At 40.5% G+C, this 576,716-nt stretch overlaps 1 protein-coding gene and 1 non-coding gene across 4 annotated transcripts; one reads left to right on the forward strand and one right to left on the reverse strand.

The window, feature by feature from the left end:
• Positions 1-224: 224 nt before the first annotated feature.
• Positions 225-419,399, reverse strand: PAK5 (p21 (RAC1) activated kinase 5). 3 transcript variants are annotated; one of them, XM_061435602.1, is made up of 10 exons: positions 419,226-419,399; positions 216,708-216,856; positions 113,814-114,027; positions 45,093-45,878; positions 26,745-27,236; positions 25,422-25,555; positions 23,010-23,136; positions 6,910-7,035; positions 4,760-4,894; positions 225-2,523 (listed from the first exon to the last, which is right to left on the reverse strand). In XM_061435602.1, the coding sequence occupies exons 3-10, from the start codon at positions 114,015-114,017 to the stop codon at positions 2,368-2,370; spliced, it is 2,160 nt and encodes a 719-aa protein (XP_061291586.1). In that variant the 5' UTR covers positions 114,018-114,027; positions 216,708-216,856; positions 419,226-419,399; the 3' UTR covers positions 225-2,367. The 3 variants fall into 3 exon arrangements, with proteins under 3 accessions (XP_061291586.1, XP_061291587.1, XP_061291588.1); XM_061435603.1 differs by lacking the exon at positions 419,226-419,399 and adding an exon at positions 316,176-318,076; XM_061435604.1 differs by lacking the exon at positions 419,226-419,399 and adding an exon at positions 250,856-251,054.
• On the forward strand, positions 396,287-396,395 carry LOC133260002 (small nucleolar RNA SNORA1). The gene has a single exon (XR_009740659.1). It is a non-coding gene; the product is annotated as a small nucleolar RNA SNORA1 (small nucleolar RNA).
• Positions 419,400-576,716: the final 157,317 nt, after the last annotated feature.

Here is a 576,716-nt window from a genome sequence, read left to right on the forward strand (position 1 = left end):
TCCAGGATTAAATTTTTTTTCTTCATAGTAGTATCTGCATTCTTGTCTTACAATGTTTGTAACCTCTGGGGATAGGAATGTTTATCTGTGGTTCATGTCAATGTGATATTACATATAATTTTATAGCTACTCATTTGCATTCCCCAAGGTCATAAAGACATCATTTTTGTCACTCAAGATACAAATTCGGGAAATCACTAGAGTTTCCAATGACACAGTGGAAAAAAAGGCAAACATTTATTTTTATTTGCAAGAGCAGTTTCTGCCAATAGTTAATGCTCACAAAACCTTTTAAGCTACAGTAACTTTTGGTAAACTCAATGAAGACTTTAAAAAAGACCCAGTGATAAGAAAATTACAGAAAAATCTCCATTACACTGTCGAAAATGTTTGGAATCCAAAATCCACTATTTTCTGCAATGGTTTTTAATATTTGCTCTGGTTAAAAAAAGATTTTCTTTTTGCTTCCTTTCTACTTCTACATAGTCCTGGTTAAATGAATACAATCTCTCCCATATCTGCCATTTTCTGGATTTAGATTATTTTCATTCTTACAGCCTTATATTAATATTTTAATATTTTACATAAAACATTGAGTGTGTTGTGTTTTATGAAAAAAAATTATAGATCCTATTTATGATGAGGCATTTCCAGTTTAGCGAAAAACTGAAAATCTAAACAGTAGAAAGTCATTTTATGCCTTTTTTTCCTTTTTAGCTATAATAAATAATTAGCAACCTATTAATTACAAACATTCTTAGTTAGGCTTAGAGTAGCCAGAGCATTTTCAAAATTTTAAATTCATGTTTGTTACAGTATGTGAAGTCATTAAGAAAAGCCTCTGGTTTTCCAGTTTGGTAACAAATGGCTTTTGTTTGATGCAGAATTAATAGAAACTAATGATGACTATGTAGCTTTTCCAGAGTTTTAAAGGCAAATCTATATTGGCCTACAGTTAACATGCAAATTCTTCCAACAAGCAACACAAAATGTATTGTAGTAGTCATTCATGTTTATCAACATTCAAGAAGATCTAGTCAGCAGCACAACTCTCCTATGTCAGAAACACGTAACATGGTCACAACTGAATTCAGATCACACCTGGGAAAAATCCCCTTTTCCTAATGCATCCTCTAGAGTCCAGACTCCCAGTACAGTACAGAAACAACAGCAATGAATACTGCGGTACAAAGGGAAGCACAGACAAGAGTTTGGTGTGCCAGCATACAGAGCTTTAAAAACAGTGACAAACAAAACCAAACATCTTGCCCTATTCTCTTTTCCTTCTGTGAGACTAGAATTCTCACAGTCTTCTAGAAACATTCAATTCGGGGAATGAAGTCCAAATGACCCTAGCACTGGGGTGCTGAATCAAGATGGCAAAGGGGCAGAACATGGAGTTCAGCACCTCCCACAGATACATCAAACCATCCTAGCACTGAAATTGCTCCTTGGAGGGGAAATTTGGCCACAAGGGGACATCATACTCATTTAAGAGAAGGTACTGGGGGAACATACTGCCGTGCAAAAGATGGTTTACTACTACTAATAGGTTTGAAGGAAAATGTGGTTTTTCAAAATATTTCGTTTTCTCCCAAGGAATATTTTTGGTGGTATACCGTGGCTCAAATTTCACTGCATTATTTTTGGTTGGATAAATGAAATGTGCACCCACCCCCATCACCATCACTCTTAAGTCTTCTTCCATCACATAAGACACTTGTTAAGATAAGAAAGATATTCTACTAAAGCTGACGGTGATTGAGAGTCATTCAGTATTCAAAGTTCCTAAAGAATCGTTGGTTCTCTGAAAGGGATAAAAAAGTAGGAAAGACTTTTTTCAAACTCTTGCTAGTAAACAGGTATTACTTCAACTGATACAATGGCTACGTGACATCAAAGTACTATAAATTATCAAAACTATCGTACAGAAAAATTACAAATTCATTGCAAAATACATTACACCGCTACCATTAAGAAAAAAGTGCTTTTTGTTTTCCTTTCTTTTTTTTTTTTTTTTTGCCAGAAAAGTATTCTTTCAATATAGAAAATCCTATGCATTACCCTGCATGTGGCTAGGATATACCATAACGGAGTTTGTACTGAGTCCTTCTGATTTGCTGGATGAAAGGCTGAAAAATATAATAATGACTTATTAAAGCCATGTCCCAAATGAGCGTGCCAGCTGTCAATGGAGAGATGCCTGTTGAAGACACAAGAGGACGCCCCGGTCTGCCGAGCCTTGCCGGTCGTCATCAGTCAGCTGGTCTGGGCTCGCAGGCCTGCTGCATGTTCTGCGGTTCCCTGCATTCTCCCGACCTGTTCTCGCATCCTCATGTCGCTTCGTCACCTCTGTGACTCTTGCGCTCAGTGATGCCGGTATTGCCTCATGAGAGGAACGATGCAGGACGGCGGCCCCGCCAGTTTCAGGAACGGGTGCCTGAGGAGCTCCTGTGCTGTGGCCCTCCGAGCGGGCTCCCGCACCAGCATCAGGTCTAGGAACGCCCGCAGCACTGAGGAGACCTGCGGAGACAGAGGACGGCCTCCTGAGGACTAACGATGGGACCCAACCCAGGCCCCCCAAGTGGCCTCCCAGCAAACTCCCAGGAAAGCCTTCTGCCCACAAGGCCAAATTCCAGACAGTCAGCTTGAAGAGAAAGAGCTCATGGGAGCAAAAGCAGGCATTGCCTTTCTTAACACACGCTGTTTTCCTTATCGTTTTCAAACCTGAAATACTAGGAGTAAATGACAGTACAACAAAGATACGTACTAATTAAGAGACAACAGCAGCTCTTATGGTGAACCCACTATGTTCAGATGGTGGTCACACACATTTGATGAGCAGTGTTATAAACATGGAATGAGTTTTATTTGTTTATTTTTCTAACCACGTAGCCATCTAGGCTTTGTGCAATTCCCTTTTTTTTTTTTTTTTAAAGACTTTTTTTTAATGTGGACCAGTTTTCAAGTCTTTATTGAATTGGTTACAATATTGCTTCTGCCTTATGCTTTTTTATTTTTCTGGCCTCAAGGCTTATAGGATCTTAGCTCACAGGCCAGGGATCAAACCCACAACCCCTGCATTGGAAGGGAAGTCTTAACCACTGGACTGCCAGGGAAGTTCCTGGAATTCCTTTCTTGAAGAGAAACAAATTTCCCTAAGGAATGTGACAACAGATAGCATTTGTCCTTTAGTTTCTTGTAATTTACTTTTTTGCAGTATAGCTCATGTACATTCAAGTACATAAAAAGCATATGTTTTACAGTAATTCTTTAAAACACACACAAACACACGCATGCACACACACACACACATATACCCACACACCTATATATTCCATACTCCTACCCAGGTTCCCTGGGTTAAGAAGGTCCCCTGGAGGAGGGTATGGCAACCCACTCCAGTATTCTTGCCTGGGAAATCCCATGAACAGAGGAGCCTGGTGGGCTACAATCCAGGGGGTCACAAAGAGTCAGACACTATTGAGCACAGCACATTATTTAAACTGTCCAATGTTGTAAAATTTTCACGCTTTTGTTCAATTCAAGCAGCTTCCCCACTTTGTTGCAGGTCCACCCAGCCTACATGAGTGATTCTCCAGGGCCTCTTCCCTAAGGTGTAGGGATGAGGGGAGAGGGGATGCTGTCACAAACAATTCTCTCCCTCTTAGTATCTGGTGGGTAGTGGGATGGTCGGTATTTTTAGTGCTAACCTGTGGAAACAGCTCTCTCAGCAAGCCCAGCCCCACTGGTGGCTGCACAGTGGTGATTTGTTGACTTAGCATCATTTTTTTCTGAGCTTGGCTCTACTTGATGATGCCTGGAAACCAGGAAAGACCCTCGCTGGTTCCCTCACCATGTTGCTCACTGCCCTGTACTATCTAGCCCCTGTCCACCCTCTGACATGCCTCATCCTTCACCTTGCTCACTTTGCCCTGGCTGAGGGTCTTCAAACTGCTCCTCCCTACACCTGGGATGTTTTTATCCCAGATCTTTGCATGACTTGCTCCTTTTTGCCAATCAGGCTCCAGTCCCTTGACAGGACTCCTTTCAACACTCGGCCAAAACTATCTCCCAATTCCTTTCTGCCCGCCTCAATCACCTCACAGCGTTTTATTCATTTCCTGGCATGTACCACTCTCTAAAATTATTTTGATCATCCATTGTGTGTAGTTTGTTATCTGCTTCCCCAACTAGAATGCAACCCCTCTGAGAGTCAGGAAATGTGGGGCTTTGAGCTGGGATGTCCTGGTCATTAGAACACCCCCAGCATGCCTTAAATTCCCAGTGCAGAAGTGCTGAGAGGCAACCACCCATGGGAGAGGAGCTCATGTGCCCACTTTCACAGAGGAGCTTCAGAGAGGGAGGGGCAGACTCATTTGCCCAAGGGAGTGAACAAGAAGAGCAGAGATCTGAACTCAACAACTCTAATTCCATAACAGGCAGCTACGAGAAGCTACTGCAGCACAGAGAGCTCAGCCTGGAGCTCGGTGACGACCTGGCAGGGTGAGTGGGGGGTGGGAGGGAGGATCAAGAGGAAGAGGATACATGTACACTTACAGCTGATTTGTGATGCTGTACAGCAGAAGCTAATAGAGCACTTAGAAGTGACTAAAAAGTAAATTAAAAAAACAAAACAAGGTCCATGCCTAGAAACCAGGATCTACTCCCAGATGTGATATGCCAGTCTTTAACATTTCAGAGAGAAGGAAAAATCAAAGAACAACATGGAATTTCAGCAATGGATATTGCTTCTCACCTTGTGGAGGTCCTTCACTCTTGGAGGTAAACTGTCCCGGATCCGCCGCATGGCCTGGAGGGGGGGCTCGTTGAAGTAGGGGGGCTCACCATCAATCATCTCGATCACCATGATCCCAAGGGACCAGATGTCCACCTGTTAGGCACAGTGATTATCTCAGGCAAAGAGAACTTTCTGAAAGGTTGAGTATGGCCAGGGAACCCAGTAGATTCATACTCATTCATAAATTCATACGGTATTTGTAACTTCTCAAAATCTACAATTCAGATTTATCGGCTGAATGGTTGAGTGACCAAGTGTTTGCTACTGGTCTTCGCCTGCTTTTTAAAGGCAACTTCAGTGAAGATTCTGACAGTTAGGTACATGTGAATGTCTTACTACTCTGAAGTTCAGAACCTTTAAAAAAATCCTGTTTTTTATCAGGTCAGATGAGAAAGCCATTCAAAGTTTTATGTTACAAACAGAGAAGAAAATTACATTTAAACCAGAAAAAAATAAGAAAAGTTTTTTGGCATATTCAAAACAAACTCCAAAGAGCTACACTGCACAACACAATATATTCTGATTCTTTTATTAAGTTGATTTTTTAAGTTCTTTGCTGCCGTATTTAGGTTTTTCCCTTTGTGTTTTATCACTCTGAAGCAGTGTACACAAAACTGTATTCTGTAAAACCATTGTCAGGGACTGGAGGAAAGGAAAGAAAGAGATGACAAGCAATCCTTCCTGGTTAAAGAATGGGAAGTCAGGGCAATGAGGTGCCAGAGCTGCTATAAATTCCCGGGCCCTGGCGGCTCCCTCCTCCCTCATTACACCTCTTATCAGTGAGCTGCATTCCTGCTCTCGCCCAGAAGTGACCTCCACTGAGAGCTGATGCTCTCGGGACCACGGTGAGATAAGCAAGAGGCATACTTATCCAAGGGCAGCACACCAGGGAAGGAGAGTCCGCCGGCAGTCCGGCCGCTGTCCTCCGCTCACTGGTGCACAACCCTGCCTCTGCTCCCCACTCTAAGACTGTCTCCCGCACCATGGTGTGTGGAAACGCCGTGCCCAGGCGAACGTGCTCCTTGCCTCCCTTGTGTGTGCATGTCTCAGAGCTTTATTCACACCGTTCCCTCCCTCCCCCGAGAGCCCTCCTCCACTTCTGCCCCTCATTTTATGTATCCAAACCTTGTCCCTTAATACAGTAGGAGCAGGTATGCGAGCAACTCAAGTGTCCATCAGCAGATGAATGGATACAAAAAGACGGGGTATACATACAATGGAATATTAGTCATAAAAAGGAATGAAATGCTTCCATTTGCAATAACACAGATGGACGTGGAAGGTATTATGTTAAGTGAAGAAAGTCAGATAGAGAAAGACATATATGTGGGGAATCTAAAAAATGTATGACATCACTTATGTGTGGAATCTAAAAAATGCAACAAACCAGTGAATAAAACAAAAAAGAACCAGACTAATAGAGAACAAACTTATGGTTACAAGTGGGAAGAGGGAAGGAGGGAGGGGCAATAAGGGGACAGGAGAATTAAAAAAACCCAGAAGGTTACTATGGGATTGTATGGAATCATGTGTGTGAAATTTTTTGAAAGTTGTAAATTGTAGATTTAAAGAATAATTCAGTAAAAAAAGACAATTTTTTAAAATTTAAAAGTCAGTAACAACCAAAATAGATTATGAGAGGTTATTTCCTTTCCAGAACAAACAGAAATTGTGCCATATTTTAAAATATGTTTCAATATTCATATATAATTTTTTCCAATGGGAAAACATTATTTCTCACCCAAATATTCACCCCAATCTGTGGAGCTTTCTCTGGCCCTGTATCCTCTGAACACACCTGCTCATCTGTGAGTCTCCAGCCACTTTTCAGGTTGCACTGGCCCTGGGGGTTAGATGAGAGTGGAGTGCCTCTTCCCCACTGCCCATTTGGGACCTATGCATACTGTTCAATCAATGCTGTCGTGACACCCCAAGGGTGGACAGATTCTCTTCTGCCACAACTTGCTCTGTGAAAAGCCTAGTGAATGGCAATCGAATGTGGAGTTACAAGTCATCAAGCTGGTCTCCTGGGGTCATTAACGAGCTCAGAACCCTTGCATCTCAGCCAGGCCCTGCCCACTCCCCAGCAACAACCATCACCTCCTTACCTCTGTCCCATATGGCAGCCTAGAAATCACCTCGGGTGCCATCCAGTAGGGTGTACCAACCAAGGATTTCCTCTTTGGCACCTCTTTGGAAACTTGAGCACAGAAACCAAAGTCAGACAGCTTGATCTGAAAAGGAAAGGAATGCAACAAACTAACCATTGAAAAATACTGGCTTCAACAATTGGGGCAAGATGGAGGGACCTAGAGATTTTCATACTAATGAAGTAAGTCAGAAAGAGAGAGACAAATACCGTATAGTATCACTTATATGTGGAACCTAGAACAAACGATACAAATGAACTTATCTATGAAAAAGAAACAGACTCAGACATAGAGAAGGGAGTTGTGGTTTCCAGGGAGGGGAGGATGGGCAGATGGGGGGCTGGGATCAGCAGATGCAAAGGGCGTGTATAAGATGGACAAACAGCAAGGTCCTGCTGTGTAGCACAGGGACCTGTACTCAGTATCGTGACAAACCACAATGGAAGAGAATATGAAAAAGAATATATATACACACATATATATACACACATATATGTACACACATGTATATACACACACGTATATACACACATGTATATACACACATGTACAATTGAACCACTTTGTTGAATAACAGAAATTAAGGCAACATTGTAAATCAACTATACTTCAATAAAATAAATCATAAAAATATACTGGCTTCAAAATGTAGAAATATAACACAAGTTTCAGCTTCAAAGCAAAATCATCTTATCCTTCACAGGTCTTGGATATATCAGAGAAGGGGCTCTCAGACCCTTTCGTTGGAAAAGCACAACCCATTTTAATGAAAATAACTCTCATGGCCCCACCAGGACTGACTTTCAAATGTTTAGCTGCTGCTATCTTTTTATACAATCATGAAATAATATAATACACCCAAAACACGAAACTCATCAAAATTCAAGGCCACTACTTCCATTTAATGTAGGAGAGATAAGAAAGCCTTCCTCAGTGATCAATGCAAAGAAATAGAGGAAAACAACAGAATGGGAAAGACTAGACATCTCTTCAAGAACATTAGAGATACCAAGGGAACATTTCATGCAAAGATGGGCTCGATAAAGGACAGAAATGGAATGGACCTAACAGAAACAGAAGATATTAAGAAGAGGTGGCAAGAATACACAGAAGAACTATACAAAAAAGAGCTTCACAGCCAAGATAATCACAATGGTGTGATCACTGACCTAGAGCCAGACATCCAGGAATGTGAAGCCAAGTGGGCCTTAGAAAGTGTCACTACAAACAAAGCTAGTGCAGGTGATGGAATTCCAGTTGAGCTATTCCAAATCCTGAAAGATGATGCTGTGAAAGTGCTGCACTCAATATGCCAGCAAATTTGGAAAACTCAGCAGTGGCCGCAGGACTGGAAAAGGTCAGTTTTCATTCCAATCCCAAAGAAAGGCAATGCCAAAGAATGCTCAAACTACTGCACAATTGCATTCATCTCACATGCTAGTAAAGTAATGCTCAAAATTCTCCAAGCCAGGCTTCAGCAATATGTAAACCGTGAACTTCCTGATGTTCAAGCTGGTTTTAGAAAAGGCAGAGGAACCAGAGATCAAATTGCCAGCATCCGCTGGATCATTGAAAAAGCAAGAGAGTTCCAGAAAAACATCTACTTCTGCTTCATTGACTATGCCAAAGCCTTTGACTGTGTGGATCACAATCAACTGTGGAAAATTCTGAAAGAGATGGGAATACCAGACCACCTGACCTGCCTCTTGAGAAACCTATATGCAGGTCAGGAAGCAGCAGTTAGAACTGGACATGGAACAACAGACTGGTTCCAAATAGGAAAAGGAGTACGTCTAGGCTGTATATTGTCACCCTACTTATTTGACTTACATGCAGAGTGCATCATGAGAAACACTGGGCTGGATGAAGCACAAGCTGGAATCAAGATTGCCAGGAGAAATATCAATAACCTCAGATGACACCACCCTTATGGCAGAAAGTGAAGAGGAACTAAAAAGCCTCTTGATGAAAGTGAAAGTGGAGAGTGAAAAAGTTGGCTTAAAGTTCAACATTCAGAAGACGAAGATCATGGCATCTGGTCCCATCACTTCATGGGAAATAGATGGGGAAACAGTGGAAACAGTGTCAGACTTTATTTTTTGGTCTCCAAAATCACTGCAGATGGTGATTGCAGCCATGAAATTAAAAGACGCTTATTCCTTGGAAGGAAAGTTATGACCAACCTAGATAGCATATTGAAAAGCACAGACATTACTATGCCAACAAAGGTCCATCTAGTCAAGGCTATGGTTTTTCCGGTGGTCATGTATGGATGTGAGAGTTGGAGTGTGAAGAAAGCTGAGTGCCAAACAATTGATGCTTTTGAACTGTGGTGTTGGAGAAGACTCTTGAGAGTCCCTTGGACTGCAAGGAGATCCAACCAGTCCATTCTGAAGGAGATCAGTCCTGGGATTTCTTTGGAAGGATTGATGCTAAAGCTGAAACTCCAATACTTTGGCCACCTCATGTGAAGAGTTGACTCATTGGAAAAGACTCTGATGCTGGGATGGGTTGGGGGCAGGAGGAGAAGAGGACGACAGAAGATGAGATGGCTGGATGGCATCACCAACTCGATGGACATGAGTTTGGGTGAACTCCGGGAGTTGTTGATGGGCAGGGAGGCCTGGCATGCTGCAATTCATAGGGTCGCAAAGAATTGGACACGACTGAGAGACTGAACTGAACTGATGATGCTTTAGTGCAAATAAACTGCTAGTCACAAAGCAAGTTTTGTACAAACTGCTACAGTTTAGGTTTTTTCCCACTGAACACATTTGGATTTCTAAGTACCTTGAGATGATTCAAATAACCAACCTCATTTCTATGTTTGAATTATTACAAGACCCCATTTGGAAAGTATGCTGGAAAACCACTGTAGGCATAGGCTCCCCTTTTCTTTTGCTTTTCCTCCTCTCTCAGGATAACTCAAGTTGCCAATGGAAATATGGGCATAGAAACTGGGTGTTAACAATTAGTTATTAGGAGTTCAAAGTGTTCAATTTAATTACCCATTGTGCATGCACATATGTTGTTTATTTTAGAGGTCATCAAAAAAGAAAACCCTGAGATTTCTTGCCCAGAACTTTTAAGAATACTCTTAAGAACACACTGCACCATTAGGAAACCCGCCAGGTTATATATTCCAGGTGACCAGGATTCAGTTTATTTCTGGGAGGCCTGATTCCTGCTCATGATGATCTGATCTGATTGGAGAGGATTGCTACTTAGGATTACTGGTGATAACGGAATGCATTAAAAAAAAATGCTTCAGGCATTGTTTGGCAATGGTTCAGAGTGGTCATTTGAAGTGAAAATTGCCATAAATCAAAAGTATGGTCTCTAAGGTACACATTCTCCCTTGATTCTCTTTATACATCTCTGAACTGTTTTCGGTCTTTTTTTCTGGCTCTGTCTCTGCTGCCCACACCTTAATACTGGGGCTTCCTGGAGTTCAGGTCCCAGTGCTCACCTCTTCTCTTTTTATGTGCTTTTGCTAGATACTTTTTTTTTCCCTCCCAGGCTTAATGCAGATTTCTCTCCTTCATTCTAAAACTACACACCCATCCAGTGTATGCTTCTACATAGAGTTAATTCTTGTGAAGGGTGTAAGGTCCATGTCTAGATTTATTTTTTGAGCATGTGGATACCCAGTTGTTCCAGTACCATTTGTTGAAAAGACAGTCTTTGCTCCATTGTCTTCAGTCGTGTCCAACTCTTTGTGGCCCTATGGACTGTGACCCTGCTAGGCTCCTCTGTCCATAGGATTCTTCAGGAAAGAATACTGGAGTGGTTCGCCATGCCCTTCCCCAGGAGATCTTCCCGACTCAGAGGTCGCACCCACACCTCAGGCATCGCCTTTATCGCCAGGTGTGTTCTTTGGCACTAGAGCCACCTAGGACGTCCTGTGCTGCCTTTACGCCCTCGTCAAAGGTCAGTTGACTCTGTTTATGTGGGTCTATTCCTGGGCTGTCTAGTCTGTTTTATTGGTCTGATGACGGACAGGGAAGCCTGATGTACTACAGTCCATGGGGTTGCAAAGAGTTGGACATGACTGAGCAAATGAACTGAACTGATAAACTTTCGAATCAATATGTCAATACCTACAAAACAACTCACTGAGACTTTGACTGAAGATTATATTGAATTTATGGGTCAGGTTGGAAAGAACATCTTGATAGTACTGAGTCCTTCTTATCCTGCAGCCTTATTATCATCACTTGTTAGTTCTAGTTTTTGTTGTTGATTCTTTCAGATTTTCTACATAGGTGATCAGGTCATCTATGATCAAAGAGAGTTTTAATTTCTTCTTTCTCAATCTGTATACCTTTTATCCCTTTCCTTATTTTATTGCATCAGCTAGTGCTTCCAGTATGCTGTTGAAAAAGAATGGTGAACGGGGACATCTTTGCCTTTTTCCTAAACTTAGTGGGAAAGCATATTCAATACTTAAGCATACCTCAAGGCCCTGATCACTTCTCACTTTCTCTAGAATTTTTCTTAGGAGCCCTTATTGATCTGATCTCCAAATTTGTGAGAATTTAGCACCCCACTCCAGTACTCTTGCCTGGAAAATCACATGGACGGAGGAGCCTGGTAGGCTGCAGTCCATGGGGTCGCTAAGAGTCGGATACGACTGAAGTGACATAGCAGCAGCAGCAGCTGCTGCTGCTAAGTCACTTCAGTCGTGTCCGCTGCTGCTATGTCGCTTCAGTCGTGTCTGACTCTGTGCAACCCCATAGACGGCAGCCCACCAGGCTTCCCCGTCCCTGGGATTCTCCAGGCAAGAACACTGGAGTGGGTTGCCATTTCCTTCTCCAATGCATGAAAGTGAAAAGTGAACGTGAAGTCGCTCAGTCGTGTCCGACTCTTCGCAACCCCATGCACTGCAGCCCACCAGGCTCCTCCGTCCATGGGATTCTCCAGGCAGGAGCACTGGAGTGGGGTGCCATCGCCTTCTCCAATGCATGAAAGTGAAAAGTGAAAGTGAAGTCGCTCAGTCGTGTCCGACTCTTCGCGACCCCGTGGACTGCAGCCCTCCAGGCCCCTCCCTCCCTGGGATTCTCCAGGCAGGAGCACTGGAGCGGGCGCCGTCGCCTTCTCCAATGCATGAAAGTGAAAAGTGAACGTGAAATCGCTCAGTCGTGTCCGACTCTTCTCGACCCCGTGGACTGCAGCCCTCCAGGCTCCCCCTCCCTGGGGTTCTCCAGGCAGGAGCACTGGAGCGGGCGCCGTCGCCGTCTCCGTTAGCAGCAGCAGCAGCACTCATTTACCTTTGAACTGTTCCCGATGCTGATGTTGTCACTCCAGCTAGGAATGACATTGCTCAGGGGCAGTAGATGTGTCTTTTAATTGTGAAGCCATACTGCGTTTGTTAAGATCTGGGAAAGCAGTAGGTACTCAACAAAATGCATGCTATTAGATTGACTTTCTTTGATATTGACACATATATGAGTTTTTATATACAGAATATGGCTTCCCCAATGGCTGAGTGGGTAAAGAATCTGCCTGCAATGCAGGAGAGAGACACAGGAGACATGGATTTGATCCCTGGGTTGGGAAGATCCCCTGGAGGAGGAAATGGCAACCCACTTCAGTATTCTTATCTGGAAAGTCCCATGGACAGCAGAGCCTAGAGGGCTACAGTTCAAAGACTTGCAAAGAGTCAGACAGGATTGTGCATATACAATATACATACATACATGAGACAGGAGATTACACGACAAAGATACATTATTTTTCCTTGTAAAATCATCACTGACTTACCAAAGACAACTGCTTCTAGAATCAAAGCTGTAACACAGATGAAATGGAGGTAATGTTTTGGAAATTATTAATGTGTTTTTTTTTTTCTTTTTCCATTTCCTTATTTATGATCTTCTCACCAATCAGGCCAAGACTTGTGGAGTGTGGTTTGGGGTGGGACTCCCTCAAATTGGATTGCTCCAGAGGGAATGTTAGAGAAAGCTGGTGTAACAGAGAGATTATTTTTCTCAATTGCTTTGGCATACCAAGAGTCATACTCAGATGCTTCAGATCATATAATTTCCATGTGGTATAAAGAAGAGTGCCTTGGAAATTCACTCACAGTCCAGTGGTTAGGACTTGGCACTTTCATTGCTGGGGCCTGGGTTCAACCACTCCTCAGGGAACTAAGATCCTGCAAGCCACATGGTGTGGCAAAAACAAAGAGAGTGGCCTGTGGCCATGGTAGCTGGTCCATAATTCTTGTTGCCCTATTGTAAAAGGCATCTACAGTTTTGACAAGTGAAAACCCTTATAGCCCATCACTATTAGCCTAGGATTATTTGCAGAAGAGGACAAAGAACAGTGACTTATATCAGGCCCCAGTTCTTTGTTATACATCACTTCTAACCACTTCAAGCTTTAAAAATATCTGAGCAGCATACACCCCCACACAAACAAGGGAGAGAAGGCACATGCATCTATGTTCAGAGGTAACAGTAAACATATTCAATAACCAGATTCATCTAGACCATTCAGAATCTAGACATTAAGCTGAGCACATTTCTGGAGTTATCCTGAGGCCATTGCCATCTTTAATGAGGCAAAAGGAGTCCTGGTACAGGGTTGGGCTCAAGGGGATAATACTCCAGTGAATGGAAACAGTGGCTATTAACCAACAAGCATGAGAATATTGCAACATTTTAACAATAGCTATAGATAAGGGGCTTCCCTAGTATCTCAGCTGGTGAAGAATCCACCTGCAATGCAGGAGACTCTGGTTTGATTCCTGGGTCAGGAAGATCCCCTGGAGAAGGGATAGGTTACTCGCTCCAGTATTCTTGGGCTTCCCTTGTGGCTCAGATGGTAAAGAATTGCCAGCAATGTGGGAGACCTGGGTTAGTTGGGAAGATCCCCTGGAGGAGGGCATGGCAACCCAGTCCAATGTTCTCGCCTGGAGAATCCCCACGGATAGAGGAACCTGGTGGGCTACAGTCCATGGGGTTGCAAAGAGTTGGACACAACTGAGCAACTAAGCACAACATAGATAAGGTGGCTCAGGGGTAAAGAATCCTTTTGCCAATGCAGGAGATGTGAAAGTGGGTTCAATCCCTGGGTCGGGGCGCTCCCCTGGAGAAGGAAATGGCAACCCACTCCAGTATTCTTGCCAGGAAAATCCCATGGACGGAGGAGCCTGGTGGGCTACAGGCCATGGGATCACAAAGAGTCAGAAACAACTGAGTGCCTGAGCAAGTGTGCATAGATACAGTGGTGAAACCCCATTGCACACCAGCCTTGGGTGTGCCCAACATGGCCTCAGTGGAGAGATGGCACAGTAGAGCGGGTGGAAATGAACTTGAGGCAATGCTACTGGCTTCCATCATGGCCTCTGCGTGGTGTGCAGGGGTCTAGAAGCTTCTCTCCTCCAGATCTTAGTGAAGGAATGGGGAAGCACCCAGCACAAGCCTATGGTTGACAGGAGGGCCAGTCCCAAGGATAGCTTTCAAGACTTGAGGGAAGAGGGACTTCCCTGGTGACCCAGTGGCTAGGACTACATGCTCCCAGTGGAGGGGGCCCGGATTCCATCCCTGGTCAGGGAACTAGATCCCACACACTACACTGAAAAACATCCCATGTGCTACAACTTAAAAGGATACCTCAGGCTGCAGTGAAGATAGAAGATCCCGAGTGCTACAACTAAGACCCAGGCAAACAAATGCACATCAAATATTGTGTAAAATATTGCAGAGAAGCCTTCCTGGAAAGTCCAGCAGCTGATGGGACCAGTTAACGCTGGTCCCACTGGTCACTGGCCCAGATAGCAGAAGAGCATGTTACGATAAGGCAGGGACCATCAAGACACAAGAAGATGGATTGTGTCTCCTTCATCCCGAGGTCCCATAACCCCCATTTGTCTCCATTCTGAGGAGGATAGGGGTGGGAGGTGTAAAGAAGGAACAGGTGGTAGTCAAATCTGAAAGACAGGTTTTAAAGGTATCAGTTTAACCTTACTGTGGTTGAACTTGATAGACAATGTTTAAATTGTATAAGCAGACTAAATTTAATAAACTGAATTAAAATAGAATTTAAAAATAGCCACTGGGGCTTTATGAACAAGTCACGATTAATTGTAAGAAAGAGAGAAGCTATATAATTGTGTGTGTGTGTGTGTGTAGTTATTTCCAAAGCTCAAGCATGAGTAAATTTGCAACTCTATTACACAGATAGGAGAGCAGGGACAATTTTGCCAATATATTTTGTTTGCCTGTAAATTTAAGAAACCTGAATGATTAAGGAGGTGAATGTATCAACATTCTGGTATTGGCAGTTTTAATTTCAGTATCTCTAGTGTGGTTTTCTTTTTACAGACATTAAAAGAAGATACCAAACCCGAGAGACTAATAATTATCTCCCTGGAAAAATGTAAGATCAGAAATTGAAACTCAACATTCGGAAGCCAGTCCTGTTCTTCTGTTGTAGGAGTATAAGCGCTTTTGCATGATTTTTTTTTTTAACTCATCCAAAGTACATAAAAGAGACAATTTTCTGAAAGAACATAATTGCGCACAACATTCATCCAAATAAATCTGCAAGTAGATAATGAAAATTCAAGTAATGAGTATAATAAAGCACTGTAGGCAGTTCTTAAAAGCAAATCACAGAGACTTTAGGCTGAGCCTTAGTTTAGATAGGATTGTACAATGCAGGTACTTAGGAAACCACGTATATCTTACGAAAAGAACTGAAGTGAGCACGTTGCCCACCCCCAAACAGGAGATGTAGCTGGTTCCACACGGGCCAGACAAGGAACTGGAGCTTAGAACTCAGACAAAGCTGCCACTTAAATCTGAGCTCTTATCCATATCAGTGCATTCCGGCTAGGAGTCAGAAAGTGTTAGTCGCTCAGTCATGTCCAACTCTTTGGGACCCCATGGACTCTAACCTGCCAGGCTCTCTGTCCATGGGATTCTCCAGGCAAGAATACTGGAGTGGGTTGCCATGCCCTTCTCCAGGGGATCTTCCTGACCCAGGGATCAAACCTGGGTGTCCTATAATGCAGGCAGATTCTTTACTGTCTGAGACACCAATCAGGGCCCCACAAAAACTTGCAAGAGGGGGAGCAAAAGAGACTCTACCCATAAGATAAATTTAAAATAGAATGTAAAACCCTTGTTTTGTGAATTGTATGGGCTCTAAAGAACCGCTGCATCTGCTCCAGGTTTTGCTAAGGCAGAAAGATGGATGCTTTTGTCCTTTGTTCCTGGGTGCTTCCTACAAGGCAATGGTACTCATATCATCAGCTGGAGATTTCTCAGAGATGCACCCAGCCTGACTGAATCAGAATATTCAAGACAAGGGCCCAGGAATTTTTTGTGAAGGTCTCCAGGGGTTTTAATGGTCACTGAAGTCTGAGAACCTCTGTTTTAAAAAGAGCAATGACCCATGAACAAAGGAACTGAGAGAAGTAATAGAAGGAGCCAGACTGATGATGATGCCTCCAGCTGAAGGCCTGCTTTCTCAGCAGCCAAAGCCTAGAGGAGAGGGAAGGCATTGCAGCAGCTGAGCTGCAAAGGCCTGGAAGCCCCAGGCAGCCCCTCTGCCTTCCGATGGAGCTCAGAGCATGGTAGTAACTTGCCCTAGACTGTACAACAGTATTAGTGAAAACTCAACCCTGGGGTCTCCTGACTTTTCATGCTGTGCTCCCTGCATTAGAAAATGGGAGCATTTGCATCTGTCTCAGAGACTATTGGAAAGGAATGAATGTAAGCAAGCTATCTAACATGCCTGAGTCTCTATTTAAGAAGAGCTTTTGGGAGATCATATTCAGGTCTTCTTCTAAAGGTAAAATTCTAACAATTTGAGGATCCAGGAAAATAATACCAAAGAATTAAGTGAGCTGGTGGAGACACTGTAAAATGAGGAGCATACGCCCTTGCTGAAGAGACACTGATAACCAGCTGATTGTCAGGGGCCCCCGCAGGGGACTTGTGGAACATTCACAGGGTTCTGGTTGCCAGTCTAGCCCCCCTTACTTATCCTTTAACCCTCGCTTCAAATCCTATAGGGGAAAGGGAACAAACATATATGCTATTTCTGGCTCTATGTTAGCTTGGGCCCCTCCTCCCCCAGAAGAAAACACTGAGATAAGGATATAGTGTAAGTCATGTACTGGGGAGACACAGGAATCACTCGCAGTGAAATGGAGAAATAGAACAGGGAAGGGAAGGCAGTCATTCGAGGACTAATCAGCAAGAAGCTACCACCTTGGGAATGAGAGCTCAATGTTGAGGGCGTCTGGGAGACCGCATATGATGCGTCCCCAGGGCTGGTCCATCCAAGGACGAGACAACTCAGGTATCATACATCAATCCCCATCACTTTTCCAGGGCTGCCTCTGGGGACTGTGGAGGCTAATTCCTTTGGAATTTCTAGCTTGCTTTGTACTGGAAGAGCAGACTACAGTGTCCAGAGAAAGTCCCCAAGCAAAGAGACGCACGTGGTGGCATTTGAAGGTGGAGTTAGTGAGGGCTGACGTGGCATCACATGAGTGGGGCACCAGCAACATTTGCACCATGATGCTATTCACCCCCATCACACCACCCCCATGACTGCCAAGTGTGAAGTCAGGCACAGTGTTTTTAAGTGAGAGAGGAATCTGAAATTTTGTGTGACATTTCCTAATTCTTAAAGTGTGGCAGCCAATTTATATTAAAAAGACTACAAAGATCACTAGTAAATGTCTCTTTTTAATAGATGCATTCATTGGGCTTAGGAAGATATGGGTTTGATTTCTATTTCAGCCAATGAATTTGATAAAAGTTAGTCACTCACTGTCTAGTGACCCCTAAGTATCATCTCTTAAATGCAAACCCCAGGCCAAGGAAAAATCACGGATGAATTTATTCAACTTTTAACTGCAAGGGTTGGGCGGGGATTGCCTTCATTTTGGGCACCTACCTTGTACCTGGTTTACCTCGTATGGCTTTATACTAATTACTTCATGTAATTCTTAAGACCACTCTATGTTACTTATTTTCCTTTTCAAACCTCAAACATCACTCCTTAAACACCCCTGCTTAACACAAATTAGTGACTCACTAGATATTATTTATATCATGGACAAATAGTGAACAATTTATTTTTAGTTGATAACAAATAATTTCACTTGTAGTCTCTGAGGAGGCCAGAAAGGATTCATCCTCTTAAACGTGAACAATTCACTTTTTTTTTTTTTTTTACTTTTTTTATTGGCGGATAACTGCTTTATAATATTCTGCTGGATTCTGCCGTACCTTGATATGAATCAGCCACAGGGTACACACAACCTCTCCCTTCTGAACCTCCCACCCTTCTTCTTCCCCACCCCACCCCTCTGTGTTGTCACAGAGCACTGGGTTGGGCTCCCTGCGTCCCACAACAAATTCTCACTTGCTATCTATTTTACATATGGTCATGTATATGTTTCCATGCTCTTCTCTCAACTTTTCCCACATTTTGAAATGTATATAGGTTCATGGAGGTTGCAAAGAAAGGTGCATCCAGTTCTCCCTATATATTAGCATCTTATACACTATGCAGGGCTTCCCTGGCGGCTCAGAGGTTAAAGTATCTGCCTGCAATGCGGGAGACCCGGGTTCGATCCCTGTATCAGGAAGATCCCCTGGAGAAGGAAATGGCAACCCACTCCAGTATTCTTGCCTGGAGTATCCCATGGACGGAGGAGCCTGGCAGGCTACAGTCCACGGGGTCGCAAAGAGTCGGACACGGCTGAGCGACTTCACTCACTCACTTCACATACACTACGGCACAATATCAACACCAAGAAATTGATGGAAAGTCCATAGAGCTTGCTCAGATTTCACTAGTTATATATGAACTCACTTGTGTATGTTGTGTGGTGTGTGTGTGTGTCTGTGTGTGTACTCTGCAATTTTATCACATTGTAGTCTTATACAACTACTATCACAAATTGATAACCAACAGTAACATCACCATAAAATGATGATGCTACCTCTTTATAGCACACACTCCCAATCTGTAACCCGGGCAACCACTAATTTGCTGTACATCTCCATATTTACGTTACTTCACAAATGTTACATAAGTGGAATTATTCACTGTGTATCCTTTTGAGTTTGACTTTGTTTCACTCAGTGTAATTTCCTTGAGGTTCATCCAAATTCATGAATGTGTCACTCATTCATTCCTCTTTTTCCTTTGCGTAGTATTCCCTGGTATAAACACACCACAGGTTATTTAGCCATTATTCACCTTCAGAACGGAGAAGGCAATGGCACCCCACTCCAGTACTCTTGCCTGGAAAATCCCATGGACAGAGGAGCCTAGTGGGCTGTAGTCCATGGGGTCGCAGAAAGTCGGATACGACTAAGCGACTTCACTTTCACTTTTCACTTTCATGCATTGGAGAAGGAAATGGCAACCCACTCCAGTGTTCTTGCCTGGAGAATCCCAGGGATGGTGGAACCGGTGGGCTGCCGTCTCTGGGGTTGCACAGAGTTGAACACGACTGAAGTGACTTAGCATCAGCAGCACCTTCAGAAGGACATTTGCCTATTTTCTAGTTTGGGGCTATGATGACTAAAAGTGCCATAACATTTGTGTGCAAGCTTATATGTGGAAATAAGTTTCCATTTCTTTGGAATATATGCCTAAGAGTGAGACTGCTGTCACATAGTAGCAAGTCCATTTTTAGTTTTGAAAGTAACTGCTAGTCATTTGTCAAGAGTGGCTCTACATTTACATTTGCACCAGCAGTGTATGAACCAGTGGTGTTATCACTACTTTTCATTTTAGCTGCTCTTAGAGGTGTGTAATGATATCTCATAGTTTTAATTTGCAGTTCTGTCAGGACTGATGATGCTGAATATCTCACAACAGGAAGAGAATCCAGCATACCTGTGTGATAGACAATATTTCCAAAATTGCCAACAACAATACTGTCCCTGAGATCTTCTTATCATGTGATTCAATTCTCCTCCCACTCAGGAGGGTTTTATGTTTCTTCCCCCAGAATCTGGAAGGGCTATGATCATGGTGGAAGAGACACTATGAGACTCTGAGATCATAAAAATGCCATGCTCCCACCCTGTTTTCTTGGGACACTCACTCACGGACCCCAGCCCCCATGCTGTGAGGAAGGCTACGTGGAGAAGCCCGATGGTAGGGTGCTAGAGGACAGTCCCAGCTAAGCGTGCAGTCACCAGTCAGTGCACGTACCTGACGTGTGCCCGAAAAAAACGTACAGATGTTTTCATCTGACAAGTCCCTACACTGAGCCCAGCCAACTCTCAGAGCCAAGCAAGAATGCTAAAATGAGTTTTCACTTAAAATCACATGATTCATTATTATGACAATAAACAGATATGTCTTCTGCACTATTGCTGCGTCGCTTCAGTCGTGTCCAACTCTGTGCGACCCCATGGACTGCAGCCTACCAGGCTTCTCCGTCCATGGGATTCTCCAGGCAAGAACACTGGAGTGGGTTGCCATTTCTTTCTCCAATGCATGAAAGTGGAAAGTGAAAGTGAAGTCCCTCAGTCATGTCTGACTCTTATCGACCCCATGGACTGCAGCCTACCAGGCTCCTCCATCCATGGGAGTTTCCAGGCAGGAGTACTGGAGTGGGGTGCCAATAGAATGCTATAAAAACTCCAATATGTTAGTATACATTATACTCTCAGCCTTTTCCTGGAGTAGTCACACTCCCTCTCTGCTCTCTTTTTTAAGAAACAAAGTTTCCTTTCTCTGTAGTAAGTGGAGTCAATAGGGAGCCCTGTTCTGAAATTTTGATGAACTCACTCTGGCCAACACAGAGAGCCAGGCTCCGCCCCACATGCTGTGCTTCCTCTTCCGGGACTGCACTTAGTCCTGATGGCCACAGGCCCCGCTCCCTGAGGAGTCTCCGTTGTCACCATCCCCTGCAGAGGGGCCTTCTCTGACAGCCTCTGCAGACTCTCTACTGTCCACCCTCCTTACTGGCTTAAATCAACAATTCATAGAAAACTTAGAATGTATCACCTTGCCTGTCTGGTGGTGATTTTATTTGTATGTTTATCTATCTGTTTATGATCACACCCTGATATCAGGGCTTCCCTGATAGCTCAGTTAGAAAAGAATCTGCCTGCAATGCAAGAGACCCTGGTTTGATTCGTGGGTCAGGAAGATCCCCTGGAGAAGGGATAGGCTACCCACTTCAGTCTTCTTGGGCTTCCCTGGTGGCTCAGCTGGTAAAGAATCCGCCTGCAATGCAGGAGACCTGGGTTTGATCCCTGGGTTGGGAAGATCCCCTGGAGCAGGGAAAGGCTACCCACTCCAGTATTCTGGCCTGGAGAATTCCATAGACTGTATAGTCCATGGGGTCATAAAGAGTCGGACATGACTGAGCGACTTTCACTTTATGATCACACCCCTAGATGCTTAGAATAAACTGAATGAAATTAGTGATTTTGCTTTACTCATCCTTAGGACCTTGCACAGAGTTGGACATGACTGAAGCAATTTAACATGCATGCATGCATATATAAAACACACATATATACATGGAAATATGGAAAATGGGATTCTGGGTGATCTTTATTTTATCCTTTATACTTTTCTGTATTTGTTGGATTTTCTGCAATAAAATCAACAATTTTTTTTTTTTAAATGAAGAAAAGCTGCAGTGCTTGGGAAACTTCTTCTGGTTACCCTCTGATCATTCCTGGGCAATTCTGATGTGACATGGATGTTTTCCATGTGAGTGAGGATGCTGGGTGGTAAAAGACAGGTGCATTAAGGGGACACTGGCTCCATTCATCTAGGGGCTATTACATCTGGTGGGAGTTTAGGGAGATTGTTGTTTAGTCGCTACGTTGCATCCCATTCTTTTTGTGACTTCATGGAAAGGTCCTAAGTAGCAAAACTTCAAAACTCTTCTAACTAAGTCTTCCTGGGAACATCAACCCATTCCTTCCATGGCTGTTGTTCTATGGTGTTTTGTACCCTGGTGGGGCTGATAAGTTTCAAGTGAATTCTCTGGGTAGGTTGCAGTGATGGGAAATGCAGAAATCTGAGCCTAGAGATACACCAGTGTGGTGGATATCTTCCATTCATCCTTCTAGATCTAGGTCCTCCCTTCTTTGAGCCCTGGGAGGTCAACTTCCGTTGACCCATTGATGGCTTCCAACTGGACTCAGTCAATGCACGGCTCCGGTGGGAGCCTAGAAGAAAGGAGCAGAGTGAGGCTGGGTTATTTTTGGCCCAGCTCCCAAGCTGCAGGTTCTCTGTGGGTCTGGGTTCCAATGAGGCTCAGAGCTCTTGCCAGGCAGCCCTCTTCCTGCAACAATCTCTACTTCCAGATTCCAGTCCTGAGTTCTGCACCTTACCTCTTCAGGCATGGAGTAGCAAGATCAGTGTTCCATCCTAGAGAATTGCCCTGGTCCTCATGACACTTCCTCTTGACTGATCTACCAATACCTTTATTAAACTCTCCCAAAGGACTTCCCAGGTGGCACTAGTGGTAAAGAACCCACCTGCCAATGCAGGAGACATAAGAGGCACAGGTTCGAACCCTGGGTAAGGGAGATTCCCTGGAGGAGGGCAAGGCAACCCACTCCAGTTCTCTTGCCTGGAGAACCCCATGGATAGAGGAGCCTGGTGGGTTATAGTCCATGGGGTCGCAAAGAGTCAAACACGACTGAAGTGACTTAACACACACACACACACACACACAAAGTACTGGAATTTGTCATCTGCAGGTACTCTTAGTGATACTAGGGTGGACACATCCTAGAAAAGTCATTTTTTCCCCACCAACAAAAATAAGCATGTAGCAGGAAAATAAAAGACCTTTCCATATTTTTACTTCCCATGCTTATTGTTAAGTGGAAAATTATCCTTCAAATTCAGTTCACAGATAATTCTGATTAACAGGATGACACAGAGGATGGTGATTTCCTTTTTGTAAGCCTTCTGGGAAGTGTTGTAGGTGACTTATGGACAATCAGAATTATGAGAAAGCGCTCTTGGGAAGATAATACCCGTGACAGATGAAGTGACAGAGCAAACTGGGGAGGGACTAAACATGAAAACCTTACCCGGCCATCACTTGTCAGCAGGATGGAGTCACTCTTTATGTCCCTGTGGATCACTCCTTGGTTGTGAAGGTAGGAGAGAGCTCTCAGAACGGACAGACAGACAGTAGCTATCTGCTCTTCATTCATTCTAGAAAGGAAATCACATTGAAGGAGCTAGGTCAGGTTTAAGACCATCTTTGAAATGATCAAGAGAGGTAGCTCCCTTGAGTTCCAGTGAACCAGTCCATGCTCCCCAGTCCGTGTCTGGAAAACCTACAGGGAAGGAAAAGGACGTCTTTGGGACCTGATTCCCAGAACCTAAGGCTTAACCCTAACGATGACAGGCGCCAAGTATAAACTGAACGAAAGGGAGCCCCACTGGCTAGTCTTTGGGTCATTAGAGCAAATGTACTTCCTTGGACTCTTACAGGTAATTCCCCAGGTACTGACACACCGCCAGGGTCCGGTAGAGAGGATGCACTGAATGGAGCTATATTAGTTCCAGGAACTGTTCCTAGGTGATCTCGAGGAAGTCCTTTAATGTCCTTGGGTCTCTTTTTCCTCATCTTGGACATGGGCATGACCATGGTTCTCTTCTTGGGCTTCCCTTGTGGCTCAGCTGGTAAATAATCTGCCTGCAATGTGGGAGACCTGGGTTTGATCCCTGGGTTGGGAAGATCCCCAGGAGAAGGCAAAGGCTACCCACTCTAGTATTCTGGCCTGGAGAATTCCATGGGCTATATAGTCCATGCGGTTTCAAAGAGTTGGACACAACTGACTGACTTTCACTTTCACAGTTCTCTTCAGGCTTCCCTGGTGGCTCAGATGGTAAATAACCCACCTGCAATGTGGGTAAACCTGGGTTCGATCCCTGGGTTGGGAAGAGCCCTGGAGGAGGGCATGGCAAGCCACTCCTGTATTCTGGCCTGGAGAATTCCATGTACAGAGGAGCCTGGTGACTACAGTCCATAGGGCTGCAGAGTGACTGAGCATGCACGCATGCGCACACGCACGTGCGCACACACACTGTCTGTCTGTGTCTATATCCATGTAGGGTTGCTGTGGCCTCTGGCTATCCTAATAGGAATCTGCCAGCTGAAATGCTGGTGATAAATGCTCAGTGTCTTCCCTAGCGTCGTTTTGTTTTCAGGCGGTCTACCGCTGACTCAGAGCTGTAGGCGGTCGTGACTGAAACACTGCCTCATTACAGTGGAGAAAGAGCAGAAACTCTGCCCTCACATGGGTTCCCAATGCTTTCTTGCTATCTTGCTTCCCCTCTATTGTTGCTCATCTGGATTCACTTTTGATTTGGATGCCATTTCAGTGACATCTCATATAGCGCCTTCATGACGATCCTTTCAATTCTTTGGCATTTTATCTACCAGAAGAGCAAACTTAAAGTTTCCTAAATGTACATAATTTTTTTTTTTTTACATATGTGTTCCTTTGAACCTTGCTTTTCCAAGCATGATCCAGGAACTAACAGCATTAGCATTGCCTGGGGGCTCCTTAGAATGCAAAGTATCACTCTCTTCACTACTGAATCAGGATCTGCATTTTAATAAGATCCATGGGTAACTTGTATGCATATTAAAATTTGAGAAGCCCTGTTTTAGCACATACTCTTTCATTTGCTTTCATTGCCCTTTTCTTCCCACTTGCCTTCTTAGTAAACTCCTATGCATCTCTCAAAACCCATCTTGGACATTGCTGTATTTCAAAAATACTTCTTGACTCTAGTAAAGATATTCAGGTATCCTTCTATGCTACTCATGTACAGCTTTCTGATTCTGCACAGGTGTTATAGTTTATTTATTTTGTACCCCCAGCATTTAGGAAAGAGTCTGGCACATAAAAAGTGATTAATATATACTTGATGAAATGACCACAACTGGCATATCAGAGAAGCAAGTAGCTGAGGCAACAGGGGCAATTAACCATTGTTACTTGCAAGGCGATTTGAAACAGAATTGAAGACTCTGTCTCTCTCTCTCTTTTATGTAGTTTATTGTTAAAACTACATAAAACTTTGCTCTTTCACCTGCCCCTGCCTTTCCCAGATACCCTTGGTAGTATCAAGACATAGCAATGGCCTAGCAACTCAGAAGAATGAAACTCAGTTTTAGAAATCTTCATTGGGATGGGAAATTCTATTATTTGTCACTTAAGCTCAATTCTCAGCAGCTTGCTGATTTAAAATCAATGAGTATCAGTGAACTCCTAGAAGGCAGGGAGAATGTGAATTGAATGAATAAACTATACATACATGATATTGTAATAGGCACCTGGGAATACAGAAGTAAGAGCAGTCATTTCTCTGCCTTCAAAGTGCTTACAACTTATAAAGAGTTCATAGAAATAGTTACTAAGGTTTTACACTGGGGAAGAATAATAAGCATCTAGAATTATTTGTCTGGATAATAAGAAACTTACCTGGTATGAGTAACGATGTCTGTCAAGGCACCACCTTCTAGGAATTCCATGACCACCCAGAGCTCATCACTAACAAGGTAGCTGTTGTACATATCAACCACATTGTCATGGTGATAATCCCGCATTATCACAACCTGGGCAAAATGGAAAGACGTTATTTGACTTAAGAAGGTGAGATTAAGCTTTTTGTTTTCTTGTGACTACATCTGGGCTGTGAGTTTAATGATGGAGAAGTAATGATGGGGAGGGAGAGACAGATTCAGAAGCCTATTACAGATAAAGGGGCAGCGCTGAGAGTTGCTGGTAGGAATGGAGATCACGTTAGCAAAGTCAGAGAAAACAGCAGGTCAGTGAGGCTTGGGAAGAATCAAGAATAAAGACAGGCAGAACCATAGAAGGGTCTCCATTCGCAAGAGTGAGGTTAGTTGACTATTCTGGGGGATGTGATCAGATTTCTCATGGGTTGCTCTTAAAACCCACTGTGCATACTCTGTTAACTGGGCAAAAGAGTCACCAACGCAAAGTAACTGAGTCTCATAAATGAATGAAAATCACGGTCATTACGGTTTGGGCCACATGAGACCAATTTAACTTCTTGGGAGGTCTGTGTTGAGTCTGAAAGAGTTTGGGCTGAATACAAAGGACAAGTCTTGAAGGTAAAAACATTAGGATTTAAGCATAAAAAGGTCAGCTTGTGTCTGCTTGCTAGAGAGAGCATCCAGGAATTCCTGTCCTGGGGCTGCTTGTGGTGACACAAGTCAGAATCAGTATTGAATAATAAATTATACAGTTATTTATCTAAGTTCGTTTGTCCTGTCTCTTCTGGCACTGCAATTTGGAAATAAGTTCCAGAAATCAGGAGCTGTGGATCAGGAAGAAGCTGAGCCCCACTGACCTGGTGCTGTCTGTGAGATCTGGAGGGTGGGAAAGAAATGAACGCCTATGGGAGGTAGAAATGCACGGAGCTACTGGTGGCTTCGCATGAAGCCCCACAGCAGAAGGTTCAAAGTCACAGCTGAGGGCACAGTTACAGCTGTATGAACCTGCTATCTGACCAGGGCTAGTCACATAAACTGAGTCCAGGTTTCCTTGTTGCTAAAGTGGAGATAACATCTTTCTGTCACCTGACCAATGCTTAGCACAGAGGGTGACCCACAAGAGGAACTTCCTAAAGAGGCAGCCATATAGGCACAGAAAAAAGGATGCCGCTTTGTATTAACATTTTTAGCATTCTCTAATGTCATAAAATGTACAAGGGCTATTTCTAAAATTGGAAAGAAATGTTACAGAGGACAGAAGGATTGACCCAAACACACCATCTACCTCATTGAAAAGCAGCTCTCGCCTCTGCTGCTTCCGGAGGTCCATTTTCTTCACTGCGACTTGTTTCCCTGTGTGTTTCTCTGTGGCGATGCACACAATGCCGGTCGACCCCTCCCCAATTTTGATAAAGTTGTCCAAGTATTCCCTGGGGTCTCCTGGGCTGACCACCAGCTGCAAGGCAGCCCGGAACTGTTCGTGGGACACCCTGGAGGGCTGCTGGTCTGAGGAGGAGCCCCAGCTGGGTGGAGGGTAGGTGCTAGATGAGATGCTGAGAGAGCTCAGGTAAGAAGCTGTGGAGATGTACTGTGAGCTGGTCTGCAGGGAGGGGTGGTGGTACAGGGTGGCTTTGTGGTACCCAGATGGGTACTGGTGGCTGCTTGAGGAATAGCCTGCTTTGCTTTGACTCTGAGGTAGTTTGCTGGGACCCCTGGGGTAGGTGTCGGACCCTGACAGTGGAGGGCTGAGGACCATCTGTGCTCGATCATAATCCACCTGGAAAGACAGACATAGATGGAGAAATTCACATGCTCTACCTGAACATCACAGCCATCACACAGCTGGTCCAAATGATGAGCACCACTTTTCACAACCTGCTCGGGGGAAAGGCTTACCTTGTAAAGTCCTGGAATGTCTGCTCCCGCCCTTTATCTGCCCTCCAACTTCCCCATCCAGCCTCTTTCTTTCTCCTTCCCTATTAAAATCCCCAGAAGCAGACTCTGAGACCTGGATTAGAATGCAAGTAATAGGAGGTGATCCCTGGACTTATGAAGTGAGACAGGAATGGGGGAAAAGTCAATAAATTGTGAATCATAAAGTATGATGGTTAGTTTTAGGTGTTAACTTGGCTATACATGGAGCCCCATTGTTTGCTCAAACACCAGTCTAGATATCACTGTGGAGGCAATTTTCAGATGTGATTAACATTTAAATCAGTAGACTTTGAGTAGAACAGATTACGCTACAAAATGTGGGTGGGCCATATCAAATCAGTTGACAGTTTTAAGAGAAAAGATTGAGTTTAAAGAGGAAGATTTTTGCACCTACATGGCCCTTTGGCTCAAGTCTCTATCAATTCTTGCTGGAATTTCTAACCCCCACAATTGCATGAGTCAGTTTCTTAAAATCTCTTCCTCTTTTTGTATGCATGCATGCACACACATGCATATCCTGTTGGTTCTGTTTCTCTGGTGAACTCTAACATACACAGCAAGATACCACTGATGTAACTGGAACTTAATCCCACTAGGCAAGTCCAAACCCTGGAAGACTATGTAGGACACACACTTTAAAATTGTCCCATCTCAGAGCAGAGAGTTAAGGTATTCAGGTACCAAATCTGCTTACCATCAGCTCCTTGGGATATGAATTCTCTGGCACTTTTGGCCTTCCGTGTCCTGGACTGAGCAGGCTCTGACAGTCAGAGGAAGGTCTAAGATTGTGAAGAGCGGATTGATGGACTCAGTGGAGTGGATGGGGAGGACAGATAGGGCAGGGGTGGGGGAAGCCAGTGAGGGGTTTCTAAGACGGTAGAGGTAGGTTTCAGCAATCACACTCTGGAAAAGACCAAGAAGGAGCTCTGGCCACCCCTGGAATGACTGAGGTCAAGGATGGTGAATATGCACAGCACACTACTCTTGCCCAAAGCAGGAAGTGTTAGTAGATCAATGCACTCCTTTGTGCAAGATCCTGATAATAACAGAGTGTTGGGTAAACAGAAGGTGCTTGAAAAAGATTTGTTGATGGGACCTCAGCCTCCTTCTTAACACAGCATCCCAGGAAGTCTCTACTACTCTACTGGGATGTACACGGAATGACATCTTCATGCTCACCCTCATCTACCCCGAGGATCTAGATTTGCTCTAAATGATGGTTACTGGCTACATGTGTCTATCTAATTAAAATCAATAGAAACCAAAGTTAAAAATTCTATTCCTCATTCACATTAGTCATATGTTAGGTATTTAATGAGTCGACATATCAAACAGCACAGATAAGAGAACATTTCCACCATTGCAGAATACTTTAAGGGTTGCACTGTTCTATTCACTATTGAATTCACTGGTCCTGTGTGGTCCATTTATTCATTCATTTAGTGCTATGCTTAATCGCTTAGTCATGTCCAACTCTTTGTGACCCCAGTGACTGTAGCTTGTCAAGCTCCTCCATCCATGGGATACTCCAGGCAAGAATACTGGAGTGGGTGGCCATGCCCTCCTCCAGGGGATTTTCCCAATCCAGGGATCAAACCCGGGTCTCTCACATTGCAGGTGGATTCTTTACTGTCTGAGCCACCAGGGAAGCCCCATTCATTTAGCACGCACATTAATATTTGAGCAACTATTAGCTGTTGGGCACCATCTCAGGTGCCGTGGGAAGGCCCAGCAATAATTATAATGGATGGTATTTCTGTCTTCCTGGAGTTTACTAGAGAAGAAGATGGATGATAGACAAGAAAATCAATAACTATGCAGTATATGGTCTAGTAGCAATGGGTGATATGAAAAATAAGACAGAGGACGGGGGTTGAGAGAAACAAGATGCTGTCTTGGATGGGCTGGCCAAGGAAGGCTTTCTGAGAGGTGCCGCACGAGTAGAAGCCTGGCTGAACTGAGGGAGCGAGCCCGGGACTGTGGGGGAAGGGGGCAGTCCAGGCCGGGGCACAGCATGCACAGAGCTCTGAACACATAGAGGCTTGAGGAGCAGCACCGAGCTGAGGGCAGGTGCCAGGGGAAGACGGACGGAGAAGGAGCACGCAGGCAGCTTGTGCAGACCCATGGCAAGGACAACGGAGGTTGCTACACAGAGAGGCGTGGTGGGGTCCTGACTCTCGGTGCTGAAGGAGCAGCTCTGGTGGAAGGGATGCCAGTGAGCTTACTGCAGCTAGTGTGGGCAGAGATTAGGGTGGGTTCTCTACATGGCATGAGGAATGGTGGGATCCAGGGTCAAGTCTAAAGCTGGCAGGATTTTCTGATGGATGGGGTTAGAATATAAAGCAGAAGAATCAGAGGTAATTCCCAGGATTTTGGCTTGAGGAACAGGCCACTTTGTAATACGAAGCACGCAAGTGCAGAAGCAGGATAGTGAGTGGTGAATCAGCCTCCAAGATGGCTCCCAGGGATCCCAGCTTCTCGACAGGAATGTGCAGTCTTCTCCGTGGTATCAGGTGGATTTGTGTGGGGAAAAGAATATGGTGGAAGTGATAGCAAGTGCCTTCTGAGGTCAGTATGAACGTCGTGGCTTCCCTCCATTCTCTCCTATTGCTCTGGCTTTCTCTGGTTGCCATGTTGTGAGGACACTCAAAAATCTATGGAGAGGTCTTCCTGCCAAAAGCCAGCTAGAAACAGAAGCCTCCCACCAACAGCCAAGTGTGTCATCTTGGAGGTGATCCTCTGGCCCCAGTCAAGCCTTCAGATGGCAGTAGCCCGGGATTCTTTATTACACACTAGTAGGTAACTAACGCATGGGGGAAAACCCAGAGTTCCATCACGGCCATGTTAAGTGTGAGACAGCTATTAATCATCCACTCGGAGATGTCTCTTAGGTGACAGGCGTGCCTCCAGTCCAGGGAAGAGCTGAGGCTATGACATGAATCTGAGAGTTGTCAATATTTAGCTGGTATTAAAAGCCACAGCATTGAATGTGTAAGAGAAAGTTCAAGGACTCCAGCATGTGGAGTCTATAAAGAGAAGGAGGAAGCTGCAGGAACTGAGGAGGAGAAGCCAATTTGGCAGGAAAGGCATGAAGGGCCTAGGGTGTCCTGAGGCCCAGAAGGACAGTGTTTCAGGAAGGAAGGAGTGAGGGGCCGTCACATGCCACGGAGAAGTGAAGCAGGGTGCAGCAGGGTGCCCGCCGCACCTGGCCACATGGTGGTCATCGGACACAGGCAAGGTCAGAGGCACTGGCCCTCACACCACATGACCAGGGCCGCCTCCCCAAGTCAGGGAACAAGGTCTGCACACAGTGGGCCCCTGACAGGGGCCGCCACGGTCCTAGTCTCAGTTACGCACCACCCTCTGGCTCCAGGTCACACTGCGGGCCTCCTGCCCTGCTGCACTCGGGGGCCTCGCGCCAGCCAGGGCTGGGGTGTTGCGCAGTCTGAGCCCTGGCCTGGTGGCAGAGCAGAGAGAACATATTTAAGGATGTATTGAAAGCTGGATTTTGATTCTGGTGACTTGAGTCAAATCACTTAGTAAAATCTGGGTCATCATACCTCTCTCTCAGAGTTTTTATGAGGCTTAAGGTAAGCCTAAGGGCCCCCTAGAGCAGCCTACTGTTTAAGAAAAGACTCTGGACTCAAAGCCTTTATTTGCCATTTGCAAGTTGTGTGACATTGGGCAAGTTATTTAAATTCCTGTGCTTCAGTTTTCTCATCTTTAAAATGGGAGTAATAATAATAATACCTACAGATTAATAATGGTACCTGCCTAATAATAATAATAATAATACCTACTTCCTTTAGTCACTGCAAATGCTAAAGAATGAATACAAATTAAAGAATTTGAACAGAGACTATTCCATACAATCTATTAATTCATTCTAGGTATTGTTATTATATAAAGTGCTTAGCAATATAAAAGGAATGTAAAAGAAAATAATAAATAGTAACTACAATGGTAATAAAACTAGTGAGCATTTGTTGAATACTTACAATGTAAAAGTGAAAGTGAAATATATACTCCTATTACACACATCTTCTAAAACAAAGTGGCTCATTGTAATATAGCGAACATCATTGAAATGCTGTATTTGAGATCAAGTTGGTTTTTGTCTAAGGCCTGGATTTGTGCCATACACAAAACTGGTCTGTGTATGTGCTAGGGTTAGGGGATGACAAATGTTGGTGTAAATTAAATAATTAAGTTCTTCCTGCAAATTAAGCTCAGATTAGCAAAGCCCAGGCTAGTTACAAGGCCATCATGTGAGGGGCAGTGGGGTCTATGACTTTTACTCTCGAAAGTGTGTCCTGGGAGCCATCACATCCCATTATCTCCTGCTGTCTTTATGACAGTATTTCCTTCTATGCTTCGAAACAGAATTCATTCTCCGCAAGCAGGTATAACTGATCTCTGAAGAAATGTTAGAAGTAAAAGGTGTCTCTGGTAGGAATCACATCCTCCACTGCTCTTCTTTATCAGACTCTACTTGTCACGACTGTCATGTGACATCAAGAAAACACCACTTGAATCTGATCTTACATTTAGTTTTGTGTGTGGTGTTAGAGAATGTTCTAATTTCATTCTTTACCATGGAGCTGTCCAGTTTTCCCAGCACCACTTATGAAAGAGACTATCTTTTCTCCATTGTATATTCTTACCTCCTTTTGTCTTGCAAATCAACTATTCTCCAATATAGAATAAAAATTAAATTAAAAAAAATAATTAAATACCAAAAAAGAAAAGAAAAGGATGCTTGTCTTCACAAATGGGAGGATTTCCAGTTAGACAGACTGCAGAGTTCACTGTGAGCTAAAGGTCTTTGAAATTAGGTCTTAGAGATAAAACAGTGCCATTGTCTTTCATGGCTGCTAGGAGGAGGTGCAGACTCTTAAAAAAGCAATAGATGAGGCACAAACGCTACCACAAGAGACAGGTTTTGGTACCAGACTCGAGGGATATGGGTCAAAGGAAAATGGACATTTGGCTACTGGGAGAGAATGCATGTTCCTCTCTGCATGCTCCGTCCACTCAAAGAGATGATGGTGGACAAACGGCTGGCTATGTAAAGGAGACATTCATAAGCAACCTGTTCTATTGACTGTGTTGCTGAACCATGGTCCCCAGGTGATCTTCATGACCCAAGGGTTCCATGATGGTGACTGTCACTGGCTCAAACACTGTGGCTAGCCTCATGATTTATCACTGTAACAGACAAACAGAAGGTAGACAATCCCACTGTATGGTTGATAAAACTGAAGCTCTGGGAGGTGAAACTCTCCCCAAGCAATCCAAGGTCAAGTGCCCCAAACTGCAATCTACCATCTGATTCTTTGGTTCAGGTCAGGTCACCCCCAGTGGGACAGTGTCCATGTCCCAGCTGATGGGCATACCAGCACCACAGCTGGTTTACTGCCTGCCCTGGCAATTCTTATATTTGTTGTCACCTCTACAAATCAAGGCTTAACATTCGCTTTTTGATAAAAGTTGGAATGTTTTACTGGGAGCCAAAGTCGGGTTCCTTCCTTTAACCAACGGCTTTGTTAGAAGCCTGTCCTGCAGGAGTAATTCACACTGATGTTAATAATGATACCTGACATTTGCTGAGTGCTTTCTACATGCCAGGGACCATTTTAAGCATTTCATATACATGCCTGAATTTAAATCCCAAGTAACACAATGAGATAAAGTCCTGAAACTGTTCCATTTTACAGATAAGGAAACTGAGACACCATGGGTTTAAGCAGGTCATGGAAAAGTCTCATAGCTCCTAAGAAATTGAGCTGGGATTCAAATCTAGACAGTATCACCTTAGAATTTGTGATAGCTTCTCAAGGTATCCTTCAACAGTAAGAAGATAGCCAGGGTCAGGACTGAGGCGAACACAGTATAGAGTGACACCTACAGAGCTAAAGCCTGGTCGGGTGTTTCACTAGGGGCCCAGATGTCTAAGCAGCCTGGGGCAGGATGCAAGAACTCGGCCAGAAGATGATGGATGATAATGCCTGATGGAGGGGGATGGAAGAAAAATTAAATGTGTGTTTTAATAGTCTTGGCTTATATAAATCAGTTCAAAATATATTAAAAAGGGATAATCAATCATTACAGCAAAATGAGTTGATTGTTACAGGAAAATGAATGTATTGCTTTCATCTTTCTGTGGCCACAGCAGAATTTTGTGTTCATCCACAAGGCTCAAATTTTCTTCTAGGTGTTTGTCTAAGCTCTCTTCTATAACAAGGTCTCCTGGCCTTTTTACATGGCTTTTAAACTGTTATAACTATTTAATTTTCCTACCTTAAATAATCTTTCCCATGATACCTTATAATCATAAATGGGTGAAACAAAAATGATGAATGTGTCCATATATACTATTTTGTACATACATACACACTTGTGCCTATAAGAAAGACTTTTAAAGGAGTACAGCTTGAACTGGCAACCTTTTCTACAGCCTGACTTACAAATATATTCTAGGGAAAAAAGGAGTACATTTGGAGTCCATGTAGGCAGGCCTACAGTATCTTGAGATGAATGTAAGATTTTATCATTTAGTAAAACCACAATGGAGTGAAATTAGACTAGGGAAAGGTATGGACATTTAAAAAGAGAATCCAATGTGCCTCTCACCACCCATGTCTCAAACCAGTTCCAAACGGTCTATGCATCTGGTGTATGCTCTAAGACCTTATTGCAGAAAGACCTTATTTCAAGGGCACAGGGGCGGGAAGGCAGAAGGCAGGAGAGAAAGCAGTGAAGAGCCACCAAGAAAAAAGCCCTGCGATTTTGTGGAAAAGTAGCTTCATACAAATAAGACCGTGGTCTACATACATTAAAGGTGGGTTTCCATACGGCAAGGTGTAGCAATAATAGAGAAGACCAGATCGATTTGTAAATTATCACCTAGGCTGATGTCACCAGACTGCCAAATTGCTTAGCTGAGGTCACAGGATGACTAACTGTCACTAAAACTCAGATACATTCTGAAATGTATGTATGAAATTCTGAAATTTCTGAATTCTGAAATTTTGAAATTCTGAAAAGGAACTCTTTCTACAGGAATCTTTAAAAATACTGAAAACAAGTATAGAAAATGTCTCAGTTTCCTTCCTTTTTGAAATGGCTAATAACATATTTGTTTTTTAGTTTCCCAATGACATTCAGAATTCCATATAAATTAAATCTTGCTTTTTCATGGCTTTATTCAAATCCCATCAAGAATTAAGAAAGGCCCCCCACAAAAAAGCAGTATTATAAGGGAATAAATAATTCTCAGTTAACAACTCAGCCAGACTGCCCTTGCACAATAAGCATGACATCTTCAAGGATAGGGTCAGACACAGGCTTGTGATGTATCAAAATTATAAATAATTATAGCAATGAATTCATTTAATCAATCAATTTCACCAGTGGTGTGCTGGGGTGGACAGGACATAAAACTCCACACAGCTATCAATTGCTCTGATTACAGCTGGCTGTCAGCCAGAATTCCTGTGATCCATGTTAGTTAAATGCACATTAATCTGAATTTGGCAGTGTAATCAAGGACCTAACTGAACTGTGAAATTGAATTCTGCAGTGGAACATCATTTGACCATTTTATGCCAAGGCTGGGGAAAAAAGGCTCAGTGGGAGGAGGGAGAGAGAAAAAAAAGAAGGAAAAAACTCCTGTGGCAGCATCTATTTGTCATCGTGGCCTTCTATGCTGGTGACAGGCAGGCTGCGGCTGGATTGTGCTGGATGGGTGGGTGTGTGTGTGTGTGTGCACGCGTGTGTGCGTGGTATAAGTCTGCACCCACATAATGGGGACTGCGGAAGCTTCCATGAAGGATGGAGTCTCTCTGTCCACGCCCTGCAGTTACAGAGAATGCAGAGGCAGCTGTTTCCAGGGCCTGAATGTGATGCTTTAATACACCTTTTCAAAGCACAACAAAGCAAAGAGACTGCTCGTGCCCGGAATGAAAAAAGCCAGACTGCATGCTGCTTGTTCTCCATAAATCAAATGCAGGATAAGAGAGAACCATAGGGCTCTAAATAAGAAAAGGACATCTTACACTGTCCTTACTTGACTCAAAAGGAAATGTAACAGGGCCAAGGCTTGGCTTGGGAAAAGGAAAACATGTGCTCGTAAGGACCTGGGAGAGAATCTGGAGCTGGTTTTCTCTGCAGGGACATTTCAGAGATGGATAAGCAGGGGAAGGGGATTCACTAAATCCCGTGACCTGCATCCCTTGGTTATGCTCTGAAACCCCAGGCCTTCCTGCTGTGGGGCAGAGGTGCTGCTAACGGGGGCTGATGGGCTCCTGTTTCTCCGTCCTTGACTTTCCAGCCTCTGCTTCTCCCACCAAGGTGGCTGCTGACACCAGTGCTATTATTACAGGATGGTGGGGAGTTTTTCCACCTCCAATGTCATTTTAATAAACAGTAGCTACTGTTCCCACAGCTTGAGGCAAAACCTTGACACGTGCTGAGCCATGGTCAGTTTCCTCTGAATTACTTATGTTCATTTACAAAATGGAGTGGCCCTGTTTCAGAGTCTATGACACTGGCCGGATGACACAGAGATACAGCACACACTTTGAACTAGCATTCAGTTTTGGTGAAAGAGGCACACACACATCACAGCAGGGAGCAGGGGTCACGAGCTGGACCCCCTAGGACCTCAGAGATCAAGGTATCTCCTTAAGATCCCTGTTCAGGGAACTTGGGAAGTATGTGTTCTGGACTGTGAGACACTTGCTGGGTTTCCAAACTGCATGTAGCAGAAAGCTATTCACCATATTTAACTTTTTTGCAGGAAAATCTCCCATCTGTGATGCTGGATACCCATCTAGGTGTGTAGGAACTTACACATTATGACATGAAGTTTGAAGAGTCATGCATTTCCCTGCTTGCCTTTCCCATGCATCCACAAAACGGATGGTAAATACACACCGAGAGTCTGACAAGTGGCTCATGACCTGTACAAAGAGGCAAACCTTGAGTTACATGAAGAAGTGAAGCAATCTCTGATCAGCAGGCTGTCCCCCCACCTTGGAGTCAGTATATCCAATTAACCCCCCACAGTTGCTGCTCCAAACTCTGCAGATGCATCCTGTATTCAAGAGCAGATTACCCCGACCTGTGCTCTGTCGCCAGCTGCAGGCATGTTGTGGGCTGGGGGTGGGGGTGGACCTCTGGGGATTAGTTCACTGCTGAAGAACATGGTTCAACAATGTCAGGGCCTCTGAGAGCACTGGGGCAGACAAGGCCAGGTTAGATTCATTTCACTTTTAATTTGGTAATGGGAAAACCCACTTATAATGACCAAATACAATTTACTTTGAACCATAATAACATTCACGGGGAGATGAGTTCATTCATATGCAAAAGACGCCTCAAGTCTCCATCAGAAGGGACAGATGTCAGAGCTATTGCTCTGAGTCACCTCTTTGTGTGTTTTATGAGCCTTAATGAACAGCCTACAGGAGCCCATGTGTAAAGGAAAAGATCTACAGGCAGCACTCTCCGTTATTCTATTAGGCGATTAAGCACTTCTTTCTTTCTCTCTTTCCCTGCCTCTCAGCCCTTCCCTTTCTCAGAATGTTGGTGCAGCCTATCAGATTTCACCAGCCTAGTCATTTAATTACCCATAAGGCCCCTAAAGTGTCTCTGAAAAGTGTTCTGCTGGGACCCTTAGGAGATCAGGAGCCGCAGTTTTGTTCCTGGAGTCTTGGTTGAATCCGGGTATGCCAGTACCGCAAAGAATGGTGAGTCATTAAACTTGATTCAGTAAGGCTGAGCACACTGGTTCAACTGCTCTTTCCTTCCAGGGAAAGCAAAGTGATAGCTGAGCAATGAAAAGCCATTGCACTGGTGACTCCAGAAGGAGGGTCTGGGGAACCATGCCACTGTTTTCTTTGCGTCCTCTATCTTCACTCAGAACTCTTTACTTCACTGTCTATCTGGAATGGCGTGGGCCCAGCATGGCTCGCTTTGCTGCTCCGTGCAGTGGAGATGAAGTGGGTAACGTGGAAGGGTTGGTTGGCAAGAAGTCATCACGACTATCCATCTATAGTGATGGTGGTTCTTGCTTTCATGCTGCTAAATTTCCTGTTCTCTCTTAGCATCTGGCTTTCATAGGCAGTCTGAGAATTTCATTTCCATTCTGGAGATCAGAGAAAGAATTGGGGTGGCAGGATTGGGGTCCCTAGGCCAGCTCAGTCATGACCTAGAGCTTTGCATGACCTTGAGGAAGTCACACAACTACTCTGGCCTTCTGTGACCCAGATCTCTAAAGTGAGGACAGTTGTAATTATGAGACTGTACAGAGTGACTATGAGGGCAGAGTCAGATAGAAATTATTGCCATATTTTGAAAATGTGTGAAAGTTTATATCGATAGGATGCTCCTATGACTGGCACAAGAGATATGGTGACATGTTTTCCAACCAGAAACATTCCTGAGTATCAGGTCTGATACTGAGGATGTGCCAAGTGCTAACTCCTTTACATTTATCAACATTTTTCCAGCCACAGGACAAGCTGGAAGCAGGTACTGAGATGCCCTATTTGCAGATGAAGGAACTGAGGCACAGACAAGATCACACAGCTGGAGAGTGCTTGAATCTTGGGGATCTGACTCTAGAACGTGTGCTCTTCAATGTCTTCTGTAATGGGTGAGAAAATCTGAACTCTCTTCTACGAAATTAAATAAGACCATCACTCAAGGTTGAGGGAGTGCATACGAGAGACTCCAGCGATCCCTACTCTTAATGCTTTACCTATAGATCACAGTCTGGTGACTCTAAGGAGCCTGTCAGAGGATTCCAGCCTACCAAGAACAGACAGAAAAAAGTGTGCTCCTGTGCACCAAATCCATCTGTGAGTCAGCACTCATTCCTTGTCAGCAAGGTGAGGGCTGCCCGTGGTGTGAGTATCTGGGCCCCGAGGGCTTATATCCATTCCCCAGGGCCTTATGAACCTCGTTTTGTTTTTTTTTTCCCCTGTAAAAACAGGAACATCCTGGAATAGATAGACTTTGGAGTCCAATGGACCTAACTTTGGATCTTGGCTCAGCTGTTTGTCTCACATCCTTGGATGTCTAGAAATATTAAGTCTCTTTGAGTCTCGGTCCTTCACAGTAAAAAGGGAAATGGTCTTGAATTCTTCAGGAGTTGTCATGAGGACAAAATCAGGTCATGTTTGCAAAAGGCTTAGCATAGCACCTGCCACACAGTAAACCCCAGCATCACATCACAGCTGTCATCCATCTAGAAGCTATACACACAGACTGATGTATGCAGAGGACACATATTAATAATTAGGCTACTGTAAGTATTAACTTCGGAGAAGGCAATGGCACCCCACTCCAGTACTTTTGCCTAGAAAATCCCATGGACGGAGGAGCCTGGTAGGCTGTAGTCCATGGGGTTGCTAGAGTCGGACACGACTGAGGGACTTCACTTTCACTTTTCACTTTCATGCATTGGAGAAGGAAATGGCAACCCACTCCAGTGTTCTTGCCCGGAGAATCCCAGGGACGGGGAAGCCTGGTGGGCTACCGTCTATGGGGTCGCACAGAGTCGGACACGACTGAAGCGACTTAGCAGCAGCAGCAGCAAGAATTAACTTATTTAACCTCACTCTGCACCATAAGGCGTCTTTATGCCTGTTTCACAGATAAAGAAGTAAAGGCAGAGTTTAGCAGTTTGCTCAGTCGTAAGTGGTGACATCAAGACTCAAGCCAGGGAGTGTATCTTCCTGACCTACAGCCCTGACTGCCGGAGAGGACTTGAGAAACGACAGTGAGGGGAAAAGGGTTCCCAGCTGGAGCTGCTTCTGCTCCCATGTGACACTGTTTTTAAAGATATTTTAGTTGTTGTAAGTGAGAGAGGGGTGCCGGTACTGAGCAGACGACAAGGGTGCTGCTAAATATCTCACAGTGCATTGGGGCACCCCTGCAACAAACAATTACCAGGCCCCAAATGTCGACAGTGTCCAGGCTGAGAAACCCTGCTATAGAGTAGAACAGGATGACACAGCCCAACCCTCCACTGCTGCAGGTGTCTGAGGAGATTGTAAGAAGCCAAGTTAAGGCTTGGCACCCACAGAAGCTATTTCTGTGCCACTGGGGATGTAGCCAGTGTCTACTGAGGGGCTGAGCCTGGAAAGCTGGGTCCCAGCTCTCCTATGAGCAGGCTGACCAGGCTGTTTACTGAGCCTCTTAAAGCCCTGGCGGGCTCATCTGTTCAAAGGGGGCAAGAATTTACATGACATAATGCTCAACAAGGCAACACATGGATCTGACACCCAGGCAGTGCCTAGTCAACTGGCAGATCAGGGATGATACTAGGGGCTTCTCAGCAGCTGGAGCCAGAACAAGGGATGGATGTCCCAGGCCAGCACCAGACACCTGAGCCAGCAGCCGCGTGGTCCCTGGAGAGTGTCGGAATAAGCACAGTCAAATGTGTGGGCAGGAGCTCCAGCCAGCTTTCCTCCCTCCAACGCAGGCTTGTCTGCAGGGCAGGGTGGAAAACAGTCTCTTTCCACACTTTCATAGTTCTGTAAGTCCTGTATGGATTTGGTTTGACCTTATCTTCTTAAGGATTCATCTGCTTAGCCCCAGCAGAAAAACCACTTAGAAGTAGAGAGACGGATGCCAGTATCTACATATTCATAACAACCTTAATTCTTGTCACTCTAATGGGAAAATTAGGTAGGTAGATAACATTGCAGGATTTTTTTTTTACTATAGGTTAACACGCATAATTTTTTTTTTTTTCAATTTAAGCCAAAATGTAAAACTGGTCTCTCTCTCTCACACATACACACACACACATACACAGACACACACATCCTCCTCATTTTTGCTCTATTTGGAAACCAAGTTTCACGCTTTCTCTCATTATTGTGAACATTACCCACTGGTTTCTAGAATTTTCCATGAGGCAAAGTCAAATTATCTGAGTCGTGATCGCCATTTCTTCTCTCAGCAGAAAATCCAAATGTGTTTGGTAGATTTTCAAGAGTTTAGTTCTAAGGACACAAGCACCTACTTTTAGAAAGATGTTAAATTTTTAAGCAAGCATTTTAATTACTAACAGGCCCCCTACCTCCTACCCTCCCACAAGACCTGCTCATGAATTTCTCATGGGTCTCCTATGAAACATGGAACAACAGCTTGGAGTTCTGATTATAAGGGATGAAAATGACTTGGTAGGAGTGTTATGTGCTTTTTTCCTGAGCCATAATAGTTTCTACATAGTTTCTGGGTTTGAGAAAACCAGATGTTAGGGCAGCTCTGCTCTGCCTTATGTTTGGGAGTCTGCAAGAAGAGGGCATGGTAAGGATGGGGCAATTTATCCCCTCCCTATTGCCTCCTCCCTCCCTGCTTTGATCCTTCACTCCATCCTCTCTCTATTCCTCCAGTGAACCTAAAGTTCTGGTGGCCACCGGGACCTCTCGTGGGTTTTACTGGCAAATGCAGCTGAACCCCTAAAATTACGTATGCCAATATAATGGGAAGAATGTTGAATTGGGGGAAACTCTAGGCCTGGATTCTTGTTCTTGTTTTGTAATCAGCAAATGAAACCTTAAGTGTGCCATGTGACTTTCTGGACCTCAGTGTCCCCTTCTGTGAAATGAATAGGCAGGGGATGTTGGTGGTTATATTAAATCTCAAATGCCCCAAGGGGTTAGTTTAATGGGAAAAATGAGTGAAGTGTGCTAGGCAGAGCCTATCTTTTCTAACGGGGCAAGCTTTTACCTCCAGACAGTTCTGTTTCCAATGCTATGCGGAAACGTGGGCCCAGGGACAACAAATGGTTCCATTTTTCACAAGAGAAACCTGAGACTCAAAAGCTGAGAATTCTAAGTGAAATATCTTGATTTTCCAGGTGTTGAAAATGACTGCTGGATAACTAAACATGTTAATGGGCCAAATACAGCTCCATGACTCAAAGGTTAAAGCCTCGGAACACAATTTTCTCAATGACAATGACCTAAAACAGCTCTCCACACAAGCATTCAAATATACGGCACAGACAAATCATATTCAACCACGTATAGCCAGAACAATTCTGAGGAAAAAGAATACAACTGGAGGTATCATATCTCCTCATTGCAAACTATATTACAGTTATAGTAATCAAAACAGGATGGCTTTGGCATAAAACACACTTAGATCAGTGGAACAGAATACACAGCCCAGAAATAAACCCCACACATGCAGTCAATTATTGAAAAAGGAGCCAAGAATGTACAATGGGGAAAGGGTAGTCTCTTCAATAAATAGTGCTGGGAAAACTGGACAGCCGTGTGTAAAAGAATGAAATTGGACCCCTATCTTAAACCAATCATACACAAAATTCAACTCAAATGGATTAAAGTCTTGAAACCACAAAGTTTCTAGAGGAAAGCTCTTTGACGTTGTTCTTTGCAATGACTTTTTTAGACTTGACACTAAAAGCAAAGGCAACAAAGGCAAAAATAAACAAGTAGGACTAAATTAGACCAAAAAACTTCTGCTGAGCAAAGAAAGAGGCTTCCCTGATAGCTCAGTTGGTAAAGAATCTGCCTGCAATGCAGGAGACCCCAGTTCGATGCCTGGGTTGGGAAGACTCCCTGGAGAAGGGAAAGGCGACCCACTCCAGTATTCTGGCCTAGAGAATTCCATGGACAGCTGGAATTCTCTGTTCCATTGGTTTAAGAATGGAGCCCAGTTTCACTCTTTTACACATGGCTGTCCAGTTTTCCCAACACTATTTATTAAAGAGACTACCCTTTCCCCATTGTACGTTCTTGGCTCTTTCTTCAATAACTGACTACACATGTGTGGGGTTTATTTCTAGATTGTGTATTCTGTTCCACTAATCTAAGTGTGTTTTATGCCAAAACTATCCTGTTTTGATTACTATAACTTTGTAATGTAGTAACCTACAGAACAGGAGAAAACATTTTTAGATCACATATTTGATAAGGAGTTAATATCCAGTATTCTGGAAACTCATAGCAAGGAATTCAATAGCAAAAGTACCGTATTACCATATACCATAATTTTAAAATGGGCAAAGGACCTGAATACCAACAGGCATATAAAAAGGTGCTCAACTTCACTAATCATCAGGAAAATGCAAATTAAAAGCACAATGAGATACTACCTCAACCTGTTAGGATAGCTATTATTAAAGAGGTGTGTGTGCTAAGTTGTTTCAGTCGTGTCCAACTCTTTGCAACCCTATGGACTGTAGCCCACCAGGCTCCTCTGCCCAAGGGATTCTCCAGGCAAGAATACTGGAGTGGGTTGCCATTTCTTTCTCCAGGGGATCTTCCTGACCCAGGGATCGAACCTGCCTCTCTTTATGTCGCCTGCATTGGCAGGAGAGTTCTTTGCCACTAGCACCACCGATGAGGATGTGGAGGAAGGAGAACCCTTGTGTGCTGTTGGTGGGCACGTGCACTGGCATAGTCACAAGTGTACAAGAAATTGAAAGTAGAACTACTACACAGTATAGCAGTCCTGCTTCCAGGTATATATCCAGAGGAAACAAAATCATTATCTGGAAAAGATATCTGTACTCCCATGTCCACTGCCACATTATTAGCATAGACAAGATATGGAAACAATCTATGTGTCCATCAACAAATGAATGGATCAAGAAAATGTGATTCAAAGAAATGTATATATAAAGGAATATTCTTCAGCCTTACAAGAGAAGGAAATCTTGAACCTTGTCATCTGCAATAACATGGAAGAAACTGAAGGGCATTATGCTAAGTGAAATAAGCCATACAGAGAATGACAACTACTGCAACTGGTATCATTTATCTGTGGGATTTTAGAAAATAAAGGAAGAAGTCAAACTCATGGAAACAGAGAACAGAAAAGTAGTTGCCAGGGTCTAGGAGGTGGAGAAAAGGAAGTTGGTTAAAGGATACAGACTTTCAGCTCTAAGGTCTGAGGATGGATTGTATCACATGGTGATTGTAGTTGATAGTACTATATTGTAGAATTGAAATCTGCTAAAAGAGTAGAACCTAAATTTCTCATACATAAGCAAAAAGGTAAATATGTGAGGTGATGAATATCAACTCAGCGAGGGAAATCCCTTCACAGTGTATATGTAGATCAGATCATCTTGAACACTTCAAATATCTTAAAATTTTGTCAATTATAAACTTGGTAAAGCTGAAAGAAATCACATTATTTATTCCTGAAGTAAGCACTGATGTTCACAGACTAGAGAATGTAACTAGATTCAGCTACAGGATGTGTTAATTTGCTTAGTTCATTCTACAACTGTGATGCTCTACAACCTTGGGTTGGGTGATGTGCACAGGAAATTACATAAATGATCTCCTGCATCATGACACGTGCATATGGCTTCCTAGAGCTTTTGTCTGTCAGTTAGTTAGACAGACCTCTTTCCAACCATTGCCCTGGGGAGAACATAGGAAAAGGCAGTCATGATACCTTCATCATGGTAGTTCAAATAGATAATGCAGTGAGATGGAAAGCACTCTCAATATTTAAATTTTAATTGGTGGTATATATTTCAGGTCTTTATTTCCTTAGGATTTATTTTTATATATTGGGAACTAAAGTGATTGTTATTTTGCTTTTTCTAAAGTATGGCTTAAGTCACTCTCAATTTGTCCCTAAAAGACTTCAATATCTTGGATTATGTTTATGAAAAATAACAAACAAAGGAAAATATTGGGCATTGATAACCAGTCAGATGATGCAGGCAGCCCTGCCCTCCAAGATTCGCTGTGCGGCTCACCAAGCTGTTGAAGAGACAGTATTGGGTTGCAAACGTCCACAATCATGCTTCTAGAAGCCACGTCTCCCTCAACTGGTCTGAGACCTCTGTAATCTAGAACTCACAGCCAAATGGCCCATCTTCACTTAGCTGTAGCAGGGAGGTAGCAAAAACATTTCTAAGTTAACTGGGAAAACAAAGTGCTGGCACACTTTCCAAGGTATTTTGTAAAGCCAGTAACTCCTCCAACAGTGGTTCCCAAACTTTGGGGTATCATGACCCAGCCACATTTCAAAGCAAATTTACAACATTAAGAAAAAATATTAAAAGAGAAATTACAATAAGACAAAACAAAATAAAAAGCACACCAAGGAAGGCCTAGCAACCAGATTCCATCTATCATCCTAAAGTTGCACACACACACACACACACACACACACATGACATGTCAACGCTAACCTAGTAGAAAGAAATACTCTCAAAATACCGACAATCCCTTGAATTGAATACAATTAACTTTATTAAAACTTACCCATTATCCTGACTTTTTTCCCCTTTTTGGCAGTTCTAGGTACCCTTTACCAGAGTGGAGGAACTACTGTATTACTCCCTCTGGCAGTCTAGAACTCTACACTCTGTAACACAAGACACCCTGCTGTGCCAGCACAGACCATTTATCACTAATATAGCAGGATATCTTTTGGAAAAAAATGTTCTTTTGCCTTTTAACCCAGAAAGCCTGTAGGAACTCCCCAGAGGATTTGATTTTAATGAATACATGTACCTTGCCCTAAATTCTCTGCCCTGGGGGCTTGTGAATGGAAACCAGGCAGAATTTTGATACAGATTCTCACTTACAGACTAACCAGTGCTCTATAATCCAAATAAGAGGGTGGTGGGAGCACACCTTGTGGAGGTCCCGCATGCTGGAGGGAGGGAGGCAGTGAACGTTACCTTTGGAACGCACACTGTGGGCTCAGACAGGCGCGGGTACGTGTAGGAGCTGTAGGAGTGTCCTTGGGGGTGGGTTTTAAATGCACTTTCTCCGAAGGGCATCATGGGCTCCTGGAGCCCGGAGCCTGACCGGGACCTCTGCCGCATGGCAGGCTGAGGGCTCGTCTGACACAGGTACGATGACTTTGGCCTCCTGTCATAGTCATCCAGGCTGGGTCCCCATTCACTTTCGCTGTATGCCAAGCTCTCCTTTGAGCACCCTCTGGTCCCTGCAGTTCTAGAAGGTATGAACTGGAACGGATAATCCAGAGGGGAGCTGCCCGAGGCTCTCTGGAAGCCCCACTTGAGGTCACTGTACTCGCTGGGTTTGCTCAGTGAGTCCAAGTGTGCATGATAATCTGCAGGAAACCGGGCTCTGTCGGACTGCAAAGCCTGCATCTCAGGATAATAGGCCTCCCCGTGTTGCATCTTCAATACGTGCCCATTTTGCCTGGCAGAGTGGCCGCCTTTATAAAACGGGTCCAGATCATCTCCATAGAGACTCTTTTCTCTGTACTTTTCAGATGCATAGTCAGCAGTGGTGTCAGATTCGCTGGAATACTGCGAGAAGGTGAGAAAGCCGTTTTCTTCCCGATGGCCTGGACCACGGCTGGAGGCTCCCTGGTCTGGGGTGGGTGGGCTTTCCTTCCTCAGGGAGTTGGAGCGGGTCACAGAGATGTTGTCAAAATCCTCCAGCAGGCCGTTGATGGAGGTCTCCTTGCAGGGTTTGTTTCCTCTAACGATTGTCTGGGAATAATAAAGAGAACACTGTTTAAAGAAAACATTTCACACTTTCAAATTGATGGAAGAATCCTATCCTGATTCCGTCCAGTTTAAACCACAGAGGAAAATAGGCCCCAGGGGCATTTCATTAAAAAAGATAAAGAAAAAAGCCTGTTGATTCTTTGATTTCTTGACTGGTGAAATAAATCAAATATTAAACAGTAGTCTCAAACTGCAAATTCTTCCTTATCTGTCTCAATAGAGATATCAAATATCAAAAAGCCATTTAGAAGCTATTTATCGGGTATCACTGTTTTATGTACCAGTTCATTGCTTCTTCACTAAACCCTAGCGATCTAACAACAAGCTGATGATTATAATTTTAAGTTCATAACTCTTTGCTTATAAAACGTATACTTACTATCTTTTTACATTCATTATCCAGATTACTTCCAAAATTAAAACCATTGTTACTTAAACAGTAACATACTCAGAAAGAGGTGCACATTTTTTTTTAACCTTTTTATGAAAGACATAATAATTGAAGCTATCAGATTTCATAGAAGAGGAAACTTTCTAAGTTGTAAATAGGGAATGGCACGAAGATTACTTATATAATTTAATTTGTGATCAAACGTGATATAACTATAATGGTTTCTTGACTGTGTATCATCGGTATCATCATCGCTGAACTTTGGATGGCTTGGTAATGATGTGGTTGTACCTGAACCTTAGTGACAAACTGCCAAGCCCAAATGTTCCCTTTAATGAACCTAAATAACACCAGGATGAATAGCAGGAGCAGAAAGAAATCAGAAAGTACTTACAAAGCTAGTCAGCTGCACCTTGACAATGACAAAGTTTGCAGTAAAATATAACGAGGGCGGATAAAAGAACAAAGAACAAAATGTGACTTCAGACTTCCAGGAATGCAAGAGAAAAATACCTTGGAGGAAGTAGCAAGGAGTTCAAAGCCATCTCAGTTAGCACAAGCAATTTCAAACTGGAAGAAAAAGTCAAAGTCCTCCTAGACCTGTGTTTTATAGATCAGTGCTTCTCCAACTACCACAGTGAGAGACAAATTGTTTTTCTTCCCCCTCAGTCAGTTCTGGACTTAAGCCTTGGTCTTCACCCTTTCTTTTAAATAAATGTTTAAGTCTGGAATACTTTCAGATTAACAGAGAAGCTGAAAAAAGAGGTCTCATATATGTCTCACCTAGTCCCAATGTTTTTTATTAATCACATTTTTTAATTTAAACTTTCTATTTTATATTAGAGTATAGTTGATTAACAATATTGTGATGGTTTCAGGTGCATAGCAAAGTGACCCAGCCATACATACAGATGTATCCATTCTCCACTGAAACTCCAGGAAAGCTGCTAGTTGTTAACATCTTGCATTACTGTTAACATAAACTGTTTAGCACAGTCTATGTAGATTTCATTAGATTTTTTTCTTAGTGTTTCAGAGTCCTATCCAGTCTACCTCACTACCTTTATTTGTCATGTCTCCTTAGACATGAGATAATTCTCAGACTTTCCTTGATGACCTTGACAATTTTTTTTTAATTTGAAAGCTTTTTTTTAAAATTTCATTTTTTAACTTTACAATATTATATTGGTTTTGCCATATATCAATATGAATCCGCCACAGGTATACACGTGTTCCCCATCCTGAACCCTCCTCCCTCCCCGTACCATCCTTCTGGGTCGTCCCAGTGCACCAGCCCCAAGCATCCAGTATCGTGCACAATTTTAACGAGTACTTGTCAGTTACTGTGCAGAATGTCCCTCAACTGGGTGTATCTGGTATTTTTCTCATGTTTAAACTGAGGTTATTGGTTTACGGAAGGAAGATCACAGAGTAATATACCAATTTCATTACATCATATCCAGGATACACACCATCAGCATTACTATTGCTGATGATATTGACCTTGATCACCTGGCCATAGTAATAGTTGCCAAGTTTTCACATGGTAAAGTTTTGCTTCCCTCCTTCTCCCCTCTCATGCACTCTTTGGAAGCAAGTCACTAAATGTAGTCCATACTCAAGGGGTGTCCAGTCAAGATCTACCTTCCTGATGGGATGTATCTACATAAAGTACTTGGAATCCTTTTGCATAGGACACTTGCCCACTTTCCCTATTTATTTATTTTCATTTTTATATCACTTATTTGAATCAGTAGGGATAGAATCATGAATATTTACTTGTTTTATACTTTGATAGAAAGTGAAGAGGAACTAAAGAGTTTTTTGATGAGGGTGAAAGAGGAGAGTATAAAAGCTGGCTGCAAACTCAACATTCAAAAAACTAAGATATAGCACCTGGTTCCATCACTTCACGGAAAACACATGGGGAAAAAGTGGAAACAGTGACAGATTTTATTTTCTTGGGCTCCAGAATCACTGTGGATGGTGACTGCAGCCATGAAATTAAAAGATGCTTGTTCCTTGGAAGGAAAGCTATGACAAACCTAGACAGCATATTAAAAAGCAGAGACATCACTTTGCCAACAATGGTCTGTATATGGTCAGAGCTATAGTTTTTTCAGTAGTCATATACCAGATGTGAGAGTTGGACCATAAGAAAGGCTGAGTGCCAAAGAATTGATGCTTTTGAACTGTGGAGCTGCAGAAGACTCTTGAGAGTCTCTTGGACTGCAAGGAGATCCAAACAGTCCATCCTAAAGTAAATCAATCTTGAATACTCATTGGAAAGGCTGTTGTTGAAGATGAAGCTCCAATACTTTGGCCACCTGATGCAAAGAGCTAACTCATTGAATAATACCCTGATGCTGGGAAAGACTGAAGGCAAAAGGAGAAGGGGGCAGCAGAGGATGAGATGGTTAAATAGCATCACTGACTCAATGGACATGAATGTGAGCAAACTCTGAGACAGTGAAGGACAGAGAAGCCTGGCATGCTGCAGTCCATGGGATCTCAAAGAGTTGGACACAACTTAGCAACTGAATAATACTTTGGGTTATAATTCAATACAGGCATACTTCATTTTTATTGTGCTTCACTTCATTGTGCTTTGCAGATTTCTTTCTTTCTTTTCTTTTTTTTTTTTTTAACAAATTGAAGGTTTATGGCAACCCTGACTCAAGCAAGTCTACTGGCACCATTTTTCCAACAACATTTTCTCACTTCTTGCCTTTATGTTACATTCTGGTAATTCTCGAAATATTTCAAACTCTCCACCAGCAAAAAAGATTATAATTCACTGATAGCTCAGATGATCGTTAGCATTTTTCAGCAATAAAGTATTTTAAAATTAAAATACTTTCAGACATTATTGTTTTTAGATATAACGCTATTGTACAGTCAATAGACTACAGTATAGCATAAACATCATTTTTATAGGCACTGGGAAATCAACAAATATGTAGGTCTTGATTTACTGCAGTACTTGCTTTATCGTCATGGTCTGGAGTTGAACTTGTAATATCTCTGAAGTTTACCTGTACTTTGTTGTTTTGTTGCTCAAATTGTTTCAGCTTTGGTTATTAAGAGTTCTTTGAGACTGGCTTCTGTGTCCCTATGAAAAGGCCCAATTCTTTTATTTTTTGATCATTTGCATACTTTCTGGCACTATTGGAGTGACAGAAAGTACCTTAAATACTCTAAGCTTAGCTTGTATTTTTTCTGTCCCTGCCCTAAAATCAGCCTTTTCTCCAAGGTGCCGTGGCCCCTTTTAGTGGAGGATGCTATTAGAAACCAGTGCCTGGCTGCTGGGTGTGCACACTGCTACCAGGGTGTCACTGCCTCCAAGCCCCTTCAGTGACTAGAGCCATGCAACAGTCACGTGTAAAGTGACCCATGTACACACACATGTCTATAATTCTACCCATTCATCTCTATCTGTAGTAATCTTAACACGAATTCAGATGGATGTCTCTGAATCTAATCTAGTACCATGTGGTTCATTCTAGTTTTCCCCCTTACTATTTATTTCTCTGATGCCCCTGGAAATGTAGAGGCTGATGGAGGATGTGAGGGATTAAAAAGCAGTTTTAAAACACACTGATAGTCTCATTAAACAGACTGCCTTTGGGTGGACACAAATGTGCAAATAGAAAATGAATTTAGAATGTTTAAATACAACTCATCAGTGAAGGTAAGTTACAAGGTGAAGGTTATTATTTTCTCCCATTCTGAAGGCTGTCTTTTCACCTTGCTTATAGTTTCCTTCATTGTGCAAAAGCTTTTAAGTTTAATTAGGTCCCATTTGTTTATTTTCGCTTTTATTTCCATTACTCTGGGAGGTGGGTCATAGAGGATCCTGCTGTGATTTATGTCAGAGAGTGTTCTGCCTATGTTCTCCTCTAGGAGTTTTATAGTTTCTGGTCTTACGTTTAGATCTTTAATCCATTTTGAGTTTATTTTTGTGTATGGTATTAGAAAGTGTTCTAGTTTCATTCTTTTACAAGTGGTTGGCCAGTTTTCCCAGCACCACTTGTTAAAGAGATTGTCTTTTTTCCATTGCATATTCTTGCCTCCTTTGTCAAAGAGAAGGTGTCCATAGGTGCGTGGATTTATCTCTGGGCTTTCTATTTGTCCAGTCCAGGTTTGATGGATGAGACAGGGTGCTCGGGGCTGGTGCACTGGGATGACCCTGGGGTATGGGATGGGGAGGGAGGTGGGAGGGGGGTTCAGGATAGGGACACATGTACACCCATGGCTGATTCATATCAATGTATGGTGAAAACCACTACAATATTGCAAAGTAATTAGCCTCCAATTAAAATACAAAAATTAATTAAAAAAGATATATACCTAGAAAGGCAATAGTGGCAATAAAATGGACGATAGCCGCCAAAAAAAAAAAAAAGGGTGAAGGTTATAGAGTAAAGGAAAGATCAGAGAAAAACAAACTAAAAATCTAGGAAAGTTTTCAGGAAGAGGAGAATTTGTAAGCTAGGTCCAAGAGAGAACAACATGTGTAAACTTTCACTTACTGAGTGACTGAGGCACACAGATGATCAGGACGTGTTACAGTGCTGCATATATAAGGCCATCAGGACGCAGTGTGATCACAGAAGAAACGCTCCCTGCTCACACTTGCATCACAATCACTTGCCTTTGGAATTTATATCCAGAAAACCTGTTGGTTCATCTTCAGCAAATTAATAAATGACTGTATTGAGGGCTAGACTTGGAAATTCTCTACCAGGACACAGATATTTAGAAGAAGAAGAAGAAGCCTTCTCTGTATGATGTGACTTCTTTAAGATCAGAACATTATTGAACACTTCCTTTGAAATTGCTGGGTCCTCAAACCTCACTATTTCCCCACCAATACCCTTACAAGTTCATTAATGATTTGAGTGGGCAGGCTTGAAATTAACTCCAGTTCTGGAGAATACTGAAAGAAAAGAATATAGTTGACAAAAAGAGGCATCTATCTTATCCATCCATCCAGCCATCCATCCACCTATCCACCCATTCTTCCACCTATGTGGAGAGTGATATCTATAGATAGGTATAATAGTTATCTGTAATATCTATATCTATACTATCTGTAAGGATTTTTTTAAGTGACTACTGAGTGACTGAACTGAATTGAACTGAACTGAAAGCAATAACATAATTTGGGATAGATTTTTCTCTCATTAATTGTGCTATAAATATCTTACATTTGAAAAAGTAAAAACCAAACTATCATAAACAACTATTCCACTGTTTTTTTATTGCCCAGTATGTGTAGATTAGATTTCTGTGGGGATTAGAGGGTCACCGTTTCAGCATACAAATTAATCTATGACCTTAGAATTGGGAAGTTCACTGTTTCTTTGCATTTGTCATTGAATGGCCAAAGTATGTTCACTTCACATGCAAAATTATAGTGTAAATCCAATAAACAGAATTCTATGCATTTGTTAATATGGAAGAAGAAATATTGCTATGAGCTAAACACTACTTAAAAGAAAAAAAAAAAAAAAGACTATTCACTGAGTAGACCATTCAGGTATGACCTAAATCAAATCCCTTATGATTATACAGTGGAAGTGAGAAGTAGATTTAAGGGACTAGATCTGATAGCGTGCCTGATGAACTATGGACTCTGTTCATGACATTGCACAGGACACAGGGATCAAGAACATCCCTGAGAAAAAGAAATGCAAAAAAGCAAAATGGCTATCTGAGGAGGCCTTACAACAGCTGTGAAAAGAAGAGAAGCAAAAAGCAAAGGAGAAAAGGAAAGATATACCATTTGAATGCAGAGTTCCAAAGAATAGAAAGGAGAGATAAAAAAGCCTTCCTCAGGGATCAATGTAAAGTAGAAGAGGAAAACAATAGAATAGGAAAGACTAGAGATCTCTTCAAGAAAATTAGATATACCAAGGGAACATTTCATGCAAAGACAGGCTCAAAAAAGGACAGATATGGTATGGACCTAACAGAAGCAGAAGATATTAAGAAGAGGTGGCAAGAATACACAGAAGAACTATACAAAAGAGATCTTCATGACCCAGATAATCATGATGGTGTGATCACTCACCTAGAGCCAGACATCCTGGAATGTAAAGTCAAGTAGGTCTGAGGAAGTATCACTAGGAGCAAAGCTAGTGGAAGTGATGGAATGCCAGTTGAACTATTTCAAATCCTAAAAGATGATGCTGTGAAAGTGCTGCACTCAATATGCCAGTAAATTTGGAAAACTCAGCAGTGGCCACAGGGCTGGAAACGGTCAGTTTTCATTCCAATCCTAAAGAAAGGGAATGGCAAAGAATGCTCAAACTACCACACAATTGCGGTCATCTCACACGCTAGTAAAGTAATGCTCAAAATTCTCCAAGCCAGGCTTCAGCAATATGTGAACCGTGAACTTCCAGATGTTCAAGCTGGTGTTAGAAAAGGCAGAGGAACCAGAGATCAAATTGCCAACATTCACTGGAACATCAAAAAAACAAGAGAGTTCCAGAAAAACATCTATTTCAGCTTTATTGACTATGCCAAAACCTTTGACTGGGTGGATCACAATAAACTGTGGAAAATTCTGAAACAGACGGGAATATCAGATTACCTGACCTGCTTCTTGAGAAACCTGTATGCAGGTCAGGAAGCAACAGTTAGAACTGGACATGGAACAACAGATGGGTTTCAAATAGGGAAAGGAGTATGTCAAGGCTGTAGATTGTCACCTTGCTTATTTAACTTATATGCAGAGTACATCATTAGAAACACTGGTCTGGAAGAAGCACAAGCTGGAATCAAGATTGCCGGGAGAAATATCAATCACCTCAGATATGCAGATGACACCACCCTTATGGCAGAAAGTGAAGAACTAAAGAGCCTCTTGATGAAAGTGAAAGTGGAGAGTGAAAAAGTTGGCTTAAAGCTCAATATTCAGAAAACTAAGATCATGGCATCCAGTCCCATCACTTCATGGCAAATAGATGGGGAAACAGTGAAAACAGTGGCAGACTATTTTTCTGGGCTCCAAAATCACCGCAGATGGTGACTGCAGCCATGAAATTAAAAGACGCTTACTCCTTGGACGGAAAGTTATGACCAATCTAGACAGCATATTAAAAAGCAGAGACATTACTTTGTCAACAAAGGTCCATCTAGTCAAGGCTATGGTTTTTCCAGTAGTCATGTATGGATGTGAGAGTTGGACTATAAAGAAAGCTGAGTGCAGAAGAATTGATGCTTTTGAGCTGTGGTTTTGGAGAAGACTCTTGAGAGTCCCTTGGATGTCAAGGAATGTTTAACAGGAGGATTCCTATGTGCTGTTTCTCATAAATTCTCTGTTCCTTATCAGTTCCTATTCTGAGAACGAGTAGAGCTGCATGCAGCTCTCAGGACTGAGATCATGAGAAATGGTATCTGCTTGGATTCCTTTCAGTAACTCCCTTCAGTGACTCTTTTCCGCATCAGCCACCTTGTATGTATTAGACAATCCATATTGTGGCTATTGAAAAATTTCATGCTGTGTAATAGCTGAGTAATCATCTTACTAAAGATATATAAGCCTGCATTTCTGCTAATAAAATACCTTTGCTCCATCAGAGCTTGGGTCCCCGTGTCTTTCTTTCTTTCTCTCTCTCTCTCTCCCTCCCTCTGGCTCTCTTTCTTTCACTTTCTTATCATCTACTCTGGACCACCAGGTTCTGGTCCGTTAAAGGACCGTAACACTTGGACTGCAAGGAGTTCCAACCAGTCCATCCTAAAGGAGATCAGTCCTGAATATTCATTGGAAGGACTGATGCTGAAGCTGAAACTCCAATATTTTGGCCACCTGATGCGAAGAGCTGACTCATTTGAAAAGACCCTGAAGCTGGGAAAGATTGAAGGCAGGAGGAGAAGGGGACAACAGATGATGAGATGGTTAGATGGCACCACTGACTCAATGGACATGAGTTTGGGTAAACTCCGGGAGTTGGTGATGGACAGGGAGGCCTGGAGTGGTGTGGTTCATGGGGTCACAAAGAGTCGGACACAACTAAGCAACTGAACTGAAGAAATATTTTTTTGAAAACCAAGTAGCACATATTTATTATCCCTGTTTTGAATCTTAGGCTCACACCACTTATCAGCCTTGTGATATTGGGCAAGTTCAGTTCAGTTCAATTCAGTTCAGTCGCTCAGTTGTGTCTGACTCTTTGCGACCCTATGAATCACAGCACGCCAGGCCTCCCTGTCCATCACCATTTCCTGGAGTTCACTCAGACTCACGTCCATTAAGTCAGTGATGCCATCCAGCCGATCTCATCCTCTGTCGTCTCCTTCTCCTCCTGCCCCTCCCAGCATCAGAGTCTTTTCCAATGAGTCAGCTCTTCACATGAGGTGGCCAAAGTACCGGAGTTTCAGCTTTAGCATCAGTCCTTCCAAAGAAATCCCAGGGCTGATCTCCTTTAGAATGGACTGGTTGGATCTCCTTGCAGTCCAAGGGACTCACAAGAGTCTTCTCCAATACCACAGTTCAAAAGCATCAATTCTTCGATGCTCAGCTTTCTTCACAGTCCAACTCTCCCATCCATACATGACTACTGGAAAAACCATAGCCTTGACTAGACGGACCTTTGTTGGCAAAGTAATGTCTCTGCTTTTGAATATGCTATCTAGGTTGGTCATAACTTTTCTTCCAAGGAGTAAGCGTCTTTTAATTTCATGGCTGCAGTCACCATCTGCATCGACCAATTGTTATATATACACTAAATGGCTACTTCTGATTATATCTAAAAAATGGAATTCTTTCAAGTCAAGATTAACACTTGTATCTTTTTAAAAAATGTGTTGACTAGTTGCAAAAATTAATAAAACTGGACTTTCAATGTTTAATTGGGAGCTTAAGGGAGGTTTGTGTTTTAGACCAGTGCTTCTCAAACTTTAAGGTGCACTCAAATCACCAAAACCCCTGTTAAAGAAGGTTATGACTTACTAGGTCTGAGGAGGGGTCTGAGACTCTGGATCTCAAATGCTGCTGCTGCTGCTAGTCTGTTGTTCACACTGTGTACTGGTAATAGAGAAGAACGAATCCGACTCCTTGTTGGTCTTTTACTTTAAGCCTCTCTGCTCTGTTGCCTGTGCTTAGTCATGCTGGCTCTGCACCTTCTGTAAAAGAATGTTGCCTGAGCCAGAAATATACAGGATAACCCATTCTGGAGGCTCTGACCTTTAAAAGTATAACACTCTTCTATTTATATAGAGATAAAATACTGCAGAACAGAGAATAACATTTGTCTTATTGGAGGCTTATAGGAATATCATGACCTGACCTACCTGGACAGCTGCAAGAACAAAGGATTCTGATACCAAGAAGTTGCAACAGTCAACCACATGCCCTCCCCTTTCAATATACAAGAAGCCTGAATTCTAATTGGGTAAAATGTTGCTTTGGGACACTAGTTCATCATCTTCTCTGCTTGCTGGCATTCTGAATAAAATCATTATCCCTCTTTCAAACAACTGGTCTCCTGATTTATTGGCCTGTTGTGTGGTAAGCAGAACTGAGTTTGGACTTGGTGACATACTCATGGTGTTATGTATTTTCCAGATTCTCCTATAATCAGGGTTACTTTTATAAAAATAAAAGTTAGACTGAGATATGCTTTTCAGTATAATAGGATGCAGCAATATATATATATATATACTATTAAATATATAATGCATATTTTATTATATATTTTATTATTATATATAGCATAGTGTTAAATATATCATATATATTAATACATAAGTAATGTTAACTATGTACATATTGTGTACATTTTTTGATGTTGTGGTTGTTTTAGATCTCAACATTTTAGAACATATTCAACAGCATCATTATCTTACCATAAAGTTCCAAGCCTTGGAATTATTGATACATAAAAGCTGAGTACCACAGAAATGAAGGTGTGGTTGCAAACATTTGGAAATAAGAAAATTTCATCTATAGTGAAAACAAACAAAACTCCTAGAACTGAAAGCACAGTCTACCTGAGGCATTTTCTTGGATCTCCTTTATAGCATTTCAAAATGTTTACTGATGGTATACACGAATCCCTCTTAATTTTCTTTCCTTCAGTGAAAACTATTAAATCAGTGTTAACAAGAAGGGGCTAAGAAAATGTCAACATTAAAAATAAGTTGCTGACTCATCCTCCAATTTTTTTTTTTAAAAGAAGGATATAATAACCTTATTTAATCAGAAAAAACACATTTAACTGGAGGCAATTTGTGTTTCCATGACTTGGGTTTCACTTTAAAGGACTCCTAATTGGCAAAGGGATGATAATGAAATCCAAACATACAGAATTTTACAACACAGTTTAACCAGGCTTCGAATGATAAGAACTATTATTTATTACTTTCAGCATCTGATGTTTATGAAAGCAAGATTGTGCAGTTTTGCAGAGATCAATAATACAATAACTGCAAGAGTACCAGTAAATCTCATGCTGCAGACCAGTCAGGCATTAAAAATCAATGCAACCCAATCTACTTGAGTTTGACGCCATGGTTCTCATTGTCTCTCCTCTGTGCCTGGACCAGCTCGCCGTCAGCTCTGGCTCCCAGTGACAGCAGCCATATTTCATGGTCCTTCTTTCTGAGGCTGCTGGCCGGTGATAAGCTATAATGGATCTGTCCCTAAGAACAGCTGTCTCCCCTTGATCCCGGAAAGAGATGAAAAAGTGCCTCTGCTCTCACAAGCTGTATTAACCCTGACAATAATAAAGTGTGTAATTAACAGCTTTGCCCTAATAAGACCTCACATTTCTTTTTTGAAACAATGACTTCTATCCTCCTCAAAAATGTGTTTCATTTTGTCTTTCTGGTAAACACTTCTCAGGAGGTCAATAAGCTAGACAGTCCCCTGAGTCAAGAATAAGCCAGGGCCTCTTAGAAAATAACTGACTTTCAAACAAGCCATCTAAACTTGTAGCCTCTTTGCAGAGAAACAATTCCCCTTTTCTCACAAGGAATATGGCTAGAAACAGCTGGGTACATAATCCCAACAAACAAACAGCTCTGATATACTTTCATCCTTGTGGGAAGAAATGTTGGCTTTTATTTTTTTTAACATCAAAAGAACTCAGATCTTCTAACTTCTTTCAGTTTTCTACACATACTTTTTTTGATAACCGCAGAGAGTGAGGCTAATCAGGTGAGTCAGTCGAGAATCACATACTCCTGCAAAATATGAGAATTAGGGCAGGGTATCTCAGAGTGGAGGAGGTGATGAGGCTTTCTAACCATTAAAGCCATTTTAAATAAATTATGCAATAGTCTTAATCATGCAAAATCCAAATAAACAAATTCCTTTACTATAAATATTATGTTCAACAGAAAATATAAAAAAAATATTAACAGAATGCATCTAAGGAAGGTTCTGTGAATTTTGTAGAGATCAAGATTTTGTCATTACAGTAATTGGGTTTTCTCTGCCTTTGAAAGCACAATAAATCTAACACATTTAGTCATCAGTTCATACAAGGATAACACCCAAAGGTGACTTCCTATTTAGTGTTAACTTGGCAAAGCAAATGTATAGTTTATAGCCCTAGTTCTTGCTGCTTGCGACATTCAAGGCAGCCAGGCTGGAGTCAACTGAAGTCAGTTTGCCCAGAGTTAATAGTTAAAAGGGTGGTGTTGGAGAAGACTCTTGAGAGTGCCTTGGACTGCAAGGAGATCCAATCAGTCCATTCTGAAGGAGATCAGCCCTGGGATTTCTTTGGAGGGAATGATGCTGATGCTGAAACTCCAGTACTTTGGCCACCTCATGCGAAGACTTGAATCATTGGAAAAGACTCTGATGCTAGGAGGTATTGGGGGCAGGAGGAGAAGGAGACACAGGATGAGATGGGTGGATGGCATCACTGACTTGATGGACGTGAGTCTGAGTGAACTCTGGGAGTTGGTGATAGACAGGGAGGCTTGGCGTGCTGCGATTCATGGGGTTGCGAAGACTCGGACACAACTGAGTGACGGAACTGAACTGATGTTTGTATTTAAGTCAGTTTGAGACTATGAGTACCATAGTTGAGAACTTAACTGCTATTTGCTAGCCATTTCTTGGTTCTAGTGTCTAGGTAGCAGTTTAGTTTATGGAAGTATTTCTGCTCATTAATTTATGCATTGAATTAAACCAAAAATTATTTCTAGGTTCAGGGAGCACTTGGAGATGAATGAGACGATATTCCACAATCTATTTCTTGAGCAAGAGATGTGAGAATTTAGTATTATTTTCTTTAAACTCTCCACGTGCTATATTCTCGTCTTAGCCTGGTTTCCTGAAACACAGAGCTGAGACAGTGACCAGCATGTGAGCACTTTATTTTGGAAAGTGAGGTCAAGGAATAGCGTGGTGAGTAAACAGGGAAAGGGGTAAGACATGCTTTCAAGCTGGTTGTCTGTGGACTGTTAGGGTTCAATTCTCAGCAGTAAAAAACCACCAGGTTCGAAAGCAGAGGTAAGTGGTTCAACCAAGGTGGCGAAAGTATGCCTTAGCAATGGCCAGGGGAAGAAAGGTTGGCCTAAAAGCTGTGAGATGGGATACAACGGTGTTCAGTACCCTTTTTTTAAGAAAAATATTTCACAGTAAAAATTTAATGACTTCCCTGGTGGTCCAGTGGTTAAGATTCCATGTTGCCACTAAAGGGCATACAGGTTTGATCCCTGGTAGGGGAACTAAGATTCTGCATGCCGTGTGGCACAGCCAAAAAAGAAAATTAAAAAAATTTGAAAATAAAAGTTTGAAAATAAATTTCAAATGAAGGTGGAGTCCCCTTCTCACAAACCAATGAGCTTGGATATTGGTATTCTTGATTAATGTGGTATTAACAGACATGCTAGGTAACCACCAAAGATACGTGCTCCCTTTCCACAGGGTAACCTTACTGTTGCAAGGCTGTCCCCAGCCAGGGGCCACATTTCCCAGCACCCTTTGCACCTAAATGGACCATCAGACTAACCGTCACCCATGGAACATGAGCAGGTTTTGATGTGTGTCCGTCCAAACCATATTTACAAACAAATATATTTTCTTCTCTTTAGTTTCTTGTCTGTCAGGTGGACAGAGAAGATATAACAGGATACTCTCAGAAGTTTCCAGGAGATGCCAGAGCCACATGATGGAACCTACAATGCCCAGTGACCACGTGCATTGTCAGGCTCTGGACAGAAATTTGCACACTGTACCAGTTCAGTTCAGTTCAGTTGCTCAGTTGTGTCCGACTCTATGTGACCCCTGGACTGCAGAATGCCAGGCTTCCCTGTCCATCTCCAGCTCCTGGAGCCTACTTAAACTCGTGTCCATTTGGTTGGTGATGCCATCCAACCATCTCATCCTCTATTGTCCCCTTTTCCTACCACCTTCAATCTTTCCTAGCATTAGTGTCTTCTTTTCCAATGAGTCAGTTCTTCACATCAGGTGGCCAAAATGTTGGAGTTTCAGCTTCAGCATCAGTCCTTCCAATGAATGTTCAGAACTGATTTCCTTTAGGAAGGACTGGTTAGATTTCCTTACAGTCCAAGGGACTCTCAAGAGTCTTCTCCAACACCACAGCTCAAAAGCATCAATTCTTCGGTGCTCAGCTTTCTTTATAGTCCAACTCTCACATCCATACATGACTACTGGAAAAACCATAGCTTTGACTACACAGACTTTTGCTGGTAAAGTAATGTCTCTGCTTTTTAATATGTTGTCTAGGTTGGTCATAGCTTTTCTTCCAAAGAGCAAATATCTTTTCATTTCATTTCACCATCTGCAGTGATTTTGGAGCCCAAGAAAATACAGTCTGTCACTGTTTCCAGTGGTTTCCCATCTGTTTGCAATGAAGTGATGGGACCTGATGCCATGACATTAGTTTTCTGAATGTTGAGTTTTAAGTCAACTTTTTCACCCTCCTCTTTCACTTTCATCAAGAGCTTGTAAAACTGTTAGCTTGCAGACTCTAATTCAGCAGGTCTTATATAGGGCACAAAATCCTGACTTTTGAACAAGCTCTTCAGTAAGGCTGATGGTCTGAAAGACAATTTTAAGTTGCAAAGTCCTAAAGAACAGATCAAGTTCCTTAGATGACTGAGCTGAGCTCTGTATATTCTAAGAAAAATGAGATTACCACTATATCCTAGAGAGAGCGTGGAAGATGAGTTCAGCAACCTGGGTTCTAATCCAAATTCCGTCATGGGTAATTATGAAGCCTTTGTCAAGCTATTTTACTTTGCTGGGTCTACCACTCCCTTTGTGCTGAGATTTGCCTGGCTGCCTTCCAGCTCAAAAATTCTGTTGCTTTGAAGACTCTCTCCGCATTCCAGCTGCTCTCAAGAGTTACAGCTAATACAAAGCACCAAGTTTGCAAAGGAATTGTCTTGATTGAAAAATAATCTGACAGATGCTTAATGCCTAGGAGAGAAAATTATGTGTGCTAACAGTAGAGTGTGTATACTTTCCTACACTTTTAAATTCCTAGAATAGGCACTGATCCTGTTTTAAACAACTCCTAGGTTAGATATATGAGCCCCAAACCATTTGGTGTCCTGACATGTTCTGTATTCAACAATGTCAGATTGTTGAATGTCAGATTGTAGGTTGATGCACAAGGATGCTAATTCTCCTCTCCTGGCTGTGCCAGGTCCTTTTCAAGGTGACTCTGCAGTTCCTCCCATCAGAAGATGGCATCTGTTTCTCTGCCTGTTTGGCCACAGGACTTGCTCTGGCCAAAAGGGTGCAGACAAAGTGATGTTATGCCTATGCAAATCTACATGTCCAGAGGCTGTGCAGCTTTGGACCCTGTCCACTTGCCATGAGAACAAGCCTGAGATAGCCTGGGGAATGAGACTTATGGAGCAAAGATGGGTGATCCCAGCTGAGGACATCCTAGGCCAGCCAGCCTACAGCCCACTCAACTGCATGGGTAAACCCAGACGAGACCGGAAGACCTGCCAGCTGAGCACAGCTCAAACTGCCAACTTGCAGAATTGTGAGGAACAACAAATGCTTGCTGTTCTTAGCTCTTAAAAAAAAACTCATAAAATATAAAATTTACCATTTTAACCATGTTTAAGTATATAATTCAGTGTTATTAGCTACATTCACATTGTTATGCAACCATCACCACTATGCATTTCCAGAATTTTTTCATCATCCCAAACAGAAACTGTACCCATTAAAAAATAACTCCCTGCCTGCCTCCCCCTAGTCTCTGATAACTTCGAATCTACTTTCTGTCTCCACAAATTCACCTATTCTTTGCCTCTCATATAAGTGGAATCATATAATATTTGTCTGTTTGTGTCTGGCTTATTTCACTTAGCATAATGATTTCAAGGCTCATGTTGTAACATGTGTCAGAATTTCAGTTTTTTAATGTGGAATAATATCCTATTATACATGTATACCATTTTGCTTATCCATCCCCTTATTGATGGATCACCTTTTGGCTTTCAAATAATGCTATTATGAACATCAGTGTACAAATACCTGAGTTCCTACTTTGAATATCTTTGAGGGCATATAACAATAAGAATCTCTAGTCTTTCCCATTCTATTGTTTTCCTCTATTTCTTTAAATTGATTGCTGAGGAAGGGTTTCTTATCTCTCTTTGCTAGTCTTTGGAACTCTGCATTCAAATGGGTATATCTTTCCTTTTCTCCTTTGCTTTTAGCTTCTCTTCTTTTCTCAGCTATTTGTAAGGCCTCATCAGACAGCCATTTTGCCTTTTTGCAAAAGAAAATTTTCAAGAAAATTAGAGATACATTTCTAATTCTACAAGGGAACATTTCATGCAAAGATGAGCACAATAAAAGACAGAAATGGTATGGACCTGACAGAAGCAGAAGATATTAAGAAGAGGTGACAAGAATACACAGAAGAACTATACAAAAGAGATCTTCATGACCCAGATAACCATGATGGTGTGATCACTCACCTGAGCCAGACATCCTGGAATGCGAAATCAAGTGGGCCTTAGAAGCATCAATACGAACAAAGCTAGTGGAGGTGATGGAATTCTAGTTGAACTATTTCAAATCCTAAAAGATGATGCTGTGAAAGTGCTGTACTCAATATGCCAGCAAATCTGGAAAACTTAGCAGTTGCCACAGGACTGGAAAAGGTCAGTTTTCATTCCAATCCCAAAGAAACGCAACTCCAAAGAATGTTCAAAACACTACATAATTGCACTCATCTCACATGCTAGCAAAGTAATGCTCAAAATTCTCTAAGCCAGGCTTCAATAGTACGTGAACTATGAACTTCCAGATATTGAAGCTAGATTTAGAAAAGGCAGAGGAACCAGAGGTTAAATTTCCAACATCTGCTGGATCATCAAAAAAGCGAGAGTTCCAAAAAAAATCTACTTCTGCTTTATTGACTACACCAAAGCCTTTGACTGTGTGAACCACAACAAACTGTGCAAAATCCTTAAAGAAATGGGAATGCCAGACCTCCTGACCTGCCTCATGAGAAATCTGTATGCAGGTCAGGAAGCAACAGTTAGAACTGGACATGGAACAACAGCTGGCTCCAAATCGGGAAAGGAGTACGTCAAGGATGTATATTGTCACCTTGCTTGTTTAACTTATATGCAGAGTACATTATGCGAAATGCTGGGCTGGATGAAGCACAAGCTGGAATCAAGATTGCCAGGAGAAATATCAATAACCTCAGATATGCAGATGACACCACCCTTATGGCAGAAAGTGAAGAAATAAAAAGCCTCTTGATGAAAGTGAAAGAGGAGGGTGAAGAAGCTGGCTTAAAACTCAACATTCAGAAAACTAAGATCATGGCTTCTGGTCCCATCAATTCATGGCAAATAGATGGGGAAACAATGGAAACAGTGACAGACTTTAATTTTTGGTCTCCAGAATCACTGCAGTCATGAAATTAAAATACACTTGCTCCTTGGGAGAAAAGCTATGACCAACCTAGACAGCATATTAAAAAGCAGAGACATTACTTTGCCAACAAAGGTCTGTCTAGTCAAAGCTATGGTTTTTCCAGTAGTCATGTATGGATGTGAGAGTTGAACTATAAAGAAAGCTGAGCGCCGAAGAATTGATGCTTTTGAACTATGGTGTTGGAGAAGACTCTTGAGAATCCCTTGGACTGCAAGGAGATCCAACCAGTCCATTCTAAAGGAGATCAGCCCTGGGATTTCTTTGGAAGGACTGATGCTGAAGCTGAAACTCCAATACTTTGGCCATCTGATGTGAAGAACCGATTCATTGGAGAAGACCCTGATGCTGGGAAAGATTGAAGGCGGTAGAAGAAGGGGATGACAGAGGATAAGATGGTTGGATAGCATCACCGACTAGATGGACATGTGTTTGAGTAGGCTCTGGGAGTTGGTGATGGACAGGGAGGCCTGGCATGCTTCAGTCCATGGAGTCACAAGGAGTCAGACACGACTGAGTGACTGAAGTGAACTGAACACTGACAATTGCTGTTTCACAGTACTATAAAGCAATTATCCTTCATTTGAAAATAAATTAAAAAAAAAAAGAATTGCTGTTTCACATGGTAAGTCTAGTTTTAACTTTTGAGTAACCACCAAACTCTTTTCCAGAGCAACCAACTCATTTTACATTCTGACTAGCAATGTATGAGGGTTCCAATTTCTCCACATTCTAGCAAGTTTCTGTATTATTTATTTTTAAAATTTTATAATAGTCATTCTAAAGAATATGAAGTGGTTTCTGATTGTGATTTAAAAAAATTTTTTACATGGACAGATTTTGAAGTCTTTATTGAACAATATCGTTCTGGCTTTTTTTTTTTTTTTTTTTTAATGTTTTGGCCTTTTGCCTAGGAGGCATGTGGAAGCTTAATTCCCTGACCAGGGATTGAACTTACACCCCATACATTGGAAGGCAAAGTCTTAACCACCGAACTGCCAGGGAAGTCCCTCACTGTGGTTTTGATTTGCATTTTTCCCAGTGATGACTATTGATGTTGAACAGTTTTTCATGCACTCAGCTGTTTGTATATCTTCTTTGGAGAATGTCTATTCAAGTCCTTTTGCCCATTTTTTCCCATTCTTTTTTAAAAATTAATTTTATTGGAGTATAGTTGTTTTGCAGTATTGTGTTCATTTCTACTGTAAAATGAAGTGAATCAGCTATATGTATGTACACATATATGTGTATAGGTGTGTGTGTGTGTGTGTGTGTATATGTATATGTATGTGTGTGTATATATATACACACATCCTCTTTTGGGGATTTCCTGACTTTCCTGGTGGCTCAAATGGTAAAGTGTCTGTCTACAATGCGGGAGACCTGGGTTCGATCCCTGGGTCGGGAAGTTCCCTGGAGAAGGAAATGGCAACCCACTCCAGAACTCTTGCTTAGAAAATCCCATGGACGGAGGAGCCTGGTGTCCATGGGGTCACAAAGAGTCGGACACGACTGAGCGACTTCACTTTCTTTCTTTCCCATTTAGGTCACTACAGGGCACTAAGTAGAGTTTCCTGAAATATACGATAGATTCTCATTATTTATCTATTTTATACATAGTATCAATAGTGTATGTATGTCAATCCCAATATCCCAACTCATCCCAGTCTCCCTTTCTCTTGGTGTCCATAAGTTTGCTCTCTACATCTGTGTTTCTATTTCTGTTTTGCAAATAACATTTTCTAGATTCCACATATATATGTTAATATATGATATTTGCTTTTTTCTTTCTGACTTGTTTTACTCTGCATGACAGGATAAAGAAGATGTGGTACATATAAAAAAGAACAAAATGGAGTCATTTGTAGAGACATGGATGGATGTTTGCCTATTTTACACTGTTTTGTTGTTGATTTGGAGTTCTTTGTATATTCCAGATATACAAAGTGGACAAATGCTTTTCAAATATTTTATCACATTTCTGGCTTGTGTTTTCACTCTCTTGGTAATGTCTTTTGACATACAAGGTTTTTATAAATCCAGTTTTTTGTTTTGTTTTGTTTTAGGTACATGTGTTTTTTGTGTCATATCCAAGAAGTCACTGCCAAATACAAAGTCATAAAGCTTTTCTGTTATATTTTCTTCTAAGTGTTTTATAGTTTTAGCTCTTATGTTTATGTCCCCATTTTGAATTAATTTCTATATATGGTATAAGGTAAACCTCCGAATTCCTTCTTTTACATGTGGATATCCAGTTTTCTCAGTACTGTTTGCTAAAAAATTGTTCTTTCCCCATCCAAAGATCTTGATACCCTTATTAAAAATCACTTAGCCAAAAATGTGAGGGTTTGTTTCTGGGTTCTATATTCTGTTCCATTGGTTTAGATGTATATGCTGATGCCAGCTCTATACTTTAGCTTTCCTTATTGCAATTTTTATTGCTTTGTAAGTTTTGAAATAACTAAGTGTAAATTCCCCAACTTTGTTCAGTTATTTGGGGTGCCTTAAGATTCCATATGAGTTTCAGGATAGGTTTTTCTATTTCTGCAAAAAACACGAATGAGATTTAGATAGGGACTGTATTGATCTATAGATCACTTTGTGTAGTATTGTCACCTTAACAATACTGAGTCTTCCAATCCATAACACAGGACATCTTTCCATTTATGTATGTCTTCTTTTATTTCTTTCAGGAATATGTTGCAGTTTCAGCCTGTTTTAAGCTCTTTGGTTTTGGAGTGCTTTGTTACACAACCTTGTTTGTGATAATAGATGACTACTGAGAAAGCTCCCAGCAAGGGATTAATCTTCCTCATTTGTTAAACAAGTTGTCAGGGAAACTGCTTATCCCCTGTCCTCGTGTTTCCATGATGGGTCTTCCACTGGAACAATACTTTCCTTCTCTTGCTTTTGCTAAGCCCTTGTCTGCATATGACAGGGAGCATGGCTTATCTGATTGAGGGTAAAGGAGAAGGGTTAGGGAGCATGCAGGGCTCCAGGGTCCTTCTCTTTATTGTTCTGGACAATCTTCTGTCTGCCTGGCATGGATATTCTTCTGCTTCCATGTGGTAAGGACCTAGAATGTCTTGTCTACAGGTCAGCAGTCCCAATCTGATCAGTGTATGAAGCCTCGTTAGTAAATGGGGCGTCACAATCATAAAGCTGATATCTGGATCTCAATTGATCTTTCCCACAGTCAAAGAGAAAAAGTTAAAATTTTACATAATCTCCTTCTTCTGCTTCTGTAACTCAGCTTGCTCCTTGCAAAGTCTGGATCATGTAGGTCGTGTAGTCTCAGAAAGTGGCAACTTGCAATACTAGAAACTGGAGATTACCTTACTCACCCTTATCCTGCTCTTTGCAATTGCCCAGCCCCTGCAAACCTGCTTAATCACACCTGTCCATGTAAAGGTCAGACATCTCCCTCTCCATATTGACCACTGTTCATGCGCATGCGAAACCCCTTAGTTTAAACCAGCCTATTAGAAGCTAGTGTCGCCCACTACAGTCTGTCTATAAAAACTCTGTAACCCCTTTGTTCAGGGCTCAGAGCTTGGAGTGTTAATTCCTCTTGGCCTGCTGGCATAATAAACCTGAGTTCTCCAACTCTTAGTTTCTCGAGCACTGGTTTCTGCAACAGAAACATAAGGGAGAGTCTGCAAAGAAGCTCACATTTCCCTAGCCTCATGCGCAACTATAATATTTGAATCAGTTCTGGAAATGAGAAGAGGTCAGGCAGGAGAATTCAAGAATTGCAGAAGCGACATGCTGCTGTTGGGATGGTGGAGAAGAGAACAGGAGAGAAAAACAGTTTAAAGGGAAAGGGCAGATTCTGCTACAATCAAGGTCCCTTCATTAATCACTCACTATGTGCTATCCTCTACCTTCTGCTTTTATCTTCTCAGCAGCTCTAGGTAGCAAGCACTTGCCTTACAAATGATAGAAGAGAAATTATCAAGGTTTTCAGCATGTTAATGGTGGTAATAGATGAAATACTGTTTCAATTCTTCACCCCCCTCCTTGTAATGATTATAAAATCAACACTTTGTATATGACTTTTTAGTGTCTATTAGTACAGTATGTGGAAGACATATCCCCAATCCTATTGGGGCTCGCTTTGGCCATTGGAATGTTGCTGAATGCACTCAAGCAGAGGCTTTAACGTGTCTGCATGATTTGGCTTGGTTCCTGAGTTCTTGCCATCTTCCCTAAAAAGAACCTGACCTGGGCACTTGTTCATCCAAGGATACCAAGAGGCGTCCAAAGCAGACTTGAACACAACCTAAAGCCTAAAGCCAACTTTAGGTATCCTGAACTTGAAGCAGAGTAACCTTACCAACCTGCAGACACAGGAGAAAGAAAAATAAGTGTTTGCAGTTATAAGCCATTACATTTCGGGGGTTGTTAGGCAGCATTTTTGAAATCATAGTTGACTAATACAGTGGTCAAGTCAGGATTAAATTCCAGGAATGTCTGAATTCAAAAGCTTTGCTCCACAACTACTTAATATACGATCTAGGCAATCATGCTGCCCATGGCTAGCCCCATTGTATTCAGGTGGAGCAGAGCCCCTGGGTGTCTGGGATAAGCCTAGTACAGATGCTCACCTGCCATAGATTAATCATCTTCAGGTTGAGAATCTAAAGATTTCTTTTGCAGTTCATTCTAATCATTTTGCACTGGAGGACTTTTCCACGCTAGATTGGTAACTAGTAAAAAGCTTGGTTTACATCCAACATTCGACAGAGCTGAGATTTCAGAGCTGCTTCAAATCGGTCAAACATGACCACAACATCTGAGCAAAATACAGAAAAGATCCTCTTTATCAACCAAAGTTTGCTTTCCTCTTGGGGAATAATTTGACCTTAATCCAAGAAATTTCTCATCTTGCCTGAATTGATATGTAATAGAGCTTTTCCAGGCCAAAAAATGGGCAGGTTGGGGGTGGGGGGTGGGTTTTCCTGCTAGCTCAGCTAGTGAAGAATCCACCTGCAATGCAAGATATCCTGGTTCGATTCCTGGGTCAGGAAGATCCCCTGGAGAAGGGATAGGCTACCCAATCCAGTATTCTTAGGATTTCTTGGTGGCTCAGCTGGTAAAGAATCCACCTGCAATGCGGGAGACGTGGGTTAGATCTCTGAGTTGGGAAGAGCCCCTGGAGAAGGGAACGGCTACCCACTCCAGTATTCTGGCCTGGAGAATTCCATGGACTATATAGTCCAAGGGGTCACAAAGAGTCAGACACAACTGAACAACTTTACTTTCACTTTAACTTTACAGGCAAAAATAAGCATTTACTTAATCTAGTCTTTAACCATAAAACAAAACAACAAAACAAAACAAAGCAAGCAAGTGAATGATCAAAAGAAAAATAACATGTATGCACTTTATTTCCTATTCCTCTAAGTCACAGATGGTTGAGACAGAGGTGTCTTTGATGGGAAAGCCAAGTTGATTTATTTTACCCTATTTGGTCTTGACATAGAACCAAGGAAGCTGGATGGGACCACTTTCAATACAGAAGCATCACAAAACACAGAAGGCTGGCAGGTATAGTGACCTGGAGAGAAAAAAATCACAGTCACCTCTAGATATTAATACAAAAGTAGCCAAAAACCTGGACAGCTACCTGGCTAATGACATAATGGCTTTCTGGGTAGATGGAGCCCCTAGGGAGGGAGCCCCTTGTGGCTTCTCCTGGGAAGTGCCTGTAGGTGGGGAGGCGGGGACAGGTGAGCAGCAGCTGGCTTTACCTGGTGGGTAGGAAGTAGCCATCCATTTTCTTGGGCTCCATTCACTCCTTCTCCTCTGTTCTTCCTCCCGTTTCTGTGAATCCCTTCTCCTTATACCACCTCATTGCCCAAAGCCTTCAAGTTCTATCCTAATCAGAGAATCAGCACCTCATAGCTCCTGGGGGTTTAGTCTCCCCCGGCTCGTCTCCAGTGCACACAGGGCTTCTTCCCAGAGGGAGAGTCAAGCCCCTGGCTTTCCACACTGTTCTCTGTGACTGGCCAACTTTCCTCCTGCACGTGGTCAGCCCACACCCTATGGTCCCACATGCCATGACCATCTTCCAAGACACTGTCTCCAAGTTGTTTGTCTAGATTTTCTAGTGCTTTTGACACATTACACACGGTTTAAAGGTCCCTCTCTGAAGGAAAGATGCACGGCTCAAAATAGCCTAGAGTTAAAACTCCCCTCCAGGTCCTCCCCACCATTCTACACAGAATAAAGAACTTTCTCCCCAGAAGAAAGGAACGGACATTAACATTGATTACTTTCAGCTCCTAGCTGATCCCAGTCTCCAGCGGGTCTCAGGAATTCCTTGCCCCAGTTGTTGACAGCTAACTAATCAAAAATAATCATGAGGAAGAACACACCCTCTCAAAACGATGTATCTCCGCAAAAATATGTTTTCTATATATACCTACTCTCTTCTTGACCTAGCATAGCAGCCCACTGATCTAACTGCTGCCCCTTCTTACCTCGTTAAAGGTGATCTGTTCCTGTAAAGTGCTGGTCTCGTTTTTTTTTTTTTTTTCCCTGAACCTTGGCTTCTCTAACTCCTTTACCTTACACTGTCCGTCTCTTCACCTTTCTATGTTTCTTTCTGTATTTAATCTTCATAACAACTCTATGAGGTCTATACTCTTATCATCCCCATTTTCCAGATGTGGAACTGAGGCTTGACCCAGTAAGTAGGAAAGCTGTGCATCTGAATCCAGCCTTCCAGCCAGCACACCCACATGGTTAAGATTTTTTTCCTTTTTTTAAAAAAAAAGTATTTATTTATTTTAATTGGAAGCTAATTACTTTACAATATTGTGGTGGTTTTTGCCATACATTGACATGAATCAGCCATGGGTGTACATGTGTTCCCCATCCTGAACCCCCCTCCCACCTCCCTCCCCATCCCATCCCTCAGGGTCATTCTGGTGCACCGGCCATGAGTACCCTGTCTCATGCATTGAACCTGGACTGGCAATCTATGCCACATATGGTAATATCCATGTTCCAATGCCATTCTCTCAAATCATCCCACCCTCACCTTCTCCCACAGAGTCCAAAAGTCTGTTTTTTACATCTGTGTCTCTTTTGCTGTCTCACATATAGGGTTGTCATTACCATCTTTCTAAATTCCATATATATGTGTTAGTATACTGTATTGGTATTTTTCTTTCTGGCTTACTTCACTCTGTATAACAGGCTCCAGTTTTATCCATCTCATTAGAACTGATTCAAATGTATTCTTTTTAATACCAAAGGAACATTTCATGCAAAGATGGGCTCTATAAAGGACAGAAATGGTATGGACCTAACAGAAGCAGAAGATATTAAGAAGAGATGGCAAGAATACACAGAAGAACTGTACAAAAAGATCTTCACAATTCAGATAATCACAATGGTGTGATCACTGACCTAGAGCCAGACATCCTGGAATGTAAAGTCAAGTGGGCCTTAGAAAGCATCACTATGAGCAAAGCTAGTGGAGGTGATGGAATTCCACTTGAGCTATTCCAAATCCTGAAAGATGATGCTGTGAAAGTGCTGCACTCAATAGGCAAGCAAATTTGGAAAACTCAGCAGTGGCCAAAGGACTGGAAAAGGTCAGTTTTCATTCCAATCCCAAAGAAAGGTAATGCCAAAGAATGCTCAGACTACCACACAATTGCACTCATCTCACACGCTAGTAAAGTAATGCTTAAAACTCTCCAAGCCAGGCTTCAGCAATATGTGAACGGTGAACTTCCTGATGTTTAAGCTGGTTTTAGAAAAGGCAGAGGAACCAGAGATCAAATTGCCAACATCTGCTGGATAATCGAAAAAGCAAGAGAGTTCCAGAAAAACATCTATTTCTGCTTTATTGGCTATGCCAAAGCCTTTGACTGTGTGGATCACAATAGACTGTGGAAAATTCTGAAAGAGATGGGAGTACCAGACCACCTGACCTGCCTCTTGAGAAACCTATATGCAGGTCAGGAAGCAACAGTTAGAACTGGACATGGAACAACAGACTGGTTCCAAATAGGAAAAGGAGTATGTCAAGGCTGTATATTGTCACCCTGCTTATTTAACTTATATGCAGAGTACATCATGAGAAACGCTGGCCTGGAAGAAACACAACCTGGAATCAAGATTGCTGGGAGAAATATCAATAACCTCAGATATGCAGATGACACCACCCTTATGGCACAAAGTGAAGAGGAACTAAAGAGCCTCTTGATGAAAGTGAAAGTGGAGAGTGAAGAAGTTGGCTTAAAGCTCAACATTCAGAAAACGAAGATCATGGCATCTGGTCCCATCACTTCATGGGAAATAGATGGGGAAACAGTGGAAACAGTGTCAGACTTTATTTTTTGGGCTCCAAATCACTGCAGATGGTGACTGCAGCCATGAAATTAAAAGATGCTTACTCCTTGGAAGGAAAGTTATGACCAACCTAGATAGCATATTCAAAAGCAGAGACATTACTTTGCCAACAAAGGTTCATCTAGTCAAGTCTATGGTTTCTCCTGTGGTCATGTATGGATGTGAGAGTTGGACTGTGAAGAAGGCTGAGCGCGAAGAATTGATGCTTTTGAACTGTGGTGTTGGAGAAGACTCTTGAGAGTCCCTTGGACTGCAAGGAGATCCAACCAGTCCATTCTGAAAGAGATCAACCCTGGGATTTCTTTGGAGGGAATGATGCTGAAGCTGAAACTCCAATTCTTTGACCACCTAATGCGAAGAGTTGACTCATTGGAAAAGACTCTGATGCTGGGAGGGATTGAGGGCAGGAGGAGAAGGGGATGATAGAGGATGAGATGGATGGATGGCATCACTGACTCAATGGATATGAGTGTGAGTGAATTCCAGGAGTTGGTGATGGACAGGGAGGCCTGGCGTGCTGTGATTCATGGGGTCGCGAAGAGCCGGACATGACTGAGCGACTGAACCGAACTGAACTGAACTAGGGAACTGCATTAGAATGGGTGTCTTAATCTGGGTTCTTCTGAAAACGGACCCTGACAAAGGACTTTAGTGCAGGTTCTTTATATGGGAGGAGATTCCAGGAAGTCATGGAGAGACTGAGGAAAGTGCAAAGGAAATGAGAGAAATCCAGAGCGGGAGCATGAGTGAGCTGGTTACCAGCATGTGTTACTGGGGGTTAGGGCTGCAGTGGCCCTTCTAAGGATGCAAGCAGAAGGCACATCAGAATTACCCCCCAGGTGAAGGGACTGAGGTCAAAGTGTGTCTGTCAATGCCAGTTTCTGCCTAATGTCCCAGATGTTCTCCAGGTTCTTGTGGAACAAAAGAAGAAATAAAAAAACCCCAATTCTGGACAATGGCCGGGGGAGGTGGGGGGACAGTAATGAAAACTGAATAAGATGGCACAGATGAGAGTGAAGCTCATAATGACAAGTGAAAGATGTAAGGCAGATCATTAAGTCTACAAAAAACAAATGCTGGAGGTGTGGAGAAAAGGAACCCTCCTACACTCTTGGAGGGAATGTAAACTGGTGCAGCCACTATGGAGAACTGTGGAGGTTCCTTGAAAAACTAAGAACAGAGTTATCATATGATCCAGAAAACCCAACTCCTGGGCATATATCTGGAAAAGAAGAAAACTTTTATAAAAAATTAATTAATTTATTTTAATTAGAGGATAATTTCTTTACAATACTGTGGTGGTTTTTGCCATATGTTGACATGAAGCACCCATGTGTGCACATATGTCTCCCCATCCTGAAACCCTGCCCTCCTCCCTCCTCACCCCATCCCTCTGGGTGGTTCCCGTGCACCAGCTTTGAGTGCCCTGCTTCATTCATCAAACTTCCACTGGTCATCTATTTTACATATGATAATATACATGTTTCAATGCTATTCTCTCAAATCATCCTACCCTTCCCTTCTCCCACATAGTCCAAAAGTTTGTTCTTTACATCTGTGTCTCTTTTGCTGCCTTTCACATAGGATCATCATTACCATCTTTCTAAATTCCATATATATGCATTAATATACTGCATTGGTGTTTCTCTTTCTGACTTACTTCACTCTGTATAATTGGCTCCAGTTTCATCCACCTCATTATAACTGACTCAAGTGAGTTCTTTTTTACAGCTGAGTAATATTCCACTGTGTATATGTACCACAACTTCCTCATCCATTCATCTGCTGATGGATATCTAGGTTGCTTCCACATTCTAGCTATTGTAAACAGTGCTGCAATGAATATTGGGGTAGATGTATCTCTTTCAATTCTGGTTTCCTTGGTGTGTATGCCCAGCAGTGGGATTGCTGGGTCATATGGGCGTTCTAGTTCCAGTTTTTGAAGGAATATCCAAACTGTTCTCAGTAGTGGCTATACCAGTTTGCATTCCCACCAGCAGTATAAGAGGGTTCCCTTTTCTCCACACCCTCTCCAGCATTTATTGTTTACAGATTTTTTGATGGTGGCCATTCTGACCAGCATGAGACAATACCTCATTGTGGTTTTGATTTGCATTTCTCTAATAATGAGTATATGTTGAGCATCTTTCCATATGTTTATTACCATCTGTATGTCTTCTTTGGAGAAATGTCTGTTTCATGCTTTGGCCCACTTTTTGATTGGGTTATTCCTTTTTTCTGGTATTCAGCTGCATGAGCTGCTTGTAAATTTTGGAGATTAATTCTTTGTCAGTTGCTTCTTTGCTATTATTTTCTCTCATTCTGAAGCCTACCTTTTCACCTTGCTTATAGTTTCCTTCATTGTGCAAAAGCTTTGAAGCTTAACTGGTCCCATTTGTTTATTTTTGTTTTTATTTCCACTACTCTAGGGGTGGGTCATAGAGGATCCTGCTGTGATTTATGTCAGAGAGTGTTTTGCCTATGTTTTCTTCTAGGAGTTTTATAGTTTCCGGTCTTACATTTAGATCTTTAATCCATTTGGAGTTTATTTTTGTGTTTGGTGTTAAAAAGTGTTCTAGTTTCATTCTTTTACATGTGGTTGACCAGTTTTCCCAGCACCACTTGTTAAAGAGATTGTCTTTTCTCCATTGTATATTCTTGCCTCCTTTGTCAAAGATACAGTGTCCATAGGTGCATGGATTTGTTTCTGGGCTTTCTATTTTGTTCCATTGATCAATATTTCTGTCTTTGTGCCAGTACCATACTGTCTTGATGACTGTAGCTTTGTAGTATAGTCTGAGGTCAGGAAGATTGATACCTCCAGTTTCATTCTTCTTTCTCAAGATTGCTTTTGCTATTCGAGGTTTTTTTTTGTGTTTCCATACAAATTGTGAAATTATTTGTTCTAGTTCTGTGAAAAATACCATTGATAGACTGATAGGGATTGTGTCGAATCTATAGATTGCTTTGGGTAGTATACTCATTTTCACTATATTGATTCTTCCAATCCATGAACATGGTATATTTCTCCATCTGTTTGTGTCATCTTTGATTTCTTTCATCAGTGCTTTTTAGTTTTTTATATATAGGTCTTTTGTTTCTTTAGGTAAACTTATTCTTAAGTATTTTATTCTTTTCATTGCAATGGTGAATGGAATTATTTCCTCAATTTCTCTTTCACTTTTTTCATTGTTAGTGTATAGGAATGCATGGGATTTCTGTGTATTAACTTTATATCTTGCAACTGTAATACATTCATTGATTAGCTCTAGTAATTTTCTGGTGGTATCTTTAGGTTTTTCTATGTAGAGGATCATGTCATCTAAAAACAGTGAGAGTTTTACTTCTTCTTTTCCCATCTGTATTCCTTTTATTTCCTTTTCTTCTCTGATTGCTATGGCTAGGACTTCCAAAAGTACGTTAAGTAGTAGTGGTGAGAGTGGGTACCCTTGTCTTGTTCCTGATTTTAAAGGAAATGCTTTTAATTTTTTGCCATTGAAGATAATGTTTGCTGTGGGTTTGTTGTATATGGCTTTTATTATGTTGAAGTATGTTCCTTCTTTTCCTGCTTTCTGGAGAGTTTTTATCATAAATGGGTATTAAATTTTGTCAGAGGCTTTCTCTGCATCTACTGAGATAATCATATGGTTTTTATCTTTCAGTTTGTTAATATGGTGTATAATATTAATTGATTTGTGAATATTGAAGAATCCTTGCATACCTGGAATAGAGCCCACTTGGTCATGATGTATGATCTTTTTAATATGCTGTTGGATTCTGTTTGCTAGAATTTTGTTGAGGATTTTTGCATCTATGTTCACCAGTAATATTGGCCTGTAGTTTTTGTTGTTGTTGTTGTTGTTGCATAAAAGATGAAAACTTTAATTAAAAAAGATACATACACCACAATGTTCACAGCAACACTATTTATAATAGACAAGATATGGAAATAACATAAATATCCACTGACAGATGAATGGATACATAAGATGTGGTATATATGTATATTTATATATCAAATGGAATACAACTCAGTCATAAATAAGAATGAAGTAATGTCCTTTACAGCAACATGGATGGATCTAGAGGTATCACACTAAAGTGAAGTAAGTCAGACAGAGAAAAACAAATATCATATGCTATCAATTACATGTGGTATCTAAAAAATGATACAAAGGAACTTATTTACAAAACAGAAATAGACTCACAGATATAGAAAACAAATTTATGGTTACCAAGGGATAAGGGAAAGGGAGGGATAAATTGAAATTTTGGTGTTAACAGATATATAATTGTGTGTTAGTCACTCAGTTGTGTCTGACCCTTTGTGACCCCATAGACTGTAGCCTGCCAGGTTCCTCTGCCCATGGAATTCTCCAGGCAAGAATACTGCAGTGGGCTGCATTCCCTTCTCCAGGGGATCTTCTTCCCAACCCAGGAACTGAACTTGGGTGTACAGCATGACAGGCAGATTCTTTACCATCTGAGCCACCAGGAGAGCCCCAATAGATACATACTACTATATACAAAATAAACAAGGACCTACTGTATAGCACAAAGAACCATATTCAAAATCTTATAATAACATACAATGAAAAAGAATTCAAAAGAGAATATATATATATATATACACACACACACACACATGCATTTATAAAACTGAATCACTTTGCTATACATCTGAAACACTGCAAGTCAACTTCAATACTTCAGTTAAAAAAAGTCCCCCTCCCCTGCCAAAGTTAGACACAAGATAGCAGATCCTATATAATTCAATCATAGTCAAATCCTCAAACTGGCAAACTCTGTGATGGACAGTGGTTACCTCTGGGCATGACTTAGGATGGAAGTGCGCCCGGAGGGGCATCTGCTGGGGTGGGGGCAGGTGTTACAATAAGATGACTCTAGTTGGCCCTTTGTTAGATGTGTTGGGCTGTTCATTTATAATTGGCGCACTTTTCTGTATAAATGTTAAACATCAAGACTTTGAAAAATGGAAGTGGGGCCATGCAGGCTTGGCTTTTAAACGTTTCTAGGGCTTGTGTCCCCACCAAATGAGAAACACAGAGACATGCAGGGTTAATTTCCCTCTCGGTGCATTAAGGGAAGTTCTAAAACAACTTCAGAAAGCCAAGCTTTTTAGAAAAGTAACTAACATTTAGAGTCAGAAAACCTTTTACCAATGGCTGTTTTTAAAATGAAGGATCACATTTCATCTTCTCAAACTACATCCCCCTCCAATACTTACTACGAATTACAAAGGGGGAAAGAGTAACCTTACAGCAGAAGCCTGGCACACACCGCCTTCACTGAGTGAGCCCAGCAGCAAGAGGATACCTGGAAACTGACCAGATACAAGAGGCAGGCCCAGCACCATTTCTCTGACAGCATTACAGAGGTGATTTACCTGAACCCCATTACAAGGAAGTGAGACAGAACCAAACCAAGGAACATTCCATGAAGTGAGTGGCCTAGGTCAAGAAGTGCCACGGCCAAGAAAGACAAAGTAAGGCTGAGGGCCTAGTCCAGACTCAATGAGACCAAAGACACGTGACAAGTAAATGCAACATGTGATTTTGTTTCATTCTTTCTCATTCTCTCTCTCTCTTTTGGCGGCAGGGTGGGGTGGGGTGGGTGGTGGTGGCGGTGGGGTTACACCATGTGGCTTGTGGGATCCTAGTTTTCTGACCAGGGACTGAAACCTGGCCTTGGCAGTGAAAGCACTGAGTCCTAACCCCTGAACCACCAGGGAATTCTCCACCCTACAACAAGGAGTTAGTTTTAGCTGGATCTTTTTGCTATAATGGCTGTTACTGGGACCCTGGAGAACCTTACTGGGGCATAAGGATGAAATGGAAGTCTCAGCATTAATGTCCTGTGTAGGTGGTGGCATGTGGCTATTCTGAAGCTGCTCTTTTTTAGTATTAAAAATATACTATGGGATTTGGAGGTGATGGAGCATTGGGTTGACAACTTTCTCTCAGGAGATTCAGGATAAAGAGTTCTTTACATGGTGCTTATGACCTTTGTGTAAATTTGAGACTATTTGAAATAAAAATGAAGAGTAAAGGCGTGTCCACAAATGCTTTAACCGAGATTTCTGATCTCAGAGGGCAGCCACGCAGTTTGAGAACACAAGGTGCAAGTGTTTCTTCCTAGAGTGGACTTAAGCTGATCAGTGAGTTTCAGTTATTCCTGTGCTGGACAAGATGTTCAGACACCCTTAATCCCATATAACATCTTCTTTGATTTTGAAACTTATATTCGAAGCCAGAGGGAAATAATTTAAATATCCAGTATCTTCTCTTCAAAATCTGAAAGTTTTTTTAAAAGAGAAGTGCCTGTATAATGTACACATATTTTGAAATTAAAACAAAATCAATAGGAAGACTCTAAAATGAATTAACTTATTGGAAGCTGCTGAAACACTATAATCATTCAAATTAAATCTGTTTTGCTGGATGAGTCCACTCCCACCATGCTCTATTATCAGCGGAAACTGTCCAGCTGCTGCTCCTTCATCTGATGCCACTGGTCACAGCAATGAGACTGAAAGAGCAGAGAGGCAAATTTCAAGTACCGGAAGCTATTCAGTGTGATGAAGAAAAGAGCAAAGCATGTCCCGAATGAACAAACTACTAATACCTCTTCACCAAGTGATACTCCTCATCTGGAAGCTATGAATTCAACCACTTCCCAGGGCCAGAGAAGGGCTTCCCTTTACAGCCAGACACCAGGCTTTGTGTAACAGGGAATCAGTGGCCCCGTGATGCTGGTGTGTGTGTGTGTGTATACACATGTGTGTGAATACTTATGCAGAGCATCCTCCAGACACCAGGCTTTGTGTAACAGGGAATTGGTGGCCCCGTGATGCTGGTGTGTGTGTGTGTATACACACGTGTGTGAATACTTATGCAGAGCATCCTCCAGACACCAGGCTTTGTGTAACAGGGTACTGGTGGCCCCGTGATGCTGGTGTGTGTGAATATTTATGCAGAGCATCCTCCAGGTCCTCTCCTTAGCCATAAAGAGGGACTTTCCTTCACTTCCGCAGGCCCAGGCTGGTGGCTCTCACCTGCCAGCTGGTTAGTTGGTCTTCAGATAGCATCTAAGCTGTGAGCATGAATCACCAGGTCACCTGCCCTTGGAGCCCATTTGTGCTGCCCTAAGCAACCGAGCTAGGACCACCACCTTCTAGACGGACGAGGACCAGACACATCACAGTTTTATCCTGCACAGGAGCCCACACAGCCAGCTGAGGGCAGACACCAAGGGGCTGAGCGGGCACAGATGCAAACCCTTCCCTCTCCTCTGCGAGGCTGGCATTCATGGTGAGGGGTCACACAGGGCATACAAGCCCATGGTTCTCAACTCCGAGGCCAAGCCTCCGCCACCAGCGGTCAAGGCCACTAAAGGCAGGGACGTGAGGGCTTGTGTGCATTTGGTCACTAGGCATATCTTACTGGAAGATTTTACACTAGCATAGCAAGAACACACTAAAAATGACTAATACTGGGGGGCTTCCTTGGTGATTTAGTAGCTAAGAAGCTGCACTCCCAAGATAGGAGGCCTGGATTCGATCCCTGGTCAGAGAACCAGATCCTGCATGCTGCACTTGAAGATCCCACATGCCACAGCAAAGACCCAGGGTCCTGCGAGCTGCAACCAAGAGCCAGCACAGGAAAAAAACAACAATTTTTAAATGACTAATACTGGTAAATTTTCTATTTTAGGGATTTGTAAACTGTGACCCTATATTATCTGGTGGGTCTTTAACACAGATAATATATCTTCCTGTGTAAAACTCAAATGTATCCTTAAAAATTGTCCTAAATGGAGTAGGAAAAAAAAACACAGACTGGACAGACGGAGAGAAACATGTTTAAACCTAGCCCACAGAAGGTTTGTAACCGGCCCATGACAGTGAAAGGAGTAAAATGCCAGATGGTAATTTTCCTTGGAGGTAGTTAAGTGTAGTGGGTTTTGGTTTTTGTTTTATTTTCTTTTAAAATTACACTCGGCTATTGTTTTTTCAGGAGACACATCGAATTTCAGACTCAAATCTGCCCCCTGGTGTTGAAAATAGTAAAAGCACCTGAAGCTACTTAGTTCTGTTCAGTTCGGTTTAGTCCCTCTGTGGTGTCTGACTCTTTGTGACCCCATGGGCTGCAGCAGCTACTTGAGGCGCTTAAAAGACATAATACCTTATATATACACACACACACACACACACACACACACACACACACATATATGTGTGTGTGTGTATGCATAAATAAGTATAATAAAGAATAAGGCTGAAATCACTCTGCTATATAAAAACTGTAGTATGTAAGCTGGGCTATCAAAGTCCACGATGGTTTTTGCATTGAATATATTTTAAAGCAGACTAACTACTCAGGATTGGAGAAGGAAATGGCAACCCACTCCAGTGTTCTTGCCTGGAGAATCCCAGGGATGGGGGAGCCTGGTGGGCTGCCGTCTATGGGGTCGCAGAGTCGGACACGACCGAAATGACTTAGCAGCAGCAGCAGCTACTAAGGAGGATGCCAAAGAATGGAAGAATTCGCCTGTGTCTTCTAGATAGACTATCACTAAACATTTCCCGATTTGCTGCCCCAGGTAGAGTTTGAATGTGGCTTTGAACATAGGGCTGGTACTATCAGCTATCTCTGCTTTCCTTTCTGACTTTCTAAAACAAAATTTCTGGGCATGGGGTCACATTCCCTGAGTGGAGAGCCAGCTTTCACAGTGTGTTTATCACATCCTTATCCAGAATCATATATTTAAAAGAGTTGACTGAATCAGATATAGGAGATGTACCTAACATTTGAACTACAAATAGGCAAGTATAAGGTGCGGACATATTTACAAGATCCTAAGCTATTTCCTCTTTCTTCTTGTAATTTCTCTTCTAGCTTGTTTCCCTGGCTCTCTGACCAGTTTCTCCTGGAATCATGCCTTTAGAAATCCTTCACACATGAATCTTTGCCTTAAGGAATCCATCCTGAGACAGCTCCGTTCTCCTCTTAAAAAATATTTTTAAAAATTGAGGTCCTCTAAATTCTTTAAACAGGTATGAACAATGCTATCCTGCTGCATTATGGAAATCCAAGATGCCTGGTCCATTAGGGAAAAATGGCACAGTGGTGTGTGTTGATGAGACTCTGAGGCAGAATGGATAGTGAACATCCGAACCTACAGTCTTCTCTGAGGTGCCACCTCTGGGCCCTCCGGCTCCCTGCCTTCAGGCTGCTGTTCCCTGAGCGCCTCACCGGGACACTCACCGTCAGCCTGCCTTGTCTGCCTGGAGAATGCACCCCCCAGACTTGCTCCCTCACCCTTTCCCTTCCGTGCTGAAACGCCGCCCGCTCATCCCGCACCCCTGTCTATTCCCCCTGCACTTCCTGTCCCCTTTACTCTTCCTCTTGGCAGTACTACCACCTGATACTTACTAGCTTTTCCTTATTCTTCCCTCATTGCAGGACAAACTCCACAAAACCAGGAACTTAATTCACATATCATTGGATCCCTATCATCTAGAGCAGGGATCGGCACAATTTCTCTGCAAATGCCCACACAGTAAGTCTTCTCAGCTCCGTGGGCCAGTCTCTGTGGCGACCACTCAACTCCGCGGCTGTAGCACTTGAATGCGTGTGGCTATGTTCTAATAAAACTTTATTTGTAAAAACCAGACTTCTGGTTTCTAGTCCAGCATGTAGGAAGCTTAGAAGTTGCCAGTCCTAGCAACAAGTAACATGCTAAACAAACTGAAGAAATCCAATAGCTCTTTTTAGCTCTGTCAGAGAAATGAGGTCTCAAGGCAAACTTCTGCCCCCTAAATCGGAGAAACAGATGAATACAGAGAATCACAGCTTATCAGAACAGAAACCTCCATGGGAGGTAGTGCCCCGGCAGGAAATCTTGGTCTATAACCGACAAACTGCTGGAGGCTCAGTCATTGGAGTGGGGCGTGGGGGGAGTGGGGGGCATCCTACGCTTTTGTGAGTTTTACCTCTAGGAGCTCAACCAGGTTCTCCTAGCAAATATCGGAGAAAAATCCACTCCTGATTCCCACAGAGGACAAGAAAAGAAACCATTTTGAAAAATCTCAGAGCACTTTGTTTTTCTTAAGGAAGTCTGCCTTCAAGGGAAACTATCTTGCCAGAGTTAAAGTATTTTTTTTTAAGAGCCTAATATTTAAGGATAAAATTATACCAATTTCCTACAATCTTTTCCAGAGTATAGAAGAAGAGGGGATTCTTCTTAACTCATTCTCTGAGACTGGCATTTCTCTCATATCAAAATCAGACAAAGATATCACAAGAAAAGGAAACCACAGGTCAACATCCCTCATGAACAGAGATGCAATAGTCCTCAATATAATATTAATGAGCTGAATCTGGCAAGGTATAAAAAGAATTATACACCATGGCCACAGATTTATCCCAGGTCTACAAGGTGGGTTAAACATTCAAAAATAAATTAATGCAATCCATAGGGCTTCCCAGGTGGCACTAGTGGTAAAGAACCCACCTGCCAACGCTGGAGACATAAGAGATGCAGGTTCAATCCCTGGGTTGGGAAGCTCCCTTGGAGGAGGGCATGGCAACCCACTCCAATATTCTTGCCTGGAGAATCCCATGGACGGAGGAGCCTGGCGGGCTATAGTCCATGCATGCTTAGTTTCTCAGTCATGTCGGACTCTCTGTGACTCCATGGACTGCCATCCAGGCTCCTCTGTCCATGGGGTTCTTCAGGCAAGGATACTGGAGTGGGTTGCTATGTCCTCCTCCAGGGGATCTTCCCAACCCAGGGATTGAACACAGGTCTCATGCATTGCAGGTGGATTCTTTACCAGCTAAGCTACCAGGCTATGGTCCATTGGGTCACAAAGAGTCAGACACGACTGAAGCACCTTAGCACAAAAGCATGCGTCACATCAACGTAAGAAAAAAAATCACATGATCATATCAATAGTTTCTGAAAAAGCATTTGACAAAATCTAATACTTATTCATGATCAAAAATTTTCAGCAAACTAGGATTAGGGAAAACTTCCTCAACTTGACAAGAACATCTATAGGAAACCTATAGTCAACACCATACTTAGTTGTGAGAAACCAGAAGCTTTACTGCTTAGATCAGAAACAGTAAAAGGGTGTTCCTCCTTTCCACTCCTTTAAGTACTGTATGGTAAGTCCCAGATAATACAATCAGATAAGAAAAGGAAATAAAAGTTATCCTGATTTGGAAGGAGGGAATTACACTGTTTTCTTGCAGATGACATGACTATCTGTCTCTGCAGAAAATCTGAGAGAACTGACAATCTCCTGGAACTAATAAGCAATTATAGCCAGGTTATAGGATAAAAAATTAATATAAAAAGTCAACCACTTTCCTTTATACCAGTAATGAACAAGTGGAATTTGATATCAAAAACATAATGCAATTTACATTTGTATCCCTTAAAATGAAATACTTAGGATGGATAGGAAGGCTCAATATTATAAAGATGTCAGTTCTTCTCAACTTGATCTATAAATTCAGTGCAATCCCAATTAAAACTCCAGCATGTTATTTTGTAGATATTGACAAACTGATCCTAAAAATTATATGAGAAGCAAAGACCCCAAACAGCCAACCTAATAATGAAAGAGAAGAACAAAGTTAGAAGGCTGACACTATCTGACTTTAAACTGTGCTTAGTTGCTCAGTCGTGTCTGACTCTTTGCCACACCATGGACTGTAACATGCCAGGCTCCTTTGTCCATGGGGATTCTCCAGGCAAGAATACTGAAGTGGGTTGCCATGCCCTTCTCCAGGGGATCTTCCCAACTCAGGGCTTGGACCCAGGTCTCCTGCATTGCAAGTAGATTCTTTACCATCTGAGCCACCAGGGAAACCCTATCTGACTTTAAGACTTATTATAAAGCTACAGTAATCAAGTCAGTTTGGTATTGGTGAAAGAAGAGAGAAATAGACCAATGGAAGTGAATAGAGTATATAAAAATAGATCTGCATAAATATAGTCATCTGATCTTTGATAAAGAGTTGCTGCTGCTGCTAAGTCACTTCAGTTGTGTCCAATTCTGTGTGACCCCATAGGTGGCAGCCCACCAGGCTCCCCCGTCCCTGGGATTCTCCAGGCAAGAACACTGGAGTGGGTTACCATTTCCTTCTCCAATGCATGAAAGTGAAAAGTGAAAGTGAAGTCGCTCAGTCGTGTCTGACTCTTAGCGACCTCATGGACTGCAGCCCACCAGGCTCCTCCACCCATGGGATTTTCCAGGCAAGAGTACTGGATTGGGGTGCCATTGCCTTCTCCATTGATAAAGAGTAAATATAATATAATAGAGCAAAGATAAGCTCTTCAACAAATGGTATTGGAACAATTAGACATCCACATGCAAAAAAAAAAATTAAACCTAGATCTTATACTCTTCACAAAAACTAACTCAAAATAGATCATAGAACAACATATAAAACAAGTAACTATAAAATTCCAGAAGATAATTTAGATATATAACCTTGGGTATGGCAATAACTACTTAGATTCAACACAAAAGGCAGGATCCATTAAAGAAACACTTGACAAACTAGGTTTCATTAAAATTAAAAATTTCTGCTCTGTCAAAGACACTGTCAAGACTATAAGAAGACAAGACACAGACAAGTTGAAAATATTTGAAAATGATATTTTTGACCAAAGACTATTAACCAAAACATACAAAAAACTTTTAAACTCAACAGTATGAAAATGAACCATCTAATTAAAAAGTGGGCAAAAGACCTGATAGCCACTTCACCAAAGATGATATACAGATGGCAAATAACTGTATGAAAAGATGCTCAGCATCATTCGTCAGTAGAGAACTACAAGATAAAACAACAGTGGGATCCTACTACACACCGATTAGAATGGACAAACTTCAAAATGCTGGCAATACCAAATGCTGGAGAGGATGTGGAGCAACAGGAACTCTCATTCATTGCTGGTAGGAATGCAAAGTAATAACAGCCACTTTGCAAGACAGTTTAGTGGTTTCTTATAAAACTGAACATATTCCTACTATATGATCCAGCAGTTGTGCTCCTTGGTATTTATGCGAATGATCTGAAAACTTGTGTTACACAAAATCCTGCACATGAGTATTTACAGTGGCTTTTATTTATAACTGCAAAAACCTGGAAATAAACAAGACATCCTTCAGTAAGTGAATGGATAAATAAACTGTGGTACATCCAGACAATGGAACACTATTCAGTGCTAAAGACAAATCAGCTATCAAGCCATGAAAGGACATAGAGGAATCTTAAATGTCAATTACTAAGTGAAAGAAATCAACTTGAAAATGCTACACACTGTATGATTCCAACTATATGATGTTCTCAGTTCAGTTCAGTTTTTCAGGCGTGTCTGACTCCTTGTGACCCCATCGACTGCAGCATGCCAGGCTTCCCTGTCCATCTCCAACTCCTGGAGCTTGCACAAACTCATGTCCATCGAGTCGGTGATGCCATCCAACCATCTCATCCTCTGTCGTCCCCTTCTCTTCCTGCCTTCAATCTTTCCCAGCATCAGGGTCTTTTCAAATGAGTCAGTTCTTCACATCAGGTGGCCAAAATATTGAAATTTCAGCGTCAGCATCAGTCCTTCCACTGAATATTCAGGACTGATTTCCTTTAGGATTGACTGGTTGGATCTCCTCACTGTCCAAGGGACTCTCAAGAGTCTCTTCCAACACCACAGTTCAAAGCATCAATTCTTTGGTGCTCAGCTTTCTTCATGGTCCAACTCTCACATCCATACATGACTACTGGAAAAACCTAGCTTTGACTAAACAGACTTTTAGCAAAATATTGTCTCTTCTTTTTAATATGCTGTCTGGTTGGTCATAGCTAGCATATTGATCATCTTTGGAAGCAAAGATGCTTCCAAAGAGCAAGCATCTTTTAATTTCATGGCTGCAGTTACCATCTGCAGTGATTTTGGAGCCCAAGAAAATAAAGTCTGTCATGATTTCCATTGTTTCCCCATCTATTTGCCAGGAAGTGATGGGACTGGATGCCATGATCTTTGTTTTTTGAATGTTGAGTTTTAAGCCAGCTTTTTAACTCTCCTCTTTCACTTTCATCAAGAGGCTCTTTAGTTCCTCTTCACTTTCTGCCATATGGGTGGTATCTTCTGCATATCTGAGCTTATTGATATTTCTTTTGGCAATCTTGATTCCAGCTTGTGCTTCATCCAGCCCAGCATTTTGCATGATGCAGTCTGCATATAAGTTAAATAAACAGGGTGACAATATACAGCTTTGACATACTCCTTTCCCAATTTGGAACCAGTCTTTTGTTCCATGTCTGGTTCTAACTCTTGCTTCTTGACCTGCATACAGATATCTCAGGAGGCAAGTTAGGTGGTCTGGTATTCCCATCTTGAAGAATTTTTCAGTTTGTTGTGAAATACAACACTATGTGACTATGATACAGTCAAAGGCTTTAGCATAATCAATAAAGCAGAAGTACATGCTTTTCTGGAATTCTCTTGCTTTTTTGATGATCCAACGGATGTTCACAATTTGATCTCTGGTTCCTCTGCCTTTTCTAAATTTAGCTTGAACACCTGGAAGTTTATGGTTCACGTACTATTGAAGCCTGGCTTGGAGAATTTTGAGCATTACTTTGCTAGCGTGTGAGATGAGTACAATTGTGTGGTAGTTGAACATTCTTTGAACATATGACATTCTGGAAAAAGCAACACTACAGAGACAGCAAAAGGATCAGTGGTTGCCGGGAGTTGGGGAGGACAGAGGGATGAACAGGCAGGGCACGAGGACTTTTAGGGCAGTGAAGCCATTCTGAACAATGTAATAATAGTGGATACATGTCAGAATCCAGAGCTAGTGTAACACCGAGCGTGAACTGTCGCCTCAGTTACGGAGTTTGGGTGGTAACGATGTGTCAGTGCAGGTTCATCCACTGTAACAGATGTCCACCCTGATATGAGATGCTGACACGGGAGATGCATACCCGAGGCAATGGGTTAAGTGAGACATCCCCCTCTTTTCTGTTCAGCTATGCTGTGAGCCTAAAACTGCTCTAAAAAACAGAGTCTGTTAACAACAACAATAAAACCCCTGTAAAATATGGCAGGTTATATTTGGCCAGTAGATTTAGTTTATTGACTCCTGACTTAGATTTGTTTTTGAAGAAATAAATGAAACAATCCCCAAACCACGTAATGAATGATCCTCAAACAACCGTTGCTTTGTTTATCATCCTGAGGGTCAAGAATCTGGAAGGGCGTTGCTGAGGAGGAGCCTGTAACTGAGGTCAGACACTGGCTGGGGATGCAGGCCTGGGACTGGGCATCCGAGAGGCTCACTCATGTGGCAGCTGGGGGCAACTCTGGGCTTGGAGCTCTGCAGGCTCTCTGAGCACCCACAAGTCTTGCCAGTGTGGTGGTTTCTCACACCTTGCCCGGCTTCTCCCAGAAACAGCATTCTGAGAGAACCAGGTGGGAGCTGCAGGGCCTGTCCTCATCCTTTAGTCCCGTGGTGGCACTTCCCCCAAATTCCCCTGGGCACCAGGGAGTCAGAACCCAGCCTGAGATGAGGGGAGGGAAGTTAGACACCGCCTCTTCAGGAAAAGTATCAAAGAACAATGCCATGCTGAAACTACACTCAAGTACATTTTCACCAGAAGCAGGGCTGGGTCGGTGGAGAAAGGAATGGATATTCAAGGGAGACTGTGAGGAAGGTACTGGGCCAGGTGCTTTAGACACCTTAGCCTGCGACTCTCGAAGCAGGAATCACAGCCCCCATATAACAGCCAGGGACTGGAGGCAGAGAGTGATGAAGGAGCTGCCCATAACAGTGGCCATCAGTGGCAGATTCTGATGCCAAAGCCACAGCTGCCTGGTGCCCACACTTCCAGACTAGTTAATGCCCCTGGGAATGCAGCAAAGAGAAGCAACACATTGAGAAGTGAATCGGAATTCTCTGGCTAAAACCTCTGTGTTCTCCAGTGCTTCTTAAACTTTATCGTGCGTGTGACCTGGGCATCTTGTTGAAATACAGATTCTGGTTCAGAAGGTCTTGGATGAGCCTGAGATTCTGCATTTAACAAGCTCCCAGGGGATCCAAAGCTGCTTGTCTGTGGCCTGTATTCCGGGAAGTAGGGCTTTATGGTACAAAGAGGATTCACTGCCCAGACAAGGCCTGTAACCCAAGAAAACTATGTCTCCTTCTCTGATGAGCCTGATAAACTTAGCTTTCTGTGGGAAGTTAGAAACTAAGGCTAGAAGTCCAGGGTGGGTGGCAGGTGGTGGAGGAAAGCTGCTGGATTCCTTGGCAGTCTGCTGCTCATCACCAATAGGAATAGGGTGGAGTGAGAAATTGCATTTTCCTCTGCAGAAGTCTTTCACTCCTTCATTCTGGTCTTCCAATTGTGTGTGCGTGCTCAGTTGCTAAGTTGTGTCCGACTCTTTGTGACCCTGTGGACTGCAGCCCACCAGCTCCTCTGTTCATGGGATTTTCTAGGCAAGAATACAGGAATGGGTTGCCATTTCCTACTCCAGAGGATCTTCCTGACCCAGGGATCGAACCTTCATCTCTTGAGTCTCCTGCATTAGCAGGTGGATGGTTTACCACTGCAGCACCTAGGAAGGTCCCCAAAGTTGTGTGTAAAAATACAGATATTTGCAAAACGTTGGACCACCTCAACTGTGTGTGGTTCAGATACAACAAGGTTGAAAGGCATAACTGAGTTCAGAAAAAAAGCCTAACTCATAAATCAATGGGATAGCTGCCCAACTATTCCAAGTGAGTTCCAAGATAACACTGACTTATCTTGTGACAGCATTGACTTCACTAATTCAATGCAAATTTTATTGCATTTTTAACTGGAAACACTGACAAGTTAATGCTTCAGTATATCCATATTAGACGTAGCAAGATGAAATTCCAGGGGCCTCCACTGCTTCATCCCTTCAGCCTAACTCTCAACTTGAGGCTGTACAAACTGTTTGGAACCACTAGATGGTGCCATAGCATCTTTCTTCATAAAACCAGAATTTAAACCTGGAATCAACAGAAAACATCTGTTAATTCGGTAGTTCTCAAAGACACTGAATTGAACTCTGGAGACTGGACCTTGGAAATTAGTATTTTAAGAAACTCTTCTCAGATGATTTTTCTACATTGTCAGTTGGTGTGCTGGCATGAGGTGGCATTAAACACAGCAAATGATGAAACCCTTTGCTGAAAAATAAGGAAACTGCCTCAGTACATGGGGTCGTAAGGAGTCAGACATGACTTGGTGACTGAACGACACCTAGAAGGAAACTGAGGCTATTTATTCAATTTGCAGGGACCAGACTAGGAGCCAGGAATCCAGCTTGTTTCAATGGCTTTTCTACCAAATCATGGAAAACAAAAAGTGAAAATTTTAAAGAAGTTTTATGGTCAAATTATCAAAGAGACTGTTAAACCTCTAAACTGGGTCCTGAAATTGAAGCTGCACCATGGAAGAGAAGGTCAAGGCCATCGAAAGAAATTATGCAAGTAACCTTCAACTGAGCTTCATATTAATAATATAATGAAAAACAAGCTTTTTGTAAGGATACAAAAGATGCGTGGGTTTGTAATGTGACCCCAGTCCCAGCAGATGGCAGCATACTCTTAGGAATGCCCAGAGCTTGGGCCCATCAAAAGTGAAGCTTTGCGTAATGCAGTAATACAAGTTCAACAGATGAGCTAAATGAAGTATACAAGTTACTTCTTGTATATGGATAAAAAAAAAAAAATCATGAGTTTCCCAAATTTTATTAGCCTACTACGTTATAATCTGATTGAAGAAATTGCTCTACCTCACGTGGCTGCAGTATTTTATATAAGATCCTCGACCAGGTGTTATTGCTGGGGCATATGTTGATACATATGATGAACTATTATGGGCTCGAGAGGATGAATTCAATCATTAAATATTTATTGAGCACCTGCCTTGTGACAGGCCTTGTTCTATAAAGAGAATGTTACAAGTAAATTAAAGAAAGTTCAAATGAATGAATATTTTATGACATAGCATATGTTTCAGGACTAAGGTTTTGAAAAGAGGTAAGCAGATAAACTCTATTCTTAATTATTGTTTTACTGTGGGTGGACCAGAGAAGAGAAGGAAAAAAAAAAATTGGGAAAAAGAAAGCATGGATGTATCCAACCTTAGGCAATTTAGATGTGCCCCAGGATTTGTAAAGATATAATTGAAAAGCAATTCCACTCTTTGCTGACTTCTCCTTGAACTGCGGTCATACCTCTCAGACCCCCCGCCCTTCCCTTTCCACCCTCCCCACTCTCCCGTTTCCGGGCGTCCTCAGCTTCCGAGACCCCAGGTGCCCGCACGTCCCTCCTCCGGTCCTCCTGGTCTCACCACTGCCTCATCTGCATGCAGGTCCCGCCTGTGTGTGTAGTTGGGCCAGCACTAGGCAGCTTCGTCCACCGACAGAGGACTACAGCACTGAGGCCTCTCTGCCTGCTCTCCTTAGCTCCTCCCGCATTTCCTTCCTGGGGATTTTAGAGGATCCTGAATTCTCCTTTGTGGGGCAGCCACTCATCAATTGAAGAAAGCCAGCATATCCTGCCTCCCTGGAGTCTTTGACTGAAGATCACCAGTGCTCTCAAAAAGTGAAAGTGTTAGTCACTTCAGTCATGTCTGACTCTTTGTGACCCCATGGACTGTAGCCCACCAGGCTCCTCTGATCAGGGGATTCTCCAGGCAAGAATCCTGGAGTGGATTGCCATGTCCTTCTCCAGGGGAATCTTCCTGACCTAGGGATCAACGTGGGTCTCCTGCATTGCAGGCGGATTCTTTACCAAGCAGCTGTCAAACAGCCTCCGTCCTAGACTCTCCATCATCTTGGCCACCTTTGTTCGGATGCACTTGGTAAACTCTGTCCAAGATGAACTGGAGTGAAATGGACACCTTCAGAGTGAACCCAACAGGGCAGGGTGTTTGTCGTGACACTGAGGTGGACGCAGAGAGCAGAAATGTGGGAAGGACACCCTGGTGCTGCAGGCAGCCTTCTACAGCTCCACCTCTGGACATATCTGCAATTATCTCCCCTCTGGAGTAAATGTTCTTGGAAGGGCTCATGCCTAAGTTACCCACTCCTGTGTCCCCAGCAAGGTGCATGCAGCTTGGCACATGGCAGGCATTTGTTGAAACAAGATACCCTGACATGGAAGAATGGAGACTTGCATTCAGGTCTCTCTGGAAGGACAGAGTGGAGGAGCATAGAGGAGGATTCCGGAAGCATGAGGACCCAGACACTGCCCACTTCCTCTCCGTGCTCAGTGCCAGCCTGCCTCCTTCTCTCTAAATGGCTCTTGAGGGCCGTGGGCAGCTGGCCAAGCAAGGCTGGGCATTGAGGATGTCTCAGTAGAAAAACTGGTGGGCTGCCTAGTGATGCAAATCCTTATCGAATGGATAAGGGGGAAGGAGAGGAAGAGGTGGAAGTTTTCTACATGTCCTATGAGAGCACAGGATAGGGAGTAAGTATAGCATCTTTGAGGGGACACAGTATATCTTACTGGGGGAATTGGTTGGGATTTGGTTTACACAGTATAGTAAGAAAGGAGGTATCTGATTCCAAAAGCAGAGAAAGGGGAGAATTCATTTATGGGACTTCAAATTAACAAATGAGAAGCAGTGATGTCAATTAGCCAGAAAATAAGTGAAAGAAAAAAATAAAAATGTACATTAAATAAAACACCAATATAGCAGAAATAAATCAAGCATATGAGTCATGAAGAAAAGTGAAAAACAGTGAAAGTGTTATTGTTCAGTCATGTCTGACACTTTTGTGACCCCATGGACTATAGCACATCAAGCTCCTCTGTCCATGGGATTCTCCAGACAAAAATACTGAAGTGGATCACCATGCCCTCCTCCAGGGGATCTTCCTGACCCAGGGATCAAACCCATGTCTCTTATGTCTCCTGAATTGGCAGGTGGGTTCTTTACCAGTAGGGCCATATGGAAAGCCCTTCAGTTCAGTTCAGTTCAGTTCAGTCACTCAGTCATGTCCGATTCTTTGCGACCCCATGAATTGCAGCACTCCAGGCCTCTCTGTCCATCACCAACTCCTGGAGTTCACTCAAACTCATGCCCATCGAGTCAGCGATGCCATCCAGCCATCTCATCCTCTGTCGTTCCCTTCTCCTCCTGCCCCCAATCCCTCTCAGCATCAGGGTCTTTTCCAATGAGTCAACTCTTCCCATGAGGTGGCCAAAGTACTGGAGTTTCAGCTTCAGCATCATTCCTTCCAAATAACACCCAGGGCTGATCTCCTTTAGAATGCACTGGTTGGATCTCCTTGCAGTCCAAGGGACTCTCAAGAGTCTTCTCCAACACCACAGTTTGAAAGCATCAATTCTTTGGCACTTAGCTTTCTTCACAGTCCAACTCACACCCATACATGACCACTGGAAAAACCATAGCCTTGACTAGACGAACTTTGTTGGCAAAGTAATGACTCTGCTTTCGAATATGCTATCTAGGTTGGTCATAACTTTTCTTTCAAGAAGTAAGCGTCTTTTAATTTCATGGCTGCACTCACCATCTGCAGTGATTTTGGAGCCCAGAAAAATAAAGTCTGACACTGTTTCTACTGTTTCCCCGCCTATTTCCCATAAAGTGATGGGACCAGATGCCATGATGTTAGTTTTCTGAATGTTGAGCTTTAAGCCAACTTTTTAACTCTCCACTTTCACTTTCATCAAGAGGCTTTTTAGTTCCTCTTCACTTTGTGCCATAAGGGTGGTGTCATCTGCATATCTGAGGTTATTGATATTTCTCCCAGCAATTTTGATTCCAGCTTGTGCTTCTTCCAGCCCAGCGTTTCTCATGATGTACTCTGCATATAAGTTAAATAAGCAGGGTGACAATATACAGCCTTGACGCACTCTTTTTCCTAATTGGAACTAGTCTGTTGTTCCATAAGCTTATGACCCAGTAATCTCATTCTAGAGTACGTCCTGTGTATGTTAGTCACTCAGTCATGTCCGCCTCTTTGCAACCCCAGGTACTATAGCTGTCCAGGCTCCTCTGTCTATTGGATTCTCCAGGCAAGAATACTGGAGTGGGTTGCCATTTCCTTCTCCAATGTCCTGTAGTCGAGAAAAAGTTTAACTCAACTCTTCATCTGAAATTTAGCATCAGAGAATAAATATGTTACAAGAAAGTATATTAAAAGTCACAATCCTAGAGAGACACTTAAGTGTACTTCTCTTGTGATTTGGCAGAAATAGAGAATTTTTGCTATTAAAAAGAAATAAGGCATAGGAGAATTATATCAGGAAATTAAAATTTGGTCCAATTCTATAAGAATTTTAGCTTTAGCTAGTTATCCATATCACAGCCATGAGTGCACATTTCACATCTCAGCAAGTACCATGCAATGCCCAGCACGATGAACAAATGCAATGTTGAAAACCTAATAAAGGTATCGACACAGCAAAGAAATCAGAAATCAAGAGCTTGTGAACACTTGGAAGGTGTTTACAGGAAGACTTTTCATGCAATGCCCAGGACTGACTGGGTGGAAATTCTGTAGAGATAAAGCAAACAGAGCTTCTTCCAACTTATCTGTTTCCTTGATGATTGAAGTCTCTGCTTCTCCACACATCTGTGCCTTGTAATATGCTATCAGTGCAGCTATACCCTTAGCAATTACCATTGTCCTAAACCCAGTTCTCAAGTTCCAGCTCTACCACATGATGATTGTGTAGCAGGTGTGGAGTTCTTTGTGCTCTGAGCCCAGATTTCCCATCTGTAAACCCAGACAGACATACCTGCCCCCACGAAGGCTCAGATGAGGTCATGTCTTTTCAAATGTGTTAGTACAATGAACTCCAGCCCTGATCCCTAGAAGTTCATATCTCACAGAGAAAACCATGCTAGCAACAGATCTGGAAGCAAGGAACACATGTACCCAATATCCACACTGGTTTGTACACACTGAACTTTCTAACTGGGCTTAAAATAGTTGTAGGCCTTTTCTATCTACATGGAGCCTTTCATCGATGTTTTAAAAAATATTACTGGGATTCCCCTGGTGGCCCAGTGGCTAAGACTCCTTGCTCCCAGTGCAGGGGTCTGGTTTGAGCCCTGGTCATGGAACTGGATCCCACAGGCCGCAACTAAGGCCTGGTGCAGCCAAGTAAATAAAAGTTAAAAACAGTCAAAGGATTATTACTACTGTCCCCACTCCTACCCCCCACCTCCACCAACCACCTCTACAATTATTACCCCAACCATGACCACCTTTTTGCTTTTCTTTCTTTCTTCTTTGACTTGACCCACATAATAACTTTAAAAGGCAGAAATATGTAGTTTGGAGCTTAGGGAATGTTAACCCAGCATATGGCAGGGATCTATCAATCTGACATGGGGAGTTCAGACTCCCAACCTGAACTATTGCCTATAAAACTGCCAAGGAGAGAAGCAGAAAGCTGAGTAGCTCATTAACGTTTTTCTTGTTGAGACAAGCTCACCAATGGGGTAGGAGATACTGTGAGCCCAGGTTTTTGGTGTGAAGCTACCCAAAATCAGTTTTTGGAATTTGACCATTTTTTTAAACCTGCCTGCATTATTTTCTGTGTTCTAGGTTAACTTCTCTCCAGTTGTCACTAATTCACAAAGTCTTGTCAACTTCTTAGCTTTATTTTTAGTTGTCAACTTGGAAACATGAAGCAGGGCGGATGGGTTACAAAACTGCTTCCTGTTTTAGGCTCATTGTTCCTAAAGCCAAATCACCAACAAACCATGAAGACCATAGGATGTGGAGGACAGAAAATCACAGCACTTAAGACTGCAGGTGCTACCAGTTAATTAGGCTCTGAAACTGCAAGGTGAGAGTGTAAACAAGCCAAGTAACTCCAGGTGTTAACTGTGCACTCAGAAATGTCACTTGTACAGAACTTCCTACCCTTTTGAAGATAAAGAACTTATCAATAAAAAAATAAACTAGCAATCAACATACATTTCCAACAACAGGCAGGTTTCCAAATCTTGCCGTATCTGTCCTAATATGGCCACTGGAAATAATATTGCAGAAAACGAATGTAACAATGTGTCGGGTTCATGGTTCCCAAACTGTATATCCAAGTGTCTCAGAGACTGTGAACTCTCACAAGTGTGGTAAGATATTTTAAATTTCAAAGGCATCAGCAATGCTTAATCTTTTTTAAAAAAAATAGTTAACAAGACTTTTTATTATAATAGTTTTTATTTGTGCATGGTTATAATAACAAACATATTTTTCACCATTCATCCAAATACTGTATATATGATATGATGCCTTGTAACACTCGATTGGGCTACAAGCCTGTTGATGACATCACTGAATGTAAAGCTGCACGTCTGGCAGTTGTCACAACAAAAACAGGAGACTCTATGTGAAATTACCGTGGAAGAGGAACAGAGGGTGAGGGACTGAGGGCTGCAGTCTGCTTCTGAGGCTGAAGACGACGCAGTGCCCAGCAGACCTGCGCGTTTGCATCAGTGCTTCTTTAAGAATGGCAGAAGGGCTTCCTGGGCGGTCCGCTGGTTAAGAGTCTGCCTGCCAATGCAGGGGACACAGGTTCGATTCCTGGTCTAGGAAGACTCCTGTGCTCTGGAGTCCATGCTCCACAACAAGAGAAGCCACCACAGTGAGGAATCACGCACCACAACTAGAAAGCCTGCACCCTGCAGAGGAGACTCGGCGCAGCCACTAAATGCTTTCAAAAAGGACATAAAGTGTGCGAACTTTGTGTACTACTTGTTTTTATCTACATTGCAGGCGGATTCTTTACAGTCTGAGCCACCATAAAGCTCACTGTTTGTTAGGACATAAATACTTGAGCTGTTTGGATTGAACTATGTATTTAATAAATAAATGATTAATGATTGCTTTTTGCCTAAGGGGTGCTGTGACAAAATTACTGAGACGCTAGAGTCACTGGTGCTGTGGACCAAGAAAGTTTGGGAACTGCTGCATTAGGTGAAAAAAATAAAATAAAAGCTGCATAATCACTGGACTCCATAAAGGACAGAAATGGTATGAACCTAACAGAAGCAGAAGATATTAAGAAGAGGTGGCAAGAATACACAGAAGAACTATACAAAAAAGATCTTCATGACCCAGATAATCACGATGGTGTGATCACTCATCTAGAGCCAGATATCCTGGAATGTGAAGTCAAGTGGACCTTAGAAAGCAGCACTACGAACAAAGCTAGTAGAGGTGATAGAATTCCAGTTGAGCTATTTCAAACCTAAAATATGATGCTGTGAAAGTGCTGCACTCAATATGCCAGTATATTTGGAAAACTCAGCACTGGCCACAGGACTGGAAAAGGTCAGTTTTCATTCCAATCCCAAAGAAAGACAATGCCAAAGAATGCTCAAACTACCACACAATTGCACTCATCTCACACACTAGTAAAGAAATGCTCAAAATTCTTCAAGCCAGGCTTCAGCAATACATGAACCGTGAACTTCCAGATGTCCAAGCTGGTTTTAGAAAAGGCAGAGGAACCAGAGATCAAATTGCCAGCATCCGCTGGATCATCGAAAAAGCAAGAGAGTTCCAGAAAAACATCTATTTGTGCTTTATTGACTATGCCAAAGCCTTTGAGTGTGTGGATCACAATAAACTGTGGAAAATTCTGAAAGAGATGGGAATACTAGACCATCTCACCTGCCTCTTGAGAAACCTGAATGCAGGTCAGGAAGCAACAGTTAGAACTGGACATGGAACAACAGACTGGTTCCAAATAGGAAAAGGAGTACGTCAAGGCTGTATACTGTCACCCTGCTTATTTAACGTATATGCAGAGTACATCATGAGAAATGCTGGGCTGGAGGAAGCACAGGCTGGAATCAAGATTGCCGGAAGAAGTACCAATAACCTCAGATATGCAGATGACACCACCCTTATGGCAGAAAGTGAAGAGGAACTAAAGAGCCTCTTGATGAAAGTGAAATTGGAGAGTTAAAAAGTTGGCTTAAAGCTCAACATTCAGAAAACTAACATCATGGCATCTGGTCCCATCACTTCATGGCAAATAGATGGGGAAACAGTGGCTGACTTAATTTTATTGGTCTCCAAAATCACTGCAGATGGTGATTGCAGCCATGAAATTAAAAAGAGGCTTTCTCCTTGGAAGGAAAGTTATGACTAACCTAGATAGCATATTAAAAAAGCAGAGACTGTCAACAAAGGTCCATCTAGTCATGGCTGTAGTTTTTCCAGTAATCATGTATGGATGTGACAGTTGGACTATAAAGAAAGCTGAGTCCCGAAGAATTGATGGTTTTGAACTGTGGTGTTGGAGAAGACTTTTGAGAGTCCCTTGGATTGCATGGAGATCCAACCAGTCTGTCGTAAAGGTGATCAGTCCTGGGTGTTCAGTGGAAGGACTGATGTTGAAGCTGAAACTTCAATACTTTGGCCACCTGATGCGAAGAGCTGACTCATTGGAAAAGACCTTGATGCTGCGAAAGATTGAGGGCAGGAGGAGAAGGGGTCAACAGAGGATGAGATGGTTGGATGGCATCACTGATACAATGGACATGGGTTTGGGTAAACTCTGGGAGGTGGTGATGGACAAGGAGGCCTAGAGTGGTGTGGTTCATGGGGGCGCAAAAAGTCGGACATGACTGAGTGACCGAACTGAACTGAAACATTGCAATCAATCTCGCTTTTCCATGGGTGGCTGTGTGTTTTAAGATGATGGAACAAAGTACATCAGAATTCAGCAGTGGCAACATGGTAGGACTTTCTTTCTGTAGTTTTCTTTATTTACTAATCTACTTGTGATGAGTAAGGATTAACTCTAACAGGCTGAAAATAATGAAAGGTTATTAAAAATTATTTCCCAGGGGATCACATTTGCTGATTTGAGTAAAATAACACCAGAGAGTTTCATTTTTGAAGAAGATTTTATTCCACTCTGCTAACTTCTCCAGCTTCCTGCTTCATACATACAGGATCTGGCTTTAGGATACTGAAGCTTTGGAGAAACCTGTTTTTATGAGTCTCTCTTGTGCTGCTAAAAAGAAAACCCACCTGTTTCCCACCTCTGCAGCCCGCAGGAAGTGACTGTGGCTTGGAGTCACCAGCAGATGCGGCCTCTCAGCCTAAAGGTTGACAATCTATCAAAGATGGTGGCGGGGCCGGCTGATGTTACAGATGCCCTGGGGGACCATCGCTTCTCCAGCTCCTGCTTCCTGGAAGGCCCTACAGCATCCTGCAGCTCTTAGATGGAAGACGCCATTAGGAGCCTGCCCCGAGGAAACGCACATGTGAAAGCACCCCTGAGTGACAGAGATCTGGGGGGTTTTGCTGTTAAAACTGACCAACTCCTGAAAACTCACAGTTTATAAAGCTACTGAGTTATCTATACAGTTGAAACATACACAGGTAGCCCTTGATTTTTTGATTGTGAGAGAAATCAAACTCAAAATTATTTTTCTCCTACAAACTTTGGTTACAGAAGGGGAAAAGTGGGAGGAGAGGGACAGATTAGGAGTTTGAGATTAATATTTACACACTACTATGTACAGACTAGTCAACAAGGACCAACTGTACAGAACAGGTAGCTCCCCTCAATATTCTGTAATAATCTATATGGGAAAATAATCTGAAAAAGAACGGATATACGTATATGAAAAGCTGAATAACTTTGCTGTACACCCAAAACTAACGGAACATTGTACATCAACTATACTCCAGTATAAAATAAAAATAAAATTCAAAATTCAAAAAAGAAAACAATATACAAATTTTTTATCCTAAAAAGGCAACTATCATTATACTTTGTATTTGAGATCATTGGGTTTGTTTTATTTTAAAATTTATTGATCACTAATATTTTAAATGTATTCAACTCTTCAGACCTCATACTAATATTTTAAATGCATTCGACCCTTTGGCGTTATGAGGCAGTAGTGTTATATCTACTTTTAACTGAGGTACACACAAGGCGAGTAACTTGCACATGGTCAAGCATCTAGAATGGGCAGAATCAAGATCTGGGGTTTATTTTGGAAAGTCTGGATTCAGAGGGCTCCTCAGCAAGACGATCTCACCGACTGTTTGTAAATTTATGTTTTTCTCTAAGGTATATCCCTTCGTTGTTGTTGTTGTTTAGTTGCTAAGTTGTGTCTGACTCTTTGCAATCCTATGTAGCTGCCAGGCTCTTCTGTCCATGAGATTTCTCAGGCAATACTGGAGTGGGTTGCCATTTCCTTTTTCAGGGCATCTTCCCAACCCAGGGATCAAATGCATGTCTTCTGCATTGGCAGGAGGATTCTTTACCACTGAGTCACCTGGGGAGCCCTTCCTTTCATTTGATGTTGTTGTTGTTCAGTCACTAAGTTGTGTCCGACTCTTTGTGACTCCATGGACTTTCAGCATGACAAAAGATCATGATCTTTCAAAATCCCCAAATCACACCTTCCTTGCATTTTCTAGGAAGTAATTCCATTCTCAAAGATTTCATAACAAAGTGTTTATGTAATCTATTGTGTTATATATTCCATTAAGAGTTAGATACACTATTGTAACATTTATTTTATTTTATCTGTATATATAAATCTATCCCTGACTAGAGTGTGTGCCTGTAGAGATGGGGACCGTACATTGTCTTTCTCTAGCACTTCACTGCCAAGAACACAGTAGGTCCACAAAAAACATTTGCTGAAGATGTGAAAGCTGATGTTAATGCTGACAGCAGCTGCCTCCTCTGCTGTGCCGTTACAAAATCCACCTCGGAGGCTCCCTGCAGCCATCGCCTGTCCATGCTGATGGCTGCTCGAGTCTCTACCTGAAGGTGTCTTCTGGCTGCTGGGGAAGGCTTGGTCACACATGGAGAGGCTACATTTTGCCAGGAATTGACTCCTGTGAGCCGGAGAAGGCAATGGCAACCCACCCCAGTACTCTTGCCTGCAAAATCCCATGGATGGAGGAGCCTGGCAGGCTGTAGTCCATGGGGTCACTAAGAGTCAGGCATGACCGAGAGACTTCACTTTCACTTTTTACTTTCATGCATTGGAGAAGGAAATGGCAACCCACTCCAGTATTCTTGCCTGGAGAATCCCAGGGACAGAGGAGCCTAGTGGGCTGCCGTCTATGGGGTCGCACAGAGTCGGACATGACTGAAGCGGCTTAGCAGAGCAGTAGACTCTTGTGAGCAGCTTGCAACCAGGGAGCAGATGGAGTTGGTGGACAGATGGCCCAGCTTCCCTGCACCATGGAGACACACTTGTAGCTGTGTCCTATGAAATCACTTCCCTTGGCAGGCAGCCCCAGGGGGTCTGAACCCCAGTTGCCCACAAGCAACTGGCGTGTTCACTAACACACCTTCTCTTGGCTTCTCTCTTGTGCTAGTGGAAGCTGGAAAGTTTACAATAATTTACTACATAGCAATGATGAGTATAAATTCTGGTGCATGGAAGTGGGATGCTGCTGTAACAAATACCTAAAACCTGAATGTTTGCTAGGGCTGACATAATAAGGTACCATAGGCTGGTGGCTTAACCAATAGACATTTATTTCCCACAGTTCTGGAAGCTGGAAGTCTGAGATCCAGGAATACCCAGGGTTGCTTCTTCTCAGGCTGCTGACCTTGTCTTGCAAACAGACTTGCCTGTGTGCACTTAGGCATCCGTGGCATTCTCCCTTCTCTGTGTAAGGATCCTAGTCCTATCAGATTAGGATGCATCCTGACAACCTCATTTAATCTTGACTACCTCCCTTAAAGATCCTATTACCAAATAAAATCACACTGGGGGTAGGGGCTTCAGCATGTGGCTTTTAGAGGGGATTAAATCCATAACAACACAGGGATTTTGCAAACAGAAGTGGGTGGAGGCTGGAGGGATGCTGAGGAATATGGTAGAAAATAGTCTAACTTGCCATGACTTCTTACTAGAATCTGGACTTGGACAAGGTGGACATTGAGGGCACAGAAACAAATGAGAAACAATTCAGTCCAGTCACTCAGTTGTGTCCGAATCTTTGCAGCCCTATGGACTGCAGCACACCAGGCTTCCCTGTCTATCACCAACTCCCAGAGCTTGCTCAAATTCAAGTCTGAATCGGTGATGCAATCCAACCATCTCATCCTCTGTTGTCCCCTTCTCCTCCTGCCCTCAATCTTTCCCAGCATCAGGGTCTTTCAAATGAGTCCGTTTTTTGCATCAGGTGGCCAAAGTATTACAGCTTCAGCTTCAGCTCAGTCCTTCCAATGAATATTCAGGACTGATTTCCTTTAGGATGGACTGGTTGGATATCCTTGCAGTCCAGGGACCCTCAAGAATCTTCAACACCACAGTTCAGAAGCATCAATTCTTTGGCACTCAGTTTTCTTTATGGTCCAGCTCTCACATCCATGCATGACTACTAGAAAAACCATTGCTTTGACTAAATGGACATTTGTCGGCAAAGTAATGTCTCTTCTTTTAAATATGCTGTCTAGGTTTGTCATAGCTTTTCTTCCAAGAAGTAAGCGTCTTTTAATTTCATGGTTGCACTCACCATCTGCAGTGATTTTGGAGCCCCCAAAATAAAGTCAGCCACTGTTTCCCCATCTATTTGTCATGAAGTATTGGGACTGGATGCTATGATCTTCGTTTTTTGAATGTTGAGCTTTAAGCCAGCTTTTTCACTCTCCTCTTTGACTTTCATCAAGAGGCTCTTTAGTTCCTCTTCACTTTCTGCCATAAGGGTGGTGTCATCTGCATATCTGAGGTTTTTGATATTTCTTTTGGCAATCTTGATTCCAGCTTGCGCTTCATCCAGCCCAATGTTTCTCATGATGTACTCTGCATAGAAGTTAAATAAGCAGGGTGACAATATACAGCCTTGACGTACTCCTTTCCTGATTTGGAATCAGTCTGTTGTTCCATGTCCGGTTCTGTTTCTTCTTGACCTGAATACATATTTCTCAGGAGCAGGTCAGGTGGTCTGGTATTCCCATCTCTTGAAGAATTTTCCACAGTTTGTTGTGTCCACACAGTCAAATGCTTTGGCATAGTCAATAAAGCAGAAGTAGATGTTTTTCTGAAACTCTCTTGCTTTTTCGATGATTCAGTGGATGTTAGAAATTTGATCTCTGGTTCCTCTCTGCCTTTTCTAAATCCAGCTTGAACATCTGGAAGTTCATGGTTCATGTACTGTTAAAGCCTGACTTGGAGAATTTTGAGCATTATTTTGCTAGTGTGTGAGATGAATGCAATTGTGCAGTAGTTTGAACATTCTTGGGCATTGCCTTTCTTTGGGATTGGAGTGAAAACTGATCTTTTCCAGTCCTGTGGCCACTGCTGAGTTTCCAAATTTGCTGGCATATTGAGTGTGGCACTTTAACAGCATCATCTTTTAGGATTTGAAATAGCTCAGCTGGAATTCCATCACCTCCAGAGCAACATGTTATTGGAAATTGGATGAAGGGAATTTTTGCTGTGTACTGGTGGAAAGTTTGGAAAAACTGTCTTTTGGAGTTATGTGGAAAGCAGAAACTATATGATAAATTTCATGACGTATCTACAGAGATTTTCGAGGAAAATGTGGTAAGTGCTGACTGGTTTCTTCTTTCTGCTTATGGTAAAATGCAAGAGGAGAGAGATGCATTGAAGGAAGAACTCTTTTTAAAAAAAGGGAAAAAGAATTTCATGACTTAAAAGATTCTCAGCCTCTCTAGATGGCAAAGGTGAGAAAAGTTGTACCACCAACACTTTGTTACAAACCAGAAAGACGCAGTCACACAGAGAGCCTTCTGCGGAAATTAAGGGTGTGCCCCATAGATCTTCTCGGTCAAACCACAGAACTTCTAGAAAACCTAAAGGCAGTGCCCATCAGTCATCTCAGGAGAGGCTGAGGTATGGGATGGTTTATCATAACAGTATCTGCGGGTATAGCTCTACATATGTGCCTAATGGAGGCAACCACAGTGACAACCACACAAAGTCTACAAAGTTCTTCAAAAACTGCTTCAATAGAAACACTGCTGGGACTTTCCTGGTGGTCCAGTGGTTAAGACTTTGTTTTGCAATGCAGGAGGCAGGGATTCTATTCCTGGTCTAGGAGCTAAGATCTTGCATGCCTCATGGCCAAAAATCCAAATATAAAACAGAAGCATATTGTCACAAATTCAATCAAGACTTTAAAAATGGTCCACACTTAAAAACAAAAACAAAAAACAACCCTGGAAGCTTGAACTGCAAGGGACTGAGATATTATGATAGGAGGCTTTCAGAGAAACCTGAATAATCATAACATAACCATCACTTCATAATTGTGTTACGATAAATATATATGACTCCAAGCAGGTAGCTTGCACTCTCCTGGTGGCTTGGAAGAAGCAAACTGCCAGAGCAGTTTCTCTGAAAGCAGATTTTCAGAGGTCCCAGTAGGAAACAGGCTGATAAAACTCTCAACTGCAAACACGGGCTACTTTTCATGGGAAAAGAGGGCAGAATCAAGACTCAGAGAGTGCGGCCTGAGCCACAGAGGATTATTCCCAAGCTTGAAACTGAATCAAGGAACTCCTACCATCTACCGGGTTGGATTTCTCAGCAGTACTGGACTAGGGACGCCTTTTAGTCTTCTGTTTCTCCTATTTTGAACCCAAATGTCTATGACGATTATCCTATGCCCAGTCCACAAGCAAGTGTTGGGAGGGCTGGGGGCACACAGTTTGTCTCTGTAGGTTCACAGCTGCACAGATGGAGAACTGTGCCCTCGTAGCTGTGCCTAATAGACAGCCCCCCAAGACCTTTGTCTACACCTGACCCCGATTTAACTTGAGACGATGCTCTAACAGGATGAGATGGGAACTCTGGGCTGGAGTAAACACATTCTGTAGCAGGAGGGACGGTGAGGATCAGAGTGGACAGGCCTTTGAGTGGCCCCTCAGTGCCTCTGGCCTCCTGGTGCTCATGCCTCTGTGTGGTCCGCTCGCCATGAGCCTTGTCAGGACCTGTGCCTTGCTGTTAACCAACAGAACTTGACAGAGGTGAAAGGATGCTGTGTTCACACTTCTGTGTTACGTTATATGGCAAAGGTCATGGGATGTCACCTGTCCAATGGTTATGTTACATGATTTAGCAACCATGATGGGGCATTACTTCATGATTGAAAGTGAAAGTCACTCAGTTGTGTCTGACTCTTTGCAACCCCATGGTCTATATAGTCCATGGAATTCTCCAGGCCAGAATACTGGAGTGGGTAGCCTTTCCCTTCTCTAAGGGATCTTCCCAAACCTGGGATTGAACCCAGGTCTCCCACATTGCAGGCAGATTCTTTATCAGCTGCGCTACAAGGGAAGCCCAAGAATACTGGAGTGTGTAGCCTATCCCTTCTTCAGCGGATCTTCCTGACCGAGGAATCAAATCGGAGTCTCCTGCATTGCAGGTGGATTCTTTACCAGCTGAGCTATCAGCGTCATGTTTATGTAATGCCAACTACAGAAACCCTAAGCAGGTAGCTTTCACTCTCCTGCTGGCTATGATGAAGCAAACTGCCACAAGCTCTACAGAAGCAAGGAGGTGAGTTCTGCCAATAACCTAAATGAGCCCAGATGTGGGTTCTTTCCCAGTCAAGCTTCTGGATAACCATGAAACCCGGTTGATCTCCTAATGTAGTTCTGTGAGAGATTGAGCACAGAACACTGATTCCACATTCACAGAAATTGTGAGATAATAAATGTATGTTCTTGTGAGCCATGGCGTGTGTGGTAACTTATTATTCAGCAACAGAAAACTAATACAAAGATTCTCAACAGGCAATGTATTGTGCGAGTGCAGCAAACTCAGACTCACGCCATCCTGGGTTTAGCCTTTGCATCGCAATTTTCACCTTATAGGTAACAATGTGAAAGTGAAAGGCACTCAGTTGTGTCCAGCTCTTTGACCCCATGGACTCCATGGAATCTGCTAGGCCAGAATACTGGAGTAGGTAGCCTTACCCTTCTCCAGGGGATCTTCCCAACTCAGGAATTGAACCCAGGTCTCCTGCATTGCAGGTGAATCCTTTACCAGCTGAGCCACAAGGGAAGCCCAAGAATACTGGAGTGGGTAGCCTATCCCATTTCTAGCAGATCTTCCTGACTCAGGAATTGAACCGGGGTCTCCTGTATTGCAAGCAGATTCTTTGCCAACTGAGCTATCAGGGAAGCCCTATAGGTAACAATAGTAGCGTCCAATCAGGTGGATGGTGATGTGTGGCTTGGAAATGATCAAAGAATTGATCAACTTCTCTAGTCCTAGCTTAGAGTCAACAATATAATGCTCATATTTAAAATTACATGACAAAATGATAAAGACTGTAGGATTTGACAGTACCCCCAAGAAACCTATAGCTGCCATTTTTGTGCCCCAATTTCTGTGATAAGCTAAATCAAAGATAAAATTAAATCTTTCAAGCTCTGAGTATGTGTGTGAGTCACAGGGAGTCACATGCTTTTTCCTTTGGATTTAGAAGGACTATTTTCAGTTAGGTCACCCCTGCCAGGAGAGAAGAGTTGGGGCAAATAAGGCATCTCTGAAAACAGCGTCTCTGAATATAGAGTTTCCCAGCTATCAAAGCACAGCCATTCTCCCTGGGCAAGTTCAGCTGTCAGGAGTTCAGAGCCGGCCACTCCCTGGGGAAGCCACACAAATCTGGAGGCATGCCTGTGATCTGAGTGCTCACTGTTTGACTTCCAATGTGATCGGCTTGCGGGGCAGGGAGGCCACTGTGGACAGAGGGGGGCAGGAGCCTTTGAAGACTTACTCGCTTGCTCCTTGGTGCTTGATTCTGTCACCGTGTGGGATCTGTCCATCTCCTCCTTGGAGTGACAGCTGGGGACAGAGTTACTGCAGGAATGCTGGGAGAGGGATTTTCTCAGAAATAGACCTAACTATCAAGTGGTCATAAATTACTTCCCAGTACAGACGATGACTAACAATTGCTTTAAAATGGTACATCCTATTTATGTTTATCTTCAGGGTGACTACAGATACCAAACTCTTGAGAGGGAGCGTCTGAGAGCATTTGTTCATGAGGTCTTAGTGGTCCAGTTTTCACTGGAAGCCTAGGATCTTCTGTGTTATGGGATCATGGAACACGGATGTCCAGGTGTTCTCTACTTGTTCCCTGAGCTGCTGTTGTGAGATCCAGTCATTTGTGATACAGAAACGTCACACAGATGCTTGGTGTTGGCCAGAGAGCCCAGAGGAGGTGTTTGTTTAATGTCCAGCTCTCCTCAGAATAAAAGAAGGGGTGAGTACCTGCAGGGCTCACTCTCCTGGGATAATTCCTTCTGCCCTGAAAATATCAGTTTTTGCTTTTTTGGAGTAATATCTAGGCCATAGGCATTGAAGGCTTCTCCAACTGTGAAAGGAAATGTCAAGGTAGCTTAGGCGAAGTACCGCTCTAACGGAGGAAAGATGGTGATGACAAGCAGAGGGGGTCAATTTTTACTTTTTTTTTGACTTTCAAAGGTGGCTGTGTGGGTGGTGGGGAGTGGATGTGGGGTGGGGAGTGGTGGGTGTGGGGCATGCCCAATACTAATCTCACTTACACAACAGAAAATGCTTTTCAGAAGTTTCCAGATTTGGTTGGATCATAGAAATGAAGATGGGCAATAAACCTGACTTTGGTTTTGGCCCTACCCACTCCTCTGGGACTGAGCTCACTTGCCCCAATCGCCTGAATTTAGGTAAGGGAGAGAATGGGGCAGGTGTAACGTTTTCTTTCCATAGTCTCTGGTGCTGGGAAGGTTGAGAAGGCACAGTGAAAATGGAAGGAGGTTCCTGAAAATAATGGGCACCAAGACAGCTGTGAGACGCCAAGTCTGTTGTTCTCACTGGTTTTAAAAGTGCAGAAATACTAAAACTTTAGCGAAGGCTAATCACCTGTTATGCCAGTGAAAGCCTGGGTTCTAATCAACCTAATAGACAGTGCTGTGGGTGTTTTTTTTTTTTTAATTGGATTTGTAATTTTTTGTGACTTGTTTTCCTTTTTAAGTTTATTTATGTATTTCCTTATTAATTGGCTGTGTTGAGTCATGGGTGTAGCATGCAGGATCTTTGCTGCGTCATGCAGAATCTTTTTTTGCAGTGCACAGATGAGTTGTGGCACGTGGCATCCAGCACATGTGGGCTTTGGTAGCTGTGGGACACGGGAGCTTAGTTGCTCCCCAACACATGGGAGCTTAATTCCTTGACCAGGGATTGAATCTGCACCCCCGAACTGCAAGGCAGATTCTTAACTGCTGGACCCCCAGGAAAGCCCCCGCTGTAGGTGTTTTTAAGATGTTTTTGATGAGAAGTTTTAGCATATAGGCAATCTGCCACCAAAGTTTCATTTATAATTAACTTTTTCTTTTAAAAAAATTTAATGATCTCTACAAGACACACATTACTTCTTCTGTAAGAGGTTTGTGCTTTTCTTAAATATCTTTTGATAAGCACAGAGTCAGAAGGACTTCCTGAATCTTAACTATTCATATTCATTTAATTAACATGCCCTGAAAATCTGCAGGATTGCATATCAAATCAATATTGCCGGCACAGTATAAAATTGAATCTGACCTTTATATGAATCAATTTATTTTGCAATAGAACAATTTCTTGATCTGAGACCTGTGTCCTTCATGGACAGGGATTTAACCAATGGTCTGACTGTGGCTCACAAAGCCTCCAACATCCAGTGTGTGAATGGACCTCCCCACCCCTTCCCTGCCCACTTTTTTCCAGCTCCCCCGGCCCCAGGCTACTTCCCCATGCCTGTTTCCACTCCTAGGGTCTTTGCACATGTTCTTCCTTCCTCCTGTGAATTTCTCCCCCATCCTAGGTCTTCTTCCTGGCTCCCTCATCACCTTCTTGAAGACTCTTCCTCTAGGTCTCTGAATGGCTTCACCCTCAGATACTTTATATTATGATGATACTTTCTTTTCTTCATCATATTTATTGCTACATAGGTGTGCTGTTTGTTTATTTAGATGATCATTGTCTGTCTTTCTGTGAGCATTATAGCCCCTCAGGACAGGGACCTAGCACTTAAGGACATCCCACTCACCCAGAGTGAGGCTCCAGTAAATACCTGTTGAATGAATGAGTGAAATTAATGTAAAATTTTATGCATCCTGGGGGCTTTAAAGATAAAGATCTCAACTGACTCAGAGGTAACAAGAAATTTGGTAACCAAATTATTAATATTTTTGTAATAACAAAAGTGTTAATATTTTAGTAAGAGGTTAAGTGTTGGTGAAACAACATATTTTATAGCCATTATGACAATTATGATATTTGATGTGTCTTTACTGTTTTTCTTTGCATACATTTACTTTCCTCTGTCAAAATATTTCACCTGTGATGTTCTTGAACTATTTGGGAGCATGTGACTACTTAATACTTAAATGCATAGTTTGATTAATGTTACTAATTTAATAATAGGTACTGGTATTTTTCTAAAATATTACTTAATAGATCCATAATTTTATCACATTGTTAAACTAAGTACAAATAGTAGAAAGTATTCTCCATACACCAAAGCTCCTTGGACAGTTGGGATCTGGCCACTGAAGCGTTGTAAGGGAAATACTAGCACCCTCATTTTATAGACAAGGAAACTCCTGTCTAAAGCAGCAGGCGGGTGATGTATCTAACGCCACCCATTGCAGTTGGCTGATCTTGGACTTACACACCATGTGCTCACTCCTTGGATCTCCTCTTCCTATTTTTAAATGCTTTTTAAATAAATTTACATTAAAAAAATAAAAAGTAAAAAAAATAAAAGTATCCCCCCAAAATAAAATAAAATGGCCATTCTTTTTATTTTTTTATTGGAGTATAGTTGATTTACAATGTTGTGATATAAAGGCTTTTAAACATTATTCTCTCTGTGTGTATTAGCACTTTAAAATGATTTCTAGGCTATTAAAAAGGGTGATTATAAAGTTCAAGCTTCAGTCCACCTAAAAGAGTGGTTCTTTTTTTTTTTTTTTTGGAACCTTTTGGAGACTTTATTATAGTGATTAGTGTTGATCCTTAACAAGAGAACTTACCAACTAAAATGGTTTGTCTGGCCATAGAGTAAAAGAGTGGTTCTTAAAGTGTGTCCTCCACCCATCAGTGGCATCAGCAGCATCTGAGAGCTTGCTAGACAGGCAAACCACGGGGGCCACCCAGAACGAGTGAATCAGAATCTCTAGGGTGGGGCCAGGAATCTTGGATTTAATAAAATCCTCAGGAGATTCAGCTGAAAGTCCAAGTTTGAGAACCACTAGGCAAGAACAAACATGACCATTCAACCGGCCCTTTATATGAAAGTGTTAGTTGCTCAGTCATGTCTGACTCTTAGCGACCATGTGGACTGTAGCCCACCAGGCTCCTCTGCCCAAGGAATTCTCCAGGCAAGAATAATGGAGTAGGTTGCCATTTCCTTCTCCAGGGGCTCTTCCTGACCTACAGATTGAACCCAGGTCTCCTGAAGTGCAGGCAGATTCTTTATCATCTGAGCCAGCAGCAAGGCAGATTCCTAACCACTAGACCATGAAGGCCCTTTATATAAAAGTGTCTAATTCAGCAGGAATTTTGGTAATACTGCTTATGACATTCTTGCAGACAAAGTGATGTCAGATAAAAAAGGAGTTTCTCAAAGTTATTTTCCAAAAGTTTTATCTTTTACAGGGTGCTCCCCACCCAACCCTCACCTTGCTGACATGCCTTTGGCTTGGGTGCCTGAAGTTTAACTTTTGACACAATTCTAAGATAACCTTTGGCTCTTGGTTTCTGAGATTTTGGAAATGTTGGCCAGTGTAAACTTGCACTGCTACATTATGTGGACAAATTCCTTTGCAATGATCTAAATCAAGGTTCTCAAAGCATGTCCCCACACCAGCAGCATCAGTGTCACCTGGAATCTTTTCAGAATTGCAAATTCTCAGGCTCCATCCCAGCCCTGCTCAATCAGAAACTCTGGGGATAGGCCTGGCAATCTGTGTTTATCAAGCCCTCCAGGTGATTCTGTTGGACTGCAGCTTGAGAAACACTGACCTGAAAGAATCTACGTAGAAGAGTATGTCCCAGTGATTTTGACATGTGATTTAAATAAGGTTTGGACCAAAGCAGCTGACACAACCAATCAGAGAAGACAGTGTTGGTTGCCATGGTGAACTTACATTCAAAACCAGCCAGCCTGAAGTTTACAGTTCTGAAGAAACAGTACTTTGTCACCACCTAAGGAACTGTATACCTCTTCCACTACTGCTTTTATATCACAATCTCTTTTCTCATTTTCCTTTGTCTGTTTTAAAGGACAATTTGACTCCAAATTAGAACTGTCAATTCTACTTAAAAAAAAAAAAAAAAACACTTTGCCAAAATGGGCTTTAAACATGTACAGCTCTATCTATTCATTACTTTCTATCAATTCATTCATGGCTTCTTATTCCAAAGAATGTTCTGACTTCTGCAATATATTCTGCATAGTTTATATCTGGCCCTTCTCAGGTCATTTGCAAGATTTCCCCAGAGGAGTCTTGTCTAAAGAGTTAGTTCATCCAAACTTTGTGGCGTGCTCTGGCCCCTTGAACCTATGATTTTCCTAATTTGAGGAGCTGGTACAGTCAGCGGATTCACTATGATACAAAAGTGCTGACAGCACCGGCTGCATTCACAGGGTCTGGGGAAGGAGAAGCTCCATCTAAAGGGCTTTGGTGAGAGTATGAAGGCTGGATTTCTTGGCTGTCTTTCAGTTAGGAAGCATTTAATTAACTGGTCTTTCTGGGGAAAATTCAACCTAGACTTCCAGATGTTCAAGCTGGTTTTAGAAAAGGCAGAGGAACCAGAGATCAAATTGCCAACATCTGCTGGATCATCAAAAAGGCAAGAGAGTTCCAGAAAAACATCTACTTCTGCTTTATTGACTATGCCAAAGCCTTTGACTGTGTGGATCACAACAAACTGTGGAAAATTCTTCAAGAGTTGGGAATACCAGACCACCTGACTTGCTTCTTGAAAAGCCTGTAGGCAGGTCAGGAAGCAACAGTTAGAAGTGGACATGGAACAACAGACTGGTTCCAAAAAGGAAAAGGAGTACATCAAGGCTGTATATTGTCACCCTGCTTATTTAACTTATATGCAGAGAACATCATGAGAAACACTGGGCTGGATGAAGCACAAACTGGAATCAAGATTGCTGGGAAAAATATCAACCTCAGATATGCAGATGACACCAGCTTATGGCAGAAAGTGAAGAAGAACTAAAGAGCCTCTTGATGAAAGTGAAAGAGGAGAGTGAAAAAGTTGGCTTAAAGCTCAACATTCAGAAAACAAAGATCATGGCATCTGGTCCCATCACTTCATGGCAAATAGATGGGGAAAAAGTGGAAACAGTGGCTGACTTTATTTTTTGGGCTCCAAAATCACTGCAGATGGTGATTGCAGCCATGAAATTAAAAGACGCTAGCTCCTTGGAAGGAAAGTTATGACCAACCTAGACAGCATATTAAAAAGCAGAGACATTACTTTGTCAACCAAGGTCCATCTAGTCAAGGCTATGGTTTTTCCAGTGGTCATGTATGCATGTGAGAGTTGGACTATAAAGAAAGTTGAGTACCGAAGAATTGATGCTTTTCAACTGTGATGTTGGAGAAGACTCTTAAGAGTCCCTTGGACTGCAAGGAGATCCAACCAGTCCATCCTGAAGGAGATCAGTCCTGGGTGTTCAGTGGAATGACTGGTGTTGAAGTTGAAACTCCAATACTTTGGCCACCTGATGTGAAAAGGTGACTCATTGAAAAGACCCTGATGCTGGGAAAGATTGAGGGCAGGAGGTGAAGGGGACGACAGAGGATGAGATGGTTGGATGGCATCACTGACTTGATGGACATGAGTTTGAGCAAATTCTGGGAGTTGGAGATGGACAGGGAGGCCTGGCATGCTGTGGTTCATGGGGTTGCAAAGAGTTGGACATGACTGAGCAACTGAACTGAACTGAACTGACTCTTGTCATTCCTTGTCTGTATTTATTTATTTTTTTCACAGACATTACTGTGCCTGAAATGTGCAGAAATCCAGGACTGGATTCATACTTGAGAGGTATTTTCCAGTCATTTCTCTATTAGCATTTAAATGTCTATAACAAACATTCCCCCATACAGACTGAATTCTCACACATTTGGCATCAAAGTTGGGAAGCCCATTACGTGAGTAAGAGAAACATGGGGCTCAGTTAGGTAAATTTGCTCCAATTCTCAGTGGGGCTGATAGATTTTGTCCAAGAAGAAAGGTAGCCAGCTCACTCAGGAGGTGGAAGAAATGAGCTAGAAGATTCTCTTATGTCCTACAGCCACCACACATGATGGATTATCACTGAGATGGGAGCTTCCTACTTTACTGCCAGCCAGGACCTGCTAGGACTAGCACAAGTGAAAAACCATGGTGCAATAGATGTTACTCTAACCTCATCCCATAATAAGCACGTTCCACACTCCCTGACAAGAGAGCACATCCTGGCCTTTAGCTAGGACGATACACTAAAACAGCTCCCTTCCAGAATACTCCTCATCAAATGGCAATTTCTTAAAGTTAAGAAAATAGCCCTTGTTTCATTTGGACATTCTCCTTTGCCATGATGATCAATAGCAGATAACTTTTTGGGGCATACTGCGTCTTCCTTTTCTGGGTTTTATAAAAACTCGGAATATTGCAAAAAATAATGAAACGATAAAGCAAATTCTTTCCAATCTTGATTTCTTTTTAAATAAGTTCCAGCCTATTATTTAGTCATTAGTGAGGCATTTATCTTTTATTCCAGAGAAAATCATCTTCAATAGAAGGATCAGTTCAGTTCAGTTGCTCAGTCATGTCTGACCCTTTGCGACCCCATGGACTGCAGCACTCCAGGCCTCCCTGTCCATGATACTGCCTAATATTAACAAGTAGAGTGGGTTAACTGGTCAGCTTCTATTAAATGTCGATCAATACTGTTTAAGATGAGAGGTTCCTTTGTGTCCCTAAAGATTTATCTTCTTGAATATCCACCTCTTTTTTACATTTCAGCTGGCCTGAAAAGTTTCAAAATCTTATCAGAACATAAAATTTACAAGATGCAAGATTAAAACACCCTGTATCAATCTTTGGGCAGGACAGACCCACATGTTCAGTACTAGAATAAATTGACTAATAAGACCATGAATAAATGACAGAATCACTATTCCAAGTTACTCAGTGCAAGTGATCTCTTACAAGCATTTCTTGTAATTTATCAGCTAGGTTCCTTCTTTACACCCTTTAAAAATGCATCCACTGTTGTTTTACATATCATTTAAGCCCAGTGTATTTAATATGCACGTTAATACAGAATAAGGTATTTACATAGCTCAGATGCCTACTGATATAAGAAGTGAGGACAGAATTTGACCTATTGGATAACATGACGATAAACTTCAATGATGTTTAATTCCCACAGGAAGCCTTTGGGCAATGTGATGGCCCAGGGAATTCTTGTCATCCTGATGTACAGAAGCAAACTGCAAAGGCTGAGTTTTTGGTAGTCTCTTGACCTATCTGAAATGTTTTGAGTCTGATTTCCACTTTAATGCAATGATCCTGATGAACAGTCCTTTTAAAAATCTAGCTATTTGTTTAAGGTAAGTTATATCTTATTTTAGGAATCACATAATTCATTTTTATTTGAAATCTCTCTCTCTTAGACTATGAAGACTAAATATGTATAATTTATAGGTATGTATACACTTATAAATATATTTTATTATATACAAAATATATATGCATATGCATGTATGTGTGTATACATACATAAAAATCATTTAGTATAGTTAAAACCTGTTCTTACTAAATTTTGTATAAAAATTTAGACATTCTGAGGGCAAATGCATAACAACACAAGCCTGCCTAATATAATATCTACTCAGAGGTTACTGACACAGACACCATTTAAAGTAGAAATAAAAATTTCCTATTTTGTGATTGCACTGTATGAATATGAGTAAAAAAGACTCACATCTGAAAGCTGAGGTTGCTTTTCATGTGCTGCAATTTACAGTAAGTGGTGAACATTATAATCACTGAAGAATAACTGTGGATAATATATGGATGTTTAAAACAAATACATGATTTAGGCATTTGAGAGCTCACCCTGCATCAAATGAGGTCACACTTTTCAAGCCAACTTAAAGAGCAAGTCCTGGCCATACCTTCATGGGCGCCAGCTGGATGGGCGTGATGCAGGAAGGGTCCACCATGGGCTTCGGCCTGTTGGCGGTGTCTGCTAGCAGGCTGTGCCACTGCTGTGGGAGGCCGGTAAATTTCTGTTCCTGTGGATCAAACCCAGTGTGAACCCTGTGTTCAAAGTTGGATGGGCCCGATATTTCAATCTTTTTCTTTTTTTTCCCAAACATGATGCAAAACCTGAGAAATGAAACAGAAAAGAGAACAGTTTATTATCTTGCCAGCCAAAAGACCACAGGAAAATCAGTAATTCACTCATCGTTCTGTCTTTTCAGCTTTTCCACTATTAGCTGCAGACAATGCAAGTTGTACTTTCAGAGTCTATAGATGAGGCTGCTGCTGCTGCTGCTAAGTTGCTTCAGTCATGTCCGACTCTGTGCGACCCCATAGTCGGCAGCCCACCAGGCTCCCCCGTCCCTGGGATTCTCCAGGCAAGAACACTGGAGTGGGTTGCCAATGCATGAAAGTGAAAAGTGAAAGTGAAGTCACTCAGTCGTGTCCAACTCTGCAGCCTTCCAGGCTCCTCCGTCCATGGGATTCTCCAGGCAAGAGTACTGGAGTGGGGTTGCCTTCTCCGGTAGATGAGGCAACTTCATTCAAAATTTTTGCTTTTTCCTTATACTTGCCATGTGGATTAGGGTTTTCCAACTCGCTGAGTTTGGTCATGTGACTCACCTTAACTAATGGACTGTGGAAGAAGAAAAAGTCCTGCAGTTCAGGGTGGATATGTTTTAATATTTTTTTGATGTGGACAATTTTTACTATCTTTACTGGATTTGTTACAATACTGCTTCTGCGTTATGTTTTGTCTTGTTTTCTTGGCCCTAAGGCATGTGGGATCAAACCTGCACCCCTGCACGGGAAGGCAAAGTCTTAGCCACCGGACCACCAGGGACGTCCCCAGGGTGGAGGTTTTTGAAGGTATTGTGTTTCCACTTCCCTCTTACACTTCTGCCACTTGGCATGCACATCTCTCTAGTGGATGATGTTCCCTCAGCCAAGATTCTGGAAGGAGAGATGCATGAAGCAGACACAAATCTGACCTCCAGGCTGGAGTCACACCAACAGCTGACTTGTGAGTATGAAATAAATGTTTGTCATGGAGTCATTAAGACGTTGTATTTGTTTGTTATGTGGTGTTACCAAAGCAAAAGCTGACTAGCACACAGGGAGAAGCATCTCAAAGTCTGATGTGCACTTAAAATCTAAAACATGTGTACAGAAAAATATGTGTAAACATGAAGAATGGGGTTAATAATTATATTTGCCACATAAAATTTTATTAGGATTAACCAAGTAAATACTTGTAAAACAAATGTCTGAAAAGCACCTGGCACAAAGTGAGTGCTAAGTGCTACAAGTATGGAACATACCTCTGGACGAATATACCAGAGATTGACTGGTATTGCCTGCAGAGAAGGGAGCCAGGAGGAAGCAGGGAACAATATCTACTTTATACTGTATATTTATAATTTTATACAGTGTATTTTACTTGTTTGAAACAATGCAGTTTACCTATTTAAAAGGTCCTATGGCTTCCCTGGTGGCTCAGTGACAACCTGCCTGCCAATACAGGAGACACGGGTTCAATCCCTCGGTTGGGAAGATCCCTGAAGAAGGAAAGGGCAACCCACTCCAGTATTCTTGCCTGGGAAATCCCATGGACAGCAGAGCCTGGTGGGCTACAGGCTATGGCTTTCCAAAAGAGTTGGACACGACTTTGCCACTAAGCAACAACAAATGACAAAGATACATGTAGAAAATATGTAAAATAATCACTTTATGCTTTACATTTATTGAAAACACATAAGGTACCCTGGGCTTGAATGCTACTTAGTATTCATTGTGATCGCAGGTGACTGTTTTTCCCTCTCTGAATTTATTGAACAGGACAAGCACAATCATTTGGGGAATCCCAGCGACCCTGTTGCACCTATTAAAAACATGGTGCATTGGCTTCAATGTTACTTTGTGGGGGAAACCTTATCCCAGCCCTCAGACTTGAGTAGGTGGGATACACATACACTGCTACAGTCATGTACATATTTTTCTCCACACTTATTCACTTGCTGTCAGTTGAACAATGGCATGCCTATTATCTGTCTTCCCTTCTAGAATATAAGATTCATAAGAGCAGGGATGCCGTCCACTTGCTCGTTACTCTTGGCCAATGTCTGGCACATGGTCAATTCAGTTCAGTTCAGTCACTCAGTTGTGTCCGATTCTTTGCGACCCCTTGAATTGCAGCATGCCAGGCCTCCCTGTCCATCACCAATTCCCGGAGTTCACTCAAACTCACATCCATCGAGTTGGTGATGCCATCCACCCATCTCATCCTCTGCAGTCCCCTTCTCCTCCTGCCCCCAATCCCTCCCAGCATCAGAGTCTTTTCCAATGAGTCAACTCTTCGCATGAGGTGGCCAAAGTACTGGAGTTTCAGTTTTAGCATTATTCCTTTCAAAGAACACCCCGGACTGATCTCCTCTAGAATGGACTGGTTGGATCTCCTTGCAGTCCAAGGGACTCTCAAGAGTCTCCTACCAACACCACCGTTCAAAAGCATCAATTCTTTGGTGCTCAGGTTTCTTCACAGTCCAACTCTCACATCCATACGTGACCACTGGAAAAACCATAGCCTTGACCAGATGGACCTTTGTTGGCAAAGTTATATCTCTGCTTTTTAATATGCTATCTAGGTTGGTCATAACTTTCCTTTCAAGGAGTAAGTGTCTTTTAATTTCATGGCTGCAATCACCATCTGCAATGATTTTGGAGCCCCCAAAAATAAAGTCTGACACTGTTTCCACTGTTTCCCCATCTATTTCCCATGAAGTGATGGGACCAGATGCCATGATCTTAGTTTTCTGAATGTTGAGCTTTAAGCCAACTTTTTCACTCTCCTCTTTCACTTTCATCAAGAGACTTTTCAGTTCCTCCTCACTTTCTGCCATAAGGGTGGTATCATCTGCATATCTGAGGTTATTGATATTTCTCCACATGGTAGGGGTCAAGAAATATTTGCTGAGAGACTAACATCACCCAGAACAGAACATTTAGTGAAGAACACCTAGGATCAGAGCTCCACAGATGTTAACATCATCTTTTTCACTCTCCCTCCCTCCCTTCCCTTCATCCTCCTTTTGAACTTCTGTTGTTGTTGTTTTTTCTTTTAACTGTTTATCCCTGCTCAGCCAGCAGGGGTTTCCGACTTCCTTCTAGTTTTCTAATGCTTCCATTCTTTCACTACCTGGTGAGAACCTGCTTTCTGGTTGGCTGTCTTTTTGCTGTTACTTCACATGTTGGAAGGGACAAAGGAGCTTGCATTGATCTCTTCTAATAAGGGCACTAATACCATTCATGAAGTTCCGACTTCAAGGAACAATCACCTCCCAAAGGCCCCGCTTCCTACTGCCACCACACTGGGGCTTTGGGGATGGCTCAGCAGTAAATAATTCACCTGCAAATGCAGGAGATGCACGTTCGACCCCTGAGTTGGGAAGATCCCCTGGAGAAGGAAATGGCGACCCACTCCAGTATTCCTGCCTGCAAAATCCCATGGACAGAGGAGCCTGGCTACAGTCCATGGAGTCGCAAAAGACTCAACTCATTAAGTCACAACTTAATGACTAAACAACGTTTGAATTAGAATGTCAACCCATGGATTTTGGAGAAACACATTCAGACCACAGCACAGCATATAGTCTCTTGACAGGGATCAGAGTCTTCATAGCATTAACTCCGCTGACTTTATCAAAACCCATTTTCACATCCATCCTGGTTGTTACTTCAGACTCATTTAGCAAACTCACATAAGGTGACAATGAAAAACTAACGAAAGATAGGAAGGGCTCAGAAATACCTTGGCACGTTGTCTCTCTTGGAAAACATAATGACATTTTTAAAAAACTCTTTATGTACCTTACTATAATTAGGTTAATAAGTACAGGTCAATTGATTTCAAACATTTGAGAACATCTCAGACAGAGCATAAAGAAGTAAAGGATGCAGCGGCAGTAGACTGTTACGGGAATGGCCTCGATGTCTCATGCCTGCCAGTGTCCAACCCTTGGGTGGGTCTCTCCAGCACTGACTCTGGACCAGAATATGTAATCCACAAAAGGACAACAGAAATTATGACACAAGACTGGAACGTGCTTGCCCCCTGGGGTGTGCCTCCATGCTGCTCTTGGAACCAGCCAGTGTGAGAACGAGGCCAGGCCATCTAGTTAGGGGGTGACAGATCATGTAACCCAGTCACTCATCAGCCCAGTGAGCCCTGAAAACAGCTGTCTCACTGACCTGCAGCTGTCCACTAGTAAGCCCAGTCAAAACAAGCAGGAAAAAACAAACAAACAGCTGAGCTGGACCTACAGTATCAACCTACAGAATCAGAATATAAATAAAATGGCTGTTGCTTTAAGCCATTACATTTTGGAACAGATCGTTGCACAAAAAATGCTAACTGATATGATCCCATCCCCTGCCTCTTCAGATGCCCATCACTTTTCTCTGTTTTAGTTGCTTCATAGTCTCAAGCACAGTGCCCAATCTGGGTAACCATATTAGCTGTTATATTGTGTCCACTCATTGGAGTCTTAATTGTGATGCTATCGTCTGGTTTGTCAAGGGCCTAGAAGGTTTTCTGTGGCCAAGAAATTATGCCAAATAAGTAAGTGACTCTATACACCATCTCTCAGTATTATTTTATGAAAATATAAATATATTTGAAATATAATTTGGTCATGCATTGGTTGACTCCACGACATTTTAATAAACTTCATGATCATTTTTAGAAACCAGGTGACAATTGTTGTAGAAAAATCATTTGAGGATTTGCATATATTCATACTTGAACAAGAACTGAGAATGTTAGATCAAACATTTTTAGAACCAGAATAGAAATATCTTACTATTTCCTTTCCAACTGTGAATTTCTCACTGGTTGCTATGGCATTCAAGTGAGAATATAAAAAAAGAAAATATTAATGAACTAATACTATTCTTGTTGTAAAATAAGACAGAGGAAACCCACAGCTGAATTAATTTGCCTACATTTCATCATGTGATACTATACAACTGTAATTTAAATGGTAGTAAATATAGTTCTAGGTGTCTAGTAAGTTTGAGTTAAAGAAGAAACAACTTAAAAAGAAAATGAAGCTGTAAACTCTAGAGTCATGTTCCTATGACCCTCACACATGACTAAAAGCAGAGAGGGAATCTCCAAAGTCTACAGTGACATTCCATGAGTGATGTCCACTCCCCTGATAGCACTGAGGAATCTCACATTCAGGCCAAAGATAGTATGGAAATCCTCAAATCCAGACCTGCTTGGTAAAGGACTTCTTCTCTAGGATGAGTACCTTCTTAGTCTGGAAAAGTGCTAACTGTTCAGTGTGTCTGAGCTCACTTAAAACTCATGATAATCCTCTGGTGCGGGGTCCTCAATACCACCCCATGGTTTGATGTATTAGGAGGACTCACAGGACTCAGCACAGAGTGATGCTCATGATGATGAATTATTGCAGTGAAAGAACACAATGCAGAATCTGCAAAGGAGAAAGGTGTTATCTGCATATCTGAGGTTATTGATATTTCTCCCGACAATCTTGATTCCAGCTTGTGTTTCTTCCAGTCCAGCGTTTCTCTTGATGTACTCTGCATAGAAGTTAAATAAACAGGGTGACAATATACAGCCTTGATGAACTCCTATTCCTATTTGGAACCAGTCTGTTGTTCCATGTCCAGTTGTAACTGTTGCTTCCTGAACTGCATACAGATTTCTCAAGAGGCAGATCAGGTGGTCTGGTATTCCCATCTCTTTCAGAATTTTCTATAGTTTATTGTGATCCACACAGTCAAAGGCTTTGGCATAGTCAATAAAGCAGAATTAGATGTTTTTCTGGAACTCTTTTGCTTTTTCCATGATCCAGCAGATGTTGGCAATTTGATTTCTGGTTCCTCTGCCTTTTCTAAAACCAGCTTGAACATCAGGAAGTTCACGGGTCACATATTGCTAAAGCCTGGCTTGGAGAATTTTAAGCATCATTATAATTCCATACCTGGGCATATATCTGGAGAAGACATGATCCAAAAGGATACATGTGCCCCAGTGTTCATTATAGTACTGTTTACAATAGCCAAAACATGGAAGAAACCTAAATGCCCATTGACAGAGGAATGGATAAAGAAGATGTGGTATGTATATATATATATATATACACACACACATACATACATACATACAATGGAATATTACATAACCATTAAAATGAATTAAATAATGCCATCTGGAGCAACATGATGGACCTGTGAAAATGTCAGTTGCTCAGTCGTGCCTGACTCTTTGTGACCCCATGGACTGTAATCTGCCAGGCTTCTCTTTCCGTAGGATTTCCCAGGCAAGAATACTGGAGTGGGTTGCCATTCCCTTCTCCACGGGATTTTCCCAACCCAGGGATTGAACCCAGGTCTCCCACATTACAGGCAGATTCTTTACAGTCTGAGTCACCAGGGGAGACAGTATCATACTGAATGACAGAAATCAGACAGAGAAGGAGAAATATCATATGACATCCCTTATATGTGGAATCTAAAAGGAAATGATACAAATGAACTTAGTTATAAAATAGAAAGAGACTCACAGACTTAGAAAATAAACTTGTGGTTTCCAGGGAGGAAGGGAGAGTCAGAGACTTTGGGAAGGACATATACACACTGTTGTATTTAAAATGGATAACCAACAAGGACCTATTATACAGCACATGGAACTCAGCTCAGTGTTATGTGCCAGCCTGAACGGGATGGGGATTTGGGGGGAGAATAGATACATGTATTTATATGGCTGAGTCCCTTCACTGTTCACCTGAAAGTACCACAGCATTGTTAATCAGCTATGCACCAATAAAAAACAAAAAGCTTAAAGTTTGGGGAAACAAAAACAGGGCTACCAACCATCATTTTCAAATTATATCTAGGGCAGCCATTCACAAGTGATTCACGAAGCTGCTCTCCTTTGGAGAAATAATGACACATCAGATCACAACTTAGTTTTCCCAATGGTGCCAGGTGTTTAGATTCTCATCTTGCCCGAGAAGTGGCAGTTCCTATAGAAGAAGTATTCAGCAAGGTGTTTGAATCATGAGTAGATTTCTAACCTAGGGCCCTTTCACCTTTGTTTCTATTGTTCTATTAATACATTACTTGCTGAAGTTTTTGAATATTGACAAAAGCTACCCAGTTTTGTGGTAGCTATATCCACTGAAAGTGACATGTAGGCTGGGAATGAAATATCTCTTTTGATTGTTGAATTGAACATTTACAACTTGATGAGCAGGTGGAGATATTTTAAGAAACTACATATGATAGATAAAACTAATGCCTCCTACTTCTAGCCTCTCTAATGTCTCTTAGCTCACAGGTTCTTGGCTTATGAAACAAGCGCTGTATTAGTCAAGAGATCTGAGAAACAGAAACATAGGATTTATATAGATGTATATAAGAGGAAATATTATAGATTGGCTAACGTGGTTATGTTAGCCAAGATGCCCCGTGACACACTGCCAGCTGGACAACCAGGAAGGCTAGCTGTGTAATTCTGTCCATGTCGACAGCCCTGAGAGTCAGGGGCTGGTGGTGTAGGACCCAGTCTGACTATGAAAACACAATAACTAGAGGCACCAATGTCTAAGGGCAGGAGAAGACAGAGGTCTCAGCTCAAGTAGGGAAAGAGTGAATTCACCCTTCCTCGATCTTTTTGTTCCATGGGGCCCTCAGGGAATTCGATGATGCTTACCCACATTGGGGAGGGTCATCTGCATTATTCAGTTCACCAGTTCAAATGCTAATCTCTTCCAGAAACATTCCCAGAAACAACATATACCAACTATCTGGACATTCCTTGGCCCAGTCAAGTTGACACATAGTGTTAACCATCACAAGCATGTAGGGGAAAACTTATAAGGACATTCTTCCTGTTTATGTAGAAAATGAAGTAAACTTGTAGGTAGATTTAAAACCTCTATTTGATGGCAAGCATGCCCACTGGCCTAGAAAACACATGACTACTGGCCATTAACATTTTTTTATTCTCCTGAATATTTTTGGTTCAAAATTTTAGGACTATGAATTCTATTTTAATTTTCTTGCTCAAAGTGTGATTTGTTTTATATATATATTTATATATGTTAAGTAATTTATATATGTTTTGTAACTTCTGCCATTCTTTATTAATAAGTAGAGTTGGAATAATCAGTAAGAGCAGTGCTATAATGATGTAAAATACCTGTAGTTTCCAAAACATTGGCATGCTCATAAGGTGCTCTGAATTGAGTTAGGACCACAGTATAAAAATTCACAAGGTATTATTTTTCTAGCATTTTCAAAATCATTGAAAAGTATTTGAAACACATGCAACAGTGTGGATAAACCTTGAAGATATTAAGTGAAATAAGCCAGACCCAGAGGGCCAAATATTGTATGATTCCACATGTATGAGGTACCTAAAGGAGTCAAACTGATAGGGACAGAGAGTATAATGGTGTTGCCAGGGGCTGGAAAGATGGGAGAATGGGAACTTACTATTTAATGGGCACAGAGTTTGGGTAAAGTTCTGAAGACGGATGGTAGTGATAGTTGCACAATGATGTTCATGTCCTTAGAACTGTACACATAAAATGAGGTATCATCTCACACTAATCAGAATGGCCATCAACATAAAAAAAAAAATCTGCAAACAATAAATTCTGTGAGGATGTGAAGAAAAAGGAAACATCTTGCACAGTTGGAAGAAATGTAAATTGATATAACTGAAAAAAACAGAATGGAGATTCCTGGAAAAACTAGGAATAAAGCTACCATATGACCCAGAAATCCCTCTACTGGGCGTATGACCTGAGAAAACCATAATTGAAAAAGACATATGTACCCCTATGTTCATTGAAGCACTATTTACAACAGCTAGGACATGGAAGCAACCTGGATGCCCATTGACAGATGACTGGATAAAGAAGATATGGCACATATATACAATGGAATATTACTCAGCCATAAAAAATAATATATCTGAATCAGTTCCAATGTGGTAGATTAACCTAGAGCTTGTCATATACAGTGAAGCAAGTCATGAAGAGAAAAACAAATATCATATACTAATGCATATATATGGAATCTAGAAAAATGGTATTGATGAACCTGTTTGCAGGGAAGGAATGGAAACTTAGTTATAGAGAATGGGCTTACGGACACAACGGGGGAAGAATAGAGTGGGATGAATGGAGAAGGTGGCATCAACATATACACTACCCTTTGTCAAATAGATAGCTGGTGAAACGTTACTATATAGCACAGGGAGCCCAGCCTGACATCTGATGACCTAGAGGGGTGGGACTTGGGGAGGTAATGGAGGCTCAAGCAGGAGGTGATACATGTATAATTATGGCTGATTTGTGTTGTTGCACAGCAGAAACCAACACAACATTGTAAAGCAATTTTCCCCCAAATAAAAATCATAAAAAATAAAATAAGGCAGAATGAAAAAAATGGTGAATTTTATGTTATGTATATTTTATAATAACAATAATAAGTAATAATGGTATAGACATGCTCCAGGAACTCTGGCCTGCAAGGAGGTAGTTAGCAGAAAGAGGCCACATTGAAGATGGAGTGACATAGCAGTAAGAAGGCAGAGCTGGAGCTGACTTATTAGAGTCGACTTATTAGACAATCTTTTTGTTCTTACCTCTCTCACCATCAAGAAGGCATTGGTCTAAGCTTTGGCTCTGACAACTGCCTAGACTGTGCTTTCAGGCTGTACAGCAGAACTGAGGAGTCAGTGTAATTACTGGACTATTAAGGTTTTCAGCTGGACAGACATCTGGATGGTTACAGGACAACCACAGAATTGAATGATGGTGCCTTTGATGTACATCTCAGAAGTGAGTCTTTGCTCATTGACCTCCTCGTGAAGAGATTTTTCTCTTTTTAGCCTCAGATCTCATTTGAAGAACTTGGTAAATGCAGTAATGGATATTTAAGCACTTCTGAATACCAACCTGTGTTCAGATAATTTAGGTTTAATGACTGGCCTGTCATTGGTAGAAGAAAGATGGCTGTCTGAGAAACTGCACTGCAGGGGGATGGCACTGACACACCATCGCCCCGTTGAGATTTCATTGCTCAGACACATGTTTGGCATACCTTCAGTTTCAGGAATGAAAGATTCACCAGACTTTTAGTTAAGTTGCTTTAGGTAAAATAGAACATGTATATAATTTGGGATTCAGAAGAAATATTAATAACTTGGGATGGGTTTATAATATCATCAAAAATAAAGCTGTTTCCTAAGAAAAAATATCATATCATATACAAAAATGGGTAAATGACATGCTTTCCTTTCCTTGGATTCTTTTAATGCAGAATGTCTCCTGGACATCACCCATGGAGCAGCCCACTGTTCTACCGGGTGCTTCCCATTCCAGAAAAACTGCTTCAAAGCATGTTGTGCCAACAAAGGGACTATTTTTGTATCTGGCCTTTATTTATATGCACAGATCCTCATAATCCAGATGCCCCCTCATGCTCTGTGTACTCTTCTGACTTTCTCCCTGATCCAACAACACCTGCCTTCTCAACCTCCTTAGAAGCATCTGACTTATAATTTTTATCCTTCGAATTTGAACTTAGTCTCCATCTGTAACTCCTTGCTTTTTCTTTGTCTTTCTCTACTGTGCGAATCGCCTAGGTACCTCTCATTGATCAAGCTGTTTGGATCTCACATATCTGCTGGTTCCTTCTCATCTTAGCTTTCCAATTCTGTCCTGATTGTAGGCTGTGACTGAAGTTGGATTTATCATATCCATTTATCCAACTCCACACTGTATAGACCATCCACATTGCAAGACCACTCTGATCTAACTCAGTTCTCCATCCTGGCTTCAATTCATCCAACTCATTTTATCTATCATCCAATATCCAGGGCTGACAAAAGGCATGCTTTGAGGAAAATATTTAAATCCTAATCATTTTCACAGTGTCCACAGTGATAGATAGTGTTAAAATAGGAGCAAGAAGAAAATTATGCTTTGTAGAATAGCATCAATAGAGCTGTTGTCATGTATTTGCTAAAGTAGTATCTGACTCTTTTGTGACCCCATGGACTATAGCCTGCAAAGTTCCTCTGTCCATGCAATTTCCCAGGCACGAATACTGCAATGGGTTGCCATTTCCTTCTCCAGGAGATCTTCCTGACCCAGGGACAGAATGTGTGTCTCCTGCATTACAGGGAGATTCTTTACCACTGAACCATCTGCTGCCTCTGTGGTAAAGAATCTGACTGCCAATTCAGGTTTCCCTGGTGGCTCAGACAGTAAAGAATTTGCCTGCAATGCAAGAGACCTGGGTTTGATCCCTGGACTGGGAAGATCCCATGGAGGAGGGCATGGCAACCCATTCCAGCATTCTTGTCTGGAGAAACCCCATGGACAGAGGAGCCTGAGTTACAAAGAGTTGGACATGACTGAGTGACTAAGCACAGTACAGCCAATGCAGGAGACATGGGTTCACAGGTTCAATCCCTGGGTCAGGAAGATCCCCTGGAGAAGGAAATGACAACCCACTCTAGTATTCTTGCCTGGAGAATCCCAGGGACAGAAGAGCCTAGTGGGCTGCCATCTATGGGGTCGCAGAGTCGAACATGACTGATGCGACTTAGCAGCAGCAGTATAAAATCAAAACCAGGAATCAGACATTGGTAAAGTGTGTGTATTTTGTACTACATCATTAACGTGTGTAGATTCATGTAACCACTAGCACAATCAAGACACAAAACTGTCGCATCCGCACAAAGATCTCCCTCCTGTCACACCTACCCTCCTCAGCCCTGGCAACTGCTAATCTTGTTTTTTATTTCCATAAATTTGTAATTTTGATTCTATTAATGGCATCACACAGAGTATGACTATTTGAGATTGGCTTTTCTTTTTTGGGGGGCATGGAGCATAATGCCCTTGAGATCCACCAAGTTGATTTGTGTTTCAATAGTTTGCTTCTTTTTATTGCGGAGTAATATTCTGTGATATGTTGTACCATTATGATCTGTTTAACCATTTACCTACTGAGTGACAGTTTTATTGTCTCCAATTTTTGACTATTATAAATAAAGCTGGTATGAATATTACTGTACAGGTCTAATGTAGTCATGAGACTTACTAATTTTTTATATTATGTATTTAAATAATATTTTGAACTAAGGAAAATACATCATTTAAGTTAATTTCACTTCTTGCATTTTAAAATACAGTTACTAGAATATTCAAAATTAAATATACCTCATTTATTTCTATTGACTATCACTGTGATAGAGTAACTTTTGAAGGAAGTAGTTTTGTGGCTACTTGTAATGCAGATATTGGTGAAGAATGTTTAGATTTCAGCCTTCATAAATGAGAAGGTATAGTTCTTGAAAAGTTGAGACAGAACAGTCCAGAAAGAAAGAAGACTAAAGATAATGGCCCCAAAAGAGAAAAGAACTTGCCATGTTCAAGAAACCAAAATAGCCTGTATAGTAGAAGCAGTATTGATTGAAGGGGGAATGGCATGGCCCACCATCTTGAGGTAGACGATATCTACATAACTCCAGATTCTCTACTTTCCTTTTTCATTCTACTCCATTGATACTAATGCCCAAATATCCTTGTCTACTTTCTCTGAGGGTAATAGGTAGGAAAACTTAAGACAGAAAGTACTTTCAAAGTGATTCTTCAAGTGGAGCAGAAATTCCCAAATAGACATTGAATGATGTGTTAATCCTGGCAATATATCCATTTGTTTAAAACTTAATGTAAATTACAAAATTAGTGTATCAGTTAGCTTTTGTGCATAACAAGCAATCCCAATAAGTAGTGACTTAAAATGACAACTACTTATTTAGCTCACAACATTGTGGGCTGGCAATCTGTGCTAAGCTCAGTTAGGTGTTACTTCTGGTCCTGTCAACACTTGCTGCTATGATCTGTGGTCAGCTGTGGTTGGCTAGACACTGACTGGCCTAGGATGGCCACATGGACTCTTTTCTTTCAGTAGAATAGCACAGGCTTGTTATGATGATATCAGGGTTCTAGGAGAGTGCAGAAGTGAGGCCTCTTGAGACCTAGGCTTGAGACAGGTGCACTGCTGGTTCTGTTATAATCTATAATCAGTGCAAGTCATAGGTCCAACCCAGGTTCCAGGTGTAGGAGACAGAGTCCACCTCCTAAGAGAAGAACTATAAAGTCATATTACAAAGGGTGTGGCAATCAGGACAGGTAGTGAATTAGGACCACAGTTAATAACAGTGGTATACTGGTAAATGGTGAATGATTGGCTCTTTTAAGGAGGTTAGAAAGGAGCAAACAGCCCTTATTGTTGTGTTTGCCAACTTCCGTGGTGCAAATAGTTTCATCATGGCTGACTCCAAGCTACCATGTGACACTGTTGAACAAAGAAGCACTCATTGACTCTCAACAGTCATGTAAGCCAGCTCCAGCATAGCACTGAGTGTGTGCTTAATCGCTCAGTTGTGTCCAACCCTTTGTGACCCCATGGACTATAGCCCACCAGACTCCTCTTTCCATGGGGATTCTCCAAGCAAGAATACTGGAGTGGGTTGCCATGTCCTCCTCTAGGGGATCTTCTCAAGCCAGGGACTGAACCCAGGTCTCTAGTACTGCAGGCAGATTCTTTGCCATCTGAGCCACCAATGAAGTCCATAGAACTGAGAGTGACCTCTAAATATGGAAACTGGCAGCAGAATGCTCCAATTTCTGGCATTCACCAATCAGGATAGCATACTAAGACCCTTGTTCTCTCTTTAAAAAGTCCACTGCAGGGAGCTACATTCTCCAACAATAGGAATAAAGTCCTCCAAATTCCCATATTAGGTACAAAGATTTTAGAGGTCTTTGCAACAGAAACTATGAAATAAATGGCATGTGTTGTTATCATCTAATTCTCCAACTTCCCAGGTGACTGAAGATAGGATTATGTGTGTATGGCTGGCAATCAAAAGAGATCTATAAATCATGATTGGAAACACTGTCAAGTTCAGGAATATTAGTGACTGCTTTCTTTCCTTCAGTCTCCAAGAAGACAAAAACTGATGCATCAGAATTTCACATAGAGCAAAATAACCTTAAATAACCTTAATTTTGCTTTATTTAGATTGGTCAGATGTGCTACACAAACACTTGTCTAATTTTTTTGCTCCATCTCATCTGAGGTCAGATGCTAATACCACCTCCTATGAGAACATGGGCTTTTCCTAGGCAGTGGCAATGGTATCTATCTTATTTTCAAAAATAAGTTATTAGCCTTTCTGACAAAAGTTTGAAAAACCTCATAGAGTTGGGCTTCTGTTGGAGCTTATGGGAAGAAGACTGGTTCCTAATAGGAAAAGGAGTACGTCAAGGCTGTATATTGTCACCTTGCTTATTTAATTTATATGCAGAGTACATCATGAGAAACGCTGGGCTGGATGAAGTGCAAGGTGGAATCAAGATTGCTGGGAGAAATATCAATAACCTCAGATATGCAGATGACACCACCCTTATGGCACAAAGTGAAGAAGAACTAAAGAGCCTCTTGATGAAAGTGGAAGAGGAGAGTGAAAAAGTTGGCTTAAAGCTCAATATTCAGAAAACTAAGATCATGGCATCTGGTCCCATTACTTCATGGCAAATAGATGGGGAAACATTGGAAACAGTGGCTGACTTTATTTTTGGGGGGCTCCAAATTCACTACAGATGGTGATTGCAGCCATGAAATTAAAAGACACTTGCTCCTTGAAAGGAAAGTTATGACCAACCTAGATAGCATATTAAAAAGCAGATATTACTTTGCCAACAAAGATCCATCTAGTCAAGGCTATGGTTTGTCCAGTAGTTATGTATGGATGTAAGAGTTGGACTATAAAGAAAGCTGAGTGCCGAAGAATTGATGCTTTTGAACTGTGGTGTTGGAGAAGACTCTTGAGAGTCCCTTGGACAGCAAGGGATCCAACCAGCCCATCCTAAAGGAGATCAGTCCTGGGTGTTCATTGGAAGGCCTGATGTTGAAGCTCAAGCTCCAATACTTTGGCCAGCTGATGCGAAGAGCTGACTCATTTTAAAAGACCCTGATGCTGGGAAAGATTGAGGGTGGGAGGAGAAGGGAAAGACAGAGGATGAGGTGGTTGGATGGCATCACCGACTCAATGGACATGAGTTTGAGTAAGTTCTGGGAGTTGGTGATGGACAGGAAGGTCTGGTGTGCTGCAGTCCATGGGGTCAAAAAGAGTCGGACACGACTGAGCAACTGAACTGAACTGATCTGATGGGAAGAAGTTGGCAAGCTGTCCACTTCTAAAGTCTTTAATCACGTGTAGTTTCACAGAGTATTGGGTATAAGAAACTCTTCCCTGTTGAAGAATATTGGTCAAAACAGCAAAAGGGGATTTTGCTGCTATGGGTAAAGAAAGGAGTCTCCCTGGTAAATAAATACTCCAAACTCACAGTACAATTTTGGACAAAGAATCATTGAGTTTGCGGGGGGTAGTGGGTGGGTCTTGTTTCTTTTTTTTTTTGCTTTAGACCACTGGGTTTATCACTGATGATTGTTATGTCTTCAAACTGTCCACAATCCTAAATAAACAGGAGCTATAGTCCTACTGATGTGTCAGCTTCAAACTGAGGTTTCCATAAGTAGAAACCCCTGCCTTGGGACACAACATGCACCATCTGGCTCTCCTCCTCATGCTGGCTCCTCCACGACAGCAAACAGACTGAAGGGCAAGGGTCAGGATGGGCTTAGTTTATGCAGCCCAAGTCAGATCAGCCGAGGGGCCTCAATAACATCACCATCATCATCAACAACCTACCTCTGATTCCACAGCTCCCTCCCAACCTTAAGGCGCCCACTCCCAATAGAGACTGTCCAGAGCATCTCACTGAATGACTGTCATTCACCTAAGGCCCTCAAACCCCAGAAGACCTGAGGATGATGCTTGGCAGCAGGGGGAATGTATCCAGTGAACTAAAGGCTTTCAGGAACACACAAGGAAGCAGAGGTACTGCAAGCAAACTGGCTATGTGCTTGTGAGGTGTGGTGTGATGTGCATTCCAGGTGGACCAAATCTATAGTTGAATAAGACTGTTTTAACTTGTTTCTCCAGCCTGTCTCCCTTCACCCTTCCTCTGTCTTTTCTTCCACAAGTATTTTATTGAGAACCTACAAAACAGCTGGCACTGCTATGGGTGTGGACGATTAAGAGAGAAACAGACAAAGACCACTGCGACCCTTGGGACTCATTCCAGTCAGCAGGGAGAAAGAATCACAGATAATAAGTACATTACATAGTGCTTTAGACTATGGTGAGACTTGAGAAAAACCTAGACAGAGTATTAAACCTAAAAGGTAGAGACATCACTTTGCTGACAAAGGTCTACATAATCAAAGGTATGGTTTGTCCAGTAGTCATGTATTGATGTGAGAGTTGGACCATAAAGAAAACTGAGCACTGAAGAATTGATGCTTTGGAGTTGTGGTGCTGGAGAAGATTCTTGAGAGTCCCTTGGACTGCAAGGAGAACAACCCAGTCAATCCTAAAGGATATCAACCCAGAATATTAATTGGAAGGACTGATGCTGAAGCTGAAGCTGCAATACTTTGGCCACCTGATGTGAAGAGCCAACTCATTGGAAAAGACCCTGATGCTGAGGAAGGTTGAAGGCAAAAGGAGATGAGGGCAGCAGAGGATGCATGGTTAGATAGCGTTACTGCCTCAATGGATGTGTATTTGAGCAAACTCAGGGAGACAGTGGAGGACAGAGGAGCCTGGTATGCTACAGTCCATGAGGTTGCTAAGAGTCAGACGTGGTTTAGTGTCTGAACAACAACAACAACAAAGGCTTGAGAGTAAATAAAAAGGCAGAGAAGGGGGCCAGTGAGTACTGAGTAGGGAAAAAATAGATTAAATTTCAGTTTAGGGAAGTGAAGGTGTCTCTAAGAAGATGATATTTGGGCAAAGATCTGAAGGCAGTAAGGGTGGAAACCATGAGAACATTTGAGCAAAGGGTTCTAGTCTGAGGCAAAGGCATGGACATGTAGATATGCTTGGTGGACCCACAAAAGGTGGCTCATAAGCTGGAGAAGGGTGAATGGGGACAGAGACACATGAGGACAGAGATGAGGAGGACAGACTTCTTGAAGCGTTGTCCCAGAACAGCAGTTTCAGCATCATTTTTTTAAAATGCAAATGTGGGATCTTCACCCTAAACCTATTGAACCAGCAACTCTTAGGGGTGGGACCTAGAAGTCTGTGTGTTTTACTGAGTTCTCCACATGATTCTGATTCACACTGTAGTTTGAGAAGCCAAGATTTAGGGCATCATCTGCCATGGCAGGACTTAAAAAAAAATCTGAGTGGAATAAGAGGTGATATGAATGTTTGGTGACTTGATCTGAAATTATATCTGATTTTGGTAAAGATGTGTTTATCTGGTTGGATGTATGCTAGGTACATTCACTTTCCTGGATGCAAAATAGAATGATAGAGAGATGGTTATATAGAGTCTGCTTCCTTAGTATGGCCTCCCGGGGGTTCTCTTCAGCCTCTCTGGACAGTGGCTGGTCATGGAAGAAAGGATGTTCGTCTGATATCAACACACTGCAAAGGAAACCTGGGTTTAGTTGCAGGTCTCTCTCATCACAACTCTTGAATTTCTGCAACACAGAAATTTTTCTGTATATGAAAGATTGAGCCTAATCTTTAAGATTGAGCCTAATTTGGGGAATCCCCTACCTGATGGGGATCTATCTGTTAACTCAGCAAGTGTTGGTAATGGTGTAAACCCTGCATTGGGTGTTACCAGCAACTATATTTCTTACTGGGATGACTCCTTGGTTATCTTTCCTAAGATAACACAATGACATTCCATTTGACTATGGGATGCTGGAGCAGAATGGTGATGCTACAGAGAAGAGTGCCTCAAATGTCACTTCACAATATTGTGAAGTATTCACAATATGTATAGATTTCACATGCTCCCCGTCTATAATGTGGAGCTCACCACCTAGGGGTGGGTGCCTAGCCGACCAGACTATATTCCCAGTGGCCTTTGTATCCAAATTTTACCATGTTATTTATCCTGGCCAATAGAATGTGTGCAGAAGTGCAGTCAGTCAGTTCCCAATGAGAGCTTTTATTTTGGCTGGATGCAGAGAAAGATGACATGCAAGAAGATGGTAACACTTCAAGGCAGAAGGAGTTTGGGTCTTTGAGCTATTTCCTGGAGGAGACCCACCTGCTGACCAGGGGCACCAGCATTTGACTTCATTCAAGACAGAAATCAAATTCTATTGGGTAAGCAAATGAAATTCTGGGGGTTAACTGTTATAATCATGAGCAATACCATAATACGCATGTCACTTTTCTTTGATATCAACACTATGATGTTAGCATATAGCTTTAACCTCATATCAAAGATGAAAAAATTGAGTATTAGAATGAAATCACTTGCCTAAAGTCCTTTGGCTAGCTGGCAGCATAGGATCCATGTTAAACTTTTCTGGCTTTTAATGTATAATTTTTACATTATATTTAATGTGCCAAAGGATGACACACAAATACGAAACAGTAACAACAATGATTATTTACCACTTGGCATTTCAGCATTTATATCTCAAGGAAGACTGACAATGATGTTGTTGACAAAATTATTGCATATTTTCAAAGATGGACTCTATTGTAATATAGATACAGTTTTGCTTCTTTAAATACACAGATCTATAAAGGAAAAAACATTGCAACAGTAAAATCTGCAGTTGTTGGGGCAATGTTTTGTTTTTTACTAAGTCTTGATTTTAGTCTAGAAATTGTATGTTCCTACAAAGCTACCCCACTATGCGGTGAACTGGTCAACCCAGTCATACAAACTAGAGGAAAGAAATACTGCCTGTACAGTAATTCCTAATTTCTGCATCTTGAAATGGTATCTAAAATGTATGGAAATTTCTAGAGAGGGTTATTTAAATAGCATTGTCATTTTCCTTTCTCTGTTACGCATAATAATAATCCTTTGAAATTCAAATCTTTGAAAAACTGTCAAAATGCATTTTCCTCTCCAATTTATTATTGTGCTTTAATTTGGGTAGGTTTACTGGAGAACAGTGGGATTTCTAATTCTCTTAAAAGGGAAGATGGTACTTAAACATCAGTTTTATGAAATATACAAAACTCAGCAAAGACTGCCCCTCCCATTGAACATGTAAGGCTGGGTTATACCTTGGAGGTCATATCCAGCAGGCTTTCTCTAAGCTCTCAGGTGAAGACAGGAAATTTATATTACCAATGAGAAGGGCAGTTTCAAAATATATTCCCTTTCAGTAGAAGAGAGAAACTGTGAATGAAAAGAGCATTTAAAATGATTGCCTTCCACGTCCACTTTTCTCCATGCAACTGACTTTTATTGCTTTAGTTGTTCAGGAATCCCAAACTGCCTTTCTCTCTCTGACTTACTTCACTTAGTATAATAATATCTAGGTAAATTCATGCTGTAATTTGGTGTGAAATCTAAAAAAAAAAAAAAAGATACAAATGAACTTATTTACAAAACAGTAACAGACTCAGAAAACAAACTTATGGTTAACAAAGGGGAAAAGTTGAGGAGAAAGATTAATTAGGAATTTGGGATTAACAGATACATTACTACATACAAAATAATCAACAAGGACCTACTGTATAGCACAGGGCATGCATCTCAATACTCTATGTAAGGGAAAAGAATCCAAAATAGAATAGATATATGTGTATGTATAACTGAATCACTTCACTGTACACATGAAACTAACACAACATTGTAAATCAACTATAATTAAAATAAAAATTAAAAAAAAAAAGACTCTCAAACTGGAAATTACCCACATACCCATCAGCCAAATCCATAAATAGTGGTGTATTCCTACAATGGAATAATGATAAAACAATGAGAGAGAACTAAGTGAAAAGTGTCATGAATTCCAGAAACACAACATTGATGGAAAAAAAGCCAGATACCAGATTCATCCTATTAGGAGGCGTTACAAATAGGTATTACAAATAGGTGTTACAAACAGGCAGAGAAGTTTCTTATTAACATATCAAGGTCACACTGCATTACAGAAAGAACCCCAGACAACGTGTCAGAACTCCTGACGCAGAGTGAAGGCTCATCTCTGAGACTCAATTATCTCATCTTAACAAAGATCCTAACCACATCTGCAAAATTTAATCTAAGCAGAAGGACATACAGCGCTTCTCCGTCTCTTTCCAAACAGTTCAGTAGATTGACACCCTCTTTTGTCCCAAAAAAAAGTAATCACAAGAGATTCTTCCACTTCCAATGGTTTCCTATAGTAAATCAGACCTCTAGTCACCCTATACAGCTCTGAAATTCTATGGCTCTTTGATGTTGTGGGAGTTTGGACTTTGAAAATTAACAAGCTGTATATTTTACATAATTGGAAAATTGCATATCACAGTATAATCTATCCGGAAATAAACGTTTTGGTCAAACAGAGGAATTTTGTCAGATATCCATTAAATCTCATGAAATATTTAATTTTTCAAAAGAAACAAGAGTGTATTTGCTGCTTCTGTTTTTTTAAATGATTTCTTTCATTTTCTTATGTAGCTTTCATCCTGTATCCTTGGCAGTACCAAAGGCAACCATCATGCTTGGATGACAGTTACTGCTTTTTTTTTTTTTTTTTAAATGGCTCATGGCTGTGAGTTGCATGCTGTGTATCATAGCCTCATAAATACAAAGCTAAAGGACATTTAAAATCAGAAATGTATTCACAGAGACACAGTTCTGACCTATAAATATCAAATTATTTTATTAAAGAAGACCTTCTCAAAAACAGGCAGGGGAGGTATATCTAGGCAATACAACTTGTGGGGTGTGAGTGACAATTAAACAGTTGTCACTGTGAATCAGTTATTCAAAAGTCATCCAAAAGTTGAGTTATTTTTTAGAGTAGCAAATGTGGCATATGATGAATTGTGTACACCATACACCTACCCTGGCTTCTGCCACCCTACATCCCTCCTTCCTGATCACATGAATGCCTGGCTAGAAACTACAATTCCCAGAGTCCCTTACAGGTCCCAGAAGCCCATGTGATTCAACACTTGCCATGAAGATAAGTGAAAATTATGTGTGCAACTTCTACATCATCTTAAAGATGTAAAGATTTTTGCCCTGGATTTGTTCCCTATTTTGTCCTGTTGCTTGGAAGCAATGGCAGTTAGAAGGTTGGAAACCATATCTTGAAGATGGTTGAGCCTCTCAGACTAGATCCCTGAATTACGTTGTGGACCAGAGCTTGCCTCAATGCCCTAGACTATTAAGAAGGAGGAAGAAATTAGCATCTATCTTGTGGGACATCTTGTATACTTGAAACTCTTTGTTACAATATCTTAACTTTTACCTTAAGAAAGAAAGTATTTAAGAAAATGTTTTGTGTTTACTTTGAAATGAGCTAAAGTATACGAAGGGAAGGAGGAAGAGAGTTGAGCATTACTTCTTGGTTTCTTTCTGATAAAGAATCCAGTAGAATTTAACAAAGATGTTTCTATAAATGTGCCACTTCAGAGGGAATAACTTGAGTCATATCACTGAAATCTGCCATCCACTATACTGAAACAAGTATCATACAACATCCTTACTGTCCAACAGGAAGCAACTAATGGCAAACAGAAGCCTAGCAAGAGTAACAGGAATAAGAGAACGTGCTTCATTCTTCAATATGATGGGCATTATGAGAAAATATCTTCAGGAAAAGCAAAATCTAGTTAGAAACAGTAAATTTTGACTAGTGGCATTATGTTGCCTGACTGGTGTTACCCATTTTCTCATTTTTCAAGAAAATAAGAATTCTCCTTACTTCTGGTTATAATGCCTTCTTCCCCCTCATAACCTCAGAAGAACTATAAAAAGAGATAAACAACAGCAAAAACTTTTTGAGTACTTTTTGTCTGGGTTCTTCCAAAGATGTTGTAGAAAATACGAACGAACTTTTTGGCCAACCCAATACGTTTGTATCTGTGGGTTTGTGTAGACTGTGTTGTTTATTGCATGGACTTATAGTACAACAACAAGAGATATGGATAAGTATTATCACTGTTCTTTATTTTTAGATGAGGAGATGAGAAAGTGAAAGCTTCTCGTCTAATCAGTTATAGTATGACTCTTCAACAACATTCTTAATCACTGTATCATATCTCTCCCTGTTAGCCAGGGCACAGAGTGTGGTAGACTAAACATGGTGGCAAATTTGGTGTCGGTCTTCCCATTAAGACGTAGAGTAGAGCTTCCTGGTGGTCCAGTGTTTAGAAATCCACCTTGCAATGCAGGGGACACGATTTGGATCCCTGATCCAGCAAGATCCCACATGCTGAGAGGCAACTAACTTGTGTGCCACAACCACTGAAGCCTGCAGTCTGGAGCCCACGCTCCACAAGAGAAGCCACCAGAATGAGGAGCCCACACGCTTCAATTACAGAGGAGCCCCGCTTGCCTCAAGTAGAGAAAGGCCCACGTGCAGCAATGAAGATCCAGCATAGCCAGAAATAGATAAATAAATAGATAAATACAATAATTTAAAAAGTATGTAGAGCAAAACTCTCTCCCCTTAAATCTGAGCTGCTTATAAAGAACTGTGGCATGAGTTATGTGATACCAGGAGTTCTGGATTCAGGCTTTAAGAGCTCGGCAGCTTCCATTTCCTGTTTCCTGGAATGCTTGCTTTGGAGTACAAAGTCCAGCTACCCTGAGACCATCATGCTAGACTGACCCTGCTCCACTCAACATGGAGTTGAAGTTGTCTTGGATTCTCCAGATTAGTCCATCTGCTGGCTGCACACTACTGAGGAATAGTCACCAAAATTATTTGAGATAAAGAATCACCTAGCCAAGTGTTGAATGAATTTGTGACTCACAAAATCATGAGATATCATAAACTGTCTCTCTTGAACCAAATGGCAATCCACTCCAGTACTATTGCCTGGAAAATCCCATGGACAGAGGAGCCTGATAGGTTACAGTCCATGGGGTCGCAAAGAGTCGGACATGACTGAGCGACTTCACGTTCACGTTTGGGATAGTTTGGTACAAAGAAATAGATCACCAGAACACAGAATTTCCTAATTTAAAGCTTATGATGTACACATGCAGATTTATAGATATATTAATATATACATGTGTGTATTTTCTTATATTCACATACTTAAAAGTGACTTGTTGTATCCTATTAATATATTTCAAAAATATTTCCTTCTTAATATGTTTTATTGTGTTTTGAATCAAGTAATAGCAGCTTGTTAGTATTCAGTTCAGTTCAGTTCAGTCGCTCAGTCGTGTCCAACTCTTTGCGACCCATGGACTGCAGCATGCCAGGCCTCCCTGTCCACCACCAACTCCTGGAGTTTACTCAAACTCATGTCCATTGAGTCAGTGATGCCATCCAACCATCTCATCCTCTGTCATCCCATTCTCCTCCTGCCCTCAATCTTTCCCAGCATCAGGGTCTGTTCAAATGAGTCGGCTCTTCGCATCAGGTGGCCAAAGTATTGGAGCTTCAGCATCAGACCTTCCAATGAACACTCAGGACTGATCTCCTTTAGGATGGACTGCTTGGATCTCCTTGCAGTCCAAGGGACTCTCAAGAGTCTTCTCCAGTACCACAGTTCAAAAGCATCAGTTCTTCAGTGCTCAGTTTTCTTTGTAGTCTAGCTCTCACATCCATACATGACTACTGGAAAAACTATAGCCTTGACTAGATGGACCTTTGTTGACAAAGTGATGTCTCTGGTTTTTAATATGTTGTCTAGGTTGGTCATAACTTTCCTTCCAAGGAGTAAGCATCTTTTAATTTCATGGCTACAATAACCATCTGCAGTGATTTTGGAGCCCCAAAAAGTAAAGTCTGCCACTGTTTCTCCATCTATTTGCCATGAAGTGATGGGATCAGAAGCCATGATCTTCGTTTTCTGAATGTTGAGCTTTAAGCCAACTTTTTCACTCTCCTCTTTCACTTTCATCAAGAGGCTCTTTAGTTCTTCTTCACTTTCTGCCATAAGCATGGTGTCATCTGCATATCTGAGGTTATTGATATTTCTCCTGGCAATCTTGATTCCAGCTTGTGTTTCTTCCAGCCCAGCATTTCTCATGATGTACTCTGCATATAAGTTAAATAAACAGGGTGACGAAATACAGCTTTGACATACTCCTTCTCCTATTTGGAACCAGTCTGTTGTTCCATGCCCAGTTCTAACTGTTGTTTCCTGAACATTCAATTTTAAATATATATACACTTATAAGTGTATCAAATAGATTAGTAACTCATGGTCATGGAAATTTGAGCAGAATTTTCTTGATCTTTCTTAGATAATCATTTTAGTCATTATAACCTCCATTCAGGAAGAGAGGAAAGAACTGTTTCATTTCAGAACTGTTTTTGTATGATTTCTGTCCTCTGAAAACAGTAGCCAAGTATTGGCATATCTCTATTAGAATATATATCTCTATTTAAAATATATAGCTCTCGCATACAACCTAAAAAAATTGGACATACACTCCTAAACTCATACTAAAAGCAAATAAAATCACATCAAAGGATGATAGAAATCCAAACATAAAGCAACATAAACAACTCTCTATGTCTCTATACTTTTCAGAAGAAAATCTTGGACCCTATACTTTCATTTTTCCTCTTTGTGATTAGTTGCTGCACAGTGAATATACGGCAGTCAATTCCTGCCTGGATTTAAATCTTCCATGGCTGGAAGGATAACACAGTATTGCATTCACATACAAAGATGATATCGACATACCTTTAATAGAATGGCATGTTGGAAGGGCCATTCACTCTTTCTCCATGGTCCTTTCTTATGACCAAGAAAAATGGCCAAGATTAGGTAGGGAGTCAATGGATAGGTCAGCAAAAAGGTAATCGGTCACTTGGAAAGGGAACCCATGGATTTTACCAGAGCATAACACTGCACATGAGAACCGTGTTTCTGTCCACTGTTATTAATGTCATGTGAAAGTATCAATCGCTCAGTTGTGTCTGACTCTTTGTGACCCCATGGAATGTAGCCTGCCATGTTCCTCTGTCCACAGAATTCTCCTGGCCAAGAATATTGGAGTGAGTAGCTATTCCCTTCCCCAGGGAATCTTCTTGACCCAAGGATTGAACCCAGGTCTCCAGCATTGCAGGCAGATTCTTTACCATCTGAGCACCAGGGAAGCCAGTCATTAGTGTCATGCTGCAACCAATAAACAAAAGCATCTTTTAGAAGCTGCACTCACTGTTTCAGGACACCAGCACAAGCACACCACTGACTTAATGATGCAATAACTTCTGTCCTATTGGGGAAATGAGACATTTTTAGTTTTGCTAATTTGAATGGGGAATGCTGCATCTAAGACACAGTTAACTAAATGCAGAAACAAAAGGGAATGGGCATTTATACACTGACCAATCTACTGAAGAAAGAAGAGTAGTGCCCTCCTGCAGATCAGCATGGACTCTTCTAGGGACCTGCTGAGTACCCACTGGCCACAGCATATTCAAGAGAACTCGTTTCCTTGAATCCACAGGATCGCAAGAGACATTTTCTTAAATGGAAGTATAGTTGATTTACAATGTTGTGCTAATTTCTGCTGCACAGAATGGAAGCATGTTCCTTTTTATATTCTTTTCCATTATGGTTTATCACAAGATGTTGAGAATACAGTACGCCTCTGTTTTTTATCTGTCTGATATATAATAATTTGCACCTCTTAACCTCATACTCCCACTCCATCCTGCCCCACTCCCTTCCCCTTGGCAACGACAAGTCTGCTCTCTATGTCTGTGAGTCTGTTTCTGTTTACAGATAAGTGAACTTATTTGTGTTGTACTTTGGATTCCACATATGAGTGATATGAGTTGATATCATATGGTATTTGTCTTTTGATAAGAGACATTTTTAAATGTATCGTGGAATACAAAATCTAACCTTGCCTTAACTGCAGAAGTCAGTGTAAATTTATATAGTAAAACACATTTGACATAAATATGGTTGTAAGTGTAACTGCACATGTTGTGACAGGCTTTCTAAGACATACATGGCAAATTTCAAATGGCTGGCTATACTAGCTTTTTTAGAGGTAAAAAGTGATCTGATTATTATTTTATATTTAATGAAGTGTATTTAGGGTTGTTTCTCCAGAATTCAGACTACTATTACACTGGGTTGACCAAAAACTTTGTTCAAGTTTTTCTGTAATATGTTATGGGAAAACCTGAACAAACTTTTTGGCCACCATAATATTTACATGCTCTTTTAAATTTCTTATATATTTATCTATACACATGGTATTGTTAAATAGTTAACCAGTGTCCTTCCAGAAATATCTCAGAGAAACTTCCTTTTAATTTCCATTTTTAAGTGGTTACCTTATTTTTAAGTGATTCACATGTCTTTTCTTCTACATTTCAGCACAATCATAGTAAATGTCTTCCTTCCTCTATTCTCCTGAGACTATGTTATACAGCAGAGATTGGTACAACATTGTAAATCAACTATACTTCAGCTAAATCTTAATATGCGTTTTTTGTAAGGAAGCATGTAAAAAAAAATCTCATTTTTCTCAAAGAAAAGAAGGACCATATATATCATCATTCAAAGAACATTCAAGTTGGAACATCTCTGCTATGATATGGGACAAGAATTGGCCACTTCATGTTGGAGCAGAGAATTGGCTACACAGCTGTTTCCACTTTTGCTTTCTGATTTACTGGATGAGGAGAAATCTGGGCAAGCACTAGTGCTTGTAAAAATAGCCTTGAGTTTAAAACAGACCAAGCTCTTATCATAGAACTCCTGAATCTTCCCTGAAAATCAGACACATCATGCAGAAAGCTAGATTAGAGAGGGCTTTGTTCTTACTCTTCGAGTGTAGAATTTGTTGAAGGAAAGATAAAAAATAGAGGATCAGAGGAGAAAGAAAGACCTATATTTTCTTATAGAAGTAATGGTAGAAATGATGGTTCAGTTCAGCTTGGTTCAGTTCAGTTCATTTCAGTTCAGTTGCTCCGTTGTGTCTGTCTATTTGCGACCCCATGGACTGCATGCCAGGTCTCCCTGTCCATTGCCAACTCCTGGAGTTTACCCAAACTCATGTCCATTGAGTCAGTGATGCCATCCAACCATCTCATCCTCTGTCATCCCCTTCTCCTACCGCTTTCAATCTTTCCCAGCATCAGGGTCTTTTCAAATGAGTCAGTTCTTCGCATCAGGTGGCCAAAGTACTGGAGTTTCAGCTTCAACATAAATCCTTCCAGTGAATATTCAGGACTGATTTCCTTTAGGATGGACTGGTTGGATCTCCTTGCTGTCCAAGGGACATTCTTGAGAAACTGCACATGTGACAGGCTTTCTAAGACCATCCTTTAGGATGGACTGGTTGGATCTCCTTGCTGTCCAAGGGACATTCTTGAGAAGACTCTTGAGAGTCTTCAACACCACAGTTCAAAGGCATCAATTTGTCAGCTTTCCTTACAGTCCAAATTCAGCTTGTGAAGGCAGCCTAAGAACTAAAGCACTACTTTAAAAAATGACTTCCACAGACATTTTTCATTCCAAATCATCCTTACTCAATGTCCTATTTAGACACATAACATTGATCAAATGCCTGATATATGTCAGTGGTTGTGGTTATTGGATTTAATATATGTGAGATCCTGGCATATAACAGACACTCAGTAAATTTTAAAAAGCAAAAATTAGAAATGAGTACCTTCTCAAGCCCCAATTAGAATAGTGAGTTTTGTTTCCTTTTAAAAAATTTTATCCACATATACAGGTAGAGGTAGACCAATACAAACTGATGGCTCTTAAACCATAGTCTACATTTGATAACTCTTGAGTAGAAATAACTTCACCCTATAAAGGATGTGGCAAATACAGTCATTGCACATAGATGGGTTTGGTGTATAGAAGACCCGTGAAGCCCCTTCTAGCTCTAAGAAGTAGAGATTCAAAACATAAAATCCACTTCTTTTTCTTTCTATCTGTTTATCTCTGTGCAAAACCACTCCCCATACAAAAGAAAGATCTACAGGGGCAAGAAAGAAATCTTAACATGAATGGATAGGCACAGAATGTTTTTAGTGTGTTTGACATCTTATTGCACTTAAAATAACTATAAAATACCAGTTGTCCTTCCTGTTACAACAGATGAAAGGAATCTGGCATCTTGTCCTTAGCATGTTTCCAGGAAACAAATGCAAAATGTTTTTATTATAATATTTATTGGAAAAGAGAAAAATAACTCAAAGAAATGAATCTCTCAAATCTCTTCCCTTAAATAAAAGTAACAACCTTTTTAAAAGGCTGTTAAACAGAACCTTTAATAATGCTTTATATGTTGGACATGTGAGCTATCAGTGAAGCAGCCATGGGCCACATGTGGCTTTTGAGCACCTGAGACATGTTAGTGCAAGTGAGGAACTGAATTTTTTATTGTATTTAATTTGAATTAATTTTACTAAATTTCAATAGCCACATGTGCCTTGTGGCTACCACACTGGACATGTCTAAAACCTTGGACTTCACAGGTGACCAGAAGGGAAATCGGTAATACAAGTCATTCTTCTATAATTTATCCGATCGAGTTAATGACACTTTTTCTGACTCCCAAATGTCCAAATATCTGTTCTTAAAACAGTCAAGTTAAAAACTCCTTTCTACCTCCTACTTGTCCACCAGTATACTGTGACAGGTTTATGAGACATTTCTGCCCATAGACGCCCTCTGGGCAATGCACTATCACTCACTGTCCTACCATGAGGGATCCTAACCCCCGGGCACTCCTGGGAGGGTCAGCCACACCAATGCAGTTGATTTATAAGCTGGTTAATTAGTATCTTAAAATCCAGAGACTAAAGTTAAACTGGATTAATTAGTAAAGATGAATTTGGAATCAGACATATGGAAGATTCTGCTAGTTAGCATGTGGATGGGACCAAAGTAATACAGTATGATTTGCTGTGCTAGAGGGGAATCCACAGAGTATAATGGCCTTGTGTAACCTGGAAAGGGATGACAAGTTCCCAGGAAGCCAAACTCCAGCAGCAGAAATAGGAGAAGAGTACAGCTTTGCTGAAGGAAGGACATAGTTGCCTTCATTCCTGACTAGGAAGACTGATTCCAAAATCTATTTATTCACTATGATCATTATATCTTAAATATTCCTCAGATCCTCCTCACCCTTTTTCCCAAGCTAACCTGAACCTAGGAAAGTCTCTGTTCCTAAGATATGTAGATTTAATACACATATGTGGAACTAAACTCTCCCTCACCATCAAAGGAAAAAAAACAAAAGCACTTGATATCACAATGACCTAAAGTTGAATGGACCTGGGGATCCATCATAAAGGAAGAAGATATGTGATTTATAGAGTGGATTGCTTTTCTTACAGGTCTTTCTTTGAGGTTTTCCCTTACTAGGTATTACTGCTGAGAAATCTTTGTCATTGAAATCTTTTTCTGAAATATTGGAAAGAAAAATAGCTTTTGGTTAGTCCTTTCATGTTCTGGGTTTTCATAGAAATTGATTCTTACCAAGTCCATCTTAGATTATATGGTCTGCAGGCAGATGCTCCATTTACTTCAAGAGGTGCAAAACAGCTGGAGCCAGTATGACAGCTAAGTGATCAGAAACAAAGCTAAACACATGGACTATGAAAACCATAGAGGATCTAAAATATTTTTAAAGACTCATTTGCCATTGGCATCTTTTTTAGAAAAAAATTTAAATTAATTAATTTATTTTAATTGGAGGCTAATTACAATATTGGCAATGGCACCCCACTCCAGTACTCTTGCCTGGAAAATCCCATGGGCGGAGGAGGCTGGTGGGCTGCAGTCCACAGGGTTGTGAAGAGTTGGACACGACTGAGCGGCTTCACTTTCCCTTTTCACTTTCATGCATTGGAGAAGGAAATGGCAACCCACTCCAGTGTTCTTGCCTGGAGAATCCCAGGGATGGGGGAGCCTGGTGGGCTGCTGTCTATGGGGTCACACAGAGTCGGACACGACTGAAGTGACTTAGCAGCAGTAGCAGCAGTGGTTTTGCCATACATTGACATGAATCAGCCATGGGTGTACATGTGTCCCCCATCCCGAACCCTGCTCCCACCTCCCTCCCCATCCCATCCCTTAGGGTGCTCAGGGCTGGTGCACTGGGATGCCATTGGTGTCTTTACTGACTCTGATTTGAATATCAGGAAGGTCACATGGAAAAGGTTAGGACTTCCTACTCTGGCAGATAGAGGGAGACAAAACCTGGCCTGATTCTTACTGCCTTACGTTTGGCTGCAGCAGAGCCTAAAGCAGGCGTTTGGATGCAGAGCACTAACTGAGGGCATGTTCTCAGGGGAGCAGGGTAGGTGGGGTGAGGAGCTGAGCGAGGGTGTGGTCTCAGATGGAGTCTGGCCTCAGCCTGACCTCAGAGGGGGCTCTGGAGCATTAGCTGCCTCACAGGCAAGGAGATCAACATTCTATCCTCTTGTGTCAATCACTGCCTGTGAGTGTAGCATCTTGGATGTAGATTCTTCCGTTGGACAACATCTACCACACGCCTCTTCCTAAACAGGAGCTCCAGTCCCCAGGAAAAAAAAACCGTGTGTTTAAAAATTGTAAGTACTGAATTGAGCAAATGGGATTCCTCAGACTAAGGATGGAGATCCTGGGAACTTTTTAAGGAGACAGAACTGAATACAGGTGACAATCAATGATATACAGTGAAGGCAGGGGTCAAAACAGTCCAGGTGATCACCCCCGGAAGCACAGAGGGCACCTTTCAGTAGTTAACTAATCATTCTCAATCTTCGTTTCTTTCCCATTTTGTTTACATTATTCAGTTCACATTTTTTCAAAATTAAAATTTACCAGAGGAAAGAATGCTTTTAAAGAAGAAAAGCAAGCTGTACTGCCATCCAAAATATTTCTGGAAAATAAACAAATTAGTCCAACATGTGTCTTACTGCTTATTTGGTAGTCACAAGGCTGTTTGGTAACAACTTGGTATGAGCAATGTTTAATTTCCAATTCTATAACACTTGCTTGCAAGATAACTGTAAATTAGTAAAGCAAGACAGTGAAACAACTACTCTAAGCAATATATAAACTATTGCAATTGGATCCATCCAAATCTTTTATGTGAATATATGAAATATGACACATGATAATTTTTAAATTTTATAACTTGTTATTTTTGAAGGATCCAATAAACTATGATTACTGTCTCCCCAGAAAAGAAAATAGGAGAGTATTCAATGAGCATTATTAATGCCATTTTTTTTTTTTCTTTAACAAACAAGAAAGAAGAGTAGAGTGGCTTCCATTTTAGCTTTGCTGGAAAACATGGTGGGGAAGGAGAGAGAGAGGTAGAAAAGGACTTTTTATGAAATCTCACTTTTCATTTCAATGAAAATTATTTCAAAAGCAACAAATAAATGAAAGTTTAGGACACTACTGAAAAGGTGTATCAGTATAACCAAAGACATATAAATACATATGTATGCATGAAACACAACCTTTTCTTTGATATAAAATCATCCTGACTGTGATGATTCGTTTCTCAGGGGGCAAAAGAAACTACCCATCAACTCTCATAAGTTTGCACAGTATTGTATATTGAGTGAGATTCAAAATGTTTACAATAATCTCCTAGTAGCTGCAGAAGATTCATTCTAGGACTCCTTGCAAAAAATCCACAGATGTTCAAGTCTTGTCATGTTCAAGATGACAAAGTATTTGTATACAACCTATGCACATCCTGCTATATATTTTATGTCATCTTTAGATTACTTACAATACTAATATGCTATAAATGCTATGTAAATAGTTGCTGGTATACAATGAATTCAAGTTTTGTGTTTTGGAACTGTGTAGAATTTTTTTTAGTGTATTTTTGATCTGTGGTTGGTTGAATTTACAGATGCAGAACCCATGGAAATGGACAGCCAACTGTATATATTATATAATTTTTATCATTTATTTGCTACATTTGTATTTACTTGAGGTGTTGAATTTTATGTATTAAGTGCATATCTGATATTCTAACAATAAAATAGTGGTTTTATTTTTTATAAGTACCTGCTTTATTTATCAGTACTTATAAAAATAGAGACTATTTATATTTGTTTATCTAGTTACAATAAAATAATGGGTCCAAATGTTTGGCTAGTGTCAGGGATTCTTGACACTTTACCACTGAAGAATATCTAAAGACAGAGGAAAACAGACCTTCCTAAAGGAACTGAGAGCTGTGCTGTTAGGGGCACAACATGGAATTCTGTATATGTATGTGTGTATCTATGTGTGGGGTGGGGGGAAGGGCACCTTCTCTTTTATCTCAAAGGAAAATATCTTATCTTTCACTTTGTAATATGAAGCTGCATTAATATGAAGCTCAGGCTTGCCTCCTCACTTGAATTCTCTCCTCCGACAACTCTAAAGTTCTTTGGCATTCTAATAAGATGTGTACCCTGGTTTCTGCACTCCAGCCTCAGCTCAGTGCTCCATACATGCTGGAAGGAGTAGAAAAGTGTCAGGGCTGAGAGGCTCAGGTTCTTGAGCCCAGTGAGATCTCTCTCTTATTCCTAGCTTCAGTCTGAATGTTTGGGAGGATGGGCTGCACCCAGGTTGTGGCATGTAGCCTTAGACACCTTCGTATCCAGCCACACTTATGCTTCTAAAACGTTTTGATCACTGCAATCCCTCCCTTCACAATATTCACTGGCTCCCATTTTTTCTAGAGAAAATGTCTAAACTCTTTTGAACACTAGCCAATTTATTATCTGTGAGTTCTTTACCAAAGGCCAGGATTTAGATGGGCAAAATAAAAAATTTATCTTGTACTTCCCTGGTGGTGCAGTGGTTAAGAATCTGCCTGCCAACACAGGGGACATGGGTTCAATCCCTGGTCCAGAAACTGAGATCCCACATGCTGTAAGGCAACTAAGCCCATGTGCCACAACTACTGAGCCCACGCATCCTGGAGTCCATGCTCCACCATGAGAGAAGGCACTGCAATGAGAAGCCTGCGCATCACAACCAGAGAAAGCTGGTATGCAGTAATGATGACCCAGCACAGCCACAAATAAATAAAAACATTATCATTATTAGCCATCAATAGAAACTGACTTTTCCTTAAATGATTCATGGAACAACAGACCATAAAAATAGTAGTCACTCGTGATGCTTTCACTTAGAGACTTTCATATTTAATATCATAAGCTTTTTCACTGTTCTGGTAACTGCAGTTCAATAAAATTGAAGTTATTCTGAGATGGGTTTGGAGGATTCACTAGACTGCCATCCATAGCACAAATCAAGGTTAAAACACTGTTCTGGCCTCAGTGTCTACCGACTCCCTCTACCTACTTCATGATTCTGTTATACCTAGGAGGTGTCCCTCCCAAAACATCCTGTGATCTTTCATGACCTCATGTCTTGATCTCATACCTGTTTTCAGGGGATCTTCACCACTGTTGGAAAATGTGCCCTTTACAAATGTTCTCGGAAGAAAAGCTTGATGAGGTTTTTCCTGATGTTACCAGGCAGAGTTTGAATATATATCCTTTGTGCTTTGGAAACTGGTGGTACATTCTTCATCTTCAGTCTTTAGCACATTCTATTTTGAGTCTGTTTGTCTGTATCATGACATGTATGTCTCCAGAGGATAAAGACCATTTTTTTTTTTTTTGCATCTCCCAACTTCTGGTACAGTACTTTTCACATTGCAGACACTCAAAAAATTCTTATGGAATAAAGGAAAGGTTATTTTCCTGGACATGGCAACCCACCTCAGTATTCCTGCCTGGAGAATCCCATGGACAGAGAAGCCTGGCGGGCTACAGTCCATAGGAGTGCAAAGAGTCGGACACGACTGGAGCAACTTAGCACACAATTGATTAAAAATATTCTCAAAAGCCAGGACACAAAAGCAGAGTGAAGTGGCAGGAACCACTTGCTTTCAGTGACAATTTCTAAGTATATGATGGTGCTCTCATTTCCAAATAGAGTTTCCCTCAAAATCAAATTACTGATTGATCACAAGTAAAATCCCAAATCAACACAGCAAAACTTAATGTGATAGGCAAGGCTACAGCTTCAGGCAAAATGTGAGAAGCAAAACCTGTTTCAGGAATCCTGACATTCCCTCTCAAGAGCCTTGCCCTCCTCCGTGTGCATCTCCCAGGTAGGCCCCGAGGGCTCTTTTGACATCCTAGAAGCTCTAGGGATACTTCCTGCAGCATGTAATCCAGGCTTGTCCTTCTAGTTCACATTTGTCTCCAGTCCGTCTTTTGAAAATCCTGCCTGTGTGATCTGTTCAGGCAGCCCTGTCCTGAGAGAGCTGATGATGGCTTTCAAAACAAGCTTCATTCACTGATTTGACAATTGCTACTGGATACTCACTGCACACTTCTTAGGTGCCAAGTACCATGATCTAGGATGCAGAAATAAAAGCAGAGTCTGTGCCCTCCAAGAGTTCCATGTTAGGTGGCATTGGGCAACTGTAACTTACTTGATTAAAGCTATGTTAGGGAGCACAGCTACGGGCACTGATTTCATTTGGTTCTTGAAAGCAAACCAGTCCATCCTAAAGGAAATCAACCCTGAATATCATTGGAAGGACTGATGCTGAAGCCGAAGTTCCAATACTTTGGCCACCTGATGGGAAGAGCCAACTCAATGGAAAAGAGCTTTCCATGATAGAAGATAGAAGGCAGGTAGAGACGGGGATGACAGAGGACAAGATGGTTGGATGGCATCACTGACTCAACTGACATGAGTTTGAACAAGCTCCAGGACTTAATGATGGACAGGGAGGCCTGGCGTGACTGAGCAACTGAAAAACAACAGCAACTTGAAAGCAGACCCATGCACAACAGTTACAGTAGGAGCCTTTCATTTGGGAGGCAATCTCAGGAGGTATGGAGAGAGTAAGAGGAAGTGAGACAGGAAGGAAAAAGCATGTGAAACAGGGTAGGTTTTCAGGCAGGTTATGCTAACTGGGATTCAATCCTGATAAAGACCTCTAGGTGTTGCAGAATGTACTCCAGAGTTGTCCTACCTGTGAGGCCACAATTTATTCAGCAATTCCCATTGTCCAGTGGGTAGAAACTCTACCTAGCCTGTTAACTCTGGAGTTTCCAGCTTGAAATATATGTGCCTGAGTAAGTTTCTACGAGGAGTGAAAAATCTTTAGGAGGGCATTCCAGTTGCAGAAAGAAGTTGTAGGCATATGGGAAATGCTGAGTGCTAAGGAACACCAACAGGGTCTGCTCCAGACCAGAGTGGCGGTGCTCCCAAGGAAGGTTTTCCAGGGGACAGAATACCTGAGAGTGCTTTGAAGGAGAAGGACTTCTGACCTAGCGTGTGATCACATCAGTAAACATTTCGTGTCCACTTCCAAAGGATGTGTGCTCCTCAATTGCTAAGTGCTGTGTTTTATATGTTGATTAGTTCAAGTTTACAACTTATTTTGTTCAAATCTATAACTTATTCTTTTTGATCAAGAGTTACTCAGATTTGTGGACTTGTGTGTCTCTGTTTTTTGGCACCCCACTCCAGCACTCTTGCCTGGAAAGTGCCATGGATGGAGGAGCCTGGTGGGCTGCAGTCCATGGGGTCACTAAGAGTCGGACACGACTGAGCAACTTCACTTTCACTTTCATGCATTGGAGAAGGAAATGGCAGCCCATTCCAGTGTTCTTGCCTTGAGAATCCCAGGGACGGGGAAGCCTGGTTGGGCTGCTGTCTCTGGGGTTGCACAGAGTTGGACACGACTGAAGCGACTTAGCAGCAGCAGCAGCAGCTGTCTCTGTTTTTAGTTTTACCAATTTTTGCTTATACAAAGTTGACCTTGAACAACACAGGTTTGAACTCTGTGGGTCCACTTCCATGCAGATAATTTTCAATAGTAAAATACTACAGTACTACATGGTCTGTGGTTGGGTGAATCTGCATATGCAGATATGTAGTGGTAAAGAGCCTGTCAGTGTGGGAGACATGGGTTGGATCTCTAATCTGTGAGGATCATGTGTGCCTGGAAGCAGATGGGCCCACACAACACAACTGCTGGGCTTGTGCTCAGAGCCCAAGAGCCGCACCCACTGCAAGTGCTGAGGTCCGTGCATCCCAGAGCCTGGGCTCCATGATGGCAGACGCCACTGCAGTAAGCTTGCACACTACAGCGAGACTGCACACCACCATGAGGAGAGGCCCTGCTCACTGCAATGAGAGAAAAACGCCTACCCAGCAGCAAGGACCAGCAAAGCAAAATATAATTAATTAAAAATTTTTCTTTCAGTTTTACTATTCTGTAAACATAGTTATTTTGCCTTAATATTTGAAGGTTTCTTCATCAGAGATAATCTTAAGTTTCATTTCAGAACTATTATAAAGATCTCATTCTATTGTTTATTGTTTTTCACCATTTCTTTCAAAAATTCAGTTAAAAGTATTATTGAGGTTCTTTGGAAAGTAATATATCTTTTTCTTTGACTGCTAGGATGTCGCTATATTCTTTAGTTTTAAAGTTTTATTATAATGTGACTCCATGTAGATTTAAAAAAAAATTATCTTGCTTAGGATTCTTACTCCTTCTTAAATCTGTGAATTTTCATCTTTTCAAACAATTTTGACTATTATTTAAGCTACTACTTCTGTATTATTTCTTCTACCTTTCAGACTTCAATTATGTTAAACTTTCTAGGGGCTATTCTTCTATATATGCTTCGATTGTTTTCCTCTCTGCTTCAGTCTGGATATGTTCTATTGACCTATGTTCTAGTACACTAGTTTTATCATGTATTTAATCTGCTTTATATCTATTTATTGAGTTGTTTATGAATGAAAGGTAATGGAGGAAGAGAAAGATATAACCAATTGAATGCAGAGTTCCAGAGAATCAGTTCAGTTCAGTTCAGTCACTTAGTCCTGTCTGACTCTTTGCGACCCCATGGACTGCAGCACATCCGGCCTCCCTGTCCATCACCAACTCCCGGAGCTTACCCAAACTCATGTCCATTGAGTCGGTGATGCCATCAAACCATCTCATCCTCTGTTGTCCCCTTCTCCTCCTGCCTTCAACATTTCCCAGCACCAGAGTCTTTTCAAATGAGTCAGTTCTTCACACTAGGTGGCCAAAGTACTGGAGTTTCAGCTTCAACATCAGTCCTTCCAATCAATATTCAAGACTGATTTCCTTTATGATGGACTGGTTGGATCTCCTTGCAGTCCAAGGGACTCTCAAGTCTTCTCTAACACCACAGCTCAAAAGCATCTATTCTTTCATGCTCACCTTTCTTTATAGTCCAACTCTCACATACATACAAGACCACTGGAAAACCCATAGCCTTGACTAGATGGATCTTTGTTGGCAAAGTAATGTCTCTGCTTTTTAATATGCTGGTTGGTCATAGGTTGGTCATAACTTTCCTTCCAAGGAGCTAGTGTCTTTTAATTTCCTGGCTGTAGTCACCATCTGCAGTGATTTTGGAGCCCAGAAAAATAAAGTCTAACACTGTTTCCCCATCTATTTCCCATGAAGTGATGGGACCAGATGCCATGATCTTTGTTTTCCAAATGTTGAACATTTAAGCCAACTTTTTCACTCTCCTCTTTCACTTTCATCAAGAGGCTCTTTAGTTCTTCTTCAGTTTCTGCCATGAGGGTGGTGTCATCTGCATATCTGAGGTTATTGATATTTCTCTCGGTAATCTTGATTCCAGCCTTTGCTTCATTCAGCCCAGGGTTTCTCATGATGCTCTCTGCATATAAGTTAAATAAGCAGGGTGACAATATACAGCCTTGACGTACTCCTTTCCCGATTTGGAACCACACTGTTGTTCCATTTCCAGTTCTAACTGTTGCTTCCTGACCTGCATACAGATTTCTCAAGAGGCAGGTCAGGTGGTCTGGTATTCCCATCTCTTGAAGAATTTTCCACAGTTTATTGTGATCCACACAGTCAAAGGCTTTGACATAGTCAATAAAGCAGAAGTAGATGTTTTTCTGGAACTCTCTTGCTTTTTCCATGATCCAGCAGATGTTGGCAATTTGATCTCTGGTTCCTCTGCCTTTTCTAAATCCAGCTTGAACATCTGGAAGTTCACATATTGTTGAAGCTTGGTTTGGAGAATTTTGAGCATTACTTTACTAGTATGTGAGATGAGTGCAACTGTGCAGTAGTTTGAGCATTCTTTGGCATTCCCTTTGTTTGGGATTGGAATGAAAATTGACAGTCATTTTCCAGTCCTGTAGCCACTGCTGCATTTTCCAAATTTGCTGAAGATATTAAGAAGAGGTGGCAGGAATACACACAAGAACTATACAAGAAAGATCTTCATGACCCAGAAAATCATGATAGTGTGATCACTCACTAGAGCCAGACATCCTGGAATGTGAAGTCAAGTGGGCCTTAGCAAGCATCACTATGAACAAAGCTAGTGGATGTGATGGAATTCCAGTTGAGCTATTTAAAATTCAGAGAAAAACATGGAGAAATAAGAAGGCCTTCTTAAATGAACAATGCAAAGAAATAGAAGAAAACAATAAAATAGGTAAGACTAGAGATCTTTCCAAGAACACTGGAGCTATCAAGGGAACAGTTCATGCAAGGATGGGCACAATAAAGGACAGAAACTATAAGAACCTAACAGAAGCTGAAGAGATTAGGAAGAAGTGGCAAGAGTAAGCAGGACAACTATACAAAAAAAGGTCTTAATGACCCAGATAACCATAATGGTGTAGTCACTCAACTAGTGCCAGACATCATGGAGTGTGAAGTCAAAGCAGGCCTTAGGAAGCATCACTATGAACAGACCTAGTGGGGTTGAAGGAATTCCAGCTGAGCTATTTCAAATCCCAAAAGATGATGCTGTGAAAGTGTTGCATTCAATATATCAGCAAATTTGGAAAACTCATCTGTGGCCACAGCACTGGAAAAGTCAGTTTTCATTCCAATTGCAAAGAATGGCAATGCCAAAGAGTGTTCAAACTACCATATAGTTGAGCTCATTTCACATGCTTGCAAGGTTATGTTCAAATTTTTTCATGCTAGGCCTCAGCAATATGTGAACTGAGAATTTCTGGATGTACAAGCTGGGTTTCAAAGAGGCAGTGGAATGAGAGATCAAATTGTGTACCTTCATTAGATCACAGACAAATCAAGGGAATTCCAGAAAAATTACTTCTGCTTTATTTACTACACTAAAGCCTTTGACTGTGTGGATCACAACAAACTGGAAAATTCTTAAAGAGAGGGGAGTACCAGACCACCTTACCTGTCTCCAGAGAAACCTGTAGGCAGGTCAAGAAGCAACAGTTAGAACTGGATGTGGAACAACAGTATGACAAGTCTGTATATTGTCACTCTGCTTATTTAACTTATATGCGGAGTACATCATGCAAAATGCCAGGCTGGATGAATCAACACTGGAACAAGACTGCTGGGAGAAATATCAGCAACCTCAGATATGTAGATGTCCCCCACTATTGCGGGAGATGTGGCAACCCACTCCAGTATTCTAGCCTGGAGAGTCCCATGGACAGAGGAGCTTGGTGGGCTACAAGAGTCCATAGGGTCGCAAAGAGTTGAACATGACTGAAATGACTTAGCATGCATGCACCACTCTAATGGCAGAAATCGAAGAGAAACTAAAGAGCCTCTTGCTGTGGTGAAAGAGGAGGGTGAAAAAGCTGGCTTGAAACTCAACATTTGAAAAACTAAGATCATGGCATCTGGTCCCATCACTTCACAGCAAATAGATGGGGAAAAATTGGAAGCAGTGACAGATTTTTCTCTCTTGGGCTCCAAAACCACTGCAGATGGTGACTGCAGCCATAAAATTAAAAGACGCTTGCTCCTTGGAAGAAAAGCTATGACAAACCTAAACAGCAGTATGCTGTCTAGCAGAGACATCACTTTGTGACAAAGGTCTGTCTAGTCAAAGCTAGGTTTTTCCAATAGTCATGTGTGGATGTGAAAGCTGGAGCATAAGAAAGACTGAGCATGGAAGAATTGATGCTTTTGAATTGTGGTGTTGGAGAAGACTCTTGAGACTCCCTTGGAAAGCAAGGAGATCTAAGCAGTCAGTGCTAAAGGAAATCAACCCTGAATATTCATTGGAAGGACTGATGCTGCAGCTCCATTACTTTGGTCACCTGATGAGAAGAGCCAACTCATTGGAAAAGACTGAAGGTCTTTGTGGGGAAAACTGAAGGTAAAAGGAGAAGGGGTGGCAGAGGATGAGATGGTTAGAAAGCATCACCGACTCAATGGATATGAATTTCAGCAAGCTCTGGAGGATACTGGAGGACAGAGAAGCCTGGGCTGTTACAATCCTTGAGATGGCAAAGAGTCCTTGAGGACAGGACTTAGTATCTGAACAACAACTGAGTTTTTTATTTCTGTAATTGTACTTTCAGTTATACAATCTCCAGTTGAATCTTATAACTGATTTCAGGTCTCTGAAGAATTTATCAGCTTGTTATCTATATTCTTACACATACTAAGCACAACTACGTAAAATGCCACATAAAATAGCACTAATAACTGTGGGTATGTTTCTGTTATCTCTTTTGTTTCTGTTGCTTGTTGATCATTTGATCCCACCTTCAGCATTTATGGTAAATTTTTATTAAATGCTTGACAGTGCATAATAAAAATTGTGATAGCTGAAGCCTGGCTGACATTATCTTCTTAAACTGAAGTACAGCTGTCTGTTGAACAACATAAGGTTAGTGTTGCCAACCTCCATGTAGCCAAAAATCCATGTATAAGTTTACAGCTGGTCCTCAGTGTCCGTGGTTCTGCATATGTTGACTCAAAAAACATGGATTGTGTAGAACTGTGGTATTTATTTATTTAAATAAACAATGTATAAGGGGACCTGGACAGTTCAAACCCATAATGTTCAAGGATCAACAGCGTTACACTTTTTAAAGGCTGGTAGTTATAATAGGGGTGTATAAACTTAATTCAGTCTGGCATTGAGGTCAATCTAAGCTAGTTTCAATGTGTACATGCATGTTTTATGGCTAGTCTATAACTATTATACCTTTTTCCTAGGCTGGAGTTCTGCTGTTCACAGAACCCCTTTTTCATGATTTACCCTGAACTCCTATTTGCATCTGTCAGCCTCCAAGAAACCGAGCCTGCTGAAAGTTTCTGTTGGCTTTCTAACCTCTTTTTTTTTTTCTGATTTAATATTTTTTAAATTTAAATTTATTTACTTTAATTGGAGGCTAATTACTTTACAACATTGTATTGGTTCTGCCACCCATCAACATGAATTCGCCATGGGCGTACACGTGTTTTTCTACTTGGTTTCTTAGCTTCTCAGTCCTAAGCCACTACTGTAACTGCTCTAAGAGAGAAAAGTCAGAAGGGGAAAATGAACATAACATTGGTTGTGCAAATACAACGATCCAGGCACATTTTATAATTATATTATTTGAGCCTCATTCCTATCCTATGACATACATAGCATTATCCCTATGTTTAAGATGAAAAGTCCAAAGCACAGAGAAATGATGTAACAGGACAAGCTATACAGCTGGTAAATTATACTTAGAAATGACAGACTTAAAAATTAACAAAATTTCCAAGATCAAAGAATGTTGGTGGTGTTTAATTTTAATAATCAATATCCACATTGTATTTCGTCAGAAATACTAATGGCACTTAGTAAGTAATTTAGAATAAATCACAGAGCATCTCACATGGCTGGTTTATAGACTCTATTACTTGCATTTATTTTATGGGTACACAAGCATAATCGAGTCAGGATTGCTGGGTAGATAAATAGAATTACTCGTCACTGACAGGGTGTGGTTTCAAAAACATTTCCTTTATCATAAGCATTTTTACTACTGAATTATTCCTCTGGTTGGAATGCTAAAGCCATGCACCTCAAATGGGACTTGGATTCAGGTAACAGGACTAGAACCCAAACTTAAACCCAGACAGGCCAGGATTTGAATTCAGCTAAAACCCAGTGTCAAATGAGATTACACACCTGGTTTCAGGGTTTAAGGAAACTCAGCTTCTTTATGTCTCATCGAAGAAAGAATTCAGCCACAAAGTGATAAGTAAGAAGTAAATTTATTTAGACAGAAGCACATTCCACAGACAGAGTGTGGGTCATCTCAGAAGGAGAGTGGACTCAAAATATGGGGTGGCTAGTTTTTATGGGTGGGGTAATTTCATAGGCTAATGAGTGGGAGAGTTATTCCAACTAGTTTCGAGAAGGGGCAGAAATTTTTATGAATTGGGCCACCAATCACTTTTATTTTACTTATTTTTTAATGGTTGGCCTCAGAACTGTCAAGTGCTAGTGAGTATGTCATTAAGCATGCTAATATATTCAGTTCAGTTCAGTTCAGTCATTCAGTCGTGTCCGACTCTTTGCGACCCCCTGAATTGCAACACGCCAGGCCTCCCTGTCCATCACCAACTCCCAGAGTTCAACCAAACTCATGTGCATCGAGTCGGTGATGCCATCCAGCCATCTCATCCACTGTCATCCCCTCCTCCTCCTGCCCCTAATCCCTCCCAGCATCAGGGTCTTTTCCAACGAGTCAACTCTTCACACAATGTGGCCAAAGCATTGGAGCTTGAGCCTCAGCATCAGTCCTTCCAACGAACACCCAGGACTGGTCTCCCTTAGGCTGGACTGGTTGGATTTCCTTGCTAATATATTACAATGAGCATATAAGGAGATTCATGGCTTACTGGAAGTCAAATCTTCTGCCATCCTGTATCTAGTTGGTTCTAATTAGTTTTTGTCATGTCCTATGGCTATACTATTCTTTTAAAGGTTGTGCCCTGCTCCCTTCCCTCCTGTTTCAATTCCACTATTCAAATATATGCCTCTTTTAAAAAATTATTCATGTCTGGAAAGGGTAAAGTGCAAAAATTTCCACTTAAAACAACTAGAAAAGCTTGACAGTTTACTTTGAAATCACATTCACAGGCAATGAAAAGCTACTAAGGCAATCAGAACTTGACAAGGATGTTAGACAGAAGAGAACCAAATGAGGTGAGAGTTTGAGTTTCCTTTGAAGGCATTTAGTTACTCAGGAGAATTCCACATCCAGAAACTCAAAAGCCATGTACAAGTAGTGGCCAAAAGGGAGAGATTTCAGCAGTCTAATTAGCCTGGTGAATTCAAATGTAAATATCAGGGCTGCAAGAAGAAATGGGAAACACACTGAGGTGAGTCCAATAATGTCTGTCACATTATGTCCTCAAGGGTCTTTATGTTCTTAGACAAACCTAAGGAAGGTAGGCCATCCCTACCTACATCATCCCTACATGAACTGATCACATACCCCACAACCCCTCTCCCTCACTTTACCTTTAAAAATGCTTTCCTGAGGTGCATGAATTTACCTCTGGGCTTTCTATGTTGTTTCTTTGATCTATATTTCTATCTTTGTGCCAGTACCATACTGTCTTGATGACTGTAGTTTTGTAGTATAGTCTGAAGTCAGGCAGGTTGATTCCTCCAGTTCCATTCTTCTTTCTCAAGATTGCTTTGGCTATTCGAGGTTTTTTGTATTTCCATACAAATTGTGAAATTATTTGTCCTAGTTCTCTGAAAATTACTGTTGATAGCTTGATAGGGATTGCATTGAATCTATAGATTGCTTTGGGTAGTATACTTATTTTCACTATATTGTTTCTTCTGATCCATGAACATGGTATATTTCTCCATCTATTTGTGTCCTCTTTGATTCCTTTCATCACTTTTTTATAGTTTTCTATATATAGGTCTTTTGTTTCTTTAGGTAGATTTACTCCTAAGTATTTTATTCTTTTCGTTGTAATGGTGAATGAAATTGTTTTCTTAATTTCTCTTTCTGTTTTCTTACTGTTAGTGTATAGGAATGCAAAGGATTTCTGTGTGTTAATTTTATATCCTGAAACTTTACTATATTCATTGATTAGCTCTAGTAACCTTATCTGTGACAAAGGAGGCAAGAATATACAATGGAGAAAAGACAATCTCTTTAACAAGTGGTGCTGGGAAAACTGGTCAACCACTTGTAAAAGAATGAAACTCGAACACTTTCTGACACCATACACAAAAATAAACTTAAAATGGATTAAAGATCTAAACGTAAGACCAGAAACTAAAACTCCTAGAGGAAAACATAGGCAAAACACTCTCTGACATAATCACAGCAGGATCCTCTATGACCCACCTCCCAGAGTAATGGAAATAAAAGCAAAAATAAACAAATGGGACCTAATTAAACTTAAAAGCTTTTTCACAATGAAGGAAACGATAAGCAAGGTGAAAAGACAGCCTTCAGAATGGGAGAAAATAATAGCAAATGAAGCAACTGACAAACAACTGATTTCAAAAATATACAAGCAGATCATGCAGCTCAATCAAAATGACCCAAACAAAAAATGGGCCAAAGAACTAAACAGATATTTTCCAAAGAAGACATACAGATGGCTAACAAACATATGAAAAGATACTCAACATCACTCATTATCAGAGAAATGCAAATCAAAACCACAGTGAGGTACCATCTCACACCAGTCAGAATGGCTGCTATCAAAAAGTCTACAAACAATAAATGCTGGAGAGGGTGTGGAGAAAAAGGAACCCTCTTACACTGTTGGTGGGGATGCAAACTAGTACAGTCAGTCTGGAGAACAGTGTGAAGATTCCTTAAAAAACTGGAAATAGAACTGTCATACAACCCAGCAATCCCACTGCTGGGCATACATACTGGGGAAACAAGAATTGAAAGAGACACATGTACCCCAATGTTCATCGCAGCACTGTTTACAATACTTAGGACATAGAAGTAACCTAGATATCCATTGGCAGATGAATGGATAAGAAAGCTCTGGTACATATACACAATGGAACATTATTCAGCTATTGAAAAGAATGCATTTGGATCAGTTCTAATGAGGTGGATGAAACTGGAGCCTATTATACAGAGTGAAGTAAGTCAGAAAGAAAAACACCAATACAGTATATTAATGCATATATATGGAATTTAGAAAGATGGTAATGATGACCCTATATGCAAGACAGCAAAAGAGACACAGATATAAAGAACAGACTTTTGGATTTTGTGGGAGAAGGCAAGGATGGGATGATTTGAGGGAATAGCATTGAAACATGCATATTACCATATGTGAAATAGATCAACAGTCCAGGTTTGATGCATGAGATAGGGCACTCAGGGCCGGTGCACTGGAGCGACCCTGAGGGATGGGATAGGGAGGGGGGCGGGAGGAGGCTTCAGGATGGGTAACAAATGTACACCCATGGCTGATTCATGTCAGTGTATGGCAAAAACCACTACAATATTGTAAAGTAATAAGCCTGCAAGTAAAATGAATAACTTAAGAAAAAACTAATGAAAAAAAAATGCTTTCCTGAAATGCATCTAGGAGTTTAGGTGTTTTGATCACTAGCTGCCTAGAGTCCTTGCTTGGTGCCTGCAAAAAATGCCATACTTTCCTTCATCACAACCTGGTATCAGCAGACTGGCTTTACAGTGCGTGGGTGAGTGACCCAAGTTTGGTTCTGTAACACTACACTGTCCTTTAGAAACCTCCAGGGGAATTCTGTTCAAATATTCACATACTCTCTCGAACATCTATTTCACAAAAAATATCTCATGCTGCAATTAAGGCTCCTGCCTCTGGTTCTGTTCTTAGAAGGAATGGAAAAATACATGTCCTACACTCTGTGAATAATTATATTTTTCCAGAGAGCAAGACCTCATTAGCCATTATCTTGGGAATTAAATTCCTATAAATGAAGTCATTCATGTTGAAGATAACTTGTATTTCTCAGAAATTTCAGAAAGCAAAGTACATCTTTCTTTTAATGCAGAACCAAATGAAGATAAATAAGATTCCTTAGAAGCTATTGTGAAATCTGGGGGAATCTAATTTTGCCTCTTTTCCTTTCTTCTTTTTTTCCCCACATGGATTGGTCTGAGATGTTAAACTTTTCAGAAACCATTTCCCTTTTTCTCTGTTAGATTACACATCCCAGCCACGCTTGCAGTTAAGTATAGTCACATGATTAAGTTTGGACACATGAAATAAGGATGATAGTTGATTTATCCCACTTCCAGGCATGGCTCTTACAATTCCTGAGTGATCTATCCTCAGTTGTTTTCCCTCATATGCCAATTAATAATGAGCAGAGAGTGGAAACTTAAGTCAGAAGCAGCCTGGGACCCTGATAGCATATGGAGGACTACCAACGAGAACCACTCACATTAGATACTGAAATGAATGAGATACACCTTTATTTTGCCAGACCATTGGGAATTTGGGCTTTATTACAGAAATAAACCGCTTATCATTATAGAGAGACTGGAACCAGAACCCACAGATTGTTAAGTGCCCATTTAACCCTCTAGAAATACACTGCCTGGGTTCTGATCATGGTTACTAGTTACAAAACTCTGGGAAACTCCCTGAGGATTCTAGTTCCTGAAAGAAGGTTGCTGCACAGGAACTCCCACGTTAAACTGGGAAATGAAGGAGAAATAAACACATATTGTGTCAAGCCACTGAGAGTTCTGAAGTGGTTTACTATACAGATTTGTCTACTCAGACTAAATCAAAGGGCACTGAAGATGGGAAAGTGATTAAGGCATGGAAGGCTTCAAGAAACTGCAGCATTCAAAGCTTGGAAATACACACAGAGGAAGCTATCGATAATTTGCCAGTTTCCTTTATCATGAATAACTGTCACATATTGGTTTGCTAAAGTGACACTCTGACTGTCTTTTCCCTGCTCTTTTTCCTTCTGCAGGGATGTTCAGAATGGCCTCTATTGCTTTGCAAAAAAATGCATCTCTGTTCTCCAAACCCATCTAAAAACTAATGACCAAACTGATTGAACTCATTCATGTGGGTGTTTCTTCTTTCTATAATTTTTATTTATTTAATGTTTTGGCTGTGCTGGGTCTTTGTTGTTGTGTGGGCTTTTCTTTAGCTGCAGTGAGAGGGGGCTACTCTTCATTGCAGTGTGAGGGCTTCTCATTATGGTGGCTTCTTTTGCTGGGAAGCTTGGGCTCTAGGTTGTGTGGGTTTGGGGAATTCTGACATGTGGGCTCTAGTGTTGTGTTTCCCAGGCTCTGGAGCACAGGCTGAACAGATGTAGTACACGGGCTTAGTTGCTCCACAGCATGTGGGATCTTCCAGAACCAGGGGCTGAAACAGTGTCTTCTGCATTGCAAGGTGAATTCTTTACCACTGAGCCACCCAGTAAGCTCCATGTGGGTGCTTTCTTCACTCAGGCATTAGCATCTTTAAGCCTTGTGGCATGTGGGCTCCAACAATTCCCAGTAAAGAGGTGGGAGGCTGTCTTATGACTAAGAGATTCCTGAGAAGCAGAACTGATGGCAGCTTGGGGAGCTTTGGGGTGGGGGTGGGCAGTAGGCCTGCCATGCAGATGCTCCTCACTCCCAGAGGACCTGCTGTCTGGGTGGGGCCTCTAACCTGTTCCCTTCCTTCTCCTAGAACTCCTGCCAGCCCCAGCCTCTCAGGGTCTACAGACACTCACTTTCTTTTCAGCCCTTCATTTAATCTCTTTCCTCCTTGGGGACAGCTTGGTCCTGATAGCTCTCTTAATCCAAAATGTCCTTGCCTTTCCATAGCACCTGCCCCACGCTTTTGATGAAGGTTGTTTTTGAGCACATTGGATACATTTTAAAGCATTTTCTAGTTGGGCAAATGTTACATTGCTAAGCAATCTGTTTTCTTATCTGACAATTGTGTTATGGGTTGAACTGTGTGTCCCCCACCAGTACCCCCACCCTCACCAAACTCATCTGATAAAGTCTCACCCCTCCATGTGGAAATGTGTGGTCATATTTGAAAATAAGGTAATTATAGATGACCTTATAATTAGATATAAAGGGATCATTAGAGTGGGTTTTAATCCAATATGACTTGTATCTTTATAGAAAGGGAGAATCTGAACACACACACACACACAAACACACCTCCCCTCCACCCCCCATTATGTGAAAATGAAGGTAGAGACCTAACAAGCCAAGGAATGCCGAGGATTGCCAGCAGACCACCAGAGCCAGGAGAAAAGCATGAAATAGCCTTTTCCTCACAGCTCTCAGAAGAAACCAACACTGCTGATATCTTGACCTTGGATACTTCCAGCTTCCAGAAAGTCAAGTCAGTAAATTTCTGTTTAAGCCAGCAAACTTGTGGTACTTTGTTATGGAAGCCTGAACAAACAGATTCAAAGGTAGAGGGCACTGTCTATGTAATTTGGCTGTTTGGAAGATTTTAAGAAGTGATACTTATGGGACTCATAACACAGAGTCTGGCACATAGCCAGGACTTGATAAGTGTCTGCTGCTGATGCTCCTTTTGCTTCTACTTCTTGACTGAACATTTCATCTGTCAATTGCACCATCTATGTTCTGAAGGGAAGCCCCATCCTGCCTGCATTATTTGTCTTTGGCCTCAAAGTTAATGATAAAAATATTTATTACATTTGAATCCATTTACTAGATTTAATAAAGTACTGCTACATGGAATGAACAATTCTAGTTTATCGTTCAGACTTCCTTTCTTTGAACTAAATGAGCCTTGATTATTTTCTTAATAGGTTTTCCTTAATGCCTTAACATTTTAAATCATCTCTATAGTGGCTAAGAAAGACTCTTAGTTCTTTAGTAACAGAATCTGGAATCTGACACGGTATCAGCAGGGGCCAAAGCTCCACTGTGCTAAGCAGGGACAGCATGTGGGCTGCTTCTCCTCTGTATGCTCTTCCAGACCCAGTATCTCCCTGCTGCTGTGTCCTCAGAGGGTGATGCATGGAGTCCATCTGGCCCAGACTTCCTTGGTGACTGGTGTCCGGATGGGTGTAGCCACTGGGGGAGGCACTGGCAGATGTCATGATGGCAGGAGGAGACACCAGGCAGGGTATTTCTCTCCTTCTCTCTTCCTGACTTGGCACTGTCTCTAGTGGTAGCTGCATTCCTCCATGACCACAATGTCTGGGTAACACCTGTGAGCCTTGACCCTTAGTCCCAGAGACAGGACGTTCCTGCTATCCCCAGTCCCTGGGGCCTCGCCACCTTTCCTCACTCCTGATCCCTGCCCACACCTCCACAGGCCTCCCTTCCATTGACTCTATTTGTCTAAGCTACCTGGGCTGGTTACCTGTACCCTGACTGATGCATTCTTGAAATCAGGTTACCCCTGAAAAGAGGCAAAGACTGAGTGCAAGTTGATTTGGGAACTATACTGGTAGGAAGTAGGGGACAGATATGAGAGGGGAAGACAGCTAATTAAGGGTAAGCTAGGGGCTTCCCTGGGCTTCCCAGGTGGCACTGGTGGTAAAGAACCCACTTGCCAAAGCAGGAGAAGCAGGAGAGCCGGGTTCAACCCCTGGGTCAGGAAGATCCCCTGGAGGAGTGCATGGCAATGCACTCCAGTATTCTTGTCTGGAGAATGCCATGGACAGAGGAGCCTGGTGGGCTACAGTCCACAGGGTCACAGAGTAAGACACAACTGAAGTGACTTAGCACGCATGCAGGCGCCTCCCTGGGGGTCCAGGGGTTAAGATTCCACCTTCCAATTCTTGGTTGAGGAATTAAGATCCAACATGCCTCATAGTGCATAGGAACCCTGAATGTTAGGTCCATGAATCAAGGCAAATTAGAAGTGGTCAAACAAGACATGACAAGAGTGAACATGGACATTCTAGGAATCAGCAGACTAAGATGGACTGGAATGGGTGAATTTAACTCAGATGACCATTATATCTTCTACTGTGGGCAAGAATCCCTTAGCAGAAATGGAGTAGCTATCATAGTCAACAAAGCAGTCCCAAATGCAGTACTTGGGTGCAATCTCAAAAACAACAGAATGATCTCTTGTTCATTTCTAAGGCAAACCATTCAATATCACGGTATTCCAAAGCTATGCTCTGACCAGTAATGCTGAAGAAGCTGAAGTTGAATGGTTCGATGAAGACCTATAAGACCTTTTAGAACTAACACCCCCCAAAAATGTCCTTTTCATTATAGGGGACTGGAATGCAAAAGTAGGATGTCAAGAAACACCTGGATTAATAGGCAAATTTGGCATTGGAGTACAGAATGAAGCAGGCCAAAGGCTAACAGAGTTTTGCCAAGAGAACGCACTGGTCATAGCAAATATCCTCTTCCAACAACACAAGAGAAGACTCTACACATGGACATCACCAGATGGCCAACACTGAAATCAGATTGATTATATTCTTTGCAGCCAAAGATGGAGAAGCTCTATACAGTCAGCAAAAATAAGACCGGGAGCTGACTTTAACTCAGATCATGAACTCCTTATTGCCAAATTCAGACTCAAACTGAAGAAAGTGGGGAAAACCACTAGACCATTCAGGTATGACCTAAATCAATCCCTTATGATTATACAGTGGAAGTGAGAAATAGATTTAAGGGACTAGACCAGATAAACAGAGTGCCTGATGAAGTATGGACAGAGGTTCGTTGACACTGTACAGGAGGCAGGGATCAAGACTATCCCTAAGAAAAAGAAATGCAAAAAAGCAAAATGGCTGTCTGGGGAGGCCTTACAAATAGCTGTGAAAAGAAGAGAAATAAAAAGCAAAGGAGAAAAGGAAAGACATACCCATTTGAATGCAGAGTTCCAAAGAATAGGAAGGAGAGATAAGAAAGCCTTCCTCAGCGATCAATGCAAAGAAACAGAGGAAAACAATAGAATGGGAAAGACTAGAGATCTCTTCAAGAAAATTAGAGATACCAAAGGATTATTTCTTGCAAAGATGGGCTCATTAAAGGACAGAAATGGTATGGATCTAACAGAAGCAGAAGATATTAAGAGGTGGCAAGAATACACATAAGAACTGTACCAAAAAAGATCTTCACAATGCAGATAATCACCTAGAGCCAGACATCCTGGAATGTGAAGTCAAGTGGGCATTAGGAAGCATCACTATGAACAAAGCTAGTGGAGGTGATGGAATTCCAGTTGAGCTATTTCAATTCCTAAAAGATGATGCTGTGAAAGTGCTGCACTCAATATGCCAGCACATTTGGAAAACTCAGCAGTGGCCACAGGACTGGAAAAGATCAGTTTTCATTTCAATCCCAAAGAAAGGCATTGCCAAAGAATGCTCAAACTACTGCACAATTGCACTCATCTCACATGCTAGTAATGTTCAAAATTCTCCAAGCCAGGCTCCAGCAATATTCCAGTTCCCTATAATGAAAAGGACATCTTTTTGGGTGTTAGTTCTAAAAGGTCTTGTAGTTGGAACCATTCAACTTCAGGTCTTCAGTGTTACTGGTTGGGGAATAGGCTTGGATTACCGTGATATTGAATGGTTTGCCTTGGAAATGAGCAGAGATCATTCTGTCATTTTTGAGATTGCATCCAAGTACTGCATTTTGGGCTCTTTTGTTGACCATGATGAACTTCCAGATGTTCAAGCTGGTTTGAGAAAAGGCAGAGGAACCAGAGATCAAATCACTAACATCCGCTGGATCATCGAAAAAGCAATAGAGTTCCAAAAAAACATTTATTTCTGCTTTATTGACTATGCCAAAGCCTTTGACTGTGTCGATCACAGCAAATTGGGAAATTCTTCAAGAGATGGGAATACCAGACCACCTGACCTACCTCTTAAGAAACCTGTATGCAGGTCAGGGTGCAAGATTTAGAACTGGACATAGAACAACAGACTGGTTCCTAATAAGAAAAGGAGTACATCAAGGCTGTATATTGTCACCCTGCTTATTTAACTTATATGCAGAGGACATCATGAGAAACGCTGGGCTGGATGAAGCACAAGCTAGAATCAAGATTGCCGGGAGAAATATCAATAACCTCAGATACGCAGATGACACCACCCTTATGGCAGAAAGTGAAGAACTAAAGAGCCTCTTGATGAAAGTGAAAGAGGAGAGTGAAAAAGTTGGCTTAAAGCTCAACATTCAGAAAACTAAGATCACAGTATCCAGTCCCATCACTTCATGGCAAATAGATGGGGAAACAGTGGAAACAGTGGTTTACTTTATTTTTGGGGGGGCTCCAAAATCACTGCAGATGGTGACTGCAGCCATGAAATTAAAAGATGCTTACTCCTTGAAAGGAAAGTTATGGCCAACCTAGACAGCATATTAAAAAGCAGAGACATTACTTTGTCAAGTTTGTCAACAAAGGTCCATCTAGTCAAGGCTATGGTTTTTCCAGTGGTCATGTATGGATGTGAGAGTTGGACTATAAGGAAAGCTGAGTGCAAAGAATTGATGCTTTTGAACTGTGGTGTTGGAGAAGACTCTTGAGAGTCCCTTGGACTGCAAGGAGATCCAACCAGTCCATCCTAAAGGAAATCAGTCCTGAGTGTTCATTGGAAGGACTAATGTTGAAGCTGAAACTCCAATACTTTGGCCACCTCATGCGAAGAGCTGACTCATTTGAAAACACCCTGATGCTGGGAAAGATTGACGGCAGGAGGAGACAGGGATGACAGAGGACGGCATGGTTGGATGGCATCACCGACTCAATGGACATGATTTTGGGTAAACTCCAGGAGCTGGTGATGGACAGGGAGGCCTGGTGTGATGTGGTCCATGGGGTCACAAAGAGTCAGACAGGACTGAGACTAAACTGAACTGATGCCTCATGGTGCTGCCAAAAAATAAACAAAACTTTTACTTTCAATTGTTTAAAAAAATAAAAGGCACTTTTTTTTAAAAAAAAAGGTAAGCTTACTTCACTCTGTATAATATGAAGTAAGCTTACCTCTTTTTAAAAAAGTGCCTTTTATTTTTTTAAACAATTAACAGTATGGAATTTAGAAAGATGGTAACAACAATCCTGTATGGGAGACAGCAAAAGAGACACAGATGTATAGAACAGTCTTTTGGACTCTCTGGGAGAGGTGGGGGGGGGGGATGATTTGGGAGAATGGCATTAAAACATGTATAATATCATACAAGAAACAAATTGCCAGTCAAGGTTTGATGCAGGACACAGGAAGCTTGGGGCTGGTGCACTGGGATGACCTAGAGGGATGGTATGGGGAGGGAGGTGGGAAGGGGGTTCAGGATAGGGAACACGTGTACACCCATGATGGATGCATGTTGATGGCAAAACCAATACAATATTGTAAAGTAAAAAAAAAAAAAAAAAAAAAAACCCACACACAAAAAATAAATAAAACATTACCATTTAAAAAAATAAATTAAAAAAATGAAAGATTCATGGATCTGACTACACTTAAAAAAATAAAAAAAGGTAAGCTAGTTTGTCAGTTACAACAGTCTGTGACTGAGCATCAATCCTGCTGGGAACCCTGGGGTATAAAACATGTACCTCAAAATTACTTCCCCTGTGGAGGGTAGGGGCTGAGCTCAGGAGGTGGAGGGCTAGTCCAGGGGTGCTCTTCACTGGAACTGCCAGCCTACCTTATCTCCAGGCTGTACAGCTCTGCTTAGCAAAAAGGGCCTTTGGCCCCAGAGCTGCACGAATTGGCAGCTGGGAGAAAAGGGTAAGGCTTGCTGTGCACATGTTGTGTCTGGAGACTGGCTCAAGCACATCACATCCCCACACCTCCCCTCTGAGGCATGTTGCCTAGAATCTCCTTTTAGGGGAGCTTCAGTCATGTCACCCTTACTGGATATTATCCAATGACATATTTGCCCGAAATATGCCATTTTCCACCTCACTTGTACACTGCTTCTCCTCCGTAACCAGGGTTCCTTGGGCTTCTCTTCACTGGACTTTATTCTGACACTTCCAACTTCTGTTATTCTGACTCCTTGTTTCCTCCATTGCACACTGAAAAGATGACTTGACTCCATTTTCATCTTCCAGGGTCTACTTTGTATAAGAATCAGGACAGGGCTTCCCCAGGTTTCATGTTTTCAAAGTCACAGGGCTAGATGTATAAATATAAGGTGATTAATTTCAAATGCTGCAAATAGTGGATCCAAATGTGGCCAAATACTTATTTAGGGTCACTAAGGTAGGTCTTCTCTTGTGTTGTTGGAAGAGGGTGTTTGCTAAGACCAGTGCGTTCTCTTGGCAACACACTATTAGCCTTTGCCCTGCTTCATTCCATACTCCAAGGCTACTCCAGGGGTGCTCTTCACTGGAACTGCCCATTACCCCAGGTGTTTCTTGACTTCCTACTTTTGCATTCCAGTTCCCTATAATGAAAAGGACATCTTTTTGGGGTGTTAGTTCTAAAAGGTCTTGTAGGTTTTCATGGAACCATTCAACTTCAGGTCTTCAGCATTACTGGTTGGGGAATAGGCTTGGATTACCATGATATGGAATGGTTTGCCTTGGAAATGAACAGAGATCATTCTGTCATTTTTGAGATTGCATCCAAGTACTGCATTTCGGACTCTTTTGTTGACTATGATGGCTACTCCATTTCTTCTAAAGCATTCCTGCCCACATTAGTAGATATAATGGTCATCTAAGTTAAATTCACCCATTGCAGTCCATTTTAGTTCGCTGATTCCTAGAATGTCAATGTTCACTCTTGCCATCTCCTGTTTGACCACTTCTAATTTGCCTTGATTCATGGACCTAACATTCAAGGTTCCTATGCAATATTGCTCATTACAGCATTGGACCTTGCTTCTATCACCAGTCACATCCACAACTGGTTATATTCTTTGCAGCCAAAGATGGAGAAGCTCTATACAGTCAGCAAAAACAAGACCGGGAGCTGACAGTGGCTCAGATCATGAACTGAATTATTGTCAATTAGTGACAAATTCAGACTTAAATTGAAGAAAGTAGGGAAAACAACTAGACCATTTAGGTGTGACCTAAATCAAATCCCTTATGATTATACAGTGGAAGTGAGAAATAGATTTAAGGGCCTAGATCTGATAGATAGAGTGCCTGATGAACTATAGATGGAGGTTCATGACATTGTGCAGGAGACAGGGATCAAGACCATCCCCATGGAAAAGAAATGCAAAAAAGCAAAATGGCTGTCTGGGGAGGCCTTACAAATTGCTGTGAAAAGAAGTAAGTGAAAAGCAAAGGAGAAAAGGAAAGATATGAGCATCTGAATGCAGAGTTCCAAAGAATAGCAAGAAGAGATAAGAAAGCCTTCCTCAGCGATCAATGCAAAGAAATAGAGGAAAACAACAGAATGGGAAAGACTAGAGATCTCTTCAAGAAAATTAGAGATACCAAGGGAACATTTCATGCAAAGATGGGCTCGATAAAGGACAGAAATGGTATGGACCTAACACAAGCAGAAGATATTAAGAAGAGGTGGCAGGAATACACAGAAGAACTGTACAAAAAAGACCTTCATGACCCAGATAATCACAATGGTGTGATCACTCACCTAGAGCTAGACATCCTGGAATGTGAAGTCAAGTGGGCCTTAGAAAGTATCACTATGAACAAAGCTAGTGGATGTATTGGAATTCCAGGTGAGCTGTTTCAAATCCTGAAAGATGATGCTGTGAAAGTGTTGCACTCAATATGCCAGCACCTTTGGAAAACTCAGCAGTGGCCACAGGACTGGAAAAGTCAGTTTTCATTCCAATCCCAAAGAAAGGCAATGCCAAAGAATGCTCAAACTACCAAGCAATTGAACTCATCTCACGCCCTAGTAAAGTAATGCTCAAATTTCTCCAAGCCAGGCTTCAGCAATATGTGAACCATGAACTTCCAGATTTTCAAGCTGGTTTTAGAAAAGGCAGAGGAACCAGAGATTAAATTGCCAACATCCACTGCGTCATGGAAAAAGCAAGAGAGTTCCAGAAAAACATCTGTTTCTGCTTTATTGACTATGCCAAAGCCTTTGACTGTGTGGATCACAAGAAACTGTGGAAAATTCTTCAAGAGATGGGAATACCAGACCATCTCACCTGCCTCTTGAGAAACCTATATGCAGGTCAGGAAGCAGCAGTTAGAACTGGACATGGAACAACAGACTGGTTCCAAATAGGAAAAGGAGTACATCAAGGCTGTATATGGTCATCCTGCTTATTTAACTTATATGGAGAGTACATCGTGAGAAATGCTGGGCTAGAAGAAGCACAAGCTGGAATCAAGATTGCCGGGAAAAATATCAATAACCTCAGATATGCAGATGGTGTCATCCTTATGGCAGAAAGTGAAGAGGAACTGAAAAGTCTCTTGATGAAAGTGAAAGTGGATAGTGAAAAAGTTGACTTAAAGCTCAACATTCAGAAAACGAAGATCATGGCATCCAGTCCCATCACTTCTTGGCAAATAGATGGGGAAACAGTGGAAACAGTGTCAAACTTTATTTTTCTGGGCTCCAAAATCACTGCAGATGGTGACTGCAGCCATGAAATTAAAAGACGCTTACTTCTTGGAAGAAAAGTTATGACCAACCTAGATAGCATATTGAAAAGCAGAGACATTACTTTGCCAACAAAGGTCCATCTAGTCAAGGCTATGGTTTTTCCAGTGGTCATGTATGGATATGAGAGTTGGACTGTGAAGAAAGCTGAGCACCGAAGAATTGATGCTTTTGAACTGTGGTGTTGGAGAAGACTCTTGAGAGTCCCTTGGACTGCAAGGAGATCCATCCAGTCCATTCTGAAGGAGATCAGCCCTGGGATTTCTTTGGAAGGAATGATCCTAAAGCTGAAACTCCAGTACTTTGACCACCTCATGCCAAGAGTTGACTCATTGGAAAAGACTCTGATGCTGGGAGGGATTGGGGGCAGGAGGAAAAAGGGACGACAGAGGATGAGATGGCTGGATGGGCTCACTGACTCGATGGATGTGAGTCTGAGTGAACTCCGGGAGTTGGTGATGGACAGGGAGGCCTGGTGTGTTGCGATTCATGGGGTTGCAAAGAGTCGGACACGATTGAGCAACTGAACTGAACTGAACTGACCTACATACGGTTTCTTGAGAGGCAGGTCAGGTGGTCTGGCATTCCCATCTGTTGAAGAATTTCCCACAGTATTTTGTGAATCACACAGTCAATGGGTTTGGCATAGTCAATAAAACAGAAGTAGATGATTTTTCTGGAAGTTTCCTGCTTTTTCAATAATCCAGTGGATGTTGGCAATTTGATCCCTTGTTCTTCTGCCTTTTCTAAATCCACCTTGAATATCTGCAAGTTCACGGTTCACAAACTGTTGAGGTCTGGCTTGGTGACTTTTGAACATTACTTTACTAGCGTGTGAGATGAGTGCCATTGTGCAGTAGTTTGAGCATTCTTTATCACTGCCTTTCTTTGGGATTGGAATGAAAACTGACTTTTTCCAGTCCTGTAGCCACTGCTGAGTTTTCCAAATTTGCTGGCATATTGAGTGCAGCACTTTCATCCTGCATCATCTTTCAGGATTTGAAATAGCTCAGCTAGAATTCTATCACCTCCACTAGCTTTTTCATAGTGATGCTTCCTAATGCCCACTTGATTTCACATTCCAGGATGTCTGCCTCTAGGTGGGTGATCACACCATTGTGATTATCTGGGTCGTGAAGATCATTTTTGTATAGTTCTACTCTGTATTCTTTCTACCTCTTCTTAATATCTTGTGCTTTTGTTAGGTCCATGCCATTTCTGTCCTTTATTGAGCCCATCTTTGCATGAAATGTTCCCTTGTTATCTCTAATTTTCTTGAAGAGATCTCTAGTCTTTCCCATTCCATTGTTTTCCTCTACTTCTTTGCACTGATCACTGAGGAAGGCTTTCTTATCTCTCCTTGCTATTCTTTGGAACTCTGCATTCAATTGGAAATATCTTTCCTTTTCTCCTTTGCTTTTTGATTCTTTTCTTTTCACAGCCATTTGTAAGGTCTCCTAAGACAGCCATTTTACTTTTTTGCATTCCTTTTTTTGGGCATGGTCTTGAGCACTGCCTTCTGTACAATGTTATGAACCTTTATTATAGTTATTCAGGTACTCTGTCTATCAGATCTAATCTCTTGAGTCTATTTGTCACTTTCACTGTATAATCATAAGAGATTTGATTTAGGTCCTATCTGAATAGTCTAGTGGTTTTCCCTAATTTCTTCAATTTAAGTCTGATTTCACTATAAGGAGTTCATGATCTGAGCTAAAGTCAGCTCCCAGTCTTGTTTTTGCTGACTGTATAGAGCTTCTCCATCTTTGGCTGCAAAGAATATAATCATCCTGATTTCGGTATTGAGCATCTGGTGATGTCCTCGTGTAGAGTGTTCTCTTGTATTGTTGGAAGAGAGTGTTTGCTGTTGACCAGTGCGTTCTCTTGGCAAAACTCTGTTAGCCTTTGACCTGCTTCATTCTGGACTCCAAGGTTAAATTTGCCCATTACTCCAGGTATTTCTTGACTTCCTACTTTTGCATTCCAGTCCCCTACAATGGAAAGGACATCTTTTTTGGCTGTTAGTTCTAGAAGGTCTTGTAGGTCTTCATAGAACCGTTCAGCTTCTTCAGCATTACTGGTTGGGGCATAGACTTGGGTTACTGTGATATTGAATGGTTTGCCTTGGAAACGAACAGAGATCATTCTGTCATTTTTGAGATTGCATCCAAGTACTGCATTTCAGACTCTTTTGTTCACTATGATGGCTGCTTCATTTCTTCTTAGGTATTCTTGCCCACAGTAGTAGATATAATGGTCATCTGAGTTAAATTCACCCATTCCAGGCCATTTTAGTTCACTGAGGCCTAAAATGTTGACATTCACTCTTGCCAACTCCTGTTTGACCACTTCTAATTTGCCTTGATTCATGGACCTAAAATTCTTTATAGCATCTGAATTTGTTTCTATCACCAGTCACATCCACAACTGGGTGTTGTTTTTGCTTTGGCTCTGTCTCTTCATTCTTTCTGGAGTTATTTCTCCACTCATCTCCAGTAGCATACTGGGCACCTACTGACCTGGGGAGTTCATCATTCAGTGTCTTGTCTTTTTGCCTTTTTGTACTGTTCATGGGGTTCTCAAGCCAAGAATATAGAGGGAGGTAAGCTGAGTCTAAAACTGCTGGGAGCAAAACCTTAGCAAAAACCAAGGGCAGGGGGTGATTTGAGACACAGAGCAGCAGTGGGCAGACTTGATTGCTTTCTTTCTTCCAAAGATACCTTCCTTCCAGAGCCCCAGGAAAAGCCAGAATGAAATGTCTTGCTTCACACAAATTCTGCTTTTCTTCCATGTGCACCTTGTATCATTTGAGAGATGATGAGCATTGCTCTTGAACTTAAATGTCTTCTTCAAAGGTGAGATGAGACTATTCTAAGGCCTTTAGGAACAGAGAGGAGATGCCTGTTCATTCACTTGATTGGTAATGAACCCTGACTTGGGCATCCCTGCTTCTGCCCATCTGGTCTTGTTTTTCTTTAAAGGTTTTTTTATTTTTATGTGGACCATTTAAAAAGTTTTTATTGAATTTGTTACAGTACAGCTTCTGTTTTATATTTTAGTTTTTGTCCAGTAGGCATGTGGGATCTTAGCTTCCCTACCAGGGATCACGCCCATACCCCCTGCATTGGGAAGCAAAGTCTTAACCACTGGACTGCCATGAAAGTCCCTGCCTTTCCATTCTGTGTGCCCATGGGGCTCTGTGGGTTGGGACCTCTTCCCTGGGTGACAGCACTCTTATCTGCCCAGTGATGGCTCCTTCCTCATTGGGAAAACTTGGTATATAATTCCTTCCAGCAGCTTATGCACAGGCTAGGAATCAACCATGAGTCAAGGGTGCTTAAAACATTTCAGCAAGGGAACTCTTATACACTGCTGGTGGGAATGTAAACTGGTGCTGTTGCTGTGGAAAACAGTATAGAGCTTTCTCAAAAAATAAAAAATTGAACCATGAGATGACCCAGCAGTTCTATTCCTGCTACTGCTACTGCTGCTGCTGCTGCTAAGTTGCTTCAGTCATGTCTGACTCTGTGTGACCTCATAGATGACAGCCCACCAGGCTCCACCATCCCTGGCATTCTCTAGGCAAGAATACTAGAATGGGTTGCCATTTCCTTCTCCAATGCATGCAAGTGAAAAGTGAAAGTGAAGTCTCTTAGTCGTGTCTGAAGAGTCATGGACTCTTCGCGACCCCATGGACTGCAGCCCACCAGGCTCCTCCATCCATGGGATTTTCCAGGCAAGAGTACTGGAGCGGGGTGCCACTACCTTCTCCAGTTCTATTCCTAGGTATGTATAAAAAACAAAAATACTATTCAAAAAGATGGTAGATGCACTCTGGTGTTCAGAGGAGCATTATTTACAATAGCCAAGATATGGAAACAACTTAAGCCCAACAACAAATGAATGGATAAAGAAGATGTGGTATACATATATAATGAAATATTAGTCAACCATTAAAGAGGACATTTTGCCATTTATAGCAACATTGATGGTCTTGGGGAGCATTATGCTAAAGAGAGATGAGTAAGACAGAGAGGGACAAATACTGTGTGATATCACTTATAGGCGGAGTCTGAAAAATACAACAAACTAGTGAATATAACAAAAAATAACCAGACTCACAGACACAGAGAACAAACTAGTGGTTACCAGTGAGGATGGGGAGGAAGGGTCGGACAATATAGGTATAGGGGATTAAGAGATACTAACTATTGGGTATAAAATAAGCTGCAAGGATATACTGTACAACATGGGGACTATAGCCAATATTCTATAATAACTATAGAGTATAGCCTTTAAAAATTGTGAATCACTAGATTGTATACCTCTAACATATATAATATTGTACATCAACTATACTTCAATTAAAAAAATTTCAACTTTGGATCTCCTTGCCTCAGTGTCTCCATCAGCACAAAACCACCCAGGGTTGTTGTTAAATTTGTGTTACCATTTGAAAACAATCTGCCTGGCAAAAATGACTGTTATTTGAATTTTAACTAGTTATTTTTCTAGCCAGTCCTACAAGACAATGTTACTCAAGTGATGAGAGCCTTGGTTGGGGATAAAACATAGCTGCAGACATGGTCCCACCCTTGGGGTGCAGGGATAACTCAGGTTCAGTCCCATCCTTGTAGATGTGAGCTTGGGATCATTAGAAAATGATTCCCTCAGACCAACAACCGCATTTACATTGAAGTGATATTTCAAACTCTTCTCAGAGAACCATGAGCCTTCATTGCCTTTGTTTCTTATAATTAAGGTCTGCAGTTGAATATTTCTCTCCTCAGGTACTGCCACATTTGTTTTGTGAGTCAGGAGGTGTCACTGCTCTGTAAACATTCCCCCTCTGCACAAGCTGTGGGAGGTTCTGTCTGCCACATCTCAGTCCTCAAACTGGGCTTCAGAAAGGAGAAAATCAGGATGCCGGATAAATTCACTTCCTTTCATCCTGTGGCCAGCCTAATTATCTACTCAGCCAAATACCAATTACCTGTAATCAGAATTACAATGAAGTTCAATACCAGATGGACACTCAATTGATTTCAAACAGACTCTTAATTGTTTCTCCTCCTTTTCCTCCTCTTCTTCCTTTGTGTCTATATCCGGCAGTTGTAACTCACTCTTGGGTTCCCTAGCCTCCCTAACAACTTCATCAAACCAACAATTACTTCTTCCTCCAGCCTTCACACTTGAAGAGTTTAATGAGTTGGAACCTAGGGATGAAACTTCTGTTAAGCAAGAGACATTCAGCAGACTGGCAGGGAGAAAGCTATCTTTGGCAACCTGAACTAGATAAATGGATGATTTAGATTCTAAGTCTTTATCAAAAATGACTTTTGATCCCTGTATCCCATAATGGTTACTATAAGGTTGGAAGTACACTGGAATGTAGAGTAAGAAGATACTCTCTTGGGTGTCTCTGTGGACTCATGTGTAGACACATTCTGCACATATTTAGTCGTGTATAACCAAACACATCTGAACTTCTAGGCCAGTTCTGTGGTTACATGATTAACACACTGACCTGTGTGCCGTAGGAACTTATCGGAGACTCACAGAGGACCTTAATCGGCAGATGCCCGTGGATGAAATTCTTGTTTGAGTACAAGATGCTGTAGTCTAGATCTATGAGAAAGCACACCCAACTGCACCCTAAAATACAGTCCTCTTTGCTCAGTGAGTAAACCAAAAGTATTATATAAATAAGTGGATATTTACAAATAACTCACTGAGGTCAGTTGATAGAAAAACTGTCAGTAGCTATGCCCCTGGCCAGAAAACCAAAGGAGAGCTATGAAACCACAGGAAGAGAAATCAAGATGGCAGCCAGAGTCTAGTGGAGAGCGGGCTACCAAAGATGCAAGATCTGAGACACCCCTGTTGGGAGTTTCAGGTGGCTGTTCAATACTGTGGATGGCTAATTCCCAAAGAGCTGCCTTCTGATCAAACAACATGTTAGTGTGGCCTTTCAGGTTATTTGTAAAAGAAATATGTTTTCCCCAAGAGGCAGATTCTAGGACAAGGATCTGAGTGCAAATAGTTTATCTGCAAAGTTGTCTTGGGAACCAGTGGTGAGAAGTAGGACAATGACCCAGGGAAAGGAAGGTTGCCAATGGAAGCTGAGTTAATGAACAAGTTACTGCTGTGTCTCAATCCTGCGGGGATTGGGGCGGGGGGGAGGGGGCGGGGATCTTGTGGAAGATAGAGTAAAGGTGCTTCAGAGATGTCACAGACTTGGTCTGCTACATCCCATCTGGAAGCTAGGAAGCTGCAGTATTTATACATGAGCTACTAACCCTCATATGCCTGAGAGATGCTCCCAGGGGTATTAGTTCTTCACTACTTCTGTCTGCACCCCCACAGAGAGGCTGAGAACCCTGAGAAAGCCAAGGGAGACAGCTAGGGCAGTAACAGCATCTGTCTGTCTTACAGCTGCCTCACAGAAATGTATGCTCAGACATGCCTGGGAGGAGATGCCCTTGGACATGTTTTAAGTGCAGGGGTCCCTGAGGTCCCCCAGACTCACAGTAAACTGAGTAACATCTCTGCCAAAAGACAAATGCTCTTGGTTACTGTCAAAATTTGGAAAGGAGTATGTCAAGGCTGTATATTGTCACCCTGGTTATTTAATTTATATGCAGAGTACATCATGAGAAATGCTGGGCTGGATGAAGCACAAGCTGGAATTAAGATTGCTGGGAGAAATATCAATAAATAACCTCAGATACGCAGATGACACCACCCTAATGGTAGAAAGCAAAGAGGAACTAAAGAACCTCTTGAAAGAGAAGAGTGAAAAAGCTGGCTTAAAAAAACTCAACGTTCAAAAAACTAAGATCATGGCATCTGACTCCATCACTTCATGGCAAATAGACAGAGAAAAGGTGGAAGCAGTGAGAGATTTCCTCTTCGTGGGCTCCAGAATCACCGAGGACGGTGACTGCAGCCATGAAATCAGAAGACGATTGCTTCTTGGCAGAAAACTGATGATAGCTCTAGAGAGCCTATTAAAAAGCAGAGACATTTCTCTGCTGACAAAGGTCTGTATTGTCAAGGCTATAGTCTTCCCAGTGGTCACGTACGGTTGCAAGAGCTGGACTGTAAAGAGGGCAGAACGCCAAAGAATTGATGCTTTTGAAGTGGTGCTGGAGAAGACTCCTGAAAGTCCTTTGGACCTCAAAGAGATCAAACCAGTCAATCTTAAGGGAGATCAACCCTGAATATTCACTGGAAGGACTGATGCTGAAGCGGAAGCTCCAGTATTTTGTTCATCTGATGTGAAAAGATGACTCATTGGAAAAGTCCCTGATGCTGGCAAAGATTGAGGGCAGAAGGGGAAGAGGGTGTCAGAGGATGAGATGGCTAAACAACATCACCAATGCAATGAGCATGAAGTTGGGAAAATTCCAGGAGATGGTGAGGGACAGGGAGGCCTGGTGTGCTGCAGTCCACAGCGTCACAAAGAGTTGGACACGACTGGGTGACTGAACAACAACAACTGAGAAGAGAGTGGGGAATGCTGTGGGAGAAGGTGAGGGGTGAGAGACAGTGGGGGTGGGGGCAGCCAGTGTGAGAGAAGCACTGTTCCTAGAGTTAAAAGCATCCTGGTGGCCTTAGGCACCTCTGCCACCAAATCACAGACTGTGGAAAGAAAAAGGATCCATGATCGTGTTCTCAAACACCAGTCCCATCAGTACCATGCTGACTGAATGTCCCAAGTTTTGGAGGTTTTAAATAGAAAACCACCTTAATTTCTTCTATCCTTTTCATGGCGCTCCTTCTTTTACTCTGAACAAAAAAAATGGGGAGGTACCCAGATTACTGGTCACTCTCAGTGACAAGAACCATCTAATTTTAATAATGAAGATTCATAAATTAAGTCACAAATCTTATTATTTACAAGGAAAAGAAAATTAAATTACAAGTTTATGACTGTAATGAACCTCCTTATATTCTTCACATTCAATGAATAGGGCCAGTACCTCATTACAGAACAAAGTATTTCCTCTTGAGAATACGCATACACAGCATGCAATTTAAGATACTTTACTTTTATTAACACTTTAATCTGTGGTCATTTGATTTGACCTTTGATTTACCAACAATGATTTGTTTTCAAAACATTTGACAGCTGATCATAAATCTCAGCTGTGCCTTACCTTGAAATGGGGCTGTGTTCCCTCCCTCTTAAAGCCTAACTGGATTGCTAAGCCTATCTTATGATGCAGAACTGAGTTTAAATCCATGTGCAAAGAGATCACTGAACCTGCCTGGGTTCACACATCACTTGTTCAAACTTTGCTTATCATGCATTCTCCCCTCTAAAGAATGAACATTTAGTGATTGCTCATTCTAAAAGAGTTCCTGAGATTTAAAAACTTTTTTCATGTAAAATAAAACTGTATTAGGACCTATGTCATCTGTATTGCTTCTAACTTGACCCTCATGTCAAGAAATTCTAAAGCCATGTTCATTATGTGAGAGCAACAGGAAGATTAAGAATCACTGATGCATTCCCCCCTTTTAAATGATTGGTTTGTGGACGTCCCTGGTAAAGCAGATGGTAAAGAATCTGCTTGCAATGCAGGAGACTGGGATTCGATCCCTGGGTGGAGAAGATCCCCTGGAGGAGGAAATGGCAACCCACTCCAATATTCTTGCCTGGAGAATCAATTGTGTGGAAAAGTGTAATTACAGCATTGTAAAAAGTTCAGGTAGGGTCATGACAAAACTCTAAACTGAAGGTTGAGTGTTATCTTGGAAAGAGCATGAGTTTTACATGGGTCTATACCATCTTAGCAGCTGTCTTAACTGGCAGACAAGTACTGGGTTAGTTCTTTATTTAAAAAAAAAAAAACCTCGCAAAGAAACAAACAAAAGTTTCTGCCACCTCTCTTTCAATAAAGTCATAAAAGTCCATCTCATAGGTTTATTTACTAAGAGAAGCAATACTAGTTCCTCTCAACAGCAAATCATGGTTCAGTATTATAACATATTTCCATCTTATTCTATGGACCATGTAATTTGAGTGAATTAATGTCTAGTCCCATGAATGACAAAGAAGTTCTTTACTATGAGAGAATGTAATTCACCACTTGTAAGGGTAAATGATATTCCTTTTTCAGAAAAGCAATAAAAGCCTCTTTCTTTGTAAATCTGGCATTATTCTTGATAATCTAAGAATGGGAAAAGGCCCTCACTTAAAAGTGATGTTCTGAAACAGTATGGCAAAGAGAAATTGATCTGATGCTTTAATTCCACCAAATGAAAGAGTTAATGAAGAAATGAGAGTCTGATTAATGATAGCATGTGTTTCTCTTTCTCTTCACCTCCGTTCTTTCTCTTTCCATCTTTCCTTTAACCTTCTGTTTCTATCTTTCCTTCCTTCACCTCCCTGTCTGTGTCTCTCTCTCATGTATATCCCCCCAAATATGCTATCTTAACAAAGCCAAAGAACAGTAATGATAGTTATTTCTGACTCAAAAAGATATATAACACGTTAGATTAGTTGGAGATGTGTCAGTAATATGGCATTTCAAAGTAGTCATGCATAGATATTCTATGTTACTATACTGCAATCATACCCTTAGGGACTAAAACCAAGTTTGATGAAATGTGTTTTGAGTTATACAATTTTTAGTTCATTAGTGCTCTAGAAAAATATGCATTAAGACCAGCTTCCTATTGGCAAAGAATATATCAGATATTCATAAAAGTTTTTTAATAAGTTATGTTGAACTTATGTTTTCTAAAATAATGACTATGTAATTTATCATTTCAATCTAATGTAAAAAATTGGATGACAGTCATATAAATTAATGTCTGTCAAAAATCTTTTGAATCATATAGTGTGTAGTGTTAGTCGCCCAGTCATGTCCGACTCTCTGAGACCCCACGGACTGAAGCCCGCCAGGCTCCCCTGTCCATGGAATCCTCCAGGCAAGAATACTGGAGTGGGTTGCCATTTCCTTCTCAAATCCCGTGATCTATACAGAATATGCCTGCCATCAAAGACCTATATTTTTTTAGGTTTTGGAGGACAGTTTGAATAATGTAAAATCTCTGTTAGGTACATGATATCTAATTGAATATGGAACCTACTAAAGTTCTATAATTCAATGGTTATTAATTTTTTATTTTCACTGATATGTGTTTAGTAAGGAACTTAAGATAATTAAACTTATAGGTCCAAAATCCTTATTGTGTTAAACAATTTGAAAAAGTCAATTGCAACCTATAGTTTTATTTATTTTTAACTATTTTTACAATCAATAGTTATAAGTTGTGAGATACAGCTATGGTTTGTGTATGTGTGTGTGTGTGCATGTGTATTTTAATAAGTAAGTTACTTTGGGGGGCAGTCATGAAGGTTCAACTTGTGTTTCCTGCTTTTGTCAAGTTTTGTCATTTTATTGAAGTCTAGTACACATACTGGAGAAGGTGATGGCACCCCACTCCAGTACTCTTGCCTGGAAAATCCCGTGGTCGGTGGAGCTTGGTGGGCTGCAGCCCATGGGGTCATGAAGAGTCAGACACGACTGAGCAACTTCCCTTTCACTTTTCACTTTAATGCATTGGAGAAGTAAATGGCAACCCACTCCAATCCCAGGGACGGGGGAGCCTGGTGGGCTGCCATCTATGGGGTCACACAGAGTCGGACACGACTGAAGTGATTTAGCAGCAGCAGCAGCAGCAGCAGTACACATATAGAAAAGCACACATATCTTAAGGGTATAGTTAATGAATTCTCATAAAAGGACCATATTTCTGAAACTACAGTAAAAATTAAAGAGAGAAAAGTGCCAGAAGCACCTCTCACACTGTGCCAGAATCATCATCTTCACCAAAGATAAGCCATCATTCTGATTTCTCCTGCCACAGGTTGGTTTTGCTTGATCTTGACCTTCATATGCATAGAATCTCAAAACACGTATTCTTTTAGGTTGAATGCCTGTGATTCGACAGTTTCTGAGATTTATCCATGTTGCTAAATGACACACCCCTTCTCCTTACTCTCTCATGTTCCATTGCATAATGATATCACAATTTAGAAGTTCACTCACAGACTGATGGAAATATTGGGTGGTTTATAGTATGGGACTATCAGAAATAACACTGCCATGAATGTTCTACTACATGCCTTTAGGTGAACACAATGAATGGTGGACATATACATACGTAGGAGTGGAATTGTTGGGTCAAGCTGTGTGTATATTTGGCTTCAGTAGATAGTTTCAGTCAGCTTTCCAAGGTGGTTACACAATTTACACTCTGACCAGCAGCTTATGAGTTGCTTCCATCCTCATCTACACTTTCTATTGTCAATCATTTCATTGTAGCTATTCTGGTGTGTGTGCAATGGCATTATACTGTGGTTTTGTTTTGTATTTTCCTAGTGATTAATGAGTCTGAGCATTGTGCATATGCATTGGCCACTTGGGATATTCTTTTCTATGAAGTATCTGTTCGAGTCTTTTGCTATTTCCCCTTTTTCTTACTCAGATGAGTAAGAAAACAGGTTTTCTCCCTTTCTCTTACTCAGTTGATGAAGTTCTTTATAAATTCTGGATAAAATTCCTTTGTTGAACATATATATATGTTCATATATATGAACATATATATATATATTTCTCATATAATTGGGTTTCACTGTCTTAATAATGCTTTAAAATTTTAAGTATAGTTACTGTAAAATATTATATAAGTTACAGATGTACTTATATAGGTGTACCTATAGTGATTCTTCTGAAAGTATTTTCTCAAAGATCAGGAATAAGACAAGGATTCCCACTTTCACCATTTTTGTTCAACATAGTTTTGGAAGTCCTAGCCACATCAACCAGAGAAGGAAAAGAAATAAAAAGAATCAAAGTTGGAAAGGAACAGATAAAACTGTCACTGTTTGCAGATGACATGACACTATACAAAGAAAATCCTAAAGATACCACAGAAAACTACTAGAGCTCATCAATAAATTCAGTAAAGTTGTAGGATACAAAATAAATATACAAAAACTGGTTGCATTTCTATACACTAACAATGAACTATCAAAAAGAAAAAATAAGGAAAAAATCCCATTTACCATCACATCAAAAAGAATAAACTACCTAGGAATAAACCCACCGAAAGAGTTAAAAGGCCAGTACTTGGAAAATTATAAGACAATGATGAAAGAAAGACAACACAAACAATTAGAAAGACACATCATGTTTTGGATTGGAAGAATTAATATTATTAAAATAACCATATTATCCAAGGCAATCTACTCTCTTAATACTCTCTTAAAAATGCTTTTGACAAACACACATAATTTTAATTAGTCCAACTTAGATATCTTTTCTTTGTATCTATCATATCCCATGTCCTGTTTTAAAAGTCTTTGTTTCCACCAAGATCATGACTATATTCTCCTAAGCTTAGGTGTATGATCCATCTGGGACTGATTTATGTGTATTTGAACAAGGGGTCCAAATAGATTCAAAGAAGGGAATTTCAGTGGCCTTTGCGGGGTTTACTTCTGAAGAAGAGCACTGCTTAGCAACTTCAAGGAATAAAAACAATTCAGGAGAAACTGACCCAACAGCTACATTAACTGAGGCAGGTCCTGCATCTACTGAAAACACCTGATGAATATTAATCTTGTTAATTGGAATTCAAAACAAAATGAATATAAAGGATATTGGTGAAAACAACATCATTTACCTATTATTGATAAAAAAAAAGCATAATACCTTCTTTTCCTCTTCTAGTAACTTTTAAGTTCTGAAAAAATTTCAAATACTAAAAAAACCTCCAAATCTTCAGCATACACAGTTAGAAAAGCTTTACAGATCAGTTTTGTCCTGGAGAAATAGAATGCAAGCTACAAGCCTTAATTTAAAATTCCTTTTAGCCACATTAAAAACTTAAAAAATCAAGTCAAATTATTTTTAATAATATATTTTACTTAATATTAGAGATCTAAAATATTTTCATTTCAACGTATGTCAACAGCCACACTTCAAGAGCTCAACAGCTATAATTGCCTAGTCAGTATGATACTGGGTAACCCAGCCAGTTACAAGAACACATGAAAAGATGCTCAACATCATTCATTATCAGAGAAATGCAAATCAAAACCACAATGAGGTACCATTTCATGCCAGTCAGAATGGCTGCTATCAAAAAGTTTACAAACAATAAATGCTGGAGAGGGTGTGGGGAAAAGGGAACCTCTCTTACACTGTTGGTAGGAATGCAAACTAGTATAGCCACTAAGGAGAACAGTGTGGAGATTCCTTAAAAAACTGGAAATAGAACTGCCATACGACCCAGCAATCCCACTGCTGGGCATATGCAATGAGGAAACCAATGAAAGAGACACGTGTACCTCAGTGCTTATCACAGTACTGTTTACAATAGCTAGGACATGGAAGCAACCTAGATGTCTATCGGCAGACAAATGGATAAGAAAGCTGCAGTACATATACACAATGAAATATTACTCAGCTATTAAAAAGAACACATTTTAATCAGTTCTACTGAGGTGGATGAAGCCGGAGCTTATTATACAGAGTGAAGTAAGTCAGAAAGAAAAAAACACCAATACAGTATATTAATGCATATATATGGAATTTAGAAAGATGGTAATGATGACCCTATATGTGAGACAGCAAAAGAGACACAGATATAAAGAACAGACTTTTGGACTCGGTAGGAGAAGGTGAGGGTGGGATGATTTGAGAGAATAGCATTGAAAGATGTATATTACCATATAGGAAATAGATGAACAGTCCAAGTTCAATGCATGAAACAGGGCACTCAAAGCTGGTGTACTGGGGTGACCCAGAGGGATGGGATGGGGAGGGAGGTGGGAGAGGGGGTTCAGGATGGGGACATATGTACACCCATGGCTGATTCATGTGAATGTATGCTAAAACTCACCACAATATTGTAATTAGCCTCCAATTAAAATTAATAAATTAAAAAAAGAATTCAATGGCCTCCTTCATATTACAATTTATATACCTACAGATCAATCAATTTTATATGCTTATTGCAACCACATACTTAAATTAGAACACGGTGGTTCTCAACATGTAGCCTCTGAATGATTAGCGCAGGCATCACCAGAGACTGTTAGAAATGCAAATTCTCAGCCCTCATCCAGACTTTCTGAGTAAGAATCTTTAAGGGTAAGCCAACCAATCTGGCAAAACTATGGTTTTTCCAGTAGTCATGTACAAATGTGACAGTTGGTCCATAAAGAAGGCTGAACACCAGAGAATTGATGCTTTCAAATTGTGATGCTGGAGAAGACTCTTGAGAGTCTCTTGGACAGCAAAGGAGATCAAACCATTCAATCCTAAAGGAAATCAACCCTGAATATTCATTGGAAGGACTGATGTTGATGCTGAAGCTGAAGCTCCAATACTTTGGCCTTATGCAAAGAGTGGATTCATTGGTAAAGACCCTGATGCTGGGAAAGACTGAAGGCAAAAGGAAAAGGGGGCGGAAGAGGATGAAATGGTTAGACAGCATCATTGCCTCATTGGACATGAATGTGAGCAAACACCAGGAGACAGTGGAGGAGAGAGGAGCCTGTGTGCTACAGTCCTCAAAGTTGCATGCTACAGGTTGCAAAGAGTCAGACAAGACTTAGCGACTGAAAAGCAAGAACAACCAATCTGTGTTTCTCTGACTCTGATGTGTATTCCAAAACTTTGGGAACAACAGGGTTATTTCTGTTTTATACAATGATACCAATTCTGTATTACATCATTATAACTATATTGTCTTATCTGAAGCAGAATTTCCTGGGGGGGGGGTGTGAGGCAACCTCAAAGTCAGGTTACCATCTCACACAGTCCAAATGAGACCTCTCATAACATGACAAATGGTCCATTATTCTCTGCAACAGACATGTGGGAGAAAGTTTCTTTTCTGCTGGCAAGTGATTCCCAATTGCCAAAAGCATCTATTAAATTCACAAAAGTGAAGACTTGGGACCACACAGTAATAATCAGAGCATAGAAAATGTATTATAGAAAATAGCAGATAACTACATTCCCCTTATTAGCTCTGTATAAGTAAAGTGAATATATATAAAGAAATGCTTGAAGAACTTTTATTTTTAAAAAATATTCATCTCTTTGGCTTGGGATATATGATCTTGAGGGGCTTCCTGGGTGGCACTGGTGGTAAAGAACCTGCCTGCCAATTCAGGAGACATAAGAGATGTGGGTTCAATCCTTGGGTTGGGAAGATCCCCTGGAGGAGGGCATGGCAACTCACTTCAACATTCTTGCCTGGAGAATCCCATGGACAGATGAGGCTGGTTGCCTGGAGTCCATAGGGTCACAAAGAGTCAGATACAACTGAAGTGACTTAGGACGCATATGATCTTGAAAGATTCAATCTTACTAAATTAATGTCTCTTCAAAGGTAGGAAGCCTTCCCCAGGCTTCTCATTAGTGTGTCCTTAGCCCATGGCGCAGCTCCAGGTACCTAGAGGGGTCTCAATGAGTGAATGAATGGATGGATGCTTGATAAAACACCCTCCATGTCTCAAATTCTGGCTTAGGAAGATCAATTAGCTCAGATACTGGGGCTCTCATTATTTTAATGCAAAATAATAATAAGCTGAATATTTTTAACACACACAAAAAATAAGTTGAATCATTCTGTTTTTTCCTTTCCCAGTAGCATTCTCTTTCCTTAAATACTTCTTGTCACCTAAAAGTTAGAGGAAAATAATGGACATTTTAAGGAAAGTTCTTAAAATAGATTCAAATGTAAATTTCATAAGAATAAGGATTTTGTTGTTCACTGCTATATCCATGGCCTTTAGAAATCAGTGCTCAATAAACATTTGTAGAAAGGCTAAATTTTATTCTTTTAAAATTTCTTTAGAGGGGGGTGGTCCTAAGATGGTGGAGGAATAGGACTGGGAGACCACTTTCTCCCCCAGAAATTCATCAAAATAACATTTGAATGCTGAGCAAACTCCACAAAACAACTGAACGCTGGCAGAGGACATCAGGCACCCAGAAAAGCAGCCTATTATCTTCGAAAGGAAGTAGGACAAAATATAAAAGATAAAAAGAGAGACGAAAGAATTAGGGAGGGAGATCCATCCCAGGAAGGGAGTCTTAATAGAGGAGAAGTTTCCAAACACCAGGAAACCCTCTCCCCTGCGGGTCTGGGGGAAGTTTTCGAATCTTGGAGGGCAACATAACTGGGAGGAAAAATAAATAAATAAAACCCACAGATTACATGCCTAAAGGCAACTCCCAGCAGAGAAGTATCCCAGACACTCGCATCTGCCACCAGCAAGCAGGGGCTAAACAGAGAGGAGTGGGTGGCATTGCTTAGAGTAAGGACCAGGCCTGAATGCCCCGAGGGAAATCTGAGGGAACTAACGTGAGAGAGCAACCCAGACTGTGGGATAGCCAGAGAGAGAGAGAGAGAGAAACTATCCTCTGAAAAGCCCTAACCTAAGGCACTGCTGGGCCTGTTCACAGAACAAAGGACTGAGCGAATACCAGAGGAGAGCTAGCTGGCTGTGGACCCGCCCATACCCCGCCAGTGGCAGGGCCCAGGCAGGCTCCAGCCAGAGCTGGAAAGGGGCAAACTCAGCCCCAGAGAGGGCATCCCCTACCAAACTGAGAACAGGCTTCCAGTTTCTAACCAATACTTCCTGAGATTCTGCATGGTTGACATCCGCTGGGAGGGTCGCAGCCAAAGATCAGCTCCCCAGAAAAGACACATGGCACATTGGAGATGGCCACACCCAGAAACCCAAGTGGCTGGGACCGGGGAGGTGATAAGACACACCACACTTGAGGAGAGTGTGCTTACCATGCACCTGGTTGCCTGAGCTGCTCGGACCTGGGAACAGCACCAAATGCAGGCCCAAACAAGTCTATGCCTTTGTGGAGTACCTGAGAACCTGAACGGCTTAGACCTGGGAAGTTCATGCAACCCAGGGCCAGCTCCCTGCAGAGCAACCTGAAGCCTGAGCAGTGTAGTCTGGGAAAGCACAAACGCCTTGAGTGGGGGCAAACCCAGTGTGGCTGAGACACTGTGAGCACTCCCCACACATGCCAGTGATGTTTGTTTGCAGTGTTCCTCCCTCCCCACAACACAACTGAACAAGTGAGCCTAAACAAGAGACCACCTTCGCCCCCTTGTGTCAGGGTGGAAATTAGACACTGGAGACGCCAGCAAACAGAAGAAGCCAAATAAACAGAGGGAACCGCTTTGGAAGTGACAAGTACAACAGATTAAAATCCCTGTAGTTAACACCGACTACATTGGAAAGGGCCTATAGATCTTGAGAAGTATAAGCTGGAACAAGGAACTATCTGAAACTGAACTGACCCCACACTGCCTGCAACAGCACCAGAGAAATTCCTAACTTCTAGATATATTTTTACTATTATCATTTTAAAAAAATTTAATTTTTTTATTTTAAGTCCTCTATTACTCCTTTAATTTTCATTTTTATAACATACTATTACCTTGAACAAAAAAAGACCCTATTTTTAAAGCAAACTTCATATATATTTCTTATACTTTTTGTGATTTTTTTTAATATTGTATTTTTGAGAGTCTAACTTCTACTCTAGATTTTTAATCTTTGCTTTATAGTATTTGTTACCAGCTTGTACATTTAAGAATCCAATCTTCAGTACCCATTTTTACTTGAGTGTGATTACTGGCTTGATTACTCTCTCCCCCTTTTGACTCTCCTTTTTCTCCCCCAAGTCACTTCTATCTCCTCCTTCCCCCTTCTCTTCTCAACCCAACTCTGTGAATCTCTGTGGGTATTCTGGGCTGTGGAGAACACTTAGGGAATAGAGCACTGCCTAGATCTAGCGCTCTCCTTTTGATTACCCCTTTTCTCCTGCTCACCTCTATCTCCTTCCTCCTTCTCTTCTCTATATAACTCTGTGAACCTCTCTGAGGGTTACAGACTGTGGAGAGCACATAGGGAATTGATTACTGGCTAGCTTGCTCTCTCCCCTTTTGACTCCCCTTCTTCTCCTCCTGGTCACCTCTATCTCCCTCCACCTGCTTCTCTTCTCCATGTAACTCTGTGAACTTCTCTGGGTGTCCCTCACTGTGGATAATCTTTTCACCATTAACCTAGAAATTTTATTATCAGTGCTGTATGGATGAAGAAGTCTTGAGGCTACTGTAAGAATAAGACTGAAAACCAGAGGCAGGAGGCTCAAGCCCAAAACCTGAGAACACCAGAGAACTCCTGACTCCATGGAACATTAATTGTTAAGAGATCATCCAAAAGCCTCCATACCTACACTGAAACCAAGCACCACCCAAGAGCCAATAAGTTCCAGAGCAAGACATACCATGCAAATTCTCCAGCAACGCAGGAACATAGCCCTAAGCTTCAATATACAAGCTGCCCAGAGTCACACCAAACCCATAGACATCTCAAAACTCACTACTGGACACTTCATTGCACTCTCAAGAGAAGAAATCCAGCTCCATCCACCAGAACACCGGCGCAAGCTTCTCTAACCAGGAAACCTTGCTAAGCCACTCGTCCAACCCCACCCACAGGGAGGAAACTCCACAATAAAGAGGAACCACAAACTGCCAGAATACAGAAAGGCCACCCCAAACACAGCAATCTAAACAAGATGAAAAGGCAAAGAAATACCCAGAAAGTAAAGGAACATGAGAAATGCCCACCAAACCAAACAAAAGAGGAGGAGATAGGGAGCTTACTTGAAAAAGAATTTAGAATAATGATAATAAAAATGATTCAAAATCTTGAAAACAAAATGGAGTTACAGATAAGTAGCCTGGAGACAAGGATTGAGAAGATGCAAGAAAGGTTTAACAAGGACCTAGAAGAAATAAAAGAGTCAACTAATGATGAATAATGCAACAAATGAGATAAAAAACACTCTGGAGGGAACCAACAGTAGAATAACGGAGACAGAAGATAGGATATGTGAGGTAGAAGATAGAATGGTAGAAATAAATGAAGAAGAGAGGAAAAAAGAAAAAAGAATTAAAAGAAATGAGGACAACCTCAGGGACCTCTGGGACAATGTAAAACGCCCCAAGATTCGAATCAGAGGAGTCCCAGAAGAAGAAGACAAAAAGAAAGGCCATGACAAAATACTCGAGGAGATAATAGTTGAAAACTTCCCTAAAATGGGGAAGGAAATAGTTACCCAAGTACAAGAAACCCAGAGAGTCCCAAACAGGATAAACCCAAGGCAAAACGCCCTAAGACACATATTAATCAAATTAACGAAGATCAAACACAAAGAACAAATATTAAAAGCATCAAGGGAAAAACAACAAATAACACACAAGGGAATTCCCATAAGGATAACAGCTGATCTTGCAATAGAAACTCTTCAGGCCAGGAGGGAATGGCAGGACATACCTAAAGTGATGAAAGACAAAAACCTACAACCCAGATTACTGTACCCAGCAAGGATCTCATTCAGATATGAAGGAAAATTCAAAAGCTTTACAGACAAGCAAAAGCTGAGGGAATTCAGCACAACCAAACCAGCTTTTCAACAAATGCTAAAGGATCTTCTCTAGACAGGAAACACAGGAAAGGGTGTATAAACTCGAATCCAAAACAACAAAGTAAATGGCAACGGGACATTACCTTAAATGTAAATGGGATGAATGCCCCAACCACAAGACAAAGACTGGCTGAATGGATACAAAAACAAGACCCCTATATATCCTGTCTACCAGAGACCCACCTCAAAATAAGGGACACATACAGACTGAAAGTGAAGGGCTGGAAAAAGATATTTCACGAAAATGGAGATGGAAAAAAAAAAAAAAAGCAGGAGTAGCAATACTCATATCAGATAAAATAGACTTTAAAATAAAGGCTGTGAAAAGAGACAAAGAAGGACACTACATAATGATCAAAGGATCAATCCAAGAAGAAGATATAACAATTATAAACATATATACATCCAACATAGGAGCACCACAATATGTAAGGCTGCTGCTGCTGCTGCTGCTAAGTCACTTCAGTCATGTCCAACTCTGTGTGACCCCCTAGACAGCAGCCCACCAGGCTCCCCCATCCCTGGGATTCTCCAGGCAAGAGTACTGGAGTGGGGTGCCATCGCCTTCTCCGAATATGTAAGGCAAATGCTAACAGGTATGAAAGGGGAAATTAACAATAACACAATAATAGTGAGGGACTTTAATACCCCACTCACAACTGGATAGATCAACTAAACAGAAAATTAACAAGGAAACACAAACTTTAAATGACACAATGGACCAGCTAGACCTAATTGATATCTATAGGACATTCACCCCAAAACAATGAATTTCATCTTTTGCTCAAGTGCGCACAGAAACTTCTCCAGGATAGATAAAATCCTGGGCCATAAATCTAGCCTTGGTAAATTCAAAAAAGTTGAAATCATTCCAATCATCTTTTCTGACCACAATGCAGTAAGTTCAGTTCAGTTCAGTCTCTCAGTCATGTCTGACTCTTTGCAACCCCATGAACCACAGCACACCAGGCCTCCCTGTCCATCACCAACTCCAAATCCATGTCCATTTTAGTTGGTGATGCCATCCAACCATCTCATCCTCTGTCGCCCCTTTCTCCTCCTGTCCTCAATCTTTCCCAGCATCAGGGTCTTTTCCAATGACTCAGCTCTTTGCATCAGCTGGCCAAAGTACTGGAGTTTCAGCTTCAACATTAGTCCTTTCAATGAACACCTAGGACTGATCTCCTTAAGGATGGACTTGTTGGATCTCCATGCAGTCCAAGAGACTCTCAAGAGTCTTCTCCAACACCATAGTTCAAAAGCATCAATTCTTCTGCACTCAGCTTTCTTTATAGTACAACTCTCACATCCATACATGACCACTGGAAAAACCATAGTCTTGACTAGATGGACCTTTGTTGACACAGTAATGTCTCTGCTTTTTAATATGCTGTCTAGGTTGGTCATAACTTTCCTTCCAAGGAGTAAGTGTCTTTTAATTTCATGGCTGCAATCACCATTTGCAGTGATTTTGGAGCCCAGAAAAATAACGTCAGCCACGGTTTCCACTGTTTCCCCATCTATTTACCATGAAGTGATGGGACTGGATGCCATGATCTTAGTTTTCTGAATGTTGAGTTTTAAGCCAAATTTTTCACTCTCCTCTTTCACTTTCATCAAGAGGCTCCTTAGATCTTCACTTTCTCAATTACAGCGAAAAAACTATTAAAAATTCCAACATATGGAGGCTAAACAACACGCTTCTGAATAACCAACAAATCACAGAAGAAATCAATAAAGAAATCAAAATATGCAATAAATGAATGAAAATGAAAACACAACAACCCAAAACCTATGGGACACTGTAAAAGCAGTGTTAAGGGGAAGGTTCATAGCCATACAGGCTTACTTCAAGAAACAAGAAAAAAGTCAAACAAATAACCTAACTCTACACATAAAGCAACTAGAAAAGGAAGAAATGAAGAACCCCAGAGTTAATAGAAGGACAGAAATCTTAAAAATTAGGGCAGAAACAAATGCAAAAGAAACAAAAGAGACCATAGCAAAAATCAACGAAGCTAAAAGTTGGTTCTTTGAGAAGATAAATAAAATTGACATGCCATTAGCCAGACTCAGCAAGAAACAAAGGGAGAAGAATCAAATGAACACAATTAGAAATGAAAATGGAGAAATCACAACAGACAACACAGAAATACAAAGGATCATAAGAGACTACTATCAGCAACCATATGCCAATAAAATGGACAACTTGGAAGAAATGGAAAAATTCTTAGAAAAGTATAACTTTCCAAAACTGAACCAGGAAGAAATGGATCTTAACAGACCCATCACAAGCATGGAAATCGAAACTGTAATCAGAAATCTTCCAGCAAACAAAAGCCCAGAACCAGATGGCTTCACAGCTGAATTAAACCAAAAATTTAGAGAAGAGCTAACACCTATCTTACTCAAACTCTTCCAGAAAATTCAGAAGAAGGTAAATTTCCAAACTCATTCTATGAGGGCACCATCACCCTAATACCAAAACCAGACAAAGATACGACAAAAAAAGAAAACTACAGGCCAATATCACTGATGAACATAGATGCAACAATCCTTAACACAATTCTAGCAAACAGAATCCAACAACATATTAAAAACATCATACATCATGACCAAATGGGCTTTATTCCAGGAATGCAAGGATTCTTTAATATCCACGAATCAATCAATGTAATACATGACATTAACAAACTGAAAGATAAAAACCATATGATTATCTCAATAGATGCAGAAAAAGCCTTTGACAAAATTCAACATCCATTTATGATAAAAACTTTCCAGAAAGCAGGAATAGAAGGGACATACCTCAACATAATAAAAGCTATATATGACAAACCTACAGCAAACATTACCCTCAATGGTGAAAAATTGAAAGCATTTCCCCTAAAGTCAGGAACAAGGCAAGGGTGCTCACTCTAACCACTACTTTTCAACATAGTTTTGGAAGTATTGGCCACAGCAATCAGAGCAGGAAAAGAAATGAATCCAGATTGGAAAAGAAGAAGTAAAACTCTCACTGTTTGCAGATGACACGATCCTCTACAGAGAAAACCCTAAAGACTCTACCAGAAAATTACTAGAGCTAATCAATGAATATAGTAAAGTTGCAGGATATAAAATTAACACACAGAAATCCCTTTCATTCCTATACACTAACAATGAGAAAACAGGAAGAGAAATTAAGGAAACAATTCCATTCACCGTTGCAACAAAAAGAATAAAATACTTAGGAATATATCTACCTAAAGAAACAAACTTTGGCCACCTCATGCGAAGAGTTGAATTATTGGAAAAGACTCTGATGCTGGGAGGGATTGGGGGCAGGAGGAGAAGGGGACGACAGAGGATGAGATGGCTGGATGGCATCACTGACTCGATGGACATGAGTTTGAGTGAACTCCGGGAGTTGGTGATGGATGGGGAGGCCTGGCGTGCTGCGATTCATGGGGTCACAAAGAGTCAAACATGACTGAGTGACTGATTGAACTGAACTGAAAGAAACAAAAGACCTATAATATAGAAAACTATAAAACACTGATGAAAGAAATCAAAGAGGACACAAATAGATGGAGAAATATACCATGTGCATGGATTGGAAGAATCAATATAGTGAAAATGAGTATACTACCCAAAGCAATCTATAGATTCAATGCAATCCCTATCAAGCTACCAACAGTATTTTTCACAGAACTAGAACAAATAATTTTGCAATTTGTATGGAAATACAAAAATCCTCGAATAGCCCAAGCAATCTTGAGAGAGAAGTATGGAACTGGAGGAATCAACCTGCCTGACTTCAGGCTACAGTCTACAAAGCTACAAAGCTTTGGCTACAAAGCTACAGTTATCAAGACAGTATGGTATAGGCACAAAGACAGAAATATAGATCAATAGAACAAAATAGAAAGCCCAGAGGTAAATCCATACACCTATGGACACCTTCTCTTTGACAAAGGAGGCAAGAATACACAATGGAGACAAGACAATCTCTTTAACAAGTGGTGCTGGGAAACTGGTCAACCACTTGTAAAAGAATGAAACTAGAACATTTTCTAACACCATACACAAAAATAAATTCAAAATGGATTAAAGATCTAAACATAAGACCAGAAACTATAAAACTCCTAGAGGAAAACATAGGCAAAACACTCTCCGACATAAACCACAGCAGGATCCTTTACGACCCACCCCCCAGAGTAATGGATATAAAAGCAAAAATAAGCAAAAGGGTCTTAATTAAACTTAAAAGCTTTTGCACAATGAAGGAAACTATAAGCAAAGTGAAAAGACAGCCTTTGGAATGGGAGAAAATATTAGCAAATGAAGCAACTGACAAAGAATTAATCTCAAAAATGTACAAGCAACTCCTGAAGCTCAATTATAGAAAAATAAATGATGCAATCAGAAAATGGGTCAAAGAACTAAACAGACATTTCTCCAAAGAAGACACACAGATGGATAACAAACACATGAAAAGATGCTCAATATCACTCATTATCAGAGAAATGCAAATCAAAATCACAATGAGGTACCATCTCACGCTGGTCAGAATGGCTGCTATCAAAAAGTCTACAAGCAATAAATGTTGGAGTGGGTGTGGAAAAAAGGGAGCCCTCTTACACTGTTGGTGGGAATGCAAACTAGCACAGCTACTATGGAGAACAGTGTGGAGATTCCTTAAAAAACTGGAAATAGAACTGCCATATGACCCAGCAATCCCACTGCTGGGCATACACACTGAAGAAACCAGAATTGAAAGAGACACGTGTACCCCAGTGTTCATCACAGCACTGTTTATAATATCCAGGACATGCCATGGAAGCAACCTAGATGTCCATTGGCAGATGAATGGATAAGAAAGCTGTGGTACATATACACAATGGAATATTATTCAGCCATTAAAAAGAATACATTTGAATCAGTTCTAATGAGGTGGATGAAACTGGAGCCTATTATACAGAGTGAAGTAAGCCAGAAAGGAAAACACCAATACAGTATACTAACACGCATATATGGAACTTAGAAATATGGTAACAATAACCCTATATGTGAGACAGCAAAAGAGACACAGATGTATAGAACAGTCTTTTGGACTCTGTGGGAGAAGGTGAGGGTGTGATGATCTGAGAGAATAGCATTGAAACAGGTATATTATCATATACAAAACAGATCGCCAGTCCAGGTTCAATGCATGACACAGGGTGCTCAGCGCTGGTGCACTGGGATGACCCAGAGAGATGGGATGGGGAGGGAGGTGGGAGGTGGGGTTCAGGATGGGGGACACATGTACACCCATGGCTGATTCATGTCAATGTATGGCAAAACCACTACAATATTGTAAAGTAATTAGCCTCCAATTAAAATAAATAGACTAAAAACAAAACAAACAAACAAAAACAGAGACATTATTTTGCCAAAAACAACAACAAAAAATTCCTTTAGAGCCTTCTCTCTCCTTTTTACATGCAGCAAGTGAAACCCATCCATTTTTGTGCTGATCCACAGGGCTCGACTTCCCTAGAACACTTCTGCTCTTCTTTCTCCACATCTGCTGAAACTCCAACTTGTCTTTTTATCCCTGTTAAAGTTTCCCCTCCCAGAAAGGCTCATCAGAAATTCAAGGTTGTCTAAGTGTCCAAACTTCCACTCTACACAATCCTACACTGGCTAACATGATAACTGTCAAGTATTCTTTTTGTATCACTGCTTCTAATAAGCTGCCTCTTGCCATATAGATCCTAGTTTCTGGAAGGCTAGAAGCATGGCATACACTTAGAAAGATTGTTTTAAAAAATCTTTCCCACTTCTAACTTAGTGTCTTCTCATGTACCAATTTCTCTTGTTTGTGCTTAGTTGTATCCACCTCTTTTGTGACACCATGGACTGTAGCCTGCCAGGCTCCTCTGTCCATGGGATTCTCCAGGAAAGAATACTGGAGTGGGTTGCCATTTCCTCCTCTAGGAGATATTCCTGACCCAGGGATTGAAGCTGTGTCACCTGCATTGGCAGGCGGATTCTTTACCACTGAGCCACCTGGGCTGCAGACTTTTTCTCCTCGGCCCATTTTCTGCCTTAAAGAACAAATGCCAAATAAAACAGGCTGGGTTGCTTCCATGTCCTGGCTATTATAAACAGTGCTGCGATGAACATTGGGGTACGCGTGTCTCTTTCAATTCTGGTTTCCTCAGTGTGTATGCCCAGCAGTGGGATTGCTGGGTCATAAGGCAGTTCTATGTCCATCAGCAGATGAATGGATAAGAAAGCTGTGGTACATATACACAATGGAGTATTATTCAGCCATTAAAAAGAATACATTTGAATCAGTTCTAATGAGGTGGATGAAACTGGCGCCTATTATACAGAGTGAAGTAAGCCAGAAAGAAAAACACAATACAGTATACTAATGCATATATATGGAATTTAGAAAGATGGTAACAATAACCCTGTATATGAGACAGCAAAAGAGACACTGATGTATAGAACAGTCTTTTGGACTCTGTGGGAGAGGGAGAGGGTGGGATGATTTGGGAGAATGGCATTGAAACATGTATAATATCATATATGAAATGAGTCGCTAGTCCAGGTTTGATGCATGATACTGGATGCTTGGGGCTGGTGCACTGGGACAACCCAGAGGGATGGTACGGGGAGGGAGGAGGGAGGAGGGAGGAGGGTTCAGGATGGGGAACACGTGTATACCTGTGGCGGATTCATGTTGATATATGGCAAAACCAATACAATATTGTGAAGTTAAAAAATAAAATAAAATAATAATAAAAAAAGAAAAACAGGTTGGGATCTTTAGGTCCCTTCCAATAGCTTCTTGTCGGGGCCTCACTTGCTAGTCCCTGGGACAAGAGAGGCAATCTGCACTGTGACTCAAATTCTCAGTAGCAGAGAATCAGGCTGGGGAGCATATTTCCTTCTCCTGAGTCTATTCCTCAGGCCACTTTATAGAAATACTAGGCTTGTGAGTGAAGGGAGAAGAGTACTCTATTTTTTTTTTTAATGTGCAGAGGCTAGGGTACTGCAGGGTCAGAGAAAGGGTCAGTGTCCGCAAGGAGTGCCCACCAAAGTGCCACTCCAAAGCTTGGCAGGTTTACAAGAAACTCTGAATGTCCATACTTGGTTAAAGGAAGTTGTATTTCATAGGCGGGGGACCTGGAGGACTTGGAAAAACTGGACTATCATGTGACATGGGGAAGCAGATGGCCTTCAGCTCTACACATGTGTGCTTGTTAGGCTGACATCACAAGTGGGATGACAGAAGATTTAGCCTTCCAGTTTCAGCCCTCTCACACCTGTGAAAATGGGAATCCTTGAAAACCTCCTTCAAATTACTCAGAGGCTATCCCTGATCTGCAAAACCATAGAGTTAACTCAATTACCAACCGCTGCTGCTGTTTAGTTATTGATTTACTTTTCATTGCACATAGAATGCAGAAATCTTAACTGTTAACAGCTACACAACCACTCCCAGGATCAGAAGACAGACCATTACCAACATCCTAGAAAGCTCCTGTGTGTCCTCCAAAGCTCTATCGCTGTAAACTGACGAGTTGAGTTCTAACACCATTGATTATTTTTTTCTGTTCTTGCACTCCATGTAAGTAGAATCGTGCATACATCCTTTGTTGTGTCTGGTTCCTTTTGCTCAACATATTGTCTGTGAGATTCATCCATGTTATTGTGTGGATCAATAGTGTGATCTTTGTATGGTTGCACAGTATTCTGTTGTGTGAAGAAACCAATATACTTTTTTTTTATTCTTTTAATCTTTCTCTCATTGAACATTTGGATAATTTAGAGTCAGCATAGCTTTGTTGAGATTCTAAATTGTTTCCATGTTTGTCCTCTCTCTCTCTCTGCCCTTCTCACTCTCAAACACACACACTCTCATACACAGGATCTTTGCATGACAGAGGAGCCTGGTGGGCTGCAGTCCATGGGGTCGCTAAGAGTCGGACACGACTGAGTGACTTCACTTTCACTTTTCACCTTCATGCATTGGAGAAGGAAATGGCAACCCACTCCAGTGTTCTTGCCTGGAGAATCCCAGGGATGGCGGAGCCTGGTGGACTGCCATCTCTGGGTTCGCACAGAGTCGGACACGACTGAAGCGACTTAGCAGCAGCAGCAGCAGCAGCAGCTCTAATTGATAGAGGATTCACTAAACTTTTAAGTTTTACTTGGGAAAAAATCCCAAACAGGAAAAAAAGTAAACAAAAGCAAAAATAAATGAGACAAAAATTTATTTTCCTTGATACAAAGTAATCAAATTGCCATGCAGATAGGATTTACATTTTGTCAATTTGAACTTGTCAGCAGGAAAAATTCAGTTTGTCAGTTGCCTACAAATGTGTTGTTTTCATGAACAGTCAGGTTGTTTGTGGGTAGCATATCCACATTTGTTTTTAGTAAATCTGTGTTCAAAAACTGAGAGAGCTCATGTCAGAAAACTCCAGTTTTCAGACATCTCAAAAAGTTAAAACATCTGATAGACCTGAGCCCCATTCCCACAGGGCAACAACAGGTAGGAATTGAGTATGAGCCCCTGCAATTAGACAAGTACATGTACCCCTGTCTGCACAGGGCTCACCTCCACCTACTGCTTCTTACACTGCCTGGTCTGTGTAAGCATGAGAACCCTGCTCCACCATATGAAAGTTGGTCAAATTCATGTCAATTTGTGTCAGTAAAATTCATGTGAATGTTGGTCAAATTCATCCATGCTTCTCTCACTTAGAATATAGGAATTTGGCAGTTCCCTGTTGATGAGAGTGTTTTAGAACTAAAACATTCTAAAATTCGTTGCTTTTTTTATGTGTCCAAAAATCTTTCTAAAAGTATTACATACAAACCTGATTTTAAAAAAAAAAGGCTAAAATAAGAGGGACAGTTCAGAATACATTAAATCTCTGTGTTAAATGCAGACGAGAGAATGTGTAGAGAAAAGAGCCAGCTGACCTTGCTTCTTCTGCCCAGAGAAACTTCATTCAAAATGTCCACCCACAGGCCAGTCTTTTGATGAACATCTATTAGCCATGTAGGAGGGTATTTGACAATGGATGAGAAAAACAGCCCCTCTGACTCACTTGATTAAATACTTCCTGGACCAAAGCCAATTCCACCATGATGGGTGGACTGGGGAGTTACTAACTGCATTTAGTCATTTTCATGGTGCCAGCGATGTTACAGGGGAGATAAAGTGATTTCCTTTTGCAAACTAGACAGTCTGAAGTCTTCTTATGCAAAAATACAAATGTCTCCTGGATACATTTAAAAAATGAAAAAATTTTGCTAGGCTCACTCGGTAGTAAAGGAAATATATGAGCACCCCCACCCATGCTACAAATAAGTGACATAAACTAGAGAATGTATACAGAAAATAAACTAATGAAAAAGACAGGATAGCCCCAGGGAACATGGCAATAACAACACTGATCTGGAGACCAAGACTTAGGCCCTCGGAATAGCAAAGGCAAGGTGTTTAAGCTTATGAGAAAGAACCTAGAATGGAGCTTTGGAAGAAAGCTAAAGTTGTTACTGCCTTAGAGGAAGCAAAGTAACACTTCCCCCTAGGAAAACACCATTGATTTAAGCCCTGAGGTTTTCTACATATGAACACTGATGGTGGCTTAGACCGTAAAGAATCTACCTGCAATGTGGGAGACCTGGGTTCAATCCTTGGGTTGGGAAGATCCCCTGGAGAAGGAAATGGCATTCAACCCAGTATTCTTGCCTGGAGAGCTCCATGGACAGAAGAACTTGGCGGGCTACAGTCCATGGGGTTGCCAAGAGTTGGACATGACTGAGTGACTAACACACACACAATCAACTATTACCACAGAAAGAGAAACATCACCAAAATTAAGTTGACAAAATGACAAGCTGGCTTATGCACCCAATAGGATTAGCAGATACATACAAAACAGGTATTTGTAAAGTGTAAAAACATTTAAAAATAGAATAAAGATGAGTATTAGTTGACTGTCAAAAATTTTTTGGTCAATCTATGAACTGATTTAGAGGTGGTAAATTGGTAAAGGACCATGATATTCCATGGGTCATATTTTCCAGAAATTTTCCTGATTTTCCAAACTGTGCATCACCCCAATCAGCTGTCCAATTACTTTGTCCCAAAGATTTCCAGCCTCTCACAACCACTGTCAGATCTCTGTGGTTCAAGGCACCCTGACAAGAACTTTAATTTTTCTGCCCATTATGGTAGTTAAGTCTACCTTGCCACTTACAATAAGTATTGCTTACACATTCTGTTATTCTGGGTCCCATTGTATAAGTGATATTAGGAAGCTCGACTCCCAGACAGCTTTTCTGTACGTCAACCCAGCCAGTAGAGGACAGCCTCCACAAAGCACCCTTCTGCAGAGAATACTTATTATCTTTGTACAAGGAGTATCCTCTGGGCTTTCTTAGTTAGAAACATAGTAAAGTGACAGGTCCTCAGACAGTACCTAAAACTATCTTCACATTCATTTTAACTTCCTTCTTCCATGAGCTATCTGACCCTTTATCAAGATATGGTAAAACTATCATATGATCCAGCAATCTCACTCCTGGGCATATATCTGGAGAAATTCATAACTCATAAAGATACATGAACCCCAGCATTTACTGAAGCACTATTTACAAGAGCCAAGACATGGAAACAACCTAAATGTACATCAACAGATGAATGGATAAAGAATACACAGTATATATATACAATGGATTATTACTCAGCCATAAAAATAATTGGAAAGACTAGAGATCTCTTCAAGAAAGTTGGAGATACCAATGGAATATTTCATGCAAAGATGGGCTCAATAAAGGACAGAAATGTCAAGAATGTAACAGAAGCAGAAGATATTAAGAAGAGGTGGCAAGAATACATGGAAGAACTATACAAGAAAACTATGATGGTGTGGCCACTCACCTAGAGCCAGATACCTTGGAGTGTAAAGTCAAGTGGCCTTAGGAAGCATCACTACAAATAAAGCTAGTGGAGGTGATGAAATTCCAGTTGAGCTATTTCAAATCCTAAAAGATGATGCTGTGAAAGTGCTGCAGTCAATATGCCAACAAATCTGGAAAACTCAGCAGTGGCCACAGGACTGGGAAAGGTCAGATTTCAGTCCAATTCCAAAGAAGGGCAATGCCAAAGAATGTTCAAACTACAGTACAACTGTGTTCATTTCACATGCTAGCAAGGTAATACTCAAAATCCTTCAAGCTAGGTTTCAGTACATGAACCAAGAACTTTCAGATGTACAGGCTGGATCTAGAAAATGCAGAGGAACCAGAAATTAAATTACTAACATCTGTTGGATCATAGAGAATGCAAGGGAATTCCAGAAAAGCATTTACTTCTATTTCACTTCCCTGGAAGAGGGAAAGGCTACCCACTCCACTGTTCTGGCCTAGAGAATTCCATGGACTATAGCAGTGGCCATGGGGTTGCAAATAGTCAGACACAGCTGACTTTCTTTTCACTTCACTTATATTTCATTGACTACACTAAAGCCTTTGACTGTGTGGATCACAACAAACTGTGAAAAATTCTTAAAGAGATGGGAATACCAGACCACCTTACCTGCCTCCTGTGAAACCTATATGCAGGTCAAGAAGGAATAGTTAAAACCAGACATGGAACAGCAGACTGGTTCCAAATCAGGAAAGGAGTATGTCAAGGCTATATACTGTCACTCTGCAATAACTTATATACACCACGGTACACCACGTGAAATGCCAGGCTAGATTAATCACAAGCTGGAATCAAGACTGTTGAGAGAAATATCAGCAACCTCAGATCTGTAGATGATACCACTCTAATGGAAGAAAATGAAGAAGAACTACAGAGTCTCTTGATGAAGATGAAAGGGAGAGTAAAAAAGCTGGCTTAAAACTCAAAATTTTAAAAAACTAAGGTCATGGCATCCAGTCCCATCACTTCTTGGTAAATAGATGGGGAAAAAGCAGGAACAGTGGCAGATGTTATTTTGTTTTCCTGCGCTCCAAAATTACTGTGGATGGATAAAATAAAAAATAAATAAAATGATGAGGGGAAAAAAAAGATGGGGTCAAAGAAGCTGTGGAGTTTTCTCCTCATTTGCTATAGGCCATCGGAGCATATAATCTTCAAGAACCATCCTAGAAACCATAGGGAACAGCTTCAAGAGTCCTTTGCAAAAATACTAAATCTTGAGTTACTGAGGGCTTCTATATCAAAGAAATCCTCACTGTTTCAGCTCCATGTGGGTTCCATCCTCCCCACTATAAACTCAAAGTTTGCTTTAATGTAGGTTTCCTTGGTTTTGAGGGCATAAATTAGCTAGGCACTTCAATTTATCAATGGGTATGCCAAATCTTCCCAGGGAAAGGCTGGTACTTTTCTGTTGACTCTATTCTCTAGTTATCAACTTGGAGGCAATAAGGAGTAGCAGAGAAAGAACTTAAGTTGAATGAGAATTATCATAGGAGGCTTCAGATGAGGTCCTTGTACAGGTAAGGAAGGTTGTTGTTCTATGTCAAGGGAGAACGGATTGCTCCTGTCTTCTAAGATCAGTCCAGTTCAGCTCAGTCATCTCTGACTCTTTGCAAACCCATGGACTTCAGCAATCCAGGCTTCCCTGTCCATCACGAACTCCCAGAGCCTACTTAAACTCATGTCCATCGCACTGGGGATGTCATCCAACCATCTCATCCTCTGTTGTCCCCTTCTCCTCCTGCATTCAAACTTTTCCAGCATCAGAGTCTTTTCCAGTGAAATGGTTCTTCGCATCAGGTGGTCAAAGTGTTGTATTTTCAGCTTCAGCATCACTCCTTCAGAATATTGAGGACTGATTTCCGTTAGGATTGACAGGTTGGATCTCCTTGCAGCCCAAGGAACTCTTAAGAGTCTCATCCAAAACCACAGTTCAAAAGCTTTAATTCTTTGGTGCTCAACTTTCTTTATAGCCCAACACTCACTCACATACATGACTACTGGAAAAATCATAGCCTTCAGTAGAAGGACTTTGCTGGTAAAGTAATGTCTCTGCTTTTTAACATGCTGTCTAATTTGGTCATAGCTTTTCTTCCAAGGAGCAAGTGTCTTCTAATTTCATGGCTACACTCACCATCTGCAGTGATTCTGGAGCTCCAGAAAATAACAATGAAAAATCACTGTTTCCATTGGTTCCGCATCTATTTGCCATGAAATGATGGGACTGCATGTCATGATCTTAGTTTTCTGAATGTTGAGTTTTAAGCCAACTTTTTCACTCTCCTCTTTTACTTTCATCAAGAGGCTCTGTAGATCCTCTTCATTTTCTGCCTTAAGGGGTGGTGTCATCTGCATATCTGAGGTTATTGCTATTTCTTCCAGCAATCTTGATTCCAGCTTGTGCTTCATCCAAACCAGCATTTTCCGTGATGTACTCTGTATATAAGGAGAGTGACAATATATAGCCTTGACATACTCCTTTCCTGATTTAGAACCAGTCTGTTTTTCCATGTCCAGTTCTAACTGTTGCTTCTTGATCTGCATAAAGAATTCTCAGATTTCTCAGATTTTTTCTTTTTAGAATAACTAAAGAGCCTCTTGATGAAAGTGAAAGAAGAGAGTGAAAAAGTTGGCCTAAAACTCAACATTCAGAAAACTAAGATCATGGCATCTGGTCCCATCACTTCATGGCAAGTAGATGGGGAAACAGTGGAAACAAACAGTGATAGACTTTATTTTGGGGGGCTCCAAAATTACTGCAGGTGGTGACTGCAGCCATGAAATTAAAAGACACTTGCTCCTTGGAAGAAAAGTCATGACCAAACTAGACAGTATATTAAAAAACAGAGACATTACTCTGCCAAAAAAGGTCCATCTAGTCAAAGCTATGGTTCATTTCCAAGACAAACCATTCAATATCACAGTAATCCAAGTCTATGCCCCGACCAGTAATGTTGAAGAAGCTGAATGGTTCTATGAAGACCTTCAAGACCCTCTAGAACTAACACCCAAAAAAGAGATGTCCTTTTCATTATAGGGAACTGGAAAGTAAAAGTAGGAAGTCAAGAAATACCTGGAGTAAAGGGAAAATTTGCCCTTGGAGTACAGAATGAAGCAGGGCAAAGGCTAATAGAGTTCTGCAAAGAGAATGCACTGGTCATAGCAAACACCCTCTTCCAACAGCTCAAGAGAAGACTCTACACATAAACATCACCAGATAGTCAATACTGAAATCAGATTGATTATATTCTTTGCAGCCAAAGATGGAGAAGCTCTATACAGTTAGCAAAAACAAGCCTGGGAGCTGACTGTGGCTCAGATCATGAACTCCTTATTGCCAAATTCAGACTTAAATTGAAGAAAGTAGGGAAAACCACTAGATCATTCAGGTATGGCCTAAATAAAATCTCTTACGACTATACAATGGAGTGACAAATAGATTCAAGGGATTAGATCTGATAGACAGTGTGCCTGAAGAACTACTGATGGAAGTTTGTGACACTGTACAGGAGGCAGTGATCAAGACCATCCCCAAGAAAAATAAATGCAAAAAGTAAAACTGGTTGTCTGAGGAGGCCTTACAAACAGCTGTGAGAAGTAGAGAAGTGAAAGACAAAGAAGAAAAGGAAAGATATACCCATTTGAATGCAGAGTGCCAAGGAATAGCAAGGAGATATAAGAAAAACTTCTTCAGTGATCAATGCAAAGAAATAGAATAAAACAATAGAATGGGAATGACTAGAGATCTTTTCAAGAAAATTGGAGATACCAAGGGAACATTTCATGCAAAGATGGGCACAATAAAGGACAGAAATGGTATGTACCTAACAGAAGCAGAAGATATTAAGAAGAGGTGGAAAGAATACACAGAGGAGCTATACACAAAAGATCTTCATGACCCAGGTAATCATGATGGTGTGATGACTCACCTAGAGCCAGACATCCTGGAATGTGAAGTCAGGTGGGCCTTAGAAAGCATCACTATGAACAAAGCTAGTGGAGGTGATGGAATTCCAGTTGAGCTATTCCAAATCCTAAAAGATGATGCTGTGAAAGTGCTGAACTCAATATGCCAGCAAATTTGGAAAGCTCAGCAGTGGCCAGGACTGGAAAAGATCAGTTCTCATTCCAATCCCAAAGAAAGGCAATGCCAAAGAATGCTCAAACTACCGCACAATTGCACTCATCTCACACGCTATCAAAGTAATGCTCAAATTTCTCCAAGCCAGGCTTCAACAGCTCATGAACCATGAACTTACAGATGTTCAAGCTGGATTTATAAAAGCCAGAGGAACCAGAGATGAAATTGCCAACATCCACTGGATCATCAAAAAAGCAAGAGAGTTCCAGAAAAACATCTACTTCTGCTTTATTGAGTTTGCCAAAGCCTTTGACTGTGTGGATCACAACAAACTGTGGGAAATTATTAAAGAGATGGGAATACCAGACCACCTGACCTGCCTTCTTGGGACACATTCAGTAAATCTTTAATCCAATTTTCTGTTGATGGGCAGGACTTTGACCTGAGGCCAAACTATGGTGGATGTAATGATGATAATGGTGACCTGCTTCAAAATGTCCCATGCATGCACTACTGTATTCAGTGCCTCAGACCCTGAAGCAGGCCACCACTGACCAACACTCCATCGAAGACTCCTGGACACTCATGCACATATCCGGATCAGTTTCTTCCAAGATGGCTTAGGGAAATTTAGGAGTCAAGGTTCTCAAGTTCATCCACTTAAATGAACTCATCCCAGATCTCAGCATCCCTATCCGGGCCCTGAATCTTACAAAGTTGTGTATTGAGTCTCAAAGTTCCATATAGTTAAAGTTATTGTTTTTCCAATAGATGTGAGAATTGGACCATAAGGAAGACTGAGCACCGAAGAACTGATGCTTTTGAACTATGGTGCTGGCAAAGACTGTTGAGAGTCTCTTGGACAACAAGGAGATCAAACCAATCAATCCTAAAGGAAATCAACCCTGAATATTCATTGGAAGGACTAATGCTGAAGCTGCAGCTCCAATACTTTGGGGGCCTGATGCGAAGAATCAACTAATTGGATAAGACCCTGATCTGGGAAAATTGAGGGCAGGAGAAGAAGAGGGCAACATAGGATGAGACAGTTGGGTGGTATCATTGACTCAATGAACATGAGTTTGAAAAACTCTGGGAGATAGTAAAGGACAGGGAAGCCTGGAGTGCCAAAGTCCACTGGGTCACAAAGAGTCAGATACAACTGAGCAACTGAACAATAACATCAAAAAAGTGGTCATCTTATTCTACAATCTGTATAATTATCATTGTATGTTATAGCTATTAGATATCCCAACATTTAACTACCTACCTAAGTCTCATCTGGATTTACTACAGGTGGATTCTTGCATAATGATTACCTCCCATTGAACAAGTGTGAACAAGTGTGATGGTAATATATATCAGGATTAATTTTCACTCCAATTACCACACCAAAAACTTTGTGGTCCCTATTACTTTCAGACAGGTGAGTAATCCAATTCCCAAATCCTATCCACAGGGTATCTTTCTACAACCACTTGTTTTAGCTCAGTTTCCTAGGGACAAGCACTAACAGATAATGCCTTAATTGGAAAATGCAATCCCAAGGCAGAAGGAAATAAATGAAGCAAGGAAGAATAAGAAGCAAGAAAAAGTGCTATGTTACTATCCTATACACTGCATTATGATGAACCACAAAGAAACATAGCCAGGAGTTCAGCAAATGTATCTGCTAAGTGACACAGGAAGCAAGTACATACACCTCTAAGCAAGTACATACACCAAGGAACAGGCCACCAGAGAGACACATGGAAAGTGACTTTATCTGCCTTGCGCCTTCTCTCTCCCACCTCTAGAGCAAGCTGCTAAGGATATAGGTCGATGTTTTTCAGTCAGGTACAGTTTTATCCCCCAGGGTGACACAAATAGAGATATTTCATATCTAGAGATCCTATTCTTATTATTGTCACAATTGGGAGAAGCTACTGGCATCTGTGAGTAGAGGCCAAGAATAACTTTAAACATACTACAATGCACAGGACAGTCCCCCACAATAAGAATTATTCAGCGCAAAACATCTTAATGCTACTGTGACAAAACCTGTTTCAGATAATGGGAAAGCTGAAAGAAAATGAAGAGGTGCCTAAGGTGTGTCTAACAAAACAACCAACAGGAAAAAGACAGATGTGGAAGACATTTCACAAAAAAGAAACACCAATGGAGAACAAAATATGAAAAAACTGGAACCTCTTTAGTAAACAGGGAACTCAAATCATGGTAAGACACCATTTCTCACTCAACTGAGTAGCGAAAATTAAGATCTTGAGGACACAGAGCATGGGGAGACTTGGTCTCTGGAGGAATTCTCATTTTTCTATTGTGCTGGTCAGGAGTGGAAATTGCTACTGTCTCTTTGGGAAAGAGTTTAGTCTCATGTTGTAAAGTTGAACACGTGCATATTTAAAGTGAACACTCATACCAGTTTTCCCGAGACTGTCCTAGTTTTAATGCTGGAAATCCTGTATCTTAGGAAATTCTGAAGTTCCAAGTAAACTGGATAATTGGCCACCTGTATATCCCAGCAGTCTGTTCCTATGTATGTAACCCTAAACAACTCTTGCACAAGCACCAGGAGATATATAAAAAATAATTATAATATCATTTTCATAACAGCAGAAAATAGACATAATGGTAGAGTCCATGTACAAGAGAATAAATGGTGAGATATTCAGGCAATGTAATATTTTCTAGCTGTGAAAATGAACTACATTTACATGTAACAATATGGATGAATCTTAGAAACAACCATTCGATAAAATGAGTAAATCTGTTGACTCTGAGTATGAGGTAACTACAAAACTCAAAAGGAAGCAAAAACAGGGCTTCCTGGGTGGCTCAGTGATAAAGAACTTGCCTGCTGATGCAGGAGACACGGTTTCGACCCTGGTTTGGGAAGACTCCACATGTTGCGGAGGAACTAAACCCATGCACCACAACTGAGCCTGTGCTCTGGAGCCTGGGAATTGCGACTACTGAGCCCACGGCCCACACCTGCTGAAGCCTGCATGCCCTAGAGCCCAGGCTCCACAGCAAGAGAAGATACCCCAGTGAGAAGCCATGTACCGCAGCCACAGAAGAGCCCCCACTCACGGTAACTAGAGAAAAGCTAGAGCAGCAATGAAGACCCAGCACCACCAAAGGTAGATGAATATTTTTTTCAAAAAAAGGAAACAATAATCAAATATTTCATACAGATATATTCATGTTTGGTCCAATTTCTTTTTAAGCAAGAACATGGTAAATGGTAGACAAATTTAATATAGCATCTCTATAGGGGAGGGGAAAGGAGGAAATGGAATGGAAGGCTCCCTTCTCCCCAAAGAAAAATTAATACAACTAATCAATTATTACATCCCCAGAAAGTGTTCACTAGGTTTTGTATCTTTGCTGTCAACTTTAATGGTGTTATTGATTTCTTTTTTGGCTATGCTATTTTCTGTTTATTTTACCTCCTTTTTTTTTTTTTTTAAACCCTTCTTTATCTCACTTTTTAGAAATAGATTGGTAAAGAAGAATGAATGTAATACAGTCCCTGAGCTAACAAGTGTGGGTGAGTATTTTGGCCCGGCTTGCCAGTCAAAGGTCTTGCCAGCATGTATTTCCAGTCAAGTTCTCATTCTGCTTCCAAGGAGCTGGGGATCCTAATGTCAGCCTGTTAAGTCTTATGCTAGAATTGGCTGTACCTGGTCACTTGGGAAGCACCATACTTAAAACACAGGCCCCAGAGAGCAGTAAAAGCTCAGGAAAACTGCAGAATAGGGCTGCTGTTTAATTTACACAGTTTAGTCCCAGAGTGAAGAAATCCATGAACGGAAAATTACCATTTCACACACACATCCCAGTGGAAACACACAGGCACAGATCTCCCTATAAATATGTTCCTAGCCTGCCCCAGAAACTTGACCTTGGAGGGTCCAGAGCCTTGGAAGTTTGAGTTTGGGACCATAATCCAAAAATTTTTTTGTTTTTCTACAAAAACCCATTCAGTGTGCTTAGCACACTTACAGAAGTTGTACCACAGAAAGAGAGTCTATCATGTTAGTCTGCATCATTGCATTACCTCCCTGAAACCACAAACACCGTCACACACTGAAAATTTCTTACATTCAGGCCCACTCCAAACTTCACCTTTTTCTCCAAGTACCCATCACAGTATTTTCTTCCTTCTTTCCTCCCTCCCTTTCTCTCTTTGAAATAAACACAAATACTATTATTCTGCCTGCAAGTTAACTTTTGTCTTCCTGAATTCTGGTACTATTTTTTGTGTTTCTAGTCTTTTTTTTTTAATTAATTTTATTTTATTTTTAAACTTTACATAATTGTATTAGTTTTGCCAAATATCAAAATGAATCCGCCACAGGTATACATGTGTTAAATCTTGATCCCTTTGGTGCGCGATGCTCAGCCCTTCCCTTCCCTGCACCCCTGATGCCTTCACTTCCAAATTATCTGACAGCATCATGGGACACCTTTTTTGTGTGTCTCTGAACACATTCTACTGTCCTTGCCTTAAACATGCTTCTTCTTTATTTTTTCTGAGGAACAACTACTCACCTTGTACGATTTTTAAAATTTATTTTACTTTTATTTTTGGCCGAGCGACCTGTGGGAGTCCAGTTCTCCACCCAGGGATCAACCCCCCCGCCCCCTCCCCCGGCATTGGAAGTGTGGAGTCTTAACCACTGGACCACCAGGGAAGCCCCACCTTGTACATTTTAATCAATATGTTTCTCTTCTTGGTAAATTGCAATCTCCCTTCCTGCTTATGTCTTTGAAACTCTTCTTACCAAAATCCCTCAAGTTTGGACTATTTCTGCAGCCCTCAAATTTGGACTGGCTGTGTGATTTGCTTTGGCCTACAAAGCAGAGGTGACATCTGAGCCTAGGCTGCAAAAAACCATTCACGCTCTTAAACTTTTCTCAGCCCATGAGGGTGGGCCTGGACTAGTCTGCTGGAGAACTGAGTTTCCCAATCAGTTACCAGATATGCACCTCAGACTGTCTGAAAGGCACCTGAAGCCACCTCAGACTATCGAAACCCCAGTCCACCTGTCAGCTGATTGCAGGCAAACCAATAAACCAAGCCCAGGTCAGAACTCAGGTCACAGAGACTTATGAGCAATAATACATGCTTATTGTCTCAAGCTACTAAGTTACGGGCTTATTCATTATGCAGCAACAATGGATGTTCTTTCCTGATCTGATTTAATAGCTGCAACATCTACCATAGCCCTTTATATCACTACATAGCTTCTTGTGTTTCTCTTCCACAAATGTTCAAGCTATTTAAAAACAGGACAAATTTTTATTTTGCACCACAAAACCTAACAGCACCTGCCAATTTTTCAATAAATGAGCGTCAGAAAAATATCAACGATAATTAGCTAATTAAGGATTATAATTATGGCCAAAGGATGGCTTTGGAGGTAGACAAATCAGAATTTGAATCGTAATTCAGTTTTCTATATGTGTTACTCCACAGATTTTGGCTAACCTCAGACAACTTTATCTGCCCATGTATAAACTGAAACTAGAATTATATATATGCCGCAGGATTGTGGTTATAAGGTATATATTCCCTTTGCCTCCAACCTGGGGCAGAGCATTGTTGTTGTTCAGTAGTGTTGTTCAGTCGCTCAGTCATGTCCCACTCCTTGTGACCCCATGGACTGCAGCATACCCGGCTTCCCTGTCCTTTACTATCTCCTGGAGTTTATTCAAACTCAGGTCCATTGAGTTGGTGATGCCATCCAACCATCTCATCCTCTGTAGCCCCTTCTCTTCCTGCCCTCAATCTTTCCCAGTATCAGGGTCTTATCCAGTGAGTTGGCTCTTGGCATCAGGTGGCCAAAGTATTGGAGCTTCAGCTTCAGCATCGGTCCTTCCAGTGAATATTCAGGGTTGATTCCCTTTAGGATTGATCTCCTTGCTGTCCAAGGGACTCTCAAGAATCTTCAGCAGCACAGTTCGAAAACATCAGTTTTTCAGTGCTCAGCCTTTTTTACAGTCCAACGCTCAAAACCATACATGACTACTGGAAAAACCATAGCTTTAACTATATGGACTTTCATTAGCAAAGTGATGTCTCTGGTTTTTAATATGCTGTCTAGGTTTGTCATAGCTTTTCTTCCAAGGAGCAAGCGTCTTTTAATTTCGTGGCTACAGTCACCATCCACAGTAATTTTGGAGCCCAAGAAAATAAAGTCTGTCAGTTTCCACTTTTTACCCATCTAGGTGCCATGAAGTGATGGGACCAGATGCCATGATCTTAGTTTGGCATGGGACCGGGTGAGTGGTCAACAAATGAGAATAAAAGCATAACATGTATGTAAAGGACCTTCCTGATGGTCCAGTGGTTAGGACGCTGCCTGCCAATGCAGGGGACACAGGTTTGATCTCTAGTACTGTAAGATTCCACATTATGTGGGGCAACTAAGTCCGTGCATCACAACCGCTGAACCCACATACCTCAAGCCTGTGCTGGGCAATAAGAGAAGCCACCACAATGAGAAGCCCATGGTGAAGAGTAGCTCCAGCTCACCACAACTAGAGAAAGCTTGCATGAAGGAATGAAGACCTAGCACAGCCAAATACATTTTTTAAATGTATGAAAATAATAAAAAATTAAAATGTACAAAAAGCATTTAGTATAGTACACAGCTTGCTGTTGCTGCTGCTGTCTCTTCAGTCATGTCCGACTCTGTGCGACCCCACAGACAGCAGCCCACCAGGCTCCCCCGTCCCTGGGATTCTCCAGGCAAGATCACTGGACTGGGTTGCCATTTCCTTCTCCAATGCATGAAAGAGAAAAGTGAAAGTGAAGTCGCTTAGTTGTGTCCGACTCTTTCCAGCCCCATGGACTGGAGCCTTTCAGGCTCCTCTGTCCATAGGGTTTTTCCAGGCAAGAGCACTGGAGTGGGGTGCCATCACCTTCTCTGGTACATAGCTTACAGGTACTCAAAAAATATAATTAATTAATGTGACCTATGGTTTATTAACGTGATCATGATCATCATCATTGCTGTCACTTCTTATAGGAGAACTACAGGTGTTCCATCCATAATTCCTTGGCATCGCCTCTGTACATGCTGACCCGATGGTAGCTTCCAATGGCAAACACCTGGGACTCTCTCACTCCCATATGTAACACCCCTCACTCCCACCCAGAAGAGCAGCCCTCAACCAAGGCAGATGGGAGAATGTGGCTATGTCCCCCAATTTCCCTTCCCTTGGTTAGGATAAATCCAAGGTATGTTTTCTACTATATCTAGAATTGCCAAATGAGGCTGTGCACCTTGTCACAGCAGTGATAAAATACATTTCCTGTCTTTCTTCTCTTCCCTACTCTACAACAAAGATATATACTAGCATCATCCCCACATATACACCAGTAGCTATAGAATCACCATCTGATTCTAGGGAACTCAACCGAAAATAATACTACTCTTAGGTTTATTTTACCCTTATTGCTTCAGAATCTAATTGCTTCTCCTAGTAATTCTGACTTCCATTTAAGGCCTAGCCTTTTAATGATCTCTCCAGCTAATCAGAGTTGTATCCAGCCCACTGATGACAAAACCAAGCACAGAATGTGGTGTGCCGTCTTTTGTCTTCTTGGATGCTTTCATCATGGCTCAATTCTCTGAGTATATGAGGACAAAGTGAAATTGTAGTTGATCTTGGGTAGCTCTGTGCTCCTCCTGATGGGCATATGAAACCCTGGCATTGACTCTTGGCCAAGACAGAGGTAAAACATACTAGCTTAGTGATTTGTACTATGCTCTTAAGAGTAAAAACCTACCCTAGGTATCCTGGACCATTTTGTCTATGCTGTTCACTAAAATGTATGAATGTGAAAGTGAAAGTCACTCAGTCACGTTAGACTCTTTGCAACCCCACAGACTATGTAGTCCATGGAATTCTCCGGGCCAGAAAACTGGAATGGGTAGCCTTTCCCTTCTCCAGGGGATCTTCCCAACCCAGAGTTGAACCTGGGATCAACCTGCATTGCAGGTGGATTCTTCAGCTGAGCCACAAGGAAAGCCCAGGAATACTGGAGTAGCTTATCCCTTCTCCAGCAGATCTGCCCGACCCAGGAATTGAACCAGGGTCTCCTGCATTGCAGGTGGATTCATTACCAACTGAGCTATCAGGAAAAGACAAAAATGTATGGATTGATGGTTTGTACTTGTTTATCTGTATGCAAAGCTGCTTTTGTGGAATATAAAATACCCCTCAGTAAGTTTGAGCTTTGGCTCCTTTGAGACACATTTATTTTGGTGGTTCATGATCAGAAGACAAAGTATATCCTGTTTGGTGGAATGGGGACTATACCTGGACATCTCAGTCCTCAGAGATGTTTTCTGAGCTTGCATTCACCTGCTGGACCCTATCCTGTGCCTTTGTGTGTATACTTGGAGGAATCTTTACAATTATCTGATGCTATATTACTATATAGTTATACTATATATACTATATAGTATAGTATACTATACTATATATAACACTATATATAACTATATCTGACATTATATAACGGCTTCACTGAGGCTCTCTTATGACAATTGAAGCCTTTTGATAGCAGTCTGGTATGGAGGAAGGAAGGGACTATAGCAAGCAAATCTAGAACTATTTCAGAAAGATATGACTCTTAGAAAGCAGGGCCCAGTATTTTGCTGAGTTTTGTTGTTCAACTGAGTTTTCATGAAAACCCCTCCTAACATAGACTTGAGGTTGGTCCATGCTCCAACAGTGGCTGTGGGCTTCTTGAAATCTTGGACCCCCTGCCAAGGTCACTGCATAATTCTTTGTCCTCCCACCACCACCTGTGAGCTCTGCCCAATGGATACATACTCCAATATAGAAGCCCTGTCTTTGGAGAGCATCAGTTTCTCTGGTAAGCATTGGTTGAATCTACATACTGCTGTCTTTTTTTTTTAAATTGAAGTACAATTACATTTCAGGTATAAAGCAAAATGATTTAGTTATACACACATACATATATATGCATATATGAGTGTGAAAGTGTTAGTCATTCAGTTGTATCCAACTCTTTGCGACCCCATGGACTGTAGCTTGCCAGGCTCCTTTACTCTCTGAGCCACCAGGAAAGCGCATATGTACATATTTTGAAAGTGCATATGTATATATTCTTTTTCAAATTCTTTTCCATTATAGGTTATTACAAGATAGTGAATACAGTTTCCTGTGCTATATAGTAGGTCTCATTGTTTACCTACTTTATATATAGTATTTTTTCTGTTAATCTCAAGCTCCTAATTTATCCCTCTCTTTCTCTATTCTCCCTTTGTTAATCTTAAGTTTGTTTTCTGTGAGTTTGATTCTGTATTTTAAAAAAGTTCACTTTTATTATATTTTTATATTCCATATATAAGTGATATCATATGACATTTCCTGCCCGAGTTACTTTTTATGGATAACTAATATTCCACTGTGTATATGTACTACATAAATAGTTCTCTGTGCTTTACAGCAGGACCTTGTGGTTTATCCCTTCTCCTTATAATAGCTTATATCTGACACCTCCAACCTCCCACCCTGTCCCTCTCGCTTGGCAACCACCAGTCTGTTCTCTATCTCTATGATTCTGTTTCTGTTTCATAGATAGGTTCATTTGTCTCATATTCTAGATTTCACATATAAGTGATATCATATGATATTTGCCTTTCCTTTTCTGACTTATTTCACTTAGTATGATAATCTCTAGGGCCATCCATGTTGTTGTAAATGGTATCATTTCATTCTTTTTTAAGGCTGAATAATATACCATTGATAATACATATATATAAATGATATAGTCCATCGATATATATATTTGATATTTATGATATATCTATCAATGATATTCTGCTATATATATGATATTTAATGATAAGAGCTGTTCATATATGTTGGAAACAATTCCTTACATATTCCCATCTTTTTAAAACATCAATTTTAAGTAGTATTTTCATCTTCTCTTTAATGCTCCACCTAGGAATAATCCATAGGAAAGTTTTAGTCTTTAAGTTATGCTTCGCTAAGCTAAGCCATTGGTCCTTTAAAAAACTCATTTCTTATCCAGAAAGGTACCCTTAATATGCACTATCTCTCTGTGACTCAAGTAACACTGTTCTCAGAAGTTAGGAACCATGCAGGAATGAAGGGAGTTTTTATAAAAGCATCTGGAAGGCTCAAGTCTCCAAGTGTTGCCTTGAACATGAGATTTCAGGGCAGAATTTTATGTCTTCTCACAGTGTGACATCAACCTCCTCTAAATTTCAGAAGCCACAAATATATACATCATAGACTGAAACAGCAAAATAAATTACCATTATGTTATGGTAACCACCATAAACCAGCAAAATAACCACCATTATATACCAATGGTTATAAATCACCACTCTCAAGGGACTCTTGAGAGTCCCTTGAACAGCAAGGAGATCAAACCAGTCCATCCAAAAGGAAATCAGTCCTGAATATTCATTGGAAGGATTGGTGCTGAAGCTGAAACTCCATTACTTTGGTCACCTGATGTGAAGAACTGACTCATTAGAAAAGACCCTGATGCTGGGAAAGATTGAAGGCAGGAGGAGAAGGGAGAGACAGAGGATGAGATGGTTAGATGGCATTACTGACTCAATGGACATGAGTTTGAGCAAGCTGTGGGAGCTGGTGATGGACAGGGAGGCCTGGCGAGCTGCAGTCCATGAGGTGGCTAAGAGTCAAACATGACTGAGTGACTGAACTGAACTAAACTGACTGTACATTAAAACTCAAATAGCAGCATACCTTACATATGACAATTAGAATTATGTTTGGGAATTCACAAAGGACATTGGTGATCATCTAGTTTAAACTGGCAGAAGGACATCCAAAACCTATTTTAAATCCATCTGTTCTCAGTGCCAGGTCTCTAAGCCAACTCATCATGCTCACTTGCCTAGGGGACAGTGTCCTATTTTCCACAATGACTGAGCACTACCCCTACCTAAATAACAGTCTTTTTCAAATATAACATAAACTCACTTCTTTACTATTAACCCTCCAAACACTTCTGTCTTTGCTAGAGTAAAGTCAAGACAATTGTCCATATCTAAAGACTCTGCAACTTCCTCTCTATATCATGCTTCTCCAAATACCCTCTTGAACACCTGGATTCTGGTTCATAGCACATGTAAGATCCTATCTTCAAGCTTTTACCCTGTGGGCTCTTTTCCATCACTCAGAATTCTCTGAGTGGTCTTCTCTTTATACTGAAACAGAAGTTGCCCTTTATTTATTCTTTACCTCATTAACCTGTTTATCATGTTCATAAACATAAATGGCTGCCAGCCTCTTTTGCATTTACTGACTTGCATTTACTCCTTGGTATCTGGGGACAATTGGTTTTAGGACCCTTGTGGATACCAAAACCCATGGCTGCTCAAGTCTCTTGCATAAAATGGCATAGGAAAGTCAGCCCTCTGTATTCATGGATTCCCCATCCAAGGGTTTAACAAGGATGCTGAACATGAGGATAGGGAGGTCCAACTCTACTTACCTCCTCCCACTAGAATGTCAGCTCTTTCAAAGCTGTGCCCCTGCCTTTTTTGTGTACTATCACATCCCTAAGTGCCTAGAACAATGTGCAGACATGTAGAAGTCACTCAGTAAATATATACTGAATAAAAAAGGCACTTTTGTGTTTTCTTACCACTGCATGATTTAAAATTTTAAAAGGAAAAAAACGTAACATAATTTATTACCCTACCTTTTTTATGATGGCTGTGGATGAATCAGACTCCAGAGGAGTGTGGCTATTTCTGTTCTGCAACTTTTTGTTGGTGCTCTTCACTGCTCTTCATTTTTCTTCAGTGTTCATTTTGGCAAGAGGTGGGAACATTTTGCCATAGTGTATTTCTGCAACAACATGGTACCAACATGAGTCAGAACCCCACCAACATTATGCTTTGTTTAAAAATAAACATAAAACCTCATTTACTTCATGCTCTCCTCCATGCTGTACATCCCCTCTTTACTGTTTCAACACTTTTCCTCAATATGCAGCTACAGACCTGCATGTTACTACCTGGACACCCCTAGGCAATGTCAGGTTCCCTTAGCACTGCCTGCACCAGTCACAGCACTTCCTCTAATCATTCCACTGTGAGTCCACCTCTCCCACTGATGGTGAGCCCCCTCTGGGGATAGGAACTACACCTTTGGCCTGTGAATCCTTAGTCTCACTCACTCTCTAGTAATTATATGAGTTGAATACAGCTGATTCTCATTATTTGTAGTAGTTATGTTCTATAGAGTTGCCTGTGATACTGAATGAGTGATGCTGAACCATTTGACTGAGGAAACACACGGTTAGGTTTATGTTCATCTTTGGCCTCAACACTTGTACCACTCACTCAATACACAACCTTGTTGTATGGTTTTATGTTAATTTCCACGTAAAGACACCTTATTTAATTGTTGTTGTTGTTCAGTTGCTCAGTCATGTCCGAGTCTTTGAGACCTCATAAACTGCAGCACCCCAGACTTCCCTGTCCTTCACTATCTTCCAGAGTTTGCTCAACTTATGTTCATTGAGTTTGTGGTGACATCGAACTATCTCATCCTCTGTTGCCCCCTTCTCCCCCTGCCTTCAATCTTTCCAGCATGAAGGTCTACTTCAATAAGTTGGCTCTTTGCATAAGGTAATCAAAGTATTAGAGCTTCAGCCTCAGTCCTTCCAGTGAATATTTAGGATTGATTTCCTTTAGGATTGACAGGTTTGATCTCCTTTGCAGTCAAAGGGACTCTTAAGAGTCTTCTCCAGCAGCACAATTGGAAAGTAGCAATTGCTCGGCATTCAGACTTCTTTACAGTAGAACACTAATATCCATACCTCATGACTATTGGAAAAACCATAGCCTTGGCTATATAAACTTTTGTCAGCAAAGTGATGTTTCTGCTTTTTAATATGCTTTCTAGGTTTGTCATAGCTCTTCTTCCAAGGAGCAAGAGTCTTGTTATTTCAAGGCTGCAGTCATTGTCTGCAATGATTTTGGAGCCCAAGAATATAAAATCTGTCACTGTTGCCATTGTTATTCCACATATTTGCCATGAAGGGATGGGACTGGATACAATGATCTTAGTTTTCTGAATGTTGAGTTTTAAGCCAGATTTTTCACTCTTTTCACCTTCAGCAAGAGACTCTTTAGTTCCTCTTTGCTTTCTGCAATGAGGGTGGTGTCATCTGCGTGTCTGAGGTTGTTGATGTTTCTCCTGGCAATACTGATTTCAGCTTGCGCTTCATCCAGCCCAGCATTTCACATGATGTACTCTGCATATAAGTTAAATAAGCAGGGTGACAATATTCAGCCTGGATGTACTCCTTTTCCAATTCTGAACCAGTCCGTTGTTACATATCCGATTCTAACTGGTGCTTCTTGACCTGCATACAGGTTTCTCAAGAGGCAGGTAAGGTAGTCTGTTTTTCCCATTTCTTTAAGAATTTCCCACAGTTTGTTGTGATCCACACAGTCAAAAGTTTTAGTGTAGTTAATGAAGCAGAAGTAGATGTTTTTCTGGAACTCTCTTGCTTTTTCCATGATCCAATGGATACTAGCAATTTGATCTCTGGTTCCTCTGCCTTTTCTATATCCAGCTTGTACACCTGGAAATTCTCAGTTCACATATCACTGAAGTCTATCTTGGAGAATTTTGAGTATTACCTTGTTAGCATGTAAAATGAGTGCAATTGTCTGGTAGTTTGAACATTCTTTGGGATTGCCTTTCTTTGGGATTGAAATGAAAACTGACCTTTTCCAGTCCTGTGGCCACTGCTGAGCTTTCCAAATTTGCTGGCATATTGAGTGCAGCACTTTTATAGCATCATCTTTTAGGATCTGAAATAGCTCAGCTGGAACTCCATCACATCCACTAGCTTTGTTCATAATGATGCTTCCTAAAGTGCACTTGACTTTGCATTCCAGGATGTCTGGCTCTAGGTGAGTGTTCACTCCATCGTGGCTATCTGGGTCATTAAGATCTTTTCTATATAGTTCTTCTGTGTATTCTTGCCACCTCTTCTCAGTATTTTCTGCTTCTGTTAGGTCCATACTATTTCTGTCCTTTATTGTGTCCATCTTTGCATGAAATATTCCCTTGGTATCTCTAATTTTCCTGAAGAGCTCTCTAGTCTCTCCCAATCTAGTCTTCCTTTATTTCTTTGCACTGATTACTTAGAAAGGCTTTCTTATCTCTCCTTGCTATTCTTTGGAATTCTGCATTCAGATGGATATATCTTTTCTTTTCCCTTGCCTTTGACTTCTCTTTTCTCAGCTATTTTCTCCTCAGACAACCATTTTGCCTTCTTGCATTTCTTTTCTTGGGGTAGTTTTGATCACTGCCTCCTTTACGATGTCACAAACCTCCATCCATAATTCTTCAGGCACTGTCTATCAAATCTAATACCTTGAATTTATTTGTCACTTCCATTGTATAATCATAAAGGATTTGGTTTAGGTCATACCTGAATGGCCTAGTGGTTTTCCATATGTTCTTCAGTTGAAGTTTGAATTTTTCAATAAGGAGTTCATGATCTGAGCCACAGTCAGCTCCCAGTCTTGTTTTTGCTGACTGTATAGAGCTATTCCATCTTTGGCTGCAGAGGAGATAATCTGATTTCAGTATTGCCCATCCGGTGTTGTCCATGAGTAGAGTCATCTTTTGTGTTGTTGCAAGAGGGTGAATGCTATGACCAGTGCGTTCTCTTGGCAAAACCCTGTTGGCCTTTGCCCTGCTTCATTTTGTACACCAAGACCAAACTTGCCTGTTATTCCAGGTATCTTTTGCCTTTCTAATTTTGCATTCCATTCCCCTGTAATGAAAAGGACGTCTTTTTTTTTTTTTTTTTTTGGTGTTAGTTCTAGAAGGTCTTGTAGGTGTAGAAATCAAGACCTTGTAGACCTACAAGACCTTATTTAATACCTGTTTATTCATTGAAAGTCAACCCACAGCCAAGAATACTGTAACTCATGCCTGAGCCAAGTTTATCCAAGACACATGGATACTCGATAAGGTACATCACAGCCTCCCAGCATTTAGGAACACTAGACAACACTTTAGCACTCTGCTCTGGTGAATGGCTGGTGGACATTTCCAACAGCAAAATCACCAAGAAAAAGCACAGAAATACAAAAACATAAGAAGGTGGCTTGAAAATACAAAATCCATCAATAATGAGGATTGGATGAATACACACTGGTGAATTATATGCACTGCCATTGAAATGGGCAAAAAATAAATACTATTGATAGCATATAAAGAGGCTAATAAAGATTTCATATACCTCGTGAACAAGTCAGAAACTGAAGGCTGTTATTCTCGTCCATCCTAATAAAAGGACAAATTCCAGATATCACCCAATTTCAGACAAGCTCAAAGAAAACTTCTTTGAAAATAATTACAGGTTGAGAGTCTACCTTATTGATTAGGCATAACCCAAAGTGCTCTCCAAAAGATGGCTCCATTTTTCGCCTGAGATTATAAGAAATACCCGCTGTTATTTCATTATGTGCATTAGTTAACTGTAGGTATACAACGTGATATTTCCGAGACATTTTTTTCTATAACAATGCCAATACTTTGTGACACAAACAGCAAAGATTTTATACTTCCACTATCTACTTTCTAATGCATTTGAAGGACATTTAAGACTTCCTTAAGAATACAGATTTTATGTTTTAAGCCTGCTGCAAAATTTTTCCAATTAAATTTACTTCTCAAAATTTTAAACTGGTTAAATTTAACTCTGATTTAATTGTAGTTCATAGGAAGTAATTTCTTAGTAAAATCGCCATTGCAAAAGCATGCCCTGTGTTTTAAACTACCATTCCTTCGATCAATAGGATTTGCAGAAGGTGATGTTTTGTGTAGAAACAGAAGGATGATTCTAGAAACTCAGTTCCAAAGTGTTCAAAGTCTGAAAAAATATAGGTAGACACAGCTTCCTCTTAAAGTCTTGTGAGACTCTCTTCATATATTTCAGAGTATCAGAAGAAGTCATCCTGCCAGGAAATGCAATTTCAGAATTGATAAAACCATATGAGGGGAGAGAACAAGATGGCAGAGGAGTAGGAGGATGTGGAGTACATCTCTCTCCATGGATACATCAGGAATATACCTTCAGACACAGAAGTGCATGCAGAACTCCAGCTGAGAGCAGACAGGAGGACCTGACCAGCGGAAAAGAATATATGCTGCTGCTACTGCTGCTAAGTCGCTTCAGTTGTGTCTGACTCTGTGCGACCCCATAGATGGCAGCCCAGCAGGCTCCCCCATCCCTGGGATTCTCCAGGCAAGAACACCGGAGTGGGTTGCTGTTTCCTTCTCCAATGTATAAAAGTGAAAAGTGAAAGTGAAGTCGCTCAGTCGCGCCTGACTCTTAGCAACCCCATGGACTGCAGCCCACCAGGCTCCTCTGTCCATGGGATTTTCCAGGCAAGAGTACTGGAGTGGGTTGCCATTGCCTTCTCTGAAAGAATATATAGAACCACGCAAAACTCTGTAGGATGAAGGAACTAGGGGAAAAAACAGGAGTGTTAGTAGGACTGGACCTGCTCTCGGCAGGTGGGGGAACTGAAGCAGAGGTCTGATCCCCACACTGGGGCACCTGTCTGAGTCAGAGGAGAAACATTTAAGACTGAGAATGAAACAGCTGATCTGTGGCAGCCAAAACGGAATAAGAATGAGACAGTCCTTGCCTCAGCCATACAAACCCTGGACAGGGACACAGGTCCCATGGAAGGTGCAGCGGCTGGGAGCTGGAGTTTGGGGATTGTGGAGCAATCCCAGGGCGAGGGCTGCTGTTGACTGTGGAGAGATGGATCGAGGGGATGTGAGGGAGGAGATTGTGGTGGGAAATGCCTGTGGAGGAAAGCTAGGCAGCCATGGAAGCAAGGCGATACTGCCGAGTCAGACGTAGTGGGTGGAGCCATCACCATAGCCTCTCTCTCTCACTACACACCAGCATCAGGAGCTGAACAATAGAGAGGCTGGCCCATCAAATGCCTGATGCACTGAACTATAGAGTAGTACCCCACCTAGGGTTCTCCTTTAAGAGACTGATGCACCAAAATACAGAGTAGGACCCCACCCAGAGTGCCCCTTTAAGTGCCAGACATGCCGAATAACATAGAAGGACCCCAGGCAAGGGAGCCCTCTAAGTGCCAGACTGGGCAGAGCTACAGAGAAAGACTGGCCAAAGAGGCCTTCTGATCTCCAGCTACAAGAGGTTCGAAAAAAGACTCTGATAGGGCCAAAACTCCTGCAACAGAGGCAGTCTGTATCCCTGAACACTTGGTGCTGCCAGGGTCCCCACAAGCCCACCAGCTGCGCCATCTTCATGCTCAACCCTCACTGGGACAGAGCTGCCACAGGCAAAAAAAGTCTTGCATCTATGCATGCAGGGTCACTTCAGTCGTGTCCAACTCTTTGCGACCCTGTGGACTGTGGCCTGCCAGGGTTCTCTGTCCAGGGGGTTCTCCAGGCAAGAATAATGGAGTGTATTGCCCAATACTGGTTGCCATACCCTTCTAGAGCACTACACCTCCTGCTGCCCTAGTCCCCAACTCCCCTGAGTACCTGTGACCCAAGCAGGTGCACCACCTGCATATCTGGCCCTCACTGGGGCAAACTCAAGTTCTCCAGGGCAGCCTCAGGAACAAACACAAGTGGACAACCCACATGCAGAGGTGGAAATAAAGCCACAATTGAAACCCAGGGGAAGAAGACCCCAAACCTTCCCACCAGCTGTACAAGCTTCAGATTAAATCCACACGATCCACTAGGCAGACTCTGTGTCTATAGAATATATAAAAGGACACTGAGAGCTCCCACAAAAGGAAACACACTAGTTCTGATAGCTGTGGACATTAGAGGCAAGACACACAGGAGCAGGACCAGATTAGAATCTGAGCTGCCCCCACAGCAGGTCCAGAGACCAGCACAGTGTTTGAGGGCATTCTAGGGAGGTGAGGTGGACTGTGACTCCCAGAGAGGGACTCTGACAGCAGAGACTCAAGAAAAACATTTATTATTCTTATGTTTTGACTTGTTTTGTAGATTCTTTTAGAATTTTTTCTTTTTTTCCCTTTCCCCCCTGCTGTTGTAGTTACTGATTTTATTGGCACTATGAGATCTAACTAAGCTTATGAGCTTTTTTTTTTTTCTCACTTTTTTTTTTTTTTTTTATTGTTGTTATATATAGAGGTTGTCAGGCCCAACCTCTGCCTCTATGTTGGGCTTCTGCAGTTCTGTGGAGTTTTCCTTTTTTTTTTTCTTCCTTTTTATCTTTCTCTTTTTATTTATTTATTTATTTATTTTTGTATTTTTTTTCTAATTTTATTTTATTTTTAAACTTTACATAATTGTATTAGTTTTGCCAAATATCAAAATGAATCTAATTTTTTAAACCTATTTTTCTACATTTATTCCTTTGTTTGCTTTTCTTAGTGTTCATTTCCCCTTGCAGTTAATCTTGTCTATAAATCTCCTTATATACCTCTATTTAAATTTGCATAGCTACTCTTTCTTTTCCTCCTTTCCTTTCCTCTTAACGTATTTGTTAGTTTTGTTTATATTGCTTTATTCTCCTTTTGGCACATTTCTTTGGTTTTGTTTTCCAGTTTGTGCTTTAGTTACCTTTGTTATTAACTGGTAGAGACAATTTTTATTTCCTTTGTTTGCCAGGTCAATCTATTGTACTTTATTTTTGTTGGACTGTTTTGATTTTGCTTATAGATGTATACGTATATGCGTATATTACATTATTTTAATTATTATTTGCCTGATTTGGTAACTGCCATTTGTTTGGGGTTCATCTTTGGTTTCTCATTTTTGGCTATTTGTTTTACTCCCACTTAATGCCATAATAAACCACTTGTGGAATCTTCTCTTCTGACCAGAGATAAAACTCTGAACCTTTGGAATGAGAGCACTGACTCCAAGATCCTAGACTACCACGGATCTAATCATAGGGAGTATCAAATAGTGAGAACTCACACAAAGGAAGCCACTTGAATACAAACCCAGCATCACCCAACCATCAGGAGCACCCTGTGCAGGATGCCACATCTAAACAACAAACAAACAAAAAATACAAACCCAATCACCAGCAGACAGGATTACCACCTCACCTTGCCCATCAGAGGAAAAACAAACAAACTCAGCACAAATCTCACCCTGCAGGAAGCTTACACAAACCACTGCGCCAACCTTCAGTTCAGTTCAGTTCAGTCACTCAGTTGTGTAGGACTCTTTGCGACCCCATGAATCGCAGCACGCTAGGCCTCCCTGTCCATCACCGACTCCCGGAGTTCACTCAGACTCACGTCCATCGAGTCAGTGAGCCCATCCAGCCATCTCATCCTCTGTCATCCCCTTCTCCTCCTGCCCCCTATCCCTCCCAGCATCAGAGTCTTTTCTAATGACTCAACTCTTCCCATGAGGAGGCCAAAGTACTGGAGTTTCAGCTTTAGCATCATTCCTTCCAAACACATCCCAGGGCTGATCTCCTTCAGAATGCACTGGTTGGATCTCCTTGCAGTTCAAGGGACTCGCAAGAGTCTTCTCCAACACCACAGTTCAAAAGCATCAATTCTTCGGTGCTCAGCCTTCTTCACAATCCAACTTTCACATCCATACATGACCACAGGAAAAACCATATCCTTGACTAGACAAACTTTGTTGGCAAAGTAATGTCTCTGCTTTTCAATATGCTATCTAGGTTGGTCATAACTTTCCTTCCAAGGAGTAAGCGTCTTTTAATTTCATGGCTGCACTCACCATCTGCAGTGATTTTGGAGCCCAGAAAAATAAAGTCTGACACTGTTTTCACTGTTTCCCCATCTATTTCCCATGAAGTGATGGGACCAGATGCCATGATCTTCGTCTTCTGAATGTTGAGCTTTAAGCCAACTTTTTCACTCTCCACTTTCACTTTCATCAAGAGGCTTTTTAGTTCCTCTTCACTTTCTGCCATAAGGGTGGTGTCATCTGCATATCTGAGGTTACTGATATTTCTCCTGACAATCTTGATTCCAGCTTGTGCTTCTTCCAGCCCAGCGTTTCTCATGATGCACTCTGCATGTAAGTTAAATAAGCAGGGTGACAATATACTCCTTTTCCTATTTGGAACCAGTCTTTTGTTCCATGTCCAGTTCTAACTGCTGCTTCCTGACCTGCATATAGGTTTCTCAAGAGGCAGGTCAGGTGGTCTAGTATTCCCATCTCTTTCAGAATTTTCCACTGTTTCTTGTGATCCACACAGTCAAAGGCTTTGGCATAGTCAATAAAGCAGAAATAGATGTTTTTCTGGAACTCCTTGCTTTTTCGATGATCCAGCAGATGTTGGCAATTTGATCTCTGGTTCCTCTGCCTTTTCTAAAACCAGCTTGAACATCTGGAAGTTCATGGGTCACGTATTGCTGAAGCCGGGCTTGGAGAATTTTGAGCATTACTTTACTAGCATGTGAGATGAGTGCAATTGTGTGGTAGTTTGAACATTCTTTGGCATATCCTTTCTTTGGAATTGGAATGAAAACTGACGTTTCCCAGTCCTGTGGCCATTGCTGACTTTTCCAAATGTGCTTGCATATTGAGTGCAGCATTTTCACAGCATCATCTTCCAGCATTTGAAACAGCTCAACTGGAATTCCATCATCTCCACTAGCTTTGTTCGTAGTGATGCTTTCTAAGACCCACTTGACTCCACATTCCAGGATTTCTGGCTCTAGGTCAGTGATCACACCATCATGATTATCTGGGTCGTGAAGATCTTTTTTGTACAGTTCTTCTGTGTATTTTTGCCACCTCTACTTAATATCTTCTGCTTCTGTTAGGTCCATACCATTTCTGTGCTTTATCAAGCCCATCTTTGCATGAAATGTTCCCTGGGTATCTCTAATTTTCTTGAAGAGATCTCCAGTCTTTCCCATTTTGTTGTTTTCCTCTATTTCTTTGCATTGATCACTGAGGAAGGCTTTCTTTTCTTCTTGCTATTCTTTGGAATTCTGTATTCAAATGCTTATATCTTTCCTTTTCTCCTTTGCTTTTCACTTCTCTTTGTAAGGCCTCCCCAGACAGCCATTTTGCTTTTTTGCATTTCTTTTCCATGGGGATGGTCTTGATCCCTGTCTCCTGTACAATGTCACGAACTTCCATCCATAGTTCATCAGGTACTTTATCTTTCAGATCTAGTCCCTTAAATCTATTTCCCACTCCCACTGTATAATAATAAGGGATTTAATTTAGGTCATACCTGAATGGTCTAGTGGTTTTCCCCACTTTCTTCCATTTAAGTCTGAATTTGGCAACAAGGGGTTCATGGTCTTAGCCACAGTCAGCTCCCGGTCTTGTTTTTGCTGACTGTATAGAGCTTCTCCATCTTTGGCTGCAAAGAATAAAATCAATCTGATTTCGGTGTTGACCATCTGGTGATGTCTGTGTGTAGAGTCTTTTCTTGTGTTGTTGGACGAAGGTGTTTGCTATGACCAGTGCATTCTCTTGGCAAAACTCTATTAGCCTTTGACCTGCTTCATTCCATGTACCAAGGCCAAATTTGCCTGTTACTCCAGGTGTTTCTTGACTTCCTACTTTTGCATTCCAGTCACCTATAATGAAAAGGACATCTTTTTGGGGGGTTAGTTCTAAAAGGTCTTGTAGGTATTCATAGAACTATTCAACTTCAGCTTCTTCAGCATTACTGGTGGGGCATAGACTTGGATTACTGTGATATTGAATGGTTTTCCTTGGAAATGAACAGAGATCATTCTTTCATTTTTGAAATTGCATCCAAGTACTGCATTTTGGACTCTTTTGTTGACTATGATGGTTACTCCATTTCTTCCAAGGGATTCCTGCCCACAGTAGTAGATATAATGGTCATCTGAGTTAAATTCACCCATTCCAGTCCATTTTAGTTTGCTGATTCCTAGAATGTCGATGTTCACTCTTGCCATCTCCTGTTTGACCACTTCCAATTTGCCTTGATTCGTGGACCTGACATTCCAGGTTCCTATGCAATATTGCTCTTTACAGCATCGGACCTTGCTTCTATCACCAGTCACATCCACAACTGGGCATTGTTTTTGCTTTGGCTCCATCCCTTCATTCTTTCTGGAGTTATTTCTCCACTGATCTCCAGGAGCAACCCCACGTCCAAGGTGCAGTGGCTATGTGGATGCAGGAGGGCCAAGAGGAGCTTCTCCTCGTTCAAGGTCAGGAGGGTTGGCGGTGAGGAGATACCTCTCTTCCAAGGTAAGGACCAGTGGCCATGCTTTCCTGGAGCAGCCCTGAAGAGATATCCCACATCAAAGGTATGAGTAACCCAAGTAAGACGGTAGGTGTTGCGAGAGGGCATCAGAGGGCAGACACACTGAAACCATAATCACAGAAAACTAGTCAAGCTAATCACACGGACCACAGCCTTGTCTAACTCAATGAAACTAAGCCATGCCATGTGGGGCCACCCAAGATGGGCGGGTGATGGTGGAGAGGTCTGACAGAATGTGGTCCACTGGAGAAAGGAATGGCAAACCACCTCAGTATTCTTGCCTTGAGAACCCCATGAACAGTATGAGAAGGCAGAATGATAGGATACTGAAAGAGGAACTCCCCAGGTCGGTAGGTGCCCAATATACTACTGGAGATCAGTGGAGAAATAACTCTGGAAACCCCAAGACACATACTAATCAAACTAAAAAAGACTAAACACAAAGGAAGAATATTAAAAGCAGCAAGGGAAAAGCAACAAGAAACATACAAGGGAAACCCCATATGTTTAACAGCTGATCTTTCAGCAGAAATTCTGCAGGCCAGAAGAGAATGGCAGGATATATTTAAAGTACTGAAAAGGAAAAATCTACAAAAAAGATTACTGCACTCGGCAAGGATCTCATTCAAAATTGATGGAGAAATAAAAAGCTTTTCAGAGAAGCAAAAGTTAAGAGAATGCATTACCACCAAACCAGCTTTACAACAAATGTTAAAGGGACTTATATAGTCAAGAAGTACAAAAGAATAAAAAGATCTAAAATATCAACCCCAAACAGTTAAGAAAATGGCAATAGGAACATATATGTCAATAATTACTTTAAATGTAAATGGATGTAAATGCTCTGACCAAAAGACACAGACTGGTTGAATGGATGCAACAATAAGACCCATAGATATTCTGTCTACAATAAACCCACTTCAGACCTAAAGACACATATAGACTGAAAGTGAGAGGATGGAAAAATATATTCCATGCAATGGCAAGCAAAAGAAAGCTGGAGTAACAATCCTCATACCAGACAAAATAGACCTTAAAATAAAGAATACAAGAGATAAGGAAGGGCACTACATAATAATCAAGAGGTCAATCCAGGAGGAAGAGATAACAATTGTAAATATCTTTGCACCAAACACAGGAGCACCTTACTACATAAGAAAAACACTAACACACATAAAAGGAGAAATTGACAGTAACACAATAATAGTAGGAGATTTTAACAGCCCACTCATACCAATGAGCTTCAGAGAAGGCAATGGCAGCTCACTCCAGTACTCTTGCCTGGAAAATCCCATGGGTGGAGGAGCCTGGTAGGCTGCAGTCCATGGGGTCGCGAAGAGTCAGACATGACTGAGCAACTTCACTTTCACTTTTTTTTTGGGGGGGGGGGGAGGTGGCTGATTTTTTTTTTGGTCTTTTTTTTTTTTTTATTTTATTTTTGAACTTTACATAATTGTATTAGTTTTGCCAAATATCAAAATGAATCCACCACAGGTATACATGTGTTCCCCCTCCTGAACTCTCCTCCCTCCTCCCTCCCCATACCATCCCTCTGGGTCGTCCCAGTGCACTAGCCCCAAGCATCCAGTATCGTGCATCGAACCTGGACTGGCATCTCGTTTCATATTTTACTTTCATGCACTGGAGAAGGAAATGGCAACCCACTCCAGTGTTCTTGCCTGGAGAATCCCAGGGACAGGGGAGCCTGGTGGGCTGTCGTCTATGGGGTTGCACAGAGTTGGACACAACTGAAGCAACTTAGCAGTAGCAGCATACCAATGGACAGATCATCAAAACAGAAAATTAATAAGGAAACACAAGTATTAAATGATACATTAGATGAAGTGGATCTCACTGATATCTTCAGGACATTTCATCCAAATGCAGAAGAATACACCTTCTTCCCAAGTTCACATGGAACATTCTCCAGGATAAACCACATCTTGGGTCACAAATCAAACTTCAGTAAATTTAAGAAAATTGAAGCCTTATCAAGCATTGTCTCTGACTACAATACTATGAGGCTAGATACCAATTACAAGAAAAAAAAAAAAACAGTAACAAACACATGGAGATTAAACAATACATTTCTAAATAACCAACAGGTTGCTAAAGAACTCAAAAGGGAAATAAAAAAAAAAATTCTAGAAACAAACGACAATGAAAACATGACAACTCAAAACCTAGGGGATACAGCAAAAGCAGTTTTAAGAGAGAAGTTCAAAGCAATACAATTCTACCTCAAGAAACAAGAAAAACATCAAATAGACAACCTAACTTTACACATAAAACAACTGGAAAAACAAGAACAAAAAACCCCTCAAAATTAGTAGAACAAAAGAAATTATAAACATCAGAGAAGAAATAAATGAAAAAGAAATGAAAGAAATAATAGTAAAGATTAATAAAACTAAAAGCTGGTTCTTTGAAAGATAAACAAAGTTGACAAATCTTTCAGCTGATTCATCAAGAAAAAAAGAGAGAAAAATCAAATCAACAAAATTAGAAATGAAAAGGAGAGGTTACAACAGACAATGCAGAAATACAAAGGATTATAAGAAACTATTATGAACAACTATATGGCAGTAAAATGGATAACATGGAAGAAATGGACAGATTCTTAGAAAAGTTCAATCTTCCAAGACTGAACCAAGAAGAAATAGAAATTATGAACGAACCAATTACAAGCACTGAAATTGAACTGTGATAAAAAAAATCTCCCAAAAAACCAAAGCCTGGGACCGAATGGCTTCATAGGAGAATTCTGTCAAACATTTAGAGAAGAACTAGTGCCTATCCTTCCAAAACTCTTCAAAAAATTGAAGAGGAAGGAACACTTCCAAACACATTCTATGAGGCCACCATCACCCTAATACCAAAACCAGACAAAGACAACACAAAAAAAGAAAACTACAGGTCAATATCACTGATGAACATAGATGCAGAAATCCTCAACAAAATTCTAGTAAACAGAATTCAGGAACACATCAAAAAGCTGTGATCAAGAAACCCACTGTGATCAAGTTGGGTTTATTCCACAGATGCAAGGATTCTTCAATATATGCAAATCAATCAATGTGATACACCACATTAACAAACTGAAAGACAAAAACCATATGATAATCTCATTGGATGCAGAAAAACCTTTGACAAAATTCAGCACACATTTATGATTAAAACTTCTGAAAATGGGCATAGAAGGAACCTACCTCAACATAGTAAAGTCCATATATGATAAGCCTACAGCAAACATTATTTTCAATGGTGAAAAACCGAAAGAATTCCCCTTAAGATCAGAAACAAGACAAGGGTGTCCACTCTCACCACTATTATTCAACATAGTTCTGGAAGTATGCTACATCAACTGGAGAAGAAAAAGAAATAAAAGAAATCCAGATCAGAAAATAAGTAAAGCTCTCACTGTTTGCAGATGACATGATACTGTACATAGAAAATCCTAAAGATAGCATCAGAAAATTCAGTTCAGTTCAGTTCTGTTCAGACGCTCAGTCATGTGCGACTCTTTGCGACCCCATGAATCGCAGTACGCCAGGCCTCCCTGTCCATCGCCAACTCGCAGATTTCACTAAGACTCACATCCATAGTGTCAGTGATGCCATCCAGCCATCTCATCTTCTGTCGTTCCCTTTTCCTCCTGCCCCCAATCCCTCCCAGCATCAGAAAATTGCTAGAGCTAATTAGTGAATTCAGCAAAGTTGAGGATACAACATCAATACAGAGAAATCACTTGCATTTCTATATACTAACAATGAAAAATCAGAAAGAGAAATTAAGGAATCAATTCCATTTATCATTGCAACAAAAAGAATTAAATATCTAGGAATAAATTTACCTAAGGAGACAAAAGAAATATATGCAGAATATTATAAGACACTAATGAAATAAGTCAAAGACAACATAAACAGATGGAAATTTATTCCATATTCCTGAGTAGGAAGAATCAGTATTGTGAAAATAACTATACTACCAAATGTAATCTACAAGTTCAGTGCGATGCCTATCAAATTACTAATGGCAATTTTTCACAGAATTAGAACAAAAAATTTCACAATTCATATGGAAACACAGAAGACCCTGTGTAGCCAAAGCAGCCTTGAGAAAGAAGAATGGAGCTGGAGGAATCAACCTTCCTGACTTCAAATTATACTACAAAGCTACAGTCATCAAGACAGTATGATACTGGCACAAAAACAGAAATATAGACCAATGGAATAAGATAGAAAGCCCAGAAATAAATGCATGCACCTGTGGGTACCTTATTTTTGACAAAGGAGGCAAGAATATACAATGGGGCAAAGACAGCCTCTTCAATAAGTGGTGCTAGGAAAACTGGACAGCCACATGCAAAAGAATGAAATTAGAACACTTCCTAACACCATACACAAAGATAAACTCAAAATGGACTAAAGACCTAAATGTAAGACCAGAAACTATACAACTCTTCAAAGAAAACATAGGCAGAACACTCAAATGACATAAATCCAAGCAAGATCCTCTATGACCCACTTCCTACAGTAACGGAAATAAAAATAAAAGTAAACAAGTGGAACCTGATTAAACTTAAAAGCTTTTGCAGAGCAAAGGAAACTATAAGCAAGGTTAAAAGAGAACCCTCAGAATGGGAGAAAATAATAACAAATGAAACTACTGACAAAGGATTAATTCCCAAAATATATAAGCAGCTCATACAACAGAAAAACAAACAACCCAATCAAAAAGTGGGAAAAAGACCTAACAGACATTTCTCCAAAGAAGACATAAAGATGGCTAACAAACACATGAAAAGATGTAAACACTGCTCATTATTAGAGAAATGCAAATCAAAACTACAATGAGATATCACCTCACACCAGTCAGAAAGGCCTTCATCAAAAAGTCTACAAACAGTAAATGCTGGAGAGGGTGTGGAGAAAAGGGAACCCTCTTGCACTGTTGGTGGGAATGTAAATTGATACAGCCACTATGGAAGATGGTATGGCGATTCCTTGAAAAACTAGAAATAAAACCACTGTATGACCCTGCAACCCCACTCCTAGGCATATACCCTAAGGAAACCAAAATTGAAAAAGACACATGTATCCCATTGTTCATTGCAGCACTATTTACAATAGCTAGAACACGGAAGCAACCTAGATGTCCATTGATAGATGAATGGATAAAGAAGTTGTGGTACATATATACAATGGAATATTACTCAACCATAAAAAGGAACACATTTGAATCAGTTCCAATGAAGTGGATGAACCTAAAATCTACTATACAGAGTGAAGTAAGTCAGAAAGAGAAAGGTAAATATCATATTCTAACACATATATATGGAATCTAGAAAAATATTACTGAAGAATGTATTTATAGGGAAGCAATGGAAAACCAGACATAGAGAACAGACTTATGGACATGGGAAGAGGGGAGGAGAGGGTGAGATGTATGGAAAGAGTAACATGGAAACTTACATTACCATATGTAAAATAGATAGCCAAGGGGAATTTTCTGTATGGCTCAAGAAACTCAAACATGGGCTCTGTGTCAACCTAGAGGGGAGGGATGGGGAGGGAGATGGGAGGGAGCTTCAAAATGGAGGTGATATATGCATACCTATGGCTGATTCATGTTAAGGTTTGACAGAAAACAATAAAATTCTGTAAAGCAATTATCCTTCAATTAATAAATTAAAACAATGAAAAAAACCCTTATGGGTCTACTGCATAATAATAAAATATTTTACAAAAGTAATACCTTGATGCAGGAAAATAAAATGAATTAAATGCATCTAACTTTATTAGTGGAGAAGGCAATGGCACCCCACTCCAGTACTCCTGCCTGGAAAATCCCATGGATGGAGGAGCCTGGTGGGCTGCAGTCCATGGGGTCGCTAGGAATCAGACACGACTGAGCGACTTCACTTTCACTTTTCACTTTGATGCATTGGAGAAGGAAATGGCAACCCACTCCAGTGTTCTTGCCTGGAGAATCCCAGGGATGGGGGAGCCTGGTGGGCTGCCATCTCTGGGGCTGCACAGAATCGGACGCAACTGAAGCGACTTAGCAGCAACTTCATTAGCACCAGTATATTACATTTTCCATATAATCAACCAATATTTGCCTTGGTTTATTTTGTAAAATTTATAATTATTTTTTATTTTCTATTTACTTTGCAAAAAACTAAATTAAAAAAAAAATAGATTCCCTTAACTTACTTTATATGTGCCTATCTGTGCCTGTGTGCTAAGTCACTGTAGTCATGGACAACTCTTTGCAACCCTATGGACTGTAGCCTGCCAGGCTCCTCTGTTCATGCAATTCTCCAGGCCAGAATACTGGAGTGGGTAGCCTTTCCCTTCTCCAGGGGATCTTCCCAACCCAGGGATCAAACCCAGGTCTCCCTCATTGCAGGTGGATTCTTTACCAGCTGGGCTGTAAGGGAAGCCTAAGAATATCGGAGTGGGTAGCCTATCCCTTCTCCAGCAGATCTTCCCTGCCCAGGAATCAAACTGGGGTCTCCTGCATTGCAGGTGGATTCTTTACCAACTTACCTATCAGGGAAGCCCTCTCCTACCAATGGAGGAGATGTAAGAGACTTGGGTTGGATCCCTGAGTGAGGAAGATCCCCTGGAAGAGGGCACAGCAACCCACTCCAGTATTCTGGCCTGAAGAATTCCAGGGACTGTATAGTCCATGGGGTTGCAAAGAGTCAGACAGGACTGAGTGACTTTCACTTTCATTGTCTTCACCACTAGCGCCCCATGAAAAGCTCCAACATGTTGCTAGATCATCACTAAAGCTGTCAAATTTCTTTTCCTTTACACATCCCACTAAGAAACTTTTACTTATATTCCTGATAAAGCCATAATGCCACTATTGACCTAAAAGAGAATGACCTGAATGCTCAGGTAACAGCTATCCCATTGTGAACCTGTTAACAACGCACACCTTAATATAAGGTACTGATGCCAATTAAATTTCATATTTTCATTTCCAGCCTTCAAGAGGAAGGGTTGGTCCTGTAACTGATAGCTGTGACTCTACCCACCTTGCACTATCTGCATGATTTGGGCCAGTTTATTATTCCCAATGTTTATTTATTCATTTGAAAACAGGAGATGGACACCATTTTCTATAACCTAGAATGGTCCTCATGATAAAGTGAAAATGGTCTATATAAAGCACCTGGCCAATAGTGAATAGTAAAAAATATTAGTTCTTGTTTTTGCTCAGTACAAAACCAGACCGAGCATTGCACACAATTGAATTTAGGTCTTAAAGCCAAGATATAGTGAACTATCACCTGTGGGTAATTTGAAAAACAAAAAAGTTATAGTCCACCCACATTTGACTTTCCAGCAAAATAAATATCTCTATGACTGTAACATGCATGTGTTATATAACTCAAAATCTGAGTCTGTGTTACAGAAAACAAAACAAAGATTGACCATCAGTTATATTAAAACAATAAATTTTCTTGGGCTCCAAAATCACTGCAGATGGTGACTGCAGCCATGAAATTAAAACATACTTACTCCTTGGAAGAAAAACTATGACAAACTTAGATAGCATTATAAAAAGCAGAGACATCACTTTGCCAACAAAAGTCTGTATCGTCAAAGCTACGGTTTTTCCAGCAGTCATGTATGTGATGTGAAAGTTGGACCATAACGAAGGCCAAGCACCAAAGAATTGATGCATTTGAACCATGGTGTTGGAAAAGACTCTTGAGTCCTTTGGACTGCAAGGAGATCTAACCAATCAATGATAAAGGAAATCAGTCCTGAATTTTCACTGGAAGGACTGATGCTGAGGCTGAAATTCCAATACTTGACCAACTGATGTGAAGGACTGACTCATTGGAAAAGACCCTGATGCTGGGAAAAAATGAAGGTGTGAGGAGAAGGGGAGAACAGAGGATGAGATGGTTGGATGGCATCACCGACACAATGGAAATGAGTTTGAGCAAGTTCCAGGGGATAGTGAAGGACAGGGAAACCTGATGTGCTGCAGTCCATGGGGTGACAAATGTTCAGATATGACTGAGTGACTGAACAACAATGACATATTAGAACAAACAGTTGTGTCCCTGCAGTCTTCTGATTCAAAGATGAAAGCACATATGCAGATGCATTTTAAGGTGATTTCCACTCAGAATGAAATGGGCCCCAGAAGCTCTGCCATCTTAGAATGTTTGTTGCATCATTCATCCTTTCATCCACTTTCCCTAGTAACAAGAAAAGCAAATTCATGAATGGTAGCTTTAATATGTGGTCTGTGCTATTGTGTTAGAAATACAGGACATTTTTTTTCCCTTATGAGTGTAGGCTATGACCTTGGACTCATTAACACTACATTTTAGCCAAGGGAACTCCAGTGGGTTGTGAAGTCATGAAAGCTACTATATCTTACTAGGCTGAATCTTTCAACAATTCCAAGGCACTGGGCAGAAAGGAGAAAGAAATGGACTGTATAAGAAAATTAAAGCACAATTATTTTTTTAACTTGCTTTTCAAAACTAGGATAGAACCTTTCCACAAGGAATTAATATGGATCATCCTTCTTGAAAATATTATCTTTACCACTGCACTATTTTAAACTAGCTTTTTCTTTATGTATACTTTACAGTTTTTCATTATTTTTTAATTGAGTACAATTGATTTGCAATGTTGTGTTAATTTCAGGTATACAGCAAAGTGATTCAGTTTTCAGTAGGTCTTTATTGGTTATCTATTTTATTGGGTTGGCCAAAAGTTCACTTGGGTTTTTCCATAACACAGAATGAGGTTTCCCAGATAGTGCTAATGATAAGAATCCACCTGCTAATGCAGGAGACACAACAGATGTGGGTTCAATCCCTGGGTTTGGAAGATCCCCCTGGAGGAGGAAACAGCAACCCACTCCAGTATTTTTGCCTGGAAAATTCCATGGATCGAGGAGCCTGGCAGTCTATAGTCCACGGCATCGCAAAGAGTCAGACATGACTGAGTGCACACACACACACACTCACATAACATGGAAGGGAAATAATTCTATAGAATGGAGATATTATAAGTCTGTACTTTCAGTTAGATGCTGTGCTCTTCATCTAATAGGTAAACTTTAAGTGCACAGAGGGTTTCATTAACAGGCTTGAAAGTGTAAAAGCCGAGCAGAAGCAAACTGTCAGAGGTAGTTTAATATAAGTCTCCTCCGAGGAGTTGAAAACATCATCACATTTGTTTCCTGCTATTCATCTGCCCCTCTGTGATCTTTGTTTCCCTATAATAAAATATTTATAGCCAGAACCCAGCATCCCTTCCTCTTCTTCACTGTTGGAATAAGGAGTATTCTGTTTCCATGGGAGAAAACAGCAACATTATAGGAACACTAAAATTTGAATACATAACTTTGGGGAGTAGTATTGGGTTGGCCAGAAAATTTGTTAGGGTTTTTTCATACCATCTTATGAAAACCCTGAGTGAACTTTCTGACCAATGCAATCAGAAACTTACTGCACTCAAGAAGGGATTTTCTTTCTTTCAAAGCAAGATAACTGTGACATATGGGACTGAAAGCTTGCAATAATTATTAATATTCACACCCTGTTTGACTGCACTGAACTCTCTCAGGAGAATCTTCTTGGGAACCTACAGAATTACTTCCTGTCTTTGGATGTCCTCAAATATAGATTGAGCACTATTTTGTTTTTCTTTTCAAGTAATAATGAAACTCGATTAAAACAACAACAACAACAACATCAATCTCACCTTTTTCTATAGGAAAATATCCTGTTTGAATAGCGTCTATTTCTGAGACATTTGCCCTAAGCCAATGGAGGGACTGAGCTTTTCAGGACTATGAACTATAGGTAATATTCACATGTTAGGGCTCATTTCAAATGGAAGAGCAGCTTGGAATGTACTGGCTTTCATCTTAGAGTCACTGTTCTTTGCATGGAAAAACCAAGTGAACCATTAAATTTGGATATGTTGGTTTCCTAGTCCAGTAGAAAAAGCACTTAAAAGTTTTTAACTGCTAGATACCCAAAGTTCTAAGCACACTGGTACATACTTGCTTTTTGAACTGAATTAAATCATTTTGTGTCTGGGCCTCCTTGTCTTCGACTCATAGTAATGACGGCTTGGAGACATACTCACACTTTTCAGAGGATTAAGTGAGATGATGTGACACGGAGCACTGTGCAAGATTAGATTTAGAAAAGTTACTTAAATCCTGAAGTGCTTGCGTTACACAGAAATTAACTTAATCAAATACAGAAAACAAAGATAACATCTCAAAACCTGGCAATAATGTCCCTGCAGTACGAGGACTGTCTAATCTCCACTTCAATGGACGTGCACCTGTCCAAGATGAGCCTGCTGAAGTTACATTTCCAAAGATGAAGACTGGATGGAGGGATGGTGGGGACAGAAGTGGGAAAAGAGAGTTGTTTTTTGGTCACTAAGTCGTGTCCAAGTCTTCTGCAACCCCATAGATTGTAACCCTCCAGGCTTCTCTGTTCATACTATTTCCCAGGCAAGAATACTGGGGTGGGTTGCTGTGCCCTCCCCTCCAGGGCATGGTCCTGACCCTGAGAGCAAACCTGTGTCTTTTGCACTGGCAGGCAGATTCTTTACCACTGAGCTACCAGGGAAGCCCAGAAAAATGGAGCCCCCTCCCACTAAAAATGCTAACTAACAGGAAACTTATTCTTATAACCACTCTCCTCTCTAAAGCAGGAGGTCTTGACTAGGGGTTTTAACTTCAAGTCTCTGGGCTCATTTAGACAGATTCATGAGTTCTATGAATTTGAATGGGAAAGAAATTATATCTTTATTTTCATTAGCCTTTAACAGACAATAAATATTGTAAAGGTAAGTGACCAAGAAAACACAGACCTTTTCACATGATATTATAACTACTGCAGATACCTTAAAATATCATTTGCACTCATCACCACTTTGACTATAAGGCAGTTATTAGACCTGCCATTAGATCTTATACTTCAAAATCAAGAAACACATATTACCACAGCACAAATTTATTTACTGTGTTAATAACTCAGTGTCCATTAAACTTGGCTTCCTTTGTAACCCTAGGCACTTTATTTTATGCATTTTAAAACATTATTCTGACACTGTGGTTACCCAACAATTCCACTTCTAGTTTCAAAAAACTGAAAACAGGAACTCAAACAAATATTGGGCCTTCTCAGGTGGCACGAGTGGTAAAGAACCCCCCTGCCAATGCAGAAGATATAAGAGATGTGGATTTGATCCCTCGGTTGAAAAGATCCCCTGGAGGAGGGCATGGCAACCCACTCAAGTATTCTTGCCTGGAGAATCCCATGGAAGAGGAGCCTGATGGGCTACAGTCCATAGGGACGCTAGGAGGTAGACAAGACTGAAGCAACAGAGCATGCATGCAAACAAATATTTGGTATAAGAGTGTAGCAGTATTATTCATAATAGCTAAAAGGAAAAAAAAAAGAAAAAAAGAAAGAAAAGAAACAACCCTGTTGTCTACCAACCAGATGGATGGAGAAAGGTGGTATATTCATACAATGGAATATTATTCAGGCATAAAAGAGAACGAATACTGATACATGCTACAGTATGGATGAACCTCAGAAATATGCTAAATGGCCAAAGGCAGACACCAGAGGTCACATATTGTATGATTCCACTTATACAAAATATCTAGAACAGGAAAACCCATAGAAAGAGAAAGCACAGTAGGGGGCCCACAGGCTTGGAGGACAGGAAAATAAATAGAACTGCATAAGACAATAAACTGTGGAAAATTCTGAAAGAGATGGGAATACCAGACCACCTGACCTGCCTCTTGACAAACCTGTATGCAGGTCAGGAAGCAACAGTTAGAACTGGACATGGAACAACAGACTGGTTCCACATAGGAAAAGGAGTACATCAAGGCGGTATATTGTCACCCTGCTTACTTAACTTATATGCAGAGTACATCATGAGAAACGCTGGGCTGGAAGAAGCACAAGCTGGAATCAAGATTGCTGGGAGAAATATCACTAACCTCAGATATGCAGATGACACCACCCTTATGGCAGAAAGTGAAGAAGAACTAAAGGGCCTCTTGATGAAAGTGAAACAGGAGATTGAAAAACTTGGCTTAAAGCTCAACATTCAGAAAACTAAAATCATGACATCCGGTCCCAATCACTTCATGGCAAATAGATGGAGAAACAGTGGAAACAGTGTCAGATTTTATTTTTCTGGGCTCCAAAATCACTGCAGATGGTGATTGCAGCCATGAAATTAAAAGACACTTACTCCTTGGAAAGAAAGTTATGACCAACCTAGAAAGCATATTAAAAAGCAGAGACATCACTTTGTCAACAAAGGTCTGTCTAGTCAAGGCTATGGTTTTTCTAGTGGTCATGTATGAATATGAGAGTTGGACTATAAAGAAAGCTGAGTGCCGAAGAATTGATGCTCTTGAACTGTGGTGTTGGAGAAGACTCTTGAGAGTCCCTTGGACTGCAAGGAGATCCAACCAGTCCATCCTAAAGGAAATCAGTCCTGGATGTTCACTGGAAGGACTGATGCTGAGGCTGAAACTCCAATACTTTGGCCAGCTGATATGAAGAGCTGACTCATTAGAAAAGACCCTGATACTGGGAAATATTGAAGGTGGGAGAAGGGGACGACAGAGGATAAGATGGTTGGATGGCATCACCGACTCAATGGACATGGGTTTGGGTGGACTCTGGGAGTTGGTGATGGACAGGGAGGCCTGGCATGCTGCAGTTCATGGGGTCACAAAGAGTCGGACATGACTGAGCAACTGAACTGAACTGAAGGGGTATGGGATTTTATTTAGGGTTGATGGACATGTCTTGAAACTAGACAGAGATGGTGGTTGCAGAATTTTATGAATGTACTAAATATCAGTAAGTTGTTCACTTTAAAATGAACTTTATGTTAACTTTATGTCTTGTGAATGTCACCTCACTAAATAAACACCATGTTAAAAACTAGTTCCTGGTCTTCCTGAGACTACCAAAGAAGTCCATGACACAGCTAAAATAATAAGTCCCTGATTTACAGCTTTCCACACTGACTCGAGCTCTTCTGCTTTGGTCTGGGCGTAATCCAGTGTTTTCCAAATTGTCCTGGGATACCAGAGCACCTCCTACAGCCTGAGGTTAAAGTGAGGAAGAAGCAAGGGTGTGGCCAATGAGCACTAAACTTGTATTAAACAAGGCATATTTGTCTTATATTTATAATATACTCTTGGAGATACATTCCAGAAAGTGAAGAATAACTAGAAACAACAAACTTTACATTCTAAATGGTGAGAGTGGAGAATTTCCTGATGGTCTAATGGTTAAGACTCCACACCTCCAATGCAGGGGTACAGGTTTTAACCCTGGTCAAGGAAGTAGAATCCCACATGTTCCATGGAATGCTCCCCTCCTCTCAAAAAAGACCCCCAGTGGTGAGCACTACTTTTTCAATAATAAGATCTATCTGTGCTGTCAGTTCTTCCACACACCATGAACTATTCAGGGACTTTCTTCATGCTAGTAGTGCCCCTAGAACTTTATTCCACTTCCCTTAGGTTATTGTTTTCATTTAATAAGTACACATTATACAGGCAAACCTCATCCTATGTGCTTTACTTTATTAGGTACCAGAGGTACTGTGTTCTTTTGCTGTTGTTTTTTTTCTTTAACTAATCGAAGGTTTGTGGAACCCTGAATTGTCATATGATGGTTAGCATTTTTAACAATAAAGTATTAAGGTATTAAGGCATATGTGTATATATATATATATATATATATATATATATATATATATATATTTTGGCAAGTCATTGACCCTATATTGAAAAAAAATTGCTTTTTATCAGAGGTTAATTGCTTCACAATACTGTGTTAGTTTCTACCATGCATCAGCATGAATCAGCCACAGGTATACAAATGGCCTCTCCCTCTTGGACCTCCTTCCCACCTCCCACACCATCCCACCCCTCTAGGCTGTGACAGAACACTGGGTTGAGCTCCCTATGTCACATAGAAAATTTCCACTGACTATCTATTTAGATAGATATGTATATGTATAGATAGTAATGTATATGCTCCCATGCTATCTTCTCAATTCTTCCCACCCTCTCCTTCCTCCGCTGTGTCCACAAGTCTGTTCTCTGTGTCTGCATCTTCACTGCTGCAAATAGGCTCATCAGTACCATCTTTCGAGATTTTGTACACATGTGTTAATACACAATATTTGTCTTTTTCTTTCTGATTTACTTCACTCTGTACAATAGGCTCTAGGTTCATCCACCTCGTTAGGACTGACTAAAATGCATTCTTTTTCTTTTCTTTTTTTACAGCTGAGTAATATTCCATTATGCTGGATGAAGCACAAGCTGGAATCAAGATTGCTGGGAAAAATATCAATAACTTCAGATATGCAGATGACACCACTCTTATGGCAGAAAGTGAAGAACTAAAGGGCCTCTTGAAAATGAAAGAGGAGAGTGAAAAAGTTGGCTTAAAGCTCAACATTCAGAAAACAAAGATCATGGCATCCAGTCCCATTACTTCATGGCAAATAGATGGGGAAACAGTGGAAACAGTGGCTGACTTTATTTTCTGGGCTCCAAAATCACTGCAGATGGTAAATGCAGCCATGAAATTAAAAGATGCTTACTCCTTGAAAGAAAAGTTATGAACAACTTAGACAGCATATTAAAAAGCAGAGACATTACTTTGCCAACAAAGGTCCATCTAGTCAAGGCTATGGTTTTTCCAATGGTCATCTATGGATGTGAGAGTTGGACTATAAAGAAAGCTGAGCACCAAAGAATTGATGCTTTTGAACTGTGGTGTTGGAGAAGACTCTAAAGAGTCCCTTGGACTGCAAGGAGATCCAACCAGTCTATCCTAAAGGAAATCAGTCCTGAATGTTCATTGGAAGGACTGATGCTGAAGCTGAAACTCCAATACTTTGGCCAGCTGATGTGAAGAGCTGACTCATTTGAAAAGACCCTGATGCTGGGAAAGATTGAAGATGAGAGGAGAAGGGGACGACAGAGGATGAGATGGTTGGATGGCATCACCGACTCAATGGACATGGGTTTGGGTGGACTCTGGGAGTTGGTGATGGACAGAGAGGCCTGGTGTGCTGCAGTCCATGGGGTCACAAACAGTTGGACACAAATGAGTGACTGAACTGAACTGAATATTCTATTTATAGATGTATCAACATTTCTGTATCCATTTATCTGTCAATGGACATTTAAGTTGCTTCCATATCCTAGCTATTGTAAAATGTGTTGCAAAGAAAACTAGGGCACATGTGTCTTTTTCAGTTATGGTTTTCCCAGGGTATATGCCCAGTAGTGGGATTGTTGGGTCATATCGTAGTCTTATTCCTTTTTTTTTTTTATTCCTAGTTTTTTAAGGAATCTCCATACAGTTCTCCATAATAACTGTATCAATTTACATTCCCACAAACAGTATAACATGGTTCCCATTTCTCCACATCCTCTCCAGCATTTATTGTTTGTAGATTTTTTAATGATGGTCTTTCTGACCAGTGTGAGGTGATACCTCGTGGTAGTTTTGATTTCCATTTCTCTAATAATGAGTGATGTTGAACATTGTTTCACATGTTTGTTGGCCATCTGTATGTCTTCTTTGGAGAAATATCAATTTGATGTTCCATCCATTTTTTGATTGGGTTGTTTTTCTTCCTTGTTTTGAGCTGCATGAGCTACTTGCCTATTTTGGAGATTACTTCTTTGTCAGTTGTTTCATTTGCAATTATTTTCTCTCATTTTGAGGGTTGTCTTTTAATCTTATTTACTGTTTCCTTTGTTGTGCAAAAACTTTAAGTTTAATTAGGTCTCATTTGTTTACTTTTGTTTTTATTTCCATTACTCTAGTAGGTGGGTCAGAGAGGATCTTGTTATGATGTAGGTCAAAGAGTATTCTGTTCATGTTTTCCTCTAAGAGGTTTATAGTTTCTGACCTTACATTTGAATCTTTGCTATTGCACACTTAATAGATTCAGTATAGTATAAACCTAACTTTTACATGTGCTGGGGACCCAAAAACTTCCTGTGACTTTCTTCATTGTGACATTTTTTTTTTTAACTGTAGTGTCTAGAACTGAACACACAATATCCCTGAGGTATGCTTGTAATATCCAGGAGAAACATATGCCATGAAGAAGAATAAAGTTGGGCAAGCATGAGAGTGAAAGGAAGCTACTGGGAAAAGAGATCAAGAAAGACTCCTAAGAGATAGCATTTGAGGAGAAACTTGAATGAAGAAAATGAGCATTACAGACAGTAGGGCCACCAGTATTCCAGCCTATGAAGATGGCATCTGCAAATGTTGAGGTCATGACTGTTTGTAGAGCATTGAAGGTCCTGTGACCATAATGGAGTCCACAGAAAAGAATGGTATAAATATAAGATAGGGCAAGCAGCTAGTGATCAGACTGTGGATGGCCTAACAGGGTATGGTAAAGATTTGGGGTTTTATTACAAATCTGATGGGGAAGCCACTGGAGAACTTCAAGTATAAGGTGGCATTTTGATTTACATTTTAAAACTATTCCTAGGTTTGGGGAAACATTATAGGAAAGCAGGAATATTAGTTAAGGGGCTGGTTAGGTAGCACAGGTAAAGGATGATAGCACCTTGCACTTAGGGTGGCAGTGGTGTGGGCAGTGAGAAATGGTCTGACTCTAGATATACTTTCAAAGTATTGATGACTATTTGATGGGTTGGCTATGGTGCAAGAGAAGCAGGGTGGGTAGCAGTCAAGCAGGGTGGACAGCAGTCTACCTGGAGAACAGCTGGAGAGGAGCATATTTACATGGTGCCTTTGTCCCTTTGGGTTGCAATAACAAAGTGTCACAAACTGGACAGCTTATAAGCAACAGAAATTTACTTCTCACAGTTCTGGAGGCTGGAAGTCTGAGAACAGGAGGGCAGCAGCATTACTGGTGAAGGCTCTCCTCCAGGCTGTATCCTCATGTGGTGGGAGGGGCTAGGGAGCTCAGTGGGATTTCTCATAAGTACACTAATTCCATTCTTGAGGCTTCCACCCATATGACCTAATCACTACCTCAAAACCCCACCAGTAACACCATCATTTTTGGAGATTATAATGTCAACATAGCCATTTTGTAGAAGATATCAACACTCAGATAATAGCAAGTATGTTGGTCAAGAAAATCAAGGGTTCAGTTTTGGACATTGGGATAAACTGATTAAAAAGAATTGTCCAAATTCCTCATTTTTCACTGTACCCATACTTTTCACCAAGTAACTTCCTAGGTCACTCCGTCTCTGATTCTAGGTTTGGTTATGTGGCTTGATTTAGAGAGGTCATGACTGTTCATAGAACACTAAAGGGACACAGCAGTTTCCCTATATTTTCAAGTGCTTGTGCTTTTTTGATTTTTCATGTGTGTCATGACCAAGAAAACAGGTCCAACTTAGCTGAAGCAGGAGAGACACTGGAGACAAACAGCATGGTCCTGGCAGTAAGAAATTCATAAAGAAACTGAAGCATCAATAAAGGAATGAATCACAAAACCCAGGCTTCCTCTTGGACTATTTCAAGAAGAGCTCAGCCTGGTTGACTATGGAAAAAATTATCTTTAATTTATAGTTTAAGAAAGCTTATTAAAGCTTTTGGTGTCAGGAAATTCTATTTTTACAGATTATTATCATATTTTGAGAAACCTGTCTCAAGTATAAGATTTCAGGGCATTTCCGATTTCTCTGAATTACCAGCACTCACTCAGCTACTAGTTCATCATCAATGTCTTCATGGTTTTTGCTTCTGATATTTGCCTGCAGGATAAAGAACGGAGATAAATGTACCATGAAGCCAATAAAACTAAAGGCTCAAGGTCATTCATTTGTTCACGGACATCAAGGCCTCGGCCTAGGAAGGACCCTAGCCATATGTTCACATGGTCATATATTTTTGAAGATTATGCAAACGTAAGATTTTTAACAGCAACTGGTTAAGAGAACTGTCTGTTTGTAATCCAACTTCCTACATTACACTTCACTATATGTTGCACGGAGTTGGGGTGGCTGTAGTTATTTGGGGGCTCTAGCTGAGGATGTACTTGAGTTGGAGATTAATTTGGTTAGTTAACGGTGGGACATATTTATGTGTTTTGCAGTCAATTTCCATTACAGTTCAGCTTTTGCTAGTTATTCCAAGTGCAGCAATGCCATCCAGGAAATCTCCAACACCTCCATATACTGACTAACCCAGCATCCCAGCATAAAGATGCAGGGCCTGAAAGCATATTGCAATATAAGTGTGCCCTGCAGCTCTGGGTATATGTGCAAGGGGGAATGCTGCCTTTTGTAAAGCTCCTTAAGCCTTGTCACGTGGGCACAAGGGCACAAGAAGTATGCAGAGATGTATTTTCAAAGATTCACAGAACTTTTGTTTTGTAAGTTGATGTAGTTTGAACATATCATTTAACAGCACATGGAAAGTTGTTTTGAAGGTATCATAGATCAGTCTTATGGACTCTGTGGGAGAGGGAGAGGGTGGGGAGATTTGGGAGAATAGCATTGAAACATGTATAATATCATGTATGAAACGAGTCGCCAGTCCAGGTTCGATGCAGGGTACTGGATGCTTGGGGCTGGTGCACTGAGACGACCTAGAGGGAGGGTAGGGGAGGGAGGAGGGTTCAGGATGGGGAACGTGGGTATACCTGTGGTGGATTCATTTCAATATTTGGCAAAACTAATACAATATTGTAAAGTTTAAAAATAAAATAAAATTTAAAAAAAAGATAAAAAAAAAAAACAAGTGAGAAACTAAACCTCTTTCCTTTGATCATATAAGAAAGGTACTTTTATATCTTTATTTAGGAATGGAAGAAAGATCTTAAAAATTAAATATGAAATGAACATTTGATTAAACCAATAGAAATTATTCTGATGTTGAAGAAGTCTTTTGTACTAAAATACTTTTCAGACCACATCCAAAGCATTCATTAGGAGGAAAATGGTGAATAGAAGTAACAGACTGGTTCTTATTTGATAATTCAATTAATAAAAAAGAGTGAATCATATGAACACTTGGGCATATTTCCATTTTTTCAATTTGACACAAATAAAGATTATGAAGATAAAATTCATCATAGAACAAACAATGACAAGTCACTGGAGATGCGGTTCATCAATTTAAAGAGTGTTAAGATTAGTCATTGCACAAGCAAATTTCAAATGTTGTGAAACCTTATGGCTCATGAATTCAAAAAATATGGTAGAGGTTTTTCAAAAATTTGATAATTCTAAAAAATTTTACATACCACTACTAATAACAAGATGTGATGCCCAAATAAGCTTTCCTAGATGTCAGTAAAAAATAAATTTCAGTCAGACATCTTAAAGAGAAAGCTGTATTATGATTCTATTTTCTTTGCAGAAGGATGTTTCAAAATAATTTTTATATTTAAAAGTAAAGAGATAATCAAAGCATTTTGTGCCAACATATACAGTGGCCAAGATATTAGACAGGTGGTATGAGAGGTAGTATGGCATTCTATTTGGAGGAGGCAATGGCACCCCACTCCGGTACTCTTGCCTGGAAAATCCCATGGACAGAGGAGCCTGGTAGGCTGCAGTCCATGGGGTCACAAAGAGTTGGACACGACTGAGGGACTTCCCTCTCACACATTGGAGAAGGGAATGGCAACCCACTCCAGTGTTCTTTCCTGGAGAATCCCAGGGACAGGGGAGCCTGGTGGGCTGTCATCTCTGGGGTCACACAGAGTTGGACACGACTGAAGCAACTTAGCAGCAGCAGCATGGCATTCTATTAATAAAAATATACTGCTTTTCTGATTTTGTGATGTTTGCATTGTTAGCTTATTAACTTCATAATTTGTTATGAGCTATTACCTCATTCTAAATATTCACATTCCTACCTAATTTTGTATTCACAGGCAAATGTCTTTAAGTCATGGATCTTTAGGTTTATGAATCTTGCATGCTGTGCCATTGGTTACTTTTCCCTGATATGACTGCTCAGAAGTGTACATTAAAAAAAGCAACTAAAATGTATACATGAAGCACAACGGCAGTTCAATCAAAGTAGAAATGTCAGAGTGAAAACGCAGCTGCCCCAGCAACCATCTCCCTTTGTGATGGCTACACAGCAATTTCACTACTGGTATTCGCCTTCAACGGGGTGGTTTGTTTCAATAAACTGAAGTTCCCAATAAGGGCAAGTGATTCTAAGTGAAGGCGATATTAACCAAATGCATGACAAAATGGAGCACAAGGATTAAACTAAGCAAAGAAATATAAATAGAACTTTGATGATATGGCTGCAAGAAAGAAAGCAGATGGATTTTATCAAGTAAAGTGTCAGTGCCCAAAGCAGAACAATCAGCTATATGTGCTATCAATAGAAACTAAAGAAATATGCCCTGGAAGATGTTTAATTAATTTAATAGAACACAAAAAGTGCAAGTTGTGAATTCTGAGTAACTGATTCAAAGATTTAACCATTTAAGAGTTTTCTTAAATTTTTTAACCATCTAGTGTAGTTACTGAAGATATATGGCCTTTGTCTTCTTTCTAGAAATTCTACCAATTCTAGGATTTGAATCCAGTGAATGTCAAACCCATTAACACTTCATTTATCCTACAGTAACTGAGTCATACTTCAACTTTTTTTTTTTTAGGATTTTTAAGATTTATTTGAAAATGTTATCTAGTAGATAAAATCATCACAATACAGCTTTAAATATAAAAATATTTTCAGTTTTAGATAATTTATGTTAATATGATAAAGGTTGAAAATACCTATTTTTCTTACTTTATCATCAAACATGACAGGCATGCTAGAATGCTCACTGAACATTCATTTATGGTTTAATAAATAATTTAAAATTTAAATTAATATCTACAAAGGTCATGAAATGTTTCCAACATAGTTTATTCAGTACTTAAAGCTGTATTTTTCCCCCATGTGTATTTGTCCTCAAAAATCTAGCTAAATGATGTGAGATAGATAAGTTTTAAAATAGCTTATTTAGTAATTTTCTGGTGGAGTTTTTAGGGTTTTCTATGTAGAGGATCATGTCATCTGCAAACAGTGAGAGTTTTACTTCTTCTTTTCCAACTTGGATTCCTTTTATTTCTTTTTCTGCTCTGATTGCTGTGGCCAAAACTTCCAAAATTATGTTGAAGAGTAGTGGTGAAAGTGGGCACCCTTGTCTTGTTCCTGACTTTAGGGGAAATGCTTTCAATTTTTCACCATTGAGGATAATGGTATCTGTAGGTTTGTCATATACAGCTTTTATTATGTTGAGGTAAGAAGGAAATACAGTGATTTCTTAAGAGGCAAGAAAATTCAATTTATTAAAAAAAATTTTTTTAAGCTTTGGCAAATCAAGTATTGTTGGGGGTACACTCCATGGTAGACACTGCAAACTGAGATGTAAGTGCAAAATCTCACTTTTTAACCAAAGTGATGTTTAAAATACTTGAAATAGAGGTACATAATATTATGTCTTATTACAGGTGATGTTAACCTTGATCATTCAGTTAAGGTATATCTGCCACTTAGTGAAATATAACTATTCCCTGCTCCTTTGTAATTCATAAATATCTTAGAAGTTAAACCTTGAGATTATGCAAATATCCTATCCTCTACCAACTTTAGTCTTTGTATCTATCAGTGGATTGTACCTGCAACAATTATCACTGTGGTATCTGCCTAATGGTAATTTTCTCTTTTATTCTTCCACTGGACCGTAATCAATGCTATTTATTAATTAGAATTCTTTCATAAAAGAGAGTACCCCATCACCCCATTTATTTATGCAGTTATTTATATCACCAAGGAGTCTTATTTTATTTCACAAGTTATAATCCAAAATTTAATTATATATCAGGTTGCTCACAAAGTCCCAGTTTTGGCCCTTTGGAACTCCTCCTGGTTCATATGTCCTTTTGACATGTTCCTATTCTTTTTCGAGAAACACATACATTCCAGGCAATTCTCTTATTTTCCCCACCCCAGCCATGGGACCAACTACTTCTCCAAAGAGCTCAGGATCCTTTTATTGGAAAATGGCTTTTTGTTTAAAAATCAAGGATCTGGGTGCTGTGTATGCTTTTTTCTATTTGAGGATCACTAACCTTAGGCTTTCTCAGTGGACAGAGTCAAGAAACATATGTATGTATAGTAACCCATGCCCATATTCATATATGTAATCACACAAAACCTCAGTCTAATCACAAGAAGCCATGAGACAATTGTGAGCCATTCTACCAAACGACTGACTAGCATACTTCAAAAGTGTCAGGTTCATGAAAGAGAAGAAAAGAATGAGTAACTGTTCAATTGGAGGAGATTGCAGAGACAATTACATATGGTGTGGGAGCTTGTATTGAACAAAGAAAAACATTAATAAGAAAACTGATGAAATCAAATAGGGTCTGTACCTTAGTTTATGGCAGGTGTTGGCACATGGCACAACCCATGGACCTAATCTGGTCTGCCACCTGTTTCTGAAATAAAGTTTGGACATGCTCTCATTTTCCACACATGGTCTATGACTATTTTTGTGCTACAAGGACAGAGCTACACAGAACTGGCAGATACCTAAGAGAGTTACTCTCTAGTCTTTAACAGAAAAAGCTTGCCAGCTCCTGGTTTATAGTCTTGTACCTAATTTTGTATCCACAGGCACACCTCTTTAAACCATTTTTAAATCCTGTGTTTGGCAACTGTATTATGGTTAAATAAAATGTTAACATTAGGGATGAATAGTGTACAGAAATTCTTTGTACTATTTCTCCAGTTACTCCATAGCCTAAAATTACTTCAAAAAAAAAAATAATAAATTGAATGAGGTGCCAACATTAAAAAAAAATAAAGAAAATTTACATAAAATTTCTGTATTTGTGGGTTTTCCCCTTCAAATCAGGATGTTTGATAACACTGCCCAATAATCAAAAGAAAATGAAAGTTAGGATTTATGGATAACGTGTCTAATACTGCTTGACATTGACATTGACTTTGACATTGACATTGACAAATGACTTGACATTGACTTTGATAGCATCAGAACCCTGACTTTGTTTGGCATGAATATTATTGAAAAGATAACATTTCCTACTTTTTATTTTAGCCGCATATAGTTAATGCTTTGGTGAGAAAAGGTAGGCTCATTAAAAAGGGTCAGAAGTCTGGCATGAGTCCTATCAATCCTTCCTCTTTTCTACTGCTCCTTGCCCAGACAAGCAACATGATGGTTAGAGGTCCAGTGGACACTGATGTCATGGCAGCTTGGATGAATACTACTAGCCAAATCTCAATGTTGTTTACAAAAACTGGGGGCTTCATTCACCAAAATATTTTTGGTAGAACATGTGTCCTTGGTGAAGAAGCAAGCACTAAGGTAGCACTGCCCAAGAGAAATGCAATATTCAGCACAAATGTGAGTCACAAATGCAATTTTAAATTTTCTGCTAGCTGCATTGGGCTTCCGAGGTGGCAGAGCAGTAAAGGATCTGCCTTCCAATGCAGGAGACACAAGAGACAGGTTTGATACCTGGGTGGGGAAGATCCTCTTGAGGAGGAAATGGCAACCAACTCCAGTATTCTCGCCTGGGTAATCCTGTGGACAGAGGAGTCTGGTGGGCTACAGTCCATGGGGTTGCATAGAGTCAGACACGACCAAACGACTAAGAATACACACAGAATAACTGCATTAAAAAGGTAAAAGAAACAGGCAAAGTTTTAATAATGCATTTTACACCAACATAATCAAAATATTATTTCAACAGTTGCCAGTGAGATATTTTCATTTATGTTTTCATAATAAACTTTGAAATCTATTATATACTTTATACTTGAGGCACATCTCAATTGGGAGCAGCCACATTTTAAGTTCTCAACAACCACAGGTGATTAGTGGTTTCCATACTGGGCATTACATGGAAGTGAAAGTTGCTCAGTCATGACTGACTCTTTGTGACCCCATGGAATACAGTCCATGGAATTCTCTAGGCCAGAATACTGGAATGGGTAGCCTTTCCCTTCTCCAGTGGATCTTCCCAACCCAGGGATCGAACCCAGCTCTCCTGAATTGCAGGCGGATTTTTTACCAGCTGGAAGCCACAAGGGATGCCCAAGAATACTGGAGTGGGTAGCCTATCCCTTCTCCAGAAAATCTTCCTGACCCAGGAATTGAACCAGGGTCTCTTGCATTGCAGGCAATTCTTTACCAACTGAGCTATCAGGGAAGCCCCACAAATCTAGAATACTCTATGACTTACTGTGATATATATATATTTTATTTTATTTTTTAACTTTACAATATTGTATTGGTTTTGCCATATATCAAAATGAATCCACCACAGGTATACATGTGTTCCCCATCCTGAGCCCTCCTCCCTCCCCTACCATCCCTCTGTGTTGTCCCAGTGCACCAGCCCCAAGCATCCAGTATCGTGCATTGAACCTGGACTGGTGACTCGTTTCATATATGATATTATACATGTTTCAATGCCATTCTCCCAAATCATCCCACCCTCTCCCTCTCCCACAGAGTCCATAAGACTGTTCTATACATCAGTGTCTCTTTTGCTGTCTCGTATACAGGGTTATTGTTACCATCTTTCTAAATTCCATATATATGCATTAGTATACTGTATTGGTGTTTTTCTTTCTGGCTTACTTCACTCTGTATAATAGACTCCAGTTTCATCCACCTCATTAGAACTGATTCAAATGTATTCTTTTTAATGGCTGAGTAATACTCCATTGTGTATATGTACCATAGCTTTCTTATCCATTCATCTGCTGATGGGCATCTAGGTTGCTTCCATGTCCTGGCTATTATAAACAGTGCTGTGATGAACATTGGGGTACACTTGTCTCTTTCAATTCTGGTTTCCTCAGTGTGTATGCCCAGCAGTGGGATTAAAGATCTAAACGTAATACCAGACACTATAAAACTCCTAGAGGAGAACATAGGCAAAACACTCTCCAACATACATCACAGCAGGATCCTCTATGACCCACCTCCCAGAATATTGGAAATAAAAGCAAAAATAAACAAATGGGACCTAATTAAACTAAAAAGCTTCTGCACAACAAAGGAAACTATCAGCAAGGTGAAAAGACAGCCTTCAGAATGGGAGAAAATAATGGCAAATGAAGCAACTGACAAACAACTAATATCAAAAATATACAAGCAACTCCTACAGCTCAATTCCAGGAAAATAAATGACCCAATCCAAAAATGGACAAAAGAACTAAATAGACATTTCTCCAAAGAAGACATACAGATGACTAACAAACACATGAAAAGATGCTCAACATCACTCATTATCAGAGAAATGCAAATCAAAACCACTATGAGGTACCATTTCACGCGAATCAGAATGGCTGCGATCAAAAAGTCTACAAGCAATAAATGCTGGAGAGGGTGTGGAGAAAAGGGAACCCTCTTACACTGTTGGTGGGAATGCAAACTAGTACAGCCACTATGGAGAACAGTGTGGAGATTCCTTAAAAAACTAGAAATAGAGCTGCCTTATGATCCAGCAATCCCACTGCTGGGCTTACTGTGATATTTTAAAGATCTTAGGAGTGATTGTAACCAGAGAAGAAAAAGGATGAAATTATAACTACAATGGATTAATGTATTTTCCAATAAGAATATGATAGAAATTATATTAGCAATACAAGAGTGAAAAGTGAAAGTCCCTCAGTCATGTTCCGACTCTTTGTGACCCCATGGACTACACAGTCCATGGACTTCTCCAGGCTGGAATACTGGAGTGGATAGCCTTTCTCTTCTCCAGGGGATTTTCCCAGCCCAGGGATCAAACCCAGATCTCCTGCATTGCAGCCAGATTCTTTACCAACCGAGCTATCAGGGAAGCCCAGCAATACAAAAGTTCATACCAACTAGTTGGATTTTTTTTAGGTTTTTAATCTGGCAATGTTAAAGCATATACTCTGCAGTGTGTGCATGCTAAGTAGCTTCAGTCATGTCTGACTCTCTGTGACCCCATGGACTATGGCCCTCCAGGCTCCTCTGTCCACGGGATTCTGTAGGCAAGAATACTAGAGTGGCTTGCCATTTTCACCTCCAGGGGATCTTTCCAACCCAGAGACTCAACCCACATCTCTTATGTTTCCTGCATTGGCAGGCAGGTTCTTTACCACTAGTGCTACCTGGGAAGCAATATAGAAGTATATCATTAGAAATTGGGGCTTCTCTGGTGACTCACCTGGTAAAAAAAAACAAAACAAACAAAAAAAACACCTTGAATGCCAGAGACACAAGAGAGGTGAGTTTGATTACTGGGTGGGGAAGATCCTCTGGAGAAGGAAATGGCAATCCACTTCAGTATTCTAGCCTGGATAATTCCATCGACAGAGGAGCCTGGTGTGTTACAGTCCATGGGGTTACAAAGAGTCGGACACCAATGAGCACAAATACACACACACACATCATTGGAAATTGTCTCACTTATAACTCAAATATTTTGTAGATAAAGGAATTATTGGGATATTAAATTGTGCCAAAATAAAGCCTATTAAGCTTTAGTTAAACATCCCAAACATATAATGAAACATTTATTTACATCCTGCAACACTGGATAATAAAACATAGGAATTCTGCAGTGAATATAAATGTCAAAATTAATAGTACAGTTTTATAAACAGCTTCCAAAGTGATTATTAGACTTTAGGGCAGAATTAATTTACATTAAAAATTGACATGCAAGGATTTTCTCCATAGTCAAATGAGGTCATTAAAAAAAAAATCTATAAATTAGGTCAAATAGAAGATATAGAGGTCAGGTTGCATGTTAACAAGCCATAAAACATTTAGGCAAAAATTAAAGCTGTGCAGAAAATTAAATATTTTTCTGAAAGCATTTGAAGAAAAATAGTCTTAAACAGCTTATGTACTTTAACACCAATAAAACAATTTGAGGGCTTAAGGCTGTCAAATACCTGATAATTCAGTAATACCTAGAGTATGTGCTTTTTGTGGTAGACTTTCATTTGCATTCCTTGAGATTGTAAGACAAATAATTTGCACCAAATGTAAATGGTAAAAGTTTCACATTTAAAACACTGACTATCTTTTTCCAGCCCTTCACTTTCAGTCTGTATGTGATGGTACAGGGAGGGAGGAGGGAGGGGGGTTCAGGATAGGGGACACGTGTATACCCGTGGCGGATTCATGTTGATGTGTGGCAAAACCAATACAATATTGTAAAGTAATTAGCCTCCAATTAAAATAAATAAATTTGTATTAAAAAATAATGAAACACTGACTATATATTGTTCCGGTGTTCTCTATAGAAGAAATGGGATAAACATAAGAGTAAAAAGTAGGAAAAAAATAACTGAGAATCCCAGGACCCAAGATATTGTTGACATTTTGGTCTACCTCCTTCCACACTAATACTAGCATAATTACTGCTGACAGATCTTGTTGATACAATAAACTCAGGGGGTCTTCCTGTAGGTCAGATTCCACCAACAAATCTGCTAATCACTCTTGGAAAATATATACCCTCACACTTCCCTCTCCTACACAGCCAGCTTTCTGAAGGCTGCAGAGAGTTCCTTTAATCTGGAGTTGATCTGTTGGTATCTTCTCCCGTGTGCTCTTCCCCCTACATCATCTCCCCTCAATCAAAATTCAACACCTGTATAATAAGACCTCTGTCTAAAAACACACTTTCTTTCAGTTAGCTCAAAGCTTTGTAATGCTCCTATTTAAGAATAATTTAAAAAAATCTTTGCTTGCATAGAGACACGGATTACCAGCTTTGCTTATTTACAACATTAGAACAGTAGAAATATCTGGAAGAAAGATCATCTTTTACCTCAAACTCACTAATAACATACTGGCTATAAATACAACCCTTTGGTTCTATTTTACTGGGCTGTACTTTGTGCCTGGAAGATCTACTTTCTCAGAAATAGCTGCTGCTAAGTCGCTTCAGTCGTGTCCAACTCTGTGCGATCCCATAGACGGCAGCCTACCAGGCTACCCCATCCCTGGGATTCTCCAGGCAAGAACACTGGAGTGGGTTGCCATTTCCTTCTCCAATGCATGAGAGTGAAAAATGAAAGTGAAGTCGCTCAGACGTGCCCGACTCTTAGCGACCCCGTGGACTGTAGCCCACCAGGCTCCTCCATCCATGGCATTCTCCAGGCAAGAGTCCTGGAGTGGGGTGCCATTGCCTTCTCCGCTCAGAAATAGACTCAACAATAAATATTTATCAAGGTCTTAACAGGGCAGACTTTGGGTTCAGGGCAGGATAGTGAATTGTGCATGAATAAGATATGGCCCTTTGGTTGCACAAAAGTAACAGTTTAATAGGGAAGATGGTCATTAGTAAACTAAGCAAATGAATACATATTTATATACTGGCATCAATGTACTAAAGACAATAGACAACTGATGCTGAGGTGGAGAACACAAGATAGCCAATCTTAGTTATTGACCAGAATTCAGGAAGAATTGACAAGAATTCAGGAAGTTTCCCACTTTCTACATCAAAACTGAGCCTTCTGCTCAGATGCATGCCACTGTGGTAAAGGAGGCAAGGACAGAATGACTTGCACCAAGAGTTCCTACACTGGTTTTTTTTTTTTCATTTTGTTCTTTAATAGAAATACAAAGTTGTGCTAGTTTCTGGTATACAGCAAAGCATAACAGATTTTTTCAGATTCTTTTCTATTATACTTCATTATGAAATACTGAATACAATTCCCTGTGCAGTGGGAATTTATTGTTTATCTGTTTTAAATACAGTAGTTTGTATCCCAAATTCCTAATTCATTTCTCCCTCACAAGCTTTCCCCTCTGGTAACCATATGTTTATATTCTATGTCTGTGAGTTTGTTTCTGTTTTGTAAAAAGTTTGCTGGTATTATTACCTACACTTGTTTTAACAAGTAAATTCTGAATGATTTATTAAGGTAGAGTCATTTACGTGGAGACGGTTCTCTTTTTGGGCTTCCCTGGTGGTTTGGATGATGAAGAATCTGCCTGCAATGCAGGTATGGAAATCCTCCCAACAACCACCACGGAGGGGAAAAAAGTGTCTTAAGGAAGCTTTTATTAGATTTTCTATTGTTATAAGGGTATGTCTCCTTCAAGGCTACTGTATGCACCCTACCTTTGAAGTTGATCTCAGATATAATAAAAGAAAAGCTAACTGCAAAGTTTATGACAAAATCCAACACCCATTTATGATAAAAACTCTCCAGAAAATGGGCATAAAGGAACCTATCTCAACATAATAAAAGTCAAATATGGCAAACTCACAGCAAACTTTATTTTCAGTGGTGAAAAACTGAAAGATAAGGAAAAAGACAAGGATGCCCACTATCACAACTATTATTCAATATAGTTTTGGAAGTCATAGCCACAGCAATTAGAGAAGAAAAAGAAATAAAAGGAATCCAGACTGGAAAAGAAGATATAAACTCTCACTGTTTGCAGATGACATGATATTACACATAGAAAACCCTAAAGGTGCTACCAGAAAACTACGAGAACTAATCAGTGAATTTAGTAAAGTTGCAGGATATAAAATTAACATACAGAAATCCCTGGCATTCTTATACACTAACAGTGAAAAATCAGAAAGAGAATCAAAGAAACAATTCCATTCATCATTGCAACAAAAAGAACACAATACCAAGGGATAAACCTAGCTAAGGTGACAAAAAAACATATATACAGAAGACTATGCAAAACTGATGAAAGAAATCAAAGAAGACACAAACAGATGGAGAGATACATGGAAGAATCAATACTGTGAAAATAACTATACTACCTAAGGCAATCTACACATTCAGTGCAATCCCTATCAAATTGCCAACAGCATTTTTCATAGAACTAGGACAAACAATTTCACAATTTGTATGGAAACACAAAAGACCTTGAATAGCCAAAGCAATCTTGAGAAAGAAGAATGGAGCTGGAGGAATCAACCTTTCTGACCAGAGTATACTACAAAGCTAGAGTCATCAAGACAGTGTGGTATTGGAACAAAAACAGAAATATAGATCAATGGAACAAGATAGAAAGTGCAGAGATAAACCTACATACTTATAGGCACCTTATGTTTGACAAAGGAGGCAAGAATACACAATAGAGAAAAGACAGCTTTTTCAGCAAATGGTGCTGGGAAAATTGGACAGCTACACATAAAAGAATGAAATTAGAACACTTCCTAACACTGTACACAAAAATAAACTCAGAGAGTTTCCAGGTGGTTCAGTGGCTAAGACTCCATGCTCCCAACACAGGGGCCTCTGGTTTGATCCTTGTCAGGGAACTAGATCACACATCCTGAAACTAAGAGTTTGCATGCCACACCTAAAGATGCTGTATGCCACCACTAGAAGATTTGGCATGCTGCAATGAAGATTAAAGAGCCAGTGTGCTGCAACTAAGACCCAGCAAGGTGAAATAAATAAATAAAAATAAATACATATTTAAATAAATAGATAATCTCAAAATGGATTAAAGGCCAGAAGCTGTAAAACTCTTAGAGGAAACTATAGGCAAAACACTCTTTGACATAAATCACAGCAATATACTTGTTGACCCACCTCTTAGAGTAATGGAAATAAAAACAAAAATAAGCAAATGGGACCTAATTAAACTTTAGCACAGTAAAGGAAACTATAAATAAGATAAAAAGACAACCCTCAGAATGGGAGAAAATAATTGCAAATAAAAGAGCTGAAAAGGGATTAATCTCCAAAATCTCCAAAAGCAGCTCACGCAATTCAATACCAAAAAAACAAACAACTCAATTAAAAAGTGGGCAGAAGACCTAAACAGACATTTCTCCAAAGACATACAGATGGCCAACAAACACATGAAAAGATGCTCAACATCGCTCATTACTACAGACATGCAAATCAATACTGCAATGAGGTGTCACCTCACTCTGGTCAGAATGTCCATCATCAAAAAAATCTACAAACAATAAAAGCAAGAGAGGGTGTGGAGAAACGGGAACACTCTTCTACTGTTGGTGGCCATGTAAGTTGATACAGCCATTATGAAGAACAAAATGGAGATTCCTTTAAAAACTAGGAATAAAACTACCATATAACCTAGCAATCCCACTACTGGGCATATACCCTGAGAAAACCACAATTAAAAAAGACACATGTAATTCAGTGTTTATTACAGCACTATTTACAACAGTCGGACATGGAACCAACCTAGATGTCCACTGAAAGATGAATGGATAAAAAAATTGTGGTACATATGCACAATGGAATATTGCTCAGCCATAAAAAGGAATGCATTTGAGTCAGTTCTAGTGAGGTGGATGAACCTAGAGCCTGTTATACAAAGTGAAGTAAGTCAGAAAGAAAAAACAAATACTGTGTATTAACACAGCAGCATGGATATAGAAAAATGGTACTGATCAACTTATGCACAGGGCAAGAATAGAGACACAGACACAAAGAACAGGCTTTGGACACAGCAGGGGAAGGAGAGAGTGTGACAAATTGAGAGAGTAACATTGAAACAAATACATTACCATATTTAAAATAGATAGCTAACAGAAGGTGCTATATAACATAGGGAACTCAATGAGGTGCTCTGTGAAGACCCAGAATGATGGGATGGGGTGGGGGGAGGGAGGGAGGTTCAAGAAGGAGGGGGACATATGTATACTTATGGCTGATTCACATTGTTGGGTGGCAGAAGCCAACATAATATATTGTAGAGCAATTATCCTCCACTTAAAAATGCATTTTAAAAAAGAGAAAGAAGAAAAGAAATCAATAACAAATATCTCTGTAAAGTTCCGAAGTATTTGGAGACTAAATAATATACTTCTAAAAAACCATGAGTTAAAGGAGAAATCAAAAGCAAAATTAGAAATATTCATAAGTAAATAAACATTTTTTAAAAAACCATATAAAATTTTGTGGGATGGAAAGACAATAGAACCTGTGGGACTTTTTAAAATAGCTGTATTATTAATAAAAGAACATAAGAAAAGTCTCAAAGCAATGACCTCGCCTTTTGCCTTAACAAAGCCAGGATAAAAAGAGGAATAAAACTCAAATTAGAAGAAAGTAAATAAATGTCACTATGGAAATCAATACATTGCGTAAAAACAATGGAAAAAAGGAATAAAATAGAAGTCTGTTTCTTGATACAATTGATAACAGCAAGAGTGATTAGGACAAAAAGATATGACACAATTTACCATTCATGATTTTTTATTTACCAATATTATAAATGATAGAGGAGGCATCACTACAAGTTTTAAAAAAGGACAATTAAAAATGTGTGACAATGAACTTGTGAACTTGGATGAAATGGTAAAGTCTTTGAAAGGCACAAACAACAAAAGCCCACTCAATAACAGCATCATATCTATTAAAGAACTTGAGTTTGTAATTTAAGACTTTCCAACAAAGAAAACTAAGTGTAGATAACTTTCCTGGTCAACTCAACTAATTAAAGAATCAACAATATCAATTCTATACAACTTGTCCAGAAAAATGGAATAAACGAATCCTTTCCAATTCACTGTATTAATCAAGCATCACTGTTACCAAAACCCAGTAGAGTAGACAATAATCACCATGATATAGATGTATAGATTTCAATGAAAATTTTACCAAATGAATTCAACAGTATAATATTAAAAGGGTGATACATCATGGCCAAATAGGGTTTATTTCAGAAAAGCAAGTTTGGTTTACATTTGAAAAAAATCAATGTAATTCACCATATTAATAAGCCAAAAATTATATTCTCAATAGACACATAAACAGCATTATCAAACTCTGACATCTATTCCTAATGAAAAATCTCACAAACTTGGAATAGAAGGGAACTATCTAACTTGATGAAGTGTATTTATAAAAGATATAAAGCTAACATCATATTTAATAGTAAGGGAGTTGATTGTTTTTCCCCCTCTTAGAAATGAAAAACAAGACAAAGATGTCTGCTCTTACCACACCTATTCAACATCGTTCCAGAGAATCTAATTAGGGCAAGGAGGCAAGGAAAAAAAAAAAGATGATTAATCTCATCAGTTCTTGTTAAGTATGTGGAAGGACTGGGGTCCTCATATACTTCTAGGGGAAAGTAAAATAGTTTAAGTGTTTTGGAAAACAGTCTGGCAGTTTCTTAAAACGTTAAGCATATGCCTACTATATGACCTAGTCATTTCATCTGAGTACTCATTCAAGAGAAATGAAAGCATATGCCTATACGAAGCCTTGTGCATGCCTATTCAGCAGCTTTACTGGTAATAGCCAAAAACTGGAAACAACCCAGTCTATCAACAGGTAAATGTATAAACCACCTGTTTTGTATGCGTACTACAGACTATTGCTTAGCAATAAAACGGAATGAACTATTGGTATATGCTGCAACTTGGAGGAACCTAAGTAAGGATGCAGACCAACAAAGTATACATACTATTATAATTTTATTTACATAAAACTCTAGGTAATGCAACTAATACATAGTGTGATAGAAATAAGATCAGAGGTTTCCTGGGGACAGAGGTAGGGGTGGAAAGGGAGGGAAATGAGAGACAGACTTTAAATGGCCATGTGATGTATGGAAATACAAAAAACCTCAAATAGCTAAAGCAATCTTGAGAAAGAAGAGTGGAACTGGAGGACTCAAACTGCCTGACTTCAGGCTCTACTATAAAGCCACAGTCATCAAGACAGTATGGTATTGGCACAAAGACAGAAATATAGATCAATGAAGCAAAATAGAAAGCCCAGAGATAAATCCACACACCCATGGACACCTTATCTTCGACAAAGGAGGCGAGAATATACAATGGAGAAAAGACAATCTCTAACAAGTGGTGCTGGGAAAACTGGTCAACAGCTTGTAAAAAAATGAAACTAGAGCACTTTCTAACACCATACACAAAAATAAACTCAAAATGGATTAAAGATCTAAACATAAGGCCAGAAACTATAAAACTCCTAGAGGAAGACATAGGCAAAATACCCTCCAACATAAATCACAGCAGGATCCTCTATGACCCTCCTCCCAGAATATTGTAAATAAGAGCAAAAATAAACAAATGGGATCTAATAAAATTAAAAGCTGTTGCACAACAAAGGAAACTATAAGCAAGGTGAAAAAACAGCCTTCAGAATGGGAGAAAATAATAGCAAATGAAGCAACTGACAAAGAATTAATCTCAAAAATATACAAGCAACTCCTGCAGCTCAATTCCAGAAAAATAAATGACCCAATCAAAAAATGGGCCAAAGAACTAAACAGGCATTTCTCCAAAGAAGACATACAGATGGCTAACAAACACATGAAAAGATGCTCAACATCACTCATTATTAGAGAAATGCAAATCAAAACCACGATGAGGTACCATTTCATGCCAGTCAGAAGGGCTGCTATCCAAAAGTCTACAAGCAATAAATGCTGGAGAGGGTGTGGAGAAAAGGGAACCCTCTTACACTGTTGGTAGGAATGCAAACTAGTACAGCCACTATGGAGAACAGTGTGGAGATTCCTTAAAAAACTGCAAATAAAACTGCCATATGACCCAGCAATCCCACTGGGCATACACATGGAGGAAACCAGAATCGAAAGAGACACATGTACCCCAATGTTCATCTCAGCACTGTTTATAATAGCCAGGACATGGAAGCAACCTAAATGTCCATCAGCAGACGAATAGATAATAAAGCTGTGGTACATATACACAATGGAGTATTACTCAGCCATTAAAAAGAATACATTTGAATCTGTTTTAATGAGGTGGATGAAACTGGAGCCTATTATACAGAGTGAAGTAAGCCAGAAAGAAAAACACCAATACAGTATACTAATGCATATATATGGAATTTAGAAAGATGGTAACAATAACCCTGTATACGAGACAGCAAAAGAGACACTGATGTATAGAACAGTCTTTTGGACTCCGTGGGAGAGGGTGAGGGTGGGATGATTTGGGAGAATGGCATTGAAACATGTATAATATCATGTATGAAATGAGTTGCCAGTCCAGGTTCGATGCATGAGACAAGGTGCTCAGGGCTGGAGCACTGGGATGATCCAGAGGGATGGGATGGCAGGGAGGTGGGAGGGGGTTTCAGGATGGGGAACACATGTACATCCGTAGCGATTGATGTCAATGTATGGCAAAACCAATGCAATATTGTAAAATAAAAAAAAAATAAATAAAAGGCCACATGAAAATTTTTGATGATGGAAACATTCACTGCCTAGATTGAGGTTGATGATTTCATAGTTATATACATATGTCAACATGCATCAAATTGTCCACTTTAAATATGGGCAATTTTTATATGCCTGTTACACCTCAATAAAGTTTTTTTTTCCTTAAAAAGAGTATTCATTTCCTCATCTGTACCAGCTACATAGGGAAGCTCAATAACCTTATAGAGTTAATGCTATTGCATTGTCAAGGCAGATATAAAACATTCCCATCAAAGCAGAAAGCTCAATTAGACAGCCGTGCTCTAACTCCTCTAACTGCAATTAACAAGTGAATGATAACTTTTAAACAGCATTTAGGGATTACTCTTCCCTCCCACAAATGCCTCATGTACTTTTAAGCATTACTTGCAATACTCTGTAATATATACAAAGTTCCTCAAATATCATGACACCATATCTTGCCAAAAGTTCTTTCTGCAGTTGGATATACACAAGTTCTCTTTTGTTTGTTTGTTTTTGTCATTTAATAACAACTTGCAAACATTTTCTAAGTGCTCAGTACCTTCTCTACTTACCTAGAATCATACAAAGAACCAAATATTCAAGCTGGGTAAAATGATCACCATATTTGACCTTTACTGAAATACAGTGATAAAAAGAAACATGTACACATTTGGGGCACAATTTATGTTTGTGAAATGCACAGTGAAGTTGTGATTGCTATAACTTCTAACATGACCTTTGGCCTATTTTATGGAAGTTGAGTTTAAAATTGCCACAAATTCAGAAACCTTGAACTAAATTACTTGCCCAAGAGAGTGCTATTTTAATTTATCCTACTCTTTCACTTGACTTTTAAACAGTTTTTTTCCAAAAGTTAACTGAACCTGTGTCTCAACTTGTTAGCAGGGCTTGGATTAATGACTGTTGTGATTGAGACTGAATAATCAATATTTTATGAATACAGGAAAACCTCATTTTCTTGTGCTTTACTTTATTGTACTTTGCAGATAAATTGCATTTTTTTAAAAAACAAATTAAAGGCTTGTGGCAATGCTGCGCTGTTGGTGCCATTTTTCAAACAGTGTTATTTTCTAAAGGTATATACATTGTTATTATATACACAATGTTATTATACACTTAACTGACTATACTTAAGCATAAACATAACTTTTATATACATGGGAAGCCATAAAATTCATGTGACCTGCTTATTGCAGTAGCTTGAAACCACACCCACAGTACTTCTGAGGTACAACTGGAATCAGTAATTTTTCAAGCCTGAGTTAAGAGAACCCTAAATTGAGTGACTGAGAGAAGGGAAGGATGTTTTGTCTTCAGAAGAGTCTGATTAGAAGAAAATGTTCAAGAGAGAAGCATAGCTTGTCAACCACAACTCTCAACCTGGAATCAGTGAAGGTAGAAATAAGAATCATTAAGGCTTGTCCATCCTTGGGCATTTATGACTGAAAAGTAAGTGAAGCAGTGATGGTCTTTACTGTTGTATGAAAAAGCTGTATATTGTCACTCTGCTTATTTAACTTAAGAGCAAGGTACATCATGAAAAATGCTGGGCTGTATGAAGCACAAGCTGGAATCAAGATTGCAGGGAGAAATATCAATAACCTCAGATATGCAGATGACACTGCCCTTATGGCAGAAAGTGAAGAGGAACGAAACAGCCTCTTGATGAAGGTGAAAGAGGAGAGTGAAAAATCTGGCTTAAAACTCAGCATTCAAAAAAAAGATCATGGCATCTGGTCCCATCCCTTCATGGCAAATAGATATGGAAAAAGTGGAAACAATGACAGATTTTATTTTCTTGGGCTCCAAAATCACTGTGGATGGTGACTGCAGCCATGAAACTAAAAGACACTTGCTCCTTGGAAGAAAAGCTATGGCAAACCTACACATTACTTAGCTGACGAAGGTCCATATAGTCAAAGCTATGATTTTTTCAGTGTCATGTATGGATGTGAGTGTTGGACCATAAAGAAGGCTGAGTGCCAAAGAATTGATGCTTTTGAATTGTGGTGTTGGAGAAGACATTTGAGAGTCCCTTGGACTGCAAGGACATCAAACCAGTCAATCCTAAAGGAAATCAACTCTAAATATCCATCAGAAGGACTATTGCTGAAGCCAAAGCTCCAATACTTTGGCCACCTGATGCCAAGAGCTGACTCACTGGAAAAGACCCTTATACTGGGAAAGAGTGAGGGAAAGAGAAAGGGGTGACAGAGGACGAGATGTTTGGATGGCCTCACCAATTCGATGGACATGAATTTGAGCCAGCCCCGGGAGACAGTGAAGGACAGGGGGACCTGGCATGCTGCAGTCCACAGGGTTGCAAAGAGTTGGACGTGACTTACCAACTGAACATCAATAACAACCTTTTGCTCAGTTCAGTATCTCATGCCAACCACAAGTTCCATTTGGCAGTTGTACGTGTTTCATATTTTTAAAGGAAAAGTAATTAAGATTTCTTAAAAATTCCAAAAAAGCATTTTGAAACATGGAGACTACATGAAAATAAATTATAACTGTTCTTTGGTAGTAAAAATGCTAGAACCACTACTGGACTTAATCTGCAAGCACCTTAATTAAGAGTTGATACTGTGGGAAGGATTAGGAGACCATCAGAGGAGAAGGCCCCAGAACAACTGGGGGATCAGAAGGAAGCCTGGGATTAAACTGAAGGCTCTAAATTCACGGGGTTTATTGGGGTGAGGGGTACATCTAAGACAAATTGAAATCCTCTGGAAATGATGTGAAAGGTACTAGTGTGGGAGTAGGGCATGAGACCTGGCTCACTCTATCTTATTTTTATTCCTAACCTTAGGCAACTGTGACTGATAAATTAGTAATACTGCCATTATTTAGTAAATGCCTCCTCTTATCCAGACCTTTTGCCATGTTACTTCAAATTTTCTCCCTAAAGTGAGGTATATTTCTCTACACCAGGTAACTTGCTTTGTCCAACAGAATAACAGCTAACTACACAAAGACTAGGTCTTGAGAGACTGTCTGAGAACCCCTGGGCTTTTTAGTATGGCCCTCACCTTGGGAACATGCTTGAGCTAGCCTGCTGGAAGATGAGGCAAGTGGAGCAGGGCTGAGCTGCTCATTCTCCCAGTTGAGATCAGCCAACAGTAGGCCAAGATCACTGGCTCTGTAGAGCTATAGAGCTGACCCCTGGCTGACCCAAGATCCATGAGCAATAAACTTTTATTGCAACCTGCCACTGAGGTTTTGTGTGTTTGCTACAAAGTACTGTGGCAGTAGATAACTGCTAGAACCCATACTCTGAAATGCTTGAAAATAAATATTCCATGAGAATTTAAACAGATGGCCTCTCAGATCCCATACAGCTCAGCCTCTGCAACTGAATCAATATGAAGTCTTGGGCTGACCCATCAAAATCTATTCCCTGTCATTTAGAACATCTCTCTCACAGACTACGTTGCCAAAAGTGTACCACCAATCAGCCTCTAGTTAACCTTGTTCATGAAAGATCTGCTGCTGGATAAACATAATTTTCCAAGTTTTATACATTTCAAACCGTCTGTAAAGTCAAAAGACAGGTGTGACAAGTGTACGGCTACATGAGACCCAGTGCAGCTCCAGTACTGCTGACAGAGAACAGAGGGAGAGAGGGAAGGACAAAGAAAGAAGGGAAAGACAGGTAAAACAGCACCCTGGAGAACTGTGCACCCTCAACTAGAAGACCCTTGAGCCTACCAGTCTACCCCACCACACTTCACTCAACTGTGTTATCCACAAAGTCTCTGAGAGAATTTCCAGATGCCTGTAATGGTTAACACAGGTACCCCATCCCCCTGTTTGTTTGAAAGTTTTCTTTACACCACTTTGCTTTAAGACCTCCATCAGTACCTGTTCTCACTGGCCAAAAGAAAACCAAAGAGAACTTTCACTTTTACAATAAAAAAGGGAAAAAGCTGAAATAGCATTCAGAATCTGTTTCTCAGGGAAGCTGCTATGGAAGCAGATGTGCACCCCTGTTAGAGGGGCACTGCCTGCTTCTTCTTTGGGAAGTGCACTCAGCATCTCAGCATCCAGCCACCAGAGATTTGAGCTGAGTCTATGAGCATCTGTGTTTTATCTTGATTTATTTTGTGCATTTATCAGCAAGATGTGTCATAGGGCAGCTGTTTCTTTGATTAACACCATTTTGATTTATGGAAAGTTTCACAGGAAAGTTCTACTTTTGCATAGTGGGGGAAACCTGTAAGACTTGGATTGAAGTCCTGGAAGAGTGAGCAATCTCTCTGTCGACTACGAATGGATAAAAAAAGATGTGGTACATATACAATGGAATACTACTCAGCCATATAAAATGAAATGTTGCCATTTGCAACAACACAGATGTACTTGGAGGGTCTTCTCATGTTAAGCAAAATGTCAGATAGAAAGACAAATACTATGTGATATCACTTACAAGTGGAATCTAAAAGGTACAACAAATTAGCGAGCATAACAAAAAGAAACTGACTCACAGATATAGAGAACAAACTAGTGGTTACCAATGGGGAGAGGTAAAGAAGGAGGGAAAAATAGGGGTAGGTGATTAAGAGGTGCAAACCATCATGTATAAGATAGGCTACAAGTATGGAGATTCCTTTAAAAACTAGGAATAAAACTACCATATGACCCAGAAATCCCAGGACTAGGCATATACTCTGAGGAAACCAAAATTGAAAAAGACACATGTACCCCAATATTCACTGCAGCACTATTTACAATAGCTAGGACATGGAACCAACCTAGATGTCCATCAATAGATGAATGGGTAAAGAATTTGTGGTACATATACACAATGGAGTATTAGCCGTAAAAAGGAACACATTTGAGTCAATTCTAATGAGGTAGATGAACCTAGAGCCTATTATACAAAATGAAGTAGGTCAGAAAGAAAAACAAATATCATATATTAATGCATATTTATGGAGTCTAGAAATCATGGTACTGGTGAGCCTATTTGCGGGGCAGCAATGGAGACAAAGACACAGAGAACAGACTTAGGAACACGAGCGAGGGGGAAGAAGGAGAGGGTGAGATGTATGGAGAGAGTAACATGGAAACATATACACTACCATATGTAAAATAGATAGCCCATGGGAATTTGCTGTGTGACTCAGGGAACTCAAACCGGGGCTCTGTAACAATCTAGACGGGTGGGATGGGGAGGGAGGTTTTGACAGGGAGGAGACTTATGTATACCTATGGCTGATTCAAGTTGATATTTGACATAAACCAATATAATACTATAAAGCAATTATCCTTCAATTAAAATAATAAATTTAAAAAAAAAAGATATAAGCTACAAGTGCTGCAGCAAAGAGAGTGGGACTCAAGAGGATAGTTACATTCCAGGTCAGGTCTGAGTCCCTTCAATGGTTGCTAAGTGTGGGTTATTGGCTTTGCAAAGCAAAGAATTTAAGAGAAAGCCATAGTAAAGTCAAAAACGGTCTATTTATGGAGAAAACAAACTCCATAGACAGAGTGTGAGCCATCTCAGAAGACAAGAGAGGCACCAGGGTATGGGATGGGTAATGTATAGAGGTGGGTAATTACATAGGAGTATGGGGAATATTCCAGTTGTTTGGGGAAAAGGGTGGGATTTCCAGGAATTGGGTCGCCATCCACTTTTTTACTTTTTGGGGTCATCCTTGGAATCATCATGGTACCTGGGGTGTCTCACCATGAGCGTACCCTGAGGCTCAAGGTCAAGTGGAAGTTGAGCCTGCCATCTTGGACCAAGTTGGTTCTAATGAGTTTATGTCACGTCCTTGGGATATGTCATTCTTTTAAAGGTTGTGCCCTGCCCTCTTCCTGTCTCATAAGGACATATTGTACAACACGGTAAATATAGCCAATATTCTGAAATAACTATAATGGAGAATAACCTTAAAAATTATGGATTATGGACTTCCCTGGTAGTCTAGAGGTTAAGAATCTGCTGGCCAATGCAGGGGACACAGGTTGGATCCCTGGTCCAGGAAGATTCCAATGCCATGGGGCAACTAAGCCCATGCACCACAACTACTGAGCCTATACTCTAGAGCCTGTGTTCTGCAACAAGAAAGTCACCACAATGAGAAGCCCGTGCACTGCAACTAGAGAGCAGCCCCTACTCACCATAACTAGACAAAGTCCAAGCACAGTAACAGAGACCCATCACAGCCAATAAATAAATAAAACTGGATCACTATATTCTACACCTGTAACTTGTATAATATGCCAAAGCCTTTGACTGTGCAGATCACAATGAACTGTGGAAAATTCTGAAAGAGATGGGAATACCACACCACCTGACCTGCCTCTTGAGAAACCTGTATGCAGGTAAGGAAGCAACAGTTAGAACTGGACATGGAACAACAGACTGGTTCCAAATAGGAAAAGGAGTACATCAAGGCTGTATATTGTCACCCTGCTTATTTAACTTATATGCAGAGGACATTATGAGAAACGCTGGACTGGAAGAAGCACAAGCTGGAATCAAGATTGCTGGGAGAAATATCAATAACCTCAGATATGCAGATGACACCACCCTTATGGCAGAAAGTGAAGAGGAACTAAAAAGCCTCTTGACGAAAGTGAAAGTGGAGACTGAAAAATTTGGCTTAAAGCTCAGCATTCAGAAAACGAAGATCATGGCATCTGGTCCCATCACTTCCTGGGAAATAGATGGGGAAACAGTGGAAACAGCGTCAGACTTTATTTTTCTGGGCTCCAAAATCACTGCAGATGGTGACTGCAGCCATGAAATTAAAAGATGCTTACTCCTTGGAAGGAAAGTTATGACCAACTTAGATAGTATATTGAAAAGCAGAGATATTACTTTGCCAACAAAGGTCCGTCTAGTCAAGGCTATGGTTTGTCCAGTGGTCATGTATGGATGTGAGAGTTGGACTGTGAAGAAAGCTGAGCACTGAAGAATTGATGCTTTTGAACTGTGGTGTTGGAGAAGACTCTTGAGAGTCCCCTGGACTGCAAGGAGATCCAACCATTCCATCCTAAAGGAAATCAGTCCTGGGTGTTCATTGGAAGGACTGATGCTGAGGCTGAAACTCCAATACTTTGGCCACCTCATGCAAAGTGTTGACTCATTGGAAAAGACTCTGATTCTGGCAGGGATTGGGGGCAGGAGGAGGAGGGGACGACAGAGGATGAGATGGCTGGATGGCATCACTGACTTGATAGACATGAGTTAGTGAACTCCAGGACTTGGTGATGGACAGGGAGGCCTGGTGTGCTGTGATTCATGGGGTTGCAAACAGTCAGACATGACTGAATGACTAAACTGACTGACTGAATTTGTAGAATATTGTATACCACTATACGCCAATTAAAAAAAAACTTTTAAAATATCTGTAACCAAAGGGAAAAAAAAGAATGACATGACTCTGGGAAAGTTGCCTGACTTCTCTTAGCTTCAATTTTCTCATCTATAAATTGAAGATTAATACCTGTCCAGATGACTTCAGAAGATTATTCCAAGAGAAAATGTGACAACATCTATACAATTGCCTTTAAAACCCAAAGGTGCTCTACAAAATGCCAGGCTCTATCATAAGCACAGTTGCTATGGGCAAAAGTCTTTGTTGGGGGAGGTGGGGTGACAAGGCAAACACTTAAGACCTGGGGTTCTCTGGAGGTCTTTCATGGCATCTTTGTTATGCCCATTTCTTCAAGCAGCACTAAGTAGGATCTCAAATATCCAGCAGAGAGAAAAAAAAATCCTCCCTCTCTCTTTTCCTAAAAGCAATACTTAGGAAAATGTCCAGTCAACACTGGAAGTAGCTACTCAGATCCTGCCCTTTTGTCCTTACGGTAAATCCTACCTTAAAAGATGCAAAGCCAAGTTGGAGTCTAGCAGTGGTCCTATGATGCACAGGCCTCCTTAAGGCACAGGGCAAGAGAGCTGAATAAAGCAATGTGCTGCTGCTGCTGCCGCTAAGTCACTTCAGTCATGTCCGACTCTGTGCGACCCCATAGATGGCAGCCCACCAGGCTCCGCCATCCCTGGGATTCTCCAGGCAAGAACACTGGAGTGGGTTGCCATTTCCTCCTCCAATGCATGAAAGTGAAAAGTGAAAGGGAAGTCACTCAGTCGTGTCCGACTCTTAGCGATCCTCCTAGCCAACCCGTACCGCCCAAAGGCATTCAGATGCCACACAGAGGTGACCTTCTTAGAAAAGATTCTAATAATGATTTCCTCCCCTGACACCCACACGTTACTGTGAATCTGCTCACAGCAAGAAAACCTACAGACAGATGGCAAATATCAGGTGCCAAGTATATGGTTTCTTCCATGCAAAAGCCAAATAGTGAAAAAGAACCATCTTGCTTGTATTATTGTTTCTAAAACAAAGGTTAATTGTGAAAGCAGATCTGCCATAAATAAAAATAGGAGCCCCATTATTTGATCCAAGTCATTCTCTCATTCATCAGATGGAAGTAGGTTTTTGTTTTTAATCTCAGGCCATAAAGGCATCGAAATATCTCATAAATAAATTACACACACTGATGATCATTCCCTTAGTTGAGGTCCCTGAGGCATCTTTAGTATAAACAAATAAACTATGTTCTGTTCAAATAGAAGACGCTATTCCCACAACCCTTGCTTTTATGTGATTCCCTTGTATTTTTGATGTTTGCTCTACACTCCTATTAGAGAAAACACAAACACATCATCAATTGTTTCAGGATGGACCTACACAAATAATTTGGTTCTTTGATTTATTTACATATTTGGTCTCCAAATGATAAGGTCTCAAAAGCGAATACTCTCTAAACCTAAAACAGAATCCACGTGTGGGAAAGACAGAATTAACAGAGGGTCTATCACTTCTAGCTTCCTCTCTCCTTAGGACTTCCAGAGGAAGTGCTGGCCTTCACAAGACCAGACCTTATGTCAAAAAACTGTAATGGGATTTACTAGCAGGATGATAACCCAAGAACTCACCTAAGATTTTAGCAGATTACTCCTGGTCTGCCATAAGTGCTTCAAACAATAACCTGGAATTTATGGATTGATGGAATACAGCCTGCTGGAGAACACATATTAGTCATGCAGGCTCTCTACCTCTGTAACTAACCTAGAATTAAAAAAACTGAGACACCTTAAATCTAAATTGCTTCACCTGAACTAACTTGTATCATATTTTCGGGTAGCATTTGTCAGTTACAAATGTGGAGTTATAGGAAGCTGAACCTGAGGTTCAAGGCCCTTTCAGAGAGATGCAGAAATGCTGAGAATGTATTTTGGATTTGCTCACATTCATCACTAATTATTAGCAATGCATGATGTTTGGTGAGGTCCATGATCCTTTGAGGGACAACAATATGCTAGACACAATACCTATTCTTCAATAATAAACAACAGTTTAAAGGGAAATGTTCTAATACCTTGGAGTCTTCAGGAGGTTAGAAATGACCCATCAAAAAAGATATCCACATCCTAACTCCTGGTGCGTGTGAGCGCCACCTGACATGGCAAAGGCTTTGCAGATGTGCTTAAGTTAAGGATATTGAGAGGCAGAGATTATCCTGTTTCAGCCAGATTGGCTTTTAAATACCATCACATGTGTCCTAAGAACAAAGCAATGGGAGATGGGACCACAGAGGAGAAGGCAATGTGGAGGGATTTGAAGATGCTGGCCCTGAAGACTTGAGTGATGCAGACACAAGTAAAGGAGTGCTGGCAGCGACCAGAAGCGGGAAAAGGCAGGCAACAAATCCTCCTCTAAAAGCTCAGGAGGGTGTGTGTCCCTGTTGAGATATTAACTTCAGTCCATGGGTACTGATTTTCAGACGTCTGGTCTTCAGAATGGGAGAGAACAGAATTCTGCTACTATTAACCAAGTCTGTGATGACTGGTTAAGCAATCACAGAAAATTAATACACACCCTAAAGGCTTCCTGAAACATTAGTTCATTACCAAGAAACAAAAACCCAAGAAAACAATATGGCTTCTTCAGAATACTTCATGCTATTAGCTCACTCAACTGGCAAAACTGGCCTGCGCTCTCAATGTAAGAGTTAAACTATGTAAGCTTATCAAAAGCAAGAACTTCTCTGATTACATTAGCATCTCCAGTATACAGTTCTTCATGGATATTAACCCATGCCCAGTGACTGGATAGAAGTAAAATATTAACAAACTAAGAGTTTGGGGGAAACAAAATCATCAGGCTCTTGCTGGGTGATTAAATGGACAGACTGGTGTATTATGGATTGAACAGATGACTGGCAAACCATTCTGACTATCTCTGTGATGACAGGCAGCATCACAGAAGAACTCTTGCACACTGGTGAGGTGTGTGTGATGGAGCGGTCCTCTTGAGTCATATTCCACATAAGCCCAATGTTATCTACCTGGCCTGTCTAATCTTGCCCTTGTGTTTAACCATAGGCATCTGTGTGGCCTTCAGCATTGGTTTTTGTTTTGTTTCCACATTGCTCTCAATATCAAATTTTGCTTTCCAGGCTTCTATGATTTGGGCAAAACAAATTCATTCTGGCCATGCTTAAGGGCCTCTTGGGAAATGCAAAATTTATTTGCTTATGACATGAGCTGAAAAAGTTCCAACAGCAGGCAAATGGGGAGAGAAGAGACTGGACAGGCCCTTGCTCCTTCCAAGTTTGGTTTTCTGAGTATATCTCCAGTATCTGATTTGAAATGAACTCATCTCCAGTCAAAAATGAGTAGAACATGCATTAAAAAGCTAACTATAAGTAATAGTAGTCATCTGACATTTGGGGTTATTCATTCTTCTTCTTCCTTCAATTTCAGAGATGAATTGAAAGCTGCCAGTACCAAGTTATTTCTTATTAAACCGTCATCATTTAGTCAAAGGATAATGGTGCATTTACCCTTTAATAATTTATTTTTCACTCTGAGTTATGCTACATCATAAAACAATTTTCACATTTAATATATAAAATACATATGGTCTCTCATATGCTTGTTATAAGAAGATGGACTACAACATTGGTGACTCAATTTCTCTATGAAATGAGAAATCCTACAAGAAGGAAACAAAACAGACAAGAGATGGTCACCTTAGTATCTAAAATGCATCTTGGCTAATTGGCTACAAATGATCAACCTAATTTATGAATGCAGTTATGTAATATTCCGGGTGAGACTCAGCCAAAATACATATATTGGCTGTACCATGCAGCTTGTGAGACCTTAGTTCCCCAACTATGGATTGAACCTGGGTCACAGCAGTATAAGTACTGAGTCCTAACCACTGGATTTTCAGGAAATTCCTTCTGGGTGCTTTATATTATTTTCATGTATTAATTTTATGTCCCTACAATGGTGATTCTCTAGCTGCAACATGCACAAGAATCTCCTCTTGAAGTGCAAGTTCGGGCTCTGTAGTTCTGGGCTGGGGCCTGTAACCTGCATTTTTAACAAACTCCAGGTAACAGCCATGTTGCAGCTCCTTGGACCACATTTTATGTAGTAAGACCTTGAATGAATGAAGAACAGACAAGTGAGTCAATTCTGCTGAAATCCTCAAAATCTGAAAAGAAAAATAAGGGGAAAAAAGAAACATGCAACGTCAATATCAAAACCAAAAGAAGGAATTGTGAATCTAGCACAGGAGACTATGTTGTTTTCTCACCAGCTTTTGACCCAGCTTCCCCATCCCTAGACATCAGTGATAAAAACAGCATCTGTATCAAGCAGAAGCAAAGTTTTAAAATGACCCAGAGCAAGCTCAATGTTAAAAAAAAGTTTCTAAAACTGTCTGATCTCCCATTTGACACCAAGGTCTTTTCTCCTCTGATAATACCATTTCAAACATTGAGATCATTCTTACATTTGGTGTCCCAGGCACTCCTCTTTTGTCTGGTGGACCTGAGGTAACCCCTGCCCATACCTCCCACACACATCTCTGAAACCTGCCCCACGGAGGGCCACTTCCACTGTGGCAGTGCCGGTCATGAGAATGTACCTTCTCTATAACAGCTAGCTTCTACCCAGGCTTCCCAGTGTCCAGGAATAGCAACAATGTCCCTTGAGCCTAAGCAGAAAAGCCAACAGAGCCAAATTTATATTTTTTATATAGCTTTCAAACTGATGAGTAACTTACAGTAATAAAGTACACAAATCTTTTAAACTGAAGTATATAGATGACTTATAACATTGTGTTAATTACTGCTGTACAGCAAACTAATTCAGTTATATATATATATATATGTACATTTAAAAATATTCTTTTCTATTATGGTTATTATAGGATATTGAATATATTTCTCTGTGCTATACAGTGAGAGACTTATGCACAATATACAGTCTTGACATACTCCTTTCCCAGTTTGGAGTATATTGGGAATATCATCACCCTTCTTATTTAAATTGTATGCAGAATACATCATGCGAAATGCCAGGCTGGATGAAGAACAAGATGAAATCAAGACTTCCAGGAGAAATATCAATAACTTCAGATATGCAGATGACACCACCCTTATGGCAGAAAGGAAGAAGAACTAAAGAAGCTCTTGATGAAGGTGAAAGAGGACAGTGAAAAAGCTGGCTTAAAACTCAACATTCAGAAAACTAAGATCATGTCATCTGGTGCCATAACTTTATGGCAAATAGATGGGGAAACAATGGAAACAGTGACAGACTTTATTTTCTTAGGCTCCAAAATCACTGCAGATGGTGACTGCATCCATGAAATTAAAAGATGCTTACTCCTTGGAAGAAAAGCTATAACCAACCCAGACAGCATACTAAAAAGCAGAGACTACTTTGCTGACAAAGGACTGTCTAGTCAAAGCTATGGTTTTTCCAGTAGTCATGTATGGATGTGAGAGTTGGACTGTAAAGAAAGCTGAGTGCTGAAGCATTGCTGCTTTTGAAATATGGTGTTGGAGAAGACTTTTGAGAGTCCCTTGAACTGCAAGGAGATCCAACCAGTTCATCTTAAAGAAGATCAGTCCTGAATATTCATTGGAAGGACTGATGCTGAAGCTGAAGCTCCAATACTTTGGCTACCTGATGTGAAGAACTGACTCATTGGAAAAGACCCTGATGCTGGGAAAGATTGGAGGTGGGAGGAGAAGGGGATGACAGAGGATGAGATGGTTGGATCTCATCACTGACTCGATGGACATGAGGTTGGTGATGGACAGGGAAGTCTGGCGTGCTGCAGTCCATGGAGTCACAAAGAGTCGGACATGACTGAGTGACTGATCTGAACAGAACTGTGCTATACAGTAGGGTTTTATTGTTTATCAATTCTATATACAATAGCTTCTATCTGCTAACCCCAACCTCCCACTCCATCCCTCGCCGACTCCCTTCCCCTCGGCAACCACCAGTTTTATTTCTATGATGTGGTTCTGTTTCTGTTTCATAGATAGGTTCATTTGTGTCATATTTTAAATTCCACATATAAGTGATATCATATGGCATTTACCTTTCTCTTTCTGAGTCACTTTACTTAGTATGAGTATCTCTAGTTGCATTCATGTTGCTGCAAATGGCATAATTTCATTCTTTTTATGGCTGAGTAATATTCCATTGGAGAAGGCAATGGCAACCCACTCCAGTACTCTTGCCTGGAAAATCCCATGGACAGAAGAGCCTGGTAGGCTGCAGTCCATGGGGTCGCTAAGAGTCGGACACGACTGAGCGACTTCACTTTCACTTTTCACTTTCATGCATTGGAGAAGGAAATGGCAACCCACTCCAGTGTTCTTGCCTGGAGAATCCCAGGGACGGGGGAGCCTGGTGGGCTGCCGTCTATGGGGTTGCACAGAGTCGGACACGACTGAAGCGACTTAGCAGCAGCAGCAGCAGCAGCAATAGTCCATTGTATATATGTACCACATCTTATTAATCCATTCATCTATTGATGGAGATTTAGGTTGTTTCCATGTCTTGGCTATAGTGAGAAGTGCTGCTAGGAGTGCATGCATCTTTTCAATTTATAGGTTTGTCTGGATATATGCTCAGGAGTGGGATTGCTGGTTATATGATAATTCTACTTTTAGTTTCCTGAGGAGCCTCCATACTGTTTTCCATAGTGCCTGCACCAATTTATATTCCCACCAACAGTGTATGGGGGTTCCCTTTTCTCCACAACCTCTCCAGAATTTGTTATTTGTAAACTTTTTAATTATGGGTATTCTGACTGGTATGAGTTGATACCTCAATGTAGTTTTGATTTGTATTTCTGTAATAATTAGCAAAGTTGAGCATCTTTTTGTGTGAAATGAACAAATATTAAGTATACAGCTCAATGACTATTGACATACCTATATATTGAAGTGACAAGCCAGATCAAGACTGAACACAGCACTATACAATAGGACTTCATACAATGATGGAAAGTTTCCATGATAAAATAACTATATACTGGTCAATTTATTAGCTACAATGCCACTGAGCACTTTCAAATGTTGCTAGTACAACTAAGGAACTTAATTTTTAATTGTTATTTTCATTAATTTACATTTAAGTAGCCATAGAGGTTCAGTTCAGTTCAGTCACTCAGTCATGTCTGACTCTTTGCGACCCATGAATCACAGCACTCCAGGCCTCCCTGTCCATCAGCATCTCCGTTAGTGGCTGCCATATTAGACAGCATAGGCCTAGAACATTTTCAGCACCTTCCAGGTAGTTTCTCTCATGCCCTCTTCCTGCCAATATCCTCCAAACATAAACCCTTTTCAGGCTTCCAATATCACAGGTTAGTTTTTGCTGTCTCTAGTTTAACTGTGACCAAGAACATATTTTCAGTTTTTAGATGGTGCTTTATTTGAATCAATGATGGGAAAGTATTCAGAAATAACCCCTTCACTATGCACAAAACAGTCAATGTCACCTTTATTATTATTGTTAATTACCTTTATTATTATAATTATTTTCATCTACTAATACTCCTCAAATCTATCTTCATAAGGGGAAAATAGTCTAAAAATATACTGAGAGCCACTAATTCTCATATACAAAACTAAGAAAAACTAACAGTCAACTTATCCAATATTTGTTTAAAATACTGTATGGACAGAATTTTTAAATTGCTATAATTCTTATTAAAAATACCCCAGACCATTCATATTTGGTATTTGAATACATCTGTTTTTATATATTTTCCCACTTATGAGATTTAAAAATCTTGATGTCCATGGTTATATTAGATATTTTTGTAAATCTGACAAAATATAGAATAGTATCTTGTACATGGCACCTGCCCAAGGTTCATGCATAGAAAGATGAAAATGAGAGTTCCTATAATAAGTACTAATTTAAATGTTTGATTTGAAATGAAAGTTAATATGAGGTTCATATTTTGCTATTCCATACATTGATGTAATTACTTATAATTTCCAGCCTTTTATAATATTTATGATCCACTAAATTACTGCTATTCGAAACATACAATCCACAAAGCTGTTATGATCAGTGAAAAGATAATTCGTATCCTTGGGCAAGCTCTTCAGTCATTAACTTTCAAAGCCTGTACATACCCAGAGAAACATCAGTTAGACCAGTGTGCTGAATGATTTACGTTGTGATACAATTCATTAGAAGGACTGATGCTGAAGCGCCAATACTTTGGCCATTTGATGCGAAGAGCCGACTCATTGGAAAAGACCCCAATGCTGGGAAAGATTGAGGGCATGTGGAGAAGGGAGTGACAGAGGATGAGATGGTTCAATGGCATCACCGACTCAATGGACATGAATTTGAGCAAACTTCAGGGGAGGGTGAAGGACAGGGAAGCCTAGTGTGCCACAGTTCATGGGGCCGCAAAGAGTCAGACACAACTGAGCAAGTAAACAACAAATTCTCTAATCCATTATTGGCCAGTTTACAACTGTAAAGTTTACAGGTGGCACAGGTCCATGTACCATACTTACAATACCATTGCCCCAGACTATAAGCTCCTAAGAGCTGTTTTATAAAGAAACCAAAGCAATAGTCACTCAGTTGTGTCTGACTCTTTGCAACCACATGGACTATAGCCCACTGTCCAAGAATACTGGAGTGGGTAGCCATTCCCTTCTCCAGGGGATCTTCCCAACCCAGGGATCAAACCTGTGTCTCCTGCACTGCAGGTGGATTCTTTGCAGCTGCACCACCTGGAAAGCCCGTATTCTAGAGAAGAATTACCCCAAAATTATTCTAACCCTCCAGTGTCTTATAATTCCTGACTTTAGGAAGTATCCAATAAAATCCTTTAAATAAACAAATAGCTGTTGAGCCACCTAGACTTTCAACTATGTAATACATTAACTCTCATCAGGTTCTCCTCAAACTTTCTACCAGAGGGAATTACTTTGTGGGTGGAGGCAGTAAATGTTTGCCTCCTTGGTACCTACTATACATACAATGAGAATGATCAGACTCAAGAGAAAACTGTTCAGTTCAGTTCAGTTTAGTCGCTCAGTCATGTCAGATTCTTTGCGACCCCATGAATCCCAGCACTCCAGGCCTCCCTGTCCATCACCAACTCCCGGAGTTCACTCAGACTCACGTCCATCGAGTCAGTGATGCCATCCAGCCATCTCATCCTCTGTCATCCCCTTCTCCTCCTGCCCCCAATCCCTCCCAGCATCAGAGTCTTTTCCAATGAGTCAACTCTTCGCATGAGATGGCCAAAGTATTGGAGTTTCAGCTTCAGTATCATACCCTCCAAAGAAATACCAGGGCTGATCTCCTTCAGAATGGACTGGTTGGATCTCCTTGCAGTCCAAGGGACTCTCAAGAGTCTTCTCCAACACCACAGTTCAAAAGCATCAATTCTTCAGCGCTCAGCCTTCACAGTCCAACTCTCACATCCATACATGACCACAGGAAAAACAATAGCCTTGACTAGACAGACCTTTGTTGGCAAAGTAATGTCTGCTTTTGAATATGTTATCTAGGTTGGTCATAACTTTCCTTCCAAGGAGTAAGAGTCTTTTAATTTCATGGCTGCAGTCACCATCTGCAGTGATTTTGGAGCCCAGAAAAATAAAGTCTGACACTGTTTCCACTGTTTCCCCATCTATTTCCCAGGAAGTGATGGGACCAGATGCCATAATCTTCGTTTTCTGAATGTTGAGCTTTAAGCCAACTTTTTCTCTCTCCACTTTCACTTTCGTCAAGAGGCTTTTTAGTTCCTCTTCACTTTCTGCCATAAGGGTGGTGTCATCTGCATATCTGAGGTTATTGATATTTCTCCTGGCAATCTTGATTCCAGCTTGTGCTTCTTCCAGTCCAGCGTTCCTCATGTGTACTCTGCATATAAGTTAAATAAGCAGGGTGACAATATACAGCCTTGACGTACTCCTTTTCCTATTTGGAACAGTCTGTTGTTCCATGTCCAGTTCTAACTGTTGCTTCCTGACCAACATAAAGATTCTCAAGAGGCAGGTCAGGTGGTCTGGTATTCCCATCTCTTTCAGAATTTTCCACAGTTTATTGTGATCCACACAGTCAAAGGCTTTGGCATAGTCAATAAAGCAGAAATAGATGTTTTTCTGAAACTCTCTTGCTTTTTCCATGATCCAGCAGATGTTGTCAATTTGATCTCTGGTTCCTCTGCCTTTTCTAAAACCAGCTTGAACATCAGGAAGTTCACATTTCACGTATTGCTGAAGCCTGGCTTGGAGAATTTTGAGCATTACTTTACTAGCATGTGAGATGAGTGCAATTGTTTGGTAGTTTGAGCATTCTTTGGCATTGCCTTTCTTTGGGATTGGAATGAAAACTGACTTTTTCCAGTCCTGTGGCGACTGCTGAGTTTTCCAAATTTGCTGGCATATTGAGTGAAGCACTTTCGCAGCATCATCTTTCAGGATTTCGAATAGCTCCACTGGAATTCCATCACCTCCACTAGCTTTGTTCATAGTGATGCTTTCTAAGGCCCACTTGACTTCACATTCCAGGATGTCTGGCTCTAGGTCAGTGATCACACCATCATGATTATCTGGGTCATGAAGATCTTTTTTGTACAGTTCTTCTGTGTATTCTTGCCACCTCTTCTTAATATCTTCTGCTTCTGTTAGGTCCATACCATTTCTGTCCTTTATTGAGCCCATCTTTGCATGAAGTATTCCCTTGGTATCTCTAACTTTCTTGAAGAGATCTCTAGTCTTTCCCATTCTGTTATTTTCCTCTATTTCTTTGCATTGATCACTGAGGAAGGCTTTCTTATCTCTTATTTCTATTCTTTCGAACTTTGCATTCAGATGCTTATATCTTTCCTTTTCTCCTTTGCTTTTTGCTTCTCTTCTTTTCACAGCTATTTGCAAGGCCTCCCCAGACAGCCATTTTGCTTTTTTGCATTTCTTTTCCATGGGGATGGTCTTGATCCCTGTCTCCTGTACAATGTCACGAACCTCCGTCCATAGTTCATCAGGCACTCTATCTATCAGATCTAGGCCCTTAAATCTATTTCTCACTTCCACTGTATAATCATAAGGGATTTGATTTAGGTCATACCTGAATGGTCTAGTGGTTTTCCCTACTTTCTTAAATTTAAGTCTGAATTTGGTAATAAGGAGTTCATGATCTGAGCCACAGTCAGCTCCTGGTCTTGTTTTTGTTGACTGTATAGAGCTTCTCCATTTTTGGCTGCAAAGAATATAATCAATCTGATTTCAGTGTTGACCATCTGGTGATGTCAGACAGACTAAATCTATTTACTGAAACTCTAAAAAAAATATATATTTTAAAGTAGTTTGAAGCATAACACTGAGTAAGAGGTTCTAATTTCTCTTATTGTAGTCATAATATTTTTATTAGTAAAAAAAAAGAACTGGGAAATCAATGTCACCAAACTTTTAAGTCCTCCTAAAAAAACTGATTATTTGGGTGGTACTGGGTAGCAGTAACACATGACTGTGTTAATCGCATAAGGGACTATATATGTGATGCAATATCACCACTACCTCTTGTGTCACTTCAGTTCAGTCGCTCAGTCATGTCCGACTCTTTGCGACCCCATGAACTGCAGCACGCCAGGCCTCCCTGTCCATCACCAACTCCTGGAGCTTACTCAACCTCATGTCCTTTGAGTTGGTGATACCATTTGACCATTTCATCCTCTGTCATTCCCTTCTCCTCCTGCCTTCAATCTTTCCCAGCATCAGAGTCTTCTCAAGTCAATCAGTTCTTTGCATCAGGTGGCCAAAGTATTGGAGTTTCAGCATCAATATCAGTCCTTCCAATGAATATTCAGGACTGATCTCCTTTAGGATGGACTGGTTGGATCTCCTTGCAGTCCAATGTACTCTAAAGAGTCTTCTCCAACAGCACAGTTCAAAAGCATAAATTCTTCAGCACGCAGCTTTCTTTATGGTCCAACTCTCACATGCATACATGACTACTGGATAAACCATAGCTTTGACTAGATGGACTTTGTCGGCAAAGTAATTCTCTGCTTTATAATATGCTGTCTAGATTGGTCATAGTTTTCCTTCCAAGGAGTAAGCATCTTGTATTTTCATGGCCACACTCACCACCTTCAGTGATTTTGGAGCCCCAAAAAATGAAGTCAGCCACTGTTTCCACTGCTTCCCCATTTATTTCCCATAAAGTGATGGGACCAGATGCCACGATCTTAGTTTTCTGAATGTTGAGTTTTAAGCCAACTTTTTCACTCTCCTCTTTCACTTTCATCAAGAGGCTCTTTAGTTCTTTCCTTTCTGCCATAAGTGTGGTGTCATCTGTGTATCTGAGGTTGTTGATATTTTCCCCAGCAATCTTGGTTCCAGCTTGTGCTTCATTCAGTCCAGTGTTTCTCATGATGCACTTTTCATATAAGTTAAATAAGCAGGGTGACAATATACAGCCTTGACATACTCCTTTCCCGATTTGGAACCAGTCTGTTGTTCCATGTCCAGTTCTAACTTTTCCGTCCTAACCTGCACACAGATTTTTAAAGAGGCAGGTCAGGTGGTCTAGTATTCCCATCTCTTTCAGAATTTCCACAGTTTGTTTTGATCCACACAGTCAAAGACTTTGGTATAGTCAATAAAGCAGAAATAGATGTTTCTGGAACTCTCTTGCTTTTTCAATGATCCAGCAGATGTTGGCAATTTCTGGTTCCTCTGCCTTTTCTAAATCTAGCTTGAACATCTGGAAGTTCACAGTTCACGTATTGCTGAAGCCTGGCTTGGAGAATTTGAGCATTACTTTGCTAGTATGTGAGATAAGTGCAATTGAGCAGTAGTTTGAGCATTCTTTGGCATTGCCTTTTTTGGGGGTTGGAATGAAAACTGACTTTTTCCATTCCTCTGGCCACTGCTGAGTTTTCCAAATTTGCTGGCATATTGAGTGCAGCACTTTCACAGCATCATCTTTCAGGATTTGAAATAGTTCAACTGGAATTCCATCACCTCCACTAGCTTTGTTTGTAGTGATGCTTCCTAAGGCTCACTTGACTTTGAATTCCAGGATGTATGGCTCTAGGTGAGTGATCATATCATCGTGATTATCTGGGTCATGAAGATCATTTTTGTATAGTTCTTCTGTGTATTCTTACCACCTCTTCTTAATATCTTTTGCTTCTGTTAGGTCCATACCATTTCTGTCCTTTATTGAGCCCATCTTTTCATGAAACATTCCCTTGATATCTCTTATTTTCTTGAAGAGATCTTTAGTCTTTCCTATTCTGTTGTTTTCCTCTATTTCTTTGCACTGTTCACTGAGGAAGACTTTCTTTTCTTTCCTTGTTATTCTTTGGAACTCTGCATTCAAATGGATATGTCTTTTCTTTTCTCCTTTGCTTTTCCTTTCTCTTCTTTCCTCATCTATTTGAAAGGCCTCCTCAGACAACCATTTTGCCTTTTTGCATTTCTTTTTCTTGGGGATGGTCTTGATCCTAGTCTCCTGTATAATGTCATAAACCTCTGTCCATATTTCTTCAGGCACTCTGTGTAGCAGATCTAATCTCTTGAATCTATTTTTCACTTTCACTGTATCAGTTCAGTTCAGTCACTCAGTTGTGTCTGACTCTTTGCGACCCCATGAATAGCAGCACGCCAGGCCTCCCTGACCATCACCAACTCCCGGAGTTCACCCAGACTTACGTCCATCGAGTCAGTAATGCCATCCAGCCATCTCATCCTCTGTCGTCCCCTTCTCCTCCTGCCCCCAATCCCTCCCAGCATCAGAGTCTTTTCCAATGAGTCAACTCTTCGCATGAGGTGGCCACAGTACTGGAGTTTCAGCTTTAGCATCATTCCTTCCAAAGAAATCCCAGGGCTGATCTCCTTCAGAATGGACTGGTTGGATCTCCTTGCAGTCCAAGGGACTCTCAAGAGTCTTCTCCAACACCACAGTTCAAAAGCATCAATTCTTCAGCGCTCAGCCTTCACAGTCCAACTCTCACATCCATACATGACCACAGGAAAAACCATAGCCTTGACTAGATGAACCTTTGTTGGCAAAGTAATGTCTCTGCTTTTCAATATGCTATATAGGTTGGTCATAACTTTCCTTCCAAGGAGTAAGCGTCTTTTAATTTCATGGCTGCAGTCACCATCTGCAGTGATTTTGGGAGCCCCCTAAAATAAAGTCTGAAACTGTTTCCACTGTTTCCCCATCTATTTCCCAGTAAGTGATGGGGCCAGATGCCATGATCTTCGTTTTCTGAATGTTGAGCTTTAAGCCAACTTTTTCTCTCTCCACTTTCACTTTCGTCAAGAGGCTTTTTAGTTCCTCTTCACTTTCTGCCATAAGGGTGGTGTCATCTGCATATCTCAGGTTATTGATATTTCTCCTGGCAATCTTGATTCCAGCTTGTACTTCTTCCAGTCCAGCGTTCCTCATGTGTACTCTGCATATAAGTTAAATCAGCAGGGTGACAATATACAGCCTTGACGTACTCCTTTTCCTATTTGGAACAGTCTGTTGTTCCATGTCCAGTTCTAACTGTTGCTTCCTGACCTGAATACAAATTTCTCAAGAGGCAGATCAGGTGGTCTGGTATTCCCATCTCTTTCAGAATTTTCCAAAGTTTACTGTGATCCGCACAGTCAAAGGCTTTGGCATAGTCAATAAAGCAGAAATAGATGTTTTTCTGGAACTCTCTTGCTTTTTCCATGATCTAGCAGATGTTGTCAATTTGATGTCTGGCTCCTCTGCCTTTTCTAAAACCAGCTTGAACACCAGGAAGTTCACAGTTCACATATTGCTGAAGCCTGACTTGGAGAATTTTGAGCATCACTTTACTAGCGTGTGAGATCAGTGAAATTGTGCAGTAGTTTGAGCATTCTTTGGCATTGCCTTTCTTTGGGATTGGAATGAAAACTGACCTTTTCCAGTCCTGTGGCCACTGCTGAGTTTTCCAAATTTGCTGGCATATTGAGTGAAGCACTTTCACAGCATTATCTTTCAGGATTTGAAGTAGCTCCACTGGAATTCCATCACTTCCACTAGCTTTGTTTGTAGTGATGCTTTCTAAGGCCCTCTTGACTTCACATTCCAGGATGTCTGGCTCTAGGTCAGTGATCACACCATCGTGATTATCTGGGTGATGAAGATCTTTTTTGTACAGTTCTTCTGAGTATTCTTGCCATCTCTTCTTAATATCTTCTGCTTCTGTTAGGTCCATACCATTTCTGTTCTTTATCGAGCCCATCTTTGCATGAAATGTTCCCTTGGTATCTCCGATTTTCTTGAAGATATCTCTAGTCTTTCCCATTCTGTTGTTTTCTTCTATTCCTTTGCATTGATTACTGAGGAAGGCTTTCTTATCTCTTCTTGCTATTCTTTGGAACTCTGCATTTAGATGCTTATATCTTTCCTTTTCTCCTTTAGTCGTAAGGAATTTGATTTAGGTCATCCATGAATAGTCTAGTGGTTTTCCCTACTTTCTTTAAGTGTGAATTTGGCAATAAGGAGTTCATGATCTGAGTCACAGTCAGCTCCCAGTCTTGTTTTTGCTTATTGTATAGAGCTTCTCCATCTTTGGCTCCGAAGAGTATAATCAATCTGATTTTGGTATTGACCATCTGTTGATGTCCATGTGTAGAGTCTTCTCTTGTGTTGTTGGAAAAAGGGTGTTTGATATGACTAGTGTGTTCTCTTGGCAAAACTCTATTAGCCTTTGCCCTGCTTCATTCTATACTCCAAGACCAAAATTTCCTGTTATTCTAGGTGTTTCTTGATTTCCTACTTTTGCATTCCAGTCCCCTATTATGAAAAGAACATATTTTTGGAGGGTTTGTTCTAGAAGGTCTTAATAGAACCATTCAACTTCAGCGTCTACAACATTACTCCTCAGTGTATAGACTTGGATTACTGTGATATTGAATGGTTTGCCTTGGAAATGAATAGAGATTATTCTTTCATTTTTGAGATTGCATCCAAGTACTGCATTTCAGACTCTTGTTGATGGCTACTTCATTTCTTCTAAGGGATTCTTGCCCACAGTAGTAGATATAATGGTCATCTGAGTTAAATTCACCCATTCCAGTCTATTTTAGTTTGCTGGAGTGGCGGCTGCATAGCATTGGAGCAACTTTGAGGAGATACTCCACATCCAAGGGCAGAGAAGCCCCAGCAGACCATAGGAGAGGCGAATTCGCATTTAGAATCAAATCCCATTCCATCCAGAGATGCTCAGAGGCTCAAACATACCTTGTGCGCACCAGGACCCAGAAACCCCACAGAGACTGAGACAGAACTGTGTTTGAGTGTCTCCTGTGGAGGTATGGGTCAGCAGTGGATTGCTGCAGGGGCAGGGACTCTGGGTGCAGGAGATCTGGGTATAGCATAAGCTTTCTAGGAGGAGGTCGCCATTAACCCCATCACAGAGCTGCCAGAACTTACACAGGACTGGGAAAAACACTCTTGAAGGGCACAAACAGAACCTCATACACTCCAGGACCTAGGATAAAGGAGCAGTGATCCCACAAGAGACTGACCCAGTCTTACCCGTGAGTATCCAGGAGTCTCCAGCAGAGGTGTGGGTCAGTGGTGGCCTCTGCAGGGATAGGGAAACTGAGCGTAGCAGTACATGCATGCACCTTTTGAAGGAGGTCACCGTTATCTTTATTACCTCCACTATAGTTTGGCCCCAGGTAAATTACAAGGAGGAAACCCAGCTCTACCCATCAACAGAAAATTGGATTAAAGATTTGTTGAACATGGCCTCGTCCATCAGAACAAGATCCAATTTCCCCCTCAGTCAGTCTCTGCCATCAGGAAAATTCCATAAGCCTCTTATCCTTCTCTATCAGAGGGCAGGCAGACTGAAAACCACAATCACAGAAAACTAACCAATCTGATCACATGGACCACAGCCTTGTCTAACTCAATGAAACTATGAGCCATGCCATGTAGGGGCACTCAAGATGGATGGGTCATGGTGGAAAGTTCTGACAAAATGTGGTCCACTGGAGAAGGGATTCGCAAACCACTTTAGCATTCTTGCCTTGAGAACCCCATGAACAGTATGAAAAGGCAAAAAGATAGAACACTGAAAGATGAACTCCCCAGGTCGATACGTGCCTAACATGCTACTGGAGATCAGTGGAGAAATAACTCCAGAAAGAATGAAGAGATGGAGCCAAAGCAGAAACAATACCCAGTCGTGGATATGACTGGTGACTGAAGCAAAGTCTCATGCTGTAAAGAGCAATATTCCATAGGAACCTCTTGTGTGGTTAATATCTTTTATTGGAGTGAACTAGTTGCTTATCTGTAAGCAACAAAAAGTGACCCAGCTTTATTAAAAAGTAAAAAAAAAAAAAAATCTATTGAAATGATAATAGACAACATTATCAGCATTGCTGAGAAGCCTGAAGAAAGAGTCAGGGACAGGCAAAGCAGGCTAAGATGGACTATGACTAAAATTCCACCTGAGCTGCCCAGTGAGGACATACACAGAGCTTGGAATGCCACCACCATCTGCTCTAGTTCCTACTTGCCCTGTGGCCCCAACTGCCACTAGTTCTACCAATAAAATGGATTCTCTCCTGCTCTATCCCTTACATCATATAGTTTAGGGTTTATTTATCTAATGGCCCATGTCCAGGTCACATGCCTTTGACCTGGCTGCAAAAGAGTCCGGGAGACTGACTTCTCTGGCTTCTGTTGACTCACAAAGGAGGAATTCTTCTAGGTAGAAAAAGGAGGCAGCTATCTGGCAGCCCTCCCAAGTTACAGATGTACATTGCAATGCCTCTCTATTCATTTTAAGAGATGACAAACAATTGCTAATGTATAGAAACAAATCATTACTAATATATAGAGGATCTATAAGTAAAAAGGCCATCTAGCATCTTCAAAATGCCAAATGTCTCTTGTTAAAAATGTAATTCTTATGATTCAAAGCATTTTAGCATAACACTTTTAGATGTTATTCACCCAGGGAGAAGCTTTACAATATATGACTTCCTCCTCCATTTCTCCCTCTCACAGTGTATTTCCCAAGGCCATTATCCAATTAACAATCACAAAGCTTCCTACAATACAACAGCCTATGAAATGGCTGGCTTCTTCATTAGCTTGTTTCCCTCTCCTCATCTCTTTCAATTAGCAACTGATAAAAGGAAATCAAAAGCACCTGATACCCACTTTTTCATGATGGAGAGATTTCATTTCTCTCTGAAGCATGAATAAAATTCAATTTCAGAGATCTCTCCCCTCCATTTGGAAAATGAGACTCTGAATATCAAGGCCTTTATCTGGTAAAGACCCCTTTCTGAAAATGTTTACTTGCATTGTATTAAGCAAGGCACTAATACATGGCTTTTGTAAATGTCATCTCTATATGTGGGGTATCAGATGAATAAACTTCTAATTCTTTGGACCATCCCAATTCCATTTCCATAATAAAAGATAATTTGTCATGATCAATATCACTGCAGATGGTGATTGCAACATTGAAATTAAAAGACGCTTACTCCTTGGAAGGAAAGTTATGATGAACCTAGACAGTATATTCAAAAGCAGAGACATTACTTTGCCAACAAAGGTCCATCTAGTCAAGGCTATGGTTTTTCCAGTGGTCATGTAGGGATGTGAGAGTTGGACTATAAAGAAAGCTGAGTCCCAAAGAATTGATGCTTTTGAACTGTGGTGTTGGAGAAGACTCCTGAGAGTCCCTTGGACTGCATGGAGATCCAACCAGTCCATCCTATAGATCAGTCCTGGGTGTTCATTGGAAGGGTGTTGACTGGATGTTGAAGCTGAAACTCCAATACTTTGGCCACCTGATGCGAAGAACTGACTCATGGGAAAAGACCCTGATGCTGGGAAAGATTGCAGGCAGGAGGAGAAGGGGACAACAGAGGATGAGATGGTTGGATGGCCTCATCAACTTGATGGACATGGGTTTGGGTGCACTCAGGGTGTTGGTGATGGTCAGGGAGGCCTGGAGTGCTGTGGTTCATGGGGTCGCAAAGAGTCGGACATGACTGAGCAACTGAACTAAACTGAACTGATATTTATGATGTGCCACTGAGTATACTGCCATGAAACTATGGAAAAAAATTTTAAAAGAAAGGCTACAAATATTCCTCAGTTTTGTTATTCAGTAAAAATTTTATGGAAGAGTTTTCTCTGTATGTCAACATTTATTAAGCAACTAGTACATACAATGATGTGAATAATCAGATAGTCTTTGACTTTTAAGCACACATTTTGGTGGAAGAAATAGGCAGTAAGCATGTAAACTGACAAACCAAACAGTATTAAGGGAGTATACAAAGCAATACAATGTAGTCAGTCAGGGGAGTCCTACTTGACATGGGTGGTTAAGAAAGCACCCAGGAGATGTGGTTATATGAGAAGAAATAAATCCCATGAAAAGTTGGAGAAGGAATATACCAGGAAGAGGGTCTAGCAATTTCAAAATCTCTGAAATAGAATGTGCCTGATAAGCTCCAGGGCTTCCTAAGAGGCAGGTCAGGCAGTAGCTTGTTAGAAGTCAGATCACCGTGGAACATTTTGGGCCACGAAAATGAGTATAGATTGATTTTAAGACTGAGAAGAGACAAGAATTAAATTACTGCATGTGTTTACAAAACGGCATGTGTAAGAATTTTCACAGTAGCACTCTTTATTACAGTAAAACAACCAGAAACAATTGTGAACCAAAAACTACTCTTAAAAAAGAGTCTTCTTTAAAAAACTAGAAAAAATCTGAAAGTCCATCAATAATAAAAAGGCTGTAAAAAGGAAAAAAAAATTCATATTTTTAAAAGATCATCATGCCCACGTGGAAAACAGATTAGAAATGGCCAAGAGTGGAAGGAAGGAGAAAAATTAGGAAGTGCTCCACCAGGTGAGATGGTGGCTTGAATTAGTGGTGGTGAGAGAGTTGAATTTTACTATTTTAACAGCAAAACAGATAGGAATTACTCACTGATTCAACATGGGGAATCAGAATAGGCAGAGTGCAAAAATGACTCCCAGGTCTCTATCCGTCCTCTATCCGACCTTCCAGCTCCTCCCATCAGAAGGTGGAGTCTGTTTTTCCATTCCTTGTATTTGGGCTTGGGCATGTGACTTGCTTTGACCAAGTGAATGAGGTATTAATAGATGCAACACCAGAACAGTTCTAAGTTGTTGTTCAGTCACTCAGTCATGTCTGACTCAGTGCAACTCCATGGACTGCAACACGCAGTCCATGTCCTTCCCTGTCCTTCACTATCTCCTAGAGTTTACAAACACTCATGTCCATTGAGTCAGTGACGCCATCCAACCATCTCATCCTCTGTCCTCCCCTTATCCTTCTACCCCAATCTTCCTAGCATCGGGGTCTTTTCCAATGAGTCAGCAGCTCTTTGCATTAGTTGGCTGAAGTATTAGAGCTTCAGAATCAGTCCTTCCAATGACTATTCAATGGCACTGGCAGCAGCAGTCCTGGGAGGTGAGGTGTGCTGGCCTAACTCCTCTTGGAGGAGGTCGCTCTTACCCCTAAATTTCTAAGGCTGGGTTTCAAAAATATTTGTCGCTTTCACTCTCTCAGAGAAAATGCTGAAACTAGCCTTCTGATACATGGAGACAAATGGGAAGAGGACCCAGTCATCCCAGCATCCGAGGAAACAGCATCCTAGACTAGTCAAACCCAAGCTGATCGCCACCTGCCATCACACACATGTGAGCCAACCAGCCGAAAACAACTAAGACCAGCCTAAATCTGTACAACCGCCCAGGTGACCTGCAGATCAACCAGCTAAATAATGCTTGTTGCTTTAAATCACTAAATTTTGAGGTATAGTGTATTGTACAGCAATAACCTTCTATTACAATGGAAAAGTGGAGAAGGCAATGGCACCCCACTCCAGTACTCTTGCCTGGAGAATCCCAGGGTCTGGGGAGCCTGGTGGGCTTCCGTCTATGGGGTCACACAGAGTCGGACATGACTTAGCAGCAGCAGCAGCACAATGGAAAGGAAAAGAATTAAACACAGCATTTACATTATATAACTCATAAAAGTGCAATACTTACTAAAGAAAGTTTATTTTTTATTCTATGGGCAGCCCTAAAGTATTATTTATTATAATCAGAGATAGGTTGTGTTAGTCAAGTATATAGTATAAGGTATCAGTGGAGGGTGGGTCTATATTAAATATGATGGACCAGAAAATATATGATAAATTCATATTCTTTAAATTTCACCTTGGGACTTTCCTGGTGGTCCACTGGCTAGGAATCCCTCTGTTAATTCAGGGGTCATGTGTTCTATCCCTGGTCCGGGAAGATTCCACATGCTGCAGGCAACTAGGCCCATGTGCCACATGTGCCCGTGTGCCACTGCGTGCTACCACTACAGAAATCCATGTGCCCTAGAGCCCGTGCTCTGCAACAAGAGAATCCACTGCAATGAGAAGCTTGTGTACTGCAACAAAAACCCAGTGTGACCAATAATAATAAAGATAACAAACTGCTCTCTAATATGTAGTTTCAAGTTATTAAAAAAATTCACCTTAAATAATAATGCTGAGTAAGAGTGTAAGAATTTACATGTTATCTAGGTTTACAGAAAAGTATTTTTAAAAAATTATAGGTATCAATTAACAGGGTTATACCCTTCTTGTTTTATCAAGTAAGGGTAATTCACACACACACACACACACACACACACACACACACTCATCTGCTTTTTCTAATGCTATCATGTCATGAAAAGTGATGCTTTCATGATGTGATACTACTCAGTTTCCTAGGTTCCCCCATCACGGTCCAACCTAGTATCATGCCTAGAAAACAGATATGTTCACAGTCCTGGATCTTTTCTATCCATCAACAATTCATGGAGGACGCTACAGAAAGCCACGAAGGAAAATGTCAAAGGTTAAATCTCAAAAGCCTCAGAATATTGTCTCAGCAGTTCCACCATAGAGTCAAGTAACACAAACAGAAAAGGACTGAGGGAAAGTTAGGTACTTAGTAACTTTTCTGAAAGCAGAAATAGTGGATGTGATGAAAAAGGAGCCACACCATAATCTAAAGGTGTGCAGGGTGGGAGGGGGGCACTGAACTACTCCCTGGTAGGGACGTGAGCACATAAAAATTTCATCATCCTTTGAACACTTTTCTCTGTGGGACTCAAGTTCCAACCAAAGATGTTTCAATCACACGCTTTGCAATGCCTTCTCTAATGTCTTCATTTTTAACAACTGCCATAATACCAATATGTTATCTTAAGGGTCTTTTTTTTTTTTTAATACCACATTTGGGCATGTGTTCAGAGGGAGTAACTGCTGCCCTGGTCCCCACCTATGTAATCTGAACCACCAAAGAAAAGGACAGGGAATATCTCTAACTGTAACGAAGACCTTCTGTTGTCGTTCAGTCGCCCAGTCACGTCTGACTCTTTGTGACCCCATGGACAGCAGCACCCCAGGCCTCCATGTCCCTCACCATCTCCTAGAGTTTAGCCAACTTCATATTCATTGCATTGGTGATGCCATCCAGCCGTCTCATTCTCTGATGCCCTCTTCTCCTTCTACCCTCAATCTTTCCCAGCATCAGGGCCTTTTCCATTGAGTCATCTGTTCATATCAGATGACCAAAATACTGGAGACCTAACCAAGAGCAAAAATCAATGATGGGAGGGCATTAGTTATGGAACCAGTGTTCAGGTACAGGGAAGTTTCATATGGCTGATATCATTGACTAGTGTGCCATTCTACTGAGTAATGAATATGGATTTTTCTTAACATGAGAGTTTTCCCAGCAAGTACCTCATTTTAACAATGAATTCTGAGAAGTACTGAACATGCAAAGCCTCTTCTCACTGAAACCTGAAACTCACCTCCATGAATTACCTGTCTCCTGTCTGGATCGGAGCTGATTTGAGCCAAATTGGAAATGGCCATGCAAACTGTCATCTAGGGTTCTTCCAGTGGAATTTCATATACATGGGTTGTTGCTCAGAACTACTTTTTTTTTCCTAAAGAGGTATGATACTCACATTCAGCCAGATAGTTCTACAAGACTGATTACTGGGATAACTCAGGTGTCACTCTATGGAATAAAGGGACAGAGCACAGAAAAGAACTGACCAAGGTCTGTTACACACAAAACATGATAGACGGTGAGTGTTATTAATAGATAAGAAAGTAGTCTTTAATGGAGTAAGAGCTAAGCCCCTGACATCAAACAGAAAAGTCTGAACTCTGGTGATTCCTCAGTCAAGGTGCTTACTGATTTTTGCCTCTGATTCCCCATGTGTGAAATGAAAATAAGAATACATCCCTCATAGGATACTGTGAAATAAATAACATAAAATAATGAAAGAATTATTATAATGAAAGAATTTAAAGTCTAATGTAATTATGACATCAAAAATAGGTAGTTTTGGTACAAGATCAGGGTTACAAGCCAGCTTTTCTGTGGTTTTCTTGGCTTTCCTCTCTTTACCACAGCTCCAAACATCTCGTGCTCACCTAACTTCATTCAAAACAGGAATAAAAGGTATTGGGGTTTCCCTTTATGCACATCTCTCTCTTTGTAAGAGAGGTACCTCAGACCCACTGTTCATAACTGGGTCATATGCCCATGTCTCATGTGCAAAGGATGCTGGCAAAGTCAACATCCAGCATTTTTTAGCTTCTTTAATGGTAGCATGATTCTGCCATTAAGGAGGAAGTTTGGGGCAAAAAGGCTAGTGAGGAGGCAACAATTTCTGCCACAATATATGCAGCAACAAAAAACAGTTGTTGGCAAACAGGTATTGGCTTTAAGTAAAAAATAAAAAATATTAGGTCCTTTTGTTATAATTCTGTCAAACTCTACTCCACATGTGGTGAATTTTCACCATTGATGTTATGTAGCCCCCACTTACCATCAACAAGTTTCTAGCCTCCTTTTGGGGAAGCACCACTCTCTCCTAATTTTGAATGGTCTTGGAGGAAATCAGTGCTTCCCTTCTGCTACTGAAACACAGTGGACTAAATCTTTTCTCATACTTTCCTGGTACATCCAGAGGAACCACGTACCTTAGGTCAGAACAATTTACATTTTGGTCAAGGATGCTGCAATTCAAGCACAGGCAACGGCAATTAGGGATAACTAAAGAGGTGGGTGAAGCAGTAGGAACTGGCCCGCTCAGCTGACCTTTCTCCTCTATGTGATGCTCATCAGTTCCCTGTATTATGTCAGCCTCTGGTAGAGGTTTCGCAGATCGTTCGTGGGCAGGGACACCTCTCCTCTGCTGCTGCTGCTAAGTCACTTCAGTCGTGTCCGACTCTGTGTGACCCCATAGACGGCAGCCCACCAGGCTCCCCCGTCCCTGGGAGTCTCCAGGCAAGAACACTGGAGTGGGTTGCCATTTCCTTCTCCAACGCAGGAAAGTGAAAAGTGAAAGTGAAGTCGCTCAGTTGTATCTGACTCTTCGCGACCCCATGGACTGCAGCCCACCAGGCTCCTCCATCCATAGGATTCTCCAGGCAAGAGTACTGGAGTGGGGTGCCAGTGCCTCCTCCGACACCTCTCCTCAGGTACTGTGAATGTCGGCTGGTAACAGTTTATGGTTGCTCTGTTCCCTGAAGAACTGCACTCCACAGACAGGAACGCCACCTCTGTCTGCTCACCCCTGGTCCAGGAGACTCCTGAAGACAGTGATTTCCTGGAACCAGATCATACTAGCTCCGAAGAGCTTAATGCGCATACCTGCCCCCGCAGCCCAGCTCTACCCAGGTGGCGCAATGGTAAAGAACTCACCTGCCAATGCAAGAGGTGCAAGAGATGCAATCCCTGGGTTGGGAAGATCCCCTGGAGGAGAAAAAGGCAGCCCAATCCAGTATTCTTTCCTGGAAAATTCCATGGACAGAGGAGTCTGGTGGGCTACAGTCCGTGCAGTCACAAAGAGTCGGACACAACTGATTAACTGAGTGCGTGCACACACATACACAGACACACACACACAGAGTAACTTCACCTTGGTAGCTTGAAAGAGGTCATGGGGGCAGTATTTACACTATGGAAATTGGCAAATGCTGTAAATCTGGTTCCCCACCGCCCTAGAAGTCCCCTTTACCTGGACACTGCTGCCTAGAAGGCTATGCTCCAATCAGAGGTAAAAGCAGCTCTTTTTGCCCCTTTGCTTTTTGCCCATTTCTGTCCCCTCTAACCTTAAAAGAACTGAATTACAGGAATGAGGTCACTAGGCAATTTCACCTAACTTCTGACGTCTGCTCTCCTGAATGCACACCGTGTCTTGCCCAACCTGTTGCTTCCTTTCCTAGATAAAAAGAACTAAGAATGAAAAATTAAGTAATTAAAGAATGATTAGTTCTCTACTCCCAATACCCCTCTAAGGAAGCCTGCAGGCAGGTCATGTGGGCAATGTCAGTAGAAAGGAAAGGTACTTTAATCAGAAAAGCTGGCAATCTGGGGAGCTGATGGACTCACATCCAGAGATGAATTTATTGGCTTTTGAGTGGTGAGCAGCCACACTTGACTCTGGTAACAGAAAGAGTCCACCGCCACTGACTGACTGGTACAGGAACACAATAACCTGGCCCTCTGTCTTGAGGTGGAACAATTCTCTGATGATATTTAAGCATCGGAGCCCAGTGAAATCAGCCTGCTGCTAGGCTTCACCTGAACCCTCGCTTTTTGCTTAAATCCTTCTCCTGCCCTATCCCATTTCCCTTGCTAGCTTCCAACTTTCTCTGGAGAACATTCCCTCAGTAAGTCACTGGCATAAGAACCCTCCCACTCAGTCTCTGCTTCTCAGGACCCCAGCCTAAGCTCCCCCGGGTACACCCTTAGCTCTTGCTTACAAAGCCCAAGGCTAAATATATCTGTCAATTCTTAGCCCCACTGTCTTTCCAAGGAGTTTCTTTTTGCTTGCAATAGCCAGCATAAAGTTAAGCCTCTAATTTGCTTGCAACCATCTAAATATTAGGAAGTAAGATATATAGAAAAGAACATAATAGCCACCTTTGTCTACTGCAAAACGGCTTAAGTTTTAGGATGCAATCTAGCCCAGAAAATTAAGCTGGTGAAAACAAAAGATCTTAAGTATTGAATCAACTGACGCAATCTGAAGTGTTAAAGACCCTTCAAAAGTAAATCTACTGTTTTCCATCACAGTTACATTAAAATTATTCCAACAGCCACATGAAATACCCAGACCCATTAGAAGAAATTATTATGTAATAAAACACTATTATCCTCAGTCAGTTAAAACTGAAAGTTTTTATAGCCTAATATAACTCTAGAAATCTCCTGCATATGTCATCACTGCAGTAAGATCTTTGCAAGTGCCACTGCTTCAAGTCAACATTTTTTTTCTTTAGTGTCTCAATCCTCAAAAGTCAATTAAGCTTTGAAAACACCATGTCTTTAAATAATTAAATGCTTTCACATCTCACCCAATGAATAAAACAACCTTAATTAATAGAGAAATCATAGCCTTGTTCACACTTGTAGCTCAAATAAATATCTCCTAGGGTTCAACTGAAAATATGGAAATGGGAAGTCTGACCTGCCCTGCTGACTGCTATTCTTCAAAGATCTATAAAACAAGATAAACAAGGATCTATTTTTCACTAGTAAAACCCTATACTGATCTATTAACATAAACAGCAGAAGCCAATGTAACAATGTAAAGCAACTGTAATAAAAATTAAAAATAACAGCAACAAGAAAACCAATAGCAATGCATTTGCAAAGACATTAAAAATGCTAAAATTTTTAAAAATCTCAATAATCAAAAATCATTCTGTAGAATAAGCAGGAGGCAGTATTTCCCAGCTTTTTTATCTCGAGAAATCAGAGGAACATAATCTAATAGAGACAGTGAAGCACCGGTTGGACCCACTATGGAAAGTATATTCCTTTCCTTACTGGCTGGAATTGATTGGAGGCATTGCTTAGAGCAATTGACATGCTCCCAGCATGGCCAGATACAGTAGCCACCAGCCCCATATGACTATTGAGCCCTTGCAAAGTGGCCAATTTGAACTGAGATGAGAGATGTGCCATTACAGGTAAAATGTACACCAAACTTCAAAGATTTGGGCAAAAAGGATTCAATAATTTTTATACTATATGCATGTTGACATGATGATATCTTGCATATACCTTAAGTTCAGTTCAGTTCAGTTCAGTTCAGTCGCTCAGTCCTGTCCGACTCTTTGCAACCCCATGAATCACAGCACACCAGGCCTCCCTGTCCATCACCAACTCCCGGAGTTCATTCAGACTCAAGTCCATTGAGTCAGTGATGCCATCCAGCCATCTCATCCTCTGTCATCCCCTTCTCCTCCTGTCCCCAATCCCTCCCAGCATCAGAGTCTTTTCCAATGAGTCAACTCTTCGCATGATGTGGCCAAAGTAGGTATTAATATATCTTAAAAGCAACAGTATTAAGATCTGTTTAAGATCTTAAACAGATTATTAAGATTCAGATTAAGATCTGAATATTTTCATATTCAGAGTAATTAAGATTATCTTCACCTATGTCTTTTTACTTCTTAACGTGGCTCCTTGAAAATGTTAAATGACATATGTAACTCACATGGGTGGCTCAGAATAAAGTTTTTGAACATTGCAGCATTAAACAATGTCCTAATTAGAGAGTGAAGCTCCTTACTGCAAACACCTATCCTTTCTGCCTGGAGAGCTCCTATCATGCTACTGGAACTCACTGAGCCTTTTGTAAGACAAGGTGGTCTTGTCAGATATTTAATGACCTTGGAAGCTCCTTGAACCAGTGGCTGGAAGTGAGCTGAATAAGTTCACCAGTTGTCTTGACTTTCACTGGGGACAGTTCAGAGGTGCATGTTACCATGTTTCACGGAGTTCCCCAGCAGAGCTGAGCACCAGTCACCCACAAGGCAAACTCCCTTGATAACATTCCTCATTGAACTCTTTCCCTTCCCCATTTCACCTCCACTCACCCAAGTGTTTCCTGGATTTATTTTCCCAAGAAATTATGCTCGCATTAGAATCTTCTCTCAAGGTCTGCATCTGGCAGAACCCAAATGAAGACAACAGGGAAAACAAAATAAAACAGAACAAAACCTACCACACACATTCCATAGCTGTCAAGGAGTTTTATTTCAACCCTTCATAAACTTAACAACCCCTTCAATCTAAAGTACAGTAAGAGCCTTTGTGACCATCACAACCAGTGATACTGCTTTATCAAAGACAGGATAAAAATAAAACATGAGAATATGAATAGAAACCATATGTTCAATTGCACCAAATCTAAATGTAGGGTGTTTTTCCCTCTTGGATCTTTTATTAGATTGCACTCAACTTGGTGTTTTAGAAGATTTTCATAGCTCTGTTCTCTTCTCTGATTCTACTTGGGAAATTGTGACTTTTTAAAGGAAATACTGGAGTTCAGAGATCCTGAGATAGAATGGAGGGTTTTGTCATCCTTAACATGGATCTGAATGCTTAGGCCATGCCCCTCATAAAATGGCCTGATTTTGAGAACACTGTAAATTAATAAAAACAAACCTTCCACATTCTCTATCTTCCAAGAGCATCTTCACGCAGTCTGTTTTTAAGCTTTTATTTGAATTCCCTTCCTCTTCTCTCCAAATACCTTGGTAGTAATAAATAAGTCAGTTCCCCAGATAAAATATACCTCCTTTTTATTACCTTATAGGGCATAACACTCTTACCACAGTCTTTTAGGCTCTAAGCCCAATGGCGATAAGAATAATCAAACACTGAACTCAGGTACTAACTAGAGTAAATATGGATATTGGCTTGACTTGGTCTATAAATAATAGGATTATTTGAAGATGAAGAGTTTGCTTTCAAAGCTCTGGGAGGTTCTTGACAGTCTTACTAGGATACAGCCTCTTTTATACTTTCATAAGAGAGCAAATGCAGGCAATAGCTTTCTGGGACAAGGCTGCCCCCTCTGGCTCTGGGGGCAGCCTTAGGTGGGGAAAAAGGGTGTTGCTGAGTCATTTATCCAACAGCCTGAGGTGTGATGTCCTTCCTACCCCCATGCTTTGTGGTGAACTCATCATGCTATTAATGGAAGCATAGAATCCAGCATTTTATAGCTTGCCAACACTGGGGTCAACACAGCACTGAAAGGCAGAGGCTATTTTCTCATCTCCTGAAGACCACTAGCTCTATCTTCCTCCCCACAAGCCAACCCTGGGCATCTGCAATTCCTGCCTCCTGTCCCTGTGCACCAAGGGCAAGGTCAATTCCTCTCCTCTGCAGTCTCAGGGAGTGCTGGAAAGGGAGCCTTGGAGCAGGGGTGTGCTGAGGCCAGCTGGCACAGGATAGTGACAGCCTGTGGTCCCAGCTCCACTCCAGTGACATCACCCTCTGCCAGTTGGAAATTGGCCCCTTGGTGAGAGTATATATATCACAAAAATCAGCTTAAGTTACAATTCAGGGTCTTCCTGTCAGGAGAGTAGCTCGCTAAACATTTTCCAACACACCTCTGAATTTGGGGGAACTAAAAGAAACATAGTTTATCAAAATCAAATATGTTCTATCCACACAGAATGAAACCATGCCCTAATAAGGACAAGACATGCTTGGCGTCAGGTTTGCAGGCTTCCTTCTCTATGAAATGTTTTGTCTTTGCCTGGAGACCACATCTAAGGAAAAGAAAGGCAGCATTTTCCAACCAAGAAACAGGTCCCAGTACTCACAGAATTTGGTCTAGGCCTGCTTTCCAAAGGGGCCAAACCCTCTGTGACTCCAGTCACAATACAGTCCCTTGAGGAGCTACACACATGTCATCTTTGTTGAGAGCCTAAGAACTCTTAAGGAGAAAGCAGGCAAGCATCCATTGTAGGAAAAAATTCAAATGGGGAAGATTTCACTTAATATTGCATCCTACAGTCTAACAGGGAAATCCAGGGGGCTGGGGGTGGGGATCTAAAGAGTGTGGGAGTTACACAAGATGCTGCAGAATCTAGCTCTGCTGCTTTATTTTACTGTCGTTTCACTGCTAAACATCTGATAACACTGTGTTTCAAGGAAATTGCTCTGTAGCACATTTAGGTTTGTAGGAACTGATTTCTAATCACGGCTTTCAGATAAATATTCAGCCATTTGCATTTCAGGAAACAACTTCTACTCCTGGGTGAATAGATTATCATGCTTATCTTTGGAGAATCAGGCAGCTATGAGGTTGACTGTTGCCTCACACCTAATCTAAGGTTGCTAGACTTCACAGAATTACTGGGAGAGCTAGTTAAAAACACATTCCCTAGCCCTACCCCTTGGGATTCTGAATCAGTAAGTGAGGCCCATGAATTAGCATCTCTAACAACCTCCCAGGACTTCCCTCATAGGTCAGTAGGTAAAGAATCTACCTGCAATGCTGGAGACCCGAGTTCCATCCCTGGTTCAGGAAGATCCCCTGGAGAAGGAGATGGCAACCCACTCCAGTATTCTTGCCTGGAGAATCCCATGGACAGAGGAGCCTGGCGGGCTACAGTCTCTGGGGTTGCAAGAGTCGGACACGACAGCGACTAAACCGCCACCGCCACAACCTCCCAGGTGATGGTGATGCAACTGGAACATGGACCTCACCTTGAGAAAACCTGCTGTAACCCACTACCCTTTAAACAAGGCTAGATGATGTTCGTGGCACAAAGTCCAGAAAAGAGCTGCTCCTGGTCCCATTAAAGGGTCTTCTGTTAAGTCTCTAGGTAGTGCTGTTACAATGTTTACCCAAACACAGTTGGGACTGACTCCCTGGAGGCAAGAAGACTAGTTTCCTGGTGATAGAATGCGGGGTCACAGACACAATGACCTTTTTTTAAAAATTAATTTTTATTGCAGTATAGTTGCTTTACAATGCTCAGTTAGTTTCTACTATACAGCAAAATGAATCAGCCATATACATACATATATCCCCTCCCTTTTGGACTTCCTTTCCATTCAGCTAACAACGACAACAACAACAACAACAAAAATAGATGTATTTTTATAAAAATTATTTTTTTCATTATAGTCTTTTTTCCCCCCAAACATAAACCTTTTTATTTTGTATTGGGGTATACCCAATTAACAACGTTGTGATAGTTTCAGGTGAAAAGTGAAGGGACTCAACCAGACATGTGTTCATCTCCATGGGGGTTACAGAGTCGGACATGCCTGAGCAGCTGAAAAACCACCACAAAATTCTCTCTCAAAGTCCCCTTCCATCCTGGCTGCCACATAACATTGAACAGACTTCCATGTGCTTTGCAATAGGTCCTTGTTGGTTATCCATTTTAAATATAGCAGTGTGTACATGACCTTCCCAAAGTCCCTAACTATCCCTTCTCCTTGGCAAGCAAGTTCATTTTCTGAGTCTCTTTCTGTTTTGTAAGTTCATTTGTATTGTTTCTTTTTTAGATACCACATATAAGGGATGTCATATTACATTTCTCCTTCTCTGTTGACTTTCTTCACTCAGTATGACACTAAATCCATCCACGTTGCTGCAAATGGCATTATTTCATGCTTTTCAATGGCTGAGTAATACTTCTTTAGGATACCAGGAGACTCTCTTAAGTTCTATATCCAAGTTTACATTCAGATCATAATATATAATAACTATTTCATTCTCTAAAAGTGCAGGCGGCTGCAACAGGTGTGCTAAGCGTGGCCGAGAGGAGGCACCCTGCGTCCGAGGTCAGGGGCAGAAGCCGGGAGGACCCCATGCCCGAAGGGCGGCGGCCAAGAGGAGTTACCTGACGTCCGAGGTCAGAGGGGGCGGCTGAGAGGAGATACCCAGCGTCCGAGGTCAGGGGCGGCGACGAGAGGAGTTACCCAACGTCCAAAGTCAGGGCCGGTGGCCGGGAGGAGATACCCCACGCCCCAAGCACAAGGTCAGAGGCGGCGGGCGGGAGGACCTATCCCATGCCCCTAAGCCCGAGGCCAGGGGAGGCGGGTGGGAGGAGCTACCCCACGCCCCCACGCCTGAGGCCAAGGGTAGCGGCCCGGAGGAGCAACCCCACGCCCGAGGCCAGGGCTGGTGGCCGGGAGGACGGACCCCACGTCCAAGGAGCCGTGGCTGCGAGGGCGCACGAGGGCCTAGAGGAGCTATCCCATGTTGAAGGTCAGGAAGGGCGGCGGTGAGGAGATATCCGTCGTCCAAGGTAAGGAGCAATGGCTGCGCTTTGCTGGAGCACCTGTGAAGAGATACCCCACGCCCAAGGTAGGAGAAACCCAAGTAAGATGGTAGGTGTTGCAAGAGGGCATCAGAGGGCAAACACACTGAAACCATACTCACAGAAAACTAGTCAATCTAATCACACTAGGACCACAGACTTGTCTAACTCAATGAAACCAAGCCATGCCCGTGGGGCAACCCAAGATGGCCAGGTCATGATGGAGAGATCTGACAGAATGTGGTCCACTGGAGAAGGGAATGGCAAACCACTTCAGTATTCTTGCCTTGAGAACCCCATGAACAGTATGAAAAGGCAAAATGATAGGATACTGAAAGAGAAACTCCCCAGGTGAGTAGGTGCCCAATATGCTACTGGAGATCAGTGGAGAAATAACTCCAGAAAGAATGAAGGGATGGAGTGAAAGCAAAAAGAATACCCAGCTGTGGATGTGACTGGTGAGAGAAGCAAGGTCTGATGCTGTAAAGAGCAATATTGCATAGGAACCTGGAATGTCAGGTCCATGAATCAAGGCAAATTGGAAGTGGTCAAACAAGAGATGGCAAGAGTGAATATCGACATTCTAGGAATCAGCAAACTGAAATCAGCAAACTGGAATGGGTGAATTTAACTCAGATGACCATTACATCTACTACTGCGGGCAGGAATCCCTCAGAAGAACTGGAGTAGCCATCATGGTCAACAAAAGAGTCCGAAACGCAGTACTTGGATGCAATCTCAAAAACGACAGAATGATCTCTGTTCGTTTCCAAGGCAAACCATTCAATATCACAGTAATCCAAGTCTATGCCCCAACTAGTAATGCTGAAGAAGCTGAAGTTGAATGGTTCTATGAAGACCTACAAGACCTTTTAAAACTAACACCCAAAAAAGATGTCCTTTTCATTATAGGGGACTGGAATGCAAAAGTAGGAAGTCAAGAAACACCTGGAGTAACAGGCAAATTTGGCCTTGGAATACAGAATGAAGCAGGGCAAAGACGAATAGAGTTTTGCCAAGAAAATGCACTGGTCATAACAAATACCCTCTTCCAATAACACAAGAGAAGACTCTATACATGGACATCACCAGATGGTCAACACCGAAATCAGATTGATTATATTCTTTGCAGCCAAAGATAGAGAAGCTCTATACAGTCAGCAAAAACAAGACCAGGAGCTGACTGTGGCTCAGACCATGAACTCCTTATTGCCCAATTCAGACTGAAATTGAAGAAAGTAGGGAAAACCACTAGACCATTCAGGTATGACCTAAATCAAATCCCTTATGATTATACAGTGGAAGTGAGAAATAGATTTAAGGGCCTAGATCTGATAGATAGAGTGCCTGACGAACTATGGAATGAGGTTCGTGAAATTGTACAGGAGACAGGGATCAAGACCATCCCCATGGAAAAGAAATGCAAAAAGCAAAATGGCTGTCTGGGGAGGCCTTACAAATAGCTGTGAAAAGAAGAGAAACGAAAAACAAAGGAGAAAAGGAAAGATATAAACATCTGAATGCAGAGTTCCAAAGAATAGCAAGAAGAGATAAGAAAGCCTTCTTCAGCGATCAATGCAAAGAAATAGAGGAAAACAACAAATGGGAAAGACTAGGGATCTCTTCAAGAAAATCAGAGATACCAAAGGAACATTTCATGCAAAGATGGGCTTGAAAAAGGACAGAAATGGTATGGACCTAACAGAAGCAGAAGATATTAAGAAGAGGTGGCAAGAATACACAGAAGAACTGTACAAAAGAGATCTTCACGACCCAGATAATCACGATGGTGTGATCACTGACCTAGAGCCAGACATCCTGGAATGTGAAGTCAAGTGGGCCTTAGAAAGCATCACTATGGAGGGGAGGCGCCAAGATGGCGGAGGAGTAGGACGGGGAAAACACTTTCTCCCCCACAAATTCATCAAAAGAGCATTTAAACGTCGAGTAAATTCCACAAAACAACTTCTGAATGCCGGCAGAGGACATCAGGCACCCAGAAAAGCAACCCAACTCTTCGAAAGGAGGTAGGAAAAAATATTAAAGACAATAAAAGAGACAAAAGAGGGAGGGACGGAGTTCTGTCCCGGGAAGGGAGTCTTAAAAGAGAGAAGTTTCCAAACACCAGGAAACCTTCTCACTGCCGAATCCGTGCCGAGCTTTGGAAGCACAGAGGGCAACATAACAGGGAGAAAAAATAAATAAACAATTAAAACTCGCAGATTGCGAGCCCTACGGTAACTCCACCAGCGGAGAAGCAGCGCAGACGCCTGCATCCGCCATTAACAAGCGGGGGCTGGGCAGGGAGGCGCGGCGCAGGCTGCATCGCTGAGAGTAAGAATCTGGCCTGAATACCCTGAGCACTATCTGAGCGAAATAATTTGGGCTAGCAAACCAGACTGTGGGAAATCTACCAGGCGAAAAGCCAGCCCCAACCTAAGACACCACCAGGCCGGCGCTTGGAACAAAGAACTGAACAGAGATAGCCGGCTGCAGACCTTCCCCCTCCGGTGACAGGCAGCCAGAGCTGGAAGGGGGCAATCGCAGCCCCAGAGAGACATTATCTATAAAACTGGCTTCTTTGCTAACTAAAACTTATTGGGGGTCTGGACGGTCAACATCTGCCTGAGAAGGTGCGCCGGTTTTACACCCAGATAACCGAGTGGCGGGGAGGCGATAAGTCGCAGCATTGGCGCTCGCCAAACACCTCATCACCTGAGCTGCTCGGACCTGGGAAGAGCACAAAACGCAGGCCCAACTGAGTCTGCGCCTCTGAGGACTACCTGAGTGCCTGAACCTGAGTGGCTTGGACCTGGGAGGTGCATGCAACCCAGGGCCAGCCTCGGATTGTTCCCAGCGGAACAACCTAGAGCCCGAGCAGTGTGGGCAGGGAGGCTACACGCGCCATGAGCGGGGGCAGACCCAGTGTGGCTGAGGCACTGCGAGCGCACGCCAGTGTCATTTGTTTGCAGCATCCCTCCCTCCCTCCCCACAGCGCGACTGAACAAAGTGAAGAAATACAGCTCCACCCACCAGAACACCGACACAAGCTTCCCTAACCAGGAAACCTTGACAAGTCACCTGTACAAATCCACACACAGCGAGGAAACGCCACAATAAAGAGAACTCTACAAACTGCCAGAATACAGAAAGGACTCCCAAACTCAGCAATTTAAACAAGATGAAGAGACAGAGGAATACCCAGCAGATAAAGGAACGGGATAAATGCCCACCAAACCAAACAAAAGAGGAAGAGATAGGGAATCTACCTGATAAAGAATTCCAAATAATGATAGTGAAATTGATCCAAAATCTTGAAATTAAAATGGAATCACAGATAAATAGCCTGGAGACAAGGATTGAGAAGATGCAAGAAAGGTTTAACAAGGACCTAGAAGAAATAAAAAAGAGTCAATATATAATGAATAATGCAATAAATGAAATTAAAAACACTCTGGAGGCAACAAATAGTAGAATAACAGAGGCAGAAGATAGGATTAGTGAATTAGAAGATAGAATGGTAGAAATAAATGAATCAGAGAGGATAAAAGAAAAACGAATTAAAAGAAATGAGGACAATCTCAGAGACCTCCAGGACAATATTAAACGCTACAACATTCGAATCATAGGGGTTCCAGAAGAAGAAGACAAAAAGAAAGACCATGAGAAAATACTTGAGGAGATAATAGTGGAAAACTTCCCTAAAATGGGGAAGGAAATAATCACCCAAGTCCAAGAAACCCAGAGAGTCCCAAACAGGATAAACCCAAGGAGAAACACCCCAAGACACATATTAATCAAATTAATAAAGATCAAACACAAAGAACAAATATTAAAAGCAGCAAGGGAAAAACAACAAATAACACACAAGGGAATTCCCATAAGGATAACAGCTGATCTTTCAATAGAAACTCTTCAAGCCAGGAGGGAATGGCAAGACATACTTAAAATGATGAAAGAAAATAACCTACAGCCCAGATTATTGTACCCAGCAAGGATCTCGTTCAAGTATGAAGGAGAAATCAAAAGCTTTTCAGACAAGCAAAAGCTGAGAGAATTCAGCACCACCAAACCAGCTCTCCAACAAATACTAAAGCATATTCTCTAGACAGGAAACACAAAAATGGTGTATAAACTCGAACCCAAAACAATAAAGTAAATGGCAACGGGATCATACTTATCAGTAATTACCTTAAACGTAAATTGGTTGAATGCCCCAACCAAAAGACAAAGACTGGCTGAATGGATACAAAAACAAGACCCCTACATATGTTGTCTACAAGAGACCCACCTCAAAACAGGGGACACATACAGACTGAAAGTGAAGGGCTGGAAAAAGATTTTCCATGCAAATAGGGACCAAAAGAAAGCAGAAGTCACAATACTCGTATCAGATAAATTAGACTTAAAAACAAAGGCTGTGAAAAGAGACAAAGAAGGTCACTACATAATGATCAAAGGATCAATCCAAGAAGAAGATATAACAATTATAAATATATATGCACCCAACATGGGAGCACCGCAGTATGTAAGACAAATGCTAACAAGTATGAAAGGAGAAATTAACAACAACACAATAATAGTGGGAGACTTTAATACCCCACTCACACCTATGGATAGATCAACTAAACAGAAAATTAACAAGGAAACACAAACTTTAAATGATACAATAGACCAGTTAGACCTAATTGATAGCTATAGGACATTTCATCCCCCACCCCCACCCCCAAAAAAAGACTGCTCACTATGGCAATTATTGAAGCTGACTTAGGGTGACATAGAGGCTTATTTCCCTTTACCCTTTTGAGTTCTTAGCTGAGGATCTCTGTAAGAAATGACAGAATAGCAGGACAAAATCAAACAGAAGTTTATTAACATAAAAAAAAAAAACGAAAAAGAAACCGAGAGAAACTCAAAATGTCTCACCTGTAAAGTCTGGTCATTAAAAACCTTATATGTTTCAGAGGAAACATCAGTAATTTAGTGAAAATACTAAAAAAAGATTCTAGTTGACAATTAAAGAATTTTGATTATTTATACGTGTTTTACTCTGAAAACCAAGGTAAAAATATTGTTCTGATTAATTTAGTTACATTCATAAAAGCAGGTTATTGAAGTATTTATTAGAATTAGGTTTCAGTAAAACATTTATTGGAAACAGTATAAAGCTCAGTGTACAAACATGTGGCTAGGAACAGAACAGTGTGCAGGCTTATTCTGCTGTGTCAAATGGCTATGTTGAAAATCAGATGAAGAGTATTTATTGAAATATTAAAAAAAAAAAAAAAGAAAGTAAGACCAATAAAATTTTCAAGACAGAAAAAAAAAAAAAAAAGAAAGAAAGAAAGCATCACTATGAACAAAGCTAGTGGAGGTGATGGAATTCCAGTTGAGCTATTTCAAATCCTGAAAGATGATACTGTGAAAGTGCTGCACTCAATATGCCAGCAAATTTGGAAAACTCAGCAGTGGCCACAGGACTGGAAAAGATCAGTTTTCATTCCAATCCCAAAGAAAGGCAATGCCAAAGAATGCTCAAACTACCGCACAATTGCACTCATCTCACATGCTAGGAAAGTAATGCTCAAAATTCTCCAAGCCAGGCTTCAGCAATATGTGAACCGTGAACTTCCTGATGTTCAAGCTGGTTTTAGAAAAGGCAGAGGAACCAGAGATCAAATTGCCAATATCTGCTGGATCATGGAAAAAGCAAGAGAGTTCCAGAAAAGCATCTATTTCTGCTTTATTGACTATGCCAAAGCCTTTGACTGTGTGGATCACAATCAACTGTGGAAAATTCTGAAAGAGATGGGAATACCAGATCACCTGATCTGCCTCTTGAGAAATTTGTATGCAGGTCAGGAAGCAACAGTTAGAATCGGACATGGAACAACAGACTGGCTCCAAATAGGAAAAGGAGTTCGTCAAGGCTGTATATTGTCACCCTGTTTATTTAACTTATATGCAGAATACATCATGAGAAATGCTGGTCTGGATGAAACACAAGCTGGAATCAAGATTGCCGGGAGAAATATCAATAACCTCAGATATGCAGATGACACCACCCTTATGGCAGAAAGTGAAGAGGAACTAAAAAGCCTCTTGATGAAAGTGAAAGTGGAGAGTGAAAAAGTTGGCTTAAAGCTCAACATTCAGAAAACGAAGGTCATGGCACTCAGTCCCATCACTTAATGGGAAATAGATGGGGAAACAGTGGAAACAGTGTCAGACTTCATTTTTCTGGGCTCCAAAATCACTACAGATGGTGACTGCAGCCATGAAATTAAAAGATGCTTATTTCTTGGAAGGAAAGTTATGACCAACCTAGATAGCATATTCAAAAGCAGAGACATTACTTTGCCAACAAAGTTCATCTAGTCAAGGCTTGGTTTTCCTGTGGTCATGTATGGATGTGAGAGTTGGAGTGTGAAGAAGGCTGAGCACCAAAGAATTGATGCTTTTGACCTGTGGTGTTGGACAAGACTCTTGAGAGTCCCTTTGACTGCAAGGAGATCCAACCAGTCCATTCTGAAGGAGATCAGCCCTGGGATTTCTTTGGAAGCAATGATGCTAAAGCTGAAACTCCAGTACTTTGGCCACCTCATGTGAAAAGTTGACTCATTGGAAAAGACTCTGATGCTGGGAGGGATTGGGGGCTAGAGGAGAGGGGATGACAGAGGATGAGATGGCTGGATGGCATCACTGACTCGATGGATGTAAGAGTTGGTGATGGACAGGGAAGCCTGGCGTGCTGTGATTCATGGGGTCACAAAGAGTCTGACACGACTGAGCGACTGATCTGACCTGATCTCTGATTTCATTCTCTGTTCAACATCTGCCTATGAACCATCTTGTTGCTCTTCAGTAGCTAAGTTATGTCCAAGTCTTTGCAACCCTGTGGACTGCAGCACTCCAGGCTTCTCTGTCCTACCCTATCTCCTAGAGTTTGCTCAAATTCATATCCACTGAGTCGGTGATGCTATCTAATGATCTCAACTTCCACCATCCCTTTTTGCCTTCTTTTGCCTTCAATCTTTCCCAGCATCAGTGTCTTTTCCAATGAGTCAGTTCTTCAGATCAGGTGACCAAAATATTGAGTTTCAGCTTCAGCATCAGTCCTTCCAGTGAATATTCAGAGTTGATTTCTTTTAGGAATGATGAACCATTTACCCAAGTAATAACTTTTAGGTAAGTATACAGCTTTATAAAATGATAAGTTGCTACCTTACTGGAAAGGGTCCCTTTGTCCTTATTTTGCCCGCAGGACTTATACTGAAGGGTATTTAAATATCTGTAATTAAGCCAGGTAGTTGCCCTTTCCATGTGGTTTTATGGACTATCTGTGGCAGCCAGAGTGTTCCATGTATATGAGGCATATTTACCACAAATAATGATTTTTTTTTTTTGTATTTCAAAAAGTAGAATGCTTTTTCCAGAAAAAGAGAAAAGAAATAGAGAAAAAAACGGAAGCTTTTTTGGAAAAGCTTATTCTAGACTTTTAGGGAAATGACAACATAATGAAAACACCCTAAAACATTATCATTTATTTATCCACACTATACACCAGAAGTTCCAGTATTGAGGGTTGAACGATTAGTTTGATCGACAAACCATTCCGTGAACAACCAAAAACATGGCCCTTGTTTTCGATCCTGAGCAAAACTATCCCACACAGATCTGCTGTTCTCCCATTCAAATTAAGACTCATAAAAGGCATGCAAAGTGTCAATACTGCTTCTAAAATCCATCAAACTATTCTGATGGAATGGCCAGAAAGTGTTCCAGAATTCAAGTTTCTGATGGTTTAGAGAAAACGCGTATTTATCTGAGTTCAGCTTCTTTCTGAAGTTCATCATCTGTATCAACTGATCTGGCATGGATACTCTTCCCACAAAATTACAGGGCTTGTTCTAAAGAGACAGCTCATTCATTTAGCACTGCAGATTACGTTCGGTAGTTTTCCTTACTGCTGTAAGCATATCACTAGTGTCACTGAAGAGTTAGACAAAGACTTTCCTCACAGTTTTGGGTAATAACACTGTTCTAATATTTTGGGTAATAACACTGTAATAGGCTGTTCTAAACTAACAGAAATGATAAAGAGGGAAGTTAGCTTTACTCTTCCTGATGCCACTGCTTATCACTGGAAAAACAGCATCATCTGCCAGGCATGATGCCATATTAATCCGAACACACACAAGGTCTTCTCCAGTTCTGTGCAGCTCTTTCCCTTGTTCCAGGTATCTCCCCAGGGTAGGGTGGTGATTACTAAGAACCCTTCCTGAACCTCAATTCCTGCCTGATTACTAGACAAATATAGATTAAACAGTACAGTGAAGTTGGTCCCCAAAAGACTTACATTTTGCCAAAATTTAACAGAATAAATGGAGTTGTAAAACTACAGAGAAATGGGATGAATGGTATTATCCCAGCTTTTAAATTCTGAAACATTTCAAAACCATAGAAAGGTTGCCAGAGTAGAAGATTCATGTCCATAAAATCTTCACATGCCTTTGAAGCTTAACGTTTTGCCACATTTGCTTTCTCTGACTCTTTCTGTCTTCTTTTCTCTCTTTTTTACCTGGCCACATAGCACTGCATGTGGATCTTAGTTCCCTGCCCAGGATCGAACTCATACCCTTGGCAGTGGAAGCACAGAATCCTAACTACTGATCCATGAAGGAATTCCCATCTCTGCCTCTTTTTGTGTGTATTCTCTGTGTACACATAATTATACACACACATACTTTCATGCACATACACATTTAAACATATGTACTTATGTGCATATATACATATAAACATATGCATATATATTTTGGGAAACATTTGAAAGTTACTTGTAGGTATGACACTTCACTCACAAGTATTCAGCAGATTTTTCATTAAGTCCGTCTAGTCAAAGCTACGGTTTTTCTGGTGGTCAGGTATGGATGTGAGAGCCAAAGTCAGTCTCCCACATGACCATAATATACTGACTGCATTTAAGAAACAACATTAATACAACATTATCTAATATATAGTTTATTGTCAAAGTCTCCAAATTCTCCCAATAATATCCTTTACAGTAAGCTTCATTTTCCCAGGATCCAATCCAGTACTACAGACTACATTTAGTCATCAGAAGTTGAGATTTCTTTAATCTGGGGCAACATATTGTCTTTCTTGACATTGATATTTTAAGAGTAAAATAGACATTTTCCCAAAGAAGATAAACAGTTGATTAAGAAGCATTACAAAAAGAAGCTCAACATTGCTGATTATTAGAAAAATGCAAATTAAATCTACAAAGAGGTATCATCTTACACCAGTCGGAATGGCCATCATCAAAAGTTTACAAACAATAAGTGCTGGAGAAGGTGTGGAGAAAAGGAAACCTTCCTACACTGTTGCTAGGAATGTAGATTGGTGCAGACTCTATGGAAAATCGTATGGCGCTTCCTTACTAAAAACAGAACTACCATATAATCTAGGAAACACACTGTCGGGCATATACCTAGAAAAGGTCACAATTTAAAAAGATACGTGCACCCCAATGTTCACTGAAGCACTAGTGACAATAGCCAAGAGATGGAAGCAACCTAAATGTCCATCAACAGAAGAATGGATAAAGAAGTTGTGGTACATATATACAATGGAATATTGTTCACCCATAAAAAATAATGAAACAATGCCCTTTGCAGTAACACAAATAGACTTAGGGATTATCATACTAAGTGAAGGAAGTCAGAGAAAGACAAATATCATATGACATCACTTATCATCTTTATTTATTTTCTTGGGCTCCAAAATTACTGCAGATGGTGACTGTAGCTATGAAATTAAAAGACTCTTGCTCCTTGGAAGAAAAAGCTATGACAAACATAGACAGCATGTTAAAAAGCAGAGAAATTACTTTGCCAACAAAAGTTCATCTAGTCAAAGCTATGGTTTTTCTGGTAGTCAGGTATGGATGTGAGAGTTCGACCATAAAGAAAGCTGAGTGCTGAAGAACTGATGCTTTTGAACTCTGGTGTTGGAGAGTCCCTTGGACTGCAAAGAGATCAAACCAGCCAATCATAAAGGAAATCAGTCCTTGAATATTCATTGGAAGGACTGATGCTGAAGCTGAAGCTGCAATACTTTGGCCACCTGACGCAAAGAAATGACTCACTGGAAAAGACCCTGATGGTGGGCAAGATCGAAGGCAGGGGGAGAAGAAGACAAAGGAGGATGATGTGGTTGGATGGCATCATCAACTCGATGGACATGAGTTTGAGTAAGCTCCAGGAGCTGGTGATGTACAGGGAAGCCTGGTGTGCTGCAGTCCATGGGGTTGCAAAGAGTCGGACATGACTGAGTGACTGAGCTGATCACTTATCTGTGGAATCTAAGAAGATGATACAATGAACTTATAACATATATGGGGAAAGAATCTGAAAAAGAATAGATATAAATATATGTATAACTGGATCACTTTGCTGTATGTCTAAAACTAATGCAACATTGTAAATCAACTATAACCCAATATAAAATAAAAATTAAATTAAAAATGTGCTGTACAGTTAAGATTTTTCAAGGATAGTCTTCAGTTTGGTTTTTCTAATTTTTTCCCTCATGATTGGTGGTGGTGGTGCTCAGTCACTTCTGACTCTTTGAGACCCCATGGACTGTAGCCCATCAGGCTCCTCTGTCCAGGAGATTCTCCAGGCAAGAATACTGGAGTGGGTTGCCATTTCCTGCTCCAGGGGATCTTCCTGACCCAGGGATTGAACTTGCATCTCTTGTGTCTCCTGCATTGGCAGGTGGATTCTTTACCACTGCGCCACCTGGGAAATAATGCCTAGATATCCTTTCCTAATGCATCTTCAGAGGCACTGTGGTTTCAGTCTGTCTCATTATTGGCAATAATAAATTTGATCAGTTGGAAAAGGCAACTTCTGCCAAATCTCTCCATTTTTATGGTATCTTCTCCCCTTTGTGACACTTTGAAGACTATGTGAATAGTCCCCTGCTCAACGACTTTTAATCTGGTGGCTAGCATCCACTGCTGACTCTTGCCTAAATCAATTATCATTGTGGTGTTTGCAAAATAAGCATTATACATACTGGAGATAGAGTCCAACACAAAAACCCATTAACTCATATAGAGAAAATAGTCTTCATTGGGATTAATCCTGTTACAGTTTAATAGTTTCCCCTTTAGTTTCTGAGAAAATACCATACTGCTGGATAATGCTTTGAGTACAACCATCAGTTTTTTTCTAGGATAATTCAGATATATGAAAGGATGAAAATGCACAGACATGAATTCAAATAAGCCCTCTAAAAATGACAAATGTCTTGAATGGTCTCTGTGGCTGTGACATTTACATACATCAAATATCCACATGCTTCCCCACATTCACCAGTTGCCCTTGCAGTGGGGAGGGACCAAGTAATTAGTTCTGACCAATGACCCATTAGCGGAAGTGATAAGTCACTTCTGGACTGAAGTTCCTACAAGGCCATGTCTCTTTCTTTCTTTGCTTCAGCAGTGACCATGGAGACTGAGTGTTGAAATGAGGAGTCAGAACACAGAAGCAGCCCAGGCTGCTAAATCACTACATTGGAAACAGTTGCCCCGAAGAGTTATTTGACCTACAGTGGACTTGGCATGAGTGGGAAATAAACCCCTATGTGCTGAGCTGCTGTAATTTGGGTTTGTTTATTATCACAACATAATCAAGCATATTCTATTGTCTCTAAAAGCCAATTTTTATCAATAATTAGAATTTAACAAGAACCACATTTGGATTAGAATGGTGATATATTAATTTATCCATGGTGGTAATGCAACTGATGCAAAAACAATAGTCATCTACAGGACAACCTTCTCTGCCCTTTCCCTGCCTCCTTTTTCTCTGACAGCCAAACTTCAATATAAAGATTGATGATGAAAGCTCGTGGTATCCTGGAGCTGTTTTAGGAGAACTGCTTTGCAAGCTGGTGGGTGCAACAATGGTACCTTGACATTGCCCATGGAGGGAGTATTTACACCAAAGAAACTGGCAAATGCTACACACTGGCACCACTTCCCTCATCCTCCCACACAGAGCTGCTTGTTGAACACTTAAACAGCACATTGGTGGCTATTTTCCTTTCCAGGTTCTGCTACAAATAGGAGATGGGCATATGACCCAGTATTCACCAGTAAGAGTTGCAAGGAAGCTGGATACAGAACATCGAGGAAGACTTCTCTCCCTATTAAAAATAAAACTATATATATATACACATCAAAAAAGCACATATATGATCACTAAAAGAAAGATATGTACTAGAATGTTTATTGTAACATCTTCACTGTAACCCAAAACTAGTTACTATTCAAATGCTCATCAACAGTAAAATGGACAATGAAATACTGTAAAGCAATGATAATAATTTGCAGCTACACACAAAAAATGGCTGAGATTGTTTCAAATATAATGAGTAAAAGAAGCCAACACAGGACATATTAGATGAGATTCCATTTAGATGAAAGTTCAAAACAGGCAAAATTAATCTATGGTGTTGGACATTAAAAATTATACAACTAGTTACACGTGAAGAAGCTAGTTATGGAAAATAAAAATATGAGAGACTTCTTGAGTCTAACTATATTCTATTTCTGATCTGGGTGATGATCTCAAATGCATCAGTTTGTGAGAATATATCAAGTAAATGCATACTTAAAACTTGTACACTTTTCTGTATGTATGTGCTTAGTCGCTCAGTTGTGTTTGAATCTTTGTGAACCCATGGACTGTAGCCCATTGGGCTCCTCTATCCATGGGGATTCTCCAGGCAAGAATACTTGTTGCCATGGAGTAAGTTGCCATGCCCTCCTCCAGGGGATCTTCCCAACCTAGGGATTGAACCCAGGTCTCCCACGTTGCAGGTGGATTCTTTACCATCTGAGTCACCAGGGAAGCCTAAGAATACTGGGGTGGGTAGCTTGTCCCTTCTCCAGGGAATCTGCCCGACCCAGGAATCAAACTGGGGTCTCCTGCATTGCAGGCAGATTCTTTACCAGCTGAGCTACCAGGGAAACCCTTCTGTATGTATAGTATACTTCCATAAAATGCTTTTTAAAATAAAGAAAGATGAAAAGATAATAAAGAAAGATGAAAAAAAAAGAGAAGAGGTTGACTTTGCTTCTCCTTCCCACACTGACACGTCTGTGTGAGACATGGATGCCTAGACCCATGGCAGCCCTCTCAACCAACACACTGAGGGGAGCAGAGCTGGATTCCTGAGGACAAGGCTGATCCATGGCACCAATCTTGGAAGTCCCTCTAGATCTTTGGCTTGGGAAATAATAAATATCATTTTGGGGACTTCCTTGGTGGCTCAGTGGTTAAGAATCCACCTGCCAATGCAGAGGACACAGGTTTGATCTCTGGTCTGGGAGGATCCCATATGCCACGGGGCAACTAAGCCTGTGTACCACACGATTACGGAGCCTCTGCTCTAGAGCCTGGGGGCCACAACTACAGAGCACATGTGCTGCAACTGCTGAAGCCTGAGAGCATAGAACCCATGCTCTGCAATAAGAGAAGCCTCCACAATGCAAAGCCTGCACATGGCAACAAAGAGTAGTCCCTGCTCTCCACAACTAGAGAAAGTCCACACACAGCAACAGAGACCCAGCACAGTAAAAAATAATGCATTTTAAAAATTATATTTTTCTTTGGCCCAAAGTAGTCATGTCATCAAAATTATTTATTCTGAGGACTTCCCTGGTAGTCCCATGGCTGAGACTCCATGCTCCCAGTGTAGGGGGCCTGGGTTTGGTCCCCGGTCAGGGAACTATATCCCATATGCCACAACTAGGAGTTCACATTCTACAGCAAAGAAAGATCAAAGATGCCGCATGCTGCAGCTAAGACCTGGCCTAGCCAAATACAAATTTCTTTTCTTTTTTAAAATTATTATGATTTTGTATGGAGACAGCCTTTGGTATTAAATGAAGGAAAAATTTGCATGTCAGCATTGCAAAGCAGAATGATTAACCTATGCAGTAGTTTTCAATACTGCATCAGATAATTGACATGGTTATTTTAGTCTGTTGGAACTTCTATAACAGAATACCACATACTGGGTGGCTTACCAACAACAGAGATTTGTTGCTCACAGTTCTGGAGGTTACCCAAGATCAAGGTGCCATCCTGAGTGACGTTGTTGTGAGAACCCTCTTCTGGTTCAGAAGCCAGTGTCTCGCAGTGGAGAAGAGGTTAGGGATCTCTCTTGAGGCTCCCTTATAAAACCATTAATTCTGTTCAGGAGGGCTCCACCTTTAAGATAAAAGGCCCCACCACTTCCCAAAGACTCCACCTCCTAATAGCATCATCTTAGGGGCTTAGGATTTCAACATGTGAAGTTTGCAGGGATACAGACATTCAGACCATAGCAAAGGTTATCCTGGTAATTCTATTTATCAAATTAGGTTCCCCAAGGACTTACCTTCCTGCTCAAATGTCACCTCTTCAATAACAAAAGAATATCTATGTACCTTTATTATGTATATATGAAAATGACTTCTAATCATTCTGTAATAACATTTCCTCACTCCTGTCACCTATTTCCTCCCTATTACCCTCCTGCATTGTCATAAGCACACCTATATTTCTGGAATTGTCTTATTTGTCTCTATGTTTCTCTTCTAGGACATGAGCTCTACATTAAAATGAAGGGTAGAGGAGCAGAGAGGCCTTTCCCACCTTGTTTAGTGTGGCCTCTCTAGTGCCTAAAATTGAACCTGGCAGAGTGTGGACAATCAATCCATGTTTGGGATTTTTACTATGTATTTAGTTATCTCTGGCTGTGCTAGGTCTTCATTACTGCACATCTACTCTCCATTGTGGTGTACAGGTTTCTTCTCATTGCAGTACCTTCTCTTGTTGAGAAACATGGGCTCTAGGTCATGCTGGCTCAGTAACCAGGGCATGTGGGCTTAGAGCTCAGGCTCAGTGGCTGTGGCACACAGGCTCAATCATTCTGCAGCATGCTGGGATCCTCCTGGACCAAGGACTGATCCTGGGGCCCCTGCATTGCAAGGCGAACTCCCAACCATTGGACCACAAGGGAAGCCCAATAGATTTTTTAAAAATAAATGAATAAAGAAGGAACACACATCACCAGGTAATTCATTAAGTCCCCCTATGTACAAACGAGTTCCATTCCAAGAGTACATTCATTAGGTACAATCTGTTCATAAGCACAACAAAGTTACCCTGGGTACCCAACTAACACAATCGGCTATATAGGACTATACTGTGATAGGTTTACAATACTTTCCAAACAAATACTATATAAAAAAATAAAGAAAACATTTTTAATCTTACAGTACCAGCTGCATCACCCTGCCTTTCCACTTGCTTCTGGACATCCTAGGATTGAAATTAAGATCCTATGCTACTGTACTGTATGCAGCATTGTAAAGTACACAAAGCCCAACCACCTGTAGAGGATGCACACATTTGACAATGTATGCCAGACATGTGAACTAACTAACATGTGAACTAACATGCGAACATAAAGTTCACAACTCAGAGGTTCATAAAGGAAACTGTTCATATAGGAAACTTACTGTTTTTAAGCTTTCCACTGAGTACCTATTGACTCATCTAGGGCTTCCCTGTTCTCCTTCATGTGCAACAGTCATGCCATGGTTTCCCTCTTCCTGCCAGATGCGGGTACCCGGCGGGTCCGGTTGCACCGGAAGGTCTTCCTGTCCTACTTGCACAGGGATTCACGTCAGTCTGTCACCTAGTTGTATTCTAAACATAGTCTGTGGGTTTTCAGTCTTTTTACCTCACTGTCTTCTTTTTATAAGAAGATTTTAAAAATATGATAAATGATACCTCACCAAACTGCTAACACCTTTCTAGAAATCCTTCTGTAATTTATCAACGTTTTTGAAAATAACCCAACAACAAGCCTACCTTACAACACAGCAAGAAAACAGACCTACAACTCATTAGGCCTGAACTTCTGACTAGTAAGAAGCACAGAAGAGTGAATATAGCACAATTAACATTTCTTAGATAAGTGAAAATTTAGGCACCCAGGGCATGACTGACCCATGGCAGAGACGAATGGGCACTGAAGCAGGAGAGACTTCTAAGTGTGTGGAAATGAAGCTTTCTCTCATCATCGGGAGAGTGAATATTTTCCACAAAGTCTGCTCGTGGCATAAAACATGCCATCAAAATACAAGGCAGAGGTTGTGTGACGTCCCTGCCAGGCTGCATAAGCATGCAGGTGCCCCTGTGACAGGCGCTACCCCTCAGCCATCGGGACTAAAAATACTTCTTTGCTGTCACCACTACAGAGTAAAGACTTTGACATAATTTACCAGATTTGACTAGTTTCCCCCCCCCCCCTTTTTTTTTTTTACTTTCAATGAGGCTCTGAACTCTTCCCCTCAAAATTGAATCTGACAATTGCAAACCAAGGAGATTTAAAAGAACAAACAGGCTCCAAGTTTTCCTTCAAGCCTGGTTAGATAGACTTCATGTGCTTTGAGCTTAGCCATGGGCCAGAGAGAGCACATCCAAGCGCTTCCTGAAAGGTGATGGAATGGGATGGCTTCATCTTTTCTCTAAATATTTGGCTGTGTTTCCTCTTCTTTTCATCTATTTTAAACTCCCAAGCAGCCACTCCCCATGTGATGTGATCTGTGGAACTGAGATGAAATAGTTCAAGAGGAAACATCTCTTTAAAAACTAAATATGGTACAAAGAAGCCAGAAGTAACTGGTGGAGATGGTGGAATGATGTGACCTAAAGAAATGTGTGAATCAGTATATTGAGTTTTGCTTTAAACTGGAGGAGAAATTGGGGTGACAGCTAGAAGGACCCAAGTCAAGAGAATTCCATTTTTAAAGGGAAAAAAAATAAGAGCACATGGATATGATACAGAAAAGCAAATTCAGGACAGAGGGAGGACTTGCCAGAGCAAGCAAGAAAGGCCAATGCTCCATTTCAGAAGGTGGGGGGTGGGCAGTGGTGGTCACAGTTTCCTTCTGAGCAAAAGGATTGAGGCAGAGACAATGTGGATAGATGAAAGGTTGGTAATGTGAGGTGGAAGGCATGGGGATGTTCTGTTCTGATGGCTTCTCTTTACTTCATGAAACAAGAAGCAAGAATATCAGCTCCAAGTGGGAATGAGGAAGAGAGGAGGAGAAGGTCTGAAATGGTTGTTAAGAAAACAGGAGAGCAAAAGGATTTGGGAAAACCATCCAACTCCCTGGCAGCTCAAAGGACTCATGAGTGCTTCCTGGTTTATAAAGTCAAGGGAAATCAGCCACCATGATGAGTTTTCTCCAGCTGTGTTTAACTGGTCAGGCAACAAGTGAGAAAGGGGTGAATGTAATCAGCATTAGATTTTTGCCAAGTGAATAAAAAGAAAGGAAAAAGGAGAAATGTGCAAAGTATAGGCAAGAGAGAAATTATAATTATGGCAACTAGAATCTAAGCTGGCATGGGGCAGGGAGACAGAAAGGGGACAGGGCTGGTGAAGAGGGTGATAGATTTCAGATCATAGTGGGGCTGGTGAATTGTTGAAGCTGAGGTATGACAGGGCACAAGGGCCCTCGAGAAGTTATCCTCACTGTCACATAGCACTCCAACAGTAAGGTAAATGGAGGAGCAAGATGTCAAGGAAAGAGAAACAGCAGAGATAGTCCCCATATTGTTTAAGGCTGCCATGGGAACAGACAACTCAGACTAGAGCTGTCTTAAGGGAAAGATAAAACTGTCTAGTAAGGAAGAAATTAAAAAGGGTTACCAGAGAATGGAGGAGAGCCTGTATATATAAATGTAGACCTAGGAACAACCCTTCCTTTATGAGATTGTAGATATAAGAAAATGAAGTATCAGCAAGAAGGAAAAACATCCTTGAAACAAGTTTCTGGTGGCAGCCACAGCAGTGACCCACATCCTGGAGCCTTCCTGCACCCTTTAAGATTCATAAAGCCAAAGACTTATTGTTGGATTTCTAGCCAAACCCATTTTACAGATAAGTAGCGGAGAAGACAATGGCACCCCACTCCAGTACTCTTGCCTGGAAAATCCATGGACAGAGGAGCCTGGTAGGCTGCAGTCCATAGTGTCGCTAAGAGTTGGGCACGACTGAGTGACTTCACTTTCACTTTTCACTTTCATGCATTGGAGAAGGAAATGGCAACCCACTCCAGTGTTCTTGCCTGGAGAATCCCAGGGATGGGGAAGCCTGGTGGGCTGCCATCTCTGGGGTCACACAGAGTCAGACACGACTGAAGCGGCTTAGCAGCAGCAGCAGCAGCTAGACTCAAAGAGGTGGAAGAATTTACTAAAAGCTCTACAGCTACAATGCTGACATCTTGACTTACTTTTTAAAAGGGGACGATTACTGTCTTCATGTCAGTCAAACCATATAAAACGGATATATTATAGGTCAAAAGTGGTTGAATATTGTCACTTTCATGCTGTTAACCTAACACATCCTGGCATTCTTTCCATTATAGCAGAATGTTAAGAATGAGCAATGAATTTTTTTTTAATAAAGTGGTATTCAATTGGTTCCTTATAAAACTCTCCAAATTTTATCAGGAAAACTCCACTAAGCTCTGTGGAGTTAACTGTAAATAATCTCCTAAAACTGAGGTCAAACTTAACTTCTAGTAAGAAAATGAGGAAGAATCCAAAAGTAATGGATCAGAGCAGCCATCTGGAGCTGTGACTAAGAGATTACTGGTGACCTTCAAATCTAAATTAAGGTGACCTAGAAAAGTGTGATTGGATTATGACTATAAATATAAAGCTTATGGCTAAGGAATTACATTGTATATTAGGAAAAGGAGAATGGTTACCAAGATGTCTGTAAAAGGAAACAGAGCCAAACCCAAGGAGTATTTTGCAGGAGTCTCCACCCATCTCCATGGTGGGATATACCATCTTGGCGATGGATGCCCTTGGTCTACAAAGCTCAATGATACTAGTGAAGAAGTTCAAGTCATCCCCTCCGAAAGCCACAATCTCTGTGAAGATAACCTGGGCTTCCCCCTGGGACATGACCAAAAAGAGAGACTGCCATGTCAAATCACACAGAGGCTGGAATTTCTGGTGGTTATGTTTCTCTTCAAATATTCATAAATCAGCTTTATTATTTTTCATACATTAGCCTCTGTAGTTGGGGAATGTGATTAATGTGCATTAGTGTTTGAGACAAAATGAAGCTGGGCTTCCTTGGTGGTGCAGTGGATACAAATCCATCTACCAATGTCTGGAAGACAAGTTCAACGATCCCTGGTCTGAGAAGATTCCACATGCCACAGAGCAACTAAGCCTGTGTGCCACAACTACTGAATCCTGTACACTCTAGGGCCCATGAGCCATGAGTAGTGAGCCCCTGTACACAACCACGGAAGCCCACATGCCCTAGAGCCAGCAAGTGGCAGCTGCTGTGCCCACGTGCTGCAGCTACTGAAGCCCATGTGCCTAGAGTCTGTGCTCTGCAACAAGAGAGCAGTTCCTGCTCTCTGCAGCTGGAGAAAGCCCATGCGTAGCAAAGAAGAGGCTGCACAGCCAAACATAAGTAAATATACATAGCAGTCTGTGGTGGTGGTGGTGGTTTTAGTTGCTCAGCTGTGTCCGACTCTTGTGACCCCACAGACTGTAGCCCGCCAGGCTCCTCTGTCCATGGGATTCTCCAGGCAAGAATACTGGAGTGGGATAGCAGTATGTACATGTCAAAAAATAAGTATAAATAAATAGATAAATATAGCAGCATGTACAAAAAAGAAATAAAAATGAAAATGATAATAACAATGATTTTTTAAAAAGACACGCTAAAGCAGATGCAAATCCCTGGAATCACCAGCAGACTTTCCTCATACCAGTACTGCCGCTCCTCTTGGCCTGAGCATGGGTCCAGAAGAGGTAGTTCAGCTGGTGTGTAAGGTAAGTGAGACAGGCCAGGCAGCTAACACCTTCAACTGAGAGCAACCCTCAACCATGCAAATGTTGGTGGATAAATATCCTGACTTCCTCACTCCTCAGTGGGAAAACTGAGACATATCCTGTACTGTCTCCCCAAGGGTCTTCTAGACACTAAATCAGCAAGCTGAGAAATCAGATTTTTCACCCTTCAGAATCAACTGAGGGTTATGGAGAATTTAACAATATATAGAAGGCCACCCAGGAGCATCTGTTCAATCTTTTCCCATTTGACAGGAGTGAGTAAGTGCTCAGTCACTCAATTGTGTCCTACTCTTTGCGACCTCATAGACTGTAGTCTGAGCTTTACCCGACAATAATACTGTAAGCAGGTTACCATTTCCTCCAGGGGATCTTCTTGACCCAGGGATCAAATCTGAATCTCCTGCCTCTCCTGTTTTGCAGGCAGATTCTTTTAACACTGAGCCACTAGGGAAGCCCATTTGATAGGAAGTCACACTTTTCATTTACATGGTAAAGAATCCAATTGCAATGCAGAAGATGTGGGTTCGATCCCCAGCCTGGAAGATCCCCTTGAGAAGGAAATGGCAACCCATTCCAGTGTTCTTACCTGAAAAATACCATGGACAGAGGAACCTGGCGAGCTACTGTCCATGGGGTCACAAAAGAGTCGGACAAGACTGAGCGACTAAACAACAACACACTTTTATAAGCTGGTTTCATAAGTGAAAAAGAGAAGCCCAAAGTCTGAATTACACACTGACTTGATGTGGCTACAAGTATATGAAAAAGAACATAGAATAACAAGAACAAAGATAAAAGCAAATAGTAAGCAAGGACAGAGACTGGTAAACAGCTGTTAGCAGACACTGGAAGTGACAAGAAACAGTATTCTAGACGCTATCATATTAATAATATACTGCAGAGTTGAGCTCTGTGCTATCTGTGGCTAAGCACTTTGCATACTTTATTCTCACAATAATACTTATTATTATTTTATTCTTACATTAACACTCCAGGTAGTTATTGTTATCAGATGTTCCACTTTGCAGATGATGAAAACAAGGCTTGATGTTAAATCCAAAGTAAACAACTGGTAGGCGACAGAGTTAGGATGTATGCCGGGGGGTCAGTTCAAACATCACACTCTGCAACTAATCTGTTCTATTGCTCTTTTCTCTGTGCCGGACAAAGGTAGGGAGAGTTATGTCTCGGAAGGCTGTATTTTGAGAATGGAAGTGAGCATAAGCAGGGGATGGTGGTGGTAGTGGTGGTTTAGTCTCTAAGTCATGTCAAACTCCTGTGATCCCATGGACAATAGCTCACCAAGCTTCTCTGTCCATGGGATTCTCCAGGCAAGAATATTGGAGTGGGTTGCCATTTCCTCCTCCAGGGAATCTTCCCAACTCAGGGATTGAATCTGAGTCTTCTGCACTGGCAGGCATTCTCCTGCACTTCAGGCAGAAGATTCTTTATCTTTGAGCCACCAGAGAAGTCCAAGAAGGGGATGGGAGATCCACAAAGAAACAGGATGAAGGCTCTGACCTGCCTGCTCTGGCAAATGCTAAGGCCATTCAGCACAAAGAAAGCACAGTCTGGAAGTACCCAGCCACTGGAGACTGGCCATCATTCAGCACAACAGCTCATCCTCCATCTGGAACACTCCCTACTCGAAGAGCCTGGGGTGAGGGGAAGGGGGACTAGAGGCAGTTCAACATTTCTCTTGTGAAACTAAAGCAAAAGTTGTGATTGGAGAAAATGGCAGCATACACACAACTTCAGCAGGGGAATTGTAGACACCACATCACACCAACTAAAAGTGAAACAACAACGTCAATGTTAGGGAGGATGGAGAGCAACTGAACATCTCCTATATTGCTGGGGGGAGTATAAAACGGTACAACCACTTTTAAGAAAGGCCTGGCCATTCCTTGTAAGATTAAATGCCAACCTTATTACCCAGCAATTATATTCCTCAGTACTTAACCCCCAAAGAAACAAAAGATGTGCAAACCTGTCCATCGTTTTATTCACAATAGCCAAAAATCAGAAACAACTCAAATGTTCAACTCGATGAATGCGTAAACGAATTGTGGTATATACATACAATGTATATGACTCAAAGAGAAAAGGAAGGAATTACTGACAATATACAACAGTGGACCTCAGGGGCATAGTAATAGGCATGGCAGTACGTACTTTCTAGAACAGACTACATTAATGATGATGGAAATCACATCAGTGGTTACTTTGAGGGGGCTGCTGAATGACTAGAAAGGGGCATAAATACTATTTTCAGGTGATACAAGATAGAACATCTATCTTGTATCATCTATCTTGATTAGGGTGTGGGTTTACACACACACACACACACACACACACACACATTTGTGAAAACTCATAGAACTACAAAATTTAGACATGTGCTTTTCCTTAATGGAAATAACGCTTAATTTTTGGGGGTGGGGGGAGGTGGGGAAGAGCTACATCAGTAGACATAAAGTGAAAGTGAAAGTGAAGTCGCTGAGTCGTGTCTGACTCTTAGCGACCCCATGGACTACAGCCCACCAGGCCCTCTGTCCATGGGATTTTCCAGGCAAGAGTACTGGAGTGGGGTGCCATTGCCTTTTCCCTTAACAGCAGCTAGGCATATTATATTTACTTGGAGCTGGTATACTTGGTGACAGCCTTACTGCCCTCGGACACGGCGTGCTTGGCCAGCTCCCCAGGTGGCAGCAAGCACACGGTGGTCTGGATCTCCCTGGATGTGATAGTCAAGTGCTTGTTGTAATGTGCCAGGCGTGATGCCTCGCCAGCGATGCGCTCGAAAATGTCATTGACGAAGGAGTTCATGATTCCCATGGCCTTGGACGAGATGCCAGTGTCCGGATGGACTTGCTTCAGCACCTTGTATACGTACACGGAGTACATGTGAGTAAGTCAGAAGACTTACTCATATGTTATTAAGTTTCAGGACAGCTGGGGAAGTTTTTGTTGCAATCTTTGATTCAATGAACTGTCATTTCCCACAAGAATAAATATCCTAACTACAGAGGAATCCTTTGGTTTTCCCTCAAGTACAAAGTATCATGACATTCATTTCTTTTAGACAAAATATTAGGTCTAAATTGCAGTGGGAGTCCCTACACTAACAAATTGTTTTCCACTGGACATACTTGTTAATTTCTCCTTCTTTGCACATTAGAATTCTCTTGGGAGGATCTAATAAGTAGAGATTATGCATTAGTGCCAAAGTTCCTCCAATCTGATGTACACTGATTTTTCTTTAAACATTGAGCAAGTAGTTCATCATAAGAAGAGTTAAATTTTTGACATCACACAGTGAAGAAATTATTATTGCAGGAGGAAACAGATAGAACAGGCTCCATCTCGAAAGCAGGACTCCATCTTGGGCTGGACTGTGGACTTTGAGCTATACACCCAGTATCTATGGAAACGACATACCAACTGGAAAACAAGGCCCCCTGGATGGAAGAGCCCCAGAGCTTGTACCTAGACTCTCTGTTGCCTAAAAGAATACCCTAATTATCTGTGTAACCGAATAGAACCATAAATTCTATTATGCTTATTGGGGTATGACCACAGGCCTATTGATAATTGTCCACTGTTAACTACCTAGGCTTAAGGCATATGAATCATGGGTTAACTTTGATTGTATCTTTCTTTTCCTTTGTTCAGACTAGTTTCAGGGAATTTGGGGAGGTGGGTTTGGGCATGTACACTTAGGGTATATAAGGTTTTCAGAAATACTGGTCAGGGTCCTTGTCTAAGAGGAGACTCTGCCTTGGGCCCGCCAGTGTAATAAACTGCTCTCCACTATCTGCATTGTCCTTCTGAGTGAGTTTGTTTCCCAGAATGCATGGCTACAACATTATCTTTGAAGGTGTTGAGAAAAGTAGAAAGCAGGGGGGAAAATCAGGTACACTAAAATCCAAATACTTACTGTGTGACCAACACTGGAGAAAGTGCTTTGCATATGTAATCTCATTAATTCTCAGAGCATCCCTGCCAAGCAGGTGTTACATACATGACATGAGGAAACTGAGGCTCCTAGAAATTATTATGCCCACAGTTCATAGCTGGTGAAGGTGGAGCCAGACTTCATTCCAGCTTTACATAACTCTATGGCCTCCATTTTTGTTGCCTAGAGACATCCATCCATTTCCTCACCCAACAGATGTTTATCAAAGTGCCTACTGCTTCAAGCATTAAAGGCATAGATGTGAGTAGCAACCCATCCCCTGCACTGCTGGAGCTTATATTCTATTTGGGAATTGGTGGTGTTAAATTATGCCAACAGATTCTCTGAAACTCCTTTCAACAACTGGGACTTAATGTTCCTTCCCCTGAGTGTAGACTAGACTCGGTGACTTACTGGTAACAAACAGACTAAGTGGTGTGTCACTCTTGAAACTAGGTCATAATACACTGTGGCTGCCTCTTCTGGATCATTTGCTCTGAGGGAAGTCAGTCATCCATGGTGAGAATGCTCAAACAGCCGTGTGAAGAGCCCCACGTGGTGCGAGCCTGAGGGCTCCTGTCAACAGCCATGGGAGTGAGCTTGCAAGCAGACACCCTGACCTCAGACATAATCTCCAGAAGAGACTGCAGCCTTGCTCAATACCCTGGCTACAATCTCATGAGAGAACTTGAGCCAGCGACATCCACAAGTTACTCCTGAATTCCTGATCCACAGAAACTATGAGTTAAATATTTGTTGTTTTAAGCCAGTGAACATGGCTAACCTGTCACATGGTAATAGAGTATATAAAGATGTGCCAGGAAGAAAACGAAGAACTGAAAGAAGCAGAAGAGTGCTGGTGCTGTTTGAGGTAAAGTGGACATGGATGGCATCTCTGAGCATTTACTATTTACATGAGACATGAAGATGGAGAAAAGAGAAGTGTTTGTTGGATTCTGGAGCATGTAGGTAGCTGCTCTCTTGACAAGATTAGTTACTGCAAATGATGGAAATTGAGACCAATTAGAATACCATGGGGAATAAATGGAAAGAAAGAGTTAGAAATATTATCCGTATATGTCTTCCTAAAATCTTAACTAGAGGAACAGAAATGGAGAGTGCCACTGATGGTGGTGGTATTTTGTTGTTGTTGCTATCTTTTTGAAATGACAGATATTTTTGTTTGCACATGTGTTGAGGAAAAAAAAAATGAAAAAGGAGGATACGCTCAAAGAGGGAAAAAAGATGCACAATCTCAGCACAAACACAGGGACCAGACAGGAATGATATTTCCTGCATCAGGACCAGAATGCCTAGGGTAGACAGAGTTGGAAGGTAGGTTTTTGTGAAGCTCTGTGGTTATGAAGATGAGGGAATTTATGGAAAGTTTTATTAGGGTAAAATTTCTTTTAAGACACACATAATTTTTAATTATATAATTATCTAAAATACTGCCCAAAAGAACCCTAAATGTGTTTTTATCTTGAATATACTGCTTTGGGGTTTTGGGTCTTAACATCTCCTATGCCTCATGCTTATAATCATGGTGAGTTATGTGCAAGTTCTCCAACGTTATATTTTAACACCTTTATATTTTTGTTTGTTACACTTAGTTTATTAACCTGACTTTTATTTTACTGTACATAATGAAGCATGGATAATCTTTTCCATGGATATTCAGTCTTCCCACTTACTGGACTGTTCATTCTCTACACTAATTAGAAATGATACTTCTACTAAATTCTCATATAATCATGAGTCTTTTCTGGATATACTGGCCTATTTCTGTATCTAGACCTTACTCTTTTTCTATTGTGAAATATCAAATACACATAAAAGGACAATGAATAAAAATATACTGTAGTTTAATGAATTGTACAAATTGTCTGGAATCTGAGTTGATAGTTCACACAAATACATGAGCATTTTGGCTGGTATTACATAAAATTAATAGATTATAACTCTTACTATCAGTTCTATGAACTTGACGTTAGTGAAGGGAGGCATATGAAAAGTCCCTACTTTATATATGTTCCCATCTTATATGTTTTCTTTATATGTTTATATATCCACTTATGCATATTTTCTTTTAATTACATTTATACCTTATTCAACTTATATGCAGAGTACATAATGAGAAATGCTGGACTGGAAGAAGCACAAGCTGGAATCAAGATTGCCAGGAGAAATATCAATAACCTCAGATATGCAGATGACACCACCCTTATGGCAGAAAGCGAAGAAGAACTAAAGAGCCTCTTGATGAAAGTGAAAGAGGAGGGTGAAAAAGTTGGCTTAAAGTTCAACATTCAGAAAACTAAGATCATGACATCTGGTCCCATCACCTCATGGCAAATAGATGGGGAAACAGTGTCAGACTTTATTTTTTGAGGCTGCAAAATCACTGCAGATGGTGATTGCAGCCATGAAATTAAAAGATGCTTACTCCTTGGAAGGAAAGTTATGAAAAACCTAGACAGCATATAAAGAAGCAGAGACATTACTCTGTCAGCAAAGATCCAGCTAGTCAAGGCTATGATTTTTCCAGTGGTCATGTATGGATGTGAGAGTTGGACTATAAAGAAAGCTGAGTGCCAAGAAATTGATGATTTTGAACTGTGGTGTTGGAGAAGAGTCTTGAGTGTCCCTTGGACTGCAAGGAGATCCAACCAGTCAATCCTAAAGGAGATCAGTCCTGGGTGTGCATTGGAAGGACTGCTATTGAAGCTGAAACTCCAATACTCTGGCCACCTTATGTGAAGAGCTGACTTATTTGAAAAGACCCTGATGCTGGGAAAGATTGAGGGCAGGAGGAGAAGGGGATGACAGAGGATGAGATGGTTGGATAGCATCAGTGACTCAATGGACATGAGTTTGGGTAAATTCCGGGGGTTGGTGATGGATAGGGAGGCCTGGAGTGCTGTGGTTCATGTGGTCGCAAAGAGTCGGACACGACTGAGTGACTCAACTGAACTGAACTGATACCATATGTAATACTGCAGGTGAAATTAATAATTGTCTGAAAACCATTTCATTATTACAACCAAATACATTTCATATTATCTAGTAAAGACCTCTCTTTTCAATTACCAGCAAAGGGCAAATGTATCCATGCATTCTTACTAAAAATAATTACTATAATAATCACAAGCTCATTATTAACACCTCAAAGTACAATAAAACCCATGTTCAGTTCAGTTCAGTTGCTCAGTTGTGTCCAACTCTTTGTGACCCCATGAACTGCAGCATGACAGGCTTCCCTGTCCATCACCAACTCCTGGAGCTTGCTCAAATTCATGTCTGTAGAGTCAGTGATGACATCCAACCATCTCATCCTCTGTTGTCCCCTTCTCCTCCTGCCCTCAATCTTTCCCAGCATCAGGGTCTTTTGCAATGAGTCAGTTCTCACATCAGGTGGCCAAAATATTGGAGCTTCAGCTTCAGCATAAGTCCTTACAATGAATATTCAGGACTGATTTCCTTTTGGATTGACTAGTTGGATCTACTTGCAGTCCAAGGGACTCTCAAGAGTCTTCTTCAACACCACATTTCAAAAGCATCAATGCTTCAGCTCTCAGCTTTCTTTATAGTGCAACACTCACATCCATACGTGACTATTGGAAAAACCATAGCTTTGACTAGACGGACCTTTGTCAGCAAACTAGTGTCTCTACTATTCAATTTGCTGACTAGGTTGGAAGGACTGATGCTTAAGCTGAAGCTCTGATACTTTGGCTACGTGATGTGAAGAATTGACTCATTGGAAAAGACCCTGATGCTGGGAAAGATTGAAGGCAGGAGAAGAAGGGGAAAACAGATGGTGAGATGGTTGGATGGCATCACTGACTTAAATGACATGAGTTTGAGCAAGCTCAGGAAGTTAGTGATGGACAGAGAAGCCTAGTGTCTGTAGGGTCGCAAAGAGTTAGACATGACTGTCAGAACTGAACTGACTGCAGCACTTCACAGCATCATCTTTTAGGACCTGAAATAGCTCAGCTGGAATTCCATCACCTCCACTAGCTTTATTTGTAGTGAGGCTTCCTAAAGCCCACTTGACTTCACATTCTAGGATATCTGGCTCTAGGTGAGTGATCACACCATCATGGTTATCTGGGTCATTAAGATCTTTTTTGTATAGTTCGTCTGTGTATTCTTGCCACCTCTTCTTAATCTCTTCTGCTTCTGTTAGGTCTGTACCATTTCTGTCCTTTATTGTGCCCATCTTTGCATGAAGTGTTCCCTTGGTATTTTTAATATTCTTGAAGAGATCTCTAGTCTTTCCCATTTTATTGTTTTCCTCTATTTCTTTGCACTGATCACTGAGAAAGGATTTCTTATCTCCCCTTGCTGTTCTTTGGAACACTGCATTCAGATGGGTATATCTTTTCTTTTGTCCTTTCCCCTTCACTTCTCTTCTTTTCTCAGCTATTTTCAAGGCCTCCTCAGACAACCATTTTGCCTTTTTGCATTTCTTTTTCTTGGTGATGGTCTTGATCACTGCCTACTGTACAATGTCAGGAACCTCTGTTTATAGTTCTGCAGGCACTCTGTCAGATCTAATTCCCTTGTATCTGTTTGTCATTTACACTGTATAGTCATAAGGAATTTGATTTAGGTCATATCTGAATGGTCTAGTGGTTTTCCCTACTTTCTTCAATTTAAGTCTGAATTTTGCAATAATCTGAGCCACAGTCAGCTCCCTGTCTTGTTTTTGCCAACTATATAGAGCTTTTCCATCTTTGGTTGCAAAGAATATAATCAATCTGATTTTGGTAATGACCCTTTGCTAATGCCCATTGTAGAGTCGTCTCTTGCATTGTTCAAATAGGGTGTATGCTATGACCAGTGCGTTCTCTTGCATTTTTTTTTTTATGGAAAGCCAAAAAATGAAAATAAAAAAACAACCCATTAAATCTGAACATATAGGAATTTGACCCTAATATCCATACCAATGATATATATTCTACAGTAAAATGTATGTTTCCACATATTAAACTAGACCTTCAACTCTCAACATATGTAAGAAAATCTCTCATGAGGCTACTGATATAACCAGGCACATTTTTTGCCTGGCCTGGAGATCGAATCATCGAAATACTAACAGTGACTTTTCTGGACTTGTGGGGAACAGGTAGGTCCTAGTGAGTTTCTATTATCATGGGGGTGAAATCAGATTTAAAAAATCTCTTCTACAACCCTTGTCATCTCTGGTTCATTTTCCCAAAACACTAAATCAGATCAGGAAAATTATATCAGAGAGAAATAGGACACAGGGTACAATTTAGAAAGGCCAATATTTACTCAAGAAAATTGCTAACCTTATCCTTCTTCAGCTCTGATATGGAAAGTAAAGCATATTCATTCTGCCACTAACTTTACATTCAATTTGAATTGAAAATGATAATCAAAAGCAAAATGTTATCCAGATCCTGGGAGAGGCTGAGATGTCCATGCCATGTGTATGCTCCATCATGTCTGACTCTTTACAACCCCATGGACTGTGTCTGCCAGGCTCCTCTGTTCATGGGATTTCCTAGTCAAGAAAACTGGAGTGGGTAGCCATTTCCTATTCCAGGGGATCTTCCCAACTCAGGGGCTGAACACAGGTCTCCAGCACTGGCAAGTGGATTCTTTACCACTGAACCACCTGGGAACCCCAGGTGTGCATGTTTATGCCATACACCATGTTAAATAAATTAGTCATATATCATTGACACATACACATTTGTTTAGCAGTGTATACTTGTATTAGCACTAATCTGCATGTTTAAATTTGAAAAACTAATTTTTGTATATAGGTAAAAAATATATGTACAACTATACACCTTGGTTATTTTCTTCCCAAAACCCATCATTTTACTTAATTTAAACATACCCCTTTGGAGACTGCTAATCTTAACCATACAAACATTGAATATTAGCTTTCTCTGAACAAGCCTTTTTATATGCCATAATCATCTGAATGTTAAGCAGATAGAGATTTAATATCTTTGCGTGTATTCCATCCATAAATCATGTATTTAAAGGTTATAACAACAATGTATGTTATGACTTGATCTTCTCATACACCGTCAAAACCCTAATGTATCTGTTCCTTTACCCATCTGGGTATTATGATGATGATTTTTCCTTTATTGACACAGGTCTCAACCTTTACATCTTTTCTCATGAAATGGACCGTGCCTAATAGAGTATCCTCAGGAATAAAGGTAAGAATTGAAAGGGACAATGCAAATTTTTCTTTTAAATGGGCAGCCATCACTGATACAGCTGCATAGAAGTGAAAGTGAAAGTGATAGTTGCTCAGCTGTGTCTGACTCTTTGTGACCCTATGGACTGTAGCCCACCAGCTCCTCTGTCCATAGAATTCTCCAGGCTGGAGTGCATTGCCATTCCTTTGTCCAGGGAAATCTTCCCAACCCAGGGATCGAACCCAGTCTCCTGCATCGCAGGCAGACTCTTTACCATCTGAGCCACCAGGGAAGCCTGTATAGCATTGGGCAAATGAAATCCTTTCTTTTCAAATTATTAAATCTTCATGAACTGTATTTGTAAACAGATTATATCACTGTCTCAATTCTGGATTTCAGGAACAGAATTGGGTGAGTCTGGGAGAAAGATGCACATCATCCTTCATGAATTTACCAGTGATGGAAAGGACAACTGTCTAAAATAAGGTCTAAAAAATGGAGGGAGAAATTTTAAAAAAGCTCATTTGGGTCAGGTCCCCAAAAGAAGGCTCTCCTAGGAGTGGGCATTAAGAGGATACTGTCTTGTTTTGAAGATTGAAGGAGCAAGTAAGTTACAGCAAGTATCACAGATACCACATATTACATTACCTTAAATCAGGATGCTGTAGTTGAGTGGTATTGTTAGAACTCTCTCTTGACACCAAGAATCTCATGCCCAACAGCCTCATCAACATCATTCTGATCATTTGCCATTAGCTGTCTAATAGACAATGCAAAGTCAACAAGTCTAAATCTTGGCCTCATTAGACACCCAGATTCCAACTACCTCTCACTTCCTCCATTATATCCTGAGCCACCCTCCTCTCTCTCCCCAAATCAATGTAAAATTCTGGAACCGGTGCCTTAGTTTCTTCCTTTCTTCCTATATAGCCTGTTCTCAGTCTACACATTAAAATAAAAACAAGAACAAAAATGAAAAGTCAAGTCATGTCAAATTTCTGCTCAGACTCTGCATGGTCCCCATATGTCACCCAGAGCAAGACCCTTAAATCTTTACCATGACTTTCAGAACCTTACATGATCTACTTTGCCCCAAACCCCCATTCTCTCTGAGATCATCTCCTACCACTCTCCCTCATGCTTAGCTGCAGTTCATTCATGATGGGTTCTGTCATGAATGTCAAATGCACTCATAATGTCATGACTCGACTCTGTCATGATGTCAAATGCACTAATGCTGTTGTAATGTCTATTCCTTCTTCTTGGAAAATTCTCCCTCCAGACATTGCCTTCCTCACCTCCTTCTAGCCTTCCTCAGATCCCATCTTCTCAATGATGCCCACACTTACCATCCTAATACTAAAGCCCTCCCCCCTCATTCCTACTCTAACCCACCTAATGCCTCTTATCCTGTTCTCCTTTGAATAGTATGTGTTCACCTTCCACTTCACTAAATTTCAGACACCATCAATTGTGAGTCATACCATCATCCTGCTATGACACACCGAACTATGACATGCCATTGCTTATAAGATACATCTTGATTTCAAGGATATTAAAATGTGAAACTATATGTACCTTAGAATCAATGACATAGGCATGACAGTACTTTGAGAGTATCATTCCTCATCTCTCACACAAAACTTAAATAGGATAACAGAATGGGAGCCACTGTGGAGTCTAACTTTTGATTCACATCCTCATTCATTCATTATTAAAGTCATTCCTCAGAACTCTGTACCAGGCATTGTGGATTCAGTAATAAATAGCGTCTGCTCTCAAGAGGAACTTTCAGTCCAGTAGGAAGCCTGACTATAAATCAGAAACTGAATTATAGTGTGCTAACTCCTATGATGACTACAGTCTCAAAGAAGGTCCTCAGTAATCAAAAACAAAGCTAAAGAGAGTAGGCATGGTTGCAGCCAGAGATATTGATACTGAAATTCCTTGTTTGTAACTAGAAGATAAACTTGTGAGAAATTTTTAAAAAGACAGAGAGAGTAGGTATAGTTTCCTTAGTTGTCCACTTTTTCCTTTTTGCCAAACTGTGAAAAATGGGACAAATAATAGTACTGATACAACAGGCATCAAGCAATATACCCAAGTATCATTTTATATATGACAACCTAAATCAAGTCTAAATTTATTAGCTCTGGGACCCATTTTTTAATTTAAAATACAATTTTATAACTCTCTGTAAAAGAGAAGAGTTAGAAGCATTCTGTCAATTGGGTCTCATTTAACATGAGGCTCTCAAAGATCTTGAAGGCCAAAACAGCTCTTTCATCTCCTTATTTAATAGACTTACTCAAGCTAAGAACTTTTCATCTATAAAAATCTTCTAACTATGCCAATTGCCATTCAAAGCATGAATCAAATCATGATGTAAAATTTTGGCAAGTATGAAATCTATCAATCAGCAGCAATTCTACAATGAAATCATAATTTAAATCCCACAAGAAGGTAAAAAATAGTTAAACAGTAGATGCCAGTGTCCTCTCAATAATCTACAATGACACAACCAACTACAATAATCTCAGACTGGACCAAAAATATAGACAACATAGGTTTTCACTGGTTTAAACTTTAATTTAAAGGGCTATTCCTGATATTCCCATTGTATTTCTACATTACAATATGGAAGCTTGTTTAATTCTTTGTACTGGGGCTGTCACTGCTGAGATTGAGGATTGCAGAGCAGCTTCAAAAACAAGAGGCAGGTGCAAAATAAATCCAGTTTGGGGCATATTTTTTTTTAAATTTTATTTTATTTTTAAACTTTACATAATTGTATTAGTTTTGCCAAATATCAAAATGAAAGCCACAGCTTTGATGCTCAAGGGAGAAGCTGGAAACATAGATTTGATGACCAACATTGTAGAGAGCACCATGAGAGTTATTGGGTTGCATACAATTATAGAGGGAGGGAATACCTCATCCAAAAGAGAGTGAAGAGAACCACAAGGGGATAGTCAGGGGAGATCTGAAAAGGAAAACAGTGATGGAGAATCTTGAGAGGTCAGGTGGACTGCAGATTTAAATGATTTGGTTGGATGTTTAGGCTATTTTTTCACAGTTGCTAATAACTGTCATTGGTGGGCTTACAAATGGAGTTCTGGAAGGCAGAATGAGAAAAAGACTTGTCCTGGGCTAGGCAGAGAATGTTAAAAAACAAGAGCATTTTAAGATGTTTGGAAGAAAAGAGGGCAGTAGCTAGAAGGGAAAGGCAAGTAGTGGGGAGACTTGATAGTTTTTGTGGGTTGAGGCAAGAAGGTAAGAAAGAAAAACAGTGAATACAGCTAAGACCTAGATCAGGTGGAATATATGACATCAAAGTTGATGGAGCTTGGTGTATTAATATATGAGCAGAGAAGTCAATAACAGATGGACTGCATTCTCTGTGAGTGGGAGGCAGGACCATATGCAAGAAGCAAGAAGGAAGCTAAAAGACGTGTAGCCACAACTGCTTGGAAGTTTCCCAGTCCTTCTTACCCGAACTCTCTTACACTTACAATTGAATAAAGGGATAACCTGAACAAATGCATGTCAAACTGAACTAAATGCAGTTTAGCTTCAAGTGAATATTTTCTTTAATTTCAGTGTCTTCACATTATGCTAGATTCATTTTGCTTTCATGGCATCTTCTGGCTTTCAAAATACAAAGTTATAGCTTCAATTAATTGTATTAGTCTCTAAATACCATAACCCTTAGATATTTTTCTAGTCTATATTCTATAGTCATTATGAGAAATCCTGACATTAATAAATTATTCTAGGAAAGGTTGTAAAAAATTCTTTCATAATTAGACAGTCCATTTTTCTCCTCCAAGTTGGCAAATTAACATATAACCATATTTATATTATTTAAATTATCACTGTACCCTAGAATACTCACATATGATTTCTATGATTACAACAATAAATGCAAACAAACAAAATTTGGTGATGAGTGACAGTGAGCAAAGAATTTCAATGTTACAGCTTCAAAATGGCTATGGTAAAATGTGCTTGCTTAGCTCAATCCAGCATCTATTTTATCAACTCCTCAAGTTTATCAAGCTCTCTTCCAGTCTTTCCATTCCCTCTATCTCCTTGGAAAAGTATCAAGTCTCTGAGTAAAAAGGATGATTCTCTCCAGATACATAAATGTTGAAAATGTTTCATTTTATAAAGAATTGATCTAACAATCGGATGACATAAAATTAATATCCTAACAGCGAGGGAAAAAAAAAAAAAAGTCCAGAGAGTAGCAGAGGAAAGTGTTTGAAACAGCAAAAATTTTCTGGCAATAACTTTGAAAAAGTTGGCTTTCAGCAAAACTTTGGTTAATACAATCATGTGTTGTTGCTTGCAAGAGTATGTCCAATATGGCAAAACACCACCAAAATAATTGCTGGAAAATGTAGCATATCTGTAGATCACGTCAAAACTTCCAAAGGGCAGCTCATGGGGCAGCCTGCAGGTCAAAAAGAACTGAGTCCTGAAATGGACTGAGCCACCCAATCTGCCTCTCAGTCACAGGGGTCCAGAGAACTTTGTTCCACCCATCTGTCCATCCTCCATTCTGCGAACATAGACCTTTGTCATGATGCTTGTCATGTCATGACTGAAAGATTGCTGATCTGCTCACAGGGACCATGGCCCCATTCCAGCAGGATAAAGAAAAGAGCAACCAAAATACAGAAAGATTATGGGGTATGCCCAACGAGTCTACTAGTTTAAAAATGTCTTTTCCAGAAGCCCATTCAACATTCAGATGCCCATGTCTAACTGGAAAGAAAGCCAAAAAGTTGGATCTTTCCAACTTTGATGGAAAAGAAAGGCAAGGAAGAAGTAGACTGGGAATGATTTAGAGAGAACAGCAACTCACTCAAGTATTCTTGCCTGGAAAATCCCATGGACAGAGGAACCTGGCAGGCTAAAGTCCATAGGGTAAAAAAAGGTCAGAAACAACTGAGTGGCTAAGCACACACACACACAGCCCACAGTAGCTGCCAGCTGGGACACAGCAAATACTCAGTGAATGTTTACTTTTATGTGACATTCTATCCCCTCCACACGACACAAACCCGCTACATCTGTCCTAACTCTAGCCTCATCTCATTTTGTGTCTTGCTTCCATGGTCCAATGCAGCAAACACTGTCCCCTTTGTTGAGACCTTACTCCTTTTTAAGAAAAATCTTAAAATTGTAGTTTCACCCACATACAGCCCCATGCTTAGTCATGTCCAACTCTTTGCAACTCCATGGACTGTAGCCCACTGGGCTCCTCTGTCCATGGAATTATCCAGGCAAGAATACTGGAGTGGGTTGCCATTCCCTTCTCCAGGGGATCTTCCTAATCCAGGGATCAAACACAGGTCTCCTGCATTACAGGCAGATTCTTTACCATCTGAGCTACCAGGCAAGCCCAGTACTTTAATGTTATACCTTTAACCATACTCCAAGAGATGCCTATATAGTCGAAATGGGGATAAGAGGACTTAATTACCTATTTTATGAGTAATGAATGTCTGGTTAAAAATTAGACAACCTGGATTTTCAAATTACAGAATATGTTTCATTATTTTTGTGTGTCTTGTAGGATCCATATTGGCCATTTGGAAAGTGTCACAGAAGAGTGTCCTATTGGGTCCACCATACTGCCAATAAGACAGCGGAAGACAGATGCTAACAATCCCAGGTGAATTTAGGCTTTATTGCACTGAGGATTTTATACAGGTCTAAAAATGAGTGTATTTAAGTGTTTTCAAACCATTCATGATACAGCTGCTAAAAATGGCAAGAAATAATTATTCTTCCTTAAAATTATATATATATATATATATGTCAAAAGAAAAGAGTACTGATGGAACCACAGTGTTGGCTTAACTTTATTAACAGTGACTTACCTATCACAGCAAAATCACATGCATCTCCATCCTTTACTCTTACCTTAAATGTGATGTGACCCCTTCTACAGATCAGAAAAATGAGACAGAGAGAGAAAAATTACTTGCCTTGGTTTCATAAAAGTAGTTAGTGATCTAGTCCTTCTTCTAGAACCTCTTCAAGTTTTTCCCCTCCCTCTTTCAACTTCAGCCCCAAAAGTACCCTTGCTGCCTTCAGAAACAACAAGCATGAGCTCACTTGCACTGGTTGTACCCTCTGCATGGAACCCTGAAAAAAAGTGAAAGTGTTAGCCACTGAATCATGTCCTACTCTTTGTGACCCCATGGGCTGTAGCCTGCCAGGTTCCTCTGTCCTTGGAATTCCCTAGCAAGAATACTGGAGTGGGTAGCCATTCCCTTCTCCAGAGGATCTTCCAGACCCAGGGATTGAACTCACGTCTCTTGCATGGCAGGTAGATTCTTTACTGCTGAGCCACCAGGGAAGCCTTTCCCTTGGCTTACTTATTTTCAATTTTGGGGAGTTAGTACAACTGAAAAACAAGAATGGTCCCTTGGGCAAGTTACTTAAACTCTCTAAGTCTCAGTTTCTCATTTATAAAATAGAAGAACTGATTCCTGCTCTGCATGGTTATAGAAAGCATTTGGATATATACGAAAGACAAAGAGTGTGCTTTTGTGTGTACATCTTTAGTGGCATGCTGGTAAACATTTAACTGACTCTCAAAAAAATGAAAAACGTTCCTGATGTTTGGATAGGCAGTAACACACAAGCATACAGTATTTCCCCAGTGCATACAATAGACACGACTGCCACAGAGCATCAGTTCAGTTCAGTTCAGTCGCTCAGTCGTGTCCGACTCTTTGTGACCCCATGAATTGCAGCACGCCAGGCCTCCCTGTCCATCACCAACTCCCGGAGTTCACTCAAACTCATGTCCATCGACTCGGTGATGCCATCCAGCCATCTCATCCTCTGTTGTCCCCTTCTCCTCCTGCCCCCAATCCCTCCCAGCATCAGAGTCTTTTCCAATGAGTCAACTCTTCGCATGAGTTGCCAAAGTACTGGAGTTTCAGCTTTAGCATCATTCCTTCCAAAGAAATCCCCGGGCTGATCTCCTTTCGAATGGACTGGTTGGATCTCCTTGCAGTCCAAGGGACTCTCAAGAGTCTTCTCGAGTCTTCTCCAACACCACAGTTCAAAAGCATCAATTCTTCAGTGCTCAGCTTTCTTCACAGTTCAACTCTCACATCCATACATGACTACTGGAAAAACCATAGCCTTGACTAGACGGACCTCTGTTGGCAAAGTAACGTCTCTGCTTTTCAGTATGCTATCTAGGTTGGTCATAATAACTTGTCTTCCAAGGAGTAAGCATCTTTTAATTTCATGGCTGCAGTCACCATCTGCAGTGATTTTGGAGCCCCCAAAATAAAGTCTGACACTGTTTCCACTGTTTCCCCATCAATAGTAAAATGTAGTAAACTGATGGGTAAGTGGTGAATTTTGAGTGTTTATTACTTTTTCAAATAAGTTTTATTTAATTATATATTTACACAATTTAAGTTTTAATAATAGCTGAAAGTGAGTTGACTCTAACACTCTGGTCTTGGGTTGGGGGGAGGGGAGGAGTAATGCACAAACCAAAGCCATTGCTATTTACAGGAAAGAAAAACTACAATATCTGTTTTCTCTAAACAGACATAAATTAAAGGAATCACTGACTTCATCGAATGTGATCTTATATCACTGATGCCTTATGGCAGCAGCTTCCAGGCTAACACACAGGTACTCTGAGCCATACTAAATGGAGAACTGCAAAGGAACTTCAACCAAGGAACCACAGAAAATGTGTCTCCAACAAAAAGGCAGGGATCTATTACTGACAAGCATTTTGTCACAATAGATACCCAGTCTCTTGACTGAAACCTTCCCCTGACAGGTTTCTGAAATGCTTGTCAGGGCATGTCCTCAAGTGATTATAGACCCAGACAAGCTTTAAATCAAGGTCAGGGAGAAATCCCTCCACACCACCACCCAGATATCCAGATTCTAAACTGCCAAACTGCTTCAACTGTGTTAAGATCCCAGTGGGGGAACGTGGTCAAAGCAGGGGAGAGAAGTACTATAGTACTTCTATAAGAGAATTAAAAGAAGGAGAATGTTCTACTTTAAAAACTACCTGCTGGGTAGATGCAGTACAGAGACAAACCTGGTTCCCAATCTGCAAAAAGACAAAAAAAAGAAAAAAAGAAAAAAAGGAATCATAGGCAGTGCCTTTGTCCTTTCCTGTTCTCTGCTCCTATCCAAGCCACTAGTATGCTTTCATCTTTGCTGAAATTAGATAGTCAGCTTTCCATGTCTGTGGTTCTGTATCTGCGAATTCAACCAACCATGGATCAAAAATATTCATTAAAAAATTCCAGAAAGTTCCAGAAAGCAAAACTTGTATTTGCTGCATGCTGGAAACTATTTACATAGCATTTACATTGCATTAGGTACTGCTACTGCTACTCTGCTAAGTCACTTCAGTTGTGTCCGACTCTCTGCAACCCCATAGACAGCAGCCCACCAGGCTCCCCCATCCCTGGGATTCTGCAGGCAAGAATACTGGAGTGGGTTGCCATTTCCTTCTCCAATGCAGGAAAGTGAAGTCGCTCAGTCGCTCAGTCGTGTCCGACTCTTCGCGAGCCCATGGCCTGCAGCCCACCAGGCTCCTCCATCCATGGAATTTTCCAGGCAAAAGTACTGGAGTGGGGTACCATTGCCTTCTCCGTGTTAGGTACTATAACTATCTAAAGATGATTTTAGGTAAGAGGAAGATGTGTGCAGGCTATATACAAACATGACACTGTTATGAGACTTGAGCATCCTTAGAAGTCTTGGATCCAATCCCCCATGGATACTGAACCATGACTATATTTTGGCCAATCTATGCCTGACCCTGTCCATCATTGAAAGTCCCTCTTCTAATCCCTGATGTGCTGCATATTAAAGAGGCTTCAAGATTCAGCTTAGTCATAGCATTATGCTATCATCACAAAGCAGAGAGAAGACAGTTAAAACCAAGGGGTAAAACTTACCTTGAGCCAGGTAGCAAAGGAACACACAAAGCCATGCAGGTAAAACCCAGGTCTTAGAGCTTTCGACAACCAATCATAAAGCATGGGTGGAGAAGGATATACAGGTGAATAAAGATCCAGGCCATGTCCTCAGATCTCTGTCTGCTCACCACAATGCACATATTAGAATATGGCCTCTGAAACTGAACTTACAGAATGAGACCACTGCAAAGGCCTCAAGAGCATTCTTAGTTGAGCTGCAGTAGAGTTGACAATAGGCACTTTTGGCCAAATGAACCAATTATTTGTAGAAGTATGTTCCAGCTTGCCTGCAGTCAACCCCTGGGCTACTCAAGTACCTCTGAACATTTCTGTAAGATGTCTTCTGCTGTCTTCTTCACAGAATACTCTATGTGACAGAATTTATGCCTATTTCACAAGTCTTAGTTCAAGCACGTGTTGTTTTTGCTTCATCTTTCTGCCAGGTTGTATTTCTTGGGGACAGATGGCTATCAAATTGCTCTTGCATTTGGAATCTACACCAGATGCCCTCACAAATCAAAGAGCGATACTAGGCTCTTCAAGGTGTGAGCACTTACACTCTAAATTTAAAACTCATGTAACTTCCAAGTCTTCATTGCAACAGGAAGAAAAAAGTTCCCACTAAGCCACTCCTTCGTTTTTCCTAAAACCTGGCTTATATGAAGTTTTTACTTTTGCCATCCTTAGGAGGTAGGATTAAAGATGACTTCAAAATCACTGCAAGCTAGATTCTGTACAGACTATGAATGGTTCTTGGAAGAAAAGCAATGACAAACCTAGACATATTAAAAAGCAGAGACATTACTTTGCCTGTAAAGGTCCATATATTCAAAGCCATGGTTTTTCCAGTAGTCATGTATGGATGATGTATGGATGTGAGAGTTGTACCATGAGAAGGCTGAGTGTGAAATAATTGATGCTTTCAAACCATGGTGCTGGAGCAACTCTTGAGAGTCCCTTAGACAATGAGGAGATCAAACCAGTCAATCCTAAAGGAAATCAACCCTGAATAATTGCTGGAAACTGATGGTAAAGCTCCAATACTCTGGCCACCTGATGCAAACAATTGACTCATTGGAAAAGACCCTGATGCTGGAACTATTGAAGGCAGGAGGAGAAGGGGGTGAGAGAATGAGAAGGTTGCATGGCATCACCGACTCAATGGACAAGAGTTTGAGTAAACTCCAGGAGATGGTGAAGGACAGGGAAGCCTGGCGGACTGCAGTCCATGGGATCACAAAGACTCAGACATGACTGAGTGACTGAACAAGTTAAGGGTTCATTGCATAGTAGATGCTGGCACTGTGCCTAATTCTACTTTTCGTGGGACCATATACAGAGAGATGGTGAATACTGGAAAGATGAGGATTTCTTAGGGAAAGACAACTCTCTCCTGCATTCCTTACTGAGGCTTCAGGAGAGACTGAAATAAAGCATCCCTTTTCCCTTAATTTCCAGACACTGTTACAAAGTCACTTCTGAGGACCTTAGGGGCTAGTGAAAGTCACTCAGTCATGACCAACTGTTTTCGACCCCATGCACTGTACCCCACTAGGCTCCCCTGTCCATGGGATACTCCAGGCAAGAATACTGGAGTGGGTAGCCATTTCCTTCTCCAGGGGATCTTCCCAAACCAGGGACTGAACCTAGGTCTCCCACATTGCAGGTTGATTCTTTACCTTCTGAGCCACCCAGGGAAGCCCCTGGGGGCTGGCATGAACCCAAAACTGCCTCAGGAAAAATACCAGTAAGACTGAATCGCTCATCCCACCCCCCATTAATTTGCAAAATAGATGATGATATAAATCAGGAGGGGGGTGGGGCAGGGGTCTCTTCATGCCCAGGATACAAGAAAACTAACAAGCATAAGTTTGAAGAAGTTAAGGAAGGAGCTGTCAGAGAATTTAGCTAAGGAGCTTCTTTCTGCAGCATAGCTCTCTACTCCAGCTTCCCAACAGCCCACCCATGACAGTTAAAGGAGCCTGCCTCCTGCTAAGGTACAAAGAAAACTGTACCCCAGAACTTCCTCCACTGCTTCTGGAGGAAATTCCTGAAATCTTGGGCTCAAGGTTTTGAGGACCAAGATGATGATACAAATCACCTCATGCCATTATTAAGCCCTGGCATCTTACACAGAACCAATGCACCTGTTATCACAGAGCAAATAGTGCAAAAGGGGCCCTGGGTAAGAGAAATTTTTATTTCGAGGTGAAGCGTGGGCAGAGGAAGAAAGGGGAGAGACAAACCTATTCTGAGGCATGAACAGTGGGAGGCAGAAGGTTCAGAGTAGAGTGTGCATAAAGGGAAGATGGCCACTAAAATAAGCCACCCCAGACTTCTATTATTTCATTGTCTGATCTTGGATCAAAGCTGAGGAGCGGGGAAAAGAGTATGTCTGAAAATAAACCTCCTTGAATTTAGAGTTTGTCTCAGGTCCAATCAAAGCAAAGGGGAAAAACTTATAGTAAATGCTTCACGAAGAATAGAGAAACCATCTATGACTACTGAGAAGCAGGTTCTGACTGCATGTGTGATGCTGCAGAGGGGAAGGGATGAGCCAGAGGCACTAGCACGCTCCATTTCCTTTTATGCTATACCTGAGTTCCCAGTTTGCTCCAAAACCCCATCTGGTCATCTCTCTACTTGTCCTTCCCTCTGTCATCAAGCTCCACAGAAGCAGTTTTCTCTGAGGACACCTCATTTTGTATCATCTACTCCCGTGATCCTTTGATACTTTTCTTCTCATAGAGGTGATTTTGATTCCCTATTTACCAAAAGCAGTGGGACCTGGTCCTCACCTTTCCTGGCCCCTCAGCATCACTGGGAGCAGATGGGCTGCATTTGGTGTCTCCCACATCTCACTTTCTCCTGTTTTTGCTCCTCCTTCAGAGAGATCAATTTCAGGCCCATTTCATTTGCCTTTCACTTACACAACAGTGGAGTTAAACATTCAGCATCACTCTCCCTACTTTTCTCACTGTATTGTGTTTATCTTGCTGCTGTTAGCCACGACTCATTTCAAGATGACTTTAAAACTTTTAACTCTTGTTCCAGACCTCATCTCTAAGTCCTGGACAGATACCCTAAATTCCCTGCTTCCATAGCGGCCTGAACCATGAGAGCAGCAATGCATTCAAGGAGTGGCCTGAGCAGGCATAAACCACCCACTGATCCTTTTAAAAAAGAATTTGAAAAAGTACAGCATCAAACAAGACACTGGTGCTAAACCAAAAAGACTTATAATCACTTTGCATAAACCATCTTTCTATCTAAAGCCTGTGGGCTGGGGATAAAGACAAATTCTTTAAAAAGGCATTTGGTGGGTGAGCCGTGGGGCTCATTAAAGCAATTTTCTTGGAGACCCCTCCCTCCTGACTCGCTGTCTTTGCTCAAGTTGCTGGCTCCACCTGGTCTGTCTCTGTCTGAACCACTCTCCTGCCCCGGTCTTTGGAAGGTTTTGTCTTGATCCAAGTGAAACCCTCTTTATGAAGCTTCTGAATGCACATCCCTCACAGTGAAGAAAGCCAAGAACATTCTGGAGGGATGTCCTGGAGTCTGTTCTAACTCAGGACCTCTACTGTATTACTTTTTGTTGTGGGTGTTTCCAGTGGGTCAGCTCTTCACACCAGGTAGCCAAAGTGCTGGAGCTTCAGCTTCAGCATCAGGCCTTCCAATGAATATTCAGGGTTGATTTCTGTTAAGATTGACTGGTTTGAACTCCATGTAGTCCAAGGAACTCTCAAGAGTCTTCTCCAGTTCACCCTTATTTATTCATCAGCCCACCTCCCTTGCTAGACTAGAAGCACCCTCGGTGACAGGAATGGGCTGATAACCATTGTGGATTATCCCACTGTACACTGAACCTGTTATACTTGTTTATTAGACAAATAAATAAATGAATGGATGATTTTTGAAAAAAATATTTCTGACAGCTTTACACTGGCAGGGAAAATAAATGAGGATGTGTTGAGTATTTAAAGGATCCATCCCAAGTAACAAGGAAGTCACAGAATTCAACACACCATGTCTATAGGGGAGAAGCAGCTTGGTAATTATGGTGAACAAACAATATCTTGTGTCAAGAAGTTACAACAGTCCTATAACCAAGCCATGGACCAGGTGATTTTCAGCAGTGCTGGGGGTATGAACTATATTGCAGGAATTGTACTCATTAGCCCATGTTCAGTGCAGGGAGTTATTTTTATCTGAAGATGTTTCCAAGAATTGCCAGGCATTTTTTAAGTGGGATGGTAATTTATGGCAGACACATCTCTGAACAAATCTCCAATTTAATTTTCAGGAAACGTAAGTGGAGGCAATTCTTCTGAGAATATCTAATAACAGACCTCAAAGAGACAAGCCCTAAGAAGCATATTTGAATAGAAAGCTGGAGAATATATTACCATTTCAGAGATGACTGACAACTCATTTATATTTTACTACATGTTCTATTAGGAACCCCAGCAATGAAATATTTTCAGAAAGCAAGACGAGGTGAGAGATTCTAAATTCCAGGAGATATTATTAACCTCAGATCAAGTGGAAGATAGCACCTGAAATCCTTCTAGGAATCAAGCAGGGTATGACACAATCAATCAAGTATCCTGGTAGAAAGCTAACAGGCAGGTAACTGAGCATCTACGATGCTTGCTTAGAGAAAGGGACTAAATCAAGCTTGCTCTATTGTATCACCAGAATGCCTTGAAAATGCAGTTGGGAAGGACTTCCCTGATGGTCCAGTGGTTAAGAATCTGCTTTCCAATACAGGGGATGCAGGAGATTTGGTTGTATGGATGTATGCAACTGGGGTGCTGAAAGTGGTGGTGTTTCCGCTTAGGACAGGACCCATAGAGTGACCTTGGGAGAGTGTGGTTAAAGTCAAGTGCACAAAAAGTTCACTGAAAATGAGAAATGCAAGGAACTCGAGGGAAAAAAAAAAAAACATGGATATAGTATGCTTCTCGATGATTTTGGAAAGTTGGTCACAAATATATTTGCAGAAATTCAGCACTTTGTCTTTCCTTAAAGCAACAGCTCCCAGATCTCTTATGGTTTTTTTGTATTTCTGTGGTGTCCACTGTAATTTCTAATTTTTCCATTTCTAATTTTATTGATTTGGGTCCTCTCCCTTTTTTTCTTGATGAGTCTCACTCCCTAGAGTTTTATCAATTTTAAGTTTTCAAAGAAATAGTTTTTAGCTTCATTGATGTATTCTACTGTTTTCTTAGTCTCTATTCCATTTATTTCTATTCTGATCTTTGTGATTTCTTTCTTGCTATTAACTTTGGGTTTCATCTGCTCTTCTTTCTCTAGTTGAACAGCTCCCAAATCTGACAGTTGTCTTTGTTTTCTCTTTCAACTTTCACGCTCTCAATAAAAGAAGAATCACAACTTCAGGATATGATATTCCCTGGACGGCTTTTCCTCTCCCTCCCACTCTTTTGGGTTTTCCCTTTCCTTCTGCACATTTTTACCTTCTTTCCTCACAAGACTATGACATTCCTTCTGTCTCCCAGAGGCCCAATGGACATGAAACAGGAAGGCAGAGGGCAGGGCACAAATTTTAAAAGAATGACATAGCCTGAGGACACAACTGATTAGAACCAAACAGGTCCAAGATGACTAGACCTTGAGCCTCAGTACATGCTCACTGTAACACACCAGCAAGCTAACTGGTACACCCACCAGGACCATGAGAGCTCTAAGGCCAGCCATTAAGGACCAAAACGTGCACAGGAGCCCAAGTCCTGGAAATCTCTGCTCCTTCCCCCACCAAGAGTTGGAATACTCCTCCCACTCATTATCCTATGAAATTGCACAACTCATAAAAGCTAACCACAGCACATTTCATGGCCACGCTTGCCTTCTGTGATGGCCCATACTCTTGTCTGTGGAGTATGCTCCCTGGGCTGCTCCTGCCTTCTGAGATGGCCCTGTCTGTGCAGTGAGTTTCTCTCTAAATAAATCCACTTCTTACCCATCACTTTGTCTCTCACTGAATTCTTTCTGCCATGAGACATCAAGAATCTGGGCTTCATTAAGTCCTGAAACTAGGTATGTGATCTCAGTTGGAAGACCATGGGTACCAATCTGGATTTTGGCAGGATTCAAGTCCCAATCTGAGTTACATGGTTTCAGACACACTTCACTTAGAACTCAGCTTCTATCACCTCAAGAGTTTTGCCATTTTGGATTAAAAATGGTTTCTGTTAAGAGAGTGTGTAATTTCCTCACTTCTTTCTCACTGCAACAAAGGTTTTAAATGGTGGACCAGTGTTACAACTGAGTTACAGCTCAGAATTTTATTCAGTAAACAAAGGATAGTACACCCTCAAGGTGTGAGGGCAGGCCAACCCAAAAGGAGAGGCCTCAACCAGTCTTGGCTCCCTCTTTTTATATGTTTTGTCTCCTCTCCTCTGAGCCTGCCCTGTGTAAATTAGGGTTAGCCAGGAAGGAAGCATGTTTGTTTCACCTGATGTTCTCACTCTGGTGCATGAATTTTTCCTTTGTTCCCTTTTTGCAGGCTTTTCCCTTTCTTTGCCTTTTAGCCACTGCCATTTTGGACTCCTTTTTCCTATGATAACTACCTACAGTTTCCATAAATACCCTCAGATGTGTTATAAATATTAACTAACAAGAGACCCTGCATCTCATTGGGCACTCATTTTCCAAGATGAGCATTTCACTAAAGCCATGTTAAAGAAGTTCAGTCTCTAGGCAAAGAAAAGCAAGATTGAGTTTTGAGTTTCCTACAAGGAACTGCTGCATAAAGTTGTAAGTACTACACATTTGTATAACTGTCTCTATAACAAAGGTATTTACAAAATTAATGACTTTAAATGAAAAGTATGCCCCTTGCCAAGTAAAGGGTTCTAAAACAATTAATGAGTACTTTTGCCATAGAAGTATTTAAATGTCTTTTAAAATAACTTAATTTCAACAATGATCATATTTACCATAAAAGGTTGGAAATAAGAAAGCACGATGAAATCTAACCATCATCCTACCACTCTCTCTCTGAGGAGAACCCTAGTAATATTTACCATTTTTTTTTTTTCTTTTTTAGATATTCAGTTATGGGGAACAGATGGATCCTGCTGTATATGAAGCCTCTAGCAGAAGCTGGTACATGGATGATAAATATTTGTAGGCAATGAATATAGTGTACATATTATTTTATAATCCACCTCAACATGTCTTTGTTTTCAAACTAAGATGTTATAAAAGGATAGTTTGCAAACTATAAAAATTTTTAAATCTAATAGTTCAGAAAGGGATGAGATAAGAAATTCTTTTCACTCCATATTGCCATTCCCTGGAAGAAATCTGTAGAAATCCTGGAAGTTGACATAGAGAGAAAGAGAGACTATAGATGTGAAGATGCATTTAAGAAAAATTGGAACTAGTATCAGGTTTAGCAATGACTTTTACCATTTAACTATTTACTAAATATGTTGCCCATATCAGCATATATAATTTTACTTCTCTCTTTACAAAGGCTTCATGTGGCTTGTCCTATACATAATCGTTAAATTAATTGACCTTTACATTGTGGCCAACTTTTTTGCTGCTAAAAGCAATGCTCAAAAAAAAAAAAAAAAAGATTAATCAGTCTCTCATCAAATAGTTTTTGAGCAGCCATGTACCATACAATGAGCTAGATTCTAGGGATTATGATGTTAACACCACAGGTAAGATCTCTAGCCTCAGGTAGTTCATGAACTAATAGAGGAGATTGTAACAAGAAAAAAAAAATGAACATACCCTTTCAAATTTTAATTTGTACTATGAGGGAGAAGGAGGAGAAGGAAGTGATTTACATCAAATGGGCAGAAAGGTCTCTCTGAGGACATAAGTAATCACTTTCATAGGGACAGAGTAAGATAGTTGTAGAAGTACACAGGGAGCTGTGGAAGTCCCAGCAGGGGACTATAGAGTGGGAAACCTAGGAAACTTTGGGAGACCACTGTAAATTAACAATCACTCAAGAAAACTATAGGAATATCGTGGAACAAAGCAGGCTTGTTTAACTATAAAGCTATAAATAAAATAATGAGATATACCCCAGGCCATTAAGTGAAAGAAGAATGTCACCATCCTTCTACTGATTTGAGTAAGTGCTATGATAATCCTAGTTTGACCTCACAGAGTCAGATACTCTTCTGCCCAATACAAAGGAGGAGCTAGTGATATAAGTCTCACATCTACTCAAAGAGGGAGGTCTTTTCCCTCTCCCTAACTTTCCTTTGATTATAAAGCTGTAGTCCACTTAATCCTTGGGGCTGAGCCCCTTCACTTGCCTTCTTGCATCTCTCACAAGCATCTTACATTAATAAAACTACTTCTTGCCTATCACTTTGCCTCTGGATGAATTCCTTTTATGCTGAGACACAAAGAATCTGAGCCTCAGTAAGTCCAAACACCAGGTGAGTGATTGTAATTAAAAGAAGCCTATTATACAGAGTGAAGTAAGCCAGAAAGAAAAACACCAATACAGTATACTAACGCATATATATGGAATTAGGAAGATGGTAACAATAACCCTGTATACGAGACAGCAAAAGAGACATTGATGTATAGAACAGTCTTATGGACTCTGGGAGAGGGAGAGGGTGGGAAGATTTGGGAGAATGACATTGAAACATGTATAATATCATGTATGAAATGAGTCACCAGTCCAGGTTCGATGCACGATACTGGATGCTTGGGGCTGGTGCACTGGGACGACCCAGAGGGATGGTATGGGGAGGGAGGAGGGAGGACGGTTCAGAATGGGGAACACATGTATACCTGTGGCGGATTCATTTCAATATTTGGCAAAACCAATAAAATTAAAAAAAAAAAAAAAGAACATGGGTTCAAATCCTAATCTGAGGTGCACAGATTCAAGCTGGCACCTAAAGGATGACAAACAGGCAGGTTGCAAAGATTTGGGGAAGGTCTAAGTAGAGGGGACAGCTAAGGGAAAGGTGCCAGTGAGAGATCTTGCTTTCAGTAAACTGAACAACAATGAATGTACAAAGAACATTGACCAGGACCAGGTTGAAGGGTAAGAAATGCACGAATCTTGTAGGATCCTAGTTGAACATTTTAAATTTTATTCCAAATGCAATAGGAAACTACCAAAAGTGGTAAGTAAGGGAGTGACATGATCTGATTTGCATTTTTAAAAGATCCCTCTAACCTGGGGAAATAGACTAGAGAGAGGCAAACCCAGGAGACCTGCTGTGGAGTAAAATCAAAATTGATGCTTTTTAACTGTGGTGTTGGAGAAGACTCTTGAGAGTCCCTTGGACTGCAAGGAGATCAAACAGTCGATCCTTAAGGAAATCAGTCCTGAATATTCATGGGAAGGACTGATGCTGAAGCTGAAACTCCAATACTTTGGCCACCTGATGTTAAGAATTGACTCACTGGAAAAGACTGTGATGCTGGGAAAGATTGAAGGCAGGAGGAGAAGGGGCTGACAGAGGATGATATAGTTTTATGGCATCATTGACTCAATGGATATGAGTTAGAGCAAGCTCTGGGAGTTGGTGATGGACAGGGAAGCTTGGCATGCTGCAGTCCATGGGGTCACCAAGAGTCGGACATGATTGAGCAACTGAACTGAACCGAGTGTCAAAATTTGGTAACAGATTAGCTATGCCAGATAAGATGGTGAATTGTCAAAGGACTCCTGCTGAACTATGAACAAATGGGAATACCTTTCTCTGAAATAGGGAGGAAATGGAAGAATTGGGTTGGGGGAAAAAATCTAGACTTCCACTTTGAATACATCAATTTTGCACTGCTATTGACAAGCAAGTGGAGATGCCAATTAAGAAAGTGTTAATGTAACAGTCCAGACTTCAGCATAAAAGTATGTGCTACATATAAAATAAAAGCTTTGTCAACTTATGGATGGCTGGATACATCCAAGGAGAGATGAGTAATGTTGCTTAGCTCATGTTCAGCTGTTCACTGCTCAAAAGCCAATACTCAAAAGAGAAGTGCTAGCAGGCACGGAAAGGTTGCTCAACCAAAACCAACTCCAAAGATTCCACTCTACCATGAAAGTATTTAAACGGAGAACCATTTGGGGAGGGAGGTCAGAGTCTTCCTTATCTTCCACTGTGTGAAAACCCTCTTCTGGTGGTGATGTAATAGGGTGGGGCTCCAGAAATCCTGCTTAGCCTGAAGAGTACATCACGCGACATGCCAGGCTGGGTGAAGCACAAGCTGGAATCAAGATTGCCGGGACAAGTATCAATTGCTCAGATATGGGGATGACACGACCCTTATGGCAGAAAGTGAAGAGGAACTAAAGAGCCTCTTGATGAAGGCGAAAGAGGAGAGTGAAAAAGCTGGATTAAAACTCAAGTTTCAGAAAACTAAGGTCATGGCATCCGGTCCCATCACTTCATGGCAAACAGATGGGGAAACAATGGAAACAGTGTCAGACTTTATTTTCTTGGGCTCCAAACTCACTGCAGATGGTGACCACAGCCATGAAATTAAAAGACACTTGCTCCTTGGAGGAAAAGCTATGACAAACCTAGACAGCGTATTAAAAAGCAGAAATATCATTTTGTTGGCAAAGGTTCATATAGTCAAAGCTATGGTTTTTCCAGTAGTCATGTATGGATGTGAAAGTTGAACCATGAAGAAGACTGAGCACCAAAGAATTAAAATCTGTACCGCTTTCAAACTGCGGTGCTGGAGAAGACTCTTGAGAGTCCCTTGGACTGCAAGGAGTTCAAACCAGAAAATCAACCATGATTATTCATTGGAAGGACTGATGCTGAAGCTGAAGCAATTATATTATATATATAATTCATTTTTAGAGCCTTCTCCTTTATAGTTTAATAGAAGATATTGAGTATAGTTCCCTCTGCTATACAGTAGGTCCTCATTGATCTATTTTATATGCAGTTGTTCAGTTCAGTCACTCAATTGTGTCCGACTCTTTGTGACCCCATGAACCACAGCATGCTAGGCCTCCCTGTCCAATACCAACTTCTGGAGGCCACTTAAACTCATGTCCATTGAGTCAGTGATGCCATCCAACCATCTTATTCTCTGTAGTCCCTTTCTCCTTCTGCCCTCAATCTTACCCAGCATCAGCGTCTTTTCAAATGAATCAGCTCTTCATACCAGGTAGCCAAAGTATTGGAGTTTCCGCTTCAACATCAGTCCTTCCAATGAACACCCAGGACTGATCTCCTTTAGGATTGACTGGTTTGACCTCCTTGCAGTCCAAGGGACTCTCAAAAGTCTTCCCAACACCACAGTTCAAAAGCATCAATTCCTTGGCACTCAGGTTACTTTACAGTCCAACTCTCACATCCATACATGGCCACTGAAAAAACCATGACTAAAAAAAGCCTTGACTAGATGGACCTTTGTTGGCAAAGTAATGTCTCTGCTTTTTTTTATTTTTTATTTTCACCTTCATTTTTATTTTGGTTCTGTATAACTTCTATTTTATTTTGATCTTTATAACTTTTCTTTTTTGGGGGGTTGGCACTAATCAGGGATCATTATTTGCATTTTATTGTCATGTTACTTTTGTCTTTCTTTTTTTTTTTTAATTTTATTTTATTTTTAAACTTTAAAATATTGTATTAGTTTTGCCAAATATTGAAATGAATCCACCACAGGTATACATGTGTTCCCCATCCTGAACCCTCCTCCCTCCTCCCTACCCATACCATCCCTCTGGGTCGTCCCAGTGCACCAGCCCCAAGCATCCAGTATCGTGCATCGAACCTGGACTGGAGACTCATTTCATACATGATATTATACATGTTTCAATGTCATTCTCCCAAATCTTCCCACCCTCTCCCTCTCCCACAGAGTCCATAAGACTGTTCTATACATCAATGTCTCTTTTGCTATCTCGTACACAGGGTTATTGTTACCATCTTTCTAAATTCCATATATATGCGTTAGTATACTGTATTGGTGTTTTTCTTTCTGGCTTACTTCACTCTGTATAATAGGCTCCAGTTTCATCCACCTCATTAGAACTGATTCAAATGTATTCTTTTTAATGGCTGAGTAATACTCCATTGTGTATATGTACCACAGCTTTCTTATCCATTCATCTGCTGATGGACATCTAGGTTTTTAATATGCTATCTAGGTCGGTCATAACTTTCCTTCCAAGGAGTAAACGTCTTTTAATTGCATGGCTGCAATCACCATCTGCAGTGATTTTGCAGTCCAGAAAAATAAAATCAGCCACTGTTTCCACTGTTTCCCCATCTATTTGCCATGAAGTGATGGGGGACCAGATGCCATGATCTTAGCTTTCTGAATGTTGAGCTTTCAGCCAACTTTTTCACTCTCCTCTTTCATCAAGAGGCTCTTTAGTTCCTCTTCACTTTCTGCCCTAGAGTGTGTATGTTAATCCCAAATTACTAAGTTATCTCCCCCAAAGCCATCCCCTTTGCTAGCTATAAGTTTGTTTCCTATGTCTATGAGTCTATTCCTGTTTTGTAAGTAAGTTTGTGATACAAATTTTTCAGATTCCACATGCTCCTCCTTTCGTTTCTGCATCCCCTCTCTTTCCTGATTAGCAAATGTTTGAATCTGCCCTTTGGAACTCAGGGAAGGTCTAGGAAGCTGTTGTTGCTTAGTTTCTAAGTCGTGTCCAACTCTTTGTGATCCTATGGACTGTACCCTGCCAGGCTCCTCTGTCCATGGGATTCCCCAGGCAAGAATACTGGAGCGAGTTGCCACTTCCTTCTCCAGGGGATCTTCCTGACTCAGGGATCAAACCTGTGATCCCGTGTCTCCTACACTGCCAGGTGGATTCTTTACCACTGAGCCACTTGGAAATTTCCTATAAACAAGGAACAGGGATCAAGGAAAGAATCTGTACCCAGAAGGGCTTCCCACTGCATCCCCCACCCCTGGATCCTGTTCCGTTTCACTAAGACATCATAGGAAAAGGAGGTTGAGTGAAGAGAAGAATACAAGCTGTAGAGATGGCTGAGAGAAGGTTATTCCAGCACACAGGTCAGTGGGGGAGAAAACTGAGGCAAATGTTACATACTGAGAGATCAGAGGCAGATGGGGAAATCCACATCAGGGGCATTTGAGGGGCAAAATCAGGTGGCAATGTGTTAACCAGTTATTGGAAAGTAGAAGGAGATATAACCCAGACAACTCTTTAGAGAAATTTCATTTTAAAAGTCTGCAAAATAAGAAAAGTAGAGTAACGATAGGAGTCCTAGGGTCAAAACAATTCATGTTTGTTACTATAATTATAATGACAATCCTAGTGGAGTTTTGCATATTAACAGGAATGATCCAATAAAGTGACAGGGAATAACCAACCAAACAAATCAAGTTGGAGGTTAGGAAGAATGGGACTCAAGGTACAATCTGTTTTTTATTCTCTTCAGGAAATAGGAACGATGAAAGAGAAACAGGACTCAGACACCAGCTGGTTTGGAGATTTGTGATAAAATGTCAGGAATCTTCCCGGTGGTGTTTTCTCTCCTCTCAAGAAAGCATGAGACAAGTTATCAGCTTGAAGTGTTTGCACTTATGTGCCTCTGAGAAGAAGAGATAAGTTTGAAGGCAAATAGCTAGAAGTCAAATTATTTGCAGACAATGGAAAGAGAAGCTTGGTAGAACTGCCTGGTAGTGTTTTACTTGGCATACAGAGAAAATTTCAAAAGATACATGCACTCTAATGTTCACAGAAGCACTATTTACAATGACCAAAACATAGAAGCAACCTAAGTGCCCATCTACAGATGAATAAATAAAGAAGATGTGGTGTATATAAAAAATGGAATATTACTCAACCATAAAAATCAATGAAATAATGCCATTTACAGAAACATGGATGAACCTAGAGATTATCATACAAAACAAAGACAAAATTCATATGACATCACTCATATGTGGAATCTAAAAAAATGATATAAATGAATTTACAAAATAGAAATAGACTCGTAGACATAGAAAAAACACTTATGGTTACCAAAGGAAAAGGTGGGGGTGGGGGAGTGAAACAGAAGTGGAGAGGGTAAAGCACATCCTTGAAAGGAATGACATAGCCATCAGTTCAGTTCAGTCGCTCAGTTGTGTCCGACTCTTTGCGACCCCATGAATCGCAGCATGCCAGGCCTCCCTGTCCATCACCAACTCGTGGAGTTCACCCAGACTCACATCCATCGAGTCAGTGATGTCAGCCAGCCATCTCATCCTCTGTCGTCCCCTTCTCCTCCTGCCCCCAATCCCTCCCAGCATCAGAGTCTTTTCCAACGAGTCAACTCTGCATGAGGTGGCCAAAGTACTGAAGTTTCAGCTTTAGCATCATTCCTTCCAAAGAAATCCCGGGGCTGATCTCCTTCAGAATGGACTGGGTGGATCTCCTTGCAGTCCAAGGGACTCTCAAGAGTCTTCTCCAATACCACAGGTCAAAATCATCAGTTCTTCAGTGCTCAGCCTTCTTCACAGTCCAAATTTCACATCCATACATGACCACAGGAAAAACCATAGCCTTGACTAGACAAACCTTTGTTGGCAAAGTAATGTCTCTGCTTTTGAATATGCTATCTAGGTTGGTCATAACTTTCCTTGCAAGGAGTAAGTGTCTTTTAAATTCATGGCTGCAGTCACCATCTGCTGTGATTTTGGAGCCCCCAAAACATAAAGTCTGACACTGTTTCCACTGTTTCCCCATCTATTTCCCATGAAGTGATGGGACTGAGTGCCATGATCTTCGTTTTCTGAATGTTGAGCTTTAAGCCAACTTTTTAACTCTCCACTTTCACCTTCATCAAGAGGCTTTTTAGTTCTTCTTCACTTTCTGCCATAAGGGTGGTGTCATCTGCATATCTGAGCTTATTGATACTTGTCCCGGCAATCTTGATTCCAGCTTGTGTTTCTTCCAGTCCAGCGTTTCTCATGATGTACTCTGCATATAAGTTAAAGAAGCAGGGTGACAATATACAGCCTTGATGTACTCCTTTTCCTATTTGGAACCAGTCTGTTGTTCCATGTCCAGTTCTAACTGTTGCTTCCTGACCTGCATACAAATTTCGCAAAAGGCAGGTCAGGTGGTCTGGTATTCCCATCTCCTTCAGAATTTTCCACAGTTTATTGTGATCCACACAGTCAAAGGTTTTGGCATAGTCAATAAAGCAGAAATAGATGTTTTTCTAGAACTCTCTTGCTTTTTCCATGATCTAGCGGATGTTGACAATTTGATCTCTGGTTCCTCTGCCTTTTCTAAAACCAGCTTGAACATCAGGAAGTTCACGGTTCACATGAAGCAGGGCAAAGACTAATAGAGTTTTGCCAAGAAAATGCACTGGTCATAACAAACACCCTCTTCCAACAACACAAGAGCAGACTCTATACATGGACATCACCAGATGGTCAACACCGAAATCAGATTGATTATATTCTTTGCAGCCAAAGATGGAGAAGCTCTATACAGTCAACAAAAACAAGACCAGGAGCTGACTGTGGCTCAGATCATGAGCTTCTTATTGCCAAATTCAGACTTAAATTGAAGAAAGTAGGGAAAACCACTAGACCATTCAGGTATGACCTAAATCAAATACCTTATGATTATACAGTGGAAGTGAGGAATAGATTTAAGGGCCTAGATCTGATAGATAGAGTGCCTGATGAACTATGGAATGAGGTTCGTGACATTGTACAGGAGACAGGGATCAAGACCATCCCCAGGGAAAAGAAATGCAAAAAAGCAAAATGGCTGTCTGGGAAGGCCTTACAAATAGCTGTGAAAAGAAGAGACGCTAAAAGCTAAGGAGAAAAGGAAAGATATAATCATCTGAATGCAGAATTCCAAAGAATAGCAAGAAGAGATAAGAAAGCCTTCCTCACCGGTCAATGCAAAGAAATAGAGGAAAACAACAGAATGGGAAAGACTAGAGATCTTTTCAAGAAAATTAGAGATACGAAGGGAATATTTCATGCAAAGATTGGCTCGATAAAGGACAGAAAGGGTATGGAACTAACAGAAGCAGAAGATATTAGAAGAGATGGAAAGAATACACAGAAGAACTGCACAAAAAGATCTTCATGACCTAAATAATCACGATGGTGTGATCACTGACCTAGAGCCAGACATCCTGGAATGTGAAGTCAAGTGGGCCTTAGAAAGCATCACTATGAACAAAGCTAGTGGAGGTGATGGAATTCCAGTTGAGCTATTTCAAATCCTGAAAGATGATGCTGTGAAAGTGCTGCACTCAATATGCCAGCACATTTGGAAAACTCAGCAGTGGCCACAGGACTGGAAAAGGTCAGTTTTCATTCCAATCCCAAAGAAAGGCAATGTCAAAGAATGCTCAAACTATCACACAATTGCACTCATGACATAGTCATAGGACATGATAAAAACTGGTTAGGATCAACTAGGTCCAAGGTAGTGGAAGATTTGATTTCCAGTGAACCTTGAGCCTCATTACATACTAGTTGCTAAATAACACACCCACCAATGCATGATAGTTCTGAAAGCAAAACTGTTAGTCACTCAGTTGTGTCCAGCTCTTTGCGACCCCATGGACTATAGCCTGCCAGGCTCCTCTGTCCATGAAATTCTCCAGGCAAGAACATTGGAATGGGCATCCATTCCCTTCTTCAGGGGATCTTCCCAACCCAGGGATCGAACCTGGGTCTCTGGCACTGCAGGCTGGAGAGCCACTAAGGAAGTTCAGCCTAACCATAAAAGGCCAAAATGTGGGCAGTGGCTCAATTCTGAAAATCCTTGCCCCTTCCCTGAAATAGTTGGAATAATCTTCCTATTCAGTAGCCTATTAAACTACCTAGCCCATAAAAACAAACCATGCCATATTCCAGAGCTTCTAGCCTTCTGATATAGATTCTGTGGACTGTGCTTCTGTCTAAATAAATTTACTTCTTACCTATCACCTTATCTCTCACTGAATTCTTTCTGTGATGAGATTATGTCCGAGCTTCGTTAAGTCCTGAGACCAGGTGTGTGATATCAATTAAAAGACAGTGGGTTCTGGCTTGGTACGAGCCCCAGCCCATAGATTGAGTCCCAGTCTGAGTTGCATGGTTTCAGCACAGATAAATTAGGAGTTAGGGATTAACAGGTACACTATTATACATAAAATGGATAAACAACAAGGACCTGTGTATAACACAGGCAACTATATTCAATACCTTACAATAACTAATGATGTGAAAGAATCTTTAAAAGAATATATATATATAACTGAATCACTTTACTGTTCACCTGAAACCAAGACTACACTGTAAACCAACTATACTTCAATTAAAAAAAAAAAGTTGGGGTTCATAAATTTATAGTGACACCAACCTGCCAGCTGTGATTCTCTCAAGTAACATTCATGAAGAGCTGGGTTCATCCAGGGCAGTGTTTCTCAAAGTGTGCTTCCCAGACCAGTACCATCAACCTCACCAGATAACTTATGAAAATGCAAATGATCAGGTTCCACCCTAAACAAAGGTCCATCTAGTCAAAACTATAGTTTTTCCAGTAGTCATGTATGGATGTGAGAATTGGACCATAAAGAAGGTTGAGTGCAGAAGAATTGATGCTTTTGAACTGTGGTGTTGGAGAAGACTTGACAGTCCTTTGGATTGCAAGATCAAACCAGTCAATCCCAAAGGAAATCAGTCCTGAATATTCATTGGAAGGACTGATGCTGAAGCTGAAGCTCCAATACTTTGACCACCTGATGCAAACAACTGACTCATCAGAAAAGACCCTGAGGCTGGGAAAGACTGAAGGCAGGAGGAGAAGGGGACGACAGAGGATGAGATGGTTGGATGGCATCACCAACTCGATGGGCATGAGTTTGAGCAAGCTCTGGGAGACAGTGAAGGACAGGGGGACCTGGCATGCTGCAGTCCTTGGGGTCACAAAGAGTTGGACATGACTAAGTAACTAAACAACGACAACCCTAGCATTAATTTTCTCACAGTGCCTGGGGTAAGGTCCATCAGTCCAGTCTCACTTGCCCTCCAGGTGATTCTGATACACTGGAAAGTCTGAGAACCACTAAACTAGGGACAGCTTGTTTTGCCTTGTAAATACAAAGGAGGGAGGGGGCGGGGGAAAGCATATCTGCAAGAGCAATTATACTGACAATCCAAGCAATAAAATCCGGATAAGCAGCAAAGACATACTTTATAGACACCTTTGCCCCATTTTAAAAAGTATTATATACACATTGTTGTACAGCAGAAACTAACACAACATTGTGAAGCAATTATATTTCAATTAAAAAGTATTGTTCTTGAAAGAAAAGTTTCTATGTTTTAAATTGTGATACATATGGCACAATGGCCCTCTCAAACTTCACCTACCCATTCACAGGTCCACAGAGAAACCCCACAGCATCGTGTAGTTGCTCCAAAACTTTCTCCATGGTTGTGCGTGTGCATTTTCTTTGATAGCTGCTTTCATGTTTGGTCTATGTTGTGCCTGCATATCTTTTATTGCACTTATGTTCCCTAAGATGAACTAAGAACAGTGTGGGGGTACCTCACAATAATGTAGGGCAGAGGGTGAGAGCAGTTTTAATTGGAACATGCAATAAATTCAGAGTATTCTATGGCCCTGTCATTAATAATAAGAATGTGTCTCCTGTTCTACTGCAGTGATGTTCCCATTCAGTTCTATCCTGGAAAGATTTGCATGGGTCTTCTATTAAGTCCTGGAGAACACACGTTAAGAAAGAGATTTATAATCCATAATACAAATGTAATAATAATGTGCCTTCCTGAGATCAAATATGAATGTTTTGGGAATATCTGGGCTAAAAGGGAGACTTCTATGAAGAGAAGAGAGTCTAGGAAAGTGACTGGCATGACATTCATAAAGAAATATGTGAATAATTGACCAATGAAAGAGTGTAGACTTCATTGCCACAAATCTTTAAAAAAGATTCAATGGTAGAATTCCTAAGGAGACAACATATATAAGAGTGCTGCTGCTACCGCTAAGTCACTTCAGTCGTGTCCGACTCTGTGTGACCCCATAGGTGGCAGCCCACCAGGCGCCTCTGTCCCTGGGATTCTCCAGGCAAGAACACTGGAGTGGGTTGCCATTTCCTTCTCCAATGCATGAAAGTGAAAAGTCAAAGTGAAGTCACTCAGTCATGTCTGACTCTTTGCAACCCCATGGACCACAGCCAACCAGGCCCCCCCCCCCCATCCATGGGATTTTCCAGGCAAGAGTACTGGAGTGGGGTCCCATCGCCTTCTCCAATCTATAAGAATACATCTTAATAAAACAGACCTTTCTTCTCCAGTGTTCTAGGATTTCAAAGCCATGGTTGTAGGGCATTAGCTAAAGGCTAGAACAAGAATCTTTACCTAATCTCTATCTTTGAGATTCAGGATGCTCTGAGGGTTCCAAATGCCATTTCCCTAGAGATAAACTCACTGTTTCTGTTATTCACATGTCTAATATAGCCTGGTTTCCAACCAAAGGATTTGAGTTTCTCATTTAGCATAAAGTTAAAGATCATTTTGTTTTTTCAATTTTGAGTGTAATATACAACTACGCTATCCCACATTGAAGGTAAGGAAGGGCGGCAGTGGGGAGATACCCCTCGTCCAAGGTAAGGAGCAATGGCTGCGCTTTGCTGGAGCAGCCGTGAAGAGATACCCCACACCCAAGGTAAGAGAAACCCAAGTAAGACGGTAGGTGTTGCAAGAGAGCATCAGAGAGCAAACACACTGAAACCATACTCAAAGAAAACTAGTCAGTCTAATCACATTAGGACCACAGCCTTGTCTAACTCAATGAAACTAAGCCATGCCCGCGGGGCAACCCAAGACAGGCAGGTCATGGTAGAGAGATTTGACAGAATGTGGTCCACCGGAGAAGGGAATGGCAAACCACTTCAGTATTCTTGCCTTGAGAACCCCATGAACAGTGTGAAAATGCAAAATCATAGGATACTGAAAGAGAAACTCCCCAGGTCAGTAGGTGCCCAATATACTACTGGAGATCAGTGGAGAAATAACTCCAGAAAGAATGAAGGGATGGAGCCAAAGCAAGAAGAATACCCAGCTGTGGATGTGACTGGTGATAGAAGCAAGGTCCGATGCTGTAGAAAGCAATATTGCAAAGGAACCTGGAATGTCAGGTCCATGAATCAAGGCAAATTGGAAATGGTCAAACAAGAGATGGCAAGAGTGAATGTCGACATTCTAGGAATCAGCGAACTGAAATGGACTGGAATGGGTGAATTTAACTCAGATCACCATTATATCTACTACTGTGGGCAGGAGTCCCTCAGAAGAAATGGAGTGGCCATCATGGTCAACAAAAGAGTCTGAAATGCATTACTTGGATGCAATCTCAAAAACGACAGAATGATCTCTGTTCGTTTCCAAGGCAAACCATTCAATATCACAGTAATCCAAGTCTATGCCCCAACCAGTAACACTGAAGAAGCTGAAGTTGAACAGTTCTATGAAGACCTACAAGACCTTTTAGAACTAACACCCAAAAAAGATGTCCTTTTCATTATAGGGGACTGGAATGCAAAAGTAGGAAGTCAAGAAACACCTGGAGTAACAGGCAAATTTGGCCTTGGAATACGGAATGAAGCAGGTCAAAGACAAATAGAGTTTTGCCAAGAAAATGCACTGGTCATAACAAACACCCTCTTCCAACAACACAAGAGCAGACTCTATACATGGACATCACCAGATGGTCAACACCGAAATCAGATTGATTATATTCTTTGCAGCCAAAGATGGAGAAGCTCTATACAGTCAACAAAAACAAGACCAGGAGCTGACTGTGGCTCAGATCATGAACTCCTTATTGCCAAATTCAGACTTAAATTGAAGAAAGTAGGGAAAACCACTAGACCATTCAGGTATGATCTAAATCAAATCCCTTATGATTATACAGTGGAAGTGAGAAATAGATTTAAGGGCCTAGATCTGATAGATAGAGTGCCTGATGAACTACGGAATGAGGTTCATGACATTGTACAGGAGACAGGGATTAAGACCATTCCCATAGAAAAGAAATGCAAAAAAGCAAAATGGCTGTCTGGGGAGGCCTTACAAATAGCTGTGAAAAGAACAGAAGCAAAAAGCAAAGGAGAAAAGGAAAGATATAAACATCTGAATGCAGAGTTCCAAAGAAGAGCAAGAAGAGATGAGAAAGCCTTATTTCAGCGATCAATGCAAAGAAATAGAGGAAAACAACAGAATGGGAAAGACTAGGGATCTCTTCAAGAAAATCAGAGATACCAAAGGAACATTTCATGCAAAGATGAGCTCGACAAAGGACAGAAATGGTATGGACCTAACAGAAGCAGAAGATATTAAGAAGAGATGGCAAGAATAGACAGAAGAACTGTACAAAAAAGATCTTCACGACCCAGATAATCACGATGGTGTGATCACTGACCTAGATCCAGACATCCTGGAATGTGAAGTCAATACAGAGTGAAGTAAGCCAGAAAGAAAAACACCAATACAGTATACTAATGCATATATATGGAATTTAGAAAGATGGTAACAATAACCCTGTGTACAAGACGGCAAAAGAGACACTGATGTATAGATCAGTCTTATGGACTCTGTGGGAGAGGGAGAGGGTGGGGAGATTTGGGAGAATGGCATTGAAACATGTATAATATCATGTATGAAACGAGTCGCCAGTCCAGGTTCGATGCACGATACTGGATGCTTGGGGCTGGTGCACTGGGACAACCCAAAGAGAGGGTATGGGGAGGGAGGAGGGAGGAGGGTTCAGGATGGGGAACACAGGTATACCTGTGGCGGATTCATTTCGATATTTGGCAAAACTAATACAATATTGTAAAGTTTAAAAATAAAATAAAAAAAAGAAAGAAAGAAAGCATCACTACGAACAAAGCTAGTGGAGGAGATGGAATTCCAGTTGAGCTATTCCAAATCCTGAAAGATGATGCTGTGAAAGTGCTGCACTCAATATGCCAGCAAATTTGGAAAACTCAGCAGTGGCCACAGGACTGGAAAAGGTCGGTTTTCATTCCAATCCCCAAGAAAGGCAATGCCAAAGAGTGCTCAAACTATCGCACAATTGCACTCATCTCACACGCTAGGAAAGTAATGCTCGAAATTCTCCAAGCCAGGCTTCAGCAATATGTGAACCATGAACTTCCTGATGTTCAAGCTGGTTTTAGAAAAGGCAGAGGAACCAGAGATCAAATTGCCAACATTCACTGGATCATGGAAAAAGCAAAAGAGCACCAGAAAAACATCTATTTCTGCTTTATTGACTATGCCAAAGCCTTTGACTGTGTGGATCACAATCAACTGTGGAAAATTCTGAAAGAGATGGGAATACCAGATCACCTGATCTGCCTCTTGAGAAATTTGTATGCAGGTCAGGAAGCAACAGTTAGAACTGGACATGGAAAAACAGACTGGTTCCAAATAGGAAAAGGAGTTCGTCAAGGCTGTATATTGTCACCCTGTTTATTTAACTTACATGCAGGGTACATCATGAGAAACACTGGACTGGAAGAAACACAAGCTGGAATCAAGATTGCCGGGAGAAATATCAATAACCTCAGATATACAGATGACACCACCCTTATGGCAGAAAGTGAAGAGGAACTAAAAAGCCTCTTGATGAAAGTGAAAGTGGAGAGTGAAAAAGTTGGCTTAAAGCTCAACATTCAGAAAACGAAGCTCATGGCATCCGGTCCCACCACTTCATGGGAAATAGGTGGGGAAACAGTGGAAACAGTGTCAGACTTTATTTTTCTGGGCTCCAAAATCACTGCAGATGGTGACTGCAGCCATGAAATTAAAAGATGCGTACTCCTTGGAAGGAAAGTTATGACCAACCTAGATAGCATATTCAAAAGCAGAGACATTACTTTGCCAACAAATGTTCGTCTAGTCAAGGTTATGGTTTTTCCTGTGGTCATGTATGGATGTGAGAGTTGGACTGTGATGAAGGCTGAGCGCTGAAGAATTGATGCTTTTGACCTGTGGTGTTGGAGAAGACTTTTGAGAGTCCCTTGGACTGCAAGGAGATCCAACCAGTCCATTCTGAAGGAGATCAGCCCTGGGATTTCTTTGGAAGGAATTTTGCTAAAGCTGAAACTCCAGTACTTTGGCCACCTCATGCAAACAGTTAACTCATTGGAAAAGATTCTGATGCTGGGAGGGATTGGGGGCAGGAGGAGAAGGGAACAACAGAGGATGAGATGGCTGGATGGCATCACTGACTCGATGGATGTGAGTCTGAGTAAACTCCAGGAGTTGATGATGGACAGGGAGGCCTGGTGTGCTGCAATTCATGGGGTCACAAAGAGTTGGACACAACTGAGCGACTGATCTGATCTGATCTTTATATATATATATATTCACAACTGCTTATACTATCATTTAACATCTACTTGGACTTTGTGTCTATGGCATAACAATTTGAAAAATGTACCCAGAGACCCAGAAGCAAAAGGCATTTCAAACACTAAAGATTGAAAGAAAGGAATATAAGATTAATTCTGAAAATTCAAAGACAGGAGAGTGTGAAAAGTCTTCTAACAGTGGTACATTTAGGTAAAGGGTGATATCTAATCATCAGGTTTCCTCTTGTAAACTTATTTTTTCCTGTAAGATATGGAATTAGTAGGGTAAAAGTATATGGGCAGAGGTTTCAACATTACTATTGACTCTATATGAAAATAAATTATAAAAACCTTATATATAACCTTTCTCAAGAAGGCCTTCTGGTCATGGTGAGAATAACTTAGTGGGTCACTCTTTCCTCCATAGTCGCCTACAAGGAGAAAAAGGACACTAGCTAGAAACACTGACTCACTATGTGGGACAATACAGCACACCAGCTAACTCCTTGTTCTCTCCTTGTCCATGAAAAGTCTCAGATTTTCAAACTCATTCAAGTGTATACGCTAATGTCAATTTCAATTCAAATGATGTGAAAAAAATAATGAGCTAGTACATCCTACATGCCTCACAACAATGTCCTTTTGTGTTTTAAACGAAGGTTTTCCTATCCTGTCCTAAGTAGAAAACTTTAGAGAAAGTTTTTTGTTTTAATTTTAATTGGAGAATAATTGATTTACAACATTATGTTAGTTTCAGGCTTACAGCAAAGTTAATAAGTTATACATACATAAATATTCCATTCTTTTTTAGATTCTTTTCTCTTATAGGTCATTACAGAGTACTGAGTTCTCTGTGCTATACAGTAAGTCTTTAGTAGTTATCTATTGTATATATAGTAGTGTGTATATGCCAATCCCAATCTTCCTTTCTATATTTGTGACTCTATTTCTGTCTTGTAAATAAGTTTATTTGTACCATTTTTTAGATTCCACATATAGGCGATATCACGTGCTATTTATCTTTCTCTGACGAAGATTTTAAGAGTTTCTTAATCACTTAAAAATTCTCTCTGAATCTCAGCTGCCTAAAAACAGAATATCAATCTTATCAAAGTGTGCAGGTATTATGTGTGTAAGAGAAACTCCTGAGAGTCCCTTGGACTGCAAGGAGATCCAACCAGTCCATCCTAAAGGAGATCAGTCCTGCGTGTTCTTTGGAAGGAATGATGATAAAGTTGAAACTCCAGTACTTTGGCCACTTGATGCAAAGAGTTGACTCATTGGAAAAGACTCTGATGCTGGGAGGGATTGGGGGCAGGAGGAGAAGGGGACGACAGAGGATGAGATGGCTGGTAGGTATCACTGACTCGATGGACATGAGTTTGAGTGAACTCTGGGAGTTGGTGATGGACAGGGAGGCCTGGCGTGCTGCAATTCATGGGGTCGTAAAGAGTCGGACATGACTGAGCAACTGAACTGAACTGAAATACAGAGCTGCTAAGATAGTGCACCAAAAAGACTTCAAATCAGAAAATCCCCACTAACCCTAAGTCACTGTTAGCTGAAGAGCACCAAAGCCTCATGAAACATTTAGAAAATGATGAAGGACAAACGAAAAAATCAAGGGCTCCTAAGTCAGAACATTGTTGTTAAAAAAGCAAACACTGCACAAGAGCTTATTTTAAAAATGTGGGTTTACTAGAAATTGATATCCAGAATTTACAGCTGCAATTGCCTGAAACTATAAAACCCCTTTACCAGGAAATCAATGACCACTCACTACACCAAGCTCAGAGCCCAGACAGAATGAAATAGTACGCAAGGGCAAAGCCTGAGCACATATTTGAGACTAATAAGTACAAGCTTCTCCAAAGTGCTTGAGAAATAACAGTTTTCCTGTGAGGGGAAAGAGACAAATGGTCCTTATGTGAAAATGGAGACATTCCACATCCAAACAATTAGTATGACTTACTAAAGGCAAACATAAAAAAAAAAAAAAAAGAGTCTAAGGAAAACATATCAGCTTCAAAAACAGACCATTTCTTAAAATAAAGACAGATCAAGTAGACATTGAAAAAGGTGCTATCTCTAGCACTTGTGATTTATCTAAACCCATTTTTCAGGCTAACATGATGCAATTATACATCATTAAAGTATCAGCTGTGAAAGAAAAACAACCTGCCAATAGACACCTTCTGGGAAAAAGTAGAATTAAAATAAATGGATATTATAGTCAATAGTTGTTAAGAAGCCAAGGAGTCCCATTCTCAATTAGGCATTCCTAACTGCACAAGACTTTTTCTGTAAACCCAGAAACAAAATCCTGATGCCTTTTTAAAAACTACTACCAAAATCTGACATGGAAGGCATCACATATCAGCTAAGTGCATTATCTCAGTTGTATTAAAATAAAGGCAAAGATTAATATGGGGTGAAAAAGTTGTATATACAACTAAGCCTAACCATGCCTCCAGAGGCCCATCTGGAAGGCCTGGGGTATAGCTGCTGCAGGAGACCTATCAGGCACCAGCCATGAACAGTGTCTGTGCACCAGTAGCCTCTTCACCACCTGGGAACTTGGTAAATATGCAGAATCTCAGACCCAATCCAGACTTACTGAATCAGAATCTGCATTTAACAAGAGCCTTAGTGAATCACATGTTCATTAAAGTCTGAGAAGCACAATTATGGTTTCTTAAACCCCCTCCCAGTGTCACCTGGAGGTGCTTATATAAAATGCAGATTCCTAAGCACCTTCTCAGACTTACTGAATCTCTAGAATTAGTCATGTCAATGTGTTAAGAAAGCACTTCTCAGTAATCTTTCAAATCAGGCAGAGAGGACAGACATTGGCTCTCCTTATTGGCAGATCCCACCAACAGAGGATGAAAATATTTGGGGGAAAAATCCAGAAAGTTCTAAAAACCAAAACTTAAATTTGCCATGCACTAGGTAGCAAAAGAGACATAGATGTAAAGAACAGACTTTTGCACTAGGTGGTGCGGGAGAAGGCGAGGGTGGGGTGATATGAGAGAATAGCACTGAAACATGTATATTACCATATGTAAAATAAATGACCAGTGCAAGTTTGATGCATGAAGCAGGGCACTCAAAGCTGGTGCTCTGGGACAACCCAGAAGGATGGGGTGGGGAGGGAGGGGTGTTCAGGATAGGGAACACATGTACACCCGTGGCTGATTCATGACGAAGCATGGCAAAACCCACCGCAATATTGTAAAGTAATCAGCCTCCAATTAAAATAAATTAATTAATTTAAAAACTTTTTAAATCTGAAAAAAAAAAATTGCCATGCACTGGCAACTACTCACATGGTACTTACACTATTAATATTATAGGTAATCTAGAGAGGATTTAAAGTACACAGGAAGACATGTTTGCTATATGCAAATATGATGCTACTTTGTACAAGAGACTTGAGCATTCATGGATTTTGGTATCCCTGGGGGATCCTGGGACCAGTTTCCCACAGATAGAGAGGGATGGCTATACATCAATGGAAAATAAATAAGAGTCCAGAAAAAAATATATCTATGGTGAATTCTTTTTCTTTTATCTTAAAAAAATTTATCTTTTGACATGTTTTAAATTTTTTTAATTGAGGCATGATTGACATGCAAAAAGCTGTACATATTTAATGTATACATCTTGATAATTTCGAAGGCAAGCACACACCCGTGAAACCATCACCACATACAATGTCATAACTTTGTTACCTCTAAAAGTCTTTTTTTCAAATAACATTTAACGTAACATCTACCATCTTAAAATTCTTAACTGTACAATACAGGAGTGTTAACTATATGTACTATGTCATAGATTCCTAGGACTTATCTTGCATAGGTGAAACCATGGCCAAAACCTTGACCAAAACTTTGACCAAAACCTCCCTGAGCCCCCACTCCTCCTAGCCCCTGGTGAACTCCCTACTCTACTCTCTGCCTCAAATTTGACAACTTTCTGATATAAGATTTTTGATATAAGTGGGATCAGGTAGTATTTGCTCTTCTATGTCTGGATTATTTTATTTAGCATAATATCTTCCAAGTTTATTTATGTTCTAACAACAGACAGAATTTCCTCTTTTTCAAGGTGGAATAAAGCTTCTTTATCCATTCCTCTGTCGATGGACATTTAGGTTGTTTCTATGTTTTGGCTATTGTAAATAATGCTACAATGAGCACTGGGTAGCAGATATCTCTTTGACATCCTGGTTTCAATTCTTGGGTACATACCCAGAAAATTGCCAAGGCAATTCAAGTGGGGAAAGAATAATATTTTCAACAAACGGTGTTGGGACAAGTAGATATCCACACACAAAAGAATGAACTTCACCCTCACCACTTCACAGCCTATCCAAAATTTAACAGAAAAAGGACCAAAGACCTACTATAATACTTTATGGATCAAACACCTACTATAAAACTCCTAGAAGAAAAAAATACAGAGTAAATCTGCATGACTTCAGAGCTGACGATGGTTTCTTAGATCTAACACCTGAAACACAATCAATCAAAGGAAAAATAGATAAATCTGATTTTATAAAAAACTTTTCTGCAAAAGACACTATCAAGAGAGTGAAAAAATAATCCACAGAATGAAAGAAAATATTTGCAAATCATATATATGATAATGATATATCGATCTAGTATCCAGAGTATAAAAAGCACTCTTAGAACTCAAAAAATATGGAAGTGGAAGAGTTCCTAAATAATCCAATTTACAAGTGAGTAAACATTTTCCCAAAGACAATATATAAATTGCCAATAAGCATGTAAAAAAGATGCTCCATATCACTAATCATCAGTGAAATGAAAATCAAAAACACAATGGGGTTCCACTGTATACGCACTAGGATGGCTAGAATTAAATAGTAGGATCATAACCAGAAGGATGAGGATATAGAGAAACTAGAACTCCATTAGGAATGTAAAATGGTGTAGCAACACTGGAAAACAGTTTGGGAATTCTTCAAAAAGTAAAACATGGAGTAACCATATGACCCAGGAATTCCATTCCTAGATATATACCCAAGGAAGTTGAAAAAATGCACCACACAAAATCTGTACTAGTATTCACAAAAGAAGTATTGTTCATGGCTGCAAAAAAAGTGGAAATAACACACATGTCAACCAAATGATGAGTGGATAAACAAAAGGTGGTAAATCCATACAATGAAATATTTTTCAGTCATTTACTGATGGATGGATGAACCTTAAAAACATTATGCTAAGTGAAAAAAAGCCAGTTACAAAGGACCACAAATTATAAACTTCATATACACAGAATCAACACAAAACAGGTAAATCCACAGAGATATAAAGTTGACTGATGGTTGTCTACTCCTAGTAGTCTGGTGGGGTGATGGAAAAGGAGAATGAATGCTAACAACATCCAGGTGTCTTTCTGGAGTGATGAGAATGTTTTAAAATTGATTATGGTGATGATTGCATAACTCGATATTAAACTGAATAATTCAATTGTATAGAATATTGACTATATCTCAATAAAGCTACTATTAAAATTTAGAGGAGTGATTATTTCTGTGGGGAAAGAAGGCAATGCAATTTGGGGACAAGTACATAGAAAGGCTTCAACTATTTAGGGATAAATTATTTCTTAAGCTGGGTGGTAGGTATATGGAGTGTTATGTAAGCATCATAGGTATATCTGGAATATATCCTTATACTCATTATATTGTTCTTTCTACCTTGCAAGTGATCCCAGAAGGAAGATCTGTGCCTTGACGAGTCAGAGAAACCTCATCACCATCACCTCCAAGTTCTCATCCAACATTCAGTTCAGTTCAGTCACTCAGGCGTGTCCAACTCTTTGCGACCCCATGAATTGCAGCCAGGCCTCCCTGTCCATCACCAACTCCCGGAGTTCACTCAGACTCACGTCCATCGAGTCAGTGATGCCATCCAGCCATCTCATCCTCTGTCATCCCCTTCTCTTCCTGCCCCCAATCCCTTCCAGCATCTGGATCTTTTCCAATGAGTCAACTTTTCACATGAGGTGGCCAAACTATTGGAGTTTCAGCTTTAGCATCAGTCCTTCCAAAGAACACCTAGGACTGATCTCCTTTAGGATGGACTGGTTGGATCTCCTTGCGGTCCAAGGGACTCTCAAGAGTCTTCTCCAACACCACAGTTCAAAAGCATCAATTCTTCAGCGCTCAGCTTTCTTCACAGTCCAACTCTCACATCCATAAATAACCACTGGAAAAACCATAGCCTTGACTAGGTGGACCTTTGTTGGCAAAGTAATGTCTCTGCTTTTGAATATGCTATCTAGGTTGGTCATAACTTTCCTTCCAAGAAGTAAGCGTCTTTCAATTTCATGGCTGCAATCACCATCTGCAGTGATTTTGGAGCCCCAAAAATAAAGTCTGACACTGTTTCCCCATTTATTTCCCATGAAGTGATGGGACCTGATGCCATTTTAGTTTTCTGAATGTTGAGCTTTAAGGCAACTTTTTCAGTCTCCTCTTTCACTTTCATCAAGGGCTTTTTAGTTCCTCTTCACTTTCTGCCACAAGGTGGTGTCATCTGCATATCTGAGGTTATTGATATTTCTCCCGGCAATCTTGATTCCAGCTTGTGCTTCTTCCAGCCCAGCGTTTCTCATGATGTACTCTGCATAGAAGTTAAAGAAGCAGGGTGACAATATACAGCCCTGATGTACTCCTTTTCCTATTTGGAACCAGTCTCTTGTTCCATGTCCAGTTCTAACTGTTGCTTCCTGACCTGCATATAGGTTTCTCAAGAGGCAGGTCAGGTGGTCTGGTATTCTGATCTCTTTCAGAATTTTCCACAATTTATTGTGATCCACACAGTCAAAGGCTTTGGCATAGTCAATAAAGCAGAAATAGATGCTTTCTGGATCTCTCTTGCTTTTTTGATGATCCAGCGGATGTTGTCAATTGGATCTCTGGTTCCTCTGCCTTTTGCAAAACCAGCTTGAACATCTGGAAGTTCACAGTTCATGTATTGCTGAAGCTTGGCTTGAAGAATTTTGAGCATTACTTTGCTAGCCTGTGAGATGAGTGCAACTGTGCGGTAGTTTGAACATTCTTTGGCATTGCCTTTCATTAGGATTGGAATGAAAACTGACCTTTTCCAGTCCTGTGGCCACTGCTGAGTTTTCCAAATTTGCTGGCATATTGAGTGCAGCACTTTAACAGCATCATCTTTCAGGATTTGAAATAGCTCAACGAACATTAGAAGGATATATACCAGATATACCTATGATGCTTACATAACATTACAGCTTCACACCAGATCTCTGAAATCAGAGACTCTGGGAAGCTAAACTGACTATGAAAAAATAGATCATTTTGCTGAGCAACCCAGTCAGAGAACAGCTGATGCTATTTTTCTGCTGAGGCAATGCAAAACTGTGTTATGTTTTCTGGCAGCCTCATAATGATGATGACTCAAGATTCAGGGTTTGGGGGATAACTGTATTTAAAGAAATTAAAAAAAAAGAAGAACATAAAATGGGTTCAAAATATGTGCTTTTAGAAAGTTAAGTAACAGCCCAGGCAACTGAAGGGCAGAAAACATTTTTTCCTCCCATCAGGGATTTAATTGGATGTATAGTTGGATCTTACCTTTTGTCTAATCTAAATTGGGCTTTAATTTGGATCCAGTTCATTCCACTTGCTGGAAAAATCAGACTTGAACAGTTTTGATTTGAATGGCTTTGATTTCTCCTATTTACCAAATGCCTCTTCAGAAATAGGCTCATCCCTTCCCTGGTTTTTCTTCTGAGAATGTCATTTCTTTGAGCTTTATCATTGTCATCTTCATATTTCTGAAAACCAGTTAAAAAAAAAAAAAAACTGTTCATGAAGGTCCATGGCTTGATTCTGTCATTGTTTCCTGGTCCCTCCATGTTGGTGAGCATCATTCCTTCAAACCTGTGGTTTTTCCAGTAGTCATGTACAGCTGTGATAGTTGGACCATGAAGGCGGCTGACAGCCAAAGAACTGATGCTTTCAAACTGTGGTGATGGGGGAGACTCTTGAGAGTTCCCCTGGATGGCAAGGAGATTAAACCAATCAATCCTAAAGGAAACCAACCCTGAATATTCACTTGAAGTACTGATGCTGAAGCTGAAACTCCAACATTTTGGCCATCTGATGCAAAGAGCTGACTCATTAGAAAACACCCTAAAGCTGGGAAAGACAGAGAGGAGGAGAAGTGGGCAACAGAGGATGAGTTGGTAAATGGCATCACCGAGTTAATGGGCACACATTTAAGTAAACTTTGGGAGATATTGAAGGACAGGGAAGCCTGGTGTGCTGCAGTTCATGGGGTTGCAAAGAGTCGGACACAACTTAGTGATTGAACAATTCCTTGAAAACTCTGAGCTCTGGAACTCTTTATGATGTCATTTATTCTTTTAAGATGCATTGTCTTTACTGGCTCAATGTTTCCCACATTAAAAAAAAAAAAAATTATAACCCAGGCCCCCTGCATTGGGAGCACAGACTCTGGGAGTCCAGATTGTTACCACTGGAGTACCAGAGAAGTCCCCTATATTTTTTAATTGATTCATAGCTCACCTTCCTTATATTTTTGTCCTAGAGCATCTGTATATTTATTTATAATGCTATTTAAACCAATTAAAATTTTTCTCACTGTTAAACTGCAAATAGATTCATGAAATCACAAATTTAATGTGCCTCTTATAGGTTTAGTGCATAAGTGCATAGTTGTTAATGATTTTGAAAAGTCTGGTTATGGAACTACCTAACAGTTTCTTCATCCATAACACACAAGGTAGGAGAACCACCTTTGGAGAACTCTCCTTGAAAGGTCACAAAGTTGGAATTTTATTCTGAGGAAGCCTCCTGAGTTATCCAACTTTAGGAAGCCCTTAACTACAGAATCCTATTTATTTCCTGATTTTCCATTCTGTAAGCATTTTTCTTCATGGATCCCTGCCTTTTCATGGTGAAAGGGTTTGCATAACTCACTGAAGCTATGAGCCATGCCCTGCAGGGCCACCTAAGATGGATGGGTCATAGTGAAGAGTTCTCAGAAAACTCAATATTAAAAAAAAAAAAAACCCAAAAAACAAAAAACTAAGATCATGACATCTGGTCCTGTCACTTCATGGCATATAGAAGGGGAAATGATGGAAGCAGTGACCAATTTCTTCTTCTTGGGCTCTAAAATCACTGTGGATAGTATCTGTAGCAATGAAATTAGAAGACAATTGCTTCTTGGAAGGAAGGCTATGACAAACCTAGACAGGGTATTAAAAAGCAAAGACATCACTCTGCTGACAAAGATCCATATAGTCAAGATTATAGTCTTTCCAGTAGTCACATACAGATAGATGTGAGAGTTGGACCATAAAAAAGGCTGAGCGCCAAAGAATTGATGCTTTCAAATTATGGTGCTAGAGGGACCCATTAAACCAGTCACTTTAAAGGACATCAACCCTGAATACTCACTGGAAGGACTGGTGCTGAAGCTGAGGCTCCTGAAGTGAACAGTCAACTCACTGGAAAAGACCCTGATGCTGAGAAAGATTGAAGGTAGAAGGAGAAGAAGGTGACAAAGAATGAGATGGCTGAATGGCATCACTGATTCCATGGGCATGAACTTGGGCAAACTCTGGGAGATGGTGAGGAACAGGGAGGCCTGATGTGCTGCAGTCCATGGGGTTGCAAAAAGTCAGACATGACTTGGCAATTGTAAAACAACAACAAGCATTTTCATAACACTGAAGATCTGGCTTACAACACTCAAATGAGAGCCACTTCTCCAAAGATTCATAAGTATATTTCCCCAGCTACCCTTGCTGCTCAGTCTTTGGTCACAGATGCCCCTCACTGCTTCCTCTTCCTTTTGGACAGTGGTTCTGAGCCTTCTTTGCACCTGGAGGTCTTTCACAAATCATGATGTTCTAAGACCTCAGATCAATTCAACCAGAATCACCTGGAATGGGGTCCAGATATCAGTATTTTTTATTTTTTTAATTGAAGTATAGTTGATTACAATTTTGTGTTTGTTTCAAGTGTACAGCAAAATTATTTAGTTATACATGTATTTTTTCAGATTCTTTTCCCTTATAGCTTATTTCAAAACATTGAGTGGAATTCCCTGTGCTATACAGTAGGCCTTTGTTTGTTTTGTATATAGTAGTGTGTATATGTTAATCCCAACCTCCACCTCCTAATTTATTCCCCCCCCCCGCCACCTTTCCTTTTTGATAACCATACATTTGTTTTCTATGTCTGTAAGGCTATAAAGCTTCCCTGGTGACTCAACATGTAGCCAAAGTTGACAGCTACTCCTTCATAAAGGCACAAATATCAGCAAGACAAACCAAGAGTGTATCAAAGACAGTATTTACTAGATTTAATTTTCCAGATATTTGCTTTTTTGACATCTCCAAACACTACAATTTATAATTCCATCTCTTTATACCAAATTTGAAATAATATTTTGAGCTGTTAAAATTATCTCCTTGCAAAATGTACTCTACTGCTAATACTCCAATGGAAAATTAGTTTAATATGGATTAACAAAAATTATAAACTCGGTTCTCCATTTCTTGACATAGATGAATAAAAGATCTACAAAGTTGTTACACTATAAATACACCCACATATATATACACATACACACACATATAAGTATACAGAGCTGGAGATATTCAGGAAGTAAGTCTTCAAATAACTCTAGTGATTGGGAAACACTACCAAGAGCAGCTCACAGAAGAGACATCTGGTCGCCACATCAGCAATGGAAGCAGTATAAGGGTTTATAGAGCTGCATGATTTGCTGCACATTTTCATACATTCTGTGTTGCCTAAGCACTACTTGAATATCTTCTTAATGACTGTGGAATATTTAAATTAAGTAAAATGAGCACCAGACTGTTGACAAAGTGCTGGCCAATGATCCCCTCCTTACAAATTTTTCTGCCCCCAAATCTGATCAAATTTGATTTCTTGAAAAGCACTTATCCAGTTTTTGATAAGACTTACCAAAGACCACCCAGTAATTCTTAAAAGCTACTAAAATTCCCATACATCCTCTGTCTCCCACCTACCCCAAAAGAAATGTGTTCCCAAAATTTAGAGAAAAGAGGAGAGAGAGAGAGAGGCTTTTCATTTGTTTTGTTAATAAAGAATGATCTAGTAAAATGGCACACTGAATGCTATTTAATCGTCAGGTCTAACAACATGGAGAGAAGAGAAGGGGGAGGAGGCACTGTGACCCAAAGCTGGCTCTGTCCACCCGGCATAGGGCACAGGACCCTGTGAAGCCAAATGGCCCATGGAACCCAATGACCACAGCTGCAGTCAACCCAGCTGGTCTCTACAACTAGAAACTCAGCCATTCCTATAGCTACATGTCTATCTAGGTCTTCAAAGTATGTAGTCCAAAACCTGAATACATGTATTTCTCTTAAAAATGTTATATTTAGGGGGAGGAGCCAAGATGGCAGAGGAGTAGGACGGGGAGAACACTTTCTCCCCCACAGATTCATCAAAAGAACATTTAAACGCGGAGTAAATTCCACAAAACAACTTCTGAATGCTGGCAGAGGACATCAGGCACCCAGAAAAGCAACCCAAGTCTTCAAAAGGAGGTAGGAAAAATTATAAAAGACAAAAAAAGAGACAAAAGAGGGAGGGATGGAGTTCCATCCCGGGAAGGGAGTCTTAAAAAGAGAGAAGTTTCCAAACACCAGGAAACCTTCTCACTGCCAAATCTGTGCCGAGCTTTGGAAGCACAGAGGGCAACATAACAGGGAGGAAAAATAAATAAACAATTAAAACCCACAGATTGCGAGCCCTACGGTAACTCCCCCAGAAGAGAAGCAGCGCAGATGCCTGCACACGCCATTAGCAAGCGGGGGCTGGGCAGGGAGGTGCGGCGCGGGCTGCATTGCTTAGAGTAAGGACCTGGCCTGAATACCCTGAGCGCTATCTGAGCGAAATAATTTGGGCTAGCAAACCAGACTGTGGGATATCTACCACGCGAAAAGCCAGCCCTAACCTAAGACACCGCCAGGCCCATGCACAGAACAAAGGACTGAACAGAGATAGCCAGCTGCAGACCATCCCCCTCCAGTGACAGGCAGCCAGAACCAGAAGGGGGCAATCGCAGTCCCAGAGAGACATTATCTATAAAACTGTAAGCAGGCCTCTTTGCTAACTAAAACCTCTTGGGGGTCTGGATGGTCAACATCTACCTGAGAAGGTGTACACCTAGATAACCGAGCAGCGGGGAGGCAAAAAGTCGCAGCAATCACGCTCACCAAACACCTCATCACCTGAGCTGCTCGGACCTGGGAAGGGCACAAAACACAGGCCCAACTGAGTCTGCGCCTCTGAGGACTACCCAAGTTCCTGAACCTGAGCCGCTTGGACCTGGGAGGTGCAGGCAGCCCAAGGCTGGCCACGGATGGTTCCCGGCAGAGAAACCTAGAGCCTGAGCAGTGTGGGCAGGGAGGCTACAGGAGCCGTGAGCGGGGGCAGACCCAGTGTGGCTGAGACACTGCGAGCACACACCAGTGTTATTTGTTTGCAGCATCCCTCCCTCCCTCCCCACAGCGTGACTGAACAATTGAGATTAAAAAAAAAAAAAAACGTGTCCTCCACCGTCCCCTTTGTGTCAGGGCAGAAACCAGACACTGAAGAGACCAGCAAACAGAAGAAGCTATAAGAGGGAACTGCCTTGGAAGCTACAGGCAATAGATTAAAACCCTGTGGTTACTACCGACTACATAGGAAGGGACCTATAGATCTTGAGAAATAAAGCCGGACCAAGGAACTAGACAAAAATGAACTGAACCCACAATACTCACAACAAAACCAGAGAAAGTCCTAGATATATTTTTACTATTTTTATGAGCATTCTTTCTTTCTTTTCTTTTTTTTTTTTTAATTAAAAAAAAATTTTTAAGTCCTCTATTATTCCTATAATTTTCACTTTATAACTTATTACTTTGCAAAAAAGAAGACCCTTTTTTATAGCAAACTTCATATGTATATTTTTAATAATTTTTGACCTTTTTTTTTTTTTCTTCTTTTCTTTAACATTGTATTTTTGAAATTCCAAACCCTACTCTAGATTTTTAATTTTAGCTTTTTGGTATTTGTTATCAATTTTGTACCTATAGTTTTTTTAAAATTTCTGTGACTTTTTTTTCCCTCTGTTTCTTTCTCTTCTTCTTTTATATAACATTGTATATCTGAAATTCCAAACTCTAGATTTTTAACTTTTGCTTTTTGGTATTAGATATCAATTTTGTACCTATATTTTCTTCATAATTTTCGTGACCTTGTTTGTTTTTGTTTGTTCGTTTTTTCTCTTTCTTTTCCTTCTTCTTTTCTTTAACATCGTATTTTTGAAATTCCAAACTCTACTCTAGATTTTTAATTTTTGCTTTTATGTATTTGTTACCAATTTTGTACCTTTAAGAACCCAATCTTCAGGACCCATTTTTCACTAGGGAGCGAGATTACTGGCTTGACTGCTCTCTCTTCCTTTGGACTCTCCATTTTCTCCACCAGGTCACCTGTGTCTCCTCCCTAACCCCTCTCTACTCTACCCAACTCTGTGAATTTCTGTGTGTTCCAGGCGGTGGAGAACACTTAGGGAACTGATTACCGGCTGGATCTGTCTCCCTCCTTTTCATTCCCCCTTTTATCCTCCTGGCCACCTCTGTCTCCTTCTTCCTTCTTATCTTCTCGGTATAACTCTGTGAACATCTCTGAGTGGTCCAGTTGTGGAGTGCACATAAGGAAGTGATTACTGGCTAACCCACTCTTTCCTCTATTGATTTCACCTCATCTCATTCGTGTCACCTCTAACTCCCTCCTCCCTCTTCTCTTCTCCATGTAATGCTGTGAACCTCTCTGGGTGACCCTCATGGTAGAGGAACTTTTCATCTTTAATGTAGATGTTTTATCAATGGTGCTGTATAGAAGGAGAAGTTTTGAAACTACTGTAAAAATAAGACCAATAACTGGAAGCAGGAGGCTTAAGTCCAAACCCTGACTCCAGGGAACTCCTGACTCCAAGGAACATTAATTGACAGGAGCTCATCAAACACCTCCATACCAACACTGAAACCAAGCACCACACAAGGGCCAACAAGTTCCAGGGCAAGACATACCAAGAAAATTCTCCAGCAACAAGGAACACAGCCCTGAGCTTCAAGATACAGGCTGCCCAAAGTCACCCCAAAACCATAGATATCTCATAACTCATTACTGGACACTTCATTGCACTCCAGAGAGAAGAAATACAGCTCCACCCACAAGAACACCGACACAAGCTTCCCTAACCAGGAAACCTTGACAAGCCACCTGTACAATCCCACACACAGCGAGGAAACGCCACAATAAAGAGAACTCCACAAACTGCCAGAATACAAAAAGGACAACCCAAATTCAGCAATTTAAACAAGGTGAAGAGACAGAGGAATACCCAGCAGATAAAGGAACAGGATAAATGCCCACCAAACCAAACAAAAGAGGAAGAGATAGGGAATCTACCTGATAAAGAATTCTGAATAATGATAGTGAAATTGATCCAAAATCTTGAAATCAAAATGGAATCACAGATAAATAGCCTGGAGACAAGGATTGAGAAGATGTAAGAAAGGTTTAACAAGGACCTAGAAGAAATAAAAAAGAGTCAATATATAATGAATAATGCAATAAATGAAATTAAAAAAACTCTGGAGGCAACAAATAGTAGAATAACAGAGGCAGAAGATAGGATTAGTGAATCAGAAGATAGAATGGTAGAAATAAATGAATCAGAGAGGATAAAAGAAAAACGAATTAAAAGAAATGAGGACAATCTCAGAGACCTCCAGGACAATATTAAACGCTACAACATTCGAATCATAGGGGTCCCAGAAGAAGAAGACAAAAAGAAAGACCATGAGAAAATACTTGAGGAGATAATAGTGGAAAACTTCCCTAAAATGGGGAAGGAAATAATCACCCAAGTCCAAGAAACCCAGAGAGTCCCAAACAGGATAAACCCAAGGCGAAACACCCCAAGACACATATTAATCAAATTAACAAAGACCAAACACAAAGAACAAATATTAAAAGCAGCAAGGGAAAAACAACAAATAACACACAAGGGAATTCCCATAACAGCTGATCTTTCCATAGAAACTCTTCAAGCCAGGAGGGAATGGCAAGACATACTTAAAATGATGAAAGAAAATAACCTACAGCCCAGATTATTGTACTCAGCAAGGATCTAATTCAAATATGAAGGAGAAATCAAAAGCTTTTCAGACAAGCAAAAGCTGAGAGAATTCAGCACCACCAAACCAGCTCTCCAACAAATACTAAAGGATATTCTCTAGACAGGAAACACAAAAATGGTGTATAAATTCGAACCCAAAACAATAAAGTAAATGGCAACGGGATCATACTTATCAGTAATTACCTTAAACGTAAATGGGCTGAATGCCCCAACCAAAAGACAAAGACTGGCTGAATGGATACAAAAACAAGACCCCTACATATGCTGTCTACAAGAGACCCACCTCAAAACAAGGGACACACACAGACTGAAAGTGAAGGGCTAGAAAAAGATTTTCCATGCAAATAGGGACCAAAAGAAAGCAGGAGTGGCAATACTCATATCAGATAAAATAGACTTTAAAACAAAGGCTGTGAAAAGAGACAAAGATGGTCACTACATAATGATCAAAGGATCAATCCAAGAAGAAGATATAACAATTATAAATGTATATGCACCCAACACGGGAGCACCGCAATATGTAAGACAAATGCTAACAAGTATGAAAGGAGAAATTAACAATAACATAATAATAGTGGGGGACTTTAATACCCCACTCACACCTATGGATAGATCAATTAAACAGAAAATTAACAAGGAAACAAACTTTAAATGATACAATAGACCAGTTAGACCTAATTGATATCTATAGGACATTTCATCCCAAAACAATGAATTTCACCTTTTTCTCAAGCGCACATGGAAGCTTCTCCAGGATAGATCACATCCTGGGCCATAAATCTAGCCTTGGTAAATTCAGAAAAATAGAAATCATTCCAAGCATCTTTTCTGACCACAATGCAGTAAGATTAGATCTCAATTACAGGACAAAAACTATTAAAAATTCCAACATATGGAGGCTGAACAATACGCTGCTGAATAACCAACAAATCACAGAAGACATCAAAAAAGAAATCAAAATTTGCATAGAAACGAATGAAAATGAAAACACAACAACCCAAAACCTGTGGGACACTGTAAAAGCAGTCCTAAGGGGAAAGTTCATAGCAATACAGGCATACCTCAAGAAACAAGAAAAATGTCAAATAAATAACCTAACTCTACACCTAAAGCAACTAGAAAAGGAAGAAATGAAGAACCCCAGGGTTAGTAGAAGGAAAGAAATCTTAAAAATTAGAGCAGAAATAAATGCAAAAGAAACAAAAGAGACCATAGCAAAAATCAACAAAGCCAAAAGCTGGTTCTTTGAAAGGATAAATAAAATTGACAAACCATAATTATGTAAAGTTTAAAAATAAAATAAAATTTAAAAAAAAAACATTAAAAATGGGATTAAAATCAAAAAAAAAAAAAAGAAACAAAGGGAGAAAAATCAAATCAATAAAATTAGAAATGCAAATGGAGAGATCACAACAGACAACACAGAACTACAAAGGATCATAAGAGACTACTATCAACAATTATATGCCAATAAAATGGACAATATGGAAGAAATGGACAAATTCTTAGAAAAGTACAACTCTCCAAAACTGACCCAGGAAGAAACAGACAATCTTAACAGACCCATCACAAGCACAGAAATTGAAACTGTAATCAAGAATCTTCCAGCAAACAAAAGCCCAGGTCCAGACGGTTTCACAGCTGAATTCTACCAAAAATTTAGAGAAGAGCTAACACCTATCCTACTCAAACTCTTCCAGAAAATTGCAGAGGAAGGTAAACTTCCAAACTCATTCTATGAGGCCACCATCACCCTAATACCAAAACCTGACAAAGATCCCACAAAAAAAGAAAACTACAGGCCAATATCACTGATGAACATAGATGCAAAAATCCTAAACAAAATTCTAGCAATCAGAATCCAACAACACATTAAAAAGATCATACACCATGACCAAGTGGGCTTTATCCCAGGGATGCAAGGATTCTTCAATATCCACAAATCAATCAATGTAATATACCACATTAACAAATTGAAAAATAAAAACCATATGATTATCTCAATAGATGCAGAGAAAGCCTTTGACAAAATTCAACACCCATTTATGATAAAAACTCTCCAGAAAGCAGGAATAGAAGGAACATACCTCAACATAATAAAGGCTATATATGACAAACCCACAGCAAACATTATCCTCAGTGGTGAAAATATGAAAGCATTTCCTCTAAAGTCAGGAACAAGACAAGGGTGCCCACTTTCACCATTACTATTCAACATAGTTTTGGAAGTTTTGGCCACAGCAATCAGAGCAGAAAAAGAAATAAAAGGAATCCAAATTGGAAAAGAAGAAGTAAAACTCTCACTATTTGCAGATGACATGATCCTCTACATAGAAAACCCTAAAGACTCCACCAGAAAATTACTAGAACTAATCAATGATTATCGTGAAGTTGTAGGATATAAAATCAACACACAGAAATCCCTTGCATTCCTATACACTAATAATGAGAAAACAGAAAGAGAAATTAAGGAAACAATTCCATTCACCATTGCAATGGAAAGAATAAAATACTTAGGAATATACCTACCTAAAGAAACTAAAGACCTATATATAGAAAACTATAAAACACTGATGAAAGAAATCAAAGAGGACACTAATAGATGGAGAAATATACCATGTTCATGGATTGGAAGAATCAATATAGTGAAAATGAGTATACTACCCAAAGCAATTTATAGATTCAATGCAATCCCTATCAAGCTACCAACAGTATTCTTCACAGAGCTAGAACAAATAATTTCATAATTTGTATGGAAATACAAAAAACCTCGAATAGCCAAAGCTATCTTGAGAAAGAAGAATGGAACTGGAGGAATCAACCTACCTGACTTCAGGCTCTACTACAAAGCCACAGTTGTCAAGACAGTATGGTACTGGCACAAAGACAGAAATATAGATCAATGGAATAAAATAGAAAGCCCAGAGATAAATCCACCACATATGGACACCTTATCTTTGACAAAGGAGGCAAGAATATACAATGGATTAAAGACAATCTCTTTAACAAGTGGTGCTGGGAAATCTGGTCAACCACTTGTAAAAGAATGAAACTAGAACACTTTCTAACACCATGCACAAAAATAAACTCAAAATGGATTAAATATCTAAACGTAAGACCAGAAACTCTCTGACATACACCACAGCAGGATCCTCAATGACCCACCTCCAAGAATATTAGAAATAAAAGCAAAAATAAACAAATGGGACCTAATTAAACTTAAAATCTTCTGCACATCAAAGGAAACTATTAGCAAGGTGAAAAGACAGCCCTCAGAATGGGAGAAAATAATAGCAAATGAAGCAACTGACAAACAACTAATCTCAAAAATATACAAGCAACTCCTACAGCTCAACTCCAGAAAAATAAATGACCCAGTCAAAAAATGGGCCAAAGAACTCAATAGACATTTCTCCAAAGAAGACATACAGATGGCTAACAAACACATGAAAAGATGCTCAACATCACTCATTATCAGAGAAATGCAAATCAAAACCACTATGAGGTACCATTTCACGCCAGTCAGAATGGCTGCAATCCAAAAGTCTACAAGCAATAAATGCTGGAGAGGGTGTGGAGAAAAGGGAACCCTCTTACACTGTTGGTGGGAATGCAAACTAGTACACCACTATGGAGAACAGTGTGGAGATTCCTTAAAAAACTGGAAATAGAACTGCCTTATGATCCAGCAATCCCACTGCTGGGCATACACACTGAGGAAACCAGAAGGGAAAGAGACACGTGTACCCCAATGTTCATCGCAGCACTGTTTATAATAGCCAGGACATGGAAACAACCTAGATGTCCATCAGCAGATGAATGGATAAGAAAGCCATGGTACATATACACAATGGAGTATTACTCAGCCATTAAAAAGAATACATTTGAATCAGTTCTAATGAGGTGGATGAAACTGGAGCCTATTATACAGAGGGAAGTAAGCCAGAAAGAAAAACACCAATACAGTATACTAACGCATATATATGGAATTTAGAAAGATGGTAACAATAACCCTGTGTACGAGACAGCAAAAGAGACATTGATGTATAGAACAGTCTTATAGACTCTGTTGGAGAGGGAGAGGGTGGGAAGATTTGGGAGAATGGCATTGAAACATGTATAATATCATGTATGAAACGAGTCGCCAGTCCAGGTTCGATGCACGATACTGGATGCTTGGGGCTGGTGCACTGGGACGATCCAGAGGGATGGTATGGGGAGGGAGGAGGGTTCAGGATGGGGAACACATGTATACCTGTGGCGGGTTCATTTCCATATTTGGCAAAACTAATACAATATTGTAAAGTTTAAAAATAAAATTAAAAAAAAAAAAGAAAAGATAAAGTTAAGGTATCATAAGCTCACACAGCCAGTCAAGCAATGCAAAGCTGGTGGTGGAAAAAGTCACTGTGCTCCCTAAGCCCTCTGCACACCTCCTTCACATCCCACCTCCATTTCCTGTGGAGTCAGAATGTCTTGTTCAAACACTAGCTGCACCAGTTTCCCACTTAGTGACTTGGGACAAGGTAACTTCATCTCCATCAGCACCAGTTTCCCTATTTTTATAATAGGGAAAATTATAGCAATTACAGCACCTATCTCACATATAAGTGTGTGTGCTTAGTTGCTCAGTAGTGTACAACTCTTTGTGATCCTATGGACTGTAGTAGCCAGGCTTCTCTGTCCATGGGATTCTCCAGACAAATATACTGGAGTGGGTTGACCTTTCCTACTCTAGGGGATCTTCCTGACCCAGGGATTAAACCCTCATCTCTTACATCTCCTGCATTGGTATGAGAATTCTTTACCACTGAGCCACCTAGATATCCCAGTAAGCAGCAAACCAGGAGATAATTTATACCAAAAACTCCGAAGTATTTATCTACTGAGCAGTTTCCCACAAGAGAAAGAAAGAAATTGGAAAAAGGACATATTTCTTTTAAGAATCAGATGAAAATGTTCATTGTGATTTCTTGATAACAAATGTACTCTGGCCTTTGTCTCTCTTTGTCTCATTATCTAACTGTATTATTAATAAATACTACTCTTATACCTAAAACTTTAAGTAGGAGAGTATAAATGCCATAAGGTTAATGTCTATATACTATTTATTCTTTCCAACTCATTCTTTCAATGCAGGGATTGAACCCAGGTCTCCTGCATTGCAGGTGGATTCTTTACCAGCTGAGTCACCAGGGAAGCCCAGAAATACTGGAGTGGGTAGCCTATCCCTTCTCCAGTGGATCTTCCCAACCCAGGAATCGAATCGGGGTCTCCTGAATTGCAGGTGGATTCTTTACCAGCTGAGCCACAAGGAAGCCCATATACCATTTATTTTCTAAAATTAACTTTCCAGTCCCAACTATGAGTTGTTGGAAAAACAATACTTGAGATAAGATGTTTTGAGTCATTACTTTGTGCCAGGCCTTGGTCTAAACACTTTTTGTTCCTTAAAATACATATATAGTCTCATATGTAGGTACTATATATATATATATATATATATATATATATACATATTTTAAGGAATGAAAAGCTATATATACATATTATATATAGTCTCACATATATATACTACATATATATATATATATATATATATATATATATATATATATATTTTTTTTTTTTTAGGAACAAAAAGTGCCTAGACCAAGGTCTGGCACAAAGCAAGAACTCAAAACATTAACTATTATTTCTCTTTTACATCCAAAATTCCTTGAAGTAAATATATATTACTTCATTATAATGTACTTCATTATAGTATACATGCCTATATATAATAATGGATTGATTAAAATGAAAGGTACTGGGGTTGGTTAAGCCTGGTTTGGAAATCAAAGATACTTGCTAGGGGCCATTCATTAAATCTGCTTTTCAAGGAACAATTTTAAGTGCCAACATGTGCTAACCACTGTTTTAGTTCCTGGTGATAGAATATTAAGACAAAGGACACTGTTATGACACTAAAAGGTCAAGCTACAATCTAGGAGAAAATATTTGTAAAATATAGACATAACAAAGGACTTTTATTTTGAATATATTTTTAAAACCTCATAATCAATAAGAAAAACAGCCCAATTTTTTAAGTGAACAAAATATTTAAACAGATGCTTCACTAAACAAGATATACAAATGGCAAGTAACACATTAAAAACACTCGACACCATCAACCATTAGGGAAATGTGAATTAAAACCATGAGATGCCACCACTCCCACTAGATGAGATAAAATGAAAAACAAAAATTGTTCAAAGTGCTGGGAAGGATATGGACAACTGGAATTACACAGAAAACAGGCTGACAGTTTCTTATGGAGTTAAGTTGACCTGCCATATGACCTAGCAATTCCACACTTAGATACAATACACAAGGGAAGTGAAAGCACGTGCATGAAAGTTTTATATGTCAACATTTCTAGCAGCATATTTACAATGGACAAAAACTGGAATCAAGTCAAATGTCCATCAATAGATGAATGGATAAGCTGTAGTATATCCATACAATAAAATACTACTCATCAACAGCAGGAAATAAACTGTTGATACGTGCAACAACATGACTTTCAAAGTAACTATGCTAAGTGGAAAGAAAAGAGTATATTGTTTATGATCCAATTTATATAAGATTCTAAAAAATGCAAAGTAATGTATAAGTGACAGAAAGCAAATTGGCAGTTGCCTGGGATGGGAAATGCAGGGAGAAGAGGGAAACAGCAATTATAAGGAGCAAGATCAGACTTTTGGAGGTGACTGTGTCACTATCTTGGTTGTGGTAATGGTTTTATGGGTGTATACAATAATCAAAACTCAGTGTAAAAAATATATATGGATTATTATATAACAATTATGTGAGAATAAACCTGAAAGAGAAACATAAGCAAGACAAAAATGTAAAACAAGGCCTTTACCTTTGTAAGACTAGATTTTAATGGGAGTGGAGTTAGACAGTGTTTAAATAAATACATACCACATAGTTTATACCACATAGTTTCAGAATTAAAATCAATTCCCACAGTGCTCACCAAAAATATATATATTCAAGAATGTCATCACAGCATTGTTTGTAATAGCCCCAAGCTGAAAATGAGTAAATGCCCATCAACAGCAGCACAGATGAAATAAATTAGGTATATACACAGTGAAGTGAAGTTGCTCAGTTGTGTCCGACTCTTTGCAACCCTGTGGACTAGAGCCTAACAGGCTGCTCCGTCCATGGGATTTTCCAAGCAAGAGTACTGGAGTGGGTTGTTATCTCTTTTTTTAGGGGATCTTCCCAACCCAGGGATTGAACCCAGGTCTCCTGCATTGTAGGCAGATGCTTTACCATCTGAGCCACTAGGGAAGTCCACATATATATACATATATACACAGAGTGGAACACTATACAGCACTGAAAATGAATAAATTAGTTCTACATATAAAAACATGGGAGAATATCAGAAATGAAACACTGAAGAAACAAAGCTGGGCCCAAATAAGGACTTCTTCTGAGATTCCAACTGTGGTCACTGCCAATAGAGGTCAGGACAGCAGTTACCCTGAGCTCATAGTGACTCCAAGGGAACACCAGGAGGGCTTCTGGGTGCTGATGACATTCTCTGTCTTAAGATCCCTGTACTTTTTTTATATATGTTAATCTTCAATAAAAAATGTTTTATTTTTTCAATGTTATTGAAGTATAGTTGGTTTACAATGTTAAATATATATGTGTATATATATATTACATACATATATACACAAATATATATATGTATATATATTACATATATATACAATACATATGTATATATATTATATATATATTCTCTTCCATTATGGTTCATCACAGGATATTGAATATAGTTCCCCGTGCTACTGCTGTAGAACCTTGTTGATGATCCATTACATATACAATAGTCTGCACCTGCTAATCCCCAAACTCCCAGTCTTTCTCTCTCCCACCCCCTCTCTCCCTTGGCAATCACAAGTCCGTTCTCTATCTGTGACTACGTTTCTGTTTTGTAGATAGGTTCCTTTGTGCTGTAGTTTAGATTCCACATATAAGTGATACCATATGGTATTTGTCTTCTCTTTCTGACATACTTCATTTAGTATGATCATCTCTAGGCCTGTCCATATTACTGCAAATGACATTGTTTCATCCTTAATAAAAATATTTTAAATAAAATTAATATGAAGTCACATGATATGATAGGGATTGCCTGGCTATTTGAGGCTGGACATCAGAAACACTCTTTGAGCAGGAAGTACTGAATTTGAGCCCTCAGCAATAAGAATGAACCAGGTGGGGCCAGACACAACCAGACTCCAGTACTGGCATCTTCCCTGCAGGCTCACAGCTGACCCTTTGTCATCATAAAATCATAAAAAATCACAAAAATCATCAGTTACCTTTGTCACATAAAATTCAGCTGGCATTTTCAAAAAAATATTCATCTGCTTCTGTTGTGAAAATTAAAGAAGGCTGAGCTTCTTTTGAAAAGGGAAACAGAGAAAAACGTAAATTCAGAAAGAACACCCTCTTGAAGTATATTTCTGCTCACTGTTCTTTATGCCTTTTGGTCTAAGAAAATATCTCAGAAAAAACCTTTCTTTTCTGGAGAGAGAGGAGAACTTAAACGTTTCTTCTCTTTTCTGGAGAAGAAGGTGGAGAAATATATGTATTTTTCAAAAAGGTAATCCAAAAGGGGGTAAAAGGAAGAGAAAGGGGGTAATCTGAACTGTCCCTCCATCAACATGGGACCACCAGTTCACAGGGCCCAATTTTATAGAAGACTAAGGATGTGCAAGAACCAACAATGCAAACCGTGTCAGGGAAAGCAAATACACCTGAACAGATGCACACAAATACTGAGGTCCCTCAGGCCACTAATACATTAATCTTTGAATGGACAGATGAAATTATCATAAAGTATTTACCTGATAAAATCCCATGAAAAAAGACTGGAAACATGGTTTCAGAGAGGCTGGAATGAGACAGAATTCCAAGCCTGCCACTTTCTCAAGATGAAGCAGTAGGATAGCACGATACGGGCCAGATCAGAACCCAGTAGGCACCAAACTCTCACAAGTCGGTAGAGCTTATTCAGGTGAATACCCCCACAGCAGAGCTTTGCTATAGAAATGCTGGCACGGATACAGTTTCCCACTACATTGCTGGCACAGTAACTGAGTCTGGCAGCCAGAATTGGTGTAGGCAGTGTGGCCAGCAAATTGCTGAAGATGATGAAGACGGCCGCACTGACGACAACTGTTCCGTGATGATGGATGGGTGGTGCAGGCAGACGGCCACACATCGGTCCTAAGCCGCGGCCAGAAAGGTGGAGGACTCCACGGGAAGGAACGTAATCATGACAACATCTGCAGGAAGCAGCCCATAGAGCTGATGGGCTTCATGTCGAGCCAGAAGATGAGCAGGGCCTGCCGGAATTTTTATCTTCAAGAGCTGTGCATTCACTCCCACCCTAGGGTACCAACCCTAGGATAGTCCTTAGAAAACTTCAACCACTCATATCCCCAAACCACAGTCCCATAATCATAGCTGGAACAGTGTCCTAATTTCAGATACCTTCTATGTGCATCCCAACCTCCAGAGCCTGATTTATACACTTTTCAACTATAGACCACACCCTTTTGTTTAAAAACATTTATGTCTAGTCTGTCTTTTCTTGATCTCTAGAGTTCTTACCCTAACTTCAGATGGACACATCTGCTCATCTAAATGTATTGCAAGGACATCAAATCCAGTAAGTCCAATACTTAGATCTGGACACTCTCCAACCTGTCCTTATACATAAGAAACATTTCCCAATTATTCCTACCTAAGTATATGACATAAATATACATCTAGTTATTTTTTATACATTTTTTAAGTTTTTTAAATGTTGACCAGTTTTAAAGGCTTTATTGAACAATAAATATTGTTACAAAAAAAAAAAAAAAAGAATGCATGAACATCCCAAACCAAACAAAATGTTAGGTGTACAATGTTGAAGTAGAACCGAGGCTGGCAGATAGGGCTGTAGCAATAATACGAACAAGTGACTGGATATCATTTCAACTAAATAATAATAGCCAAAATAACAGTAGTTACCAAAGTACTTTCCAATTGATCTCATTCAAAAGATGAACCTAATAAAACATAAAGCTATAAGGACAACACAATAGCAAATCACAGAGAGGAAAATATACTCTTTGTTAGAAAGTCAAAAAAAGAAATCATCAGAAGTTCAGGGCTTGGGTGTATATACTTCATGTTACTTCCATGCAACAGTCAATATGCCCCTACTAACCCACTTAATTTCCCTGAGAAACATTTAGGTTGCAATTATCACTGATTTTCTTCCCATTAAGAGAGGGTTTGAATATGCAAATGACTTTCATTATAATTTCATACTAAATCAGTATATCCACGCAAATCTATTTCTTACCAAAGTTCCAAAATAGAAAAGCAGATGTACAATGGCAAAATTAGGACACCAAGATGAAAAGCGAAGATCATGAGGATGAGGGAAAAGAATCTATGTAGAGTGTCTTTGGAAGCTGCTATTTCTAGGAAAAATAGATATTTTCAAATATAATGAGTCCAATCAATTAACACTGCCCAAATTATGTGGCCAGGGAAAATGCATTGGGCCAGAAAACTTTGTAGAAAATATAATTACATTGGGAAATTTTACTTTTATCCACTCTAAGGAAACAAAAAAAAACAAACTGTTTTCAAGATCACATCCACTGTTCCTCCTTCTGATAGTGGCATCCTGATAATCATTATGGGCTTCCCTGGTGGCTCAGAGGGTAAAGTGTTATGGGGCTTCTCTCTTCCCACTCTTTGTCCAGATGGTTTGGGAAAAAGTCATTCTACTCTGACTTCTGACTCCAGGGATGGGTTTGGACTCCCTCTCAAGGAGTCAATGAAAAACAAACATTCCCTCAGGAGACATGAATTAGACTAGGAATGGACACTGTTATCTGACCTACAAAAGTACTGCTGCTGCTAAGTCACTTCAGTCATGTCCGACTCTGTGCGACCCCGTAGACAGCAGCCCACCAGGCTCCCCCGTCCCTGGGATTCTCCAGGCAAGAACACTGGAGTGGGTTGCCATTTCCTTCTCCAATGCATGTAAGTGAAAAGTGAAAGGGAATTCGCTCAGTCGTGTCTGACTCTTAGTGACCCCATGGACTGTAGCCCACCAGACTTCTCCATCCATGGGATTCTCCAGGCAAGAGTACTGGAGTGGGGTGACAAAAGTACTACTGGGATTCAAACCTGAGACCTGAAATCTAAACCCGGAGCAGTGGGAGCGGGTGTGGGGAAGGGGGTTGTCTTGCCAAGAAAATGGGAGACCATGCCAGAGAATGAAGCCCACAAAGAAACAGAGGTGAGAGAAGGGGAAGAAAGGACACCATAATAGTTTTGTGCTCTTGATCCAGCTGTACTTCTGGACTTTTCAGCTATACAGATGAATAACTTCCTAATTTGCTTGGTACCCTTTGGCTTGGATTTTCAAGCTGAGTCTTTTTCAAGCAAAAGAATCCTGTTGAAGATACTCGTTCTCTACTTCCCATAGCATCTGGCTGCAAATATAACTTTAGCTGAATCAAGACATAGAGATCAGGAAAAGGAAAGCTTATTTTCTTTAAAAGTATTTGATAAAATTCAAACTTCACCTTGGTGCAAAAGACCCCTCTTAATTAAACTGGGCCAATCTTACTTTTTAAGGCTTCCCAGGTGGAGGTAAGAACTTGCTTGCCAATACAGGAGATGTTTAAGAGACACAGGTTCAATCCCTGGGTAGGGAAGATCCCCTGGAGAAGGGCATGGCATCCCACTCCAGTATTCTTGTCTGGAGAATCCCCATGGACAGGGGAGCCAGACAGGCTATAGTTTATGGGGTCACAAGAAGTTGGACATGACTGAAGCAACTTAGCATGCAAACTTCTTTTTTTCTGGTAGATACAAAGCAAATGTATACTTACAATTTTAATTTGTAGTTTAATCTCTTAAATATAAGAGACAGTTTCATTCATACAAATTGATGGAAGTACATAAAAATGTGAGGATCTCTGAATCAGCTGCCTCAGACTCTGAATTTCTGCACAAAGTATTTCATGCCCTCGCCAGTCTCCTTAAGATTACTATCACCATCACTGTGACCACCACAAACTTCTTCCTCAAACTGAATAGGTAACTTTCTGTCCTTCAAAGATTTTTTTAAAATATAAATTTATTTATTTTAATGGGAGGCTAATTACTTTACAATATTGTATTGGTTTTGCCATACATCAACATGGATCCACCATGGGTGTACATGTGTTCCCCATCCTGAACCCCCCTCCCACTTCCCTCCCCGTACCATGCCTATGGTACGTACCATGCCAGTGCACCAGCCCCAAGCATCCTGTATCCTGCATCGAACCTGGACTGGTGATTTGTTTCATATATGATATTATACATGTTTCAATGCCATTCTCCCAAATCATCCCACCCTCTCCCTCTCCCACAGAGTCTAAAAGACTGTTCTATACATCTGTGTCTCTTTTGCTGTCTCGCATACAGGGTTATTGTTACCATCTTTTCTAAATTCCATATATATGCTTTAGTATACTGTATTGGTGTTTTTCTTTCTGGCTTACTTTACTCTGTATAATAGGCTCCAGTTTCATCCATCTCATTAGAACTGATTCAAATGTATTCTTTTTAATGGCTGAGTAATACTCCATTGTGTATATGTACCATAGCTTTCTTATCCATTCATCTGCTGATGGACATCTAGGTTGCTTCCATGTCCTGGCTATTATAAACAGTGCTGCAATGAACACTGGGGTACACAGGTCTCTTTCAATTCTGGTTTCCTCAGTGTGTATGCCCAGTAGTGGGATTGCTGGGTCATAAGGCATTTCTATTTCAGTTTTTTAAGGACTCTCCACACTGTTCTCCCAGAGAAGGCAATGGCAACCCACTCCAGTAATCTTGCCTGGAAAATCCCATGGACGGAGGAGCCCGGTAGGCTGCAGTCCATGGGGTCGCTAGGAGTCGGACACCATTGAGCGACTTCACTTTCAGAAATGGCAACCCACTCCAGTGTTCTTGCCTGGAGAATCCCAGGGATAGGTGAGCTTGGTGGGCTGCCGTCTATGGGGTTGCACAGAGTCGGACACGACTGAAGCGACTTAGCAGCAGCACACTGTTCTCCACAGTGGCTGTACTAATTTGCATTCCCACCAACAGTGTAAGAGTGTTCTCATTTCTCCACACCCTCTCCAGCATTTATTGCTTGTAGACTTTTGGATAGCAACCTTAAAAAGGCTTCAGACAGAAACTTTGAGCTTCCCACCCACCAAGTTTCACTGAATCTATCTTATCTTCATTTCTGCATCAGGAGAATAAGCGTCTTGTCTATTCCTCTGTGTGCCTGTACTCTGAGTTCATCTCCAAACATCAATTATCAGATGTCTCAACTATAAAAGTCCATCTCTAATTCACAGCTGAATACATCTTATCAACATTTAAACATGCTCATCTCATCAATTTTTATATAAAATGCTCTCCCTCAGTTCAACATCCTATTTCAGTTATACCTTCTAGAACTGTCTTCACTCACTGTCTCCTTGTATATTAATACCTGCTCATCATCGCAGCATCCTCAAAGGAGAAATGAAGGCAATGTGCACTCCCACGGGGATCACTGTTTGGCTTAAGGAACAAGAACAGGTGAAATATTTTACACAAAGTCCAATACATAGTCACAACATGTACAGCTGGCCTTTGAACAACATAAGTTACTTACAGGCTGGTTTTTTTCAACAACAAATACTACAGTTCTAATATTAGTTGGTTGAACCCAGGGATGCAGAACTTTGGATACAAAGGACTCATATAAAAAGGGCTGACAAAGGAATTCCCTGGTGGTCCAGTGGTTAGGACTCTGTGCTTTCGCTGCCAAGAGCATGGTTTCAATCCCTGGTCAACAAACTAAGATCCCACAAGTTAAGACAGTTAAAAAAAAAAAAAAAAAAGCTGACTGTAAATTATATATAGATTTTTTACTGGATGGAAGGTCAGTGCCACAAATTCCTGTGTTGCTCAAGGGTCAACTTTATTTAGGAAAGATTTATTGAGCAACTCTGTGTGAAGGGTGTCATGTGAGAGGCTTTATTATTAATATAAACACATAAAATCTAACTTCTTCCCTGAAGCCTCTCACAGTCCAGAGTGAGATCAAGAGAACAGAAAATACGATCGCACGGTATGCTGAGCCATTCCATACAGTCTGGACCAAATCAATGGCAAGGCAAGCAGAAACACAGCAGAAGGCCAGGCAGGCTGTAATCCTTGAGGACTACAGCACTCCAGGAGGCCTCATTCACATGGACCAGAGGGTAACGATGCTCCCTTAGCTTTATAACATGGAGGTCCTGAATATAAAGGAATTGGATAGTGAACCTGGAAGTTCGGTCTGAAGTGAAGTGAAGTGAAAGTCACTTAGTCATGTCAAATTCTTTGCAAGTCCATGGAATCTCCAGGTCGGAATACTGGAGTGGATAGCCATTCCCTTCTCCAGGGGATCTTCCCAACCCAAGGATTGAACCCTGGTCTCCTGCATTGTGGGCAGATTCTTTACCGTCTGAGCCACCAGGGAAGCCCAAGAATACTGGAGTGGGTAGCCTAACCCTTCTCCAGCGGATCTTCCCTGGACCTTCCCTGGACCTTCCAACCCAGGAATCAAACAGGGGTCTCCTGCATTGCAGGTGGATTCTTTACCAGCTGAGCTACCAGGGAAGCCCATCTAGAAAGGGCAAATCTGCAACACTTAGGTTCAAGGATTCGAGCCACCAATGATGTTAAAGAAGGACTCAATGCCGATGTTCCAAAGCCTACTCAGGACTACTCTTCCACAGACTCTGACAGCTCTCCCCCAGTTTCTTCTCTTTATTCCTTTAGGAACACCAGAAATTGTGAAAGGGTGCTCTACAGGTTACTCTGCTCCAGATGGGAAAGCTCCAGCAGCTATGGTGCTGACATGAGAAAAATCTAGAAGACTCCATGCTATACCAGTGAGGATGAGTGTTTTTAAAAACCATACCTCAAATCCAAGGCTTAACAGCTATTATCTTAAGAAGACAAAGATCTGGGGCCTGTTAAGCATGAATACCCTACTGGCAATCACTGGTAAGACTTCCTCAACTTTGAATACCCTTGTTGCCCTACAATTGTTTGAAGCTGATGGACACTTTAAAAATACTTTCCCAACCATCCTAAACCACCCCAACTGATACATTCTCATCAAGGGAATCTTTCTGGGTTATTTTTTAATATCCCCCAGCCGACTAACTGCCTGCCCAATATCCATTCCTCACTTCTTACTGATCAAGTACATTTCAATATGCAATTAAAATTCACCAACATTGGGATTTTCCTGGCAGTTCAGTGATTAAGACTCCACATTCCCAATGCAGGGGGCATGGGTTTGATCCCAGGTTGGGGAAGATCTGGCATACTGCATGGCATGGCCAAAAAAGAAAAAAAAAAAATCACCAACATTTATTGTATATCCACATATTAAAATGACCAAGACTTGTTCCTCTGCCCTCAGCATACCTGTTACACACTCTTCTTTCTCCATGCAAAACTATTTTTAGTCTGGGGTTTCTAGCAAGACCTAGACTCAAAATCATGTTTATTATCCATGGCAATATATATAAATTTTATTTTTATTTTCTCCAACTTTCCCTACTTTGATGATATCTGTTCCCTCCCTTTAAAATGACCATGGACTGAGCCACATTATTTGGGACACAGAGTTCCATTAATGCCTTGGAGGAGATGCCTTACCCACTGGTCTGCCACTGCCCTAAAAGAATGTAATTGCATTACATGGGTAAATGATTTACTCCTGGGGAATATATCATTCTTTCTGATGCATTACAAGGTCAATTGTAGCCTTACTCCTGTCCCAATTTTCAGCATTAGATGCGTTTAACAGTTACATGCTTAATTATCTAAGACTCCATTTTGCACTTATATCATCTCATCCATTTGGATATGACTTTGAGTGCAGCTTACTCGGACTCAGTGCCCTATTACCCAGTGTACACATGCTGTTATCATCTACAACAATAGATGGTCCAACTTACATTTGGCCAGCAAAGAATGGAGCCTTTGAGAACTTCTGAAAGATCTGTGAAAGTTTTCAGGAACAGGCTAGCAAATAACAAGTATGGATGTATGAGCCCTTTAAGTCCACATGCCTAGGACTCCCAACAACCGGTACACAAATACCCAACACTGCCAGCCCAGTGGGATGTCTAATATCCAAAACTGAACTTCTGATTTCTCCCCCAGAAACGTACTTCTCCCAGCTTTCCCTTGCTTAGCTGAAGACAATCCATTGTTGGAGTTGCTCAGACCAAAAAACCTTAGCATCATTCCCAACTCCTCTCTGTCTCCTATCTCGGACCAAATCCTGAGAAAACACCACCTTCAAGATATATGCAAAATTAACATGGCTACATTGAGAACACAGGTTTTGCTTCCATCATTGTAATTCTATTGCAGTGGTGACAATGAGACCTGTAACTTTTTTTTTTTTTTTTTTGCAAGGCAGGAGACCTGGGTTTGATCCCTGGGTCAGGAAGATCCCCTGGAGAAGGGAATAGCTACCCATTCCTGTATTTTTGTTGGGGGAATTCATGGAAAGAGCAGCCTGGAAGGTTACAGTCCATGGGGTCATAGTCAGACATGACTGAACGACTAACACTTTCTTTTCACTTTCACGAGTAAAAATTGGATATAACAAGGCTTTTCAGTATTACAAAAGATGAAGGAATGAACAGCAATGTACTTGCTATATTTAACTTCTAGCATCCTACAGTAAATTGCTTGAGGAAATTGGATCCCAAAGATTATGGGTAAGGAATTTTGAAGCGTGTCTGTACCTCACCAAAGCCCAACTAAAAGAATTATGGACTGACAGCTGTGGACTGAGCAAAATTTCTTTTTGAAAGGGCTATGGGAGCTTGGAGTGCTGTAGTTCATGGGGTTTCAGAGTTGGAAATAATTTGGCAACTGAACAAAAATAATCTTATCTTGAAGATCATGATTTTGGAGGAACTAAGGTGATTGGCAGTGGACAGAATCAGAATATGTGAAATTCCTTAAAAATTTATTGACTTAAACAGTTTTTCCTAGCTTTTAGTTTTGTTGATATTTCTTACAGTCTCCTTTGTTTCTGTTTCATTTATTTCTGCCCTAAACCCACAGCAAACATTATCCTCAATGGTGAAAAGTTGAAAGCATTTCCCCTAAGGTCAGGAACAAGACAAGGGTGCCCACTCTCACCACTACTATTCAACATAATTTTGGAAATTTTAGCCACAGCAATCAGAGAAGAAAAAGAAATAAAAGAAATCCAGATTGGAAAAGAAAAACTAAAACTCTGTTTGCAGATGACATGATCCTCTACATAGAAAACCCTAAAGACACCACCAGAAAATTACTAGAGCTAATCAATGAATATAGTAAAGTTGTAGGATATAAAATTAACACACAGAAATCTCTTGCATTCCTATATGCTAACAATGAAAAAACAGAAAGAGAAATTAAGAAAACAATTCCATTCACTATCACAATGAAAAGAATAAAATACTTAGGAATAAATCTACCTAAATAAAACGAAGACCTATATATATAAAACTATAAAACACTGATGAAAGAAATTAAAGATGACACATCGATGGAGAAATATACCATGTTCATGGATCAGAAGAATCAATACGGTGAAAATGAATATACTACCCAAAGCAATCTATAGATTCAATGCAATCCCTATCAAGCTACCAATGGTATATTTCAGAGAACTAGAACAAATAATTTCACAATTTGTACAGAAATACAAAAAACCTTGAATAGCCAAAGCAATCTTGAGAAAGAAGAATGGAACTGGAGGAATCAACCTGCCTGTTGATTCAGACTATACTACAAAGCCACCGTCATCAAGACAGTATGATACTGGCACAAAGACAGAAATATAGATCAGTGGAACAAAATAGAAAGCCCAGAGATAAATCCACACACCTATGGACACCTTATCTTTGACAAAAGAGGCAAGAATATACAATGGAGAAAAGACAATCTCTTTAACAAGTGGTGCCAGGAAAACTGGTCAATCAGTTGTAAAAGAATGAAACTAGAACACTTTCTAACACCATATACAAAAATAAACTCAAAATGGGTTAAAGATATAAATGTAAGACCAGAAACTATAAAATTCCTAGAGGAAAACATCGGCAAAACACCCTCTGACCTAAATCACAGCAGGATCCTCTATGACCCACCTCCCAGAATAAAAGGAAAAATAAACAAATGGGACCTAATTAAACTTAAAAGCTTTTGCACAACGAAGGAAACTATAAGCAAGGTGAAAAGACAGCCTTCAGAATGGGAGAAAGTAATAGTAAATGAAGCAACTGACAAAGAATTAATCTAAAAAATATACAAGCAGCTCATGGAGCTCAATTCCAGAAAAATAAACGACCCAGTCAAAAAATGGGCCAAAGAACTAAACACACATTTCTCCAAAGAAGACATACAGATGGATAACAAACACATGAAAAGATGCTCAACATCACTCATTATCAGAGAAATGCAAATCAAAACCACAATGAGGTACCATCTCATGCCAGTCAGAATGGCTGCTATCAAAAAGTCCACAAACAATAAATGCTAGAGAGGGTGTGGAGAAAAGGGAACCCTCTTACACTATTGGTGGGAATGCAAACTAGTTCAGCCACTATGGAGAACAGTGTGGAGATTCCTTAAGAAACTGGAAACAGAACTGCCATACAATTGTATTGCTGGGCATACAATTGCTGGGATTGAATGCCCAGCAATCTCACTGCTATGCATATACATCAAGGAAACCAGAATTGAAAGAGACACGAGTACCCCAATGTTCACCTCAGCACTGTTTACAATAGCCAGGACACAGAAGCAACCTAGATGTCCATCGGCAGATGAATGGATAAGAAAGCTCTGGGACATATACACAATGGAATATTCAGTTCAGTTGAGTTCAGTAGCTCAGTCGTGTCCGACTCTTTGCAAGCCCATGAATCGCAGCACGCCAGGCCTCCCTGTCCATCACCAACTCCCGGAGTTCACTCAGACTCACGTCCATCGAGTCAGTGATGCCATCCAGCCCTCTCATCCTCTGTCGTCCCCTTCTCCTCCTGCCCCCAATCCCTCCCAGCATCAGTCTTTTCCAATGAGTCAACTCTTCGCATGAAGTGGCCAAAGTACTGGAGTTTCAGCTTTAGCATCATTCCCTCCAAAGAAATCCCAGGGCTGATCTCCTTCAGAATGGACTGGTTGGATCTCCTTGCAGTCCAAGGGACTCTCAAGAGTCTTCTCCAACACCACAGTTCAAAAGCACCAATTTTTCAGCGCTCAGCTTTCTTCACAGTCCAACTCTAACACCCATACATGACAACTGGAAAAACCATAGCCTTGACTAGACGGACCTTTGTTGGAAAAGTAATATCTCTGCTTTTGAATATGCTATCTAGGTTGGTCATAACTTTTCTTCCAAGGAGTAAGCATCTTTTAATTTCATAGCTGCAGTCACCATCTGCAGTGATTTTGGAGCCCCCAAAAAATAAAGTCTGACACTGTTTCCCCATCTATTTCCCATGAAGTGATGGGACCAGATGCCATGATCTTCGTTTTATGAATGTTGAGTTTTAAGCCAACTTTTTCACTCTCCTCTTTCACCTTCATCAAGAGGCTTTTTAGTTCCTCTTCACTTTCTGCCATAAGGGTGGTGTCATCTGCATATCTGAGGTTATTGATATTTCTCCCAGCAATCTTGATTCCAATAAAGAATGCATTTGAATCAGTTCTAATGAGGTGGATGAAACTGGAGCATATTATACAGAGCATATTATACAGTCAGAAGGAAAAACACCAATACAGTATAATAACACAAATATATGGAATTTAGAAAGATGGTAACAATGACCCTATATGTGAGACAGTGAACGAGACACAGATGTAAAGTACAGACTTTTGGACTCTGTGGGAGAAGGCGAGGGTGGGATGATTTGAGAGAATAGCATTGAAACATGTATATTACCATATGTGAAATACATCACTAGTCCAGGTTCAATGCATGAGACAGGGTGCCCAGGGCTGGTGCACTGGGAGATGGGAGATGGGATGGGGAGGAGGTAGGAGAGGGGTTCAGGATGGGGAACACATGTACACCAATGGCTGATTCATGTCAATGTATGGCAAAAACCACTACAATATTATAAAGTAATTAGCCTCCAATTAAAATAAATTAATTAATTTACAAAAAAAAATAAGTAAACCATTTTGCCTATATTACATGTAAAAAAAAAATCTTTACACTTTGTGCAGAAAAATAAAAAGATAAATGAGAATTGGGTGACTTCTCACAACTGTTACTGCTACAAGCCTAGTCAAGTCATCATCATCTCATTTGAATCTATCACGTCCGCCAGACTTCTTCCTCTGCCCCTTTCAAGAGAGGCCAAAGTGACTCATTTAAACTATGTCAGCTTCTGAACTCTGCTTAGATCTCTCCAGTGACTGCTCTCCTCCCTGACCCCATCTCCTTCTGCTCCTGCCCTCATTCACTCTGTTCCAGCCACACTGGCCTCTCTGTACTTCCTCAACCAACTGGGCATCCCATCCTTTGCTTGGGGCTCTCTCTGCCGGTGATGCTCTTCCATATGAAACAAGGGTAGTTTACACAGGTACTTCACTTTCCACCTTCAAGCGCCACCTTCTCACTATTTCAACCCTCCATTTAATACTGCACCCCTTCCTGCCACCATCTCAGCACTTCTGATCCCTCTTAATGACCACTCTATTTTTTCAAAGCACAAATCCCCTTCTTACAGTCTATGCATTTACTTCTGATATTTATTGTCTGCTGTCTGTTTCTTTCCACACAGGAGGAATTTGCATCTCTGTTCACTGATGTGTCCCCATCTGCTTAAGGGCCACCCCAAATAAACACAGTGGTGCACAGTGAATGCCTACTAAATGGATGAATGACTAGCTGGGGACAGCAACTGTAATATATTTCCTATTTTTCCTCTAATCTATCAAAGGACAAACCAGAAGCAAGCAGACACCACCCTGATAGGGAGACCCAATTAGCCTCTTCATTTTAATCCTAGCTGTTGAGTGATTAACTTAGACTGAAGGTTTTTCTGTTTCCTGGTGACACAGAATGTGCCAATGTGCTTTGAAATAAAATTGAGGTCTGGGGAAAAAAGGGAGGGGGACCACTTTCTGAAGTCTTCTCTCACTCCTCTAGCTCAAGCAAATAAAAACTCTGGGGATAGCTCTGGACTTTTCTATCTCATTTGTTTTTCATTACTTGTTTTATTATTACTTTTTAGTAAGGCACAGGGATGTCATTATTCTCTGTCACCCTAGGGGATTCCAATATTGACTTTGAGATTTTTCTAGCCATTCTATAGAATGCATATTATTTATAAGGTTCTACTTTACTTCTGTGGGCATATTTGCATTCTGAATGTTTTAGATTTTCCAGATGATAATGTCTTATGAAATATGATAACATCTTTTTGATATTCCCATTGTTGTTCAGTTGCTAAGTCGTGTCCGACTCCTTGCAACCCCATAGAAAGCAGCACACCAGGCTTCCCTGTCCTTCACTATCTCCTGAAGTTTGCTCAAGTTCATGTCCATTAAGTCAGTGATGCCATCTAACCGTCTCAAGACTATATGATTTCTTTTTCCATTTTGGTTTAATTCAAATGAAAGAGGATTTTTTTTTTTTCACAAAGTTGAAAAAACATTGAAAAAATTAGTTGCTGAAGCCTATGTAACTGTGCAAATATTCCCACCAAATGCCTGAAAATTCTATCCTTTCAAATTTCATACCATCACAGAACACTTAACTCTAGACTTTTTTTCTAGGATGGAATTTTTTAAACATATCTCTCTAGAATGTCACTCACCTTACAGTTAAATAAACTGGCTTATTTCGGGAAATGGCGTGAAGAAGAAACAATACACAAGAATAAGAGGATCCCAAAACATAGAACAGTCTTCTGATTCAAAGATTACAAATGTGAAAGATGTTAAGGACCAAAAAGGGTAATATAAACAAGTAAAATGGCCAGAGAGCACACAGTAGGGAGCACTGGGGACTGCAGCAAAGTGAATATTCCATTATCTAATCTATGCTGGAGGCAGCTGCTACTCAGCGCTCAGCCACAGGGGATGGTGGCCATGAGGAAACATGGTCAGTGTTGCCAAATTTTGTACTTGTGTTTAGATGATTTTTTTTAAAAGGAGCCCCTGAATTTTTAGGAGAAACCTCATATTATGTATGCCAATCACAGCACATCTAGGGCATAAGACTAGAAACTCTGCTCTAAATTGGCATTGTCAAATGTTTAGTTCCTAATAGAATTCACAGTGCTCTCCTATACCTTCCAGCTTTAAAAAGAAAGCTCAACTATATTTCATGGATAGTAAAAGTCTCCCATTGCTGTTCGCTAGTTTGTGGTTCCCTGATTCCTAGTTGTTAGTGGGCTCTTGGTGGTGAGTGTTTCTATCAGCCAGTGTAGACTGCTAATATGCCAACACAGGTACTGTGGCAGGAGTCCCTGTGAAAGTAGACACACACTGCTATCATGGAGACTAACTATATGCTGCCTTTAAAATCCCTGTGGTTATCACCCAAGAATCTTCTATTTCTGAGAATATTTCCTCAAAAACATGGTCACATGTTTTTGACATGAGACCCTGGATCCCACACTGGAGAAACCTTTGGTTAGACCACTGACTTTGATTAATTTCCATCCCAAGTTTTTTGGTTTTTCTCACTTCATAGCACATCTGTTACTAAGGAAACAAGTACCAAAGATTAGGGCAGAACTGAATATAACCCCAGATTTCAGTATAAAAATCAATAAATGCTCAAGCAGGAGTCACATCACCAACCAAGAATATTCATACCAGGTTTGGGACAAATGAACAGGGGGTGTAAGTTGCATCCAGTAATCAAATAATTGTTCTTAATGTTTTTCAAGAAGTTGAGTTTATTTATGCTATTATTGGAAAAGAAGAGAAGCAAAAGGTAAAGGAGAAAAGGAAAGATATATCCATCTGAATGCAGAGTTCCAAAAAACAGCAAGGAGAGATAAGAAAGCCTTCCTAAGTGATCAATGCAAAAAAATAGAGGAAAACAATAAAATGGGAAAGACTAGAGATCTCTTCAAGAAATTTAGCAATACCAAGGGAACATTTCATGCAAAGATGGGCACAATAAAGGACAGAAACTGCATGGAACTAACAGAAGCAGAAGATACTAAAAAGAGGTGGCAAGAATACACAAAAGAACCATACAAAAAGGATCCTAATGACCCAGACAACCATGATGGTGTGATCACTCACCTAGAGCCAGACATCCTGGAGTGTGAAGTCAAGTAGGCCTTAGGAAGCATCACTATGAACAAAGCTAGTGGATGTGATGGAATTCCAGCTGAACTATTTCAAATTCTAAAAGATGATGCTGTTAAGAGTGCTGCACTCAACATGTCAGCAAATTTGGAAAACTCAGCAGTGGCCACAGGACTGGAAAAAGTCAATTTTCATTCCAATCTCAAAGGCAAAGCCCAAGAATGTTCAAACTACCGCACAATTTCATTCACTTTACACACTAGCAAAGTAATGCTCAAAATTCTCCAAGCTAGACTTCAACAGTACGTGAACCGAAAAATTCCAGATGTTCAAGCTGGATTTAGAAAAGGCAGAGGAACCAGAGGTCAAATTGCCAACATCTGCTGGATCACAGAAAAAGCAAGAGAATTCCAGAAAAACATCTACTTCTGCTTCAGTGACTACACTAAACCCTTTGCCTCTGTGGATCACAACAAACTGTGGAAAATTCTTAAAGAGATGAGAATACCAGACCACCTGTCCTGCCTCCAGAGAAACCTATATACACATCAGGAAGCAATTTAGAACCAGACATGGAACAACTGACTGGTTCAAAATGGGGAAAGGATTGTGTCAAGGCTGTATATTGTCATCCTGCTTATTTAACTTATATGCAGAGCACATCATGTGAAATGCTGGGCTGGGTGAAGCACAAGCTGGAATCAAGCTTGCCAGAAGAAATATCAATAACCTCAGATATGCAGGTGACACCAATCTTATGGCAGAAAATGAAGAGGAACTAAAGAGCCTCTTGATGAAAGTGAAAGAAGAGTGAAAAAGCTGGCTTAAAACTCAACATTCAAAAAACAAAAATTATGGCATCTGGTCCCATCACTTCATGGCAAATAGATGGGGAAACAATGGCAACAGTGACAGATTTTATTTTCTTGGGCTCCAAAATCACTGCAGATGGTAACGGCAACCATGAAATTAAAAGACGCTTGATTCTTGGAAGAAAAGCTGTGACCCACCTAGACGGCATATTAAAAAGCAGAGACATTACTTTGCCAACAAAGGTCCATCTAGTTAAAGCGATGGTTTTTCCAGTGATCATGTATGGATGTGAGAGTTGGATTATAAAGAAAGCTGAGTGCAGAAGAACTGATGCTTTTGAACTGTGGTGTTGGAGAAGACTCTTGAGAGTCCCTTGGACAGCAAGGAGATCAAACCAGTCCATCCTAAAGGAGATCAGTCCTGGGTGTTCATTGGAAGGACTGATGTTGAAGCTGAAACTCCAATACTTTGGCCACCTGATGCAAAGAGCTGACTCATTGAAAAAGACCCTGATGCTGGGAAAGATTGAGGGCAGGAGAAGGGGACGACAGAGGATGAGATAGTTGGATGGCATCACTGACTCGATGGACATGAGTTTGAGCAAGCTCTGGGAGTTGGTGATGGACAGGGAAGCCTGGTGTGCTGCAGTCTGTGGGGTCACAGAGTCGGACATGTCTGACTGACTGAACTGAACTGATTGTTGGAAAGCTGGCTCTTAGCTTACAGTTTGCTTCATTACTTTTCAGTATACATAGAATATTTACTTTATATCCATATCCAATATTAGAATCTGTCTCTAACTAGAAACAGAGAATTAATCTTTCCTTCCATGTGTCTTTCTTTTATCAAAAGTAGAAAATTATTACTAGCATACAATTTTTTTAAAGTAAATGACTTAGATCACATTATTGCTAGGTTCCATTTCAGAATTTTAAATCATGGCATTACTCTTCTTCATTTGCACTTGTTTTTTAGCCTAGGTAACATCCATTCATTCACAAACTCTATTAAAAATGAAGACCTTTAGTATGGATGCATAAAGCAAGGTGCTAGGGGACTCAAAGATGAAGAAACCAGGTATCTTCCTTAGGAATTATCAGTGTAGTACAAGAAGAGAGTCAAGGAAGAAAATAGCTTCAAAAATACTGTGATAAATGCCTTGAGAGGTCTCCCAGTGAAGGAGTCCTCGAGCCTAGAAAAGAAGATAAAGGCCTCAAAGGCCTCAGGCCTGCACAAAGAAGATAATGGCCTCAAGGGCCCTTGCTGAACCAGCTGACTTCGGGGATGACACCACTGAACTTTAAGTCCCACCCCGACACTCCGGGCAGATTGCATCAGCCCAGGGCCCCCTGCCCCTGTTCATCCACAAACTGCCATCTCAGCTAAAGATTACCCAGAATGCACCGCCTGACTAAGTCTTCCCTATTGCTTCTGCAAAACCTCCCCTTAAATATGAAGCCTCCTTGACCTAGCACGCTCTGCCTGGTCCTTAGACCGGCTGTCGCCCCTCCTTGCCTGAATAAAGGCAGCCTCTGATGAGGTCGTCTCCCTTTCTTCACCACCTTGTCTGGAACTCTACCTACACCAGAACCCTGTGGAAGAATGTGGAGGACGTGGACAGCTCCACACTCCCAGGTGGATTCCCAGGAGGTTCAGTGGTAAAGAATCCTCTGCCAATGTAGGAGATGCCCTGAGACTTGGGTTTGCTCCCTGGGTAGGGAAGATCCACTGGGGAAGGAAATGGCAACCTACTCAAGGATTCTTGCTTGGAAAATCCTAGACACAGAGGAGCCTGGAGGGTGACAGCCCATGTGGCCACAAAGAGTCAGATACAACTGAGCATGCACACACAGGTAGCTGGTAGGAAATTTTCAGTGAGAAGGTGATCACCGGATGACAAGATGTTCATTTTGGAGTGGTAATGATGGCAAAGCAGAGACAGGAAGTTGGTACAAGGTCTAACTGAGAGATATTACGGGGAGATGCAGTGGGCCAGGGAAGGGCTGTTTAAGAAAGTTAAGCTGATGAGACTCAGGGACTCCTTAGCTGTGAGAAGGGAGAGTGCACTCTTGCCTGGAGCATAAGACAGGACCCAGCTTGGAGCTTGTTGTTCAGTTACTGAGTCATGTCAGACTCTCAGGCAATACTTTATAGCCCACCAGACTCCTCTGTCCTGATTTCCCAGGCAAGAATACTGGAATGGGCTGACAGTTCCTACTCCAAGAGATCTTCCCAACCCAGGGATGGAACCCGAGTCTCCGGCATTGGCAGGTGGATTCTTTACCACTGAGTCACTGTTGCGGAGAAGAAGCCAATCTAACTCCATGTTGGAAGTGTTTCTTTGACTTGCTTTTGTTATAACCATATAGAAGGGCCTGCCTCAGAGAATTCTGCCCCTCTGCCTGATGGTTAAACTAAAGTGCCTTTGTACAGAACCTGTCCACCTATAGATGATAGGAAGCAAGAAATTAACACACCCACTGCCTGAGGCTTGACATTCTAGGAGATGTTTGCAAGATGAATGACCTTTTTACTTTGCTTCCTTACGTCCCCCCAATGTCTGATCTACAAAAGAACCTGGGATTCAGACCCTAATAAGATGGTTAATCAGAGGCACTAGCCTGCCATCTTCTCTGTCATCTGGCTCTGCAGTTGGTCCCTTCCTTGCTCAGCCCTTGTCTCTTGGATTCATTGGCCCATCATGTGGCAAGCAGAGGGAGCTTGGACTTAGTAACCCCACCAGGGAAGCCCAACTTGGAGGTAGCTAATAACTTAAAACTTTCATAACAGGCAAAACAAACTACTGTTTAACTCAAGTTATGAATAACTGTTATTTCAATATTATTGGAAAAGTCCTTTTTTGTTTTCATGTCTCAAAAAGTTAGAGGAGAATGAACAATGTACTGAACACCACACTTTCCTTTCCAGAGGAGAAAAGCTCTACATTCCATTTCTGTAAGACTTTCTTCTTTAATCCCCTCCTCCATCAGTGTTTATGTTTTTCAAAGGTAAATTATATCCACATAGCAACTGTTCCTACTTTAGAGGAAGATGCTCTCTTTGAAACATATGAAGTATAAAAGTTTTCTCCACTTCACTTGCAGGAAGCTCTCTTCCTAGGTCAGTAAACTGCAGTAGAGCTAAATTAGGCAAGGAGGCAACTCACTGAAGAAAGATTAGCTGGGAAATCCATTTGCACGACACAAAGGACCATCCTTAGATGCAAAGGGATAGAGTTCCACCTAGAAAATAGTTAAGGCGTTTCTTAAATAGAATGCCAACCTTGAATGTGAATTGAGAAGTGATGCTAACAAAGAATGAAGATGTGAACACCTGAACTTACCCCCACCCTCTCCCATCTGTAATTGATTAAAAGAGTGACGGAACCAATAATGTTGGGAAAAGCCATCTCAGTCCAGTTGGATGGGGATGCAACAGAGGCTTAGGGATATCAACTGTGCTCTACAGGAAAGACAAAGGGACTCTGCCCATTCACCTTCATCATCAAGGACACAAATGGTAACTTCCTTCAAGACTGAAAGAATCCCAGAGCTGACATCTGTTTTAAACTGTAAATTAAAACAGTTAAAATTTGTTTTTTTTATACACACAACTAAATTGATTCCGGGTTTTGATCATTCCCTTAATCATAATACTGAAGACAGCAAGGCAATGAATAGCATTCCTTGCCCTTTTCCTGACAAATCTGCATGAACCACAATGCAGAATCAGAGGATTCAAGAGTCAAAGCGGGTTGATTAATGCAGTGATTCTTGAATTACTGAAGGTTCAAGGATGCCAAACAAAACTTTTAATCTACTGAGTTGCTTGCTGTATGCAACAGTCTATGTGGACACTGGGCCCAGATGAGGAAGGGTTTGACTCCTCTGCATGACTGCCTTGAGTAACCTACTTTATAGAGCTTTCATGATGATTAAGATTCACAGGTAAAATACTGGGATGAGGGTTTAACATATCTTCTTCAACATGTTAAGTACAACCACAGGAGTGCAAGCCACTTTTCTTATAATCTACATTGCTACTGCATGAGCAGCAAGTTGTGCGTATGTGTATATGTGTGCATAGCTCAGTGCGGCCTTTCTTAAACAGTCACCTGAGCAGGTGCAATCCTGACACTGGAGAGGACGACAGCACCAGGAGTCTCAGTGACTATACAGCTAAATATTCAAATATGATGTTGTTGTTGCTCAGTCGCCTAGTCATGTGCGACTCTCTGAGACCCCATGGACTGCAGCACACTAGGCTTTAAATATGATAAACCAAGCTAAAAATTGCTAAGTAGGTTCTATAAGCCTAGTCAGACAAATATGCCTTCAAAACAATGTAGAAACTCAGGCTTCAACTCAGAAGCCTGGGATCCCAGAACGCGGCTAAGTAGAGGGTCCCAGTCTCTTGTCCCATTGCCTTGATCCTTCTGCCCCAGGCTTCAGGTTCTGTATGTGGACTACGAGCTCCATCCCACCTCTCACTAATAAACAATCCTTCCTTGGCCTGTCTTGGGCCCCAGAGCCTCCTAAGAGGGGAAGTCTGAGGCCCCAGGAATGCAAAGCAGGGTCCAGTGTGGGCCAAGGTGGGCTCTGAGTGCAGGGGGCTTGGCTGCACAGGTGCCAAGAGGTGGGAGAACAGAGCAGGTAAACTCTTTACTATACAGTATCCAGGGGATCCCTTGGTAATTTAAGATTTCCTGTTTTTAGTGCAATTAAAGAATAATTATCTTTTTCTTTTTTTGCATCCCATTTGCAAGTGTCCTCTCCTCAGGGAAAAGGTTATAAAAAGCTATAAAGGCAACATAAACCTGGGCATTAAATTACCTGGACAACCACAGCCATGTCCTAAGTATGATGAGAACTGCAAGAAGAATACAGATTGATTTATGGGTGATTTTTTAGTGTTACATACCAAAAGTTGCTTCCCTGGTGGCTCAGAGGGTAAAGCATCTGCCTACAATTTGGGAGGCCTAGGTTCAATCCCTGGGTCAGGAAGATCCCCTGGAGAAGGAAATGGCACCCTACTCTGGTACTCTTGGTTGAAAAATCCCATGGACGGAGCCTAGTAGGCTACAGTCCATGGGATTGCAAAGAGTTGGACACACGACTGAGCGACTTCACTTTCACTTTCTTTCACCAAAAGTTAGGGGGCTCTCTGGTGGCTCAGCAGTAAAGAATTTGCCTGCAATGCAGGAGACATAGGAGACGCAGGTTTGATCCTTGGGTCGGGAAGATCCCCTGGAGGAGGGCATGGCAACCCACTCCAGTATTCTTGCCTGGAGAATCCCCATGAACCCAGGAGCCTGGCAGGCAACAGTCCACAGGGTCACAAATAGTTGGACACAACTGAAGTGACTTAGCACACACGCAGGCACCAAAAGTTATTTGAGCTCAGACCCATCATTCATAGTCGACTAAACTCAAATATTAAACAAATAAACAAATAGATAAGAAGAACTGACTCATTTGAAAAGACCCTGATTCTGGGAAAGATTGAAGGTGGGAGCAGGAGGGGATGACAGAGGATGGTTGAATGGGATCACTGATTCAAAGGACATGGTTTGAGCAAGCTCCGGGAGTTGGTGATGGACAGGGAGGCCTGGCGTGCTGCAGTCCATGGGATTGCAAAGAGTCAGACACGACTGAATGACTGAACTGACTGACTGAAACTCAAACATGACTAAAAGACTTGCTCAGAGTTAAGATAATTCAAGATAAAAAGAAGCCTAGACTCATGCTGGTGCTCCATCTATTTCCAAACTATATTTCTTGTTTCTGCTAAACTGTTTTCTTCAGAGCATCCTTTCACTGGCTCTGGTTTCACTTGAGAATAGTATCTTTCTTTCAAAATACCTGTGCAGGGATTTCCCTGGTGGTCCAGTGGCTAAGACTCAGCTCCCAGTGCAGGAAGCCTAGGTTCGATCCCTGGTCAGGGAACTAGACCCCACATTCTGCAACTAAGAGTTCCCAGGCCACAACTAAAGATCCTGCCTGCCACAACTGAGACCCTGAGCAGCCAAATAAATAAATATTTTACAAAAACAAAAACCTACCCATACATGAAGATCAAATCTGAAAAGCCAGCTTCTTCAGGACATGTCCTGCTGACTCCAGGAGAACACTGCGTCTCTTATGTGGGGCACCACCATGCACACAGCACCACAAACCTTGGGCTCCTTGTGAATCTCCATCTCAGCAGCTGTGCCCTCTGCAGGGGAGGTGTGGAGGCCTGCAATTCAACCCTGTTGGCCTCCAAGTCCTGGGCTAGTGGGCATTTTTATTCTTCCTGTTTGGTTTGATATGGGTCATTGACCTTCCATCCCATCTTTTTTAGTTCTATCAGCAGAAAGAAGACCATGGGACTGCCAGTCAAGGTGCCTAACCGCCCCCGCCCCACCCCGTGATGGCAAGTGAATTGCGGCCTGGGGAGTGGGGCCAAGCCCTAAGCACAAAAAACACTGGCCTGGGGGCCCAGCCCGGGCAAACCCCTTGTGCATGGGCCTGTTTCTCTAGTCCATGATATCTAGACTCTAAAGCTGGCTAGGTTCCGGTTTGTTTGCAAGCCTGTTTTTTGGAGGTGGTGGTGGTTGTTTTGAGGGGACACTCCCATTCCTGGCAATTCTTTTAGTTATCTGAGAGCCTTATAGTAAATTCTTTCTTTACTAGAGTTTCTTTCATTTGCATGCGAACTAAGAGTCATTGCCAATACACTTGGCAGAGCCCCTGACACAAGAGTTAACCATGAGTGTCACATACTGAGTCATTATAACCTAAATATGTATCATCACCATATCTGTAAAACAGTGATTTTTTTTTCTAACTCATAAAACAACATTCAGTTCAGTTCAATTGCTCAGTCGTGTCTGACTCTTTGTGACCCCATGAATTGCAGCACGACAGGACTCCCTGTCCATCACCAACTCCCGGACTTCACCCAAACTCATGTCCAACGAGTCAGTGGACTCATGTCCATCCAGCCATCTCATCCTCTGTCGTCCCCTTCTCTTCCTGCCCCCAATCCCTCCCAGCATCAGAGTCTTTTTCAATGAGTCAACTCTTCGCATGAGGTGGCCAAAGTATTGGAGTTTCAGCTTTAGCATCATTCCTTCCAAAGAACACCCAGGACTGATCTCCTTTAGAATGGACTGGTAGGATCTCCTTGCAGTCCAAGGGACTCTCAAGAGTCTTCTCCAACACCACAGTTCAAAAGCATCAATTCTTTGGCACTCAGCTTTCTTCACAGTCCAACTCTCATATCCATACATGACCACTGGAAAAACAATAACCTTGACTAGACGGACCTTTGTTGACAAAGTAATGTCTCTGCTTTTCAATATGCTATCTAGGTTGGTCATAACTTTCCTTCCAAGGTCATAACTTTCCTTCTTTTAATTGCATGGCTGCAGTCACCATCTGAAGTTATTTTGGAGCCCAGAAAAATAAAGTCTGACACTGTTTCCACTGTTTTCCTATATTTCCCATGAAGTAACGGGACCAGATGCCATGATCTTAGTTTTCTGAATGTTGAGCTTTAAGCCAACTTTTTCACTCTTCTCTTTCACTTTCATCAAGAGGCTTTTTAGTTCCTTTTCACTTTCTGCCATAAGGGTGGTGTCATCTGCATATCTGAGGTGATTGATATTTCTCCCGGCAATCTTGATTCCAGCTTGTGCTTCTTCCAGCCCAGTGTTTCTTATTATGTACTCTGCATATAAGTTAAATGAGCAGGGTGACAATATACAGCCTTGATGTACTCCTTTCCCGATTTGGAACCAGTCTGTTGTTCAATGTCCAGTTCTAACTGTTGCTTCCTGACCTGCATATAGGTTTCTCAAGAGGCAGGTCAGGTGGTCTGGTATTCCCACCTCTTTCAGAATTTTCCACGGTTTCTTGTGATCCATGCAGTCAAAGGCTTTGGCATAGTCAATAGAGCAGAAATAGATGTTTTTCTGGAACTCTCTTCCTTTCTCCATGATCCAGTGGATGTTGGCAATTTGATCTCTGGTTCCTCTGCCTTTTCTAAAACCAGCTTGAACATCTGGAATTTCACAGTTCATGAATTGCTGAAGCCTGGCTTGGAGAATTTTGAGCATTACTTTACTAGCGTGTGAGATGAGTGCAAATGTGTGGTAGTTTGAGCATTCTTTGGCATTGCCTTTCTTTGGGATTGGAATGAAAACTGACCTTTTCCAGTCCTGTGGTCACTGCTGAGTTTTCCAAATGTGCTGGCATATTGAGTGCAGCACTTTCACAGCATCATCTTCCAGCATTTGAAATAGCTTAACTGGAATTCCATCACCTCCACTAGCTTTGTTCGTAGTGATGATTTCTAAGGCCCACTTGACTTCACATTCCAGGAGATCTGGCTCTAGGTGAGTGAGCACACCATTGTGATTATCTTGGTCATGAAGATCCTTTTTGTACAGTTCTTCTATTTTGAAAAATTCAGGGAGGTATGAAAAATATAAGCCATACATATTTTTACTGTCCAAACACTGCCTAATTTTGTTTTTGTTCCAGTTTTCATACATCTATATGTGATATTCCTGAAATACATATCATTGTAATGCAGCAGTGCATTTGGTTATTTCTAGTTAAAACTGTTGTGAAAGCTGTTCCTTGTTATTACATAATCTTTGAAATGACTCCTTTTAATACGTGTCATAGTCTATCCTTTGGGGGACTTTATTTTGGTTTTCACATGACTAAATTTATTCTTACTAGATTTTATTCCTCTTGTTTTTCTGAGGTTTATTTATTTATTTGTTTATTTTGGCATGGTGGGAAAAATTAAGAGAGCTTTACTTTTAATGCAGTGATGAGACAGTTGACCACTTTCTGGCTTTTATTGTCTTAACATGGTTTAAAATATTAATTTAAACCTCCAAAGTAGGGTACCCTAGGCTGTCTCCCACATTTGGGGGCACTTTTTATAAAACAGTGAAATCCTGCCACTTGGAGGCTGTTGTTTCTTTCTTCAACATGAAGGGAAACTTTAAAATAGCTTTAACCCACCTCCAATTTTTATATACATTGTTTTCATTTTTTTTATTATTTCAGAATATTATCACAATCCTCAATGTAAGTTTTTGTCTGCATCTACTTCTTTAGCAAACACTATTGTATAATTCTTCCGCCAGTAGTAAAGCAAATGTCCTTCTCTCTGCATCCTTGCCAGCACTGAGTATTTTTGTATCTACATAAACATACATACATTTTGCTGGTTTAATCCATGAAACATAGCATATAACTTTTGTTTTAATTTCCATTTCTGTGATTAATAGTAAGAATATTAAATCTGTATGTTAGCCTTTTTCTTCCTTTTGAAGTGTTCAGGTATGTGGACAATTCTGTTGGCATGTTATTTTCTACTTACTGATATCTATGAGTTCCTCAATGTGATTATTACATTAACTGTTCTGTTATGCTTGGTGTCCATGTTTTTCTCCATAATTACTTTTTGATTTACACTGTATTTTTTGCATGCAAATGTTTAAAATATATTCAAATCTATATTTTGCTTTGTGATTCTTTCCATTAATTTTATATTAAAAACTCATTCCCCTAAAATTATTAAATATTTTCTTCTGACTTTCTCATCTGGCAAATGAACTTTCCAATTTGGAATTTAGTCTAGTGAGTCATGTAAACAGAGGTTCTTAGTTGAATGTTTTCTGTATACTAAGCCAATTTGCTTGATTCTTTGGTCAAATATTCCTGTTTCAAAATGCTTTCTCCATCGCAGTTCTGTTTCCAAAAACTACCTGAGTCTCTTTGCAATCTATTCTATTCCATTGAGCTAACTATTGATTTTTACACCAGTACTACTCTGCTATAATGATTGTAGTTCAATGACTGTATTTATTTTTGTTTCTGGAAGGGCAACCCACCCCAACTCCCATATAAATTCCTCTGCAAATTTTTCTTGACTATTGTCATACAGTTATTCTTCCAAGTGAATATTAGAATCATTTTGACAAGTTTTTCCAAATCTCAATACAATAAAACTATATAATTGATCATGGAAAAATAACCATATCAAATATCTATCTTTCTAATACTAAGGCAAGTTTTCATTTGTTTCTGATTTTATGTGTCTAAGTAAAATTTTATAGCTTTCCTACGTAAGTCCTTAGATACTTTTTTCCTCCAAGTATTAGTGTTTTATGTACATTTCCAATTTTCTTAGATAATATATATTTGTATGGATTCATAAACAGAATCATTTTCTATTGTATTTTTTTGTTGTTGGTAAATATTAGCACTTGAGGTAATCCTTGATTTCTGAACATGTATATTATAAACCAACCACTTTACTGAACCCTCTTATTGGTTTCTTAGGTTTTAGTTGAGTAACTGTGTATCCATCACTTTTAAACAAAATTAAGATACAATGTCTGACTTTTTTCTTGCTTAGATAAAAAGTAATACTTAAGCATATGCATTAAATGATACTTTCATTTATTTTTAAAAATTACCTTTTTGCAACTAGTAAAATGACATAAAATTGAGGCCAAACTAGAAATGCAAAATATAACCCGTGTTCCCGTATTGGGCCACCTCCGTTTCCCTTGGGTCCTCAGTCTCGCTATTCAAAACTACCAAAAAGTCCTCTAAATGAAAGATATTAAGTCACTTCTCACCTGGATTAAACAGGATAGACAAAACAATCCAGCTGGTGATTCAGAATTTTGACAATTGTGGAAGACAAAGAAATACACCAGGAACCTATCCTCACGTAGACAGCAAGTTGTCTCTTATTTTAACCCCAGAGACAATAGGTAGGATAATTTTTAAAGTAGAACAGGGTCCAAACCTAGATATTTTCAGAAAGCAATTGCGTGCACTTCCGTATATGAGCAGATTCTGTTTTCCTCAGATAAACCTAAGTTCCTTATTTTGAAAGATCAGGATAATAGTATCTAATTATTAATTCATCAAGTATTTGTCGTGCATCTGATCTGGATTTTGTATTATTGGGAAAGACTGGAGAACCATCTGTAAAAATAAGAGTAAGGAAGGAAGAGAACTTGAAAAGGGAAAGTGTTAGTCACGCAGTCGTGTCCAACTCTTTGCGACCCCATGGACAGTAGCCTGCCAGACTCCTCTACCCATGGGATTTCCCAGGCAAGAATACTGGTGTGGATTGCCATTTCCTCCTCCAGGGGGTCTTCCAAACTGAGGAATCGAACCCAGGTCTCCTGCATTCCAGGAAGATTCTTTACCAGCTGAGCCAGCAGGGAAGCCCCTAGGAAGGCAACCTAGCACATAACAAAAGCTCAATAAATAATATTATCATTACCTATTAGGATTATTTATTGTTAATCTCTAGAAGGCTAAAAGTCTAGTTCACCACTATATTCCTAGGGCCAAGCATGGAAAATGTTAATGTCCAACAAATATTTTGTTGAAATATTTGAATATTTGTTGACTGAAATTTTTTCAAAAGTCTCAGTTGTCAAAAAAATATTTTGACTTCATTCTTAACTGCTCACTTGAAATCAGTTCTTCAAAGATGCATTTACTAAAGCCAAGAGTACTCCTCTCAAAGTCAGAATGAGTTCTAAATTGCTCTTTTTATATAGGTAGTAAAGAAAATAGTTTCTAAAATATCATATCTTTACGTTGGCACAGAACAATGCTAGGAGGAAGAGTATTCATTCCTTCACTCATTGACCATTTATTAAGCATCTTCTACATGAAAGACACAAAACAAATGGTCATCACAGAGTTTACAGAAATTAAATGAATAGCCAAACAAATAAATAGCAAACTGCAAATTTTCAGTGCCATAGAAGAATAGAAAGGTGACGAGAGATTTGGGTTCATGAGGAAAAGAGATCAAGGAGACCCAATTGAATACAGCTTGAACTGGCAAAGCATGGGGCATGCTCAATAAACAGATTGGTATGACAGTGTTAAGAGGAAGAGGTGCCCAGGAGGAGACCAGAAAGAATCTCTGGAAACTGTCCCAGGTACATAATGAATCTTCTGCAGGGGACTGACTTGATTCTACCTGTTCTGGATGAAGAATGGGCGGCCCAAGCTGGGAACCGGGAGCTGGTAGGAAGCCCTACTAGTGGACCAAACAAAAGACAGTAACAACTTGGATGGAAATAAGAACTTATCAAGAGTTTATACATAGATATAGAAGACAGAACTTGCAAAAAATTGGTGATAGTTTTTGGTTTGGAGGACAAAGGGAACAGAGGCATCAGAGATGATTTTTGAGTTTCTGGCAACTCCATGGACAGTGGTGCCATTTACCAGGATAAGAAAGATTAGAAAGTTGTTAAGATTGGAGTATTTTTGTGACTGTTATTTTTGTTGTTTAATATGGTTTTCTGCTGTCTGTTTGCATTGTGTTAGTGGGGAAGCAGAAAGGGAGGAAGGCAAACATTAACAAATCCATCCAGGCCAGGGTATATCAGCTATGTTACCTGTTTAAGATCGAAACCCTAGATTACCTTGGTTTCTAGACAAGTGACATTTGTATAAATGAGGTACCTCTGAATACTGTTTTTCTCTATCATGTTTGGGTATATAAAAATTCAAATATATTGCCTGGATTAAATAAGCTTTAAAGTCTTTTAAAAAAACATACTATTTTATCTTTATGTCCTACTGATACTGACATAATACTAATACTGTCATTAAATACCTATCATAGGGTATACAGGGCTGAATAGAATTCCCCCCAAATTCATGCCCAACCAGAACCTAAAAACGTGACCTGATTACAAAACAGGATCTTTGGAGATGTAATCAAAGTTAAGTTGAGGTCACACTGAATTAGAATGGGTCCTAAATCCAGTATGAATGGTGTCCTTATTTATAAAGGGGGGAACTTCACAATGTGAAGATGAAGGCAGAAATTAGTTATGCTGTCCCAAAACAAGGAATACCTGGGTCTATCAGGAACTGGGAGAAGCCAGAAAGGATCCTCCTCTTGAGGCTTCCAAGAAAGAATGGCTTTGACTAAACCTTGATTTTGAACTTCTAATCTCCAGAACTGCAAAAGAATATATTTCTGACATTTTAAGCCATCTGTTTGTTGTTTAGTCACTAAGTCGCGTCTGACTCTTCGTGACTGACAGGCTCTAGTCGGGAAGATTAAATGAGATCACACATTTGAACTTATTTAGCTTAATACAGGGCATATAGCATATGTTAAATAAACATCCATTTTCCTTCCTCTGATAATGATCACCACCACTGGTTGTGGTTTATAACTAACTCATACCTCTACCCAATTTAGGTTAAGTCTTAGCTCTAGGCTGGTTTTACAGCTGAGGAAACTGAGGCTTGGGAAACTTAAATAGCTTGCTCACGATCACAAAGCTTAACAGCGAAGAGTCAGAGCTCAAACTCAACTGTCTCACCACCAAGATGAGATCCTAGAATACTTGCCTCTCACACCTGCAACATTTTAGTAAAATGACAGAGGAGAGGCACAAAGTGTTTTCAACGTCTGCAGTTCTCTCTCACATTTATTAACAAGTTTAGGGATCTAGTACAATTCAACTCTCCCCATTCACAGAGAAGCACAAAAATATAAAACCAGTGCTATCAGTGAACTTCACTTTCTACTGCTCCCATCAGCAGTGCTTCTGCTTTGCACATATGAATTTGAAGTCAAGGCATTATCACCAGATTGGACATTTATGGTTTTAATTTAATTAAATGCATTTTTCTCAAGTTTCTCCCATTTCATTTTGGTGATACTGACTCATTCTTGCCACCTAAAGAGATGATAAAAATAAGTACTGTAAGCACGGAGGGAAGTGTGTCTAAACTTCATAGTCACAGATGTCCATCCTTTACAAATCGAAAAATAAAAGCACATTCTAAATTTACCTTTCCTCCTTAACTCAGTGAGTTGTAGGTCTGAATAAATCAGACATACAAATGTAAGGTGCAAAGCTGTTATTATGCAGTTTCAATTTCATAGAATTCTAGTGTAGGAGGGACTTCTAAAAAGTGGTGTGGTTCATCTGGACTCAATTAAGACAGTTATTTACCTGCCACCAAACCCTAGAAAGGAAAAGGATGCTCTGAGAGATTCTGAGAGTTACCTAAGACCGTATATCTATTTTTTGGGGGAACCCTTTGGAACACGGGTTTCCCGATTTCCGCGAAAGTATATTTATCCTTCTAAAGCTGTCATTGACTATTAAAGATGACATTGTCCTCTGGCTTTGTGCCAACTTCTCTTTTTCTTTATTAATTTGGCCTTAAAAAAAAAGAAGAAGAAGAAGACCACTATAGATAACATCCCAGTGCTTCAAATTCCCTTAATTGACATCTAATGTGGAATTACCTTGCATCCCACGTTTAAAGCTCCCGATATGCACACATAGGTTCAAGAAAGGCCAACATGCTTCTCCTTCAAACTGGGCACTGATAATCTCTGGACTTTTCAAGTTTATCCTCCAGAAGGTTAACATCGCAGGCAATTTTGACAAGAGTTTGGAACCGAGATTCTCTTCCACGCTCTGTCCACACCCGTGCCCACGAGCAGAAGTTCTCTCCATTACAACCCACCACACGCGCGCGCGCACACACACACACACACATACCAAGGCAAGTAACAAAGGAAAACAGTCCCATAAAGCCTCAGCTATTTCATTCTCCAATCTACACCTGTCAAGAGACAAAAACCAAACGGGAATCCTTCCCTGGCAATATGTCCAACACTCCTCAGAGAAGCACGCACCGCGGCACCCCCGGCGTGCGCGGCTGTATACACAAAGAGCCGGTGCTGGGTTTGCCCGCGGTCCGGGGGACCAGCACATTCCCAGGACTGGTATCCTGGTATCTCCCCCATGCCCTCCTGCTCAGCAGAAAAGAACTATCCTTTATTTGACCCGCAGAGAGCCCAGGCTGGATGGCAGTGAATGGGCGTGGGGGGCGGGGGGCGGTTCCCGAATCCATCCCCTTCAGCCAGTCGGTCCCCAGCCTTTGGCATCTCCTAGCAGATGCACAATCGCGCGCTGTCACAGATGTCCGCTTCGCATCCTCTCCCGGCAAAGCCAGGTGCCCGGGTCCCCGCCGTGCGCATCCCCGCAAGCGCCCCTCCCCGCGCCCGTACCCACCCGGGCAGCCCCGCCGGGCGCGCCTGCCTACCTGGTGGCTTGGCTGTCAGTACGGCGGCGGAGCCTAGTCCCCCTCTCCTCCGCGGCTACATCGCTCGGAGCGCCATGTTCCCGGTCTCCCCGGGCGCACGCCGGGCAACTACTACGGGCTGGGTAGGGGCAAAGGGGGCGGGGGCCGGCGGGAGGGGCCGGAGGCTGAGCCACAGCTTCCCACTCTCCACCCAGGCCTCCCCCAGCTACTGAGCATGCCCAGCTGCCCGGCTTCGCCCTGGGAGGACTTTCCAGGAGCGCGCGCAGCTGCTCCGGGTTTTCGTGGCTGCCGGAGGGAGGCTGGCAGTAGCAGCTGCGGGGGGCGGGGGGCGGGGGTGGAGAGGTTGCGGGGGGCGGGGGGAGTGTCTCACGCTGTGGGATCTGAGCTGGAGAAGGCCCTTCTCGCTGATCTGATCCCACTTTCCCTCTGCCATCCACGGGCAGCTCCTGCACGCCCCCTCCTCATACACACTGTGCAGAAATTTTGTGCAGGGCCAAAGCTGGACTGAGCTTAAGGGCAGAGCAAAGGGCGAGAGGGCGGGGCCGAGAGAAAGGTCCTTCCGCTAGTCTTGGTGCTACCACCTGGAACCTTGCAGCTTCAACTTCAAGGTGCCTAGGAATTAAAATGCAAATTCGGAATCGCTTGCTCTAGACTGGGGTCTGAGATCTACAAGCTGAACAAGCCCCCAGGGAATGCTGATGTCACTGGTTCTCCGACCACGTCGAGCAGCCGAGATCTAGAGAATCCCTCTTCTGTGACCTTTGGGTGGCTCTCCTGCAAGCAGCCAACCTAGAAACGTTCTCTGGCTCCCACAGAAGCCGCTGCGACCTACAGACGGCTTGGCGTCTAACAGGTGAAGATGCCCTCGGGATGTTGTGCCCAACCCTGGAAGGAATCTCAGTACCACTGGACTCTGAGCACCCACACAAACTGGCTACTTTCTGACTTAGAATGTGAGTCTTAGGGAAAGCTTGACCTTTTCACGCTCTCTTTGCTAGTTGGGTAGCACACTCGTTGCCGGATGAGCCTCTACTCAAGTCTGAACCACCTGCCTTGGCTGTTCCCAACCTTTCCTGATCTGGGACAAAAACTTAGACTAGGCATCAAAATGTCAATTTATTGGGCATCTAATGGTAAGGCTAGGCTTGCCAGTTAAGAAGACCGACAGACCATGATAAGAATAGGGTGTTTATGTACCAAAAGATGACAGGGCTTTCAGATGAGTGACGTTTGGGTTGAAGCTTGCAAAGATATCTTGTAGTTCATCTTAAATCCCTGGGTTGCCCACTCCCTTCCCAACCCCTGAAGGCTCCAGCATTGTCAAAAATATTCAGTGCCTGTGGACAGAGCAGGGAAGAGAGGGTGGGACAAACTGAGAAAGTAGCACTGAAACATATACATTGCCACATGTAGAATAGATAGCTAGTGGGAAGTTGCTGTAATACAAGGAGCTCAACTGCGTGCTCTTTGACAGCCTAGGGAGTGGGGTGGGAGGTGGAAGGGAGGTTCAAGCAGGAGGGGCCAAGTGTGTACCTATAGCTGATTCATGTTATTCTATGGCAGAAACCAACACAATATTGTAAAACAATTATCCTCTAATTAAAAACAAATTTTAAAAAATTCACTGTCCAAGCTATAGTGAGAGAGATTCACTAAAGCATTCATGAATTTTCAACCTTGGAAATGAAGACGTCACACACATCTGCCTTAGCTGCCCCCAAAATACCTTCAGGAATTAGTGATACAGTATGTGATATCAAATTAAAAATAAAGGTTTATATGTGTTGGTACCCTGTTACACTTAATAACTCTTAACAGTTTTCTAATTAATGGTACAATATTTATCTTGTTTTCCATTAACAATATTTATTTGTTTTCCATTTGCTCAGTACCCTCAATGTAGTAGCTGCCATATCAAAACAGGAACCAGTACTTGAATGCAATCTCAAAAATGACAGAATGATCTCTGTTCATTTCCAAGGCAAACCATTCAATATCACGGTAATCCAAGCCTATGCCCCAACAGTAACGCTGAAGAAGCTGAAGTTGAACAGTTTTATGAAGACCTACAAGACCTTTTGGAACCAACACCCAAAAAAGATGTCCTTTTCATTATACAGGACTGGAATGCAAAAGTAGGAAGTCAAGAAACACCTGGAGTAACAGGCAAATTTGGCCTTGGAGTACAGGATGAAGCAAAGCAAAGGCTAATAGAGTTTTGCCAAGAGAACGCACTGATCACAGCAAACACCCTCTTCCAACAACACAAGGGTAGACTCTGTACATGGACATCCCCAGATGGTCAACACCAAAATCGGATTGATTATATTCTTTGCAGTCAAAGATGGAGCAGCTCTATACAGTCAGCAAAACAAGACCAGGAGCTGACTATGGCTCAGATCATGAACTCCTTATTGCCAAATTCAGACTTAAATTGAGGAAAGTAGGGAAAACCACTAGACCATTCAGGTATGACCTAAATCAAATCCCTTATGATTATACAATGGAAGTGAGAAATAGATTTAAGGGACTAGATCTGATAGACAGAGTGCCTGATGAACTATGGTCTGAGGTTCGTGACATTGTACAGGAGACAGGAATCAAGACCATCCCCATGGAAAAGAAATGCAAAAAAGCAAAATGGCTGTCTGGGGAGGCCTTACAAATTGCTGTGAAAATAAGAGAAGTGAAAAGCAAAGGAGAAAAGGAAAGATATAAGCATCTGAATGCAGAGTTCCAAAGAATAGCAAGGAGAGATAAGAAAGCCTTCTTCAGCGATCAATGCAAAGAAATAGAGGAAAACAACAGAACAGGAAAGACTAGAGATCTCTTCAAGAAAATTAGAGATACCAGGGAACATTTCATGCAAAGATGGGCACAATAAAGGACAGAAATGATATGGACCTAACAGAAGCAGAAGATATTAAGAAGAGGTGGCAAGAATACACACAAGAACTGTACAAAAAGATCTTCATGACCCAGATAATCATGATGGTGTGATCACTCATCTAGAGCCAGACATCCTGGAATGTGAAGTCAAGTGGGCCTTAGAAAGCATCACTATGAACAAAGCTAGTGGAGGTGATGGAATTCCTGTCGAGCTATTTCAAATGCTGGAAGATGATGCTGTGAAAGTGCTGCTGCACTCAATATGCCAGCAAATTTGGAAAACTCTGCAGTGGCCACAGGACTGGAAAAGGTCAGTTTTCATTCCAATCCCAAAGAAAGGCCATGCCAAAGAATGCTCAAACTACTGCATAATTGCACTCATCTCACACGCTAGTAAAGTAATGCTCAAAATTCTCCAAACCAGTCTTCAGCAATTCGTGAACTGTGAATTTCCAGATGTTCAAGCTGGTTTTAGAAAAGGCAGAGGAACCAGAGATCAAATTGCCAACATCCTCTGGATCATCGAAAAAGCAATAGAGTTCCAGAAAAAAGATGTATTTCTGCTTTATTGACTATGCCAAAGCCTTTGACTGTGTGGATCACAATCAACTGTGGAAAATTCTGAAAGAGATGGGAATATCAGACCACCTGACCTGCCTCTTGAGAAACCTATATGCAGGTCAGGAAGCAGCAGTTAGAGCTGGACATGGAACAACAGACTTGTTCCAAATAGGAAAAGGAGTACATCAAGTCTGTATATTGTCACCCTGCTTATTTAACTTATATGCAGAGGACATCATGAGAAATGCTAGGCTGGAAGAAGTACAAGCTGGAATCAAGATTGCTGGGAGAAATATCAATAACCTCAGATATGCAGATGACACTACCCTTATGGCAGAAAGTGAAGAGGAACTAAAAAGCCTCTTGATGTAAGTGAAGGAGGAGAGTGAAAACATTGGCTTAAAGCTCAACATTCAGAAAATTAAGATCATGGCATCTGGTCCCATCACTTCATGGCAAATAGATGGGGAAACAGTGGAAACAGTGTCAGATATTATTTTGGGGGGGCTCCAAAATCACTGCAGATGGTGACTGCAGCCATGAAGTTAAAAGACGCTTGCTCCTTGAAAGAAAAGCTATGACAAACCTAGATAACATGTTAAAAAGCAGAGACATTACTTTGCCAACTAAGGTCCATCTAGTCAAGACAATGGTTTTTCCTGTGGTCATGTATGGATGTAAGAGTTGGACTGTGAAGAAAGCTGAACGCCGAAGAATTGATGCTTTTGAACTGTGGTGTTGGAGAAGACTCTTGTGAGTCCCTTGGACTGCAAGGGGATCCAACCAGTCCATCCTAAAGGAGATCATTCCTGGGTGTTCATTGGAAGGACTGATGCTGAAGCTGAAACTCCAATACTTTGGCCACCTCATATGAAGAGTTGACTCATTGGAAAGGACTCTGATGCTGGGTAAGGTTCAGGGCAGGAGGAGAAGGGGACAACAGAAGATGAGATGGCTGGATGGCGTCACCAACTCGATGGACATGAGTTTGGGTAAACTCCAGGAGTTGGTGATGGACAGGGAAGCCTGGCATGATGTAATTCCTGGAGTCACAGAGTCGGACATGCCTGAGCGACTGAACTGACTGACTGACTGATGGTAAATGGATGATTCCTTTTCTCCCTCAATATTCCTATATATAGCAAGCTCGCTGGTGGTACAGTGGTTTAGAATCTGCCTGCCAATGAAAGGGACATGGGTTCACTTCCTGGCCTGGGAAGATTCCCCATGCCATGGGCAATTAAAGCCCACATGCCGCAACTACTAACCCCAAGCTCTCTAGAGCCCAGGAGCCACAACTATTGAGCCCCTGTCCTGCAACTACTGAAACCCGTGCACTTAGGCCTGTGCTCACAGCAAATGGAGTCACCACACTGAGAAGCTTGCACACCACAATGAAGGTAGCCCCTGTGTACTAAAACTAGAGAAAGCCCGCTTGGAGCAGAGAAAATCCAGCACGACCTAAAATACATTAATTAAATAAAAAAATATGTGTATATGGCAAATAAATGGAGAAAAAAATGCAAACAGTGACAGACTTTATTCTCTTGGATTTCAAAATCACTGCACATGGTGACTGCAGTCATGAAATTAAGACGCTTGCTCCTTGGAAGAAAAGTTATGACAAACCTAAACAGCATATTAAAAAGCAGAGACATCATTTTGCTGACAGAGTATGTATGGTCAAAGCTATGGTATTTCCAGTGGTCATGTATGGATGTGAGAGTTGCACCATAAAGAAGGCTGAGTCCCGAACAATTGACGCTTTCCAACTGTGGTGCTGGAGAAGACTTTTGATAGTCACTTGGATAGCTAGGAGAGCAAACCAGTCAATCTTAAAGGAAGTCAACCCTGAATGTTCATTGGAAGGACTGATGCTGAAGCTCTAGTACTTTGGCCACCTGATACAAAGAGCCAACTCATTGGAAAAGACCCTGATTCTGGGAAGATTGAGGGCAGGAGGAGAAGGGGATGACAGAGAATGAGATGGTTGGATGGCATCACCGACTCAATGGACATGAGTTTGAGTAAACTCCGGTAGTTGGTTATGGACAGGGAGGCCTGGCATGCTGCAGTCCATGGGGTTGCAAAGAGTTGGACTTGACTTAGTGACTGAACAACAATGTATAAAGGAGAAATATGTCCTGGTATATTATACCTTGCTTTTCTATTTAAAACAATATGCATGTGTGGTAAGTTGTTTCAGACATGTCCAACTCTTCACGACCCCATGGCCCACCAGTCTACTCTGTCCATGGGATTCTCCAGGCAAGAAAACTGTAATGGGTTGCCATACACTCCTCCAGGGGATCTTCCCAACCCAGGGATCGAACCTGCGACTCTTCTGTCTCTTGTATTGGCAGGCAGGTTCTTTACCCCTTTTGCTGGGATAGGCATCTCTAAATCAATTCCTTGATTTTCTAAATCACACAGGTAACCTTAACTGTCCACCTACCACCACCACTCCTGTCATTATTTGCATAAATATTTCCTATTTTTTACTTTCTTTTCTGTGTTCTTGTGCAGATGCAAAAGTCAGAAATTATTTTTATACAGGTGTTGTTTGTTTGTGATTGATTGACATCAATTAAAATTTTGTTTTGAAGTACTGAACTTTAATCATTTCCTTTCCTATATAAAGCTTGTTTTTGTGTGGCTACGTCTACTGGTTAAATACTATAATTATTGTTAGTTGCCTCAGTTTTTTAGGAGTTATGCAAGGTAAACTATTATAAATGAATAATAATACTGTTTCTATAAATACTGCATTGCATAGGGGTTTACTTTTTATACATACAATGTCATTTCTTTAGAGTCTAGCAGGCAAGATATTAATTAAGTACCAAAATCTGTGAGAGGGAGATACAGTGGGCCGCGTTGGGTAGAGGTAGAAGTCAAGCTGTGATGCCACAACTAATGAGCCCCTGTGCTGCTCATCTTGTGGTGTCCGAGACAAGCCTCTTATGTAAATTCCCTTGGTTTTAAAATCTGCCATCTACCAATATTAACAATCTGGACTGGTCTGCCCCTTTCTTCAGTTTCTCCTTGCCTATGGGTGTGGGGAGTCATTTTAGATTTTACCCAGAAGCTCCCAAGTTTGTGAACCAACAGAAGTACATTGTCTATTTAAGTGTCTGGCTCTATACACTTTTTGCATGTGAAATGATTAATTATGATCTCTTGAGCTGGCATGAACTCATTCTCTGACACTTGAGACATTATTTCATCTACTATCAAAATCTGTATTTGTAATTTTGGAGGGGAAAATAACTGTTAAGTAATAACTAAGAGGACTTACCTGGTGCTCCAGTGGTTAAGACTCCTTGCTTCTGCTGCGGGGGGTGGGGGGGGGGGCTGGGAAACTAAGATCCCATGTGCCACATGGCCAAAAAGTAAAAATTAAAATAATAATAATAACCAGAAGTGTCTGTTTTTCAGTATAATAAAGCTAAATACCAGTGAATGTTTCATGAGAAATGAACCTCAACCAACTTGTTTAACACCAAAAACCATGAAAAGATGTGTCTGAGGGTTAGAGAAAGTAATCAATTGGTTGAGAAGATTAAGACTGCATTCTGGAATCAAGGTTGACTGCCCCAGCTCACTCTCTTCCCTTATGTATTCAGCAACAGATAGCTACAATCCTCCAAAGATGGATCACAATTATAAAGAAATCAGCATGGACTCCAGAAAGGAACCAGACATGTGCTTAGATAATGAGGTGGGTGGGGGATGCGGGAGGGGCATGCCAGAAAGAATAGGGGACAGGAATGAATGTTTCAAGAAACACACATAAAAAGAATATGTTTCTGAAGAAGAATTACTGCCAAGGAAACAGACAAAAGTTCAGACAAATATTTCCCCAAAGTTCTAAAGTAAAGAAAGATAATATGATCTAACAACAAAAAAAATTTTTTTTTAAATACAAGGGTTTGAAGAAGAGACAACATGACCAAAATGAAAGGGAAACTGGCAGAGTTCAGAGGTAAATAAAAAGGAAATTAATAAACTATCCAAAAGTTTAAAAAAAAGAGAGAGAGAGAAATAAGACTAAACACAGATGAAATTCAGTGATAGATGGACAGTTCTTAACTACAAAAAAGAATATAAAGTCAATTGTAGGAAAATTATATAGAAGTCGAACAAAAGAGACCCAACACATGCACACATGTAGGCTTGCACTAGCATGCAAGAGCTGATTAGACATACCTATTCCTAACTTCATTTTCCATGACATCACATTGGTAGCTTAAAATTAATGATTGTAAGACTTAGAGAACAAACTATGGTTGCCTGGGAGAAGGGTGAGGAAAAGGGATAGTTAGGGAGTTGGGGATGGACATGTACTTACTGCTATGTTTAAAATGGGTAACCAACAATGACCTACTGGAACTCTGCTGAATGTTATGGGGCAACTCAGAAGGGAGGGGATTCAGGGGGAGAATGGATGCATGTATATGTATGACTGAATCCCTTCACTGTTCACCTAAAACTGTCACAACATTGTTTAATTGAATATATTCCAATACAAAACAAAAAAATTAAAAGTAATAACCACTGTAGGAGTATTCACACCACATTAATTGACAGACATTACACATTAGAGGTTTTTGTTTATTTTCATATACCAGGGCACCAGTTTGTACAAATTTTGCTGAAAACAAAACAAACAATAACAAACACAGAATAAAATGGAATCGAAAAATTAGTCAAAGTTTTGTTTGACTAATTTTTGTTTTGATTTCTGTAACACAAGATAATTTCCTGAAATAAAAAGTCTTAAGTCTGCTGAATGGAAGAACACAGTCGAAATATACTCTAGTGAAGTTATAGAATTTCACAAGCAAATCATCTTTGCTGCATCCAGGCAGAAAAGGTAATTTACATACAAGAAAAGGAAAATCAAGCTGCCTTAGATTGCTTCACAGCATCATTTAATGCCTGAGGGAATGTGCTCTTGGAAGAAACAGTGACCCAGGAAGGTAAGTTTTGCCTAGTCAGGCTGTTCTTCAGGTTTTCAAGGCAACAGTCAATTGTTACCAAACATACAACACATTAGGATATAAAGCAGATATAAACCTTAAACAAAGAAATAAAAAACTAGTTTATCATGAAATTTACCCAACAAAAAAGAAAGGGAAAGTCACTCAGTAGTGTCTGACTATTTGCGACCCCATGAACTACACAGTTCATGGCATCCTCCAGGGCAGAATACTTGAGTGGGTAGCTTTTCCATTCTCCAGGGGAACTTTCCAAACCAGGGATCAAACCCAAGTGTCTTACATTGCAAGCTGATTCTTTACCAACTGAGCCACCAGGGAAGCCCTTATCTAACAGAGGTAAATTTAAAAAGCAATTCTCAAAAATGGTGAAGACATGATCAAATGGAAGAATGATAATCATCAGTAAAATGCAGTTGCTCAGTCATGTGCGACTCTTTGTGACCCCAAGAACTGAGGCACACCACGTTTCCCTGTCCATCACCAACTCCCGAAGCTTGCTCAAACTCATGTCTGTCTAGTTGGTGATGCCATCCAACCATCTCATCCTCTGTCATTCCCTCTCCTTCCACCTTCAAACTTTCCCAGCATCAGGGTCTTTCCCTAAAAGTCAGTTCTTCACATCAGGTGGCCAAAGTCAATAGAGTTCCAGAAAAAAAGATGCATTTCTGCTTTATTGACTATGCCAAAGCCTTTGACTGTGTGGATCACAATCAACTGTGGAAAATTCTGAAAGAGATGGGAATATCAGACCACCTGACCTGCCTCTTGACAAACCTGTATTCAGGTCAGGAAGCAACAGATAGAACTGTACATGGAACAACAGACTGGTTCCAAATAGGAAAAGAAGTACATCAAGTATTGTCACCCTGCTTATTTAACTTATATGCAGAGTACATCATGAGAAACGATGGACTGGAAGAAGCACAAGCTGGAATCAAGATTGCCGAGAGAAATATCAATAACCTCAGATATGCAGATGACACCACCCTTATGGCAGAAAGTGAAGAGGAACTCAAAAGCCTTTTGATGAAAGTGAAAGAGGAGAGTGAAAAAGTTGGCTTGAAGCTCAACATTCAGAAAACTAAGATCATGGCATCTGGTCCCATCACTTCACCGGAAATAGATAGGGAAACAGTGGAAACAGTGTCAGACTTTATTTTTCTGGACTCCAAAATCACTGCAGATGGTGATTGCAGCCATGAAATTAAAAGACGCTTACTCTTTTGGAAGGAAAGTTATGACCAACCTAGATAGCATATTCAAAAGCAGAGATATTACTTTGCCAACAAAGGTCCATCTGGTCAAGGCTATGGTTTTTCCAGTGGCCACGTATGGATGTGAGAGTTGGACTGTGAAGAAAGTTGAGCTCTGAAGAATTGATGCTTTTGAACTGTGGTGTTGGAGAAGACTCTTAAGAGTCCCTTGGACTGCAAAGAGATCCAACCAGTCCATCCTAAAGGAGATCAGTCCTGGGTGTTCTTTGGAAAGAATGATGCTAACGCTGAAACTCCAGTACTTTGGCCACCTCATGCGAAGAGTTGACTCATTGGAAAAGACTCTGATGCTGGGAGGAATTGGGGGCAGGAGGAGAAGCGGATGACAGAGGATGGGATGGCTGGATGGCATCACTGACTCGATGGACATGAGTTTGGGTGATCTCCGGGAGTTGGTGTTGGACAGGGAAGCCTGGCGTGCTGCAATTCATGGGGTTGCAAAGAGTTGGACATGACTGAGTGACTGAACTGAACTGAACTGAACTGAAGATGGATCTGTCATGGTGGAGAGTTCTGACAAAACGGAGTCCACTGGAGAAGGAAATGGCAAACCTTCATTTTTCTTGCCTTGAAAACCCCATGAACAGTATGAAAAGGCAAAAATATAGAACACTGAAAGATGAACTCCCCAGGTCTGTAGGTGCCCAATATGGTACTAGGGAACAGTGGAGAAATAACTCCAGAAAGAATGACGAGACAGAGCTAAAACAGAAACAATGCCAGTTGTGGATGTGACTGGTGATGGAAGTAAAGTCTGATGCTGTAAAGAGCAGTATTGCATAGGAACCTGGAATGTTAAGTCCATGAATCAAGGTAAATTGGAAGTGGTAAAATAGGATATGGCAAGAGTGAACATTGACATTTTAGGAATCAGCAAACTAAAATGGCCTGAAATGGGTAAATTTAACTCAGATGACCATTATATCTACTACTGTGGGCAAGTATCCCTTAGAAGAAATGGAGTAGCCATCAGAGTCAACAAGAGTCTGAAATACAGTACTTGGGTGCAATCTCAAAAATAACAGAATGATCTCTGTTTGTTTCCAAGGCAAACCATTCAATATGATGGTAATCCAATCTATGCCCTGACCAGTAATGCTGAAGAAGCTGAAGTTGAACAGTTCTATGAAGACCTACAAGACCTTCTAGAACTAACCCTCCCCCACCAAAAAAGATGATAATCATATCTATTTTAAAATAAATCTAAGACTGAAAATTATGTGTGCTTATTTTCCTCAGCAAGAAGTCAATGGGTACTTTTAATGTTGAAGCAGATATATATGCTTCATGTATACCTGGTATAGGAGATGTATATGTATATCACATACCAAAGAAACCTTCTAATTTTATCATGGCTTTTCACAGTCTGTTTTTCTTATCTTTAGGGAAACAGTTTACAAGCTTATCTCTTGCAAAAAAAAAAAAAAAAACAGCTTCTGAAGTTCAGACAGTACTATAGGAACACTTCAGTTTCTTTTCCTTTTTTTTTAAATTCAATTTTAATAAGATTAAATATAATTTAATTTTAAAGTAATGTATGTGGTACCATCCATATATAAGAAAGTATCAGCTTGTCTTATATATTTTTATCACTTTCTATGAGAAGATTTGTGGAATATTATATACCAAGGGATATTTCTGATGGAAAGATTTTCATTGTTTATGTACTTTCTTATTTATGTATTTTCAGAACTTTGTAATTTTTAATAATGAATGCATATATTTTAAAAATATCATTATTCTCAAAAAAGCTCAAAGTATATTTATTTTTGTGACTTTAAAACACTGTTGAATGTAAAAATGGAATGAGACAGATAATTAAAATTCATGTTGAGATTTGATGGAAAACAGCAAAATTCTGTAAAACAATTATTATTCAATAAAAAATAAATTAATTTTAAAAATCAATCTAGATTAAAATACTTTATTTAGACAAAAATAAAGAGAAACACAAATCACCAGTATCAGGAATGAATTAAGGTATATGGCTACAGATTCTGCAGCCATAAAAAGAAAAATAAGCAAAAGTTTTGAACAACTTCATGCTCATATATTCAACAACTTACAAGAAATAGACAACTCTTCAAAACCACACCAAAAAATCTCAACCAAGGCAAATATATACTCAAAATAGTTCTTAAGAAATAATATTTTATTAATATAATCATTAATAAAAATTGAATTCATACTTCAAAATATCTCTAAAAAGGAATCTCTAGGCCCAGATGGTTTCATTGGAGAAAGCTACTAAACATATGATGAATTAACACCTCTTTACACAATCTCCTCTAGAAAACACAATAAGAGAGAGCACATCCCAGCTTATTTTATAAGGCCAGTATTGAAAAAAAAAGTGAAAGTTTTAGTTGCTCAGCGGTGTCTAATTCTTTGTGATTCCATGTACTATATAGCCCAACAGGGCCCTCTGTCCGTGGAATTACCCAGGCAAGAAGACTGGAGTGGGTAGCCATTCCCTTCTCCTGGGAAGGCCAGTATTAACCTGATACTAAAACTAAAGAAACAGAGTAGGGAGAAAAAAACAAACAAAAAGAAAAATTACAGGCAAATATGTCTTATGAGCTCAGATGAGAAGTCCTCAAAAAAAAATTACCAAACCAAATCTTACAATGTATAAAAATAATTATATATGATGATCAAGTGAAATTTATCCCAGGAATGTAGGGCTGGTTTAACATTTAAAAATAATTTATCCACTACACTAACAACCTTAAAAATAAAAATAATGTTAGGGGAAGCACACTGACTGAAACTGCCCACCCTGGCCGGGCTCTCTAGTAACCATTTACATGAGTTGTTTTACAACAGGAGGTCCTGGGAAGGAATATGGAACTAATAAGCCACCACCAACCAGAAGAATTCAGGAAAGGTCAAAAAGAGACACCGAGTGTCCATCCACTTCCCAGAATCCCTCTCGCTAGCATCCATCTTAGCTGAGCAATGCATTCACCACCAGGAAGGACTCTGAGTCAGAATGATTGGCCAAAGACAACCCGGAAACTAATCCCATCACCATGAAACCTGGGACTTAGCCATGTGGCAAAGCAGTTCTCCTGGTTTCCCTTACCCTGCTGCTCTCCACCTGGGTGTCTTCTTCCAATAAAGTCTCTTGCTTTGTCAGCACATGTCTCCTCGGACAATTCTTTTCCGAGTGTTAGACAAGAGCCCACTCTTGGGGCCCTGGAGGAGGCCCTCCTTCCTACGACAATAATATGATTGTATCAATTGATGCAGGAAAAATTATGACAAATCTAGCACACATTCATGATTAAAAACTCTCAGCAAGTTAGGCATGAGGTGGATGAGATTACCTCAACTTCATTTTAAAAAGATCACCAAAAACCCCTCCAGCTAACATCAAACTTAATGGAGAAATACTGAATGCATTCCCTCCAAAACGTGAAAAAACGCTAGCAGTCTCTTTACACCAATTTTACTCAACATACTACCAGAAATTCCAGTCACACAATGAGGCAAGCAAAATGAAAAACAATGGATTGCAAAGAAATAAAACTGTCTCTATTAGAAGATGATATAATTGTCTACATGCTGCTGCTAAGTCACTTCAGTCGTGTCCTACTGTGTGTGACTCCACGGATGGCAGCCCACCAGGTTCCCCTGTCCCTGGGATTCTCCAGACAAGAACACTGGAGTGGGTTTGCCATTTCCTTCTCCAATGCATGCAAGTGAAAAGTGAAAGTGAAGATGCTCAATCGTATCCGACCCTCAGCGACCCCATGGACTGCAGCCTTCCAGGCACCTCCATCCATGGGATTTTCCAGGCAAAAGTACTGGAGTGGGGTGCCATTGCCTTCTCCAAATTGTCTACATAGAAAATGCTAAAGACTGCAAAAGTAACTCCTAGAACTAATAGATTGAGCAAGCTTGCAGGGTACAAAATCTACATACAAAAGTCAATTCCATTTCTGTTTACATGCAGAAAATGAAATGTTAAACACAACACCATTTACAGCTGCTCCAAAGAAAAGGAAATACTTAGGTATATGCTTAACAAAGCACATAAAGGAGCTGTACCCTGAAAATTACAACATACAAATTAAACAAATCAAAGAAAACCTGAATAAATGGAGATACACTCTGTGTTCGTGGATTAGAAGATGTAGAATAGTAAAGATGTCAATTTTGCCCAAAGTTAAAATTCTTATAAATATTCCAGTATGATTTTATAGACATAGTCAAATTTATTCTAGAATTTATATGGGGGTTACAAAGAGTTGGACACGACTAGGCGACTGAACTGAACTGAACTGAATGGGCCCTAGAATAGCTAAATTGTCAGAGAGGTCATGAGGAAATGCTTGCAAAATGAAATATCCCTTTCTCTTTGGCCATGCACGGGGCATGCTGGATCTTCTTAGACCAGGGAACGAACCCACACCCCTTCCAGTGGAAGTGTGGAGTCTTAACAACTGGACCACCCAAGAAGTCCCTGAAATAAGCCTTAAAATGAATCTTAAGAGCAATTCAAGTAGGTCAGGTGAGATAAGGCAGGAACTGGGGAAGAGATATACTGTCCCAAGAAGAAGTAGGATTTATAAGGCTCACTGACTCAAAAAGACATTCAGGAAAGGAGTGTTTGATAAGCTTGGGCAGGGTTAATGTGTCTGTAGAGAGAGGGAAGGGCTGGTTGGTAAAGAATCTCAGATGCCATGCCTGGACACTTGAATTTCATCATGAAAATCATGGAGATACACTGAGGTAGTCTAAGGATGGCCTAATTAGGTTTGCATCTTTAACACATCATTATCCCAGCAATGCATTGCAGTAGAGCAAGACTAGGTAAGTGGTTGCAGCCTCTGAAAATAATCAAAGGCTCAAATATGGTAGTGAGAATAGGGCAGGAAAGAAGCGAAAAGATTCAATAGACATTTTAAAAGTGGAATCAGAAGGGTATTGTGTCCAAATGGATGTGTTAAAGGTAACCAACCAGTAGTGGAGATGGTTTCCAGACAATTGACTGGAATAACTTCATGGATGATAGTGCTATTGACAGAGATAGTAACTAAGAAAGAATGAGCTGGAGTAGAAGAGGTATGCCTCAACTTTGTTAATGTATTGGTACTGAAGGGCCTGAGAACCCCCCAGAACTCAGAGATGTCAAGTAGTCATTTAGAATAAAAAATGTGAGGCTCAACAAGGAAGTGTGAAAGGAAGGCAAACCAGTTTAGATGTCAGCTGATACCCATGTTTATATACATGCAGTGAAAATGGAACTCAGACAAACACCAATGTAAAAGGAGTGAATTGGGACTTCCCTGGTGGTCTGGTGGCTACACCTCTATACTTCCAATGCAGGGAGCCTGGGTTCAATCCGTGGTCAAGCAATGAGATCCCACACGAGCAGCTAAAGAGCCTGTGGTTACAAAGGAAAAAAAAAAAAAAGTGGTTAGAGAGATGACAGAAGGAAAAACAGGAGCATGCTAGAGGGGAAAAGCAGAGTGACAGCTTCTACAAGGATGGAGGAGTCTACCTTGAGAAATACTCATAGAGGCCTTTGTTGTTGTTGTTCCTAGCCTCAAAGAAATTGATGTTAAAACATTTTTTATTGACTCATGAAATAGACATCAATAGAGCAGAAGAGTACAAAAATAAGTCTAAATCTATATGGAAATTTTGTTTATAAAAATGGTGACACTTTAAACCAGTAGAGAAAAGATGGATTTGTATTGGTGAAAGAGTATAGCTGAAGTTCTGTATGTAGAATTGAGTTCTAAGTGCCAGTGGCCTTAAGCAACAGCAAATTACTTCATCCAATTTAGTGAGCTCTATCCTGTTCCTGAAAGGGAAACCCATGTACCTTTAAGGCTATGGATTTCAGTGAAATTTGTATGAAATCTCCTTGAATGATTTAGGTTGAATTTCACTCCAGAACAAGCTTAAGAATTCAGAATGAGATGCTAGATTTTGGAAAATTAAAATATTCACTGCTTATATATGATAGGGACTCAGAATGTACAAGGCCTGCCAGCTAAGCAATTAAGGCCTAAGTCACTCATACACATGTGTATAATTGCTTCCATCCTGCTGAAATCCCAGCATGCTGATGAATATCAATGCCAGATTTTTTTCTGTGAGAAGAACATTATCATCAACACCACTATGTAAAGGCTATCTCTCAATGAATTTCAAGACATTGTTTAATATTGAGGTTGCAGGATGGGAAATAAAGTATAAGATGCCCATTTACCAGTGGCATCTAATGAGACTTAGTCGTGGTCACCTTCTCCTTCTGTTTTTAAATAATTTTGTTTATTTATTGGCTGTATTGGGTCTTTGTTGATTTTAGAACTTTCCTCTAGTTGTGGTGAGCAGGACTACTCTCTAGTTGGTGTGAGCAGGCTTCTCATTGTGGTGGCTTCTTTTGTTGCAAAACACAGGCTCTAGGGAGTGCAGGCTTCAGTAGTTGACCCACGCAGGTTCAATAATCATGGCGCATGGGCCCTAGACACTTGCTCAATAGTTATAGCACACGGGCTTAGCTGCTCTGTGGCATGTGGGACTCTCCTGGATTAGGAGTTGAACCTGTGTCTCCGGCAGTGGCATGCAGATTCTTTACCACTGACCCACTAGGGAAACCCAGTGGCTTTATTTTTAATGGCATTATACCATAACATTTTCTATCTGAAATTTAGGGACAAAGCCCCAAAGTTTGCATGAACCTTTATATTTTTACTGAATGAATGACTAAGATTCTATGTGGTCCTTTCAGTCAGCATGGAAAGGAAGTTTCAAAAGAAAAGCCGAGTGTTTGGTTAACTGAGTGGGGCCCTGAACTTGAAATAAGTTTCTTGGGGGACTGAGAAAGATAGTGGATGACAAAGTTCTTTCCTAAGTATTAGAGGGAACTGGGTCACAGACCTAGGAAAAATGATAGTAGGTGACCTATTGTTCAGTAGATAAAGTAAAGACATAAGTCAAGGAAATATGATCAATGCAACAAATATTAAAGATAAGAAATATGGAAATAGATGATAAAGTAAAGGAAAAATATTAACTAAGTTATGAAGGCTGCTGTACATATAGATCTGGGGTCTATGACAATGAGGATTTGGGGAAGAAGATATTTGTGGATAGGTTAAACCAAGTATCTTTACACTTAACATATGATAACTGAGACTTCTCTAGTGCTCCAGTGTTTAAGAATCTGCCCCTCAATGCAGGGGACTTGGGTTCAATCCCTGGGGGACTAAGATCCATATGCTACAGGGCAACTAAGCCTGTGCACTGCAATGAAGACCCAGTATAGCCAAATATATACATATATGATAACTGATGTATTACATAACTGAGAAAGTTCATTTGCTTTATTTGGCGTAATTCACTTAAGGAAGTAAATTATGTGAAGAAAGTTGAGCAATGAAGAATTGACAATTTTCAACTGTGGAATTGGAGAAGACTCTTGAAAGTCCCTTGGATTGCAAGGAGATCCAACCAGTCCATCCTAAAGAAAATCAGTCCTGAATATTCATTTGAAGGACTGATGCTGAAGCTGAAGCTCCAATACTCTGGCAAAGAACTGACTCATTTGGAAAGACCCTGATGCTGGGAAAGTTTGAAGATGGGAGGAGAAGGGGACAACAGAGGTTGGATGGCATCACCGACTCGATGGACATGAGTTTGATCAAGCTCCAGGAGATGGTGAAGGACAGGGAAGCCTGGAGTGGTACAGTCCATGGGGTAGTCCAAAGAGTCAGATATGACTGAGTGGCTGAACAACAAGAAGTTAAGGAAAATTATTGTCGCTGCCAGTTTTCAAGGTGCCTACAAGTGAACCTTTACTGAATTGCTCCAGAACCTTTCCAGATACAAAGTTTTGCTAGCTGGTCTTTCCTTAGTCTCCAAATTAAAAAAAAAAAAGAAAGAAAGAAAGAAAGAAAAAATGTACTGAAAGTATTTAAGAAAGTTTCTTTCCAAGTTTGGAGAATGCAGTCATAAAATTTGGAGATAAACCATAAGAAAAGAAAAAAGAGCCTCCAGGTTTCCAGTACTCTTATTCTTACAAAGAATGCCATTGGTGGCCTGGGAGAGAGAGAAGAGCTCATTGTCACGTGGTATAACTCCATCTGCTATCCTTTAGCAAATGTCCAGATGGATTCCATTTCTGGTCTCTAGAAAGATGAAGCCAATCAATATTAAAAAGCTTGTCTCTGATTATCCATCACGATACCCCAAGGAGAATCACAATTTTTTGTTTTCTAAACATCATTTTTGTCAAGGGGCTCATTGTCTTATTTTTAACTACAAAATCTGTTTTTGAACTTATGAGCAATAACAATATCCATGGACTATTTTTCTTGTGTTTATTTCTTATGGTGATACAAGAGTAAAGTCTAACTTGAAAATGCTTTTCTTATTCTTTTTCAATATCTTTCACTCAGTTTTCTGAGGGACTATTTATTCTTCCAGAATTGTGGAACTTTAAAATTCCTGCACTGTTATTACAGCCTGAAGAGTACCTTAGATTTAGGAGTCAAATAAGTGGCTTGAATTGGACTACCACTCTGATGAGAAATGAGACCTATAAAAAAATCCATATTTGAGGATTTTCCCCTATTTCTTCTCAGTACTAATATCACCTCTTTTTCACACTGGTTACATTTGCATGATCATCTCTATAACAATGCTGGTATCAGAAAAGATCCCCTGTAGGGTCCTAATTTATACACAATCACAGATTCACACATACACATACATACACATTCCTTAGGTTAGGTCTATACTGTTTGCCTACTGTATTTTGATTTAACATATATATTTAAGTTGAAAGTTTCCCAACTAGTATGAGTTTTGGAGGTTTCTAAGTAAATCACTGGTTTTTCTCTTAGGTCCAAACACTCACCAGTTAAAGCTAAAGCTATCTTATGGAAGGAAGTGAAAGTTGCTCAGTCCTGTCTGACTCTTTGCAACCCCATGGACTATACAGTCCATGGAATTCTCTAGGCCAGAATATCCCGAGTGGGTAGCCTTTCCCTTCTCCAGGGCATCTTCCCAACCCAGGGATAGAACCCAGGTCTATCATTGCAGGCAGATTCTTTACCATTGAGCCAGAGGGGAAGCCCATATCTTCTGGAAGTTACTTACAATTTAAAATTAAAAACATCACATTTCATATTTTTGAATTTGTGAGGCAGAAAGTGATGGCTTTCTCAACTATCTCTTTATCCATTTCATCAGTAGTAAAGCTACCATTTTAGGTGGGCATGTGGCCACTTGTAATAAAGATCCTTTTTCCAGCTGTCCTTGCAACTAGATGTGGTCACATAGCCATGTTCTTGGCAGTGGGATATAAACAGAAGGAAGGTATGCAACTTCTGAGACGTACACTGCACCCCTTCTTCAATCTTCCTCCTTCCTTTAGGCAGCAGAGAGAGACTGGAATGCCTGGAGCCCCCGCAGCCATTGTAGACAATAAGAAAACTTTGTGAATAGAAGCCACATTCAACAGAACAACATTTTAAACCTGAGTTGACTGACTTCTTGGATCAAACGTTTTGAATGTGAGAGCAAATAAATTTTTATTCTAAAGCCTTATTATCTGGGGACTTTCTATCACACATAGTTTATTATACATATATATTATTATGTATATATATACATATTTTTTTAATTGGTTAGTACCATACTAATAGGGCTTCCCAGGTGGTACTAGTGGTGAAGAATCTGCCTGCCAATGCAGGAGACAAGAGACACAGGTTTGATCCCTGGGGTGGGAAGATCCCCTGGAGAAGGGACGATCCTTTGGAGAAGGGAATGGCACCCCACTCCAGTATTCTGACCTGGAAAATTCCACAGGCAGAGGATCCTGGAGGACTATAGCCCGTGGGGCCTCAAACAGTCAGACACAACTGAGGGACTGAGCACAGCACAGCACATCCTACTAATAATAAAGATTCTAGCAGATGCCATTTCTAAGATACAAGTATCCTATGTAAAACTGCAATGAAATTTTTAAGAAAAAGTTATTAGGCAGTCAAGATTTTTTTACATGAAGAAAGACCAAAAGAAAATGAAGTTTTGTGCATAGTTATTTTAATCCTGTAAGATATATTTTCTTTTGCAAGTTCTTTAGTATTCTATATAATAAAACTGAACTTATGTAACTCAGCATGTGACTTCTAACTGTGATTTTTCTTTTTTTTGCTGAGCACTTGATTTGGCAGCAGAACCTGCTCTTCCTGAGGATAAGACAGCCTAGATGTGTTGGGAATTAACACGCATCATCCAACTTAGGAACAGCCCTGAGACAGAGACGGAAAGGAGACCGTTTATAAATAGCGCAGGTGCTTTGCCCTAATCAGGTGGATTAACTCAGAGCCATTTGTTTCACACTGGTTCCCAGAGTTCTTCACCAAGGTTAAGATCCAGTTATCCAAGTAGTAGCTAGATTGAAACATACTCTTTATCGGCTGCCTGCTTTTCCTCTCCTCACTCTTCTACTCTTCTACTCAGTGCTTTCTGAGTTCGCAGCCTCAATCAATTACTGCCCGTGAATCTTTATCTCAAGGTTTGCTCCTGGGGCATTGGAACTAAGACATAATATTTCCATATTACGTGAGTGACAGCAAAAGCGTTTATGGCCAGGAGAATTGTAGTCAAAACTGACATGGCATGATTGCAAAGCAAAGCGAGAGCGTCTTTCCCCTCCTGTGCTTCCAGCCCCCAATGGCAGAACAGAACGAGGTTGTAAAACAGCCCTTGCAAAAACTGCTTAGTAAATAATGCGCTGGGAAGAGTCTGTTCCCACATTCTTTCAATAATTAAGATGAATTGGCTCCAGGTGAAAGCAAGCTACATTATTTTCTTCAAGAAGAGTGTAAACAGAAATCATTGGGCTTATTATTTCCCCCCACTATTTACAAAGTGCCCAGATATAGAGCAGTTAATGAAAAAAACATTTGTCAAGTGAAAAAGTACAACTGAAAGAAAATTGGTGTAGTTAGCTGATCAGCTGATCAAAGCCACTATTAGGAACAGAAAGGCAAACTATAGAATTAGAGATGATATGAGCAATACATATCCAATAAAGGACTCCAATCCAGACATTCAAACTATAAAAAGAATTGTAAGTAAATTACAAAAGGGCAAGCCCATAGGAAAAAAATGGTCAAAACTACTTTACACGATTATATCCAAATGACCAATAAACATGAGACGATGTGCTCAGTTTCATTAGTTATCAGAATAATGCAAGTTAAAACCACGATGCAGTACCATATCTTCTAACTAGGTTGGTTTAAAATTAAAAGAGACAATATCCACTCTTGGCAAAGATATGAAGCAGTTGGGACTCTCATAGGTTGCAGCTGGATGGATAAATTGGTGCAACCATTTTGGAAAAATTCCATCCATTTTGAAAAAAAAAATGGGCAATAGTTACTAAAGCTCAACATATACATTCCCTATGAGGCAATAACTCCACTCCTGGTATATATGTGAAGTGTGTACACACATTCACCAGAAGACATGATCAGAATATCTGCAGCAACAACAGATAATCATCCAAAACTTGGAACAACCCAGATGTTTCATACTTCATCTAAAGAAGCATGAAAACATAAATTGTAATTTAGTCAATGAAAATACTCAATTCAGCAATGAAATTGAATGAACAACTACAAACTAAAATATATGACTCCCATTAAAATATTTGAGTGAAAGAAGCCAGGTACAAAAGAGCACAGACTGTATGATTTTAAATACGTGTTGTTCAAAGATAAGCAAAACTATTCTATTCTGTTAGAAGTCAAGACAGCAATTATTCTTGGGAGACCTGCTGATTTTAAGTGAGCAAGAAGGGAGCTGATGAGGTGTTAGCTGTCTCAGCCATCCCATCGTGATCTGCTATCTTGGGGATTCACTGGAAGGACAAACACATCCCAACATAAAGTTTTAGTTCACAGCTAAAATTTATCACTGCAGAGGATACAGGACAGGAATAACAGAGAAGAGATATACGTAAGCAGAGGTAGAGAGGTGCACATAAAGGCTAGAGAGATCAAAGCAGATTTTCTCATCTTCCGTACACAGGGAGTGCATGGATGCCTTTTCCAGTTGGGAAGTAGCAGAATATGTGTGAGATGACCATGCTTAAGGAAAGTTGGCTTAAGTCTTAGGGGCCAAAGTTCCTAAATGGAATTGGTCGCATTCTAGTTTGGGGTGTGAACCCCAAACCAGGCCCTGTGTACATACCTTAAACTTGATGTTTAACATGCTGCCAACCTGGATCATCTTGACTCACTACTTTGTGCATATAGACTAATATCTTTGCCCAGCCTCTATGTAAACATTCCAGGAGTTTAGTTCTCAGAGCTGACCAAGGGTTATCACGATGACTACAGATTTAAACAAAAACTGAGTAAAACAGACTTGCTTCATTAACTCCCTCTGCTCACTAGTTATGCTATTGTTCTTGCTCTGGGGACTGATTAGAGGGGTAGGTTTCATTTATGTTTATGCATGCATATTAAACTTCAAACATCAAAAAAAATAATTAGTCTGGTAGCAATCCAGACCGATCAATTAGAGTCCCATGTTCTTGCAAGATACTGAAACCCTGGGAAGTTATCAAAATAACATTAGGAAACCATTAGGGAATATAGAAAGCAGAGGTAACTGGCAAATCTAAGTAGATGTCAAGAGAATGAGAAAATGAATTACAGTTATGATCATGAGTTTCAGAGTATGTTAAGTAGGCAGGTAGCAGCAATTTTGTTAAAACGTTGCATTTGGATGTTTTGGCCTCTCTTTAATGTGTCTGATATGATCAAATAACCAAATTATGAGCAAATTTGTAATTCAGATATGATTTTATGTGAATTTAATTGATTGCAAACCTATGTTAAAAGTTACCAAAAACAGTTTTGCAAGTGTTCATTATGTTTTTAATTTTACATATGTGCAGTAAAAAGTCAGTAGATCTGAGTTATGGTTCCATTTACTATTTATTAATTATATGACTTCAGGCAAGCCTTTTAACCTTTAGCTTTTTTATCTATGCAACTCGAAAGGGACAATAGCTTCGACAACATAGGTCATGGTCACTTTTTAATCACAAGCTTATGTTTTAGAAAATTACTGTTTCAGTACTAAACAGTGACTAATTCAAAAAATGCTTTGTGTATCTACTATGAACTAGGCACCAGGCTAGGTGATGTAGGCAAATGAAATGCTAGAAAATACAGGACTACTGTCTTCAAGGAGCTTGGTTCAATGAGTAGGGACACAAATAATACAACTCATAACAAGAGAATATGGTCAGAGAGAGAGACTGGGCAATCAAAGTAGCCCCTGAAAAGGGATATTTGTGAACCGGTAGGATTCCAATAGGAAAAGAAAGAGTAAGTTAATGTCAAGTTAACACTCAAGCACAGACTCCCATCATGAAAATGCTCATTTCAACAGAAAACTGCATACCCTTGCTGGTCTGAAGTTTTAGAAATGAATGTGGAAACATGTGGTAGGAAAGAAAGATTGGTACTCAATCATGAAGGGCCTTAACTTCCATAAAATGGAATTTATAGGCAATGAGGACTCGAAAAGGCTTTTAAGATGAAGGTGAACACAGCTCTGGCTTCAGATTCACGGCTCCCAAATGTCACAGATTGGGTTCCCCAGAAGCAGACTCTGAGAGAGAGGTTGGTGTTTGGGACGTGCGCTGCTGCTGCTGCTGCTGCTGCTGCTGCTGCTAAGTTGTTTCAGTTGTGTCTGACTCTGTGCGATCCCATAGACGGCAGCCTACCAGGCTCCCCCGTCCCTGGGATTCTCCAGGCAAGAACACTGGAGTGGGTTGCCATTTCCTTCTCCAGTGCATGAAAGTGAAAAGTGAAAGTGAAGTCCTTCAGTCGTGTCTGACTCTTAGTGACCCCATGGACTGCAGCCTACCAGGCTCCTCTGTCCATGGGATTTTCCAGGCAAGAGTACTGGAGTGGGGTTCCATTGCCTTCTCCAGGATGTGTATTAACGAGTGGACTTTTCCAGTGGCTCATTTGGTAAAGAACCCTTTTGCAATGTAGGAGACCCAGGTTCGATCCTTAGGTCAGGAAGATCCCCTGGAGGAGGGAGTGGCAACCGATTCCAGTATTCTTGCCTGGAGAATCCTGTGGACAGAGGAGCCTGCTGCTGCTGCTGCTGCTGCTAAGTCGCTTCAGTCGTGTCTGACTCTGTGCGACCCGATAGACAGCAGCCCACCAGGCTCCCCCATCCCTGGGATTCTCCAGGCAAGAACACTGGAGTGGGTTGCCATTTCCTTCTCCAGTGCATGAAAGTGAAAAGTGAAAGTGAAGTCACTCAGTCAGGTCTGACTCTTAGTGACCCATGGACTGCAGCCTACCAGGCTTCTCCATCCATGGAATTTTCCAGGCAAGAGTACTGGAGTGGGGTGCCATTGCCTTCTCCAACAGAGGAGCCTGGTAGGCCACAATCTATGGGTTGCAAGGAGTCTGACATGACTGAAGCTACTGAGCATGCATGCTTGGGAAACAATCCCTATGGACAGAGGAGAGGGAAGCAGGATGGGCAGTGGGAGAAGATAAGACTAATGAAGACCCAACCACAGTCTCGGCCAATGCCACAGGGAGCTCTGGATACAGTGGCCCTTCAGAGTTGTACTAAATGAGACTGCAGTGTCTGAGCCCTTCACAGAAGTTTGATAGTTATTCTTTCAGATAGTCATTCAAGTGTGTGAGTGCTCAGTCACTTCAGTCATGTCCAACTCTTTGTAACCCTATGGACAGCAGCCCACCAGACTCCTCAGTCCATGAGATTCTCCAGGCAAGAATACTGGAGTGGGTTGCCCTGCCCTTCTTCAGAGGATCTTCCTGACTCAGGGGTCAAACACACATCTTCTGCATTACAAGTGGATTCTTTACCAACTGAGCCACCAGAGAAGCCCATTCGTTCAAGATGCTTGAGGAAATACTCTGGGCTAAACCTATGCCCTTTGCTTGTAGACATTCTTATGGCTCCCAAGTTCCTTCCTTTGATATAAGAACTCCATGGAAAAAGCAGAACTGACATCTGTATTTTGCAGATGAGAAATCCAACTTAGAAAACACATTACATGACCAAGGTCAGAGCTGCTAAGTATTACTCAGGCTCAAACTTACATAATCCTGCTCCAAGTCTCTTTATATCTCTATATCTTACTCTCAGTTTCTCTCTTTTGCTCTCCCTCTCTTATACACTTAAAATTTATTACTTTAAAAGTCATTATTCTTAAAATAAATGCCCTTATCATCCTTAGAAACTTCTCTAGTGGCCCTTCTTATAAAAATAAAAGTTTGACCCTGTCATGATGATAGTAGATTTCCTACTATATTCTGGCTAGCTTAGGTGGTCACACAGTGCTGACTTTGATCCTGGCAATAGCTTTGCTTTAACTCAAAATACCAGATACTGAAAAGAAACTGCAACTCTGTCTCATCTTTTTTCACTAAATAAATCCCTTCTAGATCTTTACAAGACAGAGTTGGGGTTTCCAGGAAAAGGAGAATCTATTAAATTCCCTTCCAAGAGGCAACCGAGGCTTTAGATGGCAACAGTGAGGATGTATCTTAAATGAAAAAGCAAGTTAAATTGAGGATGCAGTGGGTTTAATGGGCAAAGAACCTGTTTTTGTTTTTGTTTGGTATCACGTGTAGTGCCGTCTTCAAATCTCTGATCAGCAATCTGATTCTGTCTAAACCAGTAGATCTGTGCAAAGCAAAGAGAAGTGACCAAAAATCCCTCCAAAAGAATTCATACTACTTTCCATGCTGACAGCTTTACTAAGTGACAAGTGAGTCACAATCTTCCATCATGGGAGTTAGTGATGGATAAGGAAGCCTGGCGTGTCACAGTCTGCAGGGTCGCAAAGAGTCAGACACAACTGAGTGACTGAACTGAACTGAAAAACAAGACAAAGCCACTATCAGATGATTACAAATAAAAGCCGAGCAATTAGCCCCCAATTAAAATAAATTAATTTACAAAAGAAAAAAAAGCAGAGACCAGAGCTTAGTGAAAGGCAGCTGTCCTTATCTTGTCAGGTTGCTCATCAGTCCCTGCAGGGTGGGTGGTCTCCCTCATTCATGCTTCTTCCCCTGGTCCCCTCCAGATCACTTACCAGCAGGGGCTCACTACTCCACCAAGAGCTTCTCTCTGGTCCTCCACCCACACTAGAGAGATGAGGAATCTTCAGCAGGTCATTAAGATACTGCGGAGCCTCTGGAGATGGCTTCAGTTCCTCTAGCCTCTCAGAAATATGGCCCAAGTTCAATAAAATGTTCTTTTGTGAATAGAGACCATCTCTTAAAATGTTGATTAGGGACAATTTTATGCTAAGGAAAGATCTCTTCCCAGGAAGGGGCAAAGAGAAATCAAGACATCTTGAGGATGCTTCAGCAATCAATACAAGAATAATCATCTACATTCTACATCCTCAAGCTTCTAATTTGCCATATTCACTATCCTCAGCACTGGCTAATCTGCTTTATTTTTTACCCTGTTTCTGTTATGTAACATTACTGCCAGTAGTGCAGAAAGGCAATACTTCCCAACATGGAAGCTTATACACAATTCCTTCTTTATTTTGTTTTTTTCCCATCGGTGTTTATTTATTTATTTTTTTTTTTTCCTCTAATTTTTTTTTTATTTTTTTTTATTTTTAAACTTTACATAATTGTATTAGTTTTGCCAAATATCAAAATGAATCCACCACAGGTTAATTCCTTCTTTAAAAAAAAATTATTTTCAGGACTTCCCAGGTGGTACAGTGGACAAGAATCTGCCTGACAATGCAGGGGACACAGGTTTGATCCCTGGTCTGGGAATATTCCACATGCTGAGGGGCAGCTAACTGGCATGCACCACAGCGACTGAGCCTGTACTCTAGAGCCTGTGCTCCATGGCAAGAGAAGCCGCCACAGTGAAAAGCTGGAACACCACCATGAAGAGCAGCCCCCACACAGCAGCAAAGACCCAGGGCAACCAAAAATAAACCAATGAATAAAGCTTTGAAAATTTCTTTCCAATTTTACTGAATTAATGGACATGCATCACTATATAAGTTTAAGGCATACAGCATAATGGGTGATTTATATATACATTGTGAAATGATTATCACAAGAAGTTGACATCTATCATCTCATATAAATACAATAATAAGAAAGGAAAACATTTTCTTCTTGTTATGAGAACTCTTATGATCTACTGTTAACAACTTTCCTATATAACATTCAGTTCAGTTCAGTTCAGTTTAGTCAGTCAGTTGTGTCCAACCCCATGAATTGCAGCATGCCAGGACTCCCTGTCCATCACCAACCCTTGGAGTTCACTCAGACTCACGTCCATTGAGTCAGTGATGCCATCCAGCCATCTCATCCTCTGTCGTCCCCTTCTCCTCCTGCTCCCAATCCCTCCCAGCATCAGAGTCTTTTCCAATGAGTCAACTCTTTGCATGAGGTGGCCAAAGTACGCGAGTTTCAGCTTTAGCATCATTCCTTCCAAAGAACACCCAGGACTGATCTCCTTCAGAATGGACTGGTTGGATCTCCTTGCAGTCCGAGGGACTCTCAAGAGTCTTCTCCAACACCACATTTCAAAGGGATCAATTCTTGGGCACTCAGCCTTCTTCACAGTCCAACTCTCACATCCATACATGACCACAGGAAAAACCATAGCCTTGACTAGATGGACCTTTGTTGGCAAAGTAATGTCTCTGCTTTTGAATATGCTATCTAGGTTGGTCATAACTTTCCTTCCAAGGAGTAAGTGTCTTTTAATTTCATGGCTGCAGTCACCATCTGTAGTGATTTTGGAGCCCCCCAAAATAAAGTCTGACACTGTTTCCACTGTTTCCCCATCTATTTACAGCAGTGTTAATGGAATATTACTCAGCCATTAAAAAGAATGCATTTGAATCAGTTCTAATGAGGTGGATGAAACTGGAGCCTATTATACAGAGTGAAGTAAGTCAGAAAGAAAAACACCAATACAGTATATTAATGCATATATGTGGAATTTATAAAGATGGTAATGATGACCCTATATGTGAGACAGCAAAAAAGACACAGATGTAAAGAATAGACTTTTGAACTCTGTGGGAGAAGGTGAGGGTAGGATGATTCGAGAGAATAGCATTGAAACATGTATATTACCATATATGAAATAGATCTCCAGTCCAGGTTTGATGCATGAGAAAGGGTGCTCAGGATGGGTACACTGGGATGACCCTGAGGGATGGAATGGGGAGGGAGGTGGGAGGGGGTTCAGGATGGGGGACACATGTATACCCATGACTGATTCATGTGAATGTATGGCAAAAACCACTACAATATTGTAAAATAATTAGCCTCCAATTAAAATAAATAAATTAATTTAAAAAACATCACAACAGTGTTAACTATATTCACATAAATTACATCCTTATAATAAACATATGCTTCTGCTTCATTGACTACATTAAAACCTTTGACTGTGTGGATCACAACAAACTTTGGAAAATTCTGAAAAAGATGACCACTTTCCTGCCTCCTGAGAAACCTGTATGCAGGTCAAGAAGCAACAGTTAGAACCAGACATGGAACAATGGGCTGTTTCCAAACTGGGAAAAGAGTACGTCAAGGCTGTATATTGTCACCCTACTTATTTAACTTATATGCAGAGTGCATCATGCAAATTGCTGGGCCAGATGAAGCTCAAGCTGAAATCAAGATTGCTGGGAGAAATATCTACAACCTCAGATATGCCAATGACACCACTCTAAAAGCAAAAGGAAGAGGAACTAAACAGCCTCTTGATGAAGATGACAGAGGAAAATGAAAAGGCTGGCTTAACAGTCAACATTCATAAAAACTAAGATCATGGGATCCAGTCCTACCACTTCATGGCAAATAGATGGGGAAAAAAATGGAAACAGTGAGAGACTTTATTTTGGGGGTGCTCCAAAATCACTGCAGAGGGAGATTGCAGCCATGAAATAAAAAGATGCTTTCTCTTTGAAAGAAAAGCTATGACAAATCTAGACAGCATATTAAAAAGCAGAGACATCACTTTGCCAACAGAAGTTCATATAGTCAAAGCTATGGTTTTTCCAGTAGTCATGTATGAATGTGAGAGTTAGACTGTTAAGAAGGCTGAGCATCAAAGAACTGATGCTTTTGAGCTGTGGTGCTGGAGAAGGCTCTTGAGAGTCCCTTGGACAATAAGGAGATCAAGCTAGTCAACCCTAGAGGAAATAAATCCTGAATATTCTTTGCAAGGACTGATGCTGAAGCTGAAACTCCAATATTTTTTCCACCTGATGAGAAGAGTCGACTATTGGAAAAGACCCTGATGCTGGAAAAGGTTAAAGGCAGGCAGAGAAGGATGAGATGGTTGGATGGCATCATGGAAGTGATGGACATGAGTTTGAGCAAACTCAGGAAGATAGCAAAAGACAGGGAAGTCTGTTGTGCTACAGTCCATGGGGTCGCAAAGAGTCAGACACAACTGAGCGATTAAACAGCAACAATATACTTATAATTGGAAGTTTGTATCTTTTGATCACTTTTCTCCAATTCCTTCTCCCCCCACCCCCCACACCACAACTCCCCTCTGCTAACCACAAATCTGATCTCTTCCCTCTATGGGTCTGGTGAGGGTTTTGTTTGTTTTTTTAGATTCCTCATTAAGTAAGATCATATAGTGCTAGTGTTTCTTTGTCTGACAGTTCTTTCTTATGCACCCTTTCTGATTCCCCCAAAGCTATGTTTCTTTTTCTCACAAAAACATATATCTACAGGGATAAATGCAAAGCCATCACACATATATTCACTGGCTTACCTTTTTTTTCTCTCACTCAGCAAATTGAACAGTTATTGGGTACAAATTACTGTGCTAGGAACTAGAAATTAAAACTGATTAGAAAAAAAAAAAAAGACCAAATCTGGCATTATAGGAGATACAGTGTAGATGAGACCAACTTTAATAAAAATCACCAGTGACATAAATGTAAAAATTATACTAGTGAAAAGTGAGCATGCAGTTATGTAGTTCTATGACAGCCTATAATAGATTTAGCCTAATAAGGCATGTTAGGGGAACTTTTCAAAGAAAGTGCCTCTGGACCTGAGATCTGAAGAAGAAGAGACAGTAACTACGAAAGGGGTTAGGTGAGGGGAAGATTGCAGAGAAGGATTTTTCTTATGGTTATTACAAACATAATCATTGTGCAATGGAACATGAAATTTGGAGGAATTAAATGATGACAGGCTTCATGGCTGGAATGTTGAAAGCAAGGGGAATTTGGTTTAAGTTGAGATCAGAGATGTAGGGGGTGGGAGAGAGTCCAGATTAAGCAAAATCTTGCAGGCTATGTTAAGAAGTGCTGGGTGTAATGTAAGATAGGTGGAACGCCCTCATCTTAGTCAGCTCAGATACTATAACAAAATCCCATAAACTTGTTTTATGCTAAAAACTAAATAAATTTATTTCTCACTGCTTTAGAGACTAGCAAGTCCAAAATGAAGGCAGATTCGGTGTCTGGTGAGATTCCAGTTTCTGGTAGAAAGAGACAGCCATCTTCTCATTGTGTCCTAAAATGGTGAAAGGGATGAGGGAGACATCTAGGGTCTCTTACAGAAGAGCACTAATTCCATTAGTGAGAGTTCCACCCTCATGACCTAATCACCTCCACCTCCCATCACACTGGGCATTAGGATTGGAGATAAGAATTTGGGTGGGGACACAGACATTCAGTCTATGGTAGCCATTGAAGAGTTTTAAGCAATACGTGGGATATTAAAAAAAAAAAAAAATCATACTTTGCTTTGAAAAGTTCACCTTTGGGTGCTGAATGAAAATGAATTGGAGCAAGACCAGAATGAATGCAGAAGGCCAGCTAGGACGCTGGGACAAGAGTCTGTGTGGGAAGTGAGGCAACCTGGTCTTGGGTTATGCAAAGAGAGATGCAGTGAAGTAATTTGAGAGATATTTAGGAGATAAACCTACAGAACTTGTTGGTCATCTCAATATAAAATGTGAGAAAGAGAAAATCATTAAAGATGATTTTTAGCTTTCTATTTTGGGGTATCTGGTAGATGGAGGTTTAACTGGATGTGGACTAGGTTTATAGATATGTAGTCAGTAGTGATGGATGCTATTTTTTCTCTTCTGCTGAAGAGATTTGATTTCACTCTCTCTGTTAGGCTCAATTCCACTGGAAACAAGGATCTGAATGCAAGTCCTTGCATTTGGGGTAAGGAAATGTGGAAAATGAGTAAGGAAGAGGGAAGGAAGAAAGGGAAGGAAAGCTATCCATTACCCATCCATGAACAGGTTACCACTGTGGGCAGCTGAGACTCATCCTGCTGGGGTCTTCTGGGATATGGGTAGAACATGCCTCTGAACTGCCTTGTCTGGGGATGAGGAATATAATTATATGTCAGATTCTATATATTATTGGTTGAAGGACCATTCCAGAGACATTAATGCATGGCCAATCTTACCTGTCCTGCGTTCTAGCTAATAATACTCAGGAAGCCAGAGGAAGCCTCAGGCTTTCTCAATAAGACAGCAGAGTGCATCTGAAAGGAGAATGCTGAAGGACTGTTAGTGGAGCATGGACAGTGTCTGTTGTCCTTGAGTTCCCTCCTTCAATATAACAGATTTCAGCATTTCTCCAAGTGCATTTATCCATCTTGTGCTTTTGTCTTTTTCAATTCCTGGCCCATTTCTCAGCTTTCTTTCACTGCTGCATTTTGAAGGCATCACAGATCCACAGATTTAAGTATGAAGCCATGCATGATTCTGTGAAAGTTGTGATGAAAAGCTAAAAAGATGAACTCATAGCCAGGCATACAAAATACAGGTTACAATGAGTAGTGCTATACATAATGTTGACTTAAATTGCCCAAATGTAGCTGTCAGTGCTTTGATTTTACACTGAAAAGAGAAAGCAAGTTGGGTGCCTTAAGAGCCTAAACCCAAAATCACTCTTTATTTTTATTAGTGACCTCTATGATGGAGTGCAGAGTACATTTTACAACATTTGCTGATATTACCAAGTTGGCAGCAACCACCAGCACTTTGGAAAGTGAAAGTATATCTAATAGACCATTGGACATAGACTTGATGTTCTGTAAATGCTTTGTGATTGATGGATTAGAATCTAGTACAATCTTTATAGACATTCCTCACAGATTTTGTCAAAGCTTTTCACTCTCTTGGGCTCTCATCCTCACCCACTTCTTTGAAGATGACATGATGTTCAACTTTATTAAGTTCAAAGTCATCTGATTTTGGCTCCCCCTACTTCCACTCTCTACACCAAAGGAACTTCTGGGTTAACCCGCCATCCTTTTTAAGTCTCATTCTTCTTCTAGTGTTCCTTCTTCCCCCTCTACCAATTGTTTTCTTCTATCCCCACCCTGCTCATTATGCTTTTTCTCTTCTTTCTCTTGGCTGGAAACCTGCTCAGTTGTACCTTAGGTTGAAAATCCCTCTGCTCCCCATCATGTTACTTTTCTGAGCCTCTAAGTGTGTCTTTGGAGAGAAATAACCTCCATCCACATCTCCACTTCCTCTTTGCCATTTATTTGTTAATTGTTCCAGCCTCCTCTGGTTTAAAATCTTTTACCCCCAGGCCACGGCACAGCTCCAGTCCCTTCACTGATGATGACTGAGGCTTATTGAGGGAGTGTCGGTCAGCACTTGGCAGTTTGCCTTCTTCCCACCCCAATGTTTCCTGCTATCTCCTTTACCTTCTTCCTTACGCTGGTTCAGAGCCTTTCATCTGGAGGTCTTTTTTCTAATTCATTTAGAGTTCCTTCCCCAGTCTTCTTTTGTCTTTGGCCCTTTCCCTTCTTTCCCTAAATTCTCTGCCTTGAGTTCTGCTCTGGTCAATTCGGCCATCACTCTGGATTCCCTCCAGTCTTGGCCCCCTGTGAATTCTTCCTCTCCCCAGGCTATCTCTCACTTTTATCTCTTAGTGCCACCCCTGTGCAACTTCCACTCTCTTGAAAATTTAACAACTTGCTGTTTCTCTAGCACATCTTGAACTTTGTTACCTCCATCCCTTTGCTGATGCAGGTTCTACCACCTCTGGTGTCTTTTTTGGCCCTTTCTCTAATACCCACATTCCCAATCCAGGCATTCGGGAAAACTCAACATCATAGTTACCTCTTCCATAAAATCGTTCCTGCTGTCATTCAGTCAGAGACATTTATCCCTCATACTACACTATGTAAACTCCCCCACAGTATTAATTATATTTCCCTGGTACAAATGATGTCTTTCCATACTCAGCTTGCTCTAGCCCCTTCAAGTGATCCCAGATCTACTGTACACACAAGGAGATGGGAAAATGCATCCCACATTTAGGGGCTTATTTCTGAAATCACAACAGAGCCACCCACCTCTCCCCCCACATTCCTGTTCTCCCACCTCCTGCTTTCTAATCCCCACTTGTTTCAGCATATGTGCTCCTGACACTCTACTCACTGCTGACCCTCTGCTTTCACAATCTAGTTGGACAAACTTCTCCACTATAAATTATTTGGTTATGATTTATATCACTTATAAAAATAATGGGCCAGACACTTCAAACCCCACCCCAGGACTGTCTAATAGTCTGGATTCCACTGCAGAGTAGCATCACCAGATGATCAAGAGACCAAAATTCCCTTGAAATCAAGTACCAAATCCTGTACATTTTTACTATATCCATTACAGTTAATACTAATCTTTTAATGCAGAGAGTGCTAAACAATAAAATTTTAATTAATGTTAGTTTATTTGCATGATAAATATCTAAGTAATGGAATTTAGGATAGCATGGTATGTGTGAAAGACATAAGTGGAGGAAAATTATGTGCTTGGTGAGTAATCTAAGATAACAGATGTAGAAGATTCTGCACAGCTAAGGAACCTAGATAACTAGAATGTACTAGGAAGTCGTGTAACAGTGATTAGGTATGAATGTCTTCAGTTCAAATCTTGATTCCATTGTCAAATAAGGATCTGTAATTTAACCTCTCTGGGTTTCATTTCCTCAACTGCACAATGAGATTAATAGCAGATCATACTGCAAAAAGTTCATAGAGAGGTTAAATAAGGTAATAGCTATAATTAATAAAGAAATTAGTATAATGTCTCTTATATATTAAGTACTCAGTTCAGTTCAATTCAGTCACTCAGTCGTGTCTGACTCTTTGCGACCCCATGAACCGCAGCACACCAGGCCTCCCTGTCCACCACCAACTCCCGGAGTTCAACCAAACCCATGTCCATTGAGTTGGTGATGCCATCCAGCCATCTCATCCTCTGTCTTCCCCTTCTCCTCCCGCCTTCAATCTTTCCCAGCGTCAGGGTCTTTCCAAATGAGTCATTTCTTCACATTGTGTGGCCAAAGTATTGGAGTTTCAGCTTCAAAATCAGTCCAACCAATGAACACCCAGGACTGATCTCCTTTAAGATGGACTGGTTGGATCTCCTTGCAGTCCAAGGGACTCTCAAGAGTCTTCTCCAACACCACAGTTCAAAAGCATCAATTCTTCAGTACTCAGCTTTCTTTATAGTCCAACTCTCACATCCATACATGACCACTGGAAAAACCATAGCCTTGACTAGATGGACCTTTGTGGACAAAGTAATGTCTCTGCTTTTTAATAGGCTGTCTAGATTGGTCATACAGAGAAGGCAATGGCACCCCACTCCAGTACTCTTGCCTGGAAAATCCCATGGATGGAGGAGCCTGGTAGGCTGCAGTCCATGGCGTCGCTAAGAGTCAGACACGACTGAGCGACTTCACTTTCACTTTTCACTTTCATGCATTGGAGAAGGAAATGGCAACCCACTCCAGTGTTCTTGCCTGGAGAATCCCAGGGACGGGGAGCCTGGTGGGCTGCCGTCTATGGGGTCACAGAGTTGGACATGACTGAAGTGACTTAGCAGCAGCAGCAGCAGATTGGTCATAACTTTCCTTCCAAGGAGTAAGCGTCTTTTTATTTCATGGCTAAAATCACCATCAGTAGTTTTGGAGCCCAGAAAAATAAAGCCACTGTTTCCACTGTTTCCCCATCTATTTGCCATGAAGTGATGGGACCAGATGCCATGATCTTAGGTTTCTGATCAACTTAAACTTAGGTTTAAGCCAATTTTTTCACTCTCCTCTTTCACTTTCATCAAGAGGCTCTTTAGTTCTTCTTCACTTTCTGCCAAATGTTAATTATTATCACCAGAGGTAGGAGGATGTTAAAAGGGAAACAAAGAATCAGAGAAAAAAGTTTGCCTTCTTCATGATTTTATGTAGAAGTGAATTTGTGTGGGATCTTCTTTGTGGCCATAATAAAGTAATGACATTATTTAAAATAGACTCGACAGCCTAAAGGGATCTAAGCTCTTTCCGTTCTTTTCACGTTTGTCTCCCATCCTGGTCTTGAAGTCCACTCATTCTGTCAATGGATGGGAAAAGTGGGATGAATATCAGGAGTCCCACTTTTTTAATGGGTCAAGATTAAATGTGCCACTTATCGCCTCTACTCACATGCCATTGGCTTGAACTCATCACATGACTGCAACTTGAGAAAAGGGAGGCTGAGAGATGTTAAGTGAGCTAAGAGAAAAAAAGGAGAGAGCACCTGTGGTTTTGGCCATCAGTGCATCATGTATACACCTGTCCTTGAGAATTAGGGGACAATTTCCAGACCGTGATTATTACAGGAAGTAGCAAGGCCTCCCTGGTAACTCAGCTGGTAAGAAATCCACCTGCAATGCAGGACACCCGGGTTCAGTCCCTGGGTTGGGAAGATCCCCTGGAGGACAGCATGGCAACCCACTCCAGAATTCTTGCCTGGAGAATCCCATGGACAGAGGAGCCTGGCAGGCTGCAGTCCACAGGGTCATAAAGAGTTGGACACAACTGAGCGACAAAGCGCAGCACAACACAGCAAGCTCATGCGCAAGCTGGGGGCTCTGGCAGCATTTTCCCTCCCCACCCCTCCTACTCTGGCCTAGTCACCTTGGGCTAAAAAGTACTGTGGATCGAGGAGCATAGAAACAGGCATGACAGGGGAAGTAGGGTTTTTCTTTTTTCCCTTCAACTGGTGAACCGATGATTACAGAATGCCCTTATATGCATGCACTACACTAAGAAATACAAGGAAGAATACCTGTGCATGTGTCTGACTCTTTGCAACCCTATCGACTTTAACCTCCCAGGCTTCTCTGTTCATGGAATTCTCTAGGCAAGAATGCTGGAGTGGATTGCCAAGCCCTTCTCTAGGGGATGTTCACTACCCAGGGATTGAACCTGGGTGTCTAACATCCCCTAATATTGGCAAACAGGTTCTTTACCACTAGTGCCATCTGGGAAACCAGAAAAATAGCAAGATCCTCCTAAGCCAATGACTTTTGATCACAAAGCTGAGCATTTACTTTAGTAACAAGTGTCCAGGAGAATAAAGTAAAACAATGAAAGTGGGCTTTCTTTTTCTTGTTTAAAATTTTTGTACAGAGCTCCCAGCCAATAGTCTTGAGCTATTTTAAACTTTCCCTGCTAACATTTTTAGAGGTATCATTTTATCGTAAAGTGATGAAAAAATATTTGACAAAAATGTAAGCCATATAATTATATTTGAATGTCAGCATGTTTTTTAAACAGGAGAAAATCAAATGAAAGTTTAGTAATGTGTATACTTGGGTTTACACATTACTGTGAACCTGTGGTGCTGGAGAAGACTCTTGAGAGTTCCTTGGGCTGCAAGGAGATCAAACCAGTCCATCCTAAAGGAAATCAGACTCGAATATTCATTGGAAGGACTGATTATGAAGCTGAAACTCCAATACTTATGGCCAGCTGATGCAAAGAACTGACTCATTGGAAAAGACCCTGATGCTGGGAAAGAGTGAAGGCTTGAGGAGAAGGGGACAACAGAGGATGAGATGGTTGGATCGCATCACTGACTCGATGGACATGAATCTGAGCAAGCTCTGGGAGTTGGTGTAAGACAGGGAAGCTTGATGTCCTGCAGTCCACGGGGTCTTAAAGAGTCAGACATGACTGAGTGGCTGAATTGAACTGATACTTGGGCTTGCCAGGTGGTGCCAATGGTTAAGAATCTGCCTGCCATTGCAGGAGGTGCGAGAGATACAGGTTCTGAAAGTCCACTGGAGAAGGGAATGGTAACCCACTCTAGTATTCTTGCCTGGAGAATTCCATGGACAGAGGAGCCTGGTGGGCTACATACAGTCCATGGGGTTGCAAAGAGTTGGACATGACTGAGCATCCACACACATACTTGGGAGAGACCTAGGATAACTGAGTAACCCCTGCATGTCAGTATATTTAATACTAAATTTCAAGCTCTAATCTATGATCCACTTTGCTTGCTTTTTAAATCATGACATCAAAGAAAACATTCATTTTATTTCCATATACAGAATCCCAAACATAAACAGCACTCATTATGGTCCAGACACTGTTACAAATATTGTACATATATTGTCACACTTCGTTCTCACCATTATCCTGTGAGGTAGATATTATTACCTCCATTTTAGACATGATGAAACAATCTCTTGGAGATGTTAAGTCACTTGCCTGAGATCACAAAGTTAGTAATAGGAAAAGTAGTTACTTAATTTCAGTCTTGTTCCAAAGGCTGTTTTCTTAATAAATTAAAATATTAGATATCTCCTCTACTCCCATCAGGATTTGAAATTAATTAAGCTCAATAGAGAAATTTTGGCCAAATGGAGACACTTTACACATTTTCTTTTACTTAAAAAATAATCCTATAAAGTTACAATATTTGAGTAGACATAAAATGTATTAGGTAAAATACTCAAATAAAAATAAAACACAACTATTTGGACTGATTAAATGTTCACATCATCCATATGGGAGACTGTATGGAAAAATATACTTAGAATTTTACTTTATTGGTGATAAACAAATTAACATCTGTTATCCCAATTTGGCAAGTTTAGCCAGCAAAGACACTTCTCAACAATTATTTTTTGAAAAAATTTAAAAATATATTTGTTTTGCAGGCTTCAGAGAACTAGAGTAAGCAGCTAGCAGCACCCAACAAGGCTCCTCTTCTCCCTCTTGACTCCCATCAAAATATTCTCTTTCAAAAAATCATTCAGTTGAATCAAAAATGAATATATTAAAATATGGAAAAATCAGAGGAGAAAAGGTTTTCAGGGAGAGGGAAATTTCCCCCTTTAGCCCTCTTGAGTTCCTGTGGCTGGACTCATAATAAACTTGACCCAAGACAAACTAATAGAAGAAAAAGAAGTAAGTTAAATTTGGGGGCCTAGAGGTCCCATAGAAATGGACCTAAGAAGTGGTGAAATCAAATTCAAGTGGCTTTTATACTTTTCTGTTGTTGCTAAGTCTTGTCTGACTCTTTGTGAACCCATGAATTGCAGCATGCACAAAACGTGGTCCACTGGAGAAGGGAATAGCAAACCACTTCAGTATTCTTCTTTGAGAAACCCATGAACAGTATGAAAAGGCAAAAATATAGGACACTGAAAGATCAACTCTTCAGGCTGGTAGGTGCCCAATATGATACTGCAGATGAATGGAGAAATAACTCCAGAAAGAATGAAGAGATGGAGCCAAAGCAGAAACAACACCCAGCTGGGGATGTGACTAGTAATGGAAGTAAAGTCTGAAGCTATAAAGAGCAATATTGCACAGGAACCTGGAATTTTAGGTCCATGAATCAAGGGAAATTGGAAGTGGTCACACAGGAGATGGCAAGAGTGAACATAGACATTTTAGGAATCAGCGAACTGAAATGGACTGGAATGGGAGAATTTAACTCAGTTCAGTTCAGTTCAGTTTCTCAGTTGTGTCCAACTCTTGACCCCATGGACCACAGCAGGCCAGGCCTCCCTGTCCATCACAAACTCCTGGAGATTACCCAAACTCATGTCCATTGAGTTGGTGATGCCATCCAGCCATTTCATCCTCTGTCATCCCCTTCTCCTCCTGCCCTCAATCTTTCCCAAAATCAGGGTCTTTTCCAATGAGTCAGCTATTCACATGAGGTGGCCAAAGTACTGGAGTTTCAGCTTCAGCATCAGCCCTTCCAATAAATATTGAGGACTGATTTTCTTTAGGATGAACTGGTTGGATCTCCTTGTAGTCCAAGGGACTCTCAAGAGTCTTCTCCAACACCACAGTTCAAAAGCATCAATTCTTCTGCACTCAGCTTTCTTTACAGTCCAGTTCTCACATGCATACATGACTACCTGAAAAACCACAGCCTTGACTAGAAGGAACTTTGTTGGCAAAGTAATGTCTCTGCTTTTTAATATGCTATCTAGATTGGTCCTAACTTCCCTTCCAAGGAATAAGCGTCTTTTAATTTCATGGCTGCAGTCACCATCTGCAGTCATTTTGGAGACTCTAAAAATAAAGTCAGCCACTGTTTCCCCATCTATTTGCCATGAACTGATGGGACACTATGCCATGATCTTAGTTTTCTGAATGTTGACTTTAAGCCAGCTTTTTCACTCTCCTCCTTCACTTTCATCAAGAGGCTTTTTAGTTCTTCTTCATTTTCTGCCATAAGGGTGATGTCATCTGCATATGTGAGGTTACTGATATTTCTCCAAGCAGTGTTGATTCCAGCTTGTGCTTCATCCAGCCCAGCGTTTCTCATGATGTACCATCCTTATGGCAGAAAGTGAAGAGGAACTAAAAAGCCTCTTGATGAAAGTGAAAGTGCAGAGTGAAAAAGTTGGCTTCAAGCTCAACATTCAGAAAACGAAGATCATGGCATCCGGTCCCATCACTTCATGGGAAATAGATGGGGAAACAGTGGAAACAGTGTCAGACTTTATTTTGGGGGCTCCAAAATCACTTCAGATGGTGATTGCAGCCATGAAATTAAAAGATGCTTACTCCTTGGAAGGAAAGTTATGTCCAACCTAGATAGCATATTCAAAAGCAGAGACATTATTTTGCCAACAAAGGTTCGTCTAGTCAAGGCTATGGTTTTTCCTGTGGTCATGTATGGATGTGAGAGTTGGACTGTGAAGAAGGCTGAGCACCGAAGAATTGATGCTTTTGAACTGTGGTGTTGGAGAAGACTCTTGAGAGTCCCTTGGACTGCAAGGAGATCCAACCAGTCCATTCTGAAGGAGATCAGCCCTGGGATTTCTTTGGAAGGAATGATGCTAAAGCTGAAACTCCAGTACTTTGGCCACCTCATGCAAAGAGTTGACTCATTGGAGAAGACTTTGATGCTGGGAGGGACTGGGGCCAAGAGGAGAAGGGGACGACAGAGGGTAAGATGGCTGGATGGTATCACCAACTCGATGGACGTGAGTCTGAGTGAACTCCGGGAGTTGGTGATGGACAGGGAGGCCTGGCGTGCTGTGATTCATGGGGCTGCAAAGAGTCGGACACGACTGAGCGACTGATCTGATCTGACTCCTCCCTCTACCAAATCATGATCCCATTCCTCCAATTTGCCCTCTCAAAACTGCCAGACCAAATTTCTTGAATATAAGCAAAAGGCATATAATTTCTTTCATCAAAAAAACTTCAATGTTATGCTTCGTTATGGAATAAAGCCTAACTTTCTTAGGGTGGAATTCAAATATCTTTGTGACATGTGCCAATTTACCTTGCCAATGTTTTCATAGCCTCTAGTCTACACAGACAGCTTAGATGCCAGTCAAAGAAGACACTCAAGGTAACTAGAGCACACTCATAGCTTCAGACATTCCTTCCACACATTTACTGTGCACCTATGAGCAGGTAACTGTGAATAGCAACTGGTTCTTTGTGCTTCAGATGTGCCATTTGAACTATTTAAACCTGGAATGGACATAAAGCAAATAGAATAACCAAGCAAATAGGTCTGAATTGGCTGTAATTCCCTGGAGGAGGAAATAGCAACCCATTCCAGTATTCTTGTGGACAGAGGAGCCTGGCAAGCTGTAGTCCACAGAGTCACAAAGAGTCGAACATGACTGAAGCCACTTAAACATTGGCTGTAAACAAGCTACCAGTTTGCATCAAAATATCTGCCCTGTAATAATTGCTTCTTGAACAATATTGAACACCCACCCTGGCACTCTTCAGGCACTTTTTAAGGTCTAGGCCCAATACCATCCAAATCCTAAAAGGACTTATGACCTTCTTGCTTTTGAGTAAGGCTCTTTTCTTCCCCTCTTCTTGATGCTGCTGCTGCTGCTAAGTCGCGTCAGTCGTGTCCAACTCTGTGCGACCCCATAGACAGCAGCCCATCAGGCTCCCCCGTCCCTGGGATTCTCCAGGCAAGAACACTGGAGTGGGTTGCCATTTCCTTCTCCAATGCATGAAAGTAAAAAGTGAAAGTGAAGGCGTTCAGTTGTGTCTGACTCCTAGCGACCCCACGGACTGCAGCCCACCACGCTCCTCCATCCATGGGATTTTCCAGGCAAGAGTACTGGAGTGGGGTGCCACTGCCTTCTCCGTCCCCTCTTCTTAGCTTGTGTCAATCCACGGCTCTGACACATAGCACATCCTGTCTGTAATTTATCCTACAAGCCGAGCTTTTTTCTCTTGCTAGATTTGAAGCTCCTGGAAAAGAGGAATCTCATCTTGTCCACCTTTTGTGCTCTTCAGTGTGTAGCCCAAGACTTTTCACGTGGTGAATACTTGTGAAATTGGTTATAAATAGAAGGCAGAATTGAAATATTTCAGCACAAACTTGTCACTAGTACTTGAGCATGTGGCATATTGATAATACATTATTGTTTTGTTTCATGTTACAGGGTTACTGAAGAATATAGTTTGTAGAAAATCACAACTGCTAACATTTAATTTAGCAATTAATAATCTGTAAGATACTATTCAAGACCTTTAAAATTTCCATGAAAATGTCAACATACATAGACTAAAGCCTACTAATGGTAGAAAGAGAATTTTTTCCTTTGCTCGAGCTGACTAAAAGGTAATAATTGTAGCACAATTCCTGATAGTTTTACATTTTTTTTTCATAATACAAGTGTCAGACTTAAGCTTTGATTGCTGAGGCATCTAATTCAGAGAGGCACTCAGGTCAAAGATGGCTATTTTGAATACACACATTGCCAGCAACATGACTAGATGAAGAGCCAGACCATCTCCCCACACTGTCTCTCTTTTTTTCAGTGATTTTAGTAACTGACCATTTGGGCTCTTTTTTTTTCCCCTAACATTTTATTTTTATTAGGATATAGCTGGATGGTCTAGTAAGGCTATGGTTTTTCCAGTGGTCATGTATGGATATGAGAGTTGGACTGTGAAGAAAGCTGAGCACCAAAGAATCGATGCTTTTGAACTGTGGTGTTGGAGAAGACTTAGAGTCTCTTGAACTGCAAGAAGATCCAACCAGTCCATTCTAAAGGAGATCAGTCCTGGGATTTCTTTGGAAGGAATGATGCTACAGCTGAAACTCCTGTACTTTGGCCACCTCATGCGAAGAGTTGACTCATTGGAAAAGACTCTGATGCTGGGAGGGATTGGGGGCAGGAGGAGAAGGAGACGACAGAGGATGAGATGGCTGGATGGCATCACTGACTCAATGGACATGAGTCTGGGTGAACTCCGGGAGTTGGTGCTGGACAGGGCGGCCTGCTGCTGCTGCTAAGTCGCTTCAGTCGTGTCCAACTTTGTGCGACCCCATAGACAGCAGCCCACCAGGCTCCCCTGTGCCTGGGTTTCTCCAGGCAAGAACACTAGAGTGGATTGCCATTTCCTTCTCCAATGCATGAAAGGGAAAAGTGAAAGAGAAGTCACTCAGTCATGTCTGACTCAGCGACCCCCTGGACTAGAGCCTACCAGGCTCCTCCATCCATGGGATTTTCAGGCAAGAGTACTGGAGTGGGGTGCCATTGCCTTCTCCGACAGGGAGGCCTGGAGTGCTGCAATTCATGGGGTCGCAAAGAGTCAGACACGACTGAGCGACTGAACTGAACCGAACTGAATAGTTTAAGGTGAACAGCAAAGGACTTCAGTCATACATATACATGTATCCATTCTCTCCCCAGCTTCCCTGCCATCCAGGCTGCCACAAAACATTGAGCAGAGTTCCCTGTGCTACACAGTATGTCCTAGTTGGATGTCCATTTTAAATACAGTGGTGTACACATGCCCATTTTTTCTCTTTTCATGCTGTAAATTCCTGCTCTTATGTTTTAAATTACCAAAAATTGTGAGCCCACAAAACCCTAGGTCACCCCCAATCCCAATTCCAATAAAAGCAGAACCCCAGGTCAGCTCTCTTCTATCTGTAACCTCACTGCGGGGCCCCAGGTATGTGGTGTAATTTCCAGATCTTGTAATAAACCTTTTTTTTCTTTCCCAGAGTTTCCTGATGATTATTGCTGAAAGATGTCTTGCAATCATAATAAGAACCCCAAAGGCTAGTCCAGCTACAACATTGGTTATTGATAGACTGAGACTGGCACAAAACAGTAATAATGGCCAATAATAGCAATTTATTATGCATTTAACATTTACCAGTTCTCTTCTAAATGCTTTTCCTTTGAAAACTCATTGATTCTCCTGACACCACTATGAGATTGGAGGTATTACTTTTTTTCCAGTTTTATTTAAATGTATTTATTTTAATTGGAGGCTAATTATTTTACAATATTGTAGTGGTTTTTGCCATACATTGACATGAATCAGCCATAGGTTTACATGTGTTCCCCATCCTGAGCCCCCCTCCCACCAAATAAAAATTCAGAGGAGTGAAGTGATTTTCCTGAGGTGAGTTTAGCTAGTAATTGGGTAGGCTAGAATTAGATGCCAGATATGCCCAAATTTGTCTCATATAGAGACTGTTCTAGTGTTTATAGGGGAAAATTCTTACTTGATTTAGCTGAAAGACAATACATTTAGTACTGACTTAGATGGGATTTTTCTTCCTTTTTTCTTCTTTATTTTTTCCATTTAGGGCAAATCATAGGAAAACTTTTAATATTTCTGAGTGGCATTTGTAGTTGTCCCAATTTGAATAGGATAGGATTTAACATTGATATAACAGTGACAAGTTAAAAGTCACAAGCTAAAAGGCTAGGAAGTCTTAGGCATCTTTGGGAGAATAGGGTTGAAGGTTGATTGATGCTCACAAAATTAGCTGCCTAATAGCCTTCAAAAGGTGATGTGACTTATGGCTGGAAATAGCCTTTGGAGTTAGAGTCAGGATTTGGGTTCAAAGACTCTCAGATATAGAGAGCAAAGTAGTGGTTACCAGTGAGGACAGGGAAGGGAAGAAGGAAGAGGGGAGGAGTAGTATAGGGGAGTATGGAGTCTTTTTTTAGTTCATTTTTAATTGGGAGATAATTGTTTTACCAGGTACGTTGTTTCCTGCCGTACACCAACACAAACCAGCCGTACTTGTTTCCGAGGTGGTTCAGGGATAAAGAATTCACCTGCCGATGCAGGAGCCACAGGTTCGATCCCTGCGTCAGGAATGTCCCCCGGAGGAGGAAATGGCAACCCACTCCAGTGTTCCTGCTGGGATAATCCCATGGACAAAGAAGCCTAGTGGGCTACAGTCCATGGATTCCCAAAGAGCCAGACATGCATGCACAAATGAACACATTAATTTCTGCCATACCTCAACATGAATTAGTCATAGCTATACATATGTTCTCTCCCTCTTGAGCCTCTCTCTCACCTCCTATCCCATCCCATCTCTCTAGATTGTCACAGAACACTGAGTTGAGCCCCCTGAAACATACGGCAAATTCTCATTGGCTATCTGTTTCACATATGGTAATGCATATGTTTCAGTGCTACTCTCTCAATTCATCCCACCTTTTCCTTCAGTCCCATTTGTTTATTTTTGTTTTATTTCCATTACTCTAGGAAGTGGGTCATAAAGAATCTTGCTGTAACTTATGTCAAAGAGTGTTCTGCCTATACTTTCCTCTAAGTTTTCTAGTTTCTGGTCTTACATTTAGGTCTTTTATCCATTTTGAATTTATCTTTGTGTATATAGTGTTAGGAAGTGTTATAATTTCATTCTTTTGTATGTAGCTGTCCAATTTTCCCAACACCACTTACTGAAGAGACTATCTTTTCTCCATTGTATATTCTTGCCTCCTTTGTCAAAGATAAGGTACCCATAGGTGTGTGGATTATTTCTGGGCTTTCTCAAAACCTATGGGATGCAGCAAAAGCAGTTCAAAGAGAGAAATTTATAGCAATACAATCCTACCTCAAGAGACAAGAAAAACGTCAAATAGAAAATGTAACCTTATACATAAAGCAACTGTAAAAAGGAAACAAACAAACAAAAAAAGTTAGTAGAAGGAAAGAAATAAAGATGACAACAGAAATAAATGAAAAAGAAATGAAGGGGAAAATAGCAAAGATCAATGAAACAAAAGCTGGTTCTTTGAGAAAATAAACAAAATCGACAAACCATTAGCCAGACTTATCAAGAGAAAAAGAGAGAAGACTCAAGTCAACAAAATTAGAAATGAAAAAGACGTTACACCAGACAACCCAGAAATACAAAAGATCATAAGAGACTATAAGCAACTATATGCCAATAAAAGGTACAACCTAGAATAAGTGAATAGATTCTTCAAAAGTTCAATCTTCCAAGACTGAACCAGAGAGAAACAGAAATTATAACCAAGCCAATCACAAGCACTGAAATCGAAGCTGGATCAAAAATCTCCCCCAAAACAAAAGTCCAGGGCCAGATGACTTCACAGGTGAATCCTATCAAACGTTTAGAGAAGAGTTAACCCTATCCTTCTCAAACTCTTCCCAAAAGTTCCAGAGGAAGGAACACTTCCAAGCTCATTCTATGAGGTCATCATTACCCTGATACCAAAACCAAACAAAGACATCACAAAAAAGAAATTTATAGGCCAATATCACTGATGAAATAGATGCAAAAATCCTCAACAAAATCCTAGCAAACAGAATTTAACAACATATTAACAGGATCATACCCCATGATCAAGTTGGGTTTATCCACAAGATGCAAGGATTCTTAAATATACACAAGTCAATCAATGTGATACATCATATTAACAAAGTAAAAATCATATGTAGATCTCAGTAGATGCAGAAAATGATTTTGACAAAATACAGTACCCATTTATGATTAAAAAAACTCTTCAGAAAATTGACATAGTAGGCTCCTACCTCAACGTACTAAAGGCCATATACGACAAACCAACAACAAACATTATTCTTTCAATGGTGAAGAACTGAAAACATTTCCACTAAGATGAGGAACAAGTCAAGGTTGCCCAATCTTGCCACTATTATTCAGCATAGTTTTGGAAGTCCTAGCTACAGAAATCAAAGAAGAAAAAGAAATAAAAGGAGTCAAAATTGGAAAAAAAAGAAGTAAAACTCTCACTGTTTGCAGATAACATGATACTATACATAGAAAACCCTAGAGATGCTATCAGAAAATTGCCAAAGCTAATCAGTCAATTTAGTAAAGTCATAAAAATCAATACACATAGGATGCAAAATCAATAGACAGAAATCTCTTGTATTCCTATATATTAACAATGAAAAGTCAGAAAAATAGAAAATAAGAAATCAATCCTATTTCCCATTGCAACAAAAAGAGTAAAATACCTAGGAATAAATCTATCCACAGAGACAGAAGCATGGAGTCGAAACCACTGGACCAAAAAGGAAGTCCCTATATTTTATGTTTTATACACAATAGTTGCTACTTCTTGATCTCCTACACCTATATTGCCCTCCCCACCTTCCCTTTCCCTATTGGTAACCACTAGTTTAAATTTAGACTTAAAAAAAATAATAAATAAAATAAAATCTACTAAGAAAAAAATTTTTTTGACTCTGCCACTTGCTATTTATATGCTTTTGGACAGTTTACTTAGCTTTTAATATGTTTTTACTTTTGTTTCTACAAAGGGAATAATATTCAGTATGATTGTGAGGATTATAAATGCCAAATGTAAAGTGCTCAGATCACAATTCATAGAATATACTTTTCACGGAGACCATATGCAAAGCTAATTGGCTTTCTACCAGGGGTGTACTATGCTGTCATTTCCCTTGGTTTTATTGGTTGTCTTCCTCCTTAACACAAACTCCCAATCGGCACTTGCTGCTCTACAGTAACAGTTATGGAGAGATGAGCTTTTCATGTCCTGCTCCCCTGCTCTCCTCCACCCCCAGGATTCAAACTTTCTTCCTGGAGTGGTGTGTGATGCTCTCAGTAGAGCCTGAGCTGGGCTCAGTGCTCATGCCTCATCCTGCTGAAAGGTTGTTGCTGAATGAAAAGACGCTAGAATTCTTGGCCTCCGGAGGAGAAGAATTCAATCCAGGGCCAGAGACGAGGCTTGATCACTCAGAGCTTTTGTGTAATAAAGTTTTATTAAAGTATAAAGGAGAAAGAGAAAGCTTCTGACGTAGGCATCAGAAGGGGGCAGAAAGAGTACCCCCCTGCTAGTCTTCAGCTGGATGTTATATAGTCACTAGCAGTCTGTTAGTGAAAGAAAGGTATGTCTTAAAACTCAGAATGGCACCAGGCCCCTCATACGTAAGATGCATTTTGGGATAATCTTGGCACCAGATGATTCTTCCTGGGCCATGAAACGATTGACTTGAATCTTGTAGAAGGGCAGATTAACATACAAACAGTTTTGTTCACATAGATTAGGGGAACAAGATCTGAGTATAACATACTGGTTTGTCAAGTAGGTTCCGAGCCTTTAGGTGGAACCCACTTGAAGACAGAGGTCTGGGGTAAATGCATAGCACATTAACATAGCTTAAGACAGACATTTCCATAAGAAAAATGCATTGGTTAACTCAAGGTTTGAGAATAGTTAACTTCAGGTGAAACCAGGTGTCATTATGGCAACACAGTATTTTAAGAGAAACCTCCTTTTAAATTTGTAGAGAAGGAAAAAAATATCGCTAGTTTGTTTCCTCCTGCCACTTAAGAGAGATAAAAATGTCTGACACTTGCAGCCTATTTCCTCCATTTGGAGACCCCTGGCCTTCCTGCCTGTTACCCTCTCACTGCCTAAAACATACAGAGTCTAAGTGGTGAGCATACCACAAGCTTTACATTAGAGCTGCTCATGATTTTTGTGTAACTTGAAAAAAAACCTAAATATTAAATGAAGCACTCATTTACTAAAATAAAAATTTCTAAATGAAATTTTCTATGGGACCAACTTGGACAAGAATCAATTTAAACTATCAAGTCTGGGATGTGAGAAGTAAAAATGTCATATGGGACAGAGATGGCAGCTAAAAGCATTGGAATTCATTATTATATTTTTTAAGGACTGGAAATTCGCTAGTTTTAAAAACTGCTGAAACATAATTGATCTATAAGACCTTCCAGAACTAACAAGACCTTCTAGAACTAACATTAAAAAAGATGTTCTTTTCATCATAGGGGACTGGAATGCAAAAGCAGGAAGTCAAGATATCCCTGGAATAACAGGTAAGTTTGGCCTTGGAGTACAAATGAAGCAGGGCAAAGGTCTACAGAATTTTGTAAAGAGAACACACTAGTCATAGCAAACACACTCTGCCACCAACACAAGAGACAACTCTACACATGGACATCACCAGATGGTCAACACCGAAATCAGACTGATTATATTCTTTGCAGCCAAAGATGGAGAAGCTCTGTACAGTCAGCAAAAACAAGACAAGGAGTTGACTGTGGCTAAGATCATGAACTTCTTATTGCAAAAGTCAGATGTAAAGTGACGAAAGTAGGGAAAACCACTAGACCATTCATTTCAGTTCAGTTCAGTCTCTCAGTTGTGTTCGACTCTTTACGACCCCATGAACTGCAGCACGAGAGGCCTCCCTGTCCCTCACCAACTCCCGGAGTTGACTCACTCACGTCCACCGAGTCAGTGATGCCCTCCAGCCATCTCATCCGCTGTCGTCCCTTCTCCTCCTGCCCCCAATCCCTCCCACCAACAGAGTCTTTTCCTATGAGTCAACTCTTTGCATGAGGTGGCCGAAGTATTGGAGTTTCAGCTTTAGCATCATTCCTTCCAAAGAAATTCCCGGGCTGATATCCTTCAGAATGGACTGGTTGGATCTCCTTGCAGTCCAAGGGACTCTCAAGAGTCTTCTCCAATACCACAGTTCAAAAGCATCATTCTTCGGCGCTCAGCTTTCTTCACAGTCCAACTCTAACACCCATACATGACTACTGGAAAAACCATAGCCTTGACTAGACGGACCTTTGTTGGCAAAGTAATGTCTCTGCTTTTCAATATGCTATCTAGGCTGGTCTTAACTTCCCTTCCAAGGAGTAAGCATCTTTTAATTTCATGGCTGCAATCACCATCTGCAGTGATTTTGGAGCCCCAAAAAATAAAGCCTGACACTGTTTCCACTGTTTCCCCATCTATTTCCCATGAAATGATGGGACCAGATGTACGACCTAAATCAAATCCCTTATGATTATACAGTGAAAGTGACAAATAGATTCAAGAGATTAGATCTGACAGACAGAGGGCTTGAAGAAACATGTAAGGAGGTTGGTAATGATTTACACAGACTTGGATTACTGTGATATTGAATGGTTTGCCTTGGAAACGAACAGAGATCATTCTGTCATTTTTGAAATTGCACCCAAGTACTGCATTTCTGACTCTTTTGTTGACCATGATGGCTACTCCACTTCTTCTGAGGGATTCCTGCCCGCAGTAGTGGATATAATGGTCATCTGAGTTAAATTCACCCATTCCAGTCCATTTCAGTTCACTGATTCCTAGAAAGTTGACGTTCACTTTTGCCATCTCTTGTCTGACCACTTCCAATTTGCCTTGATTCATGGACCTGACATTTCAGGTTCCTATGCAATATTGCTCTCTACAGCATCGGACCTTGCTTCTATCACCAGTCACATCCACAACTGGGTATTGTTTTTGTTTTGGCTCCATCCCTTCATTCTTTCTGGAGTTATTTCTCCACTGATCTCCAGTAGCATATTGGGCACCTACTGACCTGGGGAGTTTCTCTTTCAGCGTCCTATCATTTTGCCTTTTCATACTGTTCATGGGATTCTCAAGGCAAGAATACAGAAGAGGTTTGCCATTCCCTTCTCCAGTGGACCACAAAGCTAGTGGAGGTGATGGAATTCCAGTTGAACTTATTCAAATCCTGAAAGATGATGCTGTGAAAGCACTGCACTCAATATGCCAACAAATTCAGAAAACTCAGCAGTAGCCATAGGACTGGAAAAGGTCAGTTTTTGTTCCAATCCCGAAGAAAGGCAATGCCAAAGAATGCTCAAACTATCGCACAATTGTACTCATCTCACATGCTAGTAAAGTAATGCTAAAAATTCTCCAAGCCAGACTTCAGCAATACATGAACCGTGAACTTCCAGTTGTTCAAGCTGGTTTTAGAAAAGGCAGAGGAACTAGAGACCAAATTGTCAATATCCACTGGATCATCAAAAAAGCAAGAGAGTTCCAGAAAAAACATCTATTTCTGCTTTATTGACTATGCCAAAGCCTGCGATTGTGTGGATCACAATAAACTGTGGAAAATTCTGTAAGAGATGGGAATACCAGACCACCTGACCTGCCTCTTGAGAAACTTGTATGCAGGTCAGGAAGCAACAGTTAGAACTGGACATTGAACAACAGACTGGTTCCAAATAGGTAAAGGAGTACGTCAAGGCTGTATATTGTCACCCTGCTCATTTAACTTCTATGCAGAGTGCATCATGAGAAATGCTGGGCTTGAAGAAGCACAAGCTGGAATCAAGATTGCCGGGAGAAATATCAAGAACCTCAGATATGCAGATGACACCACACTTATGGCAGAAAATGAAGAGGAACTAAAAAGCCTCTTGATGAAAGTGAAAGTGGAGAGTGAAAAGGCTGGCTTAAAGCTCAACATTCAGAAAACTAAGATCATGGCATCTGGTCCTATCACTTCATGGGAAATAGATGGGGAAACAGTGGAAACAGTGTCAGATTTTATTTCTGGGGGCTCCAAAATGACTGCAGATGGTAACTGAGCCATGAAATTAAAAGACACTCCTTGGAAGGAAAGTTATGACCAACCTAGATAGCATATTCAAAAGCAGAGACATTACTTTGCCAACAAAGGTCCATCTAGTCAAGGCTATGGTTTTTCCAGTGGTCATGTATGGATGTAAGAGTTGGACTGTGAAGAAAGCTGAGCACCGAAAAATTGATGTTTTTGAACTGTGGTGTTGGAGAAGACTCTTGAGAGTCCCTTGGACTGCAAGGAGATCCTACCAGTCCATTCTAAAGGAGATCAGTCCTGGGTATTCTTTGGAAGGAATGATGCTAAAGCTGAAACTCCAATACTTTGGCCACCTCATGCGAAGAGTTGACTCATTGGAAAAGACTCTGATGCTGGGAGGGATTGTGGGCAGGAGGAGAAGGGGACGGCAGAGGATGAGATGTCTGGATGGCATCACTGACTCGATGGACGTGAGTCTGAGTGAGCTCCGGGAGTTGGTGATGGGCAGGGAGGCCTCCTGTGCTGCAATTCATGGGGTCACAAAGAGTCGGACACGACTGAGCAACTGAACTGAACTGAACTGAATGTTTTACAGGAGACAGTGATCAAAACTACCCCCAAGAAGAAGAAATGCCAAAACAGCAAAATGGCTGTCTGAGGAGGTCTTACAAATAGCTGAGAAAACAAAAGAAGTGAAAAACAAAGAAAAGGAAAGATATACTCACCTGAATGCAGAGTTCCAAAGAATAGCAAGGAGATATAAGAAAGCCTTCCTCAGTGATCAATACAAAGAAATAGAGGAAAACAATAGAATGGGAAAGACTAGAAATCTCTTCAAGAAAATTAGAGCTACCAAGGGAACATTTCATGCAAAAAATGGGCACAATAAAGGACAGAAATATTATGGACCTCACAGAAGCAGACGAGATTAGAAGAGGTGGCAAGAATACACAGAACTATACAAAAAACATCTTCACGACACTGAAAAAACCACGATGGTGTGATCATTCATCTCAGTTCAGTCGCTCAGTCATATCCGACTCTTTGCAACCCCCATGAATTGCAGCACACCAGGCCTCCCTGTCCATCACCAACTCCCGGAGTTCACTCAAATTCACATCCATCGAGTCAGTGATGCCATCCAGCCATCTCATCCTCTGTCGTCCCCTTCTCCTCCTGCCCCCAATCCCTTGCAGCATCAGAGTCTTTTCAATGAGTCAACTCTTTGCATGAGGTGGCCAAAGTACTGGAGTTTCAGCTTTAGCATCATTCCTTCCAAAGAATACCCAGGACTGATCTCCTTTAGAATGGACTGGTAGGATCTCCTTGCAGTCCAAGGGACTCTCAAGAGTCTTCTCCAACACCACAGTTCAAAGGCATCAATTCTTCGGTGCTCAGCCTTCTTCACAGTCCACAATCCGTGCATGACCACTGGAAAAACTATAGCCTTGACTAGATGGACCTTTGTTGGAAAAGTAATGTCTCTGCTTTTGAATATGCTATCTAGGTTGGTCATAATTTTCCTTCCAAGGAGTAAGCGTCTTTTAATTTCATGGCTGCAGTTACCATCTGCAGTCATTTTGGAGCCCCCAGAAATAAAATCTGACACTGTTTCCCCATCTATTTCCCATGAAGTGATAGGACCAGATGCCATGATCTTAGTTTTCTGAATGTTGAGCTTTAAGCCAGCCTTTTCACTCTCCACTTTCACTTTCATCAAGAGGCTTTTTAGTTCCTCTTCATTTTCTGCCATAGTGTGGTGTCATCTGCATATCTGAGGTTCTTGATATTTCTCCCGGCAATCTTGATTCCAGCTTGTGCTTCTTCAAGCCCAGCATTTCTCATGATGCACTCTGCATAGAAGTTAAATGAGCAGGGTGACAATATACAGCCTTGATGTACTCCTTTTCCTATTTGGAACCAGTCTGTTGTTCCATGTCCAGTTCTAACTGTTGCTTTCAGACCTGCATACAGGTTTCTCAAGAGGCAGGTATTCCCATCTCTTTCAGAATTTTCCATAGCTTATTGTGATCCACACAGTCAAAGGCTTTGGCATAGTCAGTAAAGCAGAAATAGATGTTTTCTGGAACTCTCTTCCTTTTTCCATGATCCAGCAGATGTTGGCAGTTTGATCTCTGGTTCCTCTGCCTTTTCTAAAACCAGCTTGAAGATCTGGAAGTTCACGGTTTACATATTGCTGAAGCCTGCTTGGAGAATTTTGAGCATTATTTTACTACCTTGTGAGATGAGTGCAATTGTGCGATAGTTTGAGCATTCTTTGGCATTGCCTTTCTTTGGGACTAGAATGAAGACTGATGTTTTCCAGTCCTGTGGCCACTGCTGAGTTTTCCAAATTTGCTGGCATATTGAGTGTAGCACAGTGTCATCTTCCAGCATTTGAAATAGCTCAACTGGAATTCCATCACCTCCACTAGCTTTGTTCATAGTGATGCTTTCTAAGGCCCACTTGACTTCACATTCCAGGATATCTGGCTCTAGGTGAGTGATCACACCATCAGGATTATCTTGGTCGTGAAGATCTTTTTTGTGCAGTTCTTCTGTGTATTCTTGCCACCTCTTCTTAATATCTTCTGCTTCTGTTAGGTCCATACCATTTCTGTCCTTTATAGAGCCAGTTAAGCCATTTATTCTGGAGTGGGCCAGAGTGGGCCTTAGAAAGCATCACTAGGAATAAAGCTAGTGGAGGTGATGAAATTCTAGTTGAGCTATTTCAAGTCCTAAAAGATGATGCTGTAAAAGTGTTGCACTCAGTATACCAGCAAATTTGGAAAACTCGGCAGTGGCCACAGGACTGGAAAAGTTAGTTTTCATTCAAATTCCAAAGAAAAGCAATGTCAAAGAATATTCAAACTTCCATGCAACTGCACTCATCTCACATGCTACCAAAAGTAATGCTCAAAATTCTCCAAGCTAGACTTCAATAGTACATGAACCAAGAGCTTCCAGATACTCAAACTGGATTTAGAAAAGGGAGAGGAACCAAATATCTAATTTCCAACATCCACTGGATCATAGAAAAAGAAAGAGAACTCCAGAAAAACATCTACTTCTGTTTCATTGACTTTGTGTGGTTCACAACATACTGGAAAATTCTTAAAGAGATGGGAATACAAGACCACCTTATCTGTGTCCTGAGAAATCTGTGTGCAGGTCAAGAAACAACAGTTAGAACTGGACATGGAACAATGGACTGGTTCCATATTGGGAAAGGAGTATGTCAAGTTTGTATATTGTCACCTTGCTTGTTTAACTTATATACAGAGTACATCATGAGAAATGCTGGACTGGATGAAGCACAAGCTGGAAGCAAGATTGCCAGGAGAAATATCAACAACCTCAGATGTGCAGATGACACCATCCTTATGGCAGTAAGTGAAGAACTAAAGAGCCTCTTGATGAAAGTAAAAGAGGAGAGTGAAAAGGCTGGCTTAAAACTCATCAATCAAAAAACAAAGACCAGGGCATCCAGTCCCATCACTTCATGGCAAATAGATGAGGAAACAATGGCAACAATGATAGACTTTATTTTCTTGGGCTTCAAAATCACTTGGACTGCAATCACTGCAGATGGTGATTGCAGTCATGAATTTAAAAGATGCTTGCTTCTTGGAAGAAAAACTATGACAAACCTAGACAGTGTATTAAACTGCAGAGACATTACTGACAAAGGTCCGTCTAGTTAAAGCTATGGTTTTTCCAGTAGTCATGTATGGATGTGAGAGTTGGACTATAAAGAAAGCTGAGCAATGAAGAATTGATGTTTTTGAACTGTAGGTGTTGGAGAAGACTCTTGAGAGTCCCTTGGACTGCAAGGAGATCCAACCAGTCCATCCTAAAGAAAATCAGTCCTGAATATTCATTGGAAGGACTGATGCTGAAGCTGAAGCTCCAATAATTTGGCCACCTGATGCAAAGAACTGGCTCATTGGAAAAGATCCTGATGCTAGGAGAGATTGAAGGTAGGAGGAGTAGGGGATAATAGAAGATGAGATGGTTGGATGGCATTGAGTCATGTCCATGACTCGATGGACATGAATCTGAGCAAGCTCTGGTAGTTGGTGATGGACAGGAAGTTCATGGGGTTGCAAAGAGTCAGAGACGACTGAGTGACTGAACTGATCTGACAATTGTGTTAGTTTCAGGTATACAGAATAGTGATTCATATAGATATATTCTTTTTCAAATTCTTTTCCATTAGAGGTTATTATAAGATATTGAATATAGTTCCCTATTCATCATAATAGGTCTTTGTTGGTTATCTGTTTTGTATATGCTAGTGTGTATCTGTTAATCCCAACCTCCTAATTTATCCCTCCCCACTGCTTTCCTCTTTCATAACCATGAGTTTGTTTTCTACGTCTGTGAGGCTGTTCCTGTTTGGTAAATAGGTTCATTTGCATCATTTTTTTTACACATGTAAGTGATATCATGTGATAGTTATCTTCCCTTTCTGACTTACTTCTCTTAGTATGATAATCTCTAGGTCCATCAGTGTTGCTGCAAATAGCAAGGTTTTATTTTCTATGGCTGAACAACATGGCATTGTATGGAATTGAGGTTTTTGGAGGCCCAGTAACTATTTCAAAGGTTACACCAAGAGGTGCTTAGTCTCTGACTCAAACAACAATGGGCCAACAATCAGTTGAAAGTAGCAGATGATTTAGATTGGCAATACCATAATAATGACCTGTACCTTAAGCTGTGTGATTAGTCTTACTTTCCTTAAACATTAAATTGGAATGATCTCTCTACAAGTCCCGAGGGTTCTTACATTTTGAGAGCAAGTTTCTAGCACTCCATGTACTCAAGAAATAAATTTTATCTTTGGACCTTTAGAACCATAGTCATAGATGTCTTCTGCCTGACTCAGGAGAGGAAATTAAAGTGTGTCACACTTGGCTGCAGTGATGAAGGTGAGAAAATTGATAGACCTCGTCAGAGAAGAAATCCAGATGGAGGGAGTTCCGAAGGGGGTGAAACATCTAAATCACAGACCTTGAGTAACCCCACCTCCAAGTTCACCAGCACTCATCCTGTGGTGTCCCAGCCACAGTACTAGTTGGGCCGAATAGTCAGGGCACACTGCTCATGGTTTTCAGCAAAGAGCAGCTTATAATGTCTTTATCTTATTTCTCCAGACCCCACCTAGTTTATTTGTGTTCTGCACCAGCCCCCTCCTTCAGTCCCAAACTGAAGTCCCTTGGCAGCGCCCTGGCTCTTGAATTAGCATCTGGCAATGAAAAGCCTTATCCTAGAGCCAAAGGCTCTCACTGCTCTGCAGACCATGCACGATGCTCTTTGCTGAATGACTCACAATGCAATGTCTCACCTGACTGCTTGAAGTCCCCCAGGTGGAAACAGTGGCTTGAAATACGCTTGGATCTGGTGATGCCTGAATTCCCATTTCTTTTTTCCCTCTCTTGTCATTGTGCTGCTAAAATGCCATGGTTCCTCAACAAGTGCTGCAACTATGAATTTTAATTTCATAATTAATGAAAATGTGTACAAATGGGTGTACAATATAAATCTGACTTGTGATGCACAGACATGTACAATTATACCTTATGTGGAACTTTATTAGCCCCTGAAGAAGCATGATCACACTTCTTCTTGTCTCTCCTTGGACCAATAAGCCTCATTTGTCTCAAAGTCTCTTCTTTCATTGTTCAGTCACTCAGTCGTGTCGAACTCTGCAACCCCATGAAGAGCAGCATGCCGGGCTTCTCTGTCCTTCACAAACTCCTAGAGTTTGCTCAAACTCATTTCCACTGAGTCAATGATGCCATTCTACCATCTCATCTTCTGTTGCCCCCTTCTCCCCCTGCCTTTAATCTTTCCCAGCATCAGGGTCTTTTCCAATGTCTCTTCTAATATTGGTGGGTTTTTTTTAAGTCTACAAGTTCTGATTTTAACATGATCACATGCATTTCTCTCCATTTCCTGAAGCTTCACTAGGATAAAGTATACGTGTTTTTCAAAAGCCCTAAACCCACCAGATGGAGAGATCAAGAAAAGGCACGTTCTCAGGTGAGCAATCTCAGCTGCTGCTTGGAAGCCAGAGAGTCAATGGAACAGTGGCCACTGACTCAGCTCTGCAGGAGAACAGAGCAAGGGAAGGAGGCTGATTCACTCTGAAACCCTGAAAAATTTAGGATTTGGAGGCAGCAGCTATGTCAGAAGAAGAGGTGAAGAGCTGGGCTTGAAAAACAGAGCAACTTATTTAGACTTGCATATGGGGCATTTCCTAAACTTCACTCACACACTACTTCTTTAACACCTCTCTCTTCAATAAAAATAAAAGACATTCAGAGAAGCACTATAATAGGAATGAAAGAGAATTTAAAAAAAAAAAAAAAACAGTTGAACAGACAGATGGAAAAGGAGCACTAGAAGAGAGAGACAGTGAGCAAATAGAAAAAAAAAAACTTTAAAAATGACAATATCCTCAGATAAAGAATGAAACTGGCAGGTGTGAAGAGAGGAAGCAGACAGAAGAGGGAGAACCCTGTTTTGCATACTCACCTATACATTTTAGGGGCAGGAGAGTCTTCAGAACTTTCTTGTTGCTTCTTTTAATAGTGATATTTAAATGCAATCAACTCTTCATGAACAAGAGTGCAGAAATCATTCTAGAAATTCAGCAGTCATGCATTGTGTCTAAATAACCTGTTCTGCTTCCTTTGAGCATAGGCAATTGATTATCCTTCATCACATGGAGAACCAACCAGACCCAGTCAATAATGGCACATGCTTTTTTTTTTATTTTTAAACTTTACATAATTGTATTAGTTTTGCCAAATATCAAAATGAATCTACCACAGGTATACATGTGTTCCCCATCCTGAACCCTCCTCCCTCCTCCCTCCCCATACCATCCCTCTGGGTCGTCCCAGTGCACTAGCCCCAAGCATCCAGTATCGTGCATCGAACCTGGACTGGCACATGCTTTTTTGTAAGCTGATGAAATAGCTATGCCTTGTTTAATAAATCAAAAGTCTAACTCAGCTTTAAATGAATTAACTTGCTGCTTTTTCTTGGTGATTGTGAGCAAGTGGTGCATGTGTGCTAAGTCACTTCAGTCATTGTTAACTCTTTGCAACTCCATGGACTATAACCCGCCAGGGTCTTCTCTCCATGGGTTTCTCCAGGCAAGAATACTGGAGTGGCTTGCCATGCCCTCCTCCACAGGATCTTCCAGGCTCAAGGAGAGAACCTGAGTTTCTTATGTCTTCTGTCTTGACAGATAGATTCTTTAGCCCTAGCACCACCTGGGAACATCTACCTCCACAATAGTATAGACTGTGTCAGCTAGCTTAGTTTCACTGCCAAATCTCTCTCCCTCCTCCCTGAATCCTTCTAGAATCAGTCCTGAGGCTAAGACCAACAGAGGTAAGTGAGGCCCCAAAGGCATACAATTTAGATGTTCACTGTTGTTCACTGTTACAGTCTGAGGCTTTTATTTTTACGACTGAAATTCCTGAGCCATGATATCTTTGTCAGGTTTCAAAGAAAAAAGTTCTGAAAATGCATGTGGTTTCTGACAGCTCTTCATTTCTCTAACCATTTTCAAATCTCCAGAGTTCTCAAACAAGTAGTTTACCTGACAGACCCTATTTTTCAACCCACGCATTCATGCATCCCAAGTCACTTTAGTTGTGTCCGACTCTTTAGGACCCCACGGACTGTAGCTCTCCAGGCTTGCCTGTCCCTGGGATTCTTCAGGCAAGAATCCTGGAGTGGCTTGCCATTGCCTACTCCAGGGTTTCAACACATAGTACACACTATTTCCTGCGTCTGAAGTTTCCTAGTGGCTTAATTTACTCAAAATGATTACCGCCTTGCAGAGATGAAATGCATGGAAATGTTGAAGGCCACACAGTGGATTTCCCTCTGTTTTTAGACAACTGTAATGTTTTAGAGCCCTCTTAACTCAATGCTTAGGGTTAATCTATCAGGAATGATTAAGAAAGAGTGAGAAGAGAGGCATGTGCTAATAAATTTCAGTAAGCAAGTGTAGTGAGTGTTTTTAATGAAAATCATAGGGATATTTTCCCCCTCTGTGTATTCTGGCTCTTTATTTTAATTTGACTTCAATTGCTGAGGATGAGATTTAGCATAATCCCTGGCTCTTGACATGCTATTACCCATCTGGACCTAGCCTTCTTTCATTCAGTCACCTATTCATTATTCGCTTACCTTCAGATGATGTAATGAACAATCGTGGATACTTCTCTAAACTAGAAATCAACAAGTATATGTATCTACCTATGTGTTTCTTCCCTCTCCCATTTTCCCTTCTCCCTGAAAGGGGACCCCACCCTCAAGTCTGTATTGATAATTTATTTACATTTTAAATATCTAAATAGATTTCTAAAAATGGATATACATTTACACATTTAGTTTAATTGTTCTTAGACTTCATCAGACTGCTACCATATTCTGAGTGGTTTTCTGAGATTGTTTTCATTCAGTATTGGATCCCTAAGAGTCATCCAATAAATTGCTGTATAACATTTTTGGGTAATATTTTGGGTGTATAATATTTTTGGGTGAATTTATCTCTATGCCTTCTTTGTCTTTGGGTATTGGGAGTTTCTCCTGCATATTTTTGTGTTATCACCAATCTTACTATGAACCTTTGTGTACAAGATGTGTCTGTTCAAATTGTTCTCTACTCTAAAGTTACTGTTTTCCCTTCTTTAATTAATAACTATTGCAGATGAGATTCCTTGAGAGCATGCAAAAATCCTATTTCTCCTCAAATATTTACCCATTAATTTTAGCATTTTCCTGTAGATTGTGTCTGCAACAATTATTACTATGTTGTTTGCCTAATGATGAGTTTGCATTCCCTTCACTACTTCTACATTTGTTAATTATGTTATTGCAGATGGTGACTGCAGCCATGAAATTAAAAGACGCTTACTCCTTGGAAGGAAAGTTATGACCAACCTAGATAGCATATTCAAAAGCAGAGACATTACTTTGCCAACAAAGGTTTGTCTAGTCAAGGCTATGGTTTTTCCTGTGGTCATGTATGGATGTGAGAGTTGGACTGTGAAGAAGGCTGAGCACCGAAGAATTGATGCTTTTGAACTGTGGTGTTGGAGAAGATTCTTGAGAGTCCCTTGGACTGCAAGGAGATCCAACCAGTCCATTCTGAAGGAGATCAGCCCTGGGATTTCTTTGGAAGGACTGATGCTACAGCTGAAACTCCAGTACTTTGGCCATCTCATGTGAAGAGTTGACTCATTGGAAAAGACTCTGATGCCGGGAGGGATTGGGAGCAAGAGGAGAAGGGGACAACATTGGATGAGATGGCTGGATGGCATCACTGACTCAATGGATGTGAGTCTGAGTGAATTCCGGGAGTTGGTGATGGACAGGGAGGCCTGGCGTGCTGCGATTCATGGGGTCGCAAAGAGTCGGACACGACTGAGTGACTGATCTGATCTGATCTGATTATAATAATACATTTAATAATATATAGTGTTATATATTAATATTATATTAATAAATCAATGATGAATAATAACACATTTTAATCATGATTATATATATATTGTAAGGAAGAGCTATTTCTGCTCCTCCATTATAGTATATTTAATTATTTGTCTTATCACAGGTTCATGGATATTTATTTTATTTTTTTATTATCTTGTGATATTATCATTCAGCTAGTTCTGATTTTGGCAAGTGATTGCTCATTCAGGAGTCTTCTGCACCCTTTTAAGTTGACCCATCCTTTTTTAAGCACTTTCTTATTTTCTTGTGCTACAAGATATTCCAAGGACTGGGACTTGCTCCTTAGGAATCTTGTATTTTCCCTGACTTGGCCCTGGATAAATGACTTTTATAAGGAATAACTGATTACTTTTGTTGAAGAGTGGTGTTTAGAAACCAAGATCTGGGCACTATGTATGCTCATTGTGACTATCTTGTCACTGCCCCTAGGTCTTTTCAGTGGACAGAATGATGAGATGTGTGTACATATGCACAGATTCATATACATACATATGTTCCCTCAGCTTTGAGTAAATGAAGTGTTTGCTTCATGTCCAAATCTAACCCGTTAAGTCACAATTTAATTTTCCCTTTGTCCCATAGAATCAACCTGGATACCCCAAGCTAGAAGGAATAGTTCACTTTTCTGAAACTGCATAGACCTTCATCTATATCCTATATTCTTTTCTTCCCATGTGTGTGTTAGTTGTGTTTGACTCTTTGCAAGCCCATGGACTGTAGCCCTCCAGGACCCTCTGTCCATGGAATTCTCCAGGCAAGAATACTGGAGTGGGTGGTCATTCCCTTCTCCAGAGGTCTCCCCTACCCAGGAATTAAAGCCAGGTCTCCTGTATCACAGGCAGATTCTTTACCATCTGAGCTATCAGAGAAGCTCCCCCCTCCACCTTTTGTTAATCTCTTCATTACACTTGATATTAGATTATAAGTGCTCTAAAAGAAAGATCCTATTTTAATGCTGTTTACATAGGACTTTTTATAGTTCTTTACATACAAAATTTACATTAGAGCCAACTCTTATGGGAAGTTACACATTTTAAAGCAGGCAATTATTTTCTTTGTGAAAATGAATTAATTTCAAAAAGAATTTTAGATCTCATTACAATAAGGCAGTTTAAGAGGAAACAAAATTAATAAAATATGTAGAAGAATGTAACATTTTAGGTATAAAATATGTGTGAATTCCTTCCCTGTCCCTTAACAAAATTCCTTTCTCACAGAAGATCTTATAATGTAAGTTAATTAATCCATTCTAAAGAAGCAGCTAGCTTCTTATTCCCTTATTATGTCCCAGAAAGTTTAAAAGTCTTTAGAAAAGTATTTAAAAAATTAACTCAGGACAGAATGGGTTAAACATTATAAACTATTCATTTTATAAATAAGGCTGAATATTTGTTTTGTTCATTTAATTATGAGAAATAATCAGCATTGGCATTTTCTTCTTTCCTATTGAGACTTCATTTTTATATTTTTAGAATAATGGTTAAGTCAGATTCTTTAAAGGATGTTTAATAAGCTCTTTTTCTTTTTTCTTTTTGCACAAGCTAGGCAGGAAGCCCAGCTGGCCATATTAACATATTGTCATCTCATCAAAATACTTTTGAGATGTATGAGTTTGTCAATGTGTGTGGTTGTGAAGTTAAAAATCTTTTGTTGTAGGCTCTATTTTTCTTTATTCTCTATCACTGAATTAGCAAACTATGTCATATAGACCATACTTCATCCCTAGGCCTACCAGAGATTCATTCAGTGAAACATCTTTATTACTTTGTGATTCTGATCTTATTTCCTGGTATTAGACCATGTTGTTGTTGATGACAAGGTTAAGAAATATACTGGCTTTAACAATTGCCAGAAAATAATTAGTTTGTCTTTTCTATTTGCCTCCTCTTCTCAGAGATGGGGTCATTTGACTCCACCATCAGCCCTTTGGAATCAATTTTGACCTCAAAAGAGAGAGATTTAAAGTGTTCACCACTTTATGTGCATGTGTGCATGCTTAGTCCCTCATTCATGTCTGCCTTTTTGTGATCCCATGGACTGTAGCCGACTAGGCTCCTCTATATAAGGGATTTCCCAGGAAAGGGTATTGGAATGGGTTGCCATTTCCTTCTTCACCACTCTCTGGTGGTTAGACTCAAATTCTGTCTTCTTGAGTTTTGAATGGTGTTGGGCCTCTGGATTTTTTTCCTGGGGCCAGATTCCCAATTTCCACTCCAGTCCTTGCTACTGAACCTCATCTTTTTCCCTGTCCCAGCAAACAGACTGATCTCCAACTCTCTCTGTGACCTGGGAATCTGCCCCTCTTAACAGATAACCCCCCCAGGGAAAGGGGCTTGCTCTTCAGGAATCTCCTCAGCCATTCCTCAGACACATGGTTGAATTTCTCAGAACTGCTAGAAACACTTTATACTACACAAACTGTGTTCAGACTCTAGGAGATGTAATTTTAATCCTGCTCAATTCAATTCAACTTAACAAAGATTTATTAACCAACTTCAGGGCCAGGTCTTATGCTAGAGTCTGGGAGTATAAAGATAAATGACATATAAGAATGCTTTTAAGGAGTTCCTTGTCTTCTTGAGGACATTGAGGTATAAATATTCTACAACCGTGTATGTTAAGAACTAGATATATATACCTAATCAGAGAGAGGAACAGCTCTGTAGTCAACCATCTGGGAGGAAAACATGAAGATAATCAGCTTTCATGTGTACTGACTGCATAAGCATCATGCCTGAATTTTGTCCTTAGACTATTAGAAAATATGGTAGATTGCATTATTGGCTCCATTTTATATCTATAGATATAGATACACTTTTTGACTATACCGCAAGGGGGCAGTCACCTGCCACATCCCATAACTTTGGGAAATTAGTGGACATAATGCAAGCAGGTGCGTGGGATGGATTTGCACATTGGAGTTTGTGTTTTGTGCTGCTACCATTGCTAATAAGAGGTGTTCAGGGAAGTCTGCCAGTCCCCAGAGGGGATTGAAAGACACATGAAATAAAGTTGCTCCACGTAAGCTACCTTGGTCAAGCTACCCAAGAGCAGCAACCCCAAATGACACACATATGCATGAGAAAGCCCAGCTGAGATCAGCTCAGCCCTGGCCTCATGATCTATAAAAATTACACATCATAATTATAAAAATTAAATATAATTGTGTTCAGTCCTTAGTTCTGGTGAAGTATTATGCAGGAAGAGTTAGCCACACAGGAATCACTGAAACTGTTGACCTATTTATTAGAGTTATATTTTAGAAAGATCATCATTTTGACAATAATATTGACAGAAGAGATTAGAAGTGGACATACAAGACTAGACCACACTATTTGGATAAGAGGTTGTAACAATGAAAAACAGAATGAATTCAAGAGTGATATAAGATGTAGGTCACAGCAATTTATTGATTACAGTTGGAGGAGAGGATGGAGTTGAGAATGGCTTGTAGATTTCTAGGTTAGGTTACTAACAAAGTGGATGATGATAAATAGGAGTTCAGAAAGATTTGTTAATGGACATGAAACAAGTCAGTAACCCATTCCCTTCTCTTTTTAAAATTTTTTAATATAATTTATTTTAATTGGAGGCTAATTACTTTACAATATTGTATTGGTTTTACCATACCCATTCCCATCTAAGCAGAGATAACTAGAAGTAGTGAATTCAGTCAAGTCTCGATGTAAATGTGTTAATGACCTAAGAACAAGACTTCCTGGCAGACATACTAACAGTGATTTTTGGTGGAAGGTATCAAGGAATCTAACCTATTTTTCATGGTTTCTCTTGATTATTAACTATACACAAAACTTGAATTTAGAAATTTACAGGTCATGGATGGCTGAAGTGGACAGGCAAGACTAGATGACATTGTACAGGAGTGAGGGATCAAGACCATCCCCAGGAAAAAGAAATGCAAAAAGGGAAAATGGTTGCTTGGGGAGGCCTTACAAATAGCTTTGAAAAGAAGAGAAGCAAAGGAGAAAAGGAAAGATATACCCATTTGAAGGCAGATTTCTAAAGAATAGCAAGGAGAGATAAGAAAGCCTTCCTCAGTGATCAATGCAAGGAAATAGAGGAAAACAATAGAATGGGAAAGACTAGAGATTTCTTTAAGAAAATTAGAGCTACCAAGGGAAAATTTCATGAAAATATGGGCTCAATAAAGGACAGAAACAGTATGGACCTAACAGAAGCAGACGAGATTAAGAAGAGGTGGCAAGAATACACAGAAGAACTATAGAAAAAAAAAATTTTCATGACCCAGATAATCACGATGGTATGATCACTGACCTAGAGCCAGACATCCTGGAATGCAAAGTCAAGTGAGCCTTAGGAAGCATCACTACAAACAAAGCTAGTGGAGGTGATGGAATTCCAGTTGAGCTATTTCAAATCCTAAAAGATGATGCTGTGAAAGTACTGCACTCAATATGCCAGCAAATTTGGAAAACTCAGCATTGGCCACAGGACTGGAAAAAGTCAGTTTTCATTCCAATCCCAAAGAAAGGCAATGCCAAAGAATGTTCAAACTACTGAACAATTGCATTAATCTCACACACTAGCAAAGTAATGCTCAAAATTCTTCAAGCCAGGCTTCAACAGTACATGAACCATGAACTTCCAGATATTCAAGTTGAATTTAGAAAAGGCAGAGGAACCAGAGGTAAAATTGCCAACATCCATTGGATCATCAAAAAAGCGAGAGAGGTCCAGAAAAACATCTACTTCTGCTTTATTGACTATGCCAAAGCCTTTGTCTGTGTGGATCACAATAAAATGTGGAAAATTCTTCAAGAGATAGGAAAACCAGACTACCTGATCTGCCTCTTGAGAAATCTGTATGCAGGTCAGGAATTAACAGTTAAAACTGGACATGGAACAACAGACTGGTTCCAATTTGGGAAAGAAATACATCAAGGCTGTATATTGTCACCCTGCTTATTTAACTTATATGCAGAGTACATCATGAGAAACACTGGACTGGATGAAACACAAGCTGGATTCAAGATTGCCAAGAGAAATATCAATAACCTTAGATGACACCACCCTTACGGCAGAAAGTAAAGAAGAACTAAAGAGCCTCTTGATGAAAGTGAAAGAGGAGAGTAAAAAAGTTGACTTAAAGCTCAACATTCAGAAAACTAAGATCATGGCATCTGGTCCCATCACTTCATGGCAAATAGACGGGGAAACAGTGGAAACAGTGACAGACTTTATTTTGGGGGCTCCAAAATCACTGCAGATGGTGACTGCAGCCATGATATTAAAAGATGCTTGCTCCTTAGAAGAAAGTTATGACCAACCTAGACAGCATATTAAAAAGCAGAGACATTACTTTGCCAACAAAGGTCCATATAGTCAGAGCTACGGTTTTTCCAGTAGTCATATATGAATGTGAGAGTTAGACTATAAAGAAAGCTGAGCACTGAATAATTGATGCTTTTGAATTGCGGTGTTGGAGAAGACTCTTGAGAGTCCCTTGGACAGCAAGGAGATCCAACCAGTCCATCCTAAAGGAAATCAGTCCTGGGTGTTCTTTGGAAGGAATGATGCTGAAGCTGAAACTCCAGTACTTTGGCCACCTCATGTGAAGAACTGACTCATTTGAAGACTCTGATGCTGGGAAAGATTGAAGGTGGGAGGAGAAGGGGACAACAGAGGATGAGATGGTTGGATGGCATCACCGACTCAATGGACATGAGTTTGAGTAAACTCTAGGAGTTGGTGATAGACAGGTTGGCCTGGCATGCTGCAATTCATGAGGTCTCAAAGAGTCAGACACAACTGAGTGACTGAACTAAACTGAACTATGAAATAGGGGACATGAAAAAGGAAGACAAATCAGATGCCCTGAAATTTATTCAAAAGTACTTTTCCAAAAAAGCCTTTTTATGCATGCAATTTAGTTTGCTGAGGACAATTAATTAACATATTACCATCGGAGGAAGTTGTATTTCCATTTCAAGCCAATTAGCAGCCACTTCGTGGTGAGTAGGGAGGAAAGCATGGTTTTGTTTTATGAGTTTCTCTCTGATTTATTCTGCTCTCTAGAAGGAAGAAGGAAAAGACTGTGAAAGCTTTTCTCAAATGGGAAATTTCTTTATGGAAGGCAGTCATGGGAATAATTCCTATAATTAAGGACCCACAATAAACAGCTGTGAGATGTTCGTACTCTGATAAATTGTATTTCTAGAGCTAGACTGGTGTTACCCAATGTGGTCCATAGACCAGCAGCATCACAACATCTGAGACGTTGTTTGGAAATTCAAATTCTCAGGTTCCAACCCAGACATGGTGGGTGAGAATCTGCATTTTATTAGGGATTTGTGTGAGTTCATTTTGAGAATCACTGGTGTATAACACACTCCTGTTCTTAAGAAGTTAATGTCTTGGGGAGAAATCAAGCATAAGCCCACTATAAAGAGCAAAGCAGCAAACACACACAACATTTCAAGTGATTCTAGAACAAGAAAAGACTTGTTCAAATCTATCTGAACATTAAAACTTTGTGCCAATCAGAGAATTTCATTAAGACCAGCTATTATTTGTTTGCCTAATATCTCTTACTTCTTCTGAGAACTGCACCATCTCTTTCTGGCAATTTCCAGTGCTCACTCCATCCACAGTGTTCGCATATTGTAATCAAAGAAAGCCTTTATCTTAACAAGTCAATCCCCAGCCTTGTTCATTAACATAGTCAGGTAGCTAACACCCACTGGGAGGAGCCTGTCTTTGAGAGAATATTCACTAATTATGAATAGGTGAAGTACCATGTCCTGGTTGGTGGCTTCTGTTTGCTTTATTAGCATCATCTTCAGTCAAGTTTTCACATCTCTCCCTGTCTACACTCCAGCACTAATATCCATACTTTGAGAACACAAGGTGGTGAATTGTCCAAGAAGACAAGGTGGTGAATTGTCCAAGATAGAATTATAGATTCTACCCCAAACCAAAACTTAATAATACAAAGGAAGTAGGAAGTCACCAGTCACAGATGAAATGTTCATGGAAGAACATGTACCCAGAAGACCACGTTTCTCCACCTTTTATAGAGGAGATTTTTTTCTGAACAATATATGCATGTATCCTAAATTGCTTGAGTTGTGTCCAACTCTTTGTGACCATATGGACTGTATGTAGCCCACCAGGCTCCTCGGTCCATGGGATTATCCAAACTAGAATACTGGAGTGGGCTGCCATGCCCTCCTCCTGGGGATCTTCCTGATCCAACCCTCATCTCTGATGACTCTTGTATTGGCAGGCGGGTTCTTTATCACTAGTGCCACCTGAACAATGTATATGGAGACACTACTCACAGAGACACATTTCCATTTTAGAAATACCCATTCCATACTTTGTTAATAATAGTCTATGACATGACTTACCAGTCTTCAGACATCCTAGGTGAGGCACAGCTTCAGAGATATCATTGAGATTCAGTTCTATATGCATATTGTCATAAAGGAAATCAACCCTGAATATTCACTGGAAGGACTGATGCTGAAGCTGAAGCTCCAGTACTTTGGCCACCTGATATGAAGGGCCAACTCATTGAAAAAGGCTCTGATGCTGGGGATGATTGAAGGCAGGAGAACAGGGCAACAGAGGATGAGATAGTTGGATGGCATCATTGACTCAGTGGACATGAGTTTGAGCAAACTCTGGGAGATAGTGAAGGACAGGAAAGCCTGGTGTGCAGTTCATGAAGTTGCAGAGTCAGACACGACCTAGTGGCTGAACAGCAACAATAATTTTTGCTGCAAACAACCTGGCCTGGACAACCTGGTAGAGAGGGGACTGGGTTGCACTTGCCTCTGGAGATACAGACTGCTTTTTGGGTGGTTGTAGCCCCTCTCTCTAGTTGTGGTTCAAAGCAGCTGTTTTCAGTGAACCTGAGTGTGCTCTGAATCCTTTCTATTGGGGTTTCGAGTCCATGGGGTTACAAAGAGTCGGACATGACTGAGCGACTAAACAACAGAATTTCCTTGCAGATCCAGCAGGTCAAAGCCAGGAATACAATGATGTGCCCCTCAAATAATTAGAAAATGTAGTAAAGATACTTCTTGAAGACTGGAAATGCTTTTCAAGATTCATATTTCATTTATTGGTGTTCCTGCACTCTACATTTTTGTCATTTGCAATCCAGACATCTGAAGTTGTCATTGTCATTTATACATTGATTTGCCAAATATTTATAAAACATCTGCTGTACACCAGGAGCCATTTGGTTGCTGGGGACAGAAGAGTACACAAAATAGACAATATTCCTCATGTTCCTGATAAAATAGACAATATTCTTGTTTGTGTGGGAGGGTATGGGGCGAGGACAAATAATAAACAGTACATCATTTAGTATATTTTTATGGAGAAAATAAAGTGAAGTAAGGTGGATAGTGTTGCCAGGATGGTGAAAATTGTTTGAAATAGATAGGAGAGCAAATTAAGGAATATTTGCTTTCTCCTTTTTTAAGCGCCTAATAATTAATTAATTTTTGGCTTTCTCCAGTTGTGGTGAGTGAGGGCTATCCTCTAGCTGCAGTGCGCGTGAAACAGAGCAAGACCCTATGGACCTTGCCACCCGACCATGTCCTCTGCCTGCCTTTTTTCTGTGGAAAACTTTAGTCAAAGAATAAGTTTAATCAGAGAAATGAGAAATGCAGAAACAAAAAGGACAGTCAAAGGAGACCAAATAATAATAATGTAGTCATTAAGCATAGTCAAAGACCTTTAGTTCCTTCTCAAGGACTCTAGACAATATTATGAGCCAATTCCTGTGAGCTGGCTTATAGATACTGAAACCACAAGTGGAAGAAGTTAACTACATGATGACCAGACTGTCCCCATGACATCAGCTGCCACAATTCTGAGAATTGGCCTCAAAGAAATGGAAACAATCGGGCCCTGGAACTGAAGATTAACTATACCTAAAACAATCAAGATGACATCGGTCAGACCACCATTGACCAATTCCAAGATGACTGACATGATGGTGCTGTTTCTGCACGTGGCTCCCCCCGCCCCACCCCCAGTTGCCAGCATCTGAAATAAGGCAAACTTTCCTTTCCACCAACCTGGCCTGTTTATTGGCTTTTAAGTGGTGAGCAGCTGGACCCCTTAGCCTTTAGGCAACATGTGGGCTTCTTGTGGTGGTGGGTTCTCTTGTTAGGGCTCTAGGCGCATGGACTTCGGTGGTTGCGGCACACAGGCTCAGCTGCTCTGCGGCATGTGAAATCTTCCTGTACCAGGAATTGAACCTATGTCCCCTGCACTGGCGCAGATTCTTTACCACTGGACCACCAGGAAAATCTTATTTTCCATATATAGCTGCCAACAAATGTTTTTAGTTTGAGAATTAACATGTATCCTATTGACAGAGATTGATACATTTCTGAAAAGTTTCTACTTTATTCTTGACAGCTTAAAAAACTTTCTTGAGACTTGCCTGAACATCTGTTGTCCCCCAGTCCCAATTGGACAGTAACTGATTTGCTTTTTCTTTTCTTTCTGCTGTGAATGTGAATGTCAGTCCATCAGGAGCTCAAGTCCCTCATTCCTCAAGTGAAACTATACCCTATTAAACCAATTTGGAGGAGAGAATGAGAATCAGTGAATAATTAGGTGTGCACAGGTGGGTGTGTGCCTGCCCCAGGTATGTACATATATCTGAAATGAGAACTGCAGGACAATCCTGATATTTATTTGGTCAAAAGATTTATATTCCTAAATGTTCAACCCTAATTCCTCTCTGTCTTCTTAAAGTATAAACTCGGGCCCAATAGTCTGTGGTCTGTGACGTTAACGGAGGTGGAAAGAGAAGCAGGATGGAATCTGAAAGTAATGGAAGGAAAGGTAGTGAGGCGGCTGCTAAATGTTAGATGTAAAGATAGATAGCTCAGCCTTTTCCATTTTGATTTCATTTTCTTTATCTAATGATCAAGTGAGATTCCAGATGATCTGTAGGTCAAGTATCTCCTAGAAATAAGAAATCCAGGGCTAATAGTCCTTGTCTTTGCCCTAGGACTGAAACCCATCTGCCTAGCACAAACCAACAGAAACCAACTTTCCTGTCATTATCATAAGCCTCTTAGAAGCTTATGGTGACTGGTAATATTTATCATTGGAATTAAAGCTAATAAGGTCTCATCACGAATCTGGAAATATAGGTACTTCTAGGACAGTATACTGAAGAGGACTGCAGAAGGAATTTTGAGTCTGTGATAAATAAATCACTATATATACCATTGCTATATCATTACGCCCTGATCTGGTTTCTCAAAATCTAATTGTAACCTAAGATCTGATAGTTTGCTATTCCTGTTAATGAGACAACTAGTAATAAATATTTTTATTAGTCTTTGTGTTTTATGTTGGGCAGAATTCCCTAGAAGCAGAGCCCAAAATAGTGATGCAGGAGTAGATGATTAATCGAAGAAGAGGTCTCAGGAGAAAAGGAATGAGGAAACCGAATTAGAATAGGGCAAATAAAGTAAGCAAGGACATGGTCTCAGCTGAAATCTGGTCTTCTTTGATCACACAGGGAACTCTGGAGCATGAGGTGTAACATTCTCCCCCAGTCTTTTGTATCCCACCCTTGTGCCCATCAGTTGCTCACTGTGGGGTGTCCTTCTTCTGTGGGTTTATAACCTCCCACAGAAGATGGCTTCCATTGACTGAGGACAACTCTATCTGCTGGGGGCCACTGACAACCAGGATTTAAAGAAGTTGGTACATGGGAGCACCAGCCCATAGGAGCACCAGCCTGATGGTAGGATCAGAAAGTATCCACCACACTCCCTTTTCTCTTTTCCATCTGAGAAACTTTCCTGCTTGCCTTATTCTATAGTATTCTTTCTTATTCCCTTTCATTTTTCCTTAGTACTCATGCTCTTCTTTGTTCTACTCCTAAAAGTTAGGAATGACTGCATTATTCCTTGAATAACTGACCCAACCTGTGAAGGAGTAATGGTATCAGGAGAGAATCGAATTCTGAGTTTTTTGATCAAAGCACAGTAAAATTTACAGTGTCCTGGGACCCTTTTGGTGTTGTGCAACTAACAACAGTATTCTTCTAAGTCTACCTTTTTCGGCTTCTATTGGCTGTGCTATAAATAGTTGGAAATAAGAACTGCCATGTTTGTCTTTCTTACTTCCAGCTTCTAGCGTGGTTCCTAGCACAGAGCAGACAGCCAGTGAAAGCTAATGAGTAACTGAACAAATGGTGGAAGGGAATTTTGAGATATGAACCTTCACTGTGTGCATCCTAAGATTCAAAAAGGCTTAAAAGTTTTTGAAGGTCAGGCAAGTAATGTAAATGAGTGAAAGAGTGGCTGGAGAGCCCACACAGCATCCCACATGGCAACAACTAATCAAATAGTGGGAGCTGGTTGGGAATGCTGGCCTAGATGTTTTGGTATTTAGAGGGATGGTATGGGGAGGGAGGTGGGAGGGGGGTTCAGGATTGGGAACACGTGTACACCTGTGGTGGATTCATGTTGATATATGGCAAAACCAATACAATATTGTAAAGTAATTAGCCTCTAATTAAAATAAATAAATTTTTAAAAATCTAGAAATGTCTTTGTTTTTAAATGTTATCAACTAACTTAAAAGCAAATAACTCCATACTGGTGAGAATGGCCATCATCAAAAAGTCTACAAATAATAAATGCTGGAGAGGATGTGGAGAAAAGGGGATCCTTTTCTTGTTGGTGGGAATGTAAATTGGTACAGCCACTGTGGAGAACAGCAACTGTGAAAGTTCTTCAAAAAAACAAAAAGCAAAACTAAAACTAGAGCTCGCCTTTATCCAACAGTCTTAGTCCTGGGCATATATCCAGAGAAAACTATACTTCAAAAAGGTACATTCACACTAATATTCATAGCAGCACTATTTAAAATAGTCAAGACACAATTTTGGAAACAACCTAAATATCCATCAACAGAGGAATGGATAAAGAAGATGTAGTACATACATACAATGGAATATTACTCAGCCATAAACAGAATGTTGTTGTTCAGTCACTAAGTCATGTCTGACTCTTTTGTGACCCTATGGACTGTAACCTGACAGGCCTCTCTGTCCATGGGATTTCCCAGGCAAGCAAATTGAAGTGGGTTGCCATTTCCTTCTCCAGGGATCTTCCCAAACCATGGATCAAACCTGCATCTCCTGTATCACAAGTAGACTGTTTACCACTGAGCCACCCAGGAAACCACTATAAAAAATGAAATATTGCCATTTGCAGCAATGTACCCAGACAGTACCATACTAAGTGAAGTAACTCAGAGGAAGAGAAATATCATATGATATCACTAATGCATGGAATTTCTAAAAAATGATACAAATGAAGTTATTTATAAAACAGAAACAGATCCATAGACATGGAAAACAGTGGGTACAGTTACCAAAACAGGAAAGCAGGGTGGATAAATTAAGAGTTTGGGACTAACACTTACACACTACTATATAAAAAGGTAACCAACAAGGATCTACTGTATAGCACAGGGAGCTATCCTCAATATCTGTGATAACCAAATGAGAAAAGAATCTAAAGAAGAATGAGTATATGTGCAACTGAATCATTTTGCTATACACCTGAAACTAACATGTTGTAACACTGTAAAACTACACTTCAGTAAGAAAAAGAAAAAGAAAATCAAACAACTAACATTGTTAGGACCGAGCAATGCATTTATTAACTGAACTTCACATGAAACCTTTCAGCTTTGTCCTCTGCCATGGAGTATGTCCTTATTGATGATTACCATTTTGTTTTTCCTGTTGGATTAACCACATAAAATGAAGAAATAGACAGCAATATTCTCTATCATCTTCTACTAATCAAAAGTAGCTCAAACAACAGCATCTTTTTTCCTTTTTTCCTCAAAAGGAAACTCACTTTTGAGGCCTTTTCTGTACCAGTGACACCTTCTTATCTTCCTTTCTTTACTCCTGTCTATACTTACATGTTATTGTTCTTACGGCTTCAATTCCTCTGCCATTTTGTGACCTCTTCTAGAAACCTTGAGATGGTCTATGATCATACTTCAAAAGGGATCGGAGAATACCTATAAATTCCTTTGCAAAATTGTGTGTATGTATTTATGTTCATCTTTATGAGGAAGAATTTGTAATTTCTATTAGATTCTAAAAGTAGTAGCCCTTGTCCTGGGTTATTTTATTCACTGTTGAAACCTCATCTGCATTTGGCTCTATCTTACAGTTACATCATAATATGTTCCCTTCCCTTCATCTAAAAATATTTTAGTGGATCCTCACTGCCTTCAAAATAAAATACAGATTTGTTGGTTAGCTAACAAGATCCATTATCATCGTTCTGAGCACTTGCACCCTCTGTTTCACCAACTGTAACTATTCACAGTATCAAGTTCACTCCTGCTTCCATGTATGCACGTATCTCACTGACCTTCTTACCACTTCTCACGTGTATGCACATCAGTTCAGTTCAGCGCTCAGTCGTGTTTGACTGTTTGAGACCCCATGGACTGCAGCACACCAGGCTTCCCTGTCCATCACCAACTCCTGGAGCTTACTCAAACTCATGTCCATAGAGTCGGTAATGCCATCCAACCATCTCATCCTGTCATCCCCTTCTCCTCCTGCCCTCAATCTTTCCCAGCATCAGGGTCTTTTCAAATAGGTCAGTTCTTTGTATCAAATGACCAAAGTATTGGAGCTTCAGCTTCAGCATCAGTCCTTCCAAAGAATATTCAGGACTGATTTTCTTTAGGATGGACTGGTTGGATCTCCTTGCAGTCCACGGGACTCTCAAGAGTCTTCTCCAACACCACAGTTCAAAAGCATCAATTCTTTGGCGCTCAGCTTTCTTTATAGTCTAACTCTCACATCCATACATGACTACTGGAAAAACCATAGCTCTGACTAGATGGACCTTTGTTGGCAAAGTAATGTCTCTGGTTTTTAATATGCCGTCTAGGTTGGTCATAACTTTTCTTCCAAGGAGCAAGTGTCTAAATTTCATGGCTGCAGTCACTATCTGCAGTGATTTTGAAGCCCAAGAAAATAAAGCCTGTCACTGTTGCTACTGTTTCCCCATCTATTTGCTATGAAGTGGTGGGACCAAGTACCATGATCTTAGTTTTTTGAAGGTTGAGTTTTAAGCCAACTTTTCACTCTCCTTTTTCACTTTCATCAAGTTTCTTTAGTTCTTCACTTTCTGCCATAAGGGTGCTGTCATCTGTGCAACTGAGGTTATTGATACTTCTCCCAGCAATCTTGATTCCAGCTTGTGCTTCAACCAGCCCAGTATTTTGCATGATGCATTCTGCATATAAGTTAAACAAGCAAGGTAACAATATACAGGCTTGAGGTACTCCTTTCCCAATTTGGAGCCAGTCTGTTGTTCCATGTCCCATTCTAACTGTTGCTTCTTGACCTGCAAACAGATTTCTCAGGAGGCAGGTCAGGTGGTCTGGTATTCCCATTTCTTTAAGACTCTTCCACAAATTGTTGTGATCCACACAGTCAAAGGCTTTGGCATAGTCAATAAAGAAGAAGTAGATGTTTTTCTAGAACTCTCTTGTTTCTTCAATGATCCAACAGATGTTGGCAATTTGATCTCTGGTTCCTCTGCCTTTTCTAAAAGCTTGACTATCTGGAAGCTCATGGTTCACGTACTATTGAAGCCTGGCTTGGAGAATTTTGAGCATTACTTTACTAGATTGTGAGACAAGTGCAATTGTGCAGTAGTTTGAGCATTCTTTGGCATTGCCTTTCTTTGGGATTGGAATGAAAACTGACCTTTTCCAGTCCTGTGGCCACTGCTGAGTTCTCTAAATTTGCTGGCATATTGAGTGCAGCACTTTCACAGCATCATCTTTCAGGATTTGGAATAGCTCAACTGGAATTCCATCACCTCTGCTAGCTCTGTTCTTAGTGATGCTTTCTAAGGCCCACTTGACTTCACATTCTGGAATGTTTGGCTCTAGGTGAGTGATCACACCTTCGTGGTTTTCTGGATCATGAAGATCTTTTTTGTATAGTTCTCCTGTTTATTCTTACAACCTCTTCTTAATATCTTCTGCTTCTGTTAGGTCCATACCATTTCTGTCCTTTATTGTGCCCATGTTTGCATGAAATGTTTCCTTGGTATGTTCCCTTGGTATCTCTAATTTTCTTGAAGAGATCTCTAGTCTTTCCCATTCTATTGTTCTTCCTCTATTTCTTTACACTGAACACTGAGGAAGGCTTTCTTATCTCTCCTTGCTATTCTTTGGAACTCTGCATTCAAATGGGTATATCTTTCCTTTTCTCCTTTGCCTTCAGCTGCTCTTCTTTTCTCAGCTATTTGAAAGGCCTCCTCAGACAACCATTTTGCCTTTTTGCATTTCTTTTTCTTTGGAATGGTCTTGATCCCTGTCTCCTGTACAATGTCATGAACCTCCATCCATAGTTCTTCAGGCACTCTGTCTATCAGATCTAATCCCTTGTATCCATTTGTCACTTCCACTGTATACAGTCATAAGGGATTTGATTTAGGTCATACCTGAATGGTCTAGTGATGTTCCCTACTTTCTTCAATTTAAGTCTGAATTTGGCAATAAGGAGTTCATGATCTGAGCCACAGTCAGCTCCTGGTCTTGTTTTTGCTGACTGTATAGAGCTCCATCTTTGGCTGCAAATAATTTAATCAATCTGATTTCAGTATTGACCATCTAGTGATGTCCATGTGTAGAGTCATCTCTTGTGTTGTTGGAAGAGGGTGTTTTTCTATGACCAGTGCGTTCTCTTGGCAAAACTCTGTTAGCCTTTGCCCTACTTCATTTTGTATTCTAAGGCCAAATTTGACTCTTACTCCAGTCTTTTGGAGTAACTTTTGATTTCCTTCTTTTGCATTCCAGTCCCCTATGATGAGGAGGCCATCATTTTTTGGTGTTAGTTCTATAAGGTCTTAAAGATCTTCATAGCACCAGAAAGAAGATCTTCAGCTTCTTTGGCATTAGTGACTGGGACATAGACTTGGATTACTGTGATATTGAATGGTTTGCCTTGGAAACGAACAGAGATCATTCTGTCATTTTTGAGATTGCACCCAAGTACTGCATTTCAGACTCTTTTGTTGACTATGAGGTCTACTTCATTTCTTCTAAGGAATTCTTGCCCACAGTAGTAGATATAATGGTCATCTGAATTAAATTCTCCCTTTCTGGTCCATTTTAGTTCACTGATTCTGAAAATGTTGATGTCACTGACCCATATGCACATAGACGGCTCATATTTATCCTTGGGAAGAGTTTGATCTAGAAGCAGATTCTAAGACAAGAACTCGACTGTTAGAGTTTTATTTGGGAGTTAATGCCAGAAAGCACAAGTAAAAAGCCAGGATGGAAGAAATCTTGTGAAAGGTGTATTACCAATCCAGTTGCCACTGTGGGCAATTAGCAAAATTCTATCCCACTGATGACCTCTAGGAGACAACACAGAACAACTCCAGAGTTAGCTATGAAGCAAAAAAGGTAAGGTATTTATGCAACAGCTCCTGGAAGTCACTGATCTTGGGAGGACTTCCTGCAGCAACTGCGTGTGTCCCATGGCTGAGGAAAAAAAGCCGTCAAGTGTTGTGTCTTAGGTTTTCCCTCTAAATAGCTTGTAGCATAGAAATGAATGCTGAGGGAACATGGGCAGGGTAATGTCAGTTTCACTATAAAATCTGAAATGTACAGACTCCCCTGTAAACATACCCAATCAAAGTAAACTAAGCCAAGAGATGTTCTCAAAAGATCATTCTCCCTCATTTGAGTTATGTAACTCTTTATTTGCCCTCTTAGTGACCTCTGACAACTTCTATAAATATATTAGCTACATAATTGAGAAAATATTTATTAAACTGATGCCCCAGACTGGGTATTGTGCTAGGCAATGAGGACATAGCAGTGAAAATGTCAGGCATCCAACCATCAACTACAGGAGTGATGACTATCACACAACTGTAACTAGTTGACCATTTGTCTGCATCCAAGACTAAACAGTATCTTTTGTGCATTAATTCTCAGGCCTTATTCATTATCTGGCACAGAGCATACAGTCAATAAATGCTGACCAGTGATGAGTGAATAAATGAATTACATTCTTCAGGCTTATCTGGAGCCTTTTATTTGGAAATTGTGAGCATGTGGAACAATTCCAAGTTGAGCTAGGCATTGAAATTCTACCCATAAGCACAGATCTGGGAAATCACTGCCTTATTTTGGACATGCCACCTTGACTGAAGGCTTTAGTAATCAATACCTAGCTGTAACCCAGAAGGAACATTTCATACAATTGCAAATAGCATGGTTTTTTTGTTTTTGTTTTTGTTTTTTTTTCAGTAAACTCAAAGCAAGCCAACTTTGTAGCCAGAATCACTGCAATTGATCAGCTGTAATTAAATTCAGGCTTAACAGACAGCCTTTTATTCTTTAAAGTAATTCCCAATGTGAAAGGTATCCACCCTGGTAACCCAACTCCAGTATCTTCCTGGAGAATCCCATGAACAGAGAAGCTTAGCAAGCAACAGGCCATGGGGTCGCAAAGAGTCAAACACAACTGCAGCGACTCAGCACACATGCATGCAATCCAGAGTAGAATCACTTCCTGATCTTCTAGTGAAGGGAAGTGCAATATAATATATGGAGAACTTTCTTGATTATTTTATCTTTTATAACTGAATTTTTCTTAAGAAATGCAGTCTAACATAAAAAGTCTAAAGAAATATTTTCAGGCAAGAATGGAAGTTCCATCATGTTTGTCTAGAAGGCTTGTTAGGAGTCACACAATCAAAGACAATACTGAAGAAAAGGCATTTGAATTATTCTACAAATATAACTGCACTTTTTATTTCCACTTACTACTATTTTTCTGGAGATGTCTTGATACGCAAATAAACTCATTTTACTAAACAGTGTTGTGATCGAGTGAGCCACCTGTTGGTCATTGCTGACAACTGAACCGTAATTGAGTTACGATTTTGTTTTCCACATGACTTGCTGCTGGAATACACTGCAGAGCACTGGTTATTGAAATTTGATGTGTCTTAGGATCACTTGAAGAACTAATAAAGAATACACATGACTGTGTTTCTTGTAGCAGGACAGGGACTGGCCCTTTGTATTTTTACAAAGTTCTCACATCCACTAAAGATTGAGAACCACTGCTATTTGTTGTTTATTCCCTAAATCATGTCAGATTTTTGTGACCCCATGGAAATAAAAGGATCCTCTGTCTATGGGATTTCCTAGACAAGGATACTGGAGTGGGTTGCCATTTCCTTCTCCAGGGGCTCTTTCCGGCTCAAGGCTTGAGCCCATGTCTCTTGCACTGGCAGGAGGATTCTTCACCACCGAGCCACATGGGAAGCCCTAATCACTGCTACGGATTTTCTCAGATATTTTGAGCAATTATTTTATGCAGAGCACCTATGAAAAAGTTTTAAAAATTGGATCTTCCCAGATGGTGCAGTGGTAAAGAGTTTGCCTGCGGGAGACACAAGAGGTGTAGGTTCAATCCCTGAGTCAGTATATCACTCAAAAAAAAAAAAAAAAAGATTATCAAAGAAAATCAAAAGTGTATTTGCAAAAACAAATGGCCACAATTCAAGTATCAGTCTAATGAAAAAGTAGCATTTGTTTTTGTATTAAGGCAGAAGAAACTATAGTTGAATTGTGTACTAAATGCTCATGGGAAACCTGCAAATTATTCTCAGAATAGTGGCTTATTAAATACTGATCTAGGCTACAACCTTCCTTTATTTTTAGCCTTCCTCTGCTTTCTTGCTTAAATTCTAACTTTAAATCAGTGCCATGCACATTCAATATTCAACTTCTTTTCCAACCCATAGTTCTTTTTCTGATAATTTAAATTATTTTTTATCTAAAAGCCATTTATTTAATTATTTTTATTTCATTAAAAATAAAATAGGTCATATTACAGATGGAGACTTCAGCTCAAAAAATGATTCTGTCTGTAGAAAACTTTAGAAAAGTAAAAACCTCAGCATTAAATAACTTGGTTCAAATATGGAAAATTTTAGTTCAGCGTACATTGAAAAAATTCTACAATAATAGTAAATGTTACCACTTCAAACTCACTAGAATGGTTAAAAACAAAAAAGATTGATCACACCAAATATTGGTGAGGATGTAGAGCTACTGGTACTGTCTGGAATGTAAAATGGTATGATCAACTTGGGAAAAAGTCATTTATAAAGTTAAAACATTGATGGTTATGATACAGTAAGTGCCTTCGTGGGAGAAAGTACATGAAAGAGAAATGAAACACATGTCCAGAAAAAGACTTGTGAAGCATCTTCATAAACCTTTATTTTTTTTTTATTTTTTTTATTTTTTATTCCTTTATTTCTCATGTGTCCCCCATCCTGAACCCTCCTCCCTCCTCCCTCCCCAGTGCTGGTGCACTGGGACGACCCAGAGGGATGGTATGGGGAGGGAGGAGGGAGGAGGGTTCATAAACCTTTATTAATAACAGGTCAAACCTGAAAATAACTCAAATACCCATCAACTTGAAACAGTAAAGTAACTATGCTGTTCTCAAATAGTGGAATACTATTCAGCAACACATAAGGATCAATTTCTAAGACACAACGGTATAGATGAATCTCACAGTCATTATGCCGAGCAAAAAAAGATATAACTGAGGAGATGATGTGTAATTTCATTTATGCTGCTGCTGCTGCTAAGTCACTTCAGTCGTGTCGGACTCTGTGCGACCCCATAGACGGCCTCCTACCAGGCTCCTCTGCCCCTGGGATTCTCCAGGCAAGAACACTGGAGTGGGTTGCCATTCCTTCTCCAATGCATGAAAGTGAAAGTGAAGTCGCTCAGTCGTGTCCGACTCTTAGCGATTCCATGGACTGCAGCCCACCAGGCTCCTCCATCCATGGGATTTTCCAGGCAAGTACTGGAGTGGGGTGCCATTGCCTTCTCCGAACTTCATTTATAGGAAGTTTTAAAAGAGGCAAAACTAATATACAGTAATAGAGATCAGCTCAGAGGTTGCTCATTGGATTGATTAATTGGAGGCACGTGATATTGTGATAATAGATGGGTAAACAGTGGAAACAGTGTCAGACTGTATTTTTCTGGGCTCCAAAATCACTGCAGATGGTGATTGTAGCCCTGAAATTAAAAGACGCTTACTCCTTGGAAGGAAAGTTATGACCAACCTAGATAGCATATTCAAAAGCAGAGACATTACTTTGCCAACAAAGGTCCGTCTAGTCAAGGCTATGGTTTTTCCAGTAGTCATGTATGGACGTGAGAGTTGGATTGTGAAGAAGGCTGAGCGCCGAAGAATTGATGCTTTTGAACTGTGGTGTTGGAGAAGACTCTTGAGAGTCCTTTGGACTGCAAGGAGATCCAACCAGTCCATTCTGAAGGAGATCAGCCCTGGGATTTCTTTGGAAGGAATGATGCTAACTGAAACTCCAGTACTTTGGCCACCTCATGCAAAGAGTTGACTCCTTGAAAAAGACTCATGCTGGGAGGGATTGGGGGCAGGAGGAGAAGGGGATGATAGAGGATGAGATGGCTAGATGACATCGCCGACTCGATGGGCGTGAGTTTGAGTGAACTCCGGGAGTTGGTGATGGACAGGTAGGCCTGGTGTGCTGCAATTCATTGGGGTCGCAAAGAGTCGGACACGACTGAGCGACTGAACTGAACTGAACTGAACTGATATTGTGATTTATAATAAGAAATGTGTATGCTTGGTCTTTTTCCCTTTGGAATTTCCTAAGTGAATGTTAATGAGGTAACTTTGGGACTTTACCTAAGAATGGGGGGCTGGTTGTCAACTGATGTTCCAAGAATTACTTGGTGATAGATGGAAACTTCGCTCTGTCCCCCAACCCACGTACATTGGAATTAGGTCCAGGAACTCAAATTAAGGCATTAAGGAACTTTCTAATATGATGTAAATGTTCTCTTTGGAAGATACTATATTTTCAAATTGCATTGAATTTTATACTTAAGATCTGTGCATTATACTGTATATAAGTTTTTAATCTCAATTAAAGTGAAAAATGTAGAATTTTGAATCTAGTGAAATGTTTAAACAGTTCACCATCTTAGACTAAAAGCCTAAGAGGAGCCTATGAATTGTCCTTTGCACGGCTGTGACAAATGGACATGTGTGTGTTCTCACATGCATGTATAGTGGGGACACTAATAAACCTTACAAAAGATATTTCAAAAGCTAGAGGTGAAGAAGCACTTGGGTTTGGTTTGGGGATAAAGGTAGAGATATTGATCTGAGATCAGATAAAATGCTCTTCCTTCAACCAAGAGAGTTTGAATATTTAAAAAGTTGGATGTCCATGTCTATCCTCACCGGATCATAAGGGAAGTTACTGATTCCAAGTGAAAGCGGAGGTAGTTTACTTAGATTTGGAAAGAAATACACAGCAAAAACCAGAGGTGGAGGGAAGAGTGAAAGCAGATGAGCTTCCCAGGCTTTAGGTAAAGGTCCAAATGGACCTGAAAGAGGTGGGCATCTTCCTGTTGGTGAGATCATGCTGGGAATGCCTGGAAGCCATTTAGAAAGGGAGGTGGCATGAGAATTAAGCCCATCCCCTATCATCAGAGTTGCTCCTTGGATTTTTCAATGAAGTTTCATCAAACCCAAGCAGAGGCAGGACTCCCTAACACTGAGTACCTATCCATTGGATTTGTATAGTTATGGACAAATTTCTTCTGTTAAGAGAAAAGAATATGTCCCATCACAAACATACGTTACCATATTTAAAATAGATAGCTGGTGGGAATTTGCTGTATGACACAGGGAGCTCAAATCAAGTGCTCTGTGACAACCTTAAAATGGGATGGGGTGGGAGGTGGGAGAAAGGTTCAAGGCGGGTGGGGAAGAGAACATACGTATACCTATGGCTGATTCATGTTAATGTACAGCAGAGACCAACACAATATTGCAAAGCAATTATCCTCCAGTTAAAAGCAAATAAATTTTTTTAAAAATGAATATATCATAGGTAGGAATGAGAGGTAATATGTTGCCAATTTCAGTGAAATGGTTGGAAGAACCAGTTTGGGTAGCTTCACTGGTTCTCAACCCTGGTTAAGTCATAATTATCTGAGCTGCTTCAAAAAATACCAGTGCCTGAGGTCCCCCCACCCCCCCCCCCACACACACAGATACTGATTGAATAGGTCTATAAGGGGCTTAAGCAGTCCTAAAAATCAACTGGGGTTGGTTTAGAGCAGTGGTTCTCACAGTGTGATCTTCAGACCAGCAGCAGCATCATAACCAGAGAACTTGTTAAAATAAAGGTTTTCAGGCCTCACCTAACTCTACTGAATCAGATCCAGGGATGGTGCCGAGCCATCTTCATTTCAACAAGCCCCCTAGGTGATTCTAATGTACCACCTAGTTTGCCCACTAATTAGAAAATTTCTGTGGAACTGTTTCAGAATCGTCTTCCTGGATTTGGTTTTAGAGTCTCTGGCTTTTTGAAGCATTCCTCATTTTATATCATGGTATTAACTTCAATCTTAAGCCATTTTTGTATGAACTGCATATGGATATTTCTATTTTCTACAATTCCCCCTCCATTTCTTAAGTTCTTTCTCCATAAATTTTCATTTCCCCTGCAGCTGATTGCTTTTGCCCTTTCTTTTCCTATTTCTTCTCCTCCTGAATGAGCTTCTTTTTACAAAGTCGCATCTTTATCTGCTTTCGGGATATCCACCTTGCACTGCAAGGGTTTGCATTCATTTTCCAGTCGAGCTTTGCTAAATGCAGAGAATGAATCTCATGTTCTTTATTTTCTCTTCCAGCTCATGCCTGGCTGACACCTCATCACTCAGTTTAGATGGGAAATGGCCTCAGTCTTTTCCAGCTATTGTTAACAAAGATTATATCCAGGAGATATATATCATCTGTCATCTCTGATTAATTTTGTCTCCTCACTCTGGTGATTTACCAGTTATTTCAGCTGCCCAGCGCAATTATTCAAAACTTCAAATTCGTTTTCTTTGTAAACAAGAGTTTCCTCGAGGTTTTTCTGAATTTTATAGTCAACTGTAATTTTATTGGTTTTCTCAGCTAAGTGTTCCCTTCATTCTGGTTGGCTGCTTCCTATAGGAATTGCTCCATGCTCTCCTTAGGTCTTGATTTTTTCTATCAAATCTGCCAGATGTCAAACTTCATCTTCTCTTTGCCAAGTTTTGCTGCATTAGAACATTTTTTCCACTTCCAACATTTTATAGGATTCCTTGAAAATATTTGTAATATTTCCATAGACTTCTTGCCTTCCAATACCTTATTCTGTTTGTTTGATTTTATCTCATCTATTTTGTGTTTTATACTTTTTTGTGTGGTTTATACTTCTTTTGTTGTTACTTAGTTGCTCAGTCATGTCCAACCCTTTCGTGACCCCATGGACTGTAGCCCCCCAGGCTCCTCTGGCCATGGAATTTCCCAGGCAAGAATACTGGAGTGGGTTGTCATTTCCCTCTCCAGGGGATCTTCCTAACTCAGGAATGGAACCCACATCTCCTGCTTGGCAGGCAGATTCTTTACCAGTGAGTCACCTGGGAAACCATTTATACTTCCTAAGTTTCCCCAAATAAGTATGCTTTCTACCAGCATTTCTTTTACCATTTGATTCATTTTTTAAAGATGCTTGTTAGTGTCTTTGTGGAGTCTCTTCCTCAGAGAAATGTTTATATTTTACCTTGATTTTTACCCCCTGCCCCCAAGTCTTTGCTGCATTAATTTTCTGTTCCTATTTGACAATCTTTGTTTATTTCAAGATAAATTTTTGTAAATCAGTTGTGTTGTCATTTATCTCCATTGTGGAAAGGAATAATCTCTGAAAGATGGTTACCTCAAGGACCTCATCTTTGGGAACTTAGCAAGTTTGTTGAGTTTCAACTGTGGGCTTTTCTTAAAGGGTTTTCATTGAGAAATGGTTCGTTTTCTCTCTTTCTCATGTGAATCTTATTTTCTCCCCCAAAGTATCCAACTCCATTGCCTCTGTGAAAACAAACACAGTCTGTACCCGTTGACCATGCTGGCGGTAAATCTCTCTTCCTCTCCCTCTCTCTCCCATGTGCTTTCTCTCTCATACTTCATATTTAGTTGGATTAAATTATTCAGGAATTACCTACCATCAAACAACCCAAAGCTCCCACTAATTTATAACACACATACAAGCAGTTCCTTCATTTTGTTGTGTTTATTCTAGTATTGCAACTAGAAATATTTTTTATTTCTTGAGTTTTATATTCTTCCAAGTTTATTGATATGTCATTGACATACAGCACTGAATAAGTTTCAGATGTGCAGTATAATGATTCCACTTACATATATCATGAAACAATTATCACAATAAGCTTGGTGAACACAAATAATCACATATTGATATAAAAATAAATGGAAACAAATTTTCCTTGTGATAAGATTCTAAATATTTACTCTCTTAACAAGTTTCATATATAGCATACAAAAATATTCATGATATTTATCATGTTGTACATTACACTCAGTTATTTTATCTTGGTACTGCTGATCCTGTTCGTGATGCCAACTGTCTCTCTGTATCTCACTGTGAGCACTCTTCTTAACCCGTGGTAGGCAAGGTGTGAGCTAAGAGGCTGAAAGAAAATATCAGGAGTCATAAGAACTGTTCATTTCAGTTCAGTTCAGTCGCTCAGTAGTGTCCGACTCTTTGCGACCCCATGAATTGCAGCACGCCAGGCCTCCCTGTCCATCACCAACTCCCGGAGTTCACTCAGACTCACGTCCATTGAGTCAGTGATGCCATCCAGCCATCTCATCCTCTGTTGTCCCCTTCTCCTCCTGCCCCCAATCCCTCCCAGCATCAGAGTCTTTTCCAATGAGTCAACTCTGCATTTGTTCTCTCCTGGCTGGTGCAGCAGCCATAGTAGCAGACACAACATAACATAATTGCCCACAACCCTCCAGGGCTTTTCCAGGTGAACTTATATACGTACAGAAGAAAAGTAGCCTGAGTCCAAGTGAGTACATTCTGACGTGCTGCACAGTGCTATGACTGATCTTAGCTGTTATGTAATTATTTACAAACCGTGGGGCAAGAGTGAGAGGCCCTGGGGTGTGCGAGAGCCTGACTATGCCATCTTCACTAATTTGCTCTTTCCCTACAATCTTATAACTGGATGTTTGTACCTTTTGACTGCCTTCATTAAGTTCTCCCTTGCCTCCTCTAGTAACCATGACTCTGATCTCTTTTTCTATGAGTGTGTTTGTTTTTGAAATATAATTGACTTACAACACTGTGTTAGCTCCTGCTATACAACACAGTGACTTGGTATTTCTATACATTTCAAAATGATCATGAAAAATCTAATTATGGTGTGTCACTATGCAAAGGCAGGACATAATAATTGACGACATTCCCCACACCATACATTTTGTAACCATGACTCATTTATCTTGTAACTGGAAGCCTGCACCTCTTAATCTTCCTTACCTATTTCTCTCCTCCCCACACTCTCTCCCCTCTGGCAACCACCTGTTTGTTGTTTCTGTGTATTATGTTTGTTCATTTGTTTTGCTTTTTAAATTACACATATGAGTGAAATAACTTAGCATAATATCCTCTGCTAAGTCACTTCAGTCGTGTCCGACTCTGTGTGACCCCAGAGACGGCAGCCCACCAGGCTCCCCCATCCCTGGGATTCTCCAGACAAGAACACGGGAGTGGGTTGCTATTTCCTTCTCCAATGAATGAAAATGGAAAGTGAAAGTGAAGTCGCCCAGTCGTGTCTGACCCTCAGCGACCCCATGGACTGCAGCCCACCAGGCTTCTCCATCCATGGGATTTTCCAGGCAAGAGTACTGGAGTGGGGTGCCATTGCCTTCTCCATAATACCCTCTAGGTCCATCCATGTTGTCACAAATGGCAAGATTGCATTCTTTTTTATGGCTGAGTAATAAATAGTCCATCAAACAAATATATCGCATCTTCTTTGTCTATTCATCTATTGACGGGCACTTAGGTTGCTTCCATACCCTGGCTATTGTAAATAATGTTGCAGTGAACATTGGAATGCATATCTTTTCTAGTTAGTGTTTTCATTTCCTTTGTATAAATATCCAGGAGTGGAATGAAATTGATGGGTTATATGGTAGCTCTAGTTTTAATTTTTTTGAGGAAGCTCCATACTGTTTTTCATAGTAGCTGCACCAGATTACATTCCCACCAACAGTACATGAGTTTTTCCTTTTCTCCACATCCTTGCCAACATTTATTGTTCATTATCTTTTTGGTAATAGCCATTCTGACAGGTATAAGGTGGTGTTGTAACATTTTTTTGGCTGCAGGAAGCAGCATGCAGGATCTTAGTTCCTTGACCATGAATTGATCCATGCCCCCTGCAGTGGGAGTACAGACTCTTAACCCACTGAACTGCCAGGGAAATCCTTCATTGTGGGCTTGATTTGCATTTCCCTCATGATTAGTGATGTTGAGCATCTTTTCATGTGCCTGTTACCATTTATATGTCTTCTTTGAAAAAATGTCTATTCAACCCCTTTGTCCATTTTTAAACCAAGTCATTTGGCAAATTGTTGAGTTGTATGAGTTCTTTGTATATTTTGGATATTAATTCTTTGTCAGATATATTGTTGGCAAATATCTTCTCCCGTTTAATAGGTGGTCTTTTCATTTTGCTGATAATTTCCTTTGCCATACAAAACTTTTTAGTTTGATATAGTCTTATTTGTTCATTTATTGTTTTTGTTTTCCTTGAAAACAGTAATATTGTGTTTCCTAATATTTCCTTAGTAAATATTACTAAGACTAATGTCAAAGAGGGTACTGTCTGTTTTCTTCTAGAAGTTAAATGGTTTCAGATCTTATGCTTAAGTCTTTAATCCATGTGAATTTATTTTTATATGTGGTGTAATAAAGTAAATTAGTTTGAATCTTTTGCATGTAGCTGTTCAATTTCCCCAACACCATTTATTAGATTGTCTTTTCCTCCATTGTATATTCTTGCTTTATTTGTCACAGATAGTTGCCCTTACAAACATGATTATTTCTAGACTCTGTCTTCTGTTCCATTAATCTACATGGATATTTTTGTGCCAGTACCATACTGTTTTTATTACTCTAGCTTTGTAGTACAGTTTGGAATTAGGGAGTCTGATATTAATGTCTCCAAGTTTATTCTTCTTTCTCAAGATAATTTTGGCTATTTGGGGTTTTTTTGTGTGTATTTCCAAAGCAATTTTAGAATAATTTGTCCTACTTCTGTGAAAAATGCCATTGGTATTTTGTTAGAGATTACATTGAATCTGTAGATTGCCTCAGGTAATGTAGTTATTTTAGCAATATTAATTCTTCCAAACCATGAGCCTAGTCTATCTTTCCATTTATTTCTATCATCTTCAATTTCTTTCATCAGAGTTCTATAGTTTTCCAAGAACAAGTCTTTTACCTCTTTTGTTAAGCTTATTGCTGTTATTTTATTCTTTTTGATGCAGTGACATGTGGGATATTTTGTCTTTCTCTTTTTGTTATTATTTGAATGGGATTGTTTTCTTAACTTCTCTTTTTGATTGTTCAGTATTAGTTATAGAACCACAATAAATTTCTGTATATTAATTTTGCATCCCACAACTTTACCAAACTCATTGATGAATTCAGGTATGCTATAGGTGGCACCTGAAGGATTTTCTATATAGAGAGTCATGACATCTATAAACAGTGACAGTTTTACATCTTCCTTTCCAGTTTGAATTTCTCTTATTTAATTTTTTTCTTGTCTGATTTCTGTGGTTTGGAGTTCCAATACTGTGTTTCAAAATCCATCCTGACTCTGAAATCCATTTTATTTCTCTCTACCAAATACAAACAGGAACTGGGTTCCAAACCAAGCTAAATAATTAGAGGCTGCTTATAAATCAAATCCAGGAGCATAATCTGAGGACTAGGTGGGCTCAGTAAATAGTAAATGAAGTCAGATGGGAAACAACTTCTGCGTGTAATTTTAAAAACTTCAAAAGCACTGCTTTTTCTCAAATATGTAGGGAATTTGTGTCCATTAATAGCAGAAACTCATTAATGGTTTAATCAGTAAAATGGTAAAGTTGGGTCAAAGGAGAGAAGCATATATTATCTATGAAAGGAAAAAAATGTTAAAATAAGATTGTTAATTAAATGCAAAACTGTTAATGTACTACAAAAAAAATTAAGTTGTTTTATTGCCCTGTAGTAGAGAACAGAAATTATTTTCAAATTATCAGACTTCTATTAATAGAAGTTAACATTTAACTTTGCAGAGTTTGGGCTATAATCAAAGAAACGTTGTGCTGCGGACCTCCCTGGTGATCCAGGGGTTAACAACTTGCTTTCTCATGCAGGGGACGTGGGTTTGGTTCCTGGGAAGGGAAACAAGATCCCTACATGTTGTTGGAAAACTAAGCCCACTCGCCATAACTACTAAGCTCATGCAGTCTAGAACCTGTGCTCTGCAACGAGACGCCTGCACACTCCAACTAGAGAAGCCCCACGTGCCACAACTAGAGCTTACGTGCTGCCCAGTCTCAGGAATCAAACCCATGCCCCCTGCAGGGGAGGTGCAGAGTCTTAGCCATTGGATCACAAGGGAAGTCCCTAAAGTAATTTGCTTTATATTCAAAAGCTTTTATTGATCATTCTACATTCTTAATAGCACCAAAACTATGTCTAATAAACTGAAAAATGATTTTATTGCTGATGACCATAAAGGCAGTCATGTTTTAAAATGTATTGTAAAATTACTACAAGTATTGGTAATTCACAACTGGTAAAAACATTATAAATCTACTGCAAATTTTTATGAATAAGTATTCACAAAAAGCAAAAATACTTTGCACATGCTTCTCTTAATGAAATAAGTGAGACTTTTCCTCAATTTATAAACTGTGGCTATTTATAAAGGAGATAAATATATCCTTATTGCTAATGGGACATGGGTCTGATCATGGATTCTATTTCTGTTCTTCTTTTTGTATATATAAACGTTATGAAAGTTTGTTCTCATAAACAGAACACAGGATTAGAAGGAATTTTGCAATAACAATGGCATTTTATTAATTGAATTTTCAAAATACATGCCAAAATTACATTGTGATTGATCTATCAGAATAATCTTTTAATGATTCTATCAACTACAAGCTTGACAAACTCCTCCTTCAGTTTTGCTGAAAGCTCACGATTGGAAAACCTCAGACTTGCAAAACGTTTTCTATCCCAATCATTAGATCTGTTTAGTATCTCAGTTTCTAGGAAAAATAGCAAAAAGACTTTATCAAGAATAATCAAATGCTATTAAATAGACTTATTAGTCTTCCAGCTAGATATATATTCTGAAAAGTTTTGGAAAATCAAAATGTTACTAATTTTTATACACTTTTGAAAATAAAATATTTTTATAAAATGTCTTGAAGTGTTAGATGCCTTAAATGTCCATGCTTTCATCTTTTTAGTGATAATTTACAGATTGATCTACAGATTAATTCATGGAAAATTTCCCTGAATAACCTGACAAATTGGCCTCATTTTTAAACCTCATCAGCCAAATTCATCTTATCTTTCAGGAAAAAAGTGGGATATCACTGTTCTATACAAATAGATATGCTATGTTGCATATTGAAACATCCATCTTACAGAATGCATCTTATAATGCACGTTACTGAAAACATGATAAAATGTATCAACTTTATGTTATTTAAAATAATATCTTGCTTCTCATTATGTAATTTGTAATTTTTCAACATATCTAAAATAGAAATTATTTGTAAAGCAAGGAGTATGATAATATTTCTTTGAAATATTAGCATATATTTGTATGCGTGTATATGTGTGTATGTGTGTGTGTGAGCCTTGTGTTCTGCTTTTGAGAATAATGATATAATACTCAGCTCAGTTCAGTTCAGTTCAGTTGCTCAGTCGCATCTGACTCTGCAACCCCATGGACTGCAGCAGGCCAGGCCTCCCTGTCCATCACCAACTCCCGGAGCTTGCTCAAACTCATGTCCATCGAGTCAGTGATGCCATCCAACCATCTAATCCTCTGTTGTCCTCTTCTCCTCCTGCCTTCAATCTTTCCCAGGGTCAGGGTCTTTTCAGATGAGTCAGTTTTTCGCATCAGGTGGCCAAAGTACTGATATTATATAATATGATATAATATTAGCATTATATACTCATATATAATGAATTAGTAAGACTAAGAATTAGTAAGACTTTCTTCAGTTTCATTAGATATCATGATCAAACATTATGTATTTAATTAAAAGAATATCATAAATTGCTAAAAACAAATTAATCTGACAATCAGTACATAATTTAATTTTTTAACTGCAGGAAAAACAATGTGACATTTATAAAATAAACTCAATAAGGTTATGTAATCAAGATAAATAGCTAATAATATTGTTAGATAAAATAGGTTTTAATTATTTTATTTAATAATAACAAATATGAAGGAAGTCTCATAAAATTTTATCTCTGATTAGTATCCAGAACAAGGTGATACTCCCATAAAACAGCTTAAATGAATTAGAGTCACTAACTTGTCATTTTTCATTCATTCAGAGGTTCTTTTCCTCCCTTATCTGGGGATGAGGATTAAAAATAATAGACATTGCTTAAGGGGACGACAGAGGATGAGATGACTGGATGGCATCACCGACTCGATGGACATGAGTTTGAGTGAACTCCAAGAGTTGGTGATGTACAGCGAGGCCTGGTGTGCTGTGATTCATGGGGTCGCAAAGAGTCGGACACAACTGAGCGACTGAACTGAACTGAACTGATGTTTAAACACATGAAAGAAATTGGTATTTTAGCTTTCACTGTTTCTTATTGTCTCTTTGCTTTGTTCTCATGGAACCTACCTCAAGAGAGATCTCTCCTTTGATAGTATTCAGTAATTTAAGAGGTTAGATAGTACACACTCATCTCTTTATATCTGAATTAAGAAACATTAGAAATGAATAGTCATGAAACATCTGTGACATAAAAAGAATTATATTTAGTATTTGCCCCCATTTCCTGGCACACAGCTCCTAAAACCCTTGGAATTGCTGAGTATGCTACTAAGATGACTAGTGGCTATGACTCTTAATCTCAGAATGGGGACTGGTTGCTAAAGGAACCAGTCATGTGATTAGAGGGTTGTAATTTTCAGCCCCACTTGGGACTGTAGGTCGAGTTAATTACCTATGGCTGATGATTTAATCAGTCATGCCTGTGTCATGGGGGCTTCCCAGGTGGCATTAATGGTAAAGAACCTGCTTACCAATGTCAATGCAAGAGACATAAGAGAAGCCTGAATGTGTGTGTGTGTGTGTGAGAGAGAGAGAGAGAGAGAGAGAGAGAGAGTTATGGGTGAGCTCAGTTGCTCAGCTGTGCCTGACTCTGCTGCGCCATGGACTGCAGCCCACCAGGATCCTTTGTCCAAGGAATTTCCCAGACAAGAATACTGGAGTGGGTTGCCATTTCCTTCTCAGGGAATTTTTCTGACCCAGGGATCACACCTGCATCTCTTGTGTCTCCTGCATTTCAGATGGGTTCTTTATCACTAGCACAACCTAGGACGCCTGAATATGTATGTGTGTTAGTCACTCAGTCATGTCTGACTCTTTGCAACCCCATGGACTGTATGTAGCTCACCAGGCTCCTCTGTCCATGGGATTCTCCAGGCGAGAACACTGGAGTGGATGGCCAGTATTCTGGAGTGGGTAGCCAGATCTCCAAGGGATCTTCCCAACCTAAGGATAGAACCTGGGTCTCCTCCATTGCAGGCAGATTCTTTACCATCTGAGCCACCAGGGAAGCCTGAATAAAAAACCTAAATGAAGGAGCTGGGAGAGCAACTGGGTTGATGAGCACTTCGAGGTGCTGGGAGAGAGGCATGCACAGAGAGAGTGGAAACTCTGCATCCCTTACTTCATACCTTGGCTTTTGCATCTCCTCCATCTGGTTGTTCCTGAGTTGTATTCTTTTGTAAGAAAGGAGTAATAGTAAGTAAGGTGCTTTTCTGAGCACCTCAAAATTTTGAGCCATTCAAGCACATTATTAAACATGGAAAGGGAGTTGTGGAAACCTCAGATTTACAGCCAATTGGTCGAAAGTACCAGAAGCTTGGACTTGTTATTGGAGTCTGAAGTGGGGGCAGTCTTGTAGAACTGAGCCCTTAAACTATGTGACCTTTGGCTAATCTTAGATAATGTTCGAATTGAATTGAGTTGAAGGTCCCCAGCTTGGTGTCAGAGACAATTAGTTGATATTGGAAGAAACTTACACTTTTATCATGAGAAGTGTGTGAAATAGAGAAATGGAGGTTTTTTTCTTTTTATAAAACATGTCAAATTCTAAAATAAGTATTTAAATTAATTAGCTTTCATAAATACAAGAGGAAACCAAAAAGGGTATAAAAATGAGCTAAGTATGCAAATAAATATTATGAAAAAAAAAAAAAACAGAAGAATAAATCCAGCAAACCAAAGATAAAAGAAATATTAGAATAATGGTAGAAATCTGTGAAAGCTTGAGCAATAGAAATAGCAGCAAATAATTTTAGTAAAGTAAAACAAAACACTTGTTATTTGAAAGCTTAACAAGAAAGATTTCTGGCAAGACTGAATGGGGAGGGGGAATAGAATTTGCAAATAGATAAGTGCATAAAGCAACTAGAAAGGCTATATATATGCCCCAAAATGTAAAATAAAAGCAGAATCTTATGACCAACCTAGACAGCATATTAAAAAGCAGAGACATTACTTTGCCAACAAAGGTCCATCTAGTCAAAGCTATGGTTTTTCCAGTAGTCATGTATGGATGTGACAGTTGGACTATAAAGAAAGCTGAGCACCAAAAAATTGATGCTTTTGAACTATCAAAAGTGGTGTTGGAGAAGACTCTTGAGAGAACCTTGGACTGCAAGGAGATCAAACCAGCCCATCCTAAAGGAAATCAGTCCGGAATATTCATTGGAAGGACTGATGCTGAAGCTGAAACTCCAATACTTTGACCACCTGATGTGAAGAGCTGACTCATTTGAAAAGACTCCTGATTTGGGGAAAGATTGAAGGCAACAGGAGAAGGGGACGACAGAGGGTGAGATGGTTGGATGGCCAACTCAATGAACATGAGTTTGAGTACACTCTGGGAGTTGGTGATGGACAGGGAGGCCTGGCATGCTGCAGTCCATGGAGAACTCAAAGAGTCAGACAAGACTGAGCGACTGAATTGAATTGAACTGAATGAACTACTCTATTCTGTTAATTTGAATACCTAGATAGAATGAATAAATTCTTAGAAAAATAACTGCAAACATAATCAAAGTGGAGAAAATTGAAATGAACCAGTAAAAATTAAAGAAATTTATTTGTCAAAGACCTCCTTTTCTCAATTACCCGACGTCTGATTTTGTATGACCTCCCAAATATTTAATGGTTAAGTCCTACTTTTTATTCCAGAAACTAGCAAAAGATAAAAGTCTGCCTCTCTGTATTGATAAAGTAAGACAGAATTTTAAATGACCAGTACAATCAAGCATCATTAAAGATTTTAAAAGGGGGGCGATGTGATCATATCTACAATCAAAGATCCCTCTTCAAGGGAATCCCTTCAAGAAGATCCCTCTGTTGCATAAGACATGGGCTGAGATGAAGTTTAGATTGAGGGAGGAGAGGTCAAGTTAGAACAATTCTGTAAAAGTCAAGATGAGAAGGTAAGAACATGAACTAAGAAAACAACAATCATGATGGAAGAAATGGATTATAGAGCTTTGAAGAAATAGAATTGACCTTAATAACTTATTAGCCCTAAGAAGTAACAATGAGAAGGTCTCTGAGGTGATAGCCAAACTTCTGATTCAGAAGAACAAGGGAGTCAGTCCCATTAACCAGGCTGAGGGTGAAGGTGGTTGCCTAAAGGAAAAGGTATATAGTTACCCAAGAGGAGGAGGAATATTTTGATGATTTTTAGATGCCATAAGCTCTAGTAAGCAGATAAATATAAGGATTTAAATCACAGGAGGAAACTCTGAGTCAAAGATTTGGAAGATTTCAGTATACAGAAGATAATAAAAGACTGGTTGGTGAGCTGCATCAGCTGAAACAATGTGTACAGTGAGAAGGACAGAGAAAGGAAGAAGACATAAACAAGTATCTGCAGTGTCTCTCAAATCTCCTCTGCTAGCTCTGCATCCTCTAGCTAAGGGCATTCTGTCCATGGAACATGGCTTCCCAGGCAGTGAGTGGCTGGTGACACGATGGTGTTAACCCTTAGGAAGAGCCTTCAGTCAGGAGGATGTGGAATTGTTGGTAGAGATGCCCCAGTCTCCTCCCAAATGGTTGGGGCAGAGCTCTGAACTGTGTCCTACACTGTCGTTCAGAGGCCCTAGTTAGACTGATCACCTGCCCATAACGGTGATGCATTTCTACTGATAAGGTAACTTTTGTCAGCTCCTGTCTGCCCTGTCTCATTTCCCTACTTCGTACCATGGTTTCCTACAACCTACACACAGATTCTTGGCTCAGGAAAACCAAACTATTGCAAGAAAGGGAAGTGCCAGAGAAGGAAGGTGAACTTTGGAGACAGAGTGTAGAGGAAACCGAGGGAAACCAGTCTGATATTGTAAAAGGCAAAGGAGAAAGTGATTTTAAAAGGAGAGGATACAAATATGTAAGACTCCACTAACAAGGGGCATCTAGAGTAGTCAAATTAATAGAAATAGAAAGTAGGATGGTGGTTGCCAAGGGCTGGTGGGAGGGGAGATGGACTGTTGTTGAATGGATACCAAGTTTCAGTTTTGCAGGATGAAAAATTTTGGAGACTGGTTGCATAACAATGTGAATATATTTAACCTTACTGAATGGTACACTTAAAAATGATTAAGATGGTAAATTTTATGTTGTGTTTATTTTGCCACAATTAAATTTTTAAGTGAAAAAAAGAGATAATAAATGGTATCAAATCCTGAGAAAGGTGTTAAAAGATAAGAAATGACAAAGACGCACAAGCTGGAATCAAGATTACTGGGAGAAATATCAATAACCTCAGAAATGCAGATGACATCCCCCTTATGGCAGAAAGTGAAGAGGAACTAAAAAGCCTCTTGATGAAGGTGAAGGAGGAGAGTGAAAAAGTTGGCTTAAAACTCAACATTCAGAAAACTAAGATCATGGCATCTGGTCCCATCACTTCATGGGAAATAAATGGGGAAACAGTGGAAACAGTGTCAGACTTTATTTTTCTGGGCTCCAAAATCACTGCAGATGGTGACTTCACCCATGAAATTAAAAGACGCTTACTCCTTGGAAGGAAAGTTATGACCAATCTAGATAGCATATTGAAAAGCAGAGACATTACTTATCCTTTTTTTGTTTTTTTTTTTTATTTCCAATTTTTATTTTTTATTGAAGTATAGTTGATTTATTCCTTTTTTTGTTAAATTTTATTTTATTTTTAAACTTTACAAATTGTATTAGTTTTGCCAAATATCAAAATGAATCCGCCACAGGTATATATGTGTTCCCCATCCTGAACTCTCCTCCCTCCCCCCTCCCCATACCATCCCTCTGGGTCCTCCCAGTGCACTAGCCCCAAGCATCCAGTATCGTGCATCGAACCTGGACTGGCAACTCATTTCATACATGATATTATACATGTTTCAATGCCATTCTCCAAAATCTTTTCCAGCAAAGGTCTGTCTAGTCAAGGCTATGGTTTTTCCAGTGGCCATTTATGGATGTGAGAGTTGGACTGTGAAGAAAGCTGAGCAACAAAGAATTGATGCTTTTGAACTGTGGTGTTGGAGAAGGCTCTTGAGAGTCCCTTGGACTGCAAGGAGATCCAACCAGTCCATTCTGAAGGAGATCAGTCCTGGGTGTTCTTTGGAAGGAATGATGCTAAAGCTGAAACTCCAGTACTTCGGCCACCTCATGCTAAGAATTGACTCATTGGAAAAGACTCTGATGCTGGGAGGGATTGGGGGCAGGAGGAGAAGGGGACGACAGAGGATGGGATGGCTGGATGGCATCACCGACTCAATGGACGTGAGTTTGAGTGAACTCTGGGAGTTGGTGATGGACAGGGAGGCCTGTTGTGCTGCAATTCATGGGGTCGCAGGGAGTCGGACATGACTGAGTGACTGAACTGAACTGAACTGGGTGAGATTAGCAAACACTGAATATTTATACCAAATGCTAGAAACCAGTGGAGCAAGTGAAAGTCAGAGTAATCTGCTTCTTGCATAGTCTTGTAGTTCCATGAAAAAGCATAAAATGAGCTATTTCTCCACTTATAAACCATTTATGATTGAGAACCAGAAGCTGTATTGATCTCTGTGGCATTCTGTCATTTATTCACCTATTGTATAATATAGTTGGAGAGAGAGTACAAAAGAGAAATAACAGTGAACAAAATCAGGCATAGTTCCTGCATCTATGATCTTATGGTGGAGTGATCCAGTGAGGGGAATGGAGAGCAATCAAATACTCCTACAAATTAATAGTACAGACACTCCTACAAACAGTACCTATCACTAATGCTTTAGAAACAGAGCAGCATGGTGCTGTGATCACATTAGAGTTGCTAGTGGATCCAACCAGGAAGGCAAAGTCAGTCATGATGGTGTAGGATGAGGTGTTGAGTTACTGGAAGTAGGGGAGTAGAAGAAGAGGAGGAGAGACAGAGAGAATAGTATGTGCAAAGGGCCAGGAAGGAGAGGAAGAAATGGCAAGATATGAGCTTAAAGAAGGCTCCAGGGGCTGGAACAAAAAGAGCCCAGTTCAAGAGCTAGAGAGAAGGGGAGAGGGTCAAAGGAGTCAGGCTTTGCTGCCCGTCTTAGAGAGAGATGACTTCTTCTGTAGAGCAAGAAGAAGAATGAGAAATGCTTTAAATGGAGTGGGAATGGATGGCAGTGTGACATGATCTCTCTGGTGCCAAAGTGGTAAATGAATGGAAGAGGGCAATAGTGAACAGGGTGAGCTCCATCAGGAGGGCAATAGCAGTCCTAGCAAGAGAAGAGTATCTGAGGCTGGCTGGTCACCATGGTGATGGAAAGCCTGGAAAAATTCAAGACATAGCTAGGAAAAAAGAAATCATTGGGTCTTGAGTTTCCCATGGAGATGTGAATGTATGAGACCTCATAGAACAAGAAGGAAATTAGGCAGAACCCAGAAGTTTCCCAGGCTACAGCGGCCAAGGGAGCAGGATATACATCATAACACATCATGGTGTTAGGGTGGGGTGAGAGAGTAGTTGCAGGTAGTTGAGTCATACCAGTTATGGTGTCCAGATCTGTAAGGTCAAATTCTGGGCCAAAGAGGTCACTATAATTGTAGACGTGGAGGACTGCATTGGGGCAAGTCAAGGCCAATTTTAGTGTAGTAGTAGGAGTAAAATAGGTGTGGATTCTCAACATTACAAGATTATTAGAACCCTCAGAAAGTCAGGGAGTGGAAAGCCTGCAATTTAGACCCATTTTCTATCTACTGACCATGTGGCATTTATTCATTATTTGTCCATTAATGTATGAATTCATTCACTTATTCAACAAACATTTATTGAGTGCTAAGATGCAAAGGCTGTGTGCTAGAAGCTCAGGACATAAGGAAAAAGACAGATAAGCTACTGCTTTCAAAGAAAGCATGACCAGTACATGGTGGTAAGTGTTTAGCATCTCCTTCTTCATGTACTCTTCTCCCCAGTTCAGACCTGCTTTGTACTTCATTCCACTTTCTAGGAGTAAATATTCCTGATATCATTGAATTGAAATGATATCATTGAAAGAGTCGGACACAGCTGAGCAACTGAACTGAACTGATCACTGAATTCAAATTACCAACGTGATATCAACTGACTCACAAAATTCCTGGAAAGGTAGTAGTTGGCTCTTATGAGATGATATGAGCCAGCCCAGCATCACTGGAATGGACATTTTAGTGGGGAAGCCAGGAAAAGTCAACAGTTAAGGAGAAAGAAATAATCTTTACATTGGTGCAAAAGTAATTGCAAAAAAAGAGAAAAAAAGTAATTGCGGTTTTGCATTGTTGAACTTTGGCATTTGATATTGGAATACATTCTTAAGTAAATGTGTTTATGTTATATATCATTTTAATGCACATTTCTCACTTTATGTTTTTTGCTAATGACATTACTTGCTGCTTGTTTTATATTTATTTTAGACTCTAGAAATTATTTTAGACAAAAAGCAAGTTTGAGTGATTTTTTTTTTTAATTTGAGTTCAAAATGGGTTATAAAGCAGCAGAGATAACTCTCAACATCAGCAATGCGTTTGGCCCAGGAACTGCTAATAAACATATGGTACAATGATGGTTCAAGTTTTGCAGAGGAAACGTGAGCCTTGAAGATGAGGAGTGTGGTGGCCAACCATCCATCAGAAGTTGACGACAACCAATTGAGAACCATCATTGAAACTGATCCTCTTACAACTACATGAGATGTTGCCAAAGAATTAAACATCAACCATTGTATGGTCTTTGGCATTTGAAGTAAATTGGAGAGGTGAAAAAGCTTAATAAGTGGGTACCTCATGAGCTGACTGAATATCAAAAAAATTGTTTTGAAGTGTCATCTTCTCTTACTGTACACAAAAACAACAAACCATTTCTCAATCAGATTGTGACATGCGATGAAAAGTGGATTTTATATGACAACCAGTGATGAACAGCTCAGTAGCTGGACTGAGAAGAAGCTCCAAATCACTTCCCAAAGCCAAGCTTGCACCAAAAAAAGGTCATGGTCACTGTTTGGTGGTCTACTGCCCATCTGGTCCACTACAGATTTCTGAATTCCAATGAAACAATTACAGTTTAGAAGTGTGCTGCTAAATTGATGTGAAGCACTGAAAACTGCAATGCCTGCAACCAGTATTGGTCAACAGAATGATCACAATTCTCCATCACAACATGTTCAATGCTTCACCCAAGCAATGCTTCAAAAATTGAATAAATTGGGCTATGAAGTTTTGCCTCAGGCACTATATCCACCTGACTTCTGACCAACAACCACTTCTTCAAGCATCTCAACACCTTTTTGCAGGGAAAACACTTCCACAACCAGCAGGAGGCAGAGAATGCTTCCAAGTGTTCGTCAAATCCTGAAATATGGACTTTTACTCTATAGAAACAACTTATTTGTAATCTCGTTGGTCAAAAAAGTGTTGACTGTAATAGTTTCCATTTTGATTAGTAAAGGTGTTTGAGCCTAGTTACAATGATTTAAAATTCACCATCTGAAACTGCAATTACTTTTGTATCAATCTAATATTATATATTGGAGAAGGCAATGGCAGCCCACTTCAGTACTCTTGCCTGGAAAATCCCATGGGTGGAGGAGCCTGGTGGACTACAGTCCATGGGATCACAAAGAGTTAGACATGACTGAGCGACTTCACTTTCACTTTTCATTCTCATGCATTGCAGAAGGAAATGGCAACCCACTCCAGTGTTCTTACCTGGAGAATCCCAGGGACAGAAGAGCCTGGTGGGCTGCCGTCTGTGGGGTTGCACAGAGTCAGACATGACTGTAGTGACTTACCAGCAGCAGCAGCAATATTATATATTATTATTTTGTTATTGCTAGTTACTGCTAAGTAAAAAGTCATAAGGGGGAAGGAGTCTCTTAAGTTAGTTAGGGTAGTGAGCCAAGACCTCTTCAAGGAAGGTCATTTACATTGAGACTGCTTGGGGCTGGTGCACTGGGATGACCCAGAGGGAGGGTATGGGGAGGGAGGAGGGAGGAGGGTTCAGGATGGGGAACACAGGTATACCTGTGGCAGATTCATTTCGATATTTGGCAAAACTAATACAATATTGTAAAGTTTAAAAATAAAATAAAATTAAAAAAACAAATACATAAATAATAAAAAGTCAAAGACTAAAATAAATAAATAAATAAATTGAGACTGAATGAATGAAAAAGATCAAACAAGAGAATTCTAGACTAAAGGAAATACTAAGCAAAGCTTTTAGAGTTTGGGATGTTTATTTCTCTATCTCACTCTCCAGGAATTGTTCAAGGCTCCCTGAATGCCTCTACTGCAGTTCTCAGGTCCCTTTCTTACTCTCTCCTGCACCCCTCCACCTTGGTAATGCCTTCCCATGCTGACACTAGGTTTGGTCATGTGACTCGCTTTGGTCATTGGGACATTAACAAATATAGAGCAAGTGGAGGCTGGAAAAGGATTTGTGCATTTCCACTTTCACTCTGGGTCCTCTGCACTCACTGACAACATACCCATGCCAGTATGCTAGAGGATGAGAGATACAGGGAGCAGAGTTGGGTTGTATATAACCGAGGTGATAACCAAGTATAACAGGTGACAAGGTCCAACCAAGATCATCAGAAACATCCAGATGACCAACTCCAGATCACAGACACACAGGTCAGTTCTGCTAAGCCTAGTTCTTACCAGGAGAACCACCCAGCTACATGTAAACTCCTGACAAGAAATAATTGTTATTTCAAGCAACTAGGTTCTAAGATGTTTAGGTAGCAATAGCTAATGCAATTAACTTTGTCTATATCTATTGATGGATGGATAGACAGATAGACTATGAGAGATAGACTATGACATTGAGAATTTGTTTGTGGGAAGGAGAGTATTTTTCTGCTAAGAGAAGCCCTCAGATGTTTAGAAATCTAGTGCTGAGGTTTGACAGAAAAGAGCAAAATTCTGTAAAGCAATTATCCTTCAATAAAAAATAAATTAATTAAAAAATAATAAAATGAAATAGCATATTTTTAAATTTATAGTTAATAATTCAATGAATTAAATATATGTTCTCAGGGCAAGATGAAAATGGAACTTGGACTATACAAACAAAGATGTGTCTTTCAGCCCTAGTTAGTTTTACAAAATGTATCTTATGGTCTTATTTTCTGGGTATTGAAATTAGTCATATGTACCTTTACTGGTTTCTCCATTTTGTATGAGGGAGAGAAAGTTTTAGAAAATAATTTATTCTAATTTCATCCAACTTGCAAAATGTATGCTATCTCTAGCAGTATTTGGTTTCTCCTCTTCTCCAGGAATCTTCATGCTCTGTTATGCTCAAAGAAGGACAGGGCTTCCTTTTTATACATACACAAACTGTGTTGAACTTATCCAGATTCCTTGGAAAACTAAACAAGCAGGGATTTTTAAAGCTGGGAGCATATACTAAATTTCTCTTGGACTTCTGCTTTCTGTTTAATTACTCTGATAAGGTCTGAGTAGTTGAGCAGAAGAAAAAAATAGAACTAAAAAAAAAAATGAATGTAATAAATATGTGGGTTTCCCAAGTGGTGCTAGAGGTAAAGAACCTTTCTCCCAATACAGGAGATATGAGATGTGGGTTTGATCTCTAGTTTGGGAAAATCCCCTGGAGTAGGGTACAGAAACCCATTCCAGTATTCTTGCTGAGAGAATCCCAGGGGCAGAGGAGCCTGGTGGGCTACAGTCCATGGGGTCACAAAGAATTGGACACAACTGAAGCAACTTAGCATGTAGGCATGCATGAATGTGGGATCTTAGTTCCCTAACCAGGGATCAAAATCATGTCCCTGCACTGGAAGGTGAATTCTTAATCACTGGAACACCAAGGAAGTTTCAGTTATCATATGTTAAATGTAAAGGTACTTGGCTTCACCTATTTGCAATTATCTCCCTCTCCAAATCTTCATTATCATAGGCCCCAGATCTATATGTATAACAGTTTTCATAGCTTAGTTAACGTTTCAGGCTTCTTTGGTAGTGCTAGTGGTAAGGAACCCACCTGCCAATGCAGTAGACATAAGAGACGTGGGTTTGATCCCTGGGTTGGGAAGATTCCCTGGAGAAGGGCATGGCAACACAGTTCAGTATTCTGGCCTGGAGAATCCCAAGGACAGGGGTGCCTGGCAGTCTACAGTCCATAGGCACAAAGTTGGACATGACTGAAACGACTTAGCAGCATGCTTGCAATAAAATTTATAGATCTATGTCATTAACGATGACTCATTGATCTTTAAGGACTTGTAGAGCTTTGGGCCTGGAAGACAGCAGGTAATCAAAAAATATTTGTTGGACAACTAACAAGTACCAACTGCTGCTGATGCTAAGTCACTTCAGTCATGTCAGACTCTGTGCGACCCCGTAGATGGCAGCCCACCAGGCTCCCCCGTCCCTGGGATTCTCCAGGCAAGAACACTGGAGTGGGTTGCCATTTCCTTCTCCAATGCATGAAAGTGAAAAGTGAAAGTGAAGTTGCTAAGTACCAGAGGCCAATTTAAATATGTAGGCACTGCCAACATTAGTGTTTGGATTACATATTTATCCCCCAAGTAACACTTAGATATTGTTACACACCTATGTGGTTTTATCACATTTTATCACTAAGAAATTTATAGCAGTTCCAAGTGATATGTTAAAGTAATTTTCACCCCCAAAGTTCAAGGAGGTAGAATTTTTCTCATCATGTACATCCTTTGATGAAGCCCACATCATTCTTGTCATGCAAAAGAGAAATGCTTTTGAAGACTGACTACTGCGAATTTGGCTCTTTTCTTTGATGTGGGTTAGTTTCACACAGCCTAATTGCCTTAAGAGCTGATGATCACGTTAGCAGTGGTAAATTGCTAAGCATGGGTACTATATCTCTATTTTTTTAAATCATGATTTTGAAATGATTCTGGATAACAAAGACAACTTAGCAAGCAAAGACCCTCTCTCAATGCTAGATTAAATTCAAATGAGTGTGTATCATATGAAGACCATATCTGAATGAAAATTATTCAAAAAATCCACTTTGGTAAAGGTTTTACATTTTTGAAGTGCATCCTATATACACACAAATCACAGTATGAAGAGAATCTTTCAAGAATGTATGGAGCCTTTCAATACTACTCAGTAATAAAAAGGACATGTCACAACTAAAGATTGAAGATCTTACATGCAGCAACTAAGATCTCATGCAGCCAAATAAGTGAATATTTTTAAAAAAGAACCAATTACCAATTACAAAGCAACATGGATAAATTTTAGGGCGCCGCGATCGCAGCCATTTCGCAGCCGCTTTCTTGCAAGTTGCGGTTCGCTCCACCGGTGTCCGTCGCTAAAGGTCGGTGCTACGGACGGTCCTAAGAGGGCTGTGCTCTCGGGCACCAGGAAAGCAGATGAGGGTCTGAAGAAGACAGTTGAATCATGGGTGATGTTAAAAATTTTCTGTATGCCTGGTGTGGCAAAAGGAAGATGACCCCATCATATGAAATCAGAGCAGTGGGGATCAAAAACAGACAGAAATTCATGTGTGAGGTTCGAGTCGAAGGATATAATTACACTGGCATGGGTCAGAGGAAGGTAAACTTCCAAACTCATTCTATGAGGCCACAATCACCCTAATACCAAAACCTGACAAAGATCCCACAAAAAAAGAAAACTACAGACCAATATCACAGATGAACATAGATGCAAAAATCCTTAACAAAATTCTAGCAATCAGAATCCAACAACACATTAAAAAGATCATACACCATGATCAAGTGGGCTTTATCCCAGGGATGCAAGGATTCTTCAATATCCGCAAATCAATCAATGTAATACACCACATTAACAAATTGAAAAATAAAAACCATATGATTATCTCAGTAGATGCAGAGAAAGCCTTTGACAAAGTTCAACATCCATTTATGATAAAAACTCTCCAGAAAGCAGGAATAGAAGGAACATACCTCAACATAATAAAAGCTATATATGACAACCCACAGCAAACATTATCCTCAATGGTGAAAAATTGAAAGTATTTCCTCTAAAGTCAGGAACAAGACAAGGGTGCCCACTTTCACCATTACTATTCAACACAGTTTTGGAAGTTTTGGCCACAGCAATCAGAGCAGAAAAAGAAATAAAAGGAATCCAAATTGGAAAAGAAGAAGTAAAACTCTCACTATTTGCAGATGACATGATCCTCTACATAGAAAACCCTAAAGACTCCACCAGAAAATTACCAGAAATAATCAATGATTATAGTAAAGTTGCAGGATATAAAATCAACACACAGAAATCCCTTGTATTCCTATACACTAATAATGAGAAAACTGAAAGAGAAATTAAGGAAACAATTCCATTCACCATTGCAACGGAAAGAATAAAATACTTAGGAATATATCTACCTAAAGAAACAAAAGACCTATATATAGAAAACTATAAAACACTGGTGAAAGAAATCAAAGAGGACACTAATAGATGGAGAAATATACCATCTTCATGGATTGGAAGAATCAATATAGTGAAAATGAGTATACTACCCAAAGCAATTTATAGATTCAATGCAATCCCTATCAAGCTACCAACAGTATTCTTCACAGAGCTAGAACAAATAATTTCACAATGTGTATGGAAATACAAAAAACCTCGAATAGCCAAAGCGATCTTGAGAAAGAAGAATGGAACTGGAGGAATCAACCTACCTGACCTCAGGCTCTACTACAAAGCCACAGTTATCAAGATAGTATGGTACTGGCACGAAGACAGAAATATAGATCAATGGAATAAAATAGAAAGCCCAGAGATAAATCCACGAACATATGGACACCTTATCTTTGACAAAGGAGGCAAGAATATACAATGGATTAAAGACAATCTCTTTAACAAGTGGTGCTGGGAAATCTGGTCAACCACTTGTAAAAGAATGAAACTAGAACACTTTCTAACACCATACACAAAAATAAACTCAAAATGGATTAAAGATCTAAATGTAAGACCAGAAACTATAAAACTTCTAGAGGAGAACATAGGCAAAACACTCTCTGACATACATCACAGCAGGATCCTCTATGACCCACCTCCCAGAATATTGGAAATAAAAGCAAAAATAAACAAATGGGACCTAATTAAACTTAAAAGCTTCTGCACATCAAAGGAAACTATTAGCAAGGTGAAAAGACAGCCTTCAGAATGGGAGAAAATAATAGCAAATGAAGCAACTGACAAACAACTAATCTCAAAAATATACAAGCAACTCCTACAGCTCAACTCCAGAAAAATAAACGACCCAATCAAAAAATGGGCCAAAGAACTAAATAGACATTTCTCCAAAGAAGACATACAGATGGCTAACAAACACATGAAAAGATGCTCAACATCACTCATTATCAGAGAAATGCAAATCAAAACCACTATGAGGTACCATTTCACAACAGTCAGAATGGCTGCAATCCAAAAGCCTACAAATAATAAATGCTGGAGAGGGTGTGGAGAAAAGGGAACCCTCTTACACTGTTGGTGAGAATGCAAACTAGTACAGCCCCTATGGAGAACAGTGTGGAGATTCCTTAAAAAACTGGAAATAGAACTGCCTTATGATCCAGCAATCCCACTGCTGGGCATACACACTGAGGAAACCAGAAGGGAAAGAGACACGTGTACCCCAATGTTCATCGCAGCACTGTTTATAATAGCCAGGACATGGAAACAACCTAGATGTCCATCAGCAGATGAATGGATAAAGAAAGCAGTGGTACATATACACAATGGAGTATTACTCAGCCATTAAAAAGAATACATTTGAATCAGTTCTAATGAGGTGGATGAAACTGGAACCTATTATACAGAGTGAAGTAAGCCAGAAGGAAAAACATAAATATAGTATACTAACGCATATATATGGAATTTAGAAAGATGGTAACAATAACCCAGTGTACGAGACAGCAAAAGAGACACTGCTGTATAGAACAGTCTTATGGACTCTGTGGGAGAGGGAGAGGGTGGGAAGATTTGGGAGAATGACATTGAAACATGTAAAATTTCATGTAAGAAACGAGTTGCCAGTCCAGATTCGATGCACGATACTGGATGCTTGGGGCTAGTGCACTGGGACGACCCAGAGGGATGGTATGGGGAGGGAGGAGGGAGGAGGGTTCAGGATGGGGAACACATGTATACCTGTGGCGGATTCATTTTGATATTTGGCAAAACTAATACAATTATGTAAAGTTTAAAAATAAAATAAAATTAAAAAATAAAAAAAATGGATAAATTTTATAGACATTGTAACAAGGGAAAAAATGGACTCCAAAGTACATATACTGTATGAATCCATTTACATAAAATGTAGAAAAATCAGAACTAGTTTTCAGTAGCTAAATTCAGAAAGGGATTGCTTCTGAGGAAGAATTTAACTAAAAAGAAGCACAGGAGAGCTTTCTGGGGTGATGACAATGTTCTATGTCTTGTTTTGGGTGGCACTTAGATGGCTACACAGTCCTAGTCAACTGTCAAAACTCATCAAGCTGAACATTTTAGACTATATTTCATTCTATGTAAATTATACCCTAATAAAAAAAATCAGGTACTCAAGATTAGTTTCTGTGTTTTAATTATAAAGACCAAAGTTTGATGTTATAGCCAAAAAGAATGGTGTCAACTAGGGATCAGATATTATCTAAATACTCACAGCACTAAGTAGGCAGTGTATTCCACTGGGAATATTGCTCAATTTTGTACTGTGTAGTGAAATAGGAAAATTCGCAGAAAAGTAATTGTGAAACTTAATAGAAAATTGAATAAGCATGTAGAAAGTGTGGGTATGAAATTCTAGCAGAACAGACTGGCTCATTCTGTATGTAAAACCCTAAAATGATTGTAGCCACTGTATGGATGCATACATGATCATATCAGTTCAGTTCAGTTCCATCATTCAGTCATGTCTAACTCTTTGAGACCCCAAGGACTGCAGCACTCCAGGCCTCCCTGTCCATCACCAACACCCAGAGTTTACTCAAACTCATGTCCATTGAGTTGAGTCAGTGATTCCATCCAACCATCTCATCCTCTGTTGTCCCCTTCTCCTCTCACCTTTAATCTTTCCCAGCATTGGGTTTTTTCAAATGAGTCATTTCTTCACATCAGGTGGCCAAAGTATTGGAGTTGCAGCTTCAGTATCAGTCCTTCCAGTGAATATTCAGGACTGATTTCCTTTAGGATGGACTGGTTGGATCTCCTTGCAGTCCAAGGGACTCTCAAGAGTCTTCTCCAACACCACAGTTCAAAAGCATCCATTTTTCGGTGCTCAGCTTTCTTTACAGTCCAACTCTCACATCCATACATGACTACTGGAAAAACCATAGCCTTCACTAGATTGACCTTTGTTGGCAAAGTAACGTTTCTGACTTTTAATATGCTATCTAGGTTGGTCATAACTTTTTTCCCAAGGAGCAAGTGTCTTTAAAGGCTGCAGTCACCATCTGCAGTAATTTTGGAGCCTAAAAAATAAAGTCTGTCACTGTTTCCCCATCTATCTGCCATGAAGTAATGGGATCAGATGCTGTGATCTTAGTTTTCTGAATGTTGAATTTTAAGCCAACTTTTTCACTCTCCTGTTTCACTTCCATCAAGAGGTTCTTTAATTCTTCTTTGCTTTCTGCCATAAGGGTGGTGTCATCTGCATATCTGAGATTATTGATATAACTCTCCTGGCAATATTGATTCCAGCTTGTGGTTCATTGAGCCCAGTGTTTCTCATGATGTATTCTGCATATAAGTTAAATAAGCAGGGTGACAATATACAGCCTTGATGTACTCCTTTCCCAATTTGTAACCAGTCTGTTGTTCCATGTCCGGTTCTATCTGTTGCTTCTTGACCTGCATACAGATTTCTCAGGAGGCAGGTCAGGTGACCTGGTATTCCCATCTCTTGAAGAATTTTCCAGTTTGTTGTGATTCACACAGTCAAAGGCTTTGGCATAGTCAATAAAGCACAAATAGATGTTTTTCTGAAACTCTCTTGCTTTTTTGATGATCCAACAGATGTTGGCAATTTGATATCTGGTTCCTCTGCATTTTCTAAATCCATCTTGAACATCTGAAAGTTCATGGCTCACATTCTATTAAAGCCTGACTTGGAGAATTTTGAGCATTACTTTACTAGTGTGTGAGATGAGTGCAATTGTGCAGTAGTTTGAGCATTTTTTGGCATTGCCTTTCTTTGGGATTGGAATGAAAACTTAGCTCTTCCAGTCCTGGGGCCACTGCTGAGTTTTCCAAATCTGCTGGCATACTGAATGCAACACTTTAACAGCATCATCTTTCAGGATTTGAAATAGCTCAACTGGAATTCCATCACCTCCACTAGCTTTGTTCATAGTGATGCTTCCTAAGGCCCACTTGCTTTCACATTCCAGGATGTCTGGCTCTAGGTGAGTAATCATACTATCATGATTATCTGAGTCATGAAGATCTTTTTGTATAGTTCTTCTGTGTATTCTTTTCACCTCTGCTTCTGTTAGGTCCATACCATTTCTGTACTTTATTGAGCCTATGTTTGCCTGAAATGTTTCCTTGGTAACTCTAATTTTCTGTAAGAGATCTCTAGTTTTTCCCATTCTATTGCTTTCCTCTATTTCTTTGCACTGATCACTGAGGAAGGCTTTCTTATCTCTCCTTACTATTCTTTGGAACCCTGCATTCAAATGGGTGTATCTTTCCTTTTTTCCTTTGCTTTTCACTTCTCTTCTTTTCATAACTATTTGTAAGCCCTCCTCAGATAGCCATTTTGCTTTTTTGCATTTCTTTTTCTTGGGGATGGTCTTGATCCCTGTCTCCTGTACAATGTCATGAATCTCCTTCCACAGTCCTTCAGGCACTCTATCAGGTCTAATCCCTTGAATCTATTTGTCACTTCCACTGTATAATCATAAGGGATTTGATGCATGTCATACCTGATTGGTCTAGTGATGCTCCCTACTTTCTTCAATTTAAGTCTGAACTTGCCACTAAGGAGTTCGTGATCTGAGCCACAGTCAGCTCCCAGTCTTGTTTTTGCTGACTGTATCGAGCTTCTACATCTTTGGCTGCAAAGAATATAATCAATCTGATTTTGGTATTGACCATCTGGTGATGACCATTTGTAGAGTCTTCTCTTGTGCTGTTGGAAGGAGGTGTTTGGTATGACCAGTGTGTTCTCTTGGCAAAACTCTATTAGCCTTGTCCTGCTTCATTCTATACTCCAAGGCCAAATTTGCCTGTAACACAACTGAGTGAATGCTTGCCCCAAATGTCAGCAGTGCCATCCTGGTGTAGATCAAAATTTAAAGAGATGCAAACACTTCACTGTAATTTGTACAGTCTTTATGGCTCACAATAAAAATCCACTTACATATTTTGCTATATTATAAAGTGAAAAATACAGAGCTTAACTTCGTTACTTACATTTCTGAGCGATTGTTTTATAGCATTGCTCTTCTATCTTTAAGTGCTTACCTAGAACTAATCAGGAAGAACACTTTAAGGGGTCTCCTTTGTGCTTTCAAGTTAGTCTTGACTTAACTGGTCTTTTTCTCCACCAGTCAAAGGCCAGAATCACCAACCTCATCTTATGTTATGTTAGTCTGTCAGTCATGTCTGACTCTTTTTGGCCCCATGGATTCTAGCCTGCCAGGCTCCGCCATCCATGGGATTTTCCAGGCAAGAATACTGGAGTGGGTTGCCATTTCCTTCTCCAGGCAATCTTCCTGACTCAGGGATCGAATCCAGGTCTCCCGCATTGCAGGCAGACTCCTTACCATCTGAGCTACCAGGGAAGCCCTCTTTTTTTATGTTAGTCTCTCAGTCATGCCTTGACATAACTGGTCTTTATTTTTCTCAGCCAGCCAAAGGTCAGACTCACCAACCTCATTACATAGTTCCAAAGCAAAAGAAAAACCTTCAACCACATTCTGAAAATATTGAAGCAATTATGATTCAAATTCCTAATTTCACTGTCATTAGACCTGTAAGTGAAAGTAAATCATAATTCTTCATTTGAGTATTTTTCTGGGAGATATAGAGTAACACCACTCTGCTGTAAGACCAGTAACATATGTCCACTGTTTGGGATGATAGATCTAAATTAGCATTTCCATCAGGTTTCATTGTTCTGAAAACAAAACAAAACAACAAAAACCAATTCGCCCACTGCACAGAAAATTAAACAATGATTAATAAAAAAATAAAGGAATGTGTTACTAACACTTGAGAACAAAACGAATTTAAGGCTGCTTGCCAGTATCATTTATAACTTTTAAAAGAAAAATTTTTGAAAAACTCATTTTATTGGAACTTCACTAATTAGAAAACTAATTTGCATGTGTTCCCCATCCTGAACCCTCCTCCCTCCTCCCTCCCCATACCATCCCTCTGGGTCGTCCCAGTGCACTAGCCCCAAGCATCCAGTATCGTGCATCGAACCTGGACTGGCGACTCATTTCATACATGACATTATACATGTTTCAATGCCATTCTCCCAAATCTTCCCACCCTCTCCTTCTGCAACAGAGTCCATAAGACTGTTCTATACATCAGTGTCTCTTTTGCTGTCTCGTACACAGGGTTATTGTTACCATCTTTCTAAAGTCCATATATATGTGTTAGTATACTGTATTGGTGTTTTTCTTTCTGGCTTACTTCATTCTGTATAATAGGCTCCAGTTTCATCCACCTCATTAGAACTGATTCAAATGTATTCTTTTTAATGGCTGAGTAATACTCCATTGTGTATATGTACCACTGCTTTCTTATCCATTCATCTGCTGATGGACATCTAGGTTGCTTCCATGTCCTGGCTATTATAAACAGTGCTGCGATGAACATTGGGGTATATGTATCTCTTTCCCTTCTGGTTTCCTCAGTGTGTATGCCCAGCAGTGGGATGGCTGGATCATAAGGCAGTTCTTTTCTTTTTTTAATTTAATTTTATTTTTAAACTTTACAATATTGTATTAGTTTTGCCAAACATCAAAATGAATCCGCCACAGGTATACCCGTGCTCCCCATCCTGAACCCTCCTCCCTCCTCACTCCCCATACCCTCACTCTGGGTCGTCCCAGTGCACCAGCACCAAGCATCCAGTATCGTGCATCGAACCTGGACTGGCGACTCGTTTCATACATGATATTATACATGTTTCAATGCCATTCTCCCAAATCTCCCCACCCTCTCCCTCTCCCACAGAGTCCATAAGACTGTTCTATACATCAGTGTCTCTTTTGCTGTCTCGTACACAGGGTTATTGTTACCATCTTTCTAAATTCCATATATATGTGTTAGTATACTGTATTGGTGTTTTTCTTTCTGGCTTACTTCACTCTGAATAATAGGTTCCAGTTTCATCCACCTCATTAGAACTGATTCAAATGTATTCTTTTTAATGGCTGAGTAATACTCCATTGTGTATATGTACCACTGCTTTCTTATCCATTCATCTGCTGATGGGCATCTAGGTTGTTTCCATGTCCTGGCTATTATAAACAGTGCTGCGATGAACATTGGGGTACACGTGTCTCTTTCCCTTCTGGTTTCCTCAGTGTGTATACCCAGCAGTGGGATTGCTGGATCATAAGGCAGTTCTATTTCCAGTTTTTTAAGGAATCTCCACACTGTTCTCCATAGTGGCTGTACTAGTTTGCATTCCCACCAACAGTGTAAGAGGGTTCCCTTTTCTCCACACCCTCTCCAACATTTATTGCTTGTAGACTTTTGGATCGCAGCCATTCTGACTGGTGTGAAATGGTACCTCATAGTGGTTTTGATTTGCATTTCTCTGATATTGAGTGATGTTGAGCATCTTTTCATGTGTTTGTTAGCCATCTGTATGTCTTCTTTGGAGAAATGTCTATTTAGTTCTTTGGCCCATTTTTTGATTGGGCCATTTATTTTTCTGGAGTTGAGCTGTAGGAGTTGCTTGTATATTTTTGAGATTAGTTGTTTGTCAGTTGCTTCATTTGCTATTATTTTCTCCCATTCTGAAGGCTGCCTTTTCACCTTGCTAATAGTTTCCTTTGATGTGCAGAAGCTTTTAAGTTTAATTAGGTCCCAATTGTTTATTTTTGCTTTTATTTCCAATATTCTGGGAGGTGGGTCATAGAGGATCCTGCTGTGATGTATGTCTGAGAGTGTTTTGCCTATGTTCTCCTCTAGAAGTTTTATAGTTTCTGGTCTTACATTGAGATCTTTAATCCATTTTGAGTTTATTTTTGTGTGTGGTGTTAGAAAGTGTTCTAGTTTCATTCTTTTACAAGTGGTTGACCAGTTTTCCCAGCACCATTTGTTAAAGAGATTGTCTTTAATCCATTGTATATTCTTGCCTCCTTTGTCAAAGATAAGGTGTCCATATGTTCGTGGATTTATCTCTGGGCTTTCTATTTTGTTCCATTGATCAATATTTCTGTCTTCGTGCCAGTACAATACTGTCTTGATAACTGTGGCTTTGTAATAGAGCCTGAAGTCAGGTAGGTTGATTCCTCCAGTTCCCTTCTTCTTTCTCAAAATAGCTTTGGCTATTTGAGGTTTTTTGTATTTCCATACAAATTGTGAAGTTATTCGTTCTAGCTCTGTGAAGAATACTGTTGGTAGCTTGATAGGGATTGCATTGAATCTATAAATTGCTTTGGGTAGTATACTCATTTTCACTATATTGATTCTTCCAATCCATGAAGATGGTATATTTCTCCATCTATTAGTGTCCTCTTTGATTTCTTTCACCAGTGTTTTATAGTTTTCTATATATAGGTCTTTAGTTTCTTTAGGTAGATATATTCCTAAGTATTTTATTCTTTCCGTTGCAATGGTGAATGGAATTGTTTCCTTAATTTCTCTTTCAGTTTTCTCATTATTAGTGTATAAGAATGCAAGGGATTTCTGTGTGTTGATTTTATATCCTGCAACTTTACTATAATCATTGATTAATTCTAGTAATTTTCTGGTGGAGTCTTTAGGGTTTTCTATGTAAAGGATCATGTCATCTGCAAATAGTGAGAGTTTTACTTCTTCTTTTCCAATTTGGATTCCTTTTATTTCTTTTTCTGCTCTGATTGCTGTGGCCAAAACTTCCAAAACTGTGTTGAATAGTAATGGTGAAAGTGGGCACCCTTGTCTTGTTCCTGACTTTAGAGGAAATGCTTTCAATTTTTCACCATTGAGGATAATGTTTGCTGTGGGTTGTCATATATAGCTTTTATTATGTTGAGGTATGTTCCTTCTATTCCTGCTTTCTGGAGAGTTTTTATCATAAATGGATGTTGAATTTTGTCAAAGGCTTTCTCTGCATCTACTGAGATAATCATATGGTTTTTATTTTTCAATTTGTTAATGTGGTGTATTACATTGATTGATTTGCGGATATTGAAGAATCCTTGCATCCCTGGGATAAAGCCCACTTGATCATGGTGTATGATCTTTTTAATGTGTTGTTGGATTCTGATTGCCAGAATTTTGTTAAGGATTTTTGCATCTATGTTCATCAGTGATATTGGCCTGTAGTTTTCTTTTTTTGTGGGATCTTTGTCAGGTTTTGGTATTAGGGTGATTGTGGCCTCATAGAATGAGTTTGGAAGTTTACCTTCCTCTGCAATTTTCTGGAAGAGTTTGAGCAGGATAGGTGTTAGCTCTTCTCTAAATTTTTGGTAGAATTCAGCTCTGAAGCCGTCTAGACCTGGGCTTTTGTTTGCTGGAAGATTTTTGATTACAGTTTCAATTTCTGTGCTTGTGATGGGTCTGTTAAGATTTTCTATTTCTTCCTGGTCAAGTTTTGGGAAGTTGTACTTTTCTAAGAATTTGTCCATTTCTTCCACGTTGTCCATTTTATTGGCATATAATTGTTGATAGTAGTCTCTTATGATCCTTTGTATTTCTGTGTTGTCTGTTGTGATCTCTCCATTTGCATTTCTAATTTTATTGATTTGATTTTTCTCCCTTTGTTTCTTGATGAGTCTGGCTAATGGTTTGTCAATTTTATTTATCCTTTCAAAGAACCAGCTTTTGGCTTTGTTGATTTTTGCTATGGTCTCTTTTGTTTCTTTTGCATTTATTTCTGCCCTAATTTTTAAGATTTCTTTCCTTCTTCTAACCCTGGGGTTCTTCATTTCTTCCTTTTCTAGTTCCTTTAGGTGTAGGGTTCGGTTATTTATTTGACTTTTTTCTTGTTTCTTGAGGTATGCCTGTATTGCTATGAACTTTCCCCTTAGGACTGCTTTTAAAGTGTCCCATAGGTTTTGGGTTGTTGTGTTTTCATTTTCATTAGTTTCTATGCAAATTTTTATTTCTTTTTTGATGTCTTCTGTGATTTGTTGGTTATTTAGCAGGGTGTTGTTCAGCCTCCGTATGTTGGAATTTTTAATAGTTTTTCTCCTGTAATTGAGATCTAATCTTACTGCATTGTGGTCAGAAAAGATGCTTGGAATGATTTCTATTTTTCTGAATTTACCAAGGCTAGATTTATGACCTAGGATGTGATCTATCCTGGAGAAGGTTCCATGTGCGCTTGAGAAAAAGGTGAAATTCATTGTTTTGGGATGAAATGTCCTATAGATATCAATTAGGTCTAACTGGTCTATTGTATCGTTTAAAGTTTGTGTTTCCTTGTTAATTTTCTGTTTAATTGATCTATCCATAGGTGTGAGTGGGGTATTAAAGTCTCCCACTATTATTGTGTTATTGTTAATTTCTCCTTTCATACTTGTTAGCATTTGTCTTACATATTGCGGTGTTCCCGTGTTGGGTGCATATATATTTATAATTGTTATATCTTCTTCTTGGATTGATCCTTTGATCATTATGTAGTGACCTTCTTTGTCTCTTTTCACAGCCTTTGTTTTAAAGTCTATTTTATCTGATATGAGTATTGCTACTTCTGCTTTCTTTTGGTCCCTATTTGCATGGAAAATCTTTTTCCAGCCCTTCACTTTCAGTCTGTATGTGTCCCCTGTTTTGAGGTGGGTCTCTTGTAGACAACATATGTAGGGGTCTTGTTTTTTTTTATCCATTCAGCCAGTCTTTGTCTTTTGGTTGGGGCATTCAGCCCATTTACGTTTAAGGTAATTACTGATAAGTATGATCCCGTTGCCATTTACTTTATTGTTTTGGGTTCGAATTTATACACCGTTTTTGTGTTTCCTGTCTAGAGAATATCCTTTAGTATTTGTTGGAGAGCTGGTTTGATGGTGCTGAATTCTCTCAGCTTTTGCTTGTCTGAAAAGCTTTTGATTTCTCCTTCATAGTTGAATGAGATCCTTGCTAGGTACAATAATCTGGGCTGTAGGTTATTTTCTTTCATCACTTTAAGTATGTCTTGCCATTCCCTCCTGGCTTGAAGAGTTTCTATTGAAAGATCAGCTGTTATTCTTATGGGAATTCCCTTGTGTGTTATTTGTTGTTTTTCCCTTGCTGCTTTTAATATTTGTTCTTTGTGTTTGATCTTTGTTAATTTGATTAATATGTGTCGTGGGGTGTTTCGCCTTGGGTTTATCCTGTTGGGGACTCTCTGGTTTTCTTGGACTTGGGTGATTATTTCCTTCCCCATTTTAGGGAAGTTTTCAACAATGATCTCTTCAAGTGTTTTCTCATGGTCTTTCTTTTTGTCTTCTTCTTCTGGGACCCCTATGATTCGAATGTTGTAGCGTTTAATATTGTCCTGGAGGTCTCTGAGTTTGTCCTCATTTCTTTTAATTCGTTTTTCTTTTATCCTCTCTGATTCATTTATTTCTACCATTCTATCTTCTAACTCACTAATCCTATCTTCTGCCTCTGTTATTCTACTCTTTGTTGCCTCCAGAGTGTTTTTAATTTCATTTATTGCATTTTTCATTATATATTGACTCTCTTTTATTTCTTCTAGGTCCTTGTTAAACCTTTCTTGCATCTTCTCAATCTTTGTCTCCAGGCTATTTATCTGTGATTCTATTTTGATTTCAAGATTTTGGATCAATTTCACTATCATTATTTGGAATTCTTTATCAGGTAGATTCCCTATCTCTTCCTCTTTTGTTTGGTTTGGTGGGCATTTATCCTGTTCCTTTATCTGCTGGGTATTCCTCTGTCTCTTCATCTTGTTTAAATTGCTGAGTTTGGGGTGTCCTTTCTGTATTCTGGCAGTTTGTGGAGTTCTCTTTATTGTGGCATTTCCTCACTGTGTGTGGGTTTGTACAGGTGGCTTGTCAAGGTTTCTTGGTTAGGGAAGCTTGTGTCGGTGTTCTGGTGGGTGGAGCTGAATTTCTTCTCTCTGGAATGCAATGAAGTATCCAGTAATGAGTTATGGGATGTCTATGGTTTTGGGGTGACTTTGGGCTGGCTGTATCTTGGAGCTCAGGGCTGTGTTCCTTGTTGCTGGAGAATTTGCTTGGTATGTCTTGCCCTGAAACTTGTTGGCCCTTGTGTGGTGCTTGGTTTCAGTGCAGGTATGGAGGCATTTGATGAGCCCCTGTCAATTAATGTTCCTTGGAGTCAGGAGCTCCCTGGAGTTAGGGTTTGGACTTAAGCCTCCTGCTTCCAGTTATCGGTCTTATTTTTACAGTAGTTTCATAGCTTCTCCTTCTATACAGCACCATTGATAAAACATCTACGTTAAAGATGAAAAGTTTCTCTACTGTGAGGGTCACCCAGAGAGGTTCACAGCGTTATATGGAGAAGAGAAGAGGGAGGAGGGAGTTAGAGGTGACCCGAATGAGATGAGGTGGAATCAATGAGAGAGTGGGCTATCCAGTGATCTCTTCCTTATGTGCACTCCACAAGTGGACCGCTCAGAGTTGTTCACGGAGTTAGAAGAGAAGAAGGAGGCAGGTGACAGAGGTGGCCAGGAGGATAAAAGGGGGAATGAAAAGGAGGGAGACAGATCCAGCCAGTAATCAGTTCCCTAAGTGTTCTCCACCGTCTGGAACATACAGAAATTCACAGATTTGGGTAGAGTAGAGAGGGGTTAGGGAGGAGACACAGGCGACCTGGTGGAGAAAAAGGAGAGTCCAAAGGGAGAGAGAGCAGTTAAGCCAGTAATCTCGCTCCCTAGTGATAAATGGGTACTGAAGATTGGGTTCTTAAAGGTACAAAATTGGTAACAAATACATAAAAGCAAAAATTAAAAATCTAGAGTAGAGTTTGGAATTTCAAAAATATGATGTTGAAGAAAAGAAGAAGGAAAAGAAAGAAAAAATGAACAAACAAGGTCGTGAAAATTATAAAGAAAATATAGGTACAAAATTGATAACTAATACCAAAAAGCAAAAGTTAAAAATCTAGAGTAGAGTTTGGAATTTCAAAAATACAATGTTAAAAAAAGAAGAAGAAAAAGAAAGAGAGAGAGAGAGAAAAAAAACAAGAACAAACAAAGTCACATAAATTATAAAGAAAATACAGGTACAAAATTGATAACAAATACCAAAAAGCTAAAATTAAAAATCTAGAGTAGAGTTTGGAATTTCAAAAATACAATGTTAAAGAAAAGAAGGGGAAAAAAAAAAATAAGGTCAAAAAAATTATAAAAAATATATATATGAAGTTTGCTTTAAAAAAATGGGGTCTTTTTTTTTTCCAAAGTAATTGGTTATAAAAGTGAAAATTAAAGGAATAATAGAGGACTTAAAAATTTTTTTAATTAAAAAAAATAAAAGAAATAAAAAATGATCATAAAAATAGTAAATATATATCTAGGACTTCCTCTGGTTTTGTTGTGAGTATTGCGGGTTCGATTCATTTTTGGCTAGTTCCTTGGTCCGACTTATATTTCTCAAGATCTATAGGCCCCTTCCTATGTAGTTGGTACTAACCACAGGGTTTTAATCTATTGCCTGTAGCTTCCAAGGCGGTTCCCTCTGTTATAGCTTCTTCGGTTTGCTGGTCTCTTCAGTGTCTGGTTTCTGCCCTGACACAAAGGGGACGGTGGAGGACACTTTTTTTTTTTTTTTTTTTTTTTAGACTCACTTGTTCAGTCGCGCTGAGGGGAGGTAGGGAGGGATGCTGCAAACAAGTAACACTAGCGTGTGCTCGCAGTGCCTCAGCCACACTGGGTCTGCCCCCCGTTCACGGCGCGTGTAGCCTCCCTGCCCACACTGCTCAGGCTCTAGGTTGCTCCGCCGGGAACCATCTGTGGCCAGCCTTGGGCTGCCTGCACTTCCAGGTCCAAGCCGCTCAGGTTCAGGCACTCGGGTAGTCCTCAGAGGCGCAGACTCTCGGTTGGGCCTGTGTTTTGTGCCCTTCCCAGATCTGGGTAGCTCAGGTGATGAGGTGTTTGGCACACGCGATTGCTGCGACTTTTCGCCTCCCTGCCGCTCGGTTATCTAGGTGTGCACCAGCGCACCTTCTCAGGCAGATATTGACCGTCCAGACCCCCAAGAAGTTTTAGTTAGCAAAGAAGCCTGCTTACAGTTTTATAGATAATGTCTCTCTGGGGCTGCGATTGCCCCCTTCCGGCTCTGGCTGCCTGTCACCAAAGGGGGATGGTCTGCCGCCGGCAGTCCTCTGTTCAGTCCTTTGTTCCGTGCGCGGGCCTGGCGGTGTATTAGGTTAGGGCTGGCTTTTCGCGTGGTAGATATCCCACAGTCTGGTTTGCTAGCCCAAATTATTTCGCTCAGATGGCGCTCGGGGTATTCAGGCCAGATCCTTGCGATGCAGCCCGCGCCGCGCCTCCCTGCCCAGCCCCTGCTTGCTAATAGCGGATGCAGGCGTCTGTGCTGCTTCTCCGCTGGGGGAGTTACCATAGGGCTCGCAATGTGTGGGTTTTAATTGTTTGTTTATTTTTCCTCCCTGTTATGTTGCCCTCTGTGCTTCCAAGGCTTGGCACAGATTCGGCAGTGAGAAAGTTTCCTGGTGTTTGGAAACGTCTCTCTTTTTCTTTTTCTTTTTCTTTTTTTTATTTTTTATTTTTAAACTTTACAAAATTGTTTTAGTTTTGCCAAATATCAAAATGAATCCGCCACAGGTTCCCAGGACGGAACTCCATCCCTCCCTCTTTTGTCTCTTTTTTTGTCTTTTATATTTTTTCCTATATTTTTGAAGACTTGGGGTGCTTTTCTGGGTGCCTGGTGTCCTCTGCCGGCATTCAGAAGTTGTTTTGTGGAATTTACTCCGCATTTAAATGTTCTTTTGATGAATTTGTTGGGGAGAAAGTGTTCTCCCTGTCCTACTCCTCCACCATCTTAGCTCCTCCTCCCATAAGGCAGTTCTATTTCCAGTTTTTTAAGAAATCTCCACACTGTTCTCCATAGTGGCTGTACTAGTTTGCATTCCCACCAACAGTGTAAGAGGGTTCCCTTTTCTCCACACCCTCTCCAGCATTTATTGCTTGTAGACTTTTGGATCGCAGCCATTCTGACTGGTGTGAAATGGTACCTCATAGTGCTTTTGATTTGCATTTCTCTGATATTGAGTGATGTTGAGCATCTTTTCATGTGTTTGTTAGCCATCTGTATGTCTTCTTTGGAGAAATGTCTATTTAGTTCTTTGGCCCATTTTTTGATTGGGCCATTTATTTTTCTGGAGTTGAGCTGTAGGAGTTGCTTGTATATTTTTGAGATTAGTTGTTTGTCAGTTGCTTCATTTGCTATTATTTTCTCCCATTCTGAAGGCTGCCTTTTCACCTTGCTAATAGTTTCCTTTGATGTGCAGAAGCTTTTAAGTTTAATTAGGTCCCACTTGTTTATTTTTGCTTTTATTTCCAATATTCTGGGAGGTGGGTCATAGAGGATCCTGCTGTGATGCATGTCAGAGAGTGTTCTCCTCTAGGAGTTTTATAGTTTCTGGTCTTACATTGAGATCTTTAATCCATTTTGAGTTTATTTTTGTGTATGGTGTTAGAAAGTGTTCTAGTTTCATTCTTTTACAAGTGGTTGACCAGATTTCCCAGCACCACTTGTTAAAGAGATTGTCTTTAATCCATTGTATATTCTTGCCTCCTTTGTCAAAGATAAGGTGTCCATATGTGCGTGGAATTATCCCTGGGCTTTCTATTTTGTTCCATTGATCTATGTTTCTGTCTTTGTGCCAGTACCACATGTATACCTGTGGTGGATTCATTTTGATATTTGGCAAAACTAATACAATTTGTAAAGTTTAAAAATAAAATAAAATTAAAAAAAAAAAGAAAGAATTATATAAAAAAAAAAAACTAATTTGCAAAAACACTTATCAGTTCAAAGATACAATACATTGGCAAGGCTGCACATTTAGAGTGCCCTGGATTTTTAAAAATATGAATCTTTTCAAGTTTTCTATAAATGTGATCTACTCATTCACTTGTAAGCTCACTCTTATCAGTTACTGCTACATAACATAGTTATTTATTGCTCCATAAAAGCTACTCTAAAGCTTAGCAGATTAAAACAACAGTTATGTACTTAGCCCTTGATTCAATAGGTCAGCAGTTGAGGCTAGGCTGACTTGGAATGCTAGTCTAGTCCTGACAGGACGCCCTTGTATATGTGAGTCAGCAGGAGATCAAGGGAGTGATGCTGCTCCTTGTGCTTGTTTAGCTATCGGCTGGTGCGGAATCTGGGCAGTTGGGCCCTCAGACACGAGGCTAGCCCTGGTCTGCTCACATACAGAGGCAGGGGTCTAGAGAGAGAGAGAGACAGCAGGCAAGACCTCTTGTAGTCTAAACTGGTACAAAATTGCTTTTGTCACATTCTGTAGGCTAACGCAGTTACAAGCTGAGCCCAGGTTGAAGGCATGGAGAAACAGGTTCTGGCACCTTAGTTTTGTCTCAGGCTTTACTTTCTATGAAACTCAGACTATGAGGTTATCTATCACTTTACAGCTTTTTGTTGTTTTTTCTTTAGCCAATGTCCTTGAAAATGCTTAAAAAAATTTTTTTGGTATAAGTACTATTAAGATAGGATTAATAAAAAATAAAATAACACCACCTTGTAAATCAACTATACTCCAATAAAAAGTATAAAAATATTACATATAGTACCATCACCTCCACAATAAAGCAATCCATTATTTTCTGATTTTCTTTTCTAATGCTTTCTCATATATGTACATTTTGCAGTAATTTCTCCTTTGACTACTTACCATAATATATTCTACTTTTTTTTCTTTTTTAACCTAACCCCAATATTACAGTCATTACCACTACTGAATTATCTTCAAAAGTTTTGGTAATGGCCCAATATTTCAAAATTTGAGGATTCTAACAGATTATTATTTTAATTTTCCTTGATAGATGCTTAGTCTCTTCTATTATTAAGTCTTTGTGGTTTTATGACTAAAGACATTCCTAAAAATTTACATATAAAGATTTTCTAAACTCTGCTTTTCTTTTTTTTACATTCTCATTTTCTTTAATATTTTTATTTCTAGGACTGATTCAGATTCTGAAAAACAGAAGCCATGTTTCTATCAGAGAGAAATAAAAGTGGGGCTGTGTTCACTCTGCTTTTCTAACATGTAGTATGATTGAACAAAAGATCATAAGAACTTGGTATGATTTGAACAATCACTTGGTATAAAATATGCTTCAAAATGGAGTCCCTAACAATAATCAGATTGTTAGTTTTAAAAATTTTGTGCAGTTTATATAAAAGAGATGAATTGTTTGATTTGTTCCCTCAAAAAATATTTGTCATATGCCAGGCATCATTGTAGTCTTCTTAAATACAAATATGAATAAAATATGGAATTGATCTCAAAGAGTTTTCAGACACTGCAGTTCTGCTTCTTGTTAGTCTAGTTACTTGACTATTTACATAAGTTTATGGTTATTATTCATGATTATTATTAAATTGAAATTATATTTTTAAAGTTATAAATGCTGTGATGTTTGAGCAGATATAGAAAAAAAAATAACTAATGGAACAGAATTCAGAAACAGATTCATGATTTCCAAGTCTCCAGTAAATGTGTTATTCAGTTCAGCTCAGTCGTGTCCGACTCTTTGCAGCCCCAAGGACTGCAGCATGCCAGGCTTCCCTGTCTGTCTCAACTCCTGGAGCCTACTCAAAACTCACGTCCATTGCATCAGTGATGCCATCTAACCATCTTATCCTCTGTCATCCCCTTCTCCTCCTGCCTTCAATCTTTCCCAGCATCAGGGGCTTTTCAAATGAGTAATTTCTTTGCATCAGGTGACCAAAGTATTGGAGTTTCAGCTTCACCATCAGTCCTTCCAGTGAATATTCAGGACTGATGTCCTTTAAGGTGGACTGGTTGGATCTCCTTGCAGTCCAAGGGCCTCTCAAGAGTCTTCTCCAACACCACAGTTCAAAAACAGCAATTCTTCCATGCTTAGCTTTCTTTATAGTTCAACTCTCACATCCATATATGACTACTGGAAAAACCATAGCTTTGACTAGACAGACCTTTGTTGGTAAAGTAATGTCTCTGCTTTTTAATATGCTGTCTAGGTTGGTCATAACTTTTCTTCCAAGGAGCAAGTGTTTTAATTTCATGGCTGAAGTCACTATCTGCAGTGATTTTGAAGCCCCCAAAAATAAAGTCTGCCACTGTTTCCACTATTTCCCCATCTATTCGCCATGAAGTGATGGAACTGAATGCCATGATCTTAGTTTTCTGAATGTTGAGTTTTAAGCCAACTTTTTCACTCTTCTCTTTCACTTTCATCAAGAGGCTCTTTAGTTCTTTGCTTTCTGCCATAAGGGTGGTGTCATCTGTGTATCTGAGGTTATAGATATGTGTTATTGCTTTCATAATTTAAAAAATTTAAAAAAGAGAAACAGATTCACAGTAAATAAGAAAGTATTATACTTTAGAAGTGACATTTCAATTCAGTGGGGGGAAATTAGACTATTAAATAAATTATTGTTGAACCAATATTCCATCCATTTTGGAAAATAAAGTAAAATTAGTTTCCTACATATACCATAGCATATAAAATCTAGGTGGAATGAATTTCTAGAAGTATAAGGAAATAAAGCAGAATATGCTTGAGGTTAAGAAGTTCTCCCTGTGCAAGACTCCAAACTCAAAATTCACAAAGGTAAAGATAGCCAGATTGCTTTTATGAAAACATTTTTAATCTTCCATAAATATAAACTTATAAGATGTTGCCAGATTGGAACAAAATATATAACATACAAAAAAAATAAAAGCAGATCCTATTTCTGAATATTCAGGTTTCAGTTGCAGACAATAAATCCACACAGGCTAGTTTAGGCTGAAAAAAAAATCTAATATGTGGAACAGGATATAAACAAACTCAATTAGGGACTAGAAGAGTAGATGTTATTTCCAGGGGACATCAGCATCATGGTGGAGTGAGATGCGCCCTTTGTCCCTCTCCCTCAATCTACAACCAGTAAAATATCCATAGTGATAAACATGCCTCTGCTCTACATACCAAGATGCTGGAGAGTTCCTCAAATCTGTGTTTCTGAAGTCTGGTGGGCTATAACAGACAGGAGGCTGAATCCGGGGCACAGTGAAGGCCGTGCCTTTAATTCTGGATTCCCCAATTGCAGCCACTGAGCTTGTGGCCCCAGAGGACTTGGAAGCAGAGGGGAAGTGGTGCACATGACTCTAGTCTTCTCGCTGCAACAAGCGACCATGGCCACAGGTAACTAGGCAGCACTGGCCATGGACCTGCTACACTCTCCCTCCAGTCACATGGGCACCCATTAGTCAGACCCCTTGACCTCTGCCCACAGCAGCAGAGTCCATGAACCTGAAAACACCAGACATGGCAGAGGTGCCCACGTGTCCCTGGTTGCCCCTTCATCCCGCATTGCCCCCTGCAGAGGTGGAGGCTGTGACTCAGAAGACCCGGAGCTGGCAGGAAAGTCCACTATTCTGGTGCCCCAGGCACCACTGACGCTGGACAGTCAGCAGCAAGGTTTCAATAACTCTGGAGGCACAAGTAGTGACAACGAGGGTAAAGTTGGTAGACAGAGGTGGTAGAGGGTGGAAAATGTGAACTCTCAAACGTAACCAGAGGTCCCTTGGGTAAGAGAAACCAATAACTTGTGCTATAGCGCCACCTACTGTAAAACAAAAGAAAGGTCTCTAATTTCTAACCTGTTAAACTATCTGAGCCATCAGGGAAGACTGTTAAATCTTTAGAAACACGTTTTTTAAAAAGTTAAAGTTTTGCCTAAAAAAGAAAGAAATTTGCTACTTGAAATGCACCAGTAAAAGAAAAACTCAACAAACAACATTAAGAATCACAGGAATTCTGTAACACAAAACGAAAATGGTGATTCTCCAGAAACCAAACGTAAAGGGATGGAATATTGCAATCTGATAGAGGATTCACAATAGGTGTCATGGAGAAACTCAATGAGAGAAACTTGTAGTTATACAGGCCTACCTCAGGAAAAGAAAATTCTCGAATAAACAGTCAGCCTTTCATCTAAAATAACTAGCAAAAGAACAAAGCCTGAAGAGAGTAGAAGGAAGAAAATAATAAAAATCGTAGTGAAAGTAAATGAAATAGAAAAGATCCATCAAAGTACGAGCTGGCTCTTTGAAAGGATAAATTGACAAACCTTTAGCTAGACTAACAGAAAAAAGAGAAGGCTCTCTTACTTAGAGTAATCAAAAATTTCCCCCCAAAAGAAAACAAAACATACAAAGGAGACTTAATGATTATCCTTCTCAAATTCTTCCAAAATTTGAAGAGGAAGGAATGCTTCCAAATTCATTTTATGAGGCCAACATTACCTTCACATCAAAACCAGACAAAGATAATGCAGTAAAGGAAAATTATAAGCCAGTATCTCTGATGAATATAAATGCAGCCCTCCTCCCCCACCCCCTGGAGAAGGAAATAGCAACCTATTCCAGTATTCTTGCCTAGAGAATCCCATGGACAGAGGAAGCTGGCAGGCTACAGTTCATGGGGTCATAAGAGTCAGACATGACTTAGTGACTAAACCACCACCATCACCACCCCCACCAAAAAACATTAGCAAACAGAATACAACAACACATTAAAAGAATCATACACCATGATCAAGTGAGATTTCTTGCAGGAATGCAAAGATGGCTCAACATCCACAAATCTACATGATACACTACATTAACAAAATGAAGAATAAAAATAATATGATCATCTCAGAAATAGCATTTGACAAAATTCAACACAGTTTAAAAAAAACTCTTGATAAAATGGATATAAAAATAATGTACTTCAACATAATACAGTATTCTCACAATAAAAAGCCGAAACCTATCCCTCCAAAATCAGGAACAAGACAAGGATGCCCACTCTCATCACTCTTATCCAATATAGTATTGGAAGTTTTAGCCAGAGCAATTAGGCAAGAGAGAGAAATAAAAGGCATCCAAATTGCAAAGAAAAAAGCAAAACTTTCACTATTCATGGATACCATGGTGTGGAAAACTTTAAAGACTCCACAAAAAACTACTAGAAATAATAAACAAATATGGTAAAAATATATTACAAAATATATATACAAACATTTGTTGCATTTATATATGCTGACAATGAGCTAGCAGAAAGAGATATTAAGAAAACAATCCCATTTATAATTGTCATTTAAAGAAAAAAATACCTCAGAATAAATTTATCCAAGGGGATGAATGACCTATACACTGAAACTGTAACATATTGTTGAAAGAAATTGAAGATGACACAAATAATGGAAAAATATTCTATGATCATAGATTGGAAGGCATAATAATGTTAAAATGTCCATATTACCTAAACCACTCTATCTATCAATACAATCCCTATTAAAATCTCAAGGACATTTTTTCACAGAAGTAGAACAAAAAATTCTAAAATTTATATATAACCACAGGAAATCTAGCCAAAGCAATCCTGAGGAAAAAATTCCATGGACAGAGGAGCTTGGTGGGCTATAATCCATAGGGTCACAAAGAGTTGGACACAATTGAGCACACACTCACTAGAGTAATCAAAAGAATTTTAAGTTGGGAGAAAAACAGATTCACAAATCAACAGAACAGAGTTGAGAGCCCAGAGATAAACCCACACATATATGGACAATAAATTTACAATAAAGGAGCAAAGAACATAACAGTGAAGAAAGAATAGTCTTTTCAAATAAATGGTGTTGGGAAAGCTGGACAACCACATGCAAAAAAAGTGAAACAAGATCCCCATCTCACACTACACAGAAAAATCAACTAAAAATGGATTAAAGAGTTGAAACATAAAACCTTAGAAGAAAATATAAGGAGTGAGTTCTTTGACATGAGTCTTAACAACATCCTTCTAGATGTGTCTCATCAGGCAAGGGAAACAAGAGCAGAAATATAGTACTGCATCAAACTCAAATGCTTCTGCACTGCAAACGGAAGCATCAACAAAATGAATTTCTTGAGTAATTTGGAAAAGAACTACCATATGCTCTGACAATCCCACGTCTGGGTATTTATAAAAAAAAAATGAAAATACTACTTTGAAAAGATATATGCATCCCTATGTTCACTGCAGCATTATTTACGACTGTCAAGACATGGAACAGGACTTCCCTGGTGGCACAGTGGATAAGAAGCCACCTGCCAATGCAGGGGACACAGATTCCATCCCTGGTCCAAGAAGACTCCATGTGCTGCACGGTGACTAGACTTATGCACCACACCTGCTGAGGCCACACTCTAGAGCCCACGTGCTGCAACTACTGAGGTCCGTTTGCCTGGAGCCTGTGCTCCACAAGAGAAGTCTCCGCAGTGAGAAGCCCACGCACCACGACAAGGAGCAGCCCCTGCTTGCCGCAGCTAGAGGAAGCCCGCACAAAGTAATGAAGACCCAGCGCAGACAAAACTGAATAAAATAAATCAATACGTAATTATTTTAAAGATATGGAAACAAACCAATGCCTGTCAATAGATGAATGGATGAAGAAGATGTAGCACATATACACAATGGAATGCCACTCAGCCATAAAAATGATGAAATCTTATAATTTGAGACAACATGGATGGACTTTGAGGGCATTATAATAAGTAAAATAAGTCAGATGGAGAAAATCAAATGCCATATGATTTCACGTGCATGTGGAATCTAAAAAGCAAACGAACAAACAATAACAACAACCAAACATGTAGATACAGAGGACAGAGTGGTGATTACCATAGGAGAAAGATCACTGGGAAGGGGGAAATGAGTAGAAGGGGATCAACTGTATGGTAATGGATGGAAACTGTCTATATAGAAATATAATACAATGTACACATTAAAGGTACAATGTTACAATGCAAAGTTACCTCAATAAAAAACAAACTAAAAAAAAATATGCCCAGGTTCAATACTACTCTCCCCTAGGTATAATCTGGAAAGCTGCCTCTGAAGCTAACAAACTGAATATATTGCTACTGAAGACAAAAATCCATGCTAAATGAAAATTATTGTCTTCATTAATAAAAGAAGCAGATGAATCAAAAGAATGCATACAGATTAGGCAGTTGAACCACAGCCACTGATTCCAAAACCATTCCATCTTCACAAATGACATCCGTGAAATGTGTTCTGGGCCCTGCCTCCTCTTCTCTTATGGACAATGTACCCTGTAAGTACATCTGATCGGTGGCTCCTAAATGATGTTCAGTACTCAAGTTTCAGAAAAATCTGGGAAATCTAGTGTTTATCTTCCCCCTTTTGCATGCAGAAAGTGGGTTGTGATGAAAGTTGAGTCAACTGACCACAATCTCTAATATGCAAAGAGTTCCTATGAATCAATAAGGCAAGAGTGATGAACTGATTACCAAAAATAACTCATAGAAAACAAAATTTTAAAAATTTATATGCTATAATAGAATGTTCCTCTTCATTAGCAATCAGGGGAGAACATTATATAGTTAAATTTTGTATAGTTAGAGTTGAAGTTCAAATTGGCTGAAATAATAAATTATCTCTAATATATGCAGCAAGAAGAAGCTCTCATTGACCTATTGGCCTGTATTGGGAAAATAAGGTTATTCAGATTTCTCTGCCCTTTTTAAATTATTTTCAATTAATACTTACAATCCTTTGACCAAACAGCACATAATATAGTAATCTGCCCTTCAGGAATACCTAAACTTTCACAAAGAGACATGTGTAAAGAGCTTATTGCATTATGGTTTGATATCAAACAGTTAGAAATAACTTAAGCATTCATTGAAAAGGCAGTATTTAAATTGTACAATCATGTTATGGAATTTTATACAGATTTTTTGACAACTATATTATAAAGACTGACATGATAAAGGTCCACGAACATTAGTAAATGTAAAAGCAAGTTGCAGAACTATAGTGAGATATTGTTTTTGAAAAAGAAAACATGCATGTAGCCTATCTATCCCCATATCTCTACAAAAAAATCTCAATAATGTCTACACTGGTGATTTGGTGTGTATGTGTGCATGTGTGTGAAAGGTTCTGGAAGAAAGCACCTTACCCTGTTACCAATGGTTACTTCAGAATAGTGCGGTTGGAGAGGAGACTTCAATTTTTACTCTGCATATTTTTATATTGTTGGAATATTTTACAAGTTGCAGTGCTCTTGTAAGTGAAAAAAATGCATGATGTACGAAGGAAAATTCTGCTAGGTTGTTCCCTAAAACCCTCATTCCAAATGCTGTCAACAATAATTTTCAAGATAATCATCATAGAATATCCTTGAGGCCTAAAAACTTGCCTATGAAATCTTCTGAGATTTGTCTGTCTGATAATCATTAAAACTTTCAAGTTAGTTAACCTCAATACCATTCCTAGGGCCTGCCCACTCCAAACACAGTCTTTGCCTATTATAACACTCTTGTCTCCAGTTGGCAATAGATGTTACTGAATGATGCTACTGCTAAATTTCAGCCTAACAAAATATGGCTCAGAACCTTACCAAACAGAGCTAAAATACAAATCCCAGGATAACATGCATTTATTTTGGCCACTCCTTGGCTCAAAAGAAACTGCTAAACTTTTAAAATTAGTAGTAAAAATGGCTAATGAGGCTGTACTTATTTTTGCTTTATATAAATTGTCTGATTTCCCTGCAGCTCTCTTTGTGTGGTTTTTGGCCCTCAGAATTTAATGAGAATAAAAATCATATGATGCAATGTTGGGCCCATTTTCTCCTTCAAGTTACCAAATCCAGACGTCCCCCGAAAATGATACTGCCTCTTAGCATTACAGGAAAGCATCTCACCAAAGCTCATTGGGGACACACCCAAACTGAGAACACACTTTCAAAGAGCAATAGCCAGCTTTCCTTTGCACAGATCTTTACTCTGAAGCTGATTAGAAGAGCTATTCAAACCATTTAGAGTTTGCGATATACTGGGTAATTCCTAGCTCATATTAGAAGCCCAGGATAAGAACACTCTTAATAAATTAATCTCTAAACTAGGGGGAATACAAAATTATGCTGATTAGAGACAGATAATTATCATAAAAAATAAAGAGTTAAAAAATGAAAACACCCTGTCTTTCCAAATAGGATTTCATTCTGTCACCTGGAATTCTTCAATATAAATAAATATATTCTCTAGAAATAAATGTTAGCTGAAATATGTATATTTCCCCTTTGCAACTGATGGTTGTCTCAGGCTAAGAAAACTCAAACCATTTTAACTTCTTAATTCTCTTCCTCCCACTTTTATTCTTTTATCATTTGGAGGGAAATCTCAATGTAAAACAAGTCTTCATTCCCAAAGTCTCAAATTTTGTCTCTTTGAAATCTGATTTTGAAGCAAGTTTCCCATGTCATCTTTGCAAACTGAGGTCTCCAAATCAAGTCAATTTTGAATTATTTAATGTGGAAAGAAGCAGTTAGCTAGGGGTCCTCAGTGTCACAGAGACCGTTCTGGAGAATGGCTTCAGACAAAGGGGCTGGGCAAGGGAGAAGGCCAAGTGTCCTGCAGCACTGGCTTCTGTTAACATTAATAACCATCACAATCATGTCTGTCTTGTTCCAGCCCCACTGGCTACCTTCCTATCACCAGAATAAAATACTGACTTTCTACTCACTTTTCTCCTTTTTCCCATATACTAATTCCCACCCTTCATTTAGAACCAGTTTAAATTCAACCAATAGATTTACAATTCCTTAGTCTTTCCTGGTCTGGAAATCTCTTTTTGCTTTATCAGCTCATATCTATAACCTTCAAGAAATTTTCAATGCATGTTTGCTTATGTCATTGATAATTTTATAAAAATAGCATCTGCTTTCCAAAAGTATATCAATAACTCTTTCAAGCTAAGGTCCCAGTTCTAATACATTTTTTCCATTAAAATTTAAGGCATAATTCTCCCTCCTTTGTGTTCAAGTTTTCACAGGTATATATAGTCATGTAGCCACCATCAGGGTCAAGATGTAGGGTCCTTCAAAAAATTCCTCTATCCCCCTTTCTAGTCAACCTCTACATACATCCCCAGCTCCTAGCAGACATGGATCTATTTTCTGTCCACAGTTTTATTTTTGCAAAAGTGTTATATAAATGGAATCCTATCTTCTGATCTGGCCTCTCTAACTTAATGTGTTAAAGATGCATGTATGTTGTTGCATGTTTCAACACTTCATCCCTTTGTATTGATGGATAGTATTCCATTTTATGGATATACTGCAGTTTGTTTATCAACACTCTGGGTGATGGATACTTGAGTTCTTTTCAGTCTGGGATGACTATGAGTTTAATATCTTTTGAACATCCAAGTACAGGTTTTTTTGTGAATATAGGTTTTCATTTCATTTGGGTAAATACCTATGAGTAGGATGTTAGGTATGTTTAACTTCTAAATATTTTCTGTTGTACCCCACCTCCTTGTATGTTGCTTTATATAACAGATGTTGGTTGGGCTCCCTTCACTTAATGGTCTGGGTAGAATTTGTTCACAGTCAAATTATTTGTTCATTATTCTCTCCTAATGTCAGTATGTTTGGGGGGAATTTCACTTGGATGGGTACCACTACATCTGATTTCTGGGTCCTTTAGTGATGCTTTTCCCACCACTAATAACCTCGATTCAAAATTTGCAACACCTTCAAATTAATTATATAGTGTCCTGTTACATAAATGCATGAGTAAGTATTATAGATTTTACTGAAAGTTCATAGGAACCATAAGTTGTGCGGGTGAAAGTGTTACATTTTACAACCCACAGAAGATGACTAAAAATTACATCTTAAACAACCCTGTCCTTTTTTGGAATCCCAACTTGGACACTCATCATTTTGACTTCTTTCTATTCTTGCCCTTATAGAAGCTAGTCTTTTTTTTTTTTTTTTTCATGGTAGCAAGTGAATAGGATATATTAAAGAGAAGGAAAATAAAAAGCTCTCTGTGTAGACACTGAGAGAGGTAAAGAGTCCCCAGAAGCTAGTCTTCTTAACTTCTCTCTAAGCCTAAAACAAATTTCTCCTTTCCACATACAGGGCAACTCATCTCTTCCTGGCTGCTATTTCCAATGGTGCATACGTAAACTTAGAAGAGCAAAACAAATGCTTTCCTGTTGAGATTATTTTCCCTACCTAGAATATGACAGTTTCTTCTTAAAAATGCCATTTTTAGTTAAGTTCTAATTTTTTGAAAGCTGATAATTCTTATATGGTTGTTGTTATTCAGTTGCTGAGTCATGTCTGACTCTTTGTAACTCCGTGGACTATAGCATGCCAGGCTCCTCTTTCCTCTACTGTGTCCCAGTGTCTGCTCAAATTCATGTCCATTGAGTCAGTGGTACTATTTCACCATGTCATCCTCTGTCACCCCCTTCTCCTATTGCCTTCAGTCTTTCCTAGCATCAGGGTTTTTTCCAATGAGTTAATTCATTTCATCAGGGGGCCCAAGTATTGGAGCTTCAGCTTATGTCCTTCCAATGAATATTCAGGGTTGATTTCCTTTAGGATTGTCTGGATTGATCTCTTTGCTGTCCAAGGGACTCTCAAGAGTCTTCTCCACCACCACAATTTGAAACCATCAATTTTTTAGCACGGTCCAGCTGTCATATGAAGTTGGTCCAACTTTATGATCCATAAAGCCCAACTTTCATATCTATACATGACTACTGGAAAAACCATAGCTTTGACTATATGGACCTTGTCAGCAAAGTGATGTCTCTGTTTTTCAGTATGTTGTCTAGGTTTGTCATAACTTTCCTTCAAGGAGCAAGTGTCTTTTAATTTCATGGCTGCAATCACTGTCAGCAGTGATTCTGGAACCTGAGAAAATAAAATCTGTCACTGCTTCCACTTTTTCCCCTTCTATTTGAAAGGTGAAGAATTAGGGATATTTGTGCAATCAATCCACCATGCTTACAAAATCAGAACATTCTATTAATTAGAAGATCTAATTTTTCTATAATTCAAAATCAGCAAAATTTTACCTTTATTCAACTCATGAACACCAAGCTAATTAAAGTAAACTTCACATTTCATTAAAAAAGATATCATTTTTCCCTAATAAAAAGCTAAAGTCACATTGTTGGATTCCTTTCAATTTAATAAATTACACATAACCTAAAGCTAGAATAGTACCACTATGGTCTTCTGCCAGTTATTTTAGTCAATACCATTGAATCTGTTTAAATAAAACACTAAAATGGTTGTATAAAAAGCTTTAAATAAAAAAGAAAATACGAAATAAAAGAGAAGATAAATTATAACTTGCTGTTGTTTAGTCACTAAATCATGTCCAACTCTTGTGACCCTGTGGACAGCCCGCTAGGCTCCTCTGTCCATGGCAATTCCCAGGTAAGAATACTGGAGTGGGTTGCCATTTCCTTCTCCAGGGGATCTTCCCAACCCAGGGATTGAATCCATGTCTCCTGCATTGGCAGATGGGTTTTCACCACTGAGCCAACAGGGAAGCCTCCAAGTGATAACTTAGAAATTCCCTAGTATGCTCTATTTTGGATTGAGGGTGATTTTATGAAGTTATACATATACATAGTTTAAAGAGTAAAATGTGAAACAGTTTTCCAAGTTTGAAACAGCAATTTCCTAAATCCCTGCAGTCACCATCTTCTTTCAACAGGCAACTCTCTGCAACCTTTTACATCTATTCTTTTTGTTTAGATAGCCACAAGCTTAAAATTCCATTCTTATGTTGCCTCCTCTTAATTTTTGGTCTTGGGTGTTTTCTGTTGCTTTCCTATTATGGAAAGTGATGAATCATGTATGATCTCTCCTGCATCTTCCTGCTCCCTTCCTCCCCACCCCGTAATGCACTTTCTCCCCTCTTCCCATCCTCTTATTCCAATCTGGGTTAGAGCAATATGCAAATATTATTACAGGAATGCTTTCTGCAGGTCTTCTGTGTAATATACATAATTATTTTCCATGCTGGTGTTTTGTTTATAATGTTTCCTTACTCTCTCTGTATTTTTTTAGCTATGCAACCCCAAATTCTCTGCCAATTATTTATCTCTCCTCTTTAATCATTGAGATATATCATTATGCAATAATTTTGTCTCCCATATAAGTTTCTCCCAAAGCCCTGCAGCTTGCTTTCATTGTCTTGTGCCTAGAAAATCAATAGCCTTCTGATGATTTTCTTTATCTCTTCCATAAGTTGGAGTCTGTATTTTCTTAACCCTTCATTTCCTCTCCCCTTGATTTCTTTATTTCTTTGGTTGTGCACATCCTCCAAAAACTTTCTCAAGAAAAATGTTGGAGATCTTGCATGTCTAAAAATATGCTATCCTCAGATTAAGGGACAAGTTGCTAAAGTATAGAATTCTATTTGAAAATAAATTTTCTTTGGAATTTTGAAGGAATTTCTCTGTTACTTACAGCATCCAGTGTCATCTATAGCTATCTAGTGTTGGCCATGAGAAGTTTAAGGCTATTCTCAATTTTTACTCTTCCATCTATGACTATTTTTTTTTTCTTGTAATATCTTCTGTGTCCCATGAGTCTGACATCTCTTCAGTGTTTTGACATAGGAACATTTCCATCCATTGTGTCTGGCACATGCTGAGTTCCTTTAAACTGGAAATGTATATCCCTTTATTCTGGGGAATTTCTTGAGTTGGGTTTCCTCCTCTCTGTTTCCCTGATATCTTTGCCTGAAATTCCAACTTTTTTTTTTTTTAACTTTTACAACTTCTGGATTGGTACTGTAGGTTTCTTTTCTACTCTTACTTTCCATCTCTGTCTTTATGCTTTTCCTCTTTTGTGGAGATATTCTCAACTTTATTTTCCAAGACTTCCATGGAGTTTTTATGTCTGTTCTCATGTTTCAATTTCCAAGAGCTCTTTTTACTGTCTGAACATTCCTTTTTTATAATATCTTGTTCTTTTATTCATGAATACAATATCTTCCTTTAGGATTCTGAAGATATTAATGTAGATGCTTTTTAAATTTCTTCTCCTTGCAGTATGTTTCTTTCTAAGTAGTTCCCTGCCCGCCACCCCCCTCCACCGTCATTTCTTTTGGCTTTAATCTTCCATGCTATGTATTTCCCCACTGTCTGGTGTCCTTGACTGTCTGCTTATATTTAAACCTAAGGACCCCAGAATGCTGAGCCAGTGGGTGGGCTTTGTCGACTCTGGGCTTTACTGTAGAGGCATCTAAGGAAGCTCTCTAGGGGGACAGTGAATGAAAGAGTCTTTACCTCTTTCTTTTTGGACATGTCAGTATCCCCAGAGGAAGACTTCTGATTTCCTGGCTAGAAGGTGGTCTTGCTGCCAGCATTCTGGTAACTAAATAGGAAAAAATGGCTGAGGGTTAAGTATGGAGATTTTCACCCTTAAGCCTAGAAGAGTAACCATCAATCACAGTTTACTCTGGACTGAGGTGTTTCCAGGAATGCAAGATTTTTTAGTGTTAAAATCAGTACAGAACAGTGATTACTTTAGCCTTGTGAAGTGCTATAAAGGGTGCTGTTCTGGCCCTTTTTTGGAGTGCTCTTCCCCAAGGTCAAGCGGACCTGTCCATCACGTCTAGACTATGCTTTAGAATTCCTGTGCAAATGATCTCAAGCCTGCTCTGGGGACAGTGTGGGTCGCTTATCTCATTCCATCCATTTTAGGGTGAATAATTCCACCCCCTGAAACCAAGGGATGGCCAAGGAGTTTAACAGAGCTTGAACAGGAGGACCTAGTCTCTGCACGTGCTCATTTGAGGCCCCTGACAAGGAACAGCATGGGGAGAGAGGGCGGGTAGGCCAGGAGCAGGACCCCTGGAACTCTTGCTGTGGGTTCTGAAAGTGGGCTTGATTTTCCATTATGATATCTACTTCACTCCCAACTATGCCTCTACCCCTTTAGTCCAGAGACCTTGCAGTTAACCTTTCCCATTACTGCATTTCTTGTATCTTACCAGGATGCAAGAGGGCAATTGCCCAGCTACATGGAGGGGACTGAGATCTTGTAATCAAACCTCCTTAAGAGACTGCCACCAAAACTGTCTTGGCACCATCTTCACTCTCACTTCAGGAATACCCAGTGCTGCCAGTTCCTGGACTATTGGAGGCCAGCGGGCTGTTAAGTGGATCGCTTCTCATCTTTCCCCACTTCAGGCTTGTTATTTAGCTTTCTTTCATTTGTGAAGTCAGATTCCTCCCATCTAGTCACATCCCCTCTTCCAACATCTTGTGGTGTAGTTGCTGCTCCAGTCTTTCTCTTAGTAGGTCTTAATTTTTTAATTGCTATGTTAAATTACAGCTATGTTAATAGAATTTACTAGGTTCAATCCCTGGGTTGGGAAAGATCCCCTGGAGAAGGGAAAGGCTATGCACTGTAGTATTCTGGCCTGGAGAATTCCAGGGACTATACAGTCCATGGGGTCGCAAAGAGTCAGACATGACTGAGCAACTTTCACTTAATAGAGTTTATAGAAGGAAAGAAAGAAAGTATGTCTACTCAATCATCCAGCTCTACTAGAAAGTTAAAATGCCACAATATTTCCAGGAACATAGTAAACAGGAAGAACAAGAATAAATTTGGGGTAAGGATGTGGGTGAGAAATCGAGAAACAGGCAATGCCCATTTGATCTCATGTAATTTCAGGATGAAATAACATCCTAAAATTACTTGAGATAACATCTACCAGTTTGTTTGCCACCAAATGTATTATATCAGGCAAACATACAGCTACCCTAGAATGGGCTGAGAGAGCAAAGGGAATCACATTTCTTTCCAAGATATTTCTGACCTCTGCTGGTGATAAACTATAGTGATTATCCTACTTTATATACAGGTGGAGAACAAAAGCAAATAAAAGCTCTGAAGTGGTAAGATAAGTACATGTAAAAGAACTTTAAAAGAAAAAAAAGATTAAATGTTTTGGGAGGGTCATAAAAACAGCTCTGTAGCCTCACCTCGGGGCCTCCCTGGTGGCTCAGGGGTAAAGAATCCACCTGCAGTGCAACAGCCACAAAAGATGTGAGTTTGATCTCTGGGTTGGGAAGACATCCTGGAGGAGAGCATAGCAACCCATTCCAGTATTCTGGACAGAGGATCGTGGCAGGCTACAATCCACAGAAGCGTCGAGTCGGATACAACTGAGGCGACTTAGCAGGCACACATGCACGCAGCCTGACTTCAGCCTTGGTTCCTAGTGATGCCGCATTTCTGGGAGAGTGAAGGCTGTCGGCAGCACCTGCAAAGCTAGAACTCGCATGACTGTGGAAGGACAGGGTTCTCTACTGGGGAACACAGCCCCCCATGGACTCAGTACAGCCCCACCATACACTGGGTACAACCCCTGTGCACTCAGTAGAGCCCTTTCCTTTTGGTGTGAAGGTAGGTTTTGGACAGACAGAGCAGTAGGTGTTGCTGTCAAGGCCAGACCAAAACCCAGGTTAGCTCAGAGAAAAGGCACTGCCCTTGACTATGTGTCTAACACAAACTCATGCAATGCCTGATTTCAATGAAAAGTTCAGTAATCCCCCTTTACATGTAAGAAAATAGAAAGCCAAAGAGGTTTACATAATTTACCCACAGGCCTCAGTGGCAATTTGATAGTGAAACTGGGAATCCTATCCAATTCTGTCTAGTTCTCTACACCGTGTGTTAGTATCATGAATCTGGGTGGAGGCAAGGATTTCCATTGTACAAATGGTTGCTACTATGATTTTCCAGTCAGAAAGATGAGGAGCCTGGGGTTCAGGTGCCTTGGGAAGCATGGTCTAAGCAGCAGAGGGTGTCTGGAAAGTGAGCCTTCTTTACTGTGAGGTGCAATCAGCTTTCCTTCCATGTAGGATCCCACTCACTTTCAGATGTCAAATCTTCTGTCCTTGGATCACACTCCCATTTTAAGGAGAGTGAATTCACACCATTTAGTGTCCTTATATCTCCTGGTTCATGGCATTCTACAATGTTTTGGTTACTTTTCTAATTATAAAATGGATGTGTTTGTTTCATATTAAGGACCTCAGCCAACTGACATCATATAGGGTCATATGGCAAAAGAGAGGGGAATCTTCTTTCTGGGGTTTAGGATTTATTTTTAGTCATTTTCAACTATTTTTAATCCAATATCCCTCCCCATTTCCCCCCAAAGCCTCACTGGGTTAGGTTTCCTCAGAAAAAGCTGATAGAAATTATCTCAAACTCTGGAAGACTTATAACATGTTGAGATGAAAATGCCCATGATCATACCAACTGACATGTCAGCCATTCACACTGGCCATGAGAATCATATAAGAGCACAGCTCAGAGGCTGCAGGGTGAGACAGTTGTCCAGGGGAGAGGACTACTGCGAGCTGTTTGCAGGTGACACTTGCAACAGAAGACGGTGAGTTTGGCAAAGGGGACCGGGGCACAGACCCCCACAGCATCCTGATTCCCCTTCACAGCACAAACACCAGATTGATTCAGTGGCTCTCTCAGTCTCTGCTTCTCTCTGATGGTCTTTCTCATCTGCTCCCACTTCCAAATATTTGAGTTCATTTTTGTTATTTGACCTTTTAATTTTAGAAATGAAAGGATATCCAATATGACTTAAAACTAGGAAAGCACCTATATGATCATCATTCAAAATTAGTGACAGTTAATATTTCCTTGTATTTGCCTTCAGAACCAAATAAAACATTACATCAGTTCAGTTCAGTTGCTCAGTCATGTCCGACTCTTTGCGACCCCATGAATTGCAGCACGCCAGGCCTCCCTGCTACATAGTCCCTTTCAATTAAAACCCCCCTGGGTCCCATTCCCTAAGCTCCTCTCTAAAGGTAAAAACACTCTATGGTGAGTTTCTTTTCATTCCATGTTTTACACCCTGAACAATAATCCAAATAGAATATATGTGTGTTTTATTTACATAAATGGTGCCTATTTCCTTTTTTAACTTTTAAATTATGTTTTGAAGATATAGCCATTTGATTTTTATATCATGCCTTACAGTTTTCTACAAATCAGCCTCCAACTTTACAGAATTCTTAATTTGGTCCTTATTAAGTTATTAGGCTCAATTGTATTTCTAAAGAGAGTCAGGTGACCCTTGGGTAGGCTTGATGAATAATGGGCTAGCCTGATATTAATGGCTCACTGAATCACACAATCCTTTTTGTTGTTGTTGTTTTGGCCTTAATCCCCAGGTCTGGGAAAACTTAATGAATGGAATCAAATGTTTTTGTTGTTAGTCAGTTGTTCAGTTGTGTCCGAATCTTTGCGACCCCATAAACTGCAGCACACCAGGCCTCCCTGTCCTTCACCATCTCCTAGAGCTTGCTCAAACTCATTTCCATAGAGTCAGTGATGCCATCCAACCATCTTATCCTCTGTTGTCCCCTTCTCCTCCCACCTTCAATCTTTCCCAGCATCAGGGTCTTTTCATATGAGTCAGTTCTTCGCATCAGGTGGCCAAAGTACTGGAGTTTCAGCTTCAGTATCAGTCTTCCAGTATATTCAGGACTGATTTCTGTTAGGTGGACTGGTTGGATTTCCTTGCAGTCCAAGGGACTCTCAAGAGTCTTCTCTAACACCACAGTTCAAAAGCATCAATTCTTTGGTGCTCAGCCTTCTTTATGGGCCAACTCTCACATCCATACATGCCTACTGGAAAAACCAAAGCTTTGACTAGATGGACTTTTGTTGGCAAAGTGATGTCTCTGCTTTTTAATATGTTGTCTAGGTTTGTTATAGCTTTTCTTCCAAGAGGCAAGCTCTTTTGATTTCATGGCTGCAGTCACCATCTGCAGTGATTTTGGAGCCAAAATAATAAAGTCTCTCACTGTTTCCATTGTTTCCCCATCTAATTGCCATGAAGTGGTGGGATAAGATGCCATGATCTTGGTTTTCTGAAGGTTGAGTTTTAAACCAGCTTTTTCACTCTCCTCTTTCACTTTCATCAAGAGCTCTTTATTTCCTCTTTGCTTTCTGCCATAAGGTGGTGTCATCTGTATATCTGAGATTATTGAAATTTCTCCTGGTAATCTTGATTCCAGCTTGTGTTTCATCCAACCTGGCATTTCACATGACTTACTGGGCATATAAGTTATGCAGATCTTATATCAAATGAGATAGTGCTCATTTGATAGGGATCAAATGAGATAGTGCTTTAATCACAGTTAATACTCATAGATATTCCCTTATCTCCTACATGTCTGTGTACTTGTCCAAATGTTAGTTTTTAGTGTCTAATCTGTTATCAGCTTCACTGTGTTTGTTTGCTTTTTATAACAGTTTTGAAAGATTTGAAAATTTTCAGTAAATATTTTGGCACTAAAAAAAAAAATGTTGGGTCATCATGATCCATCTTCACATCTGACCATCTTCACATCTGACTTCCTACTTAGATTCAACACGGTGATATCTTTGATTTTCTTAAGAACTTAAGAACCTTTCATGACTTTATAGCATTTAGTAATGAAAATCCTAGTTTTTTGTCTTGCTTTCAAGGTCACCACCACCCACAGTTTGGCTTTATCCATCATCCCTAGATACTTTTCCTACAATTTCTCAAAATGAATCATAGATGGTGGTCAGCCTGAAACAAAACCTTATACATTCTCCATCTCTATGCCTGTACTTTTGTCCATGTCCTTTTGTTAAAATCCTTTCTCACTTTGAAACATTATTTATGAAACATTAAGTAACAATGAAATGTTACTTAGTTTGGTTGACCCATTCTCCTCAATGTCACCATATGGGAGCCTTGCCTCCTCCTGCTGTACAGTTTGACCAGTCACTAGAAAATCAAAATCATGAAGGCTGGGGGAAGGGCAATCACATGCATTATCTCATTTCAGTTTAGTTCAGTCGCTCAGTCATGTACAACTCTTTGGGACCCCATGAATTGCAACACGCCAGGCCTCCCTGTCCATCACCAACTCCCCAAGTTCACCCAAATCCATGTCCATCAAGTCAGTGATGCCATCCAGCCATCTCATCCTCTGTCGTCCCCTTTTCTTCCTGCCCCCAACCCCTCCCAGTATCAGTCTTTTCCAATGAGTCAACTCTTCGCATGAGGTGGCCAAAGTATTGGAGTTTCAACTTTAGCATCATTCCTTCCAAAGAACACACAGGACTGATCTCCTTTAGAATGGACTGGATGGATCTCCTTGCAGTCCAAGGGACTCTCAACAGTCTTCTCCAACACCACAGTTCAAAAGCATCAATTCTTTGGCTCTCAGCTTTCTTCACAGTCCAACTCTCACATCCATACATGACCACTGGAAAAACCATAGCCTTGACTAGACGGACCTTTGTTGGCAAAGTAGTGTCTCTGCTTTTCAATATGCTATCTCATTTACTTGAAGCTAAAAATCCAGTGGAATTAGCACTATCCTGGTAAGGAAACTGAGGCTTAGAAGGGCATGGTGTTTAATATATGTGGATTAGATGTCTTCTCACACTGGGGTGCTATAATATTCTTGCCAGTTAATTCTCAATGAGTATTTACCATTTAATCCCTTGTCATGGATTATAGAAGTTAAAAAAGTGGTTCATATGGTTTCTCCTCCTGACATCTACCTTAAAGCACAGTGGCTTACTCATACATGTTTTGTGAGAAAACAAATATCTAGATTTTCTTGCCCCTTCATCTAATCTAATTCTCTCTCTCTCTCTCTCTCTCTCTCTCTCTCACACACACACACACACACACACACACACACACACGGGTTGGTGCTGATTTGCACTTTCAGTCCCAGAAAACTTTACATTTTAATACCTGAGTCTTGCCTCTCTCACATGCACCTCTTTAGTGGCCAAGTAAATATTCTGAGATCCACATTTACTTTCTAAATGGACATCTAGGTTACATAATACCTAACCCTACTGCCATTTTCTTTTACTTACAGATCATCTATTGCAGATTCCTAATCGAATGTAACATCTCCTACTCTTTTTTAGTCAAAGGCCTAGCAGGAATGAACACTTTGTTCAGATGATTCAATGAGCAGGCTATTTACAGAAGTGTGGGCAGCATTAAGAGAACCAGTGAGGAAGAGTGAGGCATGCAGAGACTAGTAATGGTAGGAAGTTCTATCACCCACAGGCTTGAAAGGATGTGGGGCAGTGCTGATGTTGCTGATGAAGCCATGAAAGAGGGGCTGCCAGGTGGATGTGATAATTATTGATGGACTCAGCCATTACCAGGACTGAAAAACGGAAACCATCAGTAGGAAAGATGTACTGTGAGCTGTTTTCTCACCGTGATCTGTGGCAGAGCTTTCCATTAGCCAAATCCAAAAGGGCAACAAATGACAGAGAAGCAGCTAATGCAACCAGAACGATCAGCCTCATGGGCACAAAGCAGAAGAAAGAAGGCTGAGAAAGGATGGCAGAAAAAAATAGCCAACATGCCCACCTTTTCTGATTCCTCGGATCTCTATCACAAACAGTGGCCCCACTCTAGCACAATCCTCCCTTCCAATGTCTTCACTGATTGATTCATTCAACACAGATTCATGAACTGCATCACTGAATTAGGGGAAGCATAAAGAAATTTGAATATAATAACAAATTTTACTCATAAAGAATACATAATCTATACATGGGAAAAATGCCTGGTCAAGCATTCTTTGGAAGTATATCCTTATTTTTCCTGTATTCTGTTGTGAGCCCTATAACATAAAGTTCATTATTATAAAAATATGTCAGTATTATCTCCTAGTAATTTGTATCTGAACTTCATTGTGGAGCACATTTTAGTCAGTGATGAAAACATTTATTTCTGGCACATTTTATTTATTTTTTTAATTTTATTTTATTTTTAAACTTTACAATATTGTATTAGTTTTGCCAAATATCAAAATGAATCCACCACGGGTATACATGTGTTCCCCATCCTGAACCCTCCTCCCTCCTCCCTCCCCATACCATCCCTCTGGGTCGTCCCAGTGCACTAGCCCCAAGCATCCAGTACCGTGCATCAAACCTTGACTGGCATCTCGTTTCATACATGATATTCTACATGTTTCAATGCCATTCTCCCAAATCTTCCCACCCTCTCCCTCTCCCACAGAGTCCGTAAGACTGTTCTATACATCAGTGTCTCTTTTGCTGTCTCGTACACAGGGTTATTGTTACCATCTTTCTAAATTCCATATATATGCGTTAGTATACTGTATTGGTGTTTTTCCTTCTGGCTTACTTCACTCTGTATAATAGGATCCAGTTTCATTCACATCATTAGGACTGATTCAAATGTATTCTTTTTAATGGCTGAGTAATACTCCATTGTGTATATGTACCACTGCTTTCTTATCCATTCATCTGCTGATGGACATCTAGGTTGCTTCCATGTCCTGGCTATTATAAACAGTGCTGCGATGAACATTGGGGTACACGTGTCTCTTTCCCTTCTGGTTTCCTCAGTGTGTATGCCCAGCAGTGGGATTGCTGGATCATAAGGCAGTTCTATTTCCAGTTTTTTAAGGAATCTCCACACTGTTCTCCATAGTGGCTGAACTAGTTTGCATTCCCACCAACAGTGTAAGAGGGTTCCCTTTTCTCCGCACCCTCTCCAGCATTTATTACTTGTAGACTTTTGGATCGCAGCCATTCTTACTGGTGTAAAATGGTACCTCATAGTGCTTTTGATTTGCATTTCTCTGATAATGAGTGATGTTGAGCATCTTTTCATGTGTTTGTTAGCCATCTGTATGTCTTCTTTGGAGAAATGTCTATTTAGTTCTTTGGCCCATTTTTTGATTGGGTCATTTATTTTTCTGGAGTTGAGCTGTAGGAGTTGCTTGTATATTTTTGAGATTAGTTGTTTGTCAGTTGCTTCATTTGCTATTATTTTCTCCCATTCTGAAGGCTGCCTTTTCACCTTGCTAATAGTTTCCTTTGATGTGCAGAAGCTTTTAAGGTTAATTAGGTCCCATTTGTTTATTTTTGCTTTTATTTCCAATATTCTGGGAGGTGGGTCATAGAGGATCCTGCTGTGATGTATGTCAGAGAGTGTTTTGCCTATGTTCTCCTCTAGGAGTTTTATAGTTTCTGGTCTTACATTTAGATCTTTAATCCATTTTGAGTTTATTTTTGTGTATAGTGTTAGAAAGTGTTCTAGTTTCATTCTTTTACAAGTGGTTGACCAGATTTCCCAGCACCACTTGTTAAAGAGATTGTCTTTAATCCATTGTATATTCTTGCCTCCTTTGTCAAAGATAAGGTGTCCATATGTGGTGGATTTATCTCTGGGCTTTCTATTTTGTTCCATTGATCTATATTTCTGTCTTTGTGCCAGTACCATACTGTCTTGATAACTGTGGCTTTGTAATAGAGCCTGAAGTCAGGTAGGTTGATTCCTCCAGTTCCATTCTTCTTTCTCAGGATCACTTTGGCTATTCGAGGTTTTTTGTATTTCCATACAAATTGTGAAGTTATTTGTTCTAGCTCTGTGAAGAATACTGTTGGTAGCTTGATAGGGATTGCATTGAATCTATAAATTGCTTTGAGTAGTATACTCATTTTCACTATATTGATTCTTCCAATCCATGAACATGGTATATTTCTCCATCTATTAGTGTCCTCTTTGATTTCTTTCACCAGTGTTTTATAGTTTTCTATATATAGCTCTTTAGTTTCTTTATATAGATATATTCCTAAGTATTTTATTCTTTCCGTTGCAATGGTGAATGGAATTGTTTCCTTAATTTCTCTTTCTGTTTTCTCATTATGAGTGTATAGAAATGCAAGGGATTTCTGTGTGTTGATTTTTATCCTGCAACTTTACTATAGTCATTGATTAGTTCTAGTAATTTTCTGGTGGAATCTTTAGGGTTTTCTATGTAGAGGATCATGTCATCTGCAAATAGTGAGAGTTTTACTTCTTCTTTTCCAATTTGGATTCCTTTTATTTCTTTTTCTGCTCTGATTGCTGTGGCCAAAACTTCCAAAACTATGTTGAATAGTAATGGTGAAAGTGGGCACCCTTGTCTTGTTTCTGACTTTAGAGGAAATGCTTTCAATTTTTCACCATTGAGGATAATGTTTGCTGTGGGTTTGTCATATATAGCCTTTATTATGTTGAGGTATGTTCCTTCTATTCCTGCTTTCTGGAGAGTTTTTATCATAAATGGATGTTGAATTTTGTCAAAGGCTTTCTCTGCATCTATTGAGATAATCATATGGTTTTTATTTTTCACTTTGTTAATGTGGTGTATTACATTAATTGGTTTGCAGATATTGAAGAATCCTTGCATCCCTGGGATAAAGCCCACTTGGTCATGGTGTATGATCTTTTTAATGTGTTGTTGGATTCTGATTGCTAGAATTTTGTTAAGGATTTTTGCACCTATGTTCATCAGTGATATTGGCCTATAGTTTTCTTTTTTTGTGGGATCTTTGTCAGGTTTTGGTATTAGGGTGATGGTGGCCTCATAGAATGAGTTTGGAAGTTTACCTTCCTGTGCAATTTTCTGGAAGAGTTTGAGCAGGATAGGTGTTAGCTCTTCTCTAAATTTTTGGTAGAATTCAGCTGTGAAGCCGTCTGGACCGGGGCTTTTGTTTGCTGGAAGATTTTTGATTACAGTTTCAATTTCCATGCTTGTGATGGGTCTGTTAAGATTTTCTATTTCTTCCTGGTCGAGTTTTGGAAAGTTGTACTTTTCTAAGAATTTGTCCATTTCTTCCATGTTGTCCGTTTTATTGGCATGTAATTGTTGATAGTCTCTTATGATCCTTTGTATTTCTGTGTTGTCTGTTGTGATCTCTCCATTTTCGTTTCTAATTTTATTGATTTGATTTTTCTCCCTTTGTTTCTTGATGAGTCTGGCTAATGGTTTGCCAATTTTATTTATCCTTTCAAAGAACCAGCTTTTGGCTTTGTTGATTTTTGCTATGGTCTCTTTTGTTTCTTTTGCATTTATTTCTGCCCTAATTTTTAAGATTTCTTTCCTTCTTCTAACCCTGGGGTTCTTCATTTCTTCCTTTTCTAGTTGAATTAGGTGTAGGGTTAGGTTATTTATTTGACTTTTTTCTTGTTTCTTGAGGTGTGTCTGTATTGCAATGAACTTTCCCCTTAGGACTGCTTTCACAGTGTCCCACAGGTTTTGGGTTGTTGTGTTTTCATTTTCATTCATTTCTATGCAAATTTTGATTTCTTTTTTGATTTCTTCTGTGATTTGTTGGTTATTCAGCAGCGTGTTGTTCAGCCTCCATATGTTGGAATTTTTAATAGTTTTTCTCCTGTAATTGAGATCTAATCTTACTGCATTGTGGTCAGAAAAGATGTTTGGAATGATTTCAATGTTTTTGAATTTACCAAGGCTAGCTTTATGGCCCAGGATGTGATCTATCCTGGAGAAGGTTCCATGTGCGCTTGAGAAAAAGGTGAAATTCATTGTTTTGGGATGAAATGTCCTATAGATATCAATTAGGTCTAACTGGTCTATTGTATCATTTAAAGTTTGTGTTTCCTTGTTAATTTTTTGTTTAATTGATCTATCCATAGGTGTGAGTGGGGTATTAAAGTCTCCCACTATTATTGTGTTATTGTTAATTTCTCCTTTCATACTTGTTAGCATTTGTCTTACGTACTGTGGTGCTCCCATGTTGGGTGCATATATATTTATAATTGTTATGTCTTCTTCTTGGATTGATCCTTTGATCATTATGTAGTGACCTTCTTTGTCTCTTTTCACAGCCTTTGTTTTAAAGTCTATTTTATCTGATATGAGTATTGCTACTCCTGCTTTCTTTTGGTCCTTATTTGCATGGAAAATCTTTTTCCAGCCCTTCACTTTCAGTCTGTATGTGCCCCCTGTTTTGAGGTGGGTCTCCTGTAGACAACATATGTAGGGGTTTTGTTTTTTTATCCATTCAGCCAGTCTTTGTCTTTTGGTTGGGGCATTCAACCCATTTACGTTTAAGGTAATTACTGATAAGTATGATCCCGTTGCCATTTACTTTATTGTTTTGGGTTCGAATTTATATACCATTTTTGTGTTTCCTGTCTAGAGAATATCCTTTAGTATTTGTTGGAGAGCTGGTTTGGTGGTGCTGAATTCTCTCAGCTTTTGCTTGTCTGAAAAGCTTTTGATTTCTCGTTCATACTTGAATGAAATCCTTGCTGGGTACAATAATATGGGCTGTAGGTTATTTTCTTTCATCACTTTAAGTATATCTTGCCATTCCTTCCTGGCTTGAAGAGTTTCTATTGAAAGATCAGCTGTTATTCTTATGGGAATTCCCTTGTGTGTTATTTGTTGTTTTTCCCTTGCTGCTTTTAATATTTGTTCTTTGTGTTTGATCTTTGTTAATTTGATTAATATGTGTCTTGGGGTGTTTCGCCTTGGGTTTATCCTGTTGGGGACTCTCTGGGTTTCTTGGACTTGGGTGATTATTTCCTTCCCCATTTTAGGGAAGTTTTCCACTATTATCTCCTCAAGTATTTTCTCATGGTCTTTCTTTTTGTCTTCTTCTTCTGGAACCCCTATGATTCGAATGTTGTAGCATTTAATATTGTCCTGGAGGTCTCTGAGATTGTCCTCATTTCTTTTAATTCGTTTTTCTTTTATCCTCTCTGGTTCATTTATTTCTACCATTCTATCTTCTAATTCACTAATCCTATCTTCTGCCTCTGTTATTCTACTATTTGTTGCCTCCAGAGTGTTTTTAATTTCATTTATTGCATTATTCATTATATATTGACTCTTTTTTATTTCTTCTAGGTCCTTGTTAAACCTTTCTTGCATCTTCTCAATCCTTGTCTCCAGTCTATTTATCTGTGATTCCATTTTGATTTCAAGATTTTGGGTCAATTTCACTATCATTATTCGGAATTCTTTATCAGGTAGATTCCCTATCTCTTCCTCTTTTGTTTGGATTGGTGGGCATTTATCCTGTTCCTTTATCTGCTGGGTATTCCTCTGTCTCTTCATCTTGTTTAAATTGCTGATTTTGGGGTGTCCTTTCTGTATTCTGGCAGTTTGTGGAGTTCTCTTTATTGTGGTGTTTCCTCGCTGTGTGTGGGTTTGTACAGGTGGCTTGTCAAGGTTTCCTGGTTAGGGAAGCTTGTGTCGGTGTTCTGGTGGGTGGAGCTGTATTTCTTCTCTCTCCTTTCGAAGAGTTGGGTTGCTTTTCTGGGTGCCTGATGTCCTCTGCCGGCATTCAGAAGTTGTTTTGTGGAATTTACTCGATGTTTAAATGCTCTTTTGATGAATTTGTGGGGGAGAAAGTGTTCTCCTCGTCCTACTCCTCCACCATCTTGGCTCCTCCTCTATTTCTGGCACATTTTAGGTAGTTCAGTGTTGAAGCTGTTGATCTTGGAAACTTCAAATAGCAAATAAGTTTGTAGACACTTAAGGGCAAAATTTCCAGGAATTTGACAATTCCTTGTTAGCCTTCATTCACAAAACTTTTTGTTGTGTTGACCTGTCTACTCCAGACACAAGCCCTCCTAGATCGCATTAGCTTGGTGCTGTATAGAAAAGCCTTGATTAAGCTCTATTTTGATCAGTGCAGTTCAGTTCAATTCAGTTCAGTTGCTCAGTTGTGTCCGACCCCTTGCGACCTCATGGACTGTAGCATACCAGGCTTCCCTGTCCATCACCAACTCCAAGAGCTTATTCAAACTCATGTCCATCGAGTTGGTGATGTCATCTAACCATCTCATCCTCTGTCATCCCCTTCTCCTCCTGCCTTCAATCTTTCTCAGCATCAGGGCCTTTTCCAATGATTCAGTTCTTCGTATCAGGTGGCCAAAGTATTGGCATTTCAGCTTTAGCATCAGTCCTTCCAATGAATATTCAGTACTGATTTCCTTTAGGATGGACTGATTGGATCTCCTTGCAGTACAAGGGACTCTCAAGAGTCTTCTCCAACACCACGTTCAAAAGCATCAATTCTTCAGCACTCAGCTTTCTTTATAGTTCAACTCTCACATCCATACATGACTACTGGAAAAACCAAAGCTTTGACTAGACAGACCTTTGTGGGTAAAGTATGTCTGCTGTTTAATATGCTGTCTAGGTTTGTTATAGCTTTTCTTCCAAGGAGCAATCATCTTTTAATTTCATGGCTGAAGTCACCATCTGCAGTGATTTTGGAGCCCCCAAAATATAAAGTCTGTCACTGTTTCCATTGTTTCCCCATCTACTTGCAATGAAGTGATGGGATAGGATGCCAACCTCATATTTTGAATGTTGAGTTTTAAGTCAAATTTAAGTCAAATTAAGGCTCTTGAGTTCTTTACTTTCTGCCATAAGGGTGGTGTCATCTACGTATCTGAGGTTATTGATATTTCTCCTGGAAATCTTGATTCCAGCTTGTGCTTCATCTAGACTGGCATTTCTCATGATGTACTCTGCATAGAAGTACTCTCCATTAGCCAGGTGACAATATACAGCCTTGACATATTTCTTTCCAGATTTGGAAGCAGTCTGTTGTTCCATGTCCAGTTCTAACTGTTGCACCTTGACCTGCATACAGATTTCTCAGGAGGCAGGTCAGGTGGTCTGGTATTCCCATCTCTTTCAGAATTTTCCACAGTTTGTTGTGATCCACACAGTCAAAGGCTTTGGCATAGTCAATAAAGCAGAAGTAGATATTTTTTCTGAAATTTTCTTGCATTTTCTATGATCCAGTGGATGTTGGCAATTAGATCTCTGGTTCCTCTGCCTTTTCTAAAGATAGCTTGAATATCTGGAAGTTCCAGTTCACTTATTGTTGAAGCCTGGCTTGAAGGATTTTGAGCATTACTTTTGCTAGCATGTGAGATGAGTGCAATTGTGTGGTAGTCTGAAGATTCTTTGGCATTACTTTTCTTTGGGGTTGGAATGAAAACTGACCTTTTCCAGTCCTGTGGCCACTGCTGAGTTTTCCAAATTTGCTGGAATGTTGAGTGTTGCACTTTCACAGCATCATCTTACAAGATTTAAAATAGCTCAACTGGAATCCCATCACCTCCACTAGCTCTGTTTGTAGTGATGCTTCCTAAGGCCCACTTGACTTTGCATTCCAGGATTTTGGGCTCTAGGTGAGTGATCACACCTTCATGTTATCTGGGTCATGAAGATCTGTGTTATTCTGTGTTATTCAGTTATTCTGTGTATTCTTGCTGCCTCTTCTTAATATCTTCTGCTTCTGTTAGGTCCAAACTTCTGTCTTTTATTTTGTCCATCTTTACATGAACTGTTTCTTTGGTATCTCTAATTTTCTTGCCGAGATCTCTAGTCTTTCCCATTCTATTGCTTTCCTCTATTTCTTTATTGATCACTGAGGAAGGCTTTCTTATCTCTCCTTCCTGTTCTTTGGAACTCTGCATTCAAATGGGTATATCTTTTCTTTTCTCCTTTTCCTTTAGCTTCTCTTCTTTTCTCAGCTATTTGTAAGGCCTTCTCAGACGACCATTTTGCCTTTTTTCATTTCTTTTTCTTGAGGATGGTCTTGATCACTGCCTCCTGTACAATGTCACAAACCTCCATCCATATTTCTTCAGGAACTTTGTCTATCAGATCTAATCCCTTGGATCTATTTGTTACTTCCACCATATAATTGTAAGGGATTTTATTTAGGTCATACCTGAATGGTCAAGTGGTTTTCCCTACTTTCTTCCATTTATGTCTGAGTTTTGCAATAAGGAGTTCATAATCTGAGCCACAGTCAGCTCCTGGTCTTGTTTTTGCTGACTGTATAGAGCTTCTCCCTCTTTGGCTGCAAAGAATAGAATCACTTTAACACTTTGGGTTTAATTGAAGGTCAGTATGAGAAATGGCCATGTGAAACACGTGTGTGTATGTGTGCTTAGTCACTCAGTTGTGTCCAAATCTTTGCGTACTTATGGACTGTAGCTTGCCAGCCTCCTCTGTCCATGAGATGCTCCAGGCAAGAATACTGGAGTGGGTTATCATCTCCTCCCCCAAAGGATCTTCCTGAACCCAGGTCATCTGGATTGCATGTGGATTCTTTATCATCTGAGCCATCAGGGAAGCCATGTGAACCATGTTGCTTCTTATTCTACAAAGCTATGCTTGTAGATGACACCGAGTGTATTCCGTGGTGTTTCTTATATTAAAAACCATACAAACTCCTTCTAAAAGAAGTTCTCTGACAATGAGATCTCCAGTTTTGCTTCCCTCTTTACCATAATTACTAAAATAACTGTAAAACATCTGGTTTCTAGAACATTGTTACTATAAAATGGTTATTCTTTTTAGAAAAAGAGAAATGTAAATTAAGAATTAGAGTTAAGGAAAGAGCATTATTCATTATTTAGGTGGCTAATGACAAACAGCAATGGAATGCTTAAATATATATATATATATATATATATATATATATATATATATATATACATACACACATATTTACACAACCAAATGATATGTGAAAATTAGAGATACCAAGGGAACATTCATGCTAAGATGGGCACAATAAAGGACAGAAGTAGTATGGACCTAACAGAAGCAGAAGATAACAGGAAGAGGTGGTAAGAATATACAGAAGAACTGTACAAAAAAGATCTTCATGACCCAGATAATGATGGTGCGATCACTCACCTAGAGCCAGACATCTTGGAATGCAAAGTCAAGTGGGCCTTAGGAAGTATCACTACAAAGCTAGTGCAGGTGATGGAACTCCAGTTGAGCTATTTCAAATCCTAAAAGATGATGCTGTGAAAGTGTTGCTGTCAATATACCAGCAAATTTGGAAAACTCAGAAGTGGCCACAGGACTGGAAAAAGTCGGTTTTCATTCCAATCCCAAAGAAAGGCAATGCCAAATAGTGCTCAAACTACCACACAGTTGCACTCATCTCACACGCTAGCAAAGTAATGCTCAAAATTCTTCAAGCCAGGTTTCAATAGTACATGAACTGTGAACTTCCAGATATTCAAGCTGGCTTTAGCAAAGGCAGAGGAACCAGAGATCAAATTGCCAATGTCCATTGGATCATCAAAAAAGCAAGAGAGCTCCAGAAAAACATCTACTTCTGCTTTATTGACTATGCCAAAGCATTTGACTGTGTGGATCACAACAAACTGTGGAAAATTCTGAAAGAGATGGGAATACCAGACCACCTGACCTGCCTCCTGAGAAATCTGTATGCAGGTCAAGGAGCAACAGTTAGAACTGGACATGGAACAACAGACTAGTTCCAAATCTGGAAAGGAGTACGTCAAGGCTGTATATTGTCACCTGGCTTATTTAACTTCCATGCAGAGTACATTATGAGAAATGCCAGGCTGGATGAAGCACAAGCTGGAATCAAGATTGCCAAGAGCAATATCAATAATCTCAGATACATAGATGACACCACCCTTATGGCAGAAAGTGAATAAGAATTAAAGAGCCTCTTGATGAAAGTGAAAAAGAGTGAAAAAGTGGTTTAAAACTCAACATTCAGAAAACTAACATCATGGCATTTGGTGCCATCACTTCATGGCAAATAGACAGGGAAACAGTGGAAATAGTGACAGACTTTATTTGGGGGGGGGGCTCCAAAATCACTGCAGATGGTGACTGCAGCCATGAAATTAAAAGACACTTGCTCCTTTGAAGAAAAGCTATGACCAACCTAGACAGTGTATTAAAAAGCAGATACATTACTTTGCCCACAAAGGTCCATCTTGTCAAAGCTTTGGTTTTTCCAGTAGTCATATATGGATGTGAGAGTTGGACTATAAAGAAAGCTGAGTGCCAAAGAATTGATGCTTTTGAACTGTGGTGTTGGAAAAGACTCTTGAGAGTCTCTTGGACTGCAAGGAGATCCAACCAGTCTATCCTTAAGGAAATCAGTCCTGAATATACTGGAAGACTGATGCTGAAGCTGAAACTCCAGTACTTTGGCCACCTGATGCAAAGAACTGACTCATATGAAAAGACCCTGATGTATGAAAAGACCCTGATGCTGGGAAAGATTGAAGGTGGGAGGAGAAGGGGACAGCAGAGGATAAGATGGCTGGGCAGCATCACCAACTCAATGGACATGAGTTTGAGTACACTTCAGGAGTTGGTGACGGACAGGAAAGCCTGGTGTGCTGCAGTCCATAGGGCCAGAAGGAGTTGGATAGAAGTGAGCAACTGAACTGAACTGAAACATATATGTGTGCTTGTGTATGTTTATATTTATACACATATTGCACAATATATTGCAAATGGGGAAGAATGAAGTGAGTGATAAAGATAATTCATAAAACAAATAATAGAAAAAGTCCTCAATGTGCTAAAGAAGGCAGCTAGGGCTTCCTTTGTTCATTCCACACATTTATTAGGCTGCTTCTGTGTGCTGGAGGTTGGGCTGTGTGACACAAAGTTGCATTAAGCAATAGCTCTGTTCTCTAGGAACTTTCAGTCCAGTGGGGCAGGAGGTTATGGTGAACAGATGAATAAATTTATTATAGAATGTGTTAAAAGTGGAGCACTCTGGATTCTGAGAGTCCAAAGTTGCTGCTCAAAGCATGGGAGGAATTTTAAGGGCAGCAAGTCCATACTGTATAACCATCACCATCAAAACAATGATGAAGACCAGGAGAATGTGGGGTAGATTTGAAAACAGCATGCAGGCTAGTATATCTAGAATCAAGTGTTCATAGAAATACCTGAACAGAATTTAATCTGGCAAGAACTCTATACCCAGTACTGCTGCTGCTGATGCTGCTAAGTTGCTTCAGTCATGTCTGACTCTGTGCGACCCCATAGATCGCAACCCACCAGGCTCCCCTGTCCCTGGGATTCTCCAGGCAAGAACACTGGAGTGGGTTGCCACTTCCTTCTCCAATGTATGAAAGGGAAAAGGGAAAGTGAAGTCGCTCAGTCATGTCCGACTCTTAGAGACCCCATGGACTGCATCCTACCAGGCTCCTCCAACCATGGAATTTTCCAGGCCAGAGTACTGGACTGGGTTGCCATTGTCTTCTCTGATACCCAGTACTAGATACTCTATTTTCCTTGACAGCCTTCGTTTGATTATTGCAAGATATTTCTTAGTACAAGCACTATGGTAGATTGGTTGCAAAATGACCCCAATTTTTCACCCCTGGTGGATCCACACAATTGCAATGTGAGCCTCAGGTCTTCCCATTGGGGGTGGAGTCTATTGCACTTGTTTGGACCAATATAGCATGCAGGAAGTGAGGGCATTACAGATCTGAGTCTCAAGAAAACGTGTGTAGTTTTTCTCCCTTTTGGAACCCTGTCTTTGTCATGAGAACAAATCCAAGCTAGCTGGCTGGAGGATGAGAGGCTATGAGAAGCAGGGATGAGTCACCCTAGCCAACATCCCAGGTGTGCCAGAGCACAGCAACCATCAATACCCCACCAAGAAGACCGACAGTGAACCCATATGAATTAGGGCCCTGCTCAGATCAGCAAAACTCCCCAGTGGGCCTGAAGACTCATGAGAATGAGAAACGGTTGATATTTTGTATCACTAGGTATGGAGTTATTTTGTTATGAAATGAGAGCTAACTGAAGGACTTCAGGGGGAAATGAATGAAAAATAAATAAGGACCTACTGTATAGCATGGGCTTCTCTGGTGGTTCAGATGGTAAAGAATCTGCCTGCAATGTGGGAGACCTGGGTTCAATCCCTGGGTTGGGAAGATCCTCTGGAGCAAGGCATGGCAACCCACTCCAGTGTTCTGGCCTGGAGAATCCTCACTGACAGAGGAGCCTGGTGGGCTACAGTCAGTGGGGTCACAGAGAGTCAGACATGAGTGAGTGACTAAGAACAGCACAGCACAACTGCATATAGCACAGGAAACTACTCAATGCTCTGTTGTTTTTCAGTCACTCAGTCATGTCCGACTCTTTGCAACCCCAAGGACCACAGCACACCAGGCTTCCCTGTCCTTCACTATTTCTGGGAGTTTGCACAAACTCATGTCTGTTGAGTCAGTGATGCCATCCAACCATCTCGCCCTCTGTCGCTCCATTCTCCTCCTGCCCTCAATCTTTCCCAGCACCAGGGTTTTTTCCAGTGAGTCATCTCTTCTCATCAGGTGGTCAAATTTTGGAGGTGGCTGATACTCTTTAATGGCCTATATATGGGAAAAAAATCTAAAAAGAGTGGGTATATGTATGTATATGTATAACTGAACTGCTTTGCTGTACACCTGAAACTAACACATTTTAAGTCAACTATACCCCAATATAAAATAAAAATCAATTTTAAAAATGAATCAAGATATTAGAGAAACAGGGAAAATGGGAATAAAGTCCTCTGTTAGAGGCAAAGAGACTTATATTCTCAGCTCTGTTGTTAACCATCTGCTGCCCCAGAGTGATTTATGTAAACTCTTCAGACTTTGGTTTTCATTTCGGTGGTTTAGATAAGAATATTTTTGATTAATAAAGGAAAAGTAAAATAACTTTTATTTTTCCTTCTCTCTTGAAACACATCAGAAAAAGAAGAATGATAAACAGAGGGGAAAATATTTTGTCTATAAAGAGAAAAGAGTACCCCAAAGGACCGAAAACATGTGCACTCAAGCTTGCACATGGAAGTCCTTAGAATCATTATTCAAAAAATAGAAACAATTCAAATGTCCATTAGAAGATGAATGGATGAATAAAACAAGATACATTCACACACTGAAGTATTATCTGGCAATAAAAGTAAAGTACTGATACATGCAACAACATGGATGATCCTTGAAAACATTATGCTAAGTGAAATAAGTCAGACATAAAAGACAGCATATTGTATGACTCCATTTTTATGAAATTCCCAGAATAACACAAAGACAGTATATTATTGTTTTTCAGGGACTATTGGAGGAAGAAATGGGGAATGACTGGTAATAGGTATAAAGTTTTTTTTTTTTTTTTGAAATGGTAAATGTTCTGGAATTAGATGGTTACATAACATCATGTATATACAAAAAAATACTGAACTGTAAACTTTAAAAGAGTGAATTTTATGAAGTGAATTGTATCTCTATTTTTAAAAAGGTTAATTCAAAGAAGAGCTACAGTCTCAAACCTTAAACTGTGATTATATATTTGCCCCAAACTATGAAATCTGCACAAAGAAAAACATGTGACAAGGAGGAAATAGATTTGATTAGAACCACAGTTTGCCCCAGAACATTCCTTCCTTGTTCTACAATATCTGCCACATTGTTGTCTCTATTCAAAATACTATTAGTTAGGCACCAGCTTGAGACAATGGCACCCCACTCCAGTACTCCTGCCTGGAAAATCCCATGGACGGAGGAGCCTGGTAGGCTGCAATCCATGGGGTCGCTGAGGGTCGGACACGACTGAGCGACTTCACTTTCACTTTTCACTTTCATGCATTGGAGAAGGAAATGGCAACCCACTCCAGTGTTCTTGCCTGGAGAATCCCAGGGACGGGGGAGCCTGGTGGGCTGCCGTCTATGGGGTCACACAGAGTTGGACACGACTGAAGTGACTTAGCAGCAGCAGCAGCAGCAGCAGCAGCAGCTTGAGACTTGTTATCAGAAAGGAAGTCATTTTGGTAGGACTCTATCCTGTGTTCTGTGGACCACTCACTTCTTTCATCATTTTAACTGCAAAAAACTTTACTCTTTTTCATGTTTCCCCTACCCACAAACTTTGGAGGCATCCTCTTTGTTAATGAAACCTCCTGAAACTATTCTTTTTCAAGTATTCTATTTGGTTGCTATTGACACATTGATTAATAGAGAGCCGGTTTGGATAAATTTTCCTATATCTATTTTAAAACTGGGATGAGTTATGTGATTCTAGGCTTAAGGGCCATTTTTCTATATTAACTTGCCTCCTAGCCTGGGATTTTAAATTTGGTTCAAGGCTTACAGTTTTGAGTCCCCTGTTTATGACTTTTGATAGAAAATAAAAACCCTCTAATTAATCACTTAGGGTTAAGGGATTTTTTTTCAAAGGTTAATTTAGGAAACAGCTTGCAATGGATTAAAAGACTGGCTCAATATTATTCTTTAAATTTAACTTACTGATAATAGAGTATATCTAGATATTCAAGAAAGGGTATGAACAAGAAACAGTTGAGTGAAGGGGAAGAAGAAAGAAGGGGAAGGTCTAGGATTTAAGAGCAGATTTAGGCGATCCTGCAGTGGAAGGCAGAAGGCTCCTGCCCAGGACCATATGAAGGCAAAGGAGGCAGGGGAAGACTGACAGGAGAAGCAAGGATGGGATGAAAACAAGTAAGGATGATGAGCATCTAAGACCAACAGCATGTTGCTCAATATCTTCCAAGAGCACAGCTTATTATGAGGACAGAGTGATGAGAATGGCGCACTGTGAAAGCACACTTCAGAGCCCACCCAGAAGCCCCAGGTGAGCTGGGTTGCCCATCTCAGTTGCTGCGAATAACAAGTTAATGGCTACCAGTTGCTCCTCTAGAGAGTTACCCAGCATTATAAGGGCTGCCTTGCCAGGAAAATTTATATCTGCCTCCTAAGCAACCAGGGACACACTTAGAGCTAAGGATTATCTGATACAGGAATTCAAATCTTTGATGTGGCTTATACTCCAGAGCTCACCTGTGGGTTTGGGCAGAGGCTAGCACCTTCCTAACACTACATCCTTGCTACCCTGCTTTGTCTCCTTCATTACAAGCTTTTTTCTTCCTGAAGAGTGTGCTCTTAGTACTAAGAAATGGAGTATTTCCTGCCATATCAGTAAATAAAAGATGTCACTGCTGCTGCTGCTGCTGCTAAGTCACTTTAGTCATGTCTGACTCTGTGCGACCCCATAGATGGAAGCCCACCAGGCTCCCCAGTCCCTGGGATTCTCCAGGCAAGAACACTGGATGTGTTGCCATTTCCTTCTCCAATGCATGAAAGTGAAAAGTGAAAGTGAAGTCACTCAGTCGTGTCCAACTCTTAGCGACCCCATGGACTGCAGCCTACCAGGCTCCTCCATCTGTGGGATTTTCCAGGCCAGGGTACTGGAGTGGGGTGCCATTGCCTTCTCCAAAAAGATGTCACAGTCATGAGCAATTGCAGCTACCACCAATGCTGAGCTGGTGAGAAGAAAAGAATACCTGCCATCTAATAGCCATCAGACTGTAGCCACTCCTTGTGGTGAGCCCGGAGGAAACCCAGAATGTGAAAACACAGGACACTGGCCCCAGTAGGTGAGGCGCACATCAAAGGAATGATTTCAGTGAGCCCAGACTCTTGAATTTGCCCATACATTGTTGTTGTTTAGTTGCTAAGTCACGTCCGACTCTTTTGCGACCCCAT

This window comes from Bos javanicus, chromosome 13 (assembly GCF_032452875.1).
Source record: "Bos javanicus breed banteng chromosome 13, ARS-OSU_banteng_1.0, whole genome shotgun sequence".
Classification (NCBI taxonomy): Eukaryota; Metazoa; Chordata; class Mammalia; order Artiodactyla; family Bovidae; genus Bos; species Bos javanicus.

Coding starts and splice junctions, on each gene's coding strand:
- PAK5 (XM_061435602.1), bottom strand. CDS start 114,017: ATGTTTGGGAAAAAAAAGAAAAAGATTGAAATATCGGGCCCATCCAAC. Junction 27,237..45,092: donor CCACAGTGTGCGTTCCAAAG/GTAACGTTCACT, acceptor CTGTCTTTCCAG/GTGGATTATGATCGAGCACA. Junction 25,556..26,744: donor GAGAGCTGCTTTTCAATGAG/GTAGATGGTGTG, acceptor CATTTTGCCCAG/GTTGTGATAATGCGGGATTA.